General features: G+C 44.1%; 2 protein-coding genes and 2 non-coding genes across 8 annotated transcripts in view; 1 reads left to right on the forward strand and 3 right to left on the reverse strand.

Annotated features, from left to right (window-relative positions):
• Positions 1 to 21,092: 21,092 nt before the first annotated feature.
• Tln2 (talin 2) lies at positions 21,093 to 441,254 on the reverse strand. 5 transcript variants are annotated; one of them, XM_027411262.2, is made up of 59 exons: positions 441,107 to 441,253; positions 366,109 to 366,198; positions 267,273 to 267,348; positions 207,925 to 208,096; positions 205,176 to 205,273; positions 203,374 to 203,503; positions 202,229 to 202,381; positions 198,842 to 198,984; positions 196,777 to 196,904; positions 186,748 to 186,811; positions 185,696 to 185,800; positions 181,835 to 181,990; positions 177,791 to 177,892; positions 176,656 to 176,732; positions 173,075 to 173,255; positions 171,760 to 171,873; positions 168,542 to 168,650; positions 166,909 to 167,117; positions 166,265 to 166,363; positions 159,897 to 160,064; positions 158,282 to 158,576; positions 155,506 to 155,672; positions 153,367 to 153,495; positions 151,692 to 151,805; positions 149,594 to 149,707; positions 143,905 to 144,039; positions 141,339 to 141,467; positions 140,208 to 140,310; positions 128,455 to 128,663; positions 127,252 to 127,371; positions 125,264 to 125,461; positions 124,147 to 124,286; positions 114,930 to 115,023; positions 111,492 to 111,581; positions 108,980 to 109,102; positions 107,560 to 107,703; positions 105,203 to 105,364; positions 98,174 to 98,314; positions 97,465 to 97,646; positions 95,349 to 95,481; positions 92,868 to 92,969; positions 89,248 to 89,418; positions 84,055 to 84,201; positions 81,097 to 81,198; positions 78,495 to 78,614; positions 72,590 to 72,736; positions 68,598 to 68,764; positions 67,661 to 67,844; positions 63,787 to 63,912; positions 63,483 to 63,599; positions 60,693 to 60,878; positions 56,852 to 56,959; positions 47,969 to 48,074; positions 46,609 to 46,733; positions 32,211 to 32,336; positions 30,052 to 30,114; positions 29,777 to 29,959; positions 27,156 to 27,281; positions 21,093 to 25,279 (listed from the first exon to the last, which is right to left on the reverse strand). In XM_027411262.2, exons 4-59 carry the CDS (start codon positions 208,064 to 208,066, stop codon positions 25,151 to 25,153), a joined length of 7,635 nt encoding a protein of 2,544 aa, XP_027267063.1. In that variant the 5' UTR covers positions 208,067 to 208,096; positions 267,273 to 267,348; positions 366,109 to 366,198; positions 441,107 to 441,253; the 3' UTR covers positions 21,093 to 25,150. The 5 variants fall into 5 exon arrangements, with proteins under 5 accessions (XP_027267063.1, XP_027267060.1, XP_027267064.1 ...); XM_027411259.2 differs by lacking the exon at positions 441,107 to 441,253 and adding an exon at positions 389,381 to 389,499; XM_027411263.2 differs by lacking the exon at positions 78,495 to 78,614 and having other exon boundaries at positions 441,107 to 441,254.
• Mir190a (microRNA mir-190a) lies at positions 41,881 to 41,960 on the reverse strand. Its single transcript, NR_105151.1, has one exon. It is a non-coding gene; the product is annotated as a microRNA mir-190a (primary transcript).
• On the reverse strand, positions 199,722 to 199,794 carry Trnak-cuu. The gene has a single exon. It is a non-coding gene; the product is annotated as a tRNA-Lys (tRNA).
• Positions 441,255 to 575,728: 134,474 nt separating the features above from the next.
• Positions 575,729 to 576,716, forward strand: part of LOC113835226 (C2 calcium-dependent domain-containing protein 4A-like) — a 1,023-nt gene continuing 35 nt past the window's right edge. Inside the window, exon 1 of the mRNA XM_035443946.1 lies at positions 575,729 to 576,716. This exon is cut by the window's right edge and continues 35 nt beyond it. Coding sequence (XP_035299837.1) covers positions 575,729 to 576,716 — 988 coding nt within the window.

Raw genomic sequence — 576,716 nt, forward strand, 5'->3', positions numbered from 1 at the left:
GTTTGAGCATCAAATGAGTTGTTAAAATGATCCCATCTTGGCTATGAGCCAGCTGGACCAAGGAAAGGGAGAAGGGACTCTACACTTAGTACCAAGGTGATCACATGCAGTCATACCTTGGTCACCCTTGGATTCTATGGTTCTGCTGAAGCCAGGACACCAAGCTTTAGACCCAGTGAAGCCTGTATACTATCAGAGAGCCTGTGGTTAGAGGCATAGGCCCAAAGCAACCTCTGGCACCACAGAAATATAGACACCAGGTCCTGTGGGGACATTTAGCACCTCAGCTATCAGAACCTTACACCCATACTGACCTCAGATGCCACTGGAACCAAAATTCCAGTCCCTCAGGGGACCATGGGCACACTGGAGGGGAAGCTCAGGACTGCACAGTCCTCTGAGGCCATTGGGCTAGAGACCTGGTTCCAAGGTGCTTCTGGTATGCCAGAAGCTGGAGGGTTGGTCACCTGGTGCACTTTAATTTGTGTGTCTGATATTTTCATTTATTTGCAAGTTTTGAAAAAAGTAAAGATATATATATATATATTTAAGTAAAGCTATATATATATATATATATATATATATATTTAAAGAAGTAATATGGTATGCTATTTTCTATGTAAATTGGGTTACTCTAAGGTAGGAGGAGCCATTGAAGGAGAGCTAGCCTCCAAGTCAACCACAAAGTTAAAAGAACTGTGTTAAGAAGGTAGACCAGCAGTCTCAAATCCAGTTCCTTGGAGTCCTGGAGATTTAGCTAGAAAAGTAGTGAGTGGAGGAGCCACAGGGATATTTCATACTTTTTTTTAAAATCAAAGGAAAACCACATATTTCACTATAAGTTTGCTCATAGAAGGAAATTCTATTCTCTGGCAGGGAATTTTTAAAAGTTGAAACAGCATATTGGATGAAGATTCTTCAAAAGAAGAGACTCGGTTGAGCATGTACGTCAGTTGGTAGCGGCCCTAACTACCATGCAGGACACCCAGGGTTCCATCCCTAGCTACACATAAACTAGGCATGGTGGGGCATGTCTATAGTCCCAGCATGCAGGATGTAGAAGCAGGAGGACCTGAAGTTCAAGGTCATTCTCTGCTGCCTAGAGGATTTGAGGCCAGCCTGAACTACATGAGACCCTATAGATGGAGAAAAGGAAGGGAGGAAAGAAAAGAGGGACTCACAGGGAAACTTCACACTGGGGTTTTGAAGATGAACAACTTTTTGTGATGACCGTCTTGGTGATGAACAGCAGATTAAAGCATTCTTTGAGGGAGATGGACCAACACTGTTCTTTGGTCTGGTGAGGTTTTATTTGGCTCAGATAGCTTAGGGGGCCCTATTAGCTAATGTTGGTGATGGCTCCTCCCAATTTTACCCTAGGTCTATTCAGACCTGGAAGATAGACCTTTATGTAAACAGAAGATTATGAACAATACAAACCCGAGTTCTTTCTGATCAGACTCCTGCTGAGAGGCTGGGATGTCTTCAAGGAACAGAAATACATTTCCACAGATGAGACTGAGTTTTATCGACACAGGATCACTCACCACCATAGAGCGTTAAGGTTTCCACCATCAACACGGGAGAAGGTGACAGGAGCCCTGGCTGAGGTGGGATGATGTGGGAGATTCTAACAGCAACCTTAGACCCACCTGCTTTGGGGCCAGTTACCACACTCTTCTCGGCTTGCACAGAGCTCAAGAGAGCTTAGCAGGATTAGGAGTAAATATCCAGTTATTTTTAATGGAGCTGAACTCTTTCAAAAATCTATTGTCTCTGCCAGAAACTCTCTCCACTGGGAGGTATCTGATCCAAGAGACAAAGCATGTATGTCTTACCCAGTAGTGGTCCATGAGCTTTGTACCTAAAAAAGAATCATGGCATGGGGGGTGTGTTTATGGATTTTGGAGTGAGATCTACTTGAATTTGAATTCTGATTCTGCTGTTGGGAGTCTTGGTCAAATCATCTGACCTCTTTGAAATTCATTTTTCTTTAAAATGTTGGTAGGGGCTGGACAGATGGCTCAGCAGTTTAGAGCACTTGCTGCTTTTCCAGAGGACCCAGAGTTCAGTTCCCAGCACTCAAGTCAGGGAGCTCACAACCACCTACAATCCCAGCTCCCACATGCATGCACACAGACACACACATAGACACACAGACACATGTGTACAAATAAAAATAAATCTTTTAAAAATGAAATAAAAATAAGTAATAATTTAATTTAAAAAATAAAATAAGGATACTAAATTACCACAAAGTTTAAATACAAGTGGAGAATTCTTGACTTGGAATCATGAAACTGAGTCACAACATAGATGCTAAATTAATACTGGCAGAACATGTCACACATACATATGCACACCCAAAACTTAACAAATAATTAGAATAAATATAAGATGCATGTTCTTTCATTTAATACTTTTGAGGTTGGGCTGTATGTTTTAATTGATGGCAATCAAAGTTTGTTAGCTGCAACTAGAGGAGAGAGTTACAGCATGGCTGTCATTACTATGTCAAGCAAACATAACTAATCCTTCTGGGAGCTGGGAGAAGCTGCTGTAGCTAATTCATGCCTCGAAGAAGATTATTGCTAGACATCCATCTTTCCCAAGTGTCTGGCTGACTTTCAGATTTCCAGTCATAAGTCATGCAATTACAGAAGGAAAAAAAAAGTGAAACCACAAATTTAATTAAATGTATGCAAACCTCGGTGTATTGCCTGTCTTTAATACATACACACCGGAAATCAAGTTCGTGGGGTCAGGCTACATATATCTATGCTTCCCTGACAGTATTTGCATTAACTGGAAAGAATCTTTAGATTCAAAATGTGATGAAAACAAAATTGGCTTTCTCTGGTGATGCTGAAGGAGAAAGTGCTATGTGATTAGACTGACAAATAAATGCACACTGTTGTTAGTTTTTAAAAGTTATATAAGGTGACATTCCTGTTTCTTTTGCTGAGACTCTATATTAAAGGGATGGTGTATCTTACAAGCCATGGCATCTTATAATATATTAAATGTGGTAATCCTAAACCACCCCCATCCTTGGCAGGTGCTACATGTTCTCATGTTGAGGCTATCTGTGACGTTAGCTGACAAGCCTGCTTCAAAATTAGCAGTGGCATGCAAAATAGACAGCCAAGGAGAATTCTTCTCGTAGTGTCTAGAAAAACAGAAATCAAGCCTGCAGTGAAGACAATTTTATAATAATTGTTTGGGGGGAAAATCTAGAAGTCTGATGATATCAAGTGTTACAAAGAATGTAGAATGACAAAATTTCATTGGAAAACAGTTTGATACTTTCATATAGAGTTTAACAGACACATACCCTGGGATCCAGAAACTCCATTCCTTCCCAAGAGTTCTTTAATATAAATAAATACATATACGGATTATATAATAATAAATAATGGGCCTAGAGAGATGCTAGACGGTTAAGAACACTTGCTCTTGCCGACGACCCAGATTCAGTTCCCAGCACCTACATCAGGAGGCTGACAACCACCTGAAACTTCAGTTCCAGATGACTTGATGCCCTCTTACACTTCCATGGGCACCTGCATGCATGTGGTTCACATAAAATATGAAGGCACACATAGAGTAATAATAAGTGAATAAATCAACTTTAAAAATAACATCACAGAATAACATCACAGTGTGTGTGTGTGTGTGTGTGTGTGTGTGTGTGTGTGTGTGTGTGTGCGCGTTAGTGTGTGTGACTTGCATATGGAGGTCAGAGGACAATGCTTGGGAGTCAGTTCTCTGCCTCCCCTGTGTGGGTCTGGAGATCTAAATCAGGTCTGTAGGCCTGGTGGCATGTGCCGGTACCCTCTGAGCCATGTCACCTCAGTCATCCTTTTCACATCACATGTGAACTGAGGATCACATACAAAGAAGGGTAAATTCAGTATTTGCACAAATGTTTTCCTTCAAAACGAGCACTGTATCTTGGGGCCAGCAAGATGGGTCAGTGGATAAAAGGCATTTATTACACAAACTTAGCAGCTGGGCTCGATCACCCATCTGCTGCCCATGCAGATGTGGAATGAGTGAAGGACCTGACTCCATAGAGATGCCCCTGAACTCCATGCGGTGCTGTGGCATCTGTCTGTCTCTCTCTCTCTCTGACCCCCCCTCCACACACATGGATTAAACATATTAACTGTAATGCAATAGGCAACAGAAGTATTTTTATGAATTTTCTCCTTTGTCACACAGATAGTCAAAAGACATAATCAAGGGTTGAGATTTAATAAAAGTAATAATTTGGGGGGGGTTGGAAAGATGGCTCAGTTGGTAAAATGCCTGTTGCATAAGCATGAGGATCCATGTTTAATCCCAGAACTCACTTGAAGGACAATGGCCAAAAAAGTTCAGTGGAGAATTCTGAAGAAATGGAGAATTACCAACTCTGACAAGAAAAGAAAAATCTTTATGCAGCTTGAAAAATGGTTAGACTTTCTTCTATCTTCCTTCTCATCCACTCTAGGGAGAGCCTTCGATGCTCCATTTCATCCCATGAACCTCAGTTTTCTCATCTGCAGATGACTTGGACTGCAGAGAGACAAGCTTCTGGAGCATGGGGTGAAGAGCCAGGGCAGAAGCCATTGCTAGTGTCTGGGAGGTGGCAAGCAGGGCGCACACAGCAAGCACAGAATATGAGCTTCCGACACCCGTGATTCCAGACATCATACCCAGGAGACAGGTGTCTGTCTTCAGGTGCCAAGGCAGGTGGGCCTGCTGTGTGGACACTCATGCTCCTGAGACTGTGTGTGGGTAGCTAAGGCACCCTCAGTATCAGTGCCAGCACACTTTGGAGCTGGAAAGCAGAATAAGGGATGGGAGCCTGGGCCTGGGGTGGGGTAGGTACTGGAGATGATGCCTTAGGGTTTGTCATGTGGAGGCTGGGAGCCTTGAGGATCCCTCTTCCCTGCCTAGGTGGGTATAAGTGAGTGTCTGTGCCTTTAAGAGTCTTTGACATCCCTGAGATTGGTAACAGACCTCCCCAGCGGATGGCTAGCAGTAGCTGTGGAATGCTGTCCTAATATAAAACCCACCCTTGGTGGTTTTCAGTGGACACTCCCACTGGCAGGCTTTGGAGAGAAATCACCTATTATGGAAGAGGCCCTGGTCCTCTGGACTGATTCTGCACCATGTGATTACTGAGAACAGGGCACTTCCCTTCTCAGGTTGAGACTTTCCCCAGCTTGCAGCTGACCGGCAGATCCTGAGGATTCACCCTGGATCTGAGGCGAATGCTGATGGCCGGGAGGGGTGGCACCCCAGAGTCTTGCTCTCAAGTATCCGCTACCTACCCAGTTGGGAGTGCCTTGATTGACAGCCAATCATCTGCCCTTTGCAGTGTTCCAGGTTGTGTCTTTCCCCAGACTGGAGTGTCAGTGCAAGTACTCATTTTGTGTGTTCAGAGGAAGTTGAGTCTGGAGTCTGGACCTCCTGCTCCATGTCTTGCATGGTCACCTTTCCACTGTGACATCCCCCCTTAACCTCAGGGCTCTCTGGCTTGGGTTTCAGTCCAGTGCTCCCATAAGGCAAATCCTCTGAGAAAATGCCACTCAGGGGCCAGAGAGAGCCAGGCTGAACCTGGCTTGCTGTTTAGTAGCTGTGTGGCCTGGGCCAAGTTCTTAAGCCTTTCCTATCCTCTGTTTTCCCCTTCATAAAATGGGAATAATGATGATACACATTTCAAGTTAAGAGCATGAAATGATCTAGATACATACTAATGGCTAAAGAGAGTGGATCTCAGAGTGTGGTCCAGGACTCTCCAAGACACTTTTAGAATGACAGTGACACTGAAACTGTTTGCAGGATATGGAGCTTGAGATGTACTCAGTTGATAGAGTACCCGCCTGGCATGCAAGAAGCACTGGGTTCCATCCCAGCACCTCATGAACTGGGTGTGGTAGAGCAAGTCTATAATCCCAGCACTCAGAAGGTAGAGACTGGAGGGTCAGAGGTTCAAGGTCACCCTTAGCTACAGAGTTAGTTCAATACCAGCCTGGGTACATGAGACACTGTCTCAAAGTAATACCGTAGAATAATAGAGATTTTGAGATAGGGAGCTTATTTTGGATTATCCAAAAGAGTCTCATATAATAACAAGATTCTCATAAAGGAAAAGAGAGACAGATGTAGCCAAGGAGGAAGGGCAAGAAATGATTTTTGAGTGCATGGCCAGAAGAGGGCCTTTCATTTGCCAGATTAGAGTTACCCCTGATGTGGGTGCTGGAAACCCAACACAAGTCCTCTATAAGAGCATTAGAGAATCTTAACTGCTGGGCCATCTCTCCAGCCCCCAAATAAATGATTTGAAAGTGCTCCTGCTGGTGCTGGAGATGGAAGAAGGAGCCACCAGCCCTGAAATTCAGGCAAACTGGAGAAGGTGTGCTACGTGCTGTAAATCGTAGCACGAACAGGCTATGTCATCTAATACAATTAGTGTTTGACCAGTTCCTCTTAAATCCTATTTAGCATTCCTAAAACATGTATGCATATATGTGTGTAATTTACATAAGAAAAATGATATAAGGACAAATGAATGCTATTCATTATAGGCAGCTCTACCATCAGAGCTGCACCCCAACCTTATTTATTTACTGGGATAGTGGGGGTCAAATTCAGGAGCCCATGGATGCTATCAAGTGCTTTACCAATGAGCTGCTCTTTCAGTTCTCAACATTTTGATTTAATTACACCTTGACAGTCTCCTCTGCTGTGCAAGGTAACTTAGCACAATCTTTGGTTATTGGGATGTGAACAACTTTGGGGCCATTATTCTGGCTGCTCCATTCATAAATTATGAAAATGTATCCTGGAGAGCACTTTCTTCAATTGCGTTGCCTGTGCCAAAAGGTTAGTAATATCATTAAAAAGCTAACATCTGCCTGGCAATGTAAATCAGTAAAACAATTTAGCAACTGACAGTACAGAGGGGGTTTTAAGCAATGAAAATAAGATGCTATTTCTGATAGCAAGGAAATGGAATCAACCTAGATGTCTACCAACAGAAGAATGGATTATGAAAATGGAATGCACGCACAGAATGGAATATTGTTCAGCTTAAAGAAAAATTTAATAATTAAATTTACAGAAAAATGGATAGATTTGGACAGAGTAATAGTGGGGTGACCCAAACCTAAGAATACAAAATTACACACCAGTTCTCATATGCAGATCCTATAATAGCCTATAATGTATATCTGTATCTATGTAAAGAGGTCTAGGTGTGAGTGAGTATAATACAAAATCCAGAAAAGAAACCCAAGAGAGTGTGCTATTAGGTGATTAGGAAGGATGGAATGCAGGCAAAAGGACAAGGGGGTCATGAAAGAAGTTACAAGGCCATGCTTTTTCCTAGTTTCGGCTCTGCCTGAGATTTTTCTTTTCCACAGCAGATAGATGGATTCAGCTTTCTGGGTTGAAGTAACAATAACCATAAAATAAATTTAAAAATTATTTTATAGTGGACATTTAAAACCCTGAGTGATGTTAGTGATTTCAGAATGGACAGTAACTGCAGAGAAGTCACTGAGGGGTATAGTGTTTGGATCTGGGCAAATGTTTGCATGACATCCTTCAGCCAGCTGTGTTGTGTTCTTGTTTATGAGTTAGCTAGAAGTAAGTGACTTTTTAAAAAGTCATTCATAGTAACAACCAAGTAGCTTCTATCTCTATAGGTTTGCCTTGGGAACTTGAAGCTGAAAGAGAAAGGACCATGGGCTTAGGAGGACTTGGAGAGACACAGGATGTGTGACAGACTGTGGCTTGAAGGGAGTGTCATTTCCAAATGCAGATTCAGGGTGACAAAAGGGAACCCTAGGGTTCTTGGTGACAGTCTTTAGAGTGAGTTAAATGGCAGCATCTCTGGCTGGGAGGACCCTCCAGGGCATATGGGGCAGGGCCACTGGGAAGCGTGTGAGCCAGCTCTCTGGGGAACAAGCCAGTGGGAAGCAACTCTGTTAAGAATAAAGCCAGGGTCTTGTCTCTCTCTCTCTCTCTCTCTCTCTCTCTCTCTCTCTCTCTCTCTCTCTCCCTCCCTGCCTCTCTCCCACCCTCCCTCCCTCGTTTTTTCCTTTCTTCCTATGCTGGGGATTGAACCTAGACTTTGTGCTTGGTTGGCAAGCATTCTACCACTAAGCTATAACTGTTTGAAGCAGAGTCCCACTAATTTGCCCCACAGGACTTGAACTTGTGATCCTCCTGCCTCTGCCTCTCAAGTAGTTGTGATTCCTGACCTGTACCACTGGGCCTGATTTCTAATAACATCCATGTGTGCCTGAGATCATCTATGGAGCCTAAAGGATGTCAGGTGAGTTTTGGGCTCTGAGCCAGTTGATCAAAGAAGAAGAGTCTCCATCTAGACACCCACCTCCTCCCCAAACTCCAGTTGCTAGGAGCTGCCCTGGGAGAGAGATTACATGCATGGATGGACAACATTTGTAATAAGGCCCCTGAGGAAAGCTGAATATTAAATTGTCATTTTGCTGTGATCATGAAAAAAGTGAATGCTCTGCAACCAAAATCTGCAAAATCCTCCCTCATCAGTAGAATTCTAATGAGGGTTTCCAGGCTTAAAATTCAAATTATTTTCCTAATTTATCTCATCAAGTTACTTATTGATACCCCCTCTTCATCCTAAGACACCAAGAGGCTTGGAAGCTCATTGGTCCCCTGCTAAGGTCCGACTGCTAGGCTGCCAGATGTATTTTTCTTTTGCCTCCTGCGTCAGACCATGTAGGTGTCTGGTCTATGGACCTGTAATGGTGGCCACACCCCTTTGGGTGTGGTTTCAGGTGGACAGAAGCAGAAAGCGAGGAGCTTGAGGTGTATCTAACCTTTGCTTGCTCTTTCTGGTGGGTCAGTGGATCCGGTAGGAGGAGCAGGGAAATGCTCCAGCAGTTCTTTGTATTTTTCTGTGTAATTGTTCCCCAATAAACACCCATTTATCATTTATCTTGGGTGTAGTGATATCATTACATCCTGGCCTTCAAGACCATGAAGGGGAAGGTAGGTTTCCCCAGGGCCCCTGGGCTTGAGAGCCATCTCAAGGTTATCCAAAAGGGAAGTGACTGACTACACCCAGTCCCTGCTCCATCAGGGGTTGAAAGGCCTGATTTGATGTCCTAGGGATTCACCAGTCAGTGAAGTTTTTGCAGCAAGTAACCTTCTTTGTGCTTCTTCAGTGTGCATCTGTGGCTGGGGAAAAGAACACCAATGCCCCTCTCATGCCTAGGAAGGCCAGGGACACCTTTTGGGATGGTCAATCTTGTCAATGTGCCTGAGTTTGGATTCAGTGAAGAGACATTCTCATGGATATGTCCAGGGAGGAATAACGGAAGGGACATGGTCTGCCAGAGCCGGCACCTTCCAGCAGTGGCTCAGATTCAAAGAAATCCAAGGGAAGTGGTTTCACTCACTTGCCACCTCTGCCTCTTGCTACTATGTCTCTCCTACTGTTGTTTTTGCTGTGGCCATCCTTTGCTGCCCTCAGAATACAGCCTTTTCTGCCTTCCAACAACGATAAAACTTCTTAACTGCAACAGGGGCAGGAGATGGCTCAGCGAGTAAAGAAATTTGTTGCCAAGTGTGAGGATCTGAGGTCTATTCCAGAGACCCATATGGTGGAAGGAAAGAATAAGCTCCCAAAAGTTGTCATGGGTGTCAATACACACACACACACACACACACACACACACACACAAATAATAAAAAAAAATTGAAGTAAGAAATTCATCAACCAAAGCTCTAGCTTTGCCCTTCTGCGCTTTTAGTGTTCTGACTCCCAATGAAGACTGTGACATGTGTCCTTCTCTGCTGATCCTGGGTGCCCAGTGAGATGACACTGGGCCACAGCTTTATTTTCAAAAATGTACTTCCTGGAGGCTTTGAGTGCTCCATGTGACTTATATCTTTAAAGACTCATGATCCTCTTTTTCCCAGCATGGCCTGCAGGAGGCGCATCCTCATCTGGATGCATCAGTGCTCCAGGGACATCACAGAGCTGAGGGCTTTGTAACTTCTCACCTGCTAGCCATCAAACGCTCCCTTTAACCTCTAGGGGCTGAAGTCAAAGACTTTTTTCCCTGGACACAAGGAAGCCAGACCATGATGCACTCCATCCTATTATATCCACTCTTGGTTCTGGCAAAAAAAAAAAAAAAAAAAAAAAAAAAAAAAAAAAAAAAAAACACCCAAAAACTTATGATGTTGAAGAAAGGATACTGTTATCCTGATTAAAAAACAAAACAAAACAAAAATCTCCCCACCTCCTGTGTGTGTGTGCTCATGCATCAGTGTGGACATCAGAAGTGAACACCAGTTGTCTTCTTGACTTCTCCATTTAATTATCCCGAATATCTTTGATTTATGCTTCAACAGTTCCACACCTATATAAAATATATTTTGAGCATGTCCACCCTCAACTCTCCCTGCCGCTAACAAGAACAGGAGACAGAAACTGGACTGGGGCCTCCAAAGCCTCGGGGACTAGAGACACCCTTGGGTCTCTAGCCAAGAATGCCAGAAGGGAGCTCTGGTTTCTACTGTCCTAAATGAACATCCTTCCCTGGAGCCTATACATGGAGGTGGGGGCTTGAACTCGAGTCCAGACTTTGGTCCCTTCTAGTGGACAGCCTTAGGACTCCCCAGATTTTTAGGGTGAGAATGGGTTGTATGTGTTTCCCAATTTCAACCCATCTCCTAAGTGATTTTAGTGTTACCTCTTCTCAGGGGACAATGACACAGCAGTCCATTATGGGAAAACTGCTTCCTTCTGGTCAAGAGGATGAAATCTCTGGCCTGAGTGGAGACCTAACGTTCCAACTGGGCTGGCCAATCACCTGGCCAACGGACTGCCCCTTAGGCAGACAGGCTCACCTGAAGCTATTTTAAAGAGATAGGCAGAATAATTGTCCTTTAATGAGACACCCTAGAGCAATGACCTTAGAAGGGCCACAGCCATATATAGCTTGGTAAGTCTGTTCAATTTTCTGAATTAGTCAGAAAAGCATCAATTCCTTTTCCTTCTTAAAACAAAGTTATGTTCTAAGTATGTTTTCCCTCACACTCTGGGCTTCTTAATTCTTTAAAGTCCCCACCCCCCCTCCACCATGTGGACTGCCACCATGTGACTGACCTCCAAGCAGGCTTAATTCAAATGGCATGGCTGTTTTTCCTTCTTCTCCCCTCCACACTCCTCCTCAAGGCAGCTGTTGAACTATATAGCTTGTCTACTCTGGGATTTTTCTTTTAGATTCTAATTGTCTTCCAGCTTCAGTTTTGAGTCTTTTCTTAAATTCTTTTATTAATGGGATTAAGAACCCCAAAAGGATACACAGTTTTCCTGGTATCTATCATCTGGTGTTCTCCTAGACTTCTAGTAAATACCACTCCCTCCAAACACATTCCTCAGTTTTACCCTCCCTCCTTCCCCCTCTCTCTTTCTTTCCCTCCTCCCTCCGTCTGCTAACCCAGTCTCCATGGATTGCTCACTGTTCTTGTTTGATTGATCTTGTGTGGGTCTTGTGCAGGTAGCCATAGCTGCAGTGAGTTCATGAGTTCAACAGCCATCATGTGGAGAAGTCGACATTTCACAGCGCTTGTCCCAACCCCGCTTTCTGCCCTCTCTTCCACGATGTTCACTGAACCATCAGGGCCAACTTTATCTTTTGAGACAGAGTCTCTCACTGAACCTGGAGCTCACCAGCTTTTCTAAGCTGGTGAACCAGCAAGAGTCACAGATCCTTCTGTCTCCATCTCCACCTGTGAGGGATTTTCTTAAAAAGTAGCAGGAAGACTACTTTTAATGTGGCTCTTTTGCGGCGGGAAGATCCACCTTTCATCTGGGCCACGCTTCCTGTTGGCAGCCTATATGAAGGACATGAAGAAGGAAGCATCTCTCTTTGCTTGTGTCTCTCTCTGTTTGCTCTCGCTGGCAAGTTCATTCCTTCACTGGCATTAGATAGAGCCTACTTCTTTGGGGCTTCCAACATATACGAAGACCAGCTGAGACATCTAGCCTCGTGAACTGAGCATTCACTACATTCTTAGACTTTCCAATGGTAGCCATTTCGGGTACACTAGCTGGACCACAGCCTGTAAGTCATTCTAATAGATCACACACACGTGCCCATGCGTGTGCAGACACATGCATGCTCTCTCTCTCTCTCTCTCTCTCTCTCTCTCTCTCTCTCTCTCTCTCTCTCTCTCTCTCTCTCTCTCTCTCTCCTGTTCCTCTAGAGAACCCTGCCTCATACAGCAGCAAAGCAAGACCGAAGGACAATTCAACTGCCCAAAGCCTTTCCTCTCCTTTCACAGCTGTACACCTTTCCAAGAATTTCACTGCAAGTCCCACTTACAGGGAAAAGGCATACACTAGACCCCTAGACCCATGGGTGACCCTAACAGACCCGACTTTCAGTGTACCGGATTGTAATTCCATCCAAGGCATCTCCAGAGTTACCTCCCTTATCTCATTTATCAAAGGAGATTAATGTGGCAGTGGGGTTTCTAGGTAGTCTTTTGAGCTGTAACTTGAAAGCCTCCCAAATGATGTATCCTGCTAATGCTAAGACATTTAATTGCTTATTCTACCTTGAGGAGCCTATAACCACACTGGGAATATCTTGCTTTCCCCTACTCTGCCTTGGGAAGCACACACTGCCTTTTAGGTTTGTCTTACATATTTTCTGAGCATCTCTCTTTTATCTCTCATGTTTCAGCCTATATTAAAAATATCTTAATAAACTTTCCAACTTCTCTTCATCATAAACCAATTAATCTTGAAATTCTTTTGAGTATTGAGGCTACCTGAGTCCAGGTCCCTACAAGTCTGGGGGAACTTCTCAGGCTGTTGAAGATGGCAGTGTTGATGTCAGTGTCCCCTCACCACTGACATGGTTGTCTCCATTCTGAAACAGGCTGTTTATCACCTGCATGGAATCAGTGAAGTATTTCAACCTTCTCTTGCTTCACTTTCTCCGTCTGTATAAAGGGATTAGTGCCTTCTTTGCAGGGATAAATATGCTAGTATTTTAAGATGTTCCCAAGATTGCAGCTGGCATATTATATACCCACCGTGAATGTTACCTGTAAGATAGAAATATTTCTAAAATACCTACAGAGGACTAGTGAGACTGTCCAGTGGGTAAAAGGCACTTGCCACCAATCTTGATGACCTGAGTTTAATCCCCAGGACCCACATTGTTGGAAAGAGAGAAACAATTCCTGCACATTGCCTCTGACCTCCACACACATGCCATGGCAAGCAGCACATACTAAATAAACAAAATGCAAAACCCAGAACAACCTAGTAGACGGAGCCTGGAATGAATTCTTCAAAGACCTGCTAGCTGTCAAACATCAATGTCGCTCACCTTCCAGCCCCAAGGGGGATTATGAAAAGGGCCTGGTTGCATACAAAAAGAAAAGTTCTGGGGGCCAAGACTTGTGCTCAAGATTGCCTGGTCAGAACTTGCACCATATCTCATGAACACCAGCTCTGTCCTTTGTGTGTAGGTAGAGAGCTAGACTCTCAAAGACTCCCCACCCTCCAGTCCCTGAGATGCTGGCCCCATCCCCACACCAATACAACTTTTCTAATTCAAACAATGGTGGAAACCATCCAGCCCTGGGAGCAGGAGCCTAGCATGTCTTTTCCCTCCCCCACCTTCAGTCTAAGGGTCCTCAGGTCCTTGCTGATGCCTCCAGACAAAATAGCTAGGGATTTCCATCCCCAGTGAGGAAGAACAGAAAAAACACACCATACACACCACGTACCCTGAATACCAGACATTCTTCAGATGTTTTGCTTTGTAGGTGATGGCTACAGATAGTTGTAGCTTATTCAGGCTTACTACATGGCAGGAAAGAGGAAAACCTGTGCCCCAATTACTCATCCCCAAGTCCAGGAGAGGCTAGGGACCCTTGCTGTCTGTTCCTTCTGCTGTCTGCACTGAGCTGTTAATACTTTTCATACTCACCAAGTAAGCCCCATTCTGGAACGTAGGCATTACCAACATGTCATTCTAGAAGTGCTTGGAGTGCTAGAGAGACAGTTAAGAGCAGGTACTGCTCTTAAAAGAGGACCCCAGTTTGTGCATATAAAGTTCAGGAGTCAGGGCCAAGGGTTGATGTCTTCTTTAGTTGCTCCCTACCTTTTTGTTTGTTTTGAGACATAGTTTCTCACAACCCTTGCTGTCTTAGAACTCACTCTGTAGACAAGGCTGGCCTCGAATTCAGAGAGATCCACCTGCCTCTGTCTCCCAACTCTCACTGAAAGTGGAACTCACTGATTGGCTAGATTTGATTGCTAAGCGATGGGGGATCCTCCAGCCCCATCCACCCTCTACCTCCCACCCCCAGTGCTGATCAACAAGGTAACTAAAAGTATGGAGTTTTGATTGCTTTTACTCTGTCATCTTTGGGGTGGAATCCATCCCGAGGCTGCTTAAATATATGGCTAAAAGTGGCTTCTTCATTCATCACTACTATGGGAGAGAGAGAGAGAGAGAAAAAAAAGAGAGAGAGAGAGAGAGTCCAACACTTCCAGCAGACATTTCTTCTCCCCTCAGAAGAATCAGGGTGTATGCACAGTTCAGACCCAACCACTAGTAAGAGGAATGGTATCTTCCTTGACCCAGTCAGAGCACCCTTGGCTTCCAGTCAACTCTCCATGGTCACTGTTGTACTTAGAAAGGAAGTGCGGGAGTTATACAGGATGCTAATCATGCATTCCCAATGGTCTTGAAAGCTAATGGCTTGCTCAACGCCATGTCTCTCTAAAATCCAAAGCTCTTGTATGTTCTTTTTGCTTCCTTCTTTTGTCTCCAGACAGGAAATAAAGAAAGCCTGAGGTGTTGAACTGCAAGTGCCTATGGTCAGGGGCCTGCAGGGTTTACTAAAGAAACCCTTCTCTCTGCTGCTCCCTACACCCCGCCCCCATCTCTTCTAGATGACCCTCTGTGGGTTCAGATCATGAGTACTATCTTATCGAGGCCAGGATACACCTTCTGAAGTCTTTTCTATATTTCAGTAACAACTTCCTTTGGGTTGGCTAGGTTTTTTTTGTTTTTGTTTTTGTTTTTGTTTTGTTTTGTTTTTTTTATGTCAACTTGACACAAGCTAGGTGTTATGATAGAAGCTTCATCCCAGCCGCTGGCATCCATATACCCAAAGAATTTGGAATGTTATACTAGAAGTTCCACCTAAGCCCCCTCCCCTATCTCTTTCCAAATCCTACTGCATCTCAGAAAGCCCGCCAAATGATGACCCCTCCCCGAGAGATACTCAGGACCACTCCCACAGGGTATTTAAACTTCCCCCACCCTAGAAAACACACATGTGGTTTTCCAGTCTTTCTTTCCCATCTCCTCTTTGGGGGGGCTGGAAGGCCATCCAGGAGCATTGTATCCATTAAATATGGGCTTTTTCTAATTCGGTTTCATTTGATCTGATTTGGATTGCTGCATCAGTGGAGAGGCTTATCGGGTGCAGAAACTTTTCACTAGGGTCATTGGGAAGAAAGAATATTAATTGAGAAAATACCTCCAAAGGATTGGCCTGTAGGGAAGTCTGTAGGGCATTTTCTTGATGGATGAATGATGTGGGAGGGCCTAGCTCACTGCAGCCAGTGCCACCTTGGGCTAGTAATCCTAGGTGCTATAAGAAAAGCAGGCAGAGCAAGCCATGGGGAGCAAGCCAGTAGCAGTGCTCCTCCATCACTTCTGCTTCAGCTCCTGCCTCAGGCTCCTGCCTTGAGTCTCTGACGTCACTTCCTTTGATGAAGAACTGTGATGTGGAATTGGAAGTGAGAAAACCCCTTGTTCCCTAACTGCTTTTGGTCTGGTGTTACAGCACAGCACTAGGAACACTAACAGATCCCTTGTCAGTGGAGAGTGTGACTAGGAGGTGCCAGGAATATTAAGGATCAAACTGTGTTTCCTTGAAACTGTGTTAGGAAGGGACCCCTTGGAAAGCACTCCTTAGACAAGCTATTTTGGGCAGTCATGTTACTCCATGCTAGGGTGGAGTCACATGAGGGATAAGACGAGGAAGGAAGGAGACAGCTGTGGTAGGTGGTAGCTGTTTAGGAACAATCTTTTTGTTGTGTGTTCAAGTTCAAATTAGAGGGCCCACAAACAGCTCATAAACACTGGTCACAAACTAACCTTCACCTAGGCTATCTATCTTGTCTAAATTTCATAGTTTTGGAAGCTGGTGACATGTGACAAGATGTGAACTTTGCCTGTGACATAGAGGGGGTTGTTTCAGAGATATAAATATAGGCAGAAAATAATTCTAGTGCAATTTTAGAGTAGAACTCCAATAAATCCAAGGTGTGGTTCCAAGAGCATTTGTCCCTAGACCATATAATTAAAACAGAAATTCCCTATGGACAAAAACACTGACATGAGAGCACCATGACCCTTTTGGAGATACTGAATACATGTGTCTTGAAGCCCTCAAGAAGTTTTACAGACACACAAAGCTATTCACCTATACTTTGCTTCTTAAGTTTCTCCTAGAAACTTTTGTCCTACAAGAGAAACAGGGACACTCTACTAGTGTCCCATGAAACCACACTGCCCCCTGTGGCCCAAACCATCTGGGATGAGGACAGTACTCTTCCTCTGTGTTTGGAGCTGGAAACTGTGTGGCCAGCATGGATTACATCAGCAAATATGGCTCCCTTCCAGGACACGGTCCATGTGGCAGGGCTGTCATGTTCCTGATATATCAGACCTGCAGGTCTGAAGACTGTGGCCTTGAGGCAGAGTGGCAGTGGTGTGAGGCTCACTGTGTTTCTCTTCTTCCCTTTGGGACTGAAGCTCTGAATTCCAAGTTGTAGCACTGGCAGGTGATCTCTGTTTCCAAACATCACAGTTTTAGCCTTTCATGGTCTTTTCTCCCCCATCTCCTCCCCACCCTGCAGCCCAAAACATCCTCCACTGCTGCTATCAGCCAAATGCTTCCCTCTTCCTTTGAAGGTCAGCTCTAGCTCATGCCCTGCTCAGCCTGAGCTCCTGCCCCTCCCCAAAGCTCTGCCTTAATTTAGCCTTGGTCCACAGTGGAAGAGGGACTGACTTCTCAGACCTGTCTAAGGTCTTAGGAAAGAAGGAATGTTTTCTACAGAGCCCTAGGAGCTGAGAAGTCACCAGTCATGGCTTTTCCCTTCCTGTTTCTCTGTCAATCCCAATAATGTTAGAGCACTGGGAATGCAGGCCTTTTTATATCCGGGGTCCCTCAAGCTCTGAATGCCTGTGGAATACAGTCAGCCTTCTGATGAAACCGGAAGCATTCCTGCAGCACTGAGTTCCAAGCCAAAGAGAATCAAACTTTTTTTCCCCCAAACTGTAGAGTTCCTGAAGCTAGAATTGACAGTGAACTCTGAATACAGCCCCAAGGGCTTGGGCCTTGCCTTGACCTTCTCAGCTACTGTCCCTGGACAGGCCATCTTGTCCTCTGCTCCAGTCTATACCTGGGCACAAGGTCAGGAGCTTTCTTACTCTGGGGGACTCAGGGTAAGCAATTCTGTTGTGTTCAGGATGAAGGATGTTTAAATGAAAATCCCCAGGTGAATGTCTCTCGTCATATAGTTACCACGGCACACTGGTATTCCAGAGGAATATAGTTCCTAGCACCCATGCAAGGCAGCATACAAGTTCCAACTACCTGCAATTACAGTTCTTGGGAACCCAATGCCCTATGGCCCCGTGTTGCATCTAAACTCACAAAGATGTGTGCATATACACACAAATATAAAACTTTTTTGTTTGTTTGTTTGAGACATGTTTCTCTGTGTAACAGTCTTGGCTATCCTGGAACTCTCTCTGTAGACCAGGATGACCTCAAACTCAGAGATCCACCTGCCTTGGCCTCTCGAGTGCTGGGATTAATGGTGTGCCCACAATCACTGCCCAGAAAAGTCTGGTATAAAAACCTACTACCAAAGAGGCTTCCATATTTATACATTCAAAGGAATTTAAATGGAGACACCATATAATGGGCAAGATAATACCCAAATTAGATATCACATGCTACCAAACAAAATACCTAGTACCAGGAGTAGGTTACGTCTTTTTGTATTGTTGGTCGCACACCCTAAATACTGTAGGCTATGCTGTGGTTACTCTTCACAACTTGACAGTGAGACCCTACTGCTGACGACACCATATATTTATGGTATAGAACATGGAGGATTCTAGCTGGCACTCATTTGGAAGCCTCACCCCTACTGGCTAATATTCATAGAGCTAGAATTGCTATACACACTACTAGAGAAAGGCAATCATCAATCTCAACCAGTTATGAACCCTATGAGCTATAATCATGAACTGCCTGCAAGATAGCCCACTGGTACAATAGTGGTAAGAGTTTTATGGGAATAACCAGCCACTTTTTGATTGGATTTAAGGGCCACTCCATGAGATGGAACTCATACCTGATACTATTGATGAGGCCAAAACCTAAAACTAGATAGATCATGGGCCCATGGGAAAACCTACTACTATTATTCTACAAAATGAAGATAGCAATAAAACAACTCCTAATGACATATTACTATACCTACGTCAGTGTATCACTTAACTCTCACCGGAGCATCTTTTTGCAGTAGATGGTAATAAACACATAGACCCATAACTGGACAATGTGCAGAAAGGGAGATGCCTTGGAGTGCTCAGCCCTGAATGAGATGCCTTTCACATCCTTCCTCTCAAGGCTCAGGGATCCATGAAGAAGAGGGGTGGGACAATTGCAAGAAGTAGAAGCGGTGGATGATGTTCCAGACAAAACAAGGGCAGATGCACAGATGGACTCACACAGGCTGTACCAACACACGCAAGACCAGCACAAGCTCAAGCCAGGCAAAATGCCAGCATGATGAAGGAGGAGTAAGCACAAATCCCAACCCTAGCCAAGAAGTTATTCACAGTGATTGGGGCTGGAAGGAAATCAGTTTTCTTCAGTGGAAGGACAATGAATATATTACCCACACTCCAGGGCAGGCTGCCCCATGCTCAGGAGCAGTTGTTCAACATAAATCAGATTCTACAGTTTTTAGTGTCTTTTCTTTTAAAGAGAGAAAAAGAACATGAAGCTGGGTGTCGAGGCATGGGAGAGGGTCTGAGAGGAGCTGGGGTATGGGAAATGATGTGATAAAAATATATTGTAGAACGACTGGGGAGAGGCTTGTGGTTAAGAGCACCGGTTGCTCTTCCAGAAGGCTGCGGTTTGGTTCCCAACACCAAAATAGTGGCTCACAACCATCTGTAACTTCAGTTCCTTGGGATCCAATGACATCTTCTGACCTCTGCAGGTACTAGGCATGCATGAGGCAAACACACACAGTCACGGGCAAAACACATATATAGAAATAAATAAATAAATCTTTAAAAATATATACTATAGATTATCAAAGAATTAAAAATTTAAAACATCTGTAAACAAGCAAATAAACCACAAGTTTTAAAAAACCAACATAGAACCTTGTCCTTTGTTAGTTGGGTGACTTCAACAGAGTAGCTAGGAGATCCCACCTCTATTAGCTATGTAAATTTGGGATAGTTACCAAACTTCTCTGTGCTTTGGCCTGGCCATCTACTAAACGGGGATAAGGCTACCTGCACATCTCGCTATGAGGAATAAATGGGGTAATAGAGTGTTGACTGCCTAACATCTGCTTCCCTGTTCTCGCTGGTGGTAGTTCCCTCTCTAGATTGCATCCCCACCTTGGAATGCTCTGGGACCCCAATATGATGTGTGTTCTTGTACCTCCCCAAGCCCTGAAATTGCTGAATTGTTCCTTATTCCTCTAAGCCACTGTCTTATTAAACCCAGGCCACTGTACTTACAACCCTACCGCTTGAGGCATCACCCCTTCACTCCTGTGAAACTCCAATGCTTAGTAATCAGGTAAATGCCATCCTCTTGGAAGCCTTCAGAACTGTTTACCCACAGTTCTGAGTCAAGTGTTTCTTTCACATTTCCTATATTGCGGCCTCCTCTGGGAGGCCTTCGGATCAGTTCCCTATTGTTCCAATTTCTGTGGGTCAATTGTTTGTATTCTGTAAATTGTGACCATCTCTGGGACTGTGAGTTGGGCTCCAATGTCCTGAGCACAGCTGGTGCTGGGGCTTACGCATAAGGTCATAAGGTCCTCGTTGGCTTTTTCACCTGAGTTGATCTTGTGCCCTAGAGGATGAGTTCTGATAGTTACCAGCCAACCTCACCCAGCTTCCTCCTGCCTTCCTGAGTCTTGGGCTGTCCCTTTGAAGAATGGCCATACACCTTTCCTAGACTGCTGAGCCCTCAGGTATATATGTCTGGAAGCACAGTGATGGTACTCAGGAAACTCTCACCCCATTTCCTGGTCTGCCCCTCAGGCGTCTCTCTTTTGTTTGGGTGGTGCTCAGCCCCAATCCCACTGTCATTGTTCTTATTAAGTCAGAGATATGACACCTTTATTAACAATTGGCATAGAGAGTGTGAGTTAAAAAGAGTCCCCTTACTAGTTGGTGGTCATCATCCCAATTTCACTTTTGGTTGCTATGGTGATTCTTTGACAACCCCATCTTGCAGATTATGAATGCTTCATATTTTTCTAAATCTGGCTGCCCTGACAACAAGGACTCCTGGCCAAGGATCCACCCTCTCAAACAGGAAGGAAGGCTGGAGGTGACATTTTTGGCCCCAGCTGTCACAAATGAACCTAATCTTCCTGTGGTGGGTCTCTAGGTCAAGTGTCTCATCTGCTCCTTCCGGGATTTAGGTGTTCAGTCTTCCAGTGATATACCCAGTCAGAAGGCTAAGCTACCTGTTCAGGAAGCCTGCTTGTTTCAAAGTGAAGACGCCTTCCTATTCAGTCCATCTTCTGGTGTCAGAAAAGTTGAACAGAACTGGGTGGCACCCTGTGGCTTTCTGGTTGACTACTGGTCCAATCCACCCCCACACACCCTTAGTCACTATGGAGATGGTTAGCTCAGAGCAGAATTTCTTCCCCATGACGAAGGTACTCTCTTCTCTTTTTTTCCATTTCCCTCCCATTGCCATGAAACCTTCACACAAGTTCATTCCTTTAAAAGTTTATTTCTGATGAATAAAAAAAATAATTTATGTGATTAGATAAATTAATTTATGTGATTAGACATTATGACAAGGGCAGAGCTTCCATTTCTTGTCTTCTGGTGGACATGCTGTTGTTTCCTGATAGGCAGGGAGCTGGCTTCCAGGGATACCAGATAAAACCTAGCTTGCTTCACAGTAAAGCATCAGCTTTCCATGGTATTTACAGACTAACAGAAGGTTTGTCTTCATGCTCAGGGCAATGGAGCACTGGTGTCGGGGATTTGCAGATGATGCCTTTCCAAGCAGAGGTTGCTGGCCCTACGGGAGGGACTCGGTGGAGAGGTGAGACCTGAGCCACCAAGACCTTAGGCTTTCAGGACTCTAGAAACTATTGCCTCTCAGCCCAAAAGCGAACTTTTCCTCTCAATTTCTTGCATTTGCTAAATCTCTTATAAGTATGTCCTCTTGGGTCACAGAGTGCTCATTTCCTCTAGGAGTCTGAGCAGAGCACACAATCTGTACTGGGATTTTAAGCCTTAAATCCAGAAGCGCTGCTGTAGCCCAGAACTGCAGAGTTCAGGGTGATTTTGGGGACCACTTGCTAAGAGAGGAAAGAAGGGGAGCAGAGAACATGGCTTACTGCCTCCACCCTGGTTCCTTCATGAGGTTTTGGTTCTGGAGTCACTTAGGAGGGGGGAATAAATACATTCCTTTAGGTGGTGGTATATTTTGTTATACTTTGCCTTGCACTTACTAGGCATTCTAACACGAAGCTACATCCACTAGCCCTTGATTTTCTGAGACAGGATCCTGCTACCCAGCCTAGGCTGGCCTTAAACTTGTGGTCCTCCTGCCTCCATCTCCCAAGTCCTAGGATCGTAAGTGTATGCCACCACACCTGGCTATACTGTTTTCAACAAATCAAGGGATGGTTTCAGTTGCCCACACTCTCACCAGTTGGTAGAGTACACAGAAGACAAGCAGATGAGTCTAACGAGGAGTTTAGGGGGTTTTCTGGATTAGCAGTATACGCCAGCAGATCTGCCAGTGGCTTAGCCCTGAAAGCCTGTGCACAGATGGAAGCCTGAGCAGCTGCCTCTGAAAACCACAATGACAACTGGCAGACTGGCTAGGTCTTAAGATCTGTTTATGATGACTTTCAAGGTCATCCCCAACTGGCCAGTGGAAGAGCTATCTAGGGCTTTCTGACCAAACATGGCTTTTGCATCCTGATCCAAAGTCTTCTGAAAACCAGAAGCAAGCTAGATGCAATTCCCCAGCCACCAGGCACATCCCTCTTTTGAGCATCAAAAAATGGAAATTCTGGACAGAAAGATCAGTCTAAGGATTCAACACCCAATATCATCTTCCCTCCCAGTATAAAAGTAGGAGAGAACTCATTTGCATACCTAGCCCCGCCCCACTTGAAGAGGAATACATTTCATGCTTTAGGCCTTGGGTCACTTTGCCTTTAAACTATTCCAAAATGCAATTCACTGCATCTGCATTCTTTCTCCCTTAGAGCCAGATGTCCCCTCAGTGCCTTGGGGATACCAGCTTCATTTATTAAGTAACGCCAATAATCTAGCATTTTGTCCATTTTATGAAATGAGGAGAGACCCAGACAGCCACGAGGGCATTCACATATGTGGATACAGCATGGGCAAGCAAGGGACAAGTGAGGCATAGGACCATGGCAGGTGATGCCTGGGAACCACTCCCTGCATAGTTCCTAGCAGCACACTGCTCCAGACAGGAGGGCAGAGCCCCCTGTTCTGAAACTCTCCTCACGGCTGGATAGGACAGCCCTTCGTTTCTCATTTGTTAAGAGATTTTTCTCTGCTATTCACTTCTGTGAAGGCTTTTAACAATTCTGGGGCAAGGACAGAGAACTCACAGTCTGTCCCTGCCCTGTCCCTGGAACGTCCAATGTGACCGGTGGAAGGAAGGGTGAGGATCAGCTGTCTGGAGTGTACCCTAAGGATAGAGAGTGAGCTGGCTGCAGGAGGGCCTCCTGTCCTACTACGCTGAGGTCACTGTCACATCTTGACCATGAACTTTTGGGTCTGACTTAATAGTTTTGGAAAGCACCCAGCAGAGGCATGAAGAAAAACAAACACTCCAAGACAGTGAGCAAGACCATCTGTTTTCCTACGAGCACCCAGGGCTCCCGAGCACCCTTCCTCTGTTGGATTTGATGCCTGCACACCCGAATTCCCTCCAGATGCAGCCTCCATTTGCTTTCCATTCACTCCACACTTTGTATATCCTTCTACCTGTCTGAAAAGAATTTCCATGTGAGGCACTTATAGGTCTCTGTACATCTGGAAAGCTGTCAGAATTCAATTATATTTTAAAACTGCGGCACAGAAGACTCACAGGCAAGGTTGAAGGTCAACTCTTCTTTTCTTTTGGACTAGAGTACCAGTATTTCCTCTTTGGTAGAAATCTGGTACTGGTACCACAATGTGGTACTGGCATCATATCATTAAGGGAGGGGAAAGCCTGCCTTCAGCAGCCACGAGTCTTGAAAACCATATGCTTCTATTCCCATTTTCTTCCTCGCTTGGAGACAGGGTCTCTTGTAGCCAAGGCTTGCCTCTAACTTAATACACAGTTAAGGATAATTGCGAACTTCTGATTTTCCTGCCTTCATCTCCCCCGTGCCGGGACTACTGACATGCAGCGCCATACTAAGCTTATGTAATGCTAGTAATGGAACCCAGTGCTTTGTGCAAGCCAGCCAGGCAAGCACTACCGGCTGAGCTACAGCCCCTGCATGCCCCTACTAACTCATAATTTCCCTTCATGAAGTCACTGAAATCTGCTGGTGCTTGGTATTAGGCCCTTGGCCATAGGCTAGTCATCCTTTATCCATCTTAGATAGAGGCTCAGATCAAATGTAAACTCAGGGATCTAGAATGTTCTTTCCAGAAGAGGGCCCTGGAAAGGGAAGGCAAGAGGGGAAGAAATCTGAAGCGTGGAAGCACCCAAATGATGTACTGTGAAAACACCCACGTGACAATGAGCAGTCCTCTCACACAGGTCCATGTTGACTAGAGGGTACATTCGATTTGGGGATTATTAAGATACAGGGTGGGAAATACCCTCCTGGGATAGAAGACTGGTGAAAGTTCTAAACAGCTTTCCATCTTAAACTTGGACCCTCCTAAGAGCACAGAAGTTGATAATGGGGCTTGAAGATGGGGGGGGGGGCCCTCATGCCCGCCTAAGTTCCACCTGACTCTCCTTCCAGGGCACTGAGACCCATCAGGGGCACAGTTTGTGTGTGTTCATTTGCGTGAACTGAAACAGCCTTGCAGAGTAAGGAGCCCAGGATTTTATTCTGGCCCCTGCCCACCTAACCCTGACCACTTTCCACAACTCTGCCCTTTGGATTGCGGAGAGAAAAAAAAATAAAATAACTTCATTTTTCTGGGCCACAAGAATACAAGATGGGTGTAGATTGTACAAGGAGCTTACACACTGAGGCAAGAAAAGCGTGCAAACGGGACTGGGGTCCTTCACCCCTGTGGGCGAATCAGTGCTCCAAACTGACAAGGACCTCTGTGACTGCAGGCCCCAGAGTCCACCTGGGAGTGTTTTCTGGCTTTACTAACAGCGTCCAACTCCAGCTTCCGTCCTCTCTAGAGAGAGAATATCCGTGTCCACGATACTGATGATTCCTGTGAGCCGTTGTTGTTGTTTTTATTTTTTGCCTAGTGTGATGTCACAGAAGCCTTGGAGCAGTCTTGGAGGACCAAGACTAAGGTGTGTCTGAGAACGACATAATACTGACTTCTCTCTTTTTGGTAACAGTCCATGAAATGTGCGCCCCTCTCTCCTGAGACGAGGCACGAGGGAACTGGAGGAGCTGTGGGTAGGACACTGTACCGTGTGAGATCATGATCATGCAGCCAATGGTAACAGGACTGAGAGGTGACAAAGACTCCAGGTGGAGGGCCAGCAGTTTCCAGGAAGTGCCTGGCTCTTGGGAACACTGCTCTGTCCAGTTCTTGGGGGGGGGGCACCACCTCCTGGGGCTCACCATCGTGGGCGGGTATTAGCCCTCATCTTCCCTCAGCTCGGTGGGTAGGAATTTATACTGCTGCTGGCGGATCTGGGCCAGCTTCTTCCTGGCTTCCTCCAGCTCTCGTTCTTTCTTTAGCATTTCTTCCTGGGCTGCAATGATCTGGAAGGAAACAACAGGAGGATGGATCTGAAGCTTTGGTGGAGGCCTCTATCTTTCACAGACCCTCCAATGATGGATGCAAAGGAATATTCTTTGGAAAAAAGCCATTTATTTATTTGTGTGTGTTGAGGGTATGTGTGTGTGCCAAAGCACACATGTAGAGGTCAGAGGACAATGTGCAGAAGTCATTTCTCTATGTCCATCATGTGAGTCCTGGGGATTGAACTCAGGTCTCCAGACCTGGCAGCAAGTGTCTTTACCATACAAGCATCTCTACTTGCTGAGCCACAATACTGGCCAGGAACAGCATTCTTAGCTCTGAGAACCAGTCTACACCACAACTTGGTTTTGAGATCAATGACCCAGCTGATCAGAGAAAACAAGCTGACTTCTGGGTAGGGACTGAGCAGCAAATATCTCCTGCATCCACACCAGGCCTGGTGTCTGTCCTTGACTTAGATTGTCCCATGGCGTTTGTGTGAAAGTCCTGTGTGTACAATGAGGGTCTGAGGCTCAGAGGGGTGGGCCACTGCAGTGACTCAGGTGGTAGAGAAGGATGAGCTTAGGTGTGCAGGGAGCTAGTTTTTTAACATGGGATTTGGGGAGCAAACTCAGGTCTTCATGCATACAAGGCAAACACTTTACCCACTGAGCCATCTCCTTAGCTCCCTTGTGTATATTTTAGATAATTCCCAGGTGATTTATAAGACTGAATGTAGTATGAACACCATGCACGTAGTTGCTAAACTGTATTGTTTAAAGAATGCCTAGAAAAACAGCCTGTCTGTGTTCTGCATAACTGCATTTTTCCTGAATATTTTCAAGCCACTGCTGGTTGAATCCAAGGATGGGAAAGTTGTGGACAGACACAGAGGACAGAATGCATGCAGTACATGCCTCCAAGGTCAAAATCTGAGGAGTACTAGTTAGCTAGGACAGTGGGGCTAGGGTAAGTTTGTGTTCAAGAAAGCTAAATAAGTTCCCTTTAGTGGACCCTTCCAGAATGTTCACTATGCCAAGTTCATTGACCACGGTGGTGGGGGAGGGGTACTAGGCACAGTAGCATTTCCCAGATTTAACTGATCAGGGACCCTTTCATGTGAAACCTCTAAAGGAACAAGTCACTAAAAAACACTTTCTGGAAACAACAACATGGTGCACAGATAAAACCTGGTGTATTTCAGGAGAGTCCAGGCAGGCTTGGAGAATGCCTGATGCTGCTAAGAACAACAGCCCCATGTAACAGATATATCTTAACACATCCAAAAACTGCAGGCCTGGCTTCCTGGCATTTCCTCTTTACTTCCACACATGAGAGCATGGTCCTGCCTAAGGTAACCCTGAGTCTTCTCATAGCAGTTTTGAGAGAAAGCAGGGTCCATTCTGTCTGTGGAGGGACTGCCAGGAAGGCAGTCCCAAAGACATCCTGCTGTACTCTAGGCTAGTCTGTTCCTTTCTTTCTCTATAACAGAATACCTGAGTTTTAGCTAAGTGCATGACCACCTAGAAAAGACCTCCACATTTCCCATCCTCCTGTGTGACTATATGCTGACCAACAGTATGGGAGAAGAAGTGAGATTTGTAAATTCCAGAGCTTGCTCTTCTCTCTCCTACTGATGGATGGGACACTGAAGTTGGTAATGAAGCCATTTTGGACCCAGTTGCCAGGGGCAACATCTAGGGAGGTAGGATAAGGTGCAGTCTGGGTCTCAAACCTTGCAGAAACATCACACTTTTCCTGAATGGCTTCTACCCAGTTATATTAAGAAGAGATGCCCTTGCCTTCTGTTTAAGGCACTGTTTTGTTGGGTATCTGTTATAATATAACCCTCGACTTGGCAGCTACATCTTATGGTGTGTGTGTTTAGCCACTCACCTGAGCAATGCCTCCCACAAACTTTGTTTTTACGACGACATCATCATCGTCAGCTTTGCCGAATGCTGCCTTCTGGGCTGCACGGACAAGATTGTCTGAGGCTCTTTTCACAGCATTTCCTGCTGCCTAGAGAGGGAATAAGACACACAGGACATCATTGGCAGCAGCACATGGGCCTGGCAAGAATAGACATGAAGTTCATGAGATCAAATTATAACAAAGAATCTTTCTGGAGCCAGCAAGTACCTGTCATCTATCTACACATCAACTCCTCCAGCACTGACACCCACCTAACTACAGATCTTTCAGAGATGAACTGAGATATAGTTCTTGGCTACCCAAAAGAACACTTTTTTTTTTAATGCTTGTGTGTGTTTATGTGGGGAGCATGTGTGTGGCTATGGAAGCCAGAGAACAACCTCAGGAATGTTACCTACTTCCTCTGACACAGGGTCTCTCAGTGGTCTGAAGCTTACCAATTAGGTTAGACTGGCTCATTGGTGAGTCCTGGGGATGCTTTTGTTTCTGCCTTTCCAGCATTGTAATTACAAACATACGTCACCACGCTCTGCTTTCTTATGTGGGCTCTGGGGATCAAGCTCAGGGCCTCATACTTAACAAAGTGAATGCTTTATTGACTGAGCTATTTCTCTGGCCTGAGCACATGCTTTTGATGGGGAATGATGATCACACAACAAGTGGCATATGCTTGTAATAGAAGTACACTCAGGGGCTGATCCCAGTCTAGAAAACCACTTTCCCCCGTGGCCCTAACTTCACATGTGTTTGAAGTCTTGGTCCAGATGCCATAATTTCCTGCACACCATGGCACTGCCCACATTCCTTTATCAATATCCTCAGGCATTCTGTGATGACTTTGTTACTGCCCTTACCATCCTTGGGACAACTCTATTCTGGGCAGCAACAACTTGAGGGCAGTGGCAATTATTAATAATTAATCTCTTCGCACTCTCGGAACCTGCTACGGAGGCAGAATCGGAATTGGGATTCACTGAAGGGTCCCTGAGGGAATGGAGGACTGTGAATGTACAAGTCAGGGAGCATCCACTCTTGTGTGGGGGTTGAGTCTTGTAAGCAATGGGACTTTCTGGATTCACTTTAAGTCACAGCTAGACTTTATGCTTTATGAACAGGATGAAGAGACTGCTGGAGACAGATCTAGGAAACAGAAGTCTATCCTTTTAGTACAGACTCCTGCCCATTCTAGTTCACTCTTTTGTGTATGTGTGTGTACACAGGCTGAACTCATGCTAGGCAAGCACTCTGCAGGACAGCCATGTCCCTAACCCTGGACCCCAGGTCTCTAACTTAAGTGGTTTCCTCAGAGCACCTCCCATATGTAGCAGTCTCACATTCAAGAGAAAATAAGGATTTGAAAAATCATAGGAGACTTTTGGGTCTGTAAGAAGCCATCTGGACTCTCTGCTCTTTGTGATTTTATTCATGGTGTATATATCAGATACTTTAAGCAATACAAACGATCTATATAATACCACTTATCACAGTAAAATTCTAGAAAGCCGGAAACAAATACAATGTCTGAAGCATGGGGGAAACTGGCATAATCAGCTGATGCAAAACCATGCAATCACTAAATAATGAGACCCATGAAGGACGGAGTCTCCGCCTCAAGGAAAAATGTGCATGATGACATGTATGCAACAAGGAAGCAGATGCGTCTTGCTATGGCCATGACCAGACACAATCATCTCATGTAGATGACAAGAGGAACAGAAAACAAACATTTGGTGCATGGGGGCACTGAGGCAATGCAATTTTTTTCTCATTCAGATCTTCCCTTCATTGTGTTTAAAACACTTTTTATTTGAAATTCCATATATGTATGTAGTAGTCTGAAGACACTTGTGGGAGTCAGTTCTCACCTCCCGCCATGTAGATTCTGGGGATGGAACTTGGGTCATCAGGCTTGGCAGCAAGCACCTTGACTCACTGAGCCATCTATAAAGACCCTCAATTTTATAATTAAAACAATGAGAACATTGTATATGTATGTTGAAGAACCTAATTGTTTTAAACATACTCTCTAAGCTCTGGGAAGGAAACCTTAGCAACTTCCTTAAATCCCCTCTGGGCTTTCTCTGCCTGCTTGAGGAAACACTACCCGAGGGCCTCCTCTTAATCAGGTGCCATGATGAAGATGGGGTACCTGAGATGCTCACAGCTGTGACACAGAAAAATAAAGGCAGAGGTGCCATGGGATAGGAACCATAGAGTGGCCAGGCCAGGGGCTCTCTCAGGACACAGGAGGGAGTCATTGGAAGAGTTTTCCAAAAGAGGTGACTCTAAGTTCAGTCACAGAAGATGAGCAGTTTGCTGGATTGGGCTGGCGAGAAGCCAGACCATTCCAGGTGAGTGACGGCCCACAGGCACCAGCCCAGAAGGCCCCGGTGCTATGTGGATGTGGTGGGCAGTGGTTGTGGGATGCACGGATGCAGATGGCAGAGGATGAGACTGGAGAGAGACAGAGCTGGATGATGGAAAGCCTTGGTGGGTCATGCCAAGGAAGTGAGACGGTCCCCTTTGGCGACACTTACCCGCTCCAACAGGAGTATTTTCCCACCAGCATCAGTGACCATTACCTGTAGCCGCTTCATGGCCTCTGAATCCTGGTCGGCCTTCACCTTGCAGGCCACCAGCAGCTGAGCGGTCGAAGCCGCAACCTGCTTAGCAGATGAGATGAGCTTTTCCTCGCTGGCATGTCCCTGAACAGAGGCATTGGCTGCCTCACAGAGACTGCTGGTTGCTGCCGCCACCATCCGGGCCTGAGAACAGTCAACAGAGAAGTGACCCAGGGCCCAAACCTCCCATGGGGGAATCCACAAAGCAAATAAAAAGGAAGGAGAAGGCGACTCACTGCAGAGATCAGTCCCTGCGACCACTGTCCATCGTCAGCAGCATTGGCAGGGATGGAGCCCACCTGTTGAATAGGGGAGGGAAGTCTGCCATGAGCAAAATGACCTGCAGTCACCACAAAACCTCCCATGCCCTGCAACTGGACATACAGCACTGTCTGGTCACCTTCACCAATAGCACCGACCTCGGGATGGCCCAATCATTCCTCTCATGGGACCCCAGCCACATATCCATTGGGTTAGCATCTGTTGGCCAGTATGTGTTGATCATGGTTGCCACGTGAGCTCAAAGATGTTCTGTAGTACATAAGGCTAAGATTTCTTTATTCAGATAAACACTAGCCCAAAGGCAAGCCAGAGCGAGCCCACAGATCGCAAGCTAGCCTGGCCAGAGAGAAGGGGCTTTCCACATTCGCTCTGCTCTTTTTGAACCTCCTTCAACGTCATCTCAGACTTCCCCTCATCCCGCCCTCACGGGCGTGTTCCGGCACACCTGGGGCGGGACTAGAGTCTCCCTACAAGTATGGACTAGCCTCATATACACAAAGGACAGTGCTCCAAATGGCTCCCCATTGGCTGCTGGACAGCACATTTCAAGGAAATGATGGTTTGGGACTATCTTTGACACTGACTTGCTCTGTTACCTTCCCTGTGTTAACAAACACTAAGGCCTCCTCCTTCAAGGATCAAGGGCAATTTAAATCTCTCCTGCTCACACCCTGAGAGCCACGGTTTGAGATTCTGGGAGAGACTATGTTAAAAGGGTGATATATCTCCCTCTACACAAACGAGGGCAGACCCTTGTCTTAAGGAACAAGAGGCTAGAGGGAAGAATCCTATCTCTGTTTCTGCTTAGAAATCACAGCAAATGAGAGGCCTGCCATCCAGACCTACAAGTTATTGCTGCCAGAGATGAGAGATGAGTACTTCAGTTTGAAAACAAAATCGGATCCATCAGCAACTACAGATCCCTCCTGAGTATCAGGCAAAACCCTAAGACCCTCATATAATTCTATAGCTCCTCCAAGATCAGCTGAACATCCTTTCACAACTTTTTAAATGGCTGAACAAACATAGTGCCATGGAGGACAGGAAACCTACTGCATCCAAGATAGCTTCTCTGCACACAGCAAGCTGCTTCATACTCTCAGTCTATCTTTTACTATGGCTGAAGGAAGCTGAATACATCTGTGTCTCTAGAGGTTGTCCAATCAACAAGAACTTGATGAAAATGCATGGCAAGATGAGTGAAAGGCAGGACCAGTTCACATCCCTGGGTAGGAAGATGCATACCCAATGATCTTGAGTGACATACCACGTGCTGGTTTAGAAAGATGAGCAAGCATGTACTTTAGACTAAGATGCAAACAACTTGCTAGTAGAAGACAAACAGCCACTGGTCAGGCAGAGCTCTTTGTCTATACTCTAAGACTCGACCCAGCTCTTGGCATACAAACAACAAAAGCCTCATAACATGCACACAAGTGACTGAATCATTCTCAGATCTACAACCCAACAGGTTTCTGGAATGCCTCTGTATTTGGGAGACTCTCAGCAAGACCCGGTCTGGATAGGACAGCCCCATGTATGGGAACAATATGAGACATGATGTATTTAAATGTTGAAACACAGTGATGCTGTTATGCCAGTGCAGGTAGGCTGGATTAATGGCAATGACACGGACTGAGGGGATCTCAGATTCAAGTCTAGACTGGCCTTGTGGGCCACAGGCTCAGCAAGGCACTAACTGCTAAGTTGACCAGTATTCACTCGATGGTGCTAAAACCAGGTGGAGGCATCTGGAGTTGGGAAGTGGGATTACAGAGCTCCTGACTATGGCACTTACCAGGCTGTTCACCAGGAAATGCTGACAGTTTAGACAGCCTAATGTACAGTGGGACTATAAGTGTCTCTTTCAGGCCCCGATCATTGCCTGGAGTGGGATGTTTTCCCTAACAAGAAGCAGATGAGAGGCCTAGGAGCCAAAGCATTCACTCAGCTGGTGGAATTTAAGCACAGTTTTCAGTGGAGGGAAAAAGATGGGTAACCCAGCAAAAGGATCCCAACATGAATTTCCTTTCTCAAGCCAAACATTCTCCCCTATTGCTCAGTGACTCTCCCTCCATGATGCTCTATGGCTTGCCCAGCCAGGTTTACTCACCTTGCCTTGGGCCACCAGCTCTCTCTGGGCTGCTGAGGCTGATTTGACCAGGGCACTTGTGGCAGCAGCAATGGATTTAGCGGCTTCTAAGATCTGTTCTTCAAAATCCAGGGTCTCATCTGCTTGCTATAACGAAAAGAAAACCAAGTCACATGCAATATACAGCCACAAGGGGCTCTTTCTGCCAAACTACTTACTGCTTGATCACCTGGCTCTTCGGGTGCCTATTGCTTTTTGTTGACAAGCCACACCCAAGGTAGGGAGGCCTCTCCATCTGCTGCCTCCCCTCCCCTTCCACTAGAAAGTGAAAGCTGTTAGTGGTGACATTCTATACACGTTCTAAATCAGAAAAGTCTGAGATGAACTCCTTTTCCAGACAGTCTTTAAAATTCATTGTGAGACACTCAGAAGGTTCCAGAAATATCAATAACCCAGCTCAAAGTAATCAATTATCAAAGTCAAAAGAATGAGGGGTGACATATTTGGCCAGAACCTCAAGCTCAAAAAGGGTTTTGGAAATAAGGGAAGACGGTTTTTAGTGCTAAAAAGTACAATTTTGCTTGAGTAAAAACAAAGTCAGGATTGACATTTCTGCGGCTGAGTTACAGGGCCACCACATCATACTTGAGAGTCAAAGAGAAAACAAGTTTGTTTCAGGGTGGTGCTCGCTCAAGCAGGGCTCCACTTCAGGAAGAGCCCTGGACACACTGTGCAGATTTCAGGGACCAGGGGCAGATCTTAATTCACCACTGCCACATCTTCTGATGTCAAAACCACCCAGGAAGCTGGGAAGGTATTTTGGGAGAAATCAGGCAGATATAAAGATGGTTGTCTCTGGCTGGGTAGGGTGGAGTACACCGTTTGGGGTCGCAGAACGGAGGACCTGTGAAGTCTATTGGGTTAGCATTCTGTATGACTCTAGGTCAGTTTGGTTTGACTGTCCTTGGTTCATAAACTGTTGAAGATGTGGCTGATACCTCTAGGCATTAGGAGACAAAGGTCAGACGCAGCAATGCTTCTCTTTGTACGTATACTGAAATCACAGTCAAATTTATCCTACAGCAATCTTGTGTACACAGTTCAGTGGCATGAAGTGTATTCACAATGTGGAGTAACAGCAAGACATTTCTGAGGACCTACTGTCTGGCCAACAATTTACGGAAATGAACTTTATATTTTTATGGTGAGAAAAATCTAGGTTTCAATGAGGTGACTGGGCACTGAGAGCTACATACCAGCCATGGGATACTCAGTGGTGTAAGAGAAATCAGACAGTGTGGCTTCAAGGTGGAACATGACAGGCCTAAGGCCATGTGGTAGCATGAAGAATCTGAAGCAGAATCTAAACCTACATCTCTCTGAATTCAGAATTGTGCATGGCGGCCACATTATGTGACCCCTGGGGGCACCACAGAAACATGACTTTGTCCTAGATATTTACACTCAGACTGAAAATGGGCTCTTTGATGCTTTAGACAGGATAGATACTGCTATTCCCTCTTCCCCCACCTTTCTCTGTGTGCATACGTGTGTTTGTGTGTCAGGCAGAAAGCCACCTTGGGAGTCATTGGCCTGGGACTTGTCAGTTTGGCTAGGCTGGCCAGAAAGTGCCAAGAACCTTTTCTCCTTTTCTCTACTTTCTCAATGCTGGGTTACAAGTATGTGCCACTGTGCCTGGCTTGTGTGTGTGTGTGTGTGTGTGTGTGTGTGTGTGTGTGTGTGTGTGATCTGGGGATTGAATTCTGGTCTGCATGCTTGCACAGCAAGTATTTTACTGACTGAGCCATCTCTTTGATCTCTAACTCCCTACTCTTGATATCTATGTTTTTAGCCTTGAAAATTATTAATTATGATTATTTTTGCAACTCATACAATCAAAGTAAAAGCTGAATGCATCCTTCACTGGATGTGAAGGATGAGAGCAGCATGCTTTCAGTTTCCAGAGAGAACTGGTGCACATGTCTCTTATTTCTGAAAGAAGTCTTGCTCAAAGAGTATTCCAGATAGAGAATGACTCAGTTTCATGGGCTCATTCTGGGGTTAGGAGGGTCTAGGACTTGTTTACTGCAATATAAAAATGACTCATTACAAGACACTGGCATAGGCCCCAAATATATAACCTCAGGTTTATATAGAGACACAGAAATACACATGAATATATATGTTACATATATTCATTCAATGACCTGGAGATTTTCTGGAAATTCCTTCTGCAAAAGAAAGTGAAGCATATAACAGATTAAGCCAACTGGGGAATCACTGAAGGGGGCACTTTCCTCATTTTGCTGATGAGGAAATGGAAGCCTGTGGTAGCTCCCCAAACCTCCCAGACTCTTGGCTCAAGTGGCCTCAAAGCCCGAGCTCACATGACAGCAGAAGAGTGACCATCATCGGATTCTGACTTAAGCCTCATGAAAACGGAATTCCCTTGTAACTCAAGGCCAAGCCTTCCCACACAAGAATCTTGGTACTATTGATTGGAAGACCCCTTCCCCTATCCTAGAGGTCTGTATTTTAATTAAATACAACACACACTTAAATATCTAACTTGGAAGTAATTTTGGCACCCAGAGAGTTTTCTACAATGGCAACCATTTAAATTCTTTTTTCCCCTTTACTTTTCTTTCTATCACATCTCTGGATTTGAACACAGACACAACACACGATCTTATCTTCCGGAACTCCAGCTTAGATATGAAGAGCTCCCCCAAGAAAGGTGGATGCTCGGATGCTCTGGCCTGGGCGGAGTCCCTTAGTGAGCCCTGGGTCAGCATCTCCGTCTAAGCCAAGGTTATCACTGGGAGGAAACACCCACTGTGAACCACATGAACCAGCCATCCTCTAGCATCAGTGGGATCTCCCACAGAGGGCAGACCTGTCCACAGTGCAGCACTGGCCTGTGGTTTGCTTGCCTACTCTGGTGCCTGGAAGGATGGAGACTTGAAGTGGGGAGAGTAGGACAGTAAAAAGGGAAGAACACAGCCTTTGGTCACATGGTTAAAAGTGGAGAAAGGATTGCTCTCTGAAGGGCTACCCTATATAAAAAGAATCACAACCTGTATGTAAGGTATGGTTTGAGAACAGCCTGCCTCAGAAATGGGAGAGGAGAGAGCAGTAGTGTGGAGAACAGCCTGGAATACCAGCAAAGACTCTGCAAGGCAGGCACCATGATTGCTTAGGCCTGCTTCCCTCACACAAAGCTCTCATTCCTATCTCCTCTACAGGAAGGCTGAGGGGTCACTTTTCTATTTATTTGTTTTATCTGGTTTTTCAAGATAGGGTTTCTCTGTGTAGCCCTGGCTGTCCTAGAACTCACTCTGTAGGCCAGGCTGGCCTTGAACTCAGAGATTATCCTGCCTCTGCCTCCCAAGTATTGGGATTAAAGGCGTGCATTACCATGGTGGGCCACTTTCCTCTTTAGTTGAGACCATTTGCTCACCGACCCAGGACAGATAGACCTGTCTCATTCTTTGGAAAATTGAAGAGTATGAGACACTTACTCCTGAGTTATTTCCCCCAACACTGGATCACAAAAATCTTTTATGATTGTTAAAAGTCGTCCCTTGAAGAGCATGATTGGGGTTGGTGAGATGGCTACCAGAACTTGCTTCCAAGCCTGACAACCTGTGTTAGATCCCTGGAAACTATATGGGGCAAGAGGAAACAACTCCTTAAAGCGGTGGTACACTTCCAGAACTGACTGAACAAATTTAATTAAAAATAAAGAGCACGAATGATCTCATGCACACGGCTGCTTCTATTTCTTTATGGTTACTGCATGAAGGGAAGGCAATGACCTTGAGAAGCCACAGGCTCACCAGAGAGCCCTTCTGCAGAGTTACCCACAGACTTGGTTGAAGATGCAGACTGGGCCTCAGTAGGTCTAGGTGAGGCTCATATTTTTAAGAGAGGTGTTTAGCAACCACTCTGTGGGAAGCACAGGACAGTTACTCCATTCACCAGCCTGTGATCGGCTTAAGGCTTTATTCAGTTTATGCTTCTCTTGTACAAAACCAGGCAGGAGAGCACATGTGACACATGGCAGTTGAACGACTCAATGCCCTTGTTCAAAAGAAGCCCTGCAAGTTCCAGAGTTCAGCCAGGACACAATAACGGAAGTGAGGGCTAGGGATGTAGCTCAGTACATGCCTAGCATGTACAAGCCCTTGGCTCGATCCCCAGTATTGCATAAACTGGATGTGGTGATGTACCCTTGTAATCCTAGCATTCGGGAGGTGGAGGCAGAAGGATCAGAAGTTCAAGGTCATTCTCAGCTACATAGAGAATTAGAGGCCAGTCTGGGCCAGTTTCTGACATTCAGCCATATGCACACAGACATCTGTAAACATGGCATTTTCTCAAGAAGCCCTCTTACTTAGATTGGCTCTGTGAAGATGGTCAGCACGTAGAAAGTAGTGCCTAATGAAGTTGGTCACTGACTCTCAATCATGTCCCTTTCTCTGGTCTCCTCTGCTGGAAAGACCACTGGCTGGGTCACCACCAGCTCCTAGTTCTGTATCTTCTGGGTAGTCTGGCTGTCTGTAGCTGAAGATGGGGCTGTCCTCACCTGGGTTGTTTGATAGCTTCAAGAGAGGTCTGAGCACCCTTCAGTGGCATTTTCCTGTTGCTGGCTATCTGCAGGGACCACCATTTATAGTCAAGAGAACTGCTGGGCTGGGCTGCACTTAGGGCTGGTTCCTTGCCAGTCCACTTCCCATGCTCAGAAGTGAACTTGAGACCCTGAACTCTGCTCTGATACATTTCAAACTTCAGAAGTTCGAATCCCATTGGATGAGGAAAGAGGAAAACTGTGGAAAGAGTAGTCTTTTCCCTTTATATATTATGTTTTGGTCTTTTGGGAATCTCATTCTTATTTTTGCAGTAACTCATTCTTCATTCCCTCCTGCCCAGCAGTCAGGACTGCTGGAGTAAATAATTCATCTATATGAAATATGAACAATTCACAGTAGATACTCAAGAATGACTGACACCTAAGTTCATTATTTCTACTCTTCCATGCCCCTTGTACTGGGGCTGAACCTAGAGTCTTGCACACGTGAGGCAAACACTCCGTGCTCCATCTCCAGGCTCTTCATACTTTAGAAATTGCTTATTAGGCTAAATCTTGAGATGAAGCGAGTCTATTTGGATCCTGTGCTACATGCATGATTCCAGTTATAAACAAAACATGAAGCAAGGATCAAGGAAGCATCAAGGGACACATGGTGTAGATGGGCACTGCTTTTGGCTTGTCCCTCAGTTCCAGTCCAGGCAGTGGAAAACTTAGACATGGGTCACTGTTCCAGACTACCTAACATCACTTCTGGGCCTGCACCACTCTTCTCTGGGTAGTTCCCATTAATTTTCTTTTAGACATTTACATTTCATATTACATTTTTGTAAGATGTTAACTTAAGCAGGAAGTGCATTCTCTTCTCCACCCTCAGGAGTCCTGTCTCCTTCCTGCTGTCTTTAGTCACCCACCCACACTCCCAGATGTCAATTGAACAAGTGTGGGCAGGGAGAGCATGTGGTTCCATGGACCTTCTTCTCATCCACTTTATGAATTATGTCCCTGAGACCCTTCACCCGAAAACAGCCCTGACCTCTGCCCCCATCTTTAAGTTAAGAAACTCATCTTGTGTTCTTGAGACAGAGTCTAATGTATCCCAGGCTGGCCTCTAATTAGATACGTAGAAGACCACTTCGAACTTCCAATCCTCCTGTCTCTTGGATTAGAGGCATGCACCAGGCCCAGTTTATGGTTGCAGGAGATTGAACCCAGGACCTCACAAATGCTTGGCAAACTATCAAATGAGCTACACCCCCAGGTCTGAGAGAGCAGACTTTAAAAAATGATTTATTGTTCTTATTACTGTGTGTGTGTGTACATGTGTGTGGATGCACACGTACCATGGTGCATGTTTGAAGTTCGAGGTCAGCTTTCTGGAGTTGGCTCTCTCCTTCCACTGTGGAATTTGGGGACTGAACTCAGCTTGCCAAGCAAGCACTGTTACCCTCTGAGGCATCTCGCCAGCTCAGACTGGATTCTTTGAGAGTTAAAAAGTACCATGACACCCTAAATGCCCTTCCCCTATAATGAGACTGATGACTACTTTTTATGCTATCCTAGAGCCCTCATCCAGTGGCTGATGGAAGCAGAGGCAGATACCCACAGCTAAACACTGAATAGAACTCTGGAACCCAGTTGCAGAGAGGGAGAAAATGAAGATCAAAGGGGTCAGGACCAGGCTAGTGAAACCCACAGAAACAGCTGACCTGAACAAGCGGGAGTGCATGGACCCCAGACTACTGTCTGGGAGGCCAGCATGGGACTGATCCAGACCCCTGAATGTGGATGTCAATGAGGAGGCCTCGACACTCTATGGGGCCCCTGGTAGTGGAGCAGTTATTTTTCCCTGTTGTAAGAAGGGACTTTGAGAGCCCATCCCACGTGAAGGGATGATGCTCTCTTGGCCTGGACACATGGGGGAGGGCCTAGGCCTGGCCCAGGATGATGTTGTGGATTTTGGGGAACCCTTGTGAAGGGCCCTACCTTCCATGGGGAGTGGAGGGGGGGCTGTTGGGGGGGTTGGAGGGAGAGGAGGGAGAGGGAGAAGAGATTGACATGTGAAGCAAGCGTGTTCCTAATTTGAACTAAAAAAAAAAAAAGTACCATGATCATTTTCCACACAACCAGTTACATGTGCCAAAGAGCTACCTTAGCTATTACCCTTCCTTCATATCTTGTCTCCTCCTGTGTTAGTCTTGGAGAATGGCCACTACTAAAACAAGGTCACATCAAGTCAGAAGTTGAGTGGATATGGTTTATTTTCTTGAAGTGTGAACATACTATATATAACTGCAATGCCCTCAGGGAGAAAAGGTCAGTACCTATAACTCCTACAACATGAAGGAAAGAGTATGTTTCCTGCCAGCTGGATGCAGGAACAGGCAGCCATGCGTGATGCCTTTGTGCCGAATCGGAATGCTTCTGGTTTTGACCAGAGAGATGCTTTGGGGAGAGTCTTGGCTAAAGTATACAATGGCTAAATCAGTTTGTGTTCTGGAGGACCCATGGATGAGCTGGCTCTAGGACCTCCTTCGTCCTTAATAGTTCTAACAAAAGGCAAATCTCCCAGAATAATTGGCTCCCCTTCACAGAGGCCTCGTCTCAAGGGAAACTCAGGGTAACACATAAACCATCACTGTGTAGTTGAAGTTTGTGGTTGGAAAGGTACAACTTCCACATTCAGACATACAATGAAGAAGTGAGTTCATGTAGCATCCATTGGAAAAGACCCAAGTCTGTATGGTTATTATTCTGGGAATAGTTTTCCCACAAAATAAATTGCTTTATTGCATTTTTTGCTGTTTATTTTCAAAATGAAAAGTAATACACCTGAGATGATCTTCTAATTACTCTGAGTGATGAAAAATTCTTCAGGACTTTGTAGTGCTCTCAAAAGGGGGAGGGACACTTGGACATTGGCATAGGAACTATGGACAATAGAAATCTTTCAGATTAGAAGTAATAGAAATAGAAATCTAATATGATGAGATATATTTGGTTCATCTTAGAAATCTCTGGTATGAGTCTTCTACACATCTAAAGACCTGACAAAGACCTAGTAGAGGGTCACCTGGGAACACATTCTCCATGCTCATCTCCTGGCCTGGAATCAATGACTGGCATATGAGTGCCAAGCCTGTAGCTCAGCCATGCAGAAATCACCAGGTTTGCTTTCTCACTTCACAGAACACCTGGCTGCCTTCTCCCACTGAGCATATTAATGAGTGACATGGGAATGCCGGCCAACCACAAAGTTACCCACAGAAACATGACAATCCCATCCCTTCCAGCAAGTGGGCTTCATCTGAAAGACCTTTCAGAGCTATGCTTTCAAAAACAATTGTAAGAGTCTTCTACCTGTTTCATATGGTCATTTGCCATTCCAGTTAAGGAAATGTGAGTGGATGGACCCAAGACCAAGACCCCAAGTTGTACAAATGTGGGGAATAATAGCTGCTCTTAAAACCTGCTCAGCCAAGCACCTTTGGACATATATAGTGCACTTGCCACTGGGAAAAGACTCCAGGACTCCACCACTGAATGTCCTCCTTCTGTACTAGTTACTGTGTGTAACCCCATCACTATTCATTCACCTTGTGGTGGCTTCTAGATGCTGATGCTTCTAAGGTCCCTTTCAGACAACCCTAGTTATACTTCTGTCCTGCCCCTGTAAGGGGAGAGGGTCTCACTCCTCCACAGTCAGGAGTGCTCATTAAAAGAGTTCTTTTTGGGCTGGAGAGATGGCTCAGAGGTTAAGAGCACTAGCAGCTCTCCCAGGGGTCATGAGTTCAACTCCCAGCAACCACATGATGGCTCACAACCATCTATAATGACACTTGGTGCTCTCTTCTGGTATACAGGCAAAACATGAAGATAGAACACTGTATATATAATAAATAAATAAAATTTAAAAAAGAGTTCTTTTCTCCTAGAGTAAAACAATAACAAAAAACTAGGCTGGGAGCATAGCCATGCTGTTTCCAGAAAACAGTGCTTATAAAGTCTTTGGGCTAGAGAACTCAGAATGAACTCATATATACTTCACAGACTCATTTATGGGACGAGGTCAAAGCAGCCAGAGAAGGCTGACATATCCCCGAAAGAATGCTTTGTAGGTCACATCCCAACTTCCTGCCAAGCCAATTAGACTGTGTTTACTTTCTGACTGCTAGGCTCTTCTAAATATTATCAGCTTCTGCTCATAAGTTCACCTGCCACAGAAAACTCAACAGACAAGAGCGTAGTCCACACCAGTCTCTTCATTAGACATATTTGGTCCTAACTGAGGCTTGCACAAAGCCCAGTGACGCACCATCCATATAGTGAGTACAGACATCATGGTTTACATCTGTTACTAGGAGTGCAAAGTTATAGATAATGAGTGTCTTTTTTTTCTTGCATTGAAAACTTGATTATAAAATTTACTCTGTGAGAATCAGGATGAAGATGAATCAGGAAGAATTGTCTAGATGGATGTGTTTGCCAGTTACAATCTTATATCGAAGACATGGGTTAGAATCTTCCATTTTCCCACTGAATATTTTTCTTAAGAATTCCTCACTGCATACAATTAAGCTATAGAAAATATCTCAAGCTCTCAGGAATTATGATTCCTTCCAATAACAAACAGCAGTAGTACTGATACAGGTTGATACTGTGGTTTCAAACAAAATGCCCCTTCCCCCACAGGTTCATGTGTCTGAACATTTGGTCTTCAGCTGGTGGTGTTGTTTGGAAAGGCTATGGGACCTTTAGGAGGCATGGTTTTGCTGAAGGAGATAAGGGGCTTTGAGGTTTTATTGCCTGACCCCACTTGCTTTCCCCTCTCTCTGCTTCCTGACTGCCAGGCCTTCCCTGACACAAAGGATTGTATCCCTTCTAAGCTATAAGCCAAAATAACCCTCTCTGTCTTAAGTGGCTTTTTGTTGGGGTAGTCTGTCACAGCAACAGAGAAGTAACTAAGACACAGGTCTTAAAGGCTACAAGAAATGGAATAAAACATAATGAAGTAAGTACTCTGTCATCTAAACCTATTTGTGATTTTTCATATATTCTTTCCTGTTGCCTTCTAGACTTTGTTAGGACCCCCGGAGAAAGGGCAAGACACTGTAGGAATATGCTTGATATATAGTTGGATTAAATAACAACCTAATATATCAAACATATCACACAGAGGCCTGCAGAAAAGGCATCCATGTTTGACTGAGCTTGAGAATAGGTACAGTATTGAAGGCTATGGCTGCAGTATCTCCCAGGCTGCCTTGGAGCACAGTGTATCTATGGGTGTGGAGAGGGCGCCATCAGCAACACTGCTGCTGCACGCTCTGAGCCCAGGACCATATCCCTAAATAAAAGGGGAGCCTGTGCATCTGTCCATCTGAGAGATTACAGCTAAACGGAGATGCTTCAGTGGTCAGGGCCCAAGGTGGAACTACACCGGAACCATCTTAAGATGCCATGGACTATTCTTTTAAAACAGATAACCTGAGAGTCAGGTGATCAAAGCAGTGTGAAGTCATCACCTCCCCTCCCCAAAACTATTCCTCAAAGCAGTGCAGGTGCTCTGCAGGGATGAAGGAAGTCCACATTCATGGGCAGGTATGAACAGGTGTGTGGGGGGAGGGTGGTCCCAGTTACAGAGGCAGGAATGCAAGAGCAACTGCCATTCATGGCACCCCGAGGACTTTTGTTTTTCTAAGGTTACAGGAGGGGATGGAGAAAAGTAACCTCAAAATACTGGTTGGTTTTGTTGTTTCAGTAATATTTCTTTAAGCTGAGAAAAAAATCTTTCATAAAGGCAAGGAGAATATTATACGCCATAGAAGAAATTTCCCAAAGTGGATGGCCCTCCTAGCAAAACAAAAGTTGCATGCTTTGGGATGGTAAGATTCTCTGAGACACTTTTATGGATAATGCCTATGTGGCAGGGTCCTGTGGTCATTGGAAATTTACTCTCCACTGTTCCACAATAGCAGCCATTCTTCCCAATATGAGCCTGGGAGCCACCTAAAGTGAACACCGTCAAATAAAGAAACCAAATCAATGGTGCTCACTTCACCTTCCGAGAGGGATCCCTCATCTCTCCAATAAGACCCCTACTACAAATATAAAACATAGTGTAAGGGGGCCTCACTGGCCTCTGTAACACTCATCACTCACTTCTAATGTGTGTTGGGTTTCAAGCACTGTTTTCTAGAATTTTAACACAGAACCTGTCATTTCCCAATCCCATCCCAATTCTTAGACATTCTCTACCGATCTTTATTTCCAAGCATTGTTCATGGCTGCATACACTTTTATCATTTCTCTCCCTGTAACTCGTTCCATGAGCATCTTCAAGTGATACAGTCCTGGCAACCACTACTCTTCATTGCTACAACAGCCTAATAGTCTCCCTTTAGGAAGACCCAAACTTCTCATTGCTACCAACAAGACTTCAAGGAACATGCCTCTCTCACAGGCTTTGGATTTCTTCCTCAGAACCAGAACCCGAGGCAAGTCTAACAGCTTAAAAGATCCTATTAAGTGCAATGGTCCCGAGGGACTAGAACCATTTTCTCTGCCAGTGGGAGCAAAGAGAGTGGGATGTACAGAAACTGCCACCCCAGTCATATGTTCCATTCCTGCTCAACCATGTAGTCTGATTGTGGTGAGGTCAAGGGCCAAATGAGTTAATCACTAATAAGGTAGTTAGTAGATTGGTCTGGATCATGCCTTGTCTTTGGCCTGTGGTCTCTTCTGTGGCCTTCTCACTTGCTTTCCTACCCCACTAGGGATCTATGGAAGATCTTTTCCTTAACATACTTTCTGAAGATGAAAGGTGAGGGTCTCATAAAGCATGTATTTGGTCACAGTGATGGTGACAATGGTGATGATGCTACCGTTTACTAAGTCCTAGTTAGGCACTGTGTTCTTACATTAGCAACTTAAAATGTTTCAACAACAACCCTGCTGGGTGAAGGAGATTCCAGTAAGTCTGTTTTCCAAATCAAGAATACTGAAGTAAATGAGTAACCAGACAAAGGAAAACAGACAAGAGCTGAGGAGGACCCTAGAGAAGGATGGGGGTAAGGGCTGCCTGAGAAATGAGCAGCAGACTGCAGGTGCCGACTGATGGCCTGACCTCCATGGAGCCTTCCTTTCCCTGTGGAAGGGGCCTCTTGGGATAGACTCAACCAGCCTAAGGACATGCAAATTAAACCGCAAACCTCCAAACCTTAGCTTCAGACTCAGCCTTAAAGAACACTTTTCATCCACTATTAACTTGATTTGCAAAGCAGAAACAAAAACCTAACCCAAAAATGTGGTTGTCTCTGAGCCACTCTCAGATCTTAAACTCTGATAATAGATGATCGGGAGCCCCAGAGGGCCAGCCATGGAACACCAGCAAAAACAAAAGTCAGAGGTCAAAAATCTCCAGTTACACTTTGATGAGGAAAATCTGAAATGTATTTGCCATCGAAGCCAATGCTAGGAGATCTGTTGGAAGGCTTGCAGGCTTCAGGAAAGCTCCAACCTTAACAGGTGCATTACCCTCCTGTCCACTGCACATACCACCTCTTGAACATGGCTTTGGACCGGGTTGGTGCCTTTCAACCCTCAGATTCCACCTTTCAGTCTGACAAAAAAAAAGGTAGAATTTTAGGCAGTCCTAAACTGGGGGTCCAGAATTTTGGGGGGGGGGGTGAAAAGAGCAAGATTTTATATCCTAATGTATTTGGGTCATTGGGGAGTGAACTATAGACAGGCAAAAAGATGTACTTAAAGAGGAAGAAAATGAAGCCTCCATGGCTCCAACCATCTTGCTTAAGATGACTATAGTGTGGGGTGCAGCAGCTTCCCAGGGCTGACCCTGACCCTGGAGATGGACCATATCTTACCTCCCCATAGAAAAGAATCTCTTCCCTTGGCTGACCCTGATCCTGGAGATGGACCATATCTTACCTCCCCATAGAAAAGAATCTCTTCCCTTGACACTTAGGAAAAACACACTAGCCAGCCACAGTCTCCTGTACACACTGAAATTTCTCTTTGAGATATGCATTATTCTCTACTTGTGTGTTTGCATGCACATGTGGAAGCCAGTAGCTCCCTCAACTGCTTCTCAACCATATTTCAATGCATGCATATTTAAATTTAGTTTTAAGTTAAATATACACATATGTGCATGTGTCTGTATTGTTGTGTACATGTGAATACAGTGTCCATGGAGTCAGAGAAGGAGTGGGATTCCTTGAACCTGGAGTTACAGACGGTTGTGAACCACCTGTCGTGGGTGCTAGGAACTGAACTTGGGTTCTCTGGAACAGTGACAGTGAGGGACCAAAAATTCAAATTAATAAAAGTTTAAAAACTTAGGCCCTGAAAAGGGAACCTCTAATGATAAAGGAAAATTTAACTCCTTAAATCAGGAGTGCCATGACTGGCACCTGATCCCCTGCTCTCAGAGAAGGAGAGGTAACTGCCCACCACTCCCGTTAACATTCTTTTGCTAATTGCTAGTCATAAAGATCCCCCAGCCCTGAGGATAACTGCCAGACCCTGTGACTCTAACCCTGCAAGCCCATGCCCTGTCTTATTCAATCAAATGTATCTCCCTTAAAATGTATAGTTACTAACTCTACTTTGTATGACCTTAAGTAACCATGGAAACTCTGTAATTGATGGCCTCCAACCTTATGGTCTGCCCCTTTAAAAGCTTTTCTTTTTGCCTGGGTAGTATCTCATTTGCCCGCCATGCAATGAATCCTGAAGGACACAGCCTATGATGTTTTCTTTGCAGGTACGTGAGAACCTGAATTTATGACCTTAACAGGAAAGGGCTGTTAAGGTTGAGGAATTCCACCCTGACAAATGGTTCCCAGAGACAGAGATGTAACTGCCCTGAATGACCCATGAGCCTAGAGATTGCAGTCAGCCACCTGGAATGAGCCAATCAGAACTGTTACCCTCGCTCACCCCAGACCCCATCTGTTTGCAGTTTTTGCTTTTAAGTAGCCCCCTAGACCCCAGCTTGGGGTCCAGCTCCTCTGCTCCTGCATGAGTAATGTGCTGGGCCCCGGCGCACCCGTTACTGAATAAGGCCTCTTGCAGTTTGCATCAAGTCCTCACCTCCGCCTGGTGACTGGGTTCCCGAATTCCTGAGTGATCACCCCGGGGTCCCATGGGGGGGGGTTCTTTCAACAGCAAGCACTCTTCACTGAGCCATCTTTCTAGCCACCACCCCCTTATTTTTTTTTAGACACAGTCTCTTGTTGAACCCGGAATTTACTAGTCTGGATGGCCAGCAAGCCTCAGCAATGCTCCTGCCTACCCCAGCTCCCCAAGGCTGTGATTACAGATGCAGGTACTTAATCAGTCTTCATGCTTTCCCAGTAAGCACTTTACTGACTGAGCCATTTGCCCAGGCCTGTTGTTTCTAAGAAAACAAGATATTCAATATTGTTATATCTGTATGAAAGGTACAACGGAAACCAGTGAACCGAAGGCTGTCTGTCAGTCTCCCACCTACTAATAGGAACTTCTGACAGAAAACATAATAACCGGCTTTACATGGTGGAAGTACACACATCAGGGTTCTGGATGCTCTGTTTCTCCTCTAAATAATCAGATGTACTTTTCTTGGTAGTTAGCTTGGCTCACTGTCCATCCATCTGCCCCTCCCCTATTCCATAAAATGGTGCTGGGCAGGCAGAACAGGTTTGCTGCTTCCTAGAGTAACCACAGGGAGGAGAGAAACTCTCTCCACCATACTTAGCTTCATTTCACAGTCACCCACCAGAAGACAGGCTGCAGGGAGACAAGAGGCCACCAATGAACACTCACCTTTGGTTTTGCTCTCGGCTTCAGTTGCTCTAACTTCTTGGCAGCGGCTTCAATGGATGCCGCAGCTCCCAATAACTCTGTTTCTGCAATGACGGTTGGGTCTTCTGGATCCACCCACTCTGTTCCTAAAATCAGTCCCAGGAAAGTCATTCTTGGCAGGTGGAGACACGAGGGTACTGGTGTGATTATAAACAAAATCTAAATACACATTTTGGATGGCCCTATGAGCCTACTCTTTGCATAAGGGATCCCTATCTAGCTCTTCAACAGCTGGACATAGGGACTAAGGGGAAGCTAATCTGTTTTTCTAAACCAGCTACATGTGTGGCCCTATCCATAGGAATGGCTATCATTGGTAGATTCAAAACTCCATGGGCCAAGGATCGGGTCTCACTCTGCATTCTGATTTATGCTCATGAGTACAAGGACATCCCTTGGAGACTCTAGGCCACAGAGATTTGACATTCTCTCCAGGGAACACATGGAAGGGTCACATGCCTCAGAAAACACACTTGTCTAGTAGAGTACATTACATCTGTGTAAGCAAGTAAAGGTGTGCAAATGGTGTATTCAGTGAAATTCCCTATATATGAAAATATTATTATTACTATATTAATCACTTATAAAGCACTTACCTCACTTTAGTTTATGTGGATGGGTGTTTTGCTTGCATGTATGTTTGTGTACCATATGCATGCCTGGTGCCTGTAGAGGCTAGAAGAGGACATTGGATCCCCTGAGAACTGGAGTTATACATGGTAGTGAGCTGTCACATAGGTGGTGGGAATCAAACCTGGGTCCTCTGCAACAGCAACAAGTGCTCTTAACTGCTGAGACATCGCTCTGGACCCTAATTACTTTTTTTTGGTATGACTACAGATTGAAACTAGGGGCTAGAACATGCTAGGCAAGCATTCTCCTACCAAGCTATATTCCTAGTTCCCCTCCCCAATCCTTTCTTTTTACTTTTCTAGATAGAGTCTTGTAAAGTTGCCCAAGGTAGCCCAGTCAGGCCTCAAGCTTGCAATTGTCTTTTCCTGAGTCCCTAAGCATCTGGGACTATAGTCCTGCGGTCTTGAGGCCTGGCTCGTGGGCTTACTATCCAAAAGACAATAAAAAGCAATAGCTTGATGAATATAAACACAGCTGAAAATAAATGACAAATGAAGAGTTCCAGATGGATTATTTCATGAAGGTGGATGCACTCCATACAAAGACCAGAGCCAAATGCTATTTTAAACACAGGAAAAAAAGAATCCTATGCTTTTTATTCTCACTGTACTGTTTCCATCTACCAAGGAGGGACCTTGTTCCTCTGTCCTAGCACAGTGCCACAAGATGACATGAGGCCCTGACCTACCTTTCATGGCTTCTGCTGCCTGAATGAGCTCCGTCACAGCACCAGCAACTCTCTTGGAAAAAGCAGCCAGCTGATGCTTGAGTTCTGGGGTTGGCTTCTGAAGGATCTGTGGGTGAAAAACATGTTAGATCCATGGGGAGTGGGGTGATGTTTGACTGAAGTACACTTTTATTGGTGGAAAGGGACATCTCTGTGAAGGATTTCAAGTTCTCGAGAGGCAAGAGACTTGCCAAGTCTCAAAGACAGTGGAGTTGAGAAACAGGGGTGCCTCGATGGTTCCTTTTGACATAGTTACCAAAGATCACAAGGCTGGCCCTTACTTGTCCTTCATTCCTTTTATTTTCACATAAAACAAATCTAAAACAAATCTAAAAATTATATGTAAGAACACTGTAGGCAAGTACAGAAGTCCCAGGCTAAAGGTCAACTTAGACTTGAGACAAAGCAAACATGGACCCAGAGAAAATGTGGGATGGGGACAGGGTTGCAGTCAAAATCCCCACTTGAGCAACAGCTCAACAGCTGTTGAGTTGAGAAAAGTCATTCCTGAGCCAACAACCCAGTTCTAGTACTCTGATCATACCTCATTCTGCAAGATGTCTTGATTTCCTTCCTTCCTTCCTTCCTTCCTTCCTTCCTTCCTTCCCTCCCTCCCCTCCCACCCTCCCTCCTTTCCTTCTTTTCTTTTTTGAGACAAGGTTTCTCTGGCTGTCCTGGAACTCACTTTGTAGATCAGGCTGGCCTCGAACTCACAGAGATCCCAAGTGCTGGGATTAAAGGCATGTGCCACCACCACCTGGTTTGATATAGATATGCTTTCTTTTGATTTAGTTCAAAGTTATAAAACAAAACAAATAAACAAATCTATTTTATTCATTTTTTTTGAGACAGGGTATCTCTATGTAGCCCTGATATCCCATGTAGATATGGCTGGTTTTGAACTCAAGGAGATCCATCTTCCTCTGTCTCCCCAAGTGCTGGGATTAAGAGCACACACCAGCACACCTGGCTTTACTGACTGATTGTGTACATGCTCTAGAGTGCACACGCATGCTCATGTGGAAGTTAAAAAAGAACTTGAAGGAGTTGGTTTTCTCCTTCCACTATGTGGGATGCAGGGATTGAACTCAGGTTGCCAGACATGGTGGCAAGCATCTTTACCTGCTGCCTTATTGTCAGCCCCAGAGGTTTCAAGGTTTTTTTTTTTTTTTTTTTTGTGGTTATTTAAAAAGGTACCAGGCTGGGTGTTGGTGGCGTACGCCTTTAATCCCAGCACTCTGGAGGCAGAGGCAGGAGGATTTCTGTGAGTTCGAGGCCAGCCTGGTCTCCAGAGTGAGTGGCAGGATAGGCTACACAGAGAAACCCTGTCTCGAAAAACCAAAATAAATAAATAAATAAATAAATAAATAAATAAATAAATAAATAGGTACCAGAACTGGCAACCAGCAATACACTGTGAAGCCAGATGATCTCTTCTTAAATTCCTTCAAAAATAGAACTGAGAAATGAAGCAAAGGTTCCTTACCATCTTCCCCAGGATTTAAACTCTGAGGTGTATCATCCTGGCTGGCCCTTCCTCATTTTGCAATTCTCTTCTAACAGTTTGATACTTCTCTTCCCTATGTTCCCCAGTGGAAAACCTTCAGACACTTTAAGATGATTAGGAAAAGACACCCGAAGCCATCTGTGGACAATCATGGTGCCTCAGAGCTGGGGAGCAAGTGTGGGCTTTGGAGTTGGACAGGTCTGTATTCAGATCAGGCCTCCCTGGTTACTGGTGTGACTTACAGAAACCATCAGAACCTTGTCTCTGCTCTGTAAAGCTGAGACAATGCCTGTGTCTGAGGACTGACACACAGGCCAAATTGAAAACACATGATAACCAGCTCACCCAAGGCCCAGAATGCAACAGACATTCATTTAATGTCAATTCTGTTCTTGGTGTCCTACACCCTTTAAAAAAATCTGGTCAGGTAACATGGTATTTCTTAGAAGTATGGGAGAGACGGTTCTGGGACCTTAGGCCTAACTCCTCTGAATATGTTCCTAAAACAAATGTAGTTAAAAAAAAAAAAATAGGTTGGAGGAGTTTATGGGTTACATTGTAACCAGCCCCAAACATGCCAGTATACAAATGACATCACATTATATATATTACTGATGAGCCAATCATTTTGAGTATTATTTCATACACACCTCTCCTCACCTTCTTTCCTCTGGTAATTAATTTAAAAAAATTATGTATCTATGTGTATGTGTGAGAAGGGGTAATGTAAGTGCAGGTACCAATGGAGACCAGAAGAGGGCATTAGATCTCCTGGTGGAGCTGGAGTTATAAGCAGTTGTGAGCTGCCCAATGTGGATGCTGGGAACTGATTTCAGATCCTCTGCAAGAGCAGTATGCACTCTTAACACTGGCCATCTCTCCAGTTCCTCTGGTCATCTTTTAAACTTGTTTTACATTTACTAAACAATGCTCTCTGATTCCATTTGCTCTATTATTCTCATTCTTTTTCAGACCTAAAAGGTTGTAGTCAAAATGATGCAGTAGCAGTTTATAGACACCAGGACAATGCTGAATAGCCTGTAACTAGATTTACATATACAGTTAATCAAGAGATTTCTAATAAAAGTACTAAGGCATCTTGAACTTGAGAGGAACTAAACAATGGTAGTAGAAACATACACATTAATACACATACCCACATATGTGGAAAAAATGAATAAATGAATGAAAAACAAATCCTAATACGACAGCTTCCTTGAACATTTCTAGAAAATCACTAGAGTTCTGGGAAGGTTGAGGGAAGAGGTATCTTTTGCTAACCAAGTGTATCTTCTGGAATTGATGCACTTGTGTAACTTGGAGCCCAAGTTCTGTAAGTCTTGCCTCAGTTAATTTTTTAAAAAGATTTTACTTATTTATTATGTATACAACATTCGGCTTCCATGTATATCTGCACACCAGAAGAGGGCACCAGATCTCATAACAGATGGCTGTGAGCCACCGTGTGGTTGCTGGGAATTGAACTCAGGAGCTCTGGAAGAGCAGTCGGTGCTCTTAACCTCTGAGCCATCTCTCCAGCCCGCCTCAGTTAATTTATCTATTAAATGAGTGAAACAGTCCTTTACCTACACATTTGCAGTGAGATTATATAAATTAATCATATAAAGGACCCCGATAGCATTACTTAGGTGCAATCTCAGCATCAGGTTTAAAAGAAAAAATTCCCAACTGGTTTTTAAGTACCATTTTGTCTAAAATAACACTCTAAGACCACTAGTTAAATAATGTTATGGCTCAGGCTGTGACCTGCTAACTAATCCACAGACATTGTTATTACTCTGTTGTGGGCAAAAGGCCGTGAATGTGAGTTAAAAGTAAGGTAGGGTTATTCAGACTTAGTAGTGAAAGACTGTTTTCCCACTCAGATAAAGAATGTGGTAAGGGGGTTAGAGAGGTGGCTCAGTGGTTAAGAGTGTTTATTGCTCTTCCAGAAGACCTGGATTTGTGTCCCAGCATCCACATAGTGGCTCAAAAAACAGACTGTAACTCCATTTCCAGAGGGATCAAATGTTCTCTTGTGGCCTCCACAGGCATTGCATACAAACAGTGCACATACATACATACATACATACATACATACATACATACATAGATCTCTAAGGCATATATGTAAAACAATAACAAAAACAAAACCCTTCCATAACTAGGAAGACAGGGCATAAAGTCAACATTAATCACACTTCTAGACACTGGCAATGGAAAGCAGGAGTATTATGAATGATGAAAATATTCTAAACTCAAATTATAGCAGAGTCATGTAAGCACAGCAAAACCCAATTAATTATGTACTGTAAATAGATGAATTTTGTTGTATGTAAATTATGTCTTAGCAGGTTTGTTTAGTGTGTGTGTGTGTGTGGTACTAGGGATGGAACCATGGTACATTGGGACTGTGTAAGACAGAGAGTGAGCATGGTTTTCAAAATGAGAGGGTAACAGGAAGTGAAATGTAATTCCCAAAGTGCTACCCTCAAGGCTTACTCTCTGAGATGCGAAAGATGTGCTTTTATTTTCATATTTATCCAAGTCTCAGGGTCAGTTTACCCAGAACTTCATCATGAGGGCATTTTCTTTCACGTAATACCCATTTATCTCCTTTGCTGCATCTAAAGTCTGTGAGAATGAAAAGACAAGCCACTTCCTGGAGAAGCTATGGAACATATATCTGACAGACGCTGTGCTTCAAGAAAACACACAGAACTCTGAAATCTGAGTAAGAAAAATCCACCAAAAGGGAGAAGATCTCAACCCATATTTCAGCAAAGTAGATGTATAGAAGGCAAACAGGCAGAAAAAAGATGCTTAAATTTGGACTGACTAGGTGAGAAAAAGAGGACACAAATTTGAGCGGGTAGGGAAGGTGGTGGATTTGGGGGAAACTCAACAAGGGATTGAGTTTGACCAAAACTCAATGTATATAATCCTCAAGATATTTAAATGTGACAGGGCAGTAGAGTCACAGTGGCTGTGATGGTATGCAAGACACATGAAAGATCAAGCCAGTCAATCATGGTGGGGAGGGGGGTTATAAAATCCTGCCCTAACTGAGGCACTATGGCAACTGATGACTGTCAGTTTTCAGGGATGATACCCATGTTCCAGTAGATGTCCCTATACTGACAGGTTTTTGTTTGTTGGTTTTCCATTAAAGAAAAAAAAAAAAAAAGCACATTAAATTGGGAGCAAATAACAGTAGGGGAAGTAAGAAGGACCTGGAGGGGTGGAGCTGGGGTGGACTTGACCCAAACACATTACATCCATCTGTGGAATTCTCAAAAGAAAAAGGATAGTTGATGTAAATTAAATCACACAGAGAAGCCATGGTGACACATGCCTGTAACCCGAGCACTTGGGAGGCTGACATAGGAGGATAGCACGTGCCAGGCCAGCCTGAGCTATACAATAAGACTCATATGACATATATCTATATGCCAATATAAATAGAATGTGAGTCTACTGCCCTGCCATGTTTAAGCACCCTTTTAATAAAAAAAAAATTATTAGTTCTTTGAGATTTTTGTACAAGTTTTGGCCAAAGTGTAGAAAATGCAAACAAATCTGTAATGATGAAAAGTGGGTCATCGGCTGCTTGGAATATCTGAAGGAAAGAAGTATATTCATTATTTCAATTATGGCAGTGCTTTCATAAGCCCAGAAATATGAGCTACTTTTTCTTCTTTTTCTGTATTACTTGTGTCTCATTAAAGCTGAGGGAGTTATGGGTGCGGGAACTTGAAGCACTTGAATCATCAAACTGCAATGACTGAAGAAGTCTATGGCTGAGAGAAGAGCCCTCAAAGCAGACAGAAAGTGCCACTTCTGGGAACAGCTGGCCCTTTAAGGCAGACAGCAGTGCTGAATTAAGGTATCTTAGCTCTAGACAGCAAAGAAGAGAGTTGTTCTATTTTTTAATTTTGTGACTAAGTCAATACAATTTCTCATATCAGGATACAGATCCAGATTAAAGTTCTGCCAGGGAAGTGAAAGTTAACTCTGTCTAAGATGTTGGGTTACAACAGCATGGCACTGGGAAGCTGGTGCCTACATCTTGCCCTGTAGAGCAAATCCTCCAGGATGAAGCAATACACAACAAGTGCAGGAGGCCAATGCACTCCTACCAGCACGGAGGAACTTCCCGGAGCAGCTACAGTGGCTCTGCTTAAACCAGAGCAATGTAGGTTGAGAGTTGAATAGATTCTTAGAAAAATGCAGAAGTGGGGTTCTCTAGACAGAGGTTCTCAATTTTTTTGTTTGTTTTTTTCCAGACAGGGCTTCTCTGTGTAGCTTTGGAGTCTGTCCTGGAACTTGCTCTGTAGACCAGGCTGGCCTTGAACTCACAGAGATCTGCCTGCCTCTGCACCACCACCCTGCAATTTGGTATCTCTTCTTAAACAGTTCGAGAGTCATTCCGTGTGCTTGTTTCCTTGATTGTGTGTGTGTATACACATATACCTTTAAGGCACACAAAATTCTTATTTATTTACATGTATGTGTTTGGGTCTCTGTGTTAATGTGTGTGGTGTGCATGTGGTGCCTGCCAGAGAAGACGTCATCAGATCCCCTGAGGCTGGAGTATAGGCAGTTGTGGGCCCAGCCAAGAATCAAACTCCTGTCCTCTGTAAGAACAGCAAGCACCCTTAATCACTGAGCCATCTCTCCAGCTCCCCACACAAAAATGGGCTGAGTTCTTCTCGTTTTATATTAGCTTTATGCCACTGATCTGGTTCTTCTGTTAATGGTCTCACTCTGGCCCCAGCCAGTTCCCTGAAGAGTCTCAGAGGAACAACACATTCCTATGTCCACAGTAATTACAGATGACAAGGACCACAGATGTAAAGAGTAATGAAAAGAACCATGACACACCACCCACAGATACACCAGCCATTTAGATAGGTCTGCAACATGGAAGACTGGGTCTCAACTCCACAGGAAAGAAGAGTCTGTGTTGAAACACTGACCGTGTGTAATGTGAACTTCTCTCCTCTGATCATCCTATGGTTGGAATTGGACACAGCACCTAGACAGCCCTTAAGCGGGGTGCCAGGGTGTGTAGCCCAGGGAGCTTCCTAGACATTCTCTAATGTTTTCAGGGACTCTGGATCTCTTACCTCCCATCAGGCAGAGGTGTGTGTGTAATATGCGTGTGTTCGTGCTTGCCTGCATGAGAATGCACGTGGCAGGGTGTGTGCCTCTGGCCATTAGAGGAACCTTTGTGGAGTCAGTTCTCACCTTCCACTTTTACATGGCTTACATCAAACTCATGTCTCCAGGAGTATGTAGAAGCACCTTTTCCCACTGAGCCATCTTGTTGGTCCTTCATATATCTTTTATTATAGTATACTGCTATAATTGTTCATTTTTCTACTAGTGATTGCTAGCAATTTCCTACTGTTTCTGACTTAAAATTAAACTATCATATCTAATATGCACAGGCAAAAGCATAGAGTTTGGTACAATAATAGGTGGGGTACAGAACATATACCCCAAGGATAATGGAGGATGGTACACAGTCCCATAAAGCTTTCTGGCTTTATTCCTTTGACCCCGAGTATCCCAGAGGCATACTCATGGACCAAGTCTTTTCACTGTATTCTGGCACATTTAGTTTGGCTACAGAGGCTCCTACCTTTGCTTAAGGTGTTCTTTGTTTGGCTCATGTAGTTCACAGTAGCTTCCACTCACTGGAGTTCAGATTTTGAAAGCCCGAGGTTCAAAACCACAGATTCTTCCCCTGCCCACTCCGAGACAGAGTTTCTCTGTGTAGCCCTGGCTCTCTTGGAACTCACTATGTAGACCAGGCTGGTCTCAACTCAGAGCTGCCTGTCTCTACTTCTTGAGTGCTGGGATTAAAGGCATGTGCTACCACTTCCCAGACTATTTTTTTTCCAAAACAAAACAAAACAAAACAAAAAACCCAAAATCCCAGTAATAACAAACAATACTTTAGCAATGATTGCAGTTCTCTGGCTGAACATAATGACTCCTCAGGAGACCTGAAATAGTTAATGCCAGAAAATAATTTAAAATGAAGGCAGAGCTGGGAACATATTCTCAGTCTGTTGCTGAACTTTGGGGTGACCTTAACCAAGGGAAAGACTTCTATGGGTTTCTGGTTATTCATTTGGTCAGTCAGTTCATGTAGCTATACAAAGAAAAACAAGGAAACCCAATGCTTCACAGTTGACTTCTAGAGACAAGAATTGCAAACTCAAAGTGGCCTGGGAATCATTTTTATTTTTAGGTTTGGGAAGAGTGGAGCAGAGATGGGAGGGGACATGTCATCTATTTCCTTATGTTTTCCATGGTTCTTGAACAAACTCTCCTGGGCACTGCTGCAGCTCATACAAGGTTCAAACATGGCTAGAAAACAAGGTTTACAGAAACCTATGTGCTAACCATAACCACGACATATGCTGCCCAGAATCTTCTGTTTTTGCCTTCTAATCCTAGCTCCACAGTGGGTACAGCAAGCCAGGCACTCTTGATGTGACCCATGCCATTCATTAAAGGATGGCAGGAAGCTACCGAAGGCTAGCAGGCCACTAGCAATGGTCCTCTTTAGCTGTTCATGGGGGCTGGTGTTCTCTGTATTTTTAGAATGCATTTGGGTCTCTGCATTAAGACCTCCCAATATGTGTATGTGTGAATGTGTGTTTGTACATAGGTGTATGTACATGTGTGTATAAGGCTAGAGGTCAACATCAGACATCTCTTTCAACTGCTTTTCCTCTTGTTTATTGAGATGGGGGTCTCTGACTCAACATGGAACTTGCTGATTTGCTAGACTCTGGTATCCTTCTATCTTTACCTCACCTCTACTCCCAGAACTTGGGAGTTGCCTCAATTATAGGTGTGAGTTGCCTCACTCATTTTTTTTTTTTTTTTACTATTATTGTTATTTGTGAGTGCTGAGGATCAAATTCAGGCCTCTCATGTTTGCCTGGTAAGCACTTCAACTGAGCTATTTCCCCAGGCTCAAAGATCTTTCAATGCTTTTCAAGATTGGCTCTGACCTTCAACTTATCACCACTCCTTTGCCACTGCTCCTCCTTTTCTTCCACCACCTTAACCTAGGCATTCCTGTTCTGCTGCTTCTTTGGTGCCAGAGTGAAATCAGATCTTTTGGACTCCTACTGAGTCTTCATGAAAGCTGCACTTTCTGTCCAGTGTGTTGGATCAGACCTGTCTGCTCAGCATAGTCCTAACCTCATGAGAGATGCTGGCAGGATGCTGGAAGGAGGCGGGTGTACCCTATGTCATCCAGGGAGACACAAGGATACACAGCTCTGCCCCACCATGCCCACACCCCTCCTTACCACCAAGACATGTTCCAGAAGGTCCAAGTAGCCCAGGGTACATTCTGTGCCATACCGCAAGGCTCTGGTTCGTACCTCTTCACTGACATCAGGGTAGAAGGATGCTTGCTGGAGACAGATTGAGAGAGGTGGCAGGGAAGAGAGAAAAGAATGTTGACATCTTAAACTAAGAAGAGCTGCGTGTGAGTTCTCAACCCCTCAGAGCTGGGCACCCTGGTCTCTGAGGCAGAAGACCTTCACCCCCATTCTCTAGGTGGGACAGAAATTCCTCCCCTTCCATTCCTATGCCTCTGCAGCGGGTCCTCTGACAGTCTATAGGCTGGCTCCCTGGGGACACATGACAGAAACACCTAGTCTGGGGCCTTCTACCCTTTCTCGCCCCCCCCCTTTTCCATGCACTAAAACATCCAGGAAGACTCATAGTTAAGGCTTCCAGCAGCAGAGTACAGACCAGCTCTGCCTGGCTTCCTCTCAGTAGTGGTAAGGGCACTGTAATGGCATCTCTATGTCCCCAGACTAATGAAGCCCATGTTCCCACTCAACCTCCCAAGTTATAGTCACAGGGCAGGCTCTGTGACCAGAGCCATTAGGTTCCTTCAGCTAGCAGCTCTCTAGAACCCTCAGGCACTGTAAATAACTCATCTCACGTTATACAAATGCAGAGATAAGCAAGCCAGAGCTCTCGGGATAACAGTGTCTCAGGCTTTTCCTTGTACGGTGACCTGCCACCTCCAGTCATCCATGACAAATCATTTCAGACGGCATTCTGACTTGCAGGGCTGCCAGATAAAAATGCACCCAGAATTGATAAGCAAGGAAAAGTGCAAGTGTGGGACACTATCTTTTATTTGCTTCAGAAGGAAACCACATCCCCTTAATTATTCTTCCACAGTTTTTACTCTGCAAAGAACTTGGGAGGTTTACAGAAATGTATAAAAAAAAAAACGACACCCCCTACAAACCGTTAGTCATGACAAAGGCACAGAACATGGCAGAGACAAGTCTCTGTGTGGCAGGCCTGTAATCTCAGCCACTTGCGGAAGCTGAGGATCCCAAGTTTAAGGGCTGCCTGGGCTACAGAGTGAGTTCAAGGCTGCAGCCTGGGCAACTGAGTGAGTTTCTGATTCAAAATAAAAAGTAAAAGGAGGGTTGGGGCTACAGGTTGGTGGCAGAGAGTACTCATGTGCCACACACAGGGCCTTGGGTTAAATCTATAGGGACACAGACTCCCAAGCCATATAATAAGAGAAAAGCTCAAGGCTTATGGGGAACTGACCAGCTTGGTTTTGCAATCCATCCTCTCTCTCTGAGATGAGCAGTGTGGGTGGTAACACCTGTGTACCCTCCCTTGGTGAGCAGCTGTCACTGAGGAGCCATGTTAGACGAACAAACCTCTGAGGACTGACAAACCTCTGAGGCAGAAATCAGGGTTGGGGGTGGGGTTGGGATATGGGTGAGGAGGCATCCATATCCATGTTCTTAAAGCTCCCATATTTCATTATGTCCACATCTCTCGGAGCCTCCAATGTGGGTCACAGAGTTGTGCATTACTGTGGGTGACACAGACCATGGTGCTGCTGTCCAGTGGCCTCACCGGAGCAGGTTACCAGGCTACCAAGAAGAGTTGGGGGAAGGACATTCTTGCTAACCGTGGTGGCTCTGTAACTTGGCAGAACCTTCGGGAGAAAAATCTGGCAATAATGAAAAGGTTATACAATTTGATCCCCTAATTCCACTTCTGGGAGTCTTCCTAAGCAAATAATCTAAAGCACAGATAAATCAAATAAGCACAAAGATGTTTCTTATAGTGGAGTTGTAGGTGAGTTGGCAGCGGGCCTGCCTAAAACATGCATGAGCTAGCGCCCCATAAAGCAGCTGTGGTGGGATATGCCTGGAAGCCTAGAGTCAGAGCCCAGAGGCAGGAAGATCGTAAATTCAAGGTCACCTTTATCTATGTAGTGACCAGCCTGGGATACATGAGACCCTTATCTCAAAAATATAACAAAACAGTAAAGCCAACAAACACGGTAGGCAACCTACTTATCTGACCACAGGGGAAGGTAGTACTGGCTAACAGAATATCTATAGTCATGAGCAAACTAGTCAGAATGTCTATAGCAACACAGCAATAGCCACCTCATGTCAACTATAACAAAAAATACAAAATTAAATCCCAAAAATATAGGCACATGAAAACAGACCACACAGAAACATATACAGGTGAAGTCACCTGGGGACTGTTCACTCTTGCAATTCTGTTAAGATGAGGCAGTGTGGGATATGCTTCACCTCTACATTTGCCTGTCTCCCCACTCAGCCCCAGAAGTCATGCTCCAATAGAGCAACTAGATTCTTTGGTGTGACTTCAAAAATTTTCTGCTTTAAAAAAAAAAAAATCTGTGTTTTGGAGCTGGAGAGATAGCTCAACAGTTAAGAGCACCGGCTCTCTTCCAAAGGGCAGGGATTCAATTCCCAGTACGCACATGGCAGCTCACCACTGTCTAACTCCCAAGGGATTCAACACCCTCTCCTGACCTCAGTGGGCACCAGGCACATATATAGTTTACAATATACATTCAAGCAACACATCCATACATAGAAAAATAATTAATAAGAAAATACTGTGTGTGTGGAGGTCAAAGGACAACCTTGGGCATCATTCTTCAGATGCTATCTGCCATCTGCCTGCCTGTGCCCCTTGAGTGTTTGGATTAAAGGTATGTGTCATTATGCCTAGACCCACTTCTGTCTTCCCAGTGCTGGGATTACAAGTAGTTACTTGGCTTAAAAAATATCATGACTTTAACGCTCTAGGCATTTTAAACATTCATAAAATCACCTTATCTCCAATATTACTTCCTCTTAGGGACAGATTCCATGTCTAGAGTCAGAGATATAAACATCACTGCATCATGCTACATACAAGCCTTGTCTCTCCCAACTGCTCACAATGGGGTTGAATATCCTCTGAAACCACCTCAACTGTTCAAGAAAGCTTGCAGCTGCACTGTCATTGTTTGGTTCTGTGATCCCAGCCCGTTTCCCGTGCTCCCTGATAGTCTGTGCACACACATGTGGGTGACATCCTGAAGAGCTAAGGCAGCATGTCACTGGCTGGCACCTATGCCAGCACCTGCTCCACTCAATGTCACAAATGCTGAAGCACTTACAAGGCCTTGGCAAAATGGACTTTATAATTGCCATAGGAATCAAGTATGAGGGGATTCCTTTTAACAATTAATAACTAATACACGTGATTAGATTTATAAATCATGTCAGTTCACAGGGCAACAACAGGATATATATCCAAGAGGAGACCCAGTGAGGGCACAGCATCGATGGTGTAGCAGAAACCACAGGCCTCGAACCAAACCGATGACTCTTTGCAATGAGCACTTGCAAGTAAAGATATATGGACAAAAGGAGATGCTCTGTGACTCATTATGTCACACTACAGCTTCCAGGATGAGATTTGTCTTTCTTTCTTTTTTTTTCTTATTTTCTTCTAAATTTTATTTTATTGGGGGGGGGAAGGGTAGAGGGCAGATACGAAGGGACAGGGGATGAATGGGATTGAGATGCATGATGTGAAAGACATTTAACTCACAACAATCCTCCTGCCTCCTGCTTCCTCCTCCATGCACTGGGATTACAGGTGAGGTGTGAGCTACCATGCCAGCTAATAACTGCACTCTCTGAATGTTTGTCTGTCATAAAGTGTAAGGTGTGAAGCTGCTTCCTGCTCATATTCCAGCTTACCTCCTTCTCCAGGACACTGAATGAGTCATTTTCAACAGAAAACTATCTATCCATCCATCCACAACAAGGCCCAGGTCTTTACCTTGCAAGCTGTCAACATATCTGAGACAGCCTTCCTGCTCAGATTGGCAGTTGCGATCACATCCTCCTGTCTACATGAATTGCCAGCTGCTACGGCTTTGGCTGTTGCCATGGTGATGCCTTTCGTCATTCTTATTGATTCTTCGGGTGATGATGTCTTCTCAGGTATGTCTTTTGACTGGAACACCTTGAAGTCAGAAACAGAAGGGGCAAAAAAAAAAAAAAAAATCAAAAAGGAAAGGACAAAAATAGCTTACTCTTTTCCACCCAGGCCACAGTTAGTGTCTGGGAGCCAAGCTAGCAATTGGAAGAGACTGTTACATGACAAGAAATTAGAAACCTATTTGGGGGCAGTAGAGTGGGTCTTGCTCTCAAGATCCTAGCATGGACAAGGCTCTTACACTGGCATTTGACATTCATGGAAACAATACGGTAAGTAAGAGGTTTCTAAAGTGTTAACTCATCCATTTGCAAATATCATTACCCAATATTTATATAGTGTCTTCCTCAGTCCTGATGTGGGCTCTTGGGTAGGATTAACTTGAAGACATCACTTTGGATGACCTTCTGCCCACTTGCCATAGGTATGAGTTTGGGGAAAGTGAACCATCACTCCTATAATTCTGCAGGGTTATGCAGAGGCGTTCAAGTCAGTGACTCCAATTTAAATGCCCCCTCTCTCTCATTTACAGAAGCTGCAAAGAATTCATGTTAGTCAAGGCAAGTTGCTTCTGCTTCATACACACCTGGTCCTTTCTCGTTAATAAGAAGGACTAGTTCTGTGCCTGTATGCTGCATATGTACCTGTCCCTGCAGAAGAGGGTCTGGCCTGTTCTCCGACCTGATTAACCACTTAATGACATGGGATACTCCCTTGAGTAAGATGGGGTACCCATATAGCATTCTTGCCATGTGATAACCAGTCAAACATCATTGCTCCTTAAAAACAACAGTGACAATTAAGTGACTCAGGACTGTAAGTCCCTTGTCCAGATTTCAGTACTATGTGGGATGTTGGCTGCTACACATAGGATGCTCCAAACTACTGTGGTTTCCAAGGCATAGGGTCTGTGGAAAACACTCTGAGGAATTCCTATTTATTTATTTATTTATTTATTTATTTATTTATTTATTTTTCCATTTTTTCCCACATGTTTGTGTGTATGAATGTTTTTGCCTGTGTGGGGGCACATATGTGCATGTGTATGGGTAGGCCTGAGGTTACTGTCAGGAATCATTATCATCCACTCTTCTACTTTATTCATTGAGGCAGGGTCTCTCAACCAAACCCAGAGCTCACTGACATGGTTCATCTTGCTCATTTGCCTGTTCTGGATATGCCCTGTATCCTCCTTTCAAGACTGGAATTGCAGATGGGCCATGGTGCTGATATTTATGAGGGTTTCTATGGATCAGAACTCCTGTCTTCATGCTTGTGTGCAAGTGTTTTAACTGCTGAAACATCTACCCACCCTTCCAACTGAAAAAATGTGGATGAATTCTAAACCACTGTGATATACTCACAATGACCAAGTATTTGCAAATTCCCAGGGTGGTCTATATTCCATATCTATATTCCATATGGAATACAGCTGTCTGAACCTGTATCTAGATCTCAGATGGGAACACAGCCATCCCATACAGCCATACCAGAGTACCCATGCCTTAAGGAATTACCTCCTTTTGAGTTACTTATGTATTCTTTAGTTTCCCCTTTAAACCTATGAACTAACTGTATCTCCTCAGCTGGCACCATCCAAGGTGGGGCTAAAGAAGCTGAGACTCTTCCAAATACCAGTGGAGTTACTCATGTCTAGTGTTGCTCCTCATGTTGCCTTCACAGGTGATCCTGAAAAGGGGCAGGGCAGCTTGCAGCAGAGGAAAAACTACATTTGTGATCATACTATTACAAAGAAATCCTGTGTATTTCTGTTTGTGGGTGTCAGGATGAGGTGACGTGCAACTGTGCTGAGCACAGAGGAAACAGAACACCTCTACGGTAGCAATTCCTGGTGCCCATGACTCTCTGGGGCTAGAATGGGGGAAGAAAGAACAGAGCTAATGTCTCCAAGGAGAGATGCCTCAAACAGAAAGGAGCCGGGTGCTGAAGAAGTGTCTCACCTAAAGACATCTGGCCTCTCTCTAACAGTGAACCTCAAACTGCCATTCCACATGTGGGCTGTTGCCAACAGCAACATGAGAAGAAAGAATGTATCTGGTCCCTTTAATCTAAACACAAGGCTTGTGTAAACTGCCATTCTGACTTTTCTCTTGGCCAGAAATCTTCTGTAATGCTCCTGTGTCATGCTGTCATTTTGATGGAATGAAGCCTGGACTGTCCCAAGTGATACACATCAGTCCCAGGAATGTAGGGCTACGTCCTGGCTAGGGATATAAATCAGTTGGTAGAGTGTTTGCCTAGCATGTATCAAGCCCTGAATTCAGTCCTCAGCACCTTCATAAAACCAGGCATGGTGGTATACACCTGTAACCTCAGCATTTGGGAGGTAAAGGCAGGAGGATCGGCAGGAGGACCAGAAGTTCAAAGTTATCCTTGGCTACACAAAAGTTTGAGTCCATCCTAGACTACATGAAACCTTACAAACAAACAGTCCCAATAGATCCTAGCCACACTCGCTGACACACAGGTAAGCAACTACAAATGCCACCAGGAGACAGATGAGTAAGCCTCCACAGTCTGGGAATTCTAAGTAAAAGCTCTTTAATTAAAAACTGCAGAGAAGCTCTTATGTCAGTCATATGTTGGATGGTGACAGCTGCTGGTACTCACCGTGAGTTCTTGCTTTATGTACTCGATGGTGGCCTCCAGTGCCCTTGTGCCCCGGGTGGCTTCATCTTCCACTGCCTTCACAGTCTTAAGAAGAGAGGTGACATTGGTCACCATCACCTGCAGGGCAGGAGAAAAGCACTGGGTACGCTGTCTGAGGTGCAGTTTCTGACCCTTTTATGCAAATGGAACAAAAGATATCTCCTTCCTTCATACGAAAAGACGATCAAGTGTTCATCTTCCCAATAGCCTGGCATATCGTCCTCACATTCCTGCATGCTCAGCCCCAACTGGAGTCCCACTCTACCTTGGCAGCTCCTTTGAGCTGGTACATGGAGGGGTCATCAGCCGGCTTGCTGGCAGCTCCCTTGGTAGCACCAATGAGATCAGAAAGGGCCTTGGCCACGTCTTTGATGGCATTTATCAGAACCACCTGAAAGAGCAGGAGACTGGTGAGTAGAGAGGGTGGCCTTCACTGACTTCTGCCGGGGAGTAAGGACAAATGAGGAGGAGGAGGAGGAGGAGGAGGAGGCTCTTTATCAGTAGCTTTATGTCCTGCAACATGACATCACTACCCAGAAAGCCACCCTTGGAGCTCAGGGAGACCAATCTTGCTGTTGCTGCTCCTAATGATGATGATAAAGCTAACAGAGAGGCTGCTCCCGATGCTGCTAAGGCTGAGAACTATTGTACAGCTCGACACAAAAATGGAGGCTGATGCTGATGCTGGGATCTGAGTATACAGCTCCCTAGCTGCCAATTCTGAATTGCCAACAAGCTGCCTCTGACTGGATGACGGCTGCTAAAGCAGACACAGTGAGGTACCATCACTCACTGATGTCAATGTCAGCTTCATGCTGGGGCAGTAAGGCCTCCATGGCGCTCTGCCCACCTCTCTAGCTTTCGTTCCTACAATTATCTGCCCCATACCACATGTTTAGGCACATGGGTCTTTCTTCCTATTGTGAAGTTTTACCTCATCTCTGCTTCATTCCTGCTCTCCTCTACCTGGAACCTGGCTCTTTGCATCCTCTGGGTTCAGCTTGAATTGATGTCTCAAGAGACCTGTCTTGACCACCCTAGCAATGGGTCTAACTCCTGAATATCAAACTGCTATCAGATTGCCCTGTTTTATACTACAGCAGTATTAGTCCATGGTGCCATTTAATGTATCCACTTATCCATGATTTATCTTCTCCCATGACCTGATGAGGTTAGAACAGGCCTTACTTGGTTTCATCCTCAGAACATGTTCTGGCACGTAGCTGGCACTCAGTGAGTCTTGAGGAAAAAAATGAAGACAAAGGTGGCCTGCTCCATCCTGGAGATGATGCTATCTCAAATGCTGGTGTTGGAATCTGAAGCACCAGCCAAAGGGAGAACTGACATGAACTGGGTCACTGCACTAGAGCCAAGAGTGGTGGGTTTGGAATTTGGACTCTGGTCAGTGTGATGCTAAGTACCCCAGTTTTAACCTTCACACTCTTGGGTTGGCTAACTGACAAGCAGAATTAGCAGTGCCAGCCTTTCCTACCTCATCCAGTTGCTGTGAGGACCAACTGGGATAATAAACATAAACACCTTTTGAAGTCTCGAGAACTACAGGCAGCAGTGACACAGAAAAATTGTGACTTTGCAACCTCTTGCCATCCTCATACTCTTTGCTGTGTCATCTCTTCAGCAGGACATAGGGACCCCAATCAACCTCCTGTACTCACAGGCTGGGGCCAGCAAGGCTTGTGAAGGTGTGACCCTCTCTCCTGAGCCTACAACAGTGAAGAGGCGCAGCAAGAGATAGGGGCATAGCAAGCCAGGGATGCTACTAAAACGGCAGTGTCCAGGAAGTACTGCCCCATTCCCGTTACTTGACAGGACTGATGTGCAGAGGGAACATTTTTTTCTAAGAAGATTTGAAAAGTAACTTATTAAAAATTGTAATTTATTATTATTGGTGTGGTTGTGTATAACACTATGGAGTTGTTTTCTTCTCCCACCTTTATGAGGGTTCTGGGAGCCAAATTCAGGTTGTCAAGCCTGTAAAGGAGGTGTTTCACCTGCTGAGTCATCTCACTGGGCCCCTGATTGTGTTTTTTAAGTGAGTTCTCATTAGAAGTTGCTGCTTCAGGAGGCTGGAGAAATGGCTCAGCAGTTAAAAACACTTGCTGCTCTCCCGGAGGACCCAAGTTTGGTTCATAGAACCCATGTCAAGTAGCTCACAACTATCTCTAACTTCAGCTCCAGGGGACTGGATGCCACTGGCCTCCTGGGTTCCTGTACTCATGCTCATATACCTACATGCTGAGACATCTACACACACACACACACACACACACACACACACACACACACACACACACACACACATCTCAAAACCAAAAGAAAAATCCCAATCAACCTTCTAAATATCTTGAAAAGAGCAGTCTCCTTTTAAATTTATTTTTATTTACTTAAATAAAATTAATTTTAAAATCTGCTCAGAAAAATGTCCCCTCTGCATGTTAGTCAGCTGTCAGTAACCAGCATATGATGGTACCTACAGTTAAGGACTACTGCATGGCACTTAAAGGTCTATGGAGGCAGCCACATGCTAAGTGCTCTCACTCGGAAGGGGAAGGCAGAAGGAAACACTTAGGAGTCATGGAAGATTCCAGGTGGTTGTAAGAACTTACTTTGTGATTCTCTACTTTTTGTGCCTAATACAACTTGCTAAGATAAAATGTTTGCAAACAAATGACCCCACAGCAATTCAACACACTGGAAAGATCCATACTCCTCCTCTTTAAAATCAACCGGGTGAGCAGAACACAGGGGTTTGCACTTCCAAGTTCAGCAGGGATTGCAGTCTTTCCTTCCTTCCTTCCCCCCAGGGTGGGACCAGCACCTCAGGTTCCTGCAGAAGCACTGTGCAAACAGCAGTTCTGAACTCCAGTATGGCTGGAGGAAACAAAGCTGGGGGCTAAAAAACTGAGAAAGGTTCTCAAGGGGCTCCATTGTCTTGGAGGACAGTGGGAACAGAAGGGGCAGAGGACACAGGAACAAGGCTGGTGGCCTCCAGTTAATTAGTTCATTAATTAATCATCACTGCCCTCCTGAGTCCTGAAGGGCAAGTGTTATCTAGCTTGGAGCCCAGGAGACTAGATTGCTGACCTAGCAAATTCACTGCCCTGTTACTGGGACAAGTGCAGAGGAGACTCTAGTCTGTCAAGACCATTGGAACATCAGCTTGCTTTGTATCTGGCATGTGCCAGGTGCTGCTGCATATGGTGTGCTGGTTTCAAACGTGAACTGCAGTGACTGTGATCTGGGAAGGGCATTAAGGCTCAGGTGTGTCATTTCAACAAAATTGCCACCTCCTGAGCACTGGGCTCTCCGACTCTTTCAGTTCCTCCCTCTGTTTCAGAGTCAGGCTTCTCCAGCAGTAAGCCAGATGTGGTCCATGCCCTATGCCAGCAGCTGGGCTCACCTTTGGCTTGTTCACAGACATTCACCTGTCTTGACTCACAGTGTCTCTAAAGGTAAAAACATTCCTTTCTTACAGATCACACCCTCTAGCTGTCCCTGCACCAGCTCAGGCCACTCTTGAAGTTTTTTAGGCGCTTTTTTTTTTTTTTTTTCTTCTCAGCAATTGTCTGAAGGTCAGAGTTCTCCGGGGTTAATCTGACATCTCTTACCCCATGCTTCTGCCTCCCTGTGCCTGCTGACACTGAGCAGAGACAACCATTCAAGTCCCATCTGCACACATGTGCAGGCTCATGCCTTCAATGGTTCTACCTGCTTGTCTCACACTTCTAATTCAACGTGCTTAGGCTTGGGACTCACCCTCCTCTCTCGGGTCTGGATGGCTCTCTCCTCATGGATCGCTCTTTCTCTCTTGCTTCGTGAAGCTGCATACTGCTCAGCCTGGGCCCTCTTCCCTCCCCTTTATCCTCACAATGTTTTCTCCAACCAATTGTTCACTAGGCCTGGTGGACTTACCCTTCTAGGTTCCTCCCAAATCCTTGGGCTTGTCTCGACTCCTGAACTGTCACCACAGTCCACATCTCTGTCACTTGCTTCCTATCAGTTTTCCCAACCGAGCATGTATTTTTTTACTTCAAGGGCCATTTGACTAACCCTACTTGGGAGCCTGATGCAGGCTGTCTAGGAAAAAGTGAAAGGCAGTTCCCAAGTCCCATCCATACCTGGGTTTCGGGGTCATTGGAGCCCAGGCTGGCAGCTCCCAGCTTGACCACCTCGGCAAGCTGGGTAATGGTAGCTGCAGAAGACTGAGCTGCCTGGGCCAGCTTGTCTGGAGTAGATGCAGCCCCCGACACGAGCAGTTTTGTGTCTTCCACCAAAGCCTTGGCCGTCTTCAGGATGTTCTCCCTGAGAAGGCAGGGAGGTCAGAGAGCCAGGAGAAACAGAACCAAACCTGTTCACTTGCAGGTGGGAAGGAGGGAGATCTTTGGAGAGGCCCCAGCGATCTACCTGCCTCTCGAGGGGAGGGGAGTCTTTCATGCATGTGAGGTTGGAGCCTCAAATGGTATGTAGAAGGGCTCAGCACTGTAGCTGGGTGGGAGCGCGGCTTCTTCCTATGGCCCCACGATCTCTTCAGATATTTCCCAGTCACACTGGGTTGCAAGGGTGTATAGCTTGTATATGGTGCCTAGGAATCAGAACCCATGGAGCCAGGCTCCAGGACAGACAGCAGGGCACAGAGAGTCTTTACTCCATCACAGCCCTTGGGCTGGAGGGACAAGAAAGGAGCTGGACACGTGATGAGAGTTTAGGGGTCATCAGCCCTAAATACGCAGAGACACTGACACAGGTATGCTCAATGAAGGCTCCAGGGAGGCCGGAGGCCTTGAGAAGTGACTGCTGAATATGCCTGCTTCTGCCTCTCCTGGTCCTGCTGGGTCTGTGGGCAGTCAGAGGGGCAACTCCCTGGTATGCAAACATCAAAAAGCTAGCCTTGGTTGGGAAAGGCTGTTTCTAACTTGTCAAAGGAGCTTATTGTGACCCTGTGGTTCATGTCCCCTACTGAGAATCTTGTTGAAATCAAAGTGGATACCTACATTTCTGAGTCCTGGGCAGGTGAGATGACCAAATTAGGCATGCAGCTGAAGTCTCCCCCAGTACCTGTGATCTGCAAAGGTCTCGCCATTCTCTGCATTCAGGGTCCCTGCTGTTGCAAACATGATGGTGGTATCCAGGTCGGCAATGATCCCAGAAACAGCAGTAGCAGCCGTGATGCATGCTTGGGTACCCTTGTTCCCAGCCTGGAGAGCAGAGAGCACCAAGGATACCTGTAAGGTAGAAAGGCGATGTGAAGGGGAACCCATGAATGTAGAAAGTACGACTAAAACATCATGCCACCACTGACAACACTGAGTCCTCTCTCTTGGAGTTGATGCAGCACAGAGGTTAATAGCACAAGGTTAGAGCCAAGAGCCTGGGTCTGAATACCAGCTTCACCATTCACAGGCCACCTGGCCTTAGGCAGCCTTCTTCATTGCATCAAGCTTCAGTTTCCTTGGATGTAAAACAGTTAATTAAAACATAACATGTGCAAAGTGCCCAAAAAGGTATTTGTAGGTCACGACTATTTCCTGATGGGCAGTGCTCACCAAGTCACTACGATGCTTCTGACACCACACTGAGGGACCAGGTTTAGGCTCCTGAGATGTGGGTGCCAGTTTCCACCCTTCAGTTAGGTCTAGAAGGAATAACTACTGTTAATAATCATCATTTACCTGGGCATGCAGGACTGGCCTCTTTTCAGAGTGGATCCCAGTTGGGCTCCTGCTGCTGTCACTGTCCACTGCTAAGTAGAAATGCAGTGACCTGAGGCTCCATCAAGTTGGCTAAGGGCTTCACCCTAGTACGCTCCATTCCAGAAATCCTGGGTGCCAGCTTCTACCCTCATCCCTTCTTGTTCCCAGAGACATTTTTGAGAACCACAGCCTGATTGCCCCCACATTCACAATCAGGTCATGTGTCCACCTGTCCACCATTTGTCAAGTCTGCCAGCTACTAAGGTCTCCACATATCTGCCTTCCTGCTCAGGTTAAGTGCTTTGTTCTGCCTTCTTCCCTGAGCACTGATGTGCTCATCCTATGAGATATAGCTCCAGGTCCCTTCTAGGATGTCTCTCTATTCTCTTTGTAGAGAGGCAGTTCTGCCTAAGGATTCCAAGTACACTATTCCTGTCTTCAGGACAGCTCATTGTTCTGTAGATTAGAAACAGTTTGTCGAAAAGCAGCTGAAGACTGTTTACTCTTTGCCTGTACACACCTGCTATTCTTGACCACAGCTGATCCACATAAATGCTTTGTAAACACATTTATGTATACACCGTGTGTGTGAGGAGGGAGTGGGGGTGAGGGCAGAGGTCAAACCTGGGGCGTCTTCTTCAGTTGCTCGTCAAACTGCTCTTTTTTTTCTACCCCAGGTGGTGGTGGTAGGGTGGGATGGGCAGGGCAGACAGCATCTCTCACTGAAAGCTGACAGATTCTACTAGAGCAGGTGTCTAGTGAGTTGCAGGACTCTGCTTGTCCCTGTCTCATCTGTGCTGTGATTATAAGGTAAATATACTTCTTGAAGCATGACGAAGAAGCAGTGGAGTCAAGGCATGAATAAGCGGCACGGAGTTTGGGATGTTCTTTCTTGTACCCCTTAGGTCTCAGGAGATTTGTGGGTGTAGTTTGGCAAAACGGACACAGGGACCATTTTCTCCAAGAGAAGCCCACAAAAAACTGTCTCTTCTCCTGGGATGCTTGGCTTTAATCACCACAACCTAGACTCACCTAGGAAGAGAATCTCAGTGTGGGACTGTCTTTAAGATCAGCTGAGCTAGTGGGGCCTACTGTGAAGGAGTTCTTCCTTCTTAATTTAATTTTGTTCCCAAAGAGGCCAGAAGAGGAAGTTGTAACCCCTGGGACTGGAGTTACAGAGAGTTGTGAGCCATCATGTCGGAGCTGGGAATCAAACCCAGGTCCTCTGGAAGAGTAACTGGTGCTTTTGACCACTGATCCAACTCTCCAGCAGTGGCTTTTTCCTTAACTGGGTTAACTGAGGTGAGCCCACTGTGGGTGGTACCATCCCCTGGTTTGGGGCCCTGGACTGTGTAAGAGTAGAGGAAGTTAGCTGAGCACAAAGCATACAGGCATTCCTTTCTTCTGCTCCTCACTGTGGCTGTGATGTGACTGACTGGCCTAAGTTCTTGTTGCTGTGATTCCCCCACAAATAGGTGGTAACCTATGAGCTAAAACAAACCCTTTCCTCTAGTAAGTTGCTTTTTGTCACAACAACAAATGAAGCTAAGACACCTCCTCATTTGTCTGACCCTTCCTTAAGTACCACTAAGACTCACCAGGAAAAGATGAGTCAGACTGACACAGGACTGGTCTGGGAATGAAGTCAACAGATTCTGGAAAGAACTCTTAGGATGGGTGACAAAGGCCTGAAGTTATGTGATGTCTTAAGTGTGTGTAAGAGATTCTCAGGCAGGGTGAAAGAAGAGCCCAGAAACAGTCCCACCCACTGTGGATGCTGTACAAACCTAACAACAGGTATTTACTGAGCATCTACTAGCCACTGTGTCTGACACAAAGGTAGACAATGGGTTCATGGATGGGAGACACTCTGCTTATACCCCAAGATACATAGGAATAACAAGATACACAGGCAGAGTGACCTGCAGCAAGAAATTGCCAAAAAGCTAGTTGCTGGGAACTGGCCGCCTCCCCACCTCTGTCCCTCTCCACATGTCCCAAGTCAGGCCACTCTGCTGTGATAAGCAGAAAGACCAAAGCCAGCTCAGGATGATTCTTTATGCAGCTTGGGTGCTTGGGGAACTGGGCAAGGCCTTTGAAGAGAGGGAAGATGCCTTCCTCCAGCTGAGGGATTTAATTCTTACTGTCAAGCCCAGAGGCTGGCCAGTCCTGTGGGCTGGGGGAGGATGCCAGATGGAGACTAAGTCTGGTCCAGGACTGGGTGACAGAGCAGCCTCTGTAAGCAGTTTCCCATTGAGCGCTTCCTCTGCCTGGCCCTCCAGCCTTGTCGCCAAGTTTCTGAATAATACAGAGCTCTGTGCACACAGAAGAGAAGAGGAAGTGCAGAGCATGGGTGCTCCAGCCTGCGCTACTCACAGCTGCAACAGCTGCTACAGGAGGACTCTGATCCAGAAACAAAGCCAGGGGCTTGCATGCCGGGGGAGGATAAAAGAGCTACTGGGCATGAAGGGAGGGTCTAATGGGGGCCTTGTTAGCCAGGGAAACACCATGGGAGAAAAGAGTTTTTGAGGAACGCATACAGAGGATGGGACTATTTTGGTAAATGTTTAACTACACACCTGGCACAGTACCAGACACTTACATACCTTGATTCTGTGAGTCAGAGATTATACATTTGTGTGCTCAATTTATGGATGAGGAAATGGATGAGGCCTGGAAAGGTGATATAACTGATATACTCTTCAAGCCTTGCTGGCTGCACCCCTGATCATCTCCCGGAGCAGGAGCCCTGAGGCTCAGAAGCCCAGGGCAGGTTTCTTCTCCTCCACAGCACATCAGTACATCAGGTGACTGTCTAAAGTCACTGGGGCCACTCTGCTTCTTGGTGTATAAACGAAGAGGTTATACACCAAGCAGATTTCAGTCTTTTTTGTTGTTGTTTTTTGTTTTTGCCTTTGGAGACAGGGTCTCACTATATAGCCCGAGCTGGCTCTCTGGCCTCAGCCTACCCTATGCAGGGATTTCAGCCACAGCACTCTACCCAGCTCTTTCAGTTTTTCTGTCCCAGCTCTAGCACTTGGAAACTCTCTGAGAAGGGAGACCAACTGTTTATAGGGTGGGCTGTGGTAGTAGCCTTCCCTTGGCTGACTCCGGATGCTGATTTTGGTAGGGCCACCTTTAGGGAGTACTTGACTTTCCTAGGGCTGCCTCTGCTTTGCTCTGATTTCTCAGGTCCTATGGATCCTGTGACAGCAGCCTTATTGGGGAGGATCTGGGTGGTAAGGGAGACAGCCGCCTTAGCTGGATTAATTCTGGTTCATCCCCATCAGAACATTAAATGCCAGTGCTCGGCACAATGGCTGTCTATATCCATCCTACCCAGGAGGGACCCCTTACCTTCTCAGTGACGGAACGGGCACACTCGATCAGCTCCCTCTTGGTATAGCTGTCTGTGGGGCACACCTGCAGGGCCCCCGCCTTCTGCACCAGGAAGATACAGCCATGGCCCAGGTCCTGCACACGTGTGCGAATCTGGAATCCGATCTACAGAGGCAAAGCCAGAAAGGGGAAGAAGTGTGAGGGACCCTGCCATCCAGGCCTGCCCTAGGTGGAAAATTTCTCTTGTGCCCTCTGGGAGCCTGGCTAGGAAAATTCCATTCTATTTGGAACCCCTGACTGGTGAAGTACAGAATTTAGTTGATTTACCTTCCTGTAAAATGACTGTAAAAATGCCCACAGCCTCCATTAAGCAAGCCTGTAGCTCACTGGGACAGCATAACACCTTCCTGCAGTATGTTTATCTTTTCTGAGGGTCTAGCTCATCTGGATTCCAAGCTACCCGAGAGAATAAACCAGAGGAATAGATGTTCCTCAGATCAGGCTCTGTGGGATAGTTGCTGTCGTTATTATTCACTCAATAAGCATTTACTGAGTTCCCACAGTACACCAAGGACTCTTCTATAAATTTCATTCAGTGAGTTCAAAGTACACCTTAGCATTAAGCATAATTTAAAGTGGTCAGATTTTCATAAAACTGGTACCAGAACACCCCACCTCCTGGGCTGTATTTATGGTGAGGACAATCACATAGAGCCTAGGCATCCTGTCTCCTGAGCAGGGTTTGACCTTCCCTTTTCAGCTCTAAGGGCTCAGCAGGCACGCATTCCTATTTTATTTATTTACTTTATTTAAAAAAGTCAAGACAGGATCTCACAGATTCCAGGTTGGCCTCCAACTGACCATAACTGAGGATGAGTTTGAACTTCTGATCCTCCTGCTTCCACCTCTCAAGTGCTGGGACTATAGACACGTGCTATACCAAATCCAGTCTTTGTGAGGGTGGGGCAGGAACCCAGGGCCTCACACGTTAGACTAGCACTCTACTAACAGAGCTACAGCCTCATGGGCAGGCGTTTTATTAAAGATGCTGGACTTTAGAGCATTAAAGAGCAATTAGAAGAGGGGTAGTCTGTGTAGGAGAAGCCAAATAAACTTCACTATAGCTGGGATGCCAGCTGTCTCCTTTAAGCTGCCCCAAACTCTCCTTCCACCTGCCCAAAGCATGCGTCCCTCTAGTTATGTTCTGTGTCAGTTTTCACTCTTGAGTTTGGTAAATAAGACCACAAGTGAACCACCTTCCAGGCCAGAGAAGCAACTAAAAAGAAGAGTAAAGCCTTGAAACATGAGTCAGTCAAGAACTGACAATAGCCACAAGCCAGGGCTTCCTCTTCTACCATCTATCAAGAATGTTTACCAAAAGTCTCAGCTACTGTAAGTAATTCTGGGGAGATTCCGGCCCAGGGGATGCTATCACCTGCTTTTATCTCATTAGTCAAAGATTAGGGAAAAGTGACTCTGGAGAGTGGGAAGACTGTAAATGTTTGCTTTCCTACTATAGAAATACTGACTGCTTCCGGGAGGGAAAGGGCCACAGGATTTTGAAAGCCACTTAGCAGAAAGTTCACAAGATGCCGAAGGGTGAGTGTCTGCTTTCCAGGTGTCTTCTTAGTGTGCACCAGGCCCCCAGGGGCTCTCCACCGTCCAGGCTGTGCTGCTGACCCTCTCTGTGTAATGCACAATAGGAAAGGGAGCCTGGGAGCCTATAGCATGCCAGCCCTGTACATGTCTGCACTGATGCAGCAAGGACATACCACTGAGGGGGGAAGATGTTTGCTTACATCAGGGATGCCATTCTAATAGTCATTGTTTGAGACAGTCATGCCATGTGGCCCAGGCTGTCTAGGAACTCTTGATCCCCTTGCTTCAGCTGCCCAAATGCTGAGATAACCAGACTGATATACTGGTGACTTACACACAACATCAAGGTGAAGCCAGGAGATGTGACATTAGTTTCAGACTCAACTTGGTTCTTACAAGCTTCCACAGAGTTTAATGCCATGTATCCAAGGGTCAGCAGTAAGGTGGGGGCATCTTAGATGAAGGATGATCACAGATCCCCAAATGACAGGGGACTGTTGGTGATACCAGAGGAGAAGAAAACAGTGGAAGCAGCACCCAGAGAATTTTAAAATAATATAAAAATAAAACCCTCTAATTTAAGTTTTAAGAGTGGTTTCAATAACAACAGAATTTTGTTAAACTCTCTGGGCTTCAGTTTGATTATCTCTGAAATGGAGGACAAATGATCCTTGTCTTCCACACTTTGTTAACGATAAATGGACAGTACCGGCCACAGCACCTGGGCTTGGCACTCACCGTTCTCACTACTCTCCAGGTTACTGTGAGCTGGTGGAATACTTAAATATAAGAGGACCACAGCCTCAACACAGTCTGCTGGCAATGTCACTGGAAATTTTTATGGCTGGGGGAGCTTCCTAGACAGGGAACACACTTTCAAGATTGTGTTTCAACTGATAAGCACCAATAATTGCCCAGTTCCCCAAACAACATTAAATTTCTCAGCAAGTCTGGCCCAACTTTGCAAGACCCACAGGGTGGATTGAATGTCCGACCCGTGTTTATTGTAAAGGAATGCTGCTCAACGACACACAACTGGGGTTGTGTGTCACACAACGGGCAACTTTAGGAAAGCATTGCTTGAGCCTCAAGAAAAAGCCTCAGATCCCTTCTTGCTCAAAGAAAAACACTGTGGAGAAAACCATCTGCTTTTGTGCCTTAAAGGAAAAAAAAAAAAAAAAAAAAGAGGCCCTGGCCTTGGTAGTTTTAGATCCAATTACAATGGGGATGGGGAGAGTTGTCTGAGAAAAACGGATCATTTTCCCTTTACTGCTCAAGACAAAACAAAACGAGATGACTTTTCCCACACTTTAAAAGCAACTGGGTTCAGAATTGCTTGCCTGGGAGACCTTATGAGAGTTAGACAAGGGTGGCATTGGAACTTGTCAGCTCAACTTAGAAAATGCAACAGGAAAAATAGTGTGAACGACAGAACCAGGCATCACTTTGTCTCCACCAGATAGCAAGTTTTGGGTGGAATTTTTTTTTTCTTTTTAAATTCTCAAGTGTACATTCACCCCACCTGGGGCACAGGCTATGTTTCCTGGCCAGTCACTTTACAAATCCTTTCCCTGGCTAACAAAGTGGTGATGTGATCTTCCCCAGGGAAAGAGCTACAGTCACTAAATCTTTTCCCCGGGACTTACATTTAGGAGCTGTAGCTCCTAGGATCTCAATCCCTCCCTCACTCTCTCTGTCCTTCTCTTCTCCCCATTTTCAGCTCCTCCCATCTCTGTATGTGTGCATGCTGGTACATTCCCTCAGGTATCTTCCTCAATTCTCTCCACCTTACTCTGTGCACCTGGGACTCAATGATTTGGCTAGACTTGCTGACCAGTGAGCCCCAGCCTATGTCTCTACCTCCCCAGCACTAAGATTATAAGCATATACAACTTTTTACAGGGGTGCTGAGGATCTGAACTCAGGTCCTCATGTTTGTAGAGGACTGAGCCATCTCCCTGCCCTCTCTGTTTTCTGTATTCAGAGAGGAACTATTCTTAAACAGCAAAGCTGCCAGAGAGGTTTTCACTTTTCTGAAGACTTTCCACAGTGCTATTAACAAAGCCTTGGGTTTTCCATGGAAAAATAAACAGAGAAAGATCCTGTTTGATGTTCGAGGACAGAGGTTCTGCTTTTCCTGTAATTGTCACACTGTGGAAAAGACCAGAATTTGGACTCGGCAGGGCATACCGCAGACTCTGCAGGAAGGGCTTCCCGCTTGCCCTAGATGTAAATATTTTCACATGCTGGAATATGGGGCCCTCTTGGGTATACAAATAACTTGCACAGTTTTGGTATGCTTTAGGAAAAAAAAAAAAACCTACATTGCTTCAGGGACCTCCTAACCTTCTCAGTTTTCCCCCAAGCATCTGTCTGGCAAATGCATACCAGAGAACTTTCCTGCACAAGCCACTGGTAATCTTATATTCTCGCTGCCATTTTTGGCCATGGGTCATACTGCTCTTGGGCCTGGACTGTAAAATACATCTCAAGATGCCCCATTGAAAACAGCAAACCTTACTGACAATGTTAACACCCAGCACCCAGCAAGGTGATGTCGCATGGTCAGTGGTACATCCTTTTCCTTGCTGCCCAGGTGCTACTGTCAATTCTGTGTTGCAGCAAGGCTCCACACTGCACTGGGGTGGGCAGCTCATGAGAACTCCACTACGGAACGGGCAGGCCAGTGTTCCAAATCCAGACAGATGCGGGTGGGTCCCATGTGCAAAGCTTTCCATGGCAAGGGGGCCAAACCTCCCTGGCAATCATGGTTTCTGTTTTTAATCCCCTCTCAAAGCCAAACACTTCTTTCCTTTGTACTAACGTTTCCTGACTGCAACACACGTTCTCTTCTACTTGTTTATGAAATTCAAAATTACATGTTGATCAAATGAATTATATGTCTAGATAAATTACAGACTAGAATTATAGTCTAGTCTTACTAAAACAGGGAGACTATTCAAAAAGAGAAGGAGGAGGACAGTGAGGAGGAGGAAGAGGAGGGTGAAGAGGAAGAGGAGGAGGGGGAGGTGTGTAAAAGGAATCAAAATTCGGTATTTTTCTTGGTGACTTAACATAATTATTACAAATGCAATTATTCATGCAGAGGCGCAACTGATTTTGCTCTGCAATCTTAAGAAACCTGCTCCTGGCATGGTTAGAAACTGAAGGAACTCCATGCTGGATATATATGTACCTTAGTACATATATATGATATGTCTGCTCACATGCATTGTTATGACACATGTTAGAAAGTGATGTGTTTTGGATCTATGTTGCTACCGTCATTTCTAAAAGCCTCTGTTAGACACACTTGGTCCTGACTACTCCCAGCAGAACCAGCAGCAATGGGTAGGTGGGGGCAGCGTCTGTCATTTCAGGGAATGAGCAGACTAGTTACAAACCTGTAGCTTCCAGAGCCCCAAGCTTTCATGAAAATACTGAACAGGATTTACACTCAATAAAAGACTTGCTTTTTACAGAATGCATTACCTGTATCTTCCAGTGTTCCTGTAGTCTCTCCATCATTTTGTATCCCAGAATGAACTTTCTAAAATGAGCCACATGGTTTCTTGGGCTCTAGATACCCAAGCTCACACTAACACAGCTGCCACCAGGCCCCCTGGGTCCCCAGCTGTGCTGCATCATCCCAGGGTACCACTCCATTTCTCATAGCTTCCAGAAATGACTGCTCTCTGACAGTGGCCAAACTTGCTGTTCAAAGGCTTTTACAAGTACAGACTTGCTGAGGCCATGTCTACACTAGGGATAAGGAAAGGGGATGGGTCTTGAAGAGCACAACAGAGGTGTCATGGTAGGTGGGATCTAGGCCAGTTTCCACAAAGTCAAGAACCTATAGGATTGGGTTTTATATCATGCAAGCAGGCTTTTCTCAAGAGAGAGGATATGAACTCCCACAAGTGGATCTAAAGTTTTGGGGAAACTTTGGAAAACATGAGCATGATTGGTGGCATGTGCTTGGGGTGGGAGGGCAGGAAGCAAGAAGGACACCCTCAGCTTTTGGTGGGGTGATGGGCAGTTGCAAGGAACCCAGCAGCACACTGTAAACAGAACCCTTCAATCTAAGAGCCCACTCTCCAGGGTGCCCTAGCTCTTGGTCAGCTGGCCTCAGCAAGGGCCCAAGTTTTGGGCACAATTAGGGGCTCCTTGAATGAGTCAGTTGCACAGCAGTGGGAATGAAACCTGCTCCTGGCTGTCGTGATGAGGTCTTATAGAACTATGCTACAGGGTCGTCCCCTCTCCCATGCCCAGGAACAAACACCATGCATTTGCTTCTTAAGATAGGGGCCTTAAGGTGGCAGACCTCCTCTGGTTCGGCGGTGGCTGCTGCCATCTGGCCCTGGAGAGCCAGGTGCCCATAGTCACTGGTCATTTGTGAAGCCAGGCCTCCCAATTCCTCCGGGTTAGTAACCGACTTAGTCATCTGGAAAAAGAAAACAAGCAAGACACAAATACATACACAAAGAGAAGCATCAGAACCATGTGTTAATACCCTGGGAAGCCAAAGGGTTTCATTCACTTTTAGCCCCTGGGGAAGGTGAAGGCCAGGCCTTGCATGAGGGCCGGACATTGGGGAGGGTAATTCAAGCAAAGCCCATGCTGCATTGCATATGACAGGCCAGAGCTGTGACTACCCTGCAGCACAGGCCAGATGGGCACATGCTTAGCATTCAGGCCGTGCAGCGTGGAGCAGGGCCTTCAGGGGCCAATCTCAGGGAGCTCGCCCTTTTGGGGTCACCAGAGGAATTCCCACAAGGAACTCTGGGGAAATAAGCCTTGTGAAAAGTGTACCCTGATCCAGGCTTCTATGGGGATTTAGGCAAGAGAGAATCTGAGGACAGGCTGCTATGAAGCCACAAATGAGACTCAGTGGAGAAGCCAACATCAGGGAATGAAGAGAATCAGGTCTTGGGCCGAACTGGTATAAAGCATGACACAGTGCTGCCAGAAATATGGTGGCCCACATGCCCAGTCTCCCCGCACCTCGGAATAGCATGCCGAAGTTTAATGTTATCATCTCCGCTTTTGCTTTTTGCAGGTCACCTAAAAGACATTTTTTTTTTTTTTGTCTCTTTTCTAGGGATTTCACTCTTGCCTTATCTCTTTTCTCACTCTTTAAAAAAACAATTATTTTTATTTGTAGTTGAGAGAGAGAGAGAGAGAGAGAGAGAGAGAGAGAGAGAGAGTGTGTGTGTGTGTGTGTGTGTGTGTGTGTGTGTACATGTACGTACCACAATGCATGTATGGAGGTCAGAGGACAACTTACAGGAGTTGATTCTTTCCTATGTGTGGGTTCAAGGGACTGAACGAAGGTTGTTAGGCTTGGTTACTGCTGAGCCAACTGGCTGATGACACTTGATTTTAACAAGGGCCCTTTACCACCTTGATTTTATGACCTTTTAACACCTTTAAAGGGCCATCCCATTTATTTTTGAGACAAAGTCTTGTGTAGCTCAAGTTGGCCTTGAACTCCTAGTTCCCCTGCTTCTACCTACTGAGGGCTGGAATTACAAGCATATGTGCCATCATGCCCAGCTTAAAGGGCTTTAAAAAAAGACTCATTAAATGACTCCATCTAAGACAAGTTATAAGACACAATATCACAGCACTAGTCTAAGAGTGGGTTCCAAAGAACACAACCTGGATCCCAAGAGAATGAAGCTGTACCTTGAGCAGTACTGCTTGTGCCCTGTCAACAGGGACACAGAGATTCTTGGCCAGGTAAAGAGTGCATAGCTCCAACCAGAAGTGAAGGCTAACTACCTCAGGATAGCCATATACCGGAGACTGGACTTGCTAGGAATCACAGGAATCAAGGGGTGAGACAGTCTGGCTCAAAGCCTGACCAGACACTTTCCAGAAACTTTAGGAAGCCACCTAAAACTGCCTCCTCACACTGCCATACTAGACAGTAAGGGGCCTTTGATCTGTGTCCCCTGTCCTCCCCTGAAAGGATGGTCCTGGGGTAGCTCCAGCTTGGCAGGACACTCAGAGGTGACTGTGACTTCTCCCTCCTTCCGTGGGCCACATTCACTTAAACAGTGGGCCTGGTACAGAGTTCCCATGCATGAGAAGAGCAGGCAGGGAGGTCTTCGTGATCCAAGCTCAACCTCTAGTGGACACACAATTACATGACAGAACGAGTGAGAGAGGTGCTTTGGCCACTCCAGCTGGGCCACTTCAGTTCCCAGCTTGGGCTTATGTGGTAATTCTCTCTAATCTACAGCGTTTGGGACTCCAAGTGGAGAGGAATATTTTCTAGGTATTAACTCTCTGAAGATCTCATTTGCCATCCTTTGTGTAACTCATGTTGTCAAGAGAGCACACATGGCTTCCCAGTGCCATTTATGAAGATTCCTCTGGAACAGTGTTTTTGCATTATGTTTCAGTGAAAAAGAAAATATTACTACCAAAAGTGACACAGCTTCTGTTGTCAGGAATTAAGAAAAAATAAACCACATTAATTTTGCCTAAAAGACTAATTGCCCAGGTGTTATGATTTGATTTTGTCACAGCTTCATCTTTTTACTATCTTACTTCTAAATCTCTTCTCTTATACTAGAATTTAAACCTATTAAAACACCCCTAGTCGTTTCAGAAATGAATAGATTCTTTCCTCCTTAATGCCACCTTCTTTCTCATTTCCTGCCTTCTTGAATGTTCTATCTTGCCTCTGTTCCCTGTCCTCATGCCCAAGTCTCAGTCAGCTTTAATTCCTTCTTGCTGGGGCTTCTAGGCCACAGGCAGCCAGAAGGACCACAGAGGAGGTAGGAGCTGGAATCCAGGAGGAATTGGCATCACAGGTGGGGCCACTCTCTCCAACATAGATCCCAGATTTGAAGACTCAGACGGCAGTGGGCAGAAGGGCAACCCACAGTGGGAAGGGCAGCTCCTTTTCTTCTTACCATTTCCTGAGCCGTGACGGCAATAGCTTTGGAGTATTTAACCACAGTTGTCTGGTAGTCAACGAATGTTCCCTTTGGTTCTGGAGGTGTGCCTTCATCCAGCTGTGGAGGAGAGAAGAGCCCAGGGTTATAAGAAGCCTGATCAAGTACAGGCTGTACTCCTAAGAATTAGAAACTTAGGAAATATACAGCCCCTCAGAGGCTTTTTTGGTCCAAACTCAACCCCAACTTCTTCAATCAGAATTGCCTACAGACAGCCCAGGACTTCATATTGACCCATCAGTTCTTAAATCTTTGGTATTTAAACACAGAATCGAGGACACCTCCATGGCAGAATCTCCTAAATGTCAAAATGGCATACAAGTTAGAATTAACTTAGATGACCTCACTGCTTCAGTGTTTCAAGCAAATTAGTGAAGCTCAGGTACATGATGCTAGCTGCTCACTGATGTGTGGCTTGAGGCCCAAAGGACCCAAAACATCACTTTACCCCAGTGACAGGAAAAGGAAATTGAGAATGAGGAGGAGGTGTGGTCCCCTGGATGTTAGGTCAAGATAGGTAAATGTGATGGTTAATATTTTTTTAAAAGAATTTATTTATTATATATACAACATTCTGCTTCCAAGTATATCTGCACACCAGAAGAGGGCACCAGGTCTCATAACAGATGGTTGTGAGCCACCATGTGGTTGCTGGGAGTTGAACTCAGGACCTCTGGAAGAGCAGTCAGTGCTCTTAACCTCTAAGCCATCTCTCCAGCCCTGTGATGGTTAATATTGGTAGTCAACATGACAAGAATCAGCCATCTAGGAGAAAGACCCTGAGAGTGTCTATGTGAGAGTTTCTAGACTGAGTTAACTGAGATGGGACAGCATAGCCTGAATGTGAACCATTCTATCGGCTGGGTTCTAGAAGAAATAAAAAGGAGAGTGAGCTGAGTGTCAGCATTCACAACTCCTTTTCCTCATGCTTTTCCACCAGGCTGGACTGGATCTCCCCAAACCGTAAGCTAAGGTAAACTCTTCCCCCTTTTATATTGCTGCTGTTCCTCCTCCTCCATCTGTTTTTTTTTTTTTTTTTTTTTTGAGACAGAGTTAGCTCTGACTGTCCTGGAACTCACTCTATAGACCAGGGTAGCCTCAAACTAAGAGATCTGCTTGCCTCTGCTTCCCAAGTGCTGGGATTAAAGGTGTGAGCCACCACACCTGGCCCCCTACATTGCTTCTTGTCAAGTACTTTTCAATGATCAGTGTAACTAACACAGTAGGACTTTGTGGAGAGCAATGAAATCCCATTTTATATTTTACAGAAAGGAGAGGGAAACCCTTTGTGTGTGGCCTCTGTTGCCAACAGTTCCTGTCCCTATAACAGCAGTCTTATTTCTGAAGAAGGTAGCCAGGCCAGTGATACCAGGTGTGTGAAAGCTACTATTGCAGGGTAACGCATCATAGTAAGTGAGGCTTATGGGCTATCAAAGAAAGACTTCAGAGCCCCACCTTCACTTTCTGAGGATTTATAGGAAATTTCCCTATAAATACCGAGAAAAAGGGGATCATTTGACTTTTATCTGCTACTAAGAAACTGTGGACTCCATTATTTAATATCCCTGATGGACATGTGGTTTGTTTCCAAAGTGCTGGTGTCCTGTTGTTCTGAAAGTCAAACAACACTCCCCCCACCGCCCCACACCCAATAGCCTTGAGGAGGGTGGGGGAATTTACCTACTATCTGCCAAGCCATCCTTATTTGAAGCATAAGCAGCACACAGTGGATACAGATAGACTTTAAGAAAGTAGAGCCTCAGGTCTTCTTTTTTTTTTTTGATTTTTCAAGACAGGGTTTTTCTGTGGCTTTGGAGGCTGTCCTGGAACTAGCTCTTGTAGACCAGGCTGGTCTCGAACTCACAGAGATCCGCCTGCCTCTGCCTCCCGAGTGCTGGGATTAAAGGTGTGCGCCACCAATGCCCAGCGCAGAGCCTCAGGTCTTCTAAGGGAGACATGCTCTAACCTAGACTTGCTACTTCACTAGTGTGAAGATGATGGCAGAAGGTTGAGGAGCCATTTCTCTAATGATCATTGCATGGAATCATTCCTTTATGGAGACAGGGGCAACTAATCTCTAAATCAGCAATTTAAGACCACATATTATCCTGAAATACTATACATTAGGAATTATTGTTAGTTATCACAGGCTGCCAATTAAATGTTAATGAACAACTATTTATCCTAACAATCTCAAAAGGACATGACTAGAATCCTTGCAGGTAAAGTAGAAACCATGGAGTGGAAACTCTTCAGTCTGAAGTATTGGCAGCTGATTGGTTGCTTAGTAAGAAAATGACTCATGTTATCCCCTAGGACTGTTACCTCAGAGAGTTTACCAAGGCCTTTCATACATACTGTTTAATGGTTTATGCATTTAACAAGATACCAAAAGCATAAGATATCTGAAGGTTCCATTAGAGATTCCTAGACTCCACTTAATTGTGAGTGTAATACAGCAATTCAGAGTCCAGGATCCTGCATTCTAGAAAGTTCCCCAATTCCAATGTAGCCATTCCAAGGGTCAGCATTCAGAAATCGCTTTCTAACTCCTCTTGGAGTTTGTTGATGAGGACACAATATTGTGTCCACAATAATATGATGAGGACACAAGGTGTAAGTAATTATTTCCATTTTACAAGCAAGGAAACCAATGATACTTTCACAATGTCTATTTTACCACACATAAACTAGAATTGCACATTGGCTTACAAAGAAGGTGATTTAATAATGAAGAAAAAATAATATGTTGGATATATGACTGGCCATATGCTCATTAGCTACACCTTGGGGAAAAGAAGGCTTGCTGGTCTCAGCTTTGACAATCAGTTTCCCAGAAAAGAGCATGTTAGGGATGGTATGTGAGAGAGAGGAAGACATGGTTGCAGGAGTTCGAGGAGCTAGCTTAAGCCTTACCTTGCTCATGGCTTCTGCAATGGCATCCACCATGCCTCCCACCAGCCCCACTTCACTGGCAGCTTCATTCAGTGTCACCATAATGTCATCCACAGCTTCCTTCATCAGCTGTGCAGCCTCTGTGATGGCATCGTGGGTGTGCTGCGCCTGAGAAAGAAATTAAGAATGTCTTAAGTAGCACAAAATGCTGCTCACTCTTAAGAACCACTTGATTTGCTAAGAATAACCCTAAAAAGTCAGAAGACAGAGCTGGGCATGGCAATGCTTGTCTATGATCCCAGCACTCAGAAGGCCAAGACAGGAGGCCTTCATGTTTAAGGCTAACTTGAGCAGCATGGTGAGACTTTTGAAAACAAACAAGTAAGCCCTAGGAGAAACCACACCCCAGAAACACAACGAGGTGATGCATTTGAAATGTTTTCTTTCCTTGATTTCATACATTTACTTGCAGAATCAAAAGCAATTCATTTTTACAATAAAAACAGAAAAGAAAAATGCAACACCCAACTGTCAAGACTAGCTTTATATGCTGCTATATTCAGAATGGTAGAGAATGCCATAGGTTTCTAAATACACAAATTCACATTTTTAATTAAAAATCCATAATACAAAGAAAAACTGTTTCCATAACAAACATACTTCTCTTCAACACTGCCTAGCACACTATCATTCTCTTTCTATAAATAAACTGGATTATGGAAATGTGGGTACATATAAGAGAAATAAATCTTCGGAGAGCCTACTAGGCTTTAGAACTATGTGATAAGTTGTATTGTTGCAATAATTGCAGACTAGATGAGAAAAGTCCTCCAAGGGCCTCCAAGTCCTCCACATGTTCCTCAAACAGCATCCTGGAGACTTACCAATGTCAAGAATGGAAATAGGGGCTTAAAATGAATTAGTGAATGGATATGAAGCAATGCCAGTGCAGGGATCCCTAGCAGACACCCCACGTGACAGGAAGATGAAAGAGCTAAGCTATGGGTACTGGAAACCTAGGTTCTAGTTATGGCTCTACTACTAACTAGCTACATGGGAAGACCTGGCGTCCTTTTCAGTGAGATGGGGAGAACTGTAAGAAGTCCATGATCTAGAAGTCTGATAAGTCACACAGGTACAGACACCTCATTCATAAAAAGGGCAGGCTAGCAGGGAACTCTGCTCTAATCCTGTGTGCAATGTGACCTAATGCCAGTGACTTAAACATCAAGTACTGGAACTGCCCATGCAACAGTTGTGGGTGTTCTGACCCAACTCAGGGGTGTGAGCATCCCCAAAGGCCTGAGATACTGCATATTTACTTTGGTGGATATAAAGAAAGGAAGCCAGTGGGTCAGAGAAGAGGAAACTCCTTGGTTTGTGTTTGTTTGGCTGGTTGTTTTTTTAATCAAAGAACTCCATGAGGAGGCAGTGTGATCCATGGGACCTGCCTAGAAACAAGAAGAGCTCCTCAAATATGGTATCCGCTAAGATGTCAAACATGGTTCTCACAGCTGTCCTCAGGACACCCATCAGGACACAGAATTTTGCCTTTGGGATGGAACTGAGTGAGCTGTGATTTACTTAAATAGCTGACTTCATGGCTTTCTTCTGCTACAAGTGCTAAGGTGACATTCCCGTGCTGAACTCTCTAGAGAAGCTTCTGAAACCACAGCATCACATCACACAAGGACAGACAGAGGGGTGCTTTCCTCTAGTCTCAGCTGCAATGAGAACACTATGGACACAAGTCCTTGTGACCACATCAAAGCTAAACACATGTTTTAGGAGAGAGGTGAACAATTGCCAATCAGAGGCTTGCTTTCACCCAAGGCCTACACAGGTCTCAGGAGAGCAAACTTAACAGGAGTGGAGCTGTTCTAAGAGATATCCTGTGCCCCTCCCTCTGGCTGACACTATTGATTTAACGCTCCCCAAGAAACTGGGGTCTCCCAAGGAATTTTATGCTGGGAGAAGGAAAAGGCCGAGTCCTGGTGCCAGTCAGAGGGAAGCTGACCCCTAGGAAGAGATTTCACAGTTTGACTGGAGCCCAGACCATGACCTGGATTGCTTAGCTGTGCATTCTTCTTTCCCATGCTCTTCATACTTGAGTTTTACAGATTTCTAGAGTATCAGTTCAGAGCTCTCGGCCTCTACTACATCCCTAGGCACGACTTCCTCACCATGGCCTTCTGCTCCAAAGCCTGGGGGTAAGTTTCATCTTCTTTAAACAGCCTGGCTCCAGTCCACACACTGTGGGTTGGCTGAGCACACTAACTTTAGACATCCAAAGACGTAGCAGGATCTCAATGAAAACACACATTAACGACCAGCAGCCCTCTAGGAAGCGAAGCAAGCAGGCCAACAATGAAGTCATTATTTTAGGGTCTGGAGAGATTCCTTATTATTGTTCCTCACACAAGAGAAAAACCACATCTGTTCTTTCTTGGACACGTGTCTGAGGATGGCTTCCAAGGAGCCTTTTCCTTCTGGATAGGACTTCCAATAAGAAGCCCAGGATGACCGGCAAAGATACCCAGAGCCGTGTGGAAAGTGAGAGAAGAATACAGGAGTACAGGAAAGGTCTCAAAACTTTGGGGGTGGGGCAGGACAACAGATAATTAGAGCTCTCCAGAGGGGGATAAGGCTTGGCTGGGGTGCTGCATGCTGCAAACTTGAAGGGATTCCTATAGAAGAGAATGGGAAGGTATGCCGAAGAAGATGTGGGGCCCCACATGCAATGCCTTGGTGCTGCCTTGGTTTATCACTGTCTATTTGGCAGGGGTGTCAGCCCACAATGGCCTCAGATGCCCTATGTAGCTGAAGACAACTGGCCTTGGATTCCTGATCCTCTTGCCTCCTCCTCCCAAGAGCTGGGATTATAGGTGTGTGTCACTACTTATGCTGGGAATGGAGTCCAGGGCTCACTGGATACTAGGCTAGAGCTCTGCCACCCAAGTTACATCTCACATTCTTGTTTTTAAACACCACTCTTGTTAACATTCTATAGCAACATCAGGAGGTACTTATAATTAACCTTACTGCTTAGTAGAGTAGACAAAGAAATGAAGAACTTGCTAGCAAGAGGCGGCACTAGGATTTGAAAACCTTTATGTCTGATCCAGATCCTGGAGTGCTTGTTTTACTAAATCACAACTATTGATGACTATTTAACAGCATTTTATTATACATTTATTTAAAATAAAAAATTACATTTATTTTGTGCAAGCGTGTGTGTGTGTGTGTGTGTGTGTGTGTGTGTGTGTGTGTGTGTGTGTGTGTGTATAGCACATATGGGACCCTGCATGACACTGCACATGTGTAAAGTCAAAAGACAACTCAAGGAGTTGGTTTTCTCCTTCAACCAGGTGGGTCCTGGGAAGCGAACTCAGATCAACAGGCTTGGTGGCAATTACCCTTATCAGCGGAGCTATCCTGCCAGTCTATTTAACGACATTCTAACTTTGTTGCTTCTACAAATGATATATACAATATCAAACCAACAACAAATAAACATCTAAGTTGATTAATTATGTGGCTTTGGCCTTTTAGAAAAGGGTTTAAGGAGCAGACTTGATGCCTGTTTTGGGGGTGACAGGTGAAGCCTGTTATCTCAGCCCTTAGGAGCCTTAGGAGGAAAGGCATATACATTTGAGGCTAACCCTGGGCTATTCCCTAGAGAGAGAGAGAGAGAGAGAGAGAGAGAGAGAGAGAGAGAGAGAGAGAGAGAGAGAGGAGAGGGAGAGGGAGAGAGGGAGAGGAGAGGGAGAGGGAGAGGGAGAGGGAGAGGGAGAGGGAGAGGGTGAGGGTGAGGGTGAGGGTGAGGGAGAGGGAGAGGGAGGGAGAGAGAGAGAGAGAAGAAATAAAACAAAATATGGGTCTGTCTTAATATTAGCTTGACATAGCCTAGAATCACTTCAAAAACCTCAGTTAAGGACCTGTCTTTATCAGATTGGTGGGAGGGTATGTCGGTGAGGGTTTTCTTAACTGAGGGCACAGGCCATTTTGGATGGCACCATCTTTAGGCAGGTGGTCCTGGGTGTGTAAGGAAGCTAGCTGAGCACAAGTCCACAAGTCCAGGAATAAGTGAGCTGGTGAGCAGCATTTCTCCACGCTTCCTGCTTCTTGAAGCTTCCCACCTTGAGTCCTTTCTGACTTCCCTCAGCAATGGACTGACCTGGCAGTGTAAGCCAAAGAAGCTCTTTTCTTCTGTACATTACTTTGGGTCAGAAAGAAACAGTTGGTGCCATGTCCCTGCTTAACGGCCCCCCACTAGCTCCCATGGTTTATAGAAAGGCCACATTCCTTAGCAAAGATGAGAAATATCAACATATTTCGATCCAACTTGTCCAACTGTGTATTCTGGATCAACCAGACTGCTTAACAATTTTCTGAAGGCAACGCTCTCTTTTTGCAATTCTATATATGCCCATGCTGCTGTTAAGTTGCTGTTTGTTCATTTGTATATGTGTGTGGCTGAGAATATGCATGCATGCCATGTATGTGCAGGCTGGAAGAGGGCACTGAATTACAGGTGTTGTGAGACACTAGATGTGGGTGCTGGGAACAGAAGCCAGGCCTTCTGCAAGAACAGCAAGTTCTCCTCTAAGCCCCCTCTTCAGGCCCTGTTACCAATTCTTAAATTCTAAGCAAAATGTAGCACAAGGTCAGTCATCCACAACAGACTGCTGCCATGCCTGGCTCCAAAGCATCTCACTGAAGAATGTTCCTCTCACAAATTCACAAGGTGGTGGTGCTGGGTGGGGCACTGTTAAATTGAATTAGCATCTCTTGGGCTGGGGAGGTAGCTAGCTCAGTGGTAAGAGTGTTTGCCTAGCATGTGTGAGGCCCTCCAACCCTGCAAAAATAAACTAGATCACCATCCTGTAAGAACAGAAATGACCTTCACCGAAAGCAAATGGCGTTCCATCATGCAAGTTTGGCGTCCATACCTATCGGGTACCCAGTAAGTGTACTATCTTCATACCTACAATGAACATACCGTGAGCTCTCCTGCCCCACGAATGCTTTCCTATATAACCTACCAAGGAAAGAGAACTTGTGAATAACCCTTAACTATACCTGTTTGGAAAGTCACTGGGTTCTTCCTCCTGGAGACTAGAAAATCAACTTGGAGGTATGCATTATTTTGAGGAAGGGGACAACACAGGGGGACTTGGAATCCCAAGCCAGCCCTGAGGCCTTGAACCATACCTTGGGGTTTCCTCCACCTTCTTTGGCTGCATATAGCATCTGCAGGGCAGACTCTGCGAGTGTCTTGGTCTGGTCCAGCACTGTCATCTGCTGTTGATGGTCCAGCATCTTCGAGGCGACACCGACTGCAGCTAAGATCAAGGGCTCAAAGTAGCTTGCCAGCTGTGTAACCTTTCAAGAAAGAAAAATCCCAGATGTATCATGTAAGTTCAGGTCTCCTTTTAGAGGGGCCCCCTTGGTGAGAAAGGGGTTTGGAGCAGGATAAGATGACTCATAGAAAAAGGCATATTTGGCTACAGCTTGCTTTCAAAAATACCTGCTATTTAAGACTCTATTGCTTGGGTTTTCTTCCCTCGAGGAATTCTCCATGTCCTCTCCATATATGGTAAGAAACCCATTCTGGGATTTAGAGGTAGATACCAGACTTATACCCAATTTTATAAGTTGTCAGTTTTGTAAGTAAAAATTGTGAAGAATAAAAGACATCTTAATAGATTCAAAGGAGAAGGAAAATAGAAGAGGGAGAGGGTTGTGAGGTGGGGTGAGATGAAGAGACTCTGTAAGGCTTGTCAGTAGACAGTCCAACTGGCATAGTCACCAAGCACTGTACCAAACCTCAGGAATGGAATAAAAGCAAAATGATTTCACCACTGTCTAACCGCTTTGTTTGGCTCAACCTGGGAAAATAAAAAAGCTTGTCAAAGGGCTGGGAATGTTGCTTAGTGCTAAATTACTTTTCTAATGTATGAGGGGTCCTGGGTATGATCACCAATGCAAAAACCAAACCAAGCCAAACCAAACCAAACTCTATAACCAAAAGTACAAAAGCAAAACAGACTAAGTAAGATGGGCGGTGGTGGCACACGCCTTTAATCCCAGTACTCAGGAGGTAGAGGCAGTAGGATTTCTCTGAGTTGGAGGCCAGCCTGGTCTACAGAGCAAGTTCCAGGACAGGCTCAAAAGCCACAGTGAAACCCTGTCTTGAACAAACAAACAAAGCAGCCACCCATTGCCCTAGGATAGACTTCCTTCCAATGGACCATGTAATATACATGCAATACGTTTTATGTGTATATGTGCTGGACATTTGGAGTGCCCCAGAGCCAAATGTCACAAATATCTATCAGGCACATCCCCTATGCCTTTAGCTCTTGTTAAATGTTTTCCCATCCAGTTCCTCAGTCAATCTTGCCCCAGTTTTAAGAGGCCGATCCAGATAAAGAGAAACTGAGGCACAAGAGTGGGCTGCACACTGAAGTTAAGCAGCTGGGTGGAGATGATGGGAGCAGGGCTTACTTCACAGCCTGGCTCTAAGCTCCTCCCCTCTTCACACTGCAGCCTCTCATGCTTTAGTTTGTATTCTAGTTGTGTTGCACTCAGACTTGAGTTCATCGCTTGTTGTGTGACATATTTGAAATCTGAGGGTGGAAGATTAACATCTTTCTATTTAGCATCTAGAGGATCATATTTTCATATTTGGTTCCATCTATTCCTACTGTAATAAAACAAACCAGCACCAAAGGCTAGTCTAATTCCTCATTTTGGTGCAGTTATAACTAATTGATAAGATTCCCATTGAATCTTATGTAAATCTTTAGCCAGTGGCTCCATTAAAGGCTTTTCACCACCACATGGAGGAAAGGTAAGTGTTGTGGGGATATAGGCAGAGAGAGACCACTTCGCACAAGCAGGCACTGGGTCAAAAACAAAGCAAAGGTTGGGGGGGTTATGAGGACAAGCCCAGGTGTGAGTAGCTGTGTCCAAAAAGAGAACAATAATAGTCATCGCTACTAACAGTGGACTCCTGGCCAGCAATAAGAGTACTTACAGAGACATGTGAGCAGCGCTGCTGCTGACACACTGCCTTTATGTGCATTCGTGTGTGTCTACACACATATATTCGGGTGCATGTGGAGGCCACATACTGATATCTGGTATTTTCCTTAATTGCTTTCCACTTTACTTTATTTGCATGTGAGGTGTGTGTGCATGTATATGATTGGGTCTGTATGACCATATCTACATGTGGCAGGCTGTAAGACATCTAGTGTCTTCCCTGATCAGTTCCTGCCTTATTCCCTTGAGATAGTGTTTCTTGTTGAATCTGCAGATCAATCATTTTGGCTAGGCAAGCTCCCAGGATCCACCTGTTTCTGCCCAACAACTCTGGGGTTATAGCCATATATAGCAGTGTTCAGTTTTTTACATGGGTGCTGGGGATTTGAACTCAGGTCTTCATACTTGCACAGTGAGCACTCTTACTCACTGAGCCATCTATCCCTCGATCTTAATTTCTGAGATAGAATCTATCACTGAACTTGGAACTTGCAGATTTGGCTAGAATGTCTGGCCTGTGAGCCCCAGAGATTCTTCTGCCTCTGCCTCTGCCTCTTCTGTGCTGGGGTTACAGGTATGTACCACTGCCTCTAGCTATGTGGGTGCTGGGGATCCGAACTCTGATTCTCATGCTGGCACAGCAAAAACTTCATCTGAGACACCTCCCCAACCTCTCTGTGTGCATCTTAAAGGAGCCACTTGAAGACTAGGTAGAAGCCTGCAAGCAGAACACAGGGGGATCTGTCTCCCTGCTGTCTGCTCTATCCAGATGTGGAGAACCTCCACACCTGGAGATCCCAGACTGAGCAAGCACAGGCAGCCCTGTACCAGCACAGGACTTATCCTTTCCCATGGATGATGCTGGGTTCATCACCAAAGGCTACTGGGTACTGTGGTGATTTGAATGAGAAATGTCCCTCATAGGTTCCTATGTTTGAACACTTGATCCCTGGTTGGTGGCACTCTTTGGTAAGGTTTTACCAATTTTAGAAGATGGGAGTCTTGCTAGAGGAAGTATGCCAGTGGGGCTGGCTTTGGGGTTTCATTGCCTGGCCCCACTTTCTGTTCTCTTTGTCTGTTTCTTGTGTGCCAATGAAATATGATCTCTCTGCTCCTGGATTGCCAGGCTGGCCTCATACTCCTGTTGTCATAATGCCTTCCTTGTCATGACAGACTCTGCCTATTTGGAACTTTAAGCCAAAATAAACTTTATTCACCCAGGTTGCTTTTTTTTTTTTTTTTTAAATAGCATCAGAAGCTAATACAGGGAGTGATGGGTCCCTGAGAAGTCAAAACTTACAGCTTAAATGTTGAATGCATTAGAATCCTGCTGGTTCTCTAGGTTCCTTTGATTCAGAATTAACTTTAACAATGCAGAAGTAACAAGTCAAGAGTTGTTATGTGGTGGGGGAAGTGAAATGTTAACTAAACTAGTGTCCAGCTTCCTCAGGGAGGTGAGCAGGACCAGGCCATGAAGAATGATGTTCCTAGCCTGAGGTCTTTTGGATTTCGACCGTCCCTGCTGTTATCCTCTTGAGAATTTGACACAGATTTCTTCACATACTGTCCTTCAGTTTGTTCATCTGTAAAGTGGGGTTGGTGACAACCCCAGACTTGTGGGCACTGTGAGGGAGACTGAATTTAAAGAACAGGAAGCCACAGAGCACAGCCTTTTGAGAATAATGATACCCTGCCTCCCTCCTTACACACACACACACACACACACACACACACACACACACACACAATCTCTCTCTTAGCAGGATTCCCTGCTTTCACATTACCTTATGTCCCAGCTGGGCAGCTTCTCCTCGAGCTGCTGTGGCAATGGGATCAATAAGATGGCCAATTTCCTGGACCACCGAGGTCAGCTGTTCCTGCAGGGCCTGGCAGAAAATTGTCAGTCATTTGACAACAGTTCCCTATGGCGCTGTGTCATTCTGAAAAGCCCCCTATGAAGGACAAGGGGGCCCGAATGAAATCAGAATATCTGGATTCTCCCTGGTCTTCCATTCCCTGACTTGCCTTGCTCCCCAGAATGAGATCCCTACCCTTCCTCAGATGAGCAATGAGGCAATTGTGAGAGATGTGTTTCTCACTGGCTTCAGTCCCACAAGCCCTGACAAATGATGCTGGGGTGTCTTCATGGTAGGTTATATAGCATGATTAGTGAGAATGTCCAATAGCTGTACTTTCCAAGAAGGAGAGACAACTTGGTCCAAATGGAGACAGCTCGTTAGGGACTGAGGGAACATCCAGGTCTTGCTGTTCTCAGAACTTAAAGAGGAGGGGAAGGATGATGTGAAAACATGCTCAGTTCTCTGAAGGCTTCCCTGAGTGTGCACCAAGAAGACACCAGGTGGGCTACATCAGAACTTAGTCAGACTCTGCTCACTGTCCTTGGTGACTTGTAGGCAAATATTGGAAATGACATTCTTGGGGTATTTCTTGTCAGGTCTGAGATGGTTTAACCTCTCTGCTCCAACGAAATGAATTCAGGCTGTTAAGAGACAGGGCAGGAAAGCCAGACTATGCTGGGAGGCAGTAAGGTGGGGGATGAGGAATTCAAAGCTGGAGATTAACTGGAAGAGGAAAGATCCACCTCCTTCTCAAAATCATCTTAGGAACTGTACTGGATTGGATCAGGGTTAATAGATAAACACATTGGGCATCTTAGAGATGAACCACCCACATGTCATCTAATAAAGTGACAATATCCTTCCTGCATTTGTTACTCTGCCACAGAACTATGATGGGAAAGAAAGAAATTTAACTGGCAAGCTTGAAAACAAACCAACAAAAAGGAGCTAGAGAGATGGGGTGGGCAAGTGTCCCTGGAGTTCAAAGGCCTTAGTTAGATAATTATTTATTACCCTTACACAATTAACGTGATTATGGGCAAGAATGCCAGAGAATCCCTTTGGTGTTTCATGATAGGTGGTTTGTTAAATTCAATATTGTATAATGAAGGCCCTTGGATGTCAAGGGGGCACATTTTCTTCTTATTGGTAGAGCTAAGGCAGAGGATGTAGTTCAGAAGGGATGGAGAGAGGGAGGCATTTCTGGGGTAGTGGTCATGGGTTTTTTTTTGGGGGGGGGATGTCTAAGTATCCCTGGCTGCCCTCAAACTCACTGAGATCAAACTTCCTCTGCCCTCTGAGTGCTGGGATTAAAGATGTGTGCCACCAGACCTGGTTTCATCTTGGCTTCTTGACCTGGGGGCTACTTAAAGGATGTGTTCTGCTGACAAGTCATCAACACACACTTAATTCAAGTTCACTGTATGTATGCTCAGTTTTCAGAATAGGCTTAAAATAGTAATTCTAGCTTTTCACATGCTTAGTCCTGCTCCTCATTTCCTCTAAGTGTGTGTGTGTGTGTGTGTGTGTGTGTGTGTGTGTGTGTGTGTGTAGCAAAATGAGCAATGCTTAGCTCTAGGTCCATTGCTCAGAGAACAGGGACAGAGGTCATTATGCCTAAATGTATGGTAGTAAGGTAACCATACCATTCATGCAAACTAAATGCCATCTGAATGTTGGGTGCTGGGCTCTTAGTAGAGAAATAAGTATGGATTGTGAACTTTGCATGGGCAACAATCAACTCAAGAGAGACCACCAGCAACAGTACTGTGAGGCTGGGTTGATGCTCAGGGGTAACAAGGATGCTCTGCGGGCATGAGAGCCTGAGTGTTACAACCCAGGTGCAGGGAGTCGGGGACAGGGTGGAGACAGATGGATCCTGAGGACTTACTGGCCAACCAGCCTAGCTAAGGGTGAGCTCCAGGTTCTGGAGAGGCCCTCATTATAAGTGCTGAGCCCCTTCCGCACAACACACACATATGAGATAAAGAATAACTTAGGGCACAACTCTTTACCTCTGGATGGATCAATTGCAGTACAGTTTAATGCCAAACTTGCCCCCCAAAAAGTGCAAAGACAAAATGTGTTCAGAGAGAAGTGTTCAAGCTTTGCATGCCCAAGCCTGCTCCATTAATGTGTGCAACTGAGCACAGTAGTCCATGTTTGGACACAGAATTCCCCAACACTGTCATTTTCCTGCAAACTTCAGCCTCATCTGAACATCCTTCTTTATGGTGTGCTCTTTCCAGCACCCTCTTTCTCTTCTGAGCACTTGTCCTACTCCCTCCCCGGACTTCCTGGTTGGTTCCACAGGGGCGGGCTGTCCATCACCACACTCCAGAATTAGAGACATTTCCTCCCATTTCCTCTGGAGTTTCCAAGGTAGATGACGGAGTGCCAGCCTACCTCCACAGAGATGTCATCCCTCGTGGCCAGGCTCTGGCTGACTGCTGCCAGGGAGGCCTGCTCAATGTCCCTGATGCACCGGTTGATGCCATCGATGGAGTAGTCACATTCCCTCTGCCCAGGGGCTTTGTCCCTAAAAGGGACAGAACAAATCAAACAAAAGTTCACAAGGCATAATTAAACATCATGTCACATCATGTTCTTGGACTGGTGGGCCAGGACCCTCTGTCCCCAGCTACATGATCACCTTCACTAAACAGTGCATTTCTGAGACTTGCTCCGCAAATCCTGGTGTGGAGCCCATGCATTTCTTTTTTTTTTTTTCTTCCTTTCTCCCTTTCTTCCTTTCTTTCTTCCTCTATTCTTTCTTTCTTTTTTTTTTTGTCTGAGACAGGGTATTGCTTTGGAGGTTGTTCTGGAACTCTCTCTGTAGACCAGGCTGACCTGAAACTCACAGAGAGCCGCCTGTCTCTGCCTCCTGAGTGCTGGGAATAAAGGCGTGCACCACCAACGCCCGGCACCCATGCATTTCTTAATTAACACTTGTACCTGACATAGTTCTGTTTCTAGCAGGAAGAATAGAATCTTCCCCTTCCTCTCAGGCTATTAATAGGTAATTGTAAAGGAAACAATTTGCACTTGGGTGCTTCCTCCACTTTAAACATTAAGGTTAAAAAAAAAAAAGTGTGTGTGTGTGTGTGTGTGTGTGTGTGTGTGTGTGTGTGTGTGTGTTTGTGTGCGTGTGCAAGTGTGTGTTGTATGTGTCCATTTGTGTATAAGTGCTTGCAAGCAGCAGCACATGGAGACTGTAAGAGGAAGTCAAGTGTTCTACTTTATCACTCTCTGTGTTAATCCCTTAAGACAGGATCTCTCTCTGAACCTGGGGCCAGTGTGGCAGCCAGCAAGCTCTAGGACTACAAGCAAACATCCATGAGCCTGGCTTTTTATATGGAGCTAGGTATTCAAATTCAGGCCCTCACGGAGCCATCTCTCCAGCCACTGGAAATAAAAGTGTAGCACCATCTATAGTGCAAACACGCTAAGTGCTCTACTGGTCATAAACTCATGGGCTGCAGTAAGAGCTAAAGTATTAAAAGATTTTTCTTTGCAATACATTAAGAAAGGGCTTAATTATGGCATTGAGCTTCAGAGGCAATTAAGAAGCAAAATACTGTAACAAAGGAACAAACACACTCCATGATGTAGGTTATTAATTAATTTTGGTTAACTTGAGAAATGTCGTTTTCTCAGCCTTTGTGTATAACTAAGAAGGTCAGGATTAATCCAGGACAACCCAGAGTTAGTGTGGGCTGTAGAATATTCCTTTTGTCTTATTATAAGACTAAAAGAAGTTGAGCAGCAGAGCTCTCCAAGCCCCTAAGAGATGATAATTCAATGTGATGGTTAGAAGGGCTGTAACTAAAGCCTTTGGGTGACTATGAGAACATCCCTTAAGTTCTCTCGCCCAAAACTTCACAGTAGTTAAAATGGAAACAATGATAATATCTACTTTAAAATGTGATGATCAGAAAAGGTAATGTATGTAAGATATTTGGAATAATATCTGGTTTATAATACATGCTTAGATTTGCTGTTATTGTGGCCAGTACTATAATGGATTGAAAGGAAATGATAAAGAGATGATTGTAATTTTCTTAGTTTGCTTTTCTGTTACTGTGATAAACCTCCTGGGGAGGAAAGAAAACTTATTTTATCTTACAGGTCACAGTCCATCATTTAGGGAAGCCAGTGGCTCAATACAGGCACTTAGAGGCATGAACTGAAGCAGAGACCATGGAATAATGCTGCTTGCTCAGCTACCTTTCCTATATAGCACAGACCCATCTACCCAGGAATGGCACAAGTGCAGTGGGCTAGGCTCTCTTACATCCATCATCAATAAAAAAAAAAAAATGCCCTATAGAAATACCTGCAGGCTGATATGATGGAGACAATTCCTCAACTGAAGTTCCCTCTTCCTAGGTGACTCTAGTTTGTGTCAACTCATTAACCAAGATTAGCCATTACAATAATGATCAACATTACTTGATGGGCATAATTCCCTCCTACTCTATTCAGATACAGGCTGGGAGCTCTCTCTAGATGAGAAACTGACCTGATAGATGTGATGAGACTCTTAATGGAGTCGGACACGGTGTGGGAATGTCCAGCCAACACAGACCAGGTGGGCGGATCTTTGGGATTGATGGCCAGAGAGCGTGCGGTGCGGATGAGGTACGATGAGCTCTCCAGCATGGTCTTGGCTGAGACCAATATTGGTTCCTGTGCCTGGGAACCCTAAGACCAACCAATGGAGAAGTCAAAGGTGAGTATGCAGAGACCAGTAAGTTGGGCCCTAGAAAGTCTTAGACTTTAAGTCAGTACTTCTACCCTGCCGAGGGAAGCTAGCTAACAGAAAGAGTCTAGATTGGGGTGACGTGGGTCCAGGCTTGTTTCTTAAATAATATATATTTCTTTTCTTAAATAAAATTTTTGAGTATGACACACTTTATGAAAAAATCGGCCTGATTCCCAGACACAGAGATAATTCTCAATGTCAAGTTATTATTTCTTAAAGATAGACAGTCACTGAGCTTAGCAACTGTGCATGAAGCACCAGCCATAGTAATGCAGTATAGCAATGTACTGTGTACTTAACAGACCACTTAATGCTGCAAAAATAACAGTTACTATAGTATTACTTAACAATAGTCCACAGGGTGCTGACACAAAGTCATTTGGAACTTTACCTATCCATGCTCATTCTACTTCATGCAGAATATGGCTAATGACTCTAAAGTTAAGATTGCCACAGTCACCCGTACCTCAGAGCTGATCTGAGCAGGAATGCTGACAAACTCAGGGTTTGATGCAAATGCTGTCAGGTTCTCCACAGCTTCGATCAGGGGTGTGGTAGCAATACGACACTTATTGCGGTTGTCTTCAGAGAAATCCCCATCCAGGGCCTAATGGGAAAGAAATAGAGATTCCATCTCACTGAGAAACATGTGTCATTCCTAAGCCACAGCAGTCACCTCCCAGCAAGGGAGGACAGTTCAATGGGAATGCTACTCCTCAACAGGTAAGAAGCAATTGAAGCAATTGACCCCTGCTGCCAACAAGAGAGGCCCAGGTAGCCATCCTAAGAAATGATCTAGGTGCAGCTCACAGGACAGCATTCTTGCTGTCAACCAGCTCACTCTTCACTCCCTCCAGCCATGCTATCACACCCGGCTGCCAACCCACTTTCTCTCCCACTTCTGAGATGGGATCCTCTTGCAATTCTCTCCACTAAGTCCAATCCCTCATAAATGACAAAGCTCTTTTACACGGTGTGACACTTCTGAACGGTCTGCCTTTCTTTTCTCCCTTCCTTTTTTGTTTCTGGGAATGAAAACCAGAGTCTACTCCTGAGCTAAATCTCCAGTCCCTCACACTTCCAACTTTCCTAAGTTCCACATCTAAGGCTATCCCTGAAAGACCAACTTCTTGAAATGAAGACAAGAGAATCCAATGCAAAGAAATAGACTAGACCTACCCAACCAAATGGGTAATTCCTAACACACACACACACACACACACACACACACACACACACACACACACACAGGTTTATCTAAAGAGATCATACACAAAAGGATACTTATTACACAATTCCATTCATGAAAGTACAAAACCAGGAAAAACTAACTGGGGAGTTAGATGTTAGGTGACACATAGTCAGGGCAGAGATGACTTCCGGGTGCTGGTTAGGTTCTATTTCTCAGTCTAGCTATTGTTACTCAGTATGTTTAGCTTGAGACAATTCATTGTGCTCTCGACATGATGTGTTTCTCCTCTATTCATTTCATGCCTCCTCTTTATTTAATTAGCAGCAGACAACACAAGAGGGCCGAGTGATTAGTCACATTGTGGATTCATGGGTAGCTTGGTGAGGATCCAGGATGTGGCCTGGAATACATGCCAAGCTGTTTTACAAAAGGTTAACACTTGAGGTCAAGGTTCTCTGAGCCCTGGCTCCACCTCTTCAAGAACAAAAACGGCCCATGAAGCAGCAACACTGCCCTGTCTTCTAGCAGAAGGCTGCATGGAGAAGACAGCTATGCCTGCAGAAGAATGCAAATTTCCTTGTTAAATGACCAATTAAACTTTTAATTTAATCCTTATGAGCAATATATAAAAGCCTACTTAGACAATTAGTGAACAAACAAACCAGAGGCACTGGCATTATCTGAGCAGCTGGCTCTGAGGTGGGAGTGAGCTGGTACTCAGTAAGGCAAGAGGAGGCAGGTACTGTAGATCTGAAGGCTACTTCTGAATAACAGTGGCAATCCAGCCAGGCCTTGGCAGCTTGGGATAATAATTACATAGTCACAATGCTAATATTTTCAGAGGCATTCCCATGAGCCTGCTCACTTACCATCCTCAGTAATTATGGTGCCTGGCTTGCCTGGCTTCCCCCACCCAACAGACCCTGACCCTACTCTAACCTCTTGGATTCAGCCATTCTTCTAGGCCCACTGGAGACCTTAACAAATGCCTGTTACTTCTTGCTTACATGCATGCCCCCACCTCTAATTGGTCTCCTGTACTCACTAAATGTTAAATCCACATTTCTGGCTCTGGCCATATAGACAAGGGTTGCCTCAGAGTGCTGACCACACTGTGCTATTTACATTATAGCCTCCTTGAGGTTGGGTGCTGCCAAGCCTCAGAGCAAGCTGGGATTATTGGGGGGGCACATAGTGGATGCCACCCAGCAGGTGCCTGATATAAATGGTCCCAGGACAAGAAGATGAGTGAAGCAGGAGAATGGTCACAGTGAACTTTGGAGTCCAAGGAGCCTGGGTACCAGTTCCATAAGTCACATTGCCTGGGTGGTTTCCTTTCTTCCTCTCACCTTTCCAAACTCAGACTGCCTCCTTTCCTATCTCCTTCTCTGTCTGCAAGGATGGAGAACATCTGGCCAGGTCATCAACCCTCATTTAAACTTACACAAACCAAAAAGATGACTCCTCGAGATAAATCTGAAGAAACCGTTGTCAGTGGTACAGCCTCAAAACATGGACAAATGGGATGCCAAGAGGATTTTTTTCCTTTGGCTCAGCACAGATTCTGAAAACCACATCTCATGGAGCCCATTGCTATTCATAAGGACAGGGCACTAAATAACATGGGCTATGGAAGAAACCTACATCACCCACCTGCTTTGGCTTTCAAATGGGAAAAGCTGCTGAGTGGTGGTGGTGGTGGTGGTGGTGGTGCACACCTTTAATCCCAGCACTTGGGAGGCAGAGACAGGGGGATCTCTGTGAGTTTAAGGCCACCCTTGTCTACAGAGTGAGTTCCAGGACAGCTAAAGCTACACAGAGAAACCCTGTCTCAACACAAGCACACACACACACACACACACACACGCACGCACGCACGCACGCACGCACGCACGCACACGCTTGGTGGGCAGGAGAAGCTATTTCCTCAAAGGAGGCATTTGGCATTAGAAAGGATAATCTGTAAAGCTATATTTCATTTCTAAATTCTGCTTCTACTGGGTATGACTGAGCCAACCTAAGTAAAGTGGACACTCAAGTCAGCCCCACAGTGAAGTGCTGAGCAGCCACAAATGCTTCCCTGTGCCTATTCCATATCACAGAATCTCTCTTTTGCCATCAAAAAGGTAAAGTCACTTGGTTGCATACTCAAAACCATGCAGAAAAGAGCATGCCATACCTCTGAGCCCGCTACTCCTTATGTCTTCAGTCTAACCTCCCAGGCATGTGGGGAAAGCATTCATGGACTTATGGGGTTAGAAAGGGCCTTAAAGATCACTGAACACCCACCTGCTTTTCCCAATAAAATTACCACCTGGAAAAATGACAGGAATTACTCAGTCTCCTCTACCACTTGGTCATGTCTCCAACCATCACCTGAGACTCCAACTTTCTTCTTTCCAACAAAGGCAGCAAGGCCTAAGATGTCCTAGAGGGTCCCCCACCCCAATCTGAAGAATTCTATCAGTCCTTATGTAAGGATGACCAAGAAAATATACTTACAGCCAAATCAAATTCAATTAGAGAGAGCTGGATCGGGTGTCTGCAGCACTCACTGGAAGTGCCTAATTGCAAAAATCTGAGCACTCACTCTGCGGTAACAACAAGGCCAAACTTCAACTTCTCAGCAAAACAAAAGCTGGGGTTGCATAATTTCCACTTGGCACTCAAACCTGAGTGGCTGCACATTTAAAATAACATTCCATTCCACACATCTGATTCAAGGCTAGGTAATGAGCATAATGGAGAGAGAAACTCAGCCACTGTCCTTGTAACTCCCCTGGCATTGAGAGCCCTCCCTTGCAGGAGACAGGCGGAAGTGGGTTCTTGCTGGTCTATGCTTGGGCAGTTTAAGGAATGCCATCAGTAGAGATCTAAGGTTCCAGTGGCATGTCGTTTGCTCCCTTGTTCATGGCTGGAAGGGTGTGGCAGCTGGGCTTATGTCTGGGCACAGCCTGGTGCAAATCAAACACACACTAAGGGGCCTAAGAGCAAAAAAAAATGCAGCTGTGACACTGTTATCTGGACTATTCAGGAAATTAAGGATCCACTTGTTTTTCTGTTTCGAAGGATACCTCACCACTCCTTTGAATAGGAAATCCATTCAGTACAGAGCAGGGGGCACCAAGGAAGTGACCTCTGCCATTTTCTTATTAGTGAATGAAAGGCAATGCTCAGACTGGCCAGCAAACCCTGCCACACAGTGGGAATTGAAAACTCTGGACACACTTTGACAAGCTGGGGCAATAGGTTCATTTCTGTTCCCCTTATATTGACGCCGGTTTGCAGCGACACTCACGGGAGACAGACTTTATGTGCCCCACATTATAATCACAGCTCTCCTCCTCTGATGCTTCCCACAGGCCTATCTTTTGGACCATCACAAGAGCTTATTTGCTGCAGGGAATTGCAGAGGGGTTGACACTGTGAGAAGAATGTGAAAGAAGATTCAATCTTAACAGACAGGACAGAATTTAAAACCAAGGAGGCAGCAGGAGAGAGAGGCTGCAGGAGAGAAAGAGAAAAGAGAGGCAGCAGGAGGGAGAGAGAGAAGCTGCAGGAGAGAGGCTGCAGGAGTTTCTTTTCTAAAGTCTCCCCTCCCCCAAACTTTTAACTAAGAAAAGTTAATTATGCAGCAAGCAACAATGACATCACAGCTTTTAACTACATTGTCCTTTCCACCCCCAGCCCCCAAACTTATACTCTGTAAACACAGCCAGGGCCTTTTCCCTAGGCAGGAGGGATGAGTTCATTGCCTGTGTTCCAAAGAGTCCAACAACATGCCAGAACTGAGAACAGGGGCTCTGGGGCCTGAGCTTGAATTCTCATCTGTCATTTACTGTCTGGTTTACCTAGGCAGTTATTTAACCTCTTTGTGTCCTAGGTCCCCATTAGCAAAATGGGCATGATAAACATAGTCTATCTGTGTGGATGCAATGAGTGATAGATACGAAACATAAAATACACACTTAAAAACATAAGCTTGGTGATTGCTAATGTCTTGAACTATGATGGCAAGGGAGATGAGCTGCCACAAGGATCCCAGAGCACCAGGACACTGAATTTAATTTGTTTATTCGTTTTCCATCTAGTTTCTTGTTGCCTTCAAACACATGGGGCTTTTGTTTGTTTTTAAAATGACTCTTTGTTGAAACAGCTATGGAGCTGCTGACTGGGCAAACTGGCCCAGCTCTCACCAGCCAGCTTCCAGCTGCTGCAGGCTGGACGGATGCTCTTTCCTTTGGCCTCTGCAAGGCTCAGTCCCTGATTGGCTTCTCCATGGAATCACAGAGCAATTTTTGCAGCAAAAAAAAAATGAGGTCAAGGTTGTAGACCCTCTTACTGAAGTAAGGCTGGGTGTGCTATCCAGTGGTAGAGCAAGTGTCTAGTGTCAGGTCCCAAAGAAACCTGGAACAAACAGCTAACTGTGGTGGCCATCAACATACCAAAAGGCACAAAGACTTTCAGGCTCACTCAGTACCTGTGGCACCTCTCAGCTCTTCTCACCACAGCCCTGTGCCCTAAACCTCCCTAGCCTTGTAGCCCAGAGGGTTCCCATCTCTTCCCCCTAGCTTCTCTTTCCTATATCACCCTGCCAAATCCAGCCATGCTTTTTCTCAGTTCTTTTCTTGATCCTCGGCTCCTCTCTTGGTCTGACTGTCCTCTTTCCTTCTCCTCTTCTCTCTTTCTCCTCTCTTCCTCCCATGACCCCTGTTCAGTCTGGACTCTTCAGATGCCTCTGGCTGTACTCTCCTTCATATCTATAATAAAAACTGTGCCCTCAAGCATACCTCGGAGTGGTCATGTCCTCATTTCATTTACCCAGCATGCACAAAGCCACTGGTTTGATCACCAGCACCAACCCAAATCATAAACAAACCAACAAAGAAATAGTCCCTTTCCCTTCAGCGCTGCAAGGTTCCCAGAGAACTGGTATCATGTGCTCATAACAATGTTCCTTTGAAGGCTGGGGGAGGGGCCTGAAATGATACTGGGCTGTGTGTGTGGTTTGCTGTCCAGGTTCTGGCTGTTTGCCCACAAGGTCAGCTGCCTGATATGTGCACAGCCTTGGCTTAAAGGACCCATGTAAAGATCACTGCCTGACCAACTCCATTTCCTCACTGCAAAGGAGCCCTGCCTCCCAACACCTCAGCTACTCAGCTTTCACACAACGTGATTGTCTTTAGGAAGACAGAATGCTCTATCTTAAAAAAAAGTTGATGATCCAAGGAAAAAAAAAACTAAACATTTATAAACAACATGAATGTCATAAGGGAGATTTAAGTAATTATGTATGTATATGTATGTTAGTATATATCAGTGAGGGCATGAATATACCACAGTGCGCACATGTGGAGGTGAGGACGGTTCTAGGTGTGCACACACGTGGAGGTGAGGACGGTTCTAGGTGTGTACACATGTGGAGGTGAGGACGGTTCTAGGTGTGCACACACATGTGGAGGTGAGGACGGTTCTAGGTGTGTGCACACATGTGGAGGTGAGGATGGTTCTAGGTGTGCACACATGTGGAGGTGAGGAGGGTTCTAGGTGTGCGCACACGTGGAGGTGAGGACGGTTCTAGGTGTGTACACACATGGAGGTGAGGACGGTGTTACTTCACTGAACTAAGCTATTTCTTGAGACACAATCTTGTTTGTTGCTTTGCTAGTACGCACACCAACCAGGCTAGCTGGTCCATGAACTTCCAAGGAATTTTGCCTCTGCTTCCCATCTTGCTGTAGAAGTGAGTGCTGGGAGTATAGACGTGCACTAATGTGTTAGGCTTTGACATGGGTGGTGGAGATCTGAACACAGGTCCTCATGTCTGTATGGCAAGCACTTTACCCATTGGGCCATCTCTGCAGCTCCAAAGTGATTTTTTAAGAATACAGTTGTTTTATAATTTCCCATTTTCTTTCCCCTCCCGAGATCATCTTTTGGTTCTAAAGTCTCCAGCAACAATGGCACAACTCTCTACCTGACCACTCAAAATCACACCAAGTAAACAGTTTAAGTACACACAAGCTGTACCCACACACAGCACTAAGAGAGGCCCCTAATTTCAGGCCCTAAGCTCCTAGATACTGAATTGGGAGTGGCTCTCTCCTACCACCTTGGAGGAGAGTGGAGATGTAGTTGGTTGGGCTTTCCTGGTGAATAACTCCTGATTAGTAAGCAACCCCTCCCACCCATGACTTCAAGGATTCACCTTACCACTAGTGTATCTGAGGAGATAAAGCTTCAACCCCACTCCCCTCTCAGTTCTGTACAGTGATCAACTAGACCTGCAATACAATGGCCTACCTTGATGGTCTTCACCAGATTGGCGGTGCTGTTGGCAACCTCCTTGGCTGACTGGACAAAGTGCCTCTTGGCAACAGGGTTGGCTGTCTTGGATGAGGCGATACGGCAGGCGTTGCATAAGGCTGAGGTGTGCTTGGCAACGATGGTAGCAGCTGACAGAACCTACAAAGCATGGAGCTAGGTTGGGGGTGGGCACCACACACTTCAGTGCAGAGAAGTTTGGGTTTCTCTGCCACTCACATGTCTGGAATCTGGGTAATATCGTTTGTCTAGCTCCGCTGTCCCTAAAGTCACCCAAGGAAGGAAAGACCAAGAACATGAAGCAAGAGAGAATGAAAATAGAAAAGGGAAGGAGGTGCTGTAGCAGGAGTGTGCTGGGCCCCAGTCTTAAAGGGGACATGGTCAGCTAGTTTTTTGAACCCCCAGAGTCCAGGCTCCAGGCCAAGTCCTAAGACACCTGATTTAAAGTTTTCCAGTAGGCACATTAAAATGAGTAGAAAAACAAGAGAAATTAACTCAGGTAATATAGTTTATTTAATTCAATGTATCCAAAATAGTTCATCATAATCAATTTACAGTGATAAGATATTAGAAGGTTTTGTTCATGCCAAGTCTTTGAAATCTGGCATGCATCAGATTCTTACAGGCCATCACTACTTGAGCTAGCTATTTTTCTAGTGATTAATAGCTACATTTTGCTAGTGGCCAACTCCTTGGAGAACACAGGTTGAGATGGGTACAATAAGCACTGAGATGTACCACTCCCTTCTCCGCCTCAAGGGAGCTATAGGTAGTGACTAGGAGTCTGTGAGCCATCTATTAACTCCCCATCCTCAACTCAGGTACTCACTTGAAGCCATAGACTTCCCTTGGTGGAGGCTAGATAGGCAAGGGCTCAGGTGCATTTGATTATACACTCTGGTCTGTAAGCCCAGGTACTGTCTTCTTGGATTTTGGGACTGCCTTAAGAATGCTGGCCTAAGTTCATAGTGGGCACACCATTCACAAATAGCCCATAGCACACAGTCCTCTTTCTTTTCAGTACATACTGCTTTCCCACTTAACCCAGATCTCCGTGACACCAGAAGCACCATGGTAAGTGACACACACTATCTGCTCCTGAAATGTTTCTTTGGTACCTTCCTGTGTTGTGGATTCTGAGCTTGACTCAGTGCCATCCTCTCTGAAGCCATCTGAGAAAACTTGTCACACTTACCCTGATGCATTCCTGTCCTGCTTAGTTTTTATTGCTAACCTGACACAACCAAGAGCCATCTGGGGAAAGTGGACCTCAACTGAAGAACCTCCTCAACCAGACTGGCCTGTGGCCATGTCTTTGGTAGAGTGTCTTGATTGAGAATTGGTATGTGAGGGCCCAGTCAATCAGTGAGCAGCACTGTCTCTAGGCAGGTAGGCCTGGACTATATAAGAAAGCAAGTTGAGCATAAGCCAGTGAGTGAGGCAGTAAACAGCATTTCTCCACGGTTTCTACTTGAGTTTCTGCCATGACATTCCCTCTATGATGGACTGTGACCTGGAAATGGAGGCTGAAATAAACGCTTTCTGCCCCCAAGTTGTTTTACTTCGGAGTGTTTTATCACAGCAACAGAAACTAGAAAATCTCATAGCTTGTCATCACATCCCAATTGAAATGCCCAATGGAGTAAGGACCAAAGGGGGCAAATGTCAGGTTTCACTTATACAGACTTCTTAGTGCTGAGCAGAGAACAAACTGTCAATAAACAGCTGTGAAACAACTCATTAATTCTGTTGCTTCACTCTGCTGCATCCCAGAACCCTAGATGTAAACATTTGCATATTTCTGCCTTTACCACATTTGCTATACTTCCCTGGTCATTGTGATGGCTAGTGCATTTGTCAACCTGATATAACCTATAATCACCCGGGGAAGAGTCTCAATGGGCATGCCTGTGGGGACTGTCTTAATGGCCTTAGTCGATGCCTGGAAATGGGAGGCACCATTCCCTGGGGTCAGACCCTGAACTGGGTAAGATCAGAGAAAGCAGGCTGAGCAGAGGCATGCATGTTCTCTCTTTGCTCTTCAGTGAGTTGTGACATAACTTGCAGTTGGAATGTCCTGCCTTGACTTCCCTACAATGATGAATTGAAACCTGGAATTGTAAGATAAATGGTTGTTTTCTCCTCTAAGTTGCCTTTTGTCTGGGCATTTCATCACAGTAATAGAAATGAAGCAAGGACAGTCATTATCTACATAGCTGTAGTCATCTGGGTTTGCAAGTTCTGAAAGCACAGGATTCTCTGCTTGTTTGCCCATCTCCCACCGCCCACCCACAGAAGCCTAATGATCATATACCCTATCATCCTTCCCTGGTTACCTGTGATGGGCTGCTGCCAGGGTCCACCAGGTTCTGGCATGCCATCTGGATCGCCTGGTTAGCCCTGGCAAACTGGATGGGGTCCACCAGGCCTTGGTGGCCTGCCTGGCTGTTTGGATCAGAGATACCAACCAGGTACGCAGCCTGGAAAAGGAAAAGCAAAAGCACACCTCAGGCTCCACAGCCTTCCATGAACCCCTGGGAGACAATGGTCTTCAGTGTACACAATGGTCCTCAGTACACGTACAGCTGGCAAGCTCAGGTGCTCCTTAGCACAAACTTCACAAAATAAGCCCATCCCTCTCACCAATGAGGGCATGGTGACAGACAAGCCTATGCCAGTTTGACATAGCATCAGGAGTTTGCTGCAGGCACCAGGGAACAAAGCCTCCTTGTTCTTAAGAGAAAGCCTTTGAGACACCCTTCTGTGGGGCATGGGCATGGATGGATGTAGCCTGCACAGCTCCGGAGGCCATCATCTGACCACGAGGATACCTGCCTTTGGAGTGAAGCTGACTCTGGCTTGTAGCCAGAAGAAAGCTGGTGCAGACTGACACAGGGAGCTTCTGAGTCAGTCCATCTTAGGCCTTTGCTACCCAAACATTTCCTAACAGAGCTTAATGTGTCCTTGTTTAGGTCTCTATCTCCAATAGCTGTTAGAATCTTGGCTTAGGCAATTGAGTGAGAGAAGGAGAAGACACAGAAAACAAAAAGGAAACAAAATAAACAAACAAATCAAAACCCAGAAAGCAACAAGGTAGCATTTGATCCCCAACAGGACACTCCAGAAAAGCTGTTTCTTTGGGTTTCCTTTGGCTGTGCTAGAAGTAACTAACAGAAGATGAGTTATTGTGGTTGGAGGGTTAAGGGTGAAGGCTGAGGATATTCTCTTCCAACTAGGGATGCTTATTTTTAAGTAAAATCTCCCAAGTTCAAGTTAACCATCAATGATAAACCCTTCAAGCTAAACACTGGTATCTCTGAAGTGTCCGTTACATAGGCCGAATCATGATTGAGAAGGAACACAGGTCGGCCAAGGGAAGGCAGCTCTTCATGGTAGGTCTCATTTTTGTTGTTGTTTTTTCTTCCTTTAATTCAAAAGTATGTGGCAATTCTAAAGACTCAGGACAATTTAATTATTTAGCAGTTACTCTTCTTCATGGAACAATTTACTTAGGATCCAGAACACTGGCTTTAAAAGCTGCCCCTGACTCCTGTATGCTGTACCTGTCCTTCCCACTCCAGCATGGAAGCACTGGCCAGTATTCTGCAATATGCCCCTCCTAGCCAGAAGCCATCGGCTTTCCCATGGTTCCTATATCAGTGCTTGGAGGAGCTGGAGCAGGTCTCCCTATGGGGTCTGTGCTGTGCCCTAGGGCACAAGCTGGAAAGGAGGGATGGACAGAAGGCTGACTCTCACCTGGGCCGCTGCCTCTGTCAGCCCACAGAGAGCCTTGGATGCAATCCCCACACATTCCCCAAAGGCAGGGAGGTCCCCAGTCTTGGCATTCTGTGAAATCCCTGCCATTGACTCGCCCAGAACCTGTAAAACAACAACCAGTCATTGAGCTTTTATTCTAATCCAAGGCTTCAGGAGGTTACACTGCACCTTTAATACTCAAGGCTACTTAATTTAAAACATTTGTCACCTTTGCCTTTACTGTGCCCAAGAAAGATTCAAGAGTATTATGCCATTTTTGTTCGATGAAGATAAATAAACAATAAAAGAATAAACCTTGCATCCAAAGGTTATCAGTATCTCCAGGAGGCACAATGAATACACACAAATGGTCAGGTAGAATGTATACAAAGCCTCTTCATGGGCACATGGCCCAATCTGAGAACTACTTACTTCTAAGAGCATAAAAATCACACTCAGGGAGCTCGACTTAAAGTTCTAGCCAGAAAGTAGAAGACATACTGTTCCTTATATGATTAATTTATCAACTGGAAATTTACATAGAACTGTATTCATGTTATTTCCTAAATATTTTAAGTAGTTAGACTTGTTTTGAATAGCACTGGTGCATTCTTTCTTTGGTCTCATAATGGCTGATAAGGATTCTCACAGTCAGTGTGCAACCCAGGGAGGTCACATGTCCTCTAAGGATCATATAGAGGGTCACATAAGCACAGGAGAGCATCTATCCCAAACCTGGTGTCCTTTCCCCTGTGGGCTTTGGCATGTGCCCGGAGGAGAGTATGTGCTCTCCAGGACCATAGATGATGGAGTAGAAAGTGTTCACCCTTGGGTGAGAGATGGCATTGTAAGTCTCAAATGTGATACAGAGTTCTTCCTGAGACAATAAGCCACTTTGGAGAGGAAACAAAATAAATTACTATAATTTCTTATATACAGAATAATCAAGTTTACATAAAGATGTGCAGAGCAAAGCACCTAGGGAGTGCTTGTAAGTCTAGTATTTCACCCTCTTTCCTAACCCAGAAGCAGCCCTTCTTGGGCTGGGACTGTAGCTCAGTTGGTAGAGTGCTTGCCTAACATGCATGAAGCCTTGGATTAAATAAGCCACCACAAAGGAACCAGCTGTGGTGGCACCTGCCTGCAATCCCAGCAGTTAGAAGATGAGGGCAGGGGAATCAGAAGCTCAAGGTCATCCTATATACAGCATGTTCAAGGCCAACTTGAGCTACTTGAGGCCCTGTCTCAAGGAAAAAAAAAAAAAACCTTCTGAATTTAAATCATATGCACCCTTGTTTAGATAGACCTTTATTCCATGAAAGTTGCTGAACAGAGGACACTCTTGTCTTAGTCCAACACAAATGGAGCCCTCACGACATCATCAATACAGATGGTTTGCCAAGATGGACGTGACGGAAACCCAGCATGCATGGGTCCCAGAACCAAGGTCAGGAGGCAAAAGTTCATCCCCCAACTGTCTCTCTAGTGCTTCACTGTCACTTTCTGGTTCTTAGGTATTCACTTCCATTACTGCTTCTCAAAGGGCTCTTACCATTGCTTTTTCTTAATTGCCACCATCACCCAGCTAAGTAATAAGGAATCAGATCTTACTGAGGAAAGAAGAAGAAAGGCTGATAAGCCACAGTAGATTTTCCAAACTTTTCTTTCCAACTACTCAAAATCCCTAATGTTTACTCCCCTCAAAAATGTATGCTATAACTGCATAGAACAAAATATGAACAAGGGACCTTTCATGGAAGCCAAGGTCCCAGGAGGACTTTCCAGAGCAGCTTAGCCTCCAGTAGAGACAACACATGACTGGTTTCACAGTGAGACCCATCAGTGATATGATATGAGCAGAGGTTCTCAAAGAAGGGTTCCTAGACCACAGAGACAGGACGGGGAATCCCCCAGAAATGCATAGAGCTCAAGTCTTAGGGTTGGGGGCTGGCAACTGGTGTTTCCCAAGCTTTCTACATGGTTCTACGATACCTTGAGTGTTGAAGGACACTTGAGCAAGGTGGTGCATGAAAGGTTTCCCCTTATTGGGTCACCCAGGGGTGAGGGAAGTGCACTCAAAGCCTTTCTCAATTTCTCCCTATTGAGGAGCAGTGCTGACATCTGTATTTTGGCACAGACAGTGTGATGGTTAATACCAATTGTCAACTTGACAGGATTTAGGCTCATCAAGGAAAAAAGACTCTGGGCATGTCTAGGAGGGAGATTCCAGACTGGGTTAATTAAGAAGGGAAGATCCACCCTAAATGTGGGTGGCATTATTCACAGACCTGGGGTCCTGAACTTCATAAAAAGGAGAAATTGAGCTCAACACCAACATTCATTTCTCTCTGCTTCTTGGTTGTGGATGTGGTGTGACTAGACTGCCTCATGCTCTTTTTATCACGTTGTACCTTCAAATTTAAGCCAAAACAAATCCTTCCTTCTTTAGATTGCCTTTTGTTAGATATTTTATCACTAAAGTGAGGAAAGCCACTAACACAGACAGGCTCACCTTGGAGTTTTCCATCACACTCTCAATGCAGTCGAAGTAAGAGAGGTCACTCACAGGTTCATTAGGGTTTTCCAGCATCCCCTTGACAGTCTACAAAGGAGAACACAACTTAGGAAGTGAGCCAGGGGCACAGAAGAAAATGCACTGTGAAGTGCAACTATTACTACCCCTGGCTGGACTATGGACAAGGGTCATGATTGCTCATTCATTCAGGGTCACAGGAAGAACTCAGGTCAGGGTGTCAAGACTACAGATTCCCTGCCAGCAAAAACAATGACAGCAGTGGGAGCCTCAGGTTACCATTGCCAGGAGTGGGAGTGTCAGTTCAGTTTGGGAGAAGCCTGTTATCTGCAGAGGGCCTTTTAAAAGGAAATTCAAAGTTAATGCAAAGCAATATATTCATGATTGGCTAATGGAATTTCTCCACCAGGTAACTCTGAAGAGCTTACCTTCCAAGTGCCATTCATTCACTCCTTTGTGGTTAAGAAGGACTCAATATTTCAGTTCTGGGACCTTCTAATGGAAGTACATGGAAGAAGGTAATTCCCAAAGATGGCCCACTGGGATGGTTCATTTGTTATTGATTTAAACAGTATAGAAAATGTCTACTCTTGTTTAGCTACCCATTGACTGTTTCTCTGTCTTTCCAAATCAGCAGAAATCATCACTAGCTCTTTCAGAGCAATGACTTAGATTACCACCCATAAGGAGTTCTTCCAGTAACTGACAGCCTAGGGATGGATCCTTGATCTGTTCATCAAAAGACTGCACACTAGGAGCCAGCAGCCTCTGGGGACACAGTCAACAAAATGACAACACAGTCGAACTCCAAAGGGTGCACATGGGATGATGGGAGCTGCTGATGCACATCCACTTAAAGATACAGGAAAGAGGGCCATACAAGGCATGAGCTTGCTTCACGGAAAGCCTCTTCTGAGATAACTAAAACGTTTTCAGTACGAGTGATCCAGTTAGAAGCCATCAAATTGGCAACCAAGGATACCTTTAAAGCACAAAGTAACTAGGCTAGTGTCATAATATTTTTAAAGTGAAATGAGCATGCTAGCGGAGAGAACAGCCCATGTTTGATGGCTCATTTTGGTTGTCAACCCAATGCATTTGGAAAGAAGGAACTGTTATAATATTTCACAAGGGTGACCATGGAGTGGGACAGACAGAGCTTAAATGAGCAGTTTTATTAGAATGGAAAGGCGGGGGGGGGGGATAGGGAAGAGAGAAAGAAAAAGAGGGAGACAGGAAGTCTTGTCTGCTTCTTCAGAGGAACAGCAAGAAAGAGAGAGTGGAAGTGTGTGGTGATGGGGGATGTCCTTCTGTATATATGTTTCTCTTATTGGTTGATGAATAAAACACTGTTTTATTTAGCCAGTAGAGGCAAGAAGATAGACAGGGCTAGGAGACGAGGAGAATTCTGGGAAAGGTAGGCAGGGGAACCCACCAGAGAGTTGCCATGAAGACCACAAAGGAGTAAGAGGTCCAGACCCTTCTCTGGTAAGATAAGACCATGTGGAAATATTTAAATTAATAGAAATGGGTTAATAATTGAGACAGAGCCAGTCAATAAGAAGCCCTAGTCATCAGCCAACACTTTTATTATTAATATAGTATCTCTGTGTGTTTATTTGGGGCTGAGAAGGGCAGTGGGACCATGCTGGGACAAGAGAAGCTCCAGAAACAGGGTGGAGTTATCCTCTTAAAGGGCCAGGGTGCATACACCTGCCATGCGCAGGTGGGTGAGAGGCAGGGCCAGGTTTTGCCTGGATTACAGCAGGAACCCCAACTGAAGAACTGCCTCCTGAGACTATATTGTGGGCATGTCTCTTGGGCATTTTCTCCATTGCTAATTGATGTAGGAAGGCCCAGCCCATCGTGAGTGGCACCATTACTAGGCAGATAGGGCTGGGCTGTACAAGAAAGGTGAATTGGACATGAGCCTGAGACTCCTGCCTTGAGTTCTTGCCTTGGCTTCCTTCAATGAGGAACTGTAACCTGTAAGCCAAATGAGCTTCTTCCTCCTGCAAGTTGATTTTGGTTATGGAGTTCATCACAGCAACAGAGAACATACTAGAACACCATGCAAGAACCATTCCTAGTCATTTCCAAATGCTTCAGTCCTGCGCTGTTGAATCCCTTTTCACTTAGACTCTGCCTATCACTATCATCAGGGCCTCAATCAAGCATTTAGAAGCTACCATGAGTATTTCCACTGAGTCAGACCCTTGCTAGCCATGCAGACAACCGGAAGAACAACAGGTACAAATACTCGGTGTCTGCTGAGATAACCACTGGGCCCAGTCAATAGGATCTGTATAGGTAAGGGCTGCTTTACATTGAATAGGCACAACTGACGTTCTTTACCCACGGACTTCCTATGAGAAACATGCAGAATTTCAAATATAAACCCACACATAAGTGCAAGTCAAAAGGCACCCACAAGCACCACTAAAAGCCTTCTAAGTTACGGAGTGGCAAATACTCCTCTGGATCTCTTGCAGTGTGTCCCCTGTGTATGGCAGAATAAATGTGTGCAGAAGTAACTGTGTGCACATGGGTATGGTGTTGTGGAATAATCATGAAGGTGTGTCACTCTGATTGGTTTAATAAAAGGCTGGATGGTCAATAGCTAGGCAGGATTTCCAGGCACAGAGCATGCTGGGAAGAAGACCGGTGGAGACGCCAGGAGATGCAGAGGAAGCAACATGGGCAGGACAGGGTAAAGCTAACCAAGCCATGTAAAAGAATGTAGATTAAAAGATATGGGTTAAGTTATAAGAGTTACTTAGAAACAGGCCTGAGCTATCAACTGAGCTTTCATAATTAACAATAAGCCTCCATGCCATTTTTTTGTGAACTGGCAGCCCAAAGAAAAATATGCCAACAGGATGGAGGCCAGAGGTCAACTTCAGGTGTCATTCCTCAGGCGCCATCAAATCTCCAGGATGTCTGGCAAGCAACCCTCATGGACAGGTCTGTCTCCACCTCTCCGTCACTATGCTCAATTTCTTCATGTGTAGCACGGGGCTAGAACTCAGGTGCTCCTGTTTGTGGCAAGTACCATACCAACTGGGCTACCGTTCCAGCCCCGGCCTCCATATCTCTCCCAATTATCCGAGAATAATCTCTTTAATACTTTATAGTGAAAGTTTACTCATTGGCAGTTTATACTCAACACCACTAATACATGTTGGCCTAGAAGGAAAAGGAACGCTGGTTAAAAAAAAAACACACACACATAAAAAAAAACCCCACAAAAAACCCCCCCAAAAACTACAAAATGCTATTTATCTAGTTTCTCCAGGCCTCCTAGGAGAGAAGAGACAGAAGGCAAAGAGAGAAGAGAGACAGTCACCAAACAGAGGAAGAGATCCAGGGACACAGGTACAGAGTTCTCCCATCCTCAGCAGCTTTCCAGGCACTTACCTCAAGCTCCCGCAGGGCGTTGTCACACTCCTTCTGCCCTGGGGCCTGCTGGGTACACAACATGATGAGCTGATTGATGCTCTCTGTCACAGCTCTAGGGCAGGGACAGAAAGGAGCGTGGGCATGCATGTTCCTGTTTTATTTTACTATTTTATGTTTACACATAGGCTGTAGTTCCCCATGAGGCCTGTCCCACACACTCTCTCTATATAACCCAAATAAAACACACCCAGGGAAGAGGAAAGGCAGACTCCCTGTCTTGCTTCTGATTACTTGTCTGACTTCTCCAAGGCTCTAAGTGTTCCCTTAAGAAATTAAGACTATCTTTTGATATATTCATGAGTGACAATGAAGCTGCAAACAGCAAAAGGAACACACTGACACCATTTTCAGGACCCTTCTGTGTCAGTCTTGAAGGAACAAGATGATCCAGTCAGGCTGTTTCAGAAAGCCTTGGTATATTTAGATCGTTTTTAAATTCTACAACCAGAGATTCAAATCTGCCAAAGACTTTAAATCTCTACTTTCCAGTAAAGGGTGTGTCGATGACTAGATCTGAGTAGCAAAGTCCCAGTCTTTGAAATAGCCATTTTTTTTTTATTTTTATTAACACCAATAGAGTTGCATCAGACCTCCTGGTATTATTTTACATGTATTTCTATTTTCAGAACTTATAAGGTAAACCCAATTCTTTTTTCTTTTCCACTCTGAGAAGCTCCTGACTTACGGATAATTTTGCAACTCCATCTCTATTCTTAGTTTCTACAAGGTGGGAAACAGAAGCTGAAGTTTTGCTTTTAGTTTAAGTACAAATGGAAGTCTGTTTTAACCAGAACCTGATGAGATTCCATCTTTTCTCCATTGAATTGCTTTTGTAATTACACTCTGTTGGCTGTGTTTATGGCATCTGCTTCTGGATTCTATTCTGTCCCATTGACCAACAGTCTATTCTTCCTCTAATATCACACTATCTTTAGTGCTATAGTTTTATAGAAAGTCTCAAAGGGCTGGAGAGATGGCTCATTGATTAAGAGACAGTACTATTATTGAAAAAGACCTGAGCTTGGTTCTCTTGTCTGTGTCAGGCAGCTTACAACTTCTTGTAACCCTACTGGCACCCACTCTCAAATGTAAACACACACACACACACACAGTTTTTAAAAATTAAAAAATAAGTCTTGATATTGCATAGGAACAATAAATACCTAGGCATTAGAAATGCATGCAAGCGGGGCAGTGGTAGTGCACACTTTTAATCCCAGCACTCAGGAGGAAGAGGCAGACAAATCTCTTGAGTTCAAGGTCAGCCTGGTCTACAGTGCAAGTTCCAGGACAGCCAGAGCTACACAGAGAAACCCTGTCTCCATTCCCCCCACCAAAAGAAATGCTAGTCACTGATATCATTGTCGCACATTGTACACATGTATTGAATTCTTATACTGCATCAATAATATATACAAATACTATGTGTCAGTAAAAGCAATAAATCTCTTATGTTTCATAAATGAAGACTCCAAAGACAAGATGAAGACTTAAATCCATGCCTGCCTATGTGGCTCTAAAGTCAACCCTAAGCCCTCTTCTGAAGGACTATGATAGGCCCAAACTTCTGGCAGGACTCAGAATTCCACTCCTGCTTCCTACCTGCCACAGCTGACGAGCAACCCAAAACAAGATCCATCCGGTTAGTAACAATATCTAATAGAAAAGACCCTCATTTTATTAGTTCTACAGTCTCTTCAGCTTACCACAGAATATCAAATTAGATGGAAAAACGATGTTGCCAACATACAAAGGCAATTAGCTGAATTACGCAATCAAATATTGCTTTCCATTTGAAGCTTAGCTAGGGAGGATGAGAAGGAAAAATGCTTTATTAGGGTGTCATCAGAAAGTACCATGTTTTCCTCCAGGTAAACAGAAAGAGAAAGACCAAGGGGGCAGGGCAGTCCCTAGCTCCAGTAACTTGGAAGGGTACAGTTCACAATGTATGCATTTGAAATGTCCCTCAGAGAGCTCAACGGCATGTCCTGCATGGCAGCTCTCAAGACCCAATTCTGAGGGGACAGGCAAGCATATGTCACTGTACTAAGGCTTAGAAAATGTCCTGAGTTCTGAAAACATGATCATTAGAGCTTATTCTACATATCACAGAAGTTCTCCCATCAAATCTATTCCTCCTTACATGTGTTTCTCTCTCTCTCTCTCTCTCTCTCTCTCTCTCTCTCTCTCTCTCTCTCCCTCGCTCTCTCTGTGTGTGTGTGCGCACACGCGCACACACACATGCGTGCGTACACGCATGTACCTGTGCACACTTATGTTTGTGTGCATGTGTCTGGAGACCAGGGGCCAATATTGAGTATTGTCCTCTATTACTCTCTGTCCACCTTATTTTTTTAAGTCTCCTTCACTGAAGCTGATACTAGCTTGCCAGTGAGGCTCCAGGATCTGTCTCTGCCTCTCTTTGCCATCCCACCCTTACCTCCAGCATTAGGCTTACACAGAAGTCAGTGACCACACTCAGGTTTTTATGTGTATTCTGGGGATCTGAACTCAGGTCCTTACACTTGACAGCAGACATCTTCTCAATCTCTATCTGGCTTATATATTAAAAGGAATTGTTATTATTTTTATTTAAAATATCTTTATTAATTTTTTCAGAATTTTGTGCAATGTACTTTGATCATATTCACTCCCAACTCTTCCCCTTACCTTCTCCCTGACCCATCCTCACCTCACTGCCTCTTAAAAAACAAAACAAAACAAAAAAAATCACTTTAATTTATGCTGCTTGTAGGCTCATGGATGTGGGGTTACTCACTGAGTTGATCCACCTTCCAGGAGCCACATCCTTAGGGAAACCAGGCCCTCCCTCCCCCAGGAGCCACCAACTGTCCACAGCCCCTCGGACATGGGTGGGGGCTCATGACTCTATTCCCACCCATGTTAGAGTGCTGACTGGTTTGATTCTGTGTGCAGGAAAACCACAACTGCTGTTGAGTTCCCAGGTGTTCTACGTGAGGATTCTCCCAGTTAGAAAGTATTTTCAATTGCCGAATCCAGAGGATACAGAGCTGTGAGAAAGTGGCTCCTTTCCCTAGTCTTTTATTTTTGTAGCTGAGAAAAAAAATTTTAATTAAAAGATGAGGCAAAAACGGAACAAAACAAAACGCCACACAAAACTAGGCAGACTAGTAGCTTGTGGTTGGACAAACTACAAAAATGCTGGCCATGGCATTGCACATTTAAATGAGGCACTTAGGTAACTGACCTATGAGTGAATAGAATTATGGCATGATTAATCTCCATAAGCTATCTTAGAGTCTGGGTGACAGAGCTATATAAACTCAGCAGTTCAGAGGTGAATGAATACTTGACAAGAAGTAATGTTTATGTATTTCACATGTGAGTTTTACCAGTAAAGAATCATCAGGGACTGCCTATGCAACCATAAAGGATTGGCTAAAAAAGCATACAGGGTATAACAGAGTTTGGGGTGCTCATTAAAAGACATAATGCATGACATATTGCTAATGTACTGGAATATTCACGATATGGGCCTAAATACAATACTTTGAATAAAAACGGTCTAAACAATGAATCCATCTCCTGTACAAATGATAGATTGAAACACATAAAAGGGTTAATAGTGAGTTATAGTGTTGTTTTAAAACTAAATTGTAACAAATCTCAAAAAATTATACATTGGCCAATTTATATAATAATAATAATAATAATAATAATAATAATAATAATAATAATAATAGTCACCCAAACAAGAATAATAGTTACTATTATTCTTAACCACAACTTTTTAATGGTCAAATCTACACCAACTTATTTCTTTAATATAAAAAGATTAAGGCTTGAGAGATGGCTCAGTTGGTAGAGCACTTGCTGTGTAGGTATAAGGAACTGAGTTCAGATGCCCAGCAACCATGTAAAAAGCAGGGTGCAGTGGTACATGCCTGGGGAAGCAGAGACAAGGAGGAGGCCTGGGCCTGGGTGATCAGTCAATCTATCTGAGACTGTGAGCTCCATGTTCAATGAGGGACCTTGGCTCAAAGAGTAAGATGGGGAGTGACTGTGTAAGACACCCAACATTTACCATTGGCCTTTACATACACAAGCATACACACACAAACACACACATAAGAGAAGTAGGTTGAATAGTCATATTTCACAATCTACAGATTGTATTTTCTTGTGATCTATCTATCTATCTATCTATCTATCTATCTATCTATCTATCTATCTATCTATCTCCTACTATTTTGGTTCTTTGAGATAGGGTTTCTTTGTATAACTACCCTGGCTGTCCTGAAACTCACTGTAGACCAAGCTGGCTTCCAATTTACAGAGCTACACCTGCCTCTGCCTCTAAGTGCTGGGATTAAAGGCATGCGCCACCACCACCACCCAGTCTATGCTTTGTCTTCTATCTAGGTGTATTTAAAGAATGGAGACTGGACCCTAAGAAGTTAACAGGGGTTTCTCAAGTAAAATCACTTTGTTCCAGAGATACAGAACTGACTTAACTCAAGATTGGCAGACCTGGCATGGATTTTTTCCCCTACTTATTTGAGACAAAGTCTTACTATGTAGTGCTGGAATCATTACAAGGTAAAAAGTCACCTGTTAAGGAACTTGGAGGGAAAATAAAACATGACTAGTGTGTTCTGCAAAGAAGGGAGGAGAGAGGCAGTCTTTTTTTTTTTTTTTTTTTTTTTTTTTTTTTGTAAGCATTCACTGGGCCTTATTATACCCAAGGCTTGGAGACTTAAAAACAAATATGATGTAGTTTAAATCTCCCTAGGCCAGTAAGGTGCTGGCAATCTGGCTGGAGAAGCAAGACGACAAAAGGTAAGACACCAAGGCAGACATGGCATGAGATAGGACAGGATAGGTTGCTGACAAGATACCAGGAAAAAAAAGCATAAGGGAAAAAAAAATCAACCTTCATCATAGGACTGGAATTCTGCACAAAGGTCTGAATGAGGTCTAAGACATTGTAAGAGTCTATGCTGAGTTAGATCCTGGCTTGGATAAAAGCTGAGAACATTTTGGATGAGACTGACAAGAGAGGAGGGCTGCCATTTATATTATTCTATTTTATCTGGTGCAGGCTACCCTCCCTTTTGTGCAGCTTGCTTGGTCATCCTCTCTCTGTCAGTCTTTGGAGATGGGAAGAAACCTGACTAGTAGGAAGGATCCAAGGGGACACAAGGAGTCCCCATTTCCTAGGGAGACCCTCAGAAGACAGGAAAACAGCTGGCCAGCTGTCCCTGTGGCTAGGGTGATACATGTTGACACCAATCAGTGGGGACACTGTTCAGAGGAAACGAGCCCTTCCTGCAGTTGTAGACTGGTTTTCCATTCCAGGCCCAAGTTCAAGGAGGGTCAGACCAAGAGACCAGCTCCTCCATGGGAGGAGCCAGAAGGATTAGTTCAAAATGGCTCTCCAGCTCCATCTGACTTGACAGATCCAGAGCCTGGCCAGCCACACAGGAAGATGATCAAGATGGGTACCAGATAGAACCCAGCTTCTTCCCCACAGGTGCCATAAACCAAAGGCCCATCATCAAGTCCCCTGAGGTATTAAGGAAGAGTTTAGAGGTGAGAAAAAAATAACCTCAGTATTTTCTTCAAAGGCAACTTCTGTTCCCAAAGCATGAAGGATCATGGTGCCCCAAAGAACTAGGGTTACAGCAATAGGACAGGTAAGCTAGAGTCATTCACAGAGGGACAAGCAGGGCTGCACTGTTGCCAGAATGGAGAGGACTGTGGATCTGAAGACAGAGGACCTTGTTGCTCAATCTCCTATGTACTTGTATGAGCCTATGTGTTTATACCTAACATCCCGGACCCAGTACCCAGCACTGGCCTTGACCCATCAGGCCCATTATATACATCTCCATGAAGAACCTAAGAAACAAGCATGGACAGATGATCCCCTAATCGGACAAAGCTTCTGCCTCCATGGGAGCTTGCTGGACCCCTGGATCTGGCAGGAGTACCTGCTGAGGAACCAAGAACCACCCAGGAGCAGAAGGAGCCAAAATGCACCAAAAAAATCACAAAGGAAATGCCGGGATCAATCATCATTACCCTTCTACTCCACATCACTACTTTCAGGATCCCCAGGTAGTGGTGTTGCACGCCTTTAATCCCACTTGAGAAGCAGAGCCAGGTAGTTCTCTGTGAGTCTGAGGCCAGTATGGACTACAAAGCAAGTTCCAGGACAGCCAGGGTTGTTACACAGAGAAACTCCATCTCAAAAACAATAACAACAACAAAATAAACAAAACAAAACCAAAAACAATCCTCAAGCTCCATGTTTACTGTCAGCCTGAAAGTGGTGTCACAGGCTGAGATTTTCCATCTGGGCTGCTGTTCTAAGATCCACCACCAGGGGGCCTGTAGATACCTGCAGCCATAATTCTTTTTCTGGTCTGTGTGACCGTCTATAGCTGCTAGCTTTTTAAAAAGCCAATTTATATTCTCCCTTTCTTCCCACAGTTCAAGAGAGTGAACAGCTCATTAAAGCTGGAAACTACAATTTGGAAATGATGCAAAAAATGAAGATAATAAAAAAAAACATTGGAGTTCAGACACCTGGAAACATCAGTTGTCTTTCCCAAAGGCTTTTGGCAGGAAAAAAAAAAGTAAGAAAAAAGAAGCCTTTCAAGGGTTTGGACCAAATAGGACAGACACCCACCCTATCCCCGCCTGCACTGTTGAGGGATGACATTTATTCTACCAGAGCAATCACAAGTGAAGTACAGACTGGAGCGGGTTGATGAGAGGAAATTTTGCAGTCGCCTGTGGCTCTGGCTACTGTTTGCCACTAAATGTACCTGCTGTTCCAATCATTCATATTGACTGTCAGCCTGACAGGCTCTGGAATCACCCAGGAGACAAAGCACTACACGTGCCTGTGAAGAAGATTCTGAATTGTGTTCACAGAGCTGAGAAGGCTCACCCTAACTGTGGGTAACACCATTCCATGGGCTGGGGGCCTAGTACAAGCATCCACTCATTTTCTTCCTGAGAGCAGAGGCAATGTGACCAGCTGCCTCAAAATTCAGCTGCCATGACTTCCCTGCTATGACGGACGGTACCCTCAAGCTTTGAGCCCTTGTTTCCTTAGGTGGCTCTTGTCAGATACGTTGTCACAGCAAAAAGACAATAGCTAATACAGAAGTTAAACAAGTAAATCTGAAGGCTTGCAAGAGAATTGTCTAACCCTTCATGAAGAAAAAGGCAAACACAAATTTAAAAAGTTCACTCAACTCCAGAGTGATTGCCAGGATAGGCTCCAAAGCTATACAGAGAAACCCTGTCTCGAAAAACAAAAAAAAAAAAAACCAACAACAACAAAAAAAAGTTCACTCAAATCAACAAGGGAGGAGAGACAGGATGCCACCATTAGTACCATAAGTGCTAAAAACTGTTGAAGGCAACTGGTGCTTACACCCTCATTTACAGTTAGCAAAGCTTGGGCAGGCTGACCCATCTGAACATTTGACTGAGTAGGTATACTATTAAAACATCTTGGATTAGAATTCAGGGTTTTGAAACAGACAGACAGCTTAAATGCAGGAACAACTACTAAACAAACAAACAAAAACCAAGTTAAAAATCAAATGCAAGTCAAGTGTGTGCCTTTGATCCTAACAGTGGGGAAGCAGAGGCAAGCAGACTTCTGGGAGTTCTAGGACAGGTTAGTCTACATAGAGAGTTCCTGGACATTAAGGACTATACACAGAGAGCCTGCCTCAAAAAATAGGTAAATAAATACACAAGTTAAAATGAATAAAATGTAAGCAGAATTGAAGCTTACCACAAATGCGCACATTTTTAAAAGGTTTCCCCTTACTCTATGTCCCCAGTCACCTCTCAGTTAATGTCTCGCCACCCTCAGTGTTGTTATACACAACCAGAAACAACACTAAGGATTCACAGCACAGTCTTGGCTTCAAGTGCTGGAAAATGAAGGTGAGAATGCTGTGTGAGACAGTCCTGGGCCATCACAGCAGCCTAGTGCCACACAAACCAGCTGTCAATCTTACTCACTGAGCTCAAGTGTAACAGTGGTGGCTGGAAATCATCAGAAATCATATTATATCCCTGAAGTGAGCAGTGACTGGGTAGAGGGAAGAGTGCTGAAATCACCCCAAACTGGGTTACACATTTTAATTCAGTTCAATAACGGTGTATATCCATTGTCACACCACTGACCCTAAACCAGAGCCCTCCTGCAAGTGATGGATAAAATAGCTAAAACCTAGTCCAACATGGATGCCAGCATGTAGTACATGCTCAGTGTTTACAGACTGGCTGGAGCACTGTTTGCATGTTCCAATGTCTATTTCAGTGAGCACATATTTCTTGTAAAATCTGAACAGTATAATGTTTTAAACAACCAACTTAGGGACCAGGGAGATGGCGGTGGTTCAAATGGCTGAGCACTCTTGAGGACCAGTGTTCACATTCCTAGAGCCCATGTAAAGTGCTAAGTGAACGTGGTGGCCCACATGTAATTGTAGCCTTGGCTCCTGGATGGGGCTCCTCAGAAAAAGCTGGTTAGTGAGACTACGAGCCCTATTGGCAAACTCTGGGTGTGACTAAAACACCTTGATTAATAAATAAGGTGGAAGATTGATAGAGTATGTTCAAGGATGATTCCCAACATCCACTTCAGGTTTTTATATATGTGCTCCTAAATGCAAATATACTACCATACATTCACATATACCATACTATACATGAACATGAAAATGGAAAAAAACAATCTACTTAAACCATCTATAAAGATGGAAGATATTCTTTTTTTCCTCTTCTTCCCTTTTTTTTTTTTTTTTTTTGGTTTTTCGAGACAGGGTTTCTCTGTGTAGCTTTGGAGCCTATCCTGGCACTCGATCTGGAGACCAGACTGGCCTCGAATGCACAGAGATCCACCTACCTCTACCTCCCGAGTGCTGGGATTAAAGGCGTGTGCCACCAACACCTGGCTGGAAGACATTCTTAATGGGTCCAAAATATAGGAAGGAGTTAATTTTACAAAACGCCAGAATTTCCATCAATTTGCTCTCCCTCCAACAACAAAGACAGCAACAGTTCTTTGCTCAGTCAAAGTGGCAGGATGCTGGGCATAGCCTTCAAATGTGACAGGACTATTTACACATCCACAAAGCACAACTTGTCCCACTCTTACCTTGCAGCTGCAGCTAGAAGATTTTTTGCGTTGGGAGCTCCAGGATCTACAGAGAGAGACTTGGCGGCTAACAACAGCTTGCTGGACGCCATAGAGATATTCTTAAGGTTCCCTATCACCTGCATCTGGTCTTCTTTCGTCTGGAGAATCAAAGGGAACGGGTCAGTTGGGACTGACCACAGCTTCCCCAGAAGCTAGAAACAGCTCCCAAGGTAGAGCTGGTCTGCAGGTGTGTAACCAGAATCTACACATCCTCAAGCAGATGCTCTGAGCCAGAGCCATGTGGCAGGAAGAAATCCATGTCCAAGTGGGTCAGTCAGGAGTTCTGCTTTCCTATTCTATGGGAGTGTTAAGGGACTGGGAGGGGCAGAATGAGAGCTGCCCCAGTGCACAGACTGGGCAATGATTCGAGCATCTTGCTCAACAATGCTGGAGTTGTCAAGCGTCTTGTACATCCCAGCCTGGCACAAACGACTAACACCATGTAGATATTCAGAGCTGACAGCATCCCGGAAATATCCGACGGGGGAAGGACAAACTTCTCACCCAGCTTGCTAACTGACAAATGACCTTTTGTAGAAAATATAGCAAGAAATACCCTCGATATCTTTTTAGGAAGTTCATAAAACCTCAAAAAAACAAACAAACAAACAAACAAAAAACAGTCTTGCTATCTGATGCCAGACCAGCCATGTTCCCTAGCTATAAATAAGTGGCTCTCATCGCTCTGTCTGAATGAGGTCATTTTTAATCACCTGAAAGCACCAGATGTAATCCATTCAAGTGAGTCCACCAAACTACAGATGCACATATGTGTGTGTTCATGTTTGTCATTATCCCACCTTATCTCTGATAAAAAAATTCTCTCCCCTCCTAACCACCCCCCCCCCCGCCCCCATGCAGGTAAAAGGATATAGCCTCTGCTAGTGGAGCCTGGGAAAAGTCACTATCATCCCCAGCAATGCTGGGCATGCCAAGCTTGTGAGATCACAAAATTTCTAAGGCAGTCAAGGAAGGTGCTGTAGCTTGTTTACAGGATCCTGTCTCCCACTCACCCAGCTGCCCTCAGCTGGAGGGTCTACCAAAGTGTGGCAACACAAACCACCTTCCCACCTACCTGCGCTTGGCCAGCCATCTCAATGCCAGCATCCAGGAATTCATCAAAGTCATCACTGAACTTTCCAGAAGCGGCTGCCAGCTCTCCACTCTGGCCTCTCGTGGCGTGGACGACTTCCCCAGCAGACTGGTTCAGATCAGCAGCAGCTTGGTTCAGTTCACTCTGGGCTTCCTGGAAAGGCTTTGTGCTCGGAGGTAGCTATGAGGACAAAAGGCACATGCCATGGGAAGTTTTACCTTGTGTAAGAGGGGTAAAGGAAGGTATTGAGGAAGGGACAGTGGCTGCCCAGGGATGTGCTTTTGAGTCATCCAAAAGAAACAAATGGCTATCTGTGATGCATATCAGCATACCAAAGAGCATGCCAAGTACCTAGGCTCTTCTCACGCCACCCTTTACCCTAAACTCCAGCTCACAGGCTTCTGTCACCATGCTTCTCATTCCCATGTAACCCTGCCATTTTGGCCATGCACTCTCTTGATCCCCTCTCTCTTTTGTCTTCCACTCTTGGCCCCCTCTCTCTTGGTCTCCTTTGACTTATTTACTCTTTTTAACTTCCTCTCTCCTTCCCCTCCCCCTCATCTTATGGCGTGGTCAAGTCTGCTGGTCATGTTCCGCTTACTACTTTTTCTCCCTGCTCTGGACTCTTCCAGATACCTCTGTATGTAATTTCCCTCATACATACAATAAAAACTGTCCCCTCAACCATACCCTGGAGTGATCATGTCCTCAGTTTATACAAATGGTTCTGCACAATGTATGCCCATGTTAAGCTGGCCCTTTAACACATCTCCATCCATCTAACCATCTGTCCATCCATCCATCCATCCATCCATCCATCCATCCATCCATCCATCCACACTTGTGGAATGTCTACTTAGCAGACACCAGAGAGATAAATGTGGTGAAAGCGGCTATCCTCCAGTCACAGATACTCACTGAAATGGCAGGGCAAGGAATCATGCCCAAGCAACTCATCTCTGGGATTCAGCCTCCACCCTCTTTTGTGTCTCTCATGGTGGGAACTCTCAGTTTAAGCCGTTAGAACTAAGAGGCTGATGATAGCCAACTTCAAATCACATTCTTCTTAACAGATAACTGCCAATTTTGTTTTATTAGTGGTCCTTGTAAATAGCTTAAAGTGGGGGACACACACCCAGTGTAGTATCATTTGTGGAATTAAAGCCATTAAGGTGTCAGACTCTACTGAGCACCCACATACACCGCTGAACATCTGTAACCAGAAGGAGCAGACGGATGTGCACCATACTTCTTTCAGCGTGGGCTAGGAGAGGGCCCTAAGGAAAAAACCTTTACGATATCTTCTTTCTTAATTAGTTTTAAGCAAGTATCCTTCTATCCTTGGATTGTCTGTCACCATCTGTCAGGCCCTGATAAAGATCTAGATGATCATAGCCTCTTTTCTGTCCCACACTCAGGTGACTCAAGAGCAAACATGTACTCGAAAAAAGAAAAAAAAAAAAGTCAATGTTAAAAGCTCCCCCATGGGAGTCAGGGAAGTGGTTCCATTGGTAAATGGGTTGCCTTATGAGCATGAAGACTGAGTTCAATTCACCCACATAAAAATCTGGGAGCGGTGGTGTACACATGTAACTCCAGTGATGGTGAGATGAGAAGCTCACTGAATAGCTAGCCTAGCCTACTTGATGAGGTTACAGGCCACTGAGACATCCTGCCTCAAAGAAAAAGTAGAAGGCACCCAAGGAAATATACCTGAAGCATCCTCTGGTCTCCAGAGGCATGTGCACACATATGCACATGTACTTGCACACACATGTACACTCACACCAGTACAAACTCCTCCCTGACAATTCCTCCCTTGGGAACTTTGTTGACCAGAAAGGAAACAGAATATTACAGAAAATCAGAACTCCTAAGAGAAAGATGCTCTGAGATCCAGGGAGGGGAAAGCTGTGCTCCCTCCTTCGGTGGACAGCTACCTGGTACCCTTTGCCAGACAAGGACCTCACCGAGTCTACAAGCAGCTTCTTGCTGGACTCCCCAATGCTCTTCAAGGCCACATCCACATCCTTCTGGCCAGGGAGGCAATTCACACAGTTATTCAAGGAGTGAGACACAGCTTTTGCCACCTGCAAACACAGAGGGAGGGAAACACCTTAAGAAATCCACTTCTGGCACAAATGCCTTTGCACATTTGTTGAGAAAGAGCAGAGAAAATATGCAGAGCTGACATCAACATGGGAATTACTCATTGTCATCCACCCAATCTTGCTAACTAAATTAAATCACCTTGGCCAGCTCTCTGCTACCCTGGTGCTTCGGGTAACACCTAGATGCTCCCCATGCCATCTGCTCCCCAGGGCTGGGAGGTACCACAGCTCTAGAATCCAAACACAGAATTCTCCAATATGAGGCTAGGTCCTGAAGCATAGGCACCTCCTCTTAAATGAAAAAGAAATGCCTCCCTCTTCTGGAAGCTGCTGAGGTCCCCAAGTTTGGAGCTGTATTGGAGTTCTTTGAGCACAGCTAAGCCTCTGACTGGTTCTTCTCAGTGAACCTTTGGTGCTCACACACCTTAGAACCCCACTCTCACACAACAGGTAAAGAGGGTGCTCCAGTCTACCTAGCCCAACATGGTGAAGATGTCCTCATGCTGCCTTTCAGGAATAGTGAGACGGTTCCCTGCTTGCACACTCTGGTCACCTCAGTTCAAAGGGAAGCCAGGGAGTGGCAGCGACCTTCCATTATTTAATTCTAAAACACCTTCCCAGCCCCATGTGGAGAACTCTGCCCAGATTCTTCCTAGACAGCTGGTTTCATTGGATAGCCAAAGAATCACAAGAAGAGGTTAAGACAATCTGTTCAGAACTTCTGGGTAGTTGGATCTGCATTATATCTACTTCACTAGGAAGAGGAGTTTAGTTAAGGATACACAAGTTCTGAGAAAGCATGCTGTGTCTAGAGTCCCAAGCCAGACAGAGTTCAAAGCCCCCATGTCATTGTTGATTATGAATAAAGTAGATTAATGTGAAAAATACTAAGTAAGATATAACAGTGAGTACATGTATGGTCAGTCTTGTTATCACATACATTTTTGAGGGACATGAAGATAACTACTGAGTCCCAAGAATTCCTGCGAGGAAAATGTATCCAATAAGGTAGCTGTCCTGTACACAATCCCAACGACCATGGTTCCCAGGTCTCAGACTCACCTGGGCTAGCCTCTGCTGACTTTCTGTATCGCCAGGTGCAATTAAGGCCTGCTTGGCTTCTTGGATGAGCATGGCAGAGCCCTCCATCACATCCCGAGCAGAATCTAACATGGCATGAGCAGCCTCTGGGTCATTTGTGGATGCAGCCACTCCCCGGGCAGCCTGGGCTAATGTTTTCAGAGCTTGGGCTGTTTCTCTAGCTGCTACTCCTGGGGAGAAAATCTTGTTAAAAGTTTCTATTAAATTCCATCAGAAGTTACATTTCTCCCCTACAATAATCCTGGGGTCAAGATTCTTCTTTGACAAATGTGAATTGCTATTTCTCAATGAAGTAGCTCATCCCCTTGTGTCCAAGACCATCAATAGAGATAATACGATATATGAAATGCCCCATGCTCCAATTTCTATTGCCTCACATGTCCCTAGATCTAAAACACCACATACATGAGAGCAGGGATGCAGATAGAACGTGGAAGTTATTTTAATATACTAATCTTTCCAATTGCCTTTACAGGGGCATAAACTATACACACAAAAGAAAGAGTGAATACAGTTCACTGCAGTTCAGGGAATTTGCATGGATAGATACATCCATCATCACAACATCCTTCCCCAACAATGCTCCTCACACTGGAAGTAATTAATCTCATCTGTCACCTTAGACTACCTTAAAGGAACCACACAACATATATTCATTTGTATCTGCTTTCCATCTCTAACTATCAAGGCCATGAGTTTAAGTGGTGCTGTTCTATGTAACTACTTCTTTTTCCTCCTGTATGATGTTACACAAATGTCTTAACGTTTGCTTATCTGTTCCTCTGCTGATGGGCAGTTAAGTTGTTTTGTCTTTGAGCTAAAACTCCCAAGAAAGGTCTTGTGCGTGCATTCAAGTGAACATGTGGAATCACGTATCTTGAATAAAACCTAGGATATGAACTACTGAGTCACACAGGGCTAATGGAGCTTTGGAAAAGAGTACACAGCAGGTTTCCAGAATGTTTTTGCTATTACACACCCTTCTGTATCTTAACTAGTAGAGTACCGATGAGGAATGTACTATGTATGTTCATCTTATTGATTATTGAATAAAATACTGTTTGGCCAATGAGACAGCAAGTTAGACAGGACTAGGAGTCAAAAGGATTCTGGGAAATGTAGTAGAGAAGTGGTGATCCAGGCAGGAAGTGACATAGCAAGGAGACTCATATTTAAGCAAGGAGAAACAGGAAATGTCCTTTTTCCCCTCCACTTTTCCTCCAGCGGCGCAATGTGATCCACTGGCAAGGAGGGACTCCAATAAGGTGCCCGATAAGATAAGTCTTATAAAATATATAGATTTATGATAATTGAGACTGAGCTAACAGATGAGAATCCTAGTCTTTGGCGAAGCAGCTTTGTACCTAATACAAGTCTCTCTGTGAATTAATTGGGGCCCTAACTCAGGCAGGCGGCTGGTGTAGAGCTCACACGTGGCGGTGGGCTCGCCGGCTTTTGGTGGAAAGATTTATCATAACAGAGTACTGGTGGAGTTTGAATTTCAGTGGGTCTGTAGCTGCATCTCAATTGTATCTTAACCTTCACACCCTGAAGGGGTAATCATCCAAGTTTTATTTTTGTCACTATGACAAATAACCTGACAAGAAGCAATGTAGAGGAGAAAATGGTTTGCTTGGCTTGGAATTCCAGGTTGTAGTCCATTACTGCAGGAGGTCAAAACAGGAACTCTGACCACCACATCCACAGTTAGAAGCAGAGAAAGAAAGTCAAAGCATTTGTTCCTCATTTGCATTTCTGTTTCCCTTACACTGTTCAAAACCCCTGCCTAGGGAGTGATGCTGCCTACAATTTGCTAACTGATGTTAGGGGCCCCAGCAATTAGGACCTCACACATAGACATGCCCACAAGCCAATCTGGGCTAGATAATCCTAAGATTCTCTTTCCATGGGGCTAGAGAAATTGTTCAGCAGTTAAAGAATACTTGTTGCTCTCGCAGAGGTCCCAAGTATGGTTCCCAGCACCCACATTATGGCTCACAACTGCCAATAATCCAATTCTAGGGGATCTGAGACCCTCTTGTGACCTCTGAGGGTACCAGCCATGCACATGGTACACATATATACATTCATGCAGGCAAGATAATCCTAAACATAAAATAAAAGATATCTTAATTTCCTTTAAAGATTCCCTTTCCAGATAATTTTAGACCATGTTAAATTGACAGTTAAAACTAACTAGTATGGGAATGATATTAAGAACATTTCAACAAATACATTTAATGGCTATTGGATATCTTCTTGTGAAGTGTCTTAGCTTTAAATCCATTTTGATGCAGATGACAGGCCTGGGGAGTGATGATGAATATAAACCAGTTCTCTAAAGGTTCGGCATCACCTCATGCAGAATAAACACATATCTAACTATGAGGCTCTCATCCTGAAACCACCAAAGTGTGGACGGAGCATGGAGGAACTTTCTCCTGTGAACAAAGAAACCTGATCCAGCCTGGAGCTTCTCTCAAGAAATGTTTTCCCACAAGGCCTAGCAGTGACAGTGTCCTGACCACAGGATACTCCCTAGGCAGCCCTGGAGCTGGATCGGAGGTTCCCCTGCCACACACTCTTCAGCATCTGAGGCTCCCAGCTTCCGGCCACATACTCTTCAGCATGTTCTTTGGAATAGCGAGGTGTGAGGGCCTCTTGCTGGAACATAGGGGCTATGCATGGAAACTACTCCTTCCAGTCTGGAGTATAGCTTCCTACAGAGTTGCTCTTCAAGTCATCCCAGACACAGTCAGTGGCCCTCTCCGTGACACCCTTGAGGCTCCATAAGAAGAAAAGCCCCAGACCTCCTCCCCCTCAGGAAAAAACAAAACAAAACAAAAAACAGCTACCTCTGCAGCTGCAGATTCACTAGTCTATAAATGGTCCATGTGTCACACAGCTGGGATGGAGTGCTGCAACCTAACCATGGCAGGTTACAGTCTACTGTTTGGTCAGGCAGCCTGCAGAAAGGAAGGGAATTAAACTCAGGATTTCTTTCTTTGTGGTTTTGTGTGTGTGTGTGTATGTGTGTGTGTGTGGGGTGATAGGTATGTTTGTGTATGTGATAGGTGTGTGTGTGTGTGCACATGATAAATATGTTTGTGTGTGATGTATGTGTGATATGTGTGAAGGCTGTGTGTGTGTGTGTGTGTGTGTGTGTGTGTGTGTACAGGCACTAGAGAAGTACAGAATAGAAAACACAAAGGTAAATAAAGCTAAAGTCAAAGGGAGAAACATTTTATGTTTCAGTGTTTGGCTCGGGGTTGAAGGATGTCATCACTCAGAGGAACTCCAGATGTGGTCAGACCCTCATCTCACTGTCTTCCCTGCCAAGTGTCTGTGTGTCTAGACTGCTGTCTCTCTCATAGGCCATAGCTTCCCACAAGTTTGAGGAGTGGCTGAGAATTGACTGTTGAAAATTCTAGGCTGTGATTTTTTTTTAGACATCTCCTGTTGTCGCTTCCCTTTTATTACTTGGATTCTTAAATCCACTACTATACATATTCTATAAGAATTTTAAAAAATGAAACATAATATGCAATTAGAAAAGACATGTTTATGTAAAGCTACTGAATGGAAAATGTTTTATAGATTAAGATGATATAAAATTTTTAAGATTACATTTAATTCTTTTGTGTGGGTGAACATGACTGTGTGGGGTGTGTATGCTATGTGTGCAGGCAGGTGTGTCATGGCATGCACTTAGAGATCAGAGGGCAACGTGTGGGAGTCAGTTTCTTCTTCCTTCGTGTGGGTTCCAGGAATTTAGCTATGATCATCAGGATTCACAGCAAGCATTTTTACCTGCTGAGCCTTCTTACTGGCCCTTAAGATGATTTTTGAAAGGCAGAAACTGGAAAGTCAAACTCTAAAACTCTACACCTGTCCTTTCTATGGATCTTCTATTGGAGGTCCTTCTGAAGAGGAACCAGGTTTCCCAGACAGAGGAAGTCACATCATCAAAAGGATGAAACAAGGTCACCAGGAGGCCAGAGAGCCCATTAAACATTGAAGGTCCAATATGGCTGCATTCACAGCATTGTTTCCAATGAGAATCACCATAGGGTCATGTCACCAAAATCAGCAATGTCCCTTCCTCCTCATCATGACCCTACTAACCCATATTGCTTTTCTGGTCAAGTGTACATGAAGATCTGTAACCCAACAGGGACAAAATATAAAGCACACATTTGTTCTAATAGCTGCAATCCTTGAAGAACAAAGATTTCTTTTACATTGGATCTTCAATTATACTTCGTAGCAGAGTTTCAGGACAGCAAGCAATATCAAACATATTGGCATACTATGAAGTTGTTTTTGAAAGAGGGTCTCATGTCACGTAAGCTAGCTTTGAGCTCCTCATCCTCCTGTCTCCAGGCACATGCTACCACACCCAGCTCTCAGAATGCAAGGCTCCAAGATGAATTTAGGAATGATGTAAATCTTTAATTTGTTTTGAAGTACTTGCAATAGGTTGTACGTAGCTGTTTTAAATGGTTTAGACATATATTTGGACTATTTAATTAGCCAAACAAAAACCCACTTGCATTTAGGTACAGCCCACTAATAGTTAATGTGTAGTACCTGAACATTCCACAGGCCTCAAGTGATGAGGGAGGGAGCCTAGACTCAGAGAGGAACTGTCTACCCTGCTCTCTCTTTCCTTGCTTCCCACATCCTTCAACTGGATTCAGACTGCCTCCAACCAGATGGGCAAGGACCTCCTTACTCCATTGCCCTACATGACTCACTGGGCAGCAATTCTGTGTCTCCAGAGACACACCGTCTCTTAGTTTCCCTATCCTACCCATGGATGTGGCTCAATTTCTATCATTCAGCTTCATCTTTGACTAGTTATCCTTTTCCCAATCCACCACTCACTCTCCGCAAACTTTTCCACAGTTAAGGTTTCAATGACCATGACTAAACTAATAATTACAAAATCTCTATTTCCAGCCAAGCCTCCTCTCCTAAGAGAGCCAGAGAAGCAGCTGCCTATTAACATCCCTACTTGTACACCCACCAAGTACGTTAAGCCAAGCTCATCTTGCAATCTTACCCTAGCAGCTCATGGAACCCTTCATTTTGCTGTCAGGCTTAAGAATTCTCCATGTTTTTCATTTTCTCCACATTCTAACCAGTCACCAAGCAGCGTCAGCTTGATTCTTTCATCTATCACCGTGTGTGCATCATTGCCATACTCTAGATCTTGAGTATCGGAACACCAAAGATCCGGTCCATGTGTTAAAGACTTGGTTCCCAAGGTGATGCTATTAGCTTTAAGATACATGGCCTAGCCAGGCATTGGTGGCGCACGCCTCTAATCCCAGCACTTGGGAGGCAGAGGCAAGTGGATTGCTGTGAGTTCGAGCCTGGTCTCCAGAGCAAGTGCCAGGATAGGCACCAAAGCTACATAGAGAAATCCTGTCTCGAAAAACCAAACCAAACCAAACCAAACCAAACCAAAAAAAAAGATACATGGCCTAGTGGGAAGACTTTAGGACACTGGTCATATATATCCTCAGTGTCTTTCTTCTCACTCTTTTGCTTTCTGGCCATGAGGTGAGAGGTTTTGCTTTACCACCTTCTCCTGCCGTCATATGCTGTGTCACCCCACACTCAAATAATTATGGACTAGAGCCACCATGAGCCAAAAAATAAACCCTTTCTCTATAGAAGTTAATTACCTCAGGTATTTTATTTTAGTGACATAAAGTTAATTATCACAGAAGATCACCACCTCTTATCTACATGAATCCAACAGCCTGGTTGTTGATCTCCTTGTTTTCTATCGTTTCCCTCCAGTCTATTCCACACACAGGAGGAAGGGTCACACAGGGGATACTGTCATCTGTCTCCACATCTAAAACCCTCCAAGGGTTTCATATAGTGAAACTTGAAGCTGCTCACGTTGCCTATGATGCCCTTGGGTATCTGCACCTCGGCTCAGCTGTGTCTTCCTTGCCTTTTACTAGAACCTTCTCAGTTCCTTGACTTAGCCTTCTCTCTCACCTTTGAGACCTCACACACACAGCAAGCATTTCAACAGCACCTTCCAAAGTCTGCCAAGGTGGAGTGGCTTCCAGCTAGGCTGTTTTCAGATGCCTAGCAAGCAGGCTGTCTGCCATCCTGCATGCTATCTGCACCAGATGATGTAACTTCGAGGGCTCCAGAGAAGTCTCCCCTCCTCGAAGCACACATTTCACCATCTACACAGAATCTGTCAAACTTCTGGGATTGTGTAGGAGTTTCTGAAATGCAAACTTCTCTCCTGCCAGATAGCGTGAAAGAATTCATACCTCCATTTCCCTTTCTCCCCTCCAGATGTCCGCAGTGGTCTTCAACACCCTGCTCTCCTCTGAAAAATTCCCTTATTCTCTGATTAGGACAGAATTATATATTTTTATTACTGAAAATGCTGTGCTATATTAGACTATTTGACTTCATTTTTGTTCTTTTATTTTTCAAGTACTAAATATGTACATTTTTGATTTTGCTTAGAGGAATGGCAGATGAACTCACTGCAAACCAACCCTCTCACAGAGAAACTGGGAAACGTGTGGTTGAAGTCAGTTGGGTAACAGGAAGGCATCAAGGTAGAGCGGGCTGAGATCTTGGAAGAATGAAAAGAGCAGAGAGGAGCCCAAGGCTCAGGACAGTATCTTCCCTCAAGGCATTTCCTAATTTATATCAGGAGAGAGAGAGAGAGAGGGAGAGAGAGAGGGATAAGGATAGGGATAGGGAGAGGGAGAGGGAGAGAGAGAGAGAGAGAGCCCAAGACAAGCCTGCAAGCACATGGGGGTAGGGCAAGAGAATAGTTTTGAACCTTGGTGCACACTGCACCTTACTGCAGCCTCACTTATACACAAGGGGCTACACCCTGAAAGGTAAACCAGAAACTGATGTCATGATCTCCAGGAAACAGTCTCTGCTTTTCCCTTTCATTAGCCACACGGCCTTTTACTGAGATTCCTAATTAAGGACTCTTCTGCCTTTCAGAGACAGATACTTGGCATTGAAAAAGCTCAGGTCCCTTTAGTGGCTTCCTTATTGCTGGCTGCCCTCCTTCCATCACTCCCTGGAGCCCCTGAGGGCATGCCCATTGAGCTCGACCATTCCCTTCATCGGCCTTGCGTCTGACTCTATTGACATTTTTTTCTCTTTGATGTTTTTATACTTTGGTGGGATTTCTGGAGCCAGAGATAGTTCTAGAAGTATACAATTATCCCTGCCTTCCCCGGAGTCTAACAGGGATCTACATGTAGTTTGAGAATCATTTTATGTTATATCATTGTATGGTTAATATTTGTCAAGCTGACAGGATCTTTAGTCATGTCTGTGAAGGAGTTTAGAGTTAGGTTGAGTGAGGTGAGAAGATCCATTATCAATGCAGGTACTAGCAAAGGCTGGGGTTCTGGACTGAACAGACAGAAGGCAGCAAGCTGAGAAGCAGTATATCTCTCTCTGCTTCCAGACTGTGGGGTGCCAAGTGACCAGTTGCCTTATGTTCCTGCCAGCATGACTTCTCAGTCATGATGAACTATATTGCCTTAAACTGTGAGTCAAAAATGAACACTTCCCTACTTAACTTGACACCTGTCAAGTAAATACATTACAGCCAGGAGAAAAGTGTCAACTATGCCTGGGAAGAGCTTAGCAACAAGACAGTGTGCAGGGAGACATCTGCTGTGACAGGTCACATGTTCGAGTCTAGGTTCGAATGTTTGGAAGACAACTTACAGAAAAGGGTTGACATATTAGATAGGTCCATTTGGTTGATTGTTGAGGTATTGACCTCAACAGGTCACGAACTTGAGTCTAGGCTCCGATATTTGAGAATTCATGCCAAATTCAATGGAGGGCTTTGTTTAGGGAGGAGGAGAAGCTCCTCAAGCATCAAGGCATAAAGGACGGTTATGAAGCCCCCTTAGATAAGATTCTTGGTGAGGGTATTTATGCTAACCCACAGGCTCAGGCTGAATATGATGGCCATATATTGTCCCTATGCAGGAAAGCAGCATTAAACGCCTGGGATAAGGTTCGTGAGCCAGGAGAACGCCTAGAAGCTTATACCAGAATAGAACAGGGACCTACAGAACAGTTCCAGGACTTTTTACAAAGGTTACCTAGGGCAGTAGAATTACAGGTAACAGATCCAGAAACAAGACAATCAATGTATATACAATAGCTTATGAAAATGCAAATCCAATATGCAAGAATACTTTTGCCTTTAAAGTTCAGATCAGCTCCACTGGAAGAATGGGTTTTGCATGTAGCCAACCTCGACTATAATGTACAGGATACAGGAGCTTGGGTAGGAGAGGCAATCTAGAAAGGTTTAAAAAAGCAACAGGAGATTAAAAGTTCTAGAGGTGAGGACTCAAGGGTTTGGGAAGGAGAAGCACCTTACAGAGGTCAACATAGGTACCAAGAGGCCAGAGGTTATCACTACTATGAACCAGAACCTTGGATAGGAAGAGCCTTCCCCAGGAGACCACAAAGGCGCCAGGAACCTAGATGTTTCAGCTGTGGCAGAATGGGACATATTAAGAGAAATTGTAGACAAGGGGAATCTAACAATGCCTCATACAGAAAGCCACCGCCTTCTGGATTGTGTAGAAGATGTCGTAAGTGCAGACACTGGACCAATGAATGTAGATCAACCAGGGACAAGCAAGGAATCCTGTTAGGGCCTGGAAACTCCGAGGGAGGCCTCAAGAAGCCCCCACATCGAGAAAGGTCTGGTCGTTCCCAGTAGCAGTGGAAGACAATCTCTCACAAGACGAATAGTTCTTTGCCTATTGTGAAAAATGATACTGCACTGGATGATAGTTTGGCTAGCAATGAAGAATCAAATGTGCCTTGTCAAGATGATAAACACATATTTTGGCAAACTTTATTAATGATAAGAGGCCTCAGTTGAAAGTAAGAATTAATAATAAAGTTATTACTGGCTTGGTGGACACTGGTGCAGACACAACTATTATTACCCAAAAGTCCTGGCCTCAGAGATGGCCTCTTGGGTGAATGTACAATTTTTAGGAATTGGAACTTAATTTAGAGTTCAACAGAGTGTTCACTCAGTGGTCTGCATAGGACCAGAAGGACAAAAAGGAAGGCTGTAACCCTAAGGGCATTCGGAGAAATGAGGTTTGGCAGATGGATGTCTTTCACTTTGCAGAATTTGGAAATTTGAAATATGTGCATCATACTATGGACACTTTCTCAGGGTTCAAATGGGCTACTGCTCATAACTCTGAAAAAGCCCATTCTGTTATTATACACCTGCTAGAGGTGCTGGTGGTTATGGGTATACCTGCACAAATAAAAACTGACAATGCTCCAGCATTTGTCTCCACTAAATTGGAACAGTTTTTCAAATATTATAACACAAAGCATGTGACCAGTATACCACACAATCCTATGGGACAGGCAGTGGTTGAGATATCTAATAGAACACTGAAGGAGATGCTCCATAAACATGCTGGGGGGACAAAGCCCCCAAACATAGGTTACATAATGCTTTATTAACACTAAACTTTATTAATGCCAATGAGAAAGGACAAACAGCTGCGGAAAGAGACTGGACTACGGAAAAAACTGTTGAACTGAATCAGCCAGTATACTTCAAAGATATACTAATCTCGGTATGGAAACCAGGGCATGTGTTAGGTTGGGGAAGGGGTTTAGCATTTGTTTCCACAGGAGAAGCAAAACTTTGGATACCATCAAAGTTGGTCAATATTCGAGTTGAAAAGGAAAAACCTCTCAAAGAGGAGAAATGACAGGTATTCTACCAAAGTATATTTCATAAACTGAATTGAAACCTCATAAAGGAAAGGGAAGTGTTTTGTTTGTCTTTTCACAGGAAGACTCATTCCCAGAAGTCAAAGGACACTACATGGGTAAAAGAGGAGGTAACTATACCCATCAAACAAAAGAAAACTGGTCATAAGACAATTTCCACTACGCTTGTTTCTCTGTCTCCTAGTCTCCATTCAATTAAATCAATGCTGGATTTAGAGTTGGATTTGGCTTTCCTCCTCTAAAATCCAAGCACATTGTTTAACTAAACTTTGGAGTTTCTGTATTATATCAAGAAGCCAATTGATGTAATACAGAATAAGAGAAAATTTTCGCATTGTCTTTGTCTTTTTTTTGGTTCTTTCTCTCAAGGTGTACACCCTCTCATAATTGTTATTTTCCTATGGTTGCCTTTCCTGGTATGCATACATACACAAGCAAATATTTCTCTGCTAACACGTATGTTTGCATCCCACACAGCCAATGAAGACCCGCCTAACAGCAATCCCTGGACACTACTATGGAAAGAAAACGGACCACACCTCCTTGGCTACTCCATATCCAACTTGTTCCGTTGCAACTGACACTCCAGCCAGAGCTCTGGGTACTGATTTCAATCAACACAAGAACTCCAATCAAGTTGAGGACTTCAACCTAGAAACCTAGATATTCAATCAAGCAAATCACACCTAACATGGACTGGATACAATCCATTCGAGACTTTCACTATACTAACATTTTCTTCCTACAGGACCCCACAAGGCTATCATCATCCCATTTCAGCAGGAAGTAACTTGGAGGATGCTATGTCTCCTTTCCCCCATTAGTGTATCCTTAGTATACACTAAGGATAATGTATACCTAGTTAGAGATAGTTTCCTACTATTTAGGGTTGGGATTGGAAGGAGGTGTTCAGGTTTGAACACCTCTTTCAGATGACTTTAGGGTTTAGTTAAAATAGACATAGTTAGGATGTGACATAGCAGATTGTATCTTCTTGTATTTCAACTTTATGAACTGTTAATTTTGGATACTTTACACTGATAAGTTTTAATCCTCATTTTGACTAAAATTGTAGGGAGACACTGTAACCACACCTTCTAAGGGCTGGCTACAGGTGTGCCCGACCACGCCCATCAGGGTGTGGTCAAGGTGATGTCAGGGTGATGTGTGAGAGGTTTAAAGGGACAAACAAAGCTAGTTTGGCACACTCTGGCAACCTGTTGGTTGGCATTTACCTATTAAAAGTTATCCTAATCTCACAGACTATGCATTAGTTATTCACCGAGATAACCATGCTTGATGGACATGCTGTGAAGTTGTGGGGAGGCAAGTTTAGTCAATCAGTGACCCTTCCTCTCCATACCAGCGGGTGTGCAAGCCCAGCACAGGCATCACAGAGGCTCCATGATGGGGAATGTACTGTGTATGTTTATCTTATTGATTATTGAATAAAATACTATTTGGCCAATGAGACAGCAAGTTAGGACTAGGAGTCAAAGAGGATTCTGGGAAATGTAGTAGAGAAGTGCTGATCCAGGCAGGAAGTAACATAGCAAGGAGACTCATATATAAGCGAAGGAGAAACAGGAAGGGCCCCTTTTTCCCCTCCTCATCTCCTGCTGCAGCGGCACAATGTGAGCCACCGGCAAGGAGGGACACCAACAAGGCATCTGATAAGAAAGTCTTATAAAATATAAAGGTTTATGATAGTTAAGACTGAGCTAACAGATGAGAATCCTAGTCATTGGCCAAGCAGCTTTGTACCTAATATGTCTCTGTATTATTTTGTTTATCCATGTGATGGGCAGAACTCCAGCGGCTAGCGGAGACTGCCCACGTGGCAGTAGGGCTCCATTGGCTTTTGGCGGAAAGATTTATTGTAACAGCTCCAAGAGTCCTACCTGTGTAGTGCTCGTTGCCTTGAGCAGCGCAGGTGAGGAGCTGGGCCATGGAGGAGCCCACTCCCTTAGAGGTGCTTCCCAGGTCCTGAGCACACTTTTCCAGCTGTAAGAAAACCCAAGGAAGGCAGAACTTAGAAGAGAAACATTCTCTGGAGGTCTTAACATGATTTAGAGCAATGCTGCAGATCAGAAACTGAACCTGAGCTTTCTCACCCGAGTCAGCTGCAGTACAGAGGAAAACGGCCTGGTTTAGACTAAGTGAGCTCCGTGCAGGTCCTGCTAGCTGTGTGGAACCATGTGAGTTACTGACTCTTGCTAAGCCCCACTCCTGAAAGTACCTAGCTAAGAAGGCCTTCAGCAAATGAGTGCAGTTCCTTAGCAGGCTGCAACTATTAGCATGGCACCTTAGAAAGTCCAAAAGAAATCATTAGTAGGCTGTAATTGTGGCTTGGCAGGAAGCAGGCAGATATCCAACTGCACCAGCTTCCTGGCTTGAGGGACCATTAACATGTCCAGTTTGGTCATTATCCTTCGAGGAGTTCAAACTGAAAGACATGCAAGAAAAATGGAGGTTTGAAGTGGCAACTGAGACCATGGAGGAAGGCAGAGGGTGTGCTTCTCATGAAGATCGTGCCAGCTTGTTTTATTCACCAAATAAAAAACAAAACTGGTAAAAGTCTAGGGTACAGATAATTAATGAGCATACGAGGACACTATTTAGAAGAGACGTATAGGTGTACAAGAATGGACAGAAAGACATAAGAGAATTTATACAGTCTAAAACATACAACTCCTTCCCCAATGAAGGCCATACCTTCCAATTAAAATGGAGTCTGGTCCATCATTGCCAATGACAGAACACAGTATGTGCAAACCCCATCCCCCACCAACCCTAACACACACACACACACACACACACACACACACACACACACACACACACACAAATTACAGTGCATTATTTTGCATTCTATGCAACCCACTGCTTGGTGTAAATGTACAATTCACACTGTATCAGTCCTTACCAGGAGTTTGCAGAGTCACCCAGTTACACAGTAAGATACAAAAAAAAAAAAAAAAAAAAAAAAAAGGAAAGAAGGAAGATGGTAGAATACACCCCCAGCTTTTTACCGTTTCTCCTGGAAGTGGTTTTAGCTGGCTTTCTGCAGCAGCCATCTTGGCGTCCTGCAACTCATTCTTGAGAGTTTGTACTGTGTTCAGTGCAGAATCGATTTCCATGGGACCACAGGCTTCATGGGCCTGCCAAAAGAGTAGGGGATATGTGTATACAGTAGGCGTGGGAAAGCATCTCTAATACTCTGCAACCTATTAAATGTTTTCCTAGACACTCCCGGTAACTCTGACTCAAGGAGAAAGCAAAGGTAGCAAGTATTTCCCCAGAGAGGACAGAACCTTCGTCACTCAGGTCCTTAACCAAATTTTTCCTAAGGCACTAATTACGTGTGTCTGAGGGCTGCAGACACTTAGAAACCTCTTTTGAAGCTACTTCACACTCAGACCTTGAAGATACATCCTTGATTCACCAGGCTTGGCTTGCTAGGATAGGGCACACACACAGCAGAGCAAGTCTATACAAAGAGGCTTGGGATGTGCTCGGTGTGTGTGTCCAGAGGCTTGGGACACATGCAGCAAAGGAGTGAATAAGCAAATAAGTAAGTAAGTGAATAGCCAATGAAGGATCCCATAGTGATTTCTTTTCATACATTTCAATGCCATAAATCATTATCCTTCCATACTAAAGATTTATAAACTCCCCCATCTAGTTATTTGCTTTACTTATTTAACTATCTTGATCATCTAGAACACTGCTCTCCAATAGTTAGGACTTCATGGGTCTAACACGCATTAATGAATTTTATGCATATGTAATATTGCCTATTAATATTCTCAATACTTAGAAATTATCACTCTGTGAGAGCAGCAGTAAATATGAAGTAGCTGATTTATGTGTCTATATTATTAGGTACAGAAGCTCAGAGAGGTCAATGACAGGGGTCAATTAGAATTCACACTGTCTGATTCCAGAGTCTTCATGCCTTCTGATGCATTGGGGGAAAAAATTAAAAGCTCTTGCGGGCTTAACCTGGACCAACAGACATTCTTGCTTAAGAACCACTTTGGGGCTCACTGTTATAGGTTAGCATATAGGTTATAGATGTTGGCATATGCTAAGATTCACTGAGAAAACTTAGCCTGCAGCTGTGTGGGCTTCATGGTTTGGGGTATGGATGGGCTTGCCAGAGGCATGCTGGGTACCTGTATTCTAGTAAGCACCCTGCCACACACCAGGCTGTTCCAGTGTGGATGGTTCCAGGTCCTCTCTGAAAAGTAGCTCAAAGTACAAACTTTGCTGGAGATAGTCTAAGGCCCTGGGCCCTTCATTTTGGCAATGCAGAACATGTCAGGCATTCAAGTTGACTTCTACTTTCTTCTCTCACCACTTTACGAGGCTGCTAGTTTCTATAAAGGGACTACTACAAGGAAAAAGTGAATTTAAGCCAGAACTTCATGCTAATAACTACATCAGAGTCATAATGAGCTCTTTTGATAACTGAGTTCCAGAGGGAGAAATTTATTTAGTCCCCAATTCTGTTCTACTGAAACTCTGTTAAGGCAAAGTGTCCATGTGAGGTATGAAAACATTTTAGGGAAGAAAATCATAGCTAAGATGACAGCCCTACTCCCAAATGTATTTTCTACCTACATAGTTTGTTTGATATGGATATAATCACTTGTTGCTTTAATTTGGGTCTGAAATGCCAGTGCTTCATGTGATAAAGGATTAGTTAGTCCCAGTCCGTGGTACTCTTGGGAGGTGGGGCCTCGGAAGGAAGGTAGGTTATTGGAATTATGCCACTGAAGGAATTATTGGGACCCTGGCTCCATCTTGTATCTTTTGCATCCTGGCTGCCACGAAGTGAGCATATTCCACCTGCCTGTACTTTTACTTTACACATGGTGTTGCCACTACAAGGCACACAGTACTGCTACCAGCCACAGGCAAGAGGACCAACTGACAGTGAATAGAAATCCACAATGATGTCTCCCCTCCTCATCTTTCTTCATTTCCTTCCTTCACCATCTAATCCTTGCCCCCCCCTTTTTTTTTCTTTTTTTTTTTTTTTTTTTTTTTTTTTTTTTAAGACAGGGTCTTACATAGCCCTGGATGGCCTGTTTAGCCAATAAGCTGAAGATGACCTTGAACTTCTGGAAGCTTCTGCCTCCATCTACCAAGTGCTGGGTTTACAGGCATGTGTTACCATGCTTGACTAAATAAACCTTTGTTACTTTTAAGGTGATTTTCTTTGGTATTTGTCATAGCAATGAAAAGCTACTTAGCACATTTATTTGGCCTGCAATTTATCTGGTACCGAGACTCTTAAGATTAGCAGTCTCACTTAAGACCGAAAAGAGACCCTTACTTGCCCCAGGAAATGGGAAGCGATGGAGGAAGCGTATAACTTGAAGCCACTTCTAACCGGAAGGTGATAATCAAACCTGGGAGCTTATGCTAAATGCTACCCATAGAGCTATCTTTAATGGTCTTTTAATGAAATAGACAGCTATGTTGAGAAATTAGCCCAGCAGTGCTAGGGCCTGGATCTTCACACCACAACATCACAAAGAGATGAAAAGCTGCCTGAAGAGCTAACCACTGGGAGGAGGCCCCACTTGCCTTCTGTGAGGCGGTGCGCAGCTCCGCCAAGCTGGTGGCCAGGTTCTTCGCACACTGACTCAGCTGCATAGCTGCGGCCTGGTCACTCACAGTGGGGACTGCCGCCTTGGCAGAGGACACCATCTTGCTTCCAGGCTGTGGAGAGATGAACAGAAAGTAAAATATCTCCTTGGCAACAAGATGCTGAGAGATCCAACAGCACTGTCCCCACAGTGACTACAACAAATTTTGCCCGAAAAAAAGTGTGTGGTTGTTTGGATGAGAAAAGTCTCCCACAGACTCATGTGTCTAAACACTTGGGGAATTTTTACAAGGTAGAGCCTTGCTGGAGGAAGTGTGTCACTAGGTATCTTAGAGTTATCCCTGCTGTGACAAAGCACCATGACCAAAGCAACTTGAGGAGTTAAGGATTTATTTATCTTACACTTCCACATCACCATTCATTACTGAAGGTGAAGGGACCAGCTCCCCGTATTGGCAGCCATAACAGCCAAACACGTGCTTGTCTGACTTTGCCTTGGTCACTAGGAGGTCAAATGCCTGCCTCGTGGCAAGGAACCAATCAGAAGTTAGCTGGTGGTGCTATGCTTTACGGCTCTGGGTGTACTTTACGGACAAGTGCACAGCAATGATGCACAGAGCATAGCAACCACCCGGAGGGCCTATGGGCCATACAACCAGTTGACCAATCAACACAGGGCAAACCCTCCAATCCTGGAGGCACACCAATACTGGGCCTGTGCGTACCCCTAAACACTCCCCTTACGCTGCCCTATAAGATCTCTATGCAGATGCTTCAAGCTGTCTTTCCTAGCCATCCGCCATGGTGGGTGGATGAAAGACCCGAGCTAACATGGGGTTAGCTCGTTAAACAACTATAATAAAGCCTCATGCTGTTTGCATCAAGCTTTCGACTCCGCCTGGTGATTGGGGTGACCAAGGTCCTGGGCTGAGATCCTGGAGGCCTGAGCTTCCGGGGGTCTTACAAAGGAAGTCAGGACAGGAACCTGGAGGCAGGAGCTGATGCAGAGGCCACGGAGGGGTGCTGCTTACTGGCTTGCTTCTCATGACTTGCTCAGGATGCATTTTTATAGAAATCAGGACCACAAGCCCAAGGGTGACATCACTTACAATGGGCTGGGCTCTTCCCCATCAATTATTAATTATTAAAATGCTCTATTGGCTTGTCTGCTTACAGCCCCATCATCTGTAGGCATTTTCTTAGTTGAAGTTCCCACCTTACAGATGACTATAGCCTTATGACACGTTGACATAAAACCAGCCAACACACTAGGACAAGGCTTTGAATGTTCATAGCATCACCCTACTTCCTGTTTTCTTTCTAATTGCTTCCTGTGTGTAGACGAGATATGATGAGCCAGATCTCTGTTGCCATCACACCATGCCATGAAATACCCTTCCACCATTAATGGAACCAAAGACAATATAAACCCTGTCTTCCTTAAGTTGCCTTTGGTCATGATGTTTGTTGTCATAGCAACAAAGAATAACTAATACAAAGGTGCATATTAAATACCAACTAGTTCCTAGGTCTAGAGAGGTGGCTTAGTGGTTAAGAGCACTGGCTGCTCTGTCGGGGAGATCCCTGATGATATTTTTGGTGCAAACCTCAGCTCAATTCTAGGAGCTTGAATTTCCCAATGTCTTTCAGATGTAGGCTGGTTACCTCTTGATGGCCCGGCCAAGGTGGAGAATGGCTCCTAGTTTGTATAACAATAGACCTAGGCCCTGGGTGGGCCCACACCTATTCTGAGGATTAGTTAGGATGGACAGGCACGCACAGGGATGTGCTACACCATCACCATTCCTCATGCATTAAGGACCTTCGGACCTTTGTGAGGTCTCTGCGGATGTGTGGAATCTCAGTGCCCATGTGCAGTCCAGTCTTCCCTTTAAAAGTTCCAACTTCTGCCACTTCTCTCTCTCTGGCGACCAACCATGTCTCTCTGTTCTCTGTCTGTCTCTCTTCTCTCTTACTCTCTGTCCTGCTCTGTTCTTCTATTTCTCTCTTGCTAGCTCTCCCGTGATACAATAAACTATCGTTAATGTGTTCTCTATGTTCTCATGTCTCATCTTACACCTCTTTTTCTAATTTAAGCAGAAATCTAACACTAGTGAAACCCTGCCTGGTGTAGGAAGGCTGGGGCCATTGTGGAATGTCTGAGGGTTTGTGTACATGCTTCTAGGACTGCCTCTAGTATTAAAGGAAATATTTGATATCAGCTTTATATATGATAATAGATGTCTTCTGCTATCACCCCCACTGTTGGAAAGCTATTTAAGAGGATACTTGAATATAAACCATGGACTCCAGACTCCAGCATGGACTAAGAGCCCTCCAGAGAATGACAAGATGTCTCTGTCTCATCTTTATCGCCATTGGGTAGCTAGGAGTTTCCCAGTCCACACTCCTCCACTCAGGGATGGACCCGGAGCTGTTGGTTGGTTCTGATTGCAGCCCCAAAGACATCAGTCTGGAATAGATGGCCTCTATAGGGTGGGACTGATACAGGCCAGACCCCGGCACTGCTCTCCCACAGAGGACTCACGCTCCCAGGACCCAGGACCCACTGGCAGCTTACAAAGCTGTCTGTAACTCCAGTTCTTGGGAATCTGATGTCCTTTTCCAGCCCCTGTGGTCTTCACACATACATGGCACACACGCACACACACACACACACACACACACACACACACACACACACACACACACACACTTACTTATTGGCAAAACATAAACAGGTAACATAAAATTACATAAATCTTAAAAAAAAATAATTACCATGGCAAATCAGACTCTCCAGGGCAGTACAAAGTATCATGAGGGGGGCAAGACAGGCAAATTGATGAAAGTGACTTGAAATTCTCATTTAAAATAAAATTCAAAGGTAGCACTTTAATAAAAAAACATTTCTTTGTGTTTCGCAGAGCAGTTCTTTTCCCTGGCTTTTAAAATATACCCATTAGACCAGAAAAGTAAAGGTAAATACGATCATGCTTCTTCACAAACCAAAACTCACGCGCTCAGCATGCATGGGTGCCTATGCACATGTAGATACATCTTCAAGAACTAGGGGAGTTATTTCACAACATCCGGTTCTACCTGCTTCTTAGGTATACAGGGTTCTACAAGTCCTGTTAATGTTCCCCAGTCTCCTATTGTTGGGCATGTGGTCTTTCCGTGCCAATGTAGAAAAAGAAATGGTAGGGGATTAGCTAAATCTCAATAATTTTTAGTGGGTAAAATTTTTACAAGTAGCTTTGCTGAATCAAAAGCATATATGCTTTTAGAGCTTTAAAAATGTATAAGTGTGTCTCAGAATAACTGTAATGATTTAAGTGCCAGATCATAAATATTTAAGGATAAAAGTACTACTTTTGGTATTTAAAGAATTAATGAGAATCATTAATGTAAGCATTAAAAAGCTTGAATAATTTCATGTTACCAGCCCTTAAAAATGTAATACTGTAGCATATGAAAAATGCTTAACATTTGAAAACAAAGGATATGAAATCAAATCAAATCAAATGTAAAGGACAAATATGCTAGCATGCTTTTTTAAGCTCTTGACTCCATCTTATAAAAGATGTATTAAAAAGTATGCTCCATATACTGCAAGCTGTAAATTTAGATTTGTTCATCCTTCTGGAAGGGCAATTCTACAATATTCATGAGGAAAGTTGGAAATGTGTATTGGGGCTGGTGGGGGTTAGCTGAGTGGTAGAACATATATGATACATTATATATATGTAACATTTCTTGCTAACATTGTATATATATATATATATATAATATAAACATAAATATATATACACACTTTTTCCTTATTTTGGTTTTTTGAGACAGGATTTCTCTGTGTAGCCCTGGCTGTCCTGGAACTCACTCTGCAGACCATGCTGGCCTTGAACTCAGAGATCCACCCATCTCTGCCTTCTGAGTGCTGGGATTAAAGGCATGTGCCACCACCCCTGGCTTGCATCTTTCTTATAAAGATCTAAGTACCTACAATAGCAGTTAAAAAACAACAGGACATGGCTGGGTACAGTGGCACCTTTAATCCCAGCACTTGGAAGCAGAGACAGGCGGATCTCTGAGTTCAAGGACAATATGGTCTACAGATTGAGTTCCAGGATAGTTGGTGCTACATGGGGAAACCTGTCCTGAAAAACCAAAACAAATAATAATAAAAGAACAGGAGAAAGAAAAAAAGGAGATACTGAAAAGGTGGGAGAGAGAGGGAAGGAGGGAGGAGGGGTGGGAGAGAGAACATGAGCAAGCATCTTCGGTCAGGGTAGACTGAGAAGCACCCACTCTGTTCAATCCTAACTCTCTGCAGTCCTCCTGTGTGCAGACTAAACGTACAGCTGCCTCCAGGACTACTAAGGAAAAGAAAAAGATCTTCTTTCTACATTCTAAGTCTCAGTGTGACAAAGAAAAAGTAAGTTGTTTGCAAATCTATTTCTAGGAATTCACCCAAGTAAATAACTCAAGTTGGGGATAAAGATTGAGCACAGGAAGTGGATGTAATGTACAGGGTGCTTGTGATTGCCCCCAAATAAAAACCAGCAGTCTGATGAAGAGACAATGGTTAAAGGAAGTGTGTATAGCCACATGGAAGACTTTCTGAATCACAAATGCCCACAAAACAAAGGAGGGCTAGGGCTGAAGCCCAGTGCTAGAGCAATTGCTCCTCATGCTAGGTTCAATCCCCAAATGGTGCAGATACAATGAATGTAGTTCAAAGGGTTATATACCACAATCAGAGTATATTGTATGAAAAAAAATATTTTCAATTAAAAAAAGGAAGAAAGAAATAAAGAGAGTAAGAAAGAAAGAAAGAAAGAAAGAAAGAAAGAAAGAAAGAAAGAAGAAAAGATTTTAAGAACCAGTGATAAGGGAGGTTTGGAATAAAAGTGTCTTTTGGACATGACAGGATTGCAACACTCAAGAATTCATAGCAGCCAAGGATGTCTGCACAAGACCTGCACAATATCAAGCCAGGCAGCATTCTTCTAGCATGGAATGGGAAGGGCTTCATGAGCTCCTATGCTTAACTGAGGAGCAACTGATGCTAATAGAGAGTCAGTTTTCTCTAAGGGTGTGGCTCCTGGTATAGTCACCACACTCCAGTGTATGCACTCAGAAGTACACGCACAATGCAGATTAGAGTCAATGGGTTATGCAACTTTAAAAAATGAGGACCCAAAGTTGTGGGTCGAGAGGTGAGGGTGGTTCTGGAAGGAGCTAAGGTGAGGAGCTGAAATGAATGCCAACAAATTGCACAGTATGAAATGCTCAACGAATTCATAATGGTATCTTTAACATTAAAGAAAAGATTATAGATCCTCTTCACAAACCTATTAGTGTATCTCTAGGTGTGCAACAAAACTTACTAAAGTAGACTAAAACATCTGTGTTTTATCATTGTATAATGGAGGTGTGGGTGGCACTTGAAAAACTAACCCATTGGTACTTGCCTTGATCACTAGCGTTTCGCTGGGCCAGTAATATCTCCCTCACCTATAATGTAAAGAGGCCTTGCAGCTGCTCAGACAAAAATGTAGCCAAGGCTGTGGGGTCTGCACAGGTATACTCCCTTCCTTAAGGACAAAGGGCAGACTGTCAGCTGGTGGTTCCAAAAGTGACCATCTTGTGGGTGTCTGTTACCTGCAGGAAGTTCTGGCTGGAGATGATGAGGGCCAGCTGGGCACTGAGGTCTTCTGCTTGAGCTTGGCTCCCTCTTACTCCCTGCACGAGCTGAGGGATGTGATCTGCCACAGCCTGCAAGAAGCAAGAAAACAGTAACAGATCATGTGCAGAGAGGAACAGGGCAGGGAAAGGTCCCAAAGTGCTGCTTTTCCAGGTAAGATCCATTCCCAGGGACAGCAGCACCAGAAGCTGGATTAAAGACCATACTTGGCCAGTGGGGTCCTTCCCTGAATCCCATTCCCCACATCTTCTCCCTATCCCTCCCACTTTAACAGTAGTCCTAATGGTCTCAGGCTATTAGATAGAAGACCATCCTCTATAACAAAGCTGTGAAAGAACTTCTAAGATAAAACTCACAGGTGACCACAGAATTCACAGGAAGATAAACTCAGTCAGATGACCCCATGACCAGAAGAAGTAGGGGAGAGGTGAACCAGCTTGCTTAAGGGCTCAGGACTCTGACTTTGCAGGCATGGATTGTGGACCCCAAGATGCATGTGGGCATCTCTCCTGCTTCTCTGTTCCAACCAGTACTTAGCTTTTCTCAAATGAGAAAGTCCAACACAGGAGAGAGGAGCCATATTTGGCAAAGCAGGATTACCTTATGACACTCACCTCCAGAGGTATCTTAGGAACCATCTAGTCCATCTACTTGTACCTTTCCTAATTATCCTCTGATGGAGCAGGCCTCAGAGGCCCCAGGACCATCACTGGAAAAGGTGCTGGTAAAGGCGCCCAGTGCATTTTGGCATGGTGTCTACACCCCACCCCCAGCCAGAGTGTAAAAATATTTAAAAATATCCCTATGGACACGTGCCCAGGTCCTTTCCAGTGCTTATTCCAGAAACTTGGTCCATTTCCCTCTCAACTTCAGCCTGTTGTTTAGCATCCCTCTCATTTCCTGGCAGAGATGTTCAGAGATCTGATACCTCAAGTCCTTAGGCAGAGGGAGAGAAGGCTGACTCTGTAACAGGTCCACAGACATAATAAGTGGCTTGTGTTCCCAGAGGAAGGAAAAGGCCATTTTCCCATCCTGCGGGCAGCTGAGTGGCACAAGAAAGAACTATACTGTTTGAGCAGAGGCCTCACTCTCAGCAAGCTCTTTTCCATCCACAGATCCTAAGCACAAAGGACCTCAGAGCCCTGCGCACTAAAGATGTTCTTTGCCCTAGAACATAGTCAGCTCTCAGAGGGGACCTCAGAAAGATTACAATCAAGATTAGAGAGCTCTGGGCAATTCTATCCCCAGCAGCACTGCCATTTCGGAAGTAGAACTGAATTTCCCTCAAGAAGCACAGCCATTGCTGAAGAAGTGGCATTTCCCTCAGACGACTGTTATTCTTCAGAGATTTGGAGGAAAAGTCAGGACAGGTTAACTTTCAGAACACTGGTACAATCAGACATGCCTGTTAGCAGCCTCCACTGCCAACATTATAACGAGACCCCAGCAAGATACCCCGTCATGTGTAGGCAATGGCTCTGCAAGAGGGTGTCTTTGGTACCCATCAAAAGTGCCCTGGGAGAGTCAACCCTCTTGGTGGTAAGCTGGCCTCAACACAACACCAATGCCCCTGTCCCAGAAAAGCAGAGACAAAAAAGCAGCAGGCAACAAAAAGCACCAAAACATGAGGTAACAGAAGGCAGAAGGGACAAAGCAGACTGCAGATGAGGAGAAAGAGGAAATCAACCCGCTGTAGTGTATGGAGACTGGATGTGACTGGCCTCCCAGAGGGGAAGTGGCTCTGTAAAGCCAAGGGCTCATTTCTATTTCAAATCTCTGAAATGGCCTCATTGATTCTCCTTATTTAATTCAGTCTCTTCAAAATGATGTGGATAAAGGAAAGATAATGCTGGGAAAAAAAAGATACTCCTTCCAAACATAGGCAATCCACTTAATGGACAAAAACCAGATGTGTGTACACCTGGAGCATGGAGCCACTGCAAACTGGATTAGGAGCCTGGAAGACCTGCCTTAAATGAATTACCAGGGCATGTGGTGGTCTAATGCTATCAGTAATATGTTGCAGACCTGGCCCACGGCACACAGGGAGCTTACCTTGCAGCTCTGGACTAGCTGCTGCTGGGCTGAGGGATTCTTGTTGGAGACTGCTGCATTCTGGGAGGCTGCGATGGTCTGTGTGGCAGCAGCTGCAGCCTGCTTGGCTGCAACCTGCAGAGGATAGTGACACAGGTCAGTCCAAGATTGTACTGCAAACTCATACACTATGCCTTTCCATGACTGAAGCAGTCACCATGTCTTCAAAGCCACAGATGATCTCAACCTTATCACTCTTTGCTGCCTGCCTTGGGTTTGCACTTCCAGATGAACTGGGAAAGACCGGAAGGCATGCAAACTCACCTCATCTGCTTTTTGTAAAAGACTGGCTTGACCTTTTGCAGGTCTTGTGTTGACCACCACAGGTGCCCGTGAGTTCATGAACACAATGGCCCTGTCACACCCAGAAAATAATACTTCACAGCAAGTCTCCCCAACCTCTGGCTCTTCAATCTTTCCACCCTGATATTCCCCCAAGCCTTGCAAATGATGAAGCCAGTCTGCCAACCCTTCAGCATGGAGCAGGAAGAGGCTCAGGAGACCCTACACCTAGCTAAGGAGCTACTGACAGTAGATGGCCAAAGGGGAAAGAAGAGTCAGTTTTCTTCTCTGTGTAGCCCATCATAGGTTGCTACGCTCACTGGATGGAGCCTACGCCCATGCGCATATAACCAGCATGATCTGGACTGAGTGATTGTTATTATTAGAGGAAGGAGTAGGTGCTAGGCAGCTGCCAGAGCATGAAGTTAGGAAGGTGATATAGAGAAATGGTCCAGGAGACAGAGTGGAGAGTGCAATGTGGACATGATCTAAACACATTCATGTATGCAGTTACCAAAGAGCAAATGGAAATTTAAAATGCAAGAGACAATTGCAAAGCTGAGATGGCATTGGCAAGCAGTACGAAGTCTTAATTTTCCTGGAAAGAAAATTTCCCTCATGAAGCCCAGGCTGCTCTTTATGTCCATGGAGGTACCCATGTCCCTCGTCTCATAGCAGAGGCCTCAGTTCAGACTCGACACTTCCCCAACCCTGAGGTAATTAATCCAGCTCTATCTTTTGTCTCCTTCCAATAATGAGGCTAATTTTCTTCCAGAGCCCAGAAGACTGCCTACGAGAGGCTCACATTAGACAGCTAGGTCACTTGTCCTCCATCCCTTCCCATTTTAATTTTTAGGGTATCCTATAAGCATCCATGTAAAGAAATGATTTTCTTGTATAGTTTGTGCCTATTATTTTCAACTCTTTAATTGAAATAAATATTCTGAAAAGAAATGACAAAAAAGTTTATTATTTCTCCCTTCTTAGTCCCACCCTGCTCCCTAGCCCCAGTCTAAAACTCTCAACAGGAAGCCTAGGAAAAGTCATTGCCTCCAGCAGAAGAGGAGCTCTACATCACTGGTCTGCCGATTGTGTCCTTTAATGCCAGGAAACAAGACCCCCCAATCTCTCTGCAAAAAGGCCGTGTTCTATTTTGATCCCAAGCCTTTGGCAACTATGAACTAAAGCAATTTTTCAAATTGTGTCAATTCTTTTAAAGTACCCAAACTATCCGACACTGCTAACTTTGATTTGGCATTCTTTATATAGGCATTGTTTTGGTGATTGGATCTTTTTTTCCAGAAAACTCTGTGCAATCACAAATGGCATCCTGAAAGCCATCCCCCGTCCTGACCTCCAGCCGGTTGACGATCTTTTTCTTAATAGCATTCTGTGCAGCAGCGTTGGTTGCTACTCGGAGACCTTCAGCAGCCTCTCTCAGTCTTTGTTGCTGGTCTTCATTCTCTGGGTTGGCTGCAGCCCCCTGCAAAGGTGGAGTGAACATTTCAAGTAGCCCAGGAGAAGTAGGCTACAGTTGCTAAATGCATGCCTTTAATTTTACTTCTCACTAATAATGTATAGTATTTGGAACAGAAAGCCATAAACTAGGATTATAGCTGTGTACCAGCAGGAGGTGTTGCTGGGTTTAAAGTCACAACCTCCTGAATGTTACATCCCCAGTCCCTATAAACACTATCTTTATACTAAAGACCAAACCTCATGGCTATACAATATCCAAGTATAAGAAGTAACACTGTAGTTCACAGTCTTGGATATCTGTACAAATTACCTTGTAGTTGTGATTTCAAAAACTCAAGGCTTCAAAGACATTTTAGGCATTATCACAAAATATCACATTAGTATGTATTCTTTCTATTTCTTCAAGTATCAGCTAAAATTTAAGTAAAAAGAAATTTGCTTTCTTCTAGTCTGAGTCTAGTTTTACAAACCTTATAAGATAAAGGGTCCTGGGAATCTTCTTCCAGGAGGAGAAACAGTTATGTGGGCATCATTTACTTAAAACAAAACAAAACAAAACAAAATCCCCCCCCCCAACCCAAAACCAACCAAACAAAAACCATCAAAAACCACTCCTTTTTTGCTGAGTTGAGTTACTATCATGTCAAACACTGAAAGGTCAATACAAACAAGAAAAGAGTCAATCTCATTGTAGGAAAAAATAGAATGGTCTTTACCAGAGAAGGATGGAGGGAGGGACAGGCAGACAAAGGATGGATAACAGCAAGAAGCTTCAGGGTATAGCTAGGAATGACCTCTAATGTTCTGTAACATAGAGGGGGAGCTATGGCTGAGAACAACTGACTAAATATGGTAAAAGAGCACACAGAGTGACTGTTCAGCATGATGGACAGCAGTATATGCTATTATGAGACAATTTCAATTTTTGATTTGAAGAAAGAGGCTCTGATAAATCTCTCCCCATCAGATATGAGAAAAATGTGTAAGTAAAAGTCTTCCTCAAGGAAGATTTTATCCTAACTGGTATGACAGACCTTGATGGCTCATGTCTTCACATCACTGCTGGAACATTTCAAGGCAAAAATAAAGTGAAAATTCCATTGGAAAAACAGGGGCTTGAATGGAGCATGATGGGAGGGGGTAGGGAGGCCACAGTGGTATGGATGTCCTACAAGAAGAACGTTTGCCAAGGAAACTTTGTTAAAGGTCAAGCAAAGAAATTACGTGCTCAGAGGGTATTCTCGGAGAACTGAGACAAACAGCTGGTACCCAACTGTACTCAAAGAGCAAAGCTTCTGCTTGTTAACTAGCAGAAGAATATGGCACCCTCATGGCAGTCACCAGTGTCCTTTGTGTAGGTCCATAGCCCTTGTGCTATGGTACTTTAGCTGAGCCTGTCCTCAGAATCTGTCCCTTTTAGTTAGCTATGTAGCATTCTGAGGTCATGAAAGGATGAAGTTAACATAGGGAGAGGATTATCTTACTTCCTTGAAACAAAATATGATGCTCAAGTTTGATCGTCTACTTGATGGAATTTAGGATCATCGTGGAAACAACCCCTTGGGCACGAGTGTGAAGGAGTTTCTAGACTGAGCTGACTGAGGTAGGAAGACCCACCCTAAGTGTGAGCAGCACCATTCCACAGGGCTGAGGACCCAGACTGAAAAATGGAAAGGCAGCTGAGTACACCAGTTTTAACCTCTCTGCTCATGTCTAGGATGTGATGTGACCAGCCACCAACTGCTACCAAAATAAATCTCATCCCTTGAGTTACTCTCAACAGGCATTTTTGTTGCAGTGATGAGAACATTCACCAAGCCAGCAGTAGTAACTATGCTTTGCTGTCTGTGCTGAGTCAGCACCTCTTTCTCTCTACTATCCTAAGTGTGTTACAAAGCAGCTCCAGTCTTCAATAAGGAGCAGTCCACACTCCATCCTTCACCTTTGACTGTAAGCTTCAAACCCCAGCACTCAGTAGTGTTTGCATTTCAAGTCAAAAGACCAAATGTCCTACCTTTGCAGCTTCCACCATGCGAGCCGTGGAGTCAGCCAAGAGCTTTGCAGCTGCAAGGAGCTTCTTGGAATTCTCCATGTCAATCTCAGCCTCTGCGTCTGACCTCATGGCATTGACAAGATCAGAGGTGGCCTGGGCCAGCACCCGGGCTTGGCGCACCATCTCACCTAAAGGACAGGACAGTAGGTATGGGCTGTTTATTTGCCATTCTGTCTGAGAATGATCTCAGTGATCAGGAAGGGTTGTTTATTGTTGTCTTTGTTTGAAACAGGGTTTTATGTGTCTCAGGTCAGCCTCTAACTCACTATACAGCCAAGTATAACCTAATCCTCTAGCCTCTACCTTCTTAGTGCTGGGGTTACAGGCAAGCACCGCCACGCCTGGCTTATGAGGTATTGCAGGCTGAACCCAAGGCTTTCTTGAATGATAGGTAGGCAGTTTACCAAACTGAGCTACACCCCCAATTCCTGGTTTTTTTTTTTTTGTTTGTTTGTTTTGAAACAGGGTTTCTATGTGTAATAGCTTTAGCTGTCCTGGGACTCACTTTGTAGACCAGGCTGACCTCAAACTCACAGAGATCCAACTGCCTCGGCTTCCCAAGTACTGGGATTACAGGAGTGTGCCACAACTGCCTGGCTGCTGGTTTGGAGCTTTTGTTACTGTTTGTCCTTGCTGTGCCTTTGACTTTATGAAAATCTATTTCAACTTACTTTTGGATGTGGGAGGTCTATTAGGATACAACATCACAAATGAAACTGTTCCAGGGAAAGGACTGATTCCTCTCCCAAAGCTTGTGTCTGAGGGGAGATAAGTTTTTATACATACAGACATGTGCTAAAATCAGTGTGGTGACCTCAATGGCATTGTGGGACCAAAAAAAAAAAAAAAAAAAAAAAAAAGACACAAGTGGGAAAACTGTTAACCACTGTGGGTGGTTAACAGGGACACGCCCACAAATGCTTTGACCAATGTGCCACGATTAGAAATATTAGAAATGGGAGGAAGCAGAAAGATGGGACCCTACTGCCTCTGCAACTTTTTAAAAAAGGCAACGCTATAACTATTCTAAAATAAAAGGTTTATATAAAATAACAAGCCAAAAATGAGACGAACACCAGCAGAAAACCCAATTGCACATAGCATTCCCAGTTAGTAACTTAAGAAGCATATAAAAGAGCACAAGAGCCTGGTGGTGATGGTGCACGCCTTTAGTCCCAACACTCATGAGGCAGAGGCAGGCAGATCTCCGTGAGTTTGAGGCCAGCCTGGTCTACAGAGTGAGTTCCAGGACAGGCTCCAAAGCTACACAGAAAAACCTGTCTTGAAAAACAAAACAAAACAAACAAACAAACAAACAAAACACAAGAAAATTTTCTCAACAAATACCAAGCCATTGCCAGGCCTGAGGCACACACCTGGAATCCCAGGCCATCATCAGCCTACACAGACTATCATAAGTACAATAGTAGTAGCCCTGACTACAGGAGAGTTTGTCTCTAAAAACTAGCCAAAAGGACCACCTCCAGGAACTTGTTATGAAGCATGGTTGTACATGGGCAGAGAAAGAGGAAGCTGACCTCTTACAGGCAGGGTTGCAAAGCCTTTTCAGAGAAAAATTTCATTAAGAAGTTTCAACTTCAAAATCCACGTATCAGTTGGCTGGGCAATTCCACAGATAGGCATTGCCACCACATATAAAACTCTGATTTGCAAGTAAAGACACATTTTTAAGAAGGGCCTAGGTAGGAACATTCTTGTAAAAGCAAACAAACTTGGAAACTAAATGTCTAATAACAGATATACAGTCAAAGTACCAGAGGCTAAGTTCAGTGGTGGAGTGCTTGTCCGGCATGTAGCCAGAGATCTCCCCAGGTTTGATTCCTAGCACTGAGAAAAAAAGATAATTGGCTAAGCGTATGATGATGCCTCCAAAATGGAATGCTACCCTGTCATTAAAAACAAACAAACAAACAAAACCAAAACCGAATGTATAGGATGCATGGAAAAATTCATAGTATGTACAACACAAATATATTTATATATGCTGTGAAGGAGTCACCCTCTGTCTCTCTACACACAACCTTTAAAGGCAGGGATATTCTAGGAACTGTGAGGTGATGGGTATGCTAGCTTGTCTACCATAGCAGCCATTTTTACCATATATCGGTACAAAAATCAAGTGGTCAGTTCTGGAGATTGAGAGGGCACATTGACCTCATGAATTAAAAAAATTTACTTTTCAACAGGCTGAAAAGATAATATTGCATATATAACTTTAATTTACAGGATGAACATATTACAGTATATTAAAATGTCCCACCCTACACCTCCCCAGGAAATTCTAACAAGGACTGTGGTCTAGGTCCTTTCTTCAATCCCATCTGCTGTCCTACTGCCCCTCTTGGTTCTCTACAGTGACCTTGGGAGGGATGTCTAGTGCATCTCTACATAAATGTCTTCATCCAAGCTTTGATCCTGTTTCCTTTGGCGGCTGCTCTGACTTTACCAACTATGTCCTGCATATGTAATAAAAGGACTTATTAATATTATAAAATCTAATAATGAAATTCTGATAAGTTTTTTTTTTAACTGTGGTTTCTGGAAGAGGCTGTTGAGACTCCTGGATCTTTTCTGTGCCTCAGTGAGGAAGTTTTGGACTAAGGAAGATGCACTATGGCTCTTGCTAGTTACTAGAGGCCTTCACCTAGAAAGTGACTGACACCATGAGGAAAACCCACACCGATCCAATCCCTCCTCTCCCAAACCAGTGCCTCACCAGCATCACCCATGGAACTGAAGATGCTCTCCGTGACACACATGATGGTGTCGGTGGCCTGGTCATAACGGCCAATGGGCTCACCACGGCTGGCAAACTGCCGCACATGTTGCAGGAGGTCATGCAGGGCCTGGCTGACCACACTGGCCGCTGCGCTGACCTGCTTCAGGAGCTCACTGTCACCAGTGGCTGCCTGGCAGGCACGGACACAGTTTTCCACAGAGCGGTCCACCAGCTTTCCAGCCTCAATCAGCTGCTCCTGGCATACAGGAGAGCTGATGGTGGGGCTCACAACCTGGAAAGATACAGAAAGGTTTGCTGCAGTGGATGTTCCTGGTGCCCCAGGATGCCCAGCATCTCCCTCAGGTCCCTTTGAGCCTCACTTAGCATACATAACAGGGCCTCAACTTATCCAATGTGGTCACCCCCACACTATTATACTGTCTTTGTGATTTGAGAAATCCTGCTAATTAGTCATGTGTGGCAGTCCTTATTACCCAGTACCGAAAAGAGGACAAAGTCCTGATAGTTACCAATTATAGGCTTTTCCTCTTAGGATATCCTAAGTGAATCTTCTAGGCTGAGTTAAAGCAACTGACTACCTAAAAGAATTGCATGTATTTTCCAGAGGCCATAAACTCTAAAACTCTGCCTGTGTTTCCTCAAAGATTAGGGAAGATCTGTCAGTTCTCTGCGGACTCCAGGGCCAGGAGGAGCATCACTAAGGATGCTCCTGGATGCTCCAAATCCACTCCCAGGAGGGAAATGCCACCCTCTCCATCACAAATCCACACAGTAGGAGATGGAAAGCCAGAAGCAGAAGCTCCCATCCTCAGAGAAGCAGACATGCATGATGGAGTGGAAGGGCACCTGGCGTCAGGGCAGGTCTGAGCCATAACCCCAATCTGCTGCTTATTTCCATGGCTGAAAGCTCCTCATTAACACTGAGTCACTTCAGGTTCCTCATCCGTAAATGAAGGCCAATGGTGCTCAATGTGCAGGACTGCTGGCCAAACCCAATCACGTGATTCAGACACAATGAACACACCCTGGAGCCATCCACAGCAGGGGTGACTAGGCCTCCTCAAGAAGCTGTGGGGTTCAGTATGAACTCCTATACCATACTGTGCCACCCATTGCAAAGTCTCTTTTATGCAATGGAAATAAGATGCATTGAGAGGCCCAAAGGGAGACACAGCAATTTGCATCTAACAATAGAGGACAGATAAAACAATAAAAACAGAATTAGACTGCTTATACTAAAATCTTATGTCTGGATGGGTGTGGTGGTGCACAATTTTGATTTCAGCACTTGGGAGGCAGAAGCAGACATTTTTGTGAGTTCAAGCCAGCCTGGTCTCCATAGATAGTTCCAAGAGAACCAAGCTACACAGTGAGACTTTGTCTCCACCTCCCAAACACTCTGGCAAAAAACCATCTTCCCCCACCCCCAAATAAAAACCCAACCAACCAAATAAACAAACAAAAATTCTATCATGTCCCCCCCAAAGAAGCCATCTGAAGCAAACTCCAGACCTCAGGCTACTTAGTGACTGGTAGCAGGTAAAAGTATGTGGCACTGTAAGAAGGGCTGGCAAAACGTCAGCTGGCTCACCTTGGCACATGCCACAAGCTGGGAAGTGGAGAGAGCACACTGGGTAGCTGCAGCGATCACTCTGTTCTGTAGGACGGTGTCTTCAGCCACTTGGGCCACGTTCTTCGCCTTGAGTACCAACATAGCAGCCGCATTGGCAACAGCTTTAGCCAGACTCATCAAAACATCCTAAGAAAAGGGAACCAAAGCTACTCATTCATTTATTTTTTTTTTAATCACCCTTCAAACACTAAAACTGTGTGGAGTGTATCTAAACTTTCTATTAGAACCCCATTTTGTTTTTATGGGGTTTCATCACTTCAGTTTTTTTCCCTTTATTTTTGAAATGCCACCTCTTCCTTGCAAGAAACTAAGGGAAAAAACTTGTATCTTAAAAAACAAAATATGTCCCTGTGGACAATGAGTAGCACAGATTTCCATAGGAAACATGTCAGGGGCTGGGGAGATGGCCCAGTCATTAAAGTGCAAGCACCAGGACCTGAGGTTGGATCCCCAGAGCACATGTAAAAAGCCACAGGCAAAGTACACACATCTCAAATGTGCTGTCAGCCCAGAGATGGGTAGATCCCTGGAGCACACTGCTCAGCCAGCCTGCTCTAATCAGTGAGCTTCTGATCCAGAGACAGATTGTCTCAAAAAATAAGGTGGGGAGTAAGTGACTGAGGGAGACATGTGACATTGAACTCTGGCACTCACATCTACACACACACACACACACACACACACACACACACACACACACGCTCGAGCACATATATAGATCCCCTAAAATACCACACACAAATTTAAACAAGAAAACAAAACAGACTAAAGAGGAAGGAAGGGCTTAACTGCCAACTCAAATTCTTGTTCTCACACTCTCCTATATGTGATGGATGTGTGGATTCGGGAGAAGCTGAATACATTCAGATTCCACCAATACCACCTGCAGTAGGTAGGCATTAAATCATGGCCTCCAAATCGTCATGCTCCAGATTAGTTGAACATTTATCTTGTAGACATCTAGCTTGTTATGATCCAAAAATCAGCTGCTTCTCTGCCTCCAGAAAGCAACGTATGACACACACAGACAAATTGATGGCACCACTTCCTAGAGCTGGAGAGCCAAAGACTGCTCTGAACATAACTTATTCTCAGCAACTGGAACCTTCTGCATAGGGATTGGATTATGGAAAGTAGAAGAGAACTTGCATAAACAAACTGGTCACAAGATGACGGGGAGTAGGGGGCATGCCTCAGCTGGTAGACTGCTTGCCCACCACAGATGAGGCCCTGGGTGCCATGTCTGTGAACCAGCTCTGGCAAAGACTTCCTGCAATACCAGAATTTGGGAGGTGGGGCAGGGGACCTGAGGTTCAAGGTCGTCTTGGGCTAATCTAATTGGTAGGGCAGCTTAGATGACATGAAATCCTATCTCCAAACAACCTTATCTAAGGATGGGAGGGCTGCTGAGAATTTAAAGCTCAGTTTATGAAAGGTATCACCTGCAGCAGGGAGAATCTTTTGATTACGACTGCCAGATCTGTCACCCATCTGTCTGACCTGAAAAAGAACCACTTTTGCACTTAATTTACGTCAGTGCTGCAAATATTGAAAGCAGCTTATTTGATTTAGAAATACCTTCCCTAGCACCCAAGCCACTGCTACTTTGAACAAGCACGCCGAGGCTTTTCTCCAGAGGAAAAGTGCTCAGAAGTCTTCAGTTATTCATCAGATAATAGAAAAGAAGCACATTTGGTTCTAAATATCAAGGGTTACTGTAGGTTCTTTACAATGAGAGATCCTATGAGAAAATATGTTGGAAATGGTGTCCAGCCTGTACAGTTTACACTGGTGACAAATACACATCACCCAGGCAATACTAAAAAGTAGCAATTTGGAGGCTGTAGAGATGGCTCATTAGGGAAAAGACACTGGCTGTTAACACCTGATGGCCAGAGGTTGGTCTCTGGGAACCCCATGATCAAAGGAGACTCTCTAAGTTGTTTCTGACCTTCACATGTATGCAGTGGTAAAGTGATAAGCATACACACACACACACACACACACACACACTAAAATGGAAAAAAAAAGTTGATTTTAAACTGGACAAAAATAAAGTGGTCTTAAAGGAACCATTTACTGTGGCCTTTCATGGGTCTGTGACAGTGTCTGGGTGTGCAAGAAGAGGCTGATGACACTTTCAGGAGTCAAGTGGCTTTTATCTGCTGCACAGCTCTCAAGAATTGTTCCCAGTATGCCTCCCCTCACAGCCCCCCACCGATCTTGGACATTTGTGTCTGAATTTAGGTTAAAAGCAATCTGAGTCAGGCAGTGGTGGCGCACGTATCTCTGTGAGTTTGAGGCCAGCCTGATGTACAGAGAGAGTTCCAGGACAGGATCCAAAGCTACAGAGAAACCCTGTCTTGAAAAACAAACAAAGAAACAAAAACAAAAGCAATCTGGATGTCATAGATTACTAATAAGACTTTTAAGCTCAACTTTCTGAAGTCAATCAGACTATTACTTCATGTGATATGAATTCATTTGCTTGCACAGGGACCAAGACTGGGTCACCCACAACCACAATTGTCACAAAGGACTTTGTTTGAGTCATTTAAAGAAATCCTGTTTCTATTAATTTTGTCCAAAACAATCAGTCAGGAAAAAAAATGGGATGCTGCAGTTAGAGCTGTTGACCAGGTCTTCGTCAAACTTTTCAATAGGTCCACTATTGTGTAGCTTGTGTGAAATAAATCCTTGTCATCTCTGAGAACATGCAGTACATTGAGAACCCAAGAAAGGCTCTACTATGGGACTCAGAAAAACAGAGAGGAAACACAGTGCCAGGTAGACTCATGATTGCAGGAGGCTGGGGAGACCCCACTCTCTGGAGCATTCCACCTTGTCCCTGAACCTGCCCCCCCTGACATTGCCAAAGAAGCAAACAGGAGGCAGAGTCTGCATCTGAACACTGCAGACAATCCATCAAGGGAAGAGATCCGATGCAAAGCTTCAGAAAACGGCAAGAGCAAGTATCACGCCTTACAGGAATCCACACCGTCTCCTTTCCGGCATTCGACACTGGAGAAAAGATTGCTTTTGGGTGTGCACTTGAGTGTGGAGATCAGAGCACAAGCTCAGGTGCCATTCCTCAGGAGCTGTCTACCTTGTTTGTTTTGAGATAGGGTCTCTCATTGACCATAGGGTTGCCAATTCGGCTAGGCAGGCTGGCCAGTGAATCCCAGGAGATCCTCCCATCTTTGTCTGCCCGACATTACCGATACGTATCACTGTGTAGGCCCAGCTTTAAACATGAGAACTGAGGATTTAACTTGGGTCCTCATGCTGTCATGGCAAGCACATAACCGCCTGAACTACCTTGTCAGTCCCCAGAAAGCAATACTTTTGAGGAAAGTAAATTGAGTGCTTAAAGATAATGAAGCCTAGCAAGTTAGCAGCTGAATCTAATATAGACCAAATTCCTAAGACTTATCTGCCTAGGAGAATTACCTGTACCAATATAAAATGTGAGGCCAGCACAAAGACAGTATGGAGATCTGAAAGGGAGTCAGGATGGGGACAAGAGCAGGCGTCGGTGGGATTTATTATGTAGTCTGCAGGGAATTCTGCACATAGTGAAGTGGCTCCTGGGGATCTTAGTACAGAAATGACTTCCATACTGGGAGCCAGCCTCTATGGTATACTGAGTATACTGAACATCTTACTACACCTCAGGACATGAATGTGTGCTGGGTTCCCAGAACCATAAGTACAGGGACAGGATGGATACTTCTATGGACGAAAGTGTAAGTTTCTCTTCACACATGCAATCATGATTTGGTCCATGTAACACATCCTGTCCCAATAATTCTAGAGAAAATGGCATCCTACCTAGTTTTTATGCCAACCTGTCACAGGTTAGAGTCATCTGACAGAAGGGAACCTTGACTGAGAAAATGCCTCCATAACGTCTAGCTGTAAGGCATTTTCTTAATTAGTAACTGATGTGGGAGGGCCCAGCCCATGGTGCGTGGTGCTATCCCTGAGCTGATGGTCCTGGGTTCTATGAGAAAGAAGGCTGAGCAAGCCAGTAAGCATTGTCCCTCTATGGCCTCTGCTTCCAGGTTCCAGTTCTGTTTGATTTCCCGTCCTAGCTTCCTTCAGTGACAGACTACAATATGGAAGTGTAAGCCAAATAAACCCTTTCTTCCCTAAGTTGCTTTGGTCATGGTATTTTGTCAGAGCAATAGCAACCCTAACTAAGTCAAGCAGCATGTGGCCACCCATGAAGTAAAAAGCCATAATGCTAGGGGAAGAAGCTAAGAAAGGGGAAGGTATCTGATCTCTTTCTAAAAAAATATTATGATGACAGTGACCAGTGAAGAGGTGGCCAAAAGGGATGTAGCCAAAAATGCATCCTCTTGCATTGTGGGATGAATTAAAGGTATCAAGTGATTGATAAAAAGATTTTCTTTTTCCGGCTGGAGCAATGGATCAGTGGTTCAGAACACTGACTGCTTTTCCAGAGGTCCTGAGTCCAATTTGCAGTACCCACATAGTAATTCACAACTGTCTATAATGGGATCGAAAGCCCTCTTCTAGAATACAAATGTCTATGAAGACAGGGCATTCATATACATACATAAATAAATCTCTGAATTTGGTGATAAGGGTAGTGTCAGTTCTTATCCATTTGACATTTAGTGATTTCTGATTTCTAAATCAGTGTTTCACATATAGTTATATATTGCATTATGATACAATGATTCAGAAAACAGTTCTTAAAAAGGAAAGGGCAGGGTTGGGGACATAGTTCAGGTCACAGAGTGCTTGCCAGCATGCCTAAAGTCTGTGTTCCATTCCCAGTACCACGTAAGCAAGTCATGGTAGAGCACACCTGTAATCATAGCATGTAGATGAAAGCAAGAAGACCAGAATTTCAGTCAACCTTAGATACATAGTGAGCTTGAGGCTACCTGAGACCACATTGACAAAAGTGAAACAAAGAGGCTGAAAACAGCAAAGTGGTTAAGAGTGCTTGCTGTTTTTGTAGAGGACCTGAGTGCAGGTTCCACCACACATTTTGGGTGGCTAAAAACTGAATATAACACTACCTCCAGGGCATTTGACATGTTCTTCCGGCCTCTTGAGGTACCCTCATGCACATGTATACAGACACACACTTTCACATAAATAAAAAAGTAAAAGGTAAAATTCAATTGAATCATCATACAATGAATTTGATAGATTTTGATAAGGGTATTCTTCAGAAACCTAGCTTAGAAATTTAGTATTCTAGTTAGGGTGGACATATGTATCAGTTGCAAAATCAGAGAACTTTTAAAATATGTGAGCAGAGCTCACCCTGGCCTACAGTTTTGGTCCTCAACAGTCTGGTTGTGGGGTCAGGAGAAGGCAGACAGGCTGAGATATTGTCTGAGCGTCAATGTCAGGAAACTGGCAGTGACTCAATCCAGCTGCAAACAGTAGCAACAGCTGCTCAGCAGAGGATGAGCAGTGTAAGACTTCAGAGTTGAAAAGTAAGGGTCCCAAAAATGATTTCTCAGTTGGGGTGCTGCACACTGCATGGCTTCACTGCACAGCAAGTGCTTAGCTCAGTCATCAGGTACGTGGTGGGTTAGCCTCAGTTAAATACCCAGATCCTACTTTCAAAAAATACGGTCATTTAGAAAACACCTTTTAGAAAGTAAGGGCAGAGTTGGAGAAACACAGCTCAGTGGGCATGTGGTGCATGTAGCTCTGAGGAAGCTGAGAGAGGCAGATCTCTGGGCTTTGACTGCTAGCCAGCCTGGCTGAATCAAAAATCCCCAGGTCTTAGTGAGAAACTTTACCTCAAAACCAAAAAGAAGGTGAAAAGCATCCTGAGAAATAACATCAGAAGTTGACCTCCCACCTCCACACACATGTGCACATACATGCAAGTACACCAATATCCCCACACAAAATAAAAACATCGAAGACAAAAAGAAGGAGGCCATTAGAAACCATTCCCCACAAAATAAAACAAGACTTGCTGAGAATGTAAGTATGGAGGCTGGGTAGCCAACAGAAAGGGATTCATGATTACTTTATCCACTTTTTTGTTTGTTTGTTTGTTTATAAGATGTTCAAGAAACTGATGAACAACTAGAAAGGCTAAGTGAGTATTTTGGAGGATGATATATAATATAAGTGACCTGAGCTTTTCCATTAAAAACATACACATTTAACTGACACTAAAAGATCTCACTGCTCAAATCATCTCCTTTGATCTTATTCTTAATAGCCCCAGGAAGTCCAGGCTTGTATTCCAATACATCCTCCCAGTGAGGTCAGACTCATCACTCAGAATCCTTTCCAAGACTGGGAAGCCGCAGACATCTTACTTGGAATCGCTCATCTGTCTCGTTCTCTCCAATCTGTCTCAGGAGATCACCACTGGCTTGGCCGATGCTCCCAGCAGCAGTCAAAACAGTCTGTCGAGGCTACAAACAGATAACATGATTTGGTTGGAAAGAAAATGAATTTCTTCCTATGTCTCAACACACATCAGTATAGTGAGGAATCACGCAGAGTTCCTCCCACACGCAAATGAAGATCTTGGGTTGTATGCCAGACAGGAAAAAAAAAATCCTGGTGAGATCGATGCAAGGACATGTTCATCAACCAGTAACAGGCAGATGTGCTTGAAAAACTTCAATGAATCGGTCTTGCACAATTAGATCAAAGCTGATATGTACAGAAATTCAGTTGCAAACCTGTATGTATGCCTTTTGTGTACTAGTCATGGGGGTTGAGTAACTAGCTGCATCTAATTAAACACCCTTGTTGGGAAGGTTTCCTACTAGGAGCACAGCCCTCCCCAGAGGTTGAACCACACAATCTGACTTGTTTCAACAACTCTCAATATTACCCTGTGGTATTTTGCTGCAAGAGGGACAGCAATATACTTTCACGAAGCCAGAGCTCCATGGACCTGAAGGGATGCAGGTGTGTGGTCTGAATGTGACTATGTGTCCTTAGGGCTCACCTCTCCAGAAGTAGGCTGCACGGCCTTCAGCAAATCAGACACGGCCCCAGCGAGGGTCCTGGCAGCTCTGAGAAGGTCCTCCCCACTGCCCACATCATCGTCCATGAGAGCTGCCAGCAGCTTTACACCCTTGGACATTTCGGTCAGGTTGGAAGAGATCGTAGTGATTGCACAGCCCACGGCTGTGTAGTCAGTGTCAGCTGGGTCACCTGGACAGAGAAGGACCAAGACCAAAGGGGAGTGGTGATGGATGAGGAGAGCCTAGCTTGGAGGGAGGTAAGCAGTTCTGATGAGACTTTCTCAAAACTCCCACTGGCTAGAACCCATGCCCTACCACTGTGCAGGTATCAAATATAGAACTTCAAGGAACCTAGTGAATTGGACACCTTGACTCCAATTCAATAAGTGGCTTCAATAAGGTCCTCTCATCTGGAGGTCTCACAAACTGAGACAGTGAACAAGACTCCTTTAAACTTCCAAAGCAAAGAGTCTGGAATTTGAGAGGAGGTAGTGAGAAGAGTTGGGAATAGCTGGGGGTGTACTCTGGTATAAAATTCTCAAATATATATAATTTCAAAGTAGGGGTCACTGAAATAGCTCTGTAGGTAAGATGCTTGCCAAGTCTGATGACCCATATTGGTTCCTCACAACCTGAATGGTGGAAGGAGAGATCTAACACCAGAAAGCTGGCCTCTGATCTCCACATGTGCACTATGGAGTAAATGTAACTAAAAATTTAAAAAACTACAGTTCGAAGGCAGACTAGGGAGATAGCTTAGTCAGCCAAGCATTTTCCTTGCAAATACAAACCCCAAGTTCAATCCCCAGAATCTATATTAAAAAAAAAACAAAAAACAAAAAACAAAAAACAAAAAAGAGAGCAGTGTCAGTATAGACTTGAAATCCTAATACTGGGGAAATGGAGGCAGGTGGACCCGTAGGCCTGATAGCAAGCTAGCTTGGACTATATGCAGAGTTTCAGGCCATCTCAACCAAAAGAAGGACTGTGCTTGAGGAGGGACACCTGAAGTTGTCCTCTGACTTCCACAAATGCATTCTCTCTCTCTCTTTCTCTCTCTCTCTCTCTCTCTCTCTCTCCCTCTCTCTCTTCAAATTCCAAAGCAAGCATCAACATCCTATAAACCCCACTCAGGGGATCACTCTACTCCTGAAACACTGGTACACTGCAGAGAGAAGCCTAGGTATTTCCTGGCTTTCACCAGATGGTGTGAGGGTGGGAGTCAGGCTACTCCAGAAGAGACAACTACTGGACAAGACAGGCAAAGGGTAGATGCTTGGCATGTCTAGACCCTTTCTAGATTCTTAACTTTCCGCAGAAGAAACTGGTCTCAAAGACGTTTAAGTATGTTCGCATGCTGATGGACAACGAGCACTAGGTAAGTGCTTTTTAATGATGCACCATATCAACAAAAAGGAATGTGATGCTCCTTACATTTCTCTTGCATCATTTGGAGCAAATGCCTAAAGCAGGCCAGATGTCTAAAAATAGACTATCTTCTCATAGTATAGCAATCTGTTGCTTCAATGAAAGAATGAACTCACACACATGTGCACACGCAGGGCCCAAGGAAACACACAAACACGCTACAACACAAACCACCCAGGGACTTACCAGCTGTGAGGTTGACAACTGAAGCTGTCCCAGCTGTGATAGCATCGACTTGAGAGTGGATTTCATGTTTGGATTCATCCACTTTGTTCTGAACCCATACCCTAGATGCCTGTAAAAACCAGACAAGGGAATGACATAATCATAGCACTGAATTGCTCAGGAGACCAGAGAATTTGAGCCATAGAATGAGACCAGAATTTGACTGTACTCTCCTGCCTAGGCCAGCACTGATCATGCCAGAGTCATCTTAAATAATATCCTGAACAGGTTTCTTGTGTGTTCAAAGATATTGAAAGGCCTATAAACTCTCTGTATCTTCTACTGCAATTAAAGAAAAAGTTTACAACTTCTAGGAAAAATAAAATGATATGGTGAAATAAAATGATCTAGGTGAAAACAACCAAGAAAGAGTCAAAGATCATCTATTATCACTTCCGCTGAGACCCAGGAACATCACAGAAAAGGGGAAGGAGAAAATGTAAAAGCTGGAGAGAAGAGTAGTGTGGTGGTTTGAATGAAAATGAAACCATAGGTTCACATGTTTGAAGGTTGGCAGAACTGTTTGGAAAGGATTAGGCGGTGTGGCCCCGTTGGAGGCGCTGCTTCACTGGGGGCTCTCTCTACTTCCTACTTGTCAGGATGGAGATTTCAGCTGTTTCTTGCACCATGCCTTCATTCCATCATGAATTCTGACCCTCTGAAACCATAAGCCTATTTAAATGCTTTCTTTGAGAGTTTCTTTGGTCATGGCGTCACAGCAATACAAAAGTAAGACGAGTAGAGTACTGTAATACTCAGTCATCTGGGCCATGTGACATTGCCATGACCCTCTTAGAACTTTCAGCAGTTAGACTACTTGAAAAAGGTCTATACAAGACTGGGCCTAATGGGGAGGCTGGAGAGACTCATAAGGCCTTGCCCCACACTGAGGACTGACAGGCACTTAATGGCTGCTGGGAGAAGGAGAGACATTTTCTTTAGTGGTATTGCTACCAATAAGTAGCACACATTGCCATATATAACCCCTCATCCATGCTCCTATGAGTAATCCTAACTAAACTCACTGGTTCATACAACAATAACAACAAACAAGATGAATGAGGTATGTATAGGCTCAACAGGAGTGGGCAATAATAAGAGAGGGCAATGGGGTTAATATGATCAAAGGATATTATATATGTATAAAATTTTCACAATGAAACACATTATTATACGTAATTAGGGTAAGCTAATAAAAATCAATGTCTCACAATAACTGTATGTACATTAACTAACACTAACACTTGATGGTAATCTTCATTCCACTTTTGTAGGCAGCAAAATAAGACCTCGGGCATGTCAGCTTGCAAAAGTTCTTGACCATCACCAGATTTTTTCCTATTGACATGACATGAACTATCATGAAGAAAATCAAGTATCATGGCGATGTGCAGGTGGCATTTTTCCCAGCACGACTGAGAAGATAGGCTGAGGCACTTGCTCTTGGCCTGCTTTACCTCTTCCAGGTGATAGAACAATGGCAAATTACACCCAGGCCTTACCTTCTTCCTACTATAGAGATTCAAAAGGCATTCCTAGCACTTCTATTTTGTTTCAATCAATCAGGTGTGTCTGTCCTGAAGACTGTGGGTTACAATTGGCGGAGGGTAGCTATGAATGAAGCTACAAAATACAAAACTGTAAATTTACTCAAAACAGTATGAGATTGATGTGTGTGATTTATTAGTAGTATTGTTTTGTAACTCCGCTTGCGTCAAAAGTTTGGATATGCCTGCTAATAAACATTCTATTTTCTAACATTTCAGGGCTCACCTAACAAATGATTTATATTGATAAAGATGATTCTGTAGGTAAGACATGATCTAGGCTCAGGGGAATCACATATTATCTTAGTGCATTCTAATTCTTCAAAAATTGATGAATCGGGACAGCCACCACCACCATATATTTTAAAGGTCTGTCTCCCAACTGTTCTTGATAGGATAGTCCACTATTTATTTCTAACTTCAAGTTCCCTGAGTAAAATGTAGGAGGAATTCAGGGAGTTGAGAGAAATGGCAGAGAGGGCAGTACACCACACACCAGTATTGAAATGGGAAACAGCATTCAGGGACAACTCTGAAGGAGTGATCCCGATAGACAGGATGAGGCTGCAGAATACATCTTGGTTCTGGCCCCTGCAAGGTCATCAGTCTATCTTAGCAGCAGTTTCTCACTGTGACTGCCTATAGGAAGGAAAACAAACTCACTCTGATGCCCAGGTCTGTGCACAGTGACACTGATTTGCGTAACCTGAGATTTATTTGTGATGCTCTGCAGGTGGTTTGGGTACAGAGTAAGGAAAGGAGGGAGAAGAAGGTGGCAGGGAGCAAGCTAGCTAGTCAGGGCTCTGCCAAGTTTAGCATGCCAACAAATCACGGAGAGCTGGCTAAGAGGCACAGTGACAGAGGACGCTGACTGCCCTATGATTTCTGCTTCTCCCCTTAGAATGTGGGTGGTGTCAATGCTGCTGTCCTGCAAACTACGTCCTGAAATGTGAGGTATTAGCTGATTTTGTGCAGCAGTTACCGGAAGGCCTCAGTGCTCATCACCTCACCCTGCAGCAAGGCTCAGTAATACTATAGCTAACCCAGGGGTTGACAAAACACTGTACTCAGTCAGTATCCCGAGGAATGTGTTGGCAACACACATTCATAGGCCCCACACCATACCCACTCGATCAAAAACAGATGTTAAGAACAGAACATAAGCAAAGATGATTGCTAGGGCCCAGAGATAAGTTTTAACAAGCCATGCATGAGATCCCATTGTGTATGGAAATCTGAGAGCTACTGGCAGTATTTAAAATGACAAAGGCAGCTGCCTGAGTTGAGCTCTTATTAGATGCTAAGTGAATGCTAAGAATTGGATCATCACCCCTTCCCATCAGCCCTATTTACAGATGACAGGGGAAAGGCTTGAGGGGGTGAGATGCCCAGATTCACACAACCAGTGAATACAGGAGTTGGGATCAATGGACTCCAGGGTCTAAGCTCAGCACAGCCATCCTCTTTTCCCATGAGTGTGACAGAGTCAAAGACCTGACATATACCAAGACACACAGATTTCTTTATCAGCTAGCTGGAGACAGCTTCATCCAGCAGAAGCCAGACAGAGCATATAACCTTATTCCGAGCCAGGACAGAGACATAGGATGAGAAGCTCTGATGGATATTTACCATATCTTGTCCAAGAGGTGGCAGTGGGTCGAGCTCGCTGAGGTCATCCTGAGCCTGCTGGACAGCATGCATGCTTGTGTTAATGGTCCCCATAAGGGCTTGCTGTGCCGAAGTCTGCAAAGGCAGAGGAACACAGGATGGTGAACGAAATCTGGGAACTGACAGGACCTCCTTGGAAAACAGAACAAAACTAAACCCTTCTTAGTCAAGAGCACATCTCATTACGCACCTGAACTAGCTCCCATTTCAACCTGAGGGCTAGAAATAGCACATTATATTAATAGAACACAAAGCGAAGGTGATTGCAGTGAAGGGCTTATAATCAGAAGGGTGTGGAGAGCTTAATTAGCAGACAAGAAGGCTGACGAGCATCTTCACAGGGGAATTCAGAGGGTACAGTTGATCTGAGTACTGTGGATAAAAGATCTCATGCACAGAACACAGATGGCTGTTTTTTAAGAAGGATTCTTGATCACCCTTAGGACTCTGCCAAAACTTATAGCCAACATGTTTTTACAGCTGAATGATTTCCAAGCTTTGATATTCTTGAATTCTCAAAACCAACCTAATAGCAAGAGATTCCCAAGGCATGTCTAAGTGGTATTGAATCAGATGAATTAGAAAGGATTCAGCAAGACCAGGTTGCAAAGGTAGATCACAGATGACTGGCCGTTTCTCAGTTTCTCACACTTTAAGAGGGTCTCAGGACTGGTCAGCTTGAAGTTGCTGCAGGGGCATGGGACTTTGTTGCTACAGCACAAGGAGGGTCATGATGTTTCATCTTTATTGCCAACTTGAAGAGATTAAGAATCACCCAAGAAACAAGTCTCTGGGTAGGTCTTTGAGGGTAGACCAATTTCTAGCTTGTATTAACTGAGGTAGGAAGGTCCACTCTCAATGTGGGTAGCATTATTCCACAGGTTGGGATCCTGGGCTATGTTCAAATGAAAGCTGAGCACCAGCATGCCCCAGCTCCCTGCTTCCTAATGGGATGCACAGTGGGATTAGCAGCCTCATACTCTTGCCAATCCCTTCTTCATAATAGACTCTACTCAAAATGTTAGCCAAAATACACACTTCCTTCCATAAGTTGCTTTTGTCAGGTATTTTGCAATTACAATGAAAAAAACATAACTAAATACAAGGTCCCTCACTTTCTAGTCACTGATACTAGAAAGAAGTAATTAGTCATGCTATTACAGGAATGCACAGTTGATGACCTGTGGCTCACATGTGAGGCATAGGGTTCCCACATAGAAGTTGTCACCATTTCTGATGGCCTGGAGGTTAACAGAAAAATAAGCAGAAGTCTCACCAGTGGAGGCATGTGTCCTCGGTGCATCTGTCCAACCATGACCTGCTGCTGTGGTGAGGGCATGCTACCAACATTGAAAGTCTCAGGCCCACTGGAGCCAGAGCGCATGACAGCTGGCAGTGCCACTGAGCCATGCTCTGCCTTGCCAGTCCGGTTGAACTGCTGCTGTAAGATGGTAGACCTGTGGAGGAGATGGCTGGTCAGTTCGAAGAGGGCACCCATGTGCAGTATGGTACAGTGGGCATGGAAGGAAGAGCAGCAATGTAGATGCTCAGCGGAAGCACCTGAGACAAATTCCTTCAGGACCAGTGTCAATGCCTCCAGGGGGTAGTGTTCTAGTATGATACAATTCATTTGTTCTCAAGACAAAACAAATGGCAGACCTATTACAATGACGTTCCGAGGGAAGGTTGGAATATGCTGTTCTATCACTTGGTCAGTCATACTGAAAGAACATTTTTCTACAGGTTTTCAGTCTAGGCAGGAATAGATGGCAGCTACCCTCAGCTTGATGGGGAATATGTGCAAATAAATTTAAGAAAAACCTCTCACAAGTTCAAGTCCAATGACCACAGAGGGTATTTGAAATCTCTGGAGAAACTCTTACACCTTTTCCAAAAGATTCCAACCAGGGATTAGGATTTTTACACACACACACACACACACACACACACACACACACTCGTAAGGTTTTAGAATGAGTGGTAAATGAGTGATGAGTGCAAAGGATTGCATGTGTGTAAGTAAGGAGCTAGATGGAGGGCAGTTGTTCAGGAATCCAGTGGGGAAGCCACAGGGAGGGTCTGGGTAATCCAGGTGTGCCTATAGAGGAGAAGAGGGAAGAGAGATTTTTTATCTAGAGGAAGGGACAATCTTAGATCATCACTGTTAACCAAGTGACCATCTTAAGCAACAGACATCTGTAGAGAGTCAAAAATCTGTGCAGAGGTGGGTGGTGGTTAGAGTCCTAAGAGGTCAAAGTGCTGAGAATAATCAACTGTTGAGTGCTCAAACCTAAACAGAACACCTATATAGTACTGGCCCTTGGGCAGGGGTGTCAAGACTCAGAGAACATCATGGAAGAGGGAGAAAAATGCAAAAGATCCCACAGAGAAACCCTGTCTTGAAAAACAAACAAACAAAAAAACCCAACCAACCAAAGAAAGAAATGAATGCAAAAGAGCTAGTAGACCGGAGGAGTGCAGCAAAATGCTATCTACTAGATATGACATGGTTGTTGCTCTCATAAGCACAATAGCTGCACAAGAACGAGCCTGTCAGCATTCTGTGGGACGTGGGAGCCCCACCACTAGCAGAGGAGTCCCTGGGAGTTGACTTTTGCTTGGGAAGGGATCATTTTTCTTTGGTCATGTAGACACTAGCAAGTTCTCCATGTTCCCCACGTAAGCAACCCTAATCAAACTTAGGTCACTAAACAAATACCCAAGAGTAGGAGGGAGAACCATTGAGGAAAGGAGTCAGAGGGAGTGGAAAAGTGGGGCAAGAAGGTAATATGGGGTGGATCTGATCAAAGTAAAGACTATATCTGTTCAAAATTGTAAAGAGTAAATATAAAACATTCTTTTAAATGAGCCTAGAATAGATGACACCAGGGAGATGAGGTCTGGAGGCTGCTTTCTTGTATCTCAGCCAACAACCATGTGCGAAGATGCAGAAGATATAAAGATCAGAGCACCTGGACCATTCTTCCTGCTCATCTTGACTTAAGTCCATGATGATACACTACTAGTAAAGGAAGTCTCAGACAGGTGTGGCCCTGCACTCTGTACCCCCATACTTATAGGACTCTTCTGATGGGATATACAAGTGCTATAGATGCTGACAAACAAACACCTCTCACTCTGGTGGGAAGCACTCACTCAATATTACCACCTGGTGACATTACTCATTCCAAGGACTCAGAAGACAAGGCTACCAAATCATATGATAGCCTTGAAATATGCCATGGCCAGTCTAGCCAACCTGTGTACTTACATAGGAAATACATTTTGGGTGGCAACAGCTGCCTTTCTCTTACATAAGAAACTGTGTTGAAATCAAATGAGACAGAATGCCGGACACACAGAATAAAAATGAATAAAAATGAAGACGAAGGCAGTCAACAAAAAGATTTGTGTAACATGAAGGTGTCTGCTGTATGGTTTCCTCAGCTAGTATCACTTATTAGATACTTCTTATTTTTATTAAATCTATTTCCTCATTAATAAATTGAGCTAAGAATTCTTAATCACATAATGCTTTTTAATTAGGTGTGTGTGTGTGTGTGTGTGTGTGTGTGTGTGTGTGTGTGTGTGTGTGTGTGCGGGTGCGCCAAAAGAGGGATTCAAATTCCCTGGATATGGAGTTCTGTGTGGTTGTGAGCAGCCCAATGTGGGTGCTGGGAACCAAACTCTGGTCCTCTGTGAGAGGAGCATTAACAGCTGAACTATTTTTCCAGCTCTAAGGTGTTGACCGCATTCTGATGTTCCCAAGCTTGCCAATAAAATTTGCTTTGAATCAAAGGGCAGAGCTAGCTACTGGCTGACCAAAATTAGCCATGAGGTTTTGGAGGACTGAGGACAAATAGAGAGATACAGGAAGTAGTCAGACGGGGCTTAGAGAGGATCTCAGTCTTTTTGGATGAAGGAACAAGAGAGGAGGTCACGGGTTGATTCTCAGCTGCTTTTCTGATCATTCAGGTTCTTAACCTGATGAGCTTTTATTGATAAAGAGTAACTAGAAAAACACTTCACAAAGTTTTGAATTCAAAATAACAACAATCTTTACAATAGCAAACAAAATGTGTCAATGTTTTGTGTACATTATTTGCGATTCCATCATCAAAACCAAATATCACAAAGTGGTACTATTATTATTCCTGATTTATAGGAGGACTACTAAAGGTAGAAAAATCAAGGCAAAGAACAGACCCCAGATCTGCTCTGAGCATGGTTTCTATCAGTAGGTTATATTTTCTTTTTCTTAAAAAAATTGCTTGTATTATATTATATGTACGAGTGTGCTGTCTGCATGTATGTCAGTGTACACTTGCACACAGTGACCGTGGAAGCTAGGTGACAGATTCTCCTAGAATTGGGGTTACAGGCAGTTGTAAAGTTGCCATGTCGTTGCTGGGAATTGAACCTGGTTCCTCTGGAAAAGTAGCCAGGGCTCTAAACTGCTGAGCCATCTCTCCAGCTCCAAGAGTGAATTTATACCCTGTCTCTTTGCTGTCTCACAGCCTGTGAGAGTAGTGTAGCCTGTCATTAGTGTTTTATGGACATTGGCCAGTCTCTGAGATCCCAGAACAGAATCAAATAGAAGTCAAGTTATAGATTTTGAGGGAGGAATCCAATCCATGACATTTATATTGGAAATGCAGAACAGAACCCAGGAAAACCAACTGCTTCTCACAATAGATGTGGACACCATGCCCTGCATCAGGTGTCCCCATGAAATACTCAGTGCCCACACAGGAAAGCTGCATGACACATTGCTCATTTAGGGACCATAACTGAAAAGCCTATCCCATCACCACCTCACCCAGGAGGAGGAGGGTCCTGGGTACCCTGGATACTTACTTTTTTGGGGAAACTGACTCTTCTAACATGGTTGACTCCTCATCCCCTTCCAGCCCAAATCTATCTTTGCTTTGTTTCTGGAAGCAAAACAGACACAAGGAACATCAGCAAATCTTAACACAGGACCACTGAAAAGAGCTTTTGAAGGGACACAAACAAAATACTCAAGTTTACTACAAATTCTGTGTACTGGATAGTTAATGAGTGAAGAATAAAAGCTTTATGTCAATAAAGCAGAAACCCATGACTTGATATATAAATATATTAAGCCTTGAATCATTGCCTACACAGAAAGAAGTAAGGCACACTTGATAACATTCTATCAGAATATGGCTGCTTGAATGGGTTGTATTGGGAAGCCTTAAAAACATCTGATTTCCTATGTACTACAATGGCACATGGTGTCATTGTTTGGTAAGAACGAAAACTCATGAAAACTACAATGAATACTTTTTGTTTCTACAAAGTCAGGAAAACAAAAAAGCTATTTAGAGGGGAAGAGTGAGGGACTAGTACAGACAGTCCCAGCTAGCTTTACTATCAACTTGACACAACGAGGAATTCCCTACAACAATTTGACCTGTGGGTATGTCTGTAGGAGAATGTTGTAATTGATGGAGGGCCCAACCAATTTTGGGTGGCACCGTTTCCTGGTCTGTATAAGGAAGCTGGCAGAGCATGAGCCTGCACCACCATCAAGCAGCATCCCTCTGTGATTCCTACTCTATTTCCTTGGCTGGGAGCTCCTGGTTCAATGGTATGCTGTATATGTAGGATAGCAAGTGGATCGAATTTCAAGTTCCTACTAGGGTTGCTACCAATACTTTCCTCTAGGATAGTCTATGACAAGAAAGTGGAAGCCAGACAAACCCTTTCCACCCTTAAGTTGCTTTTGGTCAGAGTGTTTCATCACAGCAACAGAAATCAAACTAGAACCCTGACCACTACTCCTTATCTAGCAGTAACAAATACACATATGCACTAGGGCAAAATCAGACATGCTCAGTAGATTTATGGTCAGAGATCTCTCACACAAGCAATCTTAATGTTGAAGACATAATCTGTCAATCAAACATTTCAAATAAGGATTCCACTTAACATGGTTCCATCCATGATTTTCGTCAACACAACATACCTTTTTGAGGATGATGTCAATGTACCCTGCAATCAGCTGGGATATTTGCTCCCCCTCTGTGGTTTGCACTGAATAGTAGCTTTCCTGGTACTCCCCAAAATCCTAGAAGATCAGCATTAGGAGAAAAACAGCTGCATTAGATCTACCAGGCATCTTGAGGCCTCAGAGAGCAGCCATAAAGTTCTGTGACATGGCTTACTTTTCACTGTTCTCCAAAAGAAAAACTGAATTCTAAAACTTATTCAACAGTGGGTATCAAAACAAAACAAAACAGCTGGGGCTTGCCAAGCCTCAGTACCTGAATTCAATCACTAGAAAACACACAGTGGAAGGAAAGAATTGACTTTAGCAGGTTGTCTTCTTACCTCCATGTGACTCTCACCTATGTAAATGTCAAAATAAAAAGGGGGAGGGGACTCTGGAAACTGTAAAGGTAGACAAACAGGACTGGAGCCTTAAGACTTAAGGGAGTCTATTGTGGTAAGCTCTATGGCTTTCTTTTGCATACCACACATTCCCCAGACAGAGACCTAGAGAGATCTGTATATCTCAACTTGTAGTAGCCAGTCTTGCAAAGCCACTCTTTCCAGAGGACAAGGAGAGTGAAGCCCACAGAGTGCTAGATAGGAGATGCAGCCCGACAAGGGCTGAGTGCACTAACAGCTGAAAAGCAATGGGCCCCAGACATGCCAGCCACGTGAGATGGTCCACTTTATTTCAACAGTGAACACAGTGAACTTCTGTGTGGCCCCACTATCCACTTAGTGTCACACACAGGCCTAGTAGTGGCTTCTGCTTCTTCCTGTCAAGGTCAACAAGCGATAGTGAGCAATGCAGACAAGTGCCTTTTGCGCTCAGAGAAAACCATCAGACCCCGAGTGTATCAAAAAGATAAGGAGAGCCAGACAGGGTGGCACACAGCAAGTCCCAGCACTTGGGAGGGAGAGGCTGTGACTCTGGTCTAATACTGAATTCCTGCCCACCCAAAACTATAGAGTGAATACCTGTCTTAAAACAAACAAATAAACACAGATAAGAGCTGGAGAGATGCCTCAGTGGTCAAGAGCACTTGCTGCTCTTGCAGAGAATCTGGGTTGGGTTCCCAGTAGCCACATGGAACTTGACAGCCATCTGTAACCCCAAGGCATTTAGTGTCCTCTTCTGGCCACTATGAGCACCATGTGAGGTACACAATCATATGCTAGCAAATGTAGCAATGTTTCTTTTGGGCTACTAACCAGCTCCCATATCATGATGGAGTCTTGTTGTTAATTATGAATGCTCAGCTTTATCTTATGCTTGCCCCACTAGTTCTTATAATTTAAGTTAACCTGTTTCTCTTCATCTCTGTTTTGCCTTGCGGGTTTTACCTTTCTTTCATTCTGTATATCCTACTCTGTGTCTGTCTGTCTGGTGGCTGCCTTCCTGGCTGGCTGGCCCCTGAGGTGTCTCCTTCTCTTTCTCCCTCTTTCTTTCTCGAGCCTAGATTCTTCCTCCTACTTATTCTCACTGCCCACAAGTTCTGCCTATCCCCTTACTGTCTAGCCATTGGCCATTCAGCTTTTTATTAGACCAATCAGGTGCCTTAGGCAGGCAAGGTGAAAGCGCAACACATCTTTACATAATTATACAAACGCAGCACATCTTTTCATCATGAACAAAGACAGCATAAACAAAAGTAACACACCTTCACACAGTTAAAGCAAAATTCTGCAATAAAAACAAATGTAACACATCTTTATATAGTTAATATTCCACAACAGGCAAATATTCATACACATAAAATAAATAACATCTAAAAGGGAAAAAACAAAACAAAACAAATCAAAACCATGAAATCCTTTTCAGCATGTTCTCTGACCATAATGGAATCCAACTGAAAATCAATAATAGAAAGACAACAGGGAGGTCTCCAAACAACTGACCACCACGAGAGAACCAAAGCAGAAATCAATCACAGAGAGTCAGCAGGAAAGCATCAAAAGCTGGGACCGTAATAAAAGCTCCTTATGGGAAACCGTTACCTAACTTTATACCTTGGTGAAATATCAGTATACATTCTCTCTTTTGAGTGAGGCCATTAAATAGCTTGTTACAAATATATCTGGTTTTTTAAATAAAATTTTGTTTTTTAAGTACTTAGAACTACTTTGGAAAGACCGACAGTCTTAAAAGAGATGTAACAAAGACAATTGTCTCCAACTTAACTATTCTTGCCTGTTTTTTGTTTATTTTAATATATGTAAATTATCTTTATTGATACAACAATAGAAAAAAATCACTATTATATTAAAGATTTGAAAGCTTTCTACACTGGAGTAGATGCTACTTACAGAGTCTCAGATTTTTCTTGCACTTAACCAAGCTAATGATCGCAGATGTTGCAATTTAAAATGCTTTTCCCAATGGTACCATTTCAAAGTCTTAAAGCAATTACTTCTAGTAATGCCCAAATATCATGCTTATATGTATACCAATTTTAAAATCTAGAAATACTGCATGACTTCCCACAATGAAAGGAGAGGACACAGCTCTCTGAGAATGAACACCCATGTTTTGGGGGTTGTGTAGGCCCATCCAGCTACAGCTGACTACATAAGTTACAGATTCTAAGGGTTCCTATCAACTCTCCTGGGCCTATCAACCTATCAAATTATACAACTATGATAGTTTCTTTTATTTTTATTTATCATCTTAAACATTCTTTCAAGATTTATTCATTTTATTTTATGAGTGATTTGCCTGCATGAGTGTATGTGCACCATGTGAGTGTTCTGTGCCCACAGAGGTCAGAAAAGAGAACTAGATCTTCCAGAACTGTAGTGACACATGGTTGTGAACTATCATGTGGGTGATGGGAATTGAACCTGGGTCCTCTGCAAGCCTCTCTAGCCTCAGATATTTTTTAACTGCCAACTTGACACAAGACAGAATCACCTGAGAACAGAGCTTCACCTGGGAAATTACCAAGATTGAAATGGCCTGTGGGGAACTGTCTTGTTTGTTAATTGGTATATGAAGACACAACCCACTGTGGGAAGTACCATTCTCTAGGTGTGTGGGGTGGGATGTCCTGAACAGTACAAGAGAGGAAAAAGCAAGTAAGCAAGATTCTATGTATTTATTCTCTATCTGCTCTTGCCCCTGGGTATCTTGCTTTAAGTTCCTCCCTTGATTTGTCTGCAACAATGAACTGAAGTTGCTTTTAGTCAAGGTTATTTTATCACAGCAACAGAAATGAAACAAGAACAGAAACCAATCATTCCTTCTAAACTCTTTCATACTTTTTAAAGTGTTTTATCTTACAATGTATACATGGACATACAGCTTCCAAAGACTTCGGTCTGTAGTTAACAACTTCCAGTACTTTTTTATTTTTCTTCTTGCTCAACTTGCTTGGCAAACTACTTGCATTTTCAGATTCACACATAAATGTGTCCCTAGATGGCTTCATAGTTATATTCTGTTAACACCAATTTTTGAGGTAGAGGTCAGAAACCCTGGAATATGACTTTTATACTGTTTTATCATCTCGCCCAATGCTAGAAACTGAAGCAGTTACTCCTATCTCACTTTAAGCTGGAGAAATAAGGGCTCAGAGAGAAGAGGTAGCTTCAACAAGATTATGGAGCTAGGAAGTGACAATGGTAGAGTTTTAGTATTATCCCAGATTTCTACAATATGTACATATAGTCTGTATTCTTTCTAGGCAGCATGGGATCCCCAGCACAGTAGCACAATTGTGAGGAGGACTCACACATGAGTCTTAATGTTACAAGTTCCCTTTCAGGATACACAAGTGATAACATCAGGAGCACACAGTTGAGCATCCTCCTGGCGAGCACCACTTTCCACTCAATGAATGCCAAGAGGACTTGGATACATGGGAGAAATGGTGCACAGAGAATTCCAGTGCCCTCTATGCCCATATACTGTACCACCTTTCCCCACTATGCTAGCCCTTTAAGACCAACCATACCCACAGGCTCCCCTCCAATACTACCCAGGACCATAATGGTAAATTCAGTGTTGCGCTGTCCCTACCAGTGTAAAGCTCTTCGGTGAAGCTGCCCAGCGCTTGACTGTGGTGAGTGGCCACTCCTGGAGCACCTCCTTGGTCTTCTCATCCACCCTCATGACGGAATCCTTGGTGATGCCCAGGAGGCGGGGAACCAGCTTGTTCTTGCCTTTCATTTTTTCCTGGAATGAGGGAGGCCAAAGGCCATCAGCCTTTCTGGAATACATTGTTTTTAGTGTGTTTTACCTGCAGTCTGTTAACAAACTAGGTATGGCAGTTATAAAAGCCAAGTGAATAACTCACGAAGACAAAGGGATGGGGCAGGAGGACACCAGGACACTGGATAGATGCATCAACGTGTGCTGCTTCCTGGAAAGGAGCACTATTCAGCAGGAGGGGTTGCAACAAAACTGTGCCAGAAACAAGGGACTAAAGAGATTGGGAGGTGAAACCCAAGTTATTACCATCCCAGAAGCGTCTGGGTGGGTGAAAAACCAAAGAGGGGCAGTGTAGAATTCAAACCCTGAAAGTGAACCCACATGGCCCAATTAGGATCTTATTTTAAGGAGGTATAGATCTTTCCCCTTTCAAAAACATCTCTGCAATCCATTTGCATTCTAGTCCTTGCTTTTGTACAGTTACGGGTCTTGGTTCTTTGTGGTGTTGTTTTTAGGGCATTATTTAGCATTTGAAGATTTGTCATTATGTATATTCATTGTACATGCTGCAGTGCTGTATAATTTTCATACAGGTATATAATGCACAATAAACATATCTCTCCCACCCTATCCCCAATTTTGTCTCATTCATATAGGGCCCATGTTGGGCTGTAACTCATGGGAATCATCCTGTATCAGCCTTCTAAGAGCTGGGGTTACAGGTGGTTCTAAAACAACATTAATGATTAATTTATTAGTTTTTAAAAGTATGTTATCTATTAAAATGACTGATTCTTCCTTCACACTTATGCTAAATCATTTGTTAATGATTTAGGAAGAACACGGGTGGGCTTTGTTTTGAGTTTTGAGATAGGGTTTCTCTGTGAAACAGTCCTTGCTGTTCTGGAACTCACTCTGTAGACCAGGCTGGTCTCAAACTCACAGAGATCCACCTGCCTCTGCCTCCCGAGTGCTGGGATTAAAGGAGTGCTGGGATTAAAGGAGTGCTGGGATTAAAGGCATGCACCTGGCTAGTGGGTATCTTTTGAGACTTCTGGGTTAAGAAGTGTTGTTGCAGTAAAAACATTGAAATAAGAATAAAGGAAAAGAGAAAGAGTTCTAACAACAACACACAGATGGGTTGGATGGAGGGAGGATGAGAGAAGGAGGGAAAGAGGGAGGGGAGGGAGAGCACAAGCACACAGGATAGGGGAGACACAAAGATAGAGGGACAGAGGGATAAGGAAGTCTCATGGTAAGAAAGATTAAGAAGTGAAGGGCTGGAGAATAAACACTTGCACCACATATGCCAGTCAAAACCTTGTATACTATCTGTGAAGTATTTTTGTAAATCAGTAAAAAAACAAACAAACAAACAAAACAAAAAACTCCTGGCCAAAATGATGTAGGAAATATTTGTAATAATAATTCAGCAAATAAAATTTCATTTATATCAAACAGGTTCTAAAATGTTCTCAGAACTGAAGAATTATGAAAGGAATCATAATTAACAGAAGCTAAAAATGGTACAGCCAAGGCTGTAGAGATGGCTCAGCAGTAAAGAGCACACACTACTCTTGCACAAGGCTTGGGTTTGCCTCTCAGAACCCAGCTCAAATGGCTCACAACCACCTGTGACTTCAGCTCCAGGGAATCCAATGTCTCTGGTCTCCACAGGCACGACGTTAACATCTGCATGCATGTACAGACCAACACACACACACACACACACACACACACACACACACACACACACACACACACAATAAGATAAAATAAAATAAAACTTTGTAGAAAAACAACTGACTTTATGGGAGTGAATTACTCATAATATATAAAACAGGAAGTACAGGATACATGATCCTACAACAACCACATAAAAGTAGAGAGAGTCAGAAAACAGGGTAGCCTTGATCACACTATACAGCCAGGAATGACCTGAAACTCAGGATCTTCCTTCCTTTCCCAAGTGTTGGGATTAAAGTTACTATATCTGGCTCATCAAATAAAAATTTTAAGAGGTCTGTATACGTTACAGGAAAAGATGGTGGTCTTGAGTGTCTCTTGTGATCTGCACTATTTTCCTTATTGCTAAAATTAATTTACTATTGCTGAACTTATAGTACTATCAGAAGAAAAACTTCAGTGGTATGTGCTGAAATACATACACCTACACAGCTGCCATCGGTAAAGAATGTGTGTATATTCACATTCCTGTAGAATGCATGTTTGGGGTGTGTGTATGCACACCTGACATTGGGCACCTGTGCTTGTACTTAAAGCAGGCCTGATGCTCACTAAAATGAGCGTCATCCACAGACCTCAGACTCCACAAGATTACTGTCATCATATTTTCCCTTTGTTAATGAAGAGACTATTTGTGTGATGGTTTAAAAGAAAATGGCCCCCAAAGGGAGTGACACTATTAGGAGATATGGCCTTGTTGGAGTAGGTGTGGTCTTAGAGGATGTGTGTCACTGAGGGGGTGAGCTCTGAGGTCCCCCTTTCAAGCTTCATTCAGTGTGACAGTCCATTGATTTCCTGCTGCCTTCTGGTCAAGATATAACCAGCTCCATGTTTGCCTGCACGCCACCATACTCCTCATCATGATGATAATGGACTGAACCTTTGAAACTGTAAGCCACCACCTCAATTAAACGTTTTCTTTGTAAGAGTTACTATGGTCATGGTGTCTTTTTTTGGTTTTTCGAGACAGGGTTACTCTGTGGCTGTGGAGGCTGTCCTGGAACTAGCTCTTGTAGACCAGGCTGGTCTCAAACTCACAGAGATTCACCTGCCTCTGCCTCCCAAGTGCTGGGATTAAAGGCATAGGCCACCACCGCCAAGCTGCTCATGGTGTCTTTTTACGGCAATAAAAACCCTAAGACATTTTGTTTAAGGAAGATGCGGACACATGGTAAAGTCACAATGGGAACAAATGTCTAAGCTCAGAAACATCTTTGGGTTCTGTGTGGTGGTGCACGCCTTTAAACCCAGCACTCAGGAGGCAGAGGCAGGTGAATCTCTGAGTTTGGGGACACCCTGGTCTATAGAGTGAGTTCCAGGACAGCTAGAGCCACACAGAGAAACCCTTCCTTGAAAAATACCAAAGCAAAGCAAACCAAACAAAAACACTATGTGGTGGCCTAGTATTCAGGAGACAGACAGTCCTCTTCAAATTCAAGGTCAGCCAGGGCTGCATAATGAGACTCTGTCTCAAGATAGGTAGGTAGGTAGGTAGGTAGACAGGCAGGCAGTCAGACAGACAGACCCAGTTTCCTCATAAGAGAGAAGGCCACAGTGTTGTCAGAACATGTGTAGCAAATGGGAGAGAACAAACAAAGCACTCTATGACCCTCAAAAGATACTGAGAAGAGTTCAGTTCTTTTTAACAAAGGGACAGTTTCAGGACTGAGACAAATTAAGGATGACATATATGACATGAATTCAATTTGGTTGTCAGTGGTCAACCATGATCACTTATTCTAGAGGATTTTAGGGCTTTGAATCCATTGACTTCCAGGAATGTCAGAACAGAAGCATCAAGACTGCAGAGCTGCCTGGAGGCTCTCTGGAGCAGCAGGGCTCACACTCACTAGCCTGGTGCTATGGTTAGATTTGGCTCATGATTGGCTAGAGGCTAAATGATGCTAGGGTTCTAACCAAGTTGCCGCTTTACTGAAAGGGACTAGGAAGACCCAGGTAAACACTCCCACCCTGGCCACTCACCTTTACCAGGAAAAAGGACACTCCATATGTTCGGAGGGACCGGGCGAGTTTGACATACTTGACCTTGGCTTCTATTTCACTCATCTCTCCACAGTTTTTATGTTCCTGCAAAAGCAACAGTGGGTGTGGGGATGAGGATCTGTTACTGTAGCCTGCCATTGGCTGGACTTAGTGAGAAGGTCCCTACAGATGAAGTGTACAGGGACCGGGAGTGAGTGACATTTCTGCATCAGATCTCTCCTGCCCTTATATGATACAGGTGTCTGCTGACCGAGGATAGAGCCTATGGGAAGTTCAAGTCAGAGCTGCCCAAGTAGGTTACAGCAGAGTGCAAGGTTCCATGCCCATATCCAGCATGGCAGGAGTAACTGCCACGAGTCAATTGGATCCTCAAAGGTCCCAATATCCCAAATGGTCCAGGGTTCATATTTTAAGTGATAGCAAGAAAGATGTCCCCCTCAGGACAGGTAGGTGTCCTCCAACATCTATTCAGAATCTATCTTTTCCATGGAGCAAGGCATATACATTATTTGTATTTGGAAATTATATTGAATAAAATGTTTTATATACACACAATTTATATTTTAGTTTCTATGTCCATTTCAAAATCAAAGAAGTTTGAGAACTTGTTGACTGTCTAGGATGGACAAGTCACTGACTTTAAAAATAATCCAAGATTTTCGAAAGGCCCAAGTTCCCCAAATCTAGCTTCAAAAAGCAAATCTCAGGACAAAGGAGTTCTTTGTGTCTTTCCCAGCGCAGCTTAATGGCCCATCACCTTGTTTCAATGTTACCAGGATAATGCCTTTGAAATTAAATGCATGTACGCTTTTCTCAGAAGAACTAAGTAACCTTTAGCAAGAAAGTATGAATTAAGATAATAAATCTGTCCAAAGTAGAGCTGTCAGCCTCTATCCTCTTGACTCACCAGTCATTCATTATATGAGAATACACGCATGGGGCACTGAACTATCATGTGTGGGATGTGCCTCATGAGAATGAATGAAGACAAAGGGTAAGGAGAAGAACACATTTCTCTACATTTCAAATACCTGAAATATCCGCTTCTCAGCTCCTCTCTGCTTGATGTATTCTTTTGGTAAGAATTCCTTTAGACTGAGAAAGAGAGGGGGAGGGGAGAGACAGCATTTATCACACTCTGTGGCAGGGGGGAGTGGGGGGAAAAACTGTTAGTTAAAACTCAGTTAAGTCACCAACACTCCTAACAATACATGACACAATATGAAGAGGCAGCATTCCACCCAAGGGGGGTGGGCAACTGATATATTTAAAGGAGGAAGGCCCAGCATGCACCGTCAAGTGAAAAAGACACATGCTGCCAACACACACAGCTACAGCAGGGAAGAGAGCATTTTTACTGTAAAAACATTTTATCTCAAAAAATAATGAAAACTGTTTTCCCCAGGAAGAAGGAGGAAGACAAGAATGGACCGGATGAAACCAATTACTCAACATATCTTGTGTTAGGGTTTTTCATTGTGGAACACACAAAATTGCAAAGAAATAGCTAAAAATCTAAAGCACACTGGCACAAACTTTTTAAAAAGTATGTTGTGTTGACACTACTGCTACAAGAAAAATAATGAGTCTAAGTAATTTTTGGAAAATAGTCCTTTGACCATACATCCCTAGTGAGATAAAACTTAATAGGAGATGAACAAAAGAAATATCAACCACAAATATTTACTGTAATCTAAATGTAATATTTAAATGTATTATCACTTAGCATGTTGACTGTAATATTTAAATGTACTATCATTTAGCATGTTGCTATGATTGTGTGTGCATGCACATTACTTATGTATGGGCAGCACATGTGTAGAGGTGTCTGTTCTCTTCTACTTTTGCTTGGTTTAGGGAGAGACTTTCTGATCAAAGCCCTAGGAGGAAAGGATCCCACTGTGAATAAGTCACCCAAGGTCACAGTGCCAGTCCCAATTTACTCTTCTATGGGTTCCAGAGACATTGACTGAGCCACTGCACACTTGGCACCTTCAAGTTACCCTTTAATCTCGAGGCACCCTATGAGATCAGAATTTCAAAGCCTGCAGGGAGGAGGGAAGGGAAGGGAACCACCCAATCACACAGTAAGGGTGACACAGTGTCAGGTGATTTCTTTTTTAAAATGCCTAGAAGCCGCTGACATCAGAGAAGAGTGATTGGGAAGAAAACCAGATCTGGTCTCAAACCCAGATGTTCACTAAAACTCCAATTTCTTTCCTTTTATGGATAACTTGCAATAAACTTACCTTTATTGTTTATATTTGAAGGTTTATAATATTTTTGATAGACACAGACATATTGAAAGGATTACCACAGTCAAGTAAATTAGTATATCTGTCACCTTACAATGTTAGTGTATGTCAGGGATAAAGTATATAAAATCTTTCTTAGCAAATTTCCAGTAGACAGTATTAACTAGGGTCCTTGTAAGAGACATTTGTTCTTTAGTCATTTGTCCACAGAACTGAAAATGCTAATTGACTTCCATCATCTCTTCATCTTCTCCACACCCGCCCTGGAATCCATCGTCCTGCTATCTCTGCTTTCTTCCTCTCCCTCTGGTTCTCCACTCCCCTGCATCCGAGGAACAAATCCAGGCCTTGCACATGATAGGCAGGTATTCTGTCAATGAGTTCCATTTCCCTCTTTTCTCTGTCTTGCTTATTTCATCTGCATGTCTTCAGAGTCATCCACGTTATCAAATGGGCAGGCTCTCTTCAAAGGCTGATCACTATTTTGTTGTACACACACTGAAACCCCATTTTCTTATGTAAAACTGGAGCTGCCTGAACTAGCCAATTCAAATGGAAGAGTCCCAAAACTGTCTCCTGGTATGACAATACATAAGAAGCCACAGAGAAACTGCTAGTGCTGGGGAAAATGTCAACTGTCCCCAAATGTCCTAGGATTGCCACCAAAGGGGCAGTAGGCACCTCCAGACTGGTTCTATCTCCTCAAGACCAAAGAGAGTTGTTATAGCCTACATTAACCGGCCAATTCATGAAGAGCAAGGGCTAAAAAGGAACATAAAGGGATTTGAAGTGTCCACCAAGCAGAGGCTACAGGAGTGGGAAGTGGCAGGAATGCAGCAGTACCATCAAAAGGACATTAGAAAACCAGCTTTGTTTTCACTTCAGTCTTTATGTTGAGTCACCAGATAATAACAATAGCATCTCTGGTGGGTATCCTAGACACTTCTCTGAGTGTGGTCCCTGGATCAGCAGCATCAGCACCAGCTAGGAACTGGCTAGAAACCTCAACTTTCAGCCTCACCGGGACCTGCTAAGTGGCTCAGTGGAGAGCTCAGTGGCCTATATCAGCAAACCTAGTTGTGAGGGAGACAGAGAAACCACAAGCAGTGGGCAGGTAGTTCAAATTACAAACCAGAAGACTCTGACTTGACTCCAGACTCCAAGATCAAAATGTCTGTGTGACTGAGAGTCCTAGGTAAGCACTGGTGGCTTGAGGCAAGATCACAGCTTGAAGGAAGTCCTGGATGAGTTGGGATTGCCTGGATGGTCTTAAGATGAGGGTGAAAAAGATACATGGACTCATCTGCAACATCACAGACCGAGACATTTATAAAGAGCAGAAACTCGTGCCTCATAGTACTGCAGCCCAGGGAATGTGACATCGAGGTGATTCTATGTTCAGTCATCTGGAAAGGGTCACACCCTGCAGAGAAGGACACTGAGTCCCCACCCAGGTATTGAGTATACCAATTGAATACTTCATCGTTATAGGGGCTCTGACTGTATCCTGAGGTCCTGTCTACATGACTTTAATGGCCCCACGACACCCTAAAGACCCCTCTAGTTAAGTCTAGTACATGAGCAATCCCTGAAGTGTAGAAGGGACCCACTAATCATGGCAGCCTGGAAGAAGCAAAGGCACTGGGTTTGAAGATTTATGTTACTCTCTTTATGTTACAGTGGTTCTGTGATTCCCAAACTAGTCAAAACACCCTTTAATGCCAGCCCAGGCCACTGCCCTGGAACTCAGAACCAGCTTGGGGCTGCATTAACCCAGTTCTTGCTGATTTGCTGTGTTCTTGAGTTTGGACATCATGAGGCAAGTAAGCAGGGCCCTTACAAAGCTGGCCAAGGGACAGACTAAAGTGGCACCAGTCCTCATTTAACCACCCTGGCAGGAAAGCTCTGGGCTGTGATCCACAAATAGGCAGAAGCAACAAGGAAGCACTCTTGCAGACAAGTGCTTATTCCATTTTACTTTTAATGCAGTGGGATAGAGATGGTGAGGTGCAAGGGGCAAGACACAGTTGAAGAAAAGCCCAGGTTGAAAGGCCTGCTTCATGGTTTGTTTGAAAACACAGGCTCTAGCCAAAGATTCCACAAAAGCACACCAGCTCGGAAGGGGGAAATACTGTTTGAACTGGCGCCAGCTTAAAAACTGATTCCGGGCCTCCTACTGTGCCGAGAGCTTTGCTTGTTGACAGTAGAATTATCTAGAGTTTGTGGGAGAAATTTTCCAAGTCCACTCTGAATTCTTTCAGAATCCAGATTCCTGTCTGGGATTGCTTTGTTCTCTCAGTAAATACTTGACTGGAACAACCACACAGGGAACAGAGGTGCCAGTAATGGTGAAACAGCACCTTCCTCTACCTGTTTCCAGCTGCCCACCCTCCACCGATGGACTATCTTCACACAGATGCACAGAACCTTTTGGCCTGGTGTGAACACCTAGTAATTTCACTTTTACCATCTGCTCTGTCTCCACATTTTATGTGCAGGCCATGTTTCCATCTCAAAGCCAGACTACGGTAACTATCTTTTGAAATGTGATGCTGATTGGGAAATACTTCAGATCAGAAAAAAGTTTATTCTCCATAATTTACATGCTTGAGTGGTACGACCTCCATAGACTCATGTGTTTGAATGCTTTGCCCATAGGGAGTGGTAATATTAGGAGGTGTGGCCTTGCTGGAGGAAGTGTGTCACTGTGGAGTCTTTGAGGTCTTATAAGGTCAAGTCTGGCCACTGGGACACAGACTCCTATTGCCTTTGGATCAAGGTGCAGGACTCTCAGACACTTCTCCAGCACCATGTCTGCCTGCATGCTGCCATGTCCTGCCATGATGATAATAAACTAGACCCCTGAAACTGTAAGCCACCCAATTAAATGTATTTCTTTTTAAGAGCTGTCATGGTCATTGTGTCTCTTCATAGCAATAGAAACCATAACTAAGAACCTGAGAAGAAGAAGTCCATGTTAACAGTACCACATTTGATTTATTGCGTGTTTGTATATGCAGCTGTGTGGCACATGCACAGGTGTGTCCTGTTCTGTCACTCTGTCCTATTCCTTGAATAACAGTGTCTGTAAATAAACCTGGAGCTAGACTGCCAGCCTGTAGGTAGCCTCCTGTCTCAGATAGCCACGTGGTTTCTGGGGATTTGAACTCAGGTCCATGTGCTTGTGCAACAAGCATCCTTACCCACTGAACCATCTCTTCTTTTTAAGACAGGGTCTCATCTAGCCCAAGATAGTCTTGCTGTCACTAGGTAGCCAAGGATGACCTTGAACTTCTAATCTTCCTGCCTCAACTTTCTGAGCCCTGAGTTTGCAGGCATATGCCATCAAGCCTGGTTCCTTCTTGATGTCTTTCTAGTAGCTACTTTCTTGGAGTTATTTCTCACAAACATTTTTAGCATACTCTTATGCCTCCCTGTATCTATGAATAATAATGTATCTGGTTTTTCTTTGTGGGTGTATTTTTAAACACGAAGAAGCATATTCTGGGATGTCTTGTTTCCTCTGAGAAGTCACTGGTGTTTTCATACATTCTGAAATGTGATACCCCAGGCCTTTTCTATTTTTGAGATTACTTGGAACTGGAGAGATGGCTCAGCAGTTCAGGCATTTTCTACTTTTGCAAAAGACTGGGGTTCAATCCCCAGCACCTGTATGGCACCTCACAACCACCTGTAATTCAAGTTCCAGGGGACCTAATGTCTTCTAGCCCTCCTCAGTTACCATGCACGCTTGGGATACACATATATACAAACAAGCAAAACATCCATACACATAAAACAAGAACAAATACACTGTGAAAAACCATTTGCTTGTGGCCTCAAACTTATCATGTAACTGAGAATGTCCTTGGCCCCGATCCCCTGCCTCCACCTCTAAGAGTCTGGGATAGAGGTGTATATGAGGAGATTGTGTGTGCTAGGCAAGCACTGCCAACTGAGTTAAATCTTCAGGTCTATGTATTTTGTAATTTTGTCATGCTGGGAACAGAACCCACCAGGCTATTATACGTCATCAGCCTCTCAATAATTTGATTATGAACAACTTCAAACACATTAAGATGTTGAAAGAGTCAGGTAGTAAACACTTTACACTCATCTGCTAGTGTTACCGTCATTCAAGTCACACCTATAACATATGACCTATGTCTCGTTTATCAGTAACTCTCATCTTCACCAACACAAAAGGCATATGGGAGGCCTTTACTCAACACCCCTTAACATTTTTCCATGGGCTTTCAAGGGTCAAGGAGGGAGTTGTGACTACAATGTTTTGTGTTGCTGCTGACTTAGGAGTTACTACTTCTTTAAACTGAGATGTGTCGTGTCGGCCTCTCCCGGCAGCATTAGCTCTACACCATATTCTCCCCACTTTTCTAGAAACAGTTCATACTCAGTATTTAAAACACTACCCCTACAACTAATGCCTCAGAGACGGCTCCATGGTTAAGAGCACTTACTGCTCCATCATGAGGTCTGGAGTTCAGATCTCTGCACTTAACACAGGTGGATGACCAGATCCTGTGACCCCAACTCCAAGAGATGGATATCATCTGGTCTCTGCTCCCACCCACACATTAGCACAAAAGTAAACATATAAATATTAAAAATAAAATTTAAGGAGCAGACAAGGTGGACTTAAGAAATCACGGAAGAATTAGTAATGTGGTGTCTTTTTGCCTTCTCTGTAGTGGTGCAGCCTCGAATATATGCCAGTCTTGACTGAATTAAAGAACGATGCTGTCATTTTGTTTTTAAAGCTTTACTAAACAATCAGCCATGAAAGACATACATACATACATACAAATAAACAACATTATATGGACTGAACAAGTTATATTCAGGAATACACACACACACACACACACACACACACACACACACACACACACACGTTAGTGAAAAAAAGAGGCCATAAATTTGAAAATGAACAAGGAGGAGTATATGGGAAGGTTTGGAGGGAGAAAAGGGAAAGTGGAAATGTTACTATATTATATATTATAATCTCAAAAAGTAATTAAAATTAAAAAAAATGATTTATTTGTACTTTGTATGAATGTTTGTGTGTGTGCATGTGTGCATCTGTGTATGTGTATGTGTATGTGTGTGTGTGCACCATGTGCATGTAGTGCCAGTTGGAAATGGAGTTACAGATGGTTATCAGATGTCATGAGGTTACTGGGAACTGAACCTAGGTCCCTCTGCAAAGGTAGCCACGGTGCTCTTAACTTTTTCCAGCCCCATGGCATGTTGTCTATGATCAGTGTCTAAACAAAGAAAAGCATGAAGCAAGCCCAAGATCCTTAGATGTTGTGTGGTAGTTTCCTCGGACTCTGATATAATGTCCCTTCCTGGGGTTCTCGGGGGTGACATAAGGACATCTACCATATAGATAAAACTTATGAAACTCAAACTGGAGACCTGAGTCTCCTCTGGCTTCCAGCTCTTAATGATTCTGGGCCTGGTTCTGTCTCTCTCTCTGGCACTTACCCCAAAACCCCATCAACAGAGTAGATGTTGCATTATATAATCTGTATACATCTGAAAACATGAAGATCTTTTTGTCTCCGATTTTTACTTTTGTTTAACTTAAAAATGTGTGTGTGTGTTTGTGTGTGTGTGTGTGATGTGTGTTCTGATGATTTTTATTCAGGTTGTCAAGCTTCTGTGGGCCATGTCTTCACCCACTGTGTCATCTTACCAGCCCTTTTTCTTTCCTCTTTCCTTTCTTTTCCCCTCTCTCCTCCTTGCTTTCTTGAGACAGGGTCTTGCTATGTAATATAGGCTTGCCTGAAACTTGCTAAGTAGTTCAGGCTGGCCTCCAACTTGCAGGGATCATCCTGAGGGCTGGGATTCCAGGCATGTGCCACCATGCCTGGCATTGATTTCTGTTATTTTAAATAAGTATCTTCACTAATGTGGTACTGAGTCTAGAAATCACTGAAAAGTTTGCAGAGGAGTCAGAAGACATTTTAAAAAAATGTTCAGAGTGTGCTGATACTGAACACAAGTGCTAGACAAAAACTTTCTAAAAATTATAACAAATCCACTCATTATGCACACTCCTTCACATTTCATTCACCAATTACATGGCTGAAATTCCCAGTGGCTCTGTTCATCACAGCCCTCTTACAAGTCCAAACTCTTAATTGTTTAGTTGAAAAGCAGGGAAGAAAGTTACATGCAAAAAAAAAAAAAAAAAAAAAAAAAGGAGGAGGAGGAGGAGGAAAGAAAGAAAGAAAATTATCAAGTCTCCTAACTCAGGCCAGTCAGTCACCAGAGACAGCCTAAGAAAAGCCAGCATCCACAGCATCCAACATTCAATCTACAAATCAGAAGTGTGGCCCTGCAGGTTTGTTTTAATTAAGAGGGGGCTGGCTCACCTCCTCAGCAATCTTTACCAATATAGTAGAAACAAGAACATGCACAATTAAGTATCTACATTAAATGAAAAAGCTTCATTACCTAGACTACATCTGGTCTAATTAAAAAGTAAATCAAATGCACGAGGAGAAATAATTGCTACCAGGCATAACAAGTTTGCTTTAATTTAGAATCTGAGCAAGGGGATACAAACTATTGAGAGGTGCAGGCTTCATTTTGGGAAAGTCCACAGAAATACAACTACCTAACATCGTTGTCAAATGGTCAGATGGCCAAGGAGTAGATATTTTGGTTGGTTCGAGTATGCGGCTTTACATCAGGAGCATACTTGCAGCAATATTTGTTAAACTAACTGTTGTACAAGTGGCCATCAGCAAAGGAAAGGATCACCCGTCGTATGTTTATGGTCTTGGGTGTTGGCATATGCATGTGGGAACCAAAAGTTGATACTGGGCATCTCCCTCTATCTCTCTCCACCTATTGTTTGTGACAGGGTCTCTCACATATTCACCTACTGATTCCCATGCACAGTTGGCCAGTGAACTCCAGGGATCTTCCTGTCTCCTTCCCATTCTTAGTTTATAGGAGCATGCTGGCAAGCATAGTGGGGTTTTCATTGTTTTGTTTTTTAATGTAGGTGCTGGGGATCAAACTCAGGTCTTCACGATTATGTGGAAAAACACTTAAACCACTGAGCTATCTCAGTGTTTGGGAAAATTCTTGAAGTGACTGAATGTATTTCTTTAACTTCTTTCCACATACAGTCTGACCTTTTTCATTTGTAATGGGACCCTGAGAATTACATGTCCAGCATAGAGAAAGAGCCAGCATGAGATGACCAAGATGGCTTCAGGCTCTCTTAAGCTTCTGATTAGATCTCTTTCCCACCAAGCCCATGGAAGCAGGGGTAGCTATGAACACCTAAAGCAAGTCAAGTATTTTACATACAGTGTCTTTGTCTCATTAATCTGCCCTCCACTTCTCTTATTCATTTGCAGTCACTATAGAATGAGAGGTAAGTTGACAGACTGATCAAGTGTGAGGTTTGAATTTGAGAATGTAAAATCCATTGGAAGAACACAAGCATGGTGTCTTTAGCAAGGCATCTAGTGTCATAGAACAGAAAGGCATATTTCCCCAGGGGTCTCGCAGAAGGAAGCCAGTCCAGGCATGGAGAAATGGACCCAGAGGAGCACTTGGCCATACTCATCTGGGAAACATTGACTATATTAACAGGAACTGTTCAAGGCCAACTCAGACTCAAGGTCGCCGAATGTATGTTATACGTAAAGTATCACATTGCAAAAGCTCCTGGGGTTCATTAACTCAACCTTGTGTTGTACTGTCTTTTCCTTAACAACTCAGTTTGGAGCACATAGCAAGGTGTGCTATCTGACATTGCCTGAGCCCAGCAGAAAAGAGGGGTTTTCTTTTTTCTCAGGGGCATACGCTGCTTCTAAGCTTGTGCCAAAGAGAATGTGAAGGGTCTAAATGCTTGCCTTACCCTCTCCCCTCAAGCTACCCGAGGTGCTACAAATGACTTGCTGAAGACATCTTCAGATGGCTGAATCCTCCTCTGGTCAAATTCACCTAAGCTTCCAAACTCACCTCCCTACAGATTTTAATTCTAGGTGATAGTGGGACACTGATGAGACTGGGAGATTACTTTTATCCTCATCCAAATGCTTTATACTAATGGAATTAGAGAGGGGAAAAGGGAGGGAGGACAACAGATAAAGAACAGCATCAGAAGAAGCAATACATAAAGCCCCTGGCAATGTCTAGATCCAGGCCAAGGGGAAGGTAACCTCAGGAAAGCAGCAGCCTGCCCAGCAGGGTGTTCCCAAGTCAGTGAAGCCAAAGGCCTCTGTTGTGCATGGCCACAGTGAATCTGTAGGGTCAGCTTTCTTATGTAAGCACCTGAGTATAGAACCAGAGAAACAAAACCACCCCATCCTTCTAGAAACGAGAGTCAAAGACAAGGGGGAGACAAGGCCACAGCCAGGATTCCGTATGTACACTGCTCCCAAAGTGACCAAGAACTCTTAAGATTCTAATGAAGAATTCAAACCTAGGCTGGAGAGATAGCTTAGCCATCATCCTGATTGGAGGCTCAATATTTAAAAAAAATCTGGGTGTGGGAACCAACTGGCCAGGTAGCATAGACGCTCCAGCAAAGAAAGCATCATTGACTTTGGGACTGAAGAATGGGTAATGCTGACAGTCACTATTCTGTATTTTTACGTACCTTAATTTACCAACAACAGTCTGCATTTTGGGTCCCAAATTCAGTTGAGTGAAAGTCAATTATCACAACCAGCTAGGACAAGGAAGTGCCTCTTGGGTTCCTCTTCAAAGATAAACAGGAGAAAAGAGGGGGAAGAAGAATGGAGGGGCACTTACTCTAAGAATCCAGGCTTGTGTTTATGTTCCACGTGAGGTCCAAACTGTATCTGGGCTTGAAATCCACCAAACTCACACGCCTTCTCGAAGGAGACAGGGTGAGAGCCATTCAGAATGTCATCCCGAGCCTGAAATACATGAAGAAGGAAGAGATTCAGGGTCCTGGCAAGGGTTACACTTCCATGAGTGACATGTTCCTGACTCAGAACAGGTACTGCAGACACAGAGGCTCAGTGAATACTGGGGTAGGCAGAAATGAGGCTAAGAGAAAGGGAAGTTTTTTGTGTTCCCCTTTCAAAGTGGGCAATAGCACTACAGGTACCTGGATTATCAAAAGACAAAATAAATAAATAAATAAATAAATAAATAAATAATGATACTGTAGGGAGGCAGATGAGACTATGGGAAATGAAGAGACTATGGAAATCCTGTGAAATGCCGGATTTATATGGGTTGACTTAGAAACATGATTTGCTTCACCTGAGCCTAAGTCATAAAGATAGCTAGAAAAATATCTACAAAGAAGCAAAACTATCCCAATCATCCATGAACCAATGTGATCTACTAGGAGAGACAGTCACACAGATATGTACTCCCATACCCAGACAAGAGAGCAGTCTGTGGACATGCAGGGCCTAGCAAGATGTTACATTGGAAGTCCTGTTCCCAATTCTCCTAAATCACAGTGGCTGTTGCTATTTATCACTTGCCCTTTTCTCTTCCTCTTCTCAGAACAGTCTGAGTTGGGCACTCTCAGCTATCACTCTAGGCTCTAAATGTATAAAGCTTCTTCTAATTGCCCTTCTAGCTCCCTTCCTTTCTGCCTTCCATGATCATTCAATACCATTCTTCCTTCTGCAGAAGTCAGCAAAAAGTAAATATTTTGGACTTCCAGTAGAATTGGTCTGTGTTGTAACTACCTACTCACTTCTGCTAGTTACCTCCAAGAGTAGACACAGAAAACAGAAAATTATATAATGGGTAAGGGGACTTGCCAATATATAATGCTTACATAAATGAACTATTTACTTTCAATACTGGTGGAGGGTAGGGCTACAGTTGGCAACTCTGCATCATTTCCTAGGGCAGACAAGTGGGTAAAAGGAAGGACAGAAAGAATTTGGGGTGAGAAGAAATTCCAAAGGAACATGGGTGGCATTTTCAATGAGTCAAAAGAAGCCCCTGGGCAACCTAGTGCAAAGCCCACATCACATATGCTGAGAGATCATAACTAAGTTGTTAAACCATTTTATAAGCTTAAGTAATTAGTTAACAGCAAAGACTTAAAAGGTGAGTGAGAAGATTGCTATTGAGAAGTACTGATTTTCTTGCCAATATTCCTCTGCAGTCTAAGATGTTAGCTTGTGAAATGAGATCAGTTAAATAAATCCAACTGCCTCCCAGGGTCAGGCAGGAGACAGTGATGGCCACTAGGTCCCAACTCAAGAAGCCCCAAAGGGGATCAGTGAGCTCCTCCTCTGAATAACCAGCTGATTATACCCAATGCCAATTATACAAAGTCCCACTAGGGACTGAAGAACAGCACCTCTGGATTTGAGGTTCTTTCTACTTTGTGAGAACCAGAGATGGACACCTACTTACCACATGACCATGCAGAAGTCTCCTGAAGTTCACTTAATGTTTTAGTTTTTTTTCTGTTGCTATAATAAAATACTCTGACAAAGGCAACTTAAGGAAAGAAAGAGTTTATTTGGCTCACAATTCTAGGTTACAGTCCACCATTGTGGGGAAGTGGGCAGTTGTCACTTAAAGCAGCTTACCACTTTATATCCAAGGTCAAGAACACAGATGCATGCTAGCTCTGACTATGCTTTCTCCTCTCTTATGGAGTCAAGACTCTTCGGCCTAGGGAATAATGCCACCCACAGTTGGTGGGTCTTTCCACCTCAATTAACATAAGGAAGACATGCCCAAAGACCAACCTAAGCTAGACAACATCTCATTGAGAATCCCTTCCCAGTGACTCCAGGTGCTGTCAAGTTGACAATTAACATGAGCCGTCACATTCATTTGTAGTAAATAATTTGATCAGTAAATAACATACCTGGACATAAAGCAAGTTCAATTGCACTGGGTCCCTTGAGTCCACATTCTGATCGGAGTAAAAGAACTTCCGTCGCAGAAGCAATGTTTCATTTTCATCCACCCCTTGCTCTCTGAACGTTCGGCTGTGATCTAGCCAATTTACTACAACATGAGACAGATGGAAGGACAGTGTTTACTACTCATTGCAGCAGCCTGCTGTGGAAGTGGGTTTCCATAAATGCTGATGGTTGCTTAAGATTACTTCTTAACTTTGTGAGATGATTGACACCTACCATACTCTAATCCCTAGCCATTCCCAAAGTCAGCTACTGTACTACGGTACATTGCTAATACAGAGAAGTGGAGGTGAGGGAGCAAGAAAAATTAGTGTTTTGCCTAAGAAACCAAGCAGTGTTGTATGAAAGTGTCTGAACTCTGGGTCCTTAAGGGCTGGCTGTGGTTAGAGGGAAGGCTGTGGAACCTTCAGCAGGTGGATCCTCACAGGACCAGTGGGTTCTACCAGTGGGTTTCTGATGATGCTCCGCCTCTGGACTGATGATACAGTATGAGCAGTAGGCCTCCTCTTGCTGTCTCCATCTCTTCTCTGCTAAGATGGAATGTATCCCCTTGAACTGAACACTGAAACAAATCCTCCCTTGTAGGAGACACTCTAGCCCCGCCCAATAGTCCTGGGACAGGTACCAGGTGGACCCGGGACTCGCCCATAAGGGCGTGGTGAAGGAAAGCCAGGGTGACGTAAGGGAGCTTCTTAAGGGGCTGCACGTGGGGACCCTGGCCCCTTTTGTTCTGGCCGTGCTTGCTGGGTTCTATAACCTAGCTCTGGCCTGTGTCTTGCCTTGGTGTCTTTTTGAATAAAGAGACTATAATCCTATACGTGGCGCCCAACGTGGGGCACAAACCCACGACCCTGGGATTAAGAGTCCCATGCTCTACCGACTGAGCTAGCCGGGCAGCAATCCCTGCATGCTCCGAAAAAGGAATTGAACTACACCTCCCCGACTACATTGGATTCAACTCACTCCATTTCGACTGACACTCCAACCAGAACCTCGAGTAACGACTTCAATCAAGTTGAGGATTTCAACGTAGATCTTCAATCAAACAAATCTCATCTAACATGGACTAGACATAACTCATTAGAGACTTTCCCTGTACTGGCATTTTTTTTTTCCCACAGGGCCCCCACATGACTATCATCATCCCATTCCAGCAGGAAGTAACCTAGAAGATGCTACGCCCCCGTTCCCCATTATTGTGTATTAGGGTAGTGTAAGTCTAGTTAAGAATGACCTTCTTATGGTTTACAGTTGGGATTGGAAGAAGGTATTCAGGTTAGACACTTTTTCCACATGACTTTAAGACTTAGCTAGAATAGACATAGGATGTGTCATAGCAGATTATTGTATCTTCTTGTATTTCACCCTTATGATTGTTAGTTTTGGATATTTTACACTATTAAGTTTTAATCCTCTTTTAGACTAAAAGGGGAATTGTAGGGAGACACTCCAGCCCCGCCCAATAGTCCTGGGACAGGTGGACCTGGGACTTGCCCATAAGGGCGTGATGAAGGAAAGCCAGGGTGACGTAAGGGAGCTTCTTAAGGGGCTGCACGTGGGGACCCTGGCCCCTTTTGTTCTGGCCGCGCTTGCTGGGTTCTATAACCTAGCTCTGGCCTGTGTCTTGCCTTGGTGTCTTTTTGAATAAAGAGACTATAATCCTACACTCCCTTCCTTAAATAGCTGCTTTTCTTGTGTTGTGTGGAAACATGTATGTGGCTATGTTGTAGAGTACATATAAGAAGAGTCATGGGAATGGCTTATCTCTTCATACCATATGGGTCCCGGTCATGGAACTCAGATTATAAGGCATGTCAGTAAGTTCTTTTACCCACTGAGTCATCTCACTGACACTTATATGTCTTCTTAAGAGGTATCTGGTCACAGCAACAAGACAAATAACTAACACATTAGATTGGAGTTTTCCTTGAAATCAAGAGAAGTTACTTCAATCTTATATAGCGAGATGGTTTAGAGACCCTCGGTATAGCAAATTTCTAGGATATCAATAGGAAATAGGGAGAAAATGAAAGTCATAAGGTGATGTACAGACTCAAAACTAACATCTAGAGATGACATATGGCCCTGTGGGCCAGCTTGAATTTGACGTCATCCTAAAAATCCTGTCCTTACATCGAGGTGCACAGGAATCAGCCACTCCCCTGCTCATTCCCAGACGCCCTCTGTCTCCTCTACTCCTCTCCCTCTCCTACCCCTACCCCTACCCCACACATATACACACACCACACTCACTGGGCTAAGTATTTATAACCAGCCTCACCAAATGCTAAGCAACTCTGGCATAAGAAACCTGTCTGACAGCTCTCCTCTCCCACAGTCACCTGGGAGGGTGCTGTGTACACATTAATAAATCCTTGGATTTGTCTACTAAAGGCTTCTGGAAAGAGGTCTGTACTGGAAATTTAATGAGGTAGAAAGAGAAGGGAACAGAGGAAGACTCAGAGGAAACGGCAGGCCCACCAAAGATCAATAAACATTATGAAAGTGATGATGTCATGCCAGAGTTGCAGCAGGAACAAGGAGGCTAGAAGGGAAGAAGGCCAGGTGATGAACTAATCTCTACCCAGAGGAGGGTGGGCAGCAAGGGTCACAGCGCAGGGATTTGGGAGCATCTGAGGTCATCTGCTGCTTTTGTACACTTTATCCATGTGGCTGTTCCAGGACATTGCTATAGCACACCAATCTCTTAATTGCTAAGGAAATAATGGATCTAGGCATGGGTACTGAAAGCTATTAATATCTCTCTTAAACACAGCCAGAAACAACTTCTTGATGGAAGTATCCCACTGAAGGAGTGCTTATTACCACCCCCCACCTACTCCTAAGCAAGCCTCCAGATCTAACGAATTTAGAGGGGCACAAAAGGTATATACTTACCAACATTCACAACATATGCAAGGCTATTATTACACACACACACACACACACACACACACACACACACACACACAAATTGCAAAGGAAAACGTAAGAGAGATGGAGAGGGAACTTGCTTAGTTAAGTGTATATGCTATTCTGCCTCATTTAGATCCCATTACATTTTTTGCAAGACAGTAGGAAATTGTGAACACAATTTATATATTTGACATGAATGGATTCTTTTTTGGATGTCAAAGATTATTATAGCCACATTAAATGTTGTTTGTAATTATTATCTTTTAGTGAGACAAGGCAAAACATGTACAGATTAAAAAAAAAAAAAAAAAAAAAAAAACCCAAAGTAGCTCTCAGTCATGTGGATGGTGGCAGGGGATCCAGCCTCTGAGGGATTGTGTACCTGGGTTACCAGTCTCCCCCACAAGACTTACAGTCATCATCCGTGTGGAGCTTGGCCTTCAGCTTCTCCATCTTCCTCTCATCTCTTAACAACGTCCTGTCTTTTTTGAGTGTGCCTGTTCCTTCTTCTTTCTTTTCTTCTATGGTTTCTTGGATTAAAGAGTATTCTTCATAATTTGTTATTCCTAATAACAGAAATTGTGTCATAATTATACATGATTAAATTGCTACCAACTTCTACTAAGGGCCTGGGATGTTACAAAGGTCCACAAGCACAGGAACGGGCCTTCCTCACTTGAGGGCTAGAGTTGTCACACACACCACACAGCTCCAGCACAAACAAAAGCTCTATGGGCTGGGAAGCTGAATTTAAGGCGTTAAATACAATTTTCTCCACAATGACACTTATATAATACTCTCCTGTCTTTCTGTCTCTGCCCCCTCTCTGTCTCTCTCTGAGATCAAACCTAAATCATTAAAAAAAGGCATCTATCACTGAGCCATGCCTCAACTACTCCATTAATTTTTATTTATTTATGTAGTTACTTATTTGGAGATGTAGTCTCACAAGGTAGCTAGTCCTATCTGGCCTGGAACTTACTATGTTGACCTTGGTGGCCATGGAATCACAAAGACCTGTCTGCCCTGCCTCCAGCTTGCAGGGATTAAAGGTGTATAGCACCATGCCCAGCCTCCATTAATTTTTGAGAAACAAGGGCAAGATAGAATAAGGCATGACCCTGCCAAACAAGACGTATACAGATGAACTAGGGCCTTCCATGAAGGGAAACCTAAGATAGGTAAGACTCCTTTCACCCAGCACTTGAAGGGTTTCATTTGAGTTGCTCTGTGGAGAGGCTGACAGAAGCAACACAAAGTAAATCTGTGCTGCGAGTCACTTTGGCTGTTACCATGAGAATTCAAAAGACAGTGGTCTCCAGTGGGGAAGGGTGAATCACACAACCAAAAATCATTTTCACCCAGAAACTCCCTCTTGTTTTCTGCAAAAGGAAATAAAAGCTCGTAACCATGGCTCATCGAGAAGTTTTATACCAGTTGGACACCAGGCAAATGGAAAGACTGGACAGAACTTTCCTGGGTATGGGCAGAACTCTGGGTAGTAATACTGCAGGGGTAGGTGTGGCCAAAGCAAGGGGGGGAGGGCAGAGCTGCTCACCTATCCTGCTGCAGATGGTGACCAGGAGCTCTCCCACTGTCTTAGAGTCATCCACCATCACCGTCTTCACAGAGCCATCCAACATTCGAATTTTCTGAGGCCTCTGCTTCTTCTTGTACTCCAAAATATCCTAGACACAAGCCGTACACACACACACACACACACACACACACACACACACACACACACACACCACATACTGAGTTGAAAAAACACAACAGCATCGAACACTTTTCTTTAGAAATTAAGTCCCCAGGAGATGCCTACATCTTCCTTTGTCTGAAACTTTTTTGAAAGCCTTCCTAAGTATTCACAGGGGTGCTGCTGGGGCTGGCACACAGAATTCTGAGTGCTAAGTAATGACTTTCATGAGGATTACGAAAAACCTCTCGTAATAAGATTGTCCTTCAAGAGGGAATACTTGTGGCTCACAATGACTAGAAACCACTTTCTCTAAAGTGAAGATGCCTATATGCTCCAACGGCTGGGGAAGAGCAACACTAATAAGATTGAGGAGAGGGCAATACTTCAAGCAATGGTAATGGAATCTGTTTTGTCATCAGAAACAATTTTACTACCCCCACACACAAAATGAACATTTCCTTTTAAAACGTTACTTTAGAATGTTTGCTGAATATATTAACTATATATGTAGTCGACATAATGAAAGACATAAATAATAGCCCCAGAAAGCTTCATAGAAGGTGAGTATGGAAGCAGGAATAGTTTAACAAGACTGTAGTAGAAACATCAGTGGTAAGATAAAACAAAGAATGGGAATGGGGGTTACTTCAAAATAGGAGATCTCATTTTCATTTTAATTCTTAGAAACAGAACTACAGATGGTTGAGTAGGTTCCATGAATTAACTGAACAATTCACCCTTGCTTTCTGGAATCCTGGTCAATCTAACAAGCTTGCTTCATAGGGCACACAAAACCCCTGGACCTTGGAGGTGAAGGGGGACAAATGCTTAGCGTGTTTTTATCCATCAATTAAACTGCAGAGGTAACTTTTATTACTGCCCTGAGCAGTCTTAGGGCATCTCTGCTTTCCCTCAGGTGGCCTCAGTGTCTAATCCAGTCCAGGGACACCTCATATCTATTCAAGGAACATAATGGAGATTATCTCACAACTACCCAAATTCGATCAGCATGGAGACACTGCTCAGCATACTAGCCCGAACTGTTTCAATATCTCTGTGGATTCCAAGAACTTTAGATGGCTATAATCTTCTCACCACTTGGATGGCCTCAGCGGTTCATCACATGGAAATTACCAATAAGAAGCTCTTGGATTAGAACATTGCTGCAGTGGGTTTCCATAGTTGGTTTCCCAGCAGGGAAGCAATGAGAAAAGAGGAGCAGTGGACCAGCAACACGGATCAGTGGGTAAAGGTGCCCGGCACTAACACTGTTTAGTTCTTGGAACCCACATGATGGAAGGAGAGAACCAACTCTTCAAAGTTGTTTTCTGGCGTTTTCATGCATGCCATGAAACACACAAATACACATACACAGATACACAATAAGGAAATGTTATTAAAAAAAAAAAAGACAGGGCTCAGGAGACAGCTTAGTAGTTAAGAGTACTGCAGGCTCTTCAGAAGATCCAGGTTTGATTCCCAGCACCCACATGATGACTCACAGTAGTCTCTAACTCCAAATTCAGGGGATCCAACACCCTCTTCTGGACTCCAAGGAAATAGTCAAGGAAGTAGTACATACCACACATGCAATTAAATCACCCATACACATAAAAACAGATAAAAGAAATAAAAAGAAAAGATGACCAACAACATACCCCATTCCGCAGCATGTAGTAATCCAGTGTCCTTCCTGCTTCTAGCCAAATCCCTTTCCTGGGGTCTTCATCAGAGAGAAACAGCCCATAGTCAGAGGCTGGAAAGTAAACAGAGAGAAAAAGAAGCCAAGTGTGTACAAAGCTACTACTGGCCCAAAGGCACTGAATCAGAGAGGAGGAAAATAATATACATCACCAGAGAGACCTGCTTCTTACCAATAGAATAGTATCACTCACCCACTTGGAAGCAGTCTGGGAGGGATCTCCCAGCAGAATCAATGGCCCCTGCAAGGTCCATGTATATGGACCAGTAGGCTGGAGGTGTGCCTATAGTGTAAGAGAGTCATGGGGAACAGAGCAGTCTGTATTTCTAATTGAAGTTAGCTTTGTTTTCTGGTCGTTGCTACCAGAACCTCAATTAGCCAGGCATGCACAGCCCTGAAAAAATGGAGAGAGTAATCTCCCTTGACCAGAGTCACTGAGGCAAAGCAAGGAAGATAGGCTATAGCAGAAGACCACATTATAGAGGGGCTGGAGAAATGGCTCAGCAGTTAAGAGAACTGACTGCTCTTCCAGAGGACCCGGGTTCAATTCCCAACATCCACATAGCAGCTCACAACTATCTATAACTCTGGCATATATAACACACAGACATACATGTAGGCAAAACACCAATGCACAAAAAACACGAAATTTTAAAAAAATTGAAAAAGAACTTGTTATAAAAGATCGGTGGCAAATGCTCTACAACCTTAGCCTCAGGGAAACTGAGGCAGGAAGATTGAGTAATTGGAGGAGTAATTAGGACTTCCTTATGGGGTGAAGCTTCTGTCACCCAAAACTAGAAATTAAAGAAAACAGTTGGAGAATTAATATTCTTTATAAAGGTCTCTTAATCCAATGAGGGAAGGCCAAGAGGTCTGGGGGCAAAGGAGGAGCATGGTCATTCCCACCTAGACTTTTCCTAGGTTGTGAGGAGTGGGGATGGTTGCACATGCATGCCTATGAAGGCCAGAGGTCAACTTCAGGTGTCATCCCTCGGGGTGCCATCTCTCTTGCTCATTGAGACCGGGTCTCTTCTTGACCTGCTATTCAGCAAGGCTGACTAGTCACTGACCCTCAAGCGTCCTCCTGTTTCCTCTTTACTGGTGATGGTATTTCAAGTCTACCTAGATTCCGGGCATCAACTCAGATCCTAAAACTTATGCAGCAAGCCCTTTAATGACTGAGCCATCTTCCCAGGCTGTCTTTTCCTTAATGTAACTGAAGAAACCTTGGAACCTTTCAGAAAGGTCAGGGTTCCCACAACACCTCAGAAAGGTGATTTCTGAGTTTTCAGAGGCCTTTGCCAGAACTAGTATCAATTCAGCTCAAAGAAAAGTTCTCATAGTAGCAGAAAACAATAAAAAAAAAAAAAAAGTCACTAAAAAGTACCAGCGAGAGCAGACAAGCAAATCTTAGAGTCAGATAGGGATTGTCTGCAAATTTATATTGCTGATTAATTTAATAAAACTCAAACAATTTGAATATTATAAACAACACTCTCTTCTGGACTCTGTGGGTGTCAACACTCACACATGTACAAACCTATATGTAGATGTACATACATTCACATAACTAAAAACAAAATCTTTTTAAAAATTGAAGTAAAATTCATGAAGCTCCTTCATAGGGCTTGCACAGTAAGACCTACACATGGCTGAGGCTACATGGAGTATCAGGCAAATATGTTACTCTTTATTCAACCAGTGTAGTGACACACCAAAAAATGGTTTGTAAATTGCAAAGTAGGGTGATCACCTGAGGAGGGCCAAGATTACAGGCATATCCACATTGAGTACTAAGGGTCAATGCTTTTTTTTTTTTTTTTTTGGTTTTTTGAGACAGGGTTTCTCTGTGGCTTTGGAGCCTGTCCTGGAACTAGCTCTTGTAGACCAGGCTGGTCTCGAACTCACAGAGATCTGACTGCCTCTGCCTCTCGAGTGCTGGGATTAAAGGCGTGTGCCACCAAAGCCCGGCTTTTAAGGGTCAATATTAATGTGGTCATTGACAATGAAAGTCTTGTTCTCACATTGCATTTAAAATTCAGATTTTTTTTCCTCCTGGAGACAGAGTCTTACTAAGTAGTACAGGCTATCCTGGAACTGGCTATGTAGATTAGTCTGGCCTTAACTCAGAAATATCAGCCTGACTCTGCCTCCAGAGTTCTGGGATTAAAGGAGTGAGCCTCCATGCCTGGCTTACAATAGAGGTGTTTTATATGTGTCTAGGTTTGTCCCTTTCGCTACAGAGTTAAGGGATATCCAAGCACATTTTCAGAAACCAATGAATAACCATTGTGGTGATACATTGTTTATGATCTAATAAAGGCACTGAAGATCAGAATGCAAAGCTAGTCATAGAAGCTGGGCAGTGGTGGCACATGCCTTTAATCCCAGGACTCTGGAGACAGAGGCAGATGGACCTCTGTGGGGTCAAGGCCACTCAGTGCTACATGAGAGTTAATCAATTAAAACAGAAATAGAGCTTATGCCTTTAATACTAGCACTAGAGAGGTATGTAAGACAGGAGCAGGGTATTCAGTATTTAGTCTTAGGCAATTAGTCTCCAGCCACATTGAGGATAGGATCTCCCCAGCCTTGGTAGAGGCACGAGCTCTCTGGTGGTTTGGCTGCTTTGCTTATCTTTAGCTTGAACACCAATATCTGTCTCTGGGTTTATATTATTCGTGTTACAAACCAGGACTCACCTTGTCCCGTCTGTGCCTCGGGCACTCGCTCCCGAATGACTCGACACGCATCATATACGGCTGTCGATGGCTCAAACTGCATGGTCTTCACCACATTGCAGTGGCGGACACAGATCTTTAAGGAGAGCGCCACCATTTTCATAGATGACTTGATGGGTTTCACTTAGAGTGTCTAGAAAACACAAGGAAACAAGCCTTGATGCACACAATCATTATTTAGCTGCAGGGAGAAAAAAAAAAAAAAGAAACCAAAAAACAAAACAAAAAAACTCAATTCTTAACCCAGCTGTCCCACTATAATGTCATTCACAATCCTGTCAGAACTGGAGTGAGTGCCACGTGTGATAGACAATGTGTTAGCATCCCTTATTTGAGAAATGTCATAATATACTCCTCCATGGAAAACAGCAATGATTGTCAGAAATTAGCCTGAAACTGAATGAAGGCACTACAGCTTATGTAGTAGCTGGACCGCTAACAGGACAGGGGATTTGGAAATGGCTGATACTTTCCACCACCGTATCAAGGTTTCAAAGCCAACTGGAAACTGCTTCCTACTCTCTTTCTGCAGGCATATTTAAGGCACTCTGACCACTTTCAGTCAACAGTCTCTGAGCTCTAGAGATAAACAGGCAGTTTTGCTGTGCCACTGAGTTTCCCAGACCCCCAAGATGTCCCAGCACGGCTCAGAGGTAGAAGTCAGTGGAGAAGACCATGGGGCTCAGTGTCGTCATGGATAGCTTTCATCAGATGCAGCAGAGAGGAAGGGATGGCTAATCTTTTCTAGGTGCTGGGGAAAGAACTCTAAGTGTCCTTGCAGTGGCAGAACAGGGGTGGACAAAGAGGTGTCAGAGTCAACACATGAAAATCCAGCAGCCAGCAGAAGACTGGGTCAGACCTTAGATTCACTGAGGTGAGGGATGGGGATAAGGAGTCCAACAGTTTGGAGTTCTATGCAGGGCCCAAACTGAAGTGGGTAGTAGGGTCAGGAGTGAGATGGAAGAGAAGGCTGGCTCAAAGGACAGCAGCACATCTTCTACGCAAGCTTGCTGGGAAGTGGACAGAGCAATAGGTGGAAGCTTCCATCTTATGTGGATAAACTTGCATCACAAAACGCGCCACCTGTCATATCAGGAAGCCATCCGAATATGGAGTCTGCCTCCTGATGGTCCTAAGGACAGTTCCAGGCACCTAAGTACCCTCCCTCATCATAAACCATCTCAATTCTGGGCCCTTTCTACATAGCTGCTTCCCAGTCTGCTGGAGAGGAGAGGGTGGGCAGGCAGGGCAGTGGGGTGGGAGGGCAAAGGGGTGGGAGCCTGCTTTCTGGGTTCTGTCCTAGGCCAGGAGTGCAGTCTCTTCCCTGCTTCTGACCTTCAGACAGCAGGAAGGAATCAGCACCCATGGCCAGCTTTCTCCATCAGCTTTTCATGCTTCTTCCTCCTAGCATATCAGGAGGAAAGGCATGGAATTCAGGCAGCTCTTTCAGCACAGGACAGAAGATCAGGAACAGCAGAAATCATGAGAGTCATGTTCTGAACTATTCAGTCACCTAGAACAACCACTACACAGAGCATATCCATCATTATCTGGGAACACATTGTTAAAGAAATCCCTCCTTAAACAGATGGGCCTTTGTTAGAGAGCACTGCACATAGGCCCAGGACTATAGAGAGTCCAGCAAGCTTTCCTACTCCTAGCTCCTTTATTTACTGGGATTCAGTTTTCCCAGATGAACATGGCTATCAGTTTACTTTACAGGACTGTGTGTGTGTGTGTGTGTGTGTGTGTGTGTGTGTGTGTGTGTGTGTGAGTGAGTGTGTGTGTGTGGAAGTAGTGCACATGGTATGTGTGTCGAAGCCAAGGACAACCTTGGGCATCTTCCTTTATAGCTCCTCACTTAAATATTTTGAGAAAAGGCTTCTTTACTGGACCGGGAACCCACCAATTCAGTTAGACTGGTTGGCCAGCAAGCCAGGAATCATCCTGTCCCTGCCTGCCCAGAACTAGGATGAGGGGTGTGTACCTCCATGCCTAGTTTTTTACATTGGTGCTAGAGATCTGAAGTCAAACCCACACAATTTCATGGTGAGCAATTTACCAACTAAGCCCCCCTCCCCAGCCCCTTCATGGGAATATTTTTAAAATGCAATCCAACCTAAACAATTACTTACATGTAAAGACCAGGTTTTGGTGGAATACTTTGCTCAGTCTTGATACAGGGGGAGGGGCTTGGCCCTGCCTCAACTTTGTATGCCAGACTTTGTTGATGCCCCCTAAGAAGGCCTTACCCCCTCTGAGGAGTGGATAGGGGGGTAAGTAGGGGGGCAGGAGAAGGAACTGAGGTTAGTATATAAAATAAAAAAAATAATTAAAAGAAAGACCAAGTTTTTATCATCATGCAAGATGACCACTCCCATAGCTAATGCCTGGATCTGAAATCAACGTGCAGGATGATTTACGCATCCTGACAAGCCCCATAGCAATGAGCTAGTTCTCACGCCACTCTTAAATGAGCAAGATTCTGATAAAATGGACGTTTGCTGGCATTAAGTGCCATGCTTTACCCTACAGCAAGGAGAGGGGATTGAAGCATTTATCAATTTAGAGATGTTAACTGAAGATGAGGAACTCTGAGCAATCTCACTGGATTTCTTGAGCAATGACGCAGCTCAATCAGCAACCTTGACAACAATTCACGTTCCTTGTCTACCTGGTTATTTTCTAGGCAACTGACATTTGTCTCCACTCCTGTATCCTAACCCCATTTTAATGGTGCACACTTGGCATGTAGAATGGCTGACTGGGCTTCTTTTTCAGATTTAGCTACAAGAGAGCCCACAGCCAAATTAATGTATGAGTTTCTGCAGCTCCTATTTATGGCTCAACAAAGGTAGCTTTGTTTCCTTTTACTCCAGTTTGAGTGTCTGCTCTCATATTGATCTTAAATGTTTTGTGTGTATATTAAAAGACAGGATGCATTGTAAATTCATAACATTTCCTTTATTTTCCTTTTAGTGATTTATTCTTACTATGATACTTTGCTTTCATTATATGTATAAAGGTCACTTGGACAGGTACACAAAATAAAAAACCTTCTATGCCATCCATTATGGAAGACGAGCCATTGGAACCAGCCATGAAATATAGACATTAAATATAAATACCCTCCAATTCCAGAGAGCTGTGCACACCTAAGATCACCCTGGTCCAACCAGAGATAAGCAAGCCCAACCCTAGGCAGGGAGCTCCATATAAACACTCAGCCTTGGTGGAGATGAGCAGCTATTCCTTGGATTTATGCCTGACAAGTCAGGACCAAGAGGTGTTCCAAACCTCCTTGCCTTGCCAACTGTACCACCCAGAATTCTTAAGTGTCCCGAGCCTCAGTTTCCCCCTGGGAAAAGTTGACAGAGAAAACCAGATCTATCAGTAAGGCTGTCACAGAATCCAAGAAGTTAAACATGTCGAAGGCACACAAATAGTGTTGAGTCATTTTGTTATTAAAATTAACCTTGTGTGTCATAGAAACACTGGAAGCATCAGGCTGCATTTAGCTACCAAAGAGGATGCTTTTGATTTTACTGTTTATGCTAGACTCCATAAGAATGAGTAAACAAAAGTAAGCAAAAGTAAACAAGGTTGCTGTCCCCAGCAAACACCTTCCAGTAAACCCTAGAGTCAATGCACAGAGCCGGTACTCAGCCTTATGCACACCTTTACCTAGATATCCTGGGATCTCATAGGGAGATGTAAAGCTGGGTGTTTGTGGACAGGCTGAGACTTAGCATCTAAGTCTTAGAGATGAACTCAAGAGGCAAAGACAGTGCCCTCTATGGGGCAGGGCTGGCATCATGACTGGAACCAGCTTAGTAGCTCTGTCCAGGAATGCCCAATGGGAAGCAATATGAGTGCTCTGCACCTCTCTCTGTAAAATGGCAAACAGGAGGGCTAGATAACCTCTACTCAGTGGAACTTTGCCTCTCCAGGAGAGCAAGGACTGGATAGTATACTCATCCTTTTTTGACTGTAACCCACAGGACAGTCTTGCATCCAATTACGGATGGATACTCATCCCCCCTCTTCATATCTGCTCCTTGCTCTGGAACCATGTCTGATAGCCACATGCATCTCATAACCAAATGTCAACATACAGATGGGCCTGCACAAAGTTAGCCTTCATATGTACTTACATCTTAGGCTCCAGTGAGTTCTTCCACTCTCTCAGAGCAGAGGCAGAGGAAGGGCCGCCATTTCTCTGCAATCTTACCTGCACCTTTACGAGGGAAGACAGGTGGTTTCCTTGCCCAGTAAAAACCCACCATGCACTGGGGCTCTGCCCTGAACACACAGACTCTGATACACTAAGCAGAGCAGGCCCATCAGAAAGGTCAATCAAGCCAGCCCTTCCCCAGGAGTCTGCTGACTTTATTCTGGGGTTGGGAGTGATGATGAAGGTACACAGCCAGGTGTCCCATTACGTTCCCTCTATAGGAGTCACATTTTCTATGAGTTACCCAAGCTCTCCTTGGTATGTCTTCCTCCGTGTCAACTCTTCCCAGCTGTTGAGGACCCAGGAGGCTGGGCCTGGTAGAGACTTGGGAAAATTCTATTTTATTATACTCTCAGGCCAAGCAGGAAGGAACAGGTTTTCCAAAGCACTGGGCATCCATTTGGCAAAGGACCAGGCATACCGTGCTCCCTCTACAGCCACAGAGGGAGCCCAGACATAGGGAACTGTCCCACAAGACAATCGGTGGTTTTATTTCAGAGAGGCCAGGACCACTGTTCAACCTTGAACCCTTCAATTAGAAGTAATTGCTATTAGAAGGACTAGTGGTGAAGAAGCAGGGGAGAAGTGATTATCTAAACAGGTGTGAAATGAGCATGAGACCAAGGGGTCAATAAAAATCCCAGCCATGGGGCAGTTCTAATAAACCACGGGGCCACCATTGTGACCCCTGCCTATCCCCAATCTGGCATTAGGCATCTATACCATGGGTTTGGGAACACATCTGCCAGCAGAGCACCATCACCTCTCTTGGCCTCTGAGAACAGGGCTGAGTCTGGATAATCAGCTATGAATCTTATGACCCCAAGGCATGGCAGCTACTGAGGGTCCCTGTAATATGTATTCCATGGAGAGATGTAGGCAGACCTTTTGTGTCTTATACTGGTTTCCCATGAGTTTCATTAGGACTGTTTACAGGAACATGGGTAACTAACGAATGGCTACATCACTGAAAAATGTCACTCCTTTCTCCCAGCAACCATCAGCCACCTGTGGAACCAAGGAGAGAGGCAGGGCCCATGAGTCTCTTCTCTTTTCATGACAGAATGGGTAGGCCCAATCTTGGGCAGGTAATCATACCTGCTGTGAGTTCAGAGTGCAAAGGTCAAGGCATGCCCAGAAGACAAACTTCTACAATATTTCACCTCTTCCCTGGCTCTAGCATTCATTCTGCCCTGTCTTTTGTGAAGATCCTGAGCCATGGATGAGGTCTCATTTAAGGTTGAGGAGCCAACAGTCACTTACTCTAAAAACGCTCAACAGATGTTTCTATAGTTACCACTGTCTACCACAAAAAGACCCTTCTGTGACTAAAGCTAACAACACCACTAATGAGTGGATACAGATATAAATATCTACAGAAGGCAATCTGATTGATGTATCTTGTCCACCCAGTAAACAGAAGCAGCAGCTTGCTTACTAGGCCCCATCACTTCCCCAGCCTTGAGCTTTTAACCAGGTTTAGACTGAATGTTACTTCCCATCTATGGAGTTGCCTCAAATCTGATCAAGAAGTATCTATCCACAATAAGTCAATAATTCAAAGGCTTAATGATGAGCAGGGTGCCATCCATCAGACCAAACTATGGCTACACACCTGAAACCCATTTCAAGGACCACAGAACCTCAACCTCATGGCTCACAAAATGAACTTAAAGAAAACAAAACAAAAACCTTAAGAAAGAACAAAGTTGTAAAGTCAAAATTCATTGAAAGGTCCTTAAGAGAGGACAAGGAACAGATATACTGCTCCTGATAACACCTGCCATGGACAAGGCCTCATTGTTGCTTTTAATGCAGGAGGCCTTCGTGTCTCTGGTAAGAGAACTAAAGATGGCCCAGATCAGCTGTTTTCAACCTGTGTAGATCACATACCAGATATCCTGCATATCAGATATTTACAATTCATAACAGTAGCAAATTTATAGTTACGAAGTAGCAACAAAATAATTTTATGGTTGGTGGTCACCACAACATGAGGAACAGTATTAAGGGGTCGCAGCATTAGGAAGGTTGAGAACCACTACTCTAGAGTGTGGAATCCTGAGTGATGGGAAAAGATGTTTGTTATTTTACCACTTCCAGATGAAGAAACTTACCACCTTGAAGTGAAGAGACTTTCCCAAGGTCACAGTGCAATAAAACCACCAGGTTAGCAGAGAGCTATCAAGTGGTCAGGCTGCAGCCCTCCAAGGGTTCCTCCAATATACCCTCTCATATGCTCTTGGCATTGGCACCTGAGAGTCCATCATGAAGTGCCCAACTCTACTCAACTTTAATGGCACATATGTGCATCTACGTCTATCAGTGTTTCAGAATGCAGACTTCAGGCTTTCAGGTAAAGTAGCTGAGAGCTGCCCTTTATTAAAGATGATGCCGAATTATGAGGAGACTGCAGAGGGAGGCATTAGTGGGCTACAGAAAAGTAAAGACTCCAGAGCAGGGAAGCGCTGGAAGACCCTGCTGCGGGAAAGGAGAAAGAAGGAAACAGATGCTTTAGATACACGTAGCTCTATCCTCTGCAGGGAGATCATTTTTAATGCATATAGGACTTTGCAATGTAGGCATGTAGTGCTCAATATTTCTGTTAGCTTAACAGGACCTAGAACTACCTAGGAGACAAACCGCTGGACATATCTGACAGGGAACCTCTCTATTATTTTAAATGAAGTGGGAGACCAAGCCTAAGTGTACATGGCACCATTCCATGGGCTGGGCTCCTGGAATGAATAAAAAAGAGAAAGTGAGCTCAGCACCAGCATCCGTCTATCTGGAGCCTAACTGAGGATACAACGCAGCTGGCGGCCTCAGACTCCTGCCACCATGCCGTCCACACTGTGATGACATATACCCTTAAACTGTGAGCCCAAGCAAACCCTTCTTAAGTTGCTTCTTCCTATGCATTTTATTGTAGCAAGGAGAAGAAATCAAGGCAAGTGGCACCCAGATTCAAACTACTTAGAATGCCAGCCTCATCCACCCAGAGATTCCCCACTTGGATGGCATGGGTATTTAATTCATGAGCAACTGTCTAGGTATTTTAGTGTGTGTTGCTAAAATGTACCACACTCTTGTCCAGGTTCTGATATCCTTCCAACCCGAATCCAGCATTGCTGGTACTGCCTATCCTTTCCATTGCCCCTATGAGGAGAGTTCAATATCCCCTGTTAGCTCGCCACAGTAGCTTCAGCTGTGGTACTCCTGGGATGAGTTACCGCAGAAGCTAACAGGCTCCTCACATGATGGAACAGCTTCATAGCACTCTGGAAAGTGTCATTGTTGGATGAGTTTGACAACCTAGAAAGTGACAGATTACCCCCCTCCCCCAACACACACATTTTCCCTTTCTAGAATACATATAGAAGATCTGGAAAGATAAGTGAATTCCTAGGCTGTGTGAGGAATGTACTGTCATTTTCTGTCAGACCACTAAGAATGCTCTGTGGGCTTTCAGGAACCTCACTACTCAGCTTTGATGTTCAAGACAGCAGAATAAATCATCTGCCATTCCTGATCTTCTTGGAGTCCGCCTTTTGGTCCACCTCCTGTTTTCTCTCTCAGCAAAAGCTAAAGAAAGAAACTGGCTCTACACTGAACTCTCATCTTGAATCCTTTTACATCTTGACTTGTTCAGATTGTTGACAACAGGCTGTTTTTAGAAGCAAGCACGATGTAAAAAAAAAAAAGAAAAAAAAAAGGTCACATTCAAGAGAAAACAGAAGGAAAACCATCATGAAGGTCAGAACCAGGAGAACGAGTGGTGGATTACCTAGCATACATTTGGTGAACTGGATGCTAACTCTCCCCATCACTTGGTGTTTTTGGAACCTTCATGACAAGCTTATGTCTCAGGACAGTAGATGCTACATACTGCTGCAGAGACAGACAACTCTGTCTTTATAGAAAGCATCATTGACTACAGACCACACTAGTCTTTTTTTTTTTTTTGGAAAACACGAGGATCTGCTCTATGAGATCTGGGGGAAAGGTTGGTATTTTCTATATTCATCATAGGGGAATATAGTAAAGGAACGCACCCATTTTTTCCCCACAAGTAATCTTTCTCATGCCGGTGTTTAATCTGATGCCAAGCTGGTGTGGTCCCTACTGAATGATATCTGCTACAGCAGCCTGATTTCAATTGCAAAGTGATGGTGCACACTCACATGTTCATGTGTAATTTCACATACAAGACTGAAGGAACCTCCCACTTCCCAGCTCCGGTCCCTTTTAATGAGAGGCTGTAAACCACACATCACTCACAAAGGCAATAGGGTGTGGCTTTTGCAAGAAGGAATTTTGAGGAATAAAGGAACGAAAACTAAAGACATATTCTTGCCATTTATCTATGTTAATCTATTAACCACATATCAGAAGAGCATTTCTATGGAGACTTGATATAAAAATCTGATGTGCATGTGAAGAGCTGAAACAAATCAAGGAGTGTGACAGATAAAACTGATTCTAGCATCTCCCAGAATCTTCCAGGGCATGTTTGTGAGGGAATCGAGATTGGGTTAACTGAGATGGGAAGACCTACCCTAATGGTGGCTGGTAACATTCCATGGTCTGGGGTCCCAGACTGAATAAAGAAGAGAAAGGGAGCTGAGGTCTCTCTCTGCTTCCTGCCTGCAGAGGCAATGTGACTTGTCATCTCAGGCTTGATCAGATGCTGTCTCTGCCATGATGTACTCACACTCAAAACACACCCTCCTTCCTTAATTAAGTTGTTTTCACTACAGCAATGAGAAAAGTAGCTTATATAGTAATTAACCAGTTCATTCCCATAGATTATCAGTAGACTGTCAAGTGACCCATCCAGCATTCTTGGACTGGACTGGATTTCCCAAATGATTATTTTTATTATCTGTCCCTTCCTCCAGAAACACCCTATTTTATACTCAAACACTGAAATGCTTCAGTAAAAATGTACATAATTTAAAACATCCCTCATCTCAGACTTGGGAACCATTGCATATAGATCTCTATAGGCTACCACGTTAGCCTTTTCATCACTGTGACACACACCTGTGAAAATAAAAGAGGTTTCATTTCTGAGGTCACAGCTGCATCCACTGCTCTGCTTGCAGCAAGGCAGTATATGATGGCAACAGAAGCAAGGTTCTATAGCAGTGGAAGCTTCCTATAGCTGTCCTTCAGGGGTTGCTCATCTCAGGGAAGCCAAGAAGCAGAGAATAGTAGCAGAAAAGACCAAGCCAGAGCCAACATTTGCCATGCAAAGACATCTTCAGCAACCCATTTGTTCTAAGACCCCATCTTGCTAATTTTTAAATACATCAATGGATTAGATCACTGATTAAGTCAAAGCCCTTGCATTCTATTTCGACTGGAACCCTCACCACAGACACACACATGCTTACTGTTTTCTTAAGTATTTCTGAATCCACTCAGGTTGATAATCAAGATATGTAAATCTGTCATAATTTCCCCATTTCCATGACATAAGAACACTAATAAATGCATAGATTAAAACAAACACTGTAAACAATGGCAAGGACTTATATTAGACTATATACCTGGCAGTGATTCTTAACCCTTTCTATGGGTCAAGGACACAGAGTTCAACACACAACTGCTAAGAGGATAGGACTGCCTAGGAGGGCCAACCAAAATATAGTGGCTTTGTAATTTCATCAAATGTAAACTTTCTAAATAGGAGGGAACATGCAGAAACTGGAGGCTTATGTGATGAAAGCAGTAAAATGGGCATTATTATTTATTATTAATGCTGTTATTAATAACTGCACTTTAACCTGGGGAGTTACTGAATATCACACACTTGCCTAATAATTCAGTAAGTGAGGTCTGATTTATCCTTGGTAAATCAGGTTTAAATAAACAGAAATGCTTTATAAAAAGGTAAACCCAGAAGGCTTACACCCAGGTCTGCCTGAATCCAGACTTCTGTGCCTAGCCCCACTCCAACTACAGACAGGCAATGCTGATATTTTGATACATCTCCTTTGGGTTTCGTCTATTTTTATATAGTTAAGACAATGCGTTCTATGTAATTCTGTATTTGGAGCTCTAACCCCATAATAATCATTTCCCACAGTATTATAAACTCTGTAGAAATGATATTTTAATAGATATATAATATTGCAATGAAGGATCCTATCATGTACCAAGCTGTATTTGTTTTTGTCTATACTAGCTGTACTCAGGTTTTCACACTCATAAATAAGGCTATAGTAGACTTTTCCATTTTAAATCTGTTCTGGTTTTAATTTCAGATGTTTTGTAAGCTAAATATCTAAATATTTTCCTTTTTTCCCATTTCAACATTTCTTCAGAAAAGCTCAAAAGAGACTGAGACCACAAGAGAAAAACAGAAGCAAATGTACAAGGAACATCAGTTTGTGTTTTGAGTTATAGGACAGCTAAATGAATATGTATTAGCAACTGGGCAGCCAAAAATCAATCCAGGTTTTATAGTTTAATGTATGCTGCAGAATGATCCTGCCATCCAAGGCTCAGGCTGTAAGGGACCAGAACAAGAGAGAGAATCAGCAAAGAAATGAACAGGAGAAAAAAAAACATCTGTGTGTGGTTCATAAACCAGATTTACACAAGAGGCAGAGAGTAGGTGCTTAACATAAATTTAAAAATATATTGCAAACTGTAGAAATGACAGAAGAAAGAATTGGACCAGTTTTTTCCTACAAAAAGCTGTGTGGACATGACTGGTAAGCATCAATACTCTGATCCCCGTAAGCCCAAGTTTCGAGAACTGCCCACCAGACCCCACCTCTAAAGAGGATCTTAACTACATGACAGGATTTATGGGATGCCATTTATCCTGGTCTCCATAAAATAAAGCCAGATCAAAAATCTTGCCTAATTTGTCAGTGGATTATGAACATTATCAACAACAAAAACCAATCATGGTTAAGTCTGTATGTTTCAATTTTATTTCATCAAAAAGCAAGGGAAGGCTGGAGGGGTGGCTCGATAGGTTCAAAGGACCTGAGTTCAATTCCCAACATACACATGAAAGCTAACAACCATCTGTAGCTCCAGTTTGGAGGGATCTGATATTCTCTTCTGGCCTCCTTGGGCATCAGGCACACGTGTGGTGCCCAGACATATATGCAAGCAAGACACCCTTACACATTAAATAATAATCGAAACTTTAAAAATCAGGGGACAAGGGAAGGCTTTAATCAGAAGCCCCTCCTTGCAATGGACAATGGTGAATGCAAAGACTCAAGACTGCCCATGATTCAGAGAGTAAATAACGGTTATGGGCCTACTTCTAAACAAGACACCTATTCCATCCTCTCTAAGGATCAGAGAACATTGAAGAGGGCAGATGGAGTATGTAAGCTAGAAGAAAGGATGAATGGCTTAAAAAAAATACCCCATCCTCTAGACAACCAATGCAATCATTAACTCCGAACAACTGTTGTTACGTTCACTGGGCCCACGAAAGATAAGGCCCATATCAACCACCAGTCATGGAGGGGGGAGGGCTTTGTGGAGCCCTACCCTGTATATCTCTACACTGGCTACCAATAGGTTCTAGCTCCAAAGCGTGTCACACGTGGTCCTTGTTTAGTAGGTCCCAAAACAAAATGGACAGACATAATTGTGACAGATTTAAAGTGGGGGTGGGGAGGGGTGAGTAGACGGAGGTGGTAGATAGATAGGACGTGAGAGTTGTCAGTGTATGTGGTGTATATATGTGAAGTTGCTATGGATGGAAGGAAGGAAGGAAGGGAGGAGGGAGGGAGGGAGGGAGGGAGGGAGGGAGGAGAGGAGAAAGGAGGGAGGGAGGGAGGGAGGGAGGAAAGGAGGGAGGGAGGAGGGAGGAAGGAAGGAAGGAAGGAAGGAAGGAAGGAAGGAAGGAAGGAAGGAAAGGCATATGGGAGATGACAAACAATGATGAAGCTCCCATGGCATATTTAAGGCACAAGCCACATATACTTAAAGCCTCCTATGCTGCCATCCCAGTAGATAGTTTGCTATCTGATTCAGAGATGCAGTCTTTGCAGATGCAGTTTGGTTAAAATCATTCACTAATGTTCAGATACACCTTGAACATCTTGCAAAGACCCACATACTGAAGGATTGCTTCCCAGTGTATGGCAACACTGGGAGACCATGGAACGTTCAGGACGTGGGGTCCAATAAAAGGAAGTTAGGTCCCTGCAGCAGTGCCCTGAAGGAGCTTCTAGGATTCTTACCCTTTCCTGTCCCTCTTTGTTTCCCTGATGCCACGAGGTGAGCAGCCTCCTTTGCCATGAGTTCATGACATAATGTGTAAAGCAATATGATTAAGTGACCATGACTAAAAGAACACCAGCCAAACAACTTCACCTTTGAAGTTAATCACGCAAGGATTTTTCTGGGAGGAGGTAGGGACAGGGTCTCATATCACAGATTGGCTCAGACTCACTGTGTAACCAAGAGTGTCCCTGAAGTTCTGTTCTTTTCCTCTATGCTTCCCAAGTGTTCAAACACAGGCATATGCCACTAACCCAGAGCTTCGCCCATGCCAGGTAAGTACTCGGCCAACTGAGCTACATCTTCAAACCTACCTAGTATATATTCTTACTAAAGCAGCAACACAAAAGACTAACATGTGGTCAGTCCTAATCCAAAATAATTGGTGCTCTTATAAGGGGTAGAATCTGGAAACAAGAAGCATATAACATGGAGAAGATAAGATAGATAAACATAAACAAGAGAGGACTGGGCCACATGGTTTCCTCACCATCCTCAGAAGAAGCCACTTTGATCAGCACCATCCTTTTGGAATGATAGCTTCTCCAACTGTGGGGAAAGTGATTTCTGTCATCTAAGTCAGTAAGTCTATGGGAACTTGTTACAAAAGCCTTATACTGCTCTTCTTAGCTAGGTTCAATATTGCCATAATTTTAACTAATATAACTTTATAAAATGTAGGTGTGGTGCATGACTCTCCTCCAAGCCAAACAAGCAACATTTTGGGGAGTTCAACTGCACCTGCTTGAAAAAGGATTATGCCAGCTGTGCTTATTGATTGCTTGGATCCTTCATGAAGGGCTGGAAAGGATCACCAGACCCTGACCTGAGTTTCAGATGCTCCCACCTGTCATATGCACCTCTACCTTTATTTCATGTGGCCTTGGGGAGAGGATAAGTATATAAGCCAGAGAATAGAGGAGATAAGCTCCATCTATACTACTACAGGAAAGCCTCAGCCCTAATGGGTGAAGGTTTTGCAGGCAGCACCTTTGGAGTGTTTGGAAACACCTATACTCCTGTAACCCTTCACCTATGCTCTGAAAGGAAGCCCAATAAACTCATTGGTTCCTTGGCATGAACTCTGGCAGACTCATGTATTCCTTTGTCACTGGGACCTTAGGAGAAAGGATAGACATTGTTTATGTCTCTCCCTGGGAAAGAATTTTAACCTAGGTAGGTTTTTTGACATGACTTAACCAATAGCATCATGAAGTATAGACAGTAAACTGAGAGGTAAACATAAACACATCTAAATAAGCAAAGTCATAGATGCAGGTGTTGATGTAGGCAAAGGCACAGGCATTCAAGGTCACTCTGGGTATAAATGACAGATGTGGAACTCTCAGCTGGACGCATCATCCTCTATGGTCCCAGATACCCTGATTCTGAACCATCCAACAAAACTGCATCGTCAAAATGAAAATGTCCATCAGCCTACAATGAAGGAAGCAAGAGCGTTCTCTGCCATATAGGCCTATAAGCATCCTACAAGAGCATTTTTTTTCCCTGAAGTGATAGACTCCTTTTTTGGGGGGGGGGGTTTGTTAAGAGTCTGCAATGGTACAGAATTTTTGCAGGAATTAAAAATAAATGAATTTAACTACACCAGAAGCCCACTTTCATTATTTATTTCTTGACTATCCTGTATGGACCTTAGAAGATGAAACCCATGTTCTAGAAAGGGGCAAGAAAGAAATTGGCTCTATGGAATGGTTCACTGGACTCAGCACAACCACCTCAAATTTCAGGTGTTGAGTATCTAGAGACCTGGGAAGGAAGACTGAGATTCCGTTGCTATGGTGACAGCAGCGGAGTGGGGAGAAGCTGACAGCTACAAGGGAATGAAGAGGATGGAGTAAGGCTGTTTGTTCTTGTATTCAAGGGGCTTTAACCCTTACAGCATAGAGAAAAGACTTGCCCTCTGTGAGTGCCAGTGTAGGTGCAGAATGAAACCACAGAGCATCCCAGGTGATGAGTCCAGAATTAGAGCTTCAGTTGCTCCCATCACCAAAGGCCCTCTGAAGTCTATATGACTCACGAATGAAGGCACAGCTCTATACATCTATGTGGTCAGGAGTCCTTGGGGCTACGGAAGGATCCTAAGATGAATCTAGGAAAGTGTGGACATTCCCAGGGAAGAGCTAAGTGGGTAAGATTTTTGACATAATAGACATGACCTCCAGCACAAGAATATTAGAGTCATCCAGCTTCAACCACATCCTACAAGTGGCACAGGTCCCAAAGCATAAGACTACATCCTCGATGAATTATTTGTTTATATCAATGGAAGACCTAAACAAAGCTACTGTCCTTGTTTAGAAAGCAATGGTGATAAATTTGCATGCAAGATAGAATCTCTAATTAGAAGTTACAGAGGCTGTGAGGCCACCCGATTAGTGTGGTCCAGTGGCTACACCATAGCTATCCAGGTGAGATCTCAATCATCATTACAATCATATACAGAGAGTAGGTTATTTTTAAAGGCCTTGCTAAAGCTATTATAAAGTGTGAATAAAGATGGATAATCATTAGCACTACAGAAGGCATCCTGACTTAAATAAGAATACGAACTCATTGTGTATAAGCCCCGCCGTGGTCTGAATATTTGTGTCCCCTCCCAAATTAATATTGAAACTTGATCCTAGTAAGGAGCAAGAGGTCTAAGGAGATGATTAAACCACAAGGGCAAAACCCTTGTGGATGGATTAGTGCATTTTCAAAGGCTCCAGGAAACAAGTTTGTCTCTTCCATCCCTCTGCCATGTAAGGACATAGGGTTAATGGAGGAGGACCCAGAGACTAGGCACCATCCTGGGAAGTGGGTGCAGCTCTCAACAGGCACTTAGCTCATTTGCTCCCTGATCTCTGACTTTCCAGACTCTGTAACTGTGGGAAATGTTTTCTGCTCAGTCTTGGATATTTGGTTAAAGCAGCACCGACAGATGAAAACACTCTGCCACCATTCACATGCTGACTCCCATCAGTTGCTGTGGAGTCCAGAGAAGACTGCATCTTTTGAATCTGGGTCCCTCGGTGGTGATAGTCAAGGGCTCTGACTACAAGGGCTCAGTCTCCTCCATTGTTATAGGAGATTTCAGTCTTGTCAGGGTTTATTGTCATTGTGCAATGTTTCATCCTTCAGGGTGGGGATGTCTCAGTTGGTAGAGTAATTGCTAAAATGCAAGAAGCCTGTTCAATCTCCAGCAACTTCACAAACAGGCTTTTTAGTAACACCACCTGTACTCAGAGGGTAAAGGCAGGAATGGCAGTTCAAGGTCATCCTCACATACATAGAGAATTTGAGACCTTATCTCAAAACAAACAAACAAGTAAACAATATTGTCTAAAAAGCTTACTGTGGGGAGAAGGTTTCATCCCCTCTCTGGAGCCTCTAACCTCACTACAATGAAGAATCTCTCCGTGAGAAAGTCTGAATGTCAAAAAGGAAAAGGTATCTTTTCAGGAAAATATAATAAATATTTATAGACACTGTGACTCCATCACCCCTGAAATGTTAAGCAAAACTGTTTTTGCCTTTTACTTCATTATTGATTTAGTAACACAGTACATGAAAAGCAGAAAACAGAAAGGTAACAGTGACTCTAAAGCCACAGGGTCACACATCAAGTAAGTGCAGACCCGCCCACCGACACACACCCACACACGTACACACACACAATTGATTGACTTCATTGAATGCCATTGTTATATCCCAGAGAGCAGTAAGAGACGAGAAATCAATGTCACAGTTCTCAGGCTGCGAGGATAGGAAACAGGCTTTGGAAGGGTCCTCCTCTGCGATGACAGTCCCCAGTCCACAGGCTCCTCCTCGTCGTCGCTATATGACTACATGTGCGATTAGATGATACAGGTACACATATGTACATGTATGCATTTATGTGTGACTAGCTAATGTTGACACTTCCTGACCGAGGCTCATAGGAAAGAGCAAGGCAATCAGATGGCTGATAAAAACAGAAATCACAGAATGACATGTCTACTGACATTTGGGTAGCCCTTCTCAATGTTCTTGCCAGATTTAAACTAGAAAACTCCTAAGGCAGGTGTCGTCAAAGGACCAAGTCTAAAATACAGCTCTATCTTCCTTTAATTTTTGTTAAAATTTCCTTTTTATTATATATATATATATATATATATATATACACACAATATATACATACACAATATATATATACACACATACACACACACACACACTCATCACACACCTGTATATATGTACATTAAACAAACAAATCTTTTTAGAAGTTTCTAGATAACATCAATATGACCTATATCTGCTTTCTAGATATAAAGTTCTCAAGACACAGCTCCTCACTGCATTTTTATAACCAGTTTGGAAAATAAAGGCCGGTTTCCCAGGCAACAGTTCTATCTGGAAGAATAACAAGCTAAATGACAGGGCTTTCTGAGAAGTCAAGTTTCTTTCAGGCTATATCTTAAATGATAAAGCCAACAAGGCTAATGAAATACCCATCAAGAGGCATAAGCTATTTCTGACAGTAGACATGATTTTGCAGTGGTGTCAATGATTGTTTCAGAATCCCTTGTGTATATTATAAAACAGATGATCACTTTCCTAAATAACACAGGAACACTTCCTGCCTCTACAGATACAGAAAGGAGATTCATGAAATTCAGAATAAAACAAGTCAGGTGTGGCCGGGCGTTGGTGGCAAACATCTTTAATCCCAGCATTTGGGAGGCAGAGGCAGGTGCATCTCTGTGAGTTTGAGAACAGCCTTGTCTACAAGAGCTAGTTCCAGGACAGCCACAGAGAAACCCTGTCTCAAAAAACCAAACAAAACAAAACAAAAACAAAACCAAGTCAGGTGTGGTGATAGATGCTTGTAATCCCAGTGATGGGGAGGTGGACATGAGCAGATCCCTGGGGCTCACTGGTCAGCCAGCCTAGCCTAATGGGTGATCCCTGGCCCAGAGAGAGACTTTTTAATTAAAGAACAATAGCCAGGCCAGTAAGAGACTCTGTCTTAAAACAAGGTAAGTGGTACCTAGTCAATGACACCTGCGTTTGTCCTTTGACCTCCACTCACCTGCATTTACCTGGACAAGTACACACATACACACACATCATGTTGGCACAAGAATGGTTTCACAGCTAGAATAATTTAAATCTTAGCACAGGATTACCAGTGGATTATCAACAAAAGAGAAGGAAAACGACAGCCCTCACCTTGTTGTGAAGAGTAACTGCCACATGGGATTTAATTAAGCAAGAGCTATCAATTAACATTGCTATTAATCTTAAATTTCTTGGTGTAAAAGAATCTAAGTGTGCTAACAGAATTATGAAATTCTAATTTCTACATCAAGGCTATAGAAAAAGGAGATACTTATTAGTCTCTGTGTGGTTTGGGACCCTTCTGTGATATTTTCTATTGAAAACTGAAATCATAGCATGATTTGAATCCTAATGGATTAAATTCCAATGCTAAACACTTCAAAACTCCCTATGACACCAGGCACTAGAAACATAATGCAATCCCTACATGGAAAGAAATAACAGAGGGGGGAGCCAAGCCAGATAATAACTGCCTAATAAAAATCTTTTTACTCTGCAAACATTAACAAGATGTATTCTTAAAGAGAAAAAGAAAATTAGAAAAATTAGTATATTTGACACTTTAATGTAACTGTGTAATAACCAATTTTTTAAACTGGAATAAATGAGCTGGTTCTGGGAGAGCTAAGAGACGGAACCTTTATGCTGCGTGTGGTGCAGCTCGTTCTATTTTTAAAATAATGTATCTCCAACATAGCGGTTCAATTTTTTACCTTGTCTTTAAAAACACAAATCAATGACCTGAACTGTGATTCTGTGTCCTTGCTTACCTCAGGATAATTGTAACCATTAAATATATAACTGGATGAATTTAACATGAAAAGCAGGGAGAAGGGAAAAAAAGTCCTTTGCTTACCTAATTCCCTCCTTGGCTGGCTCCCAAAACTCACCAACTCCCTTCACCAGGAGGGACAAAGACAGCAAGACAGAAACAGAATCCCTATAAATCCTCGCCCTGATGAAAGCAAACGAAGCATGGGGCAGAGCTCCTCCCCACCAGAAGGCAGAGTGATACAGAAATTTTAATATCTAACTTCCCTTCCTGTACATCTAAGGCTGGATCATCCCCTTAAGAATTCTCTTTTGCCAAGAAACAAAATGGTCTAACTACTAGAACTGCATTAGCCTCCCTGGTAATGAAATTTTAAAAGGCATGTGCCACCCAGGCGTGGCTAGCACAGGCAAGCAGGAAGCAGGATGCTTCTCCATCCTTCTACTTCCAGCCCTTGCCTGAGTCTCCATCTGATTCCCAAGCATGTCCACACTCCTCTCTGAGCTGGGCATGGTACAAAAATTCTTATTGGTCTTGCATGTGTGCCAAGAGGAAACACACTGGACATCATTTGAGTTAAAGATTCCCCTACTACATTCACGGGGCTGCTCCCCACAGAGTTCACTGTCTGGCACCTGACACATGTCACCCTGTTTTATCTACACATGAGCTTCTATCACAGGCCACAAAGATGGTTGTTCTAGCTAAAAACTCATTTTTGTAACTTCCGCCACTTCACGCAGTGGCCACTAAGAGATGTGTATCTGTGGACAAGGTATTGATCATCACTTAGTCTCATACTCAAGTAAGTTGTGAGGGCAGGTATTCTGAGACTGGCCTTTACCACCCACTGCCACTATTCAACGGTAAGCATCCTTTGTAAAAAGGGAAGAAGAAATGTGCAAGGCTGTAATCCATCCATCCATCCATCATCTCTTTTTCTTCTTTCCCTCTCTCTGTACACAGGCACTTGTGTTATATATTATGTCTCATATAGGTCAGAGAACAACTTGTGGGATTTGATTTTCTCCTACCGCTTGAATCAGTCCCAGGGATAGAATTCCGGTTGTCAAGTTCTGTGGCAAGAGTCTTTACCCATTGAACCATCTTGCTGGTCATTTTTAATTAATTAATGAACATCAGTGCCTTACACTGTAGCCCAGATGGACTTCAAACTCAAGATCCTCCTGCCCTAGATTCTCAAGTGCTGGGATTAAACCATGTGTGTCACTCCACCCAGTTGCCTGAATCTGAGTGCCATCTTCTAGGGGACAGAAGACTTTATCTTGGCATAGTTCAACAAACTATGTGATTATTCCAGGTCAACATTAAATGACTTGTTTTGGTTTCATTTTTTTCTTGCTCAAAGAAAGAAGAGTAATATAGTTTTTTTTGAACCATGAGCAATACAACTGGTGTTAATACAAGATAGAACTGTTGACCTGTAAATTTGAGCCCATAGTTTCAAAAGTCTGAAATGTCTGACCAAATTTCCTATATAAGTTAAAACCCAAACAATTTTTTTCACACGTTGCCACCTCCAGTGCCTGAAATTCATTAGGATGAATGGTTTTTAACAGCATAGCCAGGCATGGTAGCACACCCCTTTGATCCCAGCACTGGTACTCTTGGTGAGTTTGAGGCCAGTCTAGTCTACATAGTGAGTTCTAGGACAGCCAAGGCTATATACAAAGACCTCTGTCTTAACACACACACACACACACACACACACACACACACACACACACACACACACACACACACACACACAGAGAGAGAGAGAGAGAGAGAGAGAGAGAGAGAGAGAGAGAGAGAGAGAGAGAGAGAACACGCATATGCAGGAAGATACATAGTATTTTTTAAATATAGAAGGCCTCACATTGCTGTCAGTGCGCCCTGCTTCCTTCTCCCAATCCTCTGTACCAACAGGTATCTGACACTGTTTCCTGATTAACCCATACCTTCCCATTACCAACTTGCTATGGACATTGTGCTGTCTACCATTTTGAGGAGGATAATGCAAACAGATTTCAGTGAAAACTCAGGTCCTACCCAGCTCTACCTAGACGTCTGCCACCTCCCCCACACCACACGCACCATAAGCAGCTGGCACGGCTCCCCAAGCATCCATTCCCATCTGCCAATGCATCTCTGCAGTCTCTAGCAAAATGGCATCACCAGAGTGCAGTCTGAATGCTGGTTGACACAAAAGCCTAGAAAAGCTGGATTTGAAAGTCTCATCCTCTAAAAAGACAGGTGGCTTCATTTAAAATTCCTCTCTACCCATCAGTGTCAGCCTATGTTCCTCCAGCACGCCCCCAAACATATGCTAGGGGAGTTCCTGCCCTCCCCCTGCCCTTGCCAGGGCAAGAGCAGCTTGCTGCTCCAGGCAGCTGCTGGCTTCCTCCTGGCCCTCCAGTAACATTGCATTCAAACACAACGAAGCTGGTACCTCTGTTTTTGTTTTTGTTTTTGTTTTTGAGCTCTAACTGTGACCTGTGCCTCTTACTTTAATCCATATACAGGATGACTTAATTAGGTCTCTGCTACTGAAAAGTTACCAGCTGACCCTGCAATGGCCTCAAACCTGATCATACTCCAGAAGAGGGGACTCTGCTCTATGACAGGGTCTTGTGAAGCTCCAGGTGTGATTTAGTAGCGGCTCCAACTTTGAAGGAGCTCTCTCCTAACTGGTTCATTTGAGCTTCCTCAGTAACCAGAAAAGTAGGTCAACAGCCCGAGTCACAGTCCAAAGCCCAATATGCACATTTGCTAATGAAGAGCTAATCCCCACAGTTCTCTGAGTTCTGCAAGATGCAGGCAGCAACATCTGCACCTGCGTCCTTCTGCTACTGTCCCCATCCCCACCTCTGCATCTTCCAGAAGTCTTGATTTCTAGCACATTAACATCCTTCTACCCCATGTCATGGAGTTGTCATGTAAACCCAACAATGGCTCCCAAGGCAGGGAGGGTAAACAAGGCAACCTATGATATCACTGGTGCATGCAACTTTCATGTAACCAAACTCAGTCAGACCAAAGCAACAGCCTCTGATAAAGATGGGCTTCATCTTCCACACACCCACTTTTTCTTTATTGATCAATATATGTGATATTAATGTGATGCTTTTGTCTTCAAACCCACATTTTAAGACCCCATCCCCACTGGACTGGGGAGATGGCTCAGTGGGTTTCTAGTTTGCTTTATTGTCTCTCTGATAAAACACCAAGTCAAAACCAATTTGGGAAGGAATGGGTTTATTTCACCTTCCAGGTGATAGTCTGTTGTTGATGGAAACCAAGTAGGAACTTCGAACAGAAACCAATGGAGGGAACGTGGTTTCCTGGCCTGTGTTCAGTCAACATTCATATACATATACACCTGCCTAGGGGTGGGTGGCACCACCCACAGTGGGCAGAGCTCCTCTATACCCAATAACAACTAAAAACATGCTTCAAAAGCCTCAAATACATGCCAGTCTGCTGCCTAAGGGAATTCTTCGGTTGGGGCTCCCTCTCCCCAGGTGACTCTAGGTTTATCAAGTTGACAGCTGAAGTTAATGATGACAGTTTGAGGAAAGCACTTGCTGCATGCTCAGCTCAGATCCCTAGAATCCTCAGTGCATGCTTCTGCAGTTGCAGGACTCCTAGGGAGATGGTCTGTGGAGATGGGGGACGTGGGGGGAGACACACCTCTCCTGATGTTCCTGGGCCAGCTGACCTGGACAGTGCAGTGGGGAGCAATATATATCCTGTCTCCAACAAGGTAGAAAGAAAAGACCAGCATCACAGTTGCCCTTAAGTTTCATACACGCACCATGGCACCCCCTCTCTCCCCCAGGCTGCATTCTCCTGCACTCTTGCCTTCCATTCTGTGCTCACCAATTTCACTTTTCCACATCACTGCTGTGGAAACTCGGTCAGCACTCCAGTGAGCTAGGAAAACTATTCGAAGACAGCATGGCAGTGCAGCAGAGAGAAACTGCCAGTGTTTACCCACCTCTCCCTTCTCTTTTCCTTCCCCTCAACTCTATTATTGTTTACCTCTGACCCTGCACCTGATGAGAACAACCTTAAGCCTCTTAATAGCAGTGATGCCAGATGGAGCTGCCTGGCAGCACAAGCATATATCTATCACAGTGGAGACTTCAAAACCCCTGAACCAGAGGGCTCTGACCTCTCTGGGGATCCTGACAGAGGGAATGGCTTATTCTGTTAGGTGATGGGGACTTCTGAAGTGCTACTGTAACTGCTCAACTTGTAAGGAAAGCGCTATTCCAAGTCAGCAAAGACCAGCTGTCTTAAACTTGGCACAAATATGGAAATATGTGACCATATAAAAATAGCATGTTAAATCACGAGTCAAACTGCAGATCTCCTTCTACCTCATGAAGCACAGAATTGTTAAGACATTTAAAATCAACAGCACAGATCATCTGTGAGTGGAATACAAAGTTGGCACACAGTGCAAACACATTTTTGTGTCCTTGCAAGGGGTCAGATCCTTAGCTCTCATTGGTAGTCAGTGATATGGTGAAAATTATAGATCTTAGCTATCATACTGTTGAGAGCCATACAAGAATTCTAGCATCCCAAAGAACCAAGAGAAATAGACCAGACATTAAAGAATCCAGGGACCACCTCAATGATTGTAAATCTACTGACCATCCAAAGCTGAGAGTCCATTAAGCCTCCTAGTTTTGATGTCCACTATACTTTCAAATAAAGCGCACAAATGAAAAAGAAATGGAGGAACAGTCAACTTGCTAAGAAAAAAAGAATTTATTTTATGTGCATTAGTTTTGTCTGCATGCATGTATGTGCACCAGAGACAATAGATTAAAAGAAAATGTATTTTATGCATTTTTGGCCAAACAACAATACTAACAGCAACTCCAGAGTGGACTGTTCTGATGGTGGCCTCAGCTGGGGTCCTCACAGACTAACTGTGGTTCAAACTTTAGTTCAACTACAAAGCATTCACATTGCCCAAAGGTCTCCTGTTTCACAAAAGAATCAGAGATTAGTAATGTAATTATCCTGTATTGATCATCACTAAGGCATAAAGGTACAAAAACACTACATTGTACTCCATTAAAAAGTATAATTATTATTTGAAAATCTAGAAGAAGGAAGAAGTAGAGGAGGAGGAGGAAGAGGAGGAGGAAGGAAGGAAGGAAGGAAGGAAGGAAGGAAGGAAGGAAGGAAGGAAGGAAGGAAGAAAGGGGGCTGGAGAGATGGCTCAGGGGTTAAGAACACTTGATATTCTTGCAGAGGGCTTGGGCTCAATTTCCAGCATCCACAAAGTAGCTGATAACCATCTGTAGCTCCAGTTCCAGAGGATCCAAAGGCCTCTATTGGCCTCTGTGGCCATCAGGCATGCACATAGTACAAAGACTTGCATGCAGGCAGAACACCCATATATATAGAATAAAGTGAAAGTGAACTTGCAACCAATTATCTTAGCAATGTAGCACAAGAGCACTCAATAATTTATATTTGGCTTTGGTCAGTGTAACTGTCATATCCTCAACAGGTTAATGTATAAGAGAGGTTACCTTTCCCTATGACTTAGGAGCTATAAAATTTTCAATAATGGAGGACTCCTCCTGTGTGTGTGTGTGTGTGTGTGTGTGTGTGTGTGTGTGTGTGTGTGTGTAGACAACCTTGGGTTGTTTATTGGGTGCCATATACCTAGTTTATTGGGACAGGGTCTCTCATTGTTCTGGAGCTCATCAGGGAGCCCCCCAAAGTTCTGCCTGTCTCTACTTCCCCCTCATTTGTGTTATAAGCATGGAGTACCACACCTGACTTTTTATTTTCATTTCTTGATTTTTTTAAAAATGAGACAAAGTTTTTCTGTGTAACAGCCTTGGCTATCATGGAACTCACTACATAGACCAGGCTGACTTTGAACTCACAGAGCTCCCCCTGCCTCTGCCTTCCCATTGTTGGGATTAAAGGTGAGTGCTACCATGCTGGCATATCTGACTTATTTATGTGACTGCTGGGAAGTGAACTCAGGTCCAACTGAGCTATTTCCCCAGCCCCTTTACATACATTTTCCGGTTTTTATTAATTTTTTTCAAACAATATATTTTGATGATGTTTCCCCCTCCCCCAACTCTTTCTAAATCATTCCTACCTCCCTATCCACCCAACCAACTTTATGTTCTGTCTGTGTCTCTCTCTCTTTCTCTCTCTCTCTCTGTCTCTCTCTCTTTCTCTCTCTCTCAAAAAAAAAGCCACAAAAACCAAAATCAAGACAAACAAGCAAAAGTCTAATAAGAAAAAAAAATGTCAAGACAAATGAAAAATGTCTACCCTTTTCCCACAAGAATAAAATGAAATAAAGCCAGGGAGTTCATTTTCTGTTGGACTTTCCTGGATCTGTTCACAGTGCCATAGAAAATCACCTAGAAAATGATTCTGGAGTGGTACAGCATTTACTTAACTGGCTCAGGGTACCTTAACCCAAAAAGCTTTTGTGTTATTGACAGACATGACAATGGAGTTCTACTCCAGCACAGGGCTTAGTTAAAAGCAGCAGAGGACTTAGTTTAGTTAACATCTCTAGTGCCCCAACAGGTGACTCCAGATGGGTATTAAGAAAAGCAAATCCACTTAGTGAGTGTCCACGAAGAATGGAGACCATATTGATCATCATGCTGATTAGTCCTGTCTGCTGTAGTAAGGGCGACGGGCTGGCGCTCAGAGCCAGCTGTTCAGGGTCTACACACAGAGACAACGGGCACCATCGACAGCCTCTAAGCAATTGGTCTGGGCAGTGATGGATGCTCTGTGGACAGCTTACAGTATTGTTAAGGATATGGAACTGCCTACGAGAAACCCAAACTCCATCTTCCCTCATTAAAACAAAACTGGATTGTCTGTGACATAGTGCAGGACTGGGGAAGTTTTCATCTCTTATCCCCAACACAAGAAAAAACACAAAACAAAACCATCAACTTATGTATCATGAAAAGGCTTCCTTAATGAAGCAAATGTAGATGTCTGAGACAGATTACAAAACACCGTCGCCTGTATTTTAAATCAAGAACAGGAAATAGACATTCTTCAATAAGCACAAGTAAAATTATTTAACTATGATTTAATCTATGTTGTGATTCATACTGATGAGGATATAAAAGAAAGAGAAGACATGGCTAATTCTGCATCCCCACTGTGCATAAAAAGGTATACCTTGTGTAGCAGATGATAAGCCACAATGAGTTCCTCCACATTTGTAGTTAAATGGCAGAAATCAGAACCCCCCCCCCAACATTTAAAGATACATCCACACACTAACACCCTTCCCCATTTCCCCATTTATTTCTGTATGCTCCAAACAGGCCCTAGGAAGGGTTGGGGAGATGACTCGGCAGTAAAAGAGCTTTGACTATTCTTCCAGGGGACCCAGGTTTGATTCCTTTGATAGCAAACACCTGTAACCCCAGTTGCACGAGATGTGACATTCTCTACAGGCCTCCCAGGTTCCAAGCATGCATGTGGTATACAGACACACATGCAGGCAAAACACCCATATATACAAATTAAAAACGAATAATTTATTAAAGGCATGGTGGCACACACCTTTAATACCAGCACCAGGAGGCAGAGGCAGACAGATCTCTGAGTTCGAGGACAGCCAAGTCTACAAAGCAAGTTCCAGGCTAGACAGGGTGACACAGAGGAACCCTGCCTCAAAAATAATGAATGAATGAATGAATGAATGAAATAGATAAAAACAAATACATTTTTAAAGTTCTAATTTAAAGTAATTGCTTCCTTGTGTGACTGCAAGTGAGTCATTTTCATTCTCTGACCCTTAGTTTCCAAACTAAGACTCAGAATAATTTCCATATTAACAATCTCAAAGCCACACGGAGTTACACCCAAGAGTCAGTTAAGTTGAGGAAGGGATGCCTGCTTAAATTCACACTCAAAAATTTTTTCTGCCTTTCATTTTACTCCTGGACACACAGAGGCTGTCTCTCAGATCCAAACTGGCCTGGTTCATACATGACACCTTCTGGGCAGGAGGGTAGCACATGATTTTTAATAGTAGACACCAGTGCAGCTTTCCTAAATTTGCACACATAACACCTGACACTTGGAAAGTGTCCTCTACTGCAAATTTATTTTATGTACTGAACCCATCTGTGTTGGGAGGTCCTGCTGATGAAATTAGCTAGAAATTTTGTGTGGGGAAATTGTCCAGATTTTACCATTCTTGCTTTGGAGCTGGAAGGTTTCATCTGTACTGAGCCAATCCCTTCACGGTCAGAGAGTGCTCAATAGCAAACCTGAGGGCTCCTGACCAAGACAGTCAGCCAAATAGCATCATGTTGAAGCTCAAGACAGCAGGAACCAATCATGTCAGGACCTCTGTCACCACTTCCGGTGACCTCATCACTGCTGCATAATTGCATTTCACAGCATGAAGACTGAGCCAATTTGGATTTAAATTTCAAGCGTGCCATTTAGAATATGGGGTAGGGAATAAAAAGAGGACCTAATCAATGCCACAAGACTCTGTGTATCATTTCTACTGAATGAGGAGAGTCATTTACCTTTCCCATTGCTTTTCTTGCTCTCAAATAACTATGCTTTCACTTCCCTTTCTCCTTATTCTGATGCTGCGAGTGAATGCATTATCCCTCAAACACCATTCCCCACTGATCTCCTAAAAGGTCATGGTGACGCAGATTCAGCTACATTCTTCACAGGGTTTCCAACCTTGGTGATGCTCTGGATGGATCCTCTCAGGCTGATAACAGTAAACAAACACCTCAGAGAGGCAACCAACTCCTTAAGTCCTTAGGAGGGACGAGAAGTAGGTTTAAGAAATTGAAAATTTCACTTTGACAGAACAGAGGTGATAGGCTGCTATGCATGTAGACCGGTGGTTCACAACTTTCCTAATGCTGTAGCCTTTTAATACAGTTTCTCATGTTGTGGTAACCCACAACCATAAAATTATTTTTGCAGCAACTTCATAACTGTAATTTTGCTACTGTAATGAACTGCAATATAAATATCTGTGGTGGTTTCAGTGTAATTGCCCACATAAGCTCATAGGCAGTAGCACTAGTAGGAGGTGTGGCTTTTTTGGTGTAGGTATGGTCTTGATGGAGAAGCCATGCTCAGTGTCTCAGCTTACTTCCTATTGCTTGCAAGATGTGGGACTCTCAGCTCCAGCATCATGTCTGCCTGCATGCTGCCGTGTCCCACACCATGATGACAGACTAAACTTCTGAACTGTAAGTCATTCCATTAAATGTTTTCCTTTATTGGAGTTGCTGTGGTCATGGTGTCACTTCACAGTAACAGAAACCCTAACTAAGACAATATCTGATATGCAGGATATCTGATATGTGACCCCTGTGAAAGGGCCATTCAATGCCCAAAGGGGTCCACAGGCTGAGAACCATTGCTGTAGACACTTGGCAACAATGGTGAACACTTCTGCCAGGGGTGTAGGATTTAAACACATTAGTGTTGGCAATATATTTTAATGGAAGGTGTATAGATTACAAAAACACCTTGCACACAGAAAAATTCACAGCACTCATTAGAAGCAACAGTTTTAGACCTAAATAAACATGAAAAGATGAAGGTCATTAGACCCTTCTGCCACTGTGGGCTGGATGCTGTATTAGCTCTTGAAGGACACAAAGAACTGAACCCAGAAGTATGAAATCTGGCTCTGTTCAAAAGGTCTTCCTTTCAGCTTTCTAGTAGTTTCAGCTTCACGTGGCACTCTGTGTGTCAGGACACTAGTTACTGATGTTAAGATTCACCCTCATCTGTCATGATCTCATCTCCATCCTTAACTGGTTATATCGGCCAAGAACCAATTTCCAAATATGGTCACATTCTGAGCTGCTGGGCAGATATGAACTTAAGAGGAACACTAGTCAGCCAGTCACACTGTTAACAAAATGCTAAGTGGAGCACTTATAGCAAGAATTATCTTGTTATATGAATGGATCTTCCATATGACCCAGGTACGCCACTCCTGGGTACCCAAGAGACTCCAAGTTAACACATCACAGAGATACCGGCTCATCAATGTTTACTGCACCAAAATCAATAAAATCTGTATTATAGAACTAACTTAGGTGCCCAACAACAGGGGAATGGATAAAGAAAATGTAGAATATATAATACCATAGAGTTAAAATATGTTGTTTGTAAGACAATTAATGCAGCTGGAGATTATATTAAATGATCTCTCTCATTAGTGGTTCCTAAATTGTTTTACAGATAAAATTCTGTCTGTCTGTCTGTCTGTCTACCCCCCACCCCCAGGTGTGTTTATGTGCACATGCACTCCCCTGCATAAAGGAGACGTACACTTATCTAGCGAGACCAAGAGAACAAATGGAAAAGGAGAGGGGAGTAAGAATGACATGCTCAAAAATAAAATATATGGATATATATCCTATATTCACATATTCTTATGTATTCAACATACAAATGTATAAAATTTTTTAAAACAATTTTGTGTAGAATTATAAAGATCCAGAAAACAATACGCATAGCCATTATGGAAACGAGGTGACAGAGCATGTGAGTGGCCTCCTATGAGGAGATAGAGTGAAAGTGAGCCAAGAGAAGTCAGAATAATGGATGAATCCATTCCAACAGTTCCCCCACCTTGACCCTTCACTATAGGAGCCAGGCTCTCCCACCAGAGCCAAATACAGTAAATCAATGACAGTTTTTCAGAGAAATGTGTGTCGCTGTCACCTTTCCCCAGCTCCAACCCAAGAAAGATTTGTAGCCAACATGTACGTTTTTTTCTCTCTTTCTAAACCTAGATTCATTGCTTTGCCCAGTTAAAAACCCGAACATTGCGGCATCCAAGCCACACTCATTAATCCAAACTGAGAGCCAAAAGCAGAACACAGTAAAGGCCACAGCTAGAAATGCTAATGTGCTTTTCCAAGCCATTCTATAACAATTAAAAACTCAACTCTTCAGTCCTGGAAACCATTCATTACATCATAAGTCTGACTTGCAGCAATAAGAGCCTGCTGGAGAGAGAATGTTACATGAACCAGGCTTGGTCCTTACTGGAACATTCTTCGGCAAATATAAAATCGGGCAAGGTTTTCAACACCTTCAGTCCTAGGTTCCACTCAAAAAAACAAACAGCAGGAAAAAGAAAGCAATAACTTGCAGAAAAAAAAAAAGCCAACTTTCAGCATCTACGTATTTCCTAGCCTAGAGGATTTGAGCATCACCAGGCAAACAACATGAATTTACAGGAAAGAGACCATGGGAGACTTGTCTCCCTTGGCTGGTTCTACACAGTTCTTCCAGAGATGGAGGGAGCTGCAGGCCATTCTATGCCTGAGTCATGGCAAGAATCACATAGTCAGCACCCAGGGTTTCAGGGCAAATCCCTAGCCTCCATCAGCAACTCCTCAAAACACACCTTTTACCAAACTACCAGCTCACAACCTTCATAGCCAAGCCCTTTGACCAGGAGTTCCTACTAAGTGCCGTACAAGGGTTGCACTGTTGGCTGCCTGTAACGGGTACACGAATCTGTGGGCAACCTTCTCTATGAAGGCTGTGGGAAAGGTACAGAATGGAAAGGGAATTGAATGAAAATAACATCTTACATTCTAAGCCAGAAAATAGTCCGTGAAATTGGACATGTTTCTATTAGCATTCAGAAGATGATTGGGAGACAGCTCAATTGATACAGTGCTCGCCACACAAGCATAAGGCACCCACTTCAATACATAGGACCCCTGTAAAACGCCAACCATTACGTGCATGAGTGTGATATCAGTTCTGGGAGGTAAAGACATGCAGATCCCAGCCAAGTTAGCCCAGTCAGTGTGTCCCAGCAACCAGTGAGGCCTTATCAAAATAAGGTCTCAGAAGATAAGGTAGCAGGCTCCTGAAGAACAAATCCAAATGTGGATCTCTGGCCCCCACACATTTGTATACACATGCATTTGGGCATACAGGTACATTGTCCCATATACAAATACACACACACACACACACACACACACACACACACACACACACACACACAAACACACACACCAACAATAACATCAACAATGACAACACACAACACACACATACACACACACACCAACAATAACATCAACAATGACAACACACAACAACAAACCCTCCAAATAAAGTAGGATGAAGGAACATGAGAGAAAATCTAAACTAAGTTCCATATTCAACATAACACTATAAAATATTTTCCAATACATCAGACTGCTAGGATCTATCCGGCTGACACAAGAAGCCAAAATCCTACCCTATATTCTCCTGAAGGATGAATGAGCAAAGACAATGGGCCTCCTCCATGGCTGCTTCCCAGAAAGGACGACGCCTAAACACAACAAACTCTCTTCTTGGTCTCGCACTTTCCATGCTGTGGGAAATCCTGCTTCTTAATGTTAGAAGGTTCCTTTTTTGTCATCTGCACTGGCACCTTTCTCATTTATGCAACTGATTTACAAGTTCAACAATAACAGATGATGTGAGAGTGGCAGCCCCCACTGGAGAGCCATTCACCTCCACAGGCACTTGAAATAGATTAGTGGAAGCTACCACACTTGACTGGGCAGCCCAAGAGTAGAGACAGGAATGCAGCCATGTGAGACAGTCTCTGAGGCAGGTATGATGGTCAGCTCAGGGCAAGCTTGCCAAGGCATGGCATGGGAGAGCAGTCAGCATGTTGCCCTGCTTCTATTGCAATTGAGCCTCCTTCTTAACTTTGCAATCCTCATCAATGATAGGTGTGTGTCTAGGCTTATCAGATCAGGAAGAGAAACCACCAATGCTTTCTAGCCAGACCAAAAAGCCCAGAAAAAGATCACCAAGAGGAAGTGCCCAAGACAGAGTTCTAGGGTCAGCCTTGGCCACCTGCTGCTAGACCTTGAACTCACCCACATACAACGGTGGTGAAACCCAACTGGCTCAGCTTAGGCGTTCTGATCAGACACTGCAGCTGCTGGACAATTTTCTCAAAATGCATAAAGCAATGGGCTAAAAATAAAGCAGCTCTCCCAGGCTTGATAGCGCTGTGCACAGGGTTTTTAATGTGCAGTCCAAGCTGCCCGAGTGCTCTGGAGCCCTGCATTCAACCTAAAGCCCTAAAGGTGACTTTTTAGAGGTGTGGTGAGAAAATCGTACAGAAAGACTAGGATTCGGGAAACACCAACTGCTCGGCAGAGCTGGTCTAGATGGCACAGATCACACCAGCCACAGGCAGAAACAAGAAAGCTGTGTTGTTGCTTTATTTCAAAACATGTATTTGTCTATTTACCTATATGTATACACACATATGGCTGGTGTATGCACAAGTATGGGTGGGTGTGAATGCATGCAGAGGCCAGAAGAGGGTGTCCGGTGTCTTCCTCTATTGCTCTCCACCTGAATCTAGGGCCCCTGTTTTCTCAGCTTGCCTGGAAACCAGTGAGACAAGCTATTCCTGTCCCCTTTGGAAGGAGTAGGGACACAGATGAGCACCCTACAGCTTATTAATGTTGAGTAATGGAATCCAGTCCTTGTGGTTACGAAGCAAGCATTCTTAGCTGCTGAGCCATCTTTCCAGCTCTGTGCTGCTTTTTTGAAAAATTAATTTATATTAAGTGCTTTCTAAGAAAATGAGAGAGGAACAAAAGAACTCAGACTAGATAAAAAAGCAAAGGAATTTTTAGTAGTAGCTGAAATACAATGATGTTAAGAACCAAAGAAAAACAAAACAAAACAAAAACAACCAAAACAAAAAATGAAATGTACATATGAAATAACAAAAGTGCCACACAAGATCCCTGTTGAATTATCCACAAACAAGGATAACCAAGGACAAACTTGCAATGATACAGAAATTGGTTACAGACCATCTGGAAATATTTGCAACAGAAGAGAATATGTTGGAAGAATAAAGGCATTGTAAAAGTGTAAAGCTGATTGTCACATAGTAAAAGTCACTTATAAAGTTAAAACAAACCCAAGTTCTTTCTGGATCAGGGCACACAAATAAGAGGCCCAATGTCTAGGGGAGGAATAACATTCATAGATGTGGACATATGACTTGAGTGACTCTGGGAAAGAACTTTATAAATAAAAACAATGCAGAAGCCAGGCACAGTGGTGATGTCCTCAATACCAGCAGTCGGGAGGCAGAGGCAAGCAGATCTCTGTGAGTTTTAGGCCAGTTTGGTCTACAAAGTGAATTCCAGGTTAGTTAGAGATACATGGTGAGAACCTGCCTTAAAACAACAACTAAGCAAAACAAATGCAAGAAGAGAACTCAGAGACATTTTGCAATACACAAGTAAAAATGGCCAGTGAGATAGCTCAGTGAATAAAGGCATTTATGACAAATATCAACCTGAGTTTGATCCCCACACTCATTAAAAGAGGTGGGGAAAGCACCAACTTCATAACTCCCGTCCCTGACATGCATGCTGTGGCAAGTTGATGCAAACACATCATGCACACACAAGCAAGAATGATAAATTTCTTAAATATTTAATTTAATTCAATATTTAATTAAACAGCTCTTAATTTCTTAAAAATTTTATCTAAGGTAAAAACACTGTAAAACTAAGACAGAAGATAAGCAATGAACTTTAGAAACATTTTTATAGACTCTGACTCAAGATGTCTATCAGAAAGATGCGGTCAAGAAGGAAAGGAAGAACTCAGCAAGAAACTACGATAAGGAAATCTAAGTCTGTCCCTTCATCTCGTTCAGACAGGACCAAGGAACCTCTCCACCCTCAAAACCCTGTGTCTAGGCTGAGCAAAGTATCTCTCCATATAGAATGGGCTCTACTAAGTCAGTTTGTACATTGGATTTAGATCCTGGACACACTGCCAGTGGCCTCATATATTGTTCCAGTCACACCACTGTTACCTATATTCAGGGAGTCTAGTTTGGTCTTATATAGGTTCCCAAGTTGTCAGACCTGAGTCAGTGATCTCTCACTAGCCCCAATCAGCTAATTTTGTGGTTTTCCCCATCATGATCTTGACTCCTTTGTTCATATTATCTCTCCTCCCTTACTTCGATTGTACTCCAGGAGCTTGGCCCATTAGTTTTGGATTTCTGCATCTGCTTCCCTCTGTTTCTGGAAGAGGGTTCTAGCTTCTCTGGGATTGGGGATTGTAGGCTGGGTATATTTTGTTTTATGTCTGGTATCCAATTATGAGTGAGTAGTACATACTATATTTGTCTTTCTGATTTTGGGTTACATCACTCAGGATGTTTTTTTCTAGTTCTGTCCATTGTGGTTATATTCTTGACTGGTTATTTCATTTGGGCTTATTCTATTTAGAGATAAGGATGGACTCATGTTCCAGGATGTTTAACCACTGTTTTGTCCTTATACAAGATACTAAAGAGTCTAAATTATTCTGTGCACGTATGTAGATACAGAGTAGGTACAAAGAAAGTTCATCTGTTTTCACTTCTTTTCCTGCTGCTGTGATAAAACACTCTGGCAAAAGCGACTTTAAAAGGTGGGGGGAGTATTCTGCTCACAGTTCAAGGTACACTTTATCTTTTCACTTGCAGGGAAATCAAGGCAGCAGGAGCCAGGAGCCAGGAGCCAGGAGCCAGGAGCAGCTGGTTCCATGGCATCAACAATAAGGAAGCAGAAGGTGATGAACTCACGCTCCCTTTCTCTATTTATACAGTCTAGGATCTCAGCTAAGGAATTGTGCCACCCACAGTAGTCAGGTCTTCAACCTCAATTAATGTAATAAGATAATGCCCCATAGAGGTCCCAAGAGGCCTGTCTCCCAGGTGATTCTAAATTCTGCCAGGCAGATAGCCATTCCAGCATCTAAATGTCAATAGAGACATATTTTCTTTAAATTCTAGCTCTATAAAAAATTGATAATGCACTGCTTTTCAATTTACTGCCATGTATGTATCCTATAGATGATCTCATTACTCAATCTATTCTTCACTAATCTGGCAAATTAAAAGACACTGTTTGATGAATGGTCTGCACCCAATACTGAATACTAGGCCTACTGGGGTCAGATTATTTACCCTTCAATCTGTGCAAACCAATTATACTTATTAAGTAATTTTATATTTAAATATGCAATGGACCAAGACTATTTATTATTATTATTGTTGTTATTCATACTGGGTTTTGTTGTTGTTTGTTTTTTTGAGCCAGGGATTCTTTGTGTAGTCCTGGCTGTCCTGGAACTTACTCTATAGATCAGGCTGCCCTCAAACTCAAAGAGATCCACCTGCCACTACCTCCTATGTGCTTGAATTAAAGGCATGTACCACCACTGCCAGGAACTATAGATTGTTTTAAAAGGGTTATTTTGGGTGTGAGAACTTAGCAAAAGACTTTTGGAAGATGGTAACAAGGAAAATTCCTCAAAAAAATTTTTGGGGAAATTTTTATTATTGAGAATATATACTCATATTCTTTTAAAATACATTTCCAATTTACATTCCAAATTAAAGAACCCCCAAATAGAAAGTCTAGACTCATTTGGGCTGGGAAATATTACAGAAGCTTAATGGGAGTTACAATGCAATATGTCCATCAAGATTCAAAGGAGCAAAGCTAAAACTGACAATGGTTATGATGATTTTAACATTATAAGTCGGGTTATATGAAATAAAGAGGCCTCCTTGCATTCCTTTCCCATGTTGAAAGCAATGTTTTTAGCAGAGAAATGGCAAAGAAGGAAAGCACGAGAAAAGTAGAAAGTGAAAAATAAAACAAGATTTAGATTTCCAAGCTACAAAATTGAAAGTCTATGAAAACATGTCATCTTGCGTTACTATAATGGTTAATTATAAAATCAATATGATAATTACCAAAGCTTTTACCTGCCACAGAGGACTTGATCACAAAGGTCATTAATTCAAATCCTCTCAGACATACTCCAGACAAAAACATCTAATAACGCATCTAAGCTCAGAAATTAAACAACATAGCTAATCAATCATTGACTCAATGTTTGCTGGAGTTGGCTGAGGAATTTTTTGCTGTAGTAGCTAGGGAAGCATCTTTTTTATATAGTGGTCTTTGTTTGTTTGTTTGTTTGTTTGTTTGAAGCATTAGAGTAAGATGGGAATATAAGAAACTTCTTGGAAAGTGTAAGTATGTGACACTTGGGTGGGAAGAGAATGGACACAGGCACACACTCCTAAAACTTCGCTACAGCTCTTATAATGCCTTCTCCCAACTTTCTCCTCCACTCTCCACAGACAACTACTGGTATACTTCCTGTCTCTGGGCACCCATTATGGAATTTTATATGCAAGAAATAGAGCAGGATATACTCCCCGTTGGGGGAGGCAAGAGGGACCCGACTTTGCTCACTTCATATAAATTATTTTGAGACTGGCCCTTGTTCCATATACGGAGAGCCTTCTTGATTTATGTCCTAGTCTTGTTCCCTTGAATGGACCCAGCACCTAATTTTCATTTTTTTCATGTACCTTCCCCAAGTTTGAGCTATTATGGATAGAATGAACGATAAATGTGCTTGTGACCAACAGCCTGTCTTTGTCATTCATGTGTCTCTCAAGGCCATAGCCTAGGTCTCTCTTGTGTGAACGCTGATGGGAGGCATGGTAGGGTCGCATAGAGGATAGAGGGGAGGTATGTTTTACTTCTGAAGAAGTAACAAAAAGTGTTTTCCAGAGAAGTTGCATGAGCAGGGTGTGAGCTCAGAGTGCTCCCCAGGAGGCAGGTGGGTGCTTTCTAGAACACAATCCCTTTGTGGTGGTTAGGTTTTGCCAGTTTGAAGCAAACTGGAAAGAGGGAAGCTTGACTCAGAAGATGCCTCCATCTAAGTCTCTGTAGGCAAGTCTGTGCAGGCTTTGCTTAATTAATGATTTATGGGGAGGTCCTAGCCCACTGTGTGTGTAGGTGGTTATGAGCTAGATAAAAAGCAGGCTACCAATGGAAAAGTGGGTTGGGGTGGGGCAAGCTAGTTCAATCCCTAACTCTAGGTTCTTGCTCTGCTTCAGTTCCTTCTTTGGCTTTTCCCTTGATGACAGCCTGTGATGGGGACACATGAGCCAAATAAATTCATTTTCCCCCTAAGTTGCTTTTGATGACAGTCTTTATCAAAGCAATAGGAATCAAGCTTGAACCCATTTCTATACAACCCATACATAGAACATGCACACTGCCTACTACATGGGAACTCAAACAACATTGAGCATTAAGGGGTATTTTAAATCTCTGTCCCCTCTCTGTAGGACAGACCATAATGAAAAACAGCAATGTGTGTGAATAAGAACAACTTGGTATATTCACCAAGTGTCCTTTATTGCCTCATTCTGTACAGTTTGTAAACCTCTATATCAACTCTTCGAGGCTCAATTTTACAGGTGCAGAAACAAAGAAAAAAATTATCCATGGTCACTAATGCATATGCTGCTGAGCCAGAGTTTAAATGCAAAACCCTGGTCTGGAGAGACGGCTTAATTGGTAAGCACTTGTGCAAACACAAGGACCTGAGTTTGGATCCCCAGCACCATATAAAAGACCACGTGGCATGTGTCTATAACCCCAGCATTGGAGGCAGGCTGTTAGATCCTTGGAACCCCCTGACAAGCCATCCTAACCAATTGGTAAGCTCCAGGCTTTTCTTAAAAATAAGATGTAAAGAAGGTTAGGAATGTAGCTCAGTGGCAAAGTGTTTGTCTACCATAAACAAGGCCCTGGGTTCAAATCCCAGCACCATATAAAACTGTTTTTGGAAAAAAAAATTGGATGTAAAGCCCGTTATAGTGGCACATGTCTTTAATCTCAGAAGTTGAGAGGCAGATACAGGGTGATCTCTTGAGAATTTGAGGCCAGCCTTGTCTACATTTCCAGGCCAACCTGGGCTACATAGTGAGGACCTATCAAAAGAAAAAAACAAGTGAGGAGCTATTGAGGAAGACAATGACATTAATTTTGGCCTCCATATACATGTGGATGCACCCACATGGACGTGTAAACATGAATACACACAGTTACACAAAACAAATGAATAGCTAGATAGACTGGTAGGCATGATTGATAGGTAGAGAAAGAGACAGAGACAGAGACAGAGAGAGAGAGATAGGTAGAGAGAGAGAGAGAGACAGAGAGAGAAAGAGGGATGGATGGATGGAAGAGTGGGGTGGGTGGGTAGATGGATGGATGCATGGATAGACAGATAAATCTGAGCCTACCTATATCCCGTATTATAATCACTAGATGTTACTTATCACACAAAACTATGAACTATTCCTAACATATCTTTCCAGAGAGAATTAATTTCAAACCATTAAGTAAGAGATCACGAACAAGGCCTGACATAGCATTTTGAGCTGAAGATTCGGATCAAATGAGACGTTCTTTGAATGTCAACATTTCTATTATGTACTGTTATCAGAGCAATGCCAGATAGACATTGACTAATTCAATCCAATGGATGTAAACTATGCAATACAAGACTCAGACCTAAAATATTAAGACATTATTTTAAAGGGGGCGGGCATAGCCTATTTTAAGCAGAGCACTTTGTTGGTAGAAAAAAAAACAACAACAAAAAAAAAAACCAGAAAAAGAATCCCACAATCAGGCAGATTCATTATCCACTGTATCTCAGACTGCTGTGGTTTTACAAAATCCAATCCAGTTACTAAAAGGCTTCTATAAAGACCCAGGGCTGGAAGATAACCAGGTCAGTAATTGCGTTATATTTTTAAAACTTCTTGGCATCAGTTGCCACAGTTTTAAAAGCATAAAAATATAGAGGGTCATTGTGTGGCCACTTCTCTGTCTAGAGAAATTCCCCAAACACAGTAGGTAGGGACAGAGGACCATGCTTGCATTAAGGAAAAAGTAGGGAAAACAGCACTTCCCAGCAACCGCCGCAGACTGTGACATCGACCAAGTTACACAAACTATTGATTCATAATCAAAGAGAGCAAGGTTGGAAAAAACAATCAGTATGTCCCCAGAGCGCTGACAAAAGGGGAGGAAATTGCTCTATTAGCAACATCGTGTACACAGGACAGGATCTTAGAGTGAAGGGGGAGGGGACTATTCAATGACAAGTCAAAATCTACTTAATATCTCCTGGGTGCAGAGCAATGGACAGGGCTGGGGGCAGGACTGTGGTGACGGTGACAGGAGGCTACACACAAAGCAGAAAACAAGAACTCTGCTCCAATTTGGAATTTGGCATTAAATTAAGGAAAAGACGCTACCCTTTATAGTACAATGCCAGGCTCTGAGATAGAGGCATTCCACTAATCTTTGCTAAACATTAAGTAGTCATCAGCTAAGCAGGGTTTCCTTTAATCCTCACTAAAGCTCAGTGAGATAATAACCACAGCCCCACTCTCCTCTTGGCAGAGCACTGCACCAAATGGGGCAAACTCTGTAACATGCACCTGACCAGACTGTAAGGGACAGGAGGGACCCTCATTGGCTTTATTCAACTCCAAAGCTGATCATCTTTACTACTGGGCTGCACAAACGCTCCACAGTCATTCAGAAATGTCTGGGCAGTGAGGGTCTGGATTGCTTCCCACAGGAAGGAAGGATATGAACTTGCAGGGAAACTACAGGGACACTGGCCAGAGAACTACAGGAGATGAGCACTTTACTCCTAGGCTGAGCAGCTGCTCCTGAGGATGGAGGGACAGGACACTGTTACAAGACTTTCACAAACATTCACCAGTCCCTGCACAGGCATTCCAGCGATACAGAAATGCCATGTCAGACACAGCCCATATATTGTTCCCTTGATGGCCCCGTGTTCCATGAGCCAACAGGTATGTAATACTTAAACGTTACAAGCTCTGGGTTTTTAATTTGTTTTCTTACTTTATTTGAAAACTCTGATTATAAGGAGGCTTCACAAATGTCTTGATCTCACACACATGAAACTGGCTTAACAAAGTAGTGATGTGGTAAGACACACCCTATCTCGATTGTTTCTTACCCCCATTGTTCCCTCTCCAGGCAATTCAACCTCCAAGTGGGAGAGGACAAGGTAAGAATCAGCAAGAGGTGGGGGGTGGGGTGGGGTGGTGCAGAAGAACAGAGCTAGCTGGAGGGAAGCCCAGAGTTGTGCAGAAATGAAAACTGCCAGTGTGAATGAAGAATCCACATGTTTCAACACACATGGGGGTGGGGTACTCAGGTGCTCAGTATTATTCTTTTCCTGTTGTTGTGACAAAATGTCCCTACAAAAGCAAAGTAATATAGAGTTTATTTTGGCTTGAATTTCCAAGGAACAGCTCCTGATGTCACAAAGGTAATGACTGAAGGAGACAGCAATGAAATCTGTTGTTCTGTTCCCTTCCCCTTTTTATTCAGTACAGGACCCCAGCCCACGAACCCTGCCATCCTCATTTAGGGTGTGTCTTACTACTTCAAAGAACCTAAATAAGAAAATCCCTCACCGGCAACCCTGGAGGCTCCTTTCCTAAATTATTCTAGGTCCTGTAAAATTTGACAAAATTATTGGCCATCACAGTGTCTTAGGGAGGAAATGCCTGCATTAAGCTTCAGTCAACTGTCAGGGCATTGCTGGTCAGGAGCTCAGTGTTAATGACTCAGCTGTACATATTAAACAGGTTGTCTCTAAATAAAAACAGAAACAAAACAAGGTTATATATCAATCAGTTGACAAAAATGCCACCATCAGAGGCTAGATAGAACCTAATCCTGAATTTTTTCTAAGAGCAGTATCATAGAATTCACTAAGCCAGTGTTCAAAGAGACTATCAGGAAAGTCAGAGGGAAACTACCTGGGATAAGGAAAAGGACAGCTGTGGGAGAAGGCAATGGGGTTCACTCTGATAAACGTGTATTTTAAGCATTTTGAAAATGTGCAAAGTAGCTGGGGGTGTGGCTCAATTGGCAATGATTCTGCCTAGCATGCATGAAGTATTGGCTTGGATATCCAGAACTACAGGAACCAGGTATGACAGTGCACACTTGGAATCTGAGCATTTGGGAGGTAGAAACAGAAAGAGCAGAAATCCAAGCTTATTCTCAGCTATATAGAGAGTTAAGGCTACCCTGTGCTACATAAGATGCAGGGGGTAGGGGTAGTGACTACAGGGAGATAGAGACAACTTATTTCTTTTTTACATAATTAATACGATAAGAGACTTTTTAGGAGTTAATTACCATTAATAAGAACAATCAAGGAGCTAGAGAGATGGCTCTGCAGTTAAGAGCATATACTACTCTTGCATAGGTTCCCAGGGCCCATGTCTAACAACTCACAAATGCTGTGACTCCAGCTCCAGGGGATCCAGCACCCTCCTCTGGCACTCAAGGGTACTGCACTCGTGTGTACAACCCCATATTCAGACACACACGATTAAAAATAATAAAATATTTTATTAAAAATAGGATCAGCTGTGGGTTAGATAGATGGATCAGTGATGAAGAGCACTGGCTGCTCTTGCAAAAGACCTGGGTTTGGTTCTCAGCACCCACATGGCAGCTCACGAATGCCTGTAACTCCAGTTCAAAGGAATCCTGCCCCTTCTTGCCTCCAAGAACATGAGACACACACATGATGTACAGGCACACATGGAGGCAAGACACTCATAGACGTAAAATAAAAAAATAAACATATCTTTAAAAAAAACGATTTTAAAAGAAGTCAACTGAACTCTGACTGCTTACTGAGAAAGATTGGGACAAACGACACCAGATAGCAAAGAACAAACAGTGCCCAGGTCTCAATTCCTAACGGATTTTTTTTTTTTTTTAGAAAGAAACCTGTACTCATAGGAGAAACAGCTGATTTCAGGGCTAGTGAGCAGTGCAAGATAAGTGTTGCACATCTGTGTCAGAAAGTAAAATATTGGTCAAATAATAATAATGGAGGAGTATCTAAATCACATAAAAACCAATTTAAATGGGATCCCACTGGCTAGATTATTAATACCTTCAACATCGGGATAATGACAAAAACAGATTATAGCTTGTGAATAAAATATGAAAATACGCATCCATATCAATAAAAATAAATGAATACATAAAAGGCGAGTTCAGTGAGAAATGGGTTTCTGTGTAGTTTCAAAATATGTCTCTGTAACATACTTAGCTCATTAGAACAGGAAAACTAAGAACCATGACTGAGGCAAAACTAACCTTCCTCAATCAATGGTGAAGAGGGGGGTGACATCATAAGTCTAGAGTCTGTACCAAATGACAGTATTAAAAATAGCACAACAAAGCCTGAGACAGCCCACCATGAATGTGTCTATGATTTAGACACAGACTGAATACTTCCCCAAGGGCTCAGGTGTTGGCAGCCTGGGGTCTCTTGTAGTGGATGTGTCTTTATTCCATTCTGTGTGTGTGTGTGTGTGTGAGAGAGAGAGAGAGAGAGAGAGAGAGAGAGAGAGAGAGAGAGAGAGAGAGAGAGAGAGAGAGAGAGAGACTGAACCTGGAACCTGGAGCTTAACAATTCAGTTGGGCCAGCAAGTCCCAAAGATCCTCCTCTCTATGCCTCCCCAGCACAGGAATTCCGGGAATACCTTCATGGCTGGCTTTTTACATGGGTGCTGGGATCTGAACTCAGGTCCTCTTGCTTGCATAGCAAGCACTTTAACAATGACTGAACCATCTTTTTCAGTCCCCATTCATTTTATTAGCATGTATTATTATAACTGTACAAAATAACCAATTCATTATAAAATTTTCATACATGCATAGAATGTGCTTCAACAGGAATTTCATATCCCAGCTAAGCTCTTCTGTCTCTCTCCCCTCCAACTGACCTCCTTCCTCTTGTCAAATATTGTGGGCTCTTCAAGAGGCACAGCCTTGTGGGTTCTTCCCTGGGAAGAAATTGAGAGTTCTCCTGGGCTCCTGGTGAGTTATCACAGAACCATAGCAGAGTGTCTGCTTTCCTGCCTTACTATGCAATCCTGTCCCCTCTCTCAAGTCCTCCTATCCTATGTCATGTACCATGTATGCCATGTTTCAGCCACAGGAGCCTGTGCTAGCATCATCACTGTCTTATGACTTCTGGCTACAACACTGAGATAACTGAATCTCTTTTCTCTATAAACTGCCTAGCCATGGGGTTTTGTTACAGGGGTGGAAAATGGACTCACACAGATATAAGGTCTAAAGTAAAGCTACAAACCCAAACTGATGGCTATTCTACAAAAAAAAAAAAAAAAAAAAAAAAAAAAAAAAAAAAAAAAAAGGCCTTTCTTCAAAAAGAGTGACACCATAAAAGTTAAGCAAAGACCCTTTCCTCAAGGGTCCAGGGAGTGAAGGAGACTGAGGTTAAGTGCAATCCATGATTCTCAGCTTCATCTGTTTGTGCTAAAGGACATCACTGGGGTATTTGGGGACCTCAGATGGCTTGTGAGAGTTGGAAAACAGCAGCTTTCATGATCACACTGTGGTTACAACCCAGGATGTCCTTTCCTAGGAGATACTTGCTAACATCAAAGTAATTGCAGGTAACTGTACATAAGGTCAGCAACTTACAATCCATAGGTGCAGGAACCACTGTCCCTGCTACACTTCAAGCTCCTTTAAAGTACATGATTGCATCAAAAACTTCCAATGTGTCTTTAAAGGGTTATACATCACAGGGTGAAGGATGCAAGGGGAGGATGCTCGGAGAAAGAATTCAGCTTTCTCCTCATCTACTGCAAAATTGACTCCTCTCACAAGCCCTGAAGAAAACTGTACTGCCCCACCCTCCCTGATGAGCTGTAAAGCTGGGTCAAAGCCTCTGCAAGCCCAGAGCCCATGCCACCCTGTCCACTCCTCATCTGACTTCTGCTCAGCACTCCACTGGAAGCTGTGCCAACCAAGGTGACATACCTCCTCCCTGCTGATGAAGCAGACATGCACTTTCCAATCCAGACCTGTCCCCACAATAGTGGGCCACTGTGCCACTTGAATAGCCTGCCCTCTTTGATCCCATAGGATCCCTAACAGGCTCTGCCTTTCTGAAACATGGTTTTCCCTATGTCCTCTCTTGGTCTCCCCTTCCCTCTACTCTAGACACTAGCCTGCTCCCTGCTTAACCTCATTGCTATAAGGCTGTAGACAGAGGCTAGAACTCTCTTGGAGTTCATATCCAAGCTACTCCCTGGATCCCCAACATCTCCCACGGGCATAATAAATTCATCTCAGTCAAAACAGAATCCTTTACCTCTGCCCTGCGCTGACTCCCTCCAAGCCTGTTCCCCTTCTGGGTTCCTAATCACCGTGGCACCAACATGCATACATGAGAATATGAGAAGCATGATTGACACATCTTCTCCCCAGTCCCCATATCTTATTAACAGTATTCTGCCAACCTTAACTTGTAAACATCCCTGACTTGGCCCTCTACTATTCAAATCATCAAGGTGGTTTCCATACCTCTCCTCTTATGCTGCTTCAATACCTCTGTACCCCTTAGCCAATGGGCTCCTGGAAATTAAATCTGTCTAGAGCTTGTTTGGCTCTAACCATTGAGTGGACACCCACTGTTTTAGAGGTATATGTAAACCCATTACTATATATGACAAGATGCACCATCTCAAATCGTCTATACCAACCTATTGAGAACGTTTTCTGTTTCCATCATCTTACAATAAAGCTCACAGCAGAGTGAAAGTGCTCCATAAATACATGCCGCATGATTGAATGAATAATGGATGAATGAATGAGTCGTTTAGATGAAAGGGTGCCAGACCAACTTAATATTAAACACAAATTCCAATCTTGAGGTTCACTCAAGTTTTAAACACACAATGTACATCACTGGCAAAATCCTGACAAAAGTACTGAAATTCACACAACTTAATTAGGAGTTCAGGTTCAAGATGCTTGAGGTTAACAGAAGAATGGGAGCTTACACTTGGTCAATATCCAGCAGAGACCAAATGCAAAACTGATTCAAATCACAGTGTATATGGTGTGGTGCTTAGGAATGCTCACTCACAGTAGACCGAGAAATAAAAGGGAAGCAGGACTACTCACACCCCCAGATACACACAGGAGCTGGGCAGTATAGGCTGTCAGCTCTTCCACACATGACTCAGGTAAATCCTAAGCAATGAAGACCAAGTCAGAGCCAAAATACAAACAGAGACCATGTATAAAAAGTTGCTTGTCATGTGGCATCAAAGAACCATTACAAACCTTTAAAAAAAAAAACTTGTAATATTTTCTGTAACATTCCTGTAAGACGCAGACACCCTTAAGTTTCGTTAAAGCACTGAAAACCCTACACGCTGTCACCCCCTCTATTTAAGGGATTGCTGGAAAGTCAAAGGAGATAAGAGGCGAGAGGAAAATGCAAAGGCAACAGAATTAGGTCCATTTTAGCTTGAAACCGTCACCGTGATGGAACCCATAATCTCATTAAGAGGAAGGCTGGTGTGGGGCGGGCTACATCACCCTTCTGAGCCTAAGTGAAAAGTCCTGATGTGTGGGTGACAAATAAAAAGCCACCATGGCTTCTGTGACCTCATGACTACTCTGATGCCTATTAAGCATTAAGAGAGATGCCTTCCCTGGAGGAAAGAGAACAGTGAATAAAAATCCAAGGGCATTTGAAGGGCAGGTGAAAGCCCCATAAGCACTAAACAAAAGCAACATCCTAGATACCCATCATCAAGGGCAAGAAAATGATTGCTGTGTGTAGAGGTATGAGTAGATTAGGCCTAAGAAAATCACAGACAGGAGATGTCTATAAAAATTTAGTCTCTCAACTGAAGGCTCCTGAAAAATCAAAAAACAAATAACTACTTTTTTATTTCAAGAGGGAGAACCAGGGCACAGTCAAAATCTGAACAAAGCAAAACCAAACTCCAAGAGTATAAATAACTCAACGGCCAATGACTGGGATTCACTCACTATCTTCTGGATTCCTCCAAAGGGTCTCTTCTCTGGCCCTATCATCTTGAGCACACACAGCTTGTCTTTCAAACTTGGGCAGGACCCATTCCACTGCTACTGCTGTTCTTGGTGGCCATCCCATAGTACTGGCATCTCCAAAATGCTGGGCTCTTCTGCTCCAAATAGGCTACACCTTCACTAATGGCCTCTTCTGGCCTTTCAGAGTGCTAAGCCTCAGATTCTCTCCATAACCCCTTCATGACTTAAAATCAGTACCAACTTGGTTAAAGAAACAAGTTGAGATGCCAGTGTAAGGCACAACTTTGGCCACCTCTGGAACACAGTTTCTGTGTCCTGACTCTCAGGAAACAACTTAGCAGAAGATTTCACCTCAGTGATACTGGTCTCTTCTTAACCACTGCTATTTTCTCAGCTCCAGCTAACCAGCATCAATTACACCAGGATAACAAGGGTTTCACGTCTCTTGTTAATCACATCAGATTCTTCAGCTCCAGCTGACCAGACAGCATAGATTCATAACACAAAAGGCCTGGTAGAGCCTTTCCTTCCCTCTGAAATTTCACAAGAAGGCACTGCACTGCTCTGCACTGCTCTCAACATTTTTTAAAAAGATTTACTTATATATTTAATGTATATGAATGCTTTGTCAGCATGTATGCCTGCATAACAAAAGAAAGCATGAAATTGTGAGCTGCCATGTAGTTGCTGGGGTTTGAACTCAGTACCCCAGAAGAGCAGCCAAGTGCTCTTGACCACTGAGTCATCCCTCCAACCTTATCAACCTCCTCTCAACATTCTTGTGTTCAAAGCACAGACAGAACAGCCCACTGAGCTCTCTTAATACTCAAAGGCTCTTCTAGCACAACATTTCAATCTTTCTACAATCCTCCCCAAAATATGGTCAGGTTGGTTACAGCAATATCCCACTCCTGGGTCCAACTTGCCTTAGTTAGGGTTACTATTGCTGGGATGAAATACTGCAACCAAAAGCAAGTTGAGAAATAAAAGTTTTATTTGACTTATACTTCCATATCACTGATCATCATCAAAGGAAGTCAGGACAGGAATTCAAACAGGGCATGAACCTGGAGGCAGGAGCTGATGCAGGGGCCACGGAGGGGTGCTACTTATTAGCTTTGTCCAGTCTGCTTTCTTATAGAATCAAAAACCACCAGCCCAGGGATAACACCACCCACAATGGGCTGGGCCCTCCCCCATCAATCACAAATTAAGAAAATGCCCTATAGTACAGGCTTGCCTACACCCTGATCTATGGAGGCATTTTCTCAGTTGAGGTTCCCTCCTCTCAAAAGACTTTAGCTTGTGTCAAGTTGACATAATTCTATACAGCAAAAGATAGGAATAGGATCTTAGAGTACCCCCAAAAGATGAAAGTGATAATGGAGGTGGGGTCCTGGGAGCAATGTCATCACACCAAAGATGAAGAACACTATCTTACTATGGGGTGTATGATTGTTAATATTGATGTAAACATAACAGAATCTAGAATCATCCAGGAGACAAATCTTTGGCTATTTGTCTGTGATGGAGTTTCTAGACTGTGCTAATCAGAGTGAGAAGACCCACCAAAATTTAGGCAATACCACTACATGGGCTGAGATTTTAGACAAAAGGGGACAAATGAACTGAGCAGCAACCTCTCTTAGCTCTGACTAATAAGATCAGCTGTCTTTACACTCCTGCTGCCATGCCTACCCAAAGAGTAGATTGTACAAACTATGAGTCAAAATCAACCCTTTTTTATCAAGTCGTTTTTCTCAGATACTTGGTTGCTTTTGTCAGGCATTTTGTGACAGCAAGAAGAAAGATAACCACAATTAGGGAGGCTAGCATTAGCTCTATTCTGTGCTAAGGAACAAGCACAGAAAGGTCCACCCTTGCCAAGATCTACAAATCTGCTCACTTCTGGGGTTGGAAGCTGAACTCAAGTCTGCCTAACTGTAAGATCAATGATCGTCTACTTAAGTTCCTTTTCTGGTACATATCTCTGAATGTTTCTACCTCCTCCAAGAAGAAGGTGGAGGCAACTCACCTTCAGCAGCTGAGTTGGAGGAGGAGGAGAGGGGTGCAGGAAGAGAGCGCTGATTAACTGCACTAACCAATCACTGTGAAATGCAGTGTTCATGATATTCGCCAGCAAGACTGGAGAGCAAGGCAGGGTCACTGACTTTCCATGCAGTTATTATAAGCACTGCTTTAAGGGACACTGGGGGAAGGGGGCACAGTATTTTGATTGACCATCTTGTGTGAAAGATAGTCAGTCCACACTCTCTTTTAGTTCTCATTCCTCTGTCATTGCACATGGAAATTCTTACCCTGTCACTGAAGCACCTAACTGTGGTAGGTTTATCTCTAAAGGGAAATTCCATGAGGCCAGAAATGTGGCAAGCACCGGACTGGCTCTCAAATGCACTGAGAAACTAAAGACCTAAATTTACTACGAATCCATCTGACTGTTTTGTTGCTTGGCTTAGCCTTCAACAATGAGATGGGTAGATCTGATTTGGAACCCCTCATGGGAAGAAGGGCAGAGTATGGGCGTCCACTGTAAGCAAGAGCTGTTTGTGCAAGAGGCACAGAGTCTGAGCCCACAGATCAGGTCCTGGGCTCCTAAGTGAAGAACGTCCTACAACAGAAGCCAAAGACGCTGACACGGTTCTGGGAGGGGGGGTGAAATAGCTTGGGAAGCTCACTGAAAATTAATTCCTCTAAGTCTTGGATGGATTCTGGGAACACCTACCTCCAACTCTAATTCCCAAGAGCCATCCCTGTGTCCAACACAGGAAATATTAACAAAAACTAGAAGCTTGCGGCTTCTACTAGATTATTAAATTTGCAAAACATTAGGTATAAAATACTTAGCCACAAAGGATAAAGAAACAAACTCAATTTATTTAATTACATTTTTGGGTAATACCGTTTAGGCTAGGATAATTCATATAAACTATACTATCACTCAAGTTTTATAAACCTAAATCTACAGTATAATTTGTCTCATTCATAAACATGAGATAACATGACCTACTTTCTAATACATTCTACTCCTTCTTGTCTGCATTAAGCTGTGGTGACATTTTAAAAGGCGCTCTAATAATTTCCATTACATGAAGATGAACTTTTCATTTACATCAACTTTGGATTCTCCTCCCACAAACAAAATACTATATTCTCAACAGAAAAGCTACAAATACATTAAGAATCAAGACATAAAAGGCAGCTGCTCCAGTGGGCTCACTTCTAAATGGTGTTCAGAAAGCTCGATTTCTAGACAGCAGAAGTTAGAGGAAAGACAAAAAAGATGAGAGACTAAAACCCCAAATCCACACAACATGGAAGAGTGGGTTTACATGTTCTCTGTGTACCAGCTGTACAAACTTACACAGCATAGCTTTGAGAAATAAATTTCATACTCCATCATATAATGAGCTACATGTTTCCTAATAGTTCTCAGCCTCAGAAAAAAAAAAAAAAAAAAAAAAAACAGAAAAGAAATCTCATTTGTACTTCCACAGGATGCTTCCAGGTGCAGCCTGCTGAGCCTGGGCTCCAGGCCCCAGATGAAGACAACCTTTTTACCAGGCACTTCTATGTTTAAGAATTTCCTAGGCTCCCAAATGCCTAGAGCAGAGGTTGGCAGAGTATACACTAACAATTGTTTTCATCCCCTCACTCTCCATAACACACACACACACACACACACACACACACACACACACACACACACACACACACACACACACACGAGCACACTCTTCCTTCTCTTGAGATGCTGGAGATCAAACCCTGTTGGCAGAGTATACACTAACAATTGTTTTCATCCCCTCACTCTCCATAACACACACACACACACACACACACACACACACACACACACACACACACACACCACACGCACACACACACACGAGCACACTCTTCCTTCTCTTGAGATGCTGGAGATCAAACCCTGAGGGCTTCAGCATACTAGGCAAGCACTCTACCACGGACAGTCCCTGGTTGTTATATTTTCTAACAGTGACAAGGGAAAAAAACCAAACACCCTCGGGAATATTTCACAATGAAAACAATTGTTACATTTTCTAACAGTGATGGGGTGGGGGGTAAACAAACACCCTCAAAAATACTTCACATTGCAAACAAATTATAGCAAATTCAAATGTCAAGGCCCACAAATCAAGTTTATTTGGAATAACACCACACCTATTTATGAACTGTCTGCAGTTGCTTTCTGTGTTCCAACAGCAGGACTGAGTGATTGCAACCCAGACAGTTACCTAAAATGTTTACAGTCTAGTCCTTTCTGGGAACAGGTCACTAACTCCTGGCCTGCAGCATAGAATCCTGTCCACACAGGGCATTGATCTAGCCAACCTTCTAAAAGCCGGACTGACTCCCTGTAAGGGACGTAACATCTGTACCATTCAAATGCTCTTCTTCCCTCACCCTAGTATTCCTCTTGCTCCGCAATTGTACAGTATTGCAGTTCGCTGATGGCCTAAAAGGAACACATGCAGTTAACTACCATGAGGTTACAAAAGGAAAAAGCAAAGGAGCTTGGGAGTGTCCAAGGCTGTTGCCACAGACTATTTGGAACAGCACAAGGTAGAAGCAACCCAGATGTCCTCCCACAGGACACACACAGTCCAGACAACCCAGAACAAATCCGCAGGATGGAGGATGCGGGAACTGTAGGGAGTAGGAGATGAGCTCCACATGGAGCTGTGGAATAAGAACCAGGACAGATGGAAAGACAAAACAAAGGGAAGAAATGGGTGTGCTGCATGTTGGTGTCCATCCAGCAAGGGAACTACAGATAGGAGAGCATACATATATTTTCATATGTATGAATGCTCCCCATAAAAAGCAATAAAGCTTTCAGTTGCTACTCATGGGATCCTATGGGATAAGGGGAAACAGGAGAAGGTCCGTGGGATAAAGGTAACATCTCCTGCTACTGCTTATGGCCCCAAATTCACATGATAAACCCTAACCCCAAAGGACTGCTATTCAAGGTGGGGAATTGCGGAAGGGGTTCTGTCACTAGGTCAATGGGACTAGTGCCCTTACAGAAGAGGCCTCACGGAACTACTCTACCTCTTCTGCTATGGATTCATGGGCCAGCCATCTCAGCCTGCTGGGCAAGCTCCAGGCTAATGACTGACTCAGTTTCAAAAAACAAAGTGGATGGCATCTGAGGAACAACACCTGAAGTAGTCCTCTGGTGTCTAAGTGCGCCCACAGACATGAACACAAACACACACGTATACATATGCATGCATCTACACAAAACAAAATAAAATAGATATTTTTAACTTCCTTTTTATTTATTCCTTGCGGCTTTCACATTATGCATCTCGGTTCCATTCATTTCCCCTTTTTGTGTGTCTGTCCTCTGCCCTTGAAGCTCACCCCCTCCCCAAAAATAAAATGTAACAGAAAAAAAAAAAAGAAACAAGAAAAAAATTTCATCACGGAAGCAAGTGTCCACTATAGAGTCACAAGTAATAATAGGAATCTCTGAGCATGGAAAGTAAAATCAAACCAGTTTTCCAAGTATCTTTCCAACAAAGACCATTGTGTGTGGAACATAAGATAGAGCAGATTAAATTATATATGGCCTCATCATACTGGGTTGTGGAGCACAGAAGGATGGATGCAGACTAATGCAGCTGTGTAAAACCCTTACATGTTGAATTCCCGTGTCTCCAGTTCTGTCTCCTGAAAAGATCTACAGCAGGCAATGCATCTCATTTCTCCACCTGTGCCCTCTAAACACTTAAAGAAACAGGGTCCCTGGAGACATAGCAGAGCCAGGGCTAGTCAAGAAATGGGATTGTGAAGTCTGTCACCGTCACAGCAGGATATGCATATACATACAAACCGTGCAAGAGTCATTTCATAGAAAGTGGGGTCAAATTGGATTAGTTTCCACTGGCTAAATTATGAGTGAGCATCAACAGAAACATAAAATTGAGACACATGAACTATATTTAGACTAAAGCTTCAGTGTTATCAGTATGTGGGTGTATGTATACATGCGTGTGACAGAGAGCGCTACCTATAGGTATGTAGTGTATGAGTGTGTGTGCACATGTGTGTGAGTGAACTTACCTAGGAGTGCTATATGAAGGTCAAGGGAAGACTGCAGGTGGCCTCCTTATCACTCTCCACCTTATTCCCTCCAAGCAGGGCCTCCCATTGATCCTATCCCTCGCTGTTTTTCAGTTGAGCTGGACAGCAAGCCTACGATCCTCCTGTGTCTTATGACTCCCACCCCCCAGCACTGGGGTTACAGGCAGACAGGGCCATGCTTTTTGTAGGTTTTTGGAATTCTCCGCACAGAGAAAATACTCTTACCTACTGAGCCATCTTCTTATCCCTCCTAAGCAATTCTTAAATGTGATATTTGTCTAGAAGGGACATTTGCTCTGTGTCCTGAATTAAGTGTCCCCCACCCCCATGAATGCCTGAAGCTACCACACTGAAATCTTGCTGCTGTTGGAGTATGCCCTTGCCAGCCAGGCCCGAGCAGCCCCCCTCAGGACTTCATTCCAGGTGGAGATGCCCATGTTCTTTATCACACAGACATAGCAACAAGCCACAAAAGCGTCTTTCTCTGCAGACCTACTCAACTCCCTCTTCCTCTTTCTGCTCACTGTCACTCACAGATCCCACTGCAGTGTGTTTGTCAACACAAGCAAAAGATAACAACACTCACACCATCCCATCCTCTGAGGCCAACTTCTTATGTCTATCTGTGAGTTTGCTTCCTCTTATCCTGGCCTTCAGGGAAAGGAAGCCATGTGGAGAACAGTCCCCTGTTCTTGCTTTAAGTGCTGAGCCCGTGAGCCTGCTGCCAGCTGTCCACAGGGATAGGAGAGTAAATGAGCTGAGAGTCCTGGACAACCTCAGCACCAAGAGCCAGACATCATTCATCAGGGAGACTGAATCATCCCTCATCTCTCTGAGCTAAATAAACAAAAGAAAATATGGTGTGTTGTATCAGGAGTAAGAAAAACTTTAAATTTCTTCTATTTCCTTTTTTTGATAAAGGCAGTTTAGAATCTGTCCAGGTAACTAGGAACCTCGAAACGCTTGAGGCTGGGTTCAAAGTAGCTTGGCAGTGGGTGGGGGCTGGAAAGACTCAGTACAGAAACAGCTGCTGACAAAGCACTTCTGCCATGTTCCAGAAGGCGGGCGGTTGCTCCTCCTCTCAGTTCAAATCATCACAAGAACAGAGTGGAAATGGATGCTCCCCAAATCCAAGCCAGGGCAGGATTCTGTAAAAGGAGCTTCAGGAAAAGCCTGAGAAGCTGAGTGGAGCAGACTCTTGGGGCAGGTGAGGACAGAAGTCGGCTGAGGAAAGCATGGAAAGTTGATCACAGATAGTGAAGGTGTTTCCAGCCTGTGGAGACACAGCACATCGCCATGCCCAGGCTGCCCCAGAATCTGAGAAACAATTCAGCTCAGGGTTCTCACTCACCCATAGTTCACATTTCTCTGTATGTGAAAATGGACAGAACACCTGTTCTGCATAGGGGCTGTGAGGACTTCAGGAGATACCAGGCTTCCAGGACCTCAGTGTCTAACACCTCAGATGGTGAATTTTAAGTAGCAGGGTCTTGCTTCCTCCACACCCAGTCCCTGGACTGTTATCCAATGTGGGAAGGAGCGTTCCCCAAATACCAGAACTTGCTCAGTGGTGTACTGAGACAACCCTCTCACACCCAGAGTCGGGGGAGTGAGATCTTCAGAAACAAAGTGGCTTTCTCAGAGAGGAGATTGGGGGGACAGAACTTAGGAAACTTGAGACTGCATTCAAGACTGCTAGTGCATTGTGAAAGCTCCACTTAGCTACGCTCCATTGAAGGGCAAAAGCATTAGGCTACTACCGGAGCATGCTCTGATGGGGACAGTATTTACTTAATTATATTAAATGTTGCTTACTGGCTTTTAACATTAAGAATCAAGAGCTGAATCGTACAAGCCTAACTGCAATTAAAGAACAGAACACAAAGGTAAGGGGATCGAGTTCAGTGGTAGAGGGCTTGCTAAGCATACATAAGACATTAGAGTCAATCACTACCCCAACAAAACTCCAGCAAACAAAACTGTCAAGCTACAATGCATGCTCGTATTACCAATCCTAAGAACGTAAAATTAAAGAAATAACTTCGTAAGACTGAAAATTTCATAGGATGGGTTGGTGTAAACAAAGAAATAGCATGGAAGAGACAAGAATCAGAGGAGACAGGGAAGTCCTGATCAGCCTAAAGGATGGCAGGTGAGCTGAGAAGGGATTGATTACAAGACACACAGAAACAGCTGTTAAAACTGACGAAGTAAGGGGCTGAGGAGAAGCTTGCTGTGTAAGTGTCAGACCCAAGTTTCATGCCCAGAAGCCATGTAAAAAAGCCATGTGTGGTAGCCTGTAGTTGTAATGCCACTGCTGGGAATATGACAATAGGCAGATCGCTGGAGTCAGTCAACCTAGCTGAATCACTGAGTTCCAAATCAATGGGAGTCTGTCTCTCATCATGAGGTAGGCAACAAAGAAACAAAACCTGAGTTGACCTCTTGCCTTCACATGCATACATATGCACATATACACCCACTTGCCATCTTAAGACAGACAGACATCAGACACTATAATGTGACAAGATTATACATTGGAGAATCACCAAACACATGAACAATATTCACAAAAAAACAGCAGTTGCTTCCAAGAAGCAGGACCACATAGACTGCTGGTACTGCTAAGACACCACTATTTGTCATCAGCTTTTCTGAAATGCTTCCTGTTTTTAGCTATTTGCATGTAATGACTTGACTTATAACAATTTTCAACGAATTGTATTTTATTTATTGTTTTTAATCAGCATATATTTCACGAAACATATTATTTTTAAATATATATTATAAAATGGTTGCACTGAGATAATTAACATGTATAGTCAGTTGTGAGCCTCTTGATATGGATGCTAGGAATTGAACTTGGGGCTTTTGCAAGAGCAGTATATGTTCAGCCTCCTCTGAATAAGTTTTCTAGGTCCTATTTATTTTGCATACTTTTGTGAGTATGTTTGTGTATGACCTGTGTATGTGGGTGCAGGTGTGCAGGCCTGCCACAGCCCACATGTGAGCGGGAGATGACAACTTGCAGAAGGCAGTTCTCTCCTTTTTCCTGTTGAGACAGGGGCTGTCTTACTGTTCCCGCCTAGCTACATGCTGCAGACCAGCGAGGCTGTGAGTTTCTCCTGTCTCCAACTCCTATTTCTCTTTAGGAGTCCTAGAATTACAGATGTGCAGTGCTACACCCAGCTCTTTTGGGTAGGTTCTGGGGACTGAACAAAGGCTGTCAGTTTTTCGAGGACAAGTACTTGTACTCCCTAGGACATCTTGTCAGCCCTCTTCAATCTTTTGTTGCTGCTCTGTTGTCTTTTGGTCTGATGTAACCTCCTTTGTCTATTATTGCTATTTTTATCCTTGCTCTGAGATTCATGTCCCAAACTCCATTGCTTAGAACAATGTCTCAGAGCCTCTTTCACTATGTTTTCTTCTAGTAATTTCATAGGCTCAGGTCTTTAAGCCCTTAATACTGTTTTTGAAGAGTTGGGGTTTTGAACCCAGGGTCTCAAAATATTTATATGCACTCTACCCACTAATCTCTACCCCTAATCCCCAATACATTTTTGACTGACAATTGATGTGACAAGAGGTAAAGGCATGATATCATATTTCTGTATTGTGTACTGATATCCACTTGTCCTAAGATCAATTATTAGAGGGGCTGAGAGATGTCTCAGTGGTTAAGAGCACTGGCTGTTCTTCCAGAGGACCCAGTTTCAATTCCCAGCACCCATATGGCAGCTTACTACTGTCTATAACTCCAATTCCAGGGGATCAGACACCCTCATGCCAATGTACATAAAATGAAGCTATATTAAAAAAAAGTAAACTATTAGAGAGACTGCCCCTTTGATGAGGGTTGCCTTTCTGTACATATGTTTCTGTTATTGGTTAATGAATAAAGCACTGTGTGGCTAATGGCCAGGCAGGAAGGATAGGTGGGGCTACCAGAGGAGGAGAATTCTGGGAAGTATAGGCAGACAGGAGTTGTCATGTGAGCCTGGGGAAGAGAGGATGCGAATCAGGAGTTCCCCAGTAAGACAAGACCATGTAGAAATACATAGATTAGTAGTTATGGATTAATAATTAAGACAGAGCTAGTCAATAAGAAGCCCAAGCCACTGGCCAACAGTTTCATAATTAATACAGTGTCTGAGTGTTCATTTAGGGAAGTGGAAGTGTGTGTGTGTGTGTGTGTGTGTGTGTGTGTGTGTGTGTGTGTGTGTGTGTGTGTGTGTACTTGTACATGCTCCCCAGTGCTCAGAAGTCAAAAGAGAATGTCAAAAGAGAATGCCAGTTCCCCAGAAGCAAGAGTGACAGGCAGTTGTAAGCCACCTGACATGGGTACTAGGAACTGAAGCTGGGTCCTCTGGAAAAGCAGCAAGTGCTCTGAACAACAGAGCTATCTCTCCAGCCCAATGTTTCACCTCCTGTTTTTTAAGCCATTTGTATGCAAGAGCTGGACTCAACTATTTTTAAGGCCCCCTAAGGGACCACTGTTTACATCAGAGCAATGGAATTTTTCTCAGCTTTTGTCAATATATTCAGGTGTTGAAACTATTGCAGGTGACCTTAAGGTGTGCTTATTTTAATTGTATCAAGTCACTTTTCATTTCTGCAAATATACTAGTTACTTTTATAGATTTGGAAAGCTAATTCTCATGATCAATTTGAAGTTTCTAAATTTTACAGCTAAAGAGAAGAGTGGTCTCTTGCATTTGTACATGTACATGTTCTAGTGTCTGCACATGTGAAGGCTGGCAGGCCACTGAGCTCCAGGATCCATCTGTCTCTGCCTTCCTAGTGCTGAGATTACATGTGCTCCTGCATTTTCATGGGGTGTTGGGGATCCAAACTTTCCAGCCCCCAAAGACTGAATTCTTTTTTAAAGGTTCATGCTCCAAAGGAAAATATGCAAATGCAGGCAAAGTCACACGTTGAAAACAGTTACCGATTCCATGAAATTCAACCAATTGTTAGGAAATGCTCCAATTCTGAGTTCTCTCCTTGGATTTTTTTAACTTCAAAAGAAAAATATGGGCAGACATAATTAGCCACAAGTTCAAGGAAATGATACATCCTGTTATCTTGTGGGCTAATCTTTCTCTAGTTTATGTTGATTAATTTAGACTGTGTGTGCATGTGTCTTCGTACATGTGTGGATACACACATGCCATAGTGTATGTTAAGGACCGTAGACAACTTACAGGGAAAGCAGACTGTTTGCTCCTTTCACCCTGTGGGTGCTGGGGACTGAATTTTGATCATTGGTCTTGATGGCAAGAGCCTTTTCCCATTGAGCCATCTCAATGGGATGTCGATCAATTTGAAAGCTGAGGCTACTTTTGTTTGAAAGCAATGTACTAGGCAATGGCAGCAGCGCAAGGATCCCAGTATGGGTGTGAAAAGCCTGGTCTACTGAGGACCCTCAGTCACTCAGGCAGCCTGTGGTGGGAAGGCAAGCAATGGAATGGTGGCTCCAAGTCACCAGGAAAAGTAATCCAAAGAACTCAATAGATGGAGCGTAACTGATTTCATCTTTAATGAAGAAAAGGAAGCATGGTTAAAGAAAAGGAAACTTATCTTGTTGATGTCATAGCCTTTAAGTGACTGGTATCTACATTGGTCCTAATTTGAATTTTACACATTGAATGTTTATTCTCCACTAAACAGGGATCAAACTAAAAATTTTCCAGAGAGCCCAAAACAATGTTTTTCTGTTTCTTTTGAATTTAAGATAGCTCTTAAAATATTTTTTCTTATAAGCTTAGAGTGAACAGAGATAGTAACAGATTGCATTGATACTCCAATTTAGAATACATCGTGAGCCATTAAATAGAAAACTAAATCAGTTATTTGTCTTCCCCACCCCATCCATCAGATCTCTCTCCTCACATAGGCGCACACACACTCTCGTGCTTACATAGGACCCTTTGGAACACCACGCTGATTTCTGCGGTGTGGCTGTCTCCAGTTCTTAACCATTCATCCCTACAAGCTCTCACCCAGAATGTCATGCTCTTCTGAAAAGCTTTTGAACATGATTGGCTGGTTTTGCTGTTCATTCACTGAATTATACTCCAACTTAGAGTCCAAAAACCCTTAAAGCAATTTTCCTTTACCTGGTTCAAAATAAAAGCCCACCCAGCATATACACTTTAAGGTATATCAAAAAGTTTAGTCAATCCCTTACATTCCTCCACATTTAAGGCAAATGTTCCCACTATTGTTTGATATTGCCCCTTTTACCCCTAAAAAGGGCAGTGAGTAAATCTTCTTGGAGTAGAGCCTGAGAGGTGAAGAATACCAAACAGTCAGTAAGCCAAGAATTGGGGTGATGGGGCAGAAAACAGCCAGGTAAGACTATCAAATTCATCCTGAGTGTCTCTGAAGATTGTATTTGTAGCAGAAACATAAGCCAGAAATCACAGGAGGAAGAAGAACAAAGGACTGAGCCACTGTGTCCTAAATGACACAGACAACACATCATCACAGGGAGCATCTGTCTGCCCCTCATGTGACTTCCTTGTCTAGTAGTAATCCCAGCCATGATTTTCTCCATCTTGAAAACACACACACACACACACACACACACACCCCCACCACCACCACCACCACCACCACCACCACCACCACCACCACCACCACAACAACAACAACAACAACCCACAGCCCAAGGAAAAGTCAACAGAAACATAATATGTGTTCTCTCCAGTCCACAGCACAGGGTGCCACCAAGTATACTCATCCAATGTCTCAGCCAAGTTCCTCTTTACCCTGAAGAACTCAGACCACTGCTGATAGTTTGTAACTCTTGTCTGTGCCCTTGATCTACAAGCAGCCTTGAGTTCTTCCTATTTGGGGTTACTGGTTTCTGAGAGGCCAGGCTGGCCTTGAACCCACAAAGATCTGTTTGCCTCACTGTGACCAAAGGTGTGTACCACCACATCTTGCCCCTACTCTTTTAGTATCAAAATAATCACTCTTTTGTAAGATGATATTAGCAGAGGATAGTATTATTCTGTGAAAATCTTTTATCATGAAAAATCCTAGACACAAAGTATAAATATACATTGGATTCTCACATACCCACTGAGCTTCAACAACCATCAACTTTGTTCATGTTCACTGAAAAGATATTGTAAGTTGGTCCTAACATGGTTTTGCTATCCCCCAAAATCTTAAAGTACACAAACGATTAGCCTGGGCTATCCTACAAATGGTACTGATGAAGACAGAGACTGTCAGAGATTAAATAATGTGGCCCAATGTCTTCCACCAGTTAAAGCTAGAATTGAAACAGGTGGGTGGCCCATTACACTATGTAAGGGCTGTTTGACTAGATTTACCTTGTCGGACTAAACCTCAGCAAACCCAGAGTCTTCAGGTATATCCCTACATCTCAGTCCAGAGTTTGCATGCATACCACTTGAGACCTGTCCCATTCAGGAGCAAAGAAAAACCCATTACCTGTAATTCATGTTTACTTCCTCCCATTCTATAGTCATCATTTACAGCCTTGGCATCCCCAGGAATCACTCATTTCCATCTCAAAGACTACTGGGAGTTTCTAGTGCTTCCAATCTTTACTCTCAAAATGTGTACAAAGCAAACCATGGGGATGAAAGCAGATTCATGAACTTGGTAAGGGAAATGCCCAGCTCCGCATCCCTTTTCACATACCTAACCTTCAGGGGAGGAAGGCAAACAGCAGGCAGCCCCCAGGACCAGGTATTCTGCAAATGTGCTGCAGCACACAGGCCTTGGTGAGGACCACAGGGCCGTGCAAGAGATAGCACTGAAACACTTCAGAGAACAACAACATACGTCCCCATCCCCAGGACTCAATTAATGAGAATGTTTTTCTTTATACATTCTTTCTTTCGTTCAGTTTTTAAAGACTTACCTAAATTGTCAGTTTATGCAGTATCAGTTTTACTGAGAGGATCCTGAGGAACTTGAGAAGCTTCTAGCAGCAATACCTAGAACAACAGGAAAAGCCATTAGACGAAAGTACCAATATAGACACAAGGTTGTGAGTAAAAAGTCTACACATTTAGTCATTTTCCCCACACTAAGAACGAACAAAAAGGAAATAACTCCGGAAGCAATGAGTCTCCATCACACCACATGTGCTGGGAATTTGCTGTGCCGACAGGGAATTGAGGTCCCAGGACACTTATGCAAAGACCAAAATTACATTACTGTTGGCAAAGAGTCAGAACACTTTCCCCCTTCTCTGTGTTAGGGAGGCTTTAATGGATTTGAATTTAAACAAAAAAACCAAATACATGTGTCTTTCTTCCTGTACCATGTCTAAACCAATTTCAGGCCCTGTGTGTTCTTCTCCCCCAACTCCCTCCTCCTCCCTCATTAGCATATAGAATTGTTCTTGGCTTGTTCACTTCTGTCTTACTTAGTTCCTGGGACACAATTATCAAGCAGTTCCTTCTTGCTTCCTCTTTTTGTCATGTCTGAAGCCCCAAGCACTCTCTCATCTGACACCTTACTCGGTGAAAACCCAACAAGAGGCAGAAAAACACCATCAATTACAGATTTATCAAAACAGCCTATTGAATAAACAGGGCGAGGTAAGACCCCTGCAGGGTGTTCATACACAACAGGTACATGTCATCAAGTCTAGGTAGGAATGAAAAAACGGGCTAATAAATTATGTGGGTTTATGATTTGGGGGTGGACTTCTACATGTCTTCTCAACTTACAAAAAACGTGAACTAAAAATAGAATCAAATGATTATTAGAGGTACATGTATCTGAATATTTTATAATATTGAGATAGTGGAGGTCTTTTTAAACAAGAGAGCAAAATCTGAAAAGTATAAAAGACTAACGTATTTGTTGCCCCAGTTAGGGTTTCTATTGCTGTAAAGAGATACCATGACCACAGCAATTCTTAGTAAAAAAAAAAAAAAAAACAAAAACAAAAACATTGAATTGTGGTGTTTCACTTACAGTTCAGAGGTTTAGTTCATTATCATCATGGCAGGAAGCAAGGCACCATGCAGGCAACATGGTGCTAGAGAAGGAGCTGGGAGTTCTTACATCTTGACTCAGGCAACAGGACATGGGATGGTATCTTAAGCACATATAAACCTCAAAGCCTGCCTTCAAAGTGACACACTTCTTCCAACAAGGCCTTGACTACTCCAATGAGGCCTAAGAGTCACTCCCCTTGGGGGCCATTTTCTTTCAAACCACCACATTTGCTAAATCAACAACAAGAAACTTAAGTAGGGTCTCAGCAGGTAGGAATGCTTGCTGCTCTTGCAGAAGACCAGAGTTAGGTTCCCAGCACTCAACATGGGATAGCTACAACCACCTGTAACTCCATCTTCAGGGGGATATAACACCCTCTTCTAGTGGTACCTGAATGCACATGCATGTGCGCGCGCGCGTGCGCGCACACACACACACACACACACACAAACACACACACATACAGAGAGAGAGAAAATTTAACATATAAATAATAAAAAATAAGACAAAAAATTCCACTGATACTTTTGTCAAAAAATAAAAATTATTTATACACAAGATAAAAAAGCTGCTGTTCATAATTTACAAACCAATTTAAGGAAATTAATATTCCCCTTAAGATAGACAAAGCAAACAGAAAATTTTCCTTAAGATGAAGGAAAATGATAGCAGTTTATTAGAAAGGGAATATACTAAGTCCTGTGACCCTCTAAGTGAAGACTAATCACCTATAATATATCTAATGTCCGTGACCTCCAGCTAAAGTTAGCTGGCCAGCTCCGACCCAGCATCCATAGGCAAATAGTGATTTCATGAAATAGGTAGAATCTTTTAAAAAAAATTCTTTGGGCTTACTTATTTTTTATATGCTTGAGTGTTTTACCTGCATATATGTATATATTGGTGCCAACATGTGTGCGCCTGGTACCCACTGAGATCAGAAGAGGCCATCAAATCCCCTTAACTGGAGTTGAGAATAGTTGTAAATAATTATGTAGGTATCGGGGACCAAACCCAAGTCCTCTGTAAGAGCCACAACTGCTCTTAACTGCTAAGCCACCTCTCCAGCCTCACATAATTTCTAATTAACAATGAAATTTGTGAAGAGACGAATTGCGTAAGAATACAAACAAAGGAGTCCTAAGTTTCCAGGTGAGCCAGTCTATTGTTAAAACATTCTCTATCATAGTATGCTTAGCCACTGCACAGGTTTATCTTCATTAGATTATATTCACATAATAAAAGACCTTTTTTCCCATTAAGATTATAAAACACAGCAACTTATTCCCACAGTGGGCCCATTGTGTTTGCTTTACTCCTGGGAAACAAATGTGTTCTTTTCCTTGCTTTATTTTTAAAGGTTTATAAGTTACATATCATACAAGCATTCCTATAAAATCATAGCTATGAACCTGGTTAGAAAGCCATAATTACTGGTAGCTGCATAGATGCCTTTAAGTTATATTTCTAATTAGTCCCCTTTATCTGCTAGCTGCCCCCTCTATCCCTGGAAAATGCCTATAGAAGACAGACAATAGACTAGAGCCCCTATTTTGTTTCAGAGATGACCTGTCATGTGACAGTAAGACTAAAATATCTATGGATCCAACATACAGTTCAGAAAAACCCACAGGCCACCAAAGCCAGGTAGTCTCCTCAATGCCAAGCAAGCCTACACAGGGGCCTGAGATGTGTTAGGATTTGTGAGACAGGGCTAGGGAGATGCTTCAAGGGTTCAAGTACTCAGCAGACAAGTGTGGAGATCAGAGTTCAGAACTCTCAGAACCCTCATGAATGACAGCTGGGCATCGTGTCCCTTCCATAATTGTAGCCTCAGAGGTGCTGACAGGGGATCCACAGAGCAAGCTGGATTGCAGGCTCTGGATTTGACTTCGTGAGAGGCCATGCCTCAGCGATAAAGAATAAAAGAGGTAGAAATGGATGGATATGAACCCTGACAATCAACCTCAGGCCTTGTGCTGGTTCATTTTTTTGTCAACTTGACATAAGATAGAGTTGGCTAGAAAGAGGGAATCTCAACTGAGAAAATGTGTCCACCAGACTGGTCCATAGGCATTTTTTTGATAATGGGTCTCAGCCCACTGTGAGTGGTTCCACCCCCAGGCAGGTGATCCGGGGTTGTACAAAAAAGCAAACTGAGTGAGCCACAAGGAACCACCCAATAGCAGCACTCCTCCATGGTCTTTGCTTGACTTCCTCCAGGTTCCTAGTGGAGTTCCTGTCTTGGCTTCTCTCAGTGATAGAAGATTGTGATCATGATGTGTAAACCACACAAAACCCTCCCTCAAGTTGCTTTGAACACAGTGCTTTATCACAGACATGGGAAATGTCTCCACATACCTATGTGTTATATGTGCATGCACACCCACACACATGCAAAAACATATATTCATACACAAGCACACAACACACCATACACATGTGCACGTGGGAAAAAAAGAAAAAAAACAATAGATTTGTGGGACTCAAACATGGCATTTAGAGAAGGCACTAGCATAGTGGCTAAGAGGAACAAATTTGATCTTGGTTGAACAATTTACTAGGCATTTGTGCCTGGATGCGCCTTAAACTCTCTGGGCCTAAGTTCAATGCTTTGCAATAAAACCAATGGGGAAAAGGACAGAGCTCAAGGTGAACACACAACTAATACAATCAGCAAAGCTCAGCAGCAAGAAGCTTATCTGAGCAGCAGGCATTTGAAGCAGAGGTGGAAACAGCTAGTGGCAGAGACTCTTGTTCACTGTCTGATCTTAACAGGTCCCCAGAGAACGCTGACACAAAACAGGCTTTCTGTGGGCACAGCTATCTGTTTAAAACACTTCAGTTTGATTTTTGTGGTGCTAGAGATGGGACCCAGGGCCCTGCTTATGCCAGGCAAGCCCTTTCTATCACCCAACTACATGTCTAGCCCTAAAATACTTCTGGTTAAACCTGAATAAGGCTCTTTCAAGTCATGTGAAGAACACTTGCTTCAAAGGAGCATTGTACACTATCTCATGTCGAGTCACTTGGCAGCTCCTTGTGGCCTGTTGTGTAGAAGATATCATGAAGCACTGGTTGATGTGAGCAGACGGCACTAAAAGCTACTACTGAGTTCTTCCCATTTGCCACAGGCAAGGGCACTGTTAGACAGGGCTGTGTTTTGTTTTGTTTTGGTTTGGTTTTTTGAGACAGGTTTTCTCTGTGACTTTGGAGTCCTGGAACTAGCTCTTGCAGACCAGGCTGATCTCAAGATCTCACAGAATCCTCCTGCCTCTGCCTCCCCAATGCTGGGATTAAAGGCGTGTGTTTTATAAAGCTCCCCAATTTAGGGCTGACTTTGACAATTTCTGAAACTACCAGAATCAACATGACTTGATTTTCTAAATCCGACCCCCTTCCCAGCCTCACAGCTCATTCAGAGCAGCCCTACTGCAGGCATAGAATATCACACCCCATATAACACAGAGCATCCCTGCTTTCTCTAATCCTATAAAAAGGGACCTCCATTCTACCACTTGGGGCCCTGGACCCTCCTCAGAGAGCCCACCACCCTGTCATGTGCCTGCCTGTCTGTGACATCAGTAACCCAAGTATTTTTCAGCCCCAAATTAACCAGTTTTAAGACATTAAGACTATACAGAGGAGAAAATCCATTATAAGTAGCTCAGAAAGAGCAAAGTAAATCTTGACTGTCATTCAAAAATTGCAAAATCCAAGAAAGAATAAGACAAAGAGTTCTTTGACAGTCCTATACAGCAATGGCAAGAATCAAAGGGAGAAAAGAAGTGTTTTGAGAATAAAACTTGTCCAAAGCCTGCCCTGAATGTCTGTGCTCAGCCACAGTGTTCCACATACCAGAGTCCCAGCACACTCAGCTTCTCCTAAGGGATCACTGACAGCTCCAAACAGCCTCCCCACACTTCTGTTTATCAGTTTCTATTTCACAGTCCACCTGCTTAAAAGGAATCTTTATTGACTATATCTTAATTTCTACATTTATAGTACTGGGTTGAATTTTCCTACGTGTCTAAACTGTAAGCACTCAGGGCCTACCCTATATTTCTAGACTCAGTTCAGAGCACAGTTCCTAAAAGGCACTAAATGGGCAATAAATATTTGAGAAATTTACATGCACATTTTATATAGGTAATGACTCCCCAAAATGGTGCCTCGCGGGGTTAAAGGAAACAGGGTCAGGATAGAGTCATGTACAGATGATACACTTGCTTATGTATATCAAAATCCAAGTAACAGATTCTTGGTTGATTAGCCTCACTTGTACTTCAGAGTCTCCTAATTCAGAAGCCCTTCCCAAGCACTGACCAAATGCTCAATCCTCTGCCACAAACCTTTTGGAAAAGCTCTCTCCTGGTTGGTCTGTCAATTAGGGAAGTATGCTATTTCACATTTATGTCTTCTTTTCCATCTCCAAAAGCCTTTCTGAGATCTAACACCTAAAGCACAAAGGCACTACCAAATAAGCTACTTTACCTCTGAACCCTAAAGGGCATCTGCCTTGACTCTTAGCTGTTCATTAATCTAAGCCTCAGCTTTGCAGCAGAATACACAGTGAGTGGGGTAGGTGGTCACCATCCACACGAGCCCTTCTCTTGGGAAACAGATCGAGAAGGTGCAACACTAGGCAGCACTACCAAGAAATGCACCATTGAGCAATATGAAAAACAACAGTAAAGAAGCTCAACAGAAAAGACTATACACCCTATGACCGTAACAACCTAACATTCTGGAAGAGGCTATACTAAGGAGCCTGTGAAAGGGTCTGAGGTTATAGGGCCAGAGGTAAGGGAATGTGTGAATTTGCAGAGATGGATAGATGACTTGAAGGGTGATGAAACATTCCTGGGTAGCTCTATGGTGGGGACACACATCATGACACATCTGTCAAAATCCATAAGATGTAAACTAGCAGGAGTGAGTTGACACAGAATAGGACTATGAGACAATGACATGATGACGGTACAGGTTAATCACTTGGAGCAAGAAGATGGTACTGGAATGTGGTCATACAAATATCACCAGGCATTGAAGCCAGGGAGGCTCCTGTGGAACAGAGCTGGTCAAGAATACAAAGTGATCCAAGAGGGTCTTGAGCAGTTGACAATCTGGGCTGAGGTTACCGGCATGTGTCCCAGCTTCCAACCAGGATGGACTTGCCCACTCTGAGCTATATACCCCACAGCTATCCCTGGGAAGGTAGTGTCCACTCCATATTCATTCTCATGGCCATCTTGATCTTTAATTCATGAGCTCCACGATCTTTGACTCACCAGCTCCTCCACACCAGCAATCCAGAGGTGCTTTCATCATGCTAGATCTAACTCAAGGACATGAAGACAGAATCTGGTTCCCACAAGTGAGAAAACCATCTGGTTCTCTTTTGTAATAAGAAAGGCTGCATGCAGTCACTAAGGAAACACTATTAGTCTGCAGCAAGGAGGACCAGCCTATTTAAAGGACAGGTACTCAAGAACACTCATTATAGCTGAGCCCTTCATCCCTGTAAGCTCTTTGGCTGGTGCTATGTAGCAATTTCCTCTGAAGCTGTAGAGACTGTGAAGGGAGGCTCCTTAGGACTCAGGCAGTGGTGGCACAAGCCTTTAATCCCAGCACTCAGGAGGCAGAGGCAGGTAGATCTCTGTGAGTTCGAGACTAACCTGGTCTACAAGAGCTAGTTCCAGGTCAGCCTCCAAAGCCACAGAGAAACCCTGCCTTGAAAAAACAAAAACAAGCAAACAAAACAAAACAAGACTCAGTAAACAATTCAGAAAACTCAGGAAGTGCCAGAAACTGACCAGATGTACCAGGCCTCTGGCTCTCCAAGGTTATATAACAGTAAATACTGCACATAAGGCAAAAGTCAGCCTTGTTGCCTGGGAAGAGACACTCTCCAGTGTGACAAGCTACCTGCAAGGTGTACAGGAGGTCTCAGGCTTTGGAGCTTTTGTAAGAAATGCTTCAGTAGGTTTTTGGTATTGTAGCTCCTTTTGAGTCATTCCTGGTTTTGTAAGTAACCCCTTACCTAGACTCCTGTTCGTAACCCCAATAAGAACTCATTGGCTCACCAAGCTGGACTTTGGTGATCTACCATTAATTTCCTACCTGGGGTAAGTAGACATTTGTTCATGTCTCCCCAAGAATAGTGTTACCTAACACCTGGGCTCTGCGAATCAATACATCTTACCCCAAAAGCAACACTCAATCCCAAAAATAATGAAAAATCAAGAGCTATCAAGGAATTTAGTTAGCCCCATGGTAACCCAAGACATATAGCACAAAAAAGAACATGGGATCATTGAGGAAGATTTGGTCAATCGAGGTCAAATGAGACTCTAAAGTAAACAGCAATATGGAAATCAAGAGCACTGTTTTTGATAAATAAGAATCTGTCTCCAGGTGGCCTTGATTAGTATCTGTTGAAATCCTCAATATTCATCTTCAAAAGAATGAAATTCAGTCTTGAGGAGTTAACAACTGGTTTGTTTTCAAAATGCTCTCTCTTCACAGGGCCAGAGATTCTCTGTATGTGCTTCAAAGCACCCAAACTCCAGCACCTCCTGACAGATAGCATTCTACCACTGAAATTTCCTTTTCTTCTCAATAAACCATAAAAATGAATTCTCTATCCTATCTCTTTCCCCCTTGTGTGTCCCCGGTTTTCATTCCAGCATTCTCTTCTCTGCCCACAACAGTATCCCCTTTCTTGGAATTTTCATGAGAGTAAGATGTTTCCTGAGTCATTATCAATCCACTGTGACATGTTTTCTATGTCATTCCAAACGAAGAATAGTAAGACTAGGGCAAAGCAGTTATACTCAAACACTCGCACAAAGCCTAGTGTCAACTCACCAAGGCCAGGGCTCCTTTGTACCATTGCACTAAGCTGTGTGCACATGGTGGTACGGATCTTCTGTTTCCCTCCCTCCTGTCAATTGCAGCTATTGGGCACTCTCACTCATGCCACTCCATCACATGTGGACTCTGTAGTAAGCAGAGGAACACCTCTGTGTCTCTTCAAGGCATCTTCCAAGGGTGAACTATCTGCTAGAGGGCTTGAAAATGCTCTTAAAGTCACAGTAGTTTTCTCAGGTGCTAAAATTTCCACTTCATAGACCTTATACCCATTAAAATTTTGTTTAAAAAGCTCCATCTTGGGCCAGCAAGATAGCTTTGTGGGTAAAGGTGCCTGCCATCAACCCTAATACTACACATTGTCCTCTGATCTCCATTTGTATGTTCTGGCATGCATATACATGTACACAAATACAATCGTAAGTCAGTTAATCAACTGAAAAAAAAAGTCACAAAATTTAAGCTAAATATACCCAAACTAGCTGGATCTGGTGACACATGCTTTTAGTCATAATAACAGGGAGGCTGCAGACAAGCTCAAGCCTGGGCTATATAGTGAGACCTTACCTATAACAACAATAACAGTAAGAATAATTATAACTATAATTGTGATTATAGTTGGGCATTCTGGCACAGGCCTTTAATCTCAGTATTTCAAAGGCAAAGGCAGCCAGATCTCTGTGAGTTCAAGGCCAGTCTGGTCTACATAGCTAATTCCAGGCAGGAGGATCAGAATTTCAAGGTCATCTGTGGCTACATATGGAATTGAGGGCAGCCTGGGCTACATGAGACTCAGTCACAAGAAACCAAAATAAAAATAGAAAATACAAATAAACAATTATAATGAAACCCTATATACAGATGGTCTCCAACTCTGAATGATTTAACTCGGGTTTTTTTTTTTAATTTAAGATACTATAAAAACTACATACATTCAGTAGAAAACACTCTATGATTTAAAGTTTGGTGGGCTAGCAATCCATAGTAGGATGTGTTCTCCTAAGAGTGTTCAGTTCACAGCATGTACAAGGCAGGGAGCCTGTGCCCTGCTATTGGGTGGGTGGGGTGTAGTAAATTTTGTGACTTTGGACAGTTCCATCCTGACTCCATCATGCGTGTAAGAGAAGCCACCCTTTTCCCTCAGCTGCAACAACTGCCAGCCAAACATCTCCTCCCTGCCCTCAGTGGAGGTTATTTGTCACGTATCTTATGATTTCTATATGTTTTGTGAAATTAGTATTTTTAATAAAAATGAGGCTGCTTGAACTTAGAAAATATAGATTTGATATTCATCAAGTAAAACTGCAGACATCGTATTTGTTCTGCCACGGCTGCACACAAGAAGGTGTGGATGAGGCAAGCAGGCCTTGGGTGCCTGAATGGCCTAGGTGCTGACATTGCACAGAGGTCCTCCCCTCAGAGATCATGCCAGGGGAGATAAGCAGGACTCTGGGGGTTCAAATATGAATATGTCATTTTTATATTTTAAAATATAATTGAGGTGCATTGGTTTAAATAAAAAAAATATTTTTAAAAGAATGTCCAGTCTATCTCTGTTTTGTGTTCTAGTCTCAGGATAATGTTCCCTAGACTCAAATTCTTTTTCACACCGCGCAAACATGCCTTAGTCAACCTCCCATCAACAGTATTATTTAAGCATGACTCTAAAGTGAAAATTAATTCATTTGGAATTCCTTCATATACTATTTTGTACACTTGCCCAAATGGTTCTGACCACTTCCCATTATGATTTAAAGATATAAGTGTATTAAAAACAAAACAAAACAAAGACATCAGGAAATTTGAAGGCAACTGAATGGAACTAGAAAAAAATCATCCTGAGTGAGGTAAACCAGACCCAGAAAGACAAACATGGTATGTACTCCATACATGGATATTAACTGTAAAGTAAAGGATAACCATGCTACAATCCACAGATCCAGAGAGGCTAGGTAACAAGGAGGGCCTGGTGGGGGTGGAGGCATGGATCTCCCTGGGAAGACAAAATAGAGGAGATGTCTTGGTTGGACTGGGGGCAGGTGGGCATGGGAACTTGAGGGATAGGGTGGGGGGCAGTGCTGAGAGAGATGACTGGAAGGGGGGGGGCTTTTCGGAGTCCAGTAGAAGCCTGATGCCAGGGAAACATCCACGAGTCTACAAGGATGACCCTACCTAAGACTCCTGGCAGCAGTGGGTGTACAGTCTGAACTGGCCACTCTGTGAACAGACTGGTGACCCTGCTTGTCATCAGAGAACCTTCATCCAATGACTGATGGCGGCCAATTCAGAGACCCACAGCCAAACATTGGGCTGAGCTAGGAGAGTCCTGCTGAGGAGAGGGAAGAGGGGTTGTAGGAAACAAATACACAGAAACCACTAGCCTGGCTCTGGAGACTCACAGAGTCTGAACCAACAACCCGGGAGCCTGTATGTCCCTGACTTAAGCCCTCTGCATGTATGTGATAGCTGTGTAGCTTGGTCTATATGTGGGGCTCCTGGCAATTGGAACAGGAGCTGTTCTTAGTGCTTTGGGTGGCTCTTGGGAAACTAATTCTCACACTGGATTGCCTTGCCCAGGGGGAAGTGCTTGGTCTTATAGCAGCTTTACACGAGACGCTTTGCTGAAGCCATTGGGAGGCCTGCCCCTCTCTGGGCAATTACAGAGGAAGGGTTGATTAAGGGAGGCCAGAGGGGAGGAGTGGAGAGGGAGTTGGAGGAGAGGACAGAGGGGAGGCTGAGATCCAGATGCAAAATAAATTTATTAATTAAGAAAAAAAGATTAAAGTGATCCAATAAAACAATCACAGCTACCATGAGAATAAAACATGACATAACCACCAGAGAGACCTCTCCAGACTAAGTCAAAAGAAACATGTAACTGCTATTCTACTTGGAAATCAATTGCCATTCCATATATATATATATATATATATATATATATATATATATATGCAATTCCCATACCACATTTTTTTAAATCTTGCAACCAGACTGACGTATTCTACTGACGTAGAATTTCACACTATGTAGATGAAAAAATATTCTGAACCATCATTTACCAAAAGACAAGGGAGGGCCGAGAATTCTCTAATGGTCCCTTGTGCAAGATCAAACCAACAAGATAAGCCAACATTCCAACAGGCAACCAACTGGAATCAGCGGGTCACCAAAAGAATAAAGGGGTGAAAAGAAAAGGCCATGAAGGAATGAAGGAGGGAGGGGGACATGTTAGGGGGTGAAGGAGAAGTAAGAGTGGGAATTTGGGTGGATATGACCAAGATATGGTAAGACACTGTCAAAGAATAACTAAGGTATTTTAATCAATTAAAAGAAAATTATTGCTTTTCCTCTGCAAAAAAGAAGAAAAAAGAAACTGCACCTCCTTTTAGATTCAGAAGTCCAGATCTAAACCACTTCACTGGAACCCCCTATTTCCTGGTGCCTTCCCCTTCTATTTGTAGGAGGAGATAAACGGATAAGGAGGTAAAACTCTAGACTTGTATAAGAGAATCCCAACCTAGGAGAGGTGAGTGGAACAGAGCCATTCCCAAAGTCTAGTCAGGACCAGTATCTGTGACACATATTTGCACATCTACAACTTTAATGGTAAGGCAGCATGAATTCTAAAGCACAAAATGTGGGATATTCCTTTACACTATGTGAATATATCTCGCTGTGATTGGGTTAATAAAGAAACTGACTGCCTAATAGCTGGACAGGATAAGGTTAGGAAGTTAACCATACTAAGGACATCGGAAGAAGGGTGGAATCAGAGGAGTGCCCAGCCAGACACAGAGAGGAAACAGGAGATATAAGATGAAAGGGAGGTAACATCACATGGCAGAATGTAGATTAATATAAATGGATTAATTTAAGTTGTAAGAGTTAGCTAGAAACAAGCCTAAGCTATTGGCCAGGCGTTTATAATTAATCTTAAGCCTATGAATTATTATTTGGGAAGTGGCTCATGGAACAAAGCTGATCATGATACCAGTGAGAAACTCTGCCTACAATACAATGATATAATAGTTTTGATTGGTCCTGATTTCATATGTAAATATACACATGAATTGAAGTTCATGTTTGCAATGATTTTATGCCTTATACCTCAACTATACAAAAGGTCAACTATAAATTATAAACACACAAGTTCATAAAATGTATTTTGTTGTTGTGTGTATATATATGTGTGTATATTTACATGGGGTATTTGTGTGCATATGTGAATGGATAAATACCTTTGTGGATATACATGCATGTGTGTGCAGTGCCCAAAGGTTGGTGTTTGTTGCCTTTTACTGCCCTTTTGCTTGGTTTCTGAGACAGGATTTCTCACTGAACTTGAACTCACCAATTGTCAGACTTCCTGGTCATTGAGCCCATGGGATGCCCCGTCTGCTTCCCAGCAAAGGACTACAAGGACTACTGCAGTTGGTTTTTTACATGGATGCTGGAGATGGAAACTTGGATCTTTATGCCTGCACAGCAAGTACTTTATCCACTCCATCTCTGAAGCCACTAAACTGCTTTTAAAGAGCTCCCAAGCTAAAAGTTCCTTGGTTAGGAAGCAACCCCATGCATCCAGTATGTGCAGCACATTCTGAGAGGCCTTGGAACAAGACAACAGACCCAGAAGAACTCAGGGGAGACAGGGAAGCAGATGGTACCTCAAAGAGTAAGGAATGAAGCAGGCAGAAGCTTCACACGACTTCTATTAGGAGTCACTTAAGCTATGTTTGGTCTCAAAGCTTCTAGACCCTGGGTCAAGGATGGGGCTTCTGGAAGGAACTGAGTTCCTGTCAGTTTCCAACATTAACCAGCTGTGTGAGCCAGTATGGACCCTTCCCCTCTACTGTGCAGTGTCCTAGTCTGTGAAAGGGATGGAGGAGCACACTTCTCCATGTTTCCCCAAGGGCTCCTTCTGTTGGTAACAGGTTCCAGGACTTGGGCAGGGCAAGACTCAACAGAAGGCACCGAGAGAAAAGAGACACAGAGTAGGCGGGAGGAGACAATTCCTCTAGAAGAGAGAGGCAAAACTCTCACAACCAGTGCTTTTCCCCAGCCTAGAACATCTGCAGAGCAAGAAATGCCCTCTCTGGGAATGTGATTCTCAGCAGGAAAAAGGAGAGTACTCTATGAAGAGTGGTGCTAAAGGCACCCCATAGGGACCTCAGCATAGATGCACAGAGGTACCTAAAAAGATACATATGGGAAGAGGGCCAAGTCAAGATGATGGGTCTTCATGGGAGCTGCCATTTATCTCTAATGGTGCACTCAGAGTGTGGGGCTAAGCTGAAGGCAGAGGAGGTCACACCACCTGCCACCTCCAAGGGCTTAGGGTAAGAGCTACAGGAGAAGCTGTGATTTTTCAGAGGAGACGAGGTCAAGAGCAAAGAGAAATCAGGATACTGAGAGGGGATTATGGGAAACAACCACAGGGAGGTTGCAGTGACATCACAGCTTGGTTGAAGGGTATAATGAAGTAGGACCTACCAAGAAAGACACACTTTCTAGGGAGACCATACCTAGCTCTGGGTTGTGTTATGAGAACTGCTTTATGACAAAGAATAAACATTTCTAGAGAATCAAGGTCCAGTTTTGAGGGGGGGTTCATTTTGAGGGGGTTATGCTACAGAAAACTATCTCCAAGAGACAAGGTGGGTGGGGTGCGTATGAGAAGAGACCAGCTCCTTAGCAAATTAGAGAGGCATTGACCAAATGGGGGTCAGTGAAAGTTGGTCAATGGGAGTGATATAGCAGGAGAAAATGAGGGCAAACAGCAAACAGAACAGGATGTGGAAGTCAGAAGTACTAGGAGGTCAGGTCCATGCAAATACACCTCCCAGCCCAGCCAGGCCAACAATGACCAAGGAAAAGACACAGCCTTTAAACTCACCTATGGGTAATATGAGCTCTGGTTTGGTCTATTCATAGCTGGAATGCACAGAATCAAAGATACAACACTTTCTCATACATGCCTGAAGCTATCAGAAAGTTTGATACCATTGATTAAAAAGGCCTCTGTAAGGATTGGTGACCAGACAGCAACCCTCTAAGGGCAGGCACTTGGAAAAGAGCCATTGGGCCAGCCAAAGCGCCTAATGGTTGATCATTTTCCTTAAGGGAAGGCTGTGCCTTGTGTCAAGCCAGAGAATCCAGAAGGAACAATGTGAGAGAGTACGGTGGAGATCAAGGACCTAGAAAGACCCCATTTGGTGCACAGTACCTTTACCTGTTAGCACATGACAGGCAAGGAGAATAAGAAATGACTTCTGGTATTCCTCGAGCAGGAGCCTTGCGTTGGATAAAGAGGTAAGACACTATGAGAGGCCTGAAGGACATCAAACAATACGCAATGATGATTAAACTGAAGAAAAGAGTCTCAATCTTCTGGAGCTGTTGACTAAAACCCACAGGGAATCTTGAGACACACAGGCTCAACTTCAAATTATCAGCTGAGTGGGGGGTCTAGATCAAACAAGAAGGTCACGCATGGACAATCACTGCAGAGTACACGTAGGATTATTATACAGTCTATTTGAAATTTCCAAGGAAAAACTAAAAGCAAGCAAAGAGGAGGCAACAAAGGGAAATCATTATTTTTTAGTCAGTTGTATATGGAATTTGTATATGTGTGGGTGCATGTCTGTGCAGTTGTGCTTACATGTGTAAACATCTGTATGTGGAGGTCAGAGGTTGATGTCTGGTGTCCTCTCTAATAACACTGCATTTTATTTACTGAGGCAGGGTCTCTCACTGAACATAGAGTTTACTGACTGGGCCAGTCACTGTAACTGCCCAGCTTGCCCTGAGGAATCTTGTTGCTGCCTCCCAAGTCCTTGGGTTACAGTGGGGGCCACCACACCCACCAGTTTTGTATATGTATGACAAGGGTCTAGACTTCATTCCTCATACTTGCAGGCAACTGCTTTACCCACTGAACATCTTCCCAACCCAGAAATACTTCATTTTTTTTTAAGTAATTGTAGCAGGGAGACATTTTTTATAACAACTCTAAACACCAAGGTAGAGGTGTGTGTGTGTGTGTGTGTGTGTGTGTGTGTGTGTGTGTGTGTGTGTGTGTGTGTGTGTTGTGTGTGTCTGTTTTAAAGGAATATAGCATCTAAGGAACTGACTGGCAGTTCCTTGGGGACAGAGCCTTTTCTTCATGTTTCTAAAGCACCAAGACTGCCTGGCGGAACATATGTGGAGTCACGATTGAGAAGGCCCAGGCACTACATCTGCCCATACCCAGTAATACCCTGCCATCAAAGGCCGGCGCTTTCACCTCCAATGACATAAAGTAAGTCCGACTGATTCAAAGGCATGATGGGCAATAGACTCCTGTCATGCTTTGCTGGCCAGCTGAGGTGCCAGCTGTCAGGCCCATTGCCTGAGCATCCTCCTTGTGATTGGCATGCCCTATTTAGAACTTCCACAGAAAGGCAAGAAGCCTAGAGGGAGAAACAGCTCATGCCTGCCCTGAAAGGCAATGGCCAACATGGATTTGATCATCACTAACCACCCTTGCTTCTATGAGAGCCACATTCACTGATGCTAAGATAAAAGCTGACTCTCAACAGGAATCAAGGTTGAGAGATGCAGACACTAACCCCACAACCCAACACCCATCCCCACGACACAATCCACCAATCATCACCAACCTCAGGTCTTCAATGCCACTGGGATCATACTGACCACTGTGAGGAGGGCCAACTTAAGTTAGGGCTCCTAAACAAGGGCAGTACTCTCTCCCCAGGGACATCTGGGGACCTTTTGGAATTTGGAAGCTGAAACTGGGGAAGGGTATCACACAAGCACCAGAAGGGCAGAGGCCAAAGTCAGCTCTCAGTGCCACCCATTGCACAGGACGGTCCCACACAGCAAAGACTGATGGAGTCTCAAGTGCCAACAGGGTAAAGTTAAGAAGCCCCAGTTAAAACAATTGAAATGAAAGAGAGAAAAAACAGGAGTGCTCTGATTGCTTGGGTAGGTGTAGATAGAAAGAGAAAGAAACAGGAGGCAGAAGGGATATTGGTGTGTGTGTGTGTGTGTGTGTGTGTGTGTGTGTGTGTGTGTGTGTGTGTGTGTGTGTCATGTGTATGTAGTGCATGTAGTGGAGGCCAAAAACTGCCTTGGTGTCTTCCTCAATCACTTTCTTTTACAAAACAGGGTCTCTTATTAGCCAGAAGCTCACCAATTAGGTTAGGCCACTGGCCAGCAAAGCCCTGGGATCCTTCTGCTTCTACCTCCCTAGCACTTAGATTATAGGTGTACATTGCTGGGCCAAGAACAACTCCTCCTCCTCCTCTTCCTCCTCCTCTTCTTCTTCCCAACCCCTCCTCCTCTGCCTCCTCCTTCTTTTTGCAAGACAGGGTTTCGCTGTGTAGCTCTGGCTCTCCTGAAACTACTCCATAGACCAGGTTGGCCTTGAACTCAGAGATCCACCTACCTCTACCTCCTGAGAACTGGGATTAAGCTGTACACCCGCCCCTGCACCTCAAAAAGAATTTTTTTTTTAACTTGAATTTTGGGGATTAAACAAAGGACTTCATACTTGCATAGCAAGCAAGCTCTTTACCAGCCTGCTGTGTAACTGAGAATGACCTTGAACTTCTGACCCTCTGCCATCACCTGGAATTACTATTAAGGACATTGTCTTCTATATGCCCCTTACACAAACATTTCTAATGGGTTTTAGGCAACGTACTATTCAATACCATGCCTTCTAGCCTACCTCCTAGTTTGTCCAAAAGACGGGCCAGACTCCTGAGGGACAATGGCTGCCAAGACAAATATTTGCTTTTTTCCAACGGCTATGTTTACCCAAGATTATTCTGTTCTTGGTAAAGTAGAAACCAACTGCTTACTGACACACTTGGGATACAGCCTCACAGCAGACTGGCACCTTCTCCCATGTGCAGTCAGGGGAAGAGGGCCCAAGAAGGTACACTCTAAAACTACCTCAGCCTTTCAAGAGGGGCAATTACAAGGGGCTTACAGGCACAAGGCAATAACGTTAACATTTAGCAGGACCATAGAACCATCACAAAAGAAAGTTAAAGGCACAAAAAAAGCAAAAAACAAATGCAGAATGTAGAAAAGGAAGAGGACAGACACAATTATCACCAAAGAACTGCAGCAGACTTTTTGGCCTCAAGAAGGCAACAAGGAAAAACGCATAATTACTGCTCTGGGCACAGCAGCTAGGCTTGATGATTAACTCTGCACTATAACCCTCAACTCACCTGCATCCTGAGCAAAGTCAGCTTCTCACTTAAATCATGCTGTTTCCACGCACAATGCTGAAAGCTAATGTAATAAACAACTGGTGAGTGACTTACTCAGTGCACCTATCCTACATCATCACAAAATGCCTCACATGCCACTGAGCTACTGTGTACAGAGCTGTTCCCCTTTGCCACAAAAACTGAGTCATGGGGTGAGGTGTGTGGTCCAAGAAATAAGCCTTTCCACAAGGGTCACTGAGGAGGGCAGGGATCACTGGTAAGTGACTGTCATCATACTTCATTGACTTGCTCACCCTAACCCCGAATCTCCACTCATTAAGCCATATTAATTCCTTGGAGAGGATTCTCGATGGTACCCCACTTTCTAGGACTCACTCTAGCTATACAGGAGCCCTGCCTTCCTATCTCGTAGCGCCTACCTCCAGTCCGATACTGAAACTCCTTCCTAAACTCACCTTCCCATTACCTGTGAAATTCATACTTCTAGCTTGTAAGTCCTGGAAGTCACTGGCATGGGGCACCTCTGATGGTCACTGATTATGTCCGGCACCTTAGCTCTCCAAGATATGCACATCCAGCCTAGATCACAGTCATGGAGCAGCCTCCCTCTGCCCAATCCATTTCATAACCCTGGAGCTGCCCAGTGTTGAGATTCTCAGAACAGCCAGCTCAGGGTACAGGTGGGCTTCATCCAAGGGCTTCTTCCTCCAGCCCTGAAGACCTCATGTGGAGGGACTTTGGGAAGCCAAATATGTGATTCAAAGGACAACCCCCCAGCACAGTCAAAAGAAACAAGGGTTCCCTGTGTCTCGGAGCAGAGAATCACCCCAAAGAAATGCCTTTCCAGAAGGGTCACTGAGGAAGGCAGCCACCACTCAAGTGTGGATCACTGATAAGTGACTGTCATTGGAAACCACAACAAACATTTACAGAGCACTGCCTGCAGGCCACACAGAGCCCTTACAACAATTCTAAGGGCTAACCACTCATTCTGAGTTTGGATTTCATCCTTCCCTGCCCGCCCTTCCTTCAAATGGCTACCTGTTCCGTATAGGCCCCCAAATAACCACTTAATGTTACAAGTTAAAAGAGATGGGGTTGTTTGGAAGGACACATGCTAAATTTGGAAGGATAGAGAAGTTAGCTTGGGCCCTGCACAAGAATGGTATACAAGCAATGGAGCAAAGGAAGAAGCCAGAGGGAAGAGTGCCTTTGTCAGCATACATCTTGTGATGGCTATTCTTGGTTGTCAACTGGCTACATCTGGAATTAACTAAAATCCAAATGGCTGGGCACACCGGTGAGGGATTTTCTTTTCTTTTCTTTTCTTAATTAAATCATTTGAAGTAGGAAGGCTCATTTCTAACCTGGACCTCTGAAGTGAGACGATCCACCTGTAACATGGGAAATGCCTCCTGCTGACAGCCCATTTAAAGGACAAGGAAGAAGGAAGCTTGCTCTCTCTTTGTCTGCTTGCTCTCACTATCAAGTTCATCCCTTCACTGGCATTAGAGCCTACATATTCGGCATTCAGGCATATACTGAAGAACAGCTGAGATATCCAGCCTTATGCACTAAACTACTTCTGTTGATAGACAGCCATTGTTGAACTAGATGTACCACAGCCTGTAAGACATTCTAATAAATTCAGTGTGTGTGTGTGTGTGTGTGTGTGGTGGTGGGGGGGGGGTCTGTTCCTCTAGAGGACCCTGACTAATATACCTCTTCAGGAAAATGAACTGGAACCGTGTTGGTATTTAGCCCCAGCTCACCCAGCAGTCACTAGAGAAGCCAGACCTATCAACAGAGATCCCATGTCTTCAGCCCCTATTAACACTATATTCTGCCTTGCCTGGCCAAAACTTTTGTCCCCTTCCCTCCTTGTGGCATACTCCCTTCCTCCAGTGGAAGACCCTAGTTGGCCAGAGGCCACAGTTCCTTGTCCAAGGCATATGCCTGCCTAGCCCCCTTTCCTCTCATGTCTATATTTATGGCCTGAATTAAATAATATTAAGGTACATAAAATGTTAATGTCTGGATCATGGGCTCAGATAACTCAGTTTGATATGGGATAATGACATTTAAGCAAGAGTTACAACATAAGGACAAGAGAAGGAGGAGATTCAAATTGCAAACCCTTCTCTTCAGTGGAAGCCTCTCCCCCACCAGTTAGGAGGGCACCATGACCCTACCCTCCACACCCACACCTCACTTTAAAGCATCCTGCTGGCAGTCCTCAAAAACCTGAGGAAATCACCACCCACTTACTTCTCTGCCTTCCTCCTACTGCTCATTTCCATCCTCCCTCCCATGCCCAGGCAGCTCCAAGTCCCACCAAGGTTTAAGAAGCCTTTCTGGAGGTGCAGAGTTTTAGGAAAGGGCTTTAGAAAGGTACTTCAAATATCGCTGAATACACCCAGTACCCTGGATGCTAGCTACAGACATCACACCAGGAAGTCATACAATGTGAAAGCTCTGTCCTCTGGAGGATGCTCAGGTTCGTCCTCTGGGGACTTGGAACCAGCATCATGACCTGCAGGCATGCTGGCTAAGTTCAGTGGGTTCCATGCTTTCAAATGGACATCATTTGATCAGAAAAGCATTGCTGATGAGAACTTGAGAAAATACCCTTCCCTCACTCAGTGGAAAAGGCAGACAGCTTCTCTGTACTTGTAGAATGAACACTTAGCCCAAGAAGGAAGAGAGTATGACTAACTCCATGAGGGAAAGGGGGATCTGAAAGCAAGTTAGTCAAAAGACAACGTTTGCCAAAGCAGTGGAGCTATGGGTATTTATTTCTCTTTTAAATTTTGTACATGTTTTCTATAATGCATAGTTATTACAGTTAGGGAAAAATAACTCAAAAAGTAAAGCCAAAACTCAGTAGACAGAGTACTTGTTTAGCATGCAGGAAGACCTGGATTCGATCCCCAGCACCACATAAACTAAGCATGGTGGTGTATGCCTGTAATCCCTGCCCTGAGAAGGTGGAGGCAGGAAGTTGAGAATTTCAAAGTGATCAAATGACACACAATGAGTTCGAGGGCAGCCTGGGCTACTCTGCCTCAAACAAACAAAAAGGAAAAACTAAGGCTCTGTTCCCAAAGGTAGCCACTGCTGCTGGGGGGTTTTAGGAAGGACCTCCTCACAAGGGCACCACCCTTCCACCCTTCCACCCAATGCACCCACAAGACCTTTGGTTACCAGCTGTCTCATGTTTATGTAACCTGCCTAACTCCCTTCACCTCAGTATTTTGCTACCATCACAGGGTATGCACCCAACTTTCCCTCTCACTGGAATGAAGGCTCCAAGAGGCCTTGGAGTTAGTTCTGCTTTGAGCACTCCTGGGCACATCACCAATGATTGATCACTATCTTGTTGATACAAAGCCAGCGCTTTCATGTGTACCCACATCTTCACCCAGTACTACCCCGAAGGGCACAGTGTACCCCATCTCACCTAATGGAGCCTTTTGCCATGTTGCACCTTCCATGGTTCCTTAACACCCTAGCAGCAGCCTCACAAACCACAAATGCCCAGAGCTCACATACTGCCTGGCTTTTCCTCACAGTGATAGAATTTTATCCCATTTTACAAGTGAAGAAAATGAGGCTTAAAATTTTAAGAGGTGGCCCATGACTGAAAAACAGCACCGGGGTCCAATTCCAAACCTTAGACTTTGACAATACAATCTAAGAGGACTAGGACCTTCCAGAAGACAGGAGAAGCATTTCCGAACTCCTTGAAATCCCCTGGTCACTGCTGTTCAAGGCAGACTCGCAGATACTGGCTTTTAAGATGTGAAGATTGTTAGGAGCTTCTTGGCTTAGAGAACACTAATGTCATGTATAAGATAACCCAGGACAGCTGCAGGTTCAAAGAGGCTGCTAGCAAACAAGGCCAATAAAAATAGTTCCATGTTTTTTTTTTTTTTTTTCAAATTAACATTTGGCTATGTAAGGAATTTAAGGCCCCATCTGTTGCCAATGCCCCATAATTAATTATGAAGTGGTATGTTAATTGTTGCTCTTAAACAACCATTAGCATAGATCCCCTAAAACCCTCTACCAGGCAGAAACATCTAGAAGTTGTGTCATGGATCTCATTTCCAGAACCTCTAAAGGAGGTCACCTGTCACCTTAGTGTCATTCACTGTGTCTCTACTTTGATGGCCCTCCAAGTTAGGTGACTTTCCATCATCCCCAAACTAGTAAACACTCCTAAAACGGGTATTTCTGACCATCATTCATTCCTGGTCATCAAGGGACTTTTGTTCCCTGAGTGCTATCTGGAAGCCCCCAGCAGGAAGCTCCTGTAGTGTTTAACACTTGTTAACAGCTTGTTGCGTCTTGCTGCTGGTGAGTCTCTGGGCAAGCTGACACACACAAATTAGCAGCTCCAGCAAGTGCCGCAGCTCTGTGGGGGCTAATTACCCAGGAGACAGTGAGATATTTATCAGCATTTCTGAGCCTTGCTTGTCAATGAGGGGAACACTGCATCTTCCCAAGGCACTATAGGTAGACAGGGAAAATCACAGGGACTTGGAGCACTCCCCCTGGAGTCTAGTTCAGGTGAGAATCAGGAATCCTATGCATTAATAACATTGGGTTAAGGTCTTTTTCCAGCTCCTGGACCCTGCAGTTCTCCAGGACTCTCAGAGATTCCATTCAGCATCCAAGTACACACCCTAACCTAGAGCTCCTGGTTTTACTTCATCTATTACACATTCATTCAAAGCAGCTATGGAGACATCCTATGATCTCACTTATGGGGGGGCACTTAGCAACCCTCTGAAATATAACTGGAGAACCCCCAAAATGGTGCAAATGGCCAAAGCTTAAGGCATTTAACTTTCCCTTAAGAAGTCCATTCACACACTTTGATATGCCTTATTCTTTCTACAACTGTCTCTCTTGGTCCTAGACCCCATGTCTAAAATCTATGTTAAAAATGCAAACATCCTTTAGAGAAAACCATACCCATGCTCTCAAGATATCTTCACTTTCTTCCCCAGCTCTTCATTCTCCTAATCCTTGCTCTTAAAATCTCTGTGTGTTTTAAATGTCTTTTAACAAACCACTACTGTGCTACATGCTGGTCTGTCTTAAAATGTTTTCCTGCATCAAAGCCGAGGACTCTGGGTTTGCCTCCATGAAGGTCAACAGAAAACAAGAAAGCAAGCAAGCAAACAAACAAAACAACACTTGGGCTACTGTGGGTGATAACAGGGAACTCTGTCCCTGATGGTGTTGGCATCCTCTAGAAAAACAATGAGCACAGAGAAGACAACACAGAAGCTATATGTGAAAATGAAAAGAAGAAAATTCTGTTGGCCAGTGAGGTATGTCAAGGTAAAGTATGCATCACCCCCCCCACCACCACCACACACAAGAAAGAGAGAGAGATACACAGAGACAGGGGTGGAATATTCCTTATGTACTAATATGCTAGATCAACAGACATTTATTACTTTTGATGCTTGGCCATGTGCTGGGAAATACAAAAAGAAAGGCACATCCCTGCCTAGGCATAACATACCTCCAATCAGGTGGGAAGACATGCCTTTAACAAAAAGACTGGCTAGCGTATGATGTGTTCTAGGGGCACATCTAGATTCTGGTGAAGGCAGCTGAAGGGACCACAGAGGTATCCCGGGGAAGCTGAGAAAGACACAGGAGAGAAAGATGGCAGTCTGGGTACCAGGCCCCAGCACATGCAAAAAGCACTGAGGAAAGGAAAAGAGAAAGGAGCTTCAAGATACTGGGGACTGTCAGGGAAGGCTGGAAGGGATGTGACCAGGAAGAAGTAACAGAAAGCCTGGCAGAGAAACTGGTAGGAAGCGGACCACTGCCTACCAACTGCATGGCTTTACCTTACCCTGACAGTTACTGCAAAGCCATGATCATACCCCCCCCCCCATACTCCAGGTGTGAGCCACTAACTTTGTCATCCTGTGCCAAACATCACTGGGTTCCTGCCACTCTGAAGTGAAATAGGTATGGAGCAGAGAGGTGTATGGGTAAAAACAAGCCAAAGAGACAGGGAAAAAGTTAAGATCCTAAATCAGTAGGACACGATATAAGTATATCTGAGAAGCAGCATAAATTGGTTCTAGTCAAAAATAAAAACAGAAGCCAGGTGGCTTTAATCCCAGCACTTGGGAGAGAAAGGCAGGTGGATCTCTGAGTTGGAGGCCAGCCTAGTCTACAAGAGTGAGTTCCAGGCCAGTCAGGGCTACACAGAGAAACCCTGCCTCAAAATTAATAAATAACAAACAAACAGATAAATAGAACATATGACTTTCTTAAGACATAATATTTGCCAACTGCTTAGTATATCAGTTATGTGTCAAGTAACATGACTCAGAGGAGAAACTGGCTTTGGTCTTGAGGAACTTATAAATTTAAAAAAGGAAAGAAAATAAAGACACATGTAAGCCCGAGCTAAGGCATGCTGTGGGGATGAACAGAGCGAGAGGGAGCAACAGGAGGCAACTAACTCTGACGGGAGTTGATGTTTCTACTCTGAAGACTGAGTAGAAAGGATAGAAAAGCAGCTAGGCTCAGCAATGGGAGAATCAGGAAAGAATGCCTGAGGGCCCAGCTGGAAAGGCAGAGCCCAGGGACTCCCCAGGGAGGCAGAAATGGCTGGGTAAGCATCTAAAACCTTAGGGCACAGGCGGTCACCAGGCAAGGATATGGAAAATGATGCACTCTCTGTACAAGTGTGATTTCCTCTGCCTTCTGGAAAGCACCCTGCCCACCAGTGCTTAGAGATGTCCAAGACTGTTACTGGCATGTCAGAGGCCCACATCCACTTTCTGTTCTGTATTAAGGAGAAGGGAGAACCTAATCCACACTATATCGGTCCCCAACGGACTTTACCATAAGGTCCACTCACCTGTCAAGTGGTCCCAAGGCAAAGACCCTAAGGCAGGCATCTTAGGGATCCCCACATTAGGCCCTCAGTTCCTCTGACAGCCCCAACAGTTAAGGAGAGGGCTAGAGGAAGTGCAGACACACCCTCCGAGGAGGGGCCTTGGACATGGGGTGTGTTGCATTCCTGGAAAACAGGGCCCCTGCTGTAATGTGTGCAATCAGACCAGAGATTGGACTGCAGAACTCTGCTTCCCATTTATTACAATATCACACTCTTGCCCAGGAAACCCCACCCGAGCGTTTGTTTGGCAAGCCTTTCCTTGATTAGGTGTAAATCTTACTATTCCTGCCACTCAAAAAATAACACATGCGCCTAATGAAGTTGTAGCCCAGAGCTCAGGCCAAGCCCAGACTTCTCTAAACCAGGCCCAGCCGATTTCTACTCTCTCGTTTCAGGATGATGCTTTCTTTTTCCTTTCCTACTCTACAGGAAGAGTGGGAAGTTGGAACAATCTGTAAGCAGGGAAAAGCAAACTGCTGGTCCCTGCTGGAAAGAACCCAGCCAGCCTGGCCCCTGGGCTGCAGCTGACACTGCTCACTCAGCTCACAGGAAGGCCTGATGGGGACTTCAAATCCCATCGTGTTTTTTTGTTTTGTTTTGTTTTTTTTTTTTTTTTTTTTTAAAAATGCTGCTCCTGACAGACTGTCCTCATTCCTTGCCTCCAAATGCCATGCTATCTGATTGCCTTTGGTATGCAAATCAGCAGCCCCCCATTTCCACCCTCCCATTCCCCAAAGCAGGGCTGAGGAGTAGGGCAGGGCCAAGTCCCAAGCAGGTCCATCACCGTCCAGAGTGCTTGCAGCTTCTGATAACCCAAATAAACTGGGTGTAGGGTAATCTTACTTCCAAACAATCAATGTCTGAACCAAGAAAAGGACCAATCATTTTACCTAGTAAATACATGAACACTCAATTTTGGGGTGGTGGGATTCCCGGGCCAAAGAGCTCCCATACTATCTTAATACCCTCCCTTTCTCCACCAAAGCTCTTCAGGAAATGCGGCTGCCCTGACCCAAGCTGGGTTGGCAATAAAGTTACCGTGAACTGGAAAGGAACTGTCACCTTGTGAACCCATCTGTAGAAGTGGAGGAAGAATATATTCCAGGGCAATGAACAGGCTGAGGAGCCAGGAGAGCACTGTGGCAATCTCAGCCCAGTTCACACCATCCTGGGGCCCTTTGCTTCCAAGGCCAAACAAAAACCCTCCCTGTGTTCCTAATGGAATCACAGTATCACAGTGGGTTTCCAGTGCCCCAAAGACACTTGACCAAAACACAGTGTGAGTCAGTCATGTGACAACCGTGTTGACTCAGAGCATGTGAGGGAGACAAGACGTCCCATTGGAAAACGGAGGAACATGGCAGCAGGTGAAGTTAGGGCTAGGGATAAAATGTAATGGCTCTGGTGAGGCCAGAAGGGTGGGATCTGCCAGAGAGCTCCTCAGAGGAACTGGGTCTCCAACAGGGTCTCGAAGAGTAGGAAGGGTGTAGCCGAACACAGAGGACATGGATAGTTCCATTGCAGGGCAAAGCTTCCTCCCACAATTCTTTTTGGCTCTGTTCACACCCCTTGGCCTCCATTACATAGACCACAGCCCACGTGGACTTGAGGGAGGCTCCCTTGGTAAACTCTGCAGCCTCTAATTCTGGTGATCCTAGTCAGAGCAAAACCCCAGGGAGGCGCTCTGGAGCACTAAACTGCATGCTGATTGACAGTATGCCTCCTTCTCTAGAGGGTACCATTCTAAAAGGAAAGGTGGTGCTCATTCAGAGGGCTTTAAACAGGATCCAGAATGGGAGGCCTCAGAATGAAAGGTTCAGGCATTATGCTGGCCTGCCCCGTTACCTGACAGAACAGGCAGTACCCTGGTCAGCCCAGGGTTCCATGGAAACTAAGTCTGCATGCAGGTGCAGAGGACCCCTTAATCCCTGCCCACTTACACTCTCTCTACACTTCTCTCTCTACACTCTCTACTCTTCTCTCTGCTTCTGCTCTTCTCTTCTCTCCGTCTCTTTACGCTCTCTCTGCCTCTCTATGGCGACCGGCCATGGCGATCAGCCATTAACCATGTTCCTCTTCTCTCTTAAGTCTCCCTACTCTGCCGGGCCTATAATAAACTGGTTAATATGTCTCTTAGTCGTATGTTTCATCTGCCTCTTCTTCTTCTTTATTTCTAATTTAAGCAAAAATTTTAACACAGAATATGCCAGATTGTCTGGGGATGGCACCGCCCACTGTGGGCTGGGCCCTCCCACATCAATCAGCAATCTAGAAAATGCCCCCAAAGACACGTCCACAGGACAATCTGATCCAGGCAATTCTTCATATGAAGTTCCCTCTTCCCAGGTGAGTCAGGCTGACAACCAAGAGCAGCCATCACATTCACTAACAAACTGCTTTTCTTTTGTCTTTTGTTCCAGGGTTCCATTCTTACTAACCCTGTGAGGGGGGCGAAGAAATAAATGCCTTTCTTCTTTCTACAGGAACTACATCCTGAATGTGGTGATAGTTATTGGAGGGTGGGGTGGTGAAAAACTAAATAAGGAACAAGTGGCTCCTTAAGAGGCTTAGAATTTATCAAAATAAATGTAACATGCTTATAGTTGGCCCAATCAAATGCTTGTATCCCCCAGAGTTCTGCAGTAGCTAGCTGGATGAGAAAATTGTTTCTAAATGCCACATGCAGAGAAATTTTCCTTGAGAAATGCAATTGAGCTGAAATGCAAAATGCCTGAGTTCTATAAGCAAGATCAATACACTCTATAAAGGAGGATTGAAATTAGTAAGCAAATTACAACACTAGTTCCCAAAGTTTTAGCAAGAGTCTCTTCTGCAGAGGTAACTATGTTGGAGTCTGGTGAACAGCAGATCCCTACAGAAAGCTATTCCAGGTAGAATGGGACCTGGCACCCACAGCTAGGCAGGCCTGAGAGGTCTCTATAGGACACTGGGGGTTGCCACAGCATTAGGACTGAGCCTCTGGGCATAAACAGAATCTGAAATTGGCCAAATGAAAGAAATTCCAGACAATAGAGTCTATTAGCAAAAAAGACTGTTTACAAGGTATTAAGGTTATAATTTAAGCCTTTGGCTCTAACCAAACCAGCCCCTCTTGGAAAATCCACATGACTAACCCATGACATCAAGGTGCCAGAGCCTTGGGATGGCACATGACACATTTCATGTGCTGTTCTCTTCCTTTATATCTGGTTCTTCTTAACTGTAAATTCATTCCCTTCACATTCAGGGGGTTGGGGGGACGGCTCAGAAGGAAGAGAAATTGCTGTGCAAGTATGAGGACCTGAGTTCAAAACCCCAGAACACACATAGGAAACAAGGCATGATGACATATATGCCCATAACCACAGTAGCATTGGAGAGGAACAGTGGGGTCAGAAACAGGAGAATTGTGGGAGTTTGCTGACTTGACTGAGGGCCTAGGTTCAGTGAGAAACCTTGTTTCAAGGAAATACAATGAGAGAGAGAGAGAGAGAGAGAGAGGGGGGGGGACATCTTCCTCCACACATTTCCCTTGGAACTGACTTGACAACATGAATGACTTACATATCCCAAAACTCTAACCCAGCATAGATCAGGGTCACTGGCAGACCCCTTTACTGCATTCATTCTCTCCTTCAGAAAAAAACAGATGACACATTGGGTGCCTAGAAGTCAGCCTTGCCCAAACTACACTCCCAGCATCCTTCAGAGCAGCAGTGTTCCAGTGTATCCTTGTATGCTTTAGCAGGCTCTAAATCACTGAACTCCTCAGAGCAGAGGCCAACAGCAGAGTCTCAATCAGACTGTTTGTATTTCTTTGTATATCTCACATGGCTGCTAAATCCCAGGAGAAATGAAAAATGAGAAATATTTTCCCCAATTATAGATAATTTGATACTTAATTCTTAAAAGCAACAAACATTCCTCAGAGAGAAATGAGTGAGCAAATGATGAATCACCGATGCCCCATTAATAATAAGCACCCCATTAATGTGAGGGAGACGAGCAGAGCCATTGCTTCAGTCCAGCACTTTCACTGTCAGCAACATAAGCAGAAAAGCTTTTACTATTTATACTTGAAATGCCTGTCTGCCTAGAGTCAAGTGGACTCTAGAAAGGCAAATGGATAATTGGAATTTTTTAAAAGTCCCACTCATAAATAATGAGAAAGGATAGAATAAAGATAGGGAGGAAAACAGAAGAAGTTTTTTTTTTTTAATTTTGTTCTGATTTTTATTTTTATATTTTTGGTTGTGAGCCTAGCCTTTAACAGCTGAGCCATATCTCCAGCCCTGATTTTTATTTTTATAAAGAAAACAAAAACACATAAAATAAGGTTACACATAAACACACCAAACCAACACTATTTTAAATTTTATTTAAGAGCATGAAATAGCATGTTTATTTCTGGGGCTGAAGTGATAGTTCAATGGCTAAGAGTATATATTGATTGTCCTTACAGAGGACCCAAGTTTGGTTCCCAGCACTCATGTTACATGGCTAAGATCCTTCTGTAACTCCTACTCGAGGGTATATGATGCTCTGGCAACCACAGAAATCTGCATTCATATGAACATATAAGCAAAGGCCATGCCAGGAACAAACTCAGAATCTCATAGGAAAGAGATCACTTCAATCCTAACCTAATGGAATAGTTTGATTTTTCTTAGTCAGAACTTTTCAACTCAATAAGCCTTTAGCAAATGCAACGTGAAAACTTTTCAGAATGGGGGAGATGGCTCATTGATTAGGGTACATTCATGCAAGCATGAGGACTAAGCCTCCAGGATACACAAACATTAAGAGGTCCTGAAGCCCTTTTGTAATTCCTAAAAAGAAAGGATGCCCAGAACAAGTTGACTAGGAGACTAGCTGAAATGGCAAGCTTCAGGTTCAATTGAGAGATCCTGCCATGACTAATAAGGTGCTGAGTGATCAATGAAGACTCCTGACTTCATACGCCTGCCTGCACATGTACGTGTGTACGTACACACACACACACACAACACACACACACCACACACACACACACACACACACACACCCCACCACCACCACCACCACCACCACCACCACCACCGCCACCACATATACGAGAGGGAAAAGATTTTTTTTTTTTTTTCAAATCTACACCTTTACTGGAGCCTTCAGCATCCTCAATACCCATGCAAAGAACTTCTGGGGTCCTGCTAGGGTGTTAAATGAGGGGTCAAGGTACCAAGTTATCAAATTCAAGATACCCCCAAGCAGGTCTTAGCCTTCTAGGCCTGTCTCATCAGAGGAGGTTTCTTCCTGCAAAGAGGGTTGCTTAGCAAACATTCCCTTAGCTCAGTCAACAGTCTCACCATGATCATTGTGATTTACAGAGGATTTCTTTCTGGCTTGTCTCTAAATGGTGAACAGATAACCCAAGCCTGTTCTAACTTCTTGAGAGAAACAACACTCTCACTGGTGTCAAAGGTCTGCAGCTCTCCGAGTTGGATCACAACTAGTGGCATTTTCATCTCTTTCACAGGGACACTGTTATATCTCTACATCACCCCCATTAAAACTGTAAATCTGAACTCTATGTAGGGCTTAAGACTCAACTAACATTCTGCATGTAATGTCGACAGCTGGTATAAGACCTCACTTCCTCACTCCAGACCATGGATATCTCATAAGCAGGAATTCCCACCAAGTTTCCACCAGTCCCTGGATTGGCAAACACATACAAGAGAGCAGCCCAGTGCCCTCTTCTCTTGGGCAATGATGGCAGGGACAAGGATTAGAGGGCCACATGAATATTAAAGATCACCTCACATTTTGATCATTTCATGGACATCTGTTGTACTAATTTAGATCAAGCATGACCCCAGATCACCATTGCACCCATTCATTCACTACTCTTACCATCCTATGTGAAGTCTAGAGCAGGTGGAAAAAAACTCACAAAGCAAGGGTATATACTAATATTTTACAGCTGTAACAAAAAAGTAAAAACAAAACTCAGATTAAAATACATTAAATTACATGGGATGGGAAAGCTCTCTTAGCGGACCCAGGTTTGATTCTCACATGGCAGCTCACTCTAGTCCCAAGAGATCTGACACCCGTGCCTAGCCTCTTAGAGAACCAGCCAAGTGGAAACACACAGGCAATATATTCATATTCATACACATTTAAAAAAAAAAGCAGTATGTGGGGAAGGCATTTGATTCACAATTCCAGGTGACAGTCCATCACTGAGGGGAAGCCAAGTAGCAAGTCACATGACACCGATAGTCAAGAGCAAAGAGATCATGGATACTAATGTGCTTGCTTGCTGCTGCCAACTAGCTATCTCTAGTCCTACATAGACCAGGGCCAGCCCACAAAATGGTATGCTCACAATTGCCTAGGTCTAACTACATCAAGACAATCTCCCACAGACCTGCCTACAGGTCAAAATGATTTAGGTAATTCCTCAACTGAGATGGTCATCTGGGTATTTCTAGGTTGTGTCAAGTTGACAGTCAAAAATAGCCAACCCAATATCATTGCTGAACCTTACATGGGTCAACTGGGTTGGTCACAGCTGCACAAGTCCTCAGAGGCCCACAGGTGTGCCCCAAGTAGTGACTTGAGGTTACAAACTAAGAGATAAATTCTCAAACAAAGACTCTGTGGATCAGAATTAACTATGTGTTAATTTTATTGAGCATAATCCTCAAATGATAGGTCCAAAGCAGCATAAAACCACAGGCTAAAAAAACGCTGTCACTGCTAAATAAGCAGTTTCTAACCACAAGTTATTTCATTCCCCAAGGGACATTTGGCAACGCCTGGTGACATTTGTTTACTGTCAAGGCTGGGTCTAGTACATAGAGTTGAGGTGCTACAGTGCACTCAACAACAAAGAATTATCTAGCTGCAAATGTCACCAGTATCAAGATTGAGAGTTACTGTGATAACTGTCACACTAATGTCAAGTTTTTAAAAGTGTAGCTTTGGGGATTGGAGAGATTGCTCAAAAGCTAAGAGCATTTACTGCTCCAGCAGAGCACCCAGGTTTAGTTCCCAAAAGTGCCCACATAGCTCACAATCAACCTGCAACTCTACTTCCAGGGATCCGATACCCTCTAATCTCTATAGGTACCTGCATGCACGAAGTAAACTCATGCAGGTACACACATATACATGGAATAAAAAAATTTTTTTTCTTGGTTTTTCAAGACAGGATTTCTCTGTGTATCTTTGTAGACCAGACTGGCCTTGAAATCACAGAGATCCACCTGCCTTTGCCTCCTGAGTGCTGGGATTAAAGATGTGTGCCACCACCACCTGGCTCGAAATAAATCTTTTTACAAGTCCATATTTTGGTATCTTCTATCAACCTATACTGTACTACCTAAAATAACAAATGATGTCCAGAATGAAATGAGTCCATTTCATCGCTTGGTGACAATGTACCTTCATGCCAAGCTAATGACATCTTAGCAGGTGTATCAAAGTCACAAAACAGTTATAAACTACACTGAAGGGACTGGAGAGGTGGCTCGGAGGTTAAGAATGTGCACTCCTCTTATAGAGGACCCTGGACAGCTCACAATCACCTATAACAATAGCATGACCCCCTACCACCATGAGGAGGGATCTGACCTCTAAAAGTACCTCTTCTCACATGCACATAATCCCCCCCCTCTATATATGTGTGTGTGTGTGTGTGTGTGTGTGTGTGTGTGTGTGTGTGTGTGTGTGTGTGTATGTGTGTGTATGAATATCTGTTATATCATATTATCATATATAATTTATATGATTTAAAATAAATTCTTTTTTAAGATACATGGAAACATGTGGGACTGGGGAGGCAGCTCAGTTACAACACTGGCCTAACTTGCACTAAGCCATTGGATCAATCACCAATACCTTAGAAACCAGGTGTGGTGATGCAGGCCTGTAACCCCAGCACTTGGGAGTAGAGACAGTAGGATCAACAATTCAAGGTCATTGTCAGCTACAGAGCAAGGCAGAGGCAAGCCTGGAATATAAGAGACTCTGGAGAGCATGTGAGAAGAGAAGGGGTGAGGGAAGAGGGTAGGAGGGAGGAGGAGAGAAAGACTTTTTCAGTCACTTCCACTGAGGTATCATGGAGATTAAGTCCAACAATGATATAATCAGCCTAAAATCTAGCTCTTTCTTGCTTTCACTATCAGGTAAATAAAAATTACCATTGAATAGGAAATGCATAGTGTTATCTGTTGTAGACTGTCCCTGAGCTAGAGAACCCACTCATTCTTGAGAAAGTTTCAGAGCAAGTCAAGAAAAGTTAGAGATCCCCAAGGTTATACTTCCTGAAGTGGAAAACTAATAATGTCTTGCTAAGTCTATGCAGAGGTACAATTCAAGCCCACCTCCCATTCCTTAATTGCAAAAACGCTCAGCATCCCTGTCATTGGTCCCCTGTGCAGATTCAAGATGTCACACTTATGCAGTCTGAATCTATCGTATTTTCAAAATACCGAGTCAAGCAATTTGTAGAGTAGCTTCCAAGCTTCCTCAAGAGAATTCCATACTCCCTGAGCTAAGATAATCATGGTAAATCATTGCCCCCTGGAAGGCAGACTGGCGAGGAACTACACTTGAGGCTTGAACCTTAATTCTTGGGTATATGAGATGAGCCAAGTCATTATGTTCAGAGTCACTTTTTTCCTTAAAAGGTATTTTAGTTCAACAGAAAAAATATCCCTATGATATTACTTCCTGCTTTAAGTATGTTCTGTTAGAAATTATATGCTCTGAGCTCATATCTTTATTTCCTACAAGGTCCTATTGGCCACACAGACCTGTGACCTCTCCCCTCTATCCTTCCTGGCCTCTCTGGCCATTTTCTCTAGTTCCTGCAGTTCCTCTCTACAGTAAACATTTGCAGCCTCTTCCCTCAACCCTCTTAGTTCCATACCTGAATTCATCACCAAGACCTCATACCTATGACATCATCTTCACCATGAGCTATGGAGTTGAGACCAAAACATAATTCACATACCATATTCCCAACATACTGATCAGGAACACAGGTGGATGGTTCCTGGTTTTCTAATAACTATAGTCTTAGCTCAAAATAACACCTGGGCCTCCCTAGAATTGACTCTTGGTATTCTTGATTCATTATCCTCCAACCTTTGCTTTAAATGTCTGCCCAGTGTCCTATCCCATCCTTTTCAAACCATTTAAACATCACGTAAACTAGGAATTGCTACCCGCTAGCATTTCTAGTCACACATAGGCCTCTTCTCTGAACTTCCACAGCATGTAACATATAACATACCATTTGTACCACAAAGTCATAATTTTAGGGCCTTGGGGATGTAGTTCAGTCAGGACAGTGTCTGCCTAGCACACAGGAAACTAGTCTCCCCATTACATAAAACCAGGTTTGAGAGTGTATACATGTAATCTCAGCACCAGGGGGAGAAGCAACAGAATTACAAGTTCAGGGTCACTGAGTGCTACAAGCCTGGACTACATGTAACCCTGTCTCAAACAAACAAACAAACAAACACTATTGAAGCATTGTCAGAGCCCCCAGCCAGGCTGGGCACTCAAGCTTAGGGATCACATGCCAAAGGTGGACTCTTCTGCAGTGGACAATATAGTTCCTGACTCACTAGACAATGGGTTAATGGTAGGAAGGTGGACAGATGGATGAATGAATAGCTTTTATTTTATTTTTCAAGACAGGGTTTTTCTGTGTAGCTCTGTAGACCAGGCTGGGCTCAAACTCACAGAGATCCACCTGCCTCTGCCTCTCGAGTGCTGGGATTAAAGGCGTGAGCCACTACAGCCCGGCTTCCTTCCTTCCTTCCTTCCTTCCTTCCTTCCTTCCTTCCTTCCTTCCTTCCTTCCTTTTTGAATGGAAGATTCTCTATAGGTCTCAGGAAAGAAATCCAACTCTGACTAAGCTTGCACAGCCCCAACAAGGATATGAAAGAGGTAACCAAGACAAAAGAGAAAAACTGGTTATTAAAGAGACCCTCTGGGTATACACAGACACAGTTAAGGTGTCACATGGCTCTAAACAACTGGCTGTCTGTAAAATGACCTCTCCACTTACCAAAGATCATTTACCCTAGGATTAAAATTCACTCATAATTTGGATGTTGAGTGGACATTTTTCATTGATATGCTACCTATCCCCTCTCTGCCATTCCTTTCTGTTCTAGATTTGTCTTTGGGAAAGCCATGTATGTATGTGTGTATGTGTGTGTGTGTGTGTATGTATGTATGTATGTATGTATGTATGTATGTATGTATGTATGTATGTATGTATGTATAAATCAGCTTCAAGACAGCATGTGCTATTAGTTCCAAACTGAGTATTATGATGAGTTTATCAGCACAGCCTAGAATCATTGGTAAGAGATTCCCAATGAGGGACTGTCTGAAGGGGCTGGGCTGTAGGCACTTTTGTGCTGGACTGTCTTAATAAAGTTAATAGGTGTGGGAAGACTCAGCTCACAGTGGCAGCACTAATCCATAGGCAGATGGTCCTAAACTGTTAAGAGAAGAGAAACCCAGAGGAGCCAATCAGGCAAGCATGTTCACATTCATTTCTTTCTGCTCTTGACTGTGGATATGATGTGACCAATTGTCTCATGCTCCTGCCACTGCTACTTCTCAGCAGTGACAGACTGTAACCCAGAATCACAAGCTAAAACACACCCTTTCTCCAATAAGCTGCTATTTGTTAAGGGTACTTTGTCACAGCAACAGAAATGAAACTAAAAAAGTGAGTCACAAAGGTGAATCATCATGGCCACAAGCCCTTCCCCTTCTGGCCACTTGAAGGATGAACAGATTAGAACTTCAACACAGCTCTAAGCATGTGTCATCCCCACGGCCACTATGGTATGCCTTCCGGAACAAAGCTCAGGTACTTTGCTAGATGACTGTGGATGTGAACAAGCAGCCCTGACTACTACTAGCCACCTTTTTGTGAATGTAAGGGAAGAGTGCTGCCTAATCTTGATTGCCAGTGTAACAAGATTTAACATCATCATAGAAACAAACCTCTCTGCACATATCTGTGAGGGAGCTTTTACAGTAGGTTAACTGAGGTGGAAGTACACCCTAAGAAAGGGTCACACAGTTCCCTCCACAGGTTCCCAAACTCAATAAAAGGAGAAAGTAGGCCAGGTACTGGCAGCATTCACCGCTCTCTGCTTCCTGACTGAAGATGCACTCTGACTAGATGCTCACACTCCTGTTACCAGGCAGGTACCCTTGACCTGTGAGTCAAAAATAATCCCTTCTTTCCTTAAGTTATAAGGCATTTTGTCACAATTAACTAATACAGAAGCCTAGCCAGAGTAAGGCCAAACAAGAGAATCATGTTATGGTAGTTTGAGTAAGAACAGCCGGCATAGATTTTAACGTCTTGTCATCAAGGAGTGGCACTACTTGAGGCATTAGGAGGTGAAGCCTTATTGGAGAAGTAGATGTAGCCTTGTTGGGGGAAGTGTGCCACTGCGGGGTGGGCGTTGGGGTTTAAAAAGTCCAAGTCAGTCTCAGTGTCTCTAACTGCCTGCTGCTTGCGGATCCAGATGTAGAACTCTGTTACTTTCCAGCATCATGTCTGTCTGTGTATCTCTTGCTTCCCACCTTGATGACAATGGACTAAGCCTCTGAAACTGTAAGCCAGCCCAAATTGAATGCTTTCTTTTATAAGAGTCGTCATGGTCATGGTGTCTTTTCACGGCAATAGAACACTAAGATACATGTCTACAACTTGAGAAACTGATCTTTTTTTCAATTATTGGGCCAATGCATTGTGCTTAAGTCCATTTGGGATTTGTGTGTGTGTGTGTGTGTGTGTGTGTGTGTGTGTGTGTGTGTGTGTGTGTGTGTGTGTGTGTACGTAAATGAAGTATGTAGGGGTGTGCATGCCCATGCATACACATGCAGAGATGCAGAGACCAGAGGAGGACACTGGTCCTCTCTCACACTCCTCCTTATTGCTTTCAGACAGGATCGATCACTTAACAGGAAACTGGTGATTTCTTCAGCTAGGCTGGCTAGCCAGCAAGTGCTCAGAGTCTGCCTGTTTCCCCCATAGATTCTGGCTTACAGGGATGTGTAGCCACACCCAACTTTTTGCATGGGTGCTGGGGATTTGAATTTAGATCCTCATGCTTGCAGATCAAGTACTCTTAACCACTCAATCAAACCTCTTGTTATATATACACATATCCTTTCTGATAAGAGTTTTTCCTATTCTCTCAGAACCTATGTAAAATTCCTGTTCCAAGAGTTTGTAAGCTGTTCCCAGACATCCCCCATCTGTTCCCAGCTCCACAACGGTGTGTCTAATGCAGCCTGACATATTCTTTTCTCCCTGAGTCTTTCCATCATCCAAATCCTGCCTGGGCTGGAGGCCTAATCCTCAGAGGGCAGACATCCAGTACTGTGGTCTCTGGTCCTCTCTTGAGTTCTGACCTAAAGAACATCCTTAGCACTAGCTGCCATCTTTCAATCATCCTTGGGTTGAGTGCAGTCCCAAGCTGGAATTTTGTAACCCAAATGCAAATGACCACTTGAGTAATGTCTCAAAATTAGCAGAAAAACCATAAATCCTGTTTAAGCAAATTCAAACTGTGGCTTAGAACACACTGATCCCTGCCAGTCATTCCCTCTTCCTTTTGAATAGCAACACAAAAAATGGAAAGTAATTTTTAGATGCAGTGTATTTCAACATCACACTTCTGGCGATGGTCTTGCCACATTTCACAACCGGACTGGCAGTAAGAGCTGGATATGGAGCAGACATTTATCAGGCTACTATCCCATATGCAGATGGCTGAAGTCCTTCCAACGAAGAGGCAGAATAACTTGGTGTGATCTACAACCAAAGACCCATAGTTTTTCAACATCTGCATAGAATCATCCTGGAATAACAGGAGGGGATAGGAGGGTTACAATGAGAAAACCGCCCCAGGCATCCACAGTACAGCAGGCTCCACTTCCAAGGTGGTTTTTTATCCCTTTCCTAAATGTAGTTTCAGTTTCTTCAGGGCTTAGAGGGTGAAAGGGGCTTGCAGAAAATATTCCTTTGAGATCTAAGTAAAGGACACAAACAGAATGTGGTCATTACACAAATAGTCAGTAGATAGGAATTAAGGAGTCATGATGAGACATACTTTTGTCTCCCTCCTTCTCATTTCTTTTTCTTTCTTTCAGACAAGGTCTTATTCATTCCAGGCTTGCCTGAAACTAGCTATGTAACCCAGGATTGATGGGGGACATCCTTCTGTGTATGTTTATCTTACTGGTTGTTGAATAAAGCACTGTTCGGCCAATGAGGCAGCAAGTTAGGTGGGACTAGGAGTCAAGGAGGATTCTGGGAAATGTAGTAAAGTCTTGTGATCCAGGCAGGAAGTAACATAGCAGGCAGATTCAGAATATAAGCAGAGACAAGCAGGAAATTGTCGTCTTCCTCTTCCTCTCTTATCTGGAGCCGCCATGTAAGCCCGACAAGAGAGGATGCACACCGCAGGCTTCCTTGATCAGATAAATCTTTATAAAATATAAAGATTAATAGTTATGGTTGATAATTAAGACTGAGTTATCATATAGAAATCCTAGTCATTGGACAGCAGCAATTTACCTAATATTAATCTCTGTGTGTTATTTTGGCCAACCACGTGGCATCAAGGCTCAGGCGGCTTGGTGTAAAGACTTATCATAACACAGGATGACTTTGAACTTCTGATTCTACCACCTCCTTTTCTTGGGTGATAAGATTACAAGTGTGTATACCATTATACTTGTATTCAATGCTAGGGCCTCATGCATACTAGGCAAGCACTCCACTGTCTGAGCTACATCTCCATTCCCTGGATTTCCAATGAGAATGATAAGAGAAAGTATGTATGACAGAGGTATGTATATGTGTATGTGCCTGTGTATGTGCCTGTGTGTGGTGTATGCATGTGTGTATTTGCACGAACATTAATGCAGTCATAGGACATTATCTTGGTCACTCAATGTCTAATCCTTCTCTGTGTGTGGAAGGGCAGTTCACCTAACTATCGAAGATTTTTGACATCCCATTTAGGGTCTGTATTAACCACATATGGACATATCTTTAAACAATCTAGGAAAATGAAAAGAGTAGGAGACAAGCACTACCCTGAATAATCTAGAGTAAACCAATGCCTTATGAATCTGAATAAGCCTATAGAGGACCTTGAACTAACTACCTGCAATCCCTGCCTTTCAAGGCTATGTCTTCCTGTTCCTTTCCTTCATCAGTGCTGTCCTTTCCCAAGGTTCCAATAGGTTCTGAATAGGCTGTCTGCAGAGGCTGGTAAACTCATAACATTATAAACCAGGGGACTGGCAACCAGCACGCTGCTTCTTTACATGCTCCACATATCACAACACTATGAAGAGTTATCTTCTCCTGGAAGTCAGGGATATGGATGGCTGGAAACATTGCTGATGCTGGTCTCCTGCTCTAGAGACTACATTTAGGCTTAGGCACAAAAGCAAACTTCCAGCTTGGAAAAGTGTCTCTTGAGCAGCCATCCCAGGACACTACCTCCTCTCACACATCCCTTAGCAGTTCATAACCATGGGACAAGAAATGAAACCCCAAAATTAGTGTGGCAAAAAGAGCAGATTGAACTCAACAGCTGCAAACCATCCAACTGCCACCAACAAAATCTCCAGTCACACTCTTCTGTTTATCCCAGGAATCCAGAACCAGTAAACCAGCCAAGCCCTAGTGCACCTGTCTGGCTGTTTCTTACACAAATCCTCAGCAAGAACTGATTCTCAGAAAGCCACATGGTGTGCTGCATTTTCTCCTGTCACCAACAGACCCACAAAGAGCTCCTTCTACAGAAGAAGAAAGGCTGACATCAGTACTCCTGCCTTCAATAGGGTCTGTTAGCCAGGCCTGTCATACCAAGTCACAGTCAATGACTTGGTCTTCCCTCAAGCAGCAAATAAAGTTACTCTTGCTGCATCAAGTTTGTACTTTTCCAGAATGTTCAATTCTACTGAATATCCTGCTCATCTGGTTGCACTACTTCATAGATCTAACAGAATACAGGAAGGGCATGAAGTTCAAAGCCCTAGGTTGGTTGGACATGGCTCCCCAGGTTGGTTTCCAAGTTACATTCACAGCACTGACAGAACCAGCCTGGGATACAAAAGCCCTTGTGTGGGTGGGTATCCTGGGTACCCATTTTACAAGTATTTACTGAGTGTTCCACCAGAACACTGCTTGTCTGCAAGCCAGCCAGGTGAGGTTCCCATGAGGGGGATGGAATGATGGAATTGCCCAGTACATAGGAAGAGATATACAGTTCAGGCCACTGTCCAAGAACAGGCAACAATGGCTCCTTATTGACTGGGTTGAGCATAAAAGGGATATGCAAATCTGTGAGAGATTTGTAGCTCTGCTATGCCTGGACCCCATCCAGAGAACTCTGGAAAGAACACTATCACACAGAGAGAGAGAGAGTGGGGGAAGAGACGCCATGCAAATGAAAGGTTAAAAGATGAGGCCTGTCCTGGGAGGAAATGTTTCCTTTCCCGTTGACCTACTTTTCCTCTCTCCACTTTCTAACCTTTCTTCTTTCACAGAAAAATGTAGATTTTTCTTTCCCATAACTTGACAAACAATTGCCATGGCAACAAGCAATTCCTTGAAGGCTCTGAAGAAAGCTCCTTGTGATGTCTGGTTTTCCTTGTCAACTTGATACCATCTAGAATCACTAGGAAGTGAGTCTCCAGGGAAGATTATCTAGAACAGGGTGCCCTGTGGGCATGTCTGTGGGAACTGGCTCAGTTTCCTTCACTGATGTGAGCACCATCACTCCCAGGTTTAGGTACTGGATTATATACCAGGTCTGTGATTTTGGAAAAATTTTAAATACTTTTTGTCTGTTTTTGTTTTTTCAAGACAGGATTTCTCTGTGCAACAGTCCTGGCTGCCCTGGAACTTGCTTTGTAGACCAGGTTGGCCTCGAACTTTCTGAGAGCTGTTGCCTCTGCCTCCCAAATGTTGGTATTAAAGGCATATGCCATTACTGCCTGGCTTGAATAATTTAACTGGAGGCATCATTTATTATTTTAAGGGGGTGTCTTTCATATTGATGAATAACAAGGGCCCAGAAAAATGTCTAGACTTCACAAGTTTAAATAAATATTCTTTGCTTCTTATAATTCACCAGTGGGGTCTGTCTAAGGGTTTCTGTTACTATGATAAAAAATGCCAGGGCCAAAAGCAACCTAAGGAGGAAAGAGTTTATTTCAGCCGACAGGTCCACATCACAGTACATCACTGAAGGAACTCACAATAAATGCTATCTGAATAAAAAGAGCAAAGGTGGTGACCAGTTGGTCAACAGGGAGCAGCACACAGGGAAGTTTTCAAATCTCCACCAGTGCATGCTTCTTGCCTGGCAGACCCCCCAGATGTAAAGAGGTCCCTGTGTAAACTGCCCTCACATGCTGGACCAGCCTCCCTCCAGCTTCACAGATGTTCCACTAATTTCAGTGCTCAGGTATTTGATAGACAAGCAATTGCCCTGGCTCACACACTTCATAGTGATGGTGACACTAATCACACCTTCTGTCAGCCACTATCTGAACTGATTACAGACTCAAACCCAGGTGCTGTTGTTCTGTTACACGGAAGGTACACCACCACCCAACTTTTGTTTGCTGTCCTACTATGAACCTATGCCCTCTCTGTAATGAAGTTGCAAGAAATGTCTCCATGAATGATTCTAGAGAGATAGCTTAGCAGTTAAGAGTGCCTACTAATCTTACAGTAGATCTGAATCTAGCATCCAAGTTGGGTTATTCACAACTACCTGTAACTCTTAACTTTGGGGTGATTCATTGTCCTCTTCTGGCCTACACACACACACACACACACACACACACACACACACACACACACACACACACACCTTTTTTTTTTCAATTGGAGAAATGCCACCATCAAGACCACCCAAAGCCCAGTGTACAGAGATATCAATTCCATCTACCACCCAGTCTTGACACACAGACCATTTATCAGGACAGCTCTCTGCTACCTTCAACATCATAACAATGCAAAAACATGAAGTTCCCATGATTGTTGGTCCCATCCTAGCACAGTGCCTTAGGATGCCATTTAGTGCCCACCTAAAGTATACACTCATACCTTCAATATGGACAGAGGCTGTGCAGGAGGGGACATCACTAAGTCTTCCCTGCATAAACTAAGCCTTCCCTTTCAAGGTTAGCCCTTGGAGGTGTCCACTGATGTCCTCTTATGGCTAATCACAGTCACCCTGGTCCCCTACCAGGGATAAGCAAGAGGAAGAACACCACCTTTCTAGGCATATTGTTACTTCATACTCCTCTGAAGGGCACGGGTGTTTTATTATAGTAATCCAAGGGCAATCCACTGTCAATCAAATGGGATATTTTTTCTACCATCTATTTTTTTTTTTCAAGCATTCTATTTGTTCTTAGGAATTGAAGCATTTTTCAGAATGACAGCCTGAGGCTTAGTGACTCACAAATGGCCCACATCTGTGGTGGCATAGGCATATACCTCATACACAGAAAGGAGTCAAAGGTGAAGATTTAACATTATAACACTTACAGGCAGAACTAACCACTCCCCGCCTCTCAGAAAGCACTCACGGAAACCCATGGACCTCAAACTCCAAAGCCAAAACTCAGGAGGAGGCATGTTCTAAAGGGGCCCTCCAAACGACCTCTCAGGGACAAAATGTGCTTATTTAACAAATGCATGCCCTGGAATTCACCTTTCCACTAAGCAGTTGAGAAATAATTTATTAATCTTCCCAGCTAAGCTACAATCGGAGCTCTGGGGCTTTGGTAAATTGTGATACCTCTACTACAAGTCTCTGACAGTAACACTTTGCAGCTGCACAGTAGGAATTAAAGCTAACAGAGCAGGGGGCTAATAGGGGCATAATAATACCAAATGGCTGTCACCACAGTATTCTTCAACTTTGAATGAAAAACCAGTAGAGAGACCAGAATGACAAGAACTGAGGTACAACTGGTACTCTCCAGACAGTCAAGGAGGAGGCAAGTGCTGGGCATGACCAAGTGGGAAAGTCCTTTGGAGACCTACTTCTTAAGCACTGTATAGGGAATGGTGCATATCTGCTTGCCTGAACTAGATCCTCTGAACAGAAAATTTTCATGAAATAGAGGAGGCAGTTCACCATCAGTTTGGAGTTTAATAAACTATTCTTAAAATTATTCTTTCAACTTCTTATCTGTCATCTAGCCTCTTGGATGAACCCAAACTATCAAGTCAACAATCCAAGGCTTTGGACCAAAAGAATCAGCTAAGTGACTGGGCAAGTCAATCATTTCTTCCCTCAAGATTCTGGTGTCTTATCCACGAAATGTGTTTGTCCTAACCAAACGAGGTTGTCTATAGTACTTTAGACACTTTATAGAGATAGACCGTTTGGATATAAACTGAACATTCCTCAAAGGTTTGTGTGTCTGGAATGAGATGGGATGCATATGGGGTCTATAGTGAGAGGATACTGGGTTACTGGGAGCAGGCTCCTTCCTGGAAGGGAATACTGGTCTCCCGAAGTGACTAGCCTGAGCTTGACAAGCCATTCTCTAGCTTCCTGTTTTGAGATGTGCCCTCTCCCCACAAGCTTTCCCATTGTTGAGATCATGATGAGGGTGAACCAATGAAGACACCTTTCCTGGTTAGCTTTAGCTACCAACCTGACACAGCCTAGAGTTATATGAGAGAATTTCAAGCAGGGAAGAGAGCCTCACTCAGATTGCCCTGTGGGCATGTCTGAGAAGTGCTTTCTTGGTTGCTAATTGACATGGGAAGGCTCAGACCATTGTGCCTATGACTGAGTCCTGAATTATGTAAGAAAGGTAGCTGAGTAACTTCCCTCCATAGTTCCTGTCCTTGCTCCTGTTTGGATTCCTGTTCTGTTATCTTAAGTACCTGAGAGTGTAATTAACCCTTTCTTTCCCTAAATACTTTGGTCAGAGTGCTTTATCATAACAACGAGAAAGCAAACTAGGATACCATCTAATTTGAGACTCTGAGCATCCCAAACTGAGTACTAAGTAAGCCTTTTTATTTTTAATAATAATGTTAGCCTGCCTGGGACATTTTGTTATAGTAATAAAAAAGGTGACTAATATAACAAATGATACTATTGTTGAGCAGAGCACCCCTTGGTAAGATGGCTCCAGACTAAGTGCTTGGATATCACTGGAACTGTGGCATGCCACAGCCAACAGATAGATAATGCAACCGTGATCTGCTACACTACCATGCCACAGCCAACAGATAGATAATGCAACTGTGACCTGCTACACTACCATGCCACAGCCAACAGATAATGCAACTGTGATCTGCTATTTAGATGTTACATGAAACAGAAGAACAGGTATTGTGGCAACTGGCAGGATCCCACTGCAGGGAGGCAAAAATACAAGTATTTATCAGAAGTAAATGTCAAAGATTAGTATGTGCAAATAAGTCTGTTTGACTAGTTCTCCTTTAGAAAAAATATCCAAACTGGGGCTGGAGAAACGGCTCATCAGTTAAGAACATGTACTGATCTTTCAAAGGACTTAAGTTTGCTGCTCATTGCCTATAATGCTAGCTCCAAGAACTGTGATGCCTTCTTTGGGTGTCCATATGCATAACCCCACATGGCTGGACAAGCAAACGCACACACATACACAATTAAAAACAAAAGAAGGTCCGCAGAAATGGTTGAGCAGTTTCTAGCACTTGCTATAGTTGCAAGGGACCTGGCTTGATTCCCAGCACCCATGTGGTTTCTCATAACCATCTCTAACTCCAGCTCCAGGAAATCTAATGCCTTCTTCAGGCCTCTGGTACATGTTGCATACATATGTATGTATGTTTGCACAATATATATATATATATATATATATATATATATATATATATATATATCACATATATGATCATATATATATATGAAAATATATATACACACAAAATAAAAATACTTTAAAAAAAGAAAAAGAACAACACTGACACTGATGGACAATATTAAAGGACAATCATGTCTTTGTTTTTCATCTCAAAAAGCAAAACTCCAAATGTGCATTTGTGACAACTGAATTCTAGTTATGATAAGTAAGGCAGAAGCCCTAACACTCTTTACAGTTGTAGAAACTGACAGAACTGTTGATACACACACAAAAGAAGAGTGACCATATGGGAGCTTAAACTAGCAACATACAAGGGGACAAAAAAAGAGTCTAGAGAAGATTCAAGTAAACAAGTAACTCTCGGTCTTGGTTGAGTGCTAGAATCTCCTAGGGAGTGTTTAAAAATCCTGACACCCAGGCTGCCGGTTTATTACATCAGACTGGGGAGGGCAGGTCTAAGTAAGCTTCTATAGTTTTTAACTTGCCCCAGCTGATTCCAATGGCGGCCATGTGACTCTCCTTGTGGGGCGGTGGGCAGCATGCCAGTCAAATGACTTCATCTACACTAGAGTCATCTAATCCTACCTTCACTCACCCATGGACCTTCACTAAAATCCATGCAAGTTTCTGAATGTCTTATTTTTCTCCAACTTGCACCTGGCTTATAAATATTGGCATGACCCATACTCCAAACAAGAAAAACCCCTGATATGCACCAGCAACATGGTGAACTTCCTCAAACCCTGCCAACAACTTTTCAGCAGAGAAGTGGTTCTCAAACACCGGAATCCCAGAGGGTGGGCTGGACCCCCCAATCTGCACTTCTGACAGTTACCCTGTAGCTGCTTGGAAGGCTGATATTCTACTAGAAGGTGAACTAAGTTAAAAGCAGGCTACTGGTCAGTGTCAATGACCATCTGCTATTCCCAAACTAATTTTGGGGGCTTGGGAGACCACTCACTGGGTGAAGTGCTTGTCATGCTTGTATGAGAAACTGAATGTTGATCCCAGAACCCACATAAAAACCATGCATGGCAGTGCATCTGTAACCTCAGTGCTGGGGAGCTCATTGGTAAGCCAGCCTAGCTGATCTAGTGAGTTCCGGGTTCAATGAGAGACTGTATCTCAAAACTAGGAAGGAAAATGATTGAAAACACTGTATACCCACTATGGCTTCCACACCCATAAGGACACATATGTGTGCAGACCACATATCACCACAAAGACAAATGAACACAAAGGAAGAAACATAAGGGTTTCTGTCAATCACAAAACAGCTTATCTCATCTAGAAACAATCAATGTACAGGCTACAAACGGCAGGGTTTTAAACCCAGAACTCACTAGAATCACACAATCTCAGTCTCCACCTCAAATTTACTAGGTCAGAATTTCTCTTCCAGGATCTCTATGTGACTCAGTTGTACATCACCATTGAAGAAGCCTGGGCCTCAACCAGTTCCCTCAAGTGCAGCACATAGTTACTGAGCAGATTTATATACAGAATCTGTTCAGCTCAACAAACAGGATAGACATCATCTACATTCTCATGGAGATGAGACAAAGCAAAAGCCAGAGCTGTGGGACAACTGCCCATTTTCACAGTCAGTCAGTAACCAGGACAGACTTAGACCCCATGCTCCTAATTTCTTGTAGGGCAATAGAAAGAATACAGACAACTGCATGGATATCACAAACACACACACTGTTCCTCCTGGTTTCCCAGTAAGTGGTTCCCCAAATCCTAAGTCTCTGCAGAATCTAAGGAGTGCCTCTGGTATACTAATGAAGGGACTGACAGCTCCCTTCATAGCTATCACTGACCCCCTGAATCACCCAGACCTAAAGCCATGATTGGGACAGTTGGTCCCATTCCCCAACTTCTGGGAAGGGAGAGGAGATGGAGGTTGACTCCCAATTGCCATTAACTTAGTCAATCATGCCTAAGCAAGGAAACTGCATTAAAAACTGGCTCAGTGAGCTTCCAGTGAGTTAACCTATAGAACTTCCTGAAGAGGAGTGTGGTGCCCACAAAAGACTCAGAAGTTCCAAGACCCATGTCCCACATCTTGCCTAATTTATCTCTTTGGTGTGTGTTCCCCTGAGTTCCATGAGCTGCTGTAGCAAATTATGAACCCATAGAGTGTGTCATGGCAGTCACGTCTATGACCTGTTTGCCTGGAACCTGGGGAAGGGGCAGGGCAGTCTTGTGAGGAGGAGTCATAAATCTATAGGATCTGACTGACACTGTAGAACAAGGAGACCTCACGTGGAATTGAATTGGAAGGTATTTAGCTACAGAATTGCTCATGTATTGCTGGGAAGAAATTTCAAAGGTTCCAGAAGTGTTTGAAACTGAGTATTATGAGACTACAGTAGGAAAATGTGTTTACCCTGTAGCCTTACACCTCCATCAAAAACAAAACACAACATCCCTTAAAAAAAGATCACTAAAAATCAAATGAGGAGGGGACAGAGATGGTTCAAAGTATAGAGCACATGCTGCTCTTCCAGAGGACCTGAGTTCTAAAACCAACATCCATGTCAAGCAATTCACAACTGCCTATGACTCCAGCTCCAGTGAGAACGGATGCCTCTGGTTTCCACAGACACCTGCACTCAGGTGCACATATCCACACACAAACACACATAATTTAAAATAATTAAAAAAAACATAAACAAGGGACCAGCAAGGTGGCTTGGTGAGATAGTTCAGTGTGTAAATGTATCTATCACCAAGCTGGCTGACGTGAGTTCAAACTCACGATCCACATGGCGGAAGGGGAGAACTAACCCCTGCAAGTTGTGCACATCCACACCTACCTACTTCCCTACACAGGCATACTTATGCACATATTCGAACACACACAAAATAAATTAAAATCTAACAAAGACTTAAAAAATATAGATGAGCAATTTCTTCATAGCAACTTGGGAAACTTGACAACCCAAAACTCAGTTCTCAAAAATGTCTCAAACCAAACCAGCACAGCTAGAAGGTACCAGACAACAAAGTTCATGTGTGTATGTAAATATTTGTTGTGAGGCTCAAATGGAATCAATAAGCATGTGAGGAGAGAGCACACTAATGTCAGGCTTCATCTCATGCTTTGGGAAGTGCATCCGGTAGCTTCTTCTATCGATTTGTTCAGAACAGATTGCTACAACACATTTTGATGATAACCCAATTTCTGCCTAGTTGAAGGAGTAGTAACATTTATCTAGCTGTGTGCTTTTTATGGATCATCCAGTTCAGTCATATTGTCCTGTCACACAAAGAAGAAAATAGCCTCGACACAAAAGTCCCACAAGCAGGACAGCTTGAAGTGGCAGAGCCAAGCTGGCCTTCTAGGCCTGCCTTGCTGATGCTGCACAGGTCCCCACCATGGACCAGTGGGGAGATACAGATCCTTAGGTTCCAGTCTCAAACTGCTGGGTCAGAGCCGAAAATTAAGGCCTGGTGACTAATGTCCACAGTGACTTTTGGACACACTGGAGGAAAGGTCGTCCCAGAGCGCAGTGGCCACCTCTCATTGGTTAAGATAGCTGGCAAAGATGTGCCGTTCCCTGGTAGATTAAGCTTTGTGGTTTCCACGATGGGGTTTTGTTTCATCACCAAATCACAGTCATCCACAGGCTTGCTGCATGGCCTTCCAATCAGCTGTCCACAGGTTGCTGGACAGAAAGACCAACATCTCTCCCAGGGCAAAGTGCCAGGACAGTCTATGGTGCAGACACTAATCTCTAAGAACATGCATAAAAACATCTAAATAACTCTGTAATTCATGCATCCTCCTAGTATTATTATTATTATTATTAAATAAACACACAGGTAAACCTCTCAGTAACTGATAAGGAATAAATGAGGAACACCACTGCTCAGATTAAACAACAGCTTGTCATTTACCTATCTGTTCATCCCTTTCTCATAAAGCCTATCTTCAGCTATTTATATCTATATTGGCTTTAGAATCTAAACTCCTGGGTTAGCATCCTTCCTACTAAAGCTGAGTCCAACCAGATCACTTTGGGGAGGGGGCCAACAAATGGGAAAATGCCATAAAGGAAAGCAGCAACACCTATTTTTCCGGATTCTAATTCAAGCTTTTCAAAATGTAGATCATAATAAGCAACCGGCCTGAGAATCATTTAAAAGGACCTCCCCCCCCCCCTTTTTTCTTTCTTCTCGAGGCAGGGTTTCTCTGTGTATTCCTGGCTGTCCTGAACTCACTTTGTAGACCAGGAAGGCCTCAAACTCCAAGATTCAGCTGCCTCTACCTCCTGAGTGCTGGGATTAAAATTGTTCACCACCACTGCCTGGCAGGACCTTTTAGAACACACACACACACACACACACACACACACACACACACACACACACACACACACACACACACACACGCCACCACCACCCATTTCTGAGTTCAAGATCCATATATTTAAACCCCATTCAACAAAGTCATGATATAAATTTTGGAGGCCAACTGCTTCTTGGCCCAAGTTCACAGTTAACATGAAAATTATCAGACTTACCAATCTTCAGAACTATCATGTATATAACATACACATGCACTCCATGAGGACACTGTACACGAAGATTCTAAAATAGCTATGACTTGCCATGTGGACAATAGGCACACCACATTACTCCTATACATACCCAAATCCAGTGAACCTCCAGCCTCACTTCCCCGAGTTTCACAACTCATCTATACACATACTAGACAACTCTCCTGCAAACAGGAACTGGCATCTACACAACCTCTTGCCCACAGAGAACACTTCTCAACTCTCCAATAGAAATAAAGACCACTGGGGACATGGTCTGGAAGAAGATTCTTTTGAGCCAGCAGCTTAGAGCTAATGGAGACTATGTGGGTTTAAAATAGTTTACCTCAGTTTGGAAATACCTTTAAGTTCTCCAAGGGACTAGCCTAGCAGAGGAGAATGCCTCTAGACCCATACAGTGAATGAAATGAACCCTAGAGACTAGTATCCGGCCAGTCCACTCCATACCAGAAGCCTAGGTAAATAGACATTGACTTCATTGGGACACAGAAGGTTCTCCAAGGAAATTCAGCAGCAAAGCCCCAAGTAGACGCACATGTATACCACTAACATAGGGTATGTGTGTGGTTTATCCACCGGAAATCCACCAGTGTTTCCATGGTTATTAGGGAAAGGGTTAACATTAACTTCCCCTGAAATATCTGAGTATATTGCTTGCACAAAGAAAAAAGAGTAACCACACACTCTCCATGACCAACATCACTGCCCACTCCTGCCCAATGCTCATGCCTCTTCCAACATGAACATAAGACTCAAGACTTCTGTTGACTCCTTTCTTGATCAGCTCCTGATTGCAGCAGAGCTGAGGATCCAACACCACATCACCGAAGAGCTTTGACAGAGAGCATTGGAATTCCTCAGCATGGTGCATGAGAGATCTACTGACAAAAACCTGAACCGAGCTGTGGAGTATAGGGTGAGAGATGAGCAGAGCATCTACTAGCCTTATTTCTGTTGCTATGCAACAGCACACACAAGGCAACCTCATCCTCTAGGACTTAAGTCTCCAGACCCCTTAAACTGCCTTCAGAGCCCTTTCTAGACAGAATGTCCACAGCTCTAGCAAATGCCATCTGCAAAGCATTCAGCACTCAGCAACTGAAGAGATAAGATAAGAAACAGTAAGGAAAATCAAAATGGCTAAGAAAAGGGCAGCAGCACCCAAGTGTTCACCAATTTATGACACCTGCAAAAAGACCAAACTCAATCCTAGTATTTGCACAGAACAGGCACTGAACTAACCTCAAGTCTGGTTCTGGCCAGGGCCTGAGAAAATATGACTGGAGGAGGAGGGGTGGGGAGGTAGGTCACCAGGGGCCTGTGAATGACCCCTGTTTCAGAAGTGAATACAAGGACATCTCAATAAATTTCAGTAGAGGCAAGATCCATAAATCTGTATGCACCAGTCAATCCTGTGCTGGTTTTAAATCATCTCCAAGAGATTGGCATACATTGCAGGAAGGGCTGAGAACACTACACATTGCCCTCACTTTACCTACATGAATGGCTTTAGCAAGCTCACAGGAACAAGAAAATTAAACACTCTGAAGACAGTGTGTGAAAGACTTGGAACAGGATGGGGGTATGATCTACAGCTACAAGGAACAGAATGAGAGTCACATGAAGCTCATAACCTTGGGCAAGTTCCTTATATTCACTATGCCTGTTTCCTTGCACAAAGAACTGGGCTGTAATCAGTGTAAAATGAACACATGCACACAGATGCTATGATAAATACAACATCGTCCCTAAGATCCAGCTACCTTTCTGAGGCAGGGCAATTTCTTGCATCCCAGACTGGCCTCCAGGGTGTATCACCATATCTGGTTTATGTAGTGCTAGGGATCAACTTCAAGGCTTCATCACACTAGACAAGCACTGTACCGACTGGGCAACATCCACAGACCCTTCTGTCCAGATAATCATTTTGACTTTTACAGTCCTTCAAGTGCAGAATGAAAGGAAAATCCATTCAAATTATGAAATCTTATGGGTGAAGATCAAAAGGTCCTCTCTACTCATTTGCTTGGAAATCCCGCCATGAAGAGCAGGCTCCAGCTTGAACTTCTAGATCCTCACAAGGTTTCTCAAATATCTGTAAGCATGAATGAACAGAATCAAGCATACAGTACATGCATAAGCACAGCCAAACCGACTCTGAATTCTAAAGCTATAGACCTGAATTAATGGATACTGTTTGCCAATCCTATGGACCAGACAGCTGTTGTAAAAGACATGATTTCTTCCATTCTTTCAGCAGCCTCCTCAAGGTCAGAGTCTGAAGTCTCAATCAAAGCTCAAAAAAGAGAAAACAGTGACATTTACCAAGAATAAATAAGGTGGAGCCTCATTCTTACGCACACACACACACACACACACACACACACACACACACACACACGTACACACACGTACACACCATGTGTGCTCCTCTGAGTACAAGAATTATTCCATTAAGAGAACAACTTGGAACATAAAATCCTCCCTTTACAAAGCTCCTCTTCACAGCTTGGTGAAAGCCCATGACTTAAATTTATATCAACAAGACATTTTTAAGTTCCAGAAAAGGCTATGCTATTAGAATGCTGGAATTGCCCAGAATCTCCAGCACCGAGTGGTTTTGGGGACTCTTCCTCCTATGAAAGTGGAGGAGGTCAGAATTATGTTTACACAATGCCTATCTTGGAAGTAAGTACAGTGCTTCCCACTTCAGAAGGCCCTCCATTCTGACCCCTCCAAGCAAACAGAAGCAGCTCAGAATCCAGTGACTCTGGAAGGCCCAAGGCCAACTCTGCTCCCAGGTCAGAATCCAGAACTGTGAGCTGAAGTCCAGGAGGAAATTCAGCATGGTGAATGGATCACAGAATAACCCCAGTTCACAGAGCACTGGAATATAATTGCTTTTTCTCTTCAATTTCCAACCAAACTGATTGTCTCTTTTTTTTTTTTTTTTGAAGAGGGACCTTTGATGTACACTCTTAAATGGTACTGATGTGTGCATACACCATTTTTTTCATAAATATCCTATGTATACCTAAGACTAAGTAAGCTCTGAGCTATACACATGCCCACTAGGTCAAGCGAGTATTTGTTGATCTACTGATGATTGTAGAAAATATGATCAATTTTCCCATTAAATCAATGAATCTGTCATCTTCGCCCTTTACAAGCCCCCAGTGTGTGTGTGTGTGTGTGTGTGTGTGTGTGTGTGTGTGTGTGTGTGTGTGTCCACACAAAGTTATATTAACAGCAAACAAGTACAGAATTACTACACAATGCAGATGTTCCTGTAACCTCTGGGAGACCTTTCATTTCATCGTAGCTAAAGTGGGACTCCCAACTTACTCTAAAATTTTAATTAATCAATTAATTAATTAGGGATTGTTTTGTGTGATGATTGTGTGGTATGTATGCATATGTGTATAGGTCTCTCAAGGCAGGTTTTATCACTGAGCTAAGTTAATAGCCAGAAATAGTTTCAGAGATTCTCTGCCTGCTTACATACAGTTCTAGGTTCCAGGTGTTCACAACCATACCTGGCTTTTAGACATAGACACTGGGGATTTGAACCCAGGTCCTCATGCTTACACAGCAAGTATGCTTACCTGCTAAGCCATCTCCCTTGCCCTATAATCTACTACAGAGGTACAAGTTTCTCATTCATTCATTCATTAAAAGGAAAGAGATTTTCAACTTCCTGGAATTTGAGGGGATTACACAGGAAGAGGGTATTTAATACACTTAATCAAATGGCTTGGTCTAATGATGATAGTAGCAGATAAAAAATGGCCTGTATCCTGCAGCTGTTACTTAGAATGGAAGCCCACTGACATCACCCAGTGTCAGTCTGGTAACAGGATGGGGTGGAGTAGGGGAGGGTTTGTAGAAAGTTTATCTAAGGGCTTTGGGTTGGGCAGGACACAATCACCCTGCCCGTGTCTTATTGAGAATGTTATGACCCATGACAACTGAACACTTCATCTCCTCCAATTTAGTTACCCAGGGAGATTGCTTCTGCTGGAATTTACGCCCCTTTGCTGTTCGCTGAGGGTCCTATTGAAACAGCTGCCCCAAAACACAGGCCATAAGCTTGGGTATATTTAAGGTAAGAAGAATGAGCATCCACACCACAGACAACTTCTAAGAACTTACCTTGTGTGTGCATTCAAGTGTGCAAGCACGTGTGGGGAGGAGGAGCCAGAGCACAGCTCAGGGCAGACCATTCATTTCACTGGCAGCTTCCAAACCCTCTCCCACGACACTCCCCCACCTCTCAGTGGGGTGAGCTAATTGCACATCCCAGGGAAAAGACAATTTTCTTCTCTGGCTTTTGAACTCTGAAACTGACACTTGAGAGTTGTTCTGTCCTCAAAATGACAGGTGAAGAGGAAAAAAAAAAAAATCTATAACCCCAAAGACAGAATAAGCCAGCCAGAGAAGCTGCCAAGCTGAAGCAATGTTCTTAGAAAACCTCAAGGGTTAGCCAGTCAAGAATTCATTTTTTCTTTTTTCTTAGAAAAACAGAACAACAGCACACACCCCAGGGAAATGCCCCTTGGAAAAGCAATTCTTGAGACAGAGTTTATAGCTCCAAGTTCATCCACATCGGATGACTACAGAAAGCTCGCAGCATATATGGGTATGTGAGTATGAGTAGGTGTTGGGGGGGGGTGGGGTGCTACACAGTGCCTAGCTCAGACCAGCTGGGTAAGTCAGTGTGTTGCCAAGCTAGCCTATCTCATTCATGAGAATTTGATCCACAATCTCTGGAAGAACCAACTGTACAATCTGTTGAACCCCCAAGAAACATTTTTACAGAAGGTCCTCATATTGACTCCCTGTTTCCTGTCACCTCCTTTTATGCTTTGAATGGGAAATGTCCCCACCTATATACATGTCTGAATACTTGGTCACCGGAGGCTGGTGCTACTTGGAGAGATCATGGAACCTTTAGAATGTGTGACCGTATTAGAAGTGAATCCCTCTCAGATGTGAGCACCACAGACTCACCTATAGCTATGCCTTCACCTCCATGACTGACCACACCCCATAAACTGTGAGCCAACATAGACTCCTTTTGCCCCATAAGTTGCCTCCTGTCAGGTATTTTGTCATAGTAATAACAAGAGTTAGAAATACATCTCTCCTGGACAATATAAAAAGAAAGCTGGGCATGATTGCACACATCTGTAACCTCAGTAGTTAGAAGACAGGAGGATGGTGAGTTTGAGGCCAGAGTAAAATCCAGGTCAGCTTGACATACATAGCAAAGCCCTGTCTCATTAATAAGTAAATGATTTAACAAATAGAATAAAACAAAAGGGAGATAAGGCCAGCTACTGATAAGCCCCATTCTCTTATCCTTTACAGTTAGCCACCACTTTGTCAAAGATCAAATTGTCATCAGTCACATCTGTCAGCAGTCATGCTTAGCTCTACTAGAGGTTCCCACATACATTGTGGACACGCTCTGATTTCCTCAAGCACCAGGTCAGAAGTCCATCCCGGGGAAAGAGCAGGGTGAGGTGCAGCATATTGGCCCCAGGAACGACCCACTCTCATCCCTTGAGCTTCAGAGTCATAGTTTGAGGACATTCATCCTAGAACTCAAAGCACTGGACATGTCCCACATCTGTGCATGAGAGAGACCAAGAAGCAACACCCCCCAAAAGAAAGAGACACTGGAGGCTCCAGTTAGAGGGCTCTCCCTCCCATTGCAGCCAATAATAACACATGCAACAGTGTGGAGAGTTAGTGCAGTGTTATCATTTCAAGCCTTCATCCTACAAGGAATGTATGTGTTCACACTTGCATGCAAGGGAACACACACACATTTCATATAAATATATCAAGTGCATACAAATGAAAATATGAGAGACAGCATTTTTCCATTAGTTACTTTCCTATCAGGAGAAATTCAAAGAGCTAGATACACACTTGATTAAGTAATATTGGACCCCCTCAATCTGCAGCCTGGCACTCTGCTCTGCTTAACAACACAGACTGTCACATTCTTGCCCACCTCCCACCGCCTTTTGGCTGTGGCTATGATCTGCTTCAAGCAAAGAAGAGAAGGTTGACTTACTCATCTTCTGTCAGTAAAGGAGTGAAAATAAGACTTATTTACAATTTGTATTTCCAAAACATTGGTGATGTTGGCTAGAAAGCTACCCTTTCCAGCTGCTTGAAAGAGGTTTTGTGTGCCTTTGTACAAACACACACACACACACACACACACACACACACACACACACACACACCATTCACTTCTAAGGGATTCAACGAAGTTAAGGGAATAAATTAAATTCCAGGCTTTTCAAAACTCAGGAAAATGAATATACAGATGCTGTTGCCCTTAAGTAGGGGTAATTTATGAAAACAACTTCAGAGAACACATTATTCTATAACAGTGAAGATTCCAGATACCATTGGAGGAGGTATACACACTTTCAATGCCAGCACTCAGGAAGTAGAGGCAAGTGACTCTCTCTCTGCGATCAAGGCAAGTCTGATTTACATAGTCAATTCCAAGCCAACCTGGGTCACACATCGTGACCCCATCCCAAAGTTTAAAATAAAAAGTATCAGATACCCCAAAAAAGACAGTCTATGTACCTCAGGTCTTGGTCCAATTTCCTTTGGACCCTAACCTTACATTAATATAAAAAGCTTCATAAATATTTTCCTAGAAATGGACTCACAGTTCCACAGGCACGTGACACTCTCTTCTAGAGTCTGGGCATTGTTCATAATTGTATGGTCAACTTTTAAGAAATTGGCTGCCAGGGAGGACTGGAAAGATGACTCAGTCAGTAAAGTGCTGCTGCACAAGCCTAAGGAGCTGAGTTCAGTCATCGGCACCCACCTAAGAAACTAGGCATGGTGGCAGGGAGCACCTGCAATCCCAGGACTAGAGAGGCAGAGATGGGCAAAGACTATCTGGAGGTCACTGGCCAGGTAGCCTAGCCAAACCAGTAAACTTCAGGCTCAGCAAGAGATTCTGTCCCCAAAAAATAAGGTAGAGGGTCTGGAGAGATGGCTCAGCAGTTAAGAGCACATAGCATTTCTGCATAAGACCTAAGTTTGGTTTCTAGCAACCACATCAGGAGACTCGCATCTGCCAGTAACTCCAACTCCTGGGTATCTCACACCTCTGGTCTCAGATGTTACCTGCACTCACATGCATAGGTCCACACATACACATAACTAAAAATAATCTTAAATTTACTTTTAAAAATGTGGAGAGCAGGCCGGGCAGTGGTGGCACTCACTTTTAATTCCAGAACTTGGGAGGCAGAGACAGGTGGATCTCTGCGAGTTTGAGGCCAGCCTGGTGTACTGAGTGAGTTCCAGGCAGCCTCCAAAGCTATAGAGAAACCCTACATCAGTCTCTGGCCTCCATAGGGACAGACAGACAGACATACATATGGACCCAAGTACCAAGAAATTAGCGGCCACAAGTTAACAATCTTTGCTTTGCTGTGTCTTGGAGCCCTCCCTTTCTCTATGCTGCTGCTGTCTGGCCAGCTTCAATGACTGGCTCCACCCACACTCACCTTTGCTGAGCCATCAATTCACCATTCTCCACTCAGCAAAGAGGCAGAAGGGCAAGGTTGGGCTTATTTAATGTGCCCTCATTATCTTCTGCTAATGATTTAAATTGAAAAGGCACAGAAAGCGTATTCACTGGGCTTTTCTTTTATGACCTATGAAGGATGTGGGTTAAAAAAAGGGTGTGAGCAATAACAAAAAAATCCACATGACCAGAGTCAAATCTTCTCTGACTTGCATCCATTAATATTTTTTATTTAAATTAGAAACAAGCTTATTTTACATGTCAATCCCAGTTCCCTCTCCCTCCCCTTCTCCCCTGCTCCCTCCCAACCACCTATTCCAACTCCTTTCTGCTCCCCAGGGAGGGTGAGGCCTTCTATAGAGGATCTTCAAAGTCTGTCATATCGTTTGCAGCAGGGCCTAGGCCCTCCTCCATGTGTCTAGGCTGAGAGAGTATCCCTCTATGGGGAATGGGCTCCCAAAGTCCATTCCTATACTGGGGATAAATACTGATCCACTGCCAGAGGCCCCATAAATTTCCCAAGCCTCCTAACTGATACCCACGTTCAGGGGGTCTGGGTAGGTCCTATGCTGGTTTCCCAGCTATCAGTTTGGGGTCCATGAGCTCCCCCTTGTTCAGTTCAGCTGTTTCTGTGGGTTTCTCCAGTCTGGTCTTGACCAGGACAGCCAGGGATCCACTGAGAAACTCTGTCTGGAACACCTCCACCCCCTTCACCCCCCAACAAAAACCCAAGAGACAAGCTGAGTTTAATAGAATAACCCTAGAACCCTAGCAATATGGGAGAGTAAGGCAGAAGGACAGGAAGAGGCCTGCCTGGGCTACAGTGATTTCAAGGCCAGTGTGAACAACTTAGTGAGATGCTAACTTAAAATAAAAAGTAGAAAGTGGTCAGTGGTAGAATGCTCCTCCACTGGCATGTGCAAGACCCTAGGTTTGGTTGCCCAGTGAATTAAGTTACTCTTCTGTTGCTGTGAGAAAACACCATGAGCAAAAAGCAACTTTTACTAAGGAAGAGCTTGCTTGGACTTAACGGTTCTGTCATGGAGGAAAGATATGGGCAGACAGGTGTGACAGCAGCAGCAGCAGCAGCAGCAGCAGCAGCAGCAGCAGCAGCAGCAGCAGCAACAGCAGCAGCAGCAGCAGCAGCAGCGAGCTGAGACCCTGGGTCTTGAACCACAGCATGAAGCAGAGAGACCTAGAAGTGGGGCACGGCTACAATCTCTCAAAGCCTTCCCCCTAGTGACACACTTTCTTAGCAAGGCTGTACCTCCTAACCTGCCCTAAAAGCACCATCAAGAGCAACAAGTGTTCAAGCATCTGAGCCTGTGGGGAACATTTCTAATTCAAGCCACCACACCCAGTACGTAAATAATAAGCACAAAATCATATGAGGAGTGGCAAATAGTCATATTCATTAGGAAATGGTACTCACTGGGACTATAGAGACGCTTGGTGGCTAAGAGCCCTCAGGGTCCTTATAGAGAACCTGAGTTCAGGTCCCAGCACCTACAACAGGTGGCTCATAACTGCCCTCTTCTGGCCTCCAAGGACAGAGAACTCATGTGCATAATACATACATGTCAAAACAAAACTAAAAACAAAAATAAAATATTTTAGAAAACAGTGCCTTCTCCCCGCTCACCTTTCTTCAATATCTAACAAAAGAAAAAGGAGATAAAGAAGCATAAACCCCAAACATGTGGCAGAAATAACTTTTCTCAGGCTGGCTTTATGTTTGTTTTTGTAAGGATTTAACTCATTTTTCAAGTAAAAACATGAAACCTACAATTTTATTACAAACAAAGACTTCAACCTTTACTGCAATTTTCTGTTAATAGTGGCTCAGATTCATTTGTAAAAAGAAAAGGGGGGCACAGAATAAAGGAAGAGGAATGAGTCTAAGGATGGACAGGCAGACAGAGGTTAACAGATGAAATGTGGCTAAGAGTGTAACCCAGTAGTCCAATGCTTCCCTAGTGTGTATGAAGTCCTGGCTTCAGTCTCCTACACTGACATTAAAAGGGGGAAGAGGACTATGGGGTGCAAGATGGGAGAACAGGCGGGCTTCATACTGCACCATCTGCACTGAAACCTTATGAACTCAGCTGGTAAAGGCACCTGCTACCAAGCCTGAGTATTCAATTCCCTGAATCCACATGGTGGAAGAAGAGAACTGACTCCTAGAAGTTGTCATCTGACCTTGCATGAACTATTTCAAGGAGATATGGATAACTGTTTACTCACCCCTGGTGGGGAACTGATAACAGACCAAAAGAGAAGATACCATCACAGTTGAAGTTGGTGTACTAATGAGTTTACTGGAGTTACTTATAAGAGTATGAATACGAATCAGGAACAACACGAAGGGAGCTACATCAGCAAAAGCCCCCTCTCCCCAGAATGGATGATGACTCACAAAATTTTGAAACCCTGGAGCTTTCAAAAGGCCACAGCTCCCCTCTCCTCTCATAACTCATTGCTTACATAATCTTAGAGAAGGGGCCTCATGAATTTCAGGGACTTCCTGAGATTTGTGAGTTGCTTACTGAGTTTGTTAGGTTTTTGAAAGATGTATTTATTTATTAGGTATACAGTGTTCTACCTGCATGTCTGCCTGCAGGCCAGAAGAGGGCTCTAGATCTCATTACAGATGGTTGTGAGTCATGTTGTTGCTGGGAATTGAACTCAGGACCTCTGGAAGAACAGCCAGTGCTTTGAGCCTCTGAGCCATCCCTCCAGCCCCTGTTGTTTTGTTTTAAAGAAAGGCTTTCACTATGCCCTGGGTATACCGCTCTGTAACTCACTATGGCTTCTGCCTCCCATGTGCTGCAATTAAAGGTGTGTACATCTACTTTGAGTCTTAAGGAGCCTCTCACTAGAACTTTCTGAATCTTCATTATTTTCCCTCCAAAAAGGAATGTTTCATTTTACAGGAACTTGCTAAACAACACCTCTCCATGTATGATTTGGAAAGGGCACAAGCAAATAAATACTACACACACACACACACACACACACACACACACACACACACACACACACACACACACACACAATGTACCTTAAAAATAAAAAGAAACTTATGAACTCATTAACTGAATCCACCCACCTTCAATGAAGGAAATGAGTACCCACACCAGGAAGGAATAGGGGGCTCTCTACAGCCTCATACTAACGTCACACTACAGAAATACCACTACATGGACCACCACCACCCCTTCCCCTTCAAATTCAACCTGGAACTCTGCAATAAAGCTCTGGACCAAATTTACCAAAACACAAGTCTTCATCATGGCTTGCATGAAAACCTACAGTAACTCATAAAGAAAACTGTTCAAAACAAAAACAAATCTTTCCATAAAAATGGGATGTGAGACAAGCTGTTATGGAGACTGTGCAGCATCCAGCAGTGGGTACAGCTTTGACCGATCACCTGCCTCCCAGAACTACTGTCCAATTAAGCTGCATGGGCCGAGACTGGCAATACTTAAAGCAGAGACACATCAGGGCTTTAGCCATGACAGAAAAGCCATGTGATAGGACTCTCAGGGTTGTGGCGGCTGTCTAGAAGTAGGTGTGCACCCAAAGATGAAATCAAAGCACCTGAGACAATGAGGTGACTACCAAGACATAAAGTGAATCCCTTCCCTCGTCTGCCAGATAAATTCTGTCTTACTTGTAGTAGAAACAAATTCCCCGTGAAGTTCAGAATTCTTCATGTAGAACAACAAAACTCCAAACTAGCTATCGGCGGAATGTAGCTAGGAACCAAAATAACCTGGTAACCCCCATGGAATGCAGAGATGAACTCAGAAGGGCAGGATACCATGTGTCTTCTGCACAGGAGAGGGCAGAAATTCATAGGGCTCTAGAGCCATTCTGGTGGCACTAGCCCTGACAATAAATGTGAGTGTTTCTAGCATTCTTTTGATATCCTCAATCAGTAAAGAATTTCAGACAAGATAAAACACATAGGTGGCAAGAGATCCCACCCAGCCAGGCTCTGTAACCCTGAAATTTACATCTCCATCTTCAGGAAGAAATGGCTGCATCTGAGAATCTGTGAGGTGTCAGCATCAGATGAGCTGGATTTGAAGATCTCTCTTCATGCCTGACTGACAACTCCTTAGAGTCAGGACCACATCACCCTAGAGCTATCCTTCTTTACCCAAGAATGTGAGTAAGCATGGGTGTGTGGAAGGCTGAGGTCTATCTCAGGGTCTGTCTGTCTCTACCTTTCTAGAGGTAGGATTACAAGCATGTGCCATGACACCCAGATTTATGTGTAGATTCTGAGGATCAAACTCGGGTCCTCATACTTCCATGGCAAACACTTCAGCAATGAAGCTATCTTCTTAGCCCTTCTACATGGATCTTGTTTGAAAAGGAGTGTGAGGGCTGGGTTGCAATGAGGCATGTATGGAAGGGGCATGGCATCCAACATGACTTATATGGGACTAGCTACACACACACACACACACACACACACACACACACACACACACACACACACACACACACACAGAGGAAAGGTCAGGGATGCCTGACAAAGCAATACCAAGCATTCTGTGAAGTTACTTTAGACTTTGCAGGCTATCCACTGCAAATTCTTATCCACAGGAGTCTGACATGAAGAACATTTAAGAACATGACACATTTAAGAACAAAAATAAGTAAATAAAAATCCAACTATGTACACAAAGCAGTTAAAACTGAATGGCCATCGCAGATGCAGCACACTGGTCTCTTCTGTTGCACTATTTACTAAGGGGAACACCAATTAAAGGCGATTTTTCATATATAAACAACATCGCACCAAACCTTCTAGCATGCATACCGCATGGGGCTATGCACATCACACAGTTTACAAAACTTGACAAACAGTGCGATGTGTGGAAACCCTGCTGCAAAGACAAGAAGAAAGAAAAGCTTCAATTCCTGCCTGTATGAACTAGAAAGCAAGACACAGTTCTTAGCCTGAGAGACAAACAGACACTCAGACTTCCAAACAGAGTTATATTTCACTGCTACAATGGAGGAAGTTTTATGATGATCTTTTTTACACACCAGTGTCATAATAAACACATTTATATACACAATACATCCATTTCCGCTGTGTGAGGTATACACAGTGGATTTGGATTGCTATGCTGCAGTGAAAATAAATTAGCATTACAAACAATAAAGTTAGAACTTCCTGAAATAACACTAAGCTGATGGTTAGCAAGAGCTAAAGTTAAATTACCTTAGAGGAGATTAAAATTATGCTGAGGAGGAGCTAGAGAGATGGCTCAGTGACTAAGAGTACTAGCTGCCCTTGCAGAGGACCCAGGTTCAGTTCCCAGCACCTACAACCATCTATGATAACTCTAGATCCAGGGGGAACCAATGACCTCTTCTTACCTTTAAGGGAACTAGGCATGCACATGCTGCACAGACATATATGAAAGCAACACACCACATAATAAAATTATATAATAGCCGGGTGGTGGTGGCGCATGCCTTTAATCCAAGCACTTGGGAGGGAGAGGTAGACGGATCTCTGTGAGTTCGAGACCAGCCTGGTCTACAACAGCTAGTTCCAGGACAGCCTCCAAAGCTACAGAGAAACCCTGTCTCGAAAAAGAAAAAAAAATTATATAATATATATTATGTATTTACACTATATCTTATTTCTATATGTATAAATTATATATAAACATATATATGGAAACAATTTGGGCCAGGTATCCACTGAATAGATTTACAAAGAAGAACCTCCCAAAAATCAGAAATAGAAATAAGCACCTAGTATTAATATGGCCTTAGATCTTCCATTGTTTAGCAGTTTCATTTGACAGATTAGGAATGGAGCTTGAGAGTAGTTCAAACTCACATGTATTTTCTTTCATACACAGATTTTGTCTCCTTCCCCAAAGACTCTAAACTAATACTCCTCTTCTCGTCAGTGTCCATGAATTATGTAAGAAAAATAGCATCTTGCATATTTGTTAACTGGCCTGGCAGAAATGAAGTTATTCCAAAGAGGCACTTGTGTGTCATAATCTACGTAACTATTAAAACAATAAAGCTCAAGAAATTCAAACTCTCACAGGAATCTTGTGCTGGGAGGACTTGCCTCCAGGAAAGAGATGACACAGTTCAGACAACTTATCAGAACACCTTGCAAGCTGAGACTGAAGCCCAGACAATAACCAAGCGTGGACAGGGCCATACATTGACCGCAACTGCTCAGATGTGCAAAGCCCTGACCTTTTGTGGGATATTTGTACACTGTGTGAAGATGTATTGCTGTGTAGCTAGGCAGGAGGTAAAGCAGAACTTCAAGTGGCAAGGCATAGATTAATAGAAATGGGTCAATTTAAGTTATAAGAACTAGTTACAAACAAGCATAAGCTATAGGCCAAGCTTTCATAATTAATAAGAAGTCTCCATGTCAATATTTGGGGGTTGATAACCCAAATGGTCCAACAAGAAACCTGGTTACGCTGACCCTCTATTTAAACTTCAGTCTGTGGATGAGGCAGTGGCTCAGTTGTTACGAGCATGTACTGCTCTTTCAGAGGATCCAAGTTCTAGTCCTAGAACCCATATCAGGTGACTCAAAACCATCAGTAACCCCAGGTCCAGAGGGATCCAATGCCTCAGACTTCCAAAGGCACCTACCTGCACTGAAGTGTACATACCACGCACATACATACATACATACATACATACATACATACATACATACATACATTAATAAGAAATAAGTCTTTGAACATTAATCTCACTTCAGGACATTAAAGATGGACTTTGGGGATGGGGGATCACTGGGTCTCTTTGTCCCTCTTCCTAGAGTGGCTAAACTGAATAAATCTTCTTTCTGTGTCTTTCACTGTAAATTTGACTTTTCAGAGGTGGGGGCTGAAGCCATCTCCTTGGAGTACATGCAGACTGAGGTCCCCAACTTCAGTAACATATCCACTTTCTTCTGGGAAAGTCTCGATCCCCAATCTGTTCATTCCACATCCCAGCAGAAAAAGAGGAGGTGCTAGCTATTTTGAATCTGCACTTCAGGCCTGCAGAGGGGTCACATACAACTCACAACTTGCTGGGTCTTTAACACTCCAATTACAATCCCAGCCTGAGACAAAATGCATTTCCATTCTACACAATGAACCCAGCATTTGTCTCTCCTCTGCTGTCAAAAGTCAAGGCTCAGTAAGTCCGAAATCTCTTCCATGGCTGAAGGTCAGATAATGGATATACACAGATGAGCACACTGACTTAATTACCTCCCCCAATTAAATAAGCTCATCCACCTAACAAACTTTGTAAGATCTGTCAGAGTAAAAAGCCAACCCAATGCCTTCTTCCAAACACACCAAATATACTTTTCAAGCGATTTTTCTTGAAAACACTATACATTTGGATTTCCCCGTTTCCAGAACAGAGGAAGTTTTGTGGTGATTTCTATTTCATAATGCTGGGGCATGCTGCAACCAGGCAAGATCACAGTGTATACAAAATTTTGTTCTCAAAGAGGACCACATCCAGAAAATCCATTCCAACAAGACAGTGGGGATGATGTGTATGGACAAGGCCAGTTACCTTTGAGAAACACTGAGGCAGGGGAGATTAAGGGCTCTGCTGGTAAGGCACCAGCCACATATGCATGATGTCTGAGTTTGTGAGCCATGTATATGTCTACCTGTAATCCCAGTAGTTCAGATCAAAAACATGCAATCCCTGGAGAAAGGTGGCTACTGAGACTGGCAAAATGGGCAAATCTTATGTTTAAGTGAGAGGCTCCATCTCAATAAATAAGGTGGGGTCTACAGAGACTGCCCCACAGTTAAAAGTCTGTGCTGCTGTTCCAGAGGACCAAGAGTTGGGCTCTCAGCAACCACAATAGAAAGAAAGCTCATAACCACCTGAAACTCTACCTCCAGGAGACCTAACCCCTCCAGCCTCCATTGGCACCTACACTCAGGTACATGTACACACACACACACACACACACACACACACAGAGAGAGAGAGAGAGAGAGAGAGAGAGAGAGAGAGAGAGAGAGAGAGAGAGGTCTGAGAGAGAGATAATTCTTAAAAATAAAATAAAGGAGAAAGCAATCACAAAAGAATACCAACCTCTGGCCTCTCACACATGCACACACCACACACACACACACACACACACACACACACGGGCAGATAATGACAAGATAATTATGTGTGCTGTCACACAATAGAGTGCAGAGACAAGTTCAGTTACAGCAAAGGGAACATTGGGGTTTCTGTCTGTGCTCTAACAACATTCTCTGCCCCTAGTAAAGATAGAAATCAGTGAAATGGAGCCAGGGTTGTAACTCTGACAGACATGGCTCCAGGCCCTCATCCCTACATAGCCTGCAGCTAAGTGATGCTGGCAGGACCATAAGCACCTATTCAACACCATAGGCACAGTGAACTGTCCCTAGCCCCCCGAGGGGAGTGCAGAGGAGGATAAGAAATGGTATTTATTCAGGGTTCCTTGTGTGCTAGACACTCTGCCAGACCCTTTGGAGTCTGCCAAACTTTATTCTAACACTCACCCAACACAGGAGGAATGACAGATTATCTCACAGGTGTGACTAAGTGTAGGCTAAGTGACTTGTCTAAGAGCACAGAGCTCAAGGGCAGAACCAAAAACAAAACAAAACAAAAATCAACACCTGGGTCTCCTTCCACTGCCCCCGAGAGTACAGGAGGATGGCAGAAGCCCTGCATTTACAATAGGGTAAGAAGATGGGAAGGAACACTGTGGCCACAGGACCACCCAGAAAATCTCAAACGGTAAAAAGCGTACAGGCATATCCTCTCACTTGGCAGATGGGCAGAGGGTTCACAGAAAGGAATCTCTGATAGATTCTGGCTTTTAAGCCACCATGGTGGGTAACCAGCAGAAAAGTCCACCAAAACACAAACAAAAACCCATCACGGCAAAGGCCCAGGTCCTATAAAGCAAGTAATGGGGCATCTTGGCAGGAAAACATGTAACTGATGAGGCCGGGGAGTAGAACTTACGTCATGGATGTATGAAGGATTCAGAATGACCTCATGCATTTGTATTCCATCCATTCAGGAGGAAAGGGTTTTAGGGGCCCTCAAAGCTGGAAAAACAGCTGGAGCAAGGTACAGAGCATGGGAGGCCTTCTGCAGCAGATGCAGGTGGGATGTAAAAAACTGGGATGTTGAGCAATTAGAGGCTGGGACACCAACCAAAGCCATCTAGGAGGAATTAAGAGCCTTAAATTAGGACTTAGAAGAGGAAGCCTGGAATGACTCAGTGACTTTGTGACTATGGATGGTCGATGGAAGGTGAGGCCGTCAGTTGGGCAGACCAGGAGAATGGGAACAGATGTTCTCAATCCATACAGGAGAAGCAGGCCCAAACATACGCTGAGGTGCAGTGCAGCCCTGAGGATCTTCCTAGAATGGTTTTTCCTTCCAAGAAACAGATGCAGTCAACAAATCACATCAAATGCTCCATAATTCAGTGACTTGACGCAATGCAAGGGGAACTCAGGAATCTTCAACAGTTGCTCTGTTCCAACCTAATAGCATTACAGAACTCCAAACTAGTCAAGAGAACAATGAAAATGTACACTGTGAAAAGGACCTTAAGCAAATACCATCTATGTTATTTATCTTGTGTGTATGTATACATGTGGGATATATACGTCAGTGCACGTGTTTCTACAAGTGAATGTGGACATGGACACAGCACATGTGTGGAGGTCAGGGGGCAATCTTCCTCTTCTACTTTGTTTAGAAGGAGGTCTTTATTTCTTGCTGCTTGTAGCTATTCTACCTGGGGGAGAGGGGGAGTTCTACTGTCTCTACCGCTGATCTCCCTGTAGGATCGAGCACTCAGATTATAGATGCACACTATCATACCTAGCTTTACACCAGTTCTGGGGATCCAAGCACAGTTCCCCACATTTGTTAGCACTGAAACATCTCCCCAGTCTACCATACATTTATTTTAAGTTGGGGGCGGGGGAGTCTTTGTTTATTTTGTTTTTAAGACAGGATCTCATATATCCTAGGCTGGCCTTCAAGTTAATGTTTAGCTGACCTCAACCTTGAGTTCCTAACCATTCTGCTTCCATCTCCCAAGTGTTGGGATTACACACAGTATCGCCATGCTCCGTTCATGTGGAACGGAGTAATTCTTATTTTCCCATTCGCTCTCCAATTTCAGAACATTTCTCAACATGAAAAACAAACTCCATCAGAGAGCCCTGAATTTTCTTTTAATCATGTTCACAGGGTCACTGATAATAAGTACTAGTTATGAGCAGTGTTGTCATGCCCCCAGCAGTCTAGTTAAACCTTAATACAACGGCAGGAAACAGGACCACAAACAGAACAGCAAGAGCCAGGGTGAGCCAGAGTCTAGGCCAGCCAACCAGCCTGGCAATCCAGATCTGTAGGAACAGGACTCTGGATCAGTAGCTGAGAGTAACATCTTGATTCACGGGCAGAGAGAGAGAATTGGGCCTAGCAAGGGCTTTTGATACTTCAAAGCCCACCCCTAGTGACACACTCCCCACTCCAACAAGGCTGCAATTCTGAATCCTTCTAATCCTTTCAAATGGTGCCACTCCCTGGTGACTAAGAATCAAGTACATTCATTCATCTCTAGCAAATGCTCTACTTAAGCCTAGGGAGTTACCATAGGGCACAGCTTCTTAACCTGTGGGGCATGTGCAACTCAATGTGGAACCCATAAAAAAAGAAATCTGTCAAAAGTGAAAGGTGTGTATGGGACTGGAGATGTGGGTCAGCAGTTAGGAGTATTTGCTGCTCTTGAAGAATATCAAGAGTTCTGTTCCCAGCACCCACACCGGATGGCTCCCAAGCATTTGTAATTCCAGCTCCAGATGATCTGATACTCTCTCCTGACTTCCTTGAGCAGGTGCTACACATACACAGACCCAGACAGGCACACACACAATAACCAGATAACTAACTGGATAAATAAATCTTAATTTAAGTTTATGAATTCAAAGTGACCAAAACTTAATTCAAAATCAAACAAACAATGGATATGAGGTGTCGCTGGCAGCACTTGCCTGGGTTACATTGCAGCTTCTCAGCAACGTTGGTTCTGGACATACCATACCCACTTTGCACTGGGGATGCCATCAATGCCACCCAATACCAATGTATACTACCACAAGCTCCTTAGCGCAGATTAGAGACTCTTCAGTGTTGTGAACGTCAGCAGGTTACTGTAAGTGTAGCTTTCTGAGCCCATAGAAACATACATAGAAACTAAAGGCCTCATACTTGTACAGTGTCATTCCTTGGTATGTGTCATATTAGTTTACTCTGAACGTGCTCATGATGGAATGTTTGGTTTCTAAAATTGCTGTTTGAGTAGATGACTTGAGTTCCATAAAAAAAAAAAAAAGTATTCAATGAATTTCAGTTTTGAAGTAGGATAAAATTTCCAGCAATTTCTGAAAATACTTTAAACATACTTCAGCCACTTTGTACCTGGTATTTATGGAAATGAGCATCCTCAGTATAGACAATTATAAAATCAAAATAGCAAACAACTCTGAAAAAGTGGTGAAGACCTTCTCAGTCCTGACCTATAAAATATTCAACAAATCATTCAATTCTTTATACAGAAACCAAATAAAAACATCCATCTCACTGTGAAAATTTGCTTCTGTCTTACTAACTACATGAATAACAAAAAACATTTCAAAACAAATTTTGTAATAGCGTATCTTTTATACATCTATATTTCTTGAGTTAAAAGGGTTATGAGCAGGGAAATTTAAGACAACCTGTTATAAAGTATTTACATGGAATCTTATGAGAGGTTCCTTCATCCAAATACATTATTAGCATACATATATAAAACATACATATTTATTCAAATATTTACAGCAAAAAAGTGGTCATTTTACCATTGACTAAATGTAAATAATCTGCCTGTTTAAAAAAAATTATTCAGGAGCTGGAGAAATGACTCAGAGGTTAAGAGCACTGACCACTACTGCAGCGGAGCCAGGTTCAGTTCCCAGGATCACACAACAGCTCACAACTATCTGTACCTCCAATTCCAAGGGAACTGACAGCTTCTTCAGGCCTCCATGGGCACTGCATGCATATGGTATACAGACATACGAGCAGGCAAGATATGCACATAAAATAACAAATCATTTTTTAAAATATAGCTAGTATTAAGCCAGGTGTAGGGGCGCACACCTTTAATCCCAGCACCTGAGAGGTAGAGGCAGGCAGATCTCTGAGTTAACCCCAGCCTGGTTTACATACTGGGTTCCAGGACAGCCAGAATTATATAGTGAGACCCTGCCTCAAGAGAAAACATAAAGCTGGGCAGTGGTAGCGCATGCCTTTAATCCCAGCACTCAGAAGGCAGAGGAAGGTGGATCTCCATGAGTTCAAGACCTGCCTGGCCTACAGAGTGAGTTCCAAGACAAGCTCCAAAGCTACACAGAGAAACCCTGTCTCAAAAAAACCAAGAAAGAAAGTAAAGTATTTAAAATGCTATAGAATATAGAAGATTTAAGAATTAAGAATCCCATGTTCTGCTAATTGAGCTATCAGGCATCCCAAGTATTTTGAATTGAATCACAAATTTGCTTTTCAGGTGTGATATGCGGTTTTGGGCCCATCATTTTAGAGTAACACATCCACGTATCTTCCACAGAAGACAAAAGAGCATCGCTGTGCCAGGAACAGCTTGTTAAAGACATCTGTGCCTCCCCTGCCTGATACTGCTCCATCCTTGGAAGACAACTCAATTGCTTACTAAGCATGCCATATTTTATTATGCTTCAATTACACAGTTCCTCTGATCAACCATGTTAGCATTTAATTACCATGCAATTAATTCAGGGCACTAACACAAACTCATGGGTGTTTCCACTTTAGCCACAGAAATCATCAAACAGTTGACCCAAAGCCTGCCCAAATTTACCCCAGCCTGACTGTACTCTGCCTCACAGAACTGGCCTGCTCTGTGCCTGAAAATTCCTTTCAACACAAAGTGTCTAACATCAGCCAGAACTGCCAAAGAAGGACCAGTGCTGAAACTGAGGGCTCTCAGCAACTATGGTGGGAGAACAGTAATTCAGGCATCAGTGGGATGAGGTGTGTGCAGACTCTAATATTCCGAGGTAAACCACGCTTTTTGTATTTAGGCATTTGTGCTGGCCTGCCTTTGGAGTTCTGACAAGATACGCCTTCAGCTGCTGCCACTAAGAGCACCACCTGTGCCTATTCATTATGTTCCCTTTAAAAGGGCCCTGCCTACCTCCCATCCCTCTCTTTTTCTTTCTTTCCTTATTTCTGTCTATCTGCCCCCCTTTCCTCTCTTTCCTCTTTCCCACTGCTCCTGTCCCTAGAGGCTGGACTCCCCCCTCCCCTTTCCCCTTTTTACGAGCCTTTTTCCTTAATAAAATCTCCTCTGCTTAAATTCTGTTGCATGGTGTCTTTCTCTTGAGCCGCTTTTTTAAAATTAGAGCACCCACTTTTGATAAATAACGGCTCATATAACTTAGTCCTTAATTATCCAGCCTGAAAACAATTCCAAATCATTATTCCATTGAAAAACAATCACTTCAACACCTAAAAATTAATAAGGATAACATCTTTCAATAAAAAGAAAGCTTCTGGAAGTATTTATCTTTTTAAAAACCCTAGGATTAAAGAGATATCTCAGCTGTAAAGAGTGCTAGCTACTCTTCCAGAGGATCTGAGTTCAGTTTCCAGTACCCATACCACAGCTCACAACCAACTCCCAGGAACTGGAGTTACAGGAACTTCCTCTTCTGGCCAGCACAGATACATGGTGCAGGCTTCCATGCAGGCAAAACACTCATGCACATAAAATAAAAAAAAAAGCAAATAATTTGTTTTAATTATCCTGGGCTAGGGAGATGGCTTAGTGAGTTAGAGGAGCTGCATGTGCAAGCATGAGGACCTGAGAAAAAGCCAGGTATAACTGGGCAGCGGTGGCACATGCCTTTACTCCCAGCACTTGGGAGGCAGAGGCAGGCAGATCTCTGTGAGTTCGAGACCAGCCTGGTCTACAAAAGCTAGTTCCAGGACAGGCTCCAAAGCCACAGAGAAACCCTGTCTCAAAAAAATGAAGGAGGAGGAGGAGGAAGGGAGAAGGAAGGAAGGAAGAAGGTGTGCCTATAACCCCAGTAATGGGGGTAAAAAAGATGGCTCAGCAGGTAAAGGCACTTACCACTAAGCCTAGTGAGCTCCACCACTGGGTCCTATATGTTAGAGGGAGAGAACCAACTTGTGCAAATTGTTCTCTGACCTTAACATGTGTGCTGTGTGTGTATGAACAATCCTTCTCCTGATGTTTCATACCAATTCTTGGATCAGCCCCCTGGAAATCCTAGGCTAAATTGTTTTAGGTTCCTCTCTATTTTATCTGTTCACTGGAGCTTAGCAATTGTCTTTAGGTTTAAAAAGTAGACATATTTAATTGTTTCCCACCAGTAAATAAAAACACGTCACCACACATATGCTAAGAAGATGAATACATATACCAAAAAAAAAAAAAAAAGAATATGCAAAGGGGTGCAGAAGGGAAACTGTACTGCCTTTATACAATTTCTAGGAAGACTAAGACCCATTTGCCACCACATTGTTCCCACAAGACTGGAAAGGCTGTACCTTACACTCTGTAACAAGAGTGGAATCGGCTGTTTTTTACTTTCAACTCGAGTGGTTATTTATAACTACAAGGTCTGCTTCTGCTGTCAAAGTGTGTGAGGCCCTGGGGAAGGTCATCCAGAGTGGTGCTTGTTTCAAACATGTTGGCAGTGGAGAATTCCCCAACTTGGGCTGGGGTGGAGGGGACTGTTGTAGAAACATGCCATAGGGTCTCCTGGCAGGAGGGCTCTCATCTTTGCTAGGTAAAGTACAGTTCCTGGGGCTCTAATGCTAGTCTGCAATGGGTGTCTTTTGTAGTAACACACTTGCTCAGTAAACAAGTGCTGAGCCCCTTTTATCTGCAAGGCACCATGGGAGTGTGCACGCTTCCTCAGCTCGTTCAGGTTTCATCAGAAACGGGAAAGAGCGAGGTACAGGGCCTGGAAACACATTCCTACAACACACACAAATAAAGGCAGAGGATAGAGAGATGCCTTTCTCTTGGTGTATTCTACTTAGTGAGGTTGTGCTAGACTTTAGAAAAAGAGACAAGAGACCATATCTTAAGAACCTCCATATCCATGATGCAGAGCCCATTAGGGTCAGATCTTCATGGTTCTTGTTCGTTGTGTTTCCTGCATCTAGACCTGCCAAGAAGCCAACACTCACTACGTATCTATCTATCTCATGAAAATAGTGGAGCAAACAACCATCTTAGACTGGACCATCAGAGACATCCCAGACCCCAGACCTTCTTTGACTACCACCACTCTGATACTGGATGTTATTTCTTTACTTTGGTCCCTGCGTAGACACCAATGAACCCATAACAGAGTACATGGGAAGGAAAGACTGACATCACACTTCACAAACATCTATTGTCTATGTATAAAACACACACAGACCCAGCAGTGCAGTTCTCAGACTTTTAAGAACTCCAGCCTGGGGCCACCAGGCAGATGACAGGGCTCTATCCTTCACCCCAACCCCAACTGTGATAGGGGTCAGGGGGTGCAAAACACTTCCTGTGGATAGAAATTGGATCCAGGTGGGAATTCCAGAAGATTGGCTAGCAGAAGGATTCTGTGCTTATTAACATGATGCTAAAGGGTTGTATGGAGGACAAGACTTCAAAATGCAATTAAGTCAGATTAAAGATCATTTTTGTGTATGGATGAACATAGTGTACCAACTAAGGCAGTGGTTCTCAACCTGTGGGTCACAACCTCTTTGAGGTCAAATGATCCTTTCACAGGGGTCACCCAAGACCATCGGAAAACACAGATATTTACATTCACAATTCATAACAGTAGCAAAATTACAGATAAGAAATGGTAACAAAATAATTTTATGAGGGGGTCATTACAACATAAGGAACTGTTTTAAAGGGCTGAAGCATTAGGAAAGTTGAGAAGCTAAGGTATAGATTAACTTATTGAGTAAGGGAAGGGAAAGAAAACAGAATGGGAGAACCAACTTACCTCCTTTAGAGAAGGCCAGGTAGCCACAGAATCAAGTTTGGGGTTTTGCTTCCTAATGTTATTACTCAATAAAGAGGACAGTGGGGTGACATTCAGAAAATAAAATATGGAAAAGTGAGGAAAAAGTCGGGTGTGGTAGCACACAGCTATAATCTCAGAGCTGGGGAGGATGAGACATGAATATCACCTTGGGTTATTGTTGGGCCGACCATGGTGCCTTGCAGATAGAAGGGACTCAGCAGATGTTTACTAAGCAAGTCCATAACTACAGAAGCTGGGCTTTGCATACTAATATTAGAGCCCCAGGAACTGTACTTTACCTAGCAAAGATGAGAGCCCTCCTGCCAGGAGACCCTTTGTCATCTCTCTGAGTTGTGAGTCAACCTGGGCTACATAGCATGTCTTTGTCTCAAACAAGCAAAGCAATAGAACACTTAACTACTTCCTCCTTACTTTATGAGTATTCTAATGCGCTGCAGCAGCAGAGAATTTTTTAAAGCATTTGGATGCACCTGGGGGTGGGGATCACAGAAGCCAACAAGAGGCATGGGATTCCCTAGGAGCTGGAATTACATGCATTTGTAAGCTGCCTGATGTGGGTGCTGAAAACTGAACTCGGGCCCTCTGATGCACTACAAGCACTCTTAACTTTAAGTCTGATTTGCCCTTGGTCTACTCTTTCATGTGATGCAACCTCCAGATCAGGCTTCATCTTTTCTGCATCGATGCACAACTGTCCTAACATAACACACTGAGAATCCCACCCTTCTCCTCACTGGCTGATACTGACTGCTTTGATGAAGAACTATCAACTACAAAGAGTGGGCTGCATTTCCAGACACTCTAGTCAGTTCCAAAGACCAAATGTGTCTATCTTTACACCACTATCTTGATCTCTGGAGCTGTAAAGAAAAGCTCTTCAACTTGTTATCCGTAATTGTTGAAGCTTCCCTGAGTCCTTTGCATTCACATGTAATGTAACCGTAGGATCGACTTATTGATGTCTTCCAGACAAGTGTAAACAAGAAAACATCACTTCTGTGATTCTGGAATGTACTGACCCTGAAGATTGATTTGTGGACAAAACATCCTAGCATCACCAAGTCTTCCAATCCATAAATACAGCATCTCTCATTTAAAGGTTCTATACTAATTAAACAGAAACAGTAACAGAGCTACCTTATGTGTCATGAAAGAGAAAATTGCCTATCTCTGTCAAATAATTTATAGCTTTCTACAGTCATTTCACAAATCTTATTATGTGAAACAGATTTCAACTGATGTGGAAAAAGGAAGGTTGAAAACACACAGCTCAACAGGCATGCATGCAACCTAAACTCTTTCCTCTAACTCAGGTCCCATCATTTTTGATCCTGTGAGGCTCATGGAGAACTAAGGATCCAGTAGGCTGAGGGGAGAGACAACAGCTGGAAAAGAGATAAGACTTCAGCTACGTGACAGACACCTTGCATGCAGCTTCCAAGTTTCCGAGCAAGCCTATGTGAGAAGCAGGAGGAGAAGGAATGAGTGACTGGAGAGAGAAAAATAAATTCAGACCTGGAGAAAAATCCCTCTGGAAAAGCACTAGCTGGAGCTAGGCCAGGGGAAGTGGTGGGGCAGCTCTTTGGAGCACAGCTGAGAGCACACACCTGGCTGCAAAGCCTCCTGGGAGGGTCCCAAGCGGAAAGGCTGAGGAGCAGAGGTGAGCCATTGTGGTTTCCTTCTCACTCCCCAGAAAATAGTTTGTGTGAGGCGCTCTGAGGGCTATGGTAGTGAGTGACTCACTTGTCCCCAAGTCTCGAAAAGTAGAGCACACACTGGTGAAACAGAAGAACGTGCTCAACAAAGCCGCAATAAATGAAAGATGTATCTTAGGGTAGAAAAACCACACAGAGCCCTCAGATGGCTCAGCAAGTAAAGATGCATGCTACCAAGTCTGACACCCTGAGTTCAATCCTCGGACTAACATGGTGGAAGAGAAGAACCTACTCCAGCAAGTAACTGAGAAGAAAAAAACTGCACAGACAGGGATACATTCTGTGGGTCCCAGGTGCCTTCAAAAGGCTAGTTCAGACCTTGGTGTGGTGTAGAGGACTGAGGGCCCATTCCATAGAGGCTTGCATCCTTGGTTTCACTTCAGTGGGTGACTTTAATTGTCTTCATCTTTTTCCTACATCTAACAGACTATCGAAAACATATACTACTTTTGTAATAAAAGACATTCAATCTATTTTAGCAGCCACAAAGGAGATGTGTTGACTCTCTTTTCAGCCCATCTTAAAATCTGGCCGTATAAATGCCACACACCATGGATCAAAGTGGCTGGGTCATGAGGCACAAAGCACTCGCCCTTGGAAGAATGGACAGCTAATAGAGTCATACTGAAAATGTAGCAAACAGACCTGTAAAGTCAGACCTTCTGGGCGTTATGAAATTGTTTTCCTCCAGCCCATCGCTGCGCTCTGACAGCTAAAATAAAAGTCTTCATCTTCAGGTTGTTACCAAACATGCAAGTGCAAGGAAGGTAGAAAAGGGGACACAAAAGTGGAGAAGGTCATCTATCAGTTGGCCTTTGTATTTCATACACTTGCATGTTCAAAAGTGGCAGATCTCACAGGCAGCTTGCCTGTGTGCTCCTGTTTCCAAATTCCATCCTAAAGCAGGTTCCAGAGCCACAGAGGATGCCTCTCTCTCCTCTTACACAGCTTACACAGGAACCAATTGATTTACAGAGATTTTACTGATCAATAGAACTGTGGTCAATTCTGGAGCCAAGAGTGCAGGTGGTTCTTTTGTGAAAACCACAGTTTAAAATCTCACTTGTCACAGGCCTAGGGTTCTGACACTGACCATGATGCCCAGGACCTAGGATAATTTTCCAAGGTCAGACACGAGACAAAGGAACAGGCTTGCCAGTCTAGATTGTTCCCTACCCAAGCAGTTCTTCCATAGAAACTTCTAAACTCAATGACTACACCATTAGTCCCTCAGGGGAAAGTTATCCACCCTAGAGCCTGCTTTCTGACAACTCTATGCTTTAAAGGCATTTGAGAAAAACTGTCAATTAGAGTAAATTCGAGTTACCATGTCTTTTCCTAGATGTAATTGTATATCAAAATATTTCAGAAGGAAAAAAAAAAAAACGGTGGGCAGCTTCTGAGGAAGGACCTCTACATGTACACAGACTCACACAAATAATAAATATTAAGATTAGCACATAGGCCAGGCGTTGGTGGCACATGCCTTTAATCCCAGCACTTGGGAGGCAGAAGCAGGCGGATCTCTGTGAGTTTGAGGTCAGCCTGGTCTCCAGAGCGAGTGCCAGGATAGGCTCCAAAGCTACACAGAGAAACCCTGTCTCGAAAAACCAAAAAAAAAAAAAAAAAGATTAGTGCACTACATAAAGATTGGTAAGCTCTTCCTTATCATAAATCTTGATATCAATGAGTACCTTAAAATCTTGTTGAGTGTTAACTATGTGGGGAGAAAAGAAAAACAGCTTTTCAAGTTCCACTCACAACTCATTTTCCCTCTTTCACCCCATGCCATGTGTAGGACATAGTACTGCAGAATAAATGTAGTCACTTCTGCAACACCTATTTCTTACACAGTAGTCAGTAGCCAGGAGGATGTGGAAGGGAAAGCCCTCAACCAGAAGGAAAGCTTCACCACCTGTGGCCATGCGTGCCTTTCATCCCAGCACTTGGGAAGCAGAAGCAAGGCCACACTGGTCTACATATTGAGTTCTAGGACAACCTGGGCTATATACTAAGAGACCCTGTCCCAGGATGAAAAGAAGAGAGGGAGGGAGGAAGGGAGGACAATCAAGCAAACAAGTTTCAGTTTTGGAGAACACCACCCAAACAACAAAAGGTATCAAGTGACCTTTCGAGGAAGGGATACTCTTTGGTATAAGCACATCAAAGATGGAAGTTATGCGGGGGGGGGGGATCTCAATGACTAGTCATGAGTATTTTACCCCAGCCTACCCTGGGACCTAGCTGGAGGCCTATTTAAGAAATTCAAGCAAAAAGAAGCTTGTGTTGCCTGCTCCTGAGAACAAAGGACTTACAGAGCCCTGAGTCAGCCTCATCCACTTCTTGGCCAGGTGGAAGCCTGGGGTGGCAAGGAAAGCTCCTTTCTTAAACAATGAACAGAAGGAGGCTTACCTGCCCCGAGACCTGCCTTCTCCTGGAAAGAGAGCATGTGTGTTCCATTCACTGGGAGGGTCTATATCGTGCCCTGTAGCACACTGCACTTTGAAGCACACTATTTCTAAACCCCAAACTTGCACAAGATGCATTTTTCAGTGGCACTGCTGAAGAGAAAGAGAAGCACTCTGCCAAGACCGCAAGCCCCCTAGGGTGACCAAATTCCAAACAAACATAACTGTGTTGACATAGGGACCATGGTGGGGCCTGCACACTCTGAAGAAATGGCCAAGACAGCCTCTGATAATTGTTCTTAGACAATGTTATCTTTTTTCTGTATCTGCAACGGCTCAAGAGGAGAATGCATATGAAACAGAAAAGTTACTTAATTAATGCAGGGGAGGAAAAAAAAAAAAAAAACACCACCATCAAAAAACCATTCCTTTCCCAACAATGTTCACTGAACATAGGAAATTCCTACTGAAAGTAGGAATTTCACTCCAAGTGGGCATGGCTGTAGCTTCGGAGATACTCTGGTCTTAAACATTGTTAAGGGAATCTCGTTCAACTCATCTCAATTTGGGGTTGCTCACTTACAAATCTATTTAGGAATTAAGGGTCTAAGGGCAAGTAAGACCCAAGTCCCACCCCCTTGTGTGGGGAGAAGAGACTAGTCATTCACCTCTGGGTAGATAAGGAGCACACTAGAAACAATGAAAATCTCTCCCCTCACATTCTGTGCAGCCACAGTGGTCAAAAGAACCTTCTGTGTCCCTATTTAGCAGAAGAAAACAACCAATAATCACCCCGGGTTTGGGCCTGTCCATTTCCTCTCACCAGAATTGTGATCTTGAACGAATTTGTGTAACTGTGATGCTAAAAGTCATGTGACCATGCTGGGGACAGAATTCCATGGCAGAGTGGTAGCTTAGCCTGTGCATGGTTTGAGTTGAGGTTCCATTTCTAGACGCCCATCCCCACAAAAAAAGTTTGGTGGGAGCTCCCACTCCTCAGCACTCATTCACTCACTCACTCAGCAATCTTTAAATCCTTAGTGTGCAATAGGCATGCCCTAAAACTAGGCAATGACCCAAAACAAAGGCCTCATTCCCTTGGGGGTCGGACATGTACATATACAATTCCAACATGCAAAGCAATTGCAATATCAGCCACATAACTGGGGATAGTCATAAAGTAGATATGGAAAGCTTGCCTCCAGATACGCAGAAGGGGACCAGCACACTATTACTTCCTGACATGGAGACAGAGGCAATGATGACACAGTAAGACAGAACATGGCTTATTATAAAACACATATATTCAAATAAATCACACTGTTTTATGTGTGCACGCATATGGTAATACAAGGCAAAGCAACTTTGAAAAAAAGTCACAACCCATTTAAAAACAAAACAAAAACCACTAATGGACATTACAACTTTTAAAAAACTAGCTGAGTGCAAATTAGGGCTCCTCTCTCTCTGGAGCAAAGACTCAGCAAAACAAACACAAATACCTAGGTTAATGCTCCCTTTCCAGTAACCATCATGCACTGCCAATAGGATAATCAGTGTCTCAGCAGGGGTCCCAGTACAGGGCAACATCTGATGTGGGAAGCCAGGGCTATGCATCCCTGACAAACTCCAGGTGATAGGGGTAAGGGAGCTCACAGTCCCAGGCCTGGTGCGCCATTCTCCTCACCTGTGGAGCTCTTCAACAGCATAAATTCCAATCCTTGCCTGGAACATGCTCAAACATAGCCTCTTAGGAGAGGGGGTTCCCTGTTGTCTCTTCTGGATAATTCTAAGGACGTTAGTCACAGTGAGGCCTTCTGAGCAGATCTTCTGTGAGCACCCCTGGCCCCAGGAATGAGTGGGCTCCCTCTCTCGACAGTTCTGAGCCAACAGCTTCCTGGGACTAGTGAAGGTACCAGTTCAGAGAAACGAAGTCCTGCTCAGCTGGCTGGACAGGTCACCCTCAGTCATTGTAACACCTGGGTTCCACCACTGTCTCCTCCTCCTCGGACAGACACCTGGGATGGAATCAATCTTGACCCTGCCCATCTACTCTAATTGCTTTCCAAGGTGACTGCTCAGATCATTATCATAACCTGTGTAGCTTCATAAAACCTACAAAGAGGAGGAATAAAAAGGAATTTTTGGAGGGTCCAGAAATTATAGCCGAGAGGTCATCTGTAATGGAAGACTGAGAAGCAACCAAAAGGCAAGCTTGCAATTACCCAGCCAGGTGCCTCTGGGCTCTGTCTGTGAAGGGCTCTCCAACCACACCCTGCCCAGCTGCAAAGTGCAATTTTGTTAATAAAGGGATCCTATGGAATGTGGTCCCCCAGGGCTTGTCACACACAAAACCGCTTGTTTTGAAAAAGGATGAGTAATAACAGTCTTCACTCTCCAGGGGAAACAGGTGACGGGTCTGGGGCCATTTGCAGCACCAGCAGGCCAATTTTCCCTTCACCCACATCCCAAGGCCCTTCAAACTCTATTCCATGTATTCAACTCAGGCTTTGATTATACCCATCTTATTAAAAGCTGCAAGCCTCGATCCCCTTCTCCACTTTGCTTATGTTACAGGTAGCTGGTGGAGGGCAGGGAATCTCCTCAACAGAGAGATCTCTCTTGACCTCTACATGTTGAGATTGCCATTCCCAGGAGAGGTATTCCTAAGATTAGTTTCTCAGAGCCACATTCAGGGTCCAGGGGCAGACAGATCCTCTGCTGCTATGTAGGGGCAAGCTCTTGGAGAAAGCTCCTGCCTTCCTCAACTCTACGCAGGTCACTAGAAAAAAAAACAAAAAAGCAAAGGAAATAGCAGTGTGTGATCCCTATTGCAAGTCTCAACCATCACATTCATCTCTCTATTCTTGGGTCCTGGGAGGGTAATTGTATAAAGAAATGAATGACTAGATAAATGGCTGGAAATAACAACATGAACAACATCCTGTCTTCCAGGAGTGCAGTTTTCTAGCCAGGAGACGTAGAAGGCTCCACACAATGTAATTGTGAGTGCAGAAAAAGCAAGGCACTGTGCAGTCCAGATTAGCAGGCAGGAGTAAGGGCGGAGCAGCTGGGTCAGGGCCTGGGTACTCTGGTACATCGTGAACACACTCTTCTTTACCTCATGTTGCCTGTTAGACAGTGGCAATCAGTGCTGTGGGAAGAGGGAAAGGAGGCAAGGTAGCTAACAAGACTGAGCAGCTGCATGGGTGGGGGCGGTGAGGAGAGATGTAAGGAGACCAGGTCACCTTTGGGCTATATAAAGGAATGTATTCAGAACCCTCTCATCACTTATTAGCACTGAGGCAGAATGAGACATATGTGGGAGGAAGGGGGGGGTACATGTGTGTGCCTTCTCCACTGAGTATCTTCCCCATCTCACATTACAACATTATCTGTATCCTTGACTGCCAGAGCTGGAAAGAAGACAAAGGCCTAGGATGTGCAAGAAATATGGACCCACACACAAAGGTGGATGGGGTGGGGTCCGAACGTACGGATAATTTTATCACATCCATGGAAACAGGATTCTTAAAATGGAAAACCATCCAGGAAAACCTCCCACGGGGCCTGAACCTCTGCCATGTAATGATTTTTTCCTTCTTAGGGGAAGAAAAGGCTAACAGGGTGTATGCATTTTCCTAAATAGGGTCACACAGCCTTTTCTCAGCCAATATCTGCCCAGATTCTCACCCACCCCCACCCGCCCAAAGGACATCTTGAGAAGCCCTGCCTTTGTTTCATCCCAGAAACACACGTCCAGCATAGCTAACAGAGGCTGCAATCAATCTCACCATGTCCCTGCTCTAGAGCTGGGCATGCACGCCTTGGGTAAAAGGCTGCTGGAATAGGACACCTCTAGGTTGTGTCCACACAAACCAGGAAGGGAAACACAGGCTTAAGGATCTGAGGACACAAATAGGGCTCATGAGTGTGAAGATGCTCTGGGCTACGAAGGAAGGAAGGAAGGAAGGAAGGAAGGAAGGAAGGAAGGAAGGAAGGAAGGAAGGAAGGAAGGAAGGAAGGAAGGAAGGAAGGAAGGCAAGCATAAGAAAGATAAAGTGTTTGTGAACAACCACTGGCCACTCTCTCCCATTTGGCCTCTTACTATTTATCTTCCTGAAAGTCAACCATTTTAGCCTATGCTGGTCTGAAGGAGAGCAGAGCCCTAATTCTAACACATTTAAAAGAAACCTTCCTCAGCATCTTCCCTTCCTTTAGGCTGCTCACCAGCACTAGTGCAAGCCACTGGCTGGCACACGTCTATACAGTACACTATGAGGATTTGGAGCACGATTTTTAATGCAAGCTTTTTGTAATACAGAGCCATCCTGGCAATCATCTGCTCAAATCGCCCTACCCTAAAGGACAATCACACAGAGAACTAATTTACGATGTGTCTTTGCCATAGGGTCACCTGCATCATCCAGTCTAGCACTGCAGGGGAAGGAAGGGTACCTCACCGGGGTTTCCACAGAAGTGGGTGGCAGCTTTGACACTGGCCTGCAGTAACCAGCCCAGCAGGTAGAAGAGGTGAGGCCCAGACCTTTGCTGTCTGTGACAAGTATGTAGGGTCATGGTTCTGACAGATCTGTTCCAACACAATGTAAGATTCTCAGATGAACACTCACACACTGTTTGCCCAGTTACTAGCACAGCAGCTGGCTGACAGCTGTTCTGGGACCAGTTTCCCACATCATGATTTGTGCCTATTATCTGGCTCTCCAGCTATGTGTTACAAACATCCTACTCAGCCCCCCAAAGAAGGCAGGAGGGAACAGGAATCCACATAATTTGCTCTTTCCAGATCCATGGGGATGCTTTTCTCTTTAGGGGTGCTAAGTGGTTTTTTTTTTTTTTCTCTTTTTCATTTTTACTTTTTGCAGTGTTCTATGCAGCCCAGGCATTACATTGAACTCCTGAGCCTTCTGCCTCTTTCCAGTGCTGGGATACAGGCATGCACCACCATAGGATATGGGGTGGATACAGTGCTGGGAGTCTAGTCCAGGCCTTCCTGAATGCTAGGCAAGCACTGTACCAACCAAGCTACACCCTCAGCCTCCTCCCAGTCTGCATCAACTAACTAGGAAGAAAATAGCGGCACTATGATTCTCAAATGTCACCGACTTCAGGGAATGCCACAGCATCACTCTGGACCACCACACCTCTCTCGAAGCATCACCTCAAGGACCTTTGCAGATCTAAGAATGACAATAGTCCTCTGTGGTAGAATTCTGTGATTACAAAAATTCCACCATGACAGAAAACAACAGATGGGGGGGGGCGTGCGAATAAGAATGTATCTGCAGGTTTTTCATTGTGAACTTCACAATCTGAGGACTTTTTGAAGATTATCTTGGTTTCTCTGGCTTATCTTGTTTTTGATTATGCGTAATTGTTTCTATGTGCACACGAGCACAGGTGTCCATAAATGCCAGAGGCACTTGATTCTCCTGGAGCTGGGGTTACAGGAGGTTATTTATGAGCTACCTGATATGGGTGCTAGAACTAAACTCAGGCCCTCTGCAGGAGCATTATGTGCTCATATGTGCTGAGCTGTCAAATCAGCCCCAACAATTTGGGGACATTTTAAATCTCCAAGGGAAAATGTTTAAGGGGGGAAAATCAGAAAAGAGAACATTTATGACCAGATATCATTTTTAAAGTAGGTAGTAAAGTTTTTTGTGAGCCTGAATATTTTTAAATCCCAGAGTATGTGTAAATGCATAACAAGTAAAAGCTATAAAAAGCATTTGAAGACAAGCTAGTTCAGAGTTTATTATAAGCTAGACATTTAAACATCATAAAAGTGTGTGTGTGTGTGTGTGTGTGTGTGTGTGTGTGTGTGTGTGTGTACACTGGAATCTTGGAGTAAAGGCTCTGGCCAATGCCCCTGTTCTCAGAGGCTACTTACTTGCTTCTTTGCTCTAAGTGAGAAGAGGCTACAGCTATCTGGAAGCACTTTTTTGAATAAGGACAAGGACACCCAGAACTCCTTCCACAGAAGGGTGGGAAGCCCCTTTCTATTGTTAATGATCTAATAAAGCTTGCCTGGAGATCAGAATGCAAAACTAGCCACAGCCATAGAGGCCAGGCAGTGGTGGCACACCTTTGAGAGGTATATAAGACATGAACAGGATCTCAGAGAGGGCAGAGTCTCCAACCATGTTGAGGCAGGATCACCCGAGCCTTGGGAGAAGTAAGAGCTCTCTGTTGGCTTGGCCGCTTTGCTTTTCTGATCTTCAGCTTGAACCACAATATCCATCTCTGGGTTTTTATTATTCGTGCTACACCTTTCCTGGCAGAAGGCAGGGAGCAAGGCACTGTAACTGTTAGGAAACCTCCAAGTACCACACACAAAAAAGTTGGTGGTAACCTTAGAGAAATTGGACAGGCTCCAGCCCCAGATAGTACCAACCTATCTGCTGCAAGGCTACAATCTATAATTTTTTATAATTTCTGTTTTGTTTCTAAGACATGTGGTGGGGGGGTATATGTGCATGCATGTTTGCATGTGTGGTTGTATATCTGTGTGTGTAAGCATGTGTGCATGCATGTGTATGTACATACCAGAGGCCAGAGAGTGATGTCTGATGCCTTTCCAGGTCACTCTCACCTTACATGTTGAGGTGGTGTCTCTCTCATCTGAACTGAGAGCTCAACCAGATTGAGCTAGTCTAGCTAGCTAAATTATCCTAGCAGCATCCAAGCATCTGGGTCTTACCTTGTCTCTTGCCTCCTAAATCTGGGACGACAGACAGGCTGACACATACACCTCTATCATATATGGGTGCTACAGATCCAAATTCTGGTCACTAAATTTATGTGACAAGCACTCTATCTACTAAACCGTCTTTTCATCCTTCAATTTGTCTTTTCTATATCTGCTTACCATAAGGTTAATTATATTAAAGACCTCTCCCTACATCTTTCTACATGGCCCAAGCTGGCTTCAAACTCACCATCCTCCTGACATAGCCTGAGTGATAGAATTACAGACTTGCCCCATAATAGCTCTATAGACCAAAATACACTGATATTACTAACTAGCCAACCCAAAGCTTTGCTTTGCCTTTTCTCTAGAAACCTCAATAATGACTTTGCTGTTGTTTTGCCATTCCTATCTTCTCCCTCCCGATACTTTAGTATGTGCTGGGCTAGCCAAATCAGCAAGCTCTGAGTTTAAGCAAAAGACCTTGCCTCATTATATAAAGTAGATTGTGACTGCAGAAGATAGCTGATAACAACCTTTTGCCTCCATACACACATGTACATTTTTGTACACATAAACACATACACATCTGTATCAACCTCTCACCTGCACTCATCTGCACACTATACACACACAGACAGACAGACAGACAGACAGACAGACACACACACACACACACACACACACACACACACACACACACATATATATATATATATATATATAGAGAGAGAGAGAGAGAGAGAGAGAGAGAAATACTTAGTGCTTGGCCAAAGCCCCTTTCTCATGAAAGGCTTCCACAGGCAGCATCAGACCCAAGACACAAGATAAGAAATTACTAATGCCCTTTTAAGGAAGATGACCAACCTCCTATTGGGGTTTCCCCAGGGATGCCTGTAATTTTTACTCCAACTCAGGCATATCCTCTGGGAACATATGCCTGGGTGTATTAATTTTTCCAACCAGCTGTCTTTAGGATGTGCCAAAGGCTTCCTGTCACCACAGATTCCTCTGAGGCCATGGGTAAGCACGTGTTCCGAGTCACAGAGTCACACAGAGATAAGCACACAAGTAAGCTCAAGCATTAACAACTGCCCAGAACAAACCAGAAAAGTGTTTGAGAAACAAATGAGCCCATAAATCAATTTAATCTTAGTAATTGTCCTTTCAAAGCATGCATATGATACAGCGAGGGGAGGGTGGGGCTTACAGGTCTATTATAGGAGCCATCTCTTTAAAAAATGAAGCTGCAAAATAATGGCAACATCCCTACAGATGACTCAGTGTGGGAAGTATGACCACACATGTGCCAGCAAAAGTGCTAACGTCTTGTCTCAAGTCTACTGTTTACTACCAGTGTTGCCAAGACTTATACCCCAAGTGGAGTGGCTTAAAATAAACATTATCTCACAGGCTCTGTGAGTCAGGACCTGGTATACAGGTCTATCCTCTGGCCAAACTGCCACCATCTTCATCAGATCAGATCAGCTGTGCTCCTTGCAAAAGATCATCATGGAGAGGGTGCTGTGGACATTTCCTCAGAGAAGGGGGGACAGGAACCCTTACCAGAGCCACTCCTCCTATGCAATTCTGCTCTTATTTCACAGGGTCTTGTGGTCTCTGGGAGGAGTTAGAGTAAATAGGCTAGGGAAAACTAGAGGAAGGTGTTTCATCTGTAAATACCATGCTGAGGTATTTAGTGACCTAGGAGAAGCCATCATCCACGTTGGGTGCAATCTTTCAAGTATGGGTGCTCTGGGGTCACTCACCTCACCCATGGCTCTGGACATCTGGTCAAAAAAACTCATTGGTTCTCCTGGGAGAACTTAGTGAAATCAAAATTTGGTTTGCCATTGAGACCTTCGACGGTGGAGGTAGCCATTGCCTAGTCTCCCACCCAATCCTACCCAGGGTGAAAAGTCTTGCAGCAGGAATTTTCGGCAATCAGAGAGTATTCACTCAGTTCCATGATTCTCTCAGGGTCTGGGTCATAGGAAGGCTTGCCTAAAGAAAAGCAGGAGGTCCTAGTTCCAAGATGGCAGTCTCATGACTGCTGACAGAGGCCTTGATTTCTCACTTCATAGGTCTTTCTTTGTTGTTGTAAACAGGGTCTCAAGTACACCAGACAGACTTCTTCTTTCCAAGCCCTGGAATCACAGGCATGAATCACAGCAGCAGCCCTATACAGGTCTCATAGCAGCAGGCTTCACAGCAAGAAATCTTGGAGATTAAGAAAGCAACCTTGCAGCTGGGCATTGTTGGCGCATGCCTTTAATCCCAGCACTCGGGAGGCAGAGGCAGTTGGATCTCTGTGAGTTCGAGGCCAGCCTGGTCTACAGAGCAAGTGCCAGGACAGGCTCCAAAGCCACACAGAGAAACCCTGTCTTGGGGAAAAAAAAAAAAAGAAAGAAAGAAAGCAAGCAAGCAACCATGCAACTGGGCTGTAGCGGTGCATGCCTTTAGTCCCAGCATTCAGGAGGCTGGAGCAGGTGGATTTCTGTGAGTTGAAGGGCAGCCTGGTCTATAGAGCAAGTTCCAGGACAGCCAGGGCTACACAGAGAAACCCTGTCCAAAAAAAAAAGTCAGGGAGGGAGGGAGGGAGGGAGGGAGGGAAGGAGGGAGGAAGCAACCATGCTTCTCATGGCATGGTCTATGAAGTCACACACCCTCACTTCCATTGTATTCTACATTAGTAACATAGTAAAAGACACAAAAGGGGAGGGAATTGGAAATATACCAACCTAGTTCTTCATTTTGTTTTGTTGTCTAAGACAAGGAGGGTCTCCCATATCCCAGGCTAAACTGAAATGCTCAAGGATGACTGTGAACTTCTGTTCCTCCTGCCCCTATCTCCCAAGTGCTGGGTTAACAGGCATGAGCTACACACGCAATGATGAACCCAGGACTTCATGCATGCTTCCCAAGCACTCAGGAGCTGAGCCACCTCCCTAGGCCTATCAACCCATTTTGAAACCACCATGCTGAGGTATTTAGTATCCTGGGAGAAAAACAGAATGTAAAAAGCAACTTTCTGAAATGGCAACTTTGCAATTATTAGTATCTATATGAAAAGTGTCAAGGGACATTTCCTGGAAAAAAAAAAAAAAAAAAAAAAAAAAAAAAACTTTTACTGCCTGAGCTTGATATGTGACTTTTTTTTCTGAGCTCAAGAAAAGCAGAAAAGAGGATTTCTGTTCTGTCAAGGAGCTGTGCACTTTGTATTTATATCTTTAACACCTCATTTGTGACAGTTGTTTTTGTTAGTCTTAGAATATTCATATTTTACTGTCTTTTTTGGGCTACATCAACAACTCAATAGGAAACTATCATAGATAGCGCTAGGCTCAGTAAATATTTTGAGATCAATTAGGAGCCATTTGGCTGAACATTGTATTCTGAAGATAATCACTCAGGCAGTGTGGCTGCTTCGTAAACACTCTGTTTATGTTTCATCAGACAGAATTTGAAAATTGGCCTCATTCAAGTTTTGTTTTCATTGGCAGTGCTGGGTAGTCACTCACCAATTATTCAAATTCACACACATAAGTCCTGGCTACTTTGCTGTGATTCTCACAGTCTAGTTGGCCCCCCTGCAACCGGCTGGTGGTCTGTGTTGTGACAAAGCCATGAGCCTACAAACCACTGCCCTGGCCCTCAGCAGTTGCCATCCCCACCTTCCTAGTCACCATGTACTTTCCTGGATTGCCTCCGCTCCGATTCATGACTATGAACCATGAATATAGCAGTCTCACAGTGCAGAGGAACTTTCAGCAGGATCTGCCCTCTCCTTATAGGAAGAGGGGTTTTTCAGCTTTCATCAGGACCCATGGCCTCCTTTTTATGGTCAAACTGTCTGCCATGAAGGGATTTACTATCTGCAAGGGAGTCGCTCACCAGGCATCACACTAAACAGCCAAGCAAAAGAAGCCATCTAAAGCCACTCGGTCCCTGTGCCTGCTTTTCCTGCCATCACTGGACTACTTACTACACTTGACCAGCAGAAAATGGACTTCAAAGGCTTTCATATCTTATCCTCTGAAGCCTACAGGGGCATCATTTTACCTAACAAAAGGGGATTTGCAGGAGTAAGGAGCCTGAAATAGGGAGAACATCTTATATCCATATGCATAGGAGACCACAAAAGCCTTTCCCGTGGTCAAGAGGAGATGTGAGGCTGAAACGGGACCAGCAGAGGAGACAGCACAGGGAGATGTGAAGGAATGGTACTCAGGTGGCTCTAGAGAAACTAGAGATGGCAAACAGCTTAGTTTTCTCCCGGCATCTCTGGAAGGAACAGAGCTCCCACCAACACCCTAATTCTAGCCCACAGAGACTTGTATTAGATGTCTGCAGAACTAGAAGATGCTGTATTGGTACCGTAGTTTAAGGTCATCTGTCAGAGCAGAGCAGAAAACTAACAGTGTCTGTGTCTTGTAAGCACGCTCTTTACTCGCCCCTGTGTTGAAGGCTTGGTCCCCAGCCTGTGGCACAGGAGGTAGAAGAACAATAAAATATAGAGAGCCTAGTGGAAGAAGAGGGCTCACTGGAAGCGTACCCTTGCAGAGAATATAGGGACCTTACCTCTGTCTCTGTGCCATCTTACGTCCCAGCTGCCATGAAGTAACCAAGTCAGTTACCTCGGCCATATGTTCCCACCACATGTACTACGCCACTAAAGGCCCACAGTCAACAGAGCCAAGCAATCACAGATCGAAACCTCTGAAGCCATGAAACTTAACGAAGCTGCCTCCTGGGGAGTTGGTGTCCCTGGTGTTTTGTTACAGTTATGGGGAGCTGCTTAGCATACCATCACATATGGGAGTAGGGGTTACATCCTTTCTGATAAGTGGGATTATGGAGCCTGGACCTCTTCATCACACAGCATCTCCCCACCCCCACCACTTAGCACAACTAGAAAAAGCCATGATACCTGGACCCGAAGCTCTGAAGAGAAAATTAATACACGTGACACATGTGAAATGTGTGGACTAAATTTACTGGCTGCTCTTGTTTTACATATTTTGCTTCTAGAGGCCCAAGATCTTCCCTTTTTAGAAGTAAAGATAAAACTTGATGTGGAGAAATGGCTCATTCGGTGAGGTACTTGCTGTGCACAGCCTCGGTTTGAACAGCAGAACTCAAGTAAAAGGCCAAGCAAAGTGGCACATATAGTCCTAGTGCCAGGTGAGCACAGACAAGAGGATTCTGAGAACTTCTGGCCAACTAGCATAACCTAAAAACAGTGAGCCCTAGGTCCCAGTGAAGAGACCTTATCTCAAAATTGTAATACAATCTGGGCTGGGGAAACAGACCACTCTATGTGTGAGAGGCTGGCTGGGCAGGCCTGCCAACCTGAGTTAGATCTCTGGATCCAACCAGGGGACAGAAGAGAGTCAATTCTGGAAAGTTGAGCTGTGATTTGTGCATGTGCACACTCACAAGATAAAGAAAGAAAACATCTTTTCAATAAGGTAAATAGCTCCTGAGGGACAACATTAGAGGTTGGCCTCTAGCTCCCCCACCACGTGCATGCACCTACACACACACACACACACACACACACACACACACACACACACACACACACACGAATACAAAATAAAAAGTATCTAACTGAAAAAATAAAATGTACCCCAAGTTATCATGTAGCCAACCAGCACACACTCCAGTGGTCCAGACAGGTGTCCAGGCTGAAGCTCACGTCTGTTTCAACAGGGAACCCCAGGAGCCCCACCAATCCAGGCTGACTCAGTCTTCCCCTGTTTCTGTGCCTATGCTGACATCAGCAGAGCTGATTCATCCAGACTTCTGAATCAAGCTCCACATTGCAGACCCTGCAGCCACAGCAGCAGCAGCAGCTGAGCACTGTCCCAGGGCAGGGAGGTGAAAGCCAGAGCTGGGAGTTCATCAGCTGCTTAAAGATCACCTCCTCCCTCCCCAGGTCACTCCCCCTCCCCTTTTCTCCATACAACTGCACTTGTCTCTTGGGAGCCACACAGCTGAGCAAGGGACACAGTGCCAAATGCAGTCCATGGGTGCCGTGCTTGCTGGCTTGCTCTTCTACACAGCAGGGGATACTTAAGTGATTGCCTCTCCTCTGGGAAAAGAAGGTATTTTTATCACAGAAATAGTTCCATGGAACACAACATCTGGGTGAGACAGCTTCTGTCCTGACTACTATGCTGTCTCACTAATAAGACCATGCCAAAGCCTGGAGGCTTTTGTCAACAGGGTTTGTTGGGGAGGAGCCTATTTGGAACTCCCACTTCTTTGTTCTACCAACATCTGGCAAGAAGCGGCTCCTACAGAAGGAGGTCAAGGCAACCCCGGAAGAAAAGAGAAGCCATTATTCTGACAGCCCAGCTTGCTATTTACTTTAAAGCTCAGGCCCACTGGAGCCATGCAGAAGAGCAATCCAGAGAAGGGGGCATCAGTTTTAAAGTGGGCATGAATAAAACAGGAGAATAAACTATGAATAAACCAGGAGAACTTGGGCTAGAAATAGTTCTGGTCTATTCTAAGGATTCTGATACAAGGATGGACCAAACAGAGCACACAGAACAGCAAAGCAGGAAGCAGCCAGCCTACAGCAGTTAGGCAGGCCAGCAAAGCTCATCCCCAGGGAGTGTTATCATTCCTGTTAAATACAGGATCTGTCACAGAAGCCTGCTGAACAGCAATGCAGTATGACAATGCCTTGGAGAAATGTACTTCCAGCAAATGTTACAGACCAGCACAGGCAAAGCAAGCATTCACAGGAGTGTCTCTGCAAGCCAGGATGGAGGGAAGAAAACTGGGCCACACAGAGAGTAAGCCAGGCCTCTGTGGGCAAGGATGGAAGCTTCCACACTCATCTTACTTTCCCCCTCAGAAATCTGAGCAAGAGTATGTAAGCATCTCTCAGAATCGATACCACCAAACATCAGGGGAAAGCAGCTTGCAGGAAGGGGCTGGGCAAGTCTAGGAGGCGGAAATGAACCACAAGACCAGAAAAAGCTTCTTGGCCAAAGGTCTGCTGGCTAGATAATTTTGCAGAAGGGGCTGGGCAAAATGGTTCTATGGGTAAAACACTTGCTGAGAAAACACAAGGACCTGATTTGGATACCCAGCACCCACTTAGAAGTCCATCACTGTGGTATATGTCTGTAATGCCAGTACCAAGGGTTGCACCTGCACACACACACACACACACACACACACACACACACACACACCACACACAAACACACACATACAGTAACATACTACCAAATAAAAACTTTGCTAAACAGTTTTAGACTTTTCACATTTAGTTTTCAAAATAATTTTTTAAATGGTTTTGAGATTAGTTACCTTTTATGCTACTGAGAGTCCTTGGTTGGAGACATAGATTTTATATTTTGTAGGGTTTTGTTTGTTTTTAGAGACAGGACCCCTCTGTGTAGTCCTGGTTGTCCTGGAACTCACTATATAGACCCATGTGGCGTGTAACTCACAGAGAACTCCTTGCCTCTGCCTCCTAAGTACTGGATTAAAGGCACACACCACCACATCCGGGAAATTTTATATTTTTAAGAGGAAAAAATTCTTAAACTAATCTTCTGACCCTGAAATTCTACAGATATAACCATCTCAGTTTGAAAAATTAAAAAAAAAAAACATTTCAAAAAGCAGGGCATGGTAGTATACACCTTTAATCCCAGCAAGCTGGAGGCAGAGGCAGGGGGATCTTTGTGAGCTTGAAGCCAACCTGGTCTACAAAGCAAGTTCCAGGACAACAAGAACTGTTACACTGAGAAACCCTATCTCCAAAAACAAAAACAAAATTCAAAGAAGCTAATTGCAATATTGAACAAAGAAAAGAAAGATGGGGCTTTAAAAGGTTAAAAAAGATATCCAGGGAAGGGGGTATGGTGGACCATGCCTTTAGTTCCAGCACTTGGAAGGCAGAGGTAGGAGGATCTCTGTGATTTCAAGGCCAACCTGGTCTACATAGAGTTCCAGGACAGCCAGCACTACATAGAGAGACCCTGTCACAAAACAAACAAAAAGTAGTCAGGAATGAGAGAATGGGTATGTGAAAATATGTAACAGCATAAAAAACAATACATAGTCATTACACAATTGTCTATGACATATTATGTTTCAACTTTATCACAAAGAGTAACATTGTTTATAAAAACACTTCCTCAGAACAAAGGCTCACGAAGGCATTGTATAATTCAGTCTTGATGTCAGCTGAGGAGTATTTTTTTTTCCCCTCACATAAAGCAAACAGTTAATAGCATTCAGTAAGTGGGCATGAGATCTCTGCAAGGAAGCACAAACCCTACAAATTCTAATTCTTCCCTTTCCTTAGAACTGTGAGCTTTCTGTTTGTTGGCTTGCTTGGTTTGGTTTTGGTGTTGTTTGGTTTGGTTGTAAATGGAGAGAGACTTGCATCTCAGGGTCCCAAATGATGAAGAATTCTGACTAGACAGTGCGACATCTTTTCTGACAAAATTATCAATCAGATCAGAATACCCTGGCTAACTGGAATGAAGATGCTTCTGGGCACTTAGTCATAGTACCTCTGTGTCCCCACTGCATCTGTGAACAACACTGGTTCTGCTGTTGGGTTTGTGAATGGGAAAGAAAATTGAGCATCTGGCCTTGAGGCAGACAAGAAACAAAGACAGCAAAGTATGGTGCTCACACAGTACATGCAGCAGGAAAGCCATGACTGCGGCACTCACGCAGGGCAGTGCAGTGAGTATGGAGCTCACTTAAGCACAGTGCTGCACGTGCTGGGGCAGTGCACTGGCTGTGGCGCTCACACAGCACTGCACGTGCTGGGACAGTGCACTGACTGTGGTGCTCACACGGCACTGCACGTGCTGGGGCAGTGCACTAGCTGTGGCGCTCACACGGCACTGCACGTGCTGGGGCAGTGCACTGGCTGTGACGCTCACACGGCACTGCATGTGGCAGGGCAGTGCACTGGCTGTGGCGCTCACACGGCACTGCACGTGCTGGGGCAGTGCACTGACTACGGCAATCACACAGCACTGCACATGCTGGGGCAGTGCACTGTCTATGGCGCTCACATGGCACTGCACGTGCCGGGGCAGTGCACTGTCTATGGCACTCACATGGCACTGCACGTGCTGGGGCAGTGCACTGTCTATGGTGCTCACATGGCACTGCACGTGCTGGGGCAGTGCACTGACTGTGGTGCTCACACAGCACTGCATGTGGCAGGGCAGTGCACTGGCTGTGGCGCTCACACGGCACTGCACGTGCTGGGGCAGTGCACTGACTGTGGTGCTCACACGGCACTGCATGTGGCAGGGCAGTGCACTGGCTGTGGCGCTCACAGCACTGCACGTGCTGGGGCAGTGCACTGACTACAGCGCTCACATGGCACTGCACGTGCTGGGGCAGTGCACTGTCTATGGTGCTCACATGGCACTGCACGTGCTGGGGCAGTGCACTGTCTATGGTGCTCACATGGCACTGCATGTGCCGGGGCAGTGCACTGGCTGCGGCGCACACACGGCACTGCACGTGCTGGGGCAGTGCACTGTCTATGGTGCTCACATGGCACTGCACGTGCTGGGGCAGTGCACTGACTGTGGCGCTCACACGGCACTGCACGTGCTGGGGCAGTGCACTGACTACGGCAATCACACAGCACTGCACATGCTGGGGCAGTGCACTGTCTATGGCGCTCACATGGCACTGCACGTGCCGGGGCAGTGCACTGTCTATGGCGCTCACATGGCACTGCATGTGCTGGGGCAGTGCACTGTCTATGGTGCTCACATGGCACTGCACGTGCTGGGGCAGTGCACTGACTGTGGTGCTCACACAGCACTGCACGTGCTGGGGCAGTGCACTGTCTACGGTGCTCACAGGGCACTGCACGTGCTGGGGCAGTGCACTGTCTATGGTGCTCACACGGCACTGCACGTGCTGGGGCAGTGCACTGGCTGTGGCGCTCACATAGCACTGCATGTGCTGGGGCAGTGCACTGGCTGTGGTGCTCACACAGAATTCTTTGGTAGGGGAGAGATGTTACAGGTCTGCACAAAGGAGGCTGAAATAATATCTCTTCAGCAGAGCCTTTAGTAAGAGAGTTGCAGCCACAGGGCTGCCAAGGGAGAGAGCCAACTTCCAAGTCAGAGGAAAAGCTTCATTAGGACAGACAGACCTAGGAGACAGAGAGAACACAGCCCTTCCTGAAGAAGGAGGACCTTCAACTCCCTTTTGTTCTCTTTAGTTCCCAGAATACCAGAGGAATAACCTGTATACCACAGGCAGTTTGGTAGGATGAGAGAGATCCTTCAGTCCTGTCAGATTCGGGGGTTTCCAGGGGAAGGAAGTTTCATACATGTGATATAGCCTACATGCTAGGATATGGCATTATAAAAGTCAATTTTAATCCAAGGTCGCCTTGGGTCTGGACAGTAGAGATTGAGAAACAGCCCTTGCCTGCAACTGTAGGCGGGAGAGTGACGAAGCAGCTCAGTGAAACTGCAAGGTGACAACACACTTTCCTATCAGCTCTCTAGAGAAAGTGTAGGGTCATGTCTGGTTTCTAGGAGCAAGAGGCAGATAGAGGGCCTGTCTCCTAACAAGAACGAGCTGGGTCTCTCTCTGCTTTGGCAAGCTGAAAAGTACACTGCCATCTTAACAACATCCCTCCCCATGGGTATAGACCCCTGAAGCCCAACTCTTCCATAACACCTATGAATTTTGTACTTTGTCATTTTAAAGCAAGCCAGACATGGTAGCTGTAATCTAATACTCAGGGAAGCAGAGGCAAGAGAAACAAGATTGAGATCTGCTAGGGCTATATATAAAGCAAGTTCAAGGGCAGCCTAGGCAACTTAGCAAGATCCAGTCTCAAAAGGCAAGAGAAAAAGGAAGGCTTAGGGTATAGCTTAAGGTATAGGATAGAGCACATCCTAGGTTCACTCCCCCAAAAGGGAGAGAGGGAAGGAGGAAAGGAAATGAGGGGAGGAGAGGGGAGAGGAAGGGGGGAGGGGAGATGAAAATCAAAGGGAGTAGCCAGTAGCCAGTAGCCAGTCTGGCAATATTAATGCTTACTTTATACAAGGCCCAAAGGCTGGCAACATTGACATCCTGATCTGAAACCACTACTGAGAAAGGGCCTTCTTTTTATGCGAATTTCCCTTCTTTTTTGTATCTTTTTTTTTTTTTGAATATCAACAGACTGTAAATTGCTTTTGAAACTTTGTAAAGTCATAAGAGGTTTAAAGGAAATACAAACACCACCTGTGTTATAGGAAAGAATGTACTTTTTAGTCCAACTCTTCCACTCCACCTGTTCTTTGCCATCACCTCGCATAACCTAAGACCCTGGAGGGGTCTGCATGCCTGAGTTCACAAAAACCTGGGGACACCTGCTATGTGATCTCATGTGTAGACTTGTCATTGCAGGAGACAGTATGACCACCATTCCAACACACAGACCTTCCTGGTCTTCATGTGCACAATATTCCTTTGTTTCTCTTTTAGCAGACTAGAGTTAGGGGTACAAATGGAAGGAAGAATGTCATTTTATTGGGTTCAGGTTGCAAATGCCTACTGCACTTACAGTATAGGCCTAGGTCCTGAATTCAAGTATAAGGGAAGCCTCTTCCATCCCTGCATCATCTGGGCCCTGCCCTAAGGGGCTCACTGTATAAAGAAAAGCAGTTGGCTTTGGGTGACATGAAACATCAGACAAGATCAGAGGAAACCAGACAGCCACATGAAACCAGACAGCCACATGGAGTAGAGGACACTGCTGCCAGTCCTTGAAGGATGCATGGCCAGAATAAAAACAGAGAAGTCAAAGAACCTATATCTGCAACTGCCTTCAAAACAAAATCAATTCTCTATTTCATGCTAAAGAAAGAGGCCAAGGAAACAGAGAGAGAGCACTGGCCATAGGGAACCTATGTGAGAAACAGCAATACAAGGAGACACACTACAGCAAGATCCAGGGGTAAAAGCTACTGCACAGCAAATCTTGGCTTTGACCCTGGCTCAGAGTCTTTCTTCCTGGTAGAAAAGCAAGGCTAACCCTGGACTTAAAAGGACTAAAGGCAAGTATTGTTTAAATGCAATTTTCACACCTGGCATCTCACTCCCCAGCAGGGAGTTATATATACCAGTTTAGCAGAAGAGCCTGCAATATAAGCAAGATCATGGCTCCAAACTGTCAATGTCTGCAGTCTCGGAATTGGTGTGCACATTTCATGTGGACAACTGGCTAAATGAAGAAATTCAATACTGCAAATGCCTTGGCCCAACCATGAACTACATACAGGTATATGAAGCCAAATAGTGACAAGTCAAATTGAAAACTTAAAATCCATTAAAATGCCAGGTCTGTGTGTCTGACATAGAACAGACTAAATAAATCTGAGCCCAACGAAGCCATTTGGAGATTATCTTTGATATAGAAGTGTCAAGTGGCCAGAAATTCTTTATGACACAGTGAGCCAACTCCTGACCCTTCACCTCCTCTCTCCTCACTGTGAGCCTGTGAGGACTAAGTTACAGCTATAGATCCCTAAGTCATCAGTATCTACCACCTCTAAGGCTGGAGGAGGCAGTACAAAACACCCACCTCCAAAATACACACCTCTTTCCTGTTTATGTCAGCTTATTAGATAGCTATTTCTTCTGAATTGAAACAGTCCCTGAAGGAGGGAGAAGGCCCTAAAACTGGGAAAGCAAAAGCAACTTGCAAGGCTCAGGGAGATCCTGAAAGTTACACAATTTACAAGGTTCCTCTAAAAGACAGCAAGCAATTGCTCAGGAGAAGGAACTCCTGAGAAGCCAACCAAGCTATTTGCAAGTTGGCCGAGGAGTTCCAGGAATACAGCTTTCATAAAATATCATCCATACTAGGGTGAGCTTCTTGGTGATACAGCTGCCTTTTTGAGTCACCCATGCTCATGTCAGTAACCCAATGAACTCACTAGTCCACTAAGCTAGACAGAGGTGGAATCCCTTCTTTGGTCTGCCATCTGTGCCCTACCTACAGTGAATAGGCATTTGTTCATATCTCCTCAGCAAAAGTCATACAACACAGTACCAAACCACCCAAGGCCTTCCCTAACTCAGGGGACCAATACAGTTTAAAATTATCTCCCTGGGAAGAGTCTCCCTAGGGACATGCAGAAAGTATGAGGAAGTAAAATACAAATAAGTAGTTAATAATGAGCAGCCCACTATCTGCTGTCCATAAAACCCTACTTCTGGCTGAGCCAGGAGAACTCCATGAGTTCGCAGCAACTGCGCTATAGAGTGATAACTTGCCTCAAAGAAAAACAATTTAACTCATGGCCCAGCAAGTGAAGTGAAGAGTGGAGAGAGTCCTACGTGAGACCAACAATCCAGGCTGTTTTACCTGCTGCCATACTCCTGCAGTGTGACCCCAAGTGAGTACCTTCATCCTAGGCCTCACCTGCTACCTGACAGCAGGAGAGTTAAGTTACAAGAAGGTACACCAGACACTCAGATGCTGCAATGGCTCCATTTAACTGTCAATGACTCAGAAGGAGAGTCCATTTAGTTCTTGGAAAACAGAAACCATATATAAGTATCTACAGAGCTGACTTGCCAGTTGTCCAGCCTACATTACTGCATAGGACCTGAGGCATGATTTTCGGGTGCATTTATCACATGGTCGATAGACTTCTCTTTAAACCCCTCCTGCCACATACCTCCCTCCTGTTATGCCCCTCAGGCCCTCACTCCACCTGTTCTAAGGTGTTTGAGTGTCTAACAGTCCACTGGCAGGTGTCATGTAAGGCCAGCTGATGCTGCCTGCTCTTCCAATTGAAAAAACTCCAGCTCTCTTAAGAGACATTGACAGTATGTTCACTGTACAGAGGCCTTGGAGGGTCTCAAGGCATGAATCCGAAATGTACGAAATTGAAGAAAGGATCCAAAAGCTAAGACCACAACCTACAACAGCTGCAAAAAAGTATAAGCACTAGACATAACAGATAAGATAAAGTTCTGCTAGGACTTCAGCAAACACACACACACACAGACAGACACACACATACACACAGACACAGACACACACACACACACACACACACACACACACACACACAAATACATTCAGGGGTTCACTAAGTCACACTCAGTGACAAATCACTATACTGAGAACTTCAAAGCAATAGGCATTATTTCGCCAAGTATGGTCTATAAACCAGCATCAGTGCCACCTGCAATATGTCAGCACAGCTGACTCTCAGACCTCATCCAGTCCTCCCACAGTAAGATCTACAGTTGATTTTAAATGTTAAAACATACTCATTGAGCTGGGCAGTGGTAATGCACACCTTTAATGGCAGCACTCAGGAGGCAGAGGCAGGCAGATCTCTGAGTTTGAGGCCAGCCTGGTCTACAGAGTGAATTCCAGGGCATTCAGGGCTACACAGAAACCCTGTCTCGAAAAACAAACAAAAACCATATTAGCTGAACACTAATGGAATGCATTGTGATATTTCAGTACATATGTCTTGAGAACTGGAGTTTTAACAAGGTACCTTAGCAACTCAGTCTGAGAGTGCTTAGAACCCAGCAGTCTACTCAGATAGAGCTGTGATAGCTCACTTGGGTTTTCATGTGATCTCTTCCTTTGTGTTGAACCGAGTTCCATGACAGCATGTGGACTCTGAATGCTATTGTGTATCTGGTAAGTGTCAAAAGAATGGGCAGTCTAAAAACTGACTGATAGAAGAAGGCATCTACATTGTGACAAGTACAAAGAAAGATTCTTTAAGGATGGACAGACAGACAGACAGACAGACAGAGAAGTGTGAACATTTGGGTGGGAAAAGATGTGGCAGTGGGTGGAACAGGCTTACTGAGGAGGTACATACATGCACCAAGGAGAGGTTGCTAGGGAGGCCATGGTCCCTGCACCTGCCACCATGTGGATTGTCCTCCTATAGGCCAGAATCAACAGTCAGTGTGGTGAAAGAGAAGGGATGAGACAGGATGATAAAGATGGCATGTTTAGTTCTGGTGGTGGCTGATGATCAGGACAGAAAGGTCACATGTAGATTTCCACCTGCCATCTCTGTGTAGCTTTGGTGCCTATCCTGACACTCGCTCTGGAGACCAGGCTGGCCTCGAACTCACAGAGATCTGCCTGCCTCTGCCTCCCGAGTGCTGGGATTAAAGGCGTGCGCCACCAACGCCAGGCTTCACATCCAACCTTTTGACATCGCAACATAATCTTGTTATCTACAAAATCAAGCTTGAGTGCCATGAGATTAAGTTATCAAATATATAGATAGATAGATATAGTCATATACGTATACAGATAGGTAGGTAGGGATAGATGTCACCAAAAGGGTCATAATGTTTTAAGTAATTTCATGATTTGCATTGGGCCAAATTCATAGTTATTACAGGGTATATGCAACCAATGGCTGAAGGTCAATTGTGCCTGCATGGAATGAGCCCATCAACCAGGCCTGGCGGAACTCTCTAACTGCTGCTCACAATCTCTTCAGGCTCACAAAATAGCAATATGGACATTACTCACAGTCTTCAACAAGCTGATCCAGGAATTTAGGGACATCCAAGCACCAGAGGAGCCTCGGTTCCAGTCCAGATGTTACCCTGCAGCAGCACACTGTCAAAGGAAACACAGTGTCAGTTCAGAGACCTCATTAAGAAATGTGTTAGTTAGCCAAGTGTGATGTTGCAGGCCTTTCATCCCAGCACTTGAGAGACAGAAGCAGGCAGAACTGAGTTAGAGAGTTAGAGGCCAGCCTGGTTGATAGAGCTAGCCTGAGGACAGCCAGGACTACACAGTGAAACCCTACCACAAAAAAAAAAAAAAAAAAAAAAAAAGTATTAGTTACTTACTCATTGCTGTGACAAAAATACTTGACAAAAAGAACCTAAGGTAGAAAAGGCTGATTCTGCCTCATTTTTCAAGAGTACAGTCCATCAGGTGAGGACTGCATGGCAATAGGAACATGAAGCAGAAAGCCACATCATCCAATCAAAAAGCCGGAAAGACAAATGCTGGTGCTCAGCTCAGTTATTTATTTATTTATTTATTTATTTATTTATTTATTTATTTATTTATTTTAGCTCGGTACAGGACTCCAGCCCATGGAATGCTGTCATCCACATTTACTGGTCTCTCCATCTCAGTTAACCCAATCTAGAAGCCCTCTCAGAAACATGCCCAGATGCTTGTTTCCATGGTGATGCCAAATCCATTCAAACTGGCAATCAAGATGAACTATCGAAGCAGGGGTACAACATCCTCACCACAGTGAACACTCCTGATTAGACTTCAGATTGTGAAGAGGGAGGGGCTGGCAAAGGCCCCATCTTTAGCCTGAGAAAGAGACTCTAGCTACCCGGTGCACACCAAGCATAGCATCTCAGAGCCCAGCCTGGGGGCGCAGGGACCCTTGAAAACCAGTGGCTGGAGGTGCTCTGTTCAGAGATGATGCCAAGGCTCACAATGAAGACAGGCCTTGCCCCAAATCAGCAGCACTGGATCAGAACCAGTAACAGGCAGTTTCCTACCTAAAGAAAAACCTCTGTGTCTAAACAAATACTATTCTTGCTATGTATGGCTCTAGACATGGGAGGAGACAAAGTAGCCTAAAGTTCCATGTCTCTAATTCATTCATATTCCCTCCCTCTCTCCTTCCCCTAATCTAAAAAGATCTGCACCAGGTTCCTGGTTTTCCTCCAAAAAAAAAAAAAAAAAATCAGAGTTAAAAAAGAAACAGAACTGTTTGTGTATGCACGGAAGTAGATTATCTAAAACCTTCAGCACAAAATCTAAAGATATAAAAGCCATATCCAAATCTTTGAGATGTAAAGAACATAGACCAAGAGAGAACATTCCATCTCTGCTCTTCAGGTTGGCAGACCTGGAAGAACCTGAATCTGAGATGTTCTTCACAGGAAAATGTTTCATTCTTGGTCCCCCGGCTGCCAGTACTACTGTGGGAAGCTGTGGGGCCTGAAGGAGGTGGAGGGTAGCTACATTAGGTCACCAGCAGCATGGCTTTGAAGGATAGATAGCACTGGCCCCTAGTTCTGATCCATCACATTGGGAGACTCTGACACACTTCTGCCACTGTGAACTCCACCATGGGTTCCTCACCAAGACATGATAAAACCCTCTAAAACTGTGAGCCAAGCGTAAGCTTTCCTCTCTGGAGAAAAGTTGTGTCTGTCTAGTATTGTGGTCACGGAGATTTAAAAAAATTAATTGATATAAGAGCCAAGGGACCAAAACCCGTCCCAGGAAATGCTTGGAGACCATAGATGAGACCCAAGGGACCAGAACCCATTCCAGAAAATGCTCAAGGGCTATCGAAATTAAGACATCTTAAAGGGTGGCAGACTGACTCCTGTCCCATTTCATTCTGATGAAATGAAATAGACAATCAAAATGCTCCTTCTGTAGGAAATGAGGCTTCTGATTATGGTCTGGGTTCTTAAATCAAATCTTCACCTAATTACATGTTGAAATATAATCCTCCAAACAGTTGCCTCTCCCCCTGGGTATTAGCTGCAGCAGGTCCTGACTAACCACTGCAACCCTGCAGCTTATGTCTGACCTATGGATGCCATAACAGCTCACCTGTGAAACGGGGAGTAAGGTAAGGCAGACAGGGTAAGGCCAAGACACTCTGCTGATACAAAATTCGACAACTCTCTTACCCTCTGGGAATGGAGCTGACTAAACTTCACATGAAGCTGGCTTCCACAAAGTAAAATGACTTGCCTACTTTGAGAAAGCAGCTGTCAGTCTTAATCTTTACCAATCTGATTGCTGTGTCTCTTTGGCCATCATTGTTAAGTTGGTGTAACATAGTTACGTTAGTTATATTCTGTCTGAAAAGTCAGCTCCAGCCTTCCACATCACCCCCCCTCCACCACCACCACCACCACATACACTAAATGGGGATTTGGATCTGTTTCCCCAAAGATCCATTACTTTTTTATAGGCAAAGTTAAGGTTTCTTTTGCACAAAGCAGAATTCAGACAGTGAGGTCATTTGTTTGGAAACGACAGCAACCATTCCAATATTTTTTCCTTCTGTGTTCACATTCTAGTTATTCTGGATCATGAGAGGGAAGTAGAGTTTTCAGAGAAAAAATGCAAAGGCTTCTTAGACCACCCACAGCACAGTCATAACCTCCACACTGGGATACCCAGGCACATAGCTAAACTGATCACTTCCTGCCCAATAGTTAGACACTTGTCAACCCAAGAAGCCAATGACAAAACAGACAAATCAAATATAAGACTAGAATTGCTCAACAGTTCCTAGATCCATCTAAACAAACACATCAAACCCTCCCATAATGTCCACAATGTTCCTTATTCTTATATTTTTGATTGTGAGCTTGAGCTTAGTCCTAAGGGCTGAGCTATCCCTCCAGCCCTGTTCCTTATTCTTAAAGGAGAAAAGGGACTGGGGAGAGGGAGCATCACCAACTCCTCTGAAAATCCAACAGCCTTTAATGCCTGAAAGGAGAACAGAGTCAACTGTGCATCCAGTGTCTGATCCTCAGTGTAAGGATGCCCTACATAACCATCTTCAAGAAGCCCTCTTCTATAATTCTCTCAGCTACCCCACAAGCAGAGTCGTGAAGTGAGACCCGTTCTATGAAGTGATCACATGAGCAAAGAATGCTGGTTTCTTGCGGCAGGTGCAGTGGACAGTGTGGCTCTCCCGGAAGCCAGAATTGCCCAGGACTGCTGGAGGTCTCATCTAACAGCCTCAGTATGAATCTTTTCTTACAAAGCTCAGTACTCTTCAAGATTAATAATAATAGGTAAAAGCACATGAAGAAACATGGATAGTTCTAATGAGAGACAGAAAGGGAGTGGATCCAGATGGGAAGGGAAGCAGAGAACAACTGAGAGGGAGGAGTAGAGAGAGGGGAAACCATAATCAGGATATTCTTTGTGAGAAAAGAATTTATTTTCAATAAAAGTTGAAAATAAACAAAAGAATATACATAATAATCATTCTGTTCTTGTATGAAAACTGGAAAATTATCCACAAATATTTTTATGGACATGCCATATTTCAGTGAATTTTAAACATAATTTTGTTTCCTTTTTAAAAGGACTGATAATCTTTTTAATTACATGCATGGAAGCAGGAATATATGCAAATTTTTACAGGTGTCTACAGAGGCTCAATTGCACTACAGCTGGAGTTAAGGTATGTGTGAGCTGCTCAACATGGGTACTAGGAACCAAACCAGGGAGGTGTATGCTCTAACTGCTGAGCCATCTCTCCAGCGCTTTGTTTTCTTGTTTTGAAGATTTGTTTATTTTTATATGTATGTGAATGCCTGCTTGTCTATGTGTATCATGTCTGCAGATGCTGCTGGAGGCCAATAGAGGGTGTCAGACCACTGAAACTGGAGTTACAAAAGGTGTGAACCATCAGAAATGGGTTCTGGGAACTGAACTTGGGTCCTCTGGAAAATCAGAGCCATCTCTCCAGCCATGTAATTTTATTTTCTTAAAATGCTAGTCTCAGATCATATTTCATTCAAAAGCCAAGAGCGTTTTCCCAATAATAATCTGGATGGATTTTTTTTTTTTTTTTATGTTACTTTGTCTTCACATCCAAGCACAAATATCCGGCCCCTCTAAAAATAAATAATCAGCTTTTTGGTTTTTCAGGCATAGAGACGCTGGTCACCTCTTAGTGGGAAGGAAGGCATGGACTCCATGGGTGTCAATTTTACTCCTTATTACTGATTCCTCCAAGGTATGCTAGCCTTGAACTCCTAAGCTTGAGTGATCCTCCTTGGCCTACCACCTAAATGGCACAGGGAGTTACCACAGTACTGGGCCTTGAAAATCTACCTAGATAGATGTCTTAAGGATCACAATAAAACATTAAAAAACAAAACAAACAAAAACCATGAAACAGATTCATGCCATAACAGCCATCTCCCAGGGTTGTTCTGAGAATTATTCTCAGCCCACTTTAAGATGCCAGAGAAATGTGAAGTGAGCACTAGAGCTTGTCAAGGGTGGGGTCTGACAAGCCAGGCAGAAGACTCTAGAGACATCTATAAATACATCTTCACTGTGGAAAGTCTACACCCTGGCACAGTCCTGCATTCTGAGCTCATGCCATGCTGAGCCAGCACTAGGTATCTGTGCACCCAAGGGTCTTCTCTGACACATTCTGCAAGTCTATTTCCTACATCACATTGTGTTACCAGGAACAATGTCCTTATTCTGTCCTTAGCAACTGATGACAAGAGAAGGGCCAGACATTGTGCAGATCTTGAAGAACCCTGGTTCCTCCTGAGGAGATGCTAAACCCAGGTTCCTTCATCCTCCCCATTCCAGTACCTCAACCTCTGTTCGCTCATTGGCTGATCAAGTTATCCACTGGCCATGAAATAGATAAAAGGTAGAGAGATGTAGACAGTGTCTCTCAATCTAGCCTTCCTCATGCTCACCAGAAGCATCTTGACTGAATTAGTGAGTAAGAGCAAGCCATCCAGACTGTTCTGAAAGTCTCACTGGAGACAGAGTTTGTCATCCTTTAAGTTAATATCCTCATTCCTTTCGTGTTGCTAAAACAGAAGATGTGAGACCAGAAGATTGAGTTTTAAAAACAAACAAACAAAAAAAACACATCATTTCTGGATATGAGACTCATATCCAGACAGGGCCTTCATGACATATCATCCCATGATAGGAAAATAAGAAAGTAAAAATTTAAGAGGGGACTAAAACAGCCTTGGTAAGAAAACCTACGATAGTTCGTATAATATGCATGTCTGTGTGTAGGTATGTGTAGAGGCCAGAAGTTGGCCTGAGATGTCACTCTTCAAGAGCTGTCTACTTTGGTTTTTTGAGACAGGGTCTTTCACCAGGCCTTGGGGCTCCCCAATTAGGCAATACTAGCAGACCAGGAATCACAAGCATGTGTTGCAATGTTCAGCTTTTACAGGCATGCAGGGAACCTACCCAAGTCCTCATGCATGTGAGGCTAACACATTTAACCCAGACAGCTACCTCCTGCATCCAAAACCTACTCTTAAGATAGCTGACTTACTCTCATGACAATGGCATCGGTCCACGGTGAGGCATGGCCCTCATGGCCTAACATCCTTTTCCTAGGTCTGACTCCCAGTACTATTTCATTGGGAATTAAGACTACACACAACGACTTTGAAGAACATTTAAATTTCAGTAGTTACAACAGTCAAAGATTGACACTGATAATTTGTAAAATTTTGAGCTGGTTTTAGGCAGTGAACATGGACCTAACATCCAGGAAAATCATCCAGGCCTAATTATTCTAGTTCCTTTCCTTCTATTGAGGTTCTCTTCTTCTTTCCTGAATCTGCTACTTAAAAAGCAAAACCAGGAACACAGAACCAACTTTTCAAGATGTTTGTGTGTATGTGTACATATGTGTGTCTGTGTTTACATGTGTGTATTTGTGAGTGGATGTGTGTATTACAGTACATTGCATGTACATACAATTCTTGGACGACTCACAATAATAGCGTACAGGGAAACCATTGTTAAGAGCTCAGGAAAAGACTTGTCTTGCCAACTTCAAAAGAACAAAGGCTTTCAGCAGCTAAAGTGGGAACATAATGACCTCAGCCCTCAAGCCCCCGCCCCTAAGCCTGTGTGTCAGGGGACCCTTTTCAAATTTGGAGTACTCCCTTATAAGCACCATTTCCACCCTGGAGGATGGGATAGGAGGATGGCCAAGTCAGGAAACAGATTCCAGAGGTGCATCTTTGATATCTAGTCCAGAAAACCCACTGGCCACCAGGGCTTCTCCACCAGGCACAGGGCTGGAACTTTCAGTGAGACTAGAGACCTCAGCCTACCCACAGGCATTAGTCACTGCATTCAGCGGCTAGTTCCTGTCCAGTGAGGGCCTGAGCCAGGACTGAAATGCATTGTGTGTTAATCGTCCTGCATCTCTGAAGCACTAGGCTACTAACCCTTAGCTTCCAGTGACTCATGCCAACAGGCCCCTCGAAGGTCACATGTTCTGGGCTTCATGATGTCTGTGTTTTCAGCATTATCATGATAGCCACTGAGAGTGACCTGGAGCAGATGATGGGGGCTACAGCTGGGTGGGATCCAAGCAGGAGCCTAGATGATAACTGCTCTTTGTTTATTGCCTACATACCTAGGTAGTAAGTACTCAAGTAGAAGTAAAAGTTCCTTTCAAGGTCTTAAACTTTTGGGAACAATGCCACACCCCTTCCTCCATACAGTCATATTCTTATATTCTTAGGCAATACCAAGACAAAATGCTTCAAGTATTTCATCTGTTCCAGTAGCTCCTCTATGCATTTGTAAAGTAGCATTATTTATTTTTTATAGAATGCTTGACACCCATGGACCCCCCCCCCACATACACACAACACAGTAAATTTGTTTTATGTCCTGACCCATGTTGGTATGGAGTGGTGGTAAAAGAACAAACAAGATTAAAAATAAATAAATAGAAACGGGGGGAGGGGGGAGGAGGGGTTTTTGTATGTAAAGTGTTTGTGGTCCAAGCATGCAGACTAAATTTGAGTCCCCAAAACTCACAGAAAAGCATGTGTAGTAGCATGCCTCTGTAATTTCAGTCAACGCTCCTCCAACAAGATGGAAGATGGAGCTAGGAGAATCCCCAGAAGCTCTTTTGGGCAGCTGGGCTGGTATACACAGCAGCAAACAACAGAGAGAGGTCATCTTAAACAAGATGAAAGATGAGAACCACAGTGTTTTGAATGAGAATGGACCCCTTGGCCTCCTATGTTCATGGGATTGTTTGGGAAGGATTAAGAGGTATGGCTTTGTTGAAGGAGGTGCTTCACTGGGAGTGAGCTTTGTGATTTCAAAAGACTTCCACCATTCCCATCCACTCTTTCTGCCTCCTACTTGCAGATCAACGCTCTTCCTGCCACCATGTCTTGCTCACCATCATGGTCTCTTAACCTTGTGAAACTATAAGCCAAATTAAACATTGTTTTTAAGTTGTCTTGCTCATTGACTTATCACAGCAACAGAAAAGTAACTAAAGCAAGGACTGTCCTAGTTCAGGTTGCTATTGCTGTGATGATATACCTGACCAGAACAACTCGGGGAGGAAACGGTTTATTTGGTTTACTCTTCCTAATTACTGTTCATCTCAAAGGAAGTCAGGACAGGAACTCAAACAGGACAGAAACCTGGAGGGAGGAGCCAATGAAGTCATGGAGGGGTGCAGCTTACTGGCTTGCTCCACACGGCCTTCTCAGCCCTGCATTTTTATAGAACCCAGGACCACTTGCCCAGGGTGGTCCCACGCACAGTGGGCTGGGTCCTCAACCATCAATCATTTTGGAGGCATTTTCTCAACTGATTCTACCTCTCCAGTGATTTTACCTTATGTCAAGTTGGCATAAACTATCCAGCACAAGGACCAACACTCCAGGTTATCCTCAGACCTGCACATACAAACATGGCATGCTATTGTGCCAACACACACACACACACACACACACACACACACACACACACACACACACTTTACTATTAGAAGGTTGTGCTACCTGAAAGAAGCTTTATCACTCCCCCTAGCCCACGCCCCCAGCCCCATCCCCAAGCCCCCATGATGACACTTTTAGAAACAGGCTATCAACTGCATCTCCTCCCACTTAGAGTGCAGCCTCTTCCAGCTCTCTCCACTCCCCACCAACACCCCTACACCACTCACTGGCAGCCCCCGTGATACTGTGCTCAGCAAGCTGAAGACTGCTCATTTCTCTCAACCAGCAGCTGCTACAAGGTAGAGCTTGCCCTTTCCTCTGCACAATCAGTACCTGCTGAGGGACTCAGGACACTGGTGATGAGGAAAGGTGAAAGGTGAGGAAGCCCATTCTTGTAGGATAAACAGTGTGGAGAGGGGGCGGGGTACCACTGCATTCCTCCACATTCCCTCCCCTCGCCCCATCTCCAGCATCCAGCATCATTTAGTGACTTTACAATCAGCATTGAAAACTCGAGAGCTAGGGTCCGGAAGAGAGCTCAATCAACAAAGTGCTTGCATTGCTAGCTCAAAGACCTGAGTTTGAGCCCCAGAATTTTAAAAGGCCAGGTGTGATGACACATGCTTATAAACCAGGGAGGCGGAGACTGGCAAATCCCTGGTCAGCCAGCCTAGTCTATTTGGCAAATATCAGGCTGATGAAAGACCCTGCCTCAAAATTCAAGTAGACAGTATCCAAAAAACAACAGCAAAGGTTGTCGTCTGGCCTCGAAACACATGCACACATAAACGTGCCCATGAACTCACACAAATGAAGGGAATGGGAGGGAGTGAGGAGGGAAAATAAAATGAAAGGAAAGAAAACGCAAGAGCTATACTGAAGATACGAGAGAAAGCCTAAAGGCTAAAGGTCCAACACAGATGAACATCCAGCTTCTGCCATCATCAGTCAACAGTAGAAAGGGACTCAGAGGTGCCCTCCTGTGCCTTCTTCCACACTCTGGGGAACACTGGTGTGAGGAGGGGCTTCCTCCTTTCTGGCCTGTGCTTGACATTCTCTTCTGCTTTCAGGACAGAGTTCAAATTTCTTACTTGGAATACCAGGGCCCTCAGACTTCAGACTCCCAGCTGATCCCTGACCTTTCCCACACAGACACACACCACAGACTGGTCCCAAGAGGTTATCTGGTGTCTGAGGCTCTCTCCCCACTTCTACAACATCCTGCCCTCACTGTGGGGTCTGTGATTGAGTCATTCCCTGCAGAAAAGCTTCTTTTTATCTTATCTTTCTGATATAAATATTCCTTCCCCAAAACCCAACATACTACGCCACCTCCCCCCACCCCAAAGCCTCCAACATGACTCTCAGACACCAGTATTTGTGTCACTCTGAGAAACTTCACACCGGATGGCTCCTGTATTAGAGACTTTCCTTGTTACTGAGACAAGCTAGCTCACAAAAGCAACTGAAGGCACAGTTCACTTTGATTCACATTTTCAGGCAGTCCACAATGGTGGGAGAGGCATGGCAGCAGGAACAGCTGCTCACATTGCATCCACAAGCAGGAAGCAGAGAGCAATGGATGCTGCTACTCAGCTTGCTTTGTCTTTTATATTCACTCCAGGAGTCCAGCAAATGGAATGGCATTACCTACACTTAGGGTGTGTCTTCATAGCTCAACCCAATCTAGACACTCCCTCAAAGATATAGCGAGGTTTGCCTCTTGGGTGGGTCTAGACCTTGTCAAGTTGGCAATCCATATTAACCACCATAGTCTCTTCTGGATGGCTTTTACCCTCACCACTTTTTTTTTTTTTTTTTTTTTTTTTTTTTAAGATTTTTATTTATTATGTATACAGTGTTCTGTCTGCAAGTATGCCTGCAGGTCAGAAGAGGGCACCAGATCTCACTACAGATGGTTGTGAGCCACCATGTGGTTGCTGAGAATTGAACTCAGGACCTCTGGAAGAGCAGCCAGTGCTCTTAACCGCTGAGCTATCTCTCCAGCCCTACAGAGTATTCAGTACAGACTTTAGCAGGTGGTGAGGACTCAGGCGACCCCACTGGGCTCCCTGAAGGCTACTTCTAGAAGTCATACCAGTGAGTGGCTCAATTGTGCACACTCCATCAGCATGAAAGATTCCAACACATCAGCCCCTCTCCCCAGGATCCAGTACACAACGATCAAGCAATCAAATTTCTTCCACAAACTTCAAGACTCCCCTGGGACCAAGTTGGGGACTTCAGAATGAGCATTTGCATCATAAAATGGATTTAAGTTTTAAGTCCACCCAAAGGCTATCTGTTCTCCCATCTTTCCTTCTGGCTCACTGTGTGTGTTTATGGTTCTAAAATCATGGTTCCTGGGCCAGTGAGATGGTTCATGCAGATGGTTCTGCATGCCACCATAGCTTGACAAAATCAGGTCAGTCTCTGGAACCCAAATGAAAAGCCAGATGCAGAAGCACACTGTGTATGCTCCCAGCAGTCCTGCAGGAAGATGGCAGACAGAGAAAGGAAAATTCTAGGAAGCTCCCAGTCCAGCTAGCCTGGGGTATGCAATATGGCAGAAAAGAGACACTCTGCCTCAAAAAAAAAAAAAAAAAAGTGGAAAGAACTAACTTCTGAAAGTTATCTTCATACAGGCATACATTCCCTCCCTCACACACACATGTGTACACACACATACTCATTCTCTCTCACCCTTTCTATCTCTCTCACACCACACCCCCCCTTTCTCTCTCACACACACTGACTTTCAAAAACAGAATGACACAGTTCCTAGGCCAGTGTATTTGCTTATGAAAGGTTATGTAGGAATGGTTCTATTCTCAATGCTCCTCTCAGATGGGGGCTCTACTCCCAGGCCCCAAAGAAATTGAGGAAGCAATATGTGACCTCAGTCAAGAAGCCTCTGGAATCCCGACCACCCCCATCAAACAAATGTTCCTCATTTGATCCAAACTCTTTCAATTACAAACCTAAAAGAGACAAAGAAAACCCCACTACCACCTACCCCTGGCTTTGATGAAACATTTAAAAGAGTTGCTTCCATCATCTAGCTCAGCTGCTTGATGATTAACAAATGGTCACCAAATCTGCACAGCAGTTTGTTTGTGACTATACTTTTGCTGGTCAGCCAGGCTCTACCTGTAACTCACTAGTAGACCAAGCCTGCTTTGAACACATATTAGGCCACCTGCCTCTGCTACAGCCAGCCTCAATTCTCTTAAGGCAGCTTACAGCACTGGGAAGACAGGACCAACTAAAGCCTTTGCCATTTGTTTCTATTTAAGGAATAATAATAGGGGCAGGGCTGTACCTCATTTAGCAGCGCACTCACTGGGTATTCAAGAAACCTCGGGCTCACTCTCCAACAGTGAATGAATTGGACATGGTGGCTTGTTTCTGTAATTTTAGCATTCCTAAGGGGCTGATAGGAGGATCAAGGGTTCAAAGTTATCCTTTGCTACATAGAGATTTCAAGGCCAACCCAGGCTACATGAGATCCTACCCTCGTTTCTCTCCCCCCACAAAACTATCACAAACATTAACATCAAAAGATAATGTTTTAATGATTTCAGAAACAGATACTGAGTGGTGATAGCATCCCAATACCCCACTTTTCCCACCTCAGTAAACCCATGCTGTGAGGGAAATTTTTCAACCTTCACATTGACGTTTTTTTACTAGAGGCATTTCAAAGAAATTATCTGACATATTTTCTAGATTTGGTAAACTGAGGTCACACTTAGGTATAGCTCAAGCCCATTCTCTTCCTGGTTCTGGTACCAAGTTCATAATCCAGATTAGAAGGCAAGTGTTTGGACTCTTCAAGCAGGACCGTAGCTGTCCATTCTTCGCAAGATCCTCTCTGGTAACAGGTATGTCAATCCACCCAAGAGTCTACACAAAAACTGTATCTTTTTTGCTGTTGTTTTTCTTCTTACTGTTGTTCCAACTAGAATTTGGAGGTATAGATGTGACTTTAGGGCTCCTATAGCCCAAGAATCTCTATGCTCTCTGGCCAGAATCGAAGGCAGAGTAGAGTCAGCATGCCATCAAGCACTGAGAAGCCATGGGCTTATGGAATTCTGTATTGTAGCTTATTCAATATTTGCCTGCTTACTTTAGTATTTAAAAAAGTTTCTAATTTCCATATTACCTCAGAAAATTTAAGACTACACAACATGTGTTACGTTTGTTTCAAAATTTATGTTAATTTCATAAATTCAAGATTATCACTTAGCCCTTCAGTCCTGTGCCAAAGGCAACAATTTCATGTCTTCACTTCCTCCTACAGGAAAGGAGCCTACTGCCAAAATATATTGGGCCACTCAATCAAGGAAGGACCTTGGAGGTAGACCCAGGTCTTTGGACACTGTTCAGGGCCTCATTGCCACTGTAGAGCCACACAGTTCACAGCCACTGAAGTCATTCTAACTCATAAGGCCATGGTTGACTTTCTAATCTCCCCATACACCTGCTACATATTGGGGTATGTTAAGATTGGTGAGATTCCTCCTCAGACTTGACCCACGTCTATAAAAGGGAACCTGAGTCTTAACTGTCACCCGATGGCTAAAATTCTTCAGACTTGAGAATATTTCTTCCCCAGCCATCACATATTTTGTTCCTATTCATTCCCATTTACAAAATTAAAAATACAAGCTAATTTAGTGGATACAGCCATGGTTGCTAAGGCAGATGCCAGCCTACAAGGAGGCAATATTCATTTTGGTTTCTGGTTTTGAAGCATTCATCCCATGGTCTGTTAGCCCCACTATGTTGGACCTGTGGTGAGGCAGAATATGACAGTAGGAAAAACATGGTGGAGCAAACTGCTCTCCTTGTGGTGATTGGAAAATGATGTGCAAGAGAGGAGAGGCTGGAGTTCCAATTACTCCTTCCTGCAGTAACCTAACTTCCTTATCACTAAGCTCTGCCTCCTACCTTTTCTGTGACCAGTGCAAAGGGCTTACACCAAACCTGTAAAACCCGAGACCTCAGAAGACACTACTGATTTTAACTCTAGCAGCCAAGAGCATCACCATCTACAATGGCAGTAAAGATTGAAAACAAGAACAAGGCCACGTCTACTCAACACAAACACAAGGCTCAAGTGAGAATGTTCCTAAGGATAGCTTTTGAGCCAGTGCTTGCTACTGTAACTACTCTGTGTTATTGTAAATAGTAAAGATTCCAGTTGCATACTTCACATTCCAAAGTAAAATGGGGAAAGGGCCACACTAATAATGGAGTCATGTTTAGGACTATAAGGGATGTCATATACATCTTTTATTGGTCATTTATCTTTGGGTGTGTGTGTGCTCATGCATAGGACATCTGTGTACCAAGGTATACATATGTAAATCAGAGGACACCTTGCCTGCTTGAGGTATGGTTTCTTGTTGTTTGCAGCTGCATTTATCAGGCTAGTTGGCTCCCAGACTTCTGGAGATTCTCCTGTCTCTATCTTCTATCTTGGTGTAGACTGTGAGTATTACAGATGCATGCTACCATTTGTAGCTTTACGTGGGACCTAGGGATCTGAACTCGGGTCTTTGTGCTTGCATGACAAGCACTTTGCCCATTGAGCCATCTCCCCTAGCTATCATATACATCTTAGCACAGTAGATCTAAACAGGAAGCAATTTCTATCTCTAGAGAACATGTGGCTGTGTCTAGAGACACAGCTGTCACCACTGCAAGGAACAAGTGTGTTGTTGTCATTTTTGATGCAGAGGACATCCTCCACAGCAAGAACGATTGTCTGACCTAAATATCAGTGGTACTGGAGATGAGAAGCTTAAGCCTGACAGCACCAAGAAGAGACAGTTGGGAGCTGTAACCTTCCTGTCAGTAGCTTGCTTGGTCTAGACATAGCTGAACTTCCTGAATTCCAGGAGAGGTATGGAGGTAGAGAGGATGGTCTTTTTGAAGGATTTATATTCACTCAACTGCATCCAGTACTAATGCTCAAGCCTTCCAGTTTGGTGGCTCTCCAGGTCTAAGGGACACTTCCCAGTAAGCCTCTCAAAGCCTTAAAGCATTTGCCTAGGTGCTCACTACTCTACACTGCCACCCACCAAAGGACTCCTTCAGGGACTTCACACCTCCTCTTAATTCTAAAACCCTATGATTCTAGTTAGTTAACAAGAGAATAGACACAGACACTTTGAATTCTAAGTTCTGTTTTGCAAAAAATGTGCCAACCAAAAACGGAAGAAAAAAAATAGCTAAAATTAAAAAAAATCACAACCTCAAGTATATGCAATATACTTATAAAGATTTTTTGCATTCCCGTTGTTCTTGGCAACCACACACCAGCCCCATCACCCTGACTTTCAGAGTGGACCCAGTACGTATACCAACTGCTTTATGGACAGATAAAGAACATGACTGCCTTGCCAGTTCTAAGACATTCCCCTTTGGCTCTAGCTCTGTAGAAGACAGGGCTTCCCAGAGAGTCTGACCCCCCCCCCCTCCACACACACACACACAGTCTCTAGGACCACAGAGTACAGTGGGATAAGCACTCCCTTGCGGGATACACAGTATAACTAACTCACCATGCTGCAGAACAGGCTTAACAATCTAGATCTGGTTACAACTTTGTCATTACACCTTCTCTTTGGAAGACGGTAATGAAGAGTGAACCATGGGCCCAGCACTTACATGAACCCCAATGTCTCCATCACACATGACACCAAGGAATCTCCAGATAGCAAGCTGCAACAGAGTAGCTATGCCACAAGTGACTCCCAGAAGAGAGGGGCGAGGTCACTGCTAAGGCTGAAGGAAACAGCATATGTGAATGTTGCTAAGCAGAGGCTAAGGGCTTAGCACATTTCCTTTGCCTCCAAGAAAAAAGAAAACATCTCCACTCACCACAAATTTCCTAGCACATCCATCATCTGTAAATAAGAGGACCCAAAGATCTTTCAGACAGTGAAGAGCTCTAGTGAACACCCTTGGAGTCTCCAGACACCCACATGCTGGCACTTGGCAACAGAGAGTTAATGTCCTGGGGCCAAGGCTGCCTCTCAGCATGTTCAAATGTGAAATCATAATAAAGACACTGAGGGATTTAGTCATGATCCCTCCCCTCTGCCATCAGATGGAATGGCAAAAATGCAGAGTGCTGGGAGCCAGGACAATTTCATTTTCCTTCTAACCACGCAAAGAATTTGCATTTAAAATGAGCATCTCATCAGCCTTCCAAGAATGCTCATGGCTGGCTGCTAACATTAGCAAGAATAAAAGTGATCCCATGCTATCCCACATTGTTGCAACCAAAGTATCTGGTAGGCTTGTAGGCCACAGGACTCTGCTAGTTAGTTGCATCTTACAAGGCAGGTGCCAGAGCAACACACAAAGTATAATCAGATCAAATGAATAAAAGGGAACAAGATGACAACACTGCCCTGGGATCAGGCTTTACTTTCTCTACCATGTCACAAAGACAAACTAAGTGGCATCAGGAAACAAGAGATGCACAGGAAAACCAAAGTGGAAGCCAACAGGAGGGAGAACTTTGAAGCCTGCCATTTCTTCAGCAGCTATTATCTGTATGACAACCAGCGCAGTGCAAACACAGGAGCCTTACCCAGGCAGCTGGGTGGTAAGAGCAGTGTGAGGAAAGCAATGGTGACAAACACTGGTAAGATCTCTAAGTTAACATCAGTGGTGCTTGGAGTCCTAAAAAGCATAACGTGTGTGTGTGTGTGTGTGTGTGTGTGTGTGTGTGTGTGTGTGTGTGTACACATCTGTATGCATCTGTGTACATGCCAGAGGTAAAGTTTCAGTGTTCTTCAGTGACTACCTTTGTCTCCTGTGACAGGGTCTCTCTATGGTCTGGGGTGAAGGCAAGTTTAAAGGAGTCCACAAACACCCAGATAAAGAATTAACAGATATTTACTAGGGAAGCACTCACTCACACAATGATGGTAAATAACCTCCACAGTCTTCCTGCTCCTGAAGATGCAGTCTCTACCCTTCAGGTTCCAAATACAACCAAAGACAAAATGAGCCAGCCCCTCTCTTCCTTATAAGAGGTCATGTCCATCCCCACACCCGAGCCACACCCTAAGATGTGGCCACCACTCCAAGTCCACTGGCAGAACAAGATGCCATTACACTGGGGCTTTCAGATTTCTCTAGGCTAGATGGCCAGTAAGCCAGAGATCTGCCGGTCTCTGCCTTCCCAGCACTGGGGTTACAAGTGCAAACTGCCATGCCTCATTTTTTCACATGAGTTCTGAGTGCTTGTATGAGCAGCACTTTACTGATTGAAACAGCCTGACTTTTGAAGGAAGACAGATGCAGAGGAGGGCACTAGGGCATCATTCTCAACTTCTCAACCACCAAGGGTCAGGGAATGGGGAAGCCAGTGGGTGATCACTCCATACCCAGGGTAGTTTTTAAGTTGATTGAATACCAAAGGGCCTTTTCTTCACTCACTAATAAAGAAGGAGGGTGAGAGGGAACACATGAAAGCTTCAAGAGAGGTTCAGAGAAGAACTGTCAAGAGCTATGGGACTAGAGAAAGCGAGGGTCACCTCACCCTAAAGGAGCCTACAGGGTTCTCATACCACAACCACCTACCAACCTGTCCAATGACATAAGGGGACTTCTCGGGGATCGTTGGTATTTTGAGTGCCTCCTCCCATATCCTCTGCCAAGTGGAGGCTGCTCTGCACTGTGGTCAGGAAGTTTTCACTAGAGCTAGCTAGCCAGATGATTTCCTAACAGGAGTATTTTAATCAAGAATGAGCCATAAGGCTTTACAAGGAGAAAAGAGAACTCTACAGAGGGTGCTGATCCAGCCTGCAGCCTCCATGTGGTTCCCATTCACACCACAGCCCTGCACCAGGTTGTCTTTAAGTTTGATCTTCTGGAAGGAAGGACTATCCCAGCTGGCAAGAGCCACACCCATAGCTCAGGGGCTTTCCTCCTGCTCAGAACTCTCATCCAGTCTACAGCATCTGACTCTTCCTCAAAACAAGCTGGACTCTGTAGCTTAGTAGACTTTCCCGGCATCCCCAAGATGCTGCATCATGTTCCAGAGTCACCATCCAGACCTGGCAAATGTCCATCCTGGGAATCTAGACCCTCACAATGCTGGGATGATGAGTCAATGGCTGAAAACCAGGAACCCAGTGGGCAGTGCTGGTTTCCAAAACACAGGGCCCTAACAACCTTCCAGCTAACTCCCTTGAGTGAACAGCCCAAAGGCTGTTTGGTAAGCCCAGGCTGGTGGCCAGCTATGAACAGCACAGGCCCATTGCCCGGTTCTTTCCTGGAGGCTTCCATGAAGCTCCTACTCACTATGAAGCTGCTGTTAGTATCATTATAGTATCATCTAGTTTATTTAAAAAAAAAAAACGACTAACCAACCAACCAACAAACAAACATAATCCAGACATAGTCCTTCACCTTGACATCTACAAAGAAACGATGGACGCACCTCAGTGGGTAAAGAGCTTGCCTCACTTGTCTGGCGCTCTGGATTCAAGCCCCAGTACTACATAAAAACCAAGCATAATGGCACATGCCTGTAATCCCAACACTTGGGAGGCAGGGAAGAAATCTATGACTACATAGCAAATTTGAGGCCACCTAAGACAGACAGACTGATGGGGGTAGGGAGAGGGGTGTAGCTAAATGCACTGGGCTACATCAGCAGCTTGGACACAATCTGCCAACACTTAGACTTTTCTGTGCTGACTGGGTCCCCCTTGAGCCTGCAGCAATGTCCCACAGCAACACTCTGCATACTCTCCCCCTGTGTGGAGGGCACTGTACCTGACTGCTTGTCCTCAGCCTCCCTTCAATTCTTTAGACAGCCTTGCAAAACAGCTCCCTCTTGGCCAGCCATACTCTGTGTCTTGCTCCTTCTGTCATCCTAGGGCCTGGGGCAGATTGGGCCCACCCTGGACTCTCTGTAACTATTTACTCAGTCATTGAGTGAACTGGAAAATGCAGAGCAAACATACTAGAAATGCCTTCCCTGGGTATAAGCCCACCATACCAAAAAGGCATAGAGAAGATTATCCACATTAACTACAGTCATCACAGCCGAAGTTAGGGAGACTACCCCAGTGCCTGTGTACAGAAGGACAGTGCTTCGGTTTGAACATGAAATGCTCCCATGGGCTCATGTGGTTTTGTTGACTTTTAGGGTTTTTTTAAATGTATTTATTTTATTTTAGGTGTATGGGTGTTTTGCTTGCATCTATGTCTGTGCAGTATATGCATGCAGTACCTCTAAAGGTCAAAAAACTGTGTCAGATCCCTGGAAACCAGAATTACAGACAGCTGTAAGCCGCCAGATGCTAGGAACAAACCTGAGTCCTCTAGAAGAGCAGCCCATGCTCTCAACTGTTCAGCCAGCTCTCCAACTCGTGTATTTTAACATTTTGGTACTATGTCTGATAAGGCTGTGAAGGAAGTGAGTCACTGGGAACAGGCCTCGAGGCTTCATAGCCTGGCCCCACTTCCTGTTCACCCATGAATTCCTGAATGTGGGTGCAATGTGACCTGTCTACCTCCCATCCCAGCCGCTGCATGTCTTCCCTGAGCCATGGTAGAAAGTATCCTCTAGGATTGTGAGCCAGAATGGAACTTCCTTTTTTTTTTTTTTTTGATGAAAACTGATCATTCCTTAAATATATTTATTTGTTTTATGTGTGTGTGGTGCACACACGTGTGTGCGTGTGCGTGTGCGTGTGTGCCTGCATGTATGTATGTGTAGCCCACGTGTGCAGTGCCAGAGGGGGTCAGAAGAGGGCACCAGATCTTGAGTTACAGACAGTTGGGAGCTACTATGTGACAGCTGAGAACAGTACCTGGGTCTTCTGCAAGAACAGTAAGTACACTTAACTGCTAGATCCTCTCTCCAGGCCCCAAGTTTTAAACCAAGTTTCTGTCTCAAACAGGACAGAGCAACAGCAACAGCCTATCGGTGTGATCCACAGCCTAACATCTAAGATAGCCATATAGTCTTAGGCCAACCATGATTTGTAGGTCATGAACTAGGATAGAACCATAGGGAACAAAGGGAGGAAAAAGGAAATTGGAGCCTGCCCTGGGACCCTTAAGGCTCAACCCAGTCACCTACAGGTTTGTATGTCCCTTAGAGCTGATGAGCCAAACAAGATAAGACTTAACTGTACCACTGTCTTGCTGTCAGCTGACAAATAGACCCAGAATTGTGCAGCCAGGCACACCTGAGGACACTCATTTACAGACTGATGTGTACACGTGTACATACACATATTCCTACCTCCAATCCTGCCAATGTCTTCTCAATTGTAAACTCATATCATGGGGCAGAAGAACAGTATAACGTTATACAGTTGCTGGTGTCTCAAATGTGTCATCCTCTTAAATAAGGTATGGCTATCTTATCATCTTTCAGCATTCTACTTGTTTCTGCCCTGTGAGGTAGAAAGAGCAGATTAACCGATTTCAAAATTCACTTTTTCAGGGAAACTACAGAGTTCATCACTTTCCAATTACAGCTGTGTGAGTCGGTAAGTCGGGAATTGTAGTGTCACTACTATGGCCTTCTTTCATGTTGGCTAGTCACAAGACAGAAGGAACATTAGTGACAGAGGAGTGTAGAAAGAAAGACTCACTGTTAAATGAGCTGGGAAACCTGAGGATGTCAGGGCCATCCCAACTATGCACTACCCTAGAGTTACCCTCTGAAGGGTCTCTCCACCTCCTAAAGGCCAGGACATCCCATAAATGGAACCAAATACCACAACCAGAGCTGGAGAGATGGCCCAGTGGGTAAAATGCTTGCTGCTGCAAATCTGAGTTTGGATTCCTAATTGTGGTAGTTTGAATATAATTGTCCCCATAAGGCCCATAAGGTTATAGGGAATGGCACTATTAGGAGGTGTGGCTTTGTTAGAGCAGGTATGGCCTTGCTGGAGGAAGTGTGTCACTGTGGGGTGGGCTTTAAGGTTTCTTATGCTCAATGTCACAATCTACTGCCTGTAGCCTACTGATGAAGATATAGCCAAAACCATGACTGCCTAAGAGCCTCCATGCTCCCCATCATGACAATAATGGACTAAACCTCTGAAACTGTAAGCCTCAATTAAATGTTTTTCTTTGAAAGAGTTGCCATGGTCACGGTGTCGCTTCACAGCAACAGAACCCTAACTAAGACAGAAGTTGGTAGCAGAAGTGGGGTACTGCTGTGAATAGGCCTGACCATGTTTTTGTTTGGAGGAATTTGGACTTTGGTACTTTGGGTTAGGAAAGCAGTAGAATGTTTTAAATACTGTTTGATGGAGCATACTAGTAGAAGCATAGAAGACAATGGTACTGACAGTGATTTGAACTGGATGCTGGCTCAAGAGGTTTCAAAGGATAAGAATATTAAAGTGTGGCCTGGAGATCATTCTTGCAATATTTTGGTAAAGAATGTAGAGGCTTTTTTCCCTTGTCCAAAGAGTCTGCCTGAAGCTAAAATAAAGAGTTCTGAATTAATTCCATTGGCAGGGGAAATCTCCAAACAGCCTATTATAGACTCTGTTGTGTCTATTACTGTTAACTCTAATGAAGATTTATAATGAATAGGAACAAGCTAAGCAAATAAAAATACAAAATGGAGAGCCAGGCAGTGATGTCACATGCCTTTAATCCCAGCACTCAGGAGGCAGGGCAGGCAGATCTCTGTGAGTTTGAGGCCAGCCTGGTCTACAGAGCAAGTTCCAGGACAGGCTCCAAATCTACAGAGAAACCCTGTCTTGAAAAAAATAAATAAATAAACAAATAAATAAATAAATAAATTTAAGAATACAAAATGCAGAGCTTGAGAAAAGGGGCACCAGGAAGTAGAATAAAGCCAAATCCTGTGTTAAAGGAGATAAACAAATTAAGAAATGGAACAAAGGGAGTGGTGATCGCACCCAGCTAAGTTTGCAATTTTTGAAAAGAAATTAAAGAAAAGCTTAGAGCCAGGTGTGGTGATGCATGCCTTTAATGCCAGCACTGAGAAGGCAGAGACTAGTGAGACACGACTAGTCTAGAGATTAAGTTCCAGGACAGCCAAGCTTAGGCCATGAAAGACAGACAAAGCTGGTAAAGATATAATTGAACAAAGGAGCCATGATCCAGCCCCAATAAGCAGTAGAACCTGGCAGCTTCCACTATGTGATTCTGGAGTTAAGGATAGAAGAAAGGGGCTATGGAATTTGCCCTGAGACTAAGAAGAGCTGCTAAGGCTGGACCATTGCATGAAGCTGTAAAGGTGAAGCCTGGACTGCCTTGAGGACCCCAATATGCTGGAGATGCCAGAACTGCAGAGGAGAGCTGCAAACAGAAAGTAGAACCAGACCAAGAGAAAGAAGTGTGTTGCAGTCAACAAAGCTAAATAGAGTTGGAGATCTGAAGAGCACTTTGACATTAAACACAGGGATAGAGTTTGGAATTTGCCCAGGTCCAGTATTTCCTCACTCTGGTAGTTTGGAATGGTAATCTATATCCTGTGCCATTATACGTTGGAAATATGTGATCAAAATTTTTGATTTTGATTTTGTAGGGGATTACAGTTAATGGACTGCCTGAAATCTTAGAAGGGACTTTGAACTTCGAATTTTTAAACATTGCTGAGACTGTGATAGACTTTGGGGACTTTGAAGTTCAACTAAATGCATTTTACATTATGATACTGTTATAAACTTATGGGGGCCAGGGGGTGTAATATGATTTGGTTGGTTCGAATGTGATTGGCCCCTATAAGTTTATAAGGAGTGGCACTATTAGGAGGTGTGGCTTTGTTGGAGCAGGCGTGTGGAGGAAGTGTGTCACTGTGGGGAGGACTTAGAGATTTCCAATGTTCAAGATACTGCCCAGTGTCACACTCCACTTCCTACTGCCTTCTGATCAAGATGTAGACAGCACCCCATCTGCCTGAACACCACCATGCTTCCCACCATGATGATAATGGACTAAGCCTCTGACACTGTAAGTTACCACCTCAATTAAATGTTTTCCTTTATAAGAGTTGCTGTGGTCATGGTGTCTCTTCACAGCAATAAAACCCTAACTAAGATACCAGTGTTTTTTTAAAAAGTCTGGCCAAATTGATGATCTCCAGGTTCAGTGAGAGACCCTGACCCAGAAAATAAAGGTGGAGAGCTATTTTAGACACTGGACATTGACCTTAGGCCTCCATAAAGGCACACACACACACACACACACACACACACACACACACACACACACACACACTTAGGTGCCTGTGCACACACAAAACCTAAGTTACAAACTCAAGCAATCGGGTCATTGTCTTCAACCCACAGTCCATCTCCAGCTGGTAATTATAAATCAGAAATATACCAAGAACCAGGCCCCCGACATAAATGATTCAAAGGTTGCTACTTTTTTAAAAGGTATATTTTATCATGAATTGTGTGTCTGTGAGCACATGTGGAGAGGGTGTTTGCATGTGGGAGTGCAGGTGCCTGTGTAGTCCAGAAATAGGCATCGGACAGGCAGTTATGAGTCACTTGATGTAAGTGCTGGAAATTAAACTGGAGTCCTCTACGAGAGGACTCACTCTTAGCCACTGAGACATCTCCCCAACACTGCAAAGTTGCTACTTTTAATCCCATATCAAGAAGTCTGAGGAAAGGCAGCAGAATGACCTTGCCTGACACACAGCATGAAGGGACACTGGAAAAAGGCCCAAGCACAAGAGCCAGCTTTGTCCCCACATTCACCATCACTGCGTAAACTCTTACTGTGACCAAGATGCCAGCATGGTTGCAGAGAAGCAGATGGCCCATAAAGGCGCCATTGTTGACTCATCCAGGCAAGATTTCCACATCCCAGGGCAGGGAAGCCAAGGCCAACAACACTAGGTGAGAAACAGTTGGACAGACCTCACCATCACACCAACATCACTGAGGGAAACTGCTTTTCCCATTTTTCTGGCAAAGTCGCTTCCAAACATACCAAACGACACAAGTGAATCGATTTGAGCTCTGACAGGTCACACAAAAGAAAAACACTAAACAGGGAAGTGATCAGGTATCAACTTCAATGAAAGAAAGACTGCTGGAGGCCAAGAGGTAAAGTAGAGAAAAGGTGACTTGGCCATCATCCCTCCCTTCATCTGCCAACACACACACACACACACACACACCACATACACATATACATAGCACACACGAGCAAGGGTTCACCTATACACACACCTATACACCGTCCCTTTGTCAGGCCCCTCAGCACATCAGAGCTCTACAATCAAGAGGCAAAGAGAAAACCTAACATACCAGCCAACTTCCAACACCTTCCACGCTCTTTACTGCTGTCCCAGCAGGAATTCCTGGTCTTGGGACAAGGTTCTTCAAAGCCAGCAGAAGTTTGACCCCCAGGAAGATGAGATCAGTTCTCTTGCAGCACCAACAATCCCAGGCTGAAAGAACTGAAAGCACCAAGCGAGATTGGTGTAGGTAATGATGTATGGTGACCCAAGTTCAATGCCAGAAACCCACAATAAAAAGCCCAACAAAATCCCAGTACTCCTACCATGAGAAGGAAAGTGAAAACAAGAATCACACACAAACTCACACACCAGCTAGCCTGGAGTACATGCCACAGCAGAAACAAGACAGCCTGCCTCAGTGGGGTGGAAGGAGAGAACTAGCTTCCAAAAGTTGTTCTCTTGCCTCCAGGTGCACACTGTGGCACACCCGAAGACAAACCAATAATAGAAGGAGTCTGCAATTCATCACCAGGAAAGCAAATGCTGGTGAGGGACATGGACAAAAAGGACCCTTACACTGTGGCTGGGAATGTAAACCAGTCCAGCGTCCACGGAAACCAGCATGATGCCTCAGATACACCAAGCCTGGCTGTTCACCTAAAATATTTTAAGTCAAGACATCACAGAGATACTTGCAATCAATGTTGGCTACAGCTGTATGCATAACAGCTAATTTAAGGAACCAACCTAGAAGTCAGGTGATGGTGATGCACGACTTTAGTCCAGCACTCAGGAAGCAGAGACAGGCAGATCTCTACGAGATCAAGGCCAGTCCGGTCTACAAAATGAGTTCCAGGACAGCTGGGATTGTTACACAGAGCAATCCTGTCTCAAAAAAACAAAATGGATAAATAAATAGGTATCTGTGCTAATTTGAATGTAACTGGCCCCATAATCTCATAGGCAGTGGCACTATTGGGAGGTGTGGCTTTGTTAGAGTGGGTGTGGCCTTGCTGGAGGAAGTGTGTCTCTGTCGGGGCGGGCTTTGAGGTTTCCTATGCTCAGGATACTGCTGAGTGTCCATTTCTTGTTGCCTGCAAGATAAAGGACTCTCAGCTACTACTCCAGCACCATGTCTACCTGCATGCTGCCATGCTCCCTGCCCTGACAATGGCCTGAACCTCTGAAACTATAAGCTAGTCACCCCAATTAAATGTTTCCTTTATAAACATGGTGTCTCTTCACAGCAATAGAAACCCTAACTAAGACAGTGTCTGTCAACAGAGGAATGGATTAAAAAAAAAGTGACACACACACACACACACACACACACACATACACACACACCACACGATCAAAATTTTTTCTAGTTATCAAGAAAGGAGTCATAGTGTTTGCAAGAAAATGGAGACAACTAGAGATAATATTGAGTGAAGTCAATCATAGGAACACAAGTATCACACTTCCTGCTATTTGTGTGTCCTAGACTTAATAGATATATGTGCAAAGGGCAGGAAAGTAGTCATGAAATCATCTGGGGAAGAAAGACGATGAATGGGAGAAGAGGAAGGTAGTGAAGTATGGGGAGGTGATTAAAATATATTACAAATTTACATATAAAAAATTTAAAGGGGAAATATATAGCTGATGATGATTAAGAAACCCTGCTGCGCTGAACTATTTGCCTCGCCCCCCCCCCCCATTCCTGCTGAAGCTCTATTCCCCAGTGTGGGATGCTGGGAGATAAGGTCTCTTATAGGAAGTTCAGATGAGGCCAGGAGGGTGAGGGACATCACAATGAAATTAGAGGCTTCACATTAAAAAACTGGTGAGACTGCCTAACTATATGCTATCTCTTTCACAGGAGGCCATAGGAAGCAGTCTGCAGGCCAACAATAGGGCCCTCACCAAGAGCTGCACACCAATACTCTGACCTCAGAGCCCACTCTCTAGAGCCATTTCTGCTGCTATGTCCATTGAGTTTTGTTATAGAAGGCTGAGCTGACTAATACAAACCCCATGAAGACTGCCCTTGACCAGGGACAGACAATGCCAAGGGCAAGGGAGGCAGTCAGGCAGGCATTCATAGGCTATGAAACTTAGCCAGTTGTGCACAATGTCCAACTGTCAGGTCCTTTCCCATGCCCCAGCTGGCTAACCCAGTGCCAACATGTCAAATAGCCCAACATCGCTGGAGGAATGAGCTAGAAGTAACACACTCAGCAGTTCCAGATTTGGCCCAGAAATCCTTGAATGTGTGTGCTCTCCCAGGGAACTCAGAGTCTAGTAGCCCTAGACAAATCTAAACTTAGCCAGAGAAAGAATTTGCTCAGCTCTGCCTGTCTCCTACGTGGCCCAGTAAGTGTCACTACCTCCTTTGGCAAAAACTTGTCTTGGGAGTGCTATAAATACCACCTGAGTGATGAATACCAGGAATGGTTTCAGGGTTTCCAGGCACTGGCTTTGTGATAGGGGTGTCAAATTCAAAGTCTCCTGCACAAGATGCCGACCCAGAGGACACACAAATCCCCTGGGGCCCCACCCTGCCACATCTCTACTGATCCACATTGCTAGCAGATGGGAAGCTATGGGGCAGAAGATGTTTGAGATGACAGGAAAGGATAGAGACTGGGGAGACAACTCTGGTAGTAAAGTGTTTGCCTTACGAGCACTGGACCTGAGTTTGAAACCCAGAGTCTACTTTTGTTTCATTCATTTGTTTGTGATAAGGTCTCACTATGTAGTCAAGGCTTGTCTGGAACTCACTATGTAGAGCTGGCCCTGTACTCATAGAGATCCACCTGTCTCTGCTTCCTGAGTGGTGGGATTAGAGACATGCCCCACCATGCCTAGTTATAATCTTTATGGTTTTCGGTCAGATTGGTTTTCAAAGCTGGCATGTTAGTAGAAACTTATAACTCCAGTGCTAGAGAGAAAGAAACAGGCAGATCCCTGAGGCTCACTGGCCAGGCAAATGAAAGGCCATGACAATCCCCCAAAAGGTAGATGAAATCTGAAATACAATACCTGAGAATGTCCTCTGGACTCTTATGTGACATACATGTGCACTCACACAAACACACAAAGGACAAAAGTGGTCTTGGTCCTCTGAGACACTAGAACTAATTTAGAGCTTTGAAGGTAGGAGCCACAGAAATAAAGGCAGACCTGGGGTTTGTTACATCTCCCCCATGGCTGTGCCCAAGGGACTCTGGATGGTGTTTATGGAATGAACTTAAGGTCTGTAGGTTTCAAGGGGTCAGGGTTTGCTTCCCTAATATGGAAGAACAAGGCCAGCAAGACCCCTTCACCTGGGAAGTAAAGGGTGAGACGGAAGAGGGAGTGGGCTCTGCAGATAGGCCCCAGGAAACATAAGTATGAACAGAAGAGGCCAGGAGACACAGCCCAGGAGGAAGGCCAACATACAGCAGCCAAAGGTAACACAGAGAAAGGGTGCCACTAAGGTATTGACCACTGAGGCTCAAAGAGCACCTATGAACCCAAGGGGAGGTCTGTACACCCAAGGGCTGTCGCAAGCCTTCCAAAATGGTACTTTGGTACGATAGCCACTGTAGTAACCTGAGTAGGGACCAGAAGACACCTGCAAACCTACACTAGGTATGCAGGTAAGAATATGAACCAATCACTCCCCATACAGCTACAGCCACATCTGTAACAACTCTGCCAGGCTGACCTCACAGAACCTTCCCATCTGTGTCTGTGCCTTGGGATCTCCCCTCTCCTATTGGCTTATCTTCACATCCCTGATGGGACCTGCAGCCCTTTTCCAAGGTCCTCATCATGTCATCTCCTTATGGGGACATACCTCCTGACTCAGAAATAGCAGCCTTTCCTTCCCCAATCAAAGCCCACTGTGGCACACACAGCAAGGGCTTCCTGGTCCATACTTCCTGATTCTGATCCTGCAAGTAAACCGCAAGTCCAGGAAGGGGAGTCCTACAAAGCATTATCTCAATTAAATTATTTTGTTTGTTTTTTTTTTTTTAGTGTTGACAAAAAGGCTCAGTGGGTAAAGGCATCTGTCGTACAACTTGGGCAACCTGAATTCAATCCCTAGAACCCATGTAAAGGTAGAAGGAGAGAAGCAATTCCACAGAGTTGTCTTCTGACTTCCACACATCTCACCTCTACAAACTATAGCAGTAATAAAAATAAAACTGTGAAGTTCTTTTTCGCCTTCCTCTACTCACATTCCTTGTGCTCCCTAACAGACCTAATGACACACAGGCATGTGCTCGTGCACACTCACACACAGCGAGCATGCACTCACACACAGCTACATCAATTATCCCCTCAATATGTCTTTGCTGTCAGCCCCTTCACAGACACAGAAGGGAAGAATGCATCCTTGTACGGGGACCTAGACAGAAAGAAGAGCACCAGTTTCTGTAGGGAGCCGTCCCTGCATTCTCCATTACAAGATGGCGCCTGCATCCGGCAGGCACCGAATGTAAACAAGATTATTGCGCAGGCGCTGGGTAAATTTCCATTCCTTGATCTCTGCCTATTCCGTGGCGTCATATGGCCTGATGAGCTGCAGCCAATCATAGGGTGACACGTCCCAGGTGGCGGCTGCCAGCCTTTATTAGGGGACGGGATTCTTGGCTTGGGGTCTCCGCTCTGGTAAGCTTATGCTCTCCTCTCAAGACGCATTAAAGCTTTCCTGCAGAAGGATCCGAGTGTCCCGTGTATGATTTCTTGCTGGCGAGAAATACAGAGAGCGCGCGGGACAAGTTTCACCACTCCTCGCCTGACACACTTAGTCAGAAGAAGGCAGAACCTTGGGAAGAATGCCCTGCAAGCATTTCCTCAGGTCCTTATCCTAAGGAATGCAGTCCTTCCTAGGCTGCTCTGAGTCACTCCTCAGTTTTCCAGGGACTGAGCCAAACCTTCAATGTCCCCTCCATCATCCCCATGGCTTCTCCTACCCCTGGAAGCAAGGTAAAGTCCAACTTAGAGGGGAGCAGGGGAGGGTGTGGGAGAAGTGGTGGTGGGAGGGAGCATGCACCCGGCTTCCTGAGGGGGCACCCACCAGAAACCTCACACCTAGTGACCACACCTGTTCATCTATCTCATAAAGATATTCCCACCCAGCATCATGAAACTTTCATTCAGACCACATGACCAAGGTCTCACAGCCCTGAAGAGTCAGGTCTTCCTCGTCCCAGCCCAGCCAGCTGACCCCTTAGAGAACCTGAACACCAGAGTCATTGGGCAATAAAGTATTACAGCCACACTCCCCAGGACACAGGGACAGCAGTTGAAGCCCACCTTCAGAGTCCCAAGGGACCCTCCTTTCTCCACTTTCACACAAACGTTTCCCAGGACTGTTCTATAAACCAACATCAGTAAGAAGGGAACATCCACGGTGTAAGCAGAGCTGCGTCATTAAATTGTACAGTCCTTTGGGGAACAAAAAGGCCAAACCAAGCCACAAATTGTTGGGTCTTCAAAACCCAAATAGAAAGTGTATCTGTTCCTGTTCTGGGGGGAACCTGGTATGCATCCACCTCCTTCAGACTACAGGGGCCCTCAGGACAGGACACCCACTCACATCCCCCACCAGCTGCTGTGGGGGTCGATGCCTGGCAGCCATGAAGGCTCAGGCGGGGAAGAAAAGCAGCCAACAGCTGATGACTTCCACCTTTCTCTGAGCAGCTACAAGAAAGGGCTCAGACTGCAGAACCCTCAGGGTATCATTTTCTAGCCTCCAAAACACTCAGGAGAAAGAAGTAGCCAGCATGCCCGCCTCAGGCCCTGAACCAAAGGGCAGTGTGCTAGAGGACCACAGTCCCAAGGAAAGCACAGGAAATGGGCGACTCAAGTCTGGCCTGCCTCAGAAGACATGCATTCTCGCATGAGAATCTGACTGAAGACACCACCATAGAAATAAATAGATAAAATAAATTTCAGGACAGTTATCGCTAACCAAGTGCAGGGTGAGGGATGTGTGTCTTGGAATCAAAGTTCAATAACTCCCACTCCATGAAGCCACCTCCTAGCTGCCAGCACTCTCCATCAGAATAAAGCACAGCCAGAAGAGCCACAGCAGCCTTGCCATCAAAACCTCCCTCCCTGGGTTCTCTGCCCCTGTCAGGTACCAAGGCACCAGCACAGAAATAAAGAAGCTATGTAAGAGCTCCTGTTTCACATATGCCATGCATAGATCATATTATTACAGAGGGAGAGTGTAGGTATGAAAGGAGAGGCATCAAGATTAACACATGAAAGAACACAGTTGGAAGAGAGACACTGGGAGCCCATTCCTACCGGGCTAGGCATAGCAAACAGAGCATGTGCAAGGGCATTGAGGGAGGAGGAGGCTGGTATCTACAAAGGACCAGAACTCATATGTCATGTGCCTGTGAGCAGCTGCCTTCCCAGGTCCCTAGTCCACTTCCAGGGTCAGGAGAGCCTTTTTACTTTCTTTACACACACTGCCTCTGATTCTATTGTTATTCTCATAACCCTTGTCCAATTCATTGTTCTGAGACACAAGGAGCCAGCAGTCTGAGCAACTACTCTCTGGACTCCAAACCATGCCCTAACCAGTGGATCAGCAGCTACTTAAACATCTGAAGACACAATCAATAGATGCCTTTGCAGTCCCTTTCCAACCTATATCTAGGATCAAGGTTTTCAATATTCTCCCTGGCACAAAAGTTAACAGTGTCAAATTACCTCTCTCTCTCTCTCTCTCTCTCTCTCTCTCTCTCTGTGTGTGTGTGTGTGTGTGTGTGTGTGTGTGTGGTGTGTGTGTGTGTGTGTGTGTGTGTGTGTGTCTCCCATCAAATCCACTCTGCTTCCAAGATCCACCCAATTAACTATGGACCTTTTATTGACGGGCTAGTTGGCATTCACTGGTGGACCGTGCAGATCTGGTAAGTGAATCTACAAGACAGCTAGTTAAATTTGAACTTCAGATAAATCACTGGGTAAGTATGACCCACCCAGCATTTGGAACATATTTATAATTGAAAGATAGTTCATTGCTTATCAGTTTATTTAAGTTTAGCTGGGTATCCTGGGTTATAAGGCAATCTCCAGTGACCATCATAGCAGAGAAAAATCCTGATGCCTGGGAACAGCTGGAACAATCTGGGAGTCCCCAGCTGTCAGCTCATTCTACATAGATTAACTGCACTCTGGCCCCGCCCTTCCAGATAAGAAGATAGGAAATGGTCCGGAGGATTACCTCCAGGAGACAAGCAAGGTCCATTCTTCCCTATTTAACATGGTTGACAAAGTATCAACACAGGGACAGAAAAGAGGTCTCTGCAGTAAAGAATGCTTACTGCTTTTGCAGAAGACTCAAATTCAGTTCCCAGTATCCACTCTGAGTGGCTCACCACAGCCTGTAATTCCAGTTCCAAGGGATCCAGCAATTCCTACCCTCTTTTGTGGACAGCTGTATTCACGTATAGCCAAAAACACATGTAGGCATTCTCTTAACTAAAAATCAAAATAATTTAAAGATCCCCAAATGATTAGAGACCTAATCACAGTTTAAAACTTTTACCTGTTTATTTTCTCCAAATGTGGCAACACCGGGGATTAGTACTCAGGGGACAGCAGCTGTGACCCTGCGACCAAAGCCCTGATAAAAAAGATGATGACATAGAGAAACTTCTAAATGATCCTGCCTTCTGTCACCCACCTTCTCCCTTACTAGCAAGCATCTAGTCCAACCCCAAAGCTCCTGGCCAGGGAAGAATAGGGGAAAACGCAGCCTACTGCCAGGACCACTGATGACAAAGATCATTCCCCAGAAGCAAGCGGAGTCTGGCATGAAGCTTCGACAAAGCTGTCCCTGAAGGACCAGTATCCACACAGATCCCACTTGCCACCTGCCACTCTACTGAGGCCCCACCTCCTAAGACAGGCTCTATGCCCAAAGCTTCCACTGAGAAATTAAGCCGCTTTGCTTTAGCTCTTGAAAGGGAATGCTCTGTGACACATTAGTTTTTTCTATTGCTGAGGAGTTTAAAACTCTGCATTTACTATACTTTATTAAAAATCAGTTATCACTTTTCCTACACATCAAAAGCCAATTTTCCCCCAAAATGGCAAAGCTGAGACATCACTAAGAAATGCAAAGGAAGCCAGTTGTCTGGCAAAAGTAGTCAAATAAAGCCCTCTCTTTGAGGAGAAAGGGGGCCTTTGGACAGATAAAGGAGAAACTGGAAACAAATACTCTTGTCTTAGTCATCTTCTAGCAGCATAAGTTGCATTGTAAAATGTCAAGTTAGGTCAGAGCTTGGGTTGTAGTGTGAAACTTTGGAAATGCTCTTGGGTAGATCTGTGACTCTAAAACCCCCTTGCTATTGTGTTGCTACTCATGTAGATAACTAGGCTGTTAGAAAACAGAAAACAAATTCCTCAGTATTTATTTTAAGATTTTTTTAAGTGTGTGTGTGTGTATGTGTGTGTGTGTGTGTGTGTGTGTGTGTGTGTGTGTGTGTGTGTGTGTGGTGTGTGTCAAGCATGTATGTGCACTATGTGAGCAGCAATTGCACAGCAAGGTCAGAAAACAGCCTCAGAGTGGTGGTGGCACACTCCTTTAACCCAGCACTCGGGAGGCAGAGGCAGTCAGAACTCTGTGAGGCCAGCATAGTCTATAGAGTAAGTTCCAGGACAGCCAGGGCTACACAAAGAAATCCTGCCTTAAAACCCCACCCGGCCCCTAAAAAAGAAAAAGAAAACAGCTTCAGATCCCTGGAGCTGGAGCTATAGGTAGCTCCTTGATATTGGTGCTCCCAACAAAACTCAGGTTCTCTACAGATCTACAGATCCATCTCTCTCGCCCCTCCTCAGCATTTCTCTGGTTTAAAATAAGCTGTACCACAGGCTAAAACATCTATGTCTTCCCCATTCTATGCATTTTAGAAGTAACTGACATGTCATCTATCATGATGAATGATTCCCCACAGGGTTTAGAAGAGAACACATGACTGAGAATACACTAGAGGAACAACCATTACTCCAGGACTAAGCCAAATGCAGAGGCAGATCAGGCAGCTTGCACAGGGCCAGCCTAACAGGACTATGCACTTGAGGACATTTGCACCTAAAGGGCCTTGGAAACTGCTACCTACACTACCACCCATTGGGCTATACCTATCTGAGGACAGCAATGATTCAACCACAGGGATCTCTGACTCTTCGGTACCTTGTATCTCCCAAGCACATGCATCTCCCAAACCTCCATGGGGTGACCCTGGGCAGTGGGGTCTAATGCAATCTAAAATTAGACAGGTCTATGCAGGGCCATTAGGCCCAAGGAGAGCCATGCTGGTTCTATCCCACTTTCAATGTCCACAATTGGGACTTGTTGGAAATATAGACTCCTATCCTCCTCTCTAGTGGATTCTGATGCAATGGCAACCAGCCCTGGGGCTGAGCTTCAGAAACACAGTCTTGGCCCAATGTCCTAGTTAGAGTTATTATTGTTATGATGAAACACCATGACCAAAAAGCAAGTTGGGGAGGAAAGGGTTTATTTGGCTTATTCTTCCATATCTCTGCTCATCACTGAAGGAAGTCAGAACAGGAACTCAAGCAGGGCAGGAACCTGGAGGTTGGAGCTAATGCAAAAGCCATGGAAGAATGCTTGCTCACTTACTCGTTATGGTGTGCTCAGTCTGCTTTCTTATAGAACTCAGGACCACAAGCCCAGGGGTGGTCCATCCATAGTGGGGCTGGGCCCTCCCCATAAATCACTAGTTAAGAAAACGCCCTACAGGCTTGTATACAGACTGACTTAATGGAGGCATTTTCTAAATTGAGGTTCCCTCCTCTCTGATGACTCTACTGTGTGTCAGGTTGCCAGCACATCCACTTAGAGACAGGAGTGTCCAAGTTCTATTTTAGTACCGAAAGCCCCTTGCAGTAGCATATCAGACCCATGTCAATGCAAACCCTTGCTGAAGCTGGATACAGCCAGAGCAAAAATGGAAAGATGTACAAGTAAGGAGGGGTGGGAAACTGAGCCCCCCTGAATCCTTGGGTTGATTCTGTCCCAAAATTGCTGCTAAGAAGGAAGATGGCCTGAGAGGCTTGACAGAATGTGTTGTTCCATCCCACACCCCTGCCTTGGCAACTCAGTGACAGAGTCTCCATAAAGCCCCTCCCCATCCTCTACAGCTGTGTAAGTCTACCTTGGCCTCAGAACCCAACACCTCTGCAAAACCTTCTGTAATAGTTACTTGTTGCTATAACCAAATACCCGACTAAAGCAACTTCAGGAAGGAAGGGTTTACTTGGGCTCATTGTCTACGGGTGCAGTCCATCAGGGCAGAAAAGTCAAAAGGGCAGGGACACGAAGCAGCAGATCACACCGTCACAATCATGAAGCAGAGAAGATGAATGCTGAGCGCACAACTTGCTTTCTCCTCTTTTTTTTTTTTTTTAAATTCGCCTAAGCTCAATGACTTTTATCAGTGTCACAGAAAAAAACGCAAAGCAAGTGAGCTGAATGCTGCACAGGAAAGGAGGGAGGGAGATGGAGACCTAGATGACAGAGAAGCAGTAAGGAAGCACCCAGCTTCAGAGGAAGCAAGCTTGTGCTTTTCTGGGTTACACTCAGAAGGCAGGTGGACTCCATGAGGGAGCTGTATGGACTCTTCAAGGTCAGCTGTCACTGTCTCCTTTATCTGCAGTGCAAGACCCCAGCCATGGAATAGTGAACTTCCCACCTCAAGCAATCCAGTCCACAAGCTCTCACAAATGTCTCCCCTGGCCAATTCTAGGTCCTGTCAAGTTGACATTAACCATCAACTTCTCTTGGCCTTGCAAGCTAAAACCACCTCACCTCTCCCATTTTTAACTTTTTGTTTGGCTGGTCAGTTGGTTTGGATTGTTTGTTTCTGTTCTTATTTTTGAAAACAAGTGTCACTATAAAACTCTAGCTAGACTGGAGCTCAGAGATGTGCCTTCCCAGGACCAAGACTAAAGGTGATTTTCAACTTTTATTTATAAGTTTTCTTTTTCTTTTTGTTTTTATTGAGACAGGGTCTCATGTAGCTTTAGCTGGCCTGGAACTTGCTGTGTACCCTAGGCTAGGTCCAAACGCACAGAGAACCACCTACCTCTGCCTCTTGAGTGCTAGAATTAAAAGCTTTTAAAAGATTTTTAAACACATCCAGCCCTTTTAAAGATTTTTGTATTTCATTAGATGTATATTTGGGGCAGGGCAGTATATGTAGGTGTGGATGCAAAATGCCATGGAATCCAGAAGAGGGTATCAGATCCCCTTGATCTGGAGTTACAGGCAGTTGGGAGCCACCTGATGTCGGTGCTGGGAATCAAACCCTAGTCCTCTGGAAGAGCAGCAAATGGTCTTAACTGCTAAACCAGCTCTCCAATCCCTACTTTCAACTTTTACACACCCACCCTTTCTCCTAGCTTCCCAAGAAAATTCCATTTGATAAGTGAATTGTTTAAAAGAAAGGGAGGCCTCCTGAACAAAGTCTTAGGGACCACAGATTATGTATATACACATTGGTTAAGAAGATCAATTTCTTAAGGCATCTAAAAGGCTCATGGTAAATAATCTGCTTAATTTTCTTTAACCCAACTTTTTCTAAACTCAGCAAATCTAAAAACCCATTCTTACAGAACTGGTGACCACGAAAGAGTTTGGGAAATGACTTATTCTATTTAACAGCCAACTAATTACCCCATCACAATTGACGGTCTATTTAACCTGGTGTGACTTAACTGTGTAAGTGTCAATGTTAGCTTAAGTCAACTCTTTGAGCAAGGAGCATGTTTTGCATATCTTTGAACTTCCTTCTGCCCCAAGTCAATCCCTTACCTAGTAGAGATATCCAAGAAATTCTTCTAATTTGGAAGTATCGTATCAGAGAAGAAAATCAGATACTCTTAGTGTATGCATGATATGTGTATGCATATGTGCACACACGAGCACACACACACACACACACACACACACACACACAGAGAGAGAGAGAGAGAGAGAGAGAGAGAGAGAGAGAGAGAGAGAGAGAGAGAAGGGGGGGTCTTACTATGCAGCCCTGGCCAGGCAGGAACTAGCTGTATAGATCAGGCTGGTCCTGCACTAACAGATCTCCTATGCCCAGTGTGTCTTAGATATTATTTTGAAATACCAATCAACAGAAAATCAAAGTTCCATTCATCTAAAAAAAAAAAAAAAAAGAACACACATATATGTGTTTCTATGTGAGGGTACCCATGGAGGCCAAAAGAGGATGTCAGATGCCCTGGCTGGGTGCTGGGGGCTGAACTCTGTCCTCAAGGGCAGCCAGCACTTGTAAACACTGAGCCACCTCTTCAGCCACCCACTCATTTTTTTATACATACGAAAACTGAAGCCGAGAGATGTGCAATGGATTGTCAAAAGTCAGTAACAGAACCACGATCAGAGCGCAAGTGAGACGCTACCTAGCACTTCTTCTGAGACTTAAATACACCTTACTCTCCTGGGCTCCATCTGGTTTTCTAATAGATAAAGGAGCAGAAGGTGTTCTGGTGACTTGAATACCAAGGCAAGGCTGCACAGGGAAAAGTGAAGTAGAAAGAAGAGCTGAGAAAAAGTTCTGCCCAACAGGATCTAATTTACAGCCTTAATGCTCAGTATTAAGAATGTGGGTGTAGTTTGCAGAGCTGAATAAGGCATTTGACTGCTTATTGGAACATCACCTTAATGGCTTTCACTTCTTGGGGGCCTACATTTATACAAGTGGGACATACTGACATTCAAATAAATGGCACCTGAGGTTGTGTGTGCACACCTGTGTACACATGTGCACATATGTAAATCACTACTTTTTCTTCCCCCCCCCCGCCGTGTCAAGTGTGTGCTGTGCCTGTGCATGTGTGAGTGTGTGTGTGTGTGTATATGTGTGTATGCGTGTGTGTGTTTACTTGTTTCTGCATGAGTGGTCACACGTTGGGGTGTACACGTGTATGCAAGTGCAAATAGAGGACAGTATCGTCCTCCATTGCTCTTCTGTCTTATTCACTGAGACAGGTCTCTCAATCAAACCCAGAACTCACTGACATGGGTAGTCTTCCTGGATTCTGTCTTCACCTTCTGACACTGGAATTACATGCAGGATGCCACACCCACCCGGCATTCACATAGGTTTCTGGAGATCTAAACTCTGGTCCTCATGCTTATGTAGTTCTTACTTAATCACCTGAGCCATCTCCCCACCCCCACTGCTTGTTCTTAAAGAGGTCTATGGAAACATGAGGCCTCTTAGTCTTCCAGCACAATGCATCATAGATCAGCTCCAGCAGATTTGGCTCATACATCTCAATGGCTTAAAAAGGTATGTGAACATTTTTAAAACAAATTCAAGACCTCCAGACATAGAATTAGTGTCTGCACTTTGACGAAGGTACATGTGACTCCAAACCTCAATCAGAGCTGAGGTCTACTGCTTCACTTGGAGGTACAGCTGCCCCAGATAGCTCAAGGTATTCAGTTCTTTTCCCAAAGGTGTGTTTGTTCAAGCAAGACTCTCTGACCCTGATATCTACGGCCTGGCCAGAATTACAACTGTACAGCTGGCTCTGGGCATTCCTCCCAGTAGCTTCCAGAGCAGGAGAAATAACCATTACAATTGTATTGCATACATCTCAGTTCTTTGTACTTTTAGTTCATCACTGTGACCTAGTGGAACTCAATCAACTGAAAAACACACACAAACCAAACTACTAAAGACAGGCAAGGCTGCACAATGTCACTTCCCCTTAGTAGCACCCAAAAGGCATGTAACCCAGCAGCAGCTGCCTCTGGGTCTAGTCTAATCAATATTAACAGGTTAGAAGACATGAAAAGAAAAGCAGTCTTAATGAGGCTAACCTTGCTTCCGATCTTCTGTTAAGAAAGTCACACACAGTGTTTAGCTCCTTCACCAGTGATTAGTAGCAGATTACTTCAAAGCAACTCACAACAGGCAAGACCTGTTAGTGAACTAGGACACTGCAATTATAACTGTTTGCTTAACTGCTTACCAACAGTCTTAAGCTACTCTTAAGACTGGAAACAGTAGAAAAGACTGAGAAACCATAGCTGTTGAGAAAGCATCCGCAGTCACAGACTCAAAGTCTTGAAAGACTACATTGTTACATTTTATGGAGTCAGTTATGTCTGTGAGGATATTTACAAATCTGGGGCTCTGGGGCTGGAGAGATGCCTCAGCAGTTCAGAGCACTTCCTGTTCTTGCAGAGGACTGCTGTTCAGTTCTCAGCCTTCACTGGGCTGTTCACAACTATCTGTAACTACACAATAGTTTGTCACTTCCATGGAATCCAAAGAAGTCAAACCATTACAAAGCATCCATTTCTCTGGTTTCTCACCCTTCTCAGCAACATTTAGAATCCCTAACCTCATCCCCCTCTACAGTGTTCCCTCCTCCTCCTCCTCCTCCTCCTCCTCCTCCTCCTCCTCCTCCTCCCTCCAGCAGAGCCCTGTCAACCTCCTTTGCAGGCTAGAGTGCCCCACCATGCCAGCCCATGACAAGCTCGTTCGAGGTGCCCAGAAATATATCAACTACAACTGCTAAACTGGTGAGTTTGAACATCAATGAACTGCATTGCCATCTACAGTTACATGTGGATGGTCACTCAGGTTCTTCATCACCAACTGAAGTCGAGTGTGTTCACATCTTCCCCAGCTCAGCTTTTCCTAGTACTCCATTCTTTTTGTTTTGAGTTTAGGAGCTTGGGATGTTGATTAGGTCTCTTGGGGTGGATGAGAATAAAAAAAAAAATTAAAAAAAAAATCAACCTTCCTTTACAACTTTAATAAGAACTCGTTCATGGTTTGTCTTACTTCCCTACTGGCCAAATTTGAACATTATTATAAAAATGCAAAACTTCCCATAGAGAGAAAGGAAACAGATTCTCTCCAGAGCTACTGGAACAAAGCCCCCACCCTCCATGCTGACTGTAGGACCCCTGAACTCCCAAAACCATAAGAGAAAGCTACATTACTTTCAGCCCCTAGATCTACAGTAAACTGTTACAGACACAAAACTGTTCAGTTTTGATTTGATTTTGCAGGTTCTGTGCTAAGATATGAGATGCCAGGAGAACAACTTTTCCTATTGTTTTACATACCTCAGTACTGCACTTCTACTCATCAAAATGTATGGGGATCTGGCTAGAGAGGTGGCTTGGGAGACAGAGTCCTTGATATACAATCTCAAAAACCTGAATTTGTTTTCCAGCATGCATGTAAAAGTTGGATCATATCTGTGCATGTCTGAGCACATGCACATAGCCCCACACAAACATACAGACAATTAAAAGCAAAACAAATCCTTTCAAAACTACAAAACTATTATGGGGCTATGGAAGGGCTCTCCTTCTCTGAGGATCCTGGAGCCTCAACTTCATTAACTTTGTGGCAAATCCATCCTTATCCTGGGACCTGTTTCCATACACATTCATTCAGGTGAATGACACACTTCGGGCTCCACAGAGCACAAGTGGAGAAATGCTGTCCCTGAGCATAGCTGAGATGGGCAAGAAGGAGGCTGAGCACTGGTTCAACAAGAAGTCCATTAATGTACCAATGCCGATACATCCAGATCCTGGCTTTGTTCCCGTGGGCTGTTTTCCAAAAGAGGAAAATGGCCTTGTTTTATGGACTGCTTCTATGGAACACTGTTTGCTGTTAACAGTCATTCACTTGTGCTTTCCATGTTTCTGAGTATCACAAAAGGCCAATACAACAATGGCTGAATTGCCTCTAGGAGCCCAGCTTTTGAAGGAGCAAGAGATGGAGACTTTGCATGACAGATCTGTTTTAGAAGAGAGGTATCAATCCTAAATAGATAGTCAATAATCACTGTAGGCTTAAGAGCAAGGCAGGGAGACGGAGGAGGTTGCCATTGAAATGCCCATCAGAGCAAAGGAGCACAGACAGGACTACCCTGGTCCCTGGGCACAACATCACCCTACTATGCTTCCAGTCAAGGATCTTTGCAGAAAGTGCTCCATTGTTTGGTTCTATTTGCAGATCTATAGGAAGGACCTTTGTCCTCCAAGTTTCCAGTGTACCTCACCACTGAATGGTACCCTCCCATACAATTAAGGAAAGACAAGGGAGATGTGTGATCCAGCTTTCACTTCAAATTTATCCAAATTTGTTGCTGTTTTGTTTTTAGAGCCATTGGCTCATGTAGCTCAGGCTAGCCTCAAAATCAGTAGGTAGTCAAGGATGACCTTGAATTCCTGATCTTCCTACCTCCACCTTCCAAGTTACAGGCATGCACCACCACACCTAGTTTTATACCATGCTAGAGATTAAACCCAGGGTTTCATGCATGCCCAGTGCTCTTAAGCTGTTTCCTCAGCCTGCATTTTAAATTTAAATGCACTAAGTTTTACAAGACCAGGTTATGTCATAAACCCAATAGTTGGATCCTGCATGAATTAGATATTAAAATCTATGGACTATATTACCTCTGTATAATGGTAATATACATCTCTTGGAGATGAAAACAATCAAGTTCTGGGGTGACCCCAGATGAGATCAGAGCAGAACCCCACCATGGGCAAGGGCATAAAGCTAAAGTGAACCCTGCAGAGGTGTCTCTACATAATAGGCTCTTTAGGCACAAACATGGAATGTGCAAACAAATATCTGTAAAATAAGAGCAAAAGAGACCATCTGGTCATCCTGCCCATGTCTGAAACTGGTCATTGCACCTGGAGTCCATGCTTGCACCTGGAGTCCTGCCTTGCACCTAGAATCATGTCTTGCACCTGGAGTTCTGCCTTGTACCTGGAGTCCAGTCTTGCACATGGAGATCTGACTCTAGAATAACCTTGACCCTGGTTGATCTAGTGACAACTGAAAACAAAACAGCATGTGCCTTCTGGTCTCCCCAGTAATGGCCTTTGTCTTCATCACAAGTCAACTTGCAAGTTCAAGAGAATCAAGGCCAAGATCTGTATGCTCCTGTAGGGTGATGTGCAAGGGGGGAAGGGGAGAACCTACCACTAGCTTGGCATTTTTTTTTCCAGAGAGTCATTGACTTTGGCTATTTGACAGAAATTCACATTTATTCTTATTGTATTTCTAGAGGCTGGTGACCTCTGGAATCTTGCTTATACTGCCTATGAAAACTTGGGTAAGATAGGTTAAATGTCCTATAACTCAAGATGAACCTGGGTTCAGAATAATGAACAGGATTCCTCACACAGGGCAACTGGCAATGGCTGACTCTCCTAGGATGGAAAACAATGGTATGATCTTCTAGTAACGTCTACCATGGAAGCAAGATAGAAGGTGATGGCACAGGAGTTCTGATTTTACTTTACTTGATCCTAACCTAATTGCACTGTCTAATTGCATTATATATGCACATATATATTTGTAACCATATACAAATATATACCATATGTAATTATCTTTCTCTGATTAGCATTTAAAAAAATAAAGCAAAGCCAATATTACAAACAGCCCCAATATAAATTGTAACCATATTGTTAAATTTTAAGTACAAAAAAATAATTAAGAGTAAGAAATATGACTTCAATCTAAGCCCAGCTAATGGCATTTGCCACAAGGTTCAAAAGACTCAGGACAAATAATCAAGGACCTTTCTTCCCTGAATCCTCAGGATCACTTAAGCCCCTCCCCTCCCCTGGCTTCTGAAGGTGGCACTTGGAAGAATGAGACAGGAGAGGAGGCCACCTACAGAACACCATTTATGGGTCAACTAATTGTTAAAAATTTACAAGGTCTCAATCACCTCATGGTCACCTTATTCTAAGGCTCCATGAAAAAATGGTTGATGATGATACACCTAATTCTCAGTTTCCTTTTTGCACTCACAATGCCATCAAGAAACTGATCAATGACACACTAAACTAGATATGCAGTAAGTGAGACCAGGAAGATGGGAAGCAGGTAAAGGCATTAAGCCACACAAACCTGATGACTCCACTTCTACCCTGAAACCCTTGTAAAAAGCCAGAAGTGGTAGAACACATCTGTAAACCTGGCACTCCTGCATGGAGAGGGGAGGCAGAGTTGGACTCAACCAGAAGCTCCTGGGCTACCTAACTAGGAGTGATTCTAAGAATCACTAAGAATATTCTAAGAATCGTGTTCCATCATATAGAAAAAGCAAATATAAATCAGTAAGAAAACCAACGAATACACAGACCAACAAGAAGTACAAGTGACTTCAACATAAAGACACACATCACACACAGTAAAGTAAGACATGAGAGACACCACTTTCGTCAAGCAGATGAGAAATCATCAACCATGACAACACACCATGTAGCTGAGGGTCAGGGAAAACAGGAGCTCTCACACTCTCAATTAAATTGATGAATCTTCTCTGAGAGCAGAGTAGAATATCAAATTAGAGATGAGCAAGGTTCATGCTGAGACCTTTTAAGAAATTGTGCCAGTGTACTCAAACACACATGAGGAACTCTCAGGATGAATATGCGCTCACCAGCGGTATCATATAAAATGGTGAAAGACTAGGAAGGACCTAAATGTCAGCAAAGAGCCAGTTATAACTTACAGCACAATACTGCACCACACAGTACAATTCAGAGAAAGAATAGGTCAGTTGCAGTGACATTCATGAGTTCCAGGCCAGCAATGCTCTCTTTTAGGCTCTGTGCACACATGCACATACCCACACACATAAATGTAAATAATTTTTTAATTTTAAAATAAAGAGCAAGGCTTGTCTATCTAATCTGGCATACAATTACTTCCAAGGATGTTGTATGTGTAGCACAGATCATTCGTGTGAGCAGCATGAAAGGGAGGCAGACAGCAGAAAGAATGTGAGCACACAGAAAAGCAGGGACAGGAATATCACTCAAGTGTTCATCAAGGGAGCTGATTTTTCAGGAAGAGACTTGGTTCCAGAGGACAAAGGCTGGAGGAGAGGAACTTCTCACACCATGACCCTTCTACTGTTTGAAATTCTTACCCCGTGTGAACCACACCTTTCTGACCATTAGAAGTGCATTAAGAAGAAGGGGAGTGGGGTAGAGGGGTGGCCCAACAAACAAAAGAATACCTGCTGTACAATCATGAGACTAGAGTTTGGTTCCAAAAACCCACTTAATAAGCCAGGCTTATTATCTGGAACAGGCCTGTAACCCCAGCTGCATGTGGGTGGGTGGAGACAGGAAGATTGCTGGTACTTTCTGATATCAGTCTAACAAAGAAAACATAAGCTCTGGGTTCAGGGAGAGACTCTGCTGTTGTGGGATATTTGTACACGGTATGAAGATGTATTGCTGTGACTGGTGTAATAAAAACTGTACAGCCAATAGCTAGGCAGGAGGTATAGGTGGGACTTCCAGGCAGTAAAACTCTGGGAAGAAGAATAAGGCAGAGTCGAACAAGACATGGAGAGGAAACAGGATGTGTCAGACAGAAGAGAAGCAATGCCACGTGATAGAACATAGATTAATATAAATGGGTTAACTTAAGTTATAAGAGCTAGTTGAGACAAGCAGAAACTAAAGGCCAAGCTTTCATAATTAATAAGTCTTCTTGTCATTATTTGTGAGCTGGCAGCCGACAAAAAGCTTACTACACCTTACCTCAAAAGAACAGGAAGAAAAGATAGAGGAAGACCACTCAACACTAATCTGGGCTCTGCATCCCTACAAGTGTGTATACCCACATATACACATATGCAATACACTCACACACCATTAAAAACTACATAAATCTTTAAGTGCATAATGAAATTTAAAGACAAAGAAAGGAGAATTGGTAAATCTAAAATTACAGGAGGAAAAGACTCTAGACAGGCAGCCTATGTCACTCAAGCTTCAGATAAATGACCAGAGCAAGAACCTCATATATGCCTGACTGTCAAGGGCTCCCCGTAGCTCCACGGAAAACAAAGCAGACAGTCCCTTCTGCCAGCTACATGGGGGATCTTATGGAGTCAGCAAGCAATTTTCACAAGAAGCACAAATACACTACACATAGGCATTCCAGGGCATAAGGCACAGAACCTTACATTAGTCATGACCAACTTGTGAACTGAGCCTTGGTAATCTATCAATCACATAGTAAAAACTCAATAAAACCTATAAACAGTCTTTAGCCTCCAGGACCCCATTCTCCCAAAACACTGGCAAGTTTAGGAAAGCTTATTGAAAATTACTAAGAACTCCTCTACTTATTTCCAAGGTGCCCAACAGCAGAGTCTCAAAACAATGTCCTGTCAATTCCCACCCCAAAGCAGCATGGCGACAGTGTGGCACAGCACTGCTCCTCAGCAAACAGCAGAGGACTAGGATGGAGGGATGAGTAAGCCATTAGGAGCACAAACTGCTTTTGAAGAGGACCTGAGTTTGGTTCCTAGCACCAATTTCTGGTGGCTCACAACTCCATCTCCAGGGGATCCAATGCCCTCTTCTGCCCTCAGCATGTACCTGCATTCACATAAGCTTGTGCTTGAGTGTATACACAAGCACACTCATTGACACACAAATAAATAAATAAATAAATAAATAAATAAATAAATAAATAATATTGTTTAAAATAAATAAAGAGGTTAGTCTTGTCCCAGTTGTGATGATACATGCCTTTAATCTCAGTATGCAGGAAACAGAAATGGTCTCCAGCTTGGTTTTGAGGACAGTCAGGACTGCATACTGTGTCCCAATCTCAAAAGTAAATAAAAATAAACAGGAGATAAATGAACACAAATATTGATAAATGTGTTTATCTTCATGAGAGTTTTCAGGAAATGTAAGAAGAAGCAATGCACATCTTCCCATTTTTTAAAAGGCAAGACAGTTGATTATAAAATACAATCCAGATATTTTAGTCCTCCACAGCTCAGAATACAATGTCAGAGATTCTCAGCAACCGATTTTTCTTGCTGCCATACTAAATCACAGCCAGCATCTGAACATATTTCCTAAAACGTGCTTGTTGGAAATAATCCCCTATGCCAATAGAGTAGGGAGGTGCTAAGGTCAAGGCCTGTCCAGGAATATGCTATTCCATCCTGCCTTTCTGTCATGGAGAATGTAGTAAGAGGGCCCCACCAGAAGCCACTATCTTCTTTATGCACATCGCGGCATCCAGAACTGTGACAAATAAATTTCTGTTCTTTTCAAGTTATCCAGACTCAAGTATTCTGTCGCAGCACCAACAAACAGACTACAACAATCTTTTTTATTCCCCTTTACGATAGAGGATTACTTTCCCATAGTGTTGGTTTAATTCCTTTCCAGAAATTTCTTCTGGTGAAAGGAGAAAAACAAATCAACAAATATGATTCAGTAGTAAGAAACTGAAAAATGGGAACGTCTACTCACTAAAGAACATAACCTGGTTGTTTTTATATCCAGAGGTTATGAAGCATAAGGCTAAAGAGCAATGTGTCCTTCCTGAGACACCTAACAAGGGATAAGCCTGGACACATTTACAATCCACACTTCTGTCCCTAGCATCATACCCAGCACAGGAGTGCAGAGAACATGACCATCAAGATTAAAGTGAAGGGTAGAAGTACACACACACAAATTTCTGGTCTTCCATTATTTAGAAGGTTCTCTTTTACTTCTAAATATTTATTTATTTAAGGAATGGCTATAAAATCTTCCCAGTCTTCCCTCAAATATTTGTTCCAATGGAGAAAGCTAGACAAGTCCATACTTGCTAAGCCCTGAGGATCCCTTCAGTATCTGAATATAAGGCACCAATCTCAAGAGAACCTCTTGTCAGTGTTTAGCTTCAAAATTCCAGGGTCTGAGTTGACATGTGCATGGCCCTTCCGGGCACAAACCCCAAGGAACCAGATAAACAGCACAGTCACATTTGCAGATTCCCAACCTCAGAGGGCTTGCTTGCGCTGGTGTCCTAGGGGACATGACACATGTTTTAGTTGACTAATTATGTAATTATCTAGTCTCATGTTTATTATGTCATTGATGTGTAGGCAAATAACATTCACAAATATGTAGAGGAGGATGCTGGGCCTTAATTAGGTGTTATCCCTAGGGTAGTGCTGTTCTAATCTCAGATTTGAAAACCTAACATTATTGAGCTAGTGGTTTTCTCTTATATTTCATTTTACATTCATTGTTCATTTAAATACAGAGGTGTGATGTCATTGGGTGGTCAATGAATGCACCACATATGTAACTGTGCTTCCAGGACTGAATCATCCATGATATTGGAGTTACTTTTGATTGTTGTGATCCCTGAGCAAAATCACTACCTAGTGATGTATCTCTCAGTGCATCTCTGTGGCTAAGCAACACATAACTGTGCACAGACATAACACAGTAATTAATTAGAAATTAATCAATTTCTTCAAGAAGGAAAGCAACATGCACATTCTCATATGACCCAAAAGATGTGTTGACAAGTCTCAGGATGTTCCAGATAGGCACAATCCTCTCTGCCTGAGCCTTCTGAGGCCTACGAAGGTACGTCCACCTGCTAAGTCCCCCCTTTCAGCCTTACTCAGTGGGCCTGAGTCTCAAGGGCCACCCTAAAGCCATCATCTCCCAATGAAACAGTTCAGATAAAATGCTTTTCTTTTTCCTTTTTCTGCTTTGTAATCTTTCTCACTTCCTCCTCTCACAGCCATCCAGACCTCCAGACCAACCAATGTCTGCAACTGCTGAACCTCACTCATCACCCAGCAGCCATCCGGAGCAGTTGGCCCTTTTTCATCTTCCTACGATACCTTGAAATTGGCCCTCCAACAACTCACTGTGTGCTTGTAAGTAATACACCATGTTTCATACCGCACAGACTTTGGGTATGACGAAGGCCACCAGCAGATGATCAGTAAATATTTATTGGTTCATCTGAGTCTCCAGCAGTAGAGGTGGGACTTGCCCAGAACACATCCAACTACTTCCTGTAGTACAGAAGCCACTTGGTACCCAGAAAGGCGGATGCAAATCATTAACTCACAAGTGCTGTCTTGTTTGCTACCCCCCAAGTATCCCAGTGTCATTTAGAGGACAAACATCTAGGAGAGAAAATTAAGCCTCCAGTTCTAATTGGAGCCAACATTCCGCTAGGCCAGGGGAGCCAACAGGAAATAGCAGCTGCAATGTTGTTTTTGATGGTGGATTTTTTCTGGGTTGTAAATTGAACCATGAATGACCCAATAAAAGAGAGATATGCTATTTCCAAACTCACACAAATTTGTTTTCCACTTAAAAGACAAAATAGTTGTTTAACTTCACAGACAGTGGTTCGGTTCCCAAAGTCAATTAAACTGTAATGGAATTGTCTCCCTTTGAAGCATCAATAGTAAATCACAGAGCACAAGAAGTCCAGTAAAAGTCTTCAGAATATATAAACAGTGCTACGTAAGCCCCAGTTTTTCTTTCTTTCTTTCTTTTTTAAATGTGTATAGTTCTACACACACATTCTAAAAAGCCCAAGTGAGAATCAGGGCAAATAGACTTTTCCAAATGTCACTATCAGAATTATTGAAATGGCTAACCTGGGCAAGGTCTGTTTGTACCATTTGTATATAAACCCTACCCAGCAATTGGTCAGATAGGGGAGGAAATGATATAATACTTCTCAGGAAATACCTGAATTTATCAGCATAAATCATCCTTGATGAGAAGGCCAAATAGAGGCACAGAGAGACTCTCCAGCATTTACTGGGGTTTGCTTCTAGAAAGTTCCTAGTACTTCTGACATGAACATGTTATGTTTTAGGAAGTCACGATTAAAACCAAAATCAAACTGTACTCTCTGCACCTGGCCCAGGACACAGACGCTCCTCTTCCAGTTTCAACCCACAGGGCTGACTAAAACCTGCCCAAATGCTAAGGAAACTTCCACAATACTTTCTTTCCACAGCTTCAGGAGAACTCACTGAACAGAGTGACAGTCACTGCTTAACTATGAAGCTAGAATGCCAAAAATTAGAAGGTAATGAACACTGCACAGGATGGGAGAGCTGTCAAGCTGCAAAAATGAGAAGCTACCTTAGATGAACCTCATAGAAGAGAAAGTGGGAAACACATTTGGATGCATAGGCACAGAAGACCACTTCCTAAATAGAACACCAGTAGCCCAGACTCTATGAGCAACAATTAATAAGTGGGACCTCCTGAAACTGAGAAGCTCTGTAAAGCAAAGAACCCAGTCAACAAAACAGCTCCCTACAGAATGGGAAAAGATCTTCACCCACCTCACATCTGACAGAGGGCTGATCTCCAAAATATACAAAGAACTCTAGAAACAAAACATCAAGATACCAAACAATCCAATTAAAAAAAAGGGGGGGTACAGATCTAAATAGAGAATTCTCAATACAACAACTCAAATGGTGGAAAAATACTTAAGGAAATGCTCAACATCCTTAGTCGTAAGAGAAATGCAAATCAAAACAACTCTGAGATACCTTCCTACACCTGTCAGAATGGCTAAAATCAAAAACATCACTGACAGCTTATATTGAAGAGGATGTGGAGAAAGGGGACCACTGCCCCATTGCTGGTAGGAATGCCTACTCATACAGGCACTTATAATACCACTTTTGGGCATATATGCAAAGGAGGTACACTCACACCACAAGGACTTTGCTCAACTATGTTCATAGCAACATTATTCATAATGGCTAGATATTGAAAACAACCTAGATGTCCCTCAACTGAAGAATGGATAAAGAAAATGCAGTATATTTACACAATGGAATACTACTCAGCAGTAAGAAACAATGACATCCTAAAATTTGCAGGCAAATAGACAGAACTAGAAAAAAAAAATCCTGACTGAGGTAACCCAGACCCAGAAAGACAAATATACTATGTACTCACTCATAAGTAGATACCAGACATAAAAAAGAAGATACCCAGCCTACAATCCATAACCCCAGAGAAGCCAGAACCCTCTTCCAGAAACAGATGAAGCAGATGCAGAAATCTACAACTAACTAATGGGCCAAGCTCCTGGAGTACAATCAAAGTGAGGGAGGAGCAATAATATAAACAAAGGAGTCAAGACCATGATGAGGAAACCCACAGAATCAGCTGACCCAAGCTAGTGAGAGATCACTGACTCCAGTCTGACAACTGGGGAACCTGCATAAGACCGAACTAGACTCCCTAAATATAGGTGACAATGGTGTGACTGGGACAGTATATGAGGCCACTGGCAGTGGGTTCAAGATCTAACTCTAATGCACAAACTGACTTAGTGGAGCCCATTCTATATGGAGAGATACCTTGCTCAGCCTAGACACGGGGGGGGGGGGGGGGATTACCTTGGTCCTGTCTCAATGAGATGATGGGACAGACTTCCTCGGAAGGCAGATAGGACGTGAGGTAAGAAGTAAGTGGAGGGGAGTAGGAGGAGAAAAGGGAGGGGAAACTGGGATTGGAATGTAAAAAGTAAATTAATATTTAAAAACAAAAAAGGCACGTTAAGAGATCCGGGCACTCCAGCTCCTCATAAACCCTAAAACTTTGGATTTTTGAAATAGACGGTGAAGGCTCAGATGATTTCACAAATCAGGGACCCAGGTCACCCTCCTGACTTTGCAGAATAGCTAGCTAGAAGATGGAAGGCAGAGCCACCCTGAACCCAAGCCCCTTCTCCCACTCCTTCCTAAAGAGCTCATCAACTGCTCACTGTGTCTCCAGGGTCAGCCACTCACAAGGCAGAGCAGCATAGAAGGGACCCATGGCAAGCTCTGAAAACTCCTTCCAGGACTGGTCTTCAGAGGCAAGGCAGGCTGGCAGCCTCTGTCTGCTGTGGGAAGCCCCCATTCCACCCCAACCCCAGTGGCTCAGATTGAGTCTGGGGAACATTCTGCAGTCTATATTTTCTGGGTCCTTGAGACGGCATGGTGAGTAATCACACTTGTCACAAAAGCCCAGTGACCTGAGTTTGATCTCCAGAACCCAGGTAAAAGTGGGAGAAGAGAACTGACTCCACACGACTACCCTAATTCATATCACTAATAGCTCCAAGGACATATTCCAACCCAACCAACAACCATGGTACTCAGAATTCATGCCCCCTTGAAATTAACACAGAACCTGACACATCCAACAGCTCAAAACCACCTGCCAGGTTCCACATGCCATCTCCGGAGAAGTACACATAAATAACTCATCAGGGGAGCTGCCTTCTTCTGAGAAGTGATTCCTACCTGCCATTGTAGTCAGGAATCTAAAGAGATTTGCCCATGGGTAAAGAGGGGCCATTAATCCACTCTGATAGCAAGGGGGCAAACTGGCCTTCACATGACCAGCTGGCAAGGCCTAGATTTACATTCCCGCACCTGCCTACTTTTGTTCTTAAAATAAAGTCCAGGAACACAAATATTTCGTCTACACTAAACACAGGCCACATAGGTCACGTGCAGAAGGAAATGTCTGAGTACCCATAAGACAAACAAGCAAAAGAGGTTCTGCTTGTAAACATTTAGTATTTGCATTAGCCCAGCCAATGATGGAGTTTCTCACTGGAGTCCAAAGGCTTCCTTGGCTGAAGTGACTCCACCCTCTCCCCCACTGCTCTTCCAGTATCAAAAATTCCTTATAAGAATGCAAATCTACCAGGAACGGTAGCCCTTATGAATCATTAATACCTGTCTGCCAACAAACAAACAAATCTATTCCTTCTTAGAAACAGATGGTAAAAATAAGTCCAAGGCCATCAAAATGGTACAGAGCATATCCAGGACTTTTCTTGCTACTCTGACAAAATACCAGACAAAAGCAACTTAAGGAAGGAAGGGTTTATTCCAGCTCACAGTACAAAGGGACATGGTCCATCACAACAGGGAAGGCATGGCACAGGTCTGCCACAGGTAGGAAAGCAGAGAGGGATATGCTACTGCTCAGCTTGCTTCCCCCAGTTCAGGACCCCAGCTCATTGGATGATAAAACCCATATTCAGGGAGGGTCTTTCCTCTTCACACACACATACACACACACTTAGCCATATTCCCATGGCAACTCTAAATCTAATCAAGTTGATAATACATATTAATCATCACCGAAGGCAGGTGATAAAACTGCCCTAGGGCAAGAGGCTGAGGATGCAGACATCCTCCACCATTCACAGCCCCTTTGGGTCCCATCTTCCAAGAAGCAAGTCCTTTGAGTCATCCACAAAGATGTACTGAGGCTTCAGTGTTCCTGGATCAAGCAGCAATCCTTAGTTTCCAGAAAAGAAACTGGACAGTTACAATATAAGTAGTATTAATCTGAAATGCTTGGGATTTTGGAACATTTGGAACAAATTTAAACCCAACTTAATTTTAATAAGTGTTTCATATACACCTTGTACTCATGGGCCAAAGGTGGTTTTATACTTATATATAGTTTATTTATTTGTTTGTTTGTTTTCAAACAGGGTCTCTCTATGTAGTCCTGTCTATGCTGGAACTTGGTATGTAAACCAGGATGACTTCCAACTCAAGGAGATCCTCCCAAATCTGACTCAGTATGGTATTTAAAGTGTGTGTCACCACACCCAACTTTCATACTCAAATCTAGACTGTGATTTGTCACAGAAGGTCAAGTGTGGAATTTTCTACTGGTGGTGTCAAGTCACCTTAAAGATTTGAGGCTGGAGAGGTAACTCATTGGTAAACGTTTGCTATGCAAGAAAACCTGAGTTCAATCCCCAGAACCCACATAAAAAAGCTGGGCATGGTAGTGTGTACTTACAATCCAACTTTGGGGACCTGGAGACAGGTGTATCCCTGGGACTTGATGACCAGCCACTTGTCCTACTTGGTGAGTTCCAGTAAGAAACTCTGTAAAACATGAGGTGGAGGCTGGAGAGATGGCTCAGTGGTTATGAGCACTTTCTGCTCTTACAGAGTACCCAAGTTCCGTTCCCTGAACCCATACTGGGCAGTTTACAACCATCTCTACTCCAGTTCCAAGGGATCCAACACTTTTCTTCTTACCTCCCCAAGGACCTGCACTCATGTGCACAGTTAAAAATAAAGCAAACAGTTTTAAATACAAAATAGATGGACAAGTGAGGAACAATTCAAAATTGGCCTCTAGCCTCCATACTCATGGACTTAGACATGCATCCAAACCACAAAAGCATGCATGACTACACATACAAATACACAAAGTGTTATTTTTGCATTTTGGAGTAGGGATACTCAACTCTGTTTGAAGGACAAGACAGGACTGAACAACAGAAGAGGAGGTGCAAGCCTTCCCAAGTAAGATAGCTAAAAGCCACAGTGTACATCAAAAGCTCAACGGCTAGGCTGCAGGGGGAGAGGAAACTTCAAAGGTGTGGGCACAGGGACAGGGTCTTCTCTGGAAGTGGGCTGGCAAGTTGATTTGTAAGAATGTCTTAATTAGGGTTAATATTGCTGTGATGAAACACCATGACCAAAAGCAACTTGGGAAGGGAAGGGTTTATTTCCCTCACAGTTCCACAAAATAGTTCATCATTAAATGCAGTGAGGGAAGGAACTCAAGCAGGGCAGGACCTGGAGGTAGGAGCTGATGCAGGGGCCATGGCAGAGTGCTGCTTACTGGCTTGCTCTCCATGACTTGCTCAACCTGCTTTCTCAGAGCACCCAGGACTATCAGCCCAGAGGTAACCCCACCCACAATGGCTGGATTTATGGGCCTTCCCCATAAATCGTTAATTAAGAAAATGCCTTACAGGCTTGCCTATTGCTCAGTCTTATGGAGGTATTTTTCTCAATTGAGACTCCCTCCTCTCTGATGACTCTAGCTTGTGTAAAATGTCATAAAACTAAAGAACAGTCTGATTAAACTGAATGGTTGAAAAGATCCCTATGTCCCAAAGGCTTCCCTTGGAAAATGGAAAGAATGTAGTGATTGGCTATAAAGAGTAGAGGGCCAGCTTGTTTAGGGAGGGCAGCAGAAGGCAATTCTCAGGAACAGCCATGGTGTGACCTCAACCACTAGAGTCACCTGGATGACAGCCCTGACCATTACCAGCCAATCTTTCCAGGAAGCCCATGGCCCACTCTTCAGAACATGATTGGCTTTCAATTAGAAAGCGGGATTGGGACTAGAAAGATGTCTGTCCAATGGTTAAACCCATGTATTGCTTCTACAGAGGCCCCAAGCTTGGTTCCCACCATCCATGATGGTTGACTCACAACCACCTGTAACTCCAGCTCCAAATCACCTTCAGGCTGTGACTGCAAGGTATATATGAAACATTTCAGATCAACAATACTCACATTGTAATTCTCTAGTTTCTTGAGTGGAAAGTGATTAACTTAGGGTGCCCTCAACACTTCCAATTTCACACAACGTTTCCTGTCAGTTCCACCTCAGCGACTGCCTGGAAGCAGCCCTGTACCCAGCATTCATCTTATCACTTCCCCCCGCAGGGAGGTTGCCCCTCCCCAAAGCCAGGCTTACTCAACCCTTTGTGGGATGCTATAGCTGTTGACTGACTGACGGTCAGAGTGGCTTGTAAAAAATGCAGATTTAGCAGCTTGGATGGGGTAAAAATAAGCCACAGTTTGAACAAGCACACAGAGTGACTGAGCCAGAAGCTTCCAGGCCACACTTGGCCCAGCAGTGTTGGAATCTCGGCCTGTGAAGAGCAAGCACTGTGGTCAACTCTGTCCTCAGCATTCGCTGCAAGCAGGGCTGCCCACAGAACATTTGCTGAGATGTAAAAAAACAAACAAACAAACAAAAAACCTTTAAAACAAGGCCAAAGAGTAAAAAAGACAGCAATGGCATGAACAGCTAGCTACCAGCATGCCCTATGGGTAGGACTAGGGCTTAACTTAGGCACATTTCTACATCTAAGTCCCTGGTATCACACAAAGAAACTTCCAGCTGTTAAAGCTGAGGTACATCCAGGTCTAAAAAGCACTTGGATATAGGTCCCCTCCCCTAGTCAATCAAAGCTTGAACCTTCCCTCCCAATCAGATCCAGGGCACCTGGCTTCCAGGAGAGGTAGAGGCGGGAGAGGGAGAAGCTACTATGTTTGTGTATAAGGGATCTGCAAGTGGGAACAAGGGAAAGGTGATGAGTGGCAGATCAGATCTGCTGTCCTATAAGCTCCTCCCTCTCCCTTTCTTGCATGCATGCATGCATGCACAGATCCCCACCTTCGTGTGTTGCATGTGTGTGCATATGTGTGTGAGTGTCTATGTCTGTGTGTCTGTGTATGTGTGATTAAAGACCAGAGGTCAACCTCCATTTTGTTCTTAGGCACACTCTACTTGGGTTTTGTTTTAAATTATATATGTGTGGGTGTTTTGCTTGCATGTATGTCTGTGCATGATTTACATATCAAGTGACCACAAAGACCACAAGAGGGTCTTGGATAGCCTGGAATTGGGGTTACAGAAGATTGTGAGTCACCATGTGGGTACTAGGAATTGAGCCTGAGTCTTCTAGAAGAGCAGAGAGTACTTTTGACTGTGGAGCCTTCTCTCCGGCCCTCCACCTAGCTTTTTGAGACAATGTCTCTCATGGTGACCTGGGGCCTTGATGATTAGGCTGGTTAAGTAGTGTCATAATTATGGTTGTATTGCTGTGAAGAGACACCGGGACCTTGGCAACTCTTATAAAGGAACACATTTAACTGGGGCTGGCTTACATGCATGCAGGTAGACATGGTACTAGAAAAGGAGCTGAATTCAACATCTAGACCAGCAAGCAGCAGGAAGATTGTGAGCCACGGGTCTGGTTTGAGCTTCTGATACCTCAATACTCACCCCCAGAGACACACTTCCTCCAACAAAGCCACACCTCCTAGTGCCACTCCCTGTGAACCTATGAGGGCCATTTTCTTTCAAACCACCACAGGCAGCAAGCCCTGGAGATCCACCTGTTTCTACCACCCCACTGCAGGGTTACAAGCATGTAATACTGGGCCCAGCTTTTTCCCTGGGTTTTGGTGATTAATCTAAGGGCCTCATACTTGCCTGGCAAGAACTTTACCCATTGAGCTATTTCTCCTTCTCCTCCCTGCTAAGCTATACCTCGAGATGTCAAAGGCTTCTCCAGGACCCTCCCTAGATAGGGCCTCAGAACAACTGTTTCTCCAGAATTAGGTTTCCTGTATGCAATGGAGAAAGGCAATTCCCAAGACCACCCCAACACCAATACATGAACACAAACACACATACACACTAAATTAAAAGGGCAATTAAAGTTGGGCAGTAGTGGTGCACGCCTTTAATCCCAACACTCAGAAGGCAGAGGCAGGTGGGATCTCTGTGACTCTAGTCTATAGAATGAGTTCAAACAAACAAACAACAAAAAAAAACAATTAAAGAGTCAAGAAGACTTAGAAATTGAAGGCCACAAACAAAACAGCGGTGGTTTTAGCAGCTCTAACACAAGCATGAATGAGAGTTGTACAAGAACGATAACTCAATATACATGGGGCAATGGTAAGATCTCTCTACTGGGGCTGGAGAGATAGCTCAGAGGTTAAGAGCACTGACTGCTCTTCCAGAGGTCCTGAGTTCAATTCCCAGCAACCACATGGTGGCTCACAACCATCTGTAGTCAGATCTGGTGCCGTCTTCTGGTGTGCGGATATACATGGAAGCAGAATGTTGTATACATAATAAATAAATAAATAAAATCTTTAAATAAAAAAAAAAAAGATCTCCCTACTGACAATGAGAACAGGTTAAACTGAGCAACTACTACGAAACACAGCAATGGGAAAGCAAAAGGGTCCTATAGAGCTGACAGAGACCTAGCCCTGGTATGTCAGCAAAACCCAGTGACCTCTCCTTATGCAAAGGCCTTAAGACCACTTCAGTAATGACAAACTGAGACAATATCAAAGCAGGAAGACACGAAAGCCCCAACACTGCACCAACAGGTTGAGTCCGTGAAGAGAATGTCTGGCTCACCCGATGTCTTACATAGATTCCACTGTTGTGATAAATACCATGACCAAAAGCAACCCGAGTTATTTGGTTTACATTCCCATCACAACCCACCATTGAGGGAAGTCAAGGCAGGACCCCCGAGGCAGGAACTGAAGCAGAGACCATGGAGAAGTGCTGTTTACTGGCTTGGTCATCCTGCTTTCTTATACAATTCAGGACCACTGCTCAAAGATAGTACTGCTCACAGTGGGCTCTGTCCTCTCATATCAATCATAAATCCAGAAAATGTCCCCACAGGCAGCAACTGGCCATATGATGGAAGTGTTTCCTCAATTGAGGTTCCCTCATCCCAAGTGACTCTAGCCATCCCTTGTATCAAGTTGACAAACAAACAAACAAAAAACAGCTACCTAATCATAGTTTTGGGACACAGCTTCATAGTAGTTCAACCCTTGGCCTATTATGTGGTGGGGCCTCTGCATTGTGCCTGGATCCCAGAGAAATCAGTATCATTTACTGTGACTGTGAGTGTGGTCAAAGGGCTCCTTGAGGAAAGGGAGTGTCCCAGTAGCCCCCAGGATGCACACTGCAGGTAGAGCAGAGGACTCTGTAGAGAGGTCACAGTTGATCATGGGCCTATCAACCTCACCTGTGTTGCTCTCACCTCTAGAGCTTTGAAGAAAATAAGAGGCAGCCCAGGCAAGAGCATATGCTATTAGATAAAATGTTTCTCAGGTGGACCATGTGGTTTGAAAGCTCCCACACTGTATCCCACAAAATGGATACTACTTTGCTATAAGATGTAACATTTCTTGGGCCAGCAAGATTGCTCAGCAGAAAAGGCTTCTGGAGACAACCCTAGTTCTACCCCCAGAACCAAATGACTTAAGGACTCTTGCAAGCTGTCCTCTGACTTCCACTGGTGCACTGTTGAAAACAAGCACCCACATGCACAACAAACAAACAAGTAAATAAATGTAATCTTTAAAGTTTTAAAGATTGCCTTTTGTGAGGTAACTTCAGTTACCTATAACGTGTGCTTAATGGTTCAATGCCTAGTTCATAATGAGAACATGTTCCTTCCTCCTTTCTGCCTTTGTACTGAGATTTTTCTGGGTTGGAGACTGATTGTAATTGTATCTTTCGTGCCCAAAGACATACCTCCACCCAGATTGACCTCTCGAAGTTGATGTTAAGCCATCTCCAGCTTTAACTAAAATTTTAAAGCTGTGATTTACCCAGGAGCAGGGAGGGAAATGCTACAACTCACTGGAGAAGAAGCCTGGATTTCAGAAGGTAACAGTCTCCACTTCACACACTGCAAAGATCATAACAAAATTCCAGGCCAGGAGAAGTCTCCTATAGGTGCTAGGTCTCAGGTTGAGACTCCTGAGATGGCTGACCAGACCCTTTCCTCACAAGGTTCCCTGTACCAAGTCAGCTGGCAACCCGTGCTGCCTCTGGGTACCACTTACAAGTCAGGAATCTGTTCTCCTCCAGTGTCTGTTCAGCCCAAGGCAAAGGCATAGACAGGCACTTTTTAACTATCCTTTTTTCATTCAAAGTTAAAGTAAATTCTATCACAACTTTTAATTTGTTTCCTTTGGAAGCATTTGTTGAACCAAGAATAACTATTCAGACAATAGCTGCTCTGATTGCAGAATGCTACTGAAACGCCCTTTCAGGAGAAAACCAGCTTTTTCAAGATCCTAGAATTCGAAGGAGCCTGAACAGGAAATATCCGCAATTAGCCCTGCCACTTTCCCAGCAAAAACCTGTTTCCCCCACAGCCCCAGGGCAGTGCTTCCCTTTTAACTATGAGATCAGGCCACATCTTCCACTCCTCAAAGAATAGGGCTGTCACAAGCATCCTTGAGAAGGACCACTCCTAAAAGCCTCAGCTCACAACCCAAGTCAGTTTCTGACATAGATGAGTCTGAGGTGAATTGGATGGACCTGACTATCAGTCCATGCTGGCTATGGACCGCAGGTTGTTGTGAATTATTAGTGAGCACTAATGGAAATCTAACTTTACCCCATCCTCAGCGGTGTTACCAGAACAAGACATTAACCCAACACGAAAGGATTTGGGAAACAACCCATTAGAATGCATATCCAAGTCCTGTAACTGGCTTCTCTGGTGCACCAAGTGCCCTGCATATTCGTGCCTCACACTACTCACAATAGATTTCTCTGCAGGGTGGGGACACAGCTGCAGAAGCTGTGCTTTCAGTAAGTTCCCAATTGATGCTGTCCTGGGATCCCTTGAAAGTATGTGCTAGACAGAGTCCCTGAGCCGCCCACTAAACAAAACTTTGGCTTCTTACTGGACTGATTGGTGAGGCAAAGTCCGGGGTTCTCAAACCCTTTCCCCCAGGAACACTGATATTCCAACACAGAAATCAAAGCATGCCACTGCCCCATTCTCAAACGCCTGCACCGTTCTCGTGTCAATTTAAACCTCTACTACCTAGGACTACTTGCTTCTACTAAAGAGTTGGTTCCAGAAGCCCAGAAGACACAAACATCAATAGATGACCAGATTTCTTATATAAAATAGCATCGTAGGTATTGGTGGTGGTGGTCACATATAGCCCTGGTTAACCCCCAACTCCCTATGTAGCCAAGGATGACCTTCTGATCTTGCCACCACCTCCTGAGTGCTAGGATCATAGACATGCACCATCATGTCCTGTTTATTTGGTACTATGGTTCAAACTCAGGGCTTCATACACACTAGACAAGGCACTCTAGCAACCGAACCGGCCGCCACCAGCTCCTACATTTTAATGTTTAAAACCTAATATACACCTATACATATGGGCCTTGGAAACAGTCTATCAGTTGTTTCCCAACTTGATTTTTGTTTTTTTTTTTTTTTTTGAGACAGGGTTTCTCTGTGGCTTTGGAGACTGTCCTGGAACTAGCTCTTGTAGACCAGGCTGGTCTCGAACTCACAGAGATCCGACTGCCTCTGCCTCCCGAGTGCTGGGACTAAAGGTGTGCACCACCACAGCTTGTTTCCCAACTTGAAAACAAACATTCTGTCACTTTCAGGGCAGAGGTCTCCATTGTCCTATGCACCCCCAGGTCACTCTAGCTGGTACCTGATCTCCAATAGTAGTTTTACTGACTGGCTTGGGATTTTTTTTTTCCTCTTATCTTTAGCCCTGTGCACAAAGGTGGACTAGCAAATAAAACCAGCAGATTAAAATATTCTATTTCAAAAAAAAAAAAAAAAAACTTCACTATGTTGGCTTTAAAGGGAAGAGGGGTCAGGCCAGTACATCTGGATCCAATCACTGTAGTTTTACATTCTTAGCATCTTCCATCCCAGATGGAAGGCGGAAGAGCACAAGGGGTTGCACACGGGACTAATTACCATCTCTGGATCCTGATCCGACTTGTCCCTAACTGGAAATGTGACCTTGAGCAGAGCCTGACCTCACCAGAGCTCAGCTTTCTAAGCATATTCTGGGCCAGGACACAGGGCTAACAGGTAACATGATTCAAGTGTTGATGAATTTATAATGGCCTTCCCATTTCCACTTGATTGTATCTGCAGAGACTTCCAGTCTCCTGTGGAGGCACTCTCCAGCACTCTGGCTCCCTTTTCTCTTCCTCCCTGTCCTCTCCCAAGCCTGACTGTCTCTCCACTTGCCTAGCTCAGACTCTCAGAGTGAGGGCTGGGATGAGAAAAGTTCCCTCAGGGGAGCTTCCCAAATTGGCACCAAGCTCCTCTGACTATAATATCCCACACAGCAGGCCTCTAGTTCCTCAATACACTTCTGATTGTCTTTTCAGAAAAGTGCTTGGAAGCTTATTTGGTGCCATTTGGCAAGCATTTCCCAGGATAATTCCTCTGACATGGTGTTTGGAGAGGGAGGATTTAAAAGTCTGGAGAAGCATTAGAAAAATGGTACTCTGTCCAACCCTGTCCTTGGATAAAAATAAAACAACGCTTTCAGGGACCTGCCAGTGATAGGATGCAAACCCCGCAGGTCTCCTGAAACCCAAGCTAGCTTTTACATTAGATATAAGCCTTTATTCCCTTCCAGGTACAGCAAGAAGGTATCAGGACAGCCAATGGATAGTAAAGAAGACATCACACTTGGGTGGGCCCAGCTATGCAGAGGCTGTCTTATCCCCAGGCACCATTCTTCCAGGAACAATCCTTACAGGAAGGCAGTGAAACAGAGATGGAGATTGGAAGTAGAGTTATAAATGGAGATGGAGGTGATAAGGATGGATACAGGGTAGGAATGAAGATGAGAGGAGGGAGGAGAGGAGATGGAGATGAGAATGGGGATGGGATGGAGATGGCAGAGGGAGGGGAGTGACAGAAGACAAGGTTAGGAGGGGAGGGAGGAGTGTACATAGAGAGGGGTAAGGAAGGGGGTGAAGATGGGAATGACGAGGACGGAGTAGATGAGGATAGGGGTAGAGATGGAATTGAAATGCGGAGGGGATGGGGAGGAAGAGGAGACTGAGGAGGGGGAGCTTAAGAGCCAAGTTCCGCAGGGTCATGAGTGAGCAGAACAGAAACCTGAGTCTAAACCCCTAGTCTCACATCTCTTACAAGTGTTCAGAAGAGGTCATCAGGGATATCACCTCCTCCCCATGTCCCTACCATCCAGGCAAGCTTCCCCTAGGCTACTGTGGCTACAAGTTCACCTCAACTTCTGATTACATGGTGAGTCTACATCCGTAGATAAGGGTGGAACCTGAGTTCCTAAAACTAAAGTCCCCGGGTGGTGCTGATGTTGCCAGAACATTGGTCAACCCTGAAGAGCAAAGACAGGCTCATAATCCAACCCTAGTGAGAATCACATGGAGGAAGCATTTAAGTACACGAAGACAAGCCCAGAAGAGTGACGAATGTGACAGTACCAATGTGAGTTATTCAAGCAGACACATTTAAGCTCCTTCAGCTGGTCCCTTCCCATCTGTACTTAAAGGTCCCTCATTAGAGGGCCCAGTGCCTGCTTCCCATTTTTCATTTAAGTTAACTGGGGTTTTGTCTTTTTTGTTTTCTTGGACAGTCTCATGTAGCCCAGGTTAGCACTGAACTGACTACAGACTATATAAATAACCTTGAATGACTTTGAAATCCTGCTTCCACCAGAGTGCAGGACACAAGCATATGTCACCTATGTGGTGCTGGAGCTAGAACCCAGAGCTTCTTTCATGCTAAGCACTCTACCAACAGAAACAACTCCAGCCTTTCTTCAATTAACTTAAATGCTAATTAATCCCTTTCATCTTGGGGGCCCCACAGAGCATATTAGAAAGATGAACTAATTTTCATCTTGCCAGCTCCAGGCACCCTTGGGAAATAATCCTTGGTCAGTGCCTGGAGAAGGACTGTTCAATAACACATTATCAGATGACCTGAGACTGTAACTGAGTATTGCGGCTGCAAAGTTCACCTCCAATAAGCAAAACCAACCAACACAGCCCTCAAATACACCTCCTTGATATTCTTAACATGGCCCAAAACAGAGGGGGAGAAAACACACCAATCACCTGTCCTGTGATTGGCTGGGACACAAACAAAACCATACACATTAGCTTGCTCACTCTACAGAATTACAGATATTAGCATATGCTCAGAAATATGCATAGTATGGCTTCCATTTCCTTCTTGCAACAACCTCATAACTGACGCATGATGGATACATTTTATTGATAAGCACACTGAGGGTTACAGAAAGCAGGTGACATGCCCAAGGTCACAGTATAAATGGTGACTACTATGTGGCAGGCTAACACACCAACAGACATGTGCTGCTCCCTTGCAACATGCATATGTCTTTGGGTTATTTTACCATCACTATGCATGTGCATACAAGGACTTAGGAAACCCATGGGACAGAGCTCTGGTCTGCTCTCTTTCAGCTTACATCCCCCAAGCATTCAGTAGACACCCAGAAAGAACTTTGCCAAGTTCATGAGAGACTCCAAAACCAGGGCTCCTCTGTCTGGGCTGTCTCCAAAGCCCATAACAACCATACAGATGAACCACTGCTGGTGACACCAGATTTAGAAAAATAGAAACCTACAAGACATGAGCTGAAGGATGTGCAAAGAAAGATCCTGGGAGGGGATCATAGGCCTAAAGGACATTTCTTTAGCCCTGCTAGTTCAGTCTCACCCAAACCACTTGGCCTCTCTGAACTATGGTTTCTTCATCAATGTGATAATTTAATCCATCCCCAGGACCTCTGAGAACTCCCATGATATTCCAGATGTGGGGGCCTAGGGATGAGAGGGCAAGTGCATCTCTCAATAGCTCCTGGCCAGTTGCACAACTCACCTGGTCTGGACTTTTGAGGAAAAAACAGGCAACACCATTTTCAAACCAGTGTGAAACCGAGACACTCAAGGTAAAGTGAGGAGGACACTGTTTCACAGATGCAATCTGTTTTTTTGTTTTTTGTTTTTTTACAACTAACTTAGAAAAAAATACAGCTAAAGTGACAAGTTCCCTTGATACAGTACGTGTATAAAAATACACACACACACACACACACACACACACACACACACACACACACAATTACAAATAAATCTTTTTAAAGAAAAAAAAAAAAGAATGCAGCTACACACAGTAAAATTCATTCTTTATAGGAACACAATTCAAACAACTGTGACAAATTCATACACAGTCCACTGTAGCTTTTTGAGTATTTAGCTCTAACTTTTCAAGAATGCATTATATAATGTGGGGCTAGAGAGATGGTCAGCCATTAAAAGTTAGACTCACAACCATAAAATAATGCATATATGACCCAGTAACACAAAATTAATATTGGCTACCCCTTCTAAAGCTGAAAGCCTCCATTCTGCCAAAAAGAAAAACACAGAATTGAACCAAAAAAAAAAAAGTTCTTGTCTCTCTAGGGGCTAGAAATCAATTCACACAACATCTGCAAGGCATGGATTTCAAAATACCAAGATGTAGCATCCCGGCTAATGCAACCAAGGAGACAGGGTCCCTCCTCCCAACCCCCTCCCATATGTAACCATTTAGCAATTGTTTAATTTAATATGCACACTGAGCTCAAGGATGCAGACATACATCTATCGAAGGCTATTCCTAACCACCTGTGCAAGTTTAAAACCACGAAACCTCCTTAAATTATCTCCAGAAATCTTTACTACCATTCACAGACTGTGTCAGTGCACCGAAGGACTTACCTGGTCAAAGAACCTACCTCTTTAAGACTTAGTTTTAAATGAATTGCAAGAGCTTACATAAAAATGGGAGAACGATTATTCAAAGAAAAATAAAAAATGCATTAATTTCTGACTGAACAATAAAGTCCCAGCCTTTTCAAACCAGACAACAAAATCCCAAAGCAGAAAATGGTTAGAAATGTCACTAAAATACGTGGTAATGTTTGTTAAATGGGAGGGGGGGGAGTCAGTGTGCAGAAGTGACCTCCAAACTCTAGTTCTGTGACACTCAAATTTCAGAAGACCTGAGATGATCTTGAAAATAAAAACTAGAAATCCTTGGGGCTCACAGAAACCAATTGAGTGAGAATCTCTGGGCGGCTACAGTGTTTACCCATACTCCAAAGTCATTCTAATGATAGCTATGCCAGGACGACACTCATAGCCAAAACCTGATGGACCTACAATTGGCATAGCCACTCAAGATGCTGAAGGGCCTAGGATGTAACTTGTAACTTAGTTGGTAGAGCATCTGCCTAATTTGCACAGAGTCCCAGGCTCCATACCCAGCAACACACAAACTGGGTGTGGATCACATCTGAAATCTCAGCACTCAGAAGGTGGAAACACAAGGATGATGGCCAGAAGTTCAAAATCATTCTTAGCTATACAGTGATTTTCAAGGCAGCCAAGGATTTATGAGATTCTGTCTCATAGGAATAAGAAAGAGAAAGAGAGAGTCTGAATAGCCTGGGCATTGGTCCTGAACATGGCTTCCAACTTACAGAATAATAGCAAAACTGAGAAATGTCTTCATTCTTCAAGGAAATTGGTACTGTAATACTGACAGGGAACCACATAGGGACAATATTTTACTAATGGGGGTTGCCAGCTCTACATACAGTCCCCGATCCAGCAGCTTAGAATTCAAGAACTACCAGCTAGCAGCTCTTCTGCTAGAAAACTTTTACCAGGCAGAGTCCAGGTGGCCGAATTTAAATGTCTTTCTGCAGGTGATTCTGCAGCACCCATAGGTTTAAAGCACATTTTTGTTAACACATTTATAGTCTATAACTATAGTCTATAACAGTGAAGACACTGAACTGTCACAAAACTTTAACTATTTACTTCAGTATAATTTGTTGTTAATATAACTACATACATTGTTTAATATATACACATAGATGAATGGGGGGAGATAATGTGTACCTGAGGGCAGAGGCCAGAAGAAGAGGGTTATATTCCCTAGAGCTGGAATTACAGGCAACTGTGAGCCTTCTGACATGGGTGCTGGGATCGAACCCATGTCCCTGCAACAGAAGTACTCAAGTACTCAATCTTATCCACAGGGCTATCTTTCAGGCCCTTGTCACATTTCTTGCTCCATCTTCCTGAATGAAGGTTGTATTATTTTTTTTCTTTAGTAAAGAACGCATCGTTTATGTATGTGTGTGTGTCATTGAACCATCTCAATTTATTTCCACACTGGAGTACAATGTGCACCTATATGATAGAAAATTCAAACAAGATTTATTTTCCATTTACTGGGCCTATAATTTCCATTAGCACAAACTGAGTAGCTAAAGGCCCTGCCCACAGAATATGAACAAGGGAGTTATGTACAAGGCATATGGCTGAGTTAGTAGAGTGTTTGCCTAGCAAGCATCCCCAACATACATAAAACCAGTTATAACTCACACCTGCAATTCCAGCCCTTGGAAGTGGTGGCAGGAGGATCAGAAGAAGTTCAAGGACGTCCTCAGCTACATAGAGAGCTCCATTCCAGCCTGAGCTCCATGAGACTGTGTCTTACAACAGAACAGCAGCAGCCTGGGCTCCACACAAAGTTCTCCTGCTTCCAGTGACAGTCTCTCTCTCTCTCTCTCTCTCTCTCTCTCTCTCTCTCTCTCTCTCTCTCTCTCTCTCTCTCTCTCTCTCTCTCTGATGCTTCCTGCAGCCTCCCAGGCAAGGCAGTGGGCCAAGAAAGTCAAATTACAACTTGGTGGTGCTTTTCTTCCCGCTGAGAAATAATGTTCAAGATGGAGTGTATTAGGTCCTATGTGAGTGTATCAAAATCTCCAGGAGGAACAACAAAATATACAGATTCCTTGGTTGAAAACTCGGCTTGGTTCATAAGTATCCCACAAGGCCTTCCAAGTCCAAATTTTCAATAAGTTTCCCGTGAAACAATTATTCATGTCAAAGAAGGAGACAGAGATGCTTGTGAATGGAAAAGACCTGAGTTAGAGTCAAACTCAAGCAACATTCTGCAAAAAGACCTTGCTGTACCTCTGCTTTCTCAAAATCTGATGAGAATACCTGTCTCCCACGATTGTCATGGCAACCAGCATGCAAGGTCTTAGTGGATGCAAAGAGACAGGTGTGGGGCAATGGCACCCGTAGGTGCAAGATTCCACAGTGAAGGGCCCGAGATCCTTAGCCTAAATGGAAAATTCACCAGCAAGAAGTCTTCTTTTGAAACAGAAGACTGTGTGATCATCTATGGGTTGAACTATGTTCTATCTACTCTTGAAAGAAAGAAAACATATACTGAAGGCTATCCTCGTGTACCTCAGAAAGTGACCTTATTCTGAAATATGGTTTGCACAGAGATAATCGAGTTGAAATAGGATCAATATGCCAGGTGTTTTACAAGCAGGACATTTGGAGACAGAAACAGACAATAGAATAAAAGGATGAAGGTGTGAAGAGGGGCAGAGGGAGGACATGGACTGAGCAGAGGTCTCAATAGAATCTCTCCGTGGTCCTCAAAATGAACCAGCCCTCAGACTTGAACTTCTGGCTTCCAGAACTTCAGCTGTTAAGTGTGTGGAGCCTTGCTACGATAGCCATAGAAACTAATATAACCTGTGAGGGTTAACCCAAAAGGAAAGCGCCCTTTTCCTATTCTTTCTGGACATTTGGTCACCACACACTTTGCAGACTGTACAGGGCTTGTTCTAGTATGCCCATCAGATCTGACCATCAAATTCCACGTAAACACTACAAGGTGCATCCAAGGGTCAGATGGGCAGCAGGGAAGAACTGGACAACTGCAAACTACAGGCTTTGATGTGCATTCTTGACCTGTAGCAACTGTCACAAGACAGAAAAGTCCCAACAGCCACAAGTTCACCAGCAAGAAGCAGGGAATGACCTTTAGAACTGTCAAAACCACCTCTGCACAGCTGGTTCACACCTGCTTCTTTTCCAGTCACACAGCAGCACTTGGCCAGCATCAAGTGGCCCACCACCTTTGCAGGGAGCTGGTTGAAGCCATCTGAGCCATCTCCAACCCTCACCTACAGGCCCTAATTACCAAAGCCCTGAGGAGGTGATTTTTTTCAAGCTGAACTGAGCTTTCCCTCTCACCTAAGTAGAACAAAACACACCGGGGAAAGAGGCCAGAAAATTAAATTTCCCCAAAGAAAATAAAGGGCTCTTTCAATATGCATTTAAAGTAGAAGGCTACAGGGTCTTAGCGAACAGCATGCAGGAAAGCAGGGGAACTGTGGCCCAGTGAGATGGGTGTCCTGCATTCCAGAGGATCCAAGTCTGTTCGGTGTGTCCTGAAGGATCTGCCCAGTCCCCTGGCTGCCCTGACCTCTTCCATCCCTTCTCTGACAGTCTCTCCTAGGAGCCTCCCCACAGACTCAAGGTGGTGAGGTGGGCTGGGTTTAGGAAGGGGATGTCTTAGAAGCTCAGGTAAGAAAAGAAGAAAGCTCCCAGCAGTAGTCTAAAAAGTGGACTCCCAACTCATCTGTGTGTGTGAGTGAGTGAGTGAGTGAGTGAGTGAGTGAGTGAGTGAGTGAGTGTGGTGTGTGTGTGTGTGTGTGTGTGTGTGTGTGTGTGTGTGTGTTAACCTGGGTGCACGTGAACATCCATGAGCTTATGAGCATGTATATGCAGGTGTGTGGAGACCTTGGATGTCAACATCTTTTTTTTGTTGTTTTTTTTTTTTTTTTGAAACAGTGTCTCTTCACTGACTTGGAACCAGCCTAGTGGGCTAGGTTTGACTAGCCAACAAGATCCCATGATCCTTCTGTTTCTACCTCCCCAGTACTGGGATTACAAGCATTTGCCACTCACTAACTATACCCATCTTTTTAAAAGTTGGTTCTGGGATCAAACTCAGGTTCTCATTATTATAAGAAAAGGACTTTGCCAAATGAATTCTCACATGAGACTCTTTTCTTTTGGAGGATAATAAAATACACTTCCTTTAAACCAGGCTAAGATATCCTACAAAGACATCTGCCTTTTCCATTGGATGCTAAACCCAAGTGCTCTGTGACTAGACCTCAGCTGTTTTGGCTGACATTTTACCACAGGGTAGCTCCTTTAACTCCACATGGGGAGGGCTTGGAATGACAAGTGCTAGGCCAGTTGAAAGCCCTTCAAGGAGAAAATTAAGCCTCTTAAAGTGGCCTCCTATAATCTCTCAAACCCAGGAATAATCCATGCTCTCCTTGGAAGAGCTGCCATGAATGACCTCAGGCCATATTTAGTAAATGGCTTCGCTCAAATCAAATAGGAAATAGACACAAGTGCCAAGTCATTAACTAGGCAGACCTGAGGCAAGGCAAACAGGAAGGGAATTTTTTTCAATGAAGCACATCAAGCCTGAGACTCCTTAGCCTGGGTCCCCATGACAGAAGCAGTGGGAAGATACAGGGAACTGTCCAGATGCAATAATTCATTCTCCCATGAGCCAGGCTTAGGAGAGGAAGGAGACAGCTCTCCAATGGTCAAGTGGGCTCTGGGAATGAGTGATTCTCAAGAACACTGACTGAGGTCAATGACAAACACGTCAGACAAGTCAATTTGTCATCTTCAACCCAGTGTCAAAAGTTACCAAGAAGATGGCTTAAGAGCCCCTCTTCAGAGATAAAAACGAGAGAGGCAGCCATTTGTCTCCTCTAGCCATCCTTGGCAGATGCTTTCTGTCACTCAACAAGTATTTAACAAGGGTGTGCTCACCCATTCAGTACCTAGCCCCTCATTCCCAGCACAAGACCTCAAACTACTGCATCCTGATATAAAATTGGGAAGGGCAGTATTACTCATTATCCAGGCCTAATTCTGGAACTGGAAAGAGTCCATCACTCATTAGAATTGTTTGGGTAAGTGTTTACTGTATGACAGGCATTCATTGTTGCAGACACATGGGGATCCAGTGGCAGAACCACTGGAATGTGGTGTGTGTGTGTGTGTGTGTGTGTGTGTGTGTGTGTGTGTGTGTGTGTCTGTGTGTGTGTGTGTGTGTGTGTGTGTGTGTGTGTGTGTGTGTGTGTGTGTGTGTGTGTGTGTGTGTACATGTGGTATGTTGAGGTCAGAGATCAATTTGGAGTGGTGTCATTTCTCAGGAGTGATCCACCTAATTTGTTTTTGGGGTGTTGTTGTTATTGTGGTTTGTTTGTTTTTGAGACAGAAAACTTTTTGAGACTATGTAACCATGAATAACCTGGAACTCCACATAGACAAGGATGGCCTCAAACCTGCCTCTGCCTGACCAGTGCTGGGCCTGAAGTTGTGATCCACCACACCCATCCATTTTAGCATTTATTTCACTATTTATTTATGTTTATGTGCCTGTGTGTCCTGTGTGCATGTATGTGCATGTGGGGGTGGGGTACCTTTGAAGGTCAGACTGATATTAGATCCCCTGGTACTGAGAACCAAACTCCAGCTCTCCAAAAGAGCAGCAAGCACTCTCAACCACTGAGCCATCTCTCCAGCCACAACACATTCTTTCTGGGGACAGGGTCTCTCACTAGCCCAGGAGCTTCAGGAGTAGACCAGGCTGGCTGGCCAGGGAGACTCAAGGATCCTGTCTCACCTCTCCAGCGTCCGGATTACAAGGACACAGCACCACACCAACTAACTTCTACATGGGAACTGGGGGTAGAACTCTGGTCTTCACACTTGTGCAGTAAGCACTTTGCAGACTAGAAGACCTCCAAAGCACTTGGGGCTTTATGCCACAAGATTAATAAAATCTCATACTTCATATGATGGAATGTTAAAGTTATGGATTCAAGAAAGGAAGAGGCCTGAGACAGAAGTAGTGATAACCATTGTGACCTCTTAGGAGCAGAGAGTATTGCAGACTCCTAAATGAAATGTTTCATGAAGCCACAGTTCCAGCTTCCAGAAGTCAGAAAGATTAGATCAAACAAGAGAGAGGGCTGGAGTAGCCAGGGGCAGATTCACTTGGGAAGAGACTGTTCCAGAAAGGAGGCAATCAGCTGACTGAATCGTGCAGAGAGGCTGGAGATGCTGAAAGTGCATCCCTGGACTCAGTCTTCAGATGCTGTTGATGCCTTAAGAATGTTTCTTTGAGCCCAGTGTGGTGGAGCACGCCTTTAATCCTAGCACTCCAGAGGCAGAGGCAGGCAGATCTCTGAGTTCAAGGCTAGCCATGAAAGTTCCAGGACAGCAGAGGCTAAAAGCTGCTGTCTCAAAAATAACAGCAGCAACTGTTTCTTTGGATTTTTTTGTTTTAAAACTTGTTTATTTCTTAATTGTGTATATGTATGTGGTAGGTTTGTGAACATGAGCACAGTTGCCCACGATGTCCAGACTAGAGTATCAGATACCCTAAACTAGAGTTAAGGGTGGTAAGCTGTAGGTGCTGGGAATCAAATCTGTTTCCTCTACAAAAGTCTTGGCCACTGATCTATCTCTCCAGTCCCTTAAGAAATGTTTGCCCTTGTCACACACCTATAATCCCAGCACTCAGGAGGCAGAGGCAAGGGAATCTCTGTGAATTAGAGGCCAGCCTGGTCTACAGAAGACAAGCTCAAAGCTACACAGAGAAACCCTGTCTCAAAAAAAAAAAAAGGAAGGAAGGCAGGGAGAGAGAGTGGGGGGGAGGGAAGGAAGGAAGGAAGGAAGGAAGGAAGGAAGGAAGGAAAAAAGAAAGAAAGTTTGCCCAAAGGAGTAAGGCAAAAGCCAGAGGAAAGTGGGAGAAAGAATGAATGAGGAAGTCAGGCCTGATAGCGCACACCTTTAATCCCAGCACTTAGGAGACAAAGGTAGGGAAGTCTCTGTAAATTCAAAGCCAGCCTGGTCTACATAGCAAGTTTCAGACTGACCAGCCAAAGAATACATAGTGAGTCCCTGTTTAAAAACTAAAAATAAATGAATGGGGAAGAAAGTGAGTCAGAACATGACAACACTTTAAAAAATTTTTACTAAAGGGCTGGAGAAACGGCTTAGTGTTTAAGAACATGTTTTGCTCTTACATAGGACCTGGGTTCAGTTTCCAGCATCCATGTGGTAAACTATAACCACTTGTATTTCCAATTCCAGGGAATCCAATCCCCTTTTCTGGCCTCCTCAGACACAAGGCACACAAGTAGTGCTCAGACATACATGCAGACAAAACACTCATACACAGAAAACAAAACAGTTCTTTAAAATATTTGCTAATAAGGGAGAGCAGAGAAACAGGGGGTGAAAGGGCTAGGATACAGGGTCAAGGGGCTACACATGCAGATGGTACTTGGGATGAAGATGCTAGAGCATCTCCAGTGAAGACCACCTATCAGAGATGGACTCCTATAGTACATATGGAAGGGAATAGGAGATGCCTACAGAAGGGCTAGGAGAGAATGAATGGCAGGGCAGATGAGAAATCCCCACTAGTCAGTCAACAGACTCAATACAGGAAGATGATGGGACTAGTACGCAGTTGCATCTTAGTGAAGGAAGTCAAGCACCAGCTGAGAGCAATTTCAGATGAGAAGCACCGTGGGTCTGGCAGTGTCAAGAGGCCCCTTGGGATTCATGGTCATACATCAAGAGCCTGGCAGTGCAGATGGCCATGTGGCTTCTCCGCCCAGGCTCATTAGCCAGAGGCTAGGGCAGTGAAAGCAAAGCAGAGGGCAAGTCTAATCAAGGGTGGGTTACTCAGCAAAGTGAGATAAAGGTCAAGGGTCAAGGAGGTTGAAGGTGTTCAGGAACCTGACCTGGATACAGAGGAATGAGAACAAGAATCAGGTCTTCTCTCCTAAAACAAACAAACAAACAAACAAAAAAAAAGTGAGTCTCTGTTTTGTTTTGTTTTAATTTTTATTATATGTGTATGAATGGGTTTTGTGGGTTTTTGTTTGTTTGTTTCTGCCATTGTGTTTATATGTGCATACCTGGCGCCTGCAGAGGTCAGAAGGAATCAGATCCACTGGAAATGGAATTACTTATAGTAATTAATGAGATGCCACATGGGTGCTGGGAACAGAACCTGGGTTCTGTGAAAAAGCACCAAAAGCTCTTAACCTTGGAGCCTCTCCAGCCCTCATCTGCTTCTCTTGTGGGAGCTGCTGGTTCTTCCTTTGTGCACCTTTGATAGTTCTGTGCTCCAGTAAGCTATTTAATCACACTTATCTCCTCCCCACCTTATCTACTAGATAAACACAAAACAAGAGCACTACCCTCAGGGATGTGATGTGTGGGGTGAGGGCAGGGTTGTCTTATCAGAGGAGCAAGATAAACCCCCAAGAGCTTTTACTGTGTAAATGAATGGAAGGCACAGAGAATTCTGTTTGTGAAAGCCAAAGGCAGAAGAGTAAAAAGGAAACAGGAATGTTTGTGAGTTGCTCTAGGCTCTTAGAACAGTATAGTAGATAGAATCACTAGGTAGAAATGGAATTGTTGGTTAAGAACAAAACAAACACGTGCTCCTGAGGGGGACTCTGGAAATCCACTGTGAAATGTGCTGCAAACAGAGCTTAGAGCAACACGTGAAGGAAGGTTCTAAAGACCACATGTTCAGCTCCCCCTCAATTGCCATACAAATGGCAAGTGCCAGTAAGACAAAGATTACTGAGGTGGTCAACCTCCATATTTCTGGTCTTCTTCACTTTTGCTTTACCTTCCAAGACTTCCTTACCTTTTGAGTTTTGCCTGTTTGTTGGGGAGGGGAGCATCAGGGAAGTTTGGAAGAGTTTGACTTTAGGGAAAACATCTGGTTAAACCCACCACTTATCCCCATTATTTGTAATAGATGTGTTTGGCTTATGTTTTAGCTAGCCTTGTTATTAAATATAAAAGCAATAGGATTAAAAAGTTCTGAATGCGTAAATACTGTAATTAAAAGGGTACCAGTTAGGTTTGTTAAGCTATAATTCTAGAATGCTGGCCTCCTTGTCATATTTTTCTTCTTGTCTTTAAATATTTTTGTACCTAATAAAAATTGTTTTGAATGATTTAACTGTTTTTAGTACTTCCTGTTAGTCAAACACCACCCAAAATCCCCAAGAAAATATTCTGACTCAAAAGTCCTGGAGCAAGAATGTCACAGATCACAAGTTACAGACACTATCCTAAGAGAGTGGGCATGCCACATGACATGCACGCGCGCGCACACACACACACACACACACACACACACACACACACACCACACACCACCTGTCATGTGGCCTGGTAAACTGATAGGCAACTTTCCAATTCACAAAGGCACTTTTCTAATCCCTTTGAAGTTAACAAAATCTTACTGGGGCAAAAAAAAAAAAAAAAAAAAAAAAAAAAAAAAAAAAATCAGGCACTTTGATCAAGCTATGAAGTTACAATAGTAAGAACCAGACAAGAGACGGCAAAGCCCGGTTAATAATACCCACTGAAAGAGGCGCACAAAATTAAATAAATATTAAGGCAGTACAGTTGTAATTAAATATTAGAGGATCTAAAATAAAGCATCTTTGAGGCTGGTGATATGCCACAGCTAGCTGGAAAGGGCACTTGCCACAAAGCCTAATGACCTGAATCCAATCCCAGAAAGCCTCATGGAAGAAGAATTGATTTCTCCACCCTCTACATAGGGTGCCTTGTGGCAATGACCCACCAACCCCCCCCCACACACACACACACAAAATAGATAGCTATATATACAAAGAAATGTAATTGTTAAAAACTTTTTTAAAGCTCTTTTAAGTTAATTTTCATTGCATTGCATGTGAAAAAATATGCAGCACATATACAGACTTGGCTCCTCAGTTAAGGGCATCCACTGCTTTTGCAGAGGATATAGGTTTGGTTCCCAGCATCCATGTTGTGGTTCACAGCCACCTTTAACTCCAGTTACCATAGGAAGCAACCCTCTCTTTTGGCCCCTGTACATTGGAGCTAGGCACATGCAAATAAAAATAAATAAATTTAAAATGCCCTCTAGGAAACAAAGTTGACAAACAAATCTGAATATGGTGAATTTTCAACACGCATAGCCTATACCTGCGCTAAATAGCAACTATAAAAAGAATCAAGTTTGGAAATTTTTATTTCTCCCTTGGAGATAGCCTGAAACACAAAGCCCCAAACTGAGACCCTCACAATACCATACCATTTCCTACATAAATGAAAAGGGGCACAAGGGCACAGGGTAGACAATGACTAAGAACCCTCTGCGTCTGGGATTCAGGGCACCACCTGTAATCTAAGCCTATAAATTTCAATTTAAATGAAGGGGGGCGCTTTCAGCAGCTAATTCTCTCCAACATGAGCTATTCTAATTTTGGACAGGTGTTATCTCAGTCTTTTCCACTCTTGTAGTGTTCAAATAAAAGAGCAAAAGGTATTCTTTCATGCACACAACCACCCCTTCTCAAGGCCAGTTGTCACATCCACTCTTCCTCCTGATTTTCTGCACAGAGATCCCCATGGTGCAGATCAAAGAAGATACAACCTTGTAAACTGAAAGGGTAACTTTCACGCTGGAGGCACTTAATGAAGTTCATGGGTGACTGCTGATCTCAGGGGCACATCTCCCTAATGAAAACCTCTGCTCCTCCACCTCCCCACCCCCACTCCTGTTAGGTTTCTACGGTCCTTCCCGGAATGTCTTCCAATGATGAAGACCCCAAGAGCTGACACGACCTCTCTACTGTGACAGTTTCATTAAGACACCAAGGAGAAAAGCTAACAACACATTCCCGGCACTCAGCCAATCACAGGTCAGCAAACACACTCTGCCCTGCCCCTTCACTACAAAGCAGAGGTCACTATCTGTGTAGAAAAGTAAAGATTCCCCCACAGGACCACTTCTAATTAAGTCACTACCTCCTGGAGCTAGGACATCGAGAATGTCAATTCCCTCGATCATGGGCTCTCAGAGTCAAAAGTGTCACGTTGAGCACCAAAGTGCTCGCAATTACGTGTTTTTTGGGGTGCGCTTCCCCGGGACACTATCCTACTCTTCTCTCTTTAATTGTGTCCTCTACAACAGCTTTCCCGTCCTCTGGAAAGAATCCGGACTTAGTTTTCATTAACCTTCCTTTCCTTTCCTTCCATCTCTGCCACATTACCAGCAGCAAGAAAACAAGTTTTCCCACGTGTCACCTGAAGCCCCGACTTTGGGGAACGCCCCCCTTTCCTCTGCCAGCCCGCGCCACAGTGAGAGCCCTGCACACAGCCACGGGGTCCTTCTCCAGTAGCTTCCACAAGCCAGGCGACTACAGGAGGCTTCAGGCTGATCCACATAAGCCAGGCCTTCACCCCATCTACGAACCTTGTCGCGTCCTCTCCAGCCATGAGTGAGCTCCCGCGCCAGGTGGAACACCCCCAAGAGCCTCGGTGCTGGGGGGAAAGAGGTGCCGAAGGAAACGCTCTGCAACGTGCGCGGGGCCGGGGGAGCGGCGGTGCGCACGGCTCTGACGGAGCGCTGGCGGCGGTGGCCTAGGGAAAAGAGGGGCGTGTGCTCTGCGCCTCGCAGCCCCAAATGCTACGACTCCGCTGCACCGTGACGCCCGCGAGCCGCACGCTTCGGTCCCCTGCGCCTCTCTTCCCCCCCAGACCCGGCCTGGGCGACACGCTGCAGACTGCGCGCCCTTGTGGGGACAGCCGCCTCCTAGCTCGCCCGGGCGCGCAAACTTTCCCAGCGACAATCGCTCCGGCCTCCCCCGGGGGGCTTCGGAAAGTGGGCGCCCCCTTAGCTTCTGTAAAACCCACTGAAAATATGGCGCCCTCGAACGTCGTTTCTTGGGCCCCGAATTGCTAGTCTTCAGGTCCCTCCCGATCCCCGCCGGCGCGAAATCTCAGTTCCAGAGGGTCGGGAAAGAGACGAGAGGCCGCCGCGCTGGATCCAAACCCTGCCCTCGCTCTCGGCCCCGCGCTTTCCCCGAGCGGTCGGTGGCCAGCAGCTGCTAAGTGGCGAGATGACCAGGGAAAGGGGGAGTCGTGTAACCCGCAGGTCTCAGAGTCGGGCGCTGGGAAGCAGCCCCGGGTGCCTTTCGCCGCGAGCCGGGGCTGGAGACTTGTTTGCAAAGTCGGGGAAGCCAGTGCTGGAATGAAGCCGCTGTGCCCTCCGCCAACTCTGTCGGCGCCGGAGACCCCAGCCAGGATCCCGGGGACCCTACGGTGCAGACCGGGTCGCTTTTCCGACCCCTTTACCGGAAACCCGAGGAAGGAGCCCAGGAGGGGATCAGCTGCCTAGGGCTAGGGATCAGCTCTCCGGCTCCGGCTGGAAGACTATTTGCAAAGCCCGGCACCCGGGCTAAGTGCGGCGAAACCTACATGTGCAATAGACAGGTGCATTCGTTGCAATTTATTTTTCTTTTCTTGCAAAAAAGAAAAAAAAAGCCCTCCTAGGAAATGAAATCTAGAAGCTTGACAAGGTTTGTCTACATTGACATCACTTACGAGATGCAAACCCGAGAAGAAAACCACCCACATATTCCTTCTGGAGAGGGGAGGGAAAAGGCACTAGAAATCCTGCAGCGCGCATGCAGGCTGGAGAGCAGGGTAGCGCCACGCGCCGCGCCTTACCGCGGGGATGCAGCTACTGTCTCATTGCGGAGCGCCAGCTCCCGAGTGCAGCCGGCTTCGCTCCCGCTGCGCCTCCGCCGCCGCCACCGCCGCCGCTGGCTCCGGGCGCGGAACCGGAGCCGAGGGCGAGGGCGAGCGCGAGCGCACGGCCCGCGAGCGCCGGGAGGGCAGGAAGCGCGTCATCACTGGGGGACGGCGCGGCGGAGCTCGCCACCCGGCTCCTGGGTGTCCGCATCCCGGGCGCGGGATGGGGGCGCGCGCGGAGATGTGGTGGAGCCAGGGTGGAAGAGGCTCAAGGGACACCCCCCGCTGCCCCGGACACTGGGCTCCGCTCTGGGGAGGGATGAGGCGGCTTGGGGACCAGGCGTCTGCTGAGATGGGGCCTGAGTCCTCCGAGCGCCTCTCCCAGACCACCGGCTGGGTACTGGAGGTTTCCAGGTTGGATCCAGTCCCGCGGGTGGCGGGAACCCACAGGAGTCTGAGTCCTTCAGCAGGCAGACACACAAACCCGCATGCCAGGTCACTTGAAATTAGGGAACGAACGATGGGTAGCAAAGGGCATGCACTGGTTTGGTTTGGTTTGGTTTTTAATTTCAGACGGTGTCTCACTATGTAGACCAGGCTGGCCTCAAACCCTGTCTTCTGAACGCAGGGATTAAAGACCTGCGCCACCACACCCCGTTGGCTTGCTCTCTCTCTCTCTCTCTCTCTGTCTCTCTCCCCCCCCCCGCCCGTCTCCCTCTCTCTCCTGTTACTGTGCCCTGGAATAAAGTCAGTTATGTATCCCTTGTATTTACAGATCTCAGAAATACTGACATGGCAGGGTAAAATATGAAGGTAACAAGGTAACAGTGTGAAGGGGACAGGAAGTCAAATCACAAAATCTCTTTTCTTTAAAATTATGATGTATAAAGAGATTCAGAAAAGACCGATCGAATAAACTAACCAAAGTGTTCATCCGTGTGTCCCAGTGGTTGGTGAAATTGTGGGTGGTTTTTCTCTTTCTGCTTAACTTTTGTAATTTTAAAAATCAGTAAGAGGGCCGGGCATTGGTGGCGCACACCTTTAATCCCAGCACTCGGGAGGCAGAGGCAGGCGGATCTCTGTGAGTTCCAGGCCAGCCTGGTCTACAGAGCGAGTGCCAGGATAGACTCCAAAGCTACACAGAGAAACCCAGTCTCGAAAAAAAAAAAAGAAGAAGAAGAAGAAAGAAAGAAAGAAAGAAAGAAAGAAAGAAAGAAAGAAAGAAAGAAAGAAAAGGATGGGTTTTTTCCCAGCTCAATATAGAGTGACCAGAAGTAGATAGCAGATTTCTTTAGTTCCTCAAAAGCAACTACAGCAATGTTAGTGTCTGTCAGCTTGAAATTGCCATCACTATATACCCAAGAGTGAATCAAACTTTGTAATTTGAAACTCTGCAAAGAGTTCTTTGGGACCTTGAGTAAGGCTGGTCATAGTGTGAAAATAGCCTAGTCTTAAAGCAGAAGTTCTCAAACCCCAAAGGGGAATGACCCTTTCACAGGGGTGGCCTAAGACCCTCAGAGAGCACAGATATTTACATTACAATTGATAGCCATAGCAAGGCTACAGTTATGAAGTAGTAATGAAAATAATATCATCAGGGGTCACCACAACATGAGTAACTGTACTAAAGGGTCATAGCCTTAGGAAGGTTGAGAATCACATTTATTTATTTATTTATTTATTTATTTATTTATTTATTTATTTTGGTTTTTCAAGACAGGGTTTCTCTATGGCTTTGGAGGCTGTCCTGGAACTAGCTCTTGTAGACCAGGCTGGTCTCAAACTCACAGAGATCCACCTGCCTCTGCCTCCCGAGTGCTGGGATTAAAGGCATGCGCCACCACTGCCCGGCCGAGAACCACTGTTTTAGAGTAAAATGCTGTAACTTACTCTCTGCAGAGAATGCACTTTATAAACCAGAAACTTTAATCAGAAAACAAATTACTAGGCCACTTGAGACAGTCCTAAAAGTTGCAGGATAGACTTTTCCCAGCTGCACTCCTGTTCCCCCACTCCTTTGGATAGGACATTGGAAAGGCTAACAAAATAAAGGTAATAAGCTACCTCACGGGATATTCAAAAAGCAAATGTTTATTGATTTCAGTAAGTGCCTGGTTAAAAAAAAAAACTCATTAAATTGTTGCTTGCCAGCTGGGCGTTGGTGGTGCATGCCTTTAATCCCAGCACTTGGGAGGCAGAGGCAGGCAAATCTCTGAGTTTGAGGCCAGCCTGGTCTCCAGAGCGAGTGTCAGGATAGTCTCCAAAGGTACACAGAGAAACCCTGTCTCAAAAAAAAAAAAATTGATGCTTGCCAAATTGCCCCTTAGTTTACTGAAAATAACAACCATATTTTTGTAGTTCAAGATGCAGGTTTCCATAAGAAGAGAGAATGAGGGTAAACTTGTCACAACTAAAATCATTTCTCCCTCCCATTTCCCACTTCATAGGGCCCATAGCTTACTGTCTCAAACTGGTTAGTTTGCCTTTCCCCAAACCTGGATGTCAATATTTCTATCATGTAGTACCTCCTCTAAGTATATTTACAGTGAGGTATGCTATTCAACAATATAGGGCAAGCTCAGTGGGTGCTCAATCAATTCTTGCTCCACGAAGCTAGTCTCTTTGTTTACCACTTTTTTTTTTATATATGGCAGGTTCTTACTATGTATCCCTGGCTGGACTAGAACTCACTGTGTAGAACAAAGTGGCATTGAAATCCTGGTCTCCTGTCTCAGCCCCCCAAATCCTGGGATTACAGGCATGCTCCACTAACCCAGATTAGTCCAGTAACTTTGCTCTTTTTAAAGTAGCAAACAAGGTCTAAAGAGATGGGCCAGCCCTTAGACATGCATGCTGCTTGTTAGGTCTCAAAGAAACCAGGAGAATATTCGGTACCTGGGCTCCTCCCGGCACTTCTCACTCGGCTCCCTACCCCAAACTCTCCAGCCCAGAGGTGGGCTTCACTTCTCCAGCTTTGCTTTGCTATATAACTCAGCTATTTCGGCTACACAGTTCTCTTGCCCTCTTGGTCCTCAGCTCCTTTCTTTGTCTGCTTGCCCTCCCCACTTCCTCTCTCACTTTCCCCCTCTTTCTTTCCTCTGATGGCCATGTATGTTCTGGCGATCACGTTCAGTCTGGAACCTCTGTGATCTCCTTCACATCTACAATAAAACCTTTCTTCTCAACCACACCTAGGAGCAGTCATGTCCTCATTTTCATTAATTTCTTTTGCAGAGGACCAAATTTCAGTTCCCAGCACCCATTATCAGGTAGCTGGCTACTGCCTATAATTCCAGTTTCTGGGGTTGATTCCAGCATCTTACCTGAGGTACAGATATGAGAATGTGTACATGGCACTAATCTGATTGTTGCTGTTCCACAGCAACAATCAGTTAAACTCCTTTTTCCTAGAGAAAAGCAGCATTGTCCTATCATTCACTATAGTTTGGTTTTCAAACAAATTTTTCTGGACACTTCTTGACACAGGCTTTCATTTCTATAGCAACTATTACTACTTCAACCCATTGTTTCTTTGGTAAAACCAACTAACCATGTACTGCCATATATTCATATATTCTTCAGCAATTTCCCCAATGGAAGTAAGATAGAGTATATCAATGGTAACTTCTCTGAAATTGAGACTACTCCTGTTATATCTGAAAAGATAGCTATTTATAAATTCAAAGTCACCCAAGTTATTTGTAAATTAAAAGTTACTTGTAGAAAGCTTCTGTCCTGCAAGCAACCATGATCTGAATTCCTGGCAGACCAGTAAAATAACAACAAAACAATTACATATCAAAGCTCTCCTTCCAGCCAGCAGATGAAAACATGAAGATGAACTAATTCATTCCATCTGAAAAATTTCTAAGGTCTTTATATGTGGTCTCATTTTCCACTGATCAGACCATAGATAACTGAAAATAGATTCATTGTATGTGACTAGAGTATTTGAGAACATAAATACTCTATTCAAGTCACCTATACTAAATGCATCTAACAACAACAACAAAAAGTCTTCCTTGAGTTAGATCTGCAATGGCCATGTTAGATTTCACTTGGTGCATAGAATCGATAAGGGCTGCTCCTCACTCCTTCTCCCACCCCCTCCCCTCACCCCAGCAGCCTGGTGATCCTTACCCTCCCAGTTTCCGGTCTGCTTCTAAAGGAGTCTGGGATCACATTTCCTCAGCTCCATATGGAAGAGCAAACGTGAAAATCCACAAAATAATTTCTTCCACTTTCGTATATAAAACTGAATTTTGTGCCATGTGAAAAATCCCTCTGGATAGTCTCCAAAGGTACACAGAGAAACCCTGTCTCAAAAAAAAAAAAAATTGATGCTTGCCAAATTGCCCCTTAGTTTACTGAAAATAACAACCATATTTTTGTAGTTCAAGATGCAGGTTTCCATAAGAAGAGAGAATGAGGGTAAACTTGTCACAACTAAAATCATTTCTCCCTCCCATTTCCCACTTCATAGGGCCCATAGCTTACTGTCTCAAACTGGTTAGTTTGCCTTTCCCCAAACCTGGATGTCAATATTTCTATCATGTAGTACCTCCTCTAAGGAGTTACTCTACAATAACAGTTCATAGCTTCTAAAAATGCTTGTGCTATCTCCCTCCAGCAAAGAAGTGAAAATCACATTTTTCTAAAAGCCTCCCATTACCCAGAACGAGTGATGAAAGTAATAGTCGAGGCTTCTCCCTTGAAATTTTCAGTTTTCAGAATCTCATCTTATCTTTTCTAATTGTAAGTTCCAGGAGATACTATTACCTAATAATTATCAGATAGAATGGTACGGGAGTTGCACTGCAGCACACACTTCATAAATTAGTTTGTCTTATTTGAAGGGCAGATATCTGAGAATTTACAAAAACTAATATATTTTAGATATTTGGGTTTCTGAAATGTGGGACCTCTACTCACTCAGGATTTTTCGTAGTGGAGTGATAGACAAGGTTTTAAATTTCTCTCAGAAGTGAAAATTGGTCATATTGGCTTTAGGACATGATTATTATTGTACCCAACTAGAGCATGCTTAAGATTGCCTTTTCTTTTCTTGTAGTCTATGAAACAAACCATAGACGTTTCTGGAAATGTGTCTGAAAAAAGCCAGGTGTGGTAGCACTTGCCTATCATCCCAGCACTAGAGAAATGGAAGCAAGTAGATTAGAAGTTCAAGGTCATCCTCATCTACTCAGCAAGTTCAAGGCCAGCCTGAGATGTATGAGACTCTGTCTGTCTGTCTGTCTGTCTGTCTGTCTCTGTCTCTCTGACTCTCTGTCTCTCTGTCTCTCTCTCACACACACACACAAATACTGTCTAGAAAAATACCAATAATTATCTTGTCAAATTAAATTTACTTTTAGTCTAAATTGTTGATATATAGGTAATAGTTTGAGAGATGTGCTTTTCTTTCGGTTGCTTTCTCACTATCTATATTTCTTAATTTTGAGACGAATTCTCACTATGTAATCTTGGCTAGCCTGGAGCTTTCTATGTAGGTCTTTTTTGTTTTTTGTTGTTGTTGTTGTTGCTGTTGTTTTTCATCCTAAGAAGCCTATAGTGAGACTGAAAGCAGAGGCAGGAGCATCACCTGGAATCTTAAGTACACAGCCTTGAGTATACAGCACAGCAGCAGAGAAACAAGACAGAACCTGCCTCAAAAAGATGGAAGACGAGGACTGACTCCTGAAAGTTGTTCTCTGACTTCCACATGTGTGCTATGGCATGTGCATTCGAGCACATATGCTCAAATAAGTGAATAAATAAACTTTAATGTTTTAAAATTATAGATCATTAAGCTGTCATTACATATGTAACCTTAATGTCTCTTTAGTATTTTGGGATTTTAAAATTATTTTATTTTTAATTGTATGCGTCAGTCTGTGGGCATGTGTGCACATGAGTGTAGATGCTTGTAGAGGTCTGCTCTACTGAAGCTAAAGTTACAGAGGGTTGTGAGGTGTCTGATGTGGTTCTAGGAAGTCCACTGTAAGAACAGTTCACACCCTCAACCACAGACCCATCTTTCCAGCTCCCTGGGTTGATTGGTTGGTTATTTATGCTTAGAGACAGGGTCTCATTGCATAGCCCTTGCTGACCTGGAAATAGTTATATAGACTGGGTGGCCTGGAATTTGCTATATAGGCCAGTCCCGTGTTGAACTCACAGAGATCTTATGGCCGCCTCTTCTGGACTGATGGAATTAAAGGTATGTATCACCACACCTGGATCTCTCCCTCTTTTTAAGTGTTATTAACAATACTAATATTAATATTAACAATACGATGATATTATGGTTCAGACTTTTAAAGTTAAAAATAAAAGTGATTTTTATAATTCTAGCATCAGAAGACTGAGGCAGGTAGAGTTCTGTGAATGTGAGACAAACCTGGTGTTTAAGGATCAGATCAACTTTAATTTTAAAATAACGTATTTATTGTTATGTAGGGAATAGTCTTCAAAGTCTACTTTTAATGTAATGGATTTCTAGTAAACAAAATATGACTAAGACGACTAGATCACATAAGTACTTTTAATACAACTTTGGGGTAATAACCAGCAGTTTTGCATCTATTTGAGATACACATCCAAAGCTTTTGTTATTCTCCTGTTTCTTTAAATCAGTCCTGGTGCCAGGATCTATTATGAGCAAGACAGACTTCCTCCCAGAATAAAAACAGTAAGCTCCTTTAAGAGGGTTGACCCTCCCTTATGAGGTTAAAGAAGCCATACCTGGATTCAAATCAATTGTATACACTTTAAATATTTCCTTTCATCTTATCCCTTCCCTCCAAGTCACAAGTGCCAGGGGCTTAGAAAGTGGTGAGATAACATTCTTTTGTGGAGGGCCGGTCCTAAGCACAAAGGGCAAGATGAAGTTCTGTATTCTATCATTCAGGCCAGACTTGCCAGATCTGGGGGCCCTGGGAGTCACTGCTCTGTCAAAACTCTAAACTGCCCTCTTGCCATTTTGACTATGCTGGTACTTTCCCCCAGCTCCACCTTCTAGGACACTATTGGTTCAGGGACTTTTGAGCTTCTTCATCTTGTCTCAAAGGCTGACTTCTGCTCTTTACAACTTGCTAGGTTTGCTGTCACAAACTCAGGGTTTCCCACATCAGTAAGAATTGTCTTTTGCAAAGTTTCTAATGAAGGCCTGCTGCAGAATCTTGAAAAAAGCAGGATAGAAGGAAATAACCACTCTAGTGATTTATTTAGTAATTTTAAGAATATGTTCTTCTTCTTCTTCTTCTTCTTCTTCTTCTTCTTCTTCTTCTTCTTCTTCTTCTTCTTCTTCTTCTTCTTCTTCTTCTCCTCCTCCTCCTCCTCCTCCTCCTCCTCCTCCCTCCTTCTTCTCCTTTCCTCCTCTTCTTTTTCTTCATCTTCTTTTGGTTTTTCAAGACAGGGTTTCTCTGTGGCTTTGAAGGCTGTCCTGGAACTAGCTCTTGTAAACCAGGCTGGTCTAGGACTCACAGAGATCCACCTGCCTCTGCCTCTCAAGTGCTAGGCCTCCACTGCTCGGCTTATTTTTTTCTTTTAAAAATAAGACTTTTCTTAAATCTTTAACAACTTCAAACATGCATGCAATGTAATTTGATCATATTCACTCCATATTTCTCCCCTTTACTTCTTCCAGACCCACCCCTTACTCCCCACCTCACCCCCAGGTTCCTAACCTCTTCAATTCAAGAACTTTTAATACATCAGCTCTCAATTTTATTCTTTGTTTTTGAGACAGAGTCTCTCTGGGTAGACAAGGATGGCTGCAAACTCAAGAAATCTGCCTTCCTCAAATGCTGAGATTAAAGGTGTATACCACCACACCCAGCAGCCACATTAATTTCTGAAAAGTCAGAAAGAGAATATAAAGGAATTAGTCATTCTAAGACCCACTGCTTTTATGCCTAAAATAAAAAGTCAAATGGTGGCAGATTGCCAGAAAGCCTCATTTTGATACTGATGAATGTCTCACTCATCAGAATATATATATATATATATATATATATATATATATATATATATATATCCACATACATGCAGTGTCAGCAGAGACAGGAAGAGGACATCAGATACTCTGGAACTGTAGTTACAGATTTGTGTGAGCGGTCATGTGGGTGCTGGGAATTGAACCTGGGTCCTTTGCAAGAGCAAGTGCTCTTAGCCACTGAGCCATCTCCTCAGCTCTGACTCTTCACTTTATTCCCTAAGACGTTTAGACAAATTAACTCAGCTGAAGATGGCCCTCAAATGCTCAGTTTATAAGTCATAGGTAAATGAAACAATGAAAGTTAAAAAATAATTGAAAAACTCATAAGAAAGCGAGTTTATATCCCCATCACCTTCTGGAAATTTATTTAGGAGCTGGAAATGTAGCTCAGTGGAAGAGTGTGTGAGAAGCCCTAGGTTAGTCTTCTCTCTATCCTTGTCCCTTGTCCTTTGTCCCTTGTCCCCAGTTGCTAGTTCCTTTCTCTCTCTATCTCTCTTTTTCTTTATTTTATTTATTGATTCATTGATTGATTCAGGTCTCTCTGTTGTGTAGCTCTGACTGTCCTGGAACTTGCTATGTGGACCAGGCTGGCCTCAAATTCAGAGAGGTCCACCTGCCTCTGCCTCCTGAGTGCTGGGATTAACTAGTTGGAGACAGTGTTGGTGTTTTAACCAACTTCGCTTCAGCACATTCTATGCATATACAAAGTAAACATATGCTCACTTTTTCTACAAACAGTAAATCCTCTTCTACTCCATTTGTTACTATTTCTCTATGGGTTGGCTTTATTCTCAGTATGTTGCTATGGAGTTCTGGAAATGTGTAACAAAAGTAAACAGAATTATAAAATGTAAAATTAGGAAAATGAACCCAATCTCAAAATATTACAGGTCAATTCACATACCTTTTATTTTTCATTTATTTGTGTTTGTACTAGACTTTGTTTTGTTTTGTTTCTTTAGAAAAGGTCTCCCTCTGTAAGCCCAGGCTGACTCACAATTCATTGAAATAACTCAGGATAGCCTCAAATTTGCAATCCTCCTGCTTCAGTATGGCAAGTGCTGGGATTGCAGGTGTAGACCACCACACCTGGCTAAGTGAACATTCTGAGGCAAAGCCAGGTGCTTTTTCATTTTATCCTTCCTCACCAAACAGGCTCTTCTGTATCCCTGTGGAAGTCTTTTTTGTTTTTTCAAAGCTGCCCAGCCCATCTAACACTGGGATTCTATACACCTCCCCTATCTCATGAAACTTATCTATACCTGTTCACCCAAACCCTGGACTTAGAAGTTCCTGAGACCTAACCCCTTGCACCAATTATGAATTGGCCAATCAAGTCAGAGTGCGACTTCGAGCCCCATCAGTGTGCTTGCTCTAAGGGTTTGGGTCATTGTGAGCACCTTTGGAAAAGTAAATTGCCTTGTGTTACTTTCACTTTGTGTATGTGTCTCTGTGTGACACCGGAAATGCCCCAAATTATTATTTTTGTTATTATTTATTAGGAGTATTATTTTGGTTATTCAAGACAGGGTTTCTATGTAGCTTTAGAACCTGTCCTGGAACTCACTCTGTAGACCAAGCTGGCCTGGAACTCCTAGAGATGTGCCTGCCTCTGCCTCCCGAGTGCTGGGATTAAAGGTGTGTGCCACCACTACCCAGCCAGACTTTGACTTTTTAATGAAAGGTTTGCAATATTGATTTGATAGGGATTTAGAAAGATTTAGGACCTCCTTATTTAGAAGTTTTATGACAATTTTTTTGTCAGTTTGAACATAAATGTCCCAGTTCCAAACATCCTGAGACCCCAGAAACATTTTTTTTTTTCAGGGAAATTCTGCAGCCAGGCTTATTCTGTCTTCTGTGAGTGTTGGACTTAGAATTTCCTCTCTTCAGAGCAGCTGATGAATTGTGGATTCATTCAGTCAACATCAGCCAATGGATGAAAAAAGGTGTGATGATTACTATCCATTGCTGATTTGACAGGGTCTAGGATCACTTAGGAGACAAGTCGCCACGCATGCCTGTCTATAGTGTGAGTTCCAGGACAGTCAAAGCTACACAGAGAAATCCTGTCTCAAAAAACCAAAACAAAGCCAAAACAAAGCCTGGTGTTTGTGGCACATGCCTTTAATCCCAGCACTCGGGAGGCAGAGGCAGGCGGATTTCTGTGAGTTCAAGGCCAGCCTGGTCTACAGAGCGAGTGCCAGGATAGGCTCCAAAGCTACACAGAGAAACCCTGTCTCAAAAACCAAAAAAAAAAAGAGAGAGAGAGAGAGAGAGAGAGAGAGAGAGAGAGAGAGAGAGAGAGAGGAGAAAGAGAGAGAGAAAAAAAAGAAAGAAAAACCAAAACAAAAGGTAAGTCTGGAGAGATGGCTCAGGGGTTAAGAGCACTGGCTGCTCTTCTAGGGGACTCAGGTGTGATGTCCATGGAGGCCTACAATCACTTGTAACTCTAGTTCCAAGGACTCTAAAGCCCTCTTCTGACCTCTGAAGGTGCATCCATGGTGCACAGACATACATGCAGGCAAAGCACTTACACACATAAAATAAAATTTAAAAATCTAAAAAAAATTTAAGTCTAAGTCCCTTTTGGAGCAGTTGATACTGTCACTTTGTCATATTGTCATGTGGGGTATGTGTTGCCATTATTTATTTATTTATTTATTTATTTATTTATTTATTTAATTCAAGACAGGGTCTTTCTGTGTGTAGCCGTGGCTGTCCTGGAACTCGCTCTGTGGTCTGGACTGGGCCAAATGTATTTTTCTTAGTTGAGGTTTCTATTGCTGTGATAAAACACCATGACCAAAAAGCAAGTTGGGGAAGGAAGGGTTTATTTGGCTTACACTTCAGCATTGTAGTCCATTACTGAAGGAATCCGGGACAGCAACTCAAACAGAGCAGGCACCTGGAGGCAGGAGCTGATGCAGAGGCCAGTGTTGCTTATTGGCTTGCTCAACCGTCTCTCTATAGAATCCAGTGTAGGGTGAAAGGGGCCAAGGAAAAACACCTTGCCCCTGACGAGACCAGTGTAGGAGAAACTGCGGCCGGCCTACCCAAGCCACAAGTGCCCAGGTCAGCCTGCATGAGCATGCCCGGCTGGCACTTCCTCCCTGAGCCAAGCCTGCCTCTACCCCAGAGACTGCTAAGAGACTCCTGACCCAGAGACACCAGTGAGGAAAGGACAATGCAGCAGAGTCAGCCATCTGAGCCAATAGGACCTTGAGAGGGGGTATAAAGGCAGGTCTGACTTCCTTAATAAACTAGTCTACAGCACGCTCTGCTACTCACTGACTCCCAGTGCCTGAGTCCTTGGTGCTGCTTCTTCTCACCCCCTCCTCCAAGGGGTGTCTGAGCAGGGTCACCTGCAACAGACCAGGGCTTAAATGGCACAAATCCCTGAGCTTGTCCCAGAGTCAGACTATAAAATCCCACCAATCCCTGAGCACAGAATCCCACCAATCCCTGAGGTCCCTGAAGTCCAAATGTCACCAAATCTCTGAGCTTGCCCAAAATCAGACCACAAAAATCCACAAAGCCCAAGCCACCCTGGAAAGCACCCACCCACCCACCCACACCCCACCCTGGAGCAGGGTTGTAAGCTGTTATGCTTATGGTGACTTTGTGGTATTCCTTGGCTCCGGAATGCCAGGATACCTTCCCATCCAAGCTAAAATGCTTATACCCAGGACCACCAGCCCAGGGATAGCAACACCTACAATGGGCTGGGCCCTCCCTCATCTATCAGTAATTAAGAAAATGCTCCGTAGCCTGTCCAACAGCCCAATCTTATGAAGGCATTTCCTCAGTCAAGATTACCTCCTCTTAGATGATTATAGTTTATGTCAAGTTGACATAAATCTAGCCAGCACAGTATTCTAATTGTAATTTTTGAGAAAAATCTCCCCAGTTGTATAACAGAATCTATAAGCATCTATAAGAAAAACAATTCTCAGCCAGCCTGAAATTAAGTCTGGTTATTCTCTTTAGAGAATGTTAGGGAGATGGAAACTCTCCTCTGGGGGATGAAATCTCCATGGAGATGAATATTCCCAGATTGCATAGAGGGTCTGGCAGGACTGGAGGTGGAAGGGAAGGAGACATGCTGGGCATTCCTTCAGGAGACTTGCATCTGTCATTAAGCAAAGGCCTTCAAGCCAAGCTCTCCAGGCTTCTCGTTCCAATGCCAGGTCCTCTATGCTCTGAGAGCTCCAGTTTTACATCATCTCTTCTTGGAGACCCAGGTGATAAGGGTGCAGAGACCACCTTATTTGGAAAACTCATCGTTAAGTGCTGAGGATTCTGAGGCACACCCATATCCACCGAGCTTCACATGTTAGATCTGGTTCCTTACAATCCTGTGGGTCTCTGAGGTGTTGCCTTAAGAATTCTAAACATGGTCTGGAAAGATGGCCCAGAGAGTAAGGGTCTTTGCTGCCTAGACTGATGACCAGAGTTTGATCCTGGGAACACACATGGTGTAAAGAGAAAATCAACTCCTGAAAATTGTCCTCTGACCTCCACACCACTCTCCCCACAAAAATAAAAAATGTAACAAAAATTTTAAAGCATTACAAAACATAGCCCATTACCCTGTGAATATGCCTGCATTTTTCTGTACTCTCAAGGCAAGGGTACTAGCTACTTGACTTTTCTTTTTTATTATTTTAATTATGTGTATGTGGGAGGTTGTTGGTGGTATATGTGCATGCATGCAAGTGCCCACAGAGGTCAGAGGTGTCAGAATCCCCTGGCGCTGGGGTTACAGGCAGCTATAAGCCACCTGATGTGGGGTCTGGGAATGGAACTCAAGTCCTCAGGAAGAGCTGTCTATGCTCTTAATTACTGAGCCATCTCTCCAGCTCCTAATTTTCTTTGAATATGATAAAATACTATGGTGGGAAGCAACTTAAGGAAGAGTTTGTTTTTGGCACGTGGTTCTGAAGGGAGAGTCCATAATGGAGGGGATGGCACACAAGCAGGTATCCAGAGCAAGAAACTGAGAGATCACACCTTCAGCCACATGTAGACAGCAGAAAGAAAGGGCTGGAAGCAGGGTAGGGCTATAGATTCTCAAAACCCAACCGAAGCGATGTACTTCCTGGAGCAATCTGTTCCCACGTCCTAAAAGTTCCATAACTTCCCCAAACAATGGGACCAAGTATTCAAATACATGAGCCCATTTAACTTCCCCAAACAATGGGATCAAGTATTCAAATACATGAACCCATGGGGAACTATTTTCATCAACCACCAAGGCAAATTTCATGTTTTGTCAGAACATGCCTGCTTAGTCCAGAAACAACACTGCAGAGGTGAGTCTGTGCCAAGCAGTGCTCTGCCTATCATTCTGAGCTTAGTGTGTCCTTTAAAGACTGCTTTATACTCTACCATGGTTCTCTTCTGCCATTCATTTTTGGAGTCTGGAGAGGAGTGGACACATGGTGACCAATAAGATACACTCATGATAGTGCAGAACCAACTACAGGGACAAAGACACAGAACCAGGGTGGGCATGAGACCACAGGCTGCCAAGGGCCTCCCAGAAAGTGACTGAGGAAATGAAGGGTGAAGAACAGTGGGTGAATAGAGACTGGTGGGAAATGTCCTTCTGTGTATGTTTATCTTATTGATTGTTGAATAAAGTACTGTTTGGCCAATGAGGCAGCAAGTTAGGCGAGACTAGGAGTCAGGAGGATTCTGGGAAATGTAGTAAAAAGAAGTCTTGTGATACAGGCAGAAAGTGACATAGCAGGCAGACTCATATATAAGCAGGGACAAAACAGGGAATCATTCTCTTGTTCTTCCTCCTGATCTCTGCCCTGGAGTTGCCATGTGACCGCCAGGAAGACAGGATGCATTCTGCCTGCATCCACCATAAGTCTTATGATTATGGTTGATGATTAAGACTGAGCTAGCAGATGAGAAATCCTAGACATTGGCAAAGCAGCATTTGTACCTAATATAAGTCTCTGTATGTTACTTGGGACCTTAACGTGGCATCAGGCGGAACTTGGGCGGAGGCCGCAGGGCTCGGGCGGCTTAGCAGAAAGACATCATTACAAGAGACTGATAGATAAAGACTTGATGGAAGCTGAAGGACATCAAGAAGCAAAGCAGCAAAGTGGGTGATCAAGAGGACACTAGTAGGAGAGGCTTAGACTTCAGAGGATACTGGAAGAGTGACCACCAGTACAGGTTGCTGGGAACATCTGTCTCCAAATGATGCAGCCTCATTCATGGCTGACTTCATGAGTGAGGTCATGAAGCCTTCTCTGCCCCATTTTACTATCTAATAGGGTATTCTAGCATTGGCTTGTGGGCCAGATAGTGAACAATATATGAAGGAGAAAAGTTGAAAGTGACAAAGGGGTGTGTGTGTGTGTGTGTGTGTGTGTGTGTGTGTGTGTGTGTACCCACATGTGTTATTGTGCTCTCTGCAGAGACCAAGAATAAGTAGAGGCACCAAGAGGATTGAGACTACAGTTTCTCTTAAAATAGGATAGTGGAACCCAAATTGTGAAGAGGCCGTAGATGAAGGATAGAGAGGAAATATATGCTGGTAGTGTAGTATTTTTTGTTGTTCTTAGATTCCACAGAGGCATAAGACTAAAGAACCACCAGAATGATCCAGTAGTAAGGCATCAGTGGATGTTTCCAGTCAGAAGAGTTAAGGACAGAATATGGAGATATGATGTGGAAACAGGACAGGAAGAAGCCATGCTCTGATTGGACAAGAGACATGATGTGCGATGAATGGAATACCTGAGTGTCCTGGTCATAAAACAAATAGGTGATAGATATAGACAAATAGACAAGTAGATAGTGGATAGACAGATGATAGGTAGATAGATAGATAGATAGATAGATAGATAGATAGATAGATATGATAGATGATATATATGATGATTAGCTAGACAGATATTGGTACAATGACTAGCTAGCTAGATAATAGATATGCAGATAGATGATGGATAGATAGATAAGATAGATGATAATATATAGATGTTTTTATTTTTAAATATGTTTTACATTATTTTCTGTGTGTCCATGTATGATGTGCATGCATGTGTATCACAGTACATGGGTTCATGTCAGAGGACAATCAAGGTAGTCTGTTTTCTCCTTCTACCATGTTTATCTCAGAGATTAAACTCAGGTCATCAGGCTTGGTGGCAAGCATTTTCCCTTGATGAGCTGTCTCTTTGGCTCCACAGATAGATGTTTTAATTTGTTCAAACTCCTTAATATTAAGGGCCTCCTGCCAAATACTGCCAAGTCATTCAATCAGATGTACTACTAATATCTATCCTGGGCTAAGGACACAGAAAGCACACCTCATACATCTCTCTTCCTCCCTCTATTCTTTATTTCTTACTTCCCACCTCCTGCCCCTTCTCTTGACAGGATCTCATGTTGCCCAAGCTGGCCTCAAACTTGATATATAGCCAAGGATGTTCTTGAGCTTCTGATCCTACTGCCTCCACTCTCTGAGTCCTGTGATTATAGGCATGTGCCACCATTCCTGGTTTTAGGAGGTGCTGGGAATCAAAGCCAGGATTTAGTGAATGCTAGACACATATTTTACCAAGTGAGCTATATCTCTAGATCACGAGTGTATTTCTGAAATAAATAAACAATTATTGGGGACAGTTTAAGCCAAATGACCTGTTGTGTCAAAGAAAATAAGTTCACTCTTTGCACTGTAGATACCTCCCAGTGGATGGCCCCACCATGTTTTGTGTTTTGTTTTTTAAAGTTTTTTTTTTTTTTAATTTTGTTTTGTTTTTAATGTGGCGCTGTGGGGAGGACCACAGAGGCCAGAAGAGGGCATTAGATCTTCCAGAGCTGGAGTCATAGATGGTTGTGACCCACCCAACTTGGATGCTAGGAAGAGCAGCAAGTGCTACTTGCCATCTCTACTAGCCATCTCTCCCATTCATGGCCCTTCCACCATTTATTTTTAATAATGGCACTTGGAGTTAACACAAATTCATACATCTGGATCATCCACCACACCCTGAGTTTCAGGGTAGACCACAGGAAGGCACCCAGGAAGCACAAGGAAACCAGACCCTGGGACTCGATTTGCATGAAGGGGTTTGGCTGGGGATATTTTCAGGAGCCAGAGCTGTAAGGAAGAAAGGGTAGTAAGAGGAAAGGCTGGATTGTAATGCAGTCCCCAAAACCACAGCAGATTCCAAGGGAAGTTCAAATGCTGGGGTTACTCTTCCTAGTTGGCTACCCTCAGTCTTCATTACTGCTTCTACCCTGCAACGTCAATTTATTCTCACTGGATACTGGCTGTCCCACCGGGTGCTTTCCTGTCTCTTCTTACACACCTACCTGACCCCTTGTGACAGGTGACTTCAAATAAACAGAAATGGTGAGAGAAGGGTAGGATAGAAGTGCATGCTGGGAGAAGCTCTGCTTTTTGCCACCCCTCCTCCGCCCCCACACACAAAGTCTACAATAGCAGGAGGTCTCCCAGGAGTCTGAGTCTCCACTAGAAAAGCCAAGAGAACACGTGGTCTGCCCCATTGTCCGAGAGCACACTGGTCCACCCAGTATCTGACATCTGGCCTCAGCTAAAGGAGGGGCTAAGATCAACACAAGTTACTGGTTGGCCAAACTTGTTCTTTTAAAGGCAAGAAAACTCTTGGTCTCCCAACTGCTTCCTCCTTCAGATGAAAACCAAGCTGAAACGGCTTAAACAATGATTGTCTGCAATCTATCAGCCACAAGGTGACCAGGTTTCAGGAGAGCAGGCTGTTCTCTTCCATGATAAATGGGGCATTGCTTTCAGGGATCTGTGGCTGCCTGCAGGATCTCATCCAATAACTGCTGAGGTATAAAGAAATTGGGTTATTTCAAATGAATTAATTCAGAATCAATAAATATCTGTGTGAAAAAAATGTGTCCTCATACAACACACAAACACCTTATTAAAAGTATTATTACTATTATTACTGTGGGAGGGCATTGGAGGTCAGTAAAAACTCTGTGCAGTCATTTCTCCTTCTACTCTGAGGTAGGTTCTAGAATGGAGGTGGCCGGGCTTGTAACATGCTCCTTTGCCAACTGAGTCAGCTCAGCCCTATATAAGTGTTTTTCCTTGATTTTTGGGTGGAGTTAGGATCTTAGACATTTGCTTTGATTTTATAGAAGTATAGTCCTTGGAAATGGTTAGACAAATGGTTCTCCACCTGTGGGTCATTACTCTAATTCATAACAGTAGCAAAATTACAGTTTTGAAGTAACAAAAAAAAAAAAAAAACAATTTTATGATTGAGGATCACCACAACATGAAGAACTGTATTAAAGGGTCACAGTTGCAGACTTGGGGCATATTAAAATAATTCAAATATTGCCTTGTACAGTGAGTGAGGTTCCAAAGGAGAAGAACAGACCACACCAGGAAACTTTAAGCTGGCATTCTGCCAAAGACTAGCCGGCCAACCCAGGAAGGTCCTTTTTTCAGGACTTTGCTGTTTGTAAATTTAATAAACACTTCCCATCTGCTCATAATATTATGGAATCTGTATGAATGGTCATATACATAAAGCTGGTTTGGGAAAGCTGTGCCTCCTATGCACAGTTTGTGTCAGTGTTTGCAGGAGAAACATCACACTGGGGTTCCCACTCATGTTCACAGTGCAACAGCAGGTTCGGGGTGCCCCAGCCCATCCTGCGCCCCTTTCTTCCACCCGCTATCCTCTTCATCTACCCTTTCCCTTCCTTCTTTTTACTCCCTTACACTTCTTCTTGCCTGTCTTCCTCCACTCTTCCCTTCTTTGACTTTATGAACCCAGGTCATTTGCACTGCTCAGTGTGTGTGACACTGGTCTGGGCATGATCCTTCTCTCATCGTGTGTGTGTGTGTGTGTGTGTGTGTGTGTGTGTGTGTGTGTGTGTGTGTGTGTGTAGCATGTGTCTTCTTGGATTCCCCTCCACCTTATTTTTCAAGACAGTTCTTCGCTCACCAAATCTGCAGCTTGCTGATGGGCTAGACTGTCCCGAAGCATTTTGTTTCAGACTCTCTGATGCTGAGGGTCCTAGAAATGCACTGCCTGGCAGCTCTTATATGAGGATCTCAACACGGGTCCTTATGCTTGTGTGGCAGGCACTTTATTGACTGAGATATCACTTAAGACCTCTCTACTCACATTTTATGTCCACAGATAACTTCCTTCCTCCCATCTAGGAAGCTATTCTGAGGTGTTCCATGGACATCTCAATATTACTCATTTGCTGTTTTGTTTTTTGTTTGTTTGTTTGTTTTGAGGCAGGATCTCATGTATTCCAGGCTAGCCTCTAAGTCTATTTTAATTTTATGTGTATGAGTGTTTCACCTGCATGCATGTGCTTGTACCACATACATGCCTGATACCCATGGAGGTCAGAAGACGGTGACTGTGAACCAGTTCAGACAGTGGGTGATGGCAGCTGAATCGGGGTTCAGTTCAAGAGTGACCATGCTCTTAAGCACTAAGCCAATTCTCCAGCCTCCAGCCCCTAACCTTTTCTGTAGCCAGAAGATGACTTTGAACTCCTGATTCTCCTGCCTCCAGCTCCTAAGTGCTCTGCTGCCGCACAGGTAGCTAACATTTTTGTTTTAATAAGTTCCTCATTTCCCCACCTTAACACTGTGCTTTCAGGTCCAAGGCTGCTGCTGAGCATTTAGCCTATTGATCCCCACTCGGAGGCTACGGTTTTCATTGCCTTATCACCCTGCTTCCCACTCTCTTCATCCCACAATGGATATGTGGCAGTCAGTCATGGCTCACTCTCAAGTAAAAACAAAAACAACCACATGCTTCTTCTTCTTAAACTTGGAAAGCAAAGCATGTCCCAGAAATATAAGCAATTTAGCAGTGGCTTTAATAACCTTTCACTTCTAGTTAAATTACTGGCACAATTTAATACAATACAGAAACAGAGCATTCAAAAGCTGTTTTCATTCAGTCAAACAGGAAAGCATGCTTCTAAAATGTTTTTCCAGTATTAGCTTCAGTCCCAAAGGGGGAAATGTCTTTATTGGTTTTTGTTTGTTTGTTTTTTAAGCAAACAAAAGGATGAAAGATGGGAATAAAAGGAAATATTGGCAAGGAGATGGGAGATAGAACAACTTTTCTGAAGGACAATGTGGTAATGTACATCCAAAGCCTTTGATCTTGTAATTCTACCTTGAGGAATTTATCATAAGGCAATAATAAGGAGATTCATCAAAGAACATTAACTGTGGCATTATCAGTAATCGTGACAAAGCCAGAATCAATCTCAATATGCCACCAGACAAGACACATTGAGCTATAATAGGCCTTACTAATTAATTCATTCAACTTGTATTTATTGAGGTCTTGCTGGGTACCAAGCTCAGTGCTGAAGGCTGGGGAATGAAGGGACCCTGGAAAAGAGTGAACCATTAACCTGATGCTCTGGGAATATTCACAGTGCAATCAATATTACAAGTGGGGTACACAATCATTTTAATGTTTTATTTTTATATTTCTAATCATCAAAAGTTATATAAGAGAGCATTTGTGTGGAGTACATATACTTTGAAAAAGAGATTATATAGGATGGTAATGGAAAATTTTCCTCCTTTTTTAATTTAAATTAGAAACAAGATTGTTTTATATGTCAATCCCAGTTCCCTTTCCCTTCCCTCCTCCCCTGCCCCCCTAAAACCCTACCTACCTTATATTCTTTCTGCTCCCCAGGGAGGGTGAGACCTTCCATGGGGGGGTCTTCAGAGTCTGTCATATCCTTTGGGATAGGGCCTAGGCTCACCCCCATGTGTCTAGGCTCAGGGTGTATCCCTCCATGTGGGATGGGCTCCCAAAGTCCATTCCTATGCCAGGGATAAGTACTGATCTACTACAAGAGGCCCCATAGATTTCAGAGGCCTCCTCACTGACACCCACATTCTTGGGGTCTGGATCAGTCCCATGCTGGTTTCCCAGCTATCAGTCTGGGGACCAAGAATTCCCCCTCGTTCAGGTCAGCTGTTTCTGGTAACTGTAGATTCTAATAGCACACTGTACACTCCAAAATTATTGAGAGTGGATTTCAAGTGTTATTACCTCAATAATGATGATTTCAGTGATGGAGATGCTTATTAGCATAATTTAACCATTCCACATTGTGTCCCTTTATCTCATAGTGTGTTCTATAAGCATATGTAATCATAATTTGTCTTGTTTTCCTCTTCAGACAGCATCTGATGTTGTCCCTGCTGCCTTCCTACTCACTACATAGCCAAATATAACCTCATTCTGCCTCTAACAACTTCTTCTTCTTCTTCTTCTTCTTCTTCTTCTTCTTCTTCTTCTTCTTCTTCTTCTTCTTCTGCTTCTTCTGCTTCTTCTTCTGCTTCTGCTTTTTTCTCCTCCTTTCTCCTTTCTTTCTCCTTCTTTTTCTCCTTCTCCTTCTCCTTCTGCTTCTCCTTCTCCTTCTGCTCCTCCTCCTCCTCCTCCTCCTCCTCCTCCTCCTCCTCCTCCTCCTTCTTTTTTGTGTAACAGCCCTGACTTTCCTGGAACTCATTTTGTAGACTAGGCAGGCCTTGAACTCACAGAGATCCACCTGTATCTGCCTCCAGAGTACTGGGATTAAAGGTGTGCACTAAGTCAGACTTGCCCATAACTTCTGAATAATGAGATTACAAGTGCATACCACCATGCTGAGTTTATATGAAATGTTGGGGATTAAACCCAGGACTTTATATATGCCAGGCAAATGATCTTGAAAGTGAGCTTCATTCCCAGATTGAATATATATATATATATATATATATATATATATATATATATATATATATTCAAGACATATTGTAATCTTAGCATTTAGAAGATGGAGCCTAAGAAACTCAAGGTTATCCTCAGGTACACAGTGAGTTGGAGGCCAGTCTGGAATGCATCAGACCCTTCCTCAAACAAAGCAAAACAAAGTTAATTGTTTAAGAAGAACAAGGGGCTTCTTGTAAGTTCTAAATGGTAGCTACGAATTTCTTTCTTAAATTTTTTAAATGATTTTTTAAAAATTTTATGTGTATTGGTGTTTTGCCTGCATGTATGTCTATTGTGTTCCCTGGTACTGGAGTTACAGAAAGCAGTGGGCAGCCAAGAGCATCCAGTGCTCTTAAATGCGGAGCCATCTCTCTAGACCCCTTTCCCAGATATGACTTTCTTAAAAACAAGTACTTAAAGCCACATGATGTCTGTGGAACACCCAGGCATACTCATTAATGACAGTCAGAGGCAGTTTTCCTTGGGGCAAGTTACTGATGGCTATAACATTACCACCTACATAGTCCTTGGGTCCCTGGGCAGAGGTCTGACAGGCCTGAGTTCGAGGCATCAGATAAGCTTCAAGTGACGCCATTTCTACCCATAAAATTAAGGTCTCCCTTTTTTCCTACTGTGGTATTTGATGGTATTTATTTCAAACACTGTCCTTTGCCTATTTTTGCCAGTATTATATGTTTGTGCTTTTAAACTCTCTGAATGACTGAATTGGGTCACTGCTCCACAAATCCAATTGTCATTCTGTTGACTGTGGAAATGCCTGGAAATACTTGATTGTTCATGGTAATAACACTGTATCTGTGTGCCCCTGGGATTTCTCTTTCTCTGCTGTGTGTGTGTGTGTCAGTGATTCTGCCACACACAGAATTCTGTGTGTGTATGAGTCTCTCTCTCTCTCTCTCTCTCTCTCTCTCTCTCTCTCTCTCTCTCTCTGTGTGTGTGTGTGTGTGTGTGTGTGTGTGCTCACGCATGTGAAGACTTTTAGCCCATGTTCTTTTTCTATTCTATTCAAAATGTTTACCTATCATTTTCTTCTAAAACTAGATGGTAACATTTCTCCTTTCCATTTAAAAGTAACATGGCAAAGCCAAATGCGGTAGCACATGCCTTTAGGTGGTATCACTCGGGAGGGAGAAGCTAGGAGATCTTTGTGAGTTTGAGGCCAGCTTGGTCTGCAAAGCAAGTTCCAGGACAGCCAAGGCTTTTATAGAGAGAAAATATGTCTTTTTTTAAATTCTTTGATTACTACTCATATTTACATATCCATCCCCCCATTCCCTGGACCTCCCATCCTCCTATGTTCCCCCAACCCCTCTCCCGAAGAAACTCTGTATAAGCTCTGTCTTCTGCTCAGTGTTCTGCTGTTTCTCACCTGAGTAGAGGCAGCCATGCTCCCGTCTTTTTCCCTTCTAATAAATCTCTTGTGTGGTGTGAGATTTGTTGTGTGGTATGACTTTTTAGTATTATTTGGCTCCTGGGCTGCCAGGATACCTTTCCATCTAAGCTGTAATGCTTACAATATGTATGAATGTTTTGCCTGCATGTATAGAAATGTGCTTCACTGTTGCTTGCTGCCCATAGAGAGGGGACTAGATCCCTTGGAAATGGGATTATGATAGTTGTAAGCTGTGGTATCGGTGATGGGAATCCAACTGAGGACCACTGCAGGAGTGGTAAGCTCTCTTAACCATCGTGCCATCTCTCCAGCCTCCTTTCTTTAAAATCATTTTTAAAAGATTTATTTTATTTTTAATAATGTGGAAATGTGTCTGTGCTTGTGACTGTAGTGCCTAACGAGGCCAGAAGAGGGGAACAGATCCCTGGGAGCTGGGAGCTGGTGTTGCCCATGGTTGCGAGCTGCTCTACATGGGAAAGGAAAACCAAACCCTGCTCCTCAGCAAGATCACTATGCATTCTTCCATGAAAAGCCATCTCCCCAGCCCGTTTACTTTAAAATAACCTTTCCAATTGCCACTGGACACTGGTTGGACTTGAAACTGTTAAAAACTAAACACACTATGTAGATCATGGACACACAGAAATGACTGAGTCCTTGGCAGTGCTGGCTCTGTTTGTCACTTTGCTGCCTAGCCTTTGTTTAGTATTTCTGGACTCCTTTATAACTGTTCATGTGTATACCAACAAGACTATTCACAATGTATACCAATAAGACATGCAATAAGATGTCTTATTGAATATTTGAGGTGATTAGCCCCACTCCTCTCATTCCAGACCCTGCCCCTGAGAAAGCCTGCTATCCGCAGTTCCTCCCCTGGAACTGCTCAAGACTGGCTACAGACTATGTAAGATCTACCATGTGCTCTCCTGCCTTCCCAAGAGACACACAGGAGTACCCAGTGGGATCTGTTTATTAAATCTGGATTTATTAATTCAGTTTGATTTGGCTTATTGGTGGAGGAACCCACCAACCAGAGAGCCAATACTTACCAGGGTGGCCTGAGAACTGTAAGCTAAAATAAGTGCTTTCCTCCCCAAGTTGCTTTTGGTCAGAGGGCTTTGTCACAGCAATAGAAATCCTAACTAAGTCAACTAGTAAAATATTTTAATACAGACTTGAAGCACATGGATTAAGAATAGGGAAGAGAAAAAAAGATATATTCCAGAGAATGGATGAGGACTCAAGAAAGATGGCTAGAAAAAAAAATTGCAACATAGATTTTAAACACTGGGGTTAGGTATATGCTAGGCAGCTTGACTTGAGGGCCTTAAAAATAAGAATGATAGGGTTGGAGAGATGGCTCAACAGTTTAATCTCTTGTGCCTTTGCAGAGGACCTGGGTTGAATTCTCGGCATCCACATGGTAACTCCATCTGTAACTCCAGTTCCAGTTAACCCGATGTTCTTTGTCCTCAGGCCTCTTCCAGCACCAGGAATGGAATGCATATGGTAAACAGACATACATATGTGCAAAACACTCATTCACAGAAAATAAAATACAATTGATTGATTGATTGATAGTTTAGGGAAAGAATGAAGCATAACCAAGCATGGGTATGGGCTTCTCAAGGGAAAGTTGTACTTCATGGTCTTTATAATGTTCTTCTGAAGGATTTTGGTGACTTTTGAAGCTATAATCATCAAAGGTTTGCTAGGAAATCCAAATGAAATCCCAGGTGGGCTTTACAGGGATGCCTGGCAGGATTACAGTTTATAATCTCATAGGAATGCAGGAGGTGGGTACCTTTACTGTAAACAAAGTGAACAGCCTTCTCAGAGCTATCTAGAAAGTATTCAGTGAAAGGACTGTGGCCTTATCCAAGGTTATGTACTTTTAGGACTAAAACCTGGTTTATTGCTATCTTAACATAGAATATCTGTATATGAAAAGGAGTGTATGTGATTTCTCTGTTGACAATAGTTACAGCAGATTGTGGGGGAATTCTTAAGAGTTATTTATTTTCATTTATGTGTGTGGGTATTTTCCCTGTATGTGTTTGTGCACCATGTGCATTCAGGGCTCAGTGAGGCCTAAAAGAGGACATCAGATCCCCTGGAACTGGAGTTATAGATGGTTGTAAACTGCCATGTGGGTGCTGGGAATAGAATTGTCTTGCTGAGTTACTTTCTCCTTGTTTGTATTTTCCTTTGTGGAACAGCAAGAGTTTTCCTTTTTTGTTTCTTGCAATTACATAACCAATTTATTTTCTATACTTACTACCTGTTGTCAGATAATACACTATACCAACGTTAATGGGTTAAGCAATAAATATTCATCTTTGTGCACCGTGGGGCTGGTACTCAGGAGAGGCAATGCAGAGTGGGTTAGCTCCAGGGAACCTCATCTCCAGCCCTGAGAACAGATCTCTGACTCATAGAAATTGTCCTTTTGACCCAGATGTGGGTTTGAACACCTTTAATCCCAGAATTTGGGAGACAGAGGCAGGCAGATCTCTGATCCAAAGCCTACCTGGTCTATTCGGTAAGACCCTGTCTCAAAATAAATATTATTCTTTGTTTGAGAACTATTTGCCCCAAACTTCTGCTGTATATGACACCTTTTGACTCATCTATGCAATTGTCCTGATTAAATTATTGGACTTTTTCACTTAATATGCTTCTGCTTGTATGATTCTTGATGATCCAAGAATTCTGAAACAATATGTCATGGGAAAATAGTGAAACTCAGCTGTCAAGAAACTACCCTGGAACCAAGAATCAGGAACTGAGACTTTGAAACCATCTCCACCACCAGAAACCAGTGTCTGGACCTCTCAGAGCCTCAGTTTCTCAGCTGAAAATGAGGCTAATCATCCACCTAACAGAGATGTGTGTGAACTAAATAAAATAAGAGAATGTGCCTGGCACATTCCCAATACATAGTTGTTTGATTAATCTATGATATTTTATTTCATTATGTTGGGTTATATCATGTTAAGCAATTTTTGTTTTTGTTCTTGTTTGTTTGCTTGTTTTTTGAGACAGGGTTTCTCTGTGTAACAGTCTTAGCTGTCCTGGAACTAGCTCTATAGATCAGGCTGGCCTCAAACTCACAGAGATCTGTCTGCCTCTGACTCCTGAGTGCTGGGATTAAAGGTGTGCACCACCACCTCTCAGCTGTAAAGCATTTTTACCCATGTTTGTAGCTTATTTTGAACAAACTTTTTTCCCCCAGGGTTCCGATAATTTTTTTTTTTTTTTTTTTTTTTTTTTTGGTTTTTGGAGACAGGGTTTCTCTGTGTAGCTTTGGAGCCATCCTGGCACTCACTCTGGAGATCAGGCTGGCCTCGAACTCACAGAGATTCACCTGCCTCTGCCTCCCGAGTGCTGGGATTAAAGACGTGCGCAACCAACGCCTGGCAGGGTTCCGATAATTTTAGCTGCTCTTAAAATATATGTATTTTGGTGGATTGTGAGCATAAAATGGTTGCAGTGTTTATCCTCATGAGTTCTTAAGGTCTAAAGAGGAATGCAGGGAGTAGCAAATTACAAGTGTCAGGGCTATAACTTGAGAAAGAGTGAGCTTCTACTTGCACATGAACATGGGTAAGTGTGGAGGTCAGAGGTCAAACTCAGTATCATTCCTCAGTAGCTGTTCTTGTGTTTTCAGACCAGATCTCTCATTAGCCTGGAGCTTTCCAAGTTAGAGAAGACTGGCTGGACAGTAAGCCCCTGCGATCTGTCTGTTTCTGACTCCCCAGGGCTGGCTTATAGATGTTCATCACCACTGCTGGCTTTTTACATGGGTTCTGGGGATTGAACTCGGGTCATCAAGCTTAGCTGCAAGCACCTTTACCCATGAGGAATCCAGCTGTTTCCCCTTGTGAAATTTTTTTGAGGGGACTAGTTCTTAGTTCTTCTGTCTTCAAGACCACAGACACATACAGCCCACAATTTCACAATTTATCTTTTTTTTTTGTCTCTATATAGCCCTAGCTGTCTTGGTACTCACCATGTTTAGAGACCAGGTTGGTCTCAAACTCACAGAGATCTGCCTGCCTCTGCCACCACATCTGGCTAACTCCCCAATTTATGTTTATTAGTTGTGTATGGTGAATGTTTTTCCTGAATGTATGTATGTATGTACCACATGTGTGCTTGGTGCCTGAAGAGGAAGGACAGTCTTGGCTACAGAGTGGTCCGAGAGAGACGATGTAAGAGAGGAAGTAGCTCTGTCCCATAAAAGACAAATCATTTTGCTGAGATATTAATTTGCATACCATAAAAATGCTAAACTTCATTAGATTAGACATACCACAGGAGTTAAACTCACAGACTTGTGCATCTATCACCACCATCTGATTCTAGAATAGTCTCCGTGATCCCTGAAATAAACCTCAGGTCTATTTCCAGTCGCTCCTTGTTCTTACTCAAAGCCCCTGGCAACTACAAGTCTATTTTCTGTCTCTATAGATTCACCACTTTGGGACATGTCATGGAGATGGGCATACCAGGATCTCCTGTCTCTGAGTCACACTGCTGTGTGGCTTTTTGGACACATCACATTATTCATCCAGGAGCTAATTGGCTATTTGGAACATTGCCATTTTGGGGTGATTATCCTTGATGCCATTTGGCCCTTCCAAGAATGTGCCATGTTTCTGACAGTTATCTTTGTTACCATCCCAAGTGTGAATACACCCTGACAGTACAGCCTTTGTCTGAATCCCCAAGAGAAGGTGGACTCTTTTTGTTTTCTTCCTTTCATCATCGCTCTCCAGCCATACTGAGTTATCTCTTAGTTAATTCACAGCCTGGCTTATTGGTGATTAACTGACAAGCCAGAACATCTGGGTATGAGTCTGAGTTTTAAAGTTTATTTTTTCAATTTTATTTTATGTGTATGTATGTGTGCCTGTGTTTCTCTCTCTCCTCCTACCCCCCCCTCTCTCTCTCTCTGTGTGTGTGTGTGTGTGTGTGTGTGTGTGTGTGTGTGTGTGTGTGTCTGCAGTTGCACTTAGAGGCTGTAGATGGTGTTGGGATTCTTGGAAACAGAGCTATAAGAAAAAGTGAGCTGCCCAATGTGGGTGCTGAGATCTGAATCCCACGCTCAGCAACAGCAGCAAATGCTCTTAAACCATAGTCTTCTACTCAGTCACTGTTAACTCAGTGTCTTGGTTTCACTTGTGTTGTTGCGATAACTACACTGGCAAGTCAGATGGTAGTGGTGCACACCTTCAGTCTCAGCACTCGGGAGGCAGAGGAAGGTGGATCTCCCAGTTTGAGGCCAGCCTGATCTACAAAGTGAGTTCTAGGACCAGCCAGGGTTACACAGAGAAATCCTGTCTCAAAGAGCCAAAATACATACATGCATATTTTACAAAATTCACTGGCAAAAAAACAACTTCAAAAAATTCACTGAACTCTCAGAATCATAACATGGTAATGTCTGGAGGTAAAATTGGTGTGGAGGAGGCTCTGACTCCTTCCTACTTTCATGGGACCTGGCGATTGAACTCAGGCCCTGGGGTTTGCACAACAAACGCTTTACCAGCTGCTCTAGTTCACCGGCCCAAGAGGACTCCTCTGTGGAGTCTGTTCCCTCCTTCAGCCTTCACACGGGTTTCAGGGATGAAACTCAGGTCAGCAGGCTCGAGAGGCAAGCCCTCTAGCTGGCCCTGCACCTGCTCATTTCTCACCTGTCTGTCATTGTTGCTCTCCCTCTCCCCTTCTCTCCTCCTCCCACCCCCTTTGCTGTCCAAATACAAAGCCTTCTTTAAATCCAGCATTGCCTTTCTGACATGACTTCTTAGAGCTATGCCACCGACAGCCACACTGCAGAGCGCTGCACCTAATGTTTCCCAAGGTTGCTCAGGCATGTGCCTTATCCCTTGACAAAACTGTAAGCTACTTAAGAATAAAGACTGTGGCGGGTTTTCTCTTTTCTTCTTTCTTTCTTCTTCTTTAATTCTTTATTCTGGGTCAGACCAGTAGCAGGCTTTCAGTATGTATCTCTGAATCGCTGCTAAATTTGCGGCTTGTTCAAAGGCAAGTATTTGACTTAGAAGAGCCCTGGGAGCAAATGGGAACAAGCAATAATAAAACCCCGTGAAATGCAATTTCCTGTTTTGTGTAACACTGGAGTCAACTGTTCTGCCATGTCTCCTAGGAAATGTAGGTCGAGTCAAAATTGGGGGGAAAAAAATGCAAGGAAGCTGTCCTGAATGGTGGCGAAAGAAACAAAAATGAAGCAGTGTGGTTTTCTAGCTGTGGATCCTCATGAGTGGCAGGTCAAAGATCCAGCTGTGTGTGAAGCACTGATGAGCTCCAATGCAAGGACCTCTCTTACTCCATTCTTGCTCTGGTTTCTACACATGTCCACCCTCTGTTGCAGGTGACAGGCTGCCTAGAGGGTAGAGCGCTAGCAGCCTAGGCAAATCTTCCTCAGCCAAATGGCCCCTAGTGTGTAGGGGCACTGGGTGGGCTTTGTGGAAGGGATGCCAGTGTCACTGTTACTGTTCCACGAATCCCTGGGATTGCATTCTGGGAGCAATGCAGTGGAGGCTGGGGCCGCCCTGCATTTTCCAAGGCTCTCCTGCCAGCTGTCCCTGGTGGAAGTCAGCCTGTGAGAAGCACTGACAGCTGAAAGTTTGAGAAATGTCTCTGTTGCTCCTGCCCTTGGTGGGGCCTCAGGCAGTGAAGGCCACAGCAGCTGCAGCATTTGGGCTGCAGCAGGAGCAGTGTCTGTCTGAGCCTATAGCAGCTGTAACGAGTAGCAAGGTGAAGCCTCCAGCCACACCACAGCATCTGGATGCTGGACAGTTGTTTGTTCCTTGAACTCCTATAGCCTTGTCATATCTAACCTGTTGGCCATGTAAAACTTTACTCTGTGTTTATTGTTTTTGTTTTATGTGTATTTTTTCGACATGTACGCCTGTGCACACTTTGGAGGCCTGGTGTTCAAGGAGGGTGTCAGATCTCTGGAATTGGAGTTACAGATAGTGTGAGCTGCCTTGTGGGTATTGGGAATTGAACCTGGGTCCTCTGGAAAGCCAGCCAGTGCTCTTAATAGCTGGGTCATTTCTCTAGCCCTGTGGGACCCCACTCTGTATGAACTGTGTGGAGCAGGTGCTGTTCTAACTGGACCTCATTGGCATGGCTGCTGCCCAGGCCAGAGCAGGGAATGAAACATCAGCCTTTTGTCCTAGATGCCTAGGAACCAGGATACAGGGCCCAGGGGAGCAAGGGAATGCAGGGTAAGAACATGGGCCAAGGACAGCTGCCTGTATGAAGCTCTACACACACACACAGACACACACACACACACACACACACACACACACACACACACACACCACACGGGGGTGGGGTTGGGACTTAATAATCAGCAAGAAAGCACATGTTCTCAGAGACAGGCTTACAGGTCAGTCTGATGGAGACACTTCAACTAAGTTTTCCTCTTCTGACATGTGTCCACTTTTCCAGCCAAGATCAGCCATATAGCTTTAAGTATTGGCTGTTAGTAGTAGGACAGAGCCTGGGTCATATCCTGGTGACTGGTCACTTTGCTCCTGGCGCCCAAGCACATCCCACTGGGAGCAGAACACTGCTGAGGTACTATATGTGTGTGTGGGAATCTGGGGGATGGAGGGGAAAGGGATGCAGATACTGCTAGGTTTGTGCATTTCCTGCACAGACAGATGACTCCATTCATTTTTGTACATGCTCAGTTCCTCACTGTACCCCTATGGCAGCAGACTAAACAAGCCATCCCTCCCACAGTGGTGACTCAGAGCACTGAAGGTGCAGGTGCATTTATGTAGACACAGGGCAGTCTGCAGGAGCACACACATCTATCAACGTAGATTCTGCGAGATGGCCTAGAGGGGACTTTGTGTTTGTACAATTACATCCCTGTTAATAGCCACATGGTGGTGTTGCACACCTTTAATCCCAGCACTTGGGAGGCAAAGGCAGGAGGATCTCTAAGTTTGAGGCCAGCCTGGTCTACAGAGCAAGTTCCAGAACAGCCAGGGCTACACAAAAAGAAATCCGGTCTGAATCCCCCCCCCCCCAAAGGCTAAATAAATAAACATTTTGGCTAATAATTTAAAAAATTCATTTTGAGAAGACCAGACTGACCTCAAACTCATAGGATTTTGCCTGCCTCTGCCTCCTGAGTACTGGGATTAAAGGCATGTAATCGCCATACCCAGAAATACTTTAAAGTTTCATGCTAATTATAAAAGCAATACTAATGTCCATAGAAATGCTTTTAAAGTTTGATTTATACAAGATTAAACTAATATGCAGTGACATTGTGTTTATTATCTAACAAATAAAGCTTTCCTGAAGTTCAGAGTGCATGGCTAGTCACACTAGTCAGGCAGTGGTGGCACACACCTTTAATCCCAGCACTCAGGAGACAGAGGCAGATGGATCTCTGTTAGTTCAAGGCCACCCTAAGCTACACAAAATTGATCCAGTCTAAAAGAGAAACAGCTCACCCAAAGATGATCTCAGTATTTGAGATCCCATGCCTTTAATCCCAACACTAGAGAGGAATGTAAGGCAGGAAGAGACAGGAGCAGAGGGCAGTCCGAGGTTTGGTGGAGAGCAGTGCAGTCTGAGAACAGGATTGTCCATTTGATCTGAGCATTGCTAGAGGTGAGAACTCTCTAGTGGCTAGCCGCTTTGCTCTTCTGATCTTTAGCTTTCACTCCCTGATAGCTAATGAGTTTTTATTATTAATACCAACTAGAATTCATACTTCACGGATACATGATTTTTTTCTTCTTAAGGATTGAACTCTAGGCTTGCTAGCTAGGCAGGTTCTCTACCACTTAGCTACATTTCCAATCACTTATAGATTTTATTTTTAGACTGGATCTTGCTGAGTTGGCCAGACTGACCTCAAATTTGAAGTCCTCCTGTCTCAGCTTCCAGATTTTATTCCCAGCACCCACAGGGCAGCTCACAACCATCTAGAACTCTAGCTCCAGGCAATCAGTGTTCTCTTCTGGCTTCCTCCTGCACACACATGCAGACTCACACACAGGTAACCAACAATAAAATCTCTAAAAAATGATACATTTTAGCTGGACGTTAGTGGCGCATGCCTTTAATCCCAGCACTCGGGAGGCAGAGGCAGGCGTATCTCTGTGAGTTTGAGGCCAGCCTGGTCTCCAGAGCGAGTGCCAGGATAGTCTCCAAAGCTACACAGAGAAACCCTATCTTGAAAAACCAAAAAAAAAAAAAAAGGATACATTTTATAGGTCATGGTGGCACATGCCTTTAACCCAGAGCTTGAGAGGCAAAAGCAGGTGGATCTCTGTGAGCTCAAAGCTAGCCTGATCTATATAGTGAGTTCCAGGCCAGTTAGAACTATACATAGAGCCCCTATCTCAAAATAAAGCCTAAAAGGAAACAAAAAAACAAAAAGCAAAGAATAACAATAACAAAATGCTTCATTCAATTAATATTACTATTATGCTCTTGAAAACATTTGGAGCCCTTCATAACAGTAGTCCCGATGACTCGCCATGAGCTCATCGGTCAGTTTAAAGTTCAGTGTATGAAAACATTTAGTTGAATACATATCAATGTGTGGATGAAATATGATCAGCATGTATTATCAGAACTACTTTCCTACTATCTTAGTTTAAGCTATCTGTTGCTGTGATCAAGCACTGTGACTATACACAACTTGGGGAGAAAAAGGTTTATTTTAGTTACAGCTTTTTCAGGTCACTCTCCATCCCTAAAAGATGTCAGGGTGGGAATCCAAATAGGTTAAGAACCTGGAGGCAGGAGCTGATGCAGAGTCCATGGAGGAGTGCTGACTTGATTGTTCCCATGTCTTTCTCAGCCTGCTTTCTTATAGCACATACACATATCTAACATACACACACTCACATGCACAGCACACACACACACACAAAACACAATTGGGTGTGGCAACATGTACCTGTAACTCCAATACTGAGGAGACAGAAACAGAAGGCTCCCTGGAGCTCGAGGTCAGTGGGAGACTCTGGGCTGGTTAGTTTTTGTCAACTGGACACAAACTAGAGACGTCTAGGTAGAGGCAACTTTGGCAAAGGAATTGGCTTCATCAAATCAACACAGGGAACTTTGTCTTATATTTATTTCTTTTATTCTATTTGTATGAGTGTTTTGCTCACATGTATGTTTGTGCATCACATACATGCTTTTTGCCCTCAGAGGTCGGAAGAAGAAGTCAAACTCCATGGAATAGTCATGAACAGTTATGAGCTGCCGTGTAGGTTCTGGGAATGGAACGTAGGTTCTCTGAAAGAACAGTAAGTGTTCTTAACTGTTAAGTCATCTCTCCAGTCCTGCAGGGGCATTTTTTCAAATTAGTGATTCATGGAGGAGAACCCAGTCCACTATCTGTGGTGCCAGCCCTGGGAAGGTGGGTCCTCGGTGCTATAAGCAAGCTAGCTGAACAAGCCATGGGGAAATAAGCCAAAGTGGTGGTTTTATATGGTCCCTGCTTCAGTTCTTGCCTCCAGGGCACTGCCTTGATTCCTGCCTTGGTGACCATTAATGATAGACTATAGCCTGTAAGACAAAATATACCCTTTCCTCCCAGAGTTGTTTTGGTCATGGTATTTATTACAGCAACATGAAAATAACTAGGACAGACTGTCTCAAAAATAAAGTGAAAAGTGGTTGAGGAAGACACCTGCATCCACCTCTGGCCTCCACATGAGCATGAGTGGGTGAGTGCACTCAATCACAAACGCACACATCATGCATCACACAGAGTTGGGTGTGGCAACATGTACATGTAACCCCAACACTGGGGAGACAGAAGGCTCCCCGGGACTCACTAGTTAGTCAGTCTACTCAAATTGATGAGCTCTAGGCTCAATGAGAAACTCAGTCTCAAAAGATGACGTAGAGTGATTGAGGAAGACATTCATTGTTGACCTCTGACCTGCACATACACACATACCCTCCCATGCACACATACACTAAACCAATAAACAAACAAGCAAACAAATAAAGGAACTGTTGTAGTCGATCAAAATAAGGACGCCTTGAGTCTGTGCCACCATTTTTTTTTTTTTTTTTTTTTTTTTGCGAGGGCAGCAGTTACTCTTAACCACTGAGTCATCTTACAGTCCCTTTGCCACCATTCTCCATCGCTAGGTCTCTGAGAGACCTCTGCACATGGTAATAGGTAAAACATGTCTTCTGAGTGTTTATCCTGTAAGAAACAGAGAGTAGCCTTCCAAAGAGAAGTGTGATGTAAATTCAGTATTCATATCTGGGCAAGAAGTTTTGTTTTTTGGAAGACAGAAAAATAGAGAAACCTTGTTCTTCATAACACTTGCCAAAATGATCCTGTTTTCCATTCCTCTGAAGAGAGTATGTCCTCACTGTGGCTCTCTCCATCCAGTTCTGCGGGCTGTTGAGCTCCTCAATCCATCCTTTAGGAACGGCTGGCTAATTAATCTTCTCCCAGAAGCAGATGCTTTGGAACAAATGATAATTAGGAGGTAAGCAAAGGAGCTTTCATCTCAGATATTTGCTAATGAGGAGGAATGTTCAGCTTAACTCAGAGATCCAAGATAGACAGCAGAAAAGGCCAGTGTTTCAGTCTGGCCAGTTACCTGTGGTCTGGTTTCACAGGGTTCTCACTGATTTTTTCTTTTTCGTCTAACTTTCACAAAGAATATCACGTTTTGGTAAGCACTGGAATTTTGAAGTGTTCTTTCTTCTTCCTTCCTTTTTCCCTCCTTTCTCCTTACCCTCCCTCCCCTCCTCCTCTCTCTCTCTCTCTCTCTCTCTCTCTCTCTCTCTCTCTCTTATTTACTTTAAAAAGATTTTAAAGATAAGATTTTGATCTGGGCATGGTGGTACACAACTTTAGTCTCAGCAGTTGGGAGGCAGGGCAGGCTGGTCTATGTGGTGAGTTCCAGAAGAGCCAGTGTTATATAATGAGGCTCTGTCTGAAAATAATAATAATAATAATAATAATAATAATAATAATAATAATAATAAATCTTGAGACAAGGTCTTGCATGTAGCCCTGACTAGCCTGGAATGTTCCATGTGGATCAGGGTGGCCTTGAACTCACAGGTTGTTTTTGCCTCCTGAGTACTTGGATTAAAGGGTGACTTCACACCTGGATTATTTTTATTTTTAGTTATTTGTATATGTGTGTCTCTGTGTGTGGGTTTGTGTATGTAAGTGCATTGCCCTTGGAAGCCAGAAGACATCAGATCCGCCAGAGCTGGGATTATAGATGGTTGTGAATCACCTGCTGTGTTGCCGGGAACCAAACTCAGGTCCTCCACAAGAGCAGCACTGAATCATCTCTGTAGACCTGTAGTCTTTGCTCTGATTCATGGCTTGCTGCCCTATCAGCAAGCTGGCCGAATCTACAAGGTCAAATGGGAGGGATCCCATCTGAGGTAACTCAATGAGCTGCACCAGCTAACCAGTCAGGTGCCCACAGGAGAAAACCCCACCCATCAAGGCCCAAAGATGGGGAGGGGTTCCACAGGCAGAGCTGCAAAACTGAGGCAAATAGTACTGTATGTGAGCTTTCCTTAGCATTAAAAGCTTGATTCTTTTTGAATGGGTCATATACAGGCACATCACACAAGCTTAAAATACATAAAAGGGTACATGATGGCATTGCGGGCATTTCATATACACACAGTGGACTTGGCTTTTCAGATGGAATCCTTCACAACTCCAGAGAACAACACAAAAAGTAGACTAAAATGTTTATGGACTGATTTTTTTCAAGTTGTTCTAGTTATGTTTTCGTATTGCTGTGAACCATGACCAAGGCAACTTATAGAATAAAACATTTAATTGGAGGCTTACTTACAATTTTAGAGGGTGAGTCCATAACCACCATAGGAGTAAACATAGCAGCAGAGAGGCAGACATAGTGCTGAAGAAGTAGCTGAGAATGTAGACGTTTAGACAACAACCACAGAACAAACAGAGAGACAGAGAGACAGGACCTGGTACGGGCTTTTGAAATCTCAAAGCCCACCTCCAGTGACACACCTCTTCCAACAAGGCCACACCTCCTAATTCTTTCCCAAACAGTTCCACCAACTGGGGATCAAGAATTCAAATATATGAGCCTATGAAGGCCATTGTTATTCAAACCACCACACAAGTTAAACTGTTTCTGCTTATTATATAAGTTGTCTGCTGGAGGGAGGGTAATGGAAAGTTCTGAAACACTCAAAGGACATAAAAAACAAACAAACCCTGCAATCCCCATTCAAATCATAGTGCCATAAAAACCACATTTGGATGTGGTTCCTTTTAGTCCTTTAATATGTATTATTATAATTATAATTTCACATGACAATCCATTCCCCCTCTACCCCTACCTCCCAACCCCCAGGCCCCTCCCCCCTTCCCCTTCTGCTCCCCATTGAGGGTAGGGCCCTCCACGGGTCTCCCCAAATTCCACAACATCATCCTGGGCCTGGCCTAGGCCCTCCCCGATGTGTCCAGGCCAAGAGAGCATCCCTTCACGTGGGATGGGCTCTCAAAGTCCCTTCTTACAACAGGGAAAAATACTGGTCCCACTACAGAGGCCCCATAGGGTGCCGAGGCCTCCTCGTTGATATCCACTTCCAGGGGTCTGGATCAGACCCGTGATGGCCTCCCAGACAGCAGCAGGCTGGGGGCCATGTGCTCCCCCTTGTTCAGGCCAGCTGTTTCTGTGGTCCTGACCCCCTTGATCTTCATTTCTCCCTCTCTGCAACTGGGTTCCAGAGTTCAGTTCAGTGTATAGCTGTGGTGTCTGCCTCTGCTTCCATCAGCCACTGGATGAGGGCTCTAGGATGGCATATAAAGTAGTCATCAGTCTCATTATAGGGGAAGGGCATTTAGGGTAGCCTCTCCGCCATTGCCTAGATTGTCAGTTGGTGTCATCCTTGTAGATCTCTGGAAATCTCCCTAGTGCCAGATCTCTCCTCGGGCCTATAATGGCTCCCTCTGTTATGATATCTCTCATCATGCTCTCCTCTATTCTTCCCCCAACTCAACCTTTCTGCTCCTCCATTTCCTCCTCTCCCTCCTCTTCTCCTCCTCATATTCTGCCAGCTCCCTCTCCCCTACCCTCGTGATCCCAATTAGCTTAGGAGATCCTGGCCCTTCCCATTCTCCGGGAACCATGTGTTTTTCTCTTGGAGTCCTTTTTGTTTCCTAGTTCCTTTGGTGAAGAGGATTGTAGGCTGGTAATTCTTTGTTCTATGTCTAAAATTCATATATGAGTGAGTACATACATCTTTGTCTTTTTGTGACTGGGTTACCTCACTCAGGATGGTTTCTTCTAGTTCCATCCATTTGCCTGCGGATTTCAAGATTCCGTTGCTTTTTTCTGCTGAGTAGTACTCCATTGTGTAAATGTACCACATTTTCTCTATTCATTCTTCAGTTGAGGGGCATCTAGGTTGCTTCCAGGTTCTGGCTATTATAACAACGCTGCTATGAACATGGTTGAACATATGCCCTTGTTGTATGAATGTGCATTATTTGGGTATATGCCCAAGAGAGGAATTGCTGGATCTTGAGGTAGACTGATTCCCATTTTCCTGAGCAACTGCCATACTGATTTCCAGAATGGTCTTACAAGTTTACACTCCCACCAGCAATGGAGGAGTGTTCCTTTTTTCTTCACAAACCTCTCCAGCATAGATTGTCATTGGTGAGTTGCATTTCTCTGATGGCTAAGGATTTTGAGCACTTTCTTAAACGTCTTTCAGCCATTTTAGATTCTTCTGTTGAGAATTCTCTATTTATTTCTGTGCCCCACTTTCTAATTTCATTGATTGGTGTTTTGGTGGCTAGCTTCTTGTGTTCATTGTATGTTTTGGAAATCAGCCCTCTGTCAGATGTGGGGTTGGTGAAGATCTTTTCCCATTCTGTGGGCTGTTGTTTTGTCTTACTGTGTCCTTTGCCTTACAGAAGCTTCTCAATTTCAGGAGGTCCCATTTATTAATTGTAGATCTCAATGTCTGTGCTACTGGTGTTATGTTCAGGAAGCGGTCTCCTGTACCAATACGTTCAAGGGTATCTCCCACTTTCTCTTCTGGAAGGTTCAGTGTGGCTGGATTTATGTTGAGATCTTTGATCAATTTGGACTTAAGTTTTGTGCATGGTAACAGATATGGATCTATCTGCAGTCCTCTGCATGTCCGAATCCAGTTGTGCCAGCACCATTTATTGAAGATGCTCTCTTTTTTCCATTGTATAGATTTAGCATCTTTGTCGATAATCAGGTGTTCATAGGTGGATGTTATATATATTATAGCTATGTATTAATATATATATGTATATAAAATTAGGGTGTTCTAATAATAAAGTATTAAGTGTTCTAATAAATAAGTATTAGGGATTAGGGTACTCTAGAGGAACAGAACTGATAGAATAAATATATTTTGCAGAAGGAGATTTGCTGTTTGGGCTTACACCATTTGTAGGGTAGTCCAATAGTAGCTGTTTTCACACTGGAAAGGTTGACCCTGTGGTCACTCAGTCCACAAAACTGGGTGCCTTGGCACTGAAGGCCTGGAAGGTTCCTGGAAAGCAACTGGCCAATAGTACATGATAAAAGACTAGATAAGCTGGGTCTTGTTGTCAGGGAAGAACTGAAACCACAGCAGCAGACAGCATGTGAGTAGATGCACTCATCAACAAGGAGGAAAGTCGAGCAGGCAAAAAGCAGCAGCTTTTGTCTGGGACCTCTTTACATCTAGAGCAGTACTGGAGGGCAATACCCACCCGAGGTGAAGATCTCTCCCCCTTTCAATGAATACTTCTAGGATTGTCCTTACAGACCCACCCAGAGTCTCTTAGTTAATTTTTGAGCCAATCAACCATGACAAATGTCATAGTGGTTGTATTAAATGACATGATTGATTAACCAATTGAATATCCAGTCCCATCTGTCAGCCACCTCCTCCTAATGGCTGCCAAGGCATAAAGAAGGCTTTGCTTTATGCAAACAATATTTATATCAGAAATGCTTATTTCTGATATAAGGAGGAAGAGTCTAACCTTTCAGTTGTCCCAAGGTGTTATATGCTCCTTAGCCAACATCCTGTGATTGGTCAGCATGGGGTAGTTAGGGCTTCAGACATTGTCAGCCTTCTTGAGGATTTTCTGGTAACTCTGAGCAGAAGCTTAGCCATCGGGAGTTTTAAGAAATAGTTGTTGAGCTGGTAGAAAGCTCCTTCTGCTAAGCCTTAAGGCCTGAGTTCAATTCCTGGCACTTGGAAAGACAGAACTGATTCCTATAAGTTGTACTCCTGCCTCCACAGGTGTGCCATGGCCCACACATATGCCCATACACATACAAGCACACATACATGCCCATACACATACAAGCACACACACATGCCCATACACATAAAGCACATATACATGTCCATATACATACAAGCATAAACACATGTCCATATACATACAGACACACACATGTCTATACACATACAACACACACCCATACACATACAAGTGCATATATATATACCCACATACATACAAACAACATGCTAAATACATACAAACATACACATGCCCATATACATACACACATATGTGCATACACATACATACATGCACACAAAATACATAAAAATGTAATAAAAATTTAAAAGTAGTAGTTATTATTGAATACCACAGGCGTATGAAGAGATCTCTATCCCTTCGTTTTAGTGTGGGGACAGATCAATTTCAGACTTAAGTTTATTAATATAAAAATATCATCTTCAAGACTATCCTACCTCTTGACATCAATATGTATACTCCTTCTAGAAACAAAGTTTTAAAAGTGTGTGTGTGTGTGTGTGTGTGTGTGCATGAGAAGGCCAGAGGTGGATGCTAGACATCTTCTTCAGTCTCTCATCAATCTATATTTAGAGGTGGGTCTCTCACTTGGATCCAGAGCTCACTAATATGGCTGGTCTGGTTAGCAAGCTTGCTCTGGGGTTGGGTGTCTCCACCCCCTGAGCATTGTACAGGAGGGTCACCGAAGCCCTCCTGCAGTTAGTTGGGTGCTTGGGTTCCTGGCTCTTCTTCACCTTAGTGTGGTAAGCACTTAGCCAGATGAGACATTTGCTCAGCCACCCCCAAGGAAAAACAGTTTTTAAAAGCATAGATAAGGGGTAGTACCCTCTGTGGTAATTAAAATTTCACACTTAGCCAAATCGAGTACTCATATTTTCTTTTAATTTTAGAATGTAATGTGTATTATGAAGAATTCAGCTTCATTTTTCTCATCCCTTCAGAACAGAATTGCAAGGATTTCTTCTTTTAAAAAAGTCTTTATTTCTCCACATCACCTTAATTCAGTGCTAGTTCAATATTTTCATTAATTCAGATATGCAAAGGTAAGAGAAACCATTTTTTGACTTAACCTTGAGAGGAAAAGAAATGGTTTTATAACAAAATAATAACAAAGTGCTGAGACAGCCAACAGGATGTGAAGAAAATGTTTGCAAACTAACAGCCAGAGACTGAATCAAAATGTGTAGAAGGAACTTGAAAATCTCAATAGCAACAAATGGACATGCAGACACACTCACACAAATCCATTTAAAAAGTGGTCAACAGACCTACATAAACATTTCTCAGAAAAAGACAAATGGCTAATAGTTTTAAAGCAAAGCAAAACAAAACAAAACAAAAAAACTTCAACATCACTAATTCTCAGGAAAATGCAAATAAAAACCATAATGAGCTAGAACCTGTGAGCAGTGGTGGTCTTCACTCCATGGTGAGAGGGCTGGAACCTCAGAGCTGTGGGAGGCAAGCAGTTGATCTCATGACCATGTCAGAGTAGAAAGTAGAAGCCAGGGTCAGAGTAGAAAGGCATACTGATTGAGTACCGAGAACAGCTTAAAAAAACCAATGCTGGATGCCCTCCCACCCCAACTCCACCCCTCTTTTTTTGACACTCATCTCATTATGTAGCTCTGGCTGGCCTAAAATTTACTATGTAGAGCTGGTAGCCTTGAACTCACAGTGATCTACCCACCTCTGCCTTCTAAAATCTGAGATTAAAAGTGTGAGCCACCAAATCCAGCTTCCTTCTTCCTGTAGGTGGTTTCCTCCTTCTGTGTTTCTGCAGCCATTTTCCAAATAACTGACACTGAGGCTTATATTAATTATAAATGCTCAGCTGATAGCTCAGGCTTGTTATTACCTCTTACATTTAAATTAACCCATATTTCTTATCTATGCTTTGCCATGTGACTCATGGCTTTTACCTCATTTTCTATACATCCTGCTTCCTTGGTGATTGGCTGGAGTCTCCTTTGACTCCATCCATCTTTTCCCCACCATTCTCCTAGTTTGGCTATACCATGTATAATTCTTGCCTGGCTACCAGCCAATCAGCTTTTTATTAAACCAATCTGAGTGACAAGTCTTCACAGTCTACAAAAGGATTATTCCACAGCATTCTCCTTAAAAAAAAAAAAAAAAAAACCAAAACCAAAAAAACAGTCAGGGTGTGGCATTGGTGGCACATACCTTTAATCCCAGCCTTGGGCTAGCAGAGGCCAGCAGATCTATGTGAGTTTGAGGCTAGCCTGATATATAGAGCAAGGTCCATGCTACACCGAGAAACCCTGTCTCAAAAACCAAAAACCAAAAACAAGACCAAAAACAAGACCAAAACAAGACCAACAAACAAACAAAAACCCCTCGAACCAATCAGGAGGGTACAATCTTACACATCTTCTTGGTCTTATCTTTCCCTGTGTCTATTATATTTGTCCTTTTCTCAACAAAAATAATGGACAAATTCATCTCTATATTTTACATCCTGTTTAGTTTAAAGGTTATATGCATGATCATGCATGCAAGCTCGACTCTTAGTAATTTTCTTCTCTCAATTGTGTGTGTGTGTGTGTTGGGAATAGCTAGACTATCGGGCATTAGCAAGGGTCTAGTGTTTTCTATTAATTTGTAGTTGGACCTAAGCTGGTTCAAGGCACCTTTGAAGATGAACCATCAGATTTTATTTCTAACATTACCTCAGGCCAGTGAGCATGGCTATCATCAGAAAGACAAAGGCAGCAAGTGCTTTCAAGAATGTGGAGACAAAGCTAGACTTGTGCAGTGTGGACAGGAATGTAAGTTAGTACAGTCAGGGCAGAGATTAGCACAAGATTCCTTCAAAGATTAAAAATAGAACCATTATGGGCAGATCCCTCCCCGTGAATTCCCCCTGATTCTAGCTGCCACAACAGTCTCTTGTGCTGCTGAAGATTTCACATTGTCACACAAATACAGCCAGCACTCAGTGTTTATTTTTAGCAATGGAGGAAGCAGAAAGCAAAAGTCCACTCTTTCTAGAGGGACATAGTACCTGACTGAGCAGCACAGCAAAGTCCAGATTCAGTATCTGGGCTTGTAAGTGTTGATGTAGACATATCTATCCCCATTGTCCATCTCTGGGAAGGTCTATTTCCTGGAGTAGACAGACACTTTCCTGGAAGCTAAGAAATTCAGTCTGTTGCAATTAGATATAATAAGATGTAGGAATATGTGTCAAGCTGTACTAACATTGTTAGATCATCAGCCTGCCACTCTAAGATGCTGGGGGCTCTCAGAGAAAATCAGGCCACTCCTTAACTCCTGGAACTCTCTCTTTATGATAGACACTTAGGAAGAGTGTGAGTGGAACAGTGGGTCATTATGATAAGTGAGGTAAGTCAGGTACAAAAAAAGCAAGCACTGCATGTTCTAAAAATATCTATATAAGTTGTTGTATACAGTAACTGAGGAAGGTCTGGATAGGTAAAGGCTGTCTCTTAGTAGCTAGTTAACACTGTTAACTGCCCAATACTGACTTGGCAGGTGTGACAGGAACTTCAGTGCCTCTCCCTGATGTCCCAAGACCCCACTGGTATAGAAGAGTGGTCAAACTGGACAATCTCCTCCATTTTATTCTCCAGCTCTGTCTTAGTTAGGGTTTCAATTGCTGCAATGAAACACCACAACCAAAAAGCCAGTTGGGGAGACAAGGGTTTATTTAGCTTACACTACCATATTGCTGTTCATCACTGAGGGAAGTAAGGACAAGAACTCAAGCAGGACAGGAACCTGGAAGCAGGAGCCGATGCAGAGGCCATGGAGGGGTGTTGCTCACTGGCTTGCTCCCAATAGCTTACTCAACCTGCTTTTTAAATATAAGCCAGGATCACCAACCCAAGGGTAGCACTACCCATAGTGGGCTGGGCCCTCCCCCAACAATCACTAATTAAGAAAATTCATTGCTTTAGGCAGTGGTGGTGCACACCTTTAATCCCAGCACTTGGGAGGCAGAGGCAAGTAGATCTCTGAGTTTAAGGCGAGCCTGGTCTACAGAGAAAGTTCCAGGATAGCCAGGGCTACACAAAGAAACCCTGTCTCAAAACACCTGCCCCACACACAAAAAAGAAAATGCTTCACAGCTGGATCTTACGGAGGTATTTTCTCAATTGAGGTTCCCTCCTTTCAGATAACTCTAGTTTGTGTCAAGTTGACATAAGATTAGCCAGCACAAGCTCTAAGAGTGACATTGTGTCATCATTTAGTAGAACAGGCATTTTTTTGATTTATGAAAGCTGCTGGACTTGGGAATGTTTGATTTTGTGGTGCTATGAAAGCCACACTTAGTGGGGTTTGTTTTTCAAACCTTGATCTTTCCTTGGAGTAGCAATATGCCACAGGACATTTCTCTTACTATGCTGGGCAGGGAGGGGAAACGTCTCCTTGGTAGTATATTGTGTTGCTAAGTAACAGTACATGGACTAGACAAAATTTATAAAAGATGTTTTTCAGGTTGTCTTAGTTAGGGTTTTTGTTGTTGCTTCTTGTTTTTTGAGACAGGGTTTCTCTGTAGCTTTGGAGCCTATGCCGAAACTCACTCTGTAGACCAGACTGGCCTTGAACTCACACAGATGTGCCTGTCTCTGTGTCCCAAATGCTGGAATCGAAGGTGTTCGCCATCACCTCCCAGCTTAGTTAGGGTTTCTATAGCTGTGAAGAGACACCTTGACCCCAGCAACTCTTACAAAGAAATCATTTAGTGGGGGCGGCTTGCTTACAGTTCAGAGGTTCAGTCATGATGGGGAACACGGGGGCATGCAAGCAGGCATAGTGTTGGAGTAGCTGAAAGTCCTACATCTTGCAGGCAACAGAATGTCGACTGAGACACTGGGAGATATCCTGAGCATAGAAACCTCAAAGTCCACCCCTACAGAGACACACTTCCTCTGATAAAGTCATACTCACTCCAACAAAGCCACATCTCCTAATAGTGCTACTCCTATAAGATTACAGGGGCTAGTTACATTCTAACTACCACACAAGTCAATGTTTTTAATCTACCATGAGATTACTAGAATGCAACCTCAATCAAAGTCAGGGACCATTGATGTTTGCATTACCTCACTTACCTTCTTTTTTCTTTTAGCTCTCTTACTCTTTTAATAACTAGTGGCCTGTGTGAAATCCTGTCTGTGTGAAATCCACCCTGAAAAAAAAAACCCGAGTTAGCACCCTATTTAAATTTGAGATACATATGTATGGCCTTAACATGCATATGTATATTGATTAACAATGACAATAAATGTAAGAACTGCATTTCCTTGAAATGTTTTTTGTCAGTAGCCAAACATTGTGGAGTTTACTTATGCAAATTGAGATGGCTCTAATTAGGTTACCATCTTGTATGCAGTCCATTGTTAACTAAAACATTCATATTTTTTTGTATAACTATATATCTATATATATACATAAAGTTAATATTCCATAAGGACTGCCCTTGGAAGTGTTTTTGTGTCCACTTATAAAATCTCCCTCTGCAAATATTTGCACACATTGATCATAAAGTAATAAAACAAACAAAAATAGCTGGAAGTTAGCAGATTGGAAATGAGAATTTGCATTTCATAGAAAGTACATTAGGAGGCACTGGGTATAGTGGTGCACACCTGTAAACCCAGCACACAGAAGACTGAGGCAGGAGGATTGTGAGACCAGCCTGGGATACATAGTGAGTTTAGGATGGCCTTGATTACATAGGGAGACCCTACTTATTAGTAACTTGTCTTGCAGCAGTGATAAAATATCTGACCAAAGCGACTCCAGGAAGGAAGAGATTGTTTAGGCTTATGATTTTAGGTTACAGTCTATCATAGCAGTGAAGTCATAGTGGCAGGGGCTTGAGGTTGCTGGTTCCATTGTGTCTAAAATTGAGAAACAAAAGGTGATGAATGCTTGTACTCAACTTGCTCTCTCTTCTTTCATTCAGTCTAGGACCCCAGCATAGGGAATGGTGCCACCCACAATGAATGCAGTCCTCCTTATCCCAATTAACAGAGAGATAACCTCTCATGGGCCACCTAGAAGCTTGTATCCTAGGTGATTCTAGGGTCTATCATCTTGGCAGTTGATATTGACCGTCACCCCTGTATCATGAATAAAAATCATGAATTTAGAAGACAAAATACATTACTTAATATATTTTTCCACAGTTGTATTTTCTGAATGCATTGAATAGGGGTCTCCTAAGATGTGTTCTAGAATCTAACAACTGTATTTACTTAAAAAAAAAAAGAGATTTCACATTCAAATCAATCTGGAATTCAGGACACACTATACACCTCCACTTCTTTACAAGTGCATAAAGGGTTCTAAGGGCTTGCAGCTAAGTCACCTGTTTGATTTTGTCAAAACAAAATCTTTCCAAACTGAATTGATCATGGGATTTTTTTTCTCCCTGCTTGTCAGCAGTGAGCTGCCATATTTTAGACCTTATTTTGGATCATGCATTTCACAAGTTTTTTTCTTTAATCCAAGGCTCAAAATACATACTTTAATTCCTATCTCTAAATAGCTATCATGTATCATTTTAAAATGTAAAAGGTAGGGCTAGGGATGTAGCTAAGTTGGTAAAGGGTTTGTTTAGCACATATGAAACCCTGGGTTGAATCCCCAGGACCATGCAACCTAGGCATAGTAGCACATGCCTAAATAATCCCAGTAGTCCGGAGGTGGAGGTAAGAGGATCAGAAATTTGAAGGATCACCTTTGGTTATGCATCAAGTTGAAGGCCAACCTGGGCTACATAACAACCTGTCTAAAAAAGTGAAAGATTTATATTTCATGATATATTATGCCTATATTCTACATTTCATATGGCACTGTCTTTGGTTTCTTGGTATTTTGCGATTTACTCATTTATGTGCATCTGTATTGCTACATGAGTTTATGTGTACCATATACACGAAGTACTCACATAGGCCAGAAGCGTGCATCAGATCTTTTGGAACTGGGGCCACAGGCAGTTGTAAGCTGTCATGAGTGTTCAGGGAACTAAACCTAATCCTCTGTAGGATCCACAAGTGTTCTTAACCCCTGAGCCATCTCTCCAGCCCCTGATTTCTTGGTATTTCAATGCTAAACATTTTCTCAGACCACAGAGATCACATAAGTAATATGCAACACAATATAGTTGTAGCAATTGCCCTGGGAACCACTTTCCTTCACAAAATGTCCTAGGACCATATCATAGAAAGATGTAGGAGCAAAGAATTCTTAGTCACTTTCCACAGAGTGCGTTATTTTAATATGATCAATAAAATTAAGCAGTGTCCTAAGAGAAATAAAGGGAAGTGTAGCCTATTGTCTTTGTGCTCTGAGAAGCTCAGTAATGGTGAGTAGTCTAACATTCTTCCTGCCAAGCAGCCTCCTGAGTGTGCTGTGAAACTGAGCCGGTTTCTGTATGAACTGAGGGCCTTTCACACTGCCAATGGAAAGCCTGACACTGCAGCAGTGACAGAAGTCTGCGGCTTTGTGTGTGCGTGTCTGCGTTCATGTGTATACATGTGTGTTGTGTGCTTGTCTGTGTAAGTACGTGTGCAGGTGTTTGCCTATGCATGTGCCTAGGTTCAGAGGTTGACCCTGTCTTTTTCTATCACTCACCGCCTCTCTCTCTCTCTCTCTCTCTCTCTCTCTCTCTCTCTCTCTCTCTCCCTCTCTTCCCCCTCTCTCTCTCTCTCCTCTCCTCTCTCTGAGCCTCCTCACTCACCTGCAGTTCATGTTTTGTCTAAACTGACTAGCCTGAGCCTCCAGGATTCTCCTGTCTCTGCACCCCATGGGTGCTGCTAAACCTATTCTACATGGGTCCTGAGATCAATCCAATCTTCTTTTTTTCTCGCTGAGCCTCCGTCTCAGCCTTCCTTTGCCTGTTAGAGTGGATCATATTCTAGGACGCATTTCTTTTTTTTATTTTTTATTTTTAACAAAATGCTTGTTCACATCTCTACACCCTGCTGTCCCCTGGACACAAACCAACTTGGGATTGGAGCCTGGATGGTTCATTACAGGAGTCATGGCTTGGATTCGGCTGACAACGCTCAGTCTGATTTTCTAGTATGGTCTGCTGCTGGCTGCTGGCCAGCACTCAAGCCGAGCCTGGCAGAGCCTGCTTCAGCCCCTGCTTCTTTCCCTTGGTTTGGAGGGGCTAACAGCTGCTTGGGAGGTGGAGCAGAAAGGCTTGGCAGGAACAGGTGGCCCCACATGTGCTCACTGGTGAGAGTTCAGCAACTGGTCACTGGGTAGGGAGAAGAGAGAGTGGGGAACCAGGAAAATCGAGAGGGGAGGATGCTGAGAGATAATACGATTGGAAGAGGGACAGCCTAAATTTTCGTGTGTGTGTGTGTGTGTGTGTGTGTGTGTGTGTGTGTGTGTGTGTGTGTGTGTATGTTAAGTATGTATATGTCTGTGTGCACGTGTGTATATGTGTATGTGTATGCATATGGATATGTATGTATGTGCTCCAGTATTCATGTATATGTGTGTACAAGAATGTGTGCAGAAGTCAGAAATTGACTTCACTTTTTGTCTTCAATTACTCTCTACTGTAATTTTTGAGACAGGGTCTCTCACTGAACCTGGAGCTCACTGATATAGCTAGGCTGGGTAGCTCTTGTACTCTAAGAATCCTCCTGTCTCTGCCACCCAGCGCCCCACCCCGTTCAGGGCTGGGATTACAGACACGTGCCAATGCACCAGGCTTTCATGTGTATGCTGGAGATCCCAGCTCAGGTCCTCTTGTTTGTGAAGGAAGCAGTTCACACACTGAGCCATTTACCCTACTCCAAAGCCTGAGTTCCTCCTCCTCCTCCTCCTCCTCCTCCTCCTCCTCCTCCTCCTCCTCCTCTTCGCCTTGTTTAACAGTTGAGAATTAAAAGTGCATTTGTAGAAACTGAGGCAGGCAATACTCTTTTGCTCAACTCTCCTAAGTTCTCTGAATCTGCAATTCCAGTGGCGTTTGAAATCTGATACCATTTACTGACTCACAGGAAGCAGAGAGCCAACATGCACTGGGCAGGTTGCAGTTGTGTGTTGTCTTAGCCCTTTTCTTAGGAGCACAGAACAATCTTGGAGGGCTTCCTGTGGGCATCCCTAACTCAGGTTTTGAAGGGGAGTCACAGAGCCCAGGAGCAAAGAACAGACCAGGAAACAGGTGTAGTATGCTAAGGTAGGGGTAGCAGGCTCACTCCACAAGGTTCTTGAGGTTCTTGGATGACTAAACTGAGCCCCTGAGCATCTCTCTATAGATGATCAGCAGCTTGGGGCACTCTATTATTATTTTCAGGAAAGCTCTTGATAGGCTTCAGTTTCTACCTCTAATTCCTGCCCTGACTTCCCCTTCATGATGAATTGTAAGCTGCAAGTGTCCACACACTCACCAAGCTGCTTTTGGTTAAATGTTTTATCACAGCAACAGAAACCAAACTAAGACAGCAAGTTTGCCCATGTCTCTAAGGTGCCATGGCTTTTTGTAGTGTGTATTTTGTTTTTATAGAGTCAGCCAAGGGTAGCAAGGCCTAGAGAATGGAGTTGAAGGCAAGAACTTGATGGCTTCAGCACTTCAGAGTCTCTTGGGATGCTTTAAAAAGAAAGAGATGGGCATGCAGAGGTACTCCTCCTCCTCCTCCTCCTCCTCCTCCTCCTCCTCCTCCTCTGGTCATTTTGAGACAAGGCTGTCCTGGAATTCACTATATAGACCAGGCTGGCCTCTCACTCACAGAGACCTCTCTGTCTCTGCCTCCTGAGTGCTGACATTAAAGGAGTCAGTTCTTAAAGCAACGTGTGGACAGAAAAGAAACACCTTGTTTGAGTGTGATCAGTTGCTGTATATGAAAGCATGGATTCCACACATGCCTCAAATTAGGACAATTAAATACATGAACATTAAAAATTTTTAAATTGTTTTCTTTCCCCACCTTTTCATTTTGAAATATTTCAAACCTACATAATTAAAAAAAAAAGACTGTGTATAGTGAAAAAAAGAAAAACTTGGACCCTTTCCCCTAGATTTACCACTTGTTAAGGTTTTGGCACACTTGCCATTCCTTCCCCTCAGATTTTGTTTAAACCATTGAAGTCAATTGCAAATGCTGTGACTCCATTTTTGTGAACTGTTTGTTTTCGAGTCAGGGTCTCTCTGTGTAGCCCTGACTGTCCTGGAACTCTCTGTGTAGACCAGGCTGGCCTCAAACTCAGACATCCTCCTGCCTCTGCCTCCTGAGTGCTGGGATTAAAGGTGTGTGCTACTATGCCCAATTCCTCATTGTGTTTCTTTAGTCTCATTTTTCATTTAGACTGGCTCTACTTTATCCACGCACACATTTTTCTAGTTCTTTCAAGACATTAAGTTTTGAGTCCACGTCAGTTATTTTGAAGGATGCCCTTGGGCTGGACTTATCTGATTCCTCCTTCATAGATGAGTTTAGTGAATTTTTTTTTTTGTTTTGCAAGAGCACTATAGTGTGCTGATATATTGTTTATATTGTTCATGCTTTATTAAAGCCATGGGAGTTCAAAAAAGCAAAGCAGTCAAACCAGTAGATCTTACCTCTACCTAGTTGAAATGGAAATTCTGTTTCCATAAATCCTCAGAGGCAAAAGCTCACAGTTTCTGTCTCCCCCTGCTTTTTATTCCTTTCTCTGCCCAGCCATATCACTCCTGTTTCCATCTCCCAGTGCTGGGATTAAAGGCATGTGATCCCAGGTGCTGAGATCACCTTTGTGTGAGCTGTTTCTTTTAGGACTGGGTCAATTTTGTGTAGTCAGTGTGGCTTTGAACTAACAGAGATTCATTTCCCTCTTAATTATGAGTCCTGGGATTAAAGGTGTGTGCTACCACTGCCTGACTAGCTAGTATTGCTGCTGGGGTTAAGAATGTGTATCACCACTGCCTGACCTCTATAACTTGTGGCTGGTTTTGCTTTTTGAATCCTCAAGCAAGCCTTAATAAGTCATAATTAATATATCACCAGACTATAGGGATGATATTTTCCATGCATCACATCAGGACACACACTTTGGTTGGGTTTATGAAAGAGTTAACTAGTGCAGTTGTAATGTAGCATAACCTACCTGTCTTAGTCACTGTTCCATTGCTGTGAAAAGACATCATGACCACAGCAACTCATACAAAAGAAAGGATTTAACTGGGGCTGGCTTGGAGTTCAGAGGTTTAGTTCACGGTCATCATGGCAGCATGCAGGCAGACATGGTGCTGGAGAGTAACTGAGAGTTCTACATCCAGATCCACAGGCAGCAAGCAGAGAGAGACACTGAGCCTGGCTTGAGCATTTGAAACCTCAAAGCCCACCCCTAGTGACATACTTCCTCTAGCAAGGCCAAACCAACTCTAACAAGGCCACACCTCCTGATAGTACCACTCCCTGGTGAACAAGCACTCAAATCCATGAACCTATGGGGGCCATTCTTATCCAAAAAACATTACTCTTTTCTGAGATCCTCATAGCTACATAAACCATCACTTTGCTCTAGATATAGGGTATTCCTTTGATCCCCACAAGTTCTTTCATTCCCCTCTCTACTCAATACCCTTCTCCAAATCCTGAAAACCTACATCTAATCTCTGCTCCTATTGCTTTGCATTTTTTGTGAGTGTAGTAATAGAATCACAGTGAATTAATATACTTTTGAGTCTGTCTTCTTTCATTTTGCATAGTGTTTCAGAGATTTGTCTAGAATCTTGGCAAGCAGCAACACAGTTTTTTGTTGTTAAATTTTAACTTTATTTTATGTGCATGAAGGTATCAGATCCTCCTGGAACAGGAGTTACAGACTGCTCTGAGCTGCCATGTGGGTGCTAGGAATTGAACCCAGGTTCTCTGGAAGAACAGCCAATAGTTCTTTTTTTAAGGTTTATTTTTATTTTACGTATATGGGTGTTTAGTCTGTGTTATGTATATGTTGTATGTATATGTATATGTGCCAGGTACATGTCTTGTGCCCAACGTGGCCAGAAAAGGGTGCCAGATCCCCCGAAACTAGTTACAGATGGCTGTGAGCCACCATGTGAGTGCTGGGAGCTGAACCTGGGTCCTCTGCAAGAGCAGCAGGTTCTCTGAACCGCTGCACCATCTCTCCAGCTCCGAGTTGCCTCTATTTTGTTGTGTTTGTTGGTTCACTACACATGTCTAGCATAAGTGATGGGCGTCTGAATGGCCCCCAGTTTTTAGCTGCTACAAAGCAGGTTTGAATGTTGCTGTGGACTCATTTCTATTTCTTCTGACTATATACCCAGGAATGGGACTCTGGGTGGCTTCAGCAAGGGCAGTGCATGAAGCTTTATGGGAATCGGGCCCCACTCTTTTCCCCAGTGGCTGTGCCATTCTGCATCCCCACCAGGAGTTCATTCTGCTATGTGAGAATTCTAGTCCCACCACATCCAGCGTTCGGAATTTTCAGTTAATTTTTAGTCTTTGCAGTAGACATGTGGTGGTATCTTAAAAAGTCGAGGCTGCACACGCTCACTCAGCTGTGTTGGTATGGTGCTGATGTCCACTAGAGCTCTCCACTGTAAACATGGCTCTTTTGTCATTGATATTTTGTAGGTGATATTTCGAGATCACATGCATATCCTGTCACAAAAGGTACATTCCCTGTAATTCTATTACTTCAGCCAGTGTATTTGATATCTGTTGACAATATTTTCCTGAATTATATTGGTGATTGAAATGTAATTCTTTAAACTTTTAGTGTGTGTGTGTGTGCGCGCGCGCGCGCGCGCGCGCGGGTGTGTGTGTGGTGTAGGGGGAGAGCATGCCATACTGAGCATGTCAAAAGAACGCTTGCTGGACTTAGTCCTCTCCTTTTGTCACGTGCATCCTTGGAACTGAACTCCCGTTATCAACCTTGGTGGAGGGAAGGTGTTTTTAATCCGTAGGGCCATCTCACTCACCCTGAAACGTAAGTACGTTTTAAAGCATTTTTTCCTACATGTATTAACAGAAATTCTCTTGTAATGATCTTTCCTCTCCCTCTGCCCCCTAGTTTTATAGTAGCTATACAAATTGATTCTTTTTTAAATGTAGTCCATTAGAACCCATTACTGTCATCATTCATTTAGGTGCCTGGATCGTCCTGGCTCTGCCCATGGGTTCCTCTCCAGGCTGGCCCGTTCACATTGTCTTTGAATGCATACCTGCTTTCTGTAATGGGAAGAATTTCTAGGCTCAGCTTATGCTTTGCTGGAATCAGCTGTTTCTCTAAGTGACCTTGGTTCCTTTTAGTGAGGAATGGTATTTTTAAAATTGACTCCACACACTCCATGTACTGGGGTGTCATCATTTCTAAGCCTGTTAGTAGCCATTCTTGGAATATATAAATCAGTGGACTTCAACAAATGATATTGATTTTATATTGAACCTCCAGTCCACACCACAGAGATCTTTATATGGTCCCACTCCAAATTCTTCCACAGGAAGAATTCTCTTCCCAGAAATATCCCATTATATACTTGTCCTACCCTAAATTATGTACACATATTCAAAATCACTTTACTAACAGATTGTCTAGATAAATTTGAGATCTTTTATAGTTCTGTAGGATTTTACCTGCTTTTATTGTAATTTCAAATTTTATTTATATTATTTTTCCTTCAGTGTAGCTAGCAATTTGATATAAAACTAAATGAAGCCATTTCTGCATTTAATTTTAAGGTATGGGCCATTTTAAAAACTTTTAGAAGGAAAGTTACATTTTTTTTGGTGTAATAAAGTAAGCCTAAACTTGTTTCTCAGACCTACCAGGGGTCTGGAAAGATGGTTCAGTGGTCAAAAGCACTGGCTGCTTTTCCGGAGGACCCAGAGTGATTCTCAGCACCCATACAGAGGCTCACAACCACCTGCGACTCCAGTTCCAGGGGATCTGATACCCTCTTCTGACCTCTCTGGGCACACACATGGCACACAGACATACATGCAGGCAAAACACTCACATACATAAAAGAAAAAAGACCTGAAAAATCTGAATGACAGCAGAGAAAATCTCAACTGATGGAGCCAGCCAACCAACCAGGTGCTGCCTCGTGCTCAACCTAACATGAGTGGAAGGTTTCCGGACAACTATGGAGCCCTGTGATGTTAGAAAAATAAGTGCTAATGTCCTCCATCAGCTGATAAGTTCCTTTGGAACAGAGATGATTTTTGAATTCCACAAATGGAAGGAATTCAGAAAGTCTGTCTTGAATGAATGGAAGGTTGAACAACTAGATAAACAGGAGTCTATCTCAATGAGATAAAATGATGGGCTAACAGCAATTATACTAAATGAAGAGTGACATGTCATAAAAATAGCAAATGTAAAATATAGAGTTTGTAGGAACCCAGGCCTAACAATACATACAAAGAGAATTCACTGGTGGGGCATTGTTACTGAAAAATCTCAAACCCCCTGATGAAACTTTGGATTTCTTTTTTTGGGGGGGAGGGGAGGGGACGTTTCAAGACAGGGTTTCTTGGTGTAGCTCTTGCAGTATTGTGCCACCACCACCATCTGATTTATTTGTGTGTGTGTGCGCGTGCACGCACGTGTGCGCACCTGTGTGGATTTATGCACACCACCTTTTGAGGGTTCCTGTGGAGGCCAGAAGATTCATTCCTTCCACCATGTGGATATGGCAGATGAAACTCAAGTCCTCAGGCTTGGCGGCAGGTACCTTTGCTTTATCTCAGGTTTTCTGTAAGAGAAGCGCTCTGCCCCAACATTTCTTTCAAATACATATGTGTTCTGTAGCTCACAACATCTGGATAGTTCCATTTCCTATCACTCTGGTTATAGTGCATGATATCTGGATGGTTATACATCCTATCACTCTGGTTAATGTCCCCATGGAGCAGTGCATCCAGTTTCCAGTCACAGCTGAGATGGACGAGGGGCACTAGAGAGTGATGAATCTGAAAACTATCGGGTTACTAGGTGGAGGAAGGCATCAAGCAGTGGTGTTTCTTATTTTACTTTGCATGACACGTGAGGATGTGCGTGTGCACATGAGTGTGGCTGCCTGAATAGGTTGAAGGTGCTGGATGCATAGAAACAGGGGTTATAGACAGTTATGAACGACCTGATGTGGGTGCTGGGAGTTGAACTCAGGTCCCCTGGAAGAGCAATGCATGCTCTCCATCTCATGAGGCGGTTTCTTTTGGAGAAACTTTTGAGATTACATCACAGCCTTTCCACATTTATGAAAGACTGCCGTGAGAAAAGATTGGCCTGTCTGTAAAGCTCCAAGAAGGAGAACTAAGGCCAGTGTGTGAGGTATAGACAGAAGCTTTGTCCAGTCAGAGAAAACATGGCCTTAGGGTGGAAGAGAGGGAGAGGGGAAAGGAGGAGGAGGGAGAGGGACAGGAGAGGAGGGCAGTGTATCAAACTATTGAGAACCCTGGCATTGTCAAGTGCCATTTACATGACCCTCTTTCAGAAGGGTCAGAAGGAAATGCTGTCTACTGTGTGCTTGAAGAGCTCAGCGGAAGGCGTCCACCCCTAATCTTTGGCTGTTTATGTCGTCAGATTATTATTTGCCTCTAATAATCAGGTGTTTCTGTCATCGAAGGGAAGAGATATCTCACAGATCTAGGTATGAGGTTCCTATGTCACCTGCCATGTGGCTGTAAACCATGTTCACCAAATCCAAGCCACAATATAGCAATAAACATGGTCCCTATCAAATACGTGCAAACATATTACTCTTTCAGGCACATCACATCTTTTCCGATGCTACAGGGGAAGTGGAAAAAGTATTGTTTGAATTTTAACTCTGTGTCTCCTAAGCCTATGACCAGTAGGACACTAGGGCACTTAATAAAAAGCAAGGAAGGAAGGGATGGGGAGATGCAAAGGGGGAGGGAGAAGAAAGGAAGGTAGGAAGAAAGAAACAGAAAGGAAGGAAGGAAGCAAGAAAGGGAGAAAGGAAGAAAGGAAGAAAGGCTCTGCCTCTTCTTCTGAGGTTCTTTGTTACTGCCACCTGTGTCTCCTGCTCTACCTATGGGGTCATCATCTAGCACTGTTTGTACCCCGCTGTTTCTTCCAGTACAATTTTCTAAACTCGCCACCAGGTGGAGCTGCTAGACCTACAAAACGAAGCCAGCCCCACATCCGCGCTTGCCAATCTGGGCCTTGCACAGGAAGGGTTTACATCTGTGCTGGAAAAGGTAGCAGGGACTCAGACGTCTGTGTCCACATGTTACTACTATTGCCAGATGAGGGACATTTCCCAGAGAAGGCTATGACAAGTCCTGCAGTTTTCTGTTTCTCTCTTCCAGATTCCCATTTGGGGGGCATCTTATTTTAAAACCTCCGGAGATAAACTCTTCCGTGGGGTTACTGAGATTCAGCAGCCCCACACAATATGAAGAAAGCCCCTTTCCTTCAAAGCTATCTTTTCAGCTATGCGTAGGGGATTTCCTTCAGAGTCGCTGAGGATAAAGAGACAGGAAGCCTGAAGCTAGAGCCCAGGCACAGACCCTTCTTCGTAACCTCTGCTTATCCTTCATTTCTGAGCCATGCATTCGAATTAGCTGCAAGAGGAACAATCCAATGACCGGACTATACCGCAGTAAATGATTTTTGTAGGTAGATCTCTATCTATCTATCTATCTATCTATCTACCTATCTATGGTTTTTCAAGACAAGGTTTCTCAGTGTAACAGCTCTGACTGTCCTGGAACTTGCTTTGTAGACCAGGCTGGCCTCAAACTCATAGAGGTCTGCCTGTCTCTGCCACCCACTCCCCCATCCCGAGTGCTGGGATTAAAGGCGGGCACCACCACCACCTTTTTTTTTTTTTTTAAATTGTGTGCACGAGCATGATGTGTGCACATGTTCCACAATGTGTGGTATGTAGAAGTCAACTTTGTAGAGTCGGTCTTCTCTCTTTCCACAAGTGGTTTCCAGGGATGGAACTCAGGTTGCTAGCCTTGTGCAGCAAGTGCCTTTACCCCTAGAGCCATCTTATTAGTCCAATATATCTCATTTCTTCTCAGCAGGATAAATTTACTGTAGGAAACATTTGCTTTATTCCAAATGGGACTTTTTCACTAGTGAAATTTCAGATGCACAAGAACAGCACGAGGGATACAGGTGTACCAATAACAGGGTTCAATAGTGGCTACTCCTTTGCTACATTTGCGTTGTGTGGTTTCAATGTGTCTTTTGAAGATCTTTTCACTCATGAAATTAGGATCTATCTAGTTAAGGCTTTGTGCTTTGCTTGAAATGTCTCTTTAGCTCCTCTAACCTAGGAGAATGTCTTTCCTTTTAAAAAGACATTGACTTTTTGAAAACAGGGTCTCACTGATGTAGTCCTGGCTAGCCTGGAATTTGCTGTGTAGACCAGGCTAGCACCAAAGTCAGAGTCTGCCTGCCTCTGTCTCCCCAAATGTTGGGATCAAAGGTGTGTGCTGCTTGATACTGGCTTCTTGAAGAGGCCATGGAAACTGCCAGATCATTGCTGGTTCCATTCTCTAGATGTCTCTGCTTTCCTCTGGTCTTCATGTGCTGGAGACCTTCAAGCTAGGTCTAAGGATGACCAGGATGGCACAGTTTCTCTGGTTTGCCCAGGAAGCAGGACATGACTCCTTCATCTTGCCCACATCTTGAGGCTTTTCACCTAGGAATGAAGAAGGTAGCACATGTGAGGGAAATGTGAGAAACAGGACCCTCCTGTGAATTCAGAACTCCGAGTTCGAGTGCAGATGGTGTGGTCACTTTACAATACCACTTGTATTTATTTCTGTGTGTATAGGTGTTTTGTCTGGATGTATGTATGTGCATGCACCACAGTGTGTGCCTGGTGCCCTTGGAGGCCAGAAGAGGGTGTGAGATCTCCCTGTGATTGGAGCTCCTGTGTGGGTACAGGGAATTGAACATGGGTTTCTCTGGAAGAACAGTCAGGGCTCTTAAACACTAAGCCATCTCTCCAGCCCCATTTGTCTGTTTCTTGAAAAGCTAAAAAATAAATCTACTGATGGGCAAGAAATGTAGCTCGTGGCATGCCCAACCTGAAGCCTGTGGACCACATACAGCCCAGGATAAATATGAATTTATTTATCACAAAACAGTAAAATTGCTTAAAACATTATGAGATTATTTTTGTTTGGGGGGGCAATATATTTTGACTGAATTTTGCAGTTTTCAACCTTGAACTTCATATATTGCTTTATGTCACAATGTCAAAAGTATGATACTGCTAGAACCCAGGAGAAATAAAAGCATAATGACTACACAAAGATTTAAAGGTCTGGTGAGATGGCTTAGCAGATAAAGGCACCTGCCACCAAGCCTGAGGACCCAAGTTCAATTCTCATATCCACATGGTGGAAGGAATGAACCTCCTATAAGCTGTCCTCTGACCCCTCACATGTACTGTGGCATCCATACAGCCACCCTCATACCCACCCCCACCCGGGAACACAAATCAATAGATGGATATAGAGTACTTATTTCATTGCCCATTTTACATTTCAGCACTGCCGGTTACAGCACACACTGTGTAAAACAGAGCACTTACTGGTCATTTCCCATGTAATAAATTAATATGTCTTTAATTCTGTTAATTTTTATGAAATAACTAAAGTTCAGACACAAAGTCTACATGTTTTTATTCAGAGGTACATAATATTTGTTTTGTTTTTGCTTTTGAGACATGGTCTCTCCACATAGCCCAGGCTGTCCTAGAACTCAAGGCTGGCCTAACTCACAGAGATCTGCTTGCCTCTGCCTCCACAGTGCGGGGGTTACATAGGGTAGTGGTTCTCAGGTGGTGGGTGGAAGGTCACTGGGAACCACTTATTTGTAATGGTCTTTGAAACTGAGGTGCTGCTCCTCTGTCTCCAGGCCAGTTAGCCCACATGCAGATATGTCCACCTATTAGTACCCAGAACTGTATTAAAAGTTTCAGCATTAAGAAGGTTGAGAATCACTGACATAAGGTATTAATTGTACAGATATTACTTCAAAATCATTGCTTATAAAGTGTTTATATAAGAGATTTTAACATAAATACACAAATCTTGATTTTGTTATTTATTTATTTATTTTGGTTTTTTGAGACAGGGTTTCTCTGTGTAGCTTTGGAGCCTATCCTGGCACTGGCTCTGGAGACTAGGCTGGCCTCGAACTCACAGAGATCTGCCTGCCTCTGCCTCCCGAGTGCTGGGATTAAAGGCGTGCACCACCAACACCCCGCTAGATTCTTGATTTTGTTAAGGTATCGTTTCTCAGGGCTGGAGAGATGGTTGCTCTGGCTGCTCTTCCAGAGGACCTGGGTTTGGTTCTCAGCAGCCATTTCAAGCATCTAATTCATATTAGGGGACCCTCTTCAGTGCCCTCTTCAGGCCTCCATTGCACCAGACATGCCTGTAAATACATACACAACATACCTATACACATAAAAAAAGAAACATTTTCTGACATAGTCAATGCCCCTACAGTAGGGAAAAGGATCTAGCCAAAGAAACACACTTTGACCCAGCAACCAGAACCAAAGAAATGCACCCTGACCCTGAAACCAGTGCCAAAGAAACACACCTTGTCCCTAGAATCAGAGTCAGAGTCAGTGGAAGAAATACATCCTGACCCTAAAACTAGAACCCAAAAGCCAAAAAAGACCAGTAAAAGAAATACACTTTGGCCCTGAAACTAGAGCCCAATCTGACTCTAAACCTATGTAGAAACCAAACCTATCCCTGAATAGAGAGCTAGCCAATCAGAGTCCAGGGATTCAAATTTGACCAATCCCCGCCCCCTGGAAAAACTATATAAATCCTGTGTACGCACGGAATTAATATAATAATAAAAATCCCTGAACGAGCTTAGGGTGAAGACCTTCTTTTGCGGTGGGATGGCAGAGAAGAGCAGCAGAGCAGAGCGGCAGCGGCAGCAAGGGCAGACAGCAGGGGCAGAATGTTGTAACACTTCTGTCAGGGGAAACATTTCCTTGACAGAGCAGAGTTGTTACACTCTGCCCTTGCTCTCGGGGGACTGGAGCTGAACTGTAACAACTTCTCAAGGGAAGCCCTTTTATGCTGGAGCAGAGCTGATACACTGGGGAAGTCCCCCCCCCCCTTGAAAACAGGGATGTAAGCTGCTGCACTTACTGTGACCTGTGGTATTCCTTGACTCCCGAGCTCCAGGATACCTTTCCAACTGACCTGTGTAACACTCAGTATTCTGTGACTCCTGAGTGCCAGAATACCTGTCCCATCCCAGCCACCCAAAACTCTTACACCTACTAAATCAGAAAATAGAAGATCAAAATCTTTATAATTTCACAATGTACACACGCAACACGATATATTAAAATAGCTAATCTTTTAACATTACTACTAACAAAATATATTCTCTATTAGCGATGAATCATGTTGCTGAAAATTTTATTATTCTAATGCAAAGGTATAAACAGCCTAACAGGACAAAACATGTAAGTGTCCTAAGGGCTCAAGATAGATACAAAAGTATCTATCTACACATATAGGTTAAAACTAAAATTAATCTTTTTAACTTACATTGTATTTATCTAGCAAAAAAACAGTTAAATTTCTGAGCATGTAATAAGAACTTAACGATTCATTCTTTAAACATAGTTTTAGTGATCTTATAAATCCTGCAACAAGAATGTTTTCTTAGCCCTAGTTTCCAGAGTTAACATTTTTAATAATTTTTATTTAAATTAAAAATAATCTCGTTTTACATATTAATCCCAGTTCCTCTCCTTCCCATCCTCCCATTCTCGCCACCATCCTCCCCCCACCCCATTCTATGCCCATCCACTCCTCAGGGACGGGGAGGCCTCCCATGGGGGATCATCAAAGTCTGTCACATCATTTGGGGCAGGATCAGGCCCTCCCCCATGTATCTAGGCTGAGAGAGTATCCCTCCATAGGGAATGGGCTCCCAAAACTCATTTGTGCACTAGGGATAAATACTGGTTCCATTGCCAGAGGCCCCATAAAATGCCCAAGCACCCCAACTGACACTCACGTTCAAGGGGCCTGGTTTGGTCTTATGCAGGTTCCCCAGCTGTCAGTGAGCTCCCACTTGCTCAGGTCAGCTGTTTCTGTGGGTTTTCCCAGTCTGGTCTTGACTTCTTTGCTCATCACTCTACAACTGGATTCTAGGAGTTCAGCTCAGGGCTTAGCTGTGAATCTCTGCTTTTGCTTCCATCAGCTATTGGATGAAGGCTCTATGATGGCATTTAAGGTAGTGATCAATCTCATTATAGGGGAAGTGCATTTAAGGAAGCCTCTCCACTATTGCTTAGATTTTTAGTTGGTGCTCATCCTTGTGGATTTCTGGACATTTCCCTCGTGCCAGGTGTCTCCTTAAGCCCATAACAGCTCCCTCTATTAAGGTATCTCTTTCCTTGCTCTCCTTCTCTGTTCTTCCTGATCCCTCATGTTCTCCCCCCTTCTCCCCTCCTCCTCCTCCCTCCTTCCCCTTTCCCCCTGTGCTCCCAATTTACTCAGGAGATCTTGTCCCTTTCCCCTTCTGGGGGGGGGGGTCCATGTATGTCTGTCTTAGGGTCCTTCTTGTTTCCTAGCTTCTCTGGGGTTGTGGACTGCAGGATGGTTAATCCTTTGCTCTATGTTTAATATCTACTTATAAGTGAGTACATACCATATTTTTCTGTGTCTGGGTTACCTTTCTCAGGATGGTTTCTTCTAGTTCCATTCATTTGCCTGCAAATTTCAAGATGTCATTTTATTTTATTACCAATGAGAAGTACTCCATTGTGTAAATATATTGCATTTTTATCCATTCTTTGGTTGAGGGGCATGTAAGTTGCTTCCAAGATCTGGCTATTACTAATAATGCTATGAACATAGTTGAACAGATGGATGAATGTGCATCCTTTGGGTATATGCTTAAGAGTGGCATTATTGGATCTTGAGTTAGACTGATTCCCATTTTCCTGAGAAACTGCCATACTGATTTCCAAAGTGGCTGTAAAGGTTTGAATCCCCACCAGCAATGGCAGAATCAACATTTTAAAGATTTATATTGTGTACAGTATTTTGCCTGCATGTATGCCTGTAGCCAAAAGAAGGCACCAGATCTCATTACAGATGGTTATGAGCCACTATGTAGTTGCTGGGAATTGAACTCAGGACCTCTGGAAGAGCAGGCAGTGCTCTTAACTGCTGAGCCATCTCTCCAGCCCCAGAATTAACATGTTTTTTTGAGACAGGGTTTCTCTGTGTAACTTTGGAGCTTATTCAGGCACTCGATCTGGAGACCAGGCTGGCCTCGAACTCACAGAGATCCACCCGCCTCTGCCTCCCAAGTGCTGGGCAGAAGTAACATTTTAAGGGGCCAGAATCGAACCCCTATAACATTTAGTTCACAATTTAGTTTTGACTGAGTTAAAGACCTCTATATAACCAGGTTTTCTTCACTCTCAAATTCTACAGTTAAATCCCTCCATTTTTTGTTAACTTTAAAAAGAGAAAGGCAGCCAGATGGTGGTGGTGCACACCTTTAGTCCCAGCACTCAGGATGCAGAAGCAGGCAGATCTCTGAGTTTGAGGCCAGCCTCGACTACATAGAGAAACCCTGTCTCAGAAAATCAAAGGAAATGAAGAGAAAAAAACAGACAAGCAATGGCTCCTATACTTTAATGCAGTACAGAGGCCGCCCCCTACAAAAACATACACTTTTGTTTTTGGAGACAGGGTTTCACTGTGTAGCCTTGGATGTACTGGAACTCACTCTGTAGACCAGGGTGGCTTCAAACTCACGGAGATCCACCTGTCTCTGCCTCCCGAGTGCTGGAATTAAAGACATTCACCATTACTGACTGCCTGGCCACACACACACTTTTAGACACAGGAGTACTAATTTTGGTGCATGTATATAGTAAGTTCAAAAATGAAATGCAAAAGTGAAATGGCCAGAGGTTTGCAGCAAACTTAGTTTCATCATCTCTAGGGGCAAATGAAGTTTGACCTCATTATCTTCTAGAAGCCAGCCCAAGTTTTACAAAGGACTGTCAACTGGAACTCTCCCCCAGAGGGCACCAAGATAAGACAAGCCATATCTTCATGACTACACAAGTTGTTAGTAGAGTGTCTTTTTGTGGCCACCAGACACTACGGGGGAAATTGGGGTCCCCTCTTGGGTTAATTCTTGATCTTAAAGAATTTAAGAATGGGCACAGTTGGGAGTGGAAGCAAAATTTTATTAGAGCTTAAAAGAAAACCCTCAGGGTAGGCAAGCTGTGGATTCCAGCAATGACCAAGAGGAGGAGAATGGGGGGCAGAGGCAGGGAAAATGACATCCTGTTTAGGCCAACATGGAGGTCAGACACATGGTGGACAAGCAGCGTAAGGCAGAGAGGGTTTTAGAGAGTCAGGAAGCCCAGAATGTGAGGGCAGCCCAGAGTGTTAGGGAAATAATGCCGGAAGAAAGATAGCAGGAAGTAAAGGAGAAGGTCTACTTTTCTGAATAATTTAGAAAAGCTGGCAGACTCACAAAGCTGTGTGGCTGTGCCCAGTAAGTTACTCTGCTAGGGGTGGGAATTATGGGAAGGAAAAGTACATTATCCCATTAATGATTATTCTGCCTACTCCTTCAGCATGGCCTTCCTTGGTGTGTGTGGTCCTTTAGCCAGGTGAGTGACCTACCCTGCTAGAATGTTAGGAACCCACCCAGGCCAGAGACCCTACTGACCCAAATGAGTTTTGTTTTAAATGGATCTTTATTGATATTCTAACAAGATTGCAATAGAGGAGAGACTGGACACACAGTCAGAAAGGCTCATTATCCTGGCTCCACAGTTCAGGTGACTGGAAGACATGCTGAGTGGAGCCTAAATGAGTTCCCCACAGCCCCATGGACACTGTGTGCTTATGATCAGCATAGCTCTTGGAGTAGCATATGATACTATACCAAGACTGCAGGTATCACACTTAGTATGCTTTATTCAACTGTGAAACCAGGGTGCCGATCACTGCCAGCCGACCTGACCTGATGTTCACTGAAGCATTATATCAGCTGCCCAATGGCTCATGTGCCACAGTCTAGAGAGCAAATTTTTGTGTGCATTGCTGGGTCTACATGAAACAGAATTGAACTCCACAACTAAACTATTTCTCATTGTGTCCATGTGCTGAGATGAATCCATTTCTAACAGTGAAAGCCTAGAGTGTGGATTGACAAGGGCAGCTATGCTTCCAGGTGTTGGAAGCGATATTAATGCTTTTATGAACACAGTTCAAATCTAGGAAAGGGAACATGGAGAAACTTCCCGTTTACTTTTATTTTTTAAAAGTTTCTTTTTAAATATTTATTTTTATTATGTATACAACATTCTGCTTCCATGTATATCTGCACACTAGAAGAGGGTACCAGATCTCATAACAGATGGTTGTAAGCCACCATGTGATTGCTGGGAATTGAACTCAGGACCTCCGGAAGAACAGTCAGTGCTCTTAACCTCTGAGCCATCTCTCCAGCCCCAGAAACTTCCCATTTATTAAAGCTCTTAAATGACTAGGACATGAATGTATATCTCCGGATAACTTTACAAACCTGCATAAAGAGGCCAGCATGAGAAAGAGAAGAATTGGTGAGATGTTCTGTGATTATAATTCCAATGAGAGGTAAGAGGTATGTTGACTCTCATGAGATGGAATGTGCCCTTGCTGAGCCTCCTCTTGCACCCGGTGATGTAGACAGCCTCCGAGTCTGGCATGGAATAGAAAAAATTCTGATCTATTTTTGTGATGAGAATGGAGAGGCTCAATGACCAGAACCTTGTGCACAGCTGGATGCCTCGTGCACACCCCCTCCTCCTGCTCATTAGAAAAAAAACCTTCGCCACAGTCTCACCACTAGGAAGTGATGAGTCCAAAGAAACAAACAGAAAGCAAGATGCTTCTCGTCGAGGAAAACCCACAGAGGCAATTTTGCCAGCCCTTGAATCCTCAGCAACAGACCAAGAGTGATGTGAAGAAGTAATAAAGATGGCTTCTGAGGTTACAGGGCTTGAGCTTGTGCTATTCAAACTTAAATGAGCTATGGTTAATTTAGAAGCCACCATCACTGCGTGCCCTCAGGCAGAAGGCTCAAAGACTATGAAGACTGGTTAAAAGTCTGCAAGGACATTATTGCCAAAAAAAAAAAAAAAAAAAAAATGATGTCCTCTAATGAGAAGGTTGCCTACAAGCAGATCAAAGCCTCGCCTACAAAAGTAGATTCAATTCTCCACCATGTTAAAGACATAAAAGGTGCCAACATTGACTTTGTCTGCGTACATAGGAGCAAAGGCACCCCAGGCTGGCTTCAATCTGGCTCTTGCTCCCACCTTGTGCCTCCATCAGCAAAGAGGAAATCACCAGAGCCCAAGGAGACAAGAGGAACTATTCTACTTCACAGCCAAGGGAAGCTGTTCCAACTTTCTCTGTCAGCTTGGCATAGTGCAACTGAAATAATAAGATTCAGCACCGATCACTTGCTTATGTTCCAGGAACTAAGGGGGAAAAGAAACAGGTCCCACCAGAGACCCTCTCTACACCCTTGATTTTGTGTTGCACTTGGTTCTCCAGAATCTCAGTGGCTTAACAGAACCCCAGAAGATCAATGCCTTTCATGAATAGTACAAAAGAACTCAAAATTGCTTCAGAAAGAGCTCCCAAGTTGACAAGGCCTATCCTCCTGGAAGTGATGCAATAGCTCAGATGGTTCAACACAAGTTCAGTGGCTCAGAGGAATCTGAAAGACAAAGCCAAGTCACAAATGGAAGTCACTCAAATGGTTAAAAAGACTCCCTCCCCACTCCAGGAAAGGGTGACAAAGCCTGGGGTGTACCAAGAAACTTAGTTTCTTCAGAATCCAGAAGTATCTCTGCTTTACCAAATAGAGGGAAAATCCAGATGATGCCAGCTGGTGCGGGAGGAGGAGTCCCTCCCTGGAACAAAATGACTTCAGAAATTTAGTCTCTCTTCTCCATCCTGGGTCAACTTCCTGCTAGTGACTGACACCCATTCAAATGGGTGTTTTTTTCTTCTGGTCATCACTTGCCAAAACTGTTACCAGAGTTTCTGTAGTCAGATCCTGGGCCCTGGCAGCTGTGACAAGCTGTGCTCAGCGCCTATCCTCAAAAGACTAATTTAAGGGACAGGTAAACTGGGAGGTGGTGGAGCACACCTTTAATCCCAGTACTCGGGAGGCAGAGGCAGGTAGATCTCTGTGAATTCGAAGCCATCCTGGTCTACAAACCTACACAGAGAAACCCTGTCTTGAAAAACCCAGAGAGAGAGAGAGAGAGAGAGAGAGAGAGAGAGAGAGAGAGAGAGGTAGCAGTGAAAAGCAAAAGATTGCTTCCACCTGGCCACATGGGGAAGAGGCACAAAGAAAGAGGACCAGTGCCCCGAACCCCAGCCTTGACTTCAGGATCCTGAGAGAGGCCTTCCAGAACAAAAGGAAGGTGATGTATCATAATCAGCAGCCATGACTTATGAGTGATTCTGTCTGCACCCTGTAGCACACATGACTGAGTCAGAATGTACATTACAATAAAAAGGAGACAAAAAGACCAAGATGGAAAGGAAAACTGATGAAGGGTGTAGAGGTTGCTCTGCTGTGCTGAGCTTTTGGCCAGAAGCCTCCATGTCCCATCTCTTTACAAGAGACCTCCACGACAAAAATAGGAAGCAAGAGGCAGACAAGACTTATGCAGTCCAGGGCAGAGTGTGGTCCTGATCACATGTCTATCTCTGTTATGGTTTCTCTTACAAGGGTGTCGGAAAAGTTGTCAAAACAGTGTGAATCTGTTTCCTGGAAACAACTTCCTGCTTCTTGTTGGCCAGTTGCCATGGGGGCTTGTTCCTCAGCTCACTAGCTCACAGCCACTCTTGGATATGACTTTTCCTTTCTTAGCAAGCTATTTGTATTCCACGTCTAGCTTGAAAGCCATGACTTTTCCTTTATCTCCCCGCAGCTGCTGGATTTTCAACTAAGCTCAACTGTTTTTCTCTTAAGCACTAATAAAAATTGTCTTTGGGTTTCATTTTGAGCCCATCTCTAAATTCTTTTAATAACAAGACTAGAAATCTTCAAAGGGAACCTGTTTCCCCAGTAACGACAACTCAAGATTCTGGGGGAAATTCCAGTTTCTTGGGGACCACTGTTTCAATAGTTTGATAGCTAAAGGGAGGGGTTCATGAGTCTTTAGAATATCTTTATTCCTTGAAGGAACACATGAAAGAGAAGGGTTGGATACTGGAGAGGAGAAAAAAAGCTTCTAAAGATGGGGGTAGGCTAGCTTTGTGGTAAACCCCTTTAATCCCAGTACTCTGGAGACAGAGGCAGGAGGATCTTTGTGAGCTCAAGACTACCCTACTCTACACAGCCTGGGATATATAGAGCGAGCCTGATTCAAATAAATAAAAAAAAAGTAAGGAGAAGAGGCTTTGGAAGTTCACAGAAGGGGTCACAGGACAGTTAAAAAAAAGATGACCCAATGAGAAGAAGAAAGGTGAGGTGAACCCAGTGCCACTTGCTTTTCTCACAGCATGGGCCAGAAGTGGGGTTTCCCCCATCTCAGAGGGCTGTGGTTTGTGGCTGTCTGGAGAGGGAACCTCAAACTAAGCTAGCCTGAGGGAGTGAGCACAGCATGTCAGAGCTCCAGTGTGAGAGACTGACTTAGGAGGCTCAGGAGTGAACTATACAGGGAAAGGCGATCCCACCTTTGTGTCTGGGAGCAGACTTCATCAACTGAGTATCACTGGAGTTTGGTGCCATTGACTCTGATGCCAGTAGATATCCAAACCAATAGATGCACAAATTGCAATATGTGGAGATTTCAAATCACAGAACAAAAGACATGGAAAAAGCAAGTGTCTTAATTTGCTTTTTGTCATTGTGACAAAACACTGCCCAAAAGCAACTTGGGAGGAGAAGGGTTTTTTTGGAATTGTGGGGTGGGTGGCAGAATGATAGCTGAGTTCATTCTGGGAGACAGTTCAGAGAAAGCAAGAGTGACAGCTGTACGGAGCACTGTGAACTGCTCCTAAAGGGAGTGGTCTCACAGTGGGGAATCTGCCAAATGGGCCCTGGGTTTTATAAGCCCCTGAGACTTTCTATTTTCCCTGTCCATCCCACCCAGGTACCCACCCCCAGGGAAGGCTTTTCTTTCCCACTATTTTTCTGCCACAACGTTTCCTGGGAACAAGGAACAGCCATCTTGAGAAACCAGCCCCAGCCATGTGTTGTGTATGCCTTCAATCCTAGACAGAGGCAGGCGAATCGCTGGGTTTGAAGTCAGCCTGACCTACTTTATGAGTTCCAGGACTGTCAGGGCTACACAGAGAAGCCCTGTATTGAAAACAAACAAAACAACAACAAAAAAGGAGCCAGCCCTTGCTTTTCTTATCTTCCTGTCTCCTCCCTTATCCTCACCCTCACTGAGAGAAGCCAAGGCAGTAAGCTGAAGGCAGGAACCCAGAGGCAAGAACTGAAGCAGAGGCCAGGGAGGAATGCTCCTTTCCCCAGCTTATTCAGCTACCTTCTTTTGTGTGCTGTCTGCCTGCCTACAGAGGGACATGGCCACAGTTGCCTGGGCCCTTCCACATTAATCAGCAAATTAGAAAAAGGCCCCAAAGACACATCCTCAGGCCAATCCAAGCAACACAGTTCCTCAACTGAGGGGTCCTTCTTCTCAGGGTCAATCTGACAAAAACCAACCAGCACAGCAAGGTAACATGGATCTCCCAAAAACTCATGACCTCAGTTCCCAAATTCAAAGGCACTGGGTCAGACAAAATGCAAGCTTGACATTCCTCCAAATCTTGTCTTTACTAGTAAGAAATGCAGGTGGCAAGCATTGATAAAAATCAGGGCAGAAATTAATGAAAACTAAAAACAAAAAAAACAAAAAAAAAACAAAAAAACAAAACAAAACAAAAAAAACAAAAACAAAAAAACAATTGTTTAAAAATGTTAGCTCTTTGGAATAAAGCTAATCCAGACCCACAGGTTCTCTTGCCAATATAACCAAAGAAGAGAAGACCCAAGTTTATAAAATCAGAGGGTAAAAGGGGTTTACAGCAGGTCCCAGTGAAATCCAGGGCACTATTGGGGAAGACTTTGGAAACATACATTCTTGGGGGTGGGAGGAAAAACCCTGAAAAATCTAGAAGAAATGGATAGTTTCCAAGGTACGTGTGGCCTACCAAAATTAGATCAAGCATATACCAACAATTTAAGCGTTTCCCTGAGAAGCAGCGAGCCGAAGCACCGAAGCCACAATGAAATCTCCCAACGGAGAGAAGCCCAGGCCCAGAGAGAGTCACTGCTCACTTTCTATCAGGTCTTGGGTAAACAACATCAGTGTTCTTCAAACTATTCTGAAAACAGAAAGAGAAGGGGTCTCTACAACAGCAATGGATGAGGACGCACCAATAAAAGAAAACTACAGACCAGATTCCTGATGAATGTGGACAGAGAAAGTCTCAACCAAATGGAAACCAAATTCAAGAATACACTAAGAAATTTGCACATCAATCCAAATTGGTCTCATTCCAGATGCAAGGATGGTTCAACATTTGCAGATCAATCAATGTGACAAAACAGTTAAGGTCAGAAATCATGTCATCGTCTCAATAGATGCAGAAAAGGCCTTTGGTAAAGTTCAACAACCCTTCAAGATAAAAGCCCCAAAGAAGCTGGGAATAGACAGAACATATGTCAGCATAACAGAGGCTATTATATGACAATATTTTATTATTTTGTTAAATAGCCAACATTACATTAAACAGGATGCTCTAAAATCAGGAACAACAGGCTGGGGAGATGGCTCAGTGGTTAAGAGCACTGGCTGCTCTTCCAGAAGTCCTGGATTCAATTCCCAGCACCTACATGGTGCTGTAACCATCTGCAACTCTAGCCCCAGGGAATTAAACTTGCCTCTTCTGGCCTTTGTGAGCATTACACATGTGGTCCACAAAGTGCTTGCAAGCTAAACATTCATAAGCATAAAAATAAAGATTAAAAAAATAAAATCAGGAACAAGACAAGTACTGTTGCATTTTGTAAGTATAGCTTCGTTCATGAGCTCCACAGCTGCCAGTGAGGCCATGGGAGACTTAATAAAGTAAAGCCTGGCTTTGAGAAGTGGGCCACTGGGGCTGTTCATAGCCTCTTTAGGTCCGATCTTCTCTCCATGGCCTCTCCATTCAGTTGTGAGCAAGCTGCCTATCCTCTTACAGCCACAGCTGAGAGCTGCTGTTGACACCATGCTTTCCCTGCCGTGGCAGACTGTCCCTTTAAACAGTGAGCCCCAACAATCTCTTCCTCCTTTAAGTCGCTTCCTGATGGTCATTTGGTCACAGAAGTAGTTCAGGTGGGTCCTCTCTTGGCTCTCAGTATGCTGCCCCAAGTTCTAACTTTAGAGCAGTAAGAGAAACGAAGGAGATACACCTGGGAAAGGGGGATGTGACGTTTTCTCCATGTGCAGATGACATGATCTTGTACTTAAACAATCTGAAAAGAGTCTACGAAAAAACAGACTGTGTAGACACTTTCAACAAAACAGGATATAGAATCAATGTACAAAAATCAATAGTTTTTTTTTTTTTTGGTACGGCAATGATCAACTTACAAAAGAGGGAAGCCGGTCCATAGTAGTTAAATTGTTTAAATGGTTAAAAATCAAACACAAGGATAAGCCTAATCAAAGATGTAAATGAACTCTATAATAAAAACTAGAACTCTGAAGAAAAAGACACTAAAGATGGAAAGACCCCCTCCCCTGCTCATCCTTTACAGTGTTATAGAGATAGGTGTACTGAAAGTAGACTGCAGATTCAATGCAACTTCCATCAAAATTCTAGCATTCTTTAGAGCTAGAAAACAGCAAAACCCCTAAAAAACAAAAAACAACATCTTAAAATGACATGAAGTATCAAAGACCCTGAGTAGCCAAAGTAGTGTGAAGTACTAAGAGGAGTGCTGGAGGCGTCACAATAGCTACTTGAAACTATCCCACATGTGAGGATTGATGGCCAACATGTTCTAATAATGAGGCATTTTAGTTTAGTTTATTTAGGGTTCTCAGGGTACGCAGATCGCTTTTTCTTCCAGAAAGGCAATCTGCACTGTGTTGTCACCACCAAAGCCCACTGAGCCCAGAACCAGCCAGGGCGTGGCTCTGCTCTGCTGCTCAACCATTGACTATAGACAAGAAAGTAAAGGCAGGGCCTTTACCATGGGGATGAGCAGTACAATGGGCTGGGCTTCCGGTACTCATTCAAGCACTGAGTCACACCGAGGGAAGCGAGCCAATGCTTACATGAACTCAAAGCATGCCTTTGCCACCAAGCATGTGCATGAGGCCATTCATAAGGAGAGGACTGCCCACATCAGGGATGAAATTTTAAAATAAAGAAGACATTTCCCAGCTTTTAATTGCAACCTGGAAGCCCTCCCATGTGTCAGTAATATATTGTAAAGGACACCAAAAAGGGACTGAGCCTGTCAGCAAAGGAAACCAGCTAGCTGATCAATCAGCCAAGAGAACTGGCAACAAGTCAAACTCTTTTACAGCCTGGAACTAGCTTCCAAGGTCCCACTGGCACCAGAATTGCCCTTTTCTCCACAATATACTAAGGAAGAATACCAATGGGCCATGGATGAAGGTGAGATTGAGGAAACAGGGGCCTGGTGGAAGCTACCAGACCAGACACTCTTCTTTTCTAACATGGTGGTGACCCAATGCCATGAAATGACTCGCTATGGAAAAACCTTTTGAGTTGTATTAATTTTTACCTAAGTCCCTTCCACCACATGCACACACATACACAGATCAGTGCTTAGCTGTGTGGTGTGTACACAAAACAAGGACAGCCAAGGGCCTAGGCCTGATCCTGGGGTTCAGGTAACAGGTGTGGCTCCTCTCAAATATACAGAGGTCGACTTCACTTATGTCAAGCCTTGTGGAGGCTACAGAGTTATTTTGGTGTTAGTTTGAACCTACTTGGGATAGGATGAAGTCTTTCCACATATACTATAAGAGCATAGGAGTTGGTCAAGGCTTGGCTGAGAGAGGGGAATTCCCTGATAAGACTGCACCTTACCATTGGATCAGCCATTGAGCCTCTATTTGTGTCAGCAATATTGGTCATATTCTGACCAAGACTTTGGAGGCAAACTGTTAGCTCCACACTGCTTATAAGTTCCAAAGGTCAGGGATAGTTGAACATTTGAACTAGACCCTCAAGACTATTTTAGCTAAACTTTGCCAGTTGCCTTGGGTTATGTCATACCAAGCCCTGTTCTGAACCTGTTATACTCTGAGACTCTCAGGCTATTCTTCCATTGAGATTCAACAGGGGAGACCTCCTTTGGTAATAGGAGAACTAAAAGGAGACCCCTGGCAGGTAGCTGGCCTAGAGACGTCCTTATACCTCCAGGCCCTAGGAAAAACCCTCTACCATATCACCTTGGAAACCCTAGAAAGGTCCCTGATTCTCTTAGGAAATTGGGCACATGCCCACCAACCAGGAAACAGTCTGGGTAAAAAAAAAATGGAAAAAAGAACCCCCTCCAATCCATTTGGAAAGGTCCTCACATGGCGATTCTGATTCTGTTCACTGCTGTTATAGTTGCAGGTGTCACTCCATGGATCCACAACACTTGGGTTAAAGAGGCAGCACCCCAGAATAGTAGGAGCCTCGGACTATCAGAGTCCACCCTGACCAACTTCTCTGGGTCACTGTCTGTAGGCAACGGAATCTTTCTAAGATCTTCAGCTTTGCTTTGGCCACACCAGAGATTGGCCAATCTATGCATGATCGAAACTTGAGGAATTTCTTCACCCTCACTTCAGTTGCAAACCTGGAAGTCACCTGGCTTACCCACGGTAGAGGATTTCAAAAAGGGACACTTGGGAATTAGGGTCACATTGCCATCTGTTTCATTGGGATTTGTTCCTGGCTGCAACAATTCCCAGTGAGTGCAACCAGACACAAAAGATTGTCCTAACCATTTTTAAATTATAAATTTGATAAGTCCATTCAGGAGGATCACTTGTTTTTTCTTTAGTTTTTTTTTAAACATTTACTTATGTATGCAAGTGCTCTGTCTGCATGTATGCCTGCATACCAGAAGAAGGCATGGATCCCATTATCAGTGGTTGTGAGAGGCCATGTGGTTGATGAGAATTGAACTCAAGACCTCTGGCAGGGCTGAGCCATTTCTCCAGCCCCACATATTTTTTTTTTTTAAATAAAATAACCTATGTCTTGTTAAATGCTGTAGTACTAGGTCACACCCTTTACCCACCTTGTGCTTGCTATGAGTACCACCTCTCCTTCTGAGACAATGATCTTGATATATGAATCACAGCAAAGCCTTCCTATTGTACTCACAAGCGACAGAACTCCATCACAGGGCCACAGCCAGAGCATCCCCTATTCTGCTAGCCCACCTACGGAGTCTGTTCATGCCCTAAACCAGTTCCTCCTGATGAGCCTGTTCCCATCCCTAATCCTAAGTCAGATGATGGCATTGCCACCATGCCTAACATTACACATCAAACAGATGTTATGAGGTCTTCTCCCATTGCAAGTATGGGAAAGTAGACTGGCTGAGAGAGATGAAAACACAATATTGGAATTTTCCAGATCAGACCTACCCACACATTTCAAGCCCCATCTATTGAAACACTAACCCAAACTTCCTCCCTTACCCTGATTCAAGTCAAACCAGGCTCATTTTCTAGATCCTCTCCTCTACCAGATCCTAAAGCACTGCTCACTACCTCCTCAGACAAACCAGTCCTCACCTGGCAAAAGACTGCTTTGTTTATACTTTAAAAGGTGATTATTTGGCCATGCCAACACCACTGAAAAACTTAATCATGATGGGGTCACTGACAGACCCCTCCATGTTAAAATCTGTCAGAAGGGGAGCTAAACTATCTTGAAGGGCTCCTACATGGGTTACCATGAACAAGGGAACAAAGGCTATAAAGAATTGATCACTAACCAACTTGACCAAACCCATGACAATCAAAGCTTTGTCCATCCTACACAAATATCTTGTTTTTTTTTTTTTTTTTCTTCACCAAGGACTCTTTTGTATATGGAGTAGATGCTTTGTTAAGTTTACCTGATCACTGGACAGGTACCTACATCTTGGCTTTCTCACTCTTTAGATGGACATACTCCCCAATAACCAAGAATAAGCCTTTCCCTTTGCTACACACATCTGGCCAAAAAAGTCATCCAATTCATATCATTATTGGTTGGGTTAGGGATTATGGCTGGAATAGGAACCATTGCTTCATCAGCCACCTTCAATCAACAATTGTCCAGGCATATGACAGATGACAGATTCCCTGGCTGCAGTGATACACAAAACAGGAGGACTAGACCTGCTAACTGCTGAGAAAGACACCTGCCCTTTCTTAGATGAAAAATGCTGCCTCTATGTGTCTGACTACAAGTCAGAGGTAGTCAGGATGTGGGCAAATTACAAAGAAGAGACTAGAATTGACTGATTCCTGGAGTTATTAGAGCAACAGCTGGAGTTGGGCATCCTGGCTCCTCCAACTAGATGGGTCTGTTCTCGTGTTTTCTATCTTTTTTATAGCACTCCTGTTTAGTCCCTGCATCCTTAACATTCCTGTCTCATTGGTCTCTTCCCATATGGAAGCCATCAAGCTTCAGATGTTCATTTGTCAACTTTGGACCAAGACAACCTGGGAACTGATGACTTATGAAGGAATAAGGTCATCAGAATAGGATTACAATGAGTAAAAAGTTTTCTTCTCTTACAGCTCAGACTAACATGGTTTGAACTCTGCTTCTGTGATCCTGTGGACTTCCTACATCAGCTGAAAATCCTCATTAGCTTTAGAAGCAGACACTTGCAAAGCAGTGACTCTAACCTTATTACTTCCATTTCTGTAAGCATGCTCCCTATCAGAAAAGTTCTGCTAATGGTACTCAGTCACACAGGCGAAAATTCAAACACACCAATAACAGAAAAGCTTAAAAACGATGCTGAAGGAATGGTGAACCTGGGTGTAGCTTCTCAAGACTGTTAGCTGAATCCGCTGGCATGTTAAAGCTGTGTTCTCCAACTGTCCAAGTGGCGGTGCTTGTTTCTTGATAGCCTGATGTCTGCAATATTTTCATTAATTAAATGTCCCAGAGATCTTATTTATTTTTCAACAAATTGCAGTTTGGTTTTGGAGGCTATAAGCTTCTTTTCCCATGATAGTTTAGGACAGTGGTTCTCAACATGTGGGTTGTGACCCCTTTGGGGTGTAAAATGACCCTTTCACAGGGGTCACCTAAGACCATTGGAAAACACAGATATTTACATTATGATTTATAACAGTAGCAAAATTACAGTTATGAAATAGCAACAGAAATAAATAATTTTGTGGTTGAGGGGGTCACAGCAACATGAGGACTTATATTAAAGGGTTACACCATTGGGAGGGTTGAGAACCCCTGGCTTAGGAGATCAGTAGTCTACAAGGCACTAGGATCTCTCTATTTTTGGAGAAGTCAAAAGGCCAACTATGGTAACTGGACTGTTCCTACAAGTTGAAAAATCTCATGCAACTTTCTCTAAGATTTGGCCAAATAAGAGTTGGAACTTTGATGAAATCCCGTGGCAATACCAGGCAACAATATTTTTGTCCCATTTCTGGGATTATCCTTTTCAAAGAAAGAGAGATCTCTGGAAGGTGTACGCAGGATTCCTCCTGTAGATCAACTACACCAAATGAACCATTTGAGATGATGAAGAATTTTCCTTAATTGGGCACGTGGGTCAAGAACTATGACAATTTGATTAACAGTTCTCAGTTCTCAAACTAGCTGATATGATCCAGCTAGCTCTCTGCCTGTGAGAACTGGAGTGCTTCAGCGAGACACACAAGTTCCTAATAATCCATCTCAAATTAACCCCTCAACCCCAGGTTGTCACCCCCTGCCCCATCTTCCAATAGGGATAGGATACCCCTGTTGTTTTATCTAATTTTTATGTGCATAATTTTTGGGAGTGGGGTGGGGTTTAAGACAGAGTTTCTCTATGTAGCCCTGACTGTCCTGGAACTCACTATGTAGACCAGGCTGGCCTCAAACTCAGTGATCCAAGAGCCACCTGCCTCTGCCTCCTGAGTGCTGGGATTAAAGGCTTGTATTGAAGTAATTTTTAATCCCCTCTGTTGCCCTTCTTCATGCACACTAAAGGCTCAGTCTCCCCCGCCCCACCTCTTCTTTTAAGGAATTTATTATCCCCGTCTCTCCTTTTACATTCAAACTAACCCCACATCACAATCAGTCCCACTCTAGGCACCTAGTTCCTGCTTCAAGGACAGACAAGAGTGGCTCTTCAATCATTTTCATCTCCTAATCTCATCTTTTCCAAAACTAGAACTTGCATTTCCTCCCCTTTTATTCCAGAGACTATCAATTTTTCCCTGGAAAGTTTAGCCTCCCTGCCCAGGTTGGTAGGACGGAGAACAGTGTGCAGTCCTCGAGTCCACTAGAAAGTAATTTCCTCTCCCTCTCATCCTGCCCTTAAATTTATCAAGGGTTCTCAGTAGTAGCAGCTAGAAAAACAAAACCAGAGTGAGCCCCTGGCCCCCTGATCCTCATCGAAAATTGTAATAAAGATTATATGTCTCCCCACTTTCTCTATTCTAGGTATCCTCTGTCAAGATCTCACTTTCCTACCCACTAATATCTTACAAATCCTCATGTCCTTTCTATCCCTCTGATGGGGTTGTGGTCTAGGACCCCAACTCTTGGAGGAACTTTTTGACTACCTCTTCCACCATCACAGAGACCACAATCTTTTGTTCCTCTTACAAGCCCTTCCCGAGCTCTATGTAATACATCTCTCTTTGGAAATGTTCAGTCTTCAGGCCATAGTGGACCTTGAGGAGCCTTTGGCCTGATGGCTCTTGTGGATTTAGTCGAGAACATTTTCTCATTTGTCTTCCTGGACCTTTGGATGATCTTTCTTCTTTTTCTTCCTGGATTTCAAACATCTCAGGAATATTTTGTGACTTAGGTGTTAATTCCCTAGTGCCCCAAAGAATTCATCTGGGAGGTCTTGCATCTGAGCTCTGCCTTGGGGATTATTATCATCCTTTTCAAGATCTCTATTTGGAAATTTTTGTCATGCTTTGGGAACTCCTCTGAGGTGAGGTGTTGTCTTCCCTAGATAATCAAAGCTGTTCTTCTAATCATTCTTCCTTCTCTTCCGGAGAAAGAATGGTCAAAAATGATACTATTTCAGGCCACATGTAAAAACTAGCACCCAGAAATCAGTCCAGTTATTCTGTAGACCTATGGGATCTTCCAAAGAGTCTTTGTGTCAGTCTTGAAGCTCCTAACTTTGGTGTTAGTGAGCAGAGCATTTACAAATCCACTCCCTCTTTGTTCATAGGAACAACCCCAGTGGAAGTGATTGTGAAGGCTTTAGAGGGAAGGTCAAGTTCTTGTATTTCTTTCCTGAGGCCAGAGGTGGGTTTGGGAAGGGCTGTTGGTTCCTTGTGATCTGATGCCCCAGCTCCTGCTTTCAGGCCTCCCTGCCCTCTGCTTTGAGGGACATATGGAGTACAAATAAGACAGAGACCCTGGGCCTTTTTTTTAAAATTGGGATCTGCTCTCTTTTAACAAGAAGGACAGTTTATAACTCTTTCAGCCAACCAAGGGCTTAATTTATTTCCTCTGTGAGGGTAAGACTTCTATTAACATAAAGCTGACAGCCAATCCTCATATGACCAGCATTTTGATGCAAAGACAGAAGGCTTGAGGCTAGGTTCTTTTGACCAAGTGAAACAACATTTAATCATTTCTGTTTTTCTCTTCTCATCTTGAAACCTCAACATTTCTCTCTAATAGATTATTAAGAGACATCAGAGGAAGACTCCTAATTTCCCCTTTTTCTTCTGGAGACCTTCCTGAGTCCCCTCTGCCATTGGTTTTCTTCTCAGAATTGTCCTGGGTCTTTTCTGGAGGGTTGCGAATACACCAACATCAGGCGGTGTTAATGCCCAAAGGTGGGATGGACATAGCTCCAGCTCTCCCAGAGGCTGAAGGATTGGCTCCCCAAATACAGAAATCCCAGAGAGCACCCTATTTGTGAAGGATGGGAACCCACAGTTCATAATAATGGAGAGTCCCATGTAGCAAAAATGAGGTAGTTTTAGTTTCTGCAGAACTGAGTGCCAGCCTAAAAAAAACAAAAACAAAAATGGGGGGTGGGGTGGGGTGCATTGATGGAGGATAGAGAATGGTTTTTATAACCCTGGAGGCCCCCTTCCTCCTCTTCCTCATTGGCTGAGTAACACAGTTGCAATAAAAATCTTACATATCAACTTCCTCACGTTTTTCTCAACAAAGACTACAAGTGGGCTCAACTGTGCATTTTTCATGCTCTATTTCAGAGAGTCTAAAAAGCGTGAATTTGATCAGTTTGTAAGCAAGCAATTGGGCAAGCTTGGCTCTTAATAATATTCCACTCTAAGCTCTTTCTTTGGGTAGTGGGTAGCTAGACTAGCAGATACCGGCAGAAATCTAGTGTTTTCTATTCACCTACAGCTGTACTTCAAGGCACTTTTGTCTTGAAGATGGACCATTTTGTTTTATCTCTTACACACAGAATCATAGTAACCAAAACAACATGGCATTGGCACAAAACAGGCACATAGACCAATGGAATAGAATAGACACAGCCATCTAATCTTTGATAAAAGTGTGAAAAATATACACTGGGGAGGGGGGAGCCCCTTTGGCAAATGGTGATGATAAACTTGGATATTCGCCTGTAAAAAGAATGAAACTAGATCCACAGTTCTCATTCTATACAAAAAACAAAGATGGATCTGGAGAAGGTCTCTGGTGAGACACCGTAGAGGCATCACGTGGCAAGAGTGTGGTAGAGCAGGGAGACAAAAGAGGCCAGACACTTTGTGACATACTCTCACAAGAACTAATCTATTCTGAGACTAAATTCGAGACTAAAACAGATGAATCTCCCTTAAAGGGCCCAGTAGTACCAAGAAATCAGGTTTCCTTTTGTGGGTTCTTAGTCTCACTGATAAAATAATTTTAAAAATAGACTCAGAAGGAAGCTTGAGGACCATTTTATTGGAGTTTGAGAGAAAATTGACAAGGCAGGCAAGCTGCAAATCATGGCAGCCTTGGGAGGAGGGAGCTAAGGAAGAGGCCATGCCTTCTGTTAGGCTGAGCAATGGAGGGCTGCAAGCATCGCAGAAAGGGAGTCTTCAGAGAAAACAGTGAGAAAGCCCAGTGTGTTTTTCATCTGTATTAATTGTACTCATCACTTAAAAATAGAATGTAACCATATTGTAATTTTTATATTGCTTGAAAGATTCTACTGGGCTACATAAGCTGTAAAGGGAAAAATGAAGAAGAGAGAAGGAAGACATCAAGAGAGACAGAAGGGGAACATCAGGGCAGAAAAACAGAGTAGATAAAGAAGAGAGTAGAACAAGCAACAGAAAGGATCATGAAATGAAAGAGAAGCTGTTATCCCCCAGAAAAGAAGCCTGTGTGGTTTTTCTCACACCTCGTTCCCAGTCTTTCTGACCTGCAGAAGGCTGAACCCTCTGTACTTGAGGAGTGGTCCACTGGCAAGTCCATTTGGGGCTAGCTCTTATCAGAGGACACAATAGCACGCACTTTTCTAATCTTTGGGGTAGATCAGAATATTATGTCTCCACCTAGGGCCAGAGGTAGAGCTCACATTCCACCCTTCTGACCAGGAGGAAGTCACCTTCCCTCAATGGGCCCTAACAGAGCTCTGACACCTCCCACCTTCCCATATGGTAAAATGAAAGGTTAGGTTCACAAAGAGGGAGGTCCTTCCTGAAGGGCTTCCACACCTGCTAATGTCTGTCTAGCTGCTTAATACCACCTCTCTCGTTACCATTGTGCTGGCAATTAAATTTCAACGTGAGTTTCACTGAGGACAGACAACAGCCAATGGATAGACAAAACAGTTTTTTTTTTTTTTTCAGGCAACATTGTTTGGCAATAAAAACTAATGAACATTATGGTCCACTAGAAGCTTTAAAATTATGCTACTATGTACCTCAGCTATCTAATTTCTGGTTATGTATCTTAGAAAACCACAAGTAATGTCTTGAAGAGCTATCTGACCACCTATGCCTATGCCAGGACTATTCACAATAGGTGAGAGGCAGAAGCATGCCAGTGTCCACAGAGAGTAGATAAGCTATGTGGTGTGACACACATGCTGGCAAGGCACTCTTCCCCATGTCTTCTTCAACTCAAGAGTTGAGGGCGTTCATAGTTTTTCCTGGCTGCTGCAATTGTATCTATCAATTTTTAGTTTTATATATTGTACCAAAAAAAAAAAAAAACCCAAACACCCCAAAAACCATTCTCATAAAACCTATTGTTTTCTTACTTGGGAGAGCTGGTATGAAAAATGCTTCATTTTGTGAAGGGCCTTTGAAAAGTGTAATATTTTACACAAATTCTTTAACCCCCTTTTAAATGTTTAAATATTTACATTTAAAGGCTGGATAAGATATTTCATGTTTGGGGGTGATGCATTCCCTCACAATTCTTTAGAAATCCTGACAGCTCCACTCATCACCCACCACTCACACTCATTTAGCTGCTTTGCATTTCCAGTCGCTTTTATCCACCTTCTATGTAATAGGTTAAGTTTATTTAAAAATGAATTGGTTTCAGTGACTGAAACTAATGTTCTGTTTTTAATTAAAAATGTCCCATTCGTATCTCCTACACTGAATTCTTGTTGGTATCCTGACATTTACATAAGACTCTACAATCATTTGTTTATCATTAAGGTCCACTAGAAATCCTTTGTCCCTCTGGTCCTGATGGAGCAGGAGTGGTGGCCCTGGGGAACAAGTGCTTCTGTTTCTTGCTCTTCTGGTAAGCTCTCAGCATCTTGTACAGACAAGCTTTGTGGGCATACACTCCCCCTGACCCACTGTCCTTGGCATCTCCAAATCTCCCCAATGGTGGATGGCCGTGTTTTACCTGAACAGAGCGCTGCTAAGATTCGCCCTACTTTCTCTTCACAGAACATATCCACTCTCATGCCTTCCCCTAAATTTTGGAGTCTTAAGTGATAATAGGCAGTGACCTATACCAAAGTTAGCTTGAACGTTTTCAAAACAAAACAATGCTCATCCGTGAAGCATTGGTTTTTAAAATGTCAGAGAGCATCACTGACTCAACCCAGTGTGGTTGGGTTTCTGGAGCTCCTGCTTTCCTCTCCCCTATGTTTAGGAGTGGAGTGCTCACAGACCAAGACCGAAGCTCATGTACAAGATCAGGGCATGCTAGGGATTTCCACGAGAGCCCTGTGTTTTCAACACACACACACACACACACACACACACACACACACACACACACACACACACACACACACACACCACAACCTTTCACCAGTATTGTGGGTCTAAAACCACAGGCAGGGTTTGTTCTAACTTGGGCACTGACAGTGTAACTTGGTGTGGGATGCGCACAGGTCTGCAGAGCTGCCAGCTTTGGCCTCTGCTCCTGGAACTGGGGCAGGGGAAGTTGCAGAGGACTAATGTCTGCTCCACCAGTCTTTCTTGGATCAGTCCCCTTCCTGGAGCTTCCCGAGTAAAGAACACGCTTCATCACTGAAAACAAGTGTGGATCCAGAGACCTTGTGCCTAAAGCACTTTTCTCTTTCATTTCTCTTTCTAGGTGTGACTTATCCATTCCCTTAGACAACTACATTGTTCATAGTTGTTGCGGGGCTCTTGAAGAAAACCACGAGGTCAAACTCTTGAGTTTACAGATGAGGTCACTGAAGGGCAGGGAGGTGAAGGGGCCTTCTTAGAGCCAAGCTGTTGATTAGAGTTGAGCAACAACCAATGTGCTGTGTCTGTCTCAGTCTTAACCCAATCTCACACGTTCTATCTCACAATTAGAAGACACTGGTATCCTTTATGAAATCTTATACTCACTCTAGGACAGTGATGAGATCTTTGTTGATGAAATCAAGGATTCAGCTCTCAAGTTCTCATGCTAAACCTTTTCAGGTCTTGAATTTTTGTTGGCTATCTGGAGAAAATGAAATAATCTATCCAGACAACTCTTACACACTGTCTGCACATAGCTTCTGGGGTTTTATAGAACACATACAGCCCAGTGGTATCTATACAGTGGATACTGCGGCTTCATAGCCCCACATCTAAAGGTAGCTGGCAACAAGGCTGCTGGTCTCAGGACCATAAAGACTTTTTTTTTTTCTGTTTGGAAATGATAGTGTTTACCCCAGGTTCTGTGGCTCTAGCTAAGAAGCCAGAAGTGCTGTGACCTAGCCCCATCTGTTACAAAGCCAGCAGCATGCCTCCTTTCCTATGGACTTCACCCTTGCAGTGAAAACATAACCCAAACCCATCCAGCCATTCAGAGAACCACATCAGGGAGGTGGCTATCTTCCTCACAAGGAGATTCTGGGTTCTCTGAGATCAACTGCCCCACCATTTAAGTCAAAGTTTGTAGCAGTCACTAGGCCACTGTAATGGGTTGGCTGCGCTAGCATGACAGCCTTCAGACGGATTTGCTCTTGTGCTGTTTCCTTATAGTGAGAAGCAGCCTTGCAGTTTACGGCAAGATGCAGCCTTCCTGCTCTCTGTCTACCCACATCTCACCTCCCTGCTTATTTTCCTTCATAGCCCTTACCATCATCTACCCAAGACAGGCAAACCTTCCCTCTCCAGGGTCAGGTAGTAAATATTTTGTGTTTCATGAGCCAGAGGATTCCTTGGTCCACTGCTCAAAGTGCCCCCCACCCTCTCCCACCAAAAAAAACTAATGAAAAGGCATGTGTAGGACTGTCTTCCAATAAAACTTTATGGAGACACTGAAAAAAAAGTAGCAGTATCAGTATTGGCAGCAGGGATGTTAGCATCAGCTGCTCACCATAGGCAAGGAGTGAAGGTGCAAGCCAGACCCCCCAGGCCAGAAGGACCTAGGTGCCTCAAACATACCCTTCCTACTTGGAATGCTTTAGTCCCAGAGACTGCATAGTTAGTGAGCTATTCCAAGCTTGCCTATGAGGAAACAAACAGAAGATCAAAATGTTTAGGAGACTGTTTCGCTCTTCCAGCAAAGTGGCAAAACCTGAAGGAAAAGAGACCTTTGTCCTAAGCCCAGCCCTTTATCAGTCAATTCACATGTGTGGCCTGTTGTGACCAGAGTAATGGAAAGCTAATTAACCTTCTGGGGTGGACTTCTTTGAGGCCTTAGGAAAACTTCTTAAGAGCAAAATCAAGAAGAAGAGTATGAAACAAAACAGGACAGGCCAAGCCTGTCATTATCTTTTGGGGTTCCTTAGAGATCTTGGGGTGGTCCCAAAGGTGTGTTGGTTACTACAGGCTAAGTAAGGCTCCCCCTCCCCTTCATCTTCAGTCACCTCCGGAGTGAGTCAGCAAAGAGAGTGCTTAGATCCACACTGGGTAGTGCAGGGCTCTGGAGTCACTCCCAATCAATCTTATCATAAAATCATTAGAATGCCTCTACTTTGGCACCAATAAAAATTTTGAAAGAGATAAAAAAAGAGGAATCTTTTTATTGGATTCCAAAGAACCAAGGAGAGGCAGTCTTCAAAGTATTAAAAAGACAGAACTTCTGCCCAGATCTTAGTGGGTAGTGCTAGCTGGGGAGTTGAGAGAGCAAGCAAATAGACTTTACTCATTTGTAGAGGGAAGGGTGATGACATAGAAAGTCCTTGGGTAAAGCAGAGACTTCAAATATGATCCCAATGACTCTTTCCTGAATTTTTCTATCCAAGCCCAAGCAGATCAAATTACCAATAACCATGGCTTGTCACCAGCTTGGAGGGGCATCTGAGTGGAGCCATAGACGAAAAGTAACAGATTTCTTGCTCCATGAATGCCAGCTTGTAGGGCAGGACTTTTTAATCTGGAGGACAGCTGAGAGTGTTTTCTCCTCAGGAAGAAGTGAGCAGAATCAAAACTCTGCAGAGGAAACACGGGTACAGCTCATGGGGGCAATCTAGGAGATCCAAAAAACCAGATAAACCAACACGAGTCCTTATTTCATAAAAAAAGACCACAAGCACCAAGCAGTGGTGGCACATGCCTTTAATCCCAGCACCCAGTAGGCAGAGTCAGGCGGATCTCTGTGGGTTCAGTGTCAGCCTGGTCTACAAAGCAAGTTTCAGGACAGCCAGGGCTACACAGAGAACCCTTGTCAGGAAATCTGAACACCCCCCCCCCCCAAAAGAGCACAAGCAGTCCATGAGCCCAAGCCCCTTGTTAACCTGCAAGTTCCTCTCTTTGTAGAGTGGCAGATACTGAGGCAGAGAGAATGAGAACCCTAAAGATGTCTCCACAGTCATGGATTTGAGAAGTGCAGTCATTTTCATTGGCCCTGAGATAAGAGTCGATGTCAGGCATCTGTCTACTTCAGGCCAGGATTCTGATCAGCGAAATTTCCCTTGGGCAGGATGTAGGAGAGGTTGGGGAGGCAGAGGCTCAGGGAATGGGAGGTGTGCTTCACCTGAGTTATTTGGTCCTTTCCCTAAGAAGGGTGAGAGGCAGTTTTGGTAACAGGGTAGGAGACTAACTCAGAGGCTCTGAGCACCACAGGGATGGATATGAAGAATGAAATAGCATCAAAATGGGAAGAGGCTAGGGCACAGATCCCAAAATCTCCTGAGCAGTAGAGGGTGGTCTTCCAGGACTATTCCAACAAATCTAGAGGTGTCTTTGTAAAGAACATGGCCAAACCTAAAGCTTTCTGGGTGGAATCCTGTATTGTACTCATGAGTTCAATGATGTCAAAAGTCAAAACATAACCTCCCTAAATGATGGAGAGAAAACTGCAGGCCCCAGGCCATCACCATATCCCATGAGAGTGGCTCAGAGAACTGTGAGGAGTGCCATAGTTTACACTCTAATAAATCCTTTGACCTCATAAAAAATGACTACTTGGGATTGGTTTAGGAGAACACCACATGAATCAGGAGGTTGGTGTACAGGAAAGAGAACCCATGCCATGTTTTGTATTCCCTCACGCAACCTGGAGCAGGTTGTAGGATGAAGTGTTTTATTGGTGTGTGGGGGGGGGGGGCATTCTTGGCACACCAGAATACCTTCTGCAGTGAAAGTAGCTGGTCCCAAAAGCAGGACTGGGTGTAGGTGCAGGAGGCCCACACTGGTGAGTCATGGGTTGCCAAAGTGTCATCACCCATCTTTCCCCTAGGAGAGGGAGCTGGGAGGTGTGCGTGCAAGTCCCCTGAGAATCCGAACTTCTTAATCTGAACTTCAGAAGCACAGAGGGCTTTCTGAAATCAAGGTGGCTCCTGGGAGCTGGGGGTGGGGTGGGGTCTGAAGCTAGTTCTCTGGTGAGTGATCCTCCTTTTGAAGGTCTTTTCTGCACCCTAAAAGTCTTCTTGTTTTGTGCTAGAGCTACCTATGGTATCACCCATGATGCGTCGATATTTTTTCTTTTAGATTTTTTTTTTTTTTTTTTAGATTTTTGTTTGTCCATGAACTCTAGTCTGGGAATGACCAGGCTGGCTCTCAGTATGTCAGCTGACTTCTGAAATTAACTAAGTCAGGCGAGCAGGGGACACTGGGAAAATTCTCTCATTCAGACATCTTGGCATTTTGTTACCCTTCCTGTAGCTAATGGGTTTTCTGTGCAGAGGGATATGTTTGAGAACATCTTCTCATGCAAGTGCCTCCTTCAGATCTGAACAGTGTCACCCAAGCATTGGCAAGCTCTTCCAAGAATTCTTAACCCCATTTGCTGCCACAAATATTCCTTTATCTTCTTCTGGTTTCCAAATGCCATGCTAAAAAGTTCCCTTTCCTTGCTTGTCTCGTTTTTTCTACAATGCTGCCTTTCAAGCAGACAGATGTTGTTTGATGGGTCATTTCCTCTTTACAGGCACTAGGAGCTGCTATAAAGATTCAGATAAGGGGTCACAGGAGGAAGCTCCAAGGAGCCATTTTGCCCTCCCCTGCACCTCCCCCTCCAGGAACTCAAGCTGTGTTGGGAAACTCAAGCCAAGCTAAGGGTGTGCTATGTCTCCAAGTCTAGCCACTGGAACAGGTGACATCAAGAGACAGCCCCAGGGAAATGTTACTGGTTCAGGTGTCTGGATGTATTTTCCTGATTCTTAGAGGGCCTCCTTTGGGCACTGCCTAGTCCTGGACTGTGCACTATGAGCAAGTCAAAACAGATAAAACAGAAAACTTGACCCTTTCAGAAGCTTGACCCCTTCTCAACAGCCCCTGCACACAGTTCCCATCCAATACACCAAATAGCCTGGAATTCTCCAAGAGCCTCATATCAGCTCTCCTCACATGAGATGAAGCTGGGAACACTGTTTCTTCCTACTAGAACACGTCTATTCCTATGCCAGAGCCCCAAGTGCAAGGTCCATTGTCCAGGGTCCATAGATACCCTAAGGGGCACCAGAATAATTGGAAACGATCCAGTTATATACACATTTTCTTTCTTTCTAGAATATTTTCTACTGCATTATGTTAAAACTGATTATTTTCTGGTTTTTATTTTATCCTTTTTGGGGAAGTATTCAAGAACTTCATTACTATTTTCATTCCTCCACTGTTCTTCATTTAGGAAAAACGAAAATGACCCAAAGAGAAGGGTTGAGAAGAAAGGCCCAACTTTGTGGTCCACAGAACAGGCAGGGGACAGAGTAAGATAGGGGAAGTTACAGTTTGAACCTCTGATCCTAGTCTCCCTTTTAAATAAGGGAGTGGAAACTTGAGGTGTTTGTAATTCTGTATCTTTATGTGGTTCAAAGTGACCCTGACCTCTGTCAGGGGTGTCAGACATTGCAGTTGACACATGTGTTACTGGATTTATAGCCCCTAGAAAGATGAAACCGAGTCTCATTTAACATATACATCATCACTAGGCTTCCTCCTCCTCCTCCACACACACACACACACACACACACACACACACACACACACACTCTTGAGGTACTCTTTCTGCCAGAGCCTTCCTCTCACACCAGCCAAAAGCTATCCAGATGTTGACATTAAAAGCCTTTTCTTAAATAGAAAAAAGTTAGGTTACTATCATGGTCACTGCAGCCTTCCTTGGGAAATAGTTTAGGAAAATAAACAAAAAAGAAAAGAAATCAGCCACTAAATCCATGCTTCCCATGCCCCCTCTACAATGAACCCTGTAGGACTGTCTCTCAAAGAATAAGTGGAGTTTGTTTCTATAGAGGGGAGCTAGAGCTTGACGACTCTGGGCTCAAGATGGAGATCTCAAAGAGACCGCGCTAGAGCCAGAAGAGATACTCAAACTCCAGACAAGTCTATAGCAGACCCTTCTCCCTCCTCCAAGTCCAAGCAGCTAGAGATGCCCCCTACCGAAGAATTTGCAAGTCCCAAAGCAGAAGAGATGAGCCTCAAAACCTAACCATGAGCTGGAGACTTCAAAAGATATACCAGCTCTTCTTCTCTGAGAAAGGGGAAATGTATGGGTCCCCACCACTCTTGGGCAACCCAGGATGCAGATGGCAGGCAAAGCCTGAAACCAAAGGGCTCTCTAACCCTAGTACCAAGTATCTGGTCTCTTCCTAAGAAAGCTTCAGGTAGATTTTATGGGTAGGAGGAGGAGACACCCACAGCTGCACATGGAAGAAAGAGATCAAAGGGGAGGCTAAAGAGCAAGAAAGCCTGTTACACATTTAACATAGAACAGTTCAGGGTAGGGGAGAGAGGGGGAGCCGAGAGATTCCAACCATGCTCTAGGGATATAGTTTGGCATACCCCAAATTAGGCATGAAAATAGTCCACACATCTGTCTGTATTTCTGGTTTCCCTCTTCCTGGAAAAGGATAATGTATAAATCCCCATTGACCTAGGCAACATTCCCATTGGCCATCATGCTCTCCTTAGGCAGCAGGCTGAATGTCAAAATGAAAGATGATGGGTCTTTTTCACCTTGGTGTGTTATGCTTGTCACCTTTCCAGGGCTTTGGCAAGGAAGGCCAACACAAAACATGAAGGCACTTGCTGAGTAAATGGAGACCTTGGGAAGTACTTTGGCTTTGATGAGAGACACAGGGCAAACAGGGAATAAACCACACTTCATAGAAGCTCAAGAGAAAAAGGCCCTCTATGTATGGCCCAAAGATGCCGACAGTGGGAGAGAGTGGTGGATAGGAAAGGAGGCAGAGTGAGAACCCCTCTCCAAGACTCTGGAGTCATTCCACACAATGCCCCTGTGGTAGCAGGAAAAGCACAGATCCCAGTCTTCCCTCAAGCAGCAACCAGGGAAGGCAAGCATGGGAAGGTTTCTTGTTGCATATTTTCTGGTTAAGTAAGCTTCTTGCCAAGAGACTGGGAGCCTGTCAGGTCAGAAGGAATGATGTCTGGGCCCACTAGTGGGGCAAGGCCCCTGAAGGGGGCCTACTCTGGAAACTGCTGACATCATGAGATGCCCTGGCATACAGCACCCAGACTTTATAGACTCTAGGGCATGTTGTGGGGAAAGCTGCCAATGGAAGCCAGGAGATGCCATCAACAACAAAGGGGACAAGTTCCACAGAAGTTGGGACCAGGGCCTGCAGTTCGGTGGTGAAATGTCTTTTATTAAAATTTGCTAACGAGCCCCCTTTGCATTCATTAATTCTCTGACTAGACACTGATGCTGGAGACGTGGAGGAGGCACCACCCTCCTCCTGTAACACCTGAGCATGAATGAAGACATGGCCTCCGGGCCCAGCAATCCAAAAACATCTAGCTTATACTTTTGGTCAAGCCAGAGACTTTCCAAGGGTCTGAATCTTGAGCCATTACCCACCTCTCTGGACTCTTAAAATAGTCCCTGGAATAGTCTCAACCAACAGGCAGCTGTAGACCCAAATGTGGGATGACTGACATCAGTCTCTCTGTGACACGAGCGTAGACAGCAGACAACACAACGGCAGGTGAATTTTTTGTGATCCCCACCCCATGCAGGACACCCTCAATTTCACAATTCTGCAAGATTCTTAAGCAGGAGACTTCAGAGCAGGGAGCCAGGCTCGTTCCCCCTTTGTTTCTGGCTTCGTGCACTGCAGAGTCAGACCTCAATGTTTGCTGATTGAGCGTTAAAGCAGAAGGATGCAGAGGGAGGGGGCAGGGAGCAGAGAGAAGGAGGGGCTGAAGGGCTTTCCCTGACCCTGCCATTACTTTCCGCTTATTCTTGCTTTTGTCCTTCTTTCAGTGACCACTTTGCTCTTCAACTTAAACATCACTTCATCTCATCCTGGAGTTTTTTTCTCTCCCCCCCCCCGCCCCCATTTAATTCCTGCCCCTATTTGCTGGCTACACATTTGTAAGTGTCTCTTCCTCTTTCTTTGCATATCTCATCTATTTCTCCTATGTTTTCTGGTTGAATCAATTACTCTGTATCTTGTTATTGTTTTCTTAGTAAGAGAGGCAGGACCTCGGGGGAGCTGAGGGGCGAAGATAAAGACAAAGCGGATAAAGCACATCCTTAGTATTTCCCATGGGGCAAGACCCATTCTCTCCCCTTTCCCCATGCACTGCCCCAGTGGACCACAAGTCACCATATATGGGGGTGGAAAGATGGCTTAGCTGGCTTGTGGTGCCAGCATGAGAGTCCTGAGTGCCCATTCCCAGCACCCATATGAAAAGCTGGATGCTAGAGTGTGAGTCTATAGTCCCAGCATTATTAAGCAGAGAAAGGAAGATCCTTGGATTTGCTGGCCAGTCCTTGTAGCCAGTGGGTGAGCCCAGGGGTCTGTCTCAAAAAATAAAAAATAAAAAAACCAATGTGGAGAAACAATTGAGGGAGACAGCTGATATCAACTTCTGATTCCCGTATTGCATGTGCACATGGGCACCCCCAGCCCCTAAGAAGTGACTATTCATGTGCCCTTCCCACATATCTCTCTGGGATCTTTCTCATTGCTCATCAGATCTACCAGATGCTGGAAGATAATCTAACCTTGTACGTCAACCCAACTCCCTGTCCCCTTCAGCCCCATCTTAAGAGAAGCAGTTCCAGACCCTCTCTTTGAGCAACTGAAAGGACACCTTTCATGAGAGGTGGGAGTTTCTCTTTGACAGCCTCTTCCCTAGAAGCTGAGAGCTGAGGGCACCAAATGCCCCTGACTAGCTTTCATTTGGAGTGTACTAAGCAACTCCCTAAGGTCCAACCTCACCATGAGATCAGTTACGTCACATCCAAAGAGGCTTACGCGGCATGGGGCACGTCTCCCTCATCTTTCATCCCAGCCTCAGGAAACACCCGGCCACCATAGGCTCTCTCTGTTGAAAGGATACAATCATTCCCCTAAAGACATTCTAGTATGAGTCCATTTTCTAAAGCACCGCAAAGTGGTAGGGAAAGGCTGTTTGCTTTTGGTGCAGAACAAGGGACAGGCAGGTAGAGGCTGTGGCCGCTGATCTTAGATGGTGAGTGAGGTCCTGTGATGTGCCTGAGCTTCAGACCCTATGAGAGTGGGGAGGGTTCTGAGAAGGCTGGGGGTTTTCTGAGGAAGAGCACAAGAAGGCCTTTGCTCTTTTTAGAACCCTGAAGCTAACTGGGGAGAGGCTCTAAGCAGTGGATGAAAATGTCATCTAGAATCACCTGGGTGGTGATTTCTGCCGTTTAAGATTTCTCCCCTTGCAGGGAACTAATGCAGTGGAGTACAGGCAGATTCGCTGAACTCAGATGAGCCTTTAGGGATTTGGTTCCTAGAAGAAATTCTTGACCTGGTTTGAATGAGCAGTGTCTCGCCATAGGCTCCATTATTTAGATATTTGGTTCTGTGTTGGTGACTTTTTAGGAAGATTTAGGAGGTGTGGTCTTACTGGAACAAGTGTATCACAAGGAGTGGGCTTTAAGAGTTTACAGCCCCATGCCTCTTCTAGTTCACCCTCTCTCTCTCTGTCTCTTGCTTGCCACTGAAGATCTGAACGTTCAGTTTCATAAGCCTGCCACCTGCTGCCATGCCTCCTAGCCATGATGGACTCTTACCCCTATGGAATAGTAAGCCCAAGTAATCTCATCTCCATTCCCCCCATAAGTTGTCTTGTTTATGGTATTTTATCACAGCCACAGAACCAATACATGGTTATTTGTGTTATTTATATTGCATTGTTCTTTGATTTTTACATCTTGTTTGGGTGAACAGGTTCCTACATTCTCTTTGAATAGGAACTCTTTTGTGCATTCTACAGTGCCCCACCGATGTAGGAAGAAATTCAGTAGTTCTCTCCATAGCTTCAACTCTCTGGCCCTTGTGGTCCAGCCCTTGCCATTACTGTTTTCCATTTAGGTAGCACCTGCAACTCCATCATTCCATGTGTGTTTCAAAAGACACTGTTAATCTCACAGGGTGGCCCTGCTCCCCAGCTTGGAGAGACGCTGCATCTGGACACACTGGAACTGTTCTTAGTCACTGATATTTCTCAAGTCTGTGAAGTTTAAACCCTTTTCAGACCTTTCCTTAGACTTGGGCTATTCAGAGCCTGTTCAGTTTGGGGGTGGAATTGGGTGAGAATGTGCCTCAATGACTACCAGGAGGATCCGAAAAATGAAGTGTGGCTCTTAAGGTCAATTATAACTATCATTGTAAATGAAATTTCATCCTCACCACTCATCTCCCAGGAGTAAGTGCTCAACCTTGAGTTCAAAGCTAAAAAGGAACCAAATGGCAGGGAAGAGTAGGTTGGAAACTGGGAGAGGGAAAGAAAACAAAATGAAGAGAGATACAAAAGGAAGAGTTCTATTTTCCTCGCTGTGCTAAAATGGGCCGAGGGCTCAGCCAGTCCTGTCCTTAGGTTCTTCAGTTTTACTTCCATCTGACACTCTTGCCCAGGGTATCCCTCTCCTACTCCTTTTCTTCCCTTACACTCCCTTCTCTGCTTCTCTTGCTTATTCTTTTTCTCAGCCTCTGTAATTGTGCTGAACTCAGAGCTATAAGAACCAAAGAGGGGAGAAAAACAACTCTCATTAGCAACTTTACCTTTGAGCTGGACATGATGCTAGCAGACACACTATCTTTCAAACTGGCCTTATAGGCCCATTGTTCTAGGCCTCATCCAAATCTCACCACGTATGATCAGACTTCCAAAGAAGGACATTCAGTTACCACAGATATCCTGAAAGGATGGCTGCTCCTGCATATGCTCATTTCTCCATCCTGTCAGACCAAAATCACCTTCTTTAGTTTTGGTTCCAGGACCCACCCCACCCCCAAAACCTCCTTCTCCTGTCCCCTGCCAACAGACTGGCGTCTTGGCTCACACCCACATCCAGGGCAAATAATTCCAAGGACCAACATGAAGGGCACATCAGACATTTTGAGAAAACCCTCAGAGATGCATGTAATTCTTAAAATTCTTAAAACAGTTGAAATCTAAAGTCAAAATCCCTTACCCTATTTGAAAGCAAAGTCATTTGTACCATTGGGCAAGGAACTGAGGTCAGAATCAACCATCAGCCACCCTAGTCCTGACTGAGCGACACAGAAAGGTATGTGGTGGTGGCACTGTTTTATCTGAAGCACAGGATGCTTCACTGGGACCTTGGGAGGACAGAAAGGAAATGAGACAGAAGATACCCAGAGGATTTGTTTGGGCAGTGAGAGGACTGAAGAGATGGAACAGAAGACACCCCCAGGCTGGGTTTCAAAGGCAGCTGGGGAAACAAGGCTGTCTTCTGATGCCCCCGCCCCCACCCCCACCCCGTTGCATTGGGAAACAGGAAATCTGTAACCTGAAGACCAGGAACAAAGACAAGAATCGTCTTTGCCCAAGACAGATTTCCTCCTGGGAAGCGTTAGTGTGAACTAAAGTAGAAGTCTCATCCACTTCCTGTGGTCTATGCCTCTTACAATTCTTGTTCCCTCACATAGTCTACTGAGTCTACAGTCTTTTAACCCACATCAGCTAGAGAACAATGTGGGCCCATTAAGTTCTCAGCTTTCTGAGGCTCCCAGGTTGCCAGTCCGATGCTATTTCCTAGAGGGTCCCCATTCAGGTAAGAGATCCCTTAAGAACTTAATTTTCTGGGCCAGCACTGTGATGTTATCTTTCTTGCACAAATAAAGCCTGTCTGGGGGTCAGAGAATGGAGCTTACTGCTAGCTAACCATAGAGGTCTGGAGGTCTATACAGACAGGAAGTGACGTAGCTGGGCAGAAACAGGATATAAGCAGAGAGAAACAGGAAATCTCTCTCTTCTCCGATGAGACAGTTATGAGGTAAGGTGTACTGTGGCTTGATCCTTCTCTCTGATCTCTCAGCATTTCCCTCTATATCTGATTCCGGCTTTTATTATCTAGGCCAATTAAGAACTCCATTTACACAGCACCTTTGAAACAACCACAATTAACATAATAGAGACTTCTAGAAGAGGTCACTTTCTTGAGTCTGGGTCTGAGAGATTGTCAGAGGTGGGGACCAGTATACTATTTAACATGCTCTCAGATACTCCTAATAAAAGCCATAAAATTCTCTAGGGGCCTTGGGGCTTCTGGACAGTGGTGTTGGGTATGGCCACCTAACAACAAGAATAGACTGACAGTTTATTCCTAAAGAGGGTCCCCGCAGTCAAAGTACCTCCAGCATGCCTCTTTTTCTCATGGAACCCAGCCCTCATGGCATTGGGTTGAGTAGCAAGAGGAGAGGAGGAGACAGAAGTGCCTCATGGGATTTGAACTAAGTACAGGAGTGGCTTGCATCTGTGGCCTGCAGGAGTCCCGGCCTTCCAGCTATTTAGGAAATTTTCACAAACTGTTCCTTCCACAGTTGTAATATCTGCAACACTTTCCCCTCCTTTAACAATCTCAAGTCTCTATCTTGTCTCTTGCCACTATTGAGTATTTTTTTTAAAGAGGGAAAATGTACATACCATCAAGTTACCATTGTGACTTTTAGTATATTTATGACTCGAGTATGAGTCGCCATCAAGTTCCAGGCTATCTTCACCAGTACAAAGGAGAAACTCAACAGACCTGGAATGGTCCTTCATGATCTTCCCTAATCAGCCCTCTTCTATTATTATTGGTCCACTTCCAGTGCCCACAGATTTTTTTTTCTTTTTTCTTTTTTTTTTTTTTTTGAGACAGGGTTTCTCTGTGTAGCTTTGGAGGCTGTCCTGGCACTCGCTCTGGAGACCAGGCTGGCCTCAAACTCACAGAGATCCCCCTGCCTCTGCCTCCCTAGTGCTGGGATTAAAGGCGTGCACCACCAACACCCGGCTAACCCACAGATTTTCTAATGTTCCACATTTCACGAAGCTGAATGCCTTGCAATATGGCCTTCTTTGTCTGGCTTCTGTAACACTTTTGGGTTTCACCCATGCTATAACCGTTCATCAGCATGCATCCCTTTCTGTTTGGTGAGGTTCCAGAAACTTTGTATTATGTTTACCTGCTCATTCACTGATGAGCTTCTGCCTTTTGACATACTGCAGCAGCTCTGAAAAATTACACATGCATGTTTGTGTGGGTGCCAGCTTTCCACTTTGAGGGAGAGGCCTAATGACAAAAGACCAGGGATTACCACTGGGTAATGCTATGTTCAAAGTTTCTTTGAGACACTTCCTAGCCCTTTGTTAGTTGCTATATTTTTTGCATTTATCTGTAGCGTGCAAGAATCCCCTTTCTCCATATCCTCACCCGCATCAGTCATTTTCTGTTTTTTGTGATAGGTATCTTAATAGGTTTGAAGTGACAATCACCCATGGCTTTCATTTGAATTTCCACAAAGACTAAAGACTGGGAATATATTTCCATGTGGTTTGGGGCCCCTTGTGTGAGTCTTCTTTGGAGAAGTATATGAGGTTTGTACTGCTGAATTATAGAAGTTCTTTGGGTTTCCAGGAACCAAAATTACCACATATGATAAAATAAACTTCAGGGTAGGCATTGTCTTTTCAGGATGCCCAGAGACATGCAAAGTCAAAGTTTAAGTTAGATGTTACTCAATTTATTTATTGTTTCATTCTTTGGTGTTTGGTGTCATTTCTAAGAAACTACTGCTAAATCAAAGCTTATAAAGATTTCCAGAAAACTTGTGGTTTTTAACTCTCATATCAGCAGCATTGACACACATGATTTTTATACATGTTGTACAAAAATCAATCAATTCTACCCTGGTCCACATGACTGTCCCACTCAGCTGTCCCACCACCCATTGTGAAAAAGACAATTCATTCTCCCTTAGTTAATTCTGGCATCCTTATTGGACACCAACTTCCATTATATGAATATTCTTTCTAGATTTCTCTTCCTTGATCTAGTTGTCCATCAGGTGGGCAAACAAGTTGATAAATGAATTGCAATTCAGGGTATTTTGGAAAGTACTAGCAGGTCCTTTACTTTTAAGATAATTTCTCAAAATTTCTTATTTTTCAAGATGTGACTGCAGTTAGGAGAAACTGCTACATTTTCCAGCAACCGAGGCATTGAAAACCCTGGGAAACAGATCAATTATTGGAAACTCAGGCATTAGCATTGGCAGTAAGTGCATTCCTTTAACTACTGTATGGATAGGATAGACCAAATAAAAAATAACTGCCTCCTGAGAGGCTGGGCCAGAGGAAATCCTAGCTCTACATGGAAACACATTGACTGTAAAGGGTGGCTGAGATCACCACTGCATGATGCCACCTCTGTTTTAACTTGTCATCAGCATCTGAATCACAGGAGAGCATTGCTGATTCTAGGAAACTGGGTACTGACAGCGTGGCCCAGGGAAGATTTCATCCACAAACCCCATGAAGTCCTGGCTTTGCCCAACCCAATTGCCAACAGAAGAACGAAGGCACATAACTCAGTACCAGGGGTAGGGGTGGAGTGAGTCAACTTCTACCAAGGTGGTCAGGGAGGAATCCAAGTGGAGGGATCAACTCCTGCACCTCCAGAGCTCAGCATGGGGGAGTCAGTCTTGAGAGAGGGCCCTCTGAAGCAGATCCACAAGGCTGGTCCCACCTTAGTGGGAACATAGGTCCTCTCTGACAGTGGAGATGTGGAGGGAGCAATGGCTCTGAAAGCCCAACAAGTGTGAGAGGGAAGGGACTTGGATGTCCCTTTTTCAGACTGGCCCCCTGTCAGACAGATAGGAAGGCCTGAACCAAACATGGCAGGAGCTGCTTGAGCTGCTTTGAAGGGAGGGGATGCTCCTAAAGGCAGCCATGCCCAAGGCTTGCTTCAGTCAGGTCATGATGAGGCTGGGGTGGGGTAGGGAGAGGGGTGTCAGTTTCCAAACAGACACCAGGACTGTTGTCCAGATTAGGCCTCAGTGGGAACACTCCTGAGCCTTTTTCTACAGCAGAGCTACTCAACAGCATAATTATTCCTGTCCTGTGCATGGGCTGAGATCTGTGGGGCATAGCAGCCCACTACCTAGACTGGAGGAAGGCTTGTGCGGACCACAGCAAGCAGCCCTCACTTGGAGCATCCGGTTCAGAAAACGAGTTTATCCACAGGCCTGAGATTGCTGACTTTCACGAAGCAGGCTGCATGAAATTGGCCCTTCTAGGATGGTGGGAGGCAAACTCAGACCACCCAGTTCCTTTCTACTCTGTGTGCCCACAGTGGGATCGCAGTCAGCTGCTTTCCCCTGTGTCTGAGACCTTATCACCAAGGAGATACAGGGTTATCTGTGTGACTAGATTCCATAGAAGCCCTGGGCTCAGGGTCTGGAATGAACACCCTCTGTTGAAAATTCTCACAGCTATTATGGTTTTGGGGGGCCACACGGCTTTATATAGCCTGGAGATTCCCTGGGAAGGAGTCTGTCCCTTGGGCCTGAGCCTGGGCCTTTGGCTGATTTTGCTCTGGATCCCCTGGATCCCCTAAGAGAAAGCACAGTTGTGACTGCAACCCCATGCTGGGTCCTGAGAGTCCTGCTAGAGACTCCTGAAGGTAGGTTAGTGGCCTTGGGGAACCCACTCCAGACCTTTCTTCCTCTCCTTCTCTTTGTATATCTGAAAGCACCATGGGGATGGGGAGCAGCAGGCCGTGGGTCTGGGAAAGGACAGCTTTTCATGTATTGGATCAGAGTCCTCTGTTCCTTCCCATTTCTGCTCCATTCAGACAGTAAGCTACTCACTTATGCCTCCTCACTCCTTCCTCTCTCTCCCTCGAGGGTCTTTGCAAAGCAGCTTGCTGGCTCCACCACAGTTGCCTGTGTGTATGGCTCCCTCTGGAGACCATGCTACAGTGGTCTGAAGCTCACTTGCTGGCTGCTATGTGGACAATGTCAGCCTTGACTTCCCAGGTCTTGCTGACTTCAGTTACTTCATTCACCATCCCTCCTGCAAGTGTGTTTCTCTCCCCCGCTCTCCCTCTGCTGGGCAAACACACTTCACTGTTCACTTTCAGTTGGTGTAAAAATGTTTCTGCATTTACCCTTCACATACTCCAAATGTCAATATTGCTTTCTTCTTCTCTCAACCAAAGTATCTGCCAGGCTGGCCTAGGGAGAGTACCTGTGTGATGACAGAGGTAGGGCTACAGTTTCCTTCTTTTGCTCTGCTGGCTCATGTAGGTAAGGAGTCAGTATCTTGGCTGTCCTCATGCCTGTCAGTATCCATGCCCCAGCCTGCTGCACGAAGTTTTCTAAGATTCTGCTGCCATTATATCAGGCTCAGATCTGTGTCCTTCAGCAATGTCACATACAGGTGTCATCAGCCCCACATGGGACCCCAGAGGCAGGCCACCCTCCCAGAGCTGGCATCTTCATCACAGACTGAAAAATTCAAAGGAATGTCAAGTTTGGTTGCCACCTCTGGGACTTGGTGACCATGACGCAGCAAGAGGTAGTAAACCAAAGCCATAACCCCCTGCTTCCCCCATCGGTCCTCCTTGAGTGAATATTGACAGCTCCATTGGGCACAGCAATCACTGTTCAGCCCCAGTTTGTTGTCTGTCACAACTTCCAGAATGGCTTCCAGTCATCCTTGCAGGATGATTACAAGGGATCACTCCGGTTCTTTGGATCTTTCTTCTCTCTGGGTTGGAGTGTGTAACTCTTCAGGTTTCCAGTTTTCCAACATGGTCCTTTATGCACCATCAACATTTCCAAAGCTTCCAGTCAGATGGCCTCCTCCCTTAACCTTAATGGTCACAATGCCTTCTGCGGGGACTTAGCAAGGGGGCACTATTATTAATTGTGGCACATCGAATGGGCAGTTCTCTAAGTGCTTTCATCCTCTTCCTATTTTCATTCATTCATTCGTTCATTCATTCATTCATTGGCTCAGCCAACAGAATACATGTTGTGCTGTGGCCATCAGGCTTGAAGCACTTGGCAGTTGCCTCACTGAGTTCATAGAGGTAAGCGCTCCTTGGTGCAGCTATCTCAAAAAATGGTCACTGTCTAAACAATCTCCATCCACCAGTCCTCAAGCTGACTTTGCTTGTCACTTATTAGAACTTTGTCTAAATCTGTCCTTCACAGATCCCATCCTCTTATAGTTATACAGCCATTGAGAATATAGAGGAAACCAACAGTCAATACAAGACCCACTTATTGTCAAAAAGAGCAAAACAATGTAGTCAGCATGGTGGAAAGTTTCACAGGTCAATAGCCATTGAGTGATGTTCCTTTGATACCACATCCCATGGGTCTACAGAGGATCTGGTCCTCAGAAATCACCAAATGCTGCCTGTCCAAACCAAGAGGGCTAAATCACGTGACATTAGATGTGCTCTAGACAGACCCAGTGTCCAGACTAAGAGGACTAAATCATGTGACATTAGACTTGCTCTAGAGAGACCCAGTTTGGCAAACAGTAATGAGAGACTCATAAGGCAACTGGCAAGGATTGCTGAGACCAGCTCACCTAGCAATGATCAGCAAGACAAATGGGGTTTGGGTAGAGAGAGCTCAGTGACTTACTGGTCTCACTGTCCCCTAACATATAGAGGCACCAATCCAGTCTTACACAATGACCTCAGTGGAAACTTACAAATAGTCATGGGTAATGATAATACCTGTCTGTATATATCTTTAATATGAAAGCAAAAGAACTCCCCCTGCCCCCAGCAAAAAAAAAGAAAAAAAGCTGAGTTTCTTGTTCACTACAGTAGTGGAGACCTGTCTGGCCCTACTGAGCAGGCTCTTCTCTCTGAGCAGGACAGTCCATTGCTACTGGGCAAGAGTACTGGGAGTCCTGGAGATTGTGGTTCAGAGCACCTCAAGAGGCTCAGGTGTTAATCTCTAAGCCTGCTGTTGACACAGGCTTTCAGAGGTATACATAGGACGCCCGTGCATTGTGCCTGGGAAGTTTTCAAAGTCAGGGTTGAGACTGCTCTGCTGGCAAAAGCATGCTCCCCGAAGCAACTTCTTGGTCATGGAATCTCCGGATGTACATCTTGCCACATCACCAGGTTTTGATTCTGTGGCTTTGGATGGTTTTGAAGTCAGAAAGCATGAATCCTTCAATTTTAAGATTCCTTCTCAAAAAAAAAATTTGGGGGGGCCGGCTGCAGATCCCCATGAAGTATGACATTTGTGCAAAAAGGTTATGTGGGGGTTTGGCTAGGGATCTTGTTGAATTCTTAGCTTTCTTTGGGTGTAATTGTCATGATCATAACCTTGTGTGTTCTGCCTAGGAACTTGGGATATCTCTCCATTTCTAGAAGCTCTTGCTTTCTTCTGGCAGCATTTTGTAGCTTTCTGTATACAAGTGCTCTCTCAACTTGCTAAATGTCCCTTTGGGGTTGTTTGTTACTAGGAGACAGAAATACCACTGATTTAGGTTTTATACCCAGAAACTCTTGAGGCCTTTTCAGATTCCTGTGATATCAAATAGAGATCACCTCCTCCGGGAATGGAAAGTTATCTGCTTTCAACTTTAGATGCACTCTGTATGTGTGTGTGGGTGTGCACACGTGCCTGTGTGTGCACTTCACATATGTCTGGCTAGAACTTCCATTACAATGCTCAATGGCATTGTTGTAGGTGGGGATGTTTGTTTTTAATATCCCTCTTCTTAGGAAAAAAAAAGATTTCAGTCTTTTACTACTGAATGTCATGTTGTTATGTCACAAATGCTGTCATCATGTTGGGGACATTTTCTTACTGTAGCCTTACATCTCCCAGTGTTTCTATCACTGAAGGACATTGAGTATTCACGTTGCAGAGGTCACTTGAGGCAACCACGGTTTCTTTTTCTTCTTCATTTGGTACACAGCATGCAATATACCGATTTATTTGTATATTTATTTGTTTTGGCACTGGACCACTGTTATGTTCCAGAAATCCATTTCAGTGCCCTTTTTGATTATTCTTTGGGGTTCCTTCTTTTACATGTACTTTCCTCCCAATATGTTTACTTAACCCATAGGTCTTTCTCCACATTTGTCCCTCTCTGTGCTTTTCTGACTCTCATGGAGTGTTTTATTATCTCCTACTAGTGACACAAATGAGTGTCTCCTATTTTGTCACAGGGAACAACAGAACATTAGCAATGGAGGGCAGATAGGCTCAAGGAGGAGGGTACCTGATAGCCAACAACAGACACAGGGCTGGTGACCCAAGGGCAAGATGAGGACACTGTGTGCTATGTTCCCATCTCAACTTCCTATGCACTGCCAGTGCCCTAGGAATCTTCCAAGACTCTGGCCTAGAAGAACAGAGCAAAGAGCTACCATCTGGAGGGCTTCATTGAGACTTCTGAGCGGTTCCTCGACCAATGGAAACATGGTCTACAGGACAGCACTTGGAAGCCAAGGTCACTCTGCTGAAGAGCTAACTAACCCTTCCTAGTTGTTCATTTGACCATGCCACAGGAGCTTCTCTTCCTTAGGCTCAAGCATTGGACCCAAGAAGTGGCCAGCTACTCAGGCAAGTTATCAATTCTTTTGTTTACACACATGAGTGAGTCTTGAGAAGAGGGGGGAGAACAGGAAGATCAGCTGGGCAGAAGAAGCCTCTGGGGAAGAGAGGCAGTGTCCACAAAACAGGATATTGTGATATGTGTGAGCAAGCTCCTATCACAATGAAGAGCCAGAGACAATTGTGAGACAAGAAGTAAAACACTGGGGTACTGGGGTGGCCTACAGCAGATAGCTGTGGCCTATCCCAATCCCTACCCCACGAAGAGGGTAACACTCAATTCTGCCTTGGAGAACTCAAAAGAGGACATTTAATAGAGACACCGTGGCAAAGAGACTCTCCAGTAGAAGTGACAGGTTCAGGTTCTGGCATTGGATGGCTATGATAAGTCCCACACAGTTTGCATCATTATGGTGGGAATAGGACAATAACATTTTTTAGCAATGGTCAGGTCTGCATGTGGTAACCCCATATCTAAACCTAGCAACAAGACCCATCCAGGAGGCTACTTTAGCCTCAAAGGTCTGGACCTAAACTTTACATGGCTTTGGGCAAACACTGTCCCATTATTTTGTTTCCACTAAAACATGACTCTGGACTCTGGACTATAAACACTTCCATCTTCCTGAGAGGCTGGGCCAGAGGAAATCCTAGCTCTACATGGAAACACAGTAACTGTAAGGGGTGGCTGAGCATCATCACATCATGATGCCACCTCTCTGCTTTAACTTGTCATCAGCATCTGAATCACAGGAGAGCATTGCTGATTCTAGGAAACTGGGTACTGACAGCGTGGCCCAGGGAAGATTTCATCCACAAACCCCATGAAGTCCTGGCTTTGCCCAACCCAGTTGCCAACAGAAGAACGAAGGTACATGACTCAGTACCAGGGGTAGGGGTGGAGTGAGTCAACTTCTACCAAGGTGGTCAGGGAGGAATCCAAGTGGAGGGATCAACTTCTGCACCTCCAGAGCTCAGCATGGGGGAGTCAGTCTTGAGAGAGGGCCCTCTGAAGCAGATCCACAAGGCTGGTCCCACCTCAGTGGGAACATAGGTCCTCTCTGACAGTGGAGATGTGGAGGGAGCAATGGCTCTGAAAGCCCAACAAGTGTGAGAGGGAAGGGACTTGGATGTCCCCTTTTCAGACTGGCCCCCTGTCAGACTGACAGGAAGGCCTGAACCAAACATGGCAGGAGCTGCTTGAGCTGCTTTGAAGGGCAGGGGTCCTCCCAAAGGCAGCCATGCCCAAGGCTTGCTTCAGTCAGGTCATGACGAGGCTGGGGTGGGGTAGGGAAGAGAGGTGTCAGTTTCCAAACAGACACCAGGACTGTTGTCCAGATTAGGCCTCAGTGGGAACACTCCTGAGCCTTTTTCTACAGCAGAGCTACTCAACAGCATAATTATTCCTGTCCTGTGCATGGGCTGAGGTCTGTGGAGCCAGAGCAGCCCTCTAGCAAGACTGGAGGAAGACTTGTGGGGACCACAGCAGGAGCCCTCACTTGGAGCATCCAGTTCAGAAAACGAGTTCATCCCCAGGCCTGAGATTGTTCACTTTCAAGAACCAGGCTGCATGAAGTTGGGCCTTCTGGGATGGTGGGAGGCAAATGCAGACCACCCAGGTCCATTCTTACTCTGTGTGCCCACCCAGTGTCTGAGACCTTATCACCAAGGAGATACAGGGTTATCTGTGTGACTAGATTCCATAGAAGCCCTGGGCTCAGGGTCTGGAATGAACACCCTCTGTTGAAAATTCTCACAGCTATTATGGTTTTGGGGGGCCACACGGCTTTATATAGCCTGGAGATTCCCTGGGAAGGAGTCTGTCCCTTGGGCCTGAGCCTGGGCCTTTGGCTGATTTTGCTCTGGATCCCCTAAGAGAAAGCACAGTTGTGACTGCAACCCCATGCTGGGTCCTGAGAGTCCTGCTAGAGACTCCTGAAGGTAGGTTAGTGGCCTTGGGGAACCCACTCCAGACCTTTCTTCCTCTCCTTCTCTTTGTATATCTGAAAGCACCATGGGGATGGGGAGCAGCAGGCCGTGGGTCTGGGAAAGGACAGCTTTTCATGTATTGGATCAGAGTCCTCTGTTCCTTCCCATTTCTGCTCCATTCAGACAGTAAGCTACTCACTTATGCCTCCTCACTCCTTCCTCTCTCTCCCTCGAGGGTCTTTGCAAAGCAGCTTGCTGGCTCCACCACAGTTGCCTGTGTGTATGGCTCCCTCTGGAGACCATGCTACAGTGGTCTGAAGCTCACTTGCTGGCTGCTATGTGGACAATGTCAGCCTTGACTTCCCAGGTCTTGCTGACTTCAGTTACTTCATTCACCATCCCTCCTGCAAGTGTGTTTCTCTCCCCCGCTCTCCCTCTGCTGGGCAAACACACTTCACTGTTCACTTTCAGTTGGTGTAAAAATGTTTCTGCATTTACCCTTCACATACTCCAAATGTCAATATTGTTTTCTTCTTCTCTCAACCAAAATATCTGCCAGGCTGGCCTAGGGAGAGTACCTGTGTGATGACAGAGGTAGAGCTACAGTTTCCTTCTTTTGCTCTGCTGGCTCATGTAGGTAAGGAGTCAGTATCTTGGCTGTCCTCATGCCTGTCAGTATCCATGCCCCAGCCTGCTGCACGAAGTTTTCTAAGATTCTGCTGCCATTATATCAGGCTCAGATCTGTGTCCTTCAGCAATGTCACATACAGGTGTCATCAGCCCCACATGGGACCCCAGAGGCAGGCCACCCTCCCAGAGCTGGCATCTTCATCACAGACTGAAAAATTCAAAGGAATGTCAAGTTTGGTTGCCACCTCTGGGACTTGGTGACCATGACGCAGCAAGAGGTAGTAAACCAAAGCCATAACCCCCTGCTTCCCCCATCGGTCCTCCTTGAGTGAATATTGACAGCTCCATTGGGCACAGCAATCACTGTTCAGCCCCAGTTTGTTGTCTGTCACAACTTCCAGAATGGCTTCCAGTCATCCTTGCAGGATGATTACAAGGGATCACTCCGGTTCTTTGGATCTTTCTTCTCTCTGGGTTGGAGTGTGTAACTCTTCAGGTTTCCAGTTTTCCAACATGGTCCTTTATGCACCATCAACATTTCCAAAGCTTCCAGTCAGATGGCCTCCTCCCTTAACCTTAATGGTCTGATGGTAATGTGTTCACAATGCCTTCTGCGGGGACTTAGCAAGGGGGCACTATTATTAATTGTGGCACATCGAATGGGCAGTTCTCTAAGTGCTTTCATCCTCTTCCTATTTTCATTCATTCATTCGTTCATTCATTCATTCATTGGCTCAGCCAACAGAATACATGTTGTGCTGTGGCCATCAGGCTTGAAGCACTTAGCAGTTGCCTCACTGAGTTCATAGAGGTAAGCGCTCCTTGGTGCAGCTATCTCAAAAAATGGTCACTGTCTAAACAATCTCCATCCACCAGTCCTCAAGCTGACTTTGCTTGTCACTTATTAGAACTTTGTCTAAATCTGTCCTTCACAGATCCCATCCTCTTATAGTTATACAGCCATTGAGAATATAGAGGAAACCAACAGTCAATACAAGACCCACTTATTGTCAAAAAGAGCAAAACAATGTAGTCAGCATGGTGGAAAGTTTCACAGGTCAATAGCCATTGAGTGATGTTCCTTTGATACCACATCCCATGGGTCTACAGAGGATCTGGTCCTCAGAAATCACCAAATGCTGCCTGTCCAAACCAAGAGGGCTAAATCATGTGACATGAGATGTGCTCTAGACAGACCCAGTGTCCAGACTAAGAGGACTAAATCATGTGACATTAGACTTGCTCTAGAGAGACCCAGTTTGGCAAACAGTAATGAGAGACTCATAAGGCAACTGGCAAGGATTGCTGAGACTGGCTCACCTAGCAATGATCAGCAAGACAAATGGGGTTTGGGTAGTGAGAGCTCAGTGACTTACTGGTCTCACTGTCCCCTAACATATAGAGGCACCAATCCAGTCTTACACAATGACCTCAGTGGAAACTTACAAATAGTCACGGGTAATGATAATACCTGTCTGTATATATCTTTAATATGAAAGCAAAAGAACTCCCCCTGCCCCCAGCAAAAAAAAAGAAAAAAAGCTGAGTTTCTTGTTCACTACAGTAGTGGAGACCTGTCTGGCCCTACTGAGCAGGCTCTTCTCTCTGAGCAGGACAGTCCATTGCTACTGGGCAAGAGTACTGGGAGTCCTGGAGATTGTGATTCAGAGCACCTCAAGAGGCTCAGGTGTTAATCTCTAAGCCTGCTGTTGACACAGGCTTTCAGAGGTATACATAGGACGCCCGTGCATTGTGCCTGGGAAGTTTTCAAAGTCAGGGTTGAGACTGCTCTGCTGGCAAAAGCATGCTCCCCGAAGCAACTTCTTGGTCATGGAATCTCCGGATGTACATTTTGCCACATCACCAGGTTTTGATTCTGTGGCTTTGGATGGTTTTGAAGTCAGAAAGCATGAATCCTTCAATTTTAAGATTCCTTCTCAAAAAAAAAAATTTGGGGGGGCCTGCTGCAGATCCCCATGAAGTATGACATTTGTGCAAAAAGGTTATGTGGGGGTTTGGCTAGGGATCTTGTTGAATTCTTAGCTTTCTTTGGGTGTAATTGTCATGATCATAACCTTGTGTGTTCTGCCTAGGAACTTGGGATATCTCTCCATTTCTAGAAGCTCTTGCTTTCTTCTGGCAGCATTTTGTAGCTTTCTGTATACAAGTGCTCTCTCAACTTGCTAAATGTCCCTTTGGGGTTGTTTGTTACTAGGAGACAGAAATACCACTGATTTAGGTTTTATACCCAGAAACTCTTGAGGCCTTTTCAGATTCCTGTGATATCAAATAGAGATCACCTCCTCCGGGAATGGAAAGTTATCTGCTTTCAACTTTAGATGCACTCTGTATGTGTGTGTGGGTGTGCACACGTGCCTGTGTGTGCACTTCACATGTCTGGCTAGAACTTCCATTACAATGCTCAATGGCATTGTTGAAGGTGGGGATGTTTGTTTTTAATATCCCTCTTCTTAGGAAAAAAAAAAGATTTCAGTCTTTTACTACTGAATGTCATGTTGTTATGTCACAAATGCTGTCATCATGTTGGGGACATTTTCTTACTGTAGCCTTACATCTCCCAGTGTTTCTATCACTGAAGGACATTGAGTATTCACGTTGCAGAGGTCACTTGAGGCAACCACGGTTTCTTTTTCTTCTTCATTTGGTACACAGCATGCAATATACCGATTTATTTGTATATTTATTTGTTTTGGCACTGGACCACTGTTATGTTCCAGAAATCCATTTCAGTGCCCTTTTTGATTATTCTTTGGGGTTCCTTCTTTTACATGTACTTTCCTCCCAATATGTTTACTTAACCCATAGGTCTTTCTCCACATTTGTCCCTCTCTGTGCTTTTCTGACTCTCATGGAGTGTTTTATTATCTCCTACTAGTGACACAAATGAGTGTCTCCTATTTTGTCACAGGGAACAACAGAACATTAGCAATGGAGGGCAGATAGGCTCAAGGAGGAGGGTACCTGATAGCCAACAACAGATACAGGGCTGGTGACCCAAGGGCAAGATGAGGACACTGTGTGCTATGTTCCCATCTCAACTTCCTATGCACTGCCAGTGCCCTAGGAATCTTCCAAGACTCTGGCCTAGAAGAACAGAGCAAAGAGCTACCATCTGGAGGGCTTCATTGAGACTTCTGAGCGGTTCCTCGACCAATGGAAACATGGTCTACAGGACAGCACTTGGAAGCCAAGGTCACTCTGCTGAAGAGCTAACTAACCCTTCCTAGTTGTTCATTTGACCATGCCACAGGAGCTTCTCTTCCTTAGGCTCAAGCATTGGACCCAAGAAGTGGCCAGCTACTCAGGCAAGTTATCAATTCTTTTGTTTACACACATGAGTGAGTCTTGAGAAGAGGGGGGAGAACAGGAAGATCAGCTGGGCAGAAGAAGCCTCTGGGGAAGAGAGGCAGTGTCCACAAAACAGGATATTGTGATATGTGTGAGCAAGCTCCTATCACAATGAAGAGCCAGAGACTGGGGTATGGGGTGGCCTCTGGCAGAAGGCTCGGGACTACCTGACCCCCTGAAACCAGGAAGAGGGTGACACTGTAATCACCTCATTCCAAATAATATCTCATACATTTTCTTATTTTTCAATATGTGACAGCAGTTTGTAGAAACTGCTACATTTTCTTCAGTGCTGTTACCACCAGCAACTGTGGCATTGAAAACCCTGGGAAACAGATCACTTATTGGAAACTCATGCGTTATCATTGGCAGTAAGTACATTTCTTTAACTACTGGCTAGATAGGATAGCCCGAAATAAAAAAAAAAAAAATTACTACCTCCTGAGTGGCCAGACCAGAGGAAATCCTAGCTCTACATGGAAACACAGTAACTGTAAGGGGTGGCTGAGCATCATCACATCATGATGCCACCTCTCTGCTTTAACTTGTCATCAGCATCTGAATCACAGGAGAGCATTGCTGATTCTAGGAAACTGGGTACTGACAGTGTGGCCCAGGGAAGATTTCATCCACAAACCCCATGAAGTCCTGGCTTTGCCCAACCCAATTGCCAACAGAAGAACGAAGGCACATGACTCAGTACCAGGGGTAGGGGTGGAGTGAGTCAACTTCTACCAAGGTGGTCAGGGAGGAATCCAAGTGGAGGGATCAACTCCTGCACCTCCAGAGCTCAGCATGGGGGAGTCAGTCTTGAGAGAGGGCCCTCTGAAGCAGATCCACAAGGCTGGTCCCACCTCAGTGGGAACATAGGTCCTCTCTGACAGTGGAGATGTGGAGGGAGCAATGGCTCTGAAAGCCCAACAAGTGTGAGAGGGAAGGGATTTGGATGTCCCTTTTTTCAGACTGGCCCCATCAGACTAACAGGAAGGCCTGAACCAAACATGGCAGGAGCTGCTTGAGCTGCTTTGAAGGGCAGGGGTCCTCCCAAAGGCAGCCATGTGCAAGACTTGCTTCAGTCAGGTCATGACGAGGCTGGGGTGGGGTAGGGAGGAGAGGTGTCAGTTTCCAAACAGACACCAGGACTGTTGTCCAGATTAGGCCTCAGTGGGAACACTCCTGAGCCTTTTTTTACAGCAGAGCTATTCAACAGCATAATTATTCCTGTCCTGTGCATGGGCTGAGGTCTGTGGGGCTATAGCAGCCTTCTAGCTAGACTGGAGGAAGGCTTTTGGGGACCACAGCAGGCAGCCCTCTCTTGGAGCATCTGGTTCAGAAAACGAGTTCATCCACAGGCCTGAGATTGTTCACTTTCAAGAACCAGGCTGCATGAAGTTGGGCCTTCTGGGATGGTGGGAGGCAAATGCAGACCACCCAGGTCCATTCTTACTCTGTGTGCACACAATGGGAACCCTGTCAGCTACTTTACCCTGAGTCTGAGACCTTATCACCAAGGAGATACAGGGTTATCTGTGTGACTAGATTCCATAGAAGCCCTGGGCTCAGGGTCTGGAATGAACACCCTCTGTTGAAAATTCTCACAGCTATTATGGTTTTGGGGGGCCACACGGCTTTATATAGCCTGGAGATTCCCTGGGAAGGAGTCTGTCCTTTGGGCCTGAGCCTGGGCCTTTGGCTGATTTTGCTCTGGATCCCCTAAGAGAAAGCACAGTTGTGACTGCAACCCCATGCTGGGTCCTGAGAGTCCTGCTAGAGACTCCTGAAGGTAGGTTAGTGGCCTTGGGGAACCCACTCCAAGACCTTTCTTCCTCTCCTTCTCTTTGTATATCTGAACTCACCTTGGGGATGGGGAGCAAAGGACAGCTTTTCATGCATTGGATCAGAGTCCTCTGTTCCTTCCCATTTCTGCTCCATTCAGACAGTAAGCTACTCACTTATGCCTCCTCACTCCTTCCTCTCTCTCCCTCGAGGGTCTTTGCAAAGCAGCTTGCTGGCTCCACCACAGTTGCCTGTGTGTATGGCTCCCTCTGGAGACCATGCTACAGTGGTCTGAAGCTCACTTGCTGGCTGCTATGTGGACAATGTCAGCCTTGACTTCCCAGGTCTTGCTGACTTCAGTTACTTCATTCACCATCCCTCCTGCAAGTGTGTTTCTCTCCCCCGCTCTCCCTCTGCTGGGCAAACACACTTCACTGTTCACTTTCAGTTGGTGTAAAAATGTTTCTGCATTTACCCTTCACATACTCCAAATGTCAATATTGTTTTCTTCTTCTCTCAACCAAAATATCTGCCAGGCTGGCCTAGGGAGAGTACCTGTGTGATGACAGAGGTAGAGCTACAGTTTCCTTCTTTTGCTCTGCTGGCTCATGTAGGTAAGGAGTCAGTATCTTGGCTGTCCTCATGCCTGTCAGTATCCATGCCCCAGCCTGCTGCACGAAGTTTTCTAAGATTCTGCTGCCATTACATCAGGCTCAGATCTGTGTCCTTCAGCAATGTCACATACAGGTGTCATCAGCCCCACATGGGACCCCAGAGGCAGGCCACCCTCCCAGAGCTGGCATCTTCATCACAGACTGAAAAATTCAAAGGAATGTCAAGTTGGCTGGCTCTTCTGGTACTTGGTGACCATGACGCAGCAAGAGGTAGTAAACCAAAGCCATAACCCCCTCCCTCTCTATCTGTCCTTCTTGAGTGAATATTGACAGCCCCATTGGGCACAGCAATCAGTGTTCAGCCTCATTTTTTTCTCAACTTCCAGAATGACCTCATGTCATCCTTCCAGGATGATCAGAAGGGATTTCACTTTGCTTCTTTGATAGTTCTGTAGAGGTTGCAGGATTAAAAGAAATATGTTCTTCTACTTCATTAATAATAAAAATATTGTACCTTGAGGAAACATGTAAACTAAGAATTACCAAATAGATTTGCCGAAGTCAGGCTCTCATCGCCCGGGGGAACCTTCCCCCCATTGACCTCTTTTCCCATGAGCATCTATTGCTCAGGTTTGAGAATGTCAGACACATAGTCCATGTTAAGTTTAATGCCATTATGTTTGCAGCTCTTCCATTTAGGAAGACTTCATTTACTGCTGCATCGGCGGTTTTTGGTAGGAATTATTCCATTTGGTTTGACCATTGAAGCTTCCTGGGGAGATTAGAATTTCTCCTCCAGTATTTCAACCAGGAACAATGGCAATCTGAGGACATGTCCTGGAAACATTTTCTTTGATTATTATGTATGAGAGAAAAAGGAAACGCCGCTTTGTAGAGCGAGGAGAATGTATGATACCATTGCCTTTGGTAGTATCAGCAATAGTCCCTGTGATCCAGGCGAAGCATGGCCATCTGATTCGTCACTTCATGCTTCCTGCCTCCTGCCTCCTGCCTCCTGCCTCCTGCCTCCTGCCTCCTGCCTCCTGCCTCCTGCCTCCTGCACAGCAGAAGCATCTGAAGGGCTGAGACATCCAGGTACAAGAGAGCACTGTGTAAAACCCAAGTAACTTTCTACATAGAATCTCGAGTAATTGATTATGTGCTCAAATTAGAGGAGTCAGAAAAGGTAAGATAGGCCCTGAGTCTGGTATGCCTGTGAACCTCCAAACCTTCTCATGTGTTCTAAAGCTGCCAAGTCAGGAAGGTTGAATCCTGGCTTACTCTGGGGTCTTGAGAAGTTTCATGTCAGAGGTGGCAGCTGGGGTGAGTGTGAAGGGTTCATTGCAGTGCGTCTTGCAGGGATCCGGGGAAGAGCACTTTGTTATTAAATGAGGGACTTGGGTTGGGCAGGTCTTGAGACACTTTTCAGTAGCCACCCCCATTCATTCATTCATTCATTCATTCATTCATTCATTCATTCATGCATGCATTCATTCATTCATTCATCCAGCCAACACTTTAAAGAATATGCTGCCCAGGCATTGAGCTATGTGAGACTCAAGACACTTGGCACCAACCTTGAAGAGCTTCTAGGTCTCCACTTTTGTAGTTACCACTGCATATCCTGTGTCCTCCTCACTAGACCTCTTGTGTGCCACAGCTTTAGGAATTCATCCCTCATTCCTTATATGGAACAGTTTTCTCATGAAGATGCTTACAAGTTGACTAAAAGTCGTCTTGGAATGCCCACAGTGGATCCAATCTGTGTTACCCACCAAGGACACCTCCCAGGCTCTCTCCCGGTTCTTGTGACATACTCTTGAGGGTAAGAGAGAGGTTTTCTCAAGAACAAGAGTTGACAGAGGCCTGTGAGTAAAAACAGTCTATCCAAGCTTTTCTCCTTGGCCCAGTAGCCAGACTCTCCAGTTTCTTCCTTGGAAAAGACAGCACAAGCAACAGCTGACAAATTTTATTGTGTCTTTTTTACATGTGCCTGAAGTAGACCAGTCCCTCTCATCTTCAAAAGCCTTCCCTAGCAAGCAGGGACCCTCTGCCACACAAGTGAAACTCTATCAGGGCTCTCTTCAAGGGGGGTGGGTAAAGGGATCCCTACTAAAGTGAAAACACCAGGCGTTTTCAAATCCTTAACACAAGCCATCCAAAACCTGCAAAGAAAGCAGGAGGAGAGCAAGATTTTAGCATTTGGAAGGCAGAATAGGGTCCAGGCTTTAGCGACCATCTACAAGCAAGGAGGGGTACAGCTGGGTAATAGGTCATGAAAACACCCCAAATAGACTTCCCTATTGCATAGCTGACCTTTAGGACAGCCTTGAGAAAAGGATATCCAGTTAGTCCTAGAGGTGACACCAACTCTGGTACACTATAACTAGGGGAAGCAAGTGTAGGGCAGAGCTGGCGAGGTGGGCTTCCACAGCAGCAGGGGCTTCTCCATTTGAATATTGAGCACAAACCCCTCCAAAACCCACTGACACTTGTCCTTTGGTGCTTTATTCGCAGTCACCTTCCCTTTAGGAAGTAAGAAAAGCTGCAATGGGGTCTTTGAAAGTATATGACATCACAATGGGTACCAGGATTGGGGCTGGGAGAGCAGTGCCTGGGTTGAGGAACAATGACGTTATCCGTTAACTCTTGCAGTCTTCCTCTATGGGTCTTGTTTTACATGTCCAACATCCCTAGGATCTCAGTATTGCTACTTCATCATCATTTTACAGTTGAGGAAAATGGGACACAGAGGTTTTTAAGTATCTCACCCAATGTCACCTAGCTACTCTTGAAGCAAAATGTTCTCTGTCACTTTCTCATACCTGGCTCTTTAGTCAGACCCTTGGAGCATGGCCTTAACCCTGCTTCTATTTCCCAAGCTTGTCTTGGAACTGATTTTTTTTTTTTAAAAAAAAAAAAAAAGGACAAGAAGACTGGTGTGGCCAGAGAGCCAACACCCCCAAGTTGGAGAGGCTCTATGGTCAGTAAAATCTGAGCCTGCCCAGATCTGGTATGCTGGTGGCCTGCTATGGCTTTACTTCTGCTATCCCTTCTGTAAGCAGGTGTTAGTGCTACAGTTCTGGAGCTGCAAAGGTGTCCTGACTTATCGAGAAGCCAGGCTTCCTAGAGCCGAAATAGGACAGCTCTGGAGGCTGGAGTCACAATAGGACAGCTCAGCCCTGGAGGGAGAGGTATCCTCACATGTTGGGAAAGCCGGAGTGCAGTAGGGGAAGGTCTCCCCACAGGATATAGCAATCCTGCTACTCTCCTAGAGAGAGCAGTTGCACCAGAGCTCTGCTCTGTTTCCCTAGGGGAACATCCTAGCAGAGCTATTCACTTCTTCCTTGGCCCAAGATGTTACTTCTGCTACACTTTGCCAAAGGGGAAGCCACTGCTGAAATGTAGTCATCTCCTCCCAATCCAGCGAAAAGTTGTTACTTTTTCTGCTTAGCCTTGCTCAGCCCTGCTAAGGGAACATCTCAGCAAGGGGGGCATCTCAGCAAGGTTCTTCTATTCTGCACTGGGGAATGAAGATCTTCACCCAAGACTCTTGAGAAAGATTTAGGGAGGAGGAGTCCAGGAGAGTGGCTGCCTCTGCCAGGGTGGGAAAGGACAGTCAACAACTGAACAGGCAGAGGGGCTTATATAGGGCTTCTTAGGGGCAGCATTTCCCCCAGGAATTGGTTAGTTTGGTCAGGGGCAGAGATGACTCTGATTTCATGGCCAAACTGTTTCTTTCACCGGTCCTTTTTAGCCTTTTGGCTTTAATTTTAGTGCCAGGGCATATTTCTTTCACTGGCTCTGATTCTAGGGACAAAGCGTGTTTCTTTAGCACTGGTTTCAGACTCAGTGTGTTTCTTTCACTAGCTCAGGCTTCAGATCCTGGGTGTGTTTCTTTCACTGGCTCTGGATTCAGAGTCAGGGTGCTCAGGGATTGGATGGCTTTCCTGCTCAGAGATTGATTTGGTCTCCTATTTCAGTTGGTCAGGAGCAGAGCTGACTCTGGTTTCAGGGCCAAACTGCTTTCCTTCACTGCTTTTTAACTTTCTGGCTTTAATTTCTGGGTCACTCACCACATTCTGTATTGTGGCTTTTATTCCTTGTGCTGGGTAGGCACACTATCTTCAGAGGCCCCAGCCCATTTTATTGCTTTGTAGTTCTTTCTGCTCCTGCCTGCTCTCCCTATCCCAACTCCCCAGCTGTCTTTTGAGCAATGTCATTTACACACACTTCTGTGCTGTTGTGTTTGTGTTCTTTCCTTGACACTTACTTCCTCTACTGTACTGTTTCTACTACATGTTAACCTTCGGGAGATACATAAATATATATGCATATTTTCTCTCGGCTTACAAACTTTCTGTATATATTACTGAGTATGTGTTTCCCTCCACTTCCCCTTCCCCTTCCAATGCTGGATATCAAACCCAATGCCTGAGCTTATGTCACCATTGAGCTACATCCCCCATCAGCTTTCTCTCTCTTCCTTTCTAGGGTTCAAGAGACAAGAAGGTATTCACTCTATCATTTTTTCTTTTTTGAAGAATGTGCTAAAAGCTTTTTTATCTGCCTCCAACTTTAGTCACCAAACAGTGCTGCTTCCATAAGAAATTTGTGTTTCACTGAAAGTACTGTGTCCTGTCCTTCACAGGTACCATTCCCAGTGACAGGAATACTTGACCGCCCCAAAGCCACTTTTCTGACTTCTACTCATTAAGCCTCACACAGATTTATGAAAGATGCCCTGAAATTTCTTTCACTTGACTCCATGCTATATAGTTCTACAACTTGAACAACCATATTGTGTTTTGTGTTACCTCAATGTCTTCTCAATGTCTTTCAACAAAATATAATCGCAAGATTTGTTTCCCTTTTAATGGTTTCCTTCTTCCAGCATCATCTCTGGAACAAGGATCCTTCCTACCTGTTCATATCCTGGCTTCTCCCTCTACCTCGTCCTGGGCAACCTGGGCCCTGTTCCTGCTCCTGACTCCTCTCCTTCTCCTGCCCCAGTGGTTTCTCCTCAGCACCTTCCTGTCACTCCATGCCAGCCCTCTCCTGGGCCTGGGCCTGCACCTTCTCCTTAGGGAACCTTTCCTGGTTGTGGGGCCTCTCTAACCCTCGGGTTCTCTGCCTGCCCTGGGATCTGTCTTTGCCATGTTCCTTGTTGATATCCTGGCATTATGCTGACGGCTCAAAGGCTGTCAAAGGTTGCATGGCTACATCCTGCATGGATTAAGTGGCTGCATAAGGACTGCAGAAACAATGTGGAGCTGGGGCCATGCCGAGCTGGGCCAATGGCAGCTCTATGACTCCAGTTTCAAGGGCCCCAACTGTTGAGCCTAGTTCTAAGTTTTAAGCAAGTGCCTCCCGCCTGTTCTCTTTCTTTCCATTTCCGCTCCCGCTTAACACCTACTCCTCCCTTCTCTTCCTTTCCCAACAAACTCCATGTGGGTTTTTGAGTTTGGTGGTTCGTGTTTCATCGCCTGAAGCTGCAGCAAAGAACAACACTGCCGAACTTGGAGGTTCTGTGGACTTCAATAGATGTAAACCCCAGTGTTTCTTCTGGGACTTCCAGGGTCATGAAATTGGGTAGGGCATTCTTCCAGGAACCTTTCTGGTGGTTCCAATTACAGGCAAGAAATTCAAATAAAGCCAATCTTATACCAGTGACTTCACTATTCCATAATAACACATGCATTCTTTTTTAGTGTATCTGTGTGTGGGCATATGGGGGTGTGTGCGCATGTGCATGCCATCAAGGTATAGATACACAGAGAGGTGCTCCATAGGCTCCACTAATATACACCAGAAAGGAGAAAGATGGGAAGTGGGTCTTGGGTGATGGGCAATGCTCCCACTCTAACTCTCCAGCTAGTTTGAGAAACTGAGCTTGAGACAGAAACACTATGTTAGAGAGGGGTTGGGGACTAATCAGTTCCAAGTGCTTTAAAATTCAAGTACTTCTCTAAAAGGCTCCTCTAATAACTGTGGCTGGCAAAAAAAAGACATCATCTTTCAGCAGAAGTGGTACCTTCAGTAGTTGAACCTGCTTATCAAATATTGAACACCACTCAACCCGGCCATTTCACCTTGTCTGTGCATGCCCGCCCCCTTCGGAGAGCAAATCAGTCCTCCATATTTCCTCGTTACGTCTATTGCTGGATTCTCTATCAATCGGAGCTTCCAGGAATGCTTCTCACCCTCCCTGATCTCTCTCCTGGCGAAGCGGCTTCCCTGAAGCCCATCTGAACTACCAGCTCTTTGATGGACTGAGGATTGAATTTCCTGACTTTTTGTGCATACTGCCAGACCCTGGCTTTCTTGTTCCCAGGGTGGTGCTGAGCTCCCAGCCCTGCCATGTGTTGCTTTCTAGGGGCACTTAGGCATTATCCTGTGAGGTCAGAGGTCATAATGATATTCACACCTGGGTGAGACATTGGTTTTCAAATGTTTAAGATTTTTGTCTGATTTTGAAATCCCCCAAAAGATTTATGAGGTGGTATTTTGAATCACTCATTGAATTCTATTTTAAATACCAAGTTCTCTTTCAATTTCAAATAGTTTTGTGTACTATAGATAGCTGCTGTGTTGTGCAATTTCTACATCCTAGCCTAATATTTCCATCTTCTTGCAATGTGCACACACATACATTTGCTCTTGTTCATCTCTGTAATATTTCAGAAGCATTTTATTTCAAGTGTAGCTCTTCTTAAGCAACATGTTATCAAAGGTATAAAGAAAAAAAAAAAAAAGTTGCCGGGTGGTGGTGGCACACGCCTTTAATCCCATCACTCCGGAGGCAGAGGCAGGCGGATCTCTGAGTTCAGGGGCAGCCTGGTCTACAGAGTTAGATCTAGGACAGGTTCCAAAGCTACAGAGCCTGTCTCAAAAAATCAAAACCAAAACCAAAACAAAAAGAAAAAGAAGTTACCTATTCCCAGTCTCTTTGAAAGGAAAACCCTGCCATTTACAATGACAGGAAAGCAATACATGGTTCTCTTGCCTTTCATCCTGCCTTAAGTTTACCATTTGACAACTATCCCTTTAAAGTTGGTTTTCCTTCTCCTTTGAGTGTTCTTTCTCCTTTAAAAGTCATGTGTTTTGCCGAGCGTTGGTGGCATATGCCTTTAATCCCAGCACTCGGGAGGCAAAGATGGACTAATCTCTGTGAGTTCAAGGCCAGCCTGGTCTACAGAGCTAGTGCCAGGATAGGATCCAAAGCTACTCTGTCTCTTTTGAAAAACCAAAAAAAAAAAAAAAAAAAGTCATGTGTTTTTCCATCCCCATTCATAATGATCTCCAAGTTCCTGACTCTTGTGATTGAATTTGTGTTTTTCTAGTAACAAAAAGGCTGAAATATTCTGTAGTCCCATTAGTTGTCAATTCTTTTCCTACCAATATCACATTTGTTCGCATAATTACCCAGCTGGCTGGGGCAAACAGATTGATTCCTCCATCTGAGAGTGGACCTCCAAGGCTCCACCAAAGACTGTTTTCCATTGACTTTTTGGATCTGAGGAGTCCCAGGGACCGATACCTGGAACCTCATTTTGAATGCTGGAGGGGCTTCACTCAGACTAACACACCTGCCATCACACCCGCTAGAGGCCATGTGGGAACAGATTGGACTTGAGAGGGTAAAGAAGCTGTCCCCGAGGAGCACCAGGGATGGAGGGATATAACAAATGGAGAAACAGGCCCCAAAGACATTGTGGGATAGCATTTGATTGTAACCTTGCCTTGGGTGAGGACCCCTTTGCAGCAGATAATGAGCTCTATAGCGCCAAGGTTTGTTGGAAATGCCACAGCAGAAAGTAAAGGAAATGCCACAGCAGAAAAGGTAGCCCTTGGGGTCACAGCCAGGGGCAGAGGATGGGTAAGTGGTCTTGGAGGTGTGCAATGGTACCCTGTTGGGGAGGCAGGACTTCCAGCAGAGGTCCTTGACAAAATAGGCTTTCCAACTAGGGCCTGGTTGCCATGGAAGGGTGAGATTTTGGCTGGGGACAAGGAAGGCTGTATCCTAGGATCGTATGACTAGAGGGTATAGGAACAGTCAGATCAGCCTGGGATTGAGGTTACAGTTACATACAGGGGGGTCGGGGGTGGGGGGTGGGGGGTGGAGGTGGGGGTGGGACGATTACTGACTCTCCTTCCTGTTGTGGTATATGATAATCCCCACACTGTTCTGGTAGTGGGTGCAGATCCAGAGACCCTGTTTTTCTGGAATTGCCAAGGGTTGCATACCAAACAGGTGGGATTTGGAGGAAAGCCAGTCCTTTCTGATTTCAAAGTCTCTAGACACTTCCAAATATTTCATATACTTTAATGATCTTGGAAACCAGGTCTTAGACTTACAAATAAAATTGAGGAAAGTCACCTAAAGACCAAACACAACCAAGAACTGACCAGTCTGTAGATGAACCCTTAATGACAAAGGCAATTTGCTCCCAATTCACTTTGTTTTGCTTAGGAGCATGAGTGAGCAAGTCGGACTGGCTGGTCCCTCAGCTAGGAACTTATAAGGAATCACTTAGATTTCTCTGCCTCCCAAACCATGGTCAGAACTACCACTAAGCCTCTCCACTGCCTTCCCACTGCCAGCATCTGCTGCCCCCTTTCCAATTCTGGCTGAAATCAGTGTAGGTAGGTTGGAAGGCAGGGTGGATTTTCTTAAATCAAAGGGCTCTCTAGTCTTGTCTGATCCCATAGTCTCTCACTTGAAACTGGAAATATCTTTAATTCACTTCTACAGCAGAAAAAAGAAATTGTAAAAAAAGAAAATTGAGGAGTTTCCTTAAATTCTCCCTGTCTGGGCATTGCTCTCTCTGGACTAGGAAAGTGTAACCTACATGTAAGAAACATGACTCAATTGTCTTTGAGGGTGTGAAATGATCAGAGTTTGTAAAAGGAACTTCAATCTTGATGTATTTTTGTGTGTGTGTGTTCAAAGAACTCAACCGTACTATTATTGTAAGGTAAACACAGAAAATGTTTATCAAGACTATAGCCAGTGAAGAATTGTGCAAGTAAAAATGTGTTTAGAAAGATGAAGCTTACTATGTGTTTAAGAAATAGCATTACACAAAACTCTGCACACCGTAGCAGAACTATATAGTTCACAAAAGACCTTTGGGCTTAAAAAAGTGACCAACGTCAAAGATCTGTAGTAAATGAGGCCTGGAAAGGTCTGGTGAAAGAACACAATAGAACATGCTAAGAAAGATGGAAGAGGACCCTGAAACAAGGTGGCAAGATGTCCCTGCTGCACCAGAAGAAGCAAGCCCTAGCGAGACCTTCTGAGCTACACGAGGGCAGGCTGGTAAGAGGAAAGATTCCGTGGTGAGACTTGGGCAGCCCCTCTTCCCCAACGTCTTGATTGAGAAGTGTCCCATATGGCCCAACTCCTTCAAAGAGTACAGGCGATAGGACGGGGCTGGGGCCAGTTTCACAGCCTGGGTATAGAGTGCTCAAACTCAGGACCTGATCTCAAAACCCACTCTCTCGAGGTCTCCGAGTCTGCGAGAGCTTCCTCCAGGCTGCATGGAGCCTAGGCCACGACCACCAAATTGCACTGAGCTCGACGTCCAACTGCACAGATAAACAGCCACATGAGCGCACGTGCGTGCGCATGCTTGGAGTCTACTGGGAAGCTCAGCCATTGGCTCCACCCTCGGCAGGAGGCACCGGAAGTCCCAGCCAGTCCCAGGCACCCCTAGTGGTTGGAACGGAGAATCCTGTTGGGGCCGTTGGAAGGCGTTGACCATTCCAGCTCAGTGCCTTTCAGTTAGGCAGGCCCCACCAAGGATGTAGCAGCGGGCCTCAATAAGGCTCTAGAGGGCAGTGGGGGCAGGGTGGGGAAGCACATCTTCCCAAACCCTAAACTGTTACCAAGACCTTGAACTGTTGCATAGCTATATATTCTTGTGGTGACAGTGGCCTTAGGGGACGATTAGGTAGGAGCTATGCAAGCTCTGTTAAATAATGTTACTGACTTACCTGGTGGCCGTTTGGAGCAATTTTTGGAAAATTTTCAAACCTGTCACAGGAAAGGGTCATTAACTGGGAAACACAGTCACCTGTGAACTCTTGGCTTGAGCTGACAACTCTGCAGATATCTCTCTGAAGCTCAAGTCTGAAGATGTTTAGCCAGGTTTTTCTGACAAGAGAGCTGGCATGCCTCCTGCCTTTTGAGTGACCTCACTTTAGTGAGGACCAGAAGTAACGTCTTTCATGGGTCTGTAGCTTTACTCTATACTACCCAACTCCTGTACCTAGTTCAAAGGGTTCTGTCAAGCCCTAGGAGCCTGTAACCTATTTTCCTTCTGCTCCTTTTCGTATCAAATCCCTCTCCCCATCTCAGGTAGGGGAGGTGTTCTTTCTAGATAGGAAGAAAAAAATAATTTCCCAAGTGACTCTTAAGTCACTTTGATGTCATTGGAGAAGTCACTGTTACAGAGTAGAATACCCTGAGGATCAAGGGATTAAACAACATTGTCCTCCAGAACTTAGGTCTCTGGAGGGAAACTTCCTTTTGTCTTTTAGGGTGGGTGTATAACCTGTACGAAGCCCTGAAGCTTGAGACAGTCATTTATGACATAAGTTCAAATCCTGGTATGATTTTAGACTTCAGTCAGTGTGGAAACACCAGAGTTGACAGGCACTATGGGATAGAAAAGGGGGAGGTATCCTTCCTGAAGCCTCAGATTGGGAAAATGAAAAGGGGTTCCCGGTAGAAGGCAGCAGGGGTGTTAAAGAAGGCTATTTTTATCCTGTGGTAGAGTCATTCTCAAATGTCATTTTAAAATAGCTAAGACCTATACATGAATAGCCTGTGTGTAGTGGTATTAGAGAAGATTTTCCACGTATGTTGTTGGATGTCCTGACTTGAAGGGATGAGGGAAAACTCTTTCCCTTTCTGCAGAGTAACAACCTTGTCATTCCAAGTGATCCTGAGAATAAGAAACAATGCAGTAGAGATGATGAAACAGCAGTTTAGGTATAATCTAAGGGCTCTTAAGAATTTGGGATTTAACCTTGTGTTGTGGTCCAGGATGCAGTGCTGAGCAGGCGGAGTTGGGTGTAGCTGATGTACGGCCATCTTTGTTAGGTTCATAGTTCCCACGAACCACACCCCTCCCTGGCTTGCCTTCTAGTGTCTGACTACTAACTATATTTCTGTCAATCATCCACTTTCCAAAATTATAAAGCCTTCTTTCATCTTTGCTGATTTCCGCTCTCCATTTTAACATCACCAAAAATGCCCAAGGTTAGAGGGTACTATGTTCCCTACCCCATTTGGAACTCTGTCCTCTGTGCTCAGTGATAGAGTGCCACATGCAGGTGGGAACTAGGGGTGATGTTCTGTTATAGAGGATGCTAAGTCCTTTCTAGCTGAGAGCATATATGGAAACCAGTAAGCTTTGGAGCCCAGATAAGATCTAAGAAGCCCCAAGTGGTACCCAGCTCTGTTGGAAATTAGACTGTGATGGGAGAATGGGATGAAAGCACAAAGAATGTGGATGTGGTATGGATTTAAAGTTTTTCTTCTGTTACAAGTTGTTTGGTGGCCATTGCTGTCACTGAAAGGACATGGGGCTGGACTTTTTGGAGAAATGTTATAAGTCAAGTTACCAATTGTTGCCCATTGGGTAAAGCTACAGACCCTTGAAAAGGCCAGTTTTCTAGGTTGATGGTAATTGGAAGAGCTTCTGAGTGACGCCCAAGTCACAGGAGGGAGTGAATCACTTGTGGAGCGATGGAACCTGCCTCTGTGGGTGGTTAGACAATGCTCTTCTTAGCTATTGCTTCCCTTTCACATGAACTTAAGTCGGTCTGATCCTTGCCATAAAAAAAAAAAAGGTGTATTTAGAAAAGATGGGGCGGGGCGGGGGGGGCGGGGAAGAGTTATCAAAGCAGAAACCCAGATAAGAATATAGACAGGGAATTAAAAATGGCAGAGAAATTAGACTCCAGCAACAGAGATGGGGGTCAGAAGATGAAATAATCAAGAAAAAGAGTAACACTCTATGGAAAAGGGCAAAGGGAAGGTAGGCCAGAATGCTTTATGAAACCAGAGAATTGGGAAAGATGAAACCTTTTCCTTTCCCTCTACTTTCTTCCTGTCCCCCTCCTCCACCCCTTCAAACCCTTGCCAAGTGCTAGGTTGGTACAGAGATTGGGACAAACAGACTCCTATTCAGTGGTGGAAAGATTGTATTATATAGCCGGGATGGAAAGGGTGTCTCCACTGGCTGCCTTTCCTGGGTACAGGGAAGGAGATGGGCAGAGACACTCAAAGCCCCAAGAATGAAGGAGGAGGTGCCTCAGAGGCTCTTGGGAAGAGGTTAGAAAACAGCTAATTTGTTTCAGCCAAGGACTCATACTGTCTTTGTTATTTCTCTTTGGGCAGTAGCTGGGATTGTTATAAGCACAGAACAGGCAACTGGAATGAGTCAGGAGGGAGGAGCCCTGTGTCATGTTTGTGCCCACAGTCATTGGCAGGGAGAACTGTGCCTTTCTTCCTGAAGTGCCCTCCATGCTGCTGTGAGTTGTCTAGTAGCAGCTCACCTTGACTTTCATTGTGGCCATCATGCAAAGTGGAAGAGGGAGGGAAATGTTAAAACAGGAGGTGTGTGTGTGTGGGGTGGTGGTGGTGGCGGGGAACCCACCTTGTATTCCCAAATTAACAAAACAAGAAACCAAAGGCAAAGAATTTGGCATCTAATTTATGGGCCCCTGCAGGCTGGGAAACTTGAGTACCACAAAACGAAACATTCCTCTTGTAAGAGGTATTAGTGTTGAAAGGTGGAGTGAGGGACCTTCCTGAGGCTGGGGACTGGGCAGAAAAAAGCTGCTAGGTTTTCACCCCCAGGGTCTTTTGGGGGAGTATGGGTGCTATTTTATGAAATCTGAAGGCTCATATCTACAGCATATCCAGGATATGAGGGAGCCCAAGGATCATTATCCATCTAGTTTGGGACTGTAAAGCAAATACTGAGAAATTAGCTATGAGCTTCCAGAGTTTAGGGAGCCTAGGGGTTTACTTGGTCTGGGAAACTCTTTCTGCCATGATCTTGTCAATGCACAGGTTTCCGGACCAGAGTTCAAAATAAACCAAAACAAGGAACTAAAGGCACAGACAAGCACTACTTTTTAGTGGCATCAGTTCCATTTTGCTCAAGGTTTTGAGGATTGTTTGATGTTCACGGCTCTGTAATGAGGGATGGGGTTCTAGGGAGATAGCTATTAAAATGATAGCATTGCCATGTTTTTCTCTTTGGCTATGGGCCTTTGAAACATTCATATTATCACCATTCTTGGACAGCATTTAGTTGCCAAAGACCCAACCCGGATGTACCAGCTTGGTGATGATTGCGTCAAGCAGATGTCATAAAAGTTGGACAACACAAGGGTGACCTGGTACATGGCTAGTTTAAGGATTCTTATTTTGATTTCCCTGACTATGGTTATGTTTATGAGCATTTTCCAAATTTCCCAGCATCTGCATCTTTCATAAAGCTGGGGAGTTTGTTTTCCAGCTCTTGTATTTTCCCCTGGGTGAATGACTCACTCATAAGTGTGTTTAGCTCTGCTCCCAACAGGTCAGCTGTTCTCTATGAAATGACTTAATAGTTGACAGATGCAGTGAAAAAAGAAGCCTCAAACTCCAAAACAAACCTGTGTGACTTGGTTTTCAGGTTGGGTTTGGTTTGAAATGGAGTTTAGAGTCTCTATTCCAAAGTCAGCAATGTCAAATGACAAGCTTTCTGGTGTCTTTGCCGGTGGCAGTCTTTGGAGATGGAATTATAAATAACATGGATCTGGCCTGTAACTTTACCATGGCATTCACTGTCATGTATGTATTGAAAGGGTTTGACACAGGTTCCCCTTTGAAGTAGATAAAATGCTGGTCCTTACCCTGAAAACTCTGCACTTGTTTCAAATCTGTGTTCTTGTTCTGAGCCATGTACATATTGGGAAAATCTCCCCATTTCTTTGGGTTTTGGTTTCCTTGTGGGTAAAATTGGGATAATACCTACCTCACAGGGTTGTTGTGAGGATTGAATATGCTCTGTAATCTTCATGTTATCTAAACCATTGTGATTGAAAAACCAGCTTTAAACATGCATTGGCCACATGGAGAGCATGTATGCAAACATTTCTGCCACCATACATGCTGTTGCATGCTGCCTGGCTAATCTCTGAGCTAAAAGGTTTCTGTGTAAATGTGGGTGTATAGAGTGGATTTGTGGCCTTCATCAGCTTCCTAAACGGGACTCTAGACCCTGATAATTTGGAAGCCAGTGCTTCACACTTGAAGCTGGATTCAAAAATAGTGATTAGTTCTAGAAGTTTCCTTAGAACATGACCACAGGACTGACTACAATAATTTTAGAGGCAGATCATTGATGTGTCTTGGTTTCTCAGTGTTTTGTTTGTGTGTGTGTTTTGTGATGTCCATGGTAGAACCCAAGGTTTTATGCCTGCTAGATATGCATTCTATGACTTAGCCCCACTCCCAGCTCATTCATGTGGCCTGATGACAGAGCACTTGAGACCAAAAATGACAGACATGTTCATGGGTTGTCATCAGATTATCCAATGGTCCTTCATTCAAAGGTGAGAATAAAGCAAAATTACTAAATATTTGGCTCAAAGAAAGTTGACGAGATTCAGTCTGTTATGTCATTTAAAAAGAATGTGATCTGGATAATCTCCAGAGACTCTCATTTTGATCCACTAGGAAAGGGAGACCAAAATGAGACTTGGATGGACCATCACGGCTGAAGTGAATGAGCATCGAAGCGAGGAGGCAATCAGCCTTCAGGATTTTCATCCTGGGCAACCAGGAAGCACAAGGGCCTGTCAAGTGGGGAGCCAACACATTTAGAGCAGGAAGAGAGCTGCTGGGCTGCTATTTGATACCAAAGCTCTGGCTCGGGATCGGAGAGATCAACACAGACACTCAAGCTCCACATTCCATCTTGGGACTGACTCTCCAGAGCATGCCGTCCTTCGTGGGTGAGCGCTGTGTGTTGGCCCTCTGTGCACGGATGATGTGGTCCAGCTTTTTTGGGAAACAGTCATGCAGATGCCTCAGGAAGCAAGTAAGTACTACAAAGGGGGACACTGCGTGGAGAAGTCAGGGGAACTTCTTCCCTGTACTTTAAGGGGGTTGGACTCCCCATTCCTACACCAGCAATTTTTTTTTTTTGCATAAAACTGTTTTTTTATATTGGCAATTTACCTGCAAATTTGATAAATTCTGATGGCTTTTTGGAACATTCCATGGAGCTTTGTTTGTTTGAGGCAGTGTCTCCCAAGGTATTCCATGCTACTTATCACATAGTCCAGGCTGGTCTGAAACTCATGAGTACTAGGATTACAGGTGTGCACTGCACACCCAGCCTCCATCAGAATGTCTACATAGGCAACACTGTTAAGTTTTTCTTTTCTAATGTAGATTCCCCTTAGCCCCAATTTTGGCATTATTGTAATGGTTAGAACTTTTACTACAAGCTTGACATAGTGAGAGCATACTTTTCGTCTTTCTGGACTTTAAAAAGTGTTTGGTCTTTAATAATGATGCAAGCTGTAAGTTCTTGGTAGATGTCTTCATCTGCTTGGGAAATTCTTTTCTCATACACGTTTGCTGCATGTTTTTAGTTAAGAACTGATGTTGAATTCTGTTGAGAGATTTTTTTTTTAATCCTTGAAGATGATTGCTGTTATTTTGAAAAAGTAAACCAGATTTGTGTGTACTGAAGAAAATGGGAGAAGAGATTAGTTTTTTTTTTTCTTATGACACCCTTGTGATTCTTGAAAACTGGACTTTTTTGGGCATTGGTGGTGCACGCCTTTAATCTCAGCACTTGGGAGGTAGAGGCAGGTGGATCTCTGTGAGTTTGAGGCCAGCCTGGTCTACAGAGCGAGTTCCAGGATAGGCTCCAAAGCTACACAGAGAAACACTGTCTCAAAAAACCAAAAAAAAAAAAAAAAAAAAAAAAAAAAAAGAAAAAAGAAAAGAAAACTGGACTTTTTTTGTTTGTTTTGATTTTGGTTTTTCGAGACAGGGTTTCTCTGTGTAGCTTTGTAGACCAGGCTGGCCAAAAAGCCATCATAATTTATCAATTGTGGCAAACTCATAGAGATCTGCCTGCCTCTGCCTCCCGAGTGCTGGGGAGTAAAGGCATATGCCACCACCTCCCAGCATAAAAACTGGACTTTTAAAGAACAAACTTTTTTCTACAGTAAATTTTTTCTCTAAAGTAAATATTTCAAATGTTTTCACAACTTTTTAAATATTCATTTTTAGTTTTAATTAGATTTGTGTGTGTGTCTATAAGGTTATGTGCCAACATGAGTGCAATTGCCCACAGAGGCCAGAAGATGGAGTTTGATCCCTTGGCACTGAACTTAAAGGTATTATGAGTCACCCAGCATAGGTGCTGGGAGCTAACTGTGGGTCCTCTGCAAGAGCACTGCATGTTCTTGACCACTCCATGGCTCCAGACCCTTCAGCAATCTTTAGACTTTATAGGCCATGTAAATATCTGTCATTATTTCAGAAGATGTTATTAAAAAGTTTTAAATATATATTGTTAGCTTACTTGAAAACATTTTGGCCTGGCCACTGTCTCTTATCTGGTTTTGTTTACTATCCAGCAGCAGTGAAAGGACAGATACACAGCAAAGTCTAATTACTGTCTAATCCTTTACAGAAAGTAAACTCTTTGTACTAGAATATTATTGCCAAGTATGTTTTGAAGGGAATGCTAATTTTTGGATACTGCTATGTAAATTAAGCCAAGACAGATACAGGAAGCTCTTTCAGCATCCCTCAAGCTAGCAGTTTTTTTTTTTTTTTTTTTTTTTTTTTTTTTTTTTTTTTTTTTTTTTTTTAAGGAGTGTGGGATGGAGGAACCTGTGAAGCTCTCAACTGTGAGCCTGGATATTTCTCAGACACTGGAAGACTTGGCTCCTTGGCTTGGGAGAGACTCCAACTGAGATGTGGCTCTTTGGAAGTGGACCCACTATAGTCTAGATGGGCTAATCCTTGGAGTGCATTTAACTGACATTTATGAATGATTATGTCTCAGGTATTGTTCTAAGGAATTGAACTTGGGTCTGTCTATTTTGCTATACAATGGGGATGCGAGTGACTCTAGGTATAGCTTCCTTGTAGGGAACTACATACAGGTTGCCAATTTGGAGTCTGGGGACATAATCTGGCTCTTACCTTTGTATCACATGGTCTCTCTACTACACTACATGAAGGTCTTTCTCAGTTCCCTCTCTTTACACCCTGCTTGTCTTTCACAATTCTGAAAAGTTTCATTTGACATCGTGTGTGTGTGTGTGTGTGTGTGTGTGTGTGTGTGTGTGTGTGTGTGTTTATAAGTGACAAGGTTTATAGCTTTAGCTGTTAAAAAAAAAGAGTTGTAGCATCATGTGTGTTGTGTGGGGTTTTTTTCCTGTGTCTCTGCCTCTGAAAGTGAATTTGGCAATTCTATAACCCTCATGGACAGTGTATGCTAGAGTAAGTGGTTGTTACCACCTATTTCACCCAAGATAGGCACCCAAGCAATTGCCTGACAGGATGGGTGGCTTCCCCTGGAACTTCAGAGGTTTTCCCAGATCCCATGAATACACTCCCCTGTCCCCAACTACAAATGGATGCATGAGTGCCCATCATAGCACTTAGAAAGACTCTATCCAGGTGAGGAAGATGGGGAATTTGATAGCTGCTGGCTAGAAGTCAAGTAGTTTCACCCCAGAGAACCTTGAGCAACGCAACAGATTCTTCTATCCCGGATGTGCCAAAATGTCATTCAAGGGCATTCTTGTACAGTTCCTTTTAAGCATTGTACAATTGTAATATTTTTTAATCAAATCTTCACTTAAATACCAATTTAATATCTCAAAAATTCAAACCTTGGTGTGAGGAGAGCTAATATTTGTGAAAAAAGGTCAGAGATAAGAAGTTTGGATGCTAGGGCTGGAGCAATGGCTCAGCAGGCAACAGCACTTGTCACTCTTGCAAAGGATCAAGGTTCAGTTCATGACACTCACATTGCAGCTCACAGTTCCAAGGGATCTGTCACCCTCTTCTGGCCTTTGTGGACTCTAGGCATGTACATGATGCACAGATATACACGTAAACAAAAACATATATATATATATATATATATATATATATATATATATATATATATGAAAGTAGAAATCTAAAAGGAAAGAAACCAAGAAGAGGAAGGTATTCATTCAAGCTTTGCTTTTCCTCTGATTGCGACACAGATTATATATTCACAGGTAGCTGAAGAGCCTTTGTCATGTTACTTCATGGATCAATTGTACCGTGTGTGTGTGTGTGTGTGTGTGTGTGTGTGTGTGTGTGTGTGTGTGTGTGTGATATGTGTGTTTAACGTTTAATCCCTCTGGTATAACTACTGCCTTTTAGGACACTAACTGCTTTTATAGGTTAATAAACAAACTTCAAATAGCAAGTCCTTAATCCTCAATCCTCGATAATATCCACAAGAACAATGATGTCCACCTCATGTCCAATGCTCAGCTGTACTACTGAGATGCTCCTGTGCACTGTGCTGCCAAGTCAAGTTCAGTGGTACCAGAGGTTCCTATAGAAACAAACCTAGGTCCCCAGCTGTCTTGTCTTTATACACGTGCCCACTTACATCAAGTAAGGGCATTGAGGAAATATACACTGTCCCCAGGTTACATCAGTAGCTGCGTTCTAGCTTTTGACATTGTCCTCTGCAAAGTTCATGCTTGAGAACTGTCCAATTGAATTAACAAATGTAAAAACCAACTAACCAATCAAACAAACAAAAACAACAGAAAAGCCTCTGAAAGTTTGATTTTGTGTTGGGTCACATTCATAGCTGTCTCGACAGCATGTGGCTCATGGGCGACACAGGACTTCGTGTAGCCCCTTCTCACTCTTTCTTGTGCTTTCAAGGAACAGCTTGTATTCATCCTAGTAGATACAACCTTTCCTTATGTTTGTCTTCTCCCAAGTACAGGTGCTGAAGTGGCAACTCGTAATGAAGTCATCCACTCAACTACCTGAGCCCTCCAGCTGTGCCCATTTATTTGAACTTCTCTATTCTCTGCTTACAGAGGCTTTGTGTCTCTCTGGAAGTATCACCTTCTCAAGGCAGGAGTTTGTCTGTACCTTTAACTCATATACACTTGAACAAATTTAGGCAAGCAAATTTATAGGTGGCACATCTCCAGCCACCAGCTTGCTGGTGTCATTTTAGTGCTTATTCCTGTAATTTAGTGTTTGCCCAGTATGTGTTTTAAGCAATTCGATGTACTTACACTCTCTTGTAGCTTTTTAGTTTTTTTCTAAACTTGTTGTGTTCTAAAGTAACGCATTGAGAAATGATGTCTTGACATGTGCTTTATTTCATGATTCTACTTTTGCCCACAGGTCCCATTGCAGAAGATGAGTGATCGCCAACCAGCTGTCCAATCAAAGGCCTCAGGATGTGATATCCAGAAGTTTTCTGGCATGAAAAAGGGTGTGGGGGAGGGTAGGTATCATTCTGCACAGTAGCATGGGATTGTCAGATTCTAGGACATGGTTGCTTCTTGGAAATGGTGGCTTCATGCTTGCAGAACACTGGTACTATCATCATCCCAGCTTCGAGGTGCAAACACATTGCACCTTCTTGAGGTATCTGCCAACTCACAATGTATTTCAAAACAATGTTAGAACATTATACTGAGTACCCTTGATGACATATGAACTGAAGAAAACATGTATAAAATATCTTCCAAACATAATATAAGGGAAATGTTTGGTTCTGTATGTAATAGATAATGGTCTCTTTGTTATTTGGGTGCAAATACTTTATATTTGAGTCTTTAACTCAAAAAGAGCAGTGATAACTGTTCTAACCAGTAGGGGCATCTTAATTGCTAGCTATGTCAGAGCCCTTCATCTTAACTGGGAAAAAAGCAGTGGAGCATGGAGACCTTTGTCTCTGGCCCCTTGGGTTGTGTTGTGCTTTAGTTACTGTTCTATTGCTGTGATGAAACACCATGACCAAGGCAACTTATAAAAGAAAGGATTTCACTGGGGTCTTGATTGTAGTTTCAGAGGGTTATTAGTCCATGACCATTATGGTGGGAAGCATGGCAGCAGGCAGGAAAGCATGTAACAGGAGCAGTAGTTGAGAGTTTACATCTGATGCAAAAGATAGAGGCAGAGAGAGAGAGAGAGCGAGGGACTGAGACTGGACCTACATGGGATTTTTAATGTCAAAGCCATCCTCAGGGACACACCTCCAAGAAGGTCACACCCAATCTAACAAGGCCATACCTCTTAATCTTTCCCAAACAGTTCCACTAACTGGTAATCCAGCATTTACCAACATGGGTTGCTTTGAAGCTGCTCCTGACCAAGACCCATGGTTTCAGATCCAGGTAACTCCCCTGTAACTTCAACCTAGTAGGCTCACTTTGCTGTTGATCTTAGTAGTTTTAGGCCTAGAACACAGCTTCCCTTCCCCACCGGGGCTACTGTCTCAGGAATGCCAAATGTAAAAAGAGTGCCAATGTTTTTGCCCTCCTAGTTTTGGTCTTAAATGTCCCACCAAACCTCCTGATGCATCATGTAGCAGTGTTCAGAGCTACTCTCTAGTGAGATGTTGGCACCCCAAGGACTCTGATATTGATATGTCTTCATTCATGGCCTCATATGGGGGAGGTAATAGCAACTCTGGGAAGTAAGGGATCATGGCATTGAGGGAGAGGTTTTGTTCAGTCCCTTCCCTGTTCTCTTCTTCCAGTTGCTTTGCTCTCTCTCTCTCTCTCTCTCTCTCTCTCTCTCTCTCTCTCTCTTCTCTCACACACACACACACACACACACACACACACACACACCATGATATGCCACCTCCTTGGAGCCCAGATTGGCTATGGATGAAAAAAATCTCTGAAATCATGAGCCAAATATCTTTTAAGTTCATTTTCTCGTGGTATTTTATCACAGGGTGAAAAGCTATCATAGCTACTGTCAGAAAGGAAGTGACAGCTGTCAGTCTCCACCTTCAAGTTGGACAGCTTATTCTTAGAGCCTTGTTGGGTCTCTGTCAGGCACTGAAATGCCAGGGGGACAGTCTCCATACAAATTGGGTCAGTTTTCAACTAAGGGCAAGAAAATAGAACTCAGTACAAATGTTTCCTGTCCATAAGAGGGAGATCTTTCTCTTTGATGACCCAGCTCAGTCTTGAGTAAAAAGAAACAAGTTGCCCTGTCCTCCATGTTACATCCAATATTTAAAGAAAAGCTACTTCCAACTTGTTTTTGTTTTGTTTTATGTCCCAAGCAGTAGCCTGCTTGCTTTTATTCATTTCATTCTCATGATGCTGTGGGATTTTCAAACAACTACTATGATGATGCAAACAAGTTAAGTGGTTACTCACTCAGGAACAGTCATTGGATGATTGTAATAGAATAATGGGGATGGGGTGTAAGTGGGCCGGGCAAAGTTGAGCATTCGATTCCTCTGCCACAATAGTCATGAATCAAAATTTGAATGCTGCCCTGCTTGGTGTGAGGCTGTAAAGATGGGATGGGACAGAGGACATGATGTCATTTCAGATCTTCAGCTTTGGTAGAACTTGGAAATGATGATGGATGTTTGCAGAACATGGAGGAGCTAATGCCTCATCACAAGGAGCATATTTTATCCATATTCTTCTCTTGCTGGACTCACTGGCTTTGTATCCCATTGTCTGGTGATCTCTTAGTTTTCTTTTGAAATAGGGTCTCACTGTGTAGCGCTGGCTGGCCTGGAACTCACAGAGACCTGCCTGTCTCACACGACCAGAGTGAATTGGGGGAAGAAGGAAGGAAATGATCAGAAAGTAGCAAGAAAAAAACTCAGCAGGTGTGGCCAGGTTCAGTCGAATGACCCTAGACAAGGTTTCAAAAGTGCACCTCAGTTTCCCATCTGGCAAATAGAAACATATGCTTCTCTGGTTTATTACAAGAAAGAAATCAAATAATGTAGCTAGCTAGTCAGAGAAGTGGCTGGAAGCACCTGACAGTCATAAGATGGTAGATTACTATCAACCTAATGCAATATAACTCGTCAAATATTGACTGAGTCCTTACTATTTGCCTAGGATTGTATCCCTGGTGCTGGAATTGAAAGGGGCTTAGTAAGATGGCAGGTTAATGACTTAGACAGGGTAACTGGGATGAAAGCAGTTTTGGGCTTTGTATCAGAATGATTTTTATTATATACATTAGAAATATAATTATAGGAGGTACCCTAACCATTACTCTGTGGTGTTCCAGTTCTCGTTTCTTCCCTCTGTCCTCCAACTATTCACTCAGGTTCCTATAATTCATGATACATATGGTGTTTTCTTAGTTAGGGTTCCCAGAAACTCTTAAAAACATTTAATTGGGGTGGCTTAAATTTTCAGAAGTTTAGTCCATTATCATCAGGGCAGGACGTGGCGGGGTGTGGGCAGACATGGTGCTGGGCTACATCTTGATCAAAAGGCAATGGGAAGTAGACTGAGACACTGGGTGTGGCTTGAGCACTTACGAGACCTTAAAGCCCACCCCACAGTGCTTCCTCCAATAAGGCCACACCTATCCCAACAAAGCCACATCTCCTAAAATTGCCCTTCCCTTTAGGGGCCATTTTCTTTCAAACCACCACATTCCACTCCCTGGCCTCCAAAGGCTTGTAGCCATAATGCAAAAATGCATTCAGTCCAATTTCAAAAGTACTCATGGGCTATAACAGTGTTAAACTTATTTAAAAGTTTGAAGTTCAAAGTCTCTTCTGAGATTCATAAATCTCTTTAATTGTAATATCCTATAAAGTCAAAATCAAAAAAGATTATATACTCCCAACATATAATGGCACAGGATATACATTATCAATCCAAAATGTAGTGAAGGCAGCATAGTGGACCAAAGCAAGACCAAAACCAGCTGGGCGAACTCCAAACTCTGTATCTCTATGTCTCATGTCAAAACTCTCTTCAAATCTCCAAATCCTTTCAGCTTTGTTGACTGCAACACACTTCTCTCTTGGGCTGGTTCCACTCCCCATTATCAGCTCTCCTTTGCAGGTATTGCATGACTTTGGCATCTCCAGGCTTCAACTTCACAGCTTCACACAATGGCCTCTCTAGGCCTCTGTTCAAGGATGCTTCTGACACATGCCTGACCTCAGTGGCTTTCCTGAGTCATGGAGGCAAATTCCACAGCTCCTTTCTTCTAAACTCCAGAATCATGTGGCCGAAGCTACCAAGTTCTGCTGCTTACTGGAGCCATAAAATGGCTCCCTTATTCAATTCCTTTTTGTTTTTGATGCCTAAGCTTGGCTCCAGGCTGTCCTCAAACTCAAAGATCCACCAGCCTCTGCCTTCTGAGTGCTGGGATTAAAGGTGTGTACCACCGCACTCTATTTTAAGCTTTTCTTTAATTCCTTTTCACAAGTTGGAACCTTAGCTGGGTGGGATCTTTCCCTGAGGTGACCACTCCCTTTATTCCATTTCTTAACTTAGTTCCATTCCAGTTTCTGTTGCTCCTTTTCTCCTCAAATTGTACATTTTCTTGTTCCTTTTCATTATATATCTTCATTATAACTAACACCAGTAACCACACAACAGAGTCTACACTATGCTGTTTTGAGAATTCCTCTGCTAAGGGAATTAATCCAAAACTGTTCAATTTAGCCTCGGGCACACTTTTTGGCCAATGGCAAAAAGCAGCTACTTTCTTTACCAAAATATCACAGGAAAGATCTCTAGACAACATACTAAAATTCTTCTCCTCTGAAACCTCTTGAGCCAGCCCCCCCCACAGTTCCAATCACTCTTTGCACCATTGTCTTCCATGATCCTACGGGTACGGCCCATTAAGCACCCTTAAAGCATCCTTAAAGCATCCCACTGCTTTCCTAACTCAAACTCATAAAGTCCAAATTCCTCCAGACAAAAGCATGGTCATGTCTATCACAACAATACCCCAGCCCCTGGAACCAACATCTGTCTTAGGGTTTCTACTGCTGTGAAGAGACACCATGACCACAGCAACTCTTAGAAAGGAGAAACATTTAATTGAGGTGGCTTACATTTTCAGCCATTAACTATCATCATGGTGCAGCATATAGACACACAGGTAGACCTGGTGCTTTAGCAGGAACTGAGAGTCCTTACATTTTGACTCACAAGCAACAGGAAGTGGTCAGTCTCACTGTGCTTGGCTTGAGCATATATGAGACCTCAAAGCCTATCCCCACAGTGACATACTTCCTCCAACAAGGCCATATCTACCTCAACAAAGCCACATTTCCTAAAAGTGCCCTTCCCTTTGGGGGCCATTTTCTTCCAAACCACCACAGGTGTCTCAAGAAGCTTTGTGACATATGTAGTAGGAGACTCAGGCTATTAGGCAAGAAAAAGCTGCAAGTCAAAATTTCCAGAGCATCATGTGAAATGCCCCAGTGGTGTACAGACAGATTGGAGGGAGTGAGGATGAACTGTAGAAGAGCAATCGTGCCAAAGTTCCTTGTAGGAGGCACAGCTTAAGGAACGCAATGGAGGAACCAGACCAGCTCAACATGTGGTCCTGTTTTCTTCAAAGGAAAGAAATGACTGATGCCCAGTCACCCAAAAGGCTGGAGTGAATTTTTAGTCTGGCGACCTATTTTTTTATTTTATTTTATTTTTATTGCTATTCTAAGGAGTCAGGCTTCCTGAGTCCTCCAAAATCCTGGACATTGTTTAATCCCTAATCCTCAGCTTTGTCTCTCAGCAAATAGAACCCATTCTTATGAAAGAAGTCCCATGTACTTTGCAGCGTCCACCAACAGAATCTGCCCCTAAGTTTATTACAAATCCTTCCTCCGTTAGCCCTTGCCCTGAGCACTGTTTAGCAGTCAACAGAACTCATTCTTACTGTAACCTGTTTTGCTACTTTGATAGGGAGTTTCTATGTAGCGATGCTTAAAGCTTTATTGTGATCATTGTTATATGCAAACTGTTCCCTGAAGTTTTTCTGTGTTTAAATGTGCAAGAAAAATAAACCCTGAGGTCAGAAGTATTGAGCCAGTGTCTGCAAAGGTGGCGCTACCTCAAGCTTCATTCTTCACCTCGCACACCTTGTTTCCTCCAAAGACCTCGAGGCTTGTGGCAGTCCCTGACAGTTCCTGATGGGATACTGCCTACAGAAAGATAAAGACAGCTGGGTCTGGTATCAGAGGCCTGCATTCCAGCATTCAAGAAGGTGAGGCTGGTGGATTACAAATTCAAAGCCTGCCTGCCTAAACTACAGAATGAATTCAAGGTCATCCAGGGCAAAATAAGTAGACAGCTCTGGGGATATAGTTCAATAGCAGTCTTTGTTTGCTGTGTGTGATTCCTGGGTGCCATCTCCAATTACCCTTCACCCCGGAAACAAAAGAACAAGCAGACACAGGACATTTCAGACTAGGAAATACCATAGTTCACACTTCAGCTCTCCATATCAGCAAGCTCTTTTTTAGCCTTAGTGGCGTTTCATCAAGTCCCTCAGATTTCATCTTTCACACCTCAGAAAACAAAGGTTAGACCTTGTGAAGAGGGTCCTTGGATTTTGTGTAAGATTTTTTTCCCCTGGATGGATCCATATTAGGGCAGAAAGAAAATGGTAGCTTTGGAAAAACAAGTATTTTTAGGGATCTGACCAGAAGTCCCATCTTTTGTCCTAGCTTTCAGTCATTCAGAAAATTTTGCCCATTAATTCACCCAGATCACCAATGCCTAAGGCATCTGGTAGTCCAGACCGTGTGATATTAGGGAGAGTCCAGCAGAGGGAGACAGAGGCTAAATTAGGTGCGGACCCAGAAACTTACTCAGGACTTCACAGTTTTTGAGTAAATGAGGAAACAGAACTACTTTGGTCTGCTTAGTGTTGAATACAAGTCGTCTGAATATGATAGGCTAACTAATGCATTTTCGACTCCGCAAAATTGTCTGCATGTAACTCCACCCTAAACGGACGTGCCAAGTTTAGCCCATGCTTGGAAACGGGTATACACCTCGGGCACAGGTGATGAATGGGGCCAGAAAAATGGAAGCCAGCGGAACTTGAGCGTAGGTCACGCGCCTAGTGGGTGACCGGATTTACTTAGTCGCCAAATACAGCTGTCTAGTTTCCTCATCCGTCCTCGCCTCCTCTGAGAGGTCACAAACACTTTGAACTGCCAAATTCTCTTTGGCAGGGTGACAGGGTGGCCTCTAGTCACCTGCAGCATTTCCCAGGCCTGTATGTGGCGCTCACGCTCAGGGACAGACAAAGTAGTCCCCAGAGCTAGTTCCTGGGACACCCATACAGCGGCTCTGGCTCAGGACTTGGTAGGAAGAGATGGTTGCAAGGCGGGATTGGGCTCTTGGCAGCTGGGCGGGACTACGGTTATGGCATAAAAGAGGAGGGCCACTGCAGCTGCAGTGCTGAAGGCGGATCCCCAGCGAAAGGGAGGTCAACAGTTGTGCTCTTGCAATCAGACCTAGCGAGACTGAAGAAAAGGTCTGATTTCTATACATGTATTTAATTTTGATAACTGGTAGGCAGGGTGGACGTGAGGATGCGCCAAAGGCTTGTGCTGATCCGGAGCCCTAGACGTGTGAAATCTAGGACTAGAGGATATAGGATCTAGGATCTAGGATTTCAGAGGATCTAGGAAGGGATCCGCTCCACTCCAGGAGCCCAAATTCAACTGTTTTTCTTTGTGTTGCAGGAACGCTTCTACCGCTCCGCTCAACCACAGGCTAACAGGATGCGCCTCCTCGGCCTACTCCGCTCCTCTGCTCCTGAGCCCGCCTTCTCCAACGTGCTCACTCCGGGCCGCATCCCAGAGTTCTGCATCCCCCCGCGGCTGCCTGTCCCTGGCGTTCCCGAGACTCCGCTCCCGGCTGCTACACTGCCTTGGCGCTGCTTGGCCGAACCCGACCTGTGGCCGCGCACGCCCACCGACCACGACGATAATGACTTTGACTACGCGGGTCGCACCGACTGGGACCCTCGCTCACAGGCCGCGCTCTCGCTGCCGCACCTGCCCCGCGCGCGCACAGCCTACGGCTTCTGCGCGCTGCTCGAGAGCCCGCACACACGCCGAAAGGAGTCGCTCTTCCTCGGCCACGCAGGCGTCCCCCGCCCAGTACTTCGCCGCCGTGCGCACACCTACGCGGGCCCGCGCCGTGCCTCGGACTCTGCGCGTGCCTCCCCGATCGATCTGAACTCTTCTCCTCCACCCGCCCCTTTGCCCCGCGTGCGCTGCCTCCTGCGCGCTCCTGATGGGCTGCTGAGCCGCGCGCTGCGGGCCCCTCGCGGTCGGGCCAGCGCGCGCTCTGCGCCCAGTGGTGACAAGCACGAGCGCGCTGCCTCCTGCGCGTCCCCGGTGCCTGCGAGTCCTCGTCCTGAACTCCTGCAAGCCGAGGCCAGCGTGGCTCTGGGCCGCGGGGACTGCACGCTGCGCCTGGCCGCCGAGTACTGTCCGCGCAGCGCCTGTCTCCGCCTCCGCCTGCTGCGTGCAGAGGGCTTGGCCGCCGCACTCGAACCCCGCGCCCTGGGCTGTCGCCTCAGCCTGGTGCTGCGGCAGTCGGGCCAGCAGCGCGCCAGCGTTTTCCGTCGCAGCCGCAAGGCCGCCCTGGACCAGGACTGCTGCTTCGATGGACTCTCGGAGGAGCAGCTGCGTCGCCTGTCAGTGCGCATCAAGGCGGAGAGCAAGGGCCGCGGGCTGGAGCGTGGACGGCCGCTGGGCCAGG

Source organism: Cricetulus griseus, chromosome 4 (genome assembly GCF_003668045.3).
Source record: "Cricetulus griseus strain 17A/GY chromosome 4, alternate assembly CriGri-PICRH-1.0, whole genome shotgun sequence".
Classification (NCBI taxonomy): domain Eukaryota; kingdom Metazoa; phylum Chordata; class Mammalia; order Rodentia; family Cricetidae; genus Cricetulus; species Cricetulus griseus.

What these genes read in the sequence shown, in the direction of transcription:
- Tln2 (XM_027411262.2), bottom strand. Translation starts at nt 208,066, where the DNA reads ATGAAAATGGTGGCGCTCTCCTTAAAGATCTGTGTCCGCCACTGCAAT. An exon ending in CGAGGCACAGACGGGACAAG is followed by an intron (nt 205,274 to 207,924) that starts GTGAGTCCTGGT and finishes TTTACTTTCCAG; the next exon opens with CCTCTGACTATGGGCTGTTT. An exon ending in AACCACTTCCAGGAGAAACG is followed by an intron (nt 140,311 to 141,338) that starts GTAAAAAGCTGG and finishes GTTTTCTTACAG; the next exon opens with CTGGAAAAGTGTGCTCAGGA.